The 470712-nt window shown below is 44.0% G+C and overlaps 3 protein-coding genes and 2 long non-coding RNA genes across 10 annotated transcripts; 3 read left to right on the forward strand and 2 right to left on the reverse strand.

Moving 5' to 3' along the window:
- Positions 1-13534: 13534 nt before the first annotated feature.
- Positions 13535-23322, reverse strand: SPIC (Spi-C transcription factor). The gene is made up of 5 exons (XM_044980321.1): positions 23248-23322; positions 21357-21450; positions 19165-19280; positions 17046-17154; positions 13535-13956 (listed from the first exon to the last, which is right to left on the reverse strand). The coding sequence occupies exons 1-5, from the start codon at positions 23320-23322 to the stop codon at positions 13535-13537; spliced, it is 816 nt and encodes a 271-aa protein (XP_044836256.1).
- A 2361-nt stretch (positions 23323-25683) lies between these two features.
- LOC123371384 lies at positions 25684-52913 on the forward strand. Its single transcript, XR_006579783.1, has 3 exons — positions 25684-25733; positions 51073-51126; positions 52295-52913. It is a non-coding gene; the product is annotated as an uncharacterized LOC123371384 (long non-coding RNA).
- Positions 52914-60330: 7417 nt separating this feature from the next.
- LOC123351888 (protein mono-ADP-ribosyltransferase PARP12-like) lies at positions 60331-103126 on the forward strand. Its single transcript, XM_044991572.1, has 12 exons — positions 60331-60707; positions 73300-73435; positions 74778-75042; positions 81377-81478; positions 86237-86360; positions 88005-88182; positions 88714-88834; positions 92550-92646; positions 95287-95362; positions 97619-97749; positions 99289-99440; positions 100525-103126. Exons 1-12 carry the CDS (start codon positions 60373-60375, stop codon positions 100827-100829), a joined length of 2022 nt encoding a protein of 673 aa, XP_044847507.1. The 5' UTR covers positions 60331-60372; the 3' UTR covers positions 100830-103126.
- A 4046-nt stretch (positions 103127-107172) lies between these two features.
- Positions 107173-436328, reverse strand: TBXAS1 (thromboxane A synthase 1). Of its 6 annotated transcripts, none has more exons than XM_044988623.1 (14): positions 436191-436328; positions 416855-417017; positions 358502-358595; positions 323908-323960; positions 276591-276687; positions 237701-237817; positions 226385-226473; positions 222186-222334; positions 219409-219539; positions 198330-198644; positions 120420-120508; positions 114078-114215; positions 110518-110680; positions 107173-109904 (listed from the first exon to the last, which is right to left on the reverse strand). In XM_044988623.1, exons 2-14 carry the CDS (start codon positions 416950-416952, stop codon positions 109830-109832), a joined length of 1608 nt encoding a protein of 535 aa, XP_044844558.1. In that variant the 5' UTR covers positions 416953-417017; positions 436191-436328; the 3' UTR covers positions 107173-109829. The 6 variants fall into 6 exon arrangements, with proteins under 6 accessions (XP_044844558.1, XP_044844574.1, XP_044844565.1 ...); XM_044988639.1 differs by lacking the exon at positions 436191-436328 and adding an exon at positions 433503-433608 and having other exon boundaries at positions 416855-416996; XM_044988630.1 differs by lacking the exon at positions 436191-436328 and adding an exon at positions 433503-433594.
- On the forward strand, positions 419277-421387 carry LOC123350210. The gene is made up of 4 exons (XR_006573728.1): positions 419277-419362; positions 419514-419718; positions 420393-420573; positions 421279-421387. It is a non-coding gene; the product is annotated as an uncharacterized LOC123350210 (long non-coding RNA).
- Positions 436329-470712: the final 34384 nt, after the last annotated feature.

Below are 470712 nucleotides of genomic sequence, written 5' to 3' on the forward strand. Positions count from 1 at the left end.
GACTTCAATGGAAACAGGATCAGGCCTTCAATGACCAAGATTAACAGTAGGGAGTCTGCCATTGATGTTTCTATGTTTTGCTCAACTTGTAATGGTTAAGTGCATGTTTGCTTCTGCAGAAGTGCACATCCTGAAGCACTTACACATACAAAACTCTCATATGCCTTAGAGCTTGTCTAGATGGGAAAGTTTTATAAGTTGTACAGGTTATAGTTATATTGGTATAACCCCATGTACGGCCATTCGTATTCCAGTAAGTTTAGCTTAAACCCCTTCCCAAGTGCCATAAGGTAAACTGAAAAAAGGTGTTTCTATTCTGGAATAAGTGTGTGTCCACATGGGGAGTTATACCGGTGTAACTATATTGGTTTAAATTCACACCTCGGGTTATATTGAAATAAACTTTCCCAGGTAGACAAAGCTTCAGTAAGGGCTACAATATTTGCCATGAACCACATTGGGAGTTATATGCCTATTAAATCCAAAGCAACAGTTGTAAGCTGAGACATGCCCAAGTTATTGTTGAACATGCCACCTTAACTCTTCTATCTCAGGTGTATGCATTATGATTCAGGGCTAGATTGTGACATTTATGCAAAGAGTGGTGTAGAGTTCATCATAGGAAGAACACAGGACAGATTGTTCCTCTGGCAGGAGGAACAGTCTCTAGCAGACTTAGTGTGCACAGGGGTGGGGAGCTATACTTTGGGATAATCTAGAAGTCTGTAGGGGGCCTGAACCCAAGTCTGCAGGGCCTTAGACAGCTGACATCCCACATTCCCACCAGGAGGGCAGGCTAAGATACATCCTAGGAGTATTGTGGACAGTGGTGGATTAGCTATTGGGCCAACGGGCCCATGCGTGGGGGCCCCAGAAAAATGGGCACCTCACGCCTGACCTACTCAGCCCTCCCGGCACTCCTGCCGAGGGTAGTGAGGTCAGGGCACTGGGGCTTGCCTACTCTGCCTACTGCTCCTGTGTGCAGACTCCGCTCTGTCCCCCAGCAGAAGTGCTGGGCGGGCAAGGGAAGCCCTGACCCCATGCCCTGGCAGGAGCGCCACAGGGGAGGGGACTGCAGGTGGAAGGGGTGGGGAGGGGCTCTATTTGCTGTGGCCCAAGGGCCCACAAAACTGTAATCCAGCTCTGATTGTGGAGAGTACAGGCCACAGGAAGTACTAGCCAAAATGTCCAGAGTGACAATAATCTGCAGCCCTCTGATCGGCCATGCACACTATTTAACCCTGGAAGGTTGCCCCAGGAAGTTGTCTGGGCAACCATATAGACTTCCAGCCTCCTGTGACGCTCGACTACACCTTGATTTCTGATCTCCAGTCTCCAATCCCAGCCTGGTAGCTCTCTCTGATCTCTGACCCTGGCCTAATTCGGACCCTGACTCTTGCTTATCAATTCTGGTTCTAGTGGTTACTCCAGTCCCTGCTCACTGAGTACTGCTTCCAGGCTCTCCTTGACTTATGGGTGCAAGCCCCAGCCATGACTGCTAGGGAAGCCTGCTGTGCCCTGGTCCCTTACACCACCATTTGGCTGGTGCAGGTTGCTCCCGCACAGTGTCCTACTTTGATCCTTCTACCATTGTGGTGGGGGAGTGGAGTTTGCACTGTGGTCCAACTTCTTCCCTATCCATGTTTGGGGACATTACTGTCTGAGGGGGGAGAGAGCAAGTGGTCTCTGCACTCTACTGTTAGTATTGTGGGAGGTCTTTTTGTTTCACCATTCAAGTTAGGGAGGCTTCTTGGATGGCCCCATCACCTTGGAGCCAGGCAAGGGCCATGCCAATTTTCCCCGCTGTCTCTGAATGCTTTTTCTCAAATAACATAATATAAGGTCAGACAACTTTTTTTTCTGCAACTTGCACTGCGTGATTGTTTCATTTATTCTTTAGAACTGCAAGTCATAAATTCTGCCTCTGAACTCTTTTTAAACAGCACATTTTCTGTTCCTAGCAAGTTCTTTACCTAAGATAGGACGGCATCAGGCAGCTGACTGGTCAGAACTCCAGTCTTTCTGCTGGGATGTGTTTCTATTTTTAAAACAGGTCTTATTATTTTTAAGACTCTTGAGCCTGATCCTCAGCTGTTGTAAATAACAAACTCCATTTAGTCCACTAGCTGAGGATCAGGACTTTTGTTTCTTTAGATCAGGGGTAGGCAACCTATGGCACACGTGCCGAAGGCGGCATGTGAGCTGATTTTCAGTGGCACTCACACTGCCCGGGTCCTGGCCACCAGTCCAGGGTGTGCTGCATTTTAATTTAATTTTACATTAAGTTTCTTAAACATTTTAAAAACCTTATTTACTTTACATACAACAATAGTTTAGTTATATATTATAGACTTATACAAAGAGACCTTCTAAAAACGTTAAAATATATTACCGGCACGCAAAACCTTAAATTAGAGTGAATAAATGTAGACTCGGCACACCACTTCTGAAAGGTTGCTGACCCCTGCTTTAGATGATGGCTTCACTGGTCAGGCTGAGGCTACCTAGCATCTTGCAGGTACCCCTTATAGTTTGTCTAACTTACAAAATATTACCATTTGAACATGACTGTGAAGAACCAGATATAGCTGACAAGATGCTGACCGCAACTCATTGTTGAGTATGGTTATTGTTGCCAATACGCCCGATTTTATTGCAAGTCACACCATGATGTCCGAATGCTTGGGGCTGGCAGTACTGCTAGGTCAAATTATGTGTCAGCTAATTGTGATTAAATCCTGATCCCGCAGGGGAGAATTTCTGGCCAAATCCTTATTGGGTGTAAACTGGTAAAGTGCAGATTGCTCGTATTCCAATAGGGTTTGTTGTGTTTTCATTTCCCATGCAGGAAAAATGTTGGCATGGTTAGATTTCTGACTGGAGATATTACAGTACAAGTATTTATTAGGTATATTCAGCTGTTAAGCTCTCATTAATATTACTGCAATGAAATTGGTTCCTGTAATACTGGAAAGAGGCATTATGACTAGCTGCCAGTTGTCTTTTCTCTTATTCCACCATTATTCTTGAGCCCTTGGCTCAGGTTATGTGATTCTGGAATGTCAAGTAAAGGATTTATTTTTCCATCCATCAGCTTATACTCTGTGTGCACTTGGATGGCATTCTGCTAATACCGCCTGGTTGCACAGTAATTCACCTTATAAGCCATTGTATCAACATGGACTGTCCAATGTCCAAGCTCGCAGTAAGATGGCTGATACTTTACGCAGTATACTGTCCTGAAAGCACACTCTTCTAAAGTGCTCCCCTAGCGGCCAAACTCTCTGGACTGAGAGCTCCTTACAATTTCCACAAGGTATTTTGCAATATCTTCTTTACCTTGAGAGAGGAAAAAAATATTCAGAAATGCCGCCTACTGCCCTCTAGCCTGCCCAAATGTTCCCTATATGCAGCATCGAGGCATGTTGCTGGGCAGAGAGAAAAAGTTTGTGCTGTCTGTGCTTGTACAGGAGGATTGCATTCTCCTGAGCACCTTCAACAAACGCACTAGAATTTGTATTTATTTTGTGAAGATGATGCACATGGAAGGGGGACACTAAAGCAGAAACAGAGACAAAGCATGTTTCTTATGCAAGGCAGTATGGCCTGGCAGATAGCGCACTGGACTGGAACTCAGGTAGCCTCTATACTATTCCCAGCGTGGCCACTGGCCTTCTGGGTAATGTTGGGCAAGTCACCTTACTTCCCTTTGCCCTAGTTTTCCCCTTGTATATAGTGGGGATAATGACATCTCCTTTATAAAGCACTCCAAACTCTACCAATTGAAAAGTGATAAGAATTAGATACTATTATATACCTCTGTCAAATCATTTCATTGGTGACCTCCTACACTCCATTATTACAGATATAGACCTGTCCTGAATAAACCTACCAATCCTGGGCTTGAATCATGTAGCATGAAATTCACCCCTGCACAGAGAGCCAGCAGAAGCCCTAAGCAGCTCTAAGGCTGTAGGTGCATAGGCCTTCTGCCCTGGGGAGTGACTGTATCTTCACCAGTCCTTAATCAGTTCCATGCCATGGGAATTTTTGCCTGAGGAGGGATTGTTAGGAGCTGCATGTAAAGAGTTTGACACAAGAAGCTATTTGTAGTGCACAAGTTTTATTGGTCCTACAAAACTCAGGAATAATGCTGTGTATTCTTGAGCACCATCTACTGGCAATGTATGCATTACCCAGCTATTTACATGTATAGAGACAATTCTGTTTTATAGAGAACTCCTCAATAAGGATTTCTTGATTTAAAATTTGTTGAACAGGCCTAAATCATATGGCTGTCTTTACTATATGGACAACTGTCCAACTGTGGATAAGACTGAGCTCCTGAACATCTAATTTAAGTAGGGTGACCATATTTCCCTATGTGGAATACGGGACACCTGATAAAATTACTCATATTCAAGTGAGTTCAACGGCAATCAATCAGAGCTATGCAGTACAAATGTTCAAATTAACATCAAGTTGACTGAGCCCCCTTTAAAAAGAAATACTGTGTAGTTGGATGCTTTTTATTTACCTTCTTATCTTTAAGGCTTCAGGGTTCACATAGGGAGGGGTGACACACACACTCCTACCCACCCCACACACGGGGAGAGGTGACACACACACATTCCCGTACACACCTCTCACACAGTGAGGGTAACCAGCTGACCCAACTCTCCCTGCCAAGCACTTGCTGCCCTCCACGCCTGGCTGGGCCCCCAGTACACTGGGTGGGGGACACTCAGGGTCACATTCCCCTCATCCCAGATTTCTGCCAGGGTTCACACCAGAATGCGGCCAGCAGCAGCCTTTCGGCACTCTGTGTGGGAGGGAAGGGACCAGAGCTGAATCCAGCCGCAGGGAAGGAGGAGAGGGGGAAGGGATGACCTGGCCTGTGTCTTTGCAGAGCAGCTCATCTCTTCTTCTTTGTTCCCCCAGTCCCCCCACCCCATGGGTGGAAGCAGCTTGTCCCTTCCTGCCCGCACAGTGTCAAAAGGCACTAATACCTAACTAACACCTCCAGGCTGCTGCTGGCCACCGACATAACCCAGCTGCCTCCTGTCCCACCTCCCGCCCCCCAGCTACAGCACAGGCAGGAAGGAGTTAAGCCCTAAGGATGCATTGTGCACCAGGGCCCAGGGAACCTGAATGCAGGGGCTTCAGCGAACCTGGCCAGAGAGGTGGCTCAGCAGGGGAGGGTGCCTAGGGGATGGAGAAGCCCTGCAGGATGGGGAAGGGTGGGGGAGTGAAGAGGGTTCTAAGCTCCTGCCCCAGGGGCTGCTGTGCAGCCTGCAGGTTCAGGGCATGAACAGGCTGGAAATCGCTTCCCTCCCCCTGCCGCCCCAAGAGCTTAGCTGAGGGGCGGAGAGGCTTCCCTGTGCCCATGGTACATGGGGCTTTGGCACATGCAGGCCTCAGCTCCTCCTGGCCAGGGCCCAGGGCAGGAGAGAGTCTTGGGCTTTCCGGGGGCTGCTGGCCCAGCCAGAGGCAGTGGGGGAAGGAAGGAGCCCCACAGCCAGGCTGTTGGTGAGCTGAGCGCTCTGACCAGGGGCTGGTTCTCCGCACAGCGCTGGGAGTGGGACACACCCCACAGTGGGGATATGGAGGAGCAGTGGAGCTGGGGGGCTGAAGGGGAAAAGCAGGGAGAGGACAGTGAGAGGGGGAGCACATAAAGGGCTGGTGATGGGCAGTAGAGGCGACATGTAACTGGCCACCACCTGGCACCTGCCTGCACTACCCAGCCACCACAGCGCACAGCCTGTGCTGCCCGGCAACGGGATGTGAGGGTGGAGCTCTGCTGGCCAAGAGCCAGGACACAGCGGGGGCTGCACTGATGGACCAGCAGGGAGAGCAGCCATTCCCGCAGGTTGCAGCTTTGCCTTGCCACCAGCCTGGCACACCCACTCCCATCGTTGGTCACTGGACCCCACCACTCACTGCTGGCGGGAGGCGGCTGGCGAACAGGGATCTGGCCAGCAGCAGGACTCACCAGTATTGATGGGGAGGAGAGAGAAAATACAGGACAATTTGCCCATTTTTAAGAAAAAGTTGGGACACCTGCAGGAGGACTTAAATACGGGACTGTCCCTTTCAAAATGGAATATCTAGTCACCCGAAATTTAAGGCAGATTTGAACTCCAGTCTCCAGTGATGAAAGGATAATATATTAACTCATTGTATCACTTACCCACTAAGTCCCCAGACCTGCAACTGGATCCATGCATGCAGACCACTGCACCCTGCAAAAGCCTTCAGTAGGGCTTTGTATGGATGAATGGGTCTTGCAGATCCTGCTGCAGGATTGGGGTCAAGGACTTTTTTGTCCCCTTCAAAAGCAAGTTTGTATACCAGGAAATTCCAAGCACTGACCAAACCTTGTCTTGAGACAAGCTGCCTTCAGTTCTGTGAAGATCCCAATAAATACAGGACTGAATGTACCACTGAGGCACAGTGCTAAACTGATACACGGCTCTATGCTCCTGTGACGGTTATTTAGCTGTGGTTGTTCAGATGTTGCCAAGACTGTGGATGAAGTGCTGATTAACCCAAAAAACAGTTGATGTCCAGGACATATGTATGAAATGATCCAAATTTTATGGGTGGCAAGGGAGAGTTTGTGTGAAACTTACACTATTCAACTTGTAGTTTTTTGTGTGTGTAATTATACTGTGGTGGAGACATTACTCAACTGCTCTAATTCACAGCAGTGATGTGTTAAGGCCAGGAGTTACAACATTTTTAGGATGTTCCATAGTTGAAGCTGCCCTGGTAGCAACTTCAAGAGAAGATGCTGTGGGTTCAGTAGCTGATGCAATCTTAAGAGTGAAGGAGAAGTTAAGTGAAAAATGAAGAGGTGCATAAAACAAGCCTCCAAAACAATTCAGATCCAGTCTCAATCAAACTGAAATACGAGGTTATATTGCCATCTCGTGGTTTCTGGAGATAGCACAACTCAAAAGAGTTACGGTTCTCAAAACCGCAGCATAACCTTGCAGGGATCTCTGCCAGTTTATTCTCTCTGTAATATATTACACTCTTAAATTCACAGACATAATATTTTTGGCTGAAACAGGGTCACATGACAATGTTTTTTCACTATTGTTATCCTACTCTTGCTATTGCTAAATGTATTAACTAGCGAGACACTGGCTAGGACACAGTGACATGACCTTGTAACATATGATAAGCAAGCCTCACTACACAAGAACAACACTGATGCAGCAGCATTTTTAATCAGAAGATTGTTTTTACCTTCTCTTTTCAGATGTTTAAGCTTATTCCACCCTCTGTACACTATTTGGGGTACATTTCCTTCCTCTTCTGCTGCGTTTAGGTCCTTCAACATACTACAGAGCACATAAATTGGGTGTGGGGTCAGGGGAGAGAAGGGAGCTGGGACAAAAGCAAATATTTAAAATACACCTAGGGACACCTAGACTTGTCCCCAATGTTCTGAAGAAAGAGAATGTGAGGTACCGACATTAACATTGAGACAATTCTCTGTTACACTTACCCAACAGGGTTGCTGTAGTTCCTACTAGATTGCTAATACTGGTTGTGAGGGGCGTATTATATAATCAGAGAGTAACTGAAGTTACACATAGCATTGTATTAGTTACATATGACTACTTAATTCTTTGCAAATATTTTGTCGCAGCCCTGCAGCTATTCTCATGTATTTCCATGATACAATCATATAATAAACGTTAAGACCAGAAGGGACTATTACAATAGTCTAATTTGTTCTTAGGTATAACACATGCTGTAGAATTACACACAGCAATTTCTGCATCAAGCCACAACTTTTGGTTGAGCTATGACATATATTATAGAGAGAGATTCACTTTTAATTTAAAGACTTCAGGTGTTCAAGAATCTACCCTATCTTTTGGTAAATTGATCCAAAAGTTAATCACCCTCATTCTTAAAAATTTGCACCTTATTTCCAGTTTGAATTTGCCTAGCTTCATCTTCCAGCCATTGGATCTTTTTATGCTTTTTTCTCCTAAAGTAAATGACATCTCAGTCAGAAATCTCTTCAGCATATTTGTACAACCTAGGGCCATCAGACATATTCAGCGACACTAAATATGTAGCTACATAAATATAGTAAAACTATTTGTTCCTAAAATCTATCCAGCTCCCTTTAGTTGTTTTGGAAGTGTTAACATCTTTTAAAGTGACCTTTTATTCCTCTTTAACAATGTTAACTTATCCATGTAAGTACATTTGTAGTTAGAATCCAGTCATCCTCTTTAATTCACAACAATATACCCTGGCTTCACTCCATTGCCTGCTCCTCATAAGCAGTGATGAGCTGCCAAAATCTTAACAACCGGTTCCGTATCGGGTCTTCAGCGGCACTTCGGCGGCGGGTCCTTCACTCGCTCCGGGTCTTCAGCTGCTGAAGACCCAGAGCGAGTGAAGGACCCGCCGCCGAAGTGCCGCTGAAGACTCGGAATGCTGCCCGGTGAATACAAGCCCCACATGTTTTATTACATGGTTTTTTTCAGTATCCCTGCCAGGGAAGCTGGGGAAGCCGTCAAAACTGTTCGAATCGGGCCCTGCACTTCCTAAAGCCGGCCCTGCACATCAGGGTTGCAAAATTGTGTTGGGGCCCAGGTAGGGAAGGCTGTGCCTCCCAGAACAGCCTGTCCCCCCCGATCCGACCCCCACCCACGTCCTGCCCCCAACTGCCCCCCTCAGAACCCACCACCCATCAACTCCCCCTGCTCCTTGTCCCCTGAACACCCCCCTCCTGAAACCCCCCCATCCTAACTGCCCCCCAGGACCCCACCCCCTACCCAACTCGCCCTGCTCCCTGTCCCCTGACTGCCCCAACCCCATCCACCACCACCCTGACAGACCCCCAGAACTCCCACGTTTACCCAACTCCCCCATTCCCCATCCCCTGACTGCCCCCCCAGAACCTCCTGCCCCTCCAACCTCTCCCTGTCCCTTATCCAACCCTTCCTCCCAGCCCTGGCCCAGCCCCCTTACCAATCTGCTCAGGGCAGCGTGTATGGATGCCGCGCGGCCAGCAGGAGCTGCAGAGCTGCCCAGGAGCGGTCCAGAGCACTGGCGCCAGGCTCTGCGAGAAGGGAGAAGGCGGGGGAGGGGCCGGGGGAGCCTCCTTTAGCGGGAGCTCAGGCGGGCCGGACAGGACGGTCCTGTGGGCCGGATGTGGCCCATGGGCCGGTGTAACGACAGAAGAACCTCCCTCTCCCAATTGCCCACCCTGTTAACAACTGGTTCTAAACCCGCTTCTAAATTTAACAACCAGTTCGCGCGAACCGGAGTGAACCGGCTCCAGTTCATCATTGCTCATAAGTATCCCCAGGCTCAAACCAATCATTTAGCACTCCTCCCCCCACCCATATTCTCCCACTGCAAAAATGAGATCTTAACTTTCTCACTGTTTGCCCTTTTTTCTAGTTCTCCTGACTTCTCTTCCCAGTCCCAACTAATTCTTCTTAAGAGTATGTGCTCTTCCCCCTTTGTCTCTACAAATTCTCTTTACATCCTCATTTCTTCTCGGTCTGAATAACCTCCAGTTCTTCTACCCCTCACAAAGTGCTTTTCTAGCAGTTCCCCACAATTCTCCTTCAGCCCCATTTCTCTACACCTACAGGTATATACTCTCACCTGTTAGACTAGGGCCAGTTAGACAGGCAGAATTGCAGGGTCGCAATGCATGGATGAGATGATGGTATTTGGAGGAACAGAATTATCAGACACATGGGTGAACATGATATGTTGGGGAAGAGTCAACATGGCTTTTGTAAAGGGAAATCACGCCTCACCAATCTACTAGAATTCTTTGAGGGTGTCAACAAGCATGTGGACAAGGGAAATCCAAAGGCTATAGTGTACTTGGACTTTCAGAAAGCCTATGACAAAGTCCATCACCAAAGGGTCTTAAGAAAAGTAAGCAGTCATGGGGTAAGAGGGAAGGTGCTCTCGTGGATCAGTAACTGGTTAAAAGATAGAAAACAAAGGGTATGAATAACTAATCAGTTTTCACAGTGGAGAAAGGGTCGCTTAAGGATCTGTACTGGGATCAGTGCTTTTCAACATATTTATAAATGTTCTGGAAAAAGGGGGTAAACAATGAGGTGGCAAAATTTTCAGATGATACAAAATGACTCAAGATAGTTAAGTCCAAAGCAGACTGCAAAGAGTTACAGAGGGATCTCACTAAACTGGGTGACTGGGCAACAAAATGGCAGATGAAATTCAGTGTTGATAAATGCAAAGTAATGCACATTAGAAAACATAATCCCAACTGTGCATACAAAATGATGGGGGTCTAAATTAGCTGTTACCACTCAAGAAAGAGATCTTGGAGTTATTGTGAATAATTCTCTGAAAACATCTGCTCTGTGTGCAGCGGCAGTCAAAATAGCTAACAGAATGTTAGGAACCATTAGTAAAGGGATAGAAAATACCATAGTACCACTCTGCAGATCTGTTGCACTCCCATACTTTGAATACTGGGTGAAGTTCTGGTTTCCTCTTCTCAAAAAAGATATATTACAATTGGAAAAGGTAGCAAGAAGGGCAACAAAAATGATTAGGGATATGGAACAGCTTCCATATGAAGCGAGATTAAAAAGACTGGGACTGTTCATTTTAGAAAAGAGATGACTAGGGAGGGAGGGGAAATATGACTGAGGTCTATAAAATCATGAATGGTGTGGAAAAAGTGAATAGGGAAGTGTTATTTACTCCCTTCACATAACACAAGAACCGGAGGTCACCCAATGAAATTAATAGGCAGCAGGTTTAAAAGAAACATAAGGAAGTAGTTCTGCACACAACACAGGATCAACTCATTGCCACAGGATGTTGTGATGTCAAAAGTATAAGTGGGTTCAAAAAAGAATTTCATAAGTTCATGGAGGATAGGACCACCAATGGCTATTAGCCCACAAGGTCAGGGACGTGATCCTATGCTCTGGGTGCCCCCAAATCTCTGATTGCCAAAAGCTGGGACTGAATGACAGGGGATTGGTCACCCATCAATTACCCTGTTCTATTCTTTCCCTCTGAAGCATGGGGCACTGGTCACTGTTGGAAGACAGGATACTGGGCTAGATGGCCCATGGGTCTGACCCAGTATGGCCATTCTTATGTTCACCACTGCTGTTAACTCTCCATGCTTTGTTCAGCAGATTATCAAACCAACATGCCAAAGCCTAATGCTTATATCAAAATTTTAAACAAAATAATTGTATCAATCTCAATAAGTATTTATTTTCTAGGCAAACAGCTGAGGTCAAAAGCAGCAAATCTGAACATACAATGTTAGACAAAGCAAACATTTAATTTGATACATGCTGTTGTAAGATTCAAGTGAATATCAAAATCAGTGTGGAAGGGGAGACACAGACATAATAACTAAGCTCACTCAGCTTTCTAAATAGTTTGCACACATTCAGAAAGTTCAAGTTAGTTATATTTTGTACTTGCATGTTTATTTACATAGAGAAGGAATCACAAATTAAAGAGCTTCATCTCACACTCTGACCTTGGGTAATATTCCTGGTATGGTAGGATTGGTCTTTAGTAGTATGGCAGGATTGGACCCAAATGTGTAGTACCAGAGACATTCTGGTGTCTTTTTTATTATATTAAAGTCTGTATGTTACAAGAAATGTCAACAAAAACAAAACACTGATAAATCCTGCACTCCTTAGTCAGCAAACTCCCACTGACTTCAGTAATTGGACCCATTATTGGTATAATGTTATGGCTTCACTCAAGTTTCTTGTAATACAACCTGTCTATCATATTAAAAATTAACTTCCGTTAGAGTTTTGCTTGCTAAGGAATGTAGTATTGGAGCCACCATCAAAAGTGATTGCCTTACCACCCCCAATATTAATAAACACTATGTAGGGCCTGATTTTGATCTTACTTACATTGGTGTAAATCAGGATTAACTATCAAAGTCAATAGAGTTACTCTGGGGTAAAAATCAGTGTGAGATCAGAATCAAGCCTGTTATTTTCATACCCATCTAGATTATTCTACACTGGAGCTACTTCCTCATGATTTCATGTTAATGTCAGACAGGTCAGGTCAACATTATTAATGCCCTTTACAAACCAGTTTTTTCTCCATACATATTTGTGTTTATAGTTACCATGGGCAAATCAAGGCCTGGTGGGACTGGATACAGATCCCATGGATCTATCTGGGACAAAACCTGAAGTGACATAAATGATGATGTAAGTTGGTCAGTGAACAGATGTAAATGGTAAAGTAATATAACTTGCACTAACTTTGCAACGAGTGCATGTATTCTGTATCTATCTAAATTTAATTTCCTCAACACTAATAAAGTGTGAGGCTGCTGAGTGGAGACGGAGAGTGGTATTTTAAACATGTAAGTTATAACTACTTAAGAGAACGTAAAAAATAGATTTGTTATTTACAACTGAATACAAAATTGCTGTCCCTTTAAAAATGCAGCTTCTAGAAATACGAGGAAAAGAACTGTAAATAAATTTTAAAAAGTTTAATCCCTGATGAACTCCTTCCTGGTATAGTAGCTCTCCCAGTGAGTGTCACTGTCAGTAATGAAATGAGTGCCTGGAAATCCTGACTCTGTATATCAAGGAGTTAACTTAAATGCTTAAGGATTAGTACCTTCACCAGCATTCGCAGGTCCCAGCTTCCATGTCATGTAGGCGCACAAATCCAGCATGGTATTTATTTAGAAAATGTCACTAATGAGAAGTATTGGTTAATAAAGCTAGCACTAGTGGCAAGTGGTTTAACACCCTCTAACTCGTATTTCATGTGCATCCATCTGAAAGCAAGTCTGAGTAGTGGAGTATAGGTACATATGAACTCTGTGATTTGAAAACTCAGGGCCATACCCTGCCATTTTTCCATGCACAGAAGTGCCAGTGAAGTCAGTGAGAGTCGCACGAGGATCAATGTCAGGATATGGCCAGTGATGTCAAACAGGCAACAGGTCAAATTCTGATCTTGGTTACAGAGGTGTGAACCTGGAGTAACTCCTCTAATTGTATAATGGAGATCAGAATCTGACCTATCAACTGCTGCTTGCACAGATAAATTCATGGAGGTTAAGTCCATTAATGGCTATTAGCCAGGATAGGTAAGGAATGGTGTCCCTAGGCTCTGTTTGTCAGAGGATGGAGATGGATGGCAGGAGAGAGATCACTTGATCATTGCCTGTTAGGTTCACTCCCTCTGGGGCACCTGGCATTGGCCACTGTTGGTGGACAGGATACTGGGCTGCATGGACCTTTGGTCTGACCCGGTATGGCCGTTCTTATGTTCTTATAGTCAATTAAAGTTTCTCATTCACTGCAATGGGTGCAAAATTAGGCCAGCACTGAAACATTCTTTTCTGATAAGCACACCCATGGTGTGTGTGTGTGTGTGTGTGTGTGTGTATTTGTTACATTTTAAAAGAAAAATATATATTGAGAGAAGAATTGTGAGCTTTAAGATATTTCTAACTATTAAAAAGATAAATTAATGTGACACGTGTCTAGCCGTTAGCATGCTGCAGCTCATTGTTATACATGTAATTGTTATAAGTGATCCAGTCGTCTGAACACTGGTATTCTTGATTGTACTGAAGATACTGACAATAAACTGTTTCTTTCCCCAGGAAGTAAGAAGGGGAGAGTCTTTGTAAAACAGCTGCACTGAACTGATATGTCAGCTTCCTTCGGATTTTAATGATTTCCCCTGTTCTTCCATAGTTCCTCAATGCTCTGGCCATTTTCTGATATGTCATGACCTTGCGGTTTCCCTTTCTTTCCCCCCACAGCTCTGCAAGTTTCTCCTTGTTTTTGGAAACAAACTGGAAGACACCATGGGGTTTATCCACCCACTGGATGCAGTTTGCCATATCTGGGTCACACAGAGACTCATGAAGATATTCAAACAGGCGAAGTTTTTTTCTCCCTATCAAAAAATAAAATGCAAATGGTCAGAGCAAAGTCTAGGTCAAGGTAGTACCCAGTCACAGATTAAAAGGCCAGTATAACAGGAGCAGTAGAAGACCAGCAATGGATTTAATGGGGCTATAGTTGTGAGATATAGCCAGACTGTGGCAATAGGGATTTGATCATTACAAGATTGATAGTGGGGTATATGGTGACCATAAATAACATTTTGCACTTTGGTAGCTGGCCTCAAAAGTGGCAAATTTAACAAGATATTTAGACAGACTTCTAATGAATGCTTGGGGGAGCCCATAGTCAAGATACATGTTGGAACCAATGCCATGGAGCAATGCAGGAAAGAGGTTCTGAATGGAACCAGTCAGAATATTAAGGTAAAAGGGGTGGGTTTTTTGTTGTTGTTGTGGTTGCTGAAATATGCTGTTTTGTCAAGGCCAAAACAATTTGGGTCCAACGAATCGATTCTGACCAACTGGGAAGGTTTCTGAGGTCCAGGGTGGACTTGCTGGTCAATTCAAGAGAGAGATCTGAATCGAAACCCTGACCTTTTTTATCACAAAATAGGCAATTGACACAATTCCATTTCACAAAAATGTTTGAAAGCTTTTGTTTTCATTCCAAGGTAGAACTAAAACAAATTTTAATACCTCAAAAGTTGTCGTGAAACAGAATTGTCATCCTCCAGCCACCTCTGGTTCTGGAGGCTTAAGGTAGATTACTAGGAAACAGGCTTAACTCCAGGGCTTTAAAGTTGCTTTTGTCTGAAGTGTTTCTAGTTCCATGCTCAGAGCCAGCCAGACAGGGGATGAGAAGCCAGTGTAAAGAGGTGGGACTTAGGGCAGGTCTACAATAAAAGTGCAACAGCAGCTGCACCACTGTGGTGCATCTGGTGAAGATGCTCTCTGCCAACGGGGGAGTGCTCTCCCATTGGCAGAATTACTCCATCTCCTTGAGAGGCGGGAGCTATGTTGTTGGGAGTGTGTCTCCAGCCAACATAGCACCGGTGTGGACAGCGCTTAGGTTGCTGTAACTGGAGTCGCTCGGGGTGGTGGTGTCTTTTTCACATCCCTGAGGGATGTAAGTTAGATCGACTTAAGCGGTAATATAGACCTGCCATTAATTTTATTGAACACGGGGAAAATTGGGAGAAGGGAGAGTCTATGCAGAAGTTCCACTTTAACCAAAGTGGAAGCAGACTGCTGGCACCTAAAACTAATATGATTTGGGGTGATTGTTTTAAACTAGGAGGAGGCAAGCTGACAGTTGCCCAGGAGCACTTAGTCCAGACCAAGACATCTGCTAGGGATGACAGGAACCCTGCATCTGGTAAAAAAGAATAGGACAGCTGTACTGGAGGAGGAACCACTTGAGCTCAGAGGTACTTTCCAGAAAAGTAAGAGGATGTCAGACTAAGGAGTTAATTAAAAATAGGCATACAGCTATGTAGCCTATAGGACCCATATTATCTAAACAACATTATTAACCTCCCTAAAATCAGGCAACAGCTAGAAACAAATACTCTGCTACCACAATGAAAAGTTTAAAAGCAAAAATAAGTGAACTAGAATGCCTGGCAATGGAAGATGGCCCCGAAGAAGTGGGTATTCACCCACGAAAGCTCATGCTCCAATACTTCTGTTAGTCCATAAGGTGCCACAGGACTCTTTGCTGCTTTTACAGGACATAATAGGCACTTCTGAAACTTGGTAGAATGACAAAAGTCAAGGCACCCTGGCTAGAAACTATACAGGAAGTTGCAGCAGTAGCATTAACAGATTCCATATAATAAAGTTAAAAGTTTGGAGTGGAAAATCAGTATGGATACAAATCCCAAGTCAGAATACAAATATACTAGTAGGGTGTATAGTTCTGGTCTCCTGACCAGCAGAAGGATATTGAGTACACAGGGTTTGAAAGAGAGCAAACAGGCAACTTAGTCTAATAAAAGAATAATAATCAAATGTATCTGCAACTAACAACATGTAAAATGGTCAAGTATTGCATTAGGATAAGTTTTAGAGAGGCAATATTTCCATATTTTTAGTGATTGCTTCTTGGAATAGTGAGCTCTAGTGCGCGCAGGAGAGGCTATTATTGACTTAGTCCCAAAGAGTTTATTCAAGAAGTAACTGTAGTTGAACCACTAGGTCATAGTGACCAAAGTATAATCAAGTTTAACATCAGTCAGCAAGGGAACATAACAAAAGTTGGCACTCTGAGACTAAACATTAGAAAGGGAATTTTCAAACACAACAACAGAAAAGGGAAGCTACTCAAGAAGACCCTCAAGTCAAAAAAGGAGCATTTCATCTCAGCATGAAGGCTACTTAAGTCTACCATAGCAGAGTCACAGAAGGCATGCTTACCCCTAAACAAAAACAAGCAGAAAGGCAAGAAAAACAGAGTGGTTAAATTGCAAGGTGCATGAGGTAATTTGAGCCAAACCAGATATCCTTCAGAAAATGGAAATCCAACTCTAGTGAAGTCAATAGAATGGAGCATAAACTATGATAAAATGCACAATGGAATTTAGGAAAGCTAAAAGGGAATTTGAAGAGCAAATGGACAAAGACATAAAATAAATTAAAATTTTATTTAGGTATATCAAAAGCTTACCAGGGAACTGATGAGTCTGCTGGACCACAGGGAATAAAAGTAGTAAATAAAGTGGATAAGTGGACATTTGCAGAGAGCTAAATTATTTCTTTGCACTGGTCTTCACCACAGATGATTTACCTTTTTTCAGGTAAGGAGGTGGTATTGTCCAAGACTGAGATATCAAAAGATGTAACTCTTCTTGGAAAATTACAATCTTCTAGTGGAGTAACATTTTGATGTAGGGGATTCTATAAATCAGATGGCTAGATTATTCCAGTCTTTTTGCTATCTGTCTGCAGACCTCAGATCAGAATTAAGCCTTTTGGGAGTTGTATTCCAGTAAATATTACATCAAAAGATTAATTAAATTTCTCCTAATAATAGTAAAGGAAAGAATTGAGGAAATAATGAAAGAAGCATGATTCACCACTTCTAAAAGAAGGATTTGGCGATAACACAATGTTCACAGATAGCAGAGTTCTTTCTACACACCTTTCCCTCCTTTTTGCTGGCTAGCAGTAGTATGCATCACTTGGTTTTCTGGAATATTCGACAGAGTGTGGTAAACAGTTCCTTCAGAATATAAATCTGTTGCACTATTCTTCAAGAAATTAAGACAACAAAGCATTACTACCAGAAAACACCATGGGAGAAAAAGAAAATTTGAAAAGAACTGGCTCACTGGATAGCCTCAGGAAACCTATCATTCATCACATAACACACAGGAGATTTTCCCCCCACCACTACTGTGTGTAGTACATAGTGTTAATAAAGAGTACTGTCAAACTAGGAGAAACAAGGTGAGTGAGGTAATATCTTTTATTGGACCAACTTCGGCTGGTGAGAGAGACAAGCTTTTGAACCACACAGAGCTCTTCTTCAAGTCCAGGAATGATATTCCTAGTGTCACGGCTAAATAACAGATTGTTATAGCAAAAGTAGTTAGCATATATTCTAAGGGACATTCAAGGTAGAGTGGTCTGTTAACACCCTCTGCAGTCATAGGACAAAAAGGGTGGTTAGTGGGTTACAGATTGTAATAAACCATAAATCTAGTGTCTCTGTTCAGTCCATGATTTTTAGGCTATATCTATACTACAGTAACTTATGTCACTCAAGGGGATGAATAAATCACACACACACACACAAACACATACACCTCATACATTACACTGACATAGGAACTGGTGTGGACAGCGCTATGTCACGGAGGCTGGAGTAGGTAAGCCAATGAGAGAGCTTAGAGCGGCTACATTAGAGAGCTTTAATCAGCACAGCTGCATTACCTCTTGCTGCATTGATGCAGCTGCGCTGCTGTACACTCTCTTGTGTAGCCATGCCCTTAGTGTCCAGCAAAGTTATGAATTTAAGCTCCCAGGCTCCTCTTTGGAAAGTGTTGGGCAGGTTCCCTTTGAGGATGAGGACTGATAGGTCAGACATAGAGTGATCGCTTTGATGGAACCAAGCTACCTGTGACTCTCACCAAGTCTTCCCGCTGTGGAGGGGACTTTGTGGGGAAGGCAATGCAGCCTAGGGCCTATCAGCATACTAAGAAGCAGACCATGGAGTAAGGGTGATGTTTTCTTTCAGTACTTGGAAGACCACTCTCATTAAAAAATGGAGAAGGTCTTGCAGGGTAGAGTTGTACCAAGGGGCCCGAACCCTAACCCTCCACCCTCCGCCACCTTCTCCTCTCTAAAATTAGGCTGCTGGTGAGGCAACCACATGCACAGTACTCGGCAATCTTGCTTTCCTTCTTATAATCCATGTCAGTCAAGAGAATCATTTAAAAACATCCTAAAATGGAGAGAGACCGGACACTGGAGTTTGTTCTTCTCAGCCTGCTGCCCAAATAATACCTTATTGGTAGTTTTGTCTGCTAGTTTGCACAGAGCTCCAGTGATCCACATTAATTGATGAACCACTATGCAAAAGACTAAGAATTACATCTCCATCAGTCCCCTTTGATCTCTTCTATCCAATGGTGTCAAATAGTTAATCTTGGTGCTAAAAAGAGACCATGAAACACACTGTGCAAAGATTTTCCCATGCAGTCTAAACTGAATTGCTCCTGACCAGGCAGGCACCAAGTTTATAATCTGCGAGGGAGTGCTCCCCCTGGCTCTGCCCAGACCCCACCCCCAGTCCAGCCCTTCCCCCAATGCCCCATCCCACCCTGCTTCTTCCCACCCACACTCCACCCCCGCCTTGCCTCTTCCCTGCCTATTCATGCCCCCGCCTCGCCTCTTCCCATCCCATTCCGCCCTGCCTCCCCCGAGTGTGCTGTGCCCTCACTCCTCCTCCCTCCCCCGCAGCGCCTCCTGGCACCGCGAAACAGCTGATCCGTGGCAGGTGGTAGGGGCTGGAAGGAAGGGGGAGGTGCTGATTGGCGGGGCCTGCCGGAGGCAGGAGGTGCTGGGGGGAGGGAGAGGTGTTGATAGGAGGGCTGCCGGTGGATGCTAAGCACCCACCATTTTTTTCCCATTGGTTGTCCAGCCCCGGAGCACCCATGGAGTCGGCGCCTATGAGGGTGGATTTTTGTCCGGATGTGAAATATGAAGAGACAGCTTTCATTCTTATGGTTGCTTGCTACACTGTATGATTTACTTACTATTACATTTCTCCAGCTGTATACTGGTTCCTCTGTAGGTGGTGCTGCAGAGTAGTTTGGACTTGCTCTGAGGTGAGGATGGTGGTCGATTAGGGTCGGGCAATTTTTATAATCTACTTGAGAATTTGGAAAAAAAGAGAATGAGTGAGAAAAGGGAAGAAAAGGAAATAATTTTTTTTAAAATCACCTAAATCTTCCTTCTTCCTTCCAGGTCTACCATTTTACCTTGTCCTTCTCTGTCTACCTTCTAGATTAGAAATTCTCCAGAGCAGGGACTCTCTTAATATTGGTGGCTTATCCAGCACCAAGCATATAGTAGTCATATACTAAGACTAATAATAATAATGTCACTAGGTTGTTGTTTTTTTTAGTTTGACGGAAAACGGAATTAATGAAAAGAGGCTCATTGAGCAATATAAAATAGTTTGGATAATAAAGAAAAGGTCCATGCTCACCAAATATAATGATGAAAGCAGGGAACATCATAGAGGACTAAAACAAATGTTAGAATTGTTAGAAAGGAAAAGAATACTTTGTACACTTTCTATGCAGATGTCCATCAGTACAGCCAAGTGGAATGAAATAATAAATAGAATTCTGTAAACATGATTTTAGGCAGTTCCATCCTATTGATCTAAAAATCTTCATAATGAGGGGCCTAGAGAATGCTACTAATCTAAATGAACTACAGGGAAAATATTCCTGTGGTGTGAGCATCTGCAATGCCAAAAAGAATTTACACTGAAATAACTAAAATCCTCAGGATGTTTAAAGATAGCATAAGGGAACACTGGGTTGATACATCTGGAAACAATTACACACTGTTTAAATGAACAGAAGACGATTTTGAAGGGATATGCTTATTCCATTTTGAAATGTGGGCCAATCCTGAGATGTGCTGAGCACTGTGAGTTGCAAATGCTTGGCATCTTTCTGGATTGTACCCCTATGGATTTAGTCAAGATCAATACTACATATGATACAAGTTATCAACACTTGTAAGAAATTATATATAATGGGTTCTTCAGCCAATGTAAATCAGCATAGAATGGAGTTACATTGATAAAAACCAGCTGAGGATCTGGCCCAATGTATATATTACTATCTATGTATTAGACCAGGGGTGACCAATCTGAGCCTGAGAAGGAGCCAGAATTTACTAATGTACATTGCCAAAGAGCCACAGTAATACATCAGCAGCCCCCCATCAGCTCCCCAATCCTGCTCCCAGCGCCTCCCACCCACCGGCAGCCCTGCCATCAGCACCTCCCGCTTCCTCCCTGCACCTCCTGATCAGCTGTTTCATGGCTGGGGGGGGGGGAGTGAGGACACTGCAGGCTCAGGGGTGGGGGCAGGAAGGGGTGGAGTTGGGGAAGGGCTGTGGCAGAGCCAGGGGTTGAGCAGTGAGCACCTCCCAGCACATTGGAAAGTTGGCGCCTGTAGCTCCAGCCACGGAGTCGGTGCCTATACAAGGAGCTACATATTAACTTCTGAAGAGCCGCATGTGGCTCTGGAACCACAGGTTGGCCACCCCTGTATTAGACTATAATAGGTTAACATGTCAAATAATAATATATACCTCTTGAGAGAAAACTGTCAATGGCAGTTTTGCCACTGATTCAATGGGACCAGGATTTAACACTGTGTCTTCCTGTGTCCCCATATCTATTCATTATGTAAAATGAACAAACAGAAAATAGAAAAGAGCTCAAGTTGTACTGTATTTTGATTCAAAAGACCTCTCTATATTGCAGATCTCAATTAACAGCCTGCCACTGTTTCAAGTTTTTAAAAGCCATCATGTTTACACTTAAAACCTATAAAATCACAATTTTCTAAAAGAGATTATCCAGAACTTAAGTTACTATATATGCACAAAAATGTTTATCTTAATTTGTATTTAATGGATCCATCTTAATGTAAATTCAGTGAATATAAAAATCAATTGTCCTTGAGAGTTTTTTGTTTTGTTTTGTTTTTTTGTTTTTGCATTGCAAATCATTGTTGCATCCACAGAGTAATTTGCGGGACATTTTGCAGTTAAATACATCAGGAAAACTGATAAATGACTGCTGCACAGTAATTATGAATATTTTGACAATAAGAAACAATTGTCCAAACAAAGCAGTCTAAGGTTTTTTGTGTATAAAAAATTAAAAATGATAAAGTATAATGAAAATAATTATTTTTACCTGGTGAATACTGAATCTCACCATCAGAATGTTGCTGTAACACCTCTAAGGCATCTTCAAAGGCTTGACCCAATATGTCTTGGTCAGAATAATTCTGTAAGAACAATAGGTCTTTTCTGCTTGAAATCAACAAAGAACAGCTTTGATACTTCAAATTCCAAATACTTGGAAAATCCCAAATAAATAGAACAATATAATAGATTATGCATAGAATAAACCATCCTGGAAGAATATACATTTTGCAGATACTGACAGCCTAATCCTATAACTCTTATATATGTGACTAGTTTCTGGTCTTTTGAGAAGTCTCTTTGAGATCAACAGGACTATTAATGTGAGTATAATTACCCAGGAGTGCAAATGTTTCCAGGATAATGTCTTTAATTTGCAGCAAAAGTTTACAAAAGATTGTTGGATTGTTTTATAGGCTTTAATAAGAAGTTTTATATCTGTAATATAATATGACTTATTAAAACTAAAGTTATGAAACAATAACATGGAAGTGGCTTAACATGTGACACACAAATTAGGAACTGAAGGCTACAATATTGTAAAGCAGCATATAGGAAGCCACATTGTGGAATTTTACAAAACCACTTTTTGCCATTTGTATGGCAGTTTGGTATTTTATTCAAAGTAGGGATAACAATAATTTTGCAAACTATGCAAACTCCTAAGAGTTTTCTAGGAGTAAATTGGAAGCTGTTCTTAATGAAAAATAAGAATAAACGGACTGCAGACTTACCATTATTTAGATACCAAAGTTGCAATCCTGTTTAAAAGGAAACAATATTATTTTCAGGTATTTCAACATGACTAAAATTACTTCAGTGGAATCAATGGAGTTACTCCAGATTATTAACAGTGCAACTCAGGACAGAATGTGAAAAATTTATGTAATTTACATCATTATTGATAAAAACGTACCTACGTTTAAGAAGTACCCTTTGATTGAAATTTTTAATATAATTAATATTAAATTAGTTACAACATTGATTTTAGAGATTTGTCTTGGATTTTGTATTAAAAATTCCACACAATTTCTCAATATTAAGATTTCATGGAAGCACCATGTTACTTTAACTAAAACTATTAATTCTGACATTATTACCTCACATATCTAACCTCTATATATGAACATTTTAGAGAAATTTTAAAGTGACTATATATTGCTATTGGCATTAAATCTTGATTACCTTAACCTCTTAATTTCCCAAAGATTATTGGCCTGACTCAACTGCAGGTATTTAAGTCTTTCTGTTTTTCAGACGTCACTGAAAACAATAATAGGTTTTTTTCCCCCCACTGTAATTTAGCATATAAATATGTATGCATATACATAGCCATCCAGAGTAATTGTCAGTCCCTCAAGCAAATTAGGTTGTTTTATAAACAATGATGATAGATTAATTTTTAACCAGCTGAACATAGAATATATGTGATGTGCAGCATTATGTATAGATGGTTCCTTAGCATTTCTTTTGGCACATATAGACATATATATTTATGCAGTTTTATATAATTAGTTTTTGCTACCTCTCTGAAATGGGACCTGTAATTTTTTTCAGTTTTAAGTGTAATATTCAAATTACCTTAAAAATTCAATCAATCTATATTTTACCTCATTAATGGTTTGATTCTGCTCCGTTGAAAACAGTGGAAGTTTTGGCACTGACTTCAATGGAAGTAGAATTAAGCTCCGTAAGAGAATCTGGATGAGGTATTTAAATATAAATGAGAAACAAATACTTTGTTCCTAACTGACTGTAAAGATATGACCTGTTAAATACACTCCTGTAAACAAGTAGCAGTGTATTTTAAAATGTATATCAAGGTACTGTCTAATTTTATAGATGTCTTTTAAACCCTTCCTGACTAAATTGTTTGTTACCATATACGTGGTTCTGAGGGTATACACAAAAAGAGTGAAATCCTGGCCCAACAACGTCAATGGTTGTTTTGCCATTGACTTCAATGAGATCAGGATTTCTCCTCAATATTCTGTCTCTATAACATACACAGGAAGGACCAAGTTGTTCTTTGGCATAAAACTATTGATTTTGATTTCAGAGGTAACTTAAGACAGATTTTGGCCCTGGTATTTGTTGCATACTGAGCTTTAGAATTTAATTTAAAGGTTTGATTCTGCATTGCTGAAACCCATGGGAGTTCTTATTTAAAACCACCATTCCTGGCATTTTAATTAACATACATTTCTTAAAATAGAGCTGTTTTATCCCACCAAAAGTCCATACTAGTAAGTGGTAAAGTTGATTACATTGCTACAATAATTGATGGCTTACATAGCCTAACAAGGTAAAATACTGGTAACTGCTGAATGACTGAGCTGAAAACAGAGAAAGAGAGAGAAAAATAATCTGAACACTTACCTAGGATAGAAACTTCACATACAACTCAAAGAACCAGTTATATAAATAATGAAGTACTGAATTATTACAGCAATAGGCTGGCAGAAAGGTTGCATTAAATAGCCGATTTTGGGGAAGTGCTTCAACTAGGGGTTTTTGTTTTGTTTTTGAGCAAAGGTGCAGCACAGTGCCATCATAGTTTTTAATTTTGCGTAGGGCAATAGATGGAATGACTATGTGCTGCAGAATGTTTTTTCCAAAATAGTAGCAATTTACTTTGGAATAAAGTAAAGTGTTTAAATTGTTGCTTAAAACAAGCAAAATTATAAGCAATTAAAACTGATTCTGTGTGACTGTGGAACAGCCTTGTAAAATTGTCATGAAAATGTTACAGCCCAGGTACAAAATTTGCTTGCCTTCTCTTTGCCATGATGATTGGGGTGAGGTGTTGGAGTGGAAAGAGAAGTGAATATTGTCCCAGCCATACCGGAAGAAAGACAGGAGGCAATGGATGCGGTTTAATTAGCCCACAACCTTATTCACTTAAAATACCTGATAATAAATTATACAGTGCAGGTTATAATTTCCTTAATTGTTTCCCCCAATTTGGGAAGGCTGCTTTCAGCCCTCCCCCTTCCCAACCTGGTCCCAGCCAACCTGTTGCTGGGACCCTGCTGCCATCCCCTTGTAGGAGGTTTAAGGGGTCTGGAAAAGGAGGGGGGTTGGCTCCCTGTTGTACCAGATGTTAGAAGTACTGAGCCCCCTTTCCCCAGCTTCCTTAAGGGAGACTTTTCTCTAAATTCTCATCCAATCTATTTTATCCAATAACCTTCCGTAACTAGTACTTGTATTCGACATCTGTCACAGCAATGTGCCAACAATTAGCTTGGATGTCTCCCCCACTGTCTGCCAGATTCACCAATATTTACCAATTCCTTCCCTACTATCGGACAAAAATACATCTGCTCCCCAGTCAGATGGGTGTGCTACCATCCATCCTGAATAATGGGTGACCAATAAGATCATAGAATATTAGGGTTGGAAGGGACCGCAGGAGATCATCTAGTCCACCCCCCTGCTCAAAGCAAGACCAATCCCCAAATAGCCCCCTCAAGGATTGAACTCCCCAGCCTAGGTTTAGCAGGCCAATGCTCAAACCACTGAGCTATCCCTCATGTACAGATGAGTATCTATCAATTCCTTTGGATCACACTTGAATTTATACATCTCCCAATTTATGTGCCCCCTGGCTTTATCATGAAGGCTTTGTGGCTCCATGCCATCTCCTCCACTGCCACATTTCAGACCAAATAATTGTCATAATAACCCAGGAAAAAATCCTGGATCTGCCCCAAATCCCTCTTAACTTTGATTATCAAGTCAACATGCTCCTACCCTTTGAGCATTGGCCTGCTAAATCCATAGCTGGGAGTTCAATCCTTGAGGGGGCCATTTAGGGATCTGGGTCAAAAATCTGTCTGGGGATTGGTCCTGCTTTGAGCAGGGGGTTAGACTACATGACCTTCTGAGGTCCCTTCCACCCCTGATATTCTATGAGGTGAAAAATAATCATGTCTGGGCCCAGATCCGCGAAGGTATTTAGGCTTCTAACTTCCACTGATTTCAATGGAAGTTAAGAGCCTAAATACCTTTGTGGATCTAGGCCCTAGTGTCTGCAGTCATGGTAACACATTTTACTCATCCATCAATCTTCCCTGAGAGGGTGACCTAGGATTTTGCTAGTAGAATTTTAGAATTTGCTAGTAGAGTCTAACAATTGTGCCCAAATATCTTTCCCCAACAATGGGCCAGATCCTCAGCTGGTATAAATCATCATAATTACATTGGTTTCAATGCAGTTTTGCCAATTTACACCAGCTGACGATCTAGCTCAGTGTATAAATTTAGAAGAAGCTCCTATGATAGAAAGAGCTACATCAAAATTCTTGCTCGGTACAGTCCAGAGCTCCTGATTTTTGGGAAAGTTCCTCTTCTCACCAGGATCTAGGTAGCTAACTTTTCAGAAGCAGACCAATCTATTTTGGCATGTTTTCCAAAATGACCTCAATTGCATGCCATGCAGTGCTGTAAAATAGTACTCACCCACATGAGCCAAGCACCATCTTTAACAAGTTCAATGTAAAGTTCACATAAATAGAATAACTATCAATTAGTAATACTACACCTGACTCTGAACTGTGAGTATAACTGATTTGCAGACAAAAATAGCTGTGGGTGCCAAATACAAGGGCAATTTTGCCCTAAACCTTCAAGATATCTGACATGTTTTCCTAGAAAAATACAGTACAGCAATAGTTCAGTGTTGGAGTTTTAAACCTAGAGTTTCATTTTACAAATTATTCTGATCTGACTTGTGTTTTGAAAGGAAAATGAACTGCAAGAAATGTTTGTAAAATTGTGAATCATAACTCAGTGTGTGAAGTGGGACTAAAGCTGATTAAGCAATTAGCTTCCTGTTCATCTGCTCAACTTTACCAAGTAGTTAAACTTACACTTTTGCTCTGTAATGTGAGACTAAAACGAGTTCTATAGTTTACCCCTTTCTTGCAACAGAAACATAGTGACAAATCTTTTCAATTGTAGCAGATTTTTAAAATAAGAATGAGCTCCAAAATATGTAGAAGAAATTTCCCATATTTGTACTTGTTTATATAGCATTAATCCAAAACTCTACAGGCAGATTCTGACCTCAGTTACACCAGAGCAAACTCTGAAAAAACAATGTTTAAATTAATGAAATTAGACCGGTGTAACTGACATTAGAATCTGACCCCATGGGTGCTGGAACAATGTGTATAGTAGGGGTGCTGAGAGCCATTTAAGCAAACTGTAAACCCTGTGTATGATGGAAACTACTTCAAGTCAGGGGGCTGTGGCAGCACCCCCAGCACCTCTAGTTTCAGCACCTGTGCCCAAATTCTTGCTGTGTTCTTACCAGCTAGAAGTGCTTGTTGACAGATAAGTGATGCATTACTGCAGAAAATATTGTGGCCTGCTCTTGTGTCTAAGTCTGCATTCAGGTTGTTATTATTCCATATCACAATTACCCCGGTGTTGTTCATCTTGGCCATGGACTTGTAGTGAAACTGAGAGAGGGTCAAAGATAGAGGTTTACAATGTTAGTCCATAAAAATTAATCTCTCTCTTAAATTAAGTTGCCTGATCAGTGTCATCTCATTAACGATACCAGGTCATATTGTAAAGAAGGTGAATAACACTCATTTTCTGTTTTCATATAGGATGGTAAAACACCATAGCATGATCATAAATGCAGCTCTTGTTTTGTATGGTGGACTTAAACTCCCTAATTTATTTGTATAATAGCACTTTTAATCTTCTACATGTTTTGAGCTGCCAGTAAGGACTTAATCTTACTCCTTTTGAAGTTTATTGGAGTTTTGGATTTGTAATGTATAGAGTGTCTCAAACTCTGTGCTTCAGCTAACATTGGGTGTCATTATTAAAAAGAATATACCACAAGAAAACTGGAGTACTAGCATTCACAATATTCAGAAAGCTTGTCTAGACCAACATGCCAGTCTCAGCCAGGTCAAACGTATCCATAGGCTGTATTGTAGTCTCATACGATTGTAAGAGTATATTGCCAAACATATTGGCTGGAGGCAAAAGAGACATGAGTTCTTTGGAAGATAGCAGGTATAAAGTGCAAAGATTTTAACATAGATGAAGAAGTTATAAGGAGAGTAGGATGGGAAGTCCGGGTATGGGATTGGCTGCAATCAAAAATATTATGATGGTGGGGACACTGTAGAAGACAAACAGATGACAGGATGCCAAAGAAAATAATGCAAATGCAGCCAAGGTCAGTCAGGCCTAGAGGCTGGTCACCAGCGAGGTGTCAGGACATTGTGCACAGGGTCATGACCAGGCTGGGCTTAATGGAGAAACAAGCTACAGACAGGAATGAAAGGTGATGCTGTAGTGCTCTCTATATCTGTAAAGATGCTTTGGGATGAACAGATTATTGACCAACAGTCAGCATTAAATGTGACAGTAACAAACATACATATTTATATGAACTGTGAATGTCCTTTTATCATAGATAAATATAGTATCTGAACATTCTCTAAGAAATATATTTCTGTGCATCTATAATGTGTCATTGTATTAGGTATAAATAGTCATGTGAATATGGTAATTGTTATTACCCTATAATATCATATCTATAGCTCCATTTTACATGTGCCTTCACATAGAACCTGCCTGGAATGCACATCAGTTAACTGAATGTGCTTTCAATCTTTGCAAGTCTAAAGACCTTTGAAAACAAAAACTTCTAAAATACTGGACTGGGAGGGAAATTGTAAATTCGAAGGATGACTTCTTTCTTTTGCATCACTGAGGAAATTATATTAGAACAGCCTTAGGTTTTCTAAAGTCTCTGTTTCTATAGAGGTAAATATTTAGGGCCATTATTTCAAATATAAGTGCTCCAGTTGCACTTGAAAAATATGCCTGTGTGAATACAGAGAGGTGACTAGGTGTGCAAAATATGTAGTTGCACGTGGAAAACAGGTACTTGCATGCATAAGATGGGAATTGCCTGCACAATGTCCTGAGTGGCAATTGAAACGGTATATTTTGCATGTGAAGTTATCTGTTTGCACCCAGCACGCAGGGGCGGCTCCAGGCCCCAGCACGCCAAGCGCGTGCTTGGGGCAGCATGCCACGGGGGGTGCTCTGCTGGTCGCCGGGAGGGCGGCAGGCGGCTCCGGTGGACCTCCCGCAGGCTTTGGTGGAGCATCTGCAGGCACGTCTGCAGGAGGTCCACCGGAGCTGCAGGAGCTGTGACCAGCAAAGCGCCCCCCCCCTCCCCCCGCGGCATGCCGCTGTGCTTGGGGCAGTGAAATGGCTAGAGCCGCCCCTGCCAGCACGTACCCATTGTATACACAACTTAGATGCTAATTTTTTGAACATTAGGCCCTTCAAGCTCTTCTCAGGCTTGCTAATAACAATTAATAATAATGCATAGCACTTGCCTAGTGCTTTTTTATTACTATATCTCAATGTGGTTTACAAAGGTGGGTAAATAACATTATCACCATTTTACAGATGAGATAAATGAGGTATATAGAAAGAAAATGATCTGCCCAAGGAAGAGCTGGGAATAGCACTCAGTTATCCTGACTTCCAGTTCTAGATCCTGTCTACTGGATCACAGTGCCTCACTTTGTGCCAAATTCTCTCTCCCCTTGGTTTCTGATGGTAAAATTATCACACTGGTTATACACTGCAAAAAAAATCCATATCAGCAAGACTCAGAGCCTGGACCAACTGACTCAGACTTGGGGGGTCCGTGCTATAGGGTTAACATAACATTGTAGACGTTTCCACTCTGGTTGGGCTCTGAGACCCACCCCCCTCGCAGGGTTTCAGAACCTGGGCTCCAGCCTGAGCGAGAACATCTACACTGCTATGTTTAACCCTGTAGCATGAGCCCTGCAAGCCTGAGCCAGTTGATCTGGGGTCTGAGACTCGATACCGCAGGGTTTTTTTGTAGACATACCCTATGTCTCCCAAGGTTGATGGAGATCTCCTCAGAGTGAATTGAGGGGATATGTGCAGAACCAGTTGTCTTTGTGGAGAAACAAGCATTGTTCTTTTTAGAGTTGGGATCTTATTGTCCTCACCTCTGGCTGAGGAGATCTGGCTACCATCAGGCTCCCTAACAAATCTCTGCTATGGCAGAGCCTGGCAGTACACGTCAACCACCTCATGTGTATTTTGTGTACAAAGGAACTGAATGTGTCAGTTATGGTTTTTGCATCAGATGGGAAGAGTGGATTCCAGTAATGAGTCTGAAAATGAGAACAAGCTATTCAAATCTTAGTGTCTCAAATGACTTATAAGCCTGATATATTGAATCGAAATTTGAAAGTCAATGAGAAATGGAGACACCGTAAACCTCTAGTCTTCTATTTCCTCTTTATTTTAAAAACATACTCCCAACAATAGATTCATTGTTTAGGTTTCTGAAGCCACTCTATCCTTTGCTTGGCTGTAAAACTGAATTCATACAGGTAGTGTATTAAAAGTGTTCTTCCCCGCAATCTTTCCAAATGCTGCCTCTAACATACATTAAATATATTTTTAATTTTTTTTGTATTACAATAGCTTTTCGAAGCCCCAGTCAGAATCAGGGCCTCACTGTGCTAGGCACTGTTCAAAATCAGAATAAAAGTCCATTCCTGCACTTCGGAGTTTACAATCTGAAATGGCAAATGTATTCTCATCAGATCTTTGTAGCATGCTCACGAATTCCAGAAGTCAGTTGAGTTGTAGTTGTCCAAACAAGAAAAAGGGATGACTTAAGATATGAAATTCAGATAATCATAGACAAACTGGTGGAAATGGAGCCTGATTGTGGAAATTGTTCTGTCATGGGGTGATGGTTTGCCCTCTGTGAAATGCCCACAAACCTAGTGATTCTTCAGGGATCTATGAGTAGCTGAGGCCACCCATACAGAGGCCCTGTGTCTCCACCCCTGCTCTGGCCCTCAGCAGGCTCCACTATGCCAGTTCCCTGGCCATATAGCTCCACTGAAGCTTTGCTACCAGAAATCCCATTGGTTGTAGCTGTCCTCAAGGCTCCAGAGGAAAGGCAATACAATGCCTGCCTCTAGGCAGGTGAGGGATGATATGCATTCCATCTTCCCGGCCTGTTCCCAGCTTGTCCAGCCTCCACCCGCTTCCCTTGTGTAGACTAGATCCTGGTGCACCTTTTTCCAGGTCCAGAAGGGACTGAGGACTTTGCAAAAAGGTGGCAAACCCCTTCTCTCTATGCATGGGGAGGGATATACATGTGCCCTCCTCTATATGAAGAATGGAGGAATGATCTGGGCATGATTACTTTATACCGAATCAGTTTGTTATTCGAACTTCAAATGAGCAGACCCAGGTTATGTTCTGAGCTCAGCTTCCCAAGAAGAAATAACAATGAAACTTATCCTTTAAAAAACAAATGATAAATTTTGGTAATCACCTGACTAGGCAATGACTATGAAATTGGTCGGATAGTCATAATGTGAATTAGAGAGAAAAGAAGGGATCACAGAAACACAAAGCACAATTATTGGCACTGTTGTAAAGCAGATAATACAACTGGGCAATAACTGTCCAGTTTTGCCTAAAAATTTTAATCCGTATACGCGTCCAGACAAGACAACTATTTCTCAGAGATGGGGAGGTGAGTATGTAATATTGTATAACTCTTCACCTAATTAATCAGTTTGCTCCACAGATCCCAATGAACCTCTGTTTGAAACTAAGGGTACGTCTACAGTACAAAATTAATTCAGTTATTTTATTCGAATTTCCAGAATTGAGTTCATACATTTGATGTTATGTGTCCCCACTAAAGCGCGTGAATTCGGCAGAGTGCGTCCACAGTACTGAGGCTAGCATCGAATGGCGGAGTGTTGCACTGTGGTAGCTATCCCACAGTTCCCGCAGTCTCTGCCACCCATTACAATTGTGGGTTAAGCTCCCCAGTGCATCATGGGGTAAAAACATTCTAGCTGGTTTTTCTGGGTGTGTGCCATCACTCGCTCCTCTCTCCATGAAAGCTACGGCAGATGCCATGCAGCCAGCAGACAGTGCAGCATGGTGCACTGCCTGTCTCTTGGTATGTTGAATCCACTTTGAATGTCCTTTCCACTTTCTATCTACTCTTTCATCTAACCATTCCCCGCTGTTTCTCGGCCATCGTGAACAGAACCGCACAGCTTCCGCTGCTTTTTCCATGTTGTCTGTCCTGGGCTCCCGTGGAAGCTACAGAAGGCAACAATTCCCCACTGTTTCTCGGCCATCGTCAACAGAGCCACACAGCTTCCACCGCAAACTCTGATCTCACCACTTTTTCCACATTGTCGGTCCTGGGCTCCTGTTGAAGCTACAGAAGGCAACAATTCCCTGCTGTTTCTCAGTCATTGTGAACAAAGCCGCACAGACAATCTGGAGAAAGTGGTGGAAGCTGTCCTGGGCTCCCATGGAAGCTACAGAAGACAACCATTTAACGCCTTTTATCAGCCATCTTGAACCGAACAGCTCATTTCACACCCTTTCTCAAGGATTACCCATGCAGGCGCCATTGTGCGGCAAACATGGAGCCCGCTCAGATCTCTGCTGCAGTTTTGACCATTGTAAATACCTCGCGTATTATCCATCAGTATGTTCAGTACCTGCAAAACCAGGCGAGGAAGCGACGACAGTGTGATTACTATATTGATGAGGACATGGACACAGACATTCCTAGAAGCATGGCATGTGGCGATTGGGAGATCATGGTGGCGTTGGAACAGGTTCATGACGTGGAACGCCGATTCTGGGCCTGGGAAACAAGCACAGACTGGTGGGACCGCATAGTGTTGCAGGTCTGGGATGATTCCCAGTGGCTGTGAAACTTTCGTATGAATAGGGCCACTTTCATGGAGCTTTGTGACTTGCTGTCCCCTGCCCTGAAATGCAAAGACACCAAAATGAGAGCAGCCTTCCCCATTGAGAAGCGAGTGGCCATAGCACTGTGGAAGCTTGCAACCCCCGACAACTACCGGTCAGTCGGGAATCAGTTTGGAGTAGGCAAATCTACTGTAGGGGTTGCTATGCTCCAAGTAGCCAGCACAATCATTGAGCAGCTGCTATCAAGGGTAGTGACTTTGGGAAATGTGCAGACCACTGTGGATGGCTTTAATGTGCTGGGGTTCCCTAACTGTGGCAGGGCGATAGATGGAATGCATATCCCCACCTTGGCCCCGGCACACCGTGGCAGCCAGTACATAAACTGCAAGGGGTACTTTTCCATGGTGCTGCAAGCACTGGTGGATCACAAGGGACGTTTCACCGACATCAACGTGGGATGGTCAGGAAAGGTGCATGACGCTCACATCTTCAGGAAATCTGGTCTGTTTGAACAGCTGCAGGAAAGGACTTACTTCCCAGACCAGAAAATTACTGTTGGGGATGTTTAAATGCCTATAGTTATCCTTGGGGACCCAGCCTACCCTTTAATGCCATGGCTCATGAAGCCGTACCCAGGCAGCCTGGACAGTAGTAAGGAGCAGTTCAACTATAGGCTGAGCAAGTGCAGAATGGTGGTAGAATGTGCTTTTGGACATTTGAAAGGGCGCTGGTCAGTTTACTGACTCGGTTAGATCTCAGCACAACCAATATTCCAATTCTAATTTCTGCTTGTTGTGTTCTCCACAATATCTGTGAGAGTAAGGGGGAGACTTTTATGGTGGGGTGGGAGGTTGAGGCAACTTGCCTGGCTGCCAATTTCGCACACCCAGACCACGGGGCGATTAGAAGAGCACAGCAGGCGCGCTGCGCATCAGAGAAGCTTTGAAAGCCAGTTTCATGACTGGCCAGGGTACGGTGTGACAGTTGTCAAGTATCAGAGGGATAGCCGTGTTAGTCTGGATCTGTAAAAGCAGCAAAGAATCCTGTGGCATCTTATAGACTAACAGACGTTTTGCAGCATGAGCTTTTGTGGGTGAATACCCACTTCTTCAGATGCAGTCACCCACGAAAGCTCATGCTGCAAAACGTCTGTTAGTCTATAAGGTGCCACAGGATTCTTTGCTGCTGTGACAGTTGTATTTGTTTCTCTTGAAGTTACCCACACCCTATATATATGAAAGGAAATAAAGTCAAAATTGTTTTAAAACTGTTCTTTATTATTTGATGCACAACACATTGAGAGAAATCAGAAGGCAGACTGGGGAAGAGGGGGGTTGGGTTAGGGGGGTGGAGGAGGCGGGAAGGACAAGTCCAGAAACCAAATCAGAAGTTCCCATATCCCAGCTTTCTGTTGCTTGGGCAGTCCTCTGGGGTTGAGTGTGTGGGTCCCTGTAGCCTCTCCCCTCGTGTTCTTGGGTGTCTGGGTGAGGAGGCTATGGAACTTGGGGAGGAGGGAGGGCGGTTATACAGGGGCTGCAGCGACAGTCTGTGGTCTTGCTGCCTTTCCTGCATTAGATCCACCATACAGCAGAGCATGTCCGTTTGCTCCCCCATGAGCTTGACCACAGCGTCATGCCTGCTCTCATCGCGCACCGCCCTCCTCTCTTCGTGTTCCTATAATGCTTTACGGGACTCTGCAGTTGTTTGCCTCCATGCATTCAGCTGGGCCCTATCAGTGCGGGAGGACTGCATGAGCTTGGCGAACATGTCCTCCCTAGTTCATTTTTTCCACCTTCTAATCTGGACCAGCCTCTGGGACAGAGTAGATAGGGTCTGAGTTGAAACATTTGCACCTGTGGGAGGAGAAAAAGGCAGGGTAGTATTTTAAAAAATACATTGCCGAGAACAAAGGGGTCACTTTGGTATGAGTAAACCATCACACACGGCCGGGCAACAGAATTCATCTTGCAGGCAGCCCCAAGGGGCATGCAGGGTTCTGCTTCTTCTACATTCATGTCAATGCTTTCAAACTGATGGGCCTCCTTTCCCACAGCAAGCAATGCCTGGTGGGTTTGCCACATAAAAGTACATTCCACTTTTACCATGAGCTCCATGCAATTATGGGGGGTGATGCCACCACTACCCCACCACTGTCTGTGGACACCTGCAAGGGGGGAGTTGCATGGAGCAAGGAGGAAGAGACATTGGAGGACGAAGAGGAGGAGGAGGCGGACAGTGCACAGGCGGCAAGTGGAGAATCTGTTTCCCCCCTAGCCAGGAATTAATCTTAACGCTGGATCCAATAGCCTCCCCTCACTCCCAAGGCGGGCTCCTGTTCCATGACCCTGGAGAAAGCACTTCTGGTGAGTGAGAGCCTGATCGGATCCACGCGTTGGGGGGCGGGAAGGGGGTTGTTGTGTGCAGTGATCATCCCTGAGAGCCCGCAGGCCCTCTTTGCCTCCCTGGCTTTTTGGTACGCTTGCCTGAGCTCCTTGATTTTTGTACGACACTGCTCTGTGTCCCTGGAGTAGCCTCTTTCCGTCATGGCTCTGGAGTTCCTTTTTTTAGAATGTAGTTCTGCCATAACAGACTCATCTCCCCAGCATGCGATGAGATCCAGTACCTCCCGTTCAGACCATGCTGGAGCTCGTCTGCAAATCCGGGATTGAGTGATCTCCTGCGATGGTGGACTCTACATGGTCGCCTGTGATGGTGGACTGTGCTAATGGTCACCTTTGCTGCTGGTGACCAAACAGGAAATGAAATTCAAAAGTTCCTCGGGCTTTTCCTGCCCACCAGGCTAGTGCATTGGAGTTGAGAGTGTTGACCAGAGAGGTCACATGGGAGCATCCTGGGATAGCTCCCGGAGGCCAATAACACTGAATTGCGTCCACACTACCTTTAACCCGGGATTGCTATCTTGATTTAAGCACTACTCCACTTGCCGAGATGGAGTACAGAAATCGAACTAAAGAGCCCTTTAAATTGAAGAAAACCATTTGGTCATGTGGACAGAATCTTTTTTTTTTTAAATAACTCCGCTAATTCTGAAATAACAGGCTAGTGTAGACCAGGCCTAAGGCTTTGGCTACACTAGCACTTTGGTTGGTAAAACTTTTGTTGGTCAGAGGTGTGAAAAAAAATTAACAAAAGTTTCACCAACAAAAGCGCCGGTGTGGACAGCACTATGTCTGTGACAGATGCTCTCCTGCGGACATAGCTACCGCTGAGCGTTAGGGTGATTTAATTATGCCAGTGGGAGAGTTCTCTTCTGTCGTCATAGTGCGGCTACATGGGAAACCTTACAGTGGCATAGCTGCAGCAGTAGAGCTGTGCCATCGTAAGGTCTCGAGAGTAGACGCTGCCTAAAAAATGTCCTGCCTCATTGTAATCAATAAAACAATATAGGACCAGATTCTTAGCTGGTGTAAATTGGCATCGCTCCATTGAAGCCAGTGAAGCTCTGCTGATTTACACCAGTTGAAGTTCTGGCCCATATAATCTATCATCTAATGTTACTTACAATGGGGAAAGGGAAAAAATTGCTGTACTGGCATACATTTTTGCACATTCTTTCTTGACTTCCTGACTTGTGTATCTTTGGCTATATTAGAAATTATTAAAATGTTGTGATCATGGTAAGAGGTATTTTTGGTTTTAATCCTTCTGAGCACTCTGTCCCAAATACTTATAGGTCAAATATTTGTTTTCAAAGATAGAGAAACCATTTTGTTTAGATAAAGGTAAGTGAAAAGTATTTTCCATTGTTAAAGAAGGTCCAAAGTTCACATCTAAATCTCTTCTAATAAGGTACATAGAGGATTAGCTGCATCAGACTCCTCGTTTAAACCTTCTATATGAAAGTTGGAGGCCCCAGATTTATTTTCTAGACCAGACCTTCCAATATTTAGCAACATTATTTTGGATTATAGTTCTGGAGCGGTCCTATAAATCTGCACATTCGTTTTCATTTTTATAGTGTTCTTTAAAGACAAGTTAGCAATCCTCTGTTTGCTTTACAAATTCTTGTCATTTCTAAATCTAAGGTAAAATGTCATTGAGTTTTTGATCCGTTGTTTTGATCGAGTTATACAGTTTATTTGTATCCTGCCAAGATGTACGTAACTTTAATTGACTCATGTGTTTGAAGTTATGCATATGTTTTAGTGGTTTGTGGTTTTAGAGCCCAATCCTGCAAAGATTTAACCACTTGCTTAACTTTACACATATGAATAGTCCTATTGAAATCAATGGAACTAATCACATGCATAAAGTTAAGGATGTGCCTAAATCCTTGCAAGATGTAGCCCTTAATCTGTAATTACTTCTCCTACAGAACTCATTAAGCTACATCTAGCAGGTGGGCTGGATTGGCATGAGGGAGAGGATAAGATCTTAGAGGGGGGAACCTACATTGACTTTCTCTCCAATTCCCCTCACTGAGACCTAACAAACTGGTCTAGTTGCCCCTACTAGTCGGCCTTCTTGGGCGGCTTCTCTCTTGGCCCCATATAACCCAAGCGAGTGTCTACTACTGGGAAGTCCCCACAAACCGGAAAAACAGAAACCACAGAAACAGCACAAGGAACAGCTCTAATCAAGACAAGTGTATAGAAAAGAAATGAGTTAAATATTTTCTTTTTCTTAAGAAATGCTGACTACATGGATTAGTAAATAGATTTAATAAGTGCCAGTTCTTCAAATCAATCTGGGTATGGTAAATCAATTAATTAATATATCAATTAAAAATACACCTCACTCCACAAATTTTCACAATTCCTAAAGGGATAATAATTGACTTCTACACTAGGTGAAATTCACCCTTGTGCAGAAGACTAGCATAAGGCCTATGCACAATTTATGTTTGACTTAAACTCTTAGAATAGGGTTGAAGTGGTGCAGAGAGTTGGGGCTGGCCCCCTGCACATGGGTGAATTTCACCCGTATGAAGAACAAAAGGGAAATAGAACAACAAAGTGAATTCGGTAATTATGGGCTAGTGCTGGTTGAAAATTTTCCATTGAAATTTTTTTTTATGGAAAATTGGGTTATACACTAACTTAAAATTTACATGAAAAGTGTGCTTGAAAATTTGGCATCACAAAACGAGAAAATCAAAAATGTTTAGCCAACACCACAAAATATTTAGGTTTTGGCCATTTTTTTTCCTAATTTTTGGTGGCTAAAAATCAAAATAATTTTAGTTTTTAAGCTTTCCCAAAAAAAGCTGAAATTTTCCACAGGGAGAAATTTTCCAACTGGCTCTGTTAAAGAGATTTAAGTCTTAAGTAAGTAAAAAAATAGCACCATAAATGCTATGGCTCTAATCTTGCAATTTACAGTATTCAGGCAGACTGCTGTTCCCAAATGAAGTCCAGTTGAAATGCATCCGACGAAGTGGGTATTCACCCATGAAAGCTCATGCTCCAGTACGTCTATTAGTCTATAAGGTGCCACAGGACTCTTTGCTGCTTTTCCAGTTGAAATGAAGACTTCTAGCCTTTCTGAATGAGTTTACAACACAGGGACAGATTCTGATACCCTTGCTCAAGTTGATTAGTACCTTAGTCCAATGGTTTTCAAACTGTGGGTTGCGACGCAGTACTGCGTCACGGAATGTAACACACTGGGTCATGGCAGCTCTGGTCAGCACCACCAACTGGGCCATTAAAAGTCCCATTGGCAGTGCTGCCTGGCTAAGGCAGGCTAGTCCCTACCTGTTCTGACACCACACTGCACCCCAGAAGCGGTCAGCAGCAGGTCCAGCTCCTAGGCGGGGGTGGGGGCCACCCTGAGCACTGGCTCTGCACTCCCATTGGCCAGCCAACAGAAGCTGGGGGTGGCAGTGCCTGCGGGCGAGAGCAATGCAAGCCGTTTGTACGCCTCCACCTAGGAGCCAGCTCTGCTGCTGGCCGCTTCCAGGTCGCAGCAAGGTCCATGGTGCCAGGACAGGCAGGAAGCCTGCCTTAGCACCCCCGCTGCACTACTGACCAGGAGACACCCGAGGTAAGCCTGTGCCCCAACCCTGTGCCCCATCCCCTGTTCCAGCCCTGAGCCCTCTGAAACCTGGAGCCCCTTCCTGCACCCCAAACCTCTCATCCCTGGCCCAACCCCAGAACCTGCACCCCCAGCCCAGAGCCCTGATCCCCTCCCGCACCCAGCCTCCTGCCCCAGCCCAGAGCCCCTTCCCACACACTGAACCCCTCATTCCCGGCCCCACCCTGCAGCCCTCACCCCTGCACCCCAACCCTCTTTCCAAGACCTGAGCCCCTCCCACACCCCAAACCCCTCATCCCCAGCTCTGTTGGGCTGCGGGCATCAACAATTTTCTTCAACTGGGTCACCAGAACAAAAGTTTGAAAACCATTGCCTTAGTCCATGAGTGGACTCACTGAAGTCAAGGAGACCATGCATAGAGTAAGTTGCTACTAAATGTGAGTAAGGGTGTCATAATATGGACCAGAGAGAGAGAGAGAGAGAGAGGCTATTTAGTATTGTAAAAACTGGAGTCTTCTAGGATAAAAAAGATTAGGAGTTTCCCAGGCCTAGTTCTTTTTAAAGAAAAGATGTATCTTCTTTTTGAGTTGGGAATCATTTTAGAGTTATAGTGTCTGCACATAAAAATGGAGCAGTGAGGGGAAAAAATAAATTGACAGTAAAAAATGACAATCAAATGCTCTGTGTTAAGATAATTAAAAGAACTGAAACTACCTAAATACAAAGATCATTAAATCATATTGGAGCGGTAGTTGCCTTCTTTACTTAAAAAAGAGAAGCCTGTCATTACTGGGAATAGGTTGGCCACAGCAATGAGAAGTGTATGACTGGAGGTTAGGAACAGAATTGTAGCCAAGAGTTATGAATTTTGAGGAGGCACTGAAAAGTGCAGGAGAAGCAAAGGTAATAAGAAAATATGGAGTAGGTCTATTTTACCTATCACAGGGAATACGGGCATTAAAAAAAATATGGCACAGATAATGGGTTTTTATGCTTTGATGATACAAACATTTGTGTGGTGTGATACAGCAGGGCCAGGGAGCAGTGGGAGAGTGGTCCCGTATTTTGCCAAAGCAGGTGCCAATCCCTGGTCAGTTTAACATAAGGCAAGTTGTATCGGATTCTGTAGGATTCCTTTCAAGGTCTCCAGAAACACTGAAGCCAGTTTGTCATCCACCATCCGACGGTCACTTGACAGTGTCACTATCATAAGCTGATGCTGCTGAAGTTTCTTGAGGGAAGGTATATAAGCCCTAGGTTGATCAAGGCCTGTTTCCCTGTAGACTAGGGAAAGGTTACTACAGGTCAATTGGAGCACCTGTAACCAATTAAGGCCCAGTCAGACAAGGGAAAAAGGAGAGATGTCTAGAGTTTGGAGGAGTATTGCTGTGAACTGAAAGACCAGAGGACTAGAGAAAAGGAGACCTTGCACAGGCAGAGCAGGGAGACTCCCGCTAGCATCAAGGACTGAGGGTAACCTTACCCAAGGGGGAAGAGGGTAAGAAGCTTGTGGAGCTGAAGAGGCTGGGACTGAGTAGGGAGCAGACCCTTCCCCGCTACCCTCCTCTCCCGCCTTCCTGGGGCACTAGTGGAGCTCCTGGCACCCAAGAACAGGGACACGGGGTGGTGCCCCAACCTACCCCACCAAGGAAAAGCACGGGACCCACCACAGTAGCATCAGCTGTTTGGACATAAACTGCTTATGTTTTGCAAATGTTTCCCCTATCATCAGGGAAGTGCTGAGGAAGCATTTAGGGTTGGGGGATTTTTATAAACTGGTGTTAAAGAATGTTCAATTCCATATCTCAGTAGCGAAGTAGGAGACGTGTCAGTAATCTCTATGCTGATTTCATGTTATTCAACTATATATTTATATTTATTTGATGGACAACTTTGATTTATGTTTTTTGGAATTTTATGTGAAATTATTTTCCTGGTTTGGCTTTTGCATGGCCTCACTCACCTCAATTTCATTTTAAGGTTCAAGAAACCCCATAATCAGAAGTTCCCTCATGTAATGGTTGACTGAGAAAAAAGGAATCAGGACAAAAAACTAAGAAGTTTGGGGTGGATGAATTGCCCCCATCTCTCCACTCACCAACCACACAAGATGAAATAGTCAAATATACTTTTAAAAAGTCTAATATTTCCTTAAAGAGAGGGACATAAAATTTGTGGTTTTGTCATTGAATTAAGCTGTAATGCAAGAAAACTGACAGTTATACCACACCTTAGGGTTTATACAATGCAAACATTATGGAATTCCCCAACCCCCATCTAAAAACTGATCTCATAATTTCTCCTTTCACTTTCCCAGTGTGGATTTGATAATGATAGAATTTAATGCTAGGAAATACATTTTTGACAGTAATGATTAATTAAAAAAAAAAGAAAGAAAGAACAACTCATTAGTGAATATTTTTATGTGACTTTTCTTTTAAAATGTACATTATTGAATATTTTAGTTTTTGTAAGAAAACAGGGAGAGAAGAAAAATTTGTTTAAAATAGGCATTTAGCCATTGTCCATGAATGCCCTCCAAGATCTTACCAACTGTGCTATTAATCATTAACCAATTCAACTATTTGACTTTATGAAATACAAAAATGTACAGTAAAATCACAAAGTCTAAAGCGACGTAAGTACGTAAGCCCCTTCCTATCCAGCAAAGCACTTAAGCATGTGTTTAACTTTAAATATGTGCTGAAAGTTAAGCTTATGCTTAAGTGCTTTTCTGAATCAGGACCTAATATTGCCATTCTGTAACAAATCATGTCCTTGTACAGCATTATGTATTTAACGTCACATACTGTGGTGGCTAATTAGAATTATTGTTTTCAATTTTCAAATACCCAAAAGGGTGCCAAGCATCTCACAGAAACAAATACAAATGAGGTCCTTGTGCCAGAGAGCTTGCAATCTAAATTTGACATGACACAACAAGGAGAGTAATAAATAACAGGCATGGCAGAGTCTCCAAACCAAACTGTATGTTTCCTTATTTTTCTCAGTTTAAACCAGACTCTTCACATTGTTTTGTGCAAAGTCTATTTTGGGGCTGGTCCTGAATTTCTTGTGTTGTGTGTGCAGTAGGAATGTAGGGCCCACTGAGGTCAGTGAAGCAGAACAGAACCACTGTTTTTTTTCCAGTGCCTGTGATATGGTATTAGTTATCACTCTCCTTTTACACCACCCCATGCTTCGTCAATGGGTTATAAATTGGCAGGTTGATAACCTGTATTTCTTGTTCAATCTCAGAAGTCAGTTTTAATAGCTGAATTATAAGGATGTTAAAAAAGCTTTCCAGTGGAAATGCCAAAAGACTCTGAAAAGACTTTGGGCAGAAATTTTCTGCGCAAGATGATTCAGCCAAAATGGTTCAACCATTTGTAAGAATGAGATTAGGGAAAAATATGGGGGTTTTGCCTAGGTTAAAAAAAATAACGGTAGGACCATTTCTTTGATTTGCCCCTTGTGTGTAGGCATTATGATACAATCTTTAATGATATCGACTACATACTATATTTTCTGCAGGACCCCTGCCTCATTTGATGTACCTGCTCTGAGGATGAATCAGAATGAAGCCTGTTGTCCATAGGACCTTTAACTCATTTGCTGCAGAAGTTGGAAGGTGCATTGTGAATGAGGCAGGTGACTGCAGAATGAGAAAGGATGGTCTCATGGGTAAGGCAGTTGAATGATGCCCTGGAGAAATGGATTCTATCCCTGCCTCTGCCATAGAGTTTTTACGTGATCCTGGGCAAGTCCCTTTAACCAAACTTTTCACAGGTGGCCACTGACTGTGTGTTCCTCATTTTCTGCTCAACTTGCAACCGTGGAATCTGATTTGCAGAAGTGCATAGCACTCACAGCTGCAACTGAAGTCAATGGAGCTGTGCTTTGAACATGTAAAGTGTATATAATGTTACATATGTGAAAAATCAGGTCAACTTAGGCACTCAAAATTAGTGGATACGCTTTACCTTAATTTCTCTGTACCTCAATTCTCCACCTGTAAAATGGGGATAATACCAGCCCTCAACTCATAAGGATGTTGCAAAGAAAAATTAATTGTGCAATTAATTAAATAAATTAAATATTTGTGTAATACTGAGATATAGGAGGGATAGCTCAGTGGTTTGAGCATTGGCCTGCTAAACCCAGGGTTGTGAGTTCAATCCTTGAGGAGGCCACTTAGGGATTTGGGGCAAAAATTGGTCTTGCTAGTGAAGGCAGGGGGCTGGACTCAATAACTTTTCAAGGTCCCTTCCACTTCTAGGAGATTGGTATATCTCCTATTATTATTATATATTGTAGCAAAGCCTATAGGAAAGCCCATGAAGAAATTAATAATTCTGTATTCAAAGCAGGGTTTGAGAAACATGCAGTAAATAAGATTGGGGCCACACATTAAACTGAGGATAAAACAAAACATTGAAGAGCTGCTCAGTAAAATGAGCACTGTCCATCCTGTGCACTGAATGAGGTGGGATCCTGTGGAACAAATAGTATGTGATCATTTAATTAAAGATGGTATCATAATACACAAAAGAGCCAAATAGGCAACCTTACTTTTGACATGTTCTATCTTTTGATTGATTCACTTTACAAACCGAATGTTCTTTTAGCATAGTTTTTCATGTTTAATTATGTGTAAAGAAGGCATGAAAGGTTGGTGTTTTGCGGGGGGAGAGTCGATAGAGGCAAGAAGAGATTGTTTTCTTTTAAAGGTTCCTTTCCATTTGTTTTTTACCTTAGAAATACATCGTAGATTAAGTCTTAACTTCCCTGTTTGTACTGGAGGACTCCTTAGGAAACTGTCTCACTCCTCAAAAGGAGAAGTGTAAGCATGGGTGGTGTGTAGGGGAGGCTGTGCCTCCCCAAACAGCCTGGTGTGGCCCCGCCCACACTCTGCCCCCAGGAACCCGCTTCAGCGGTGCTGCTGGACTTCAGGGTCTGAGGCCACGTTGCCCACCTTCCTGGGGCTGGGGACTGTGGCGGCACGGTGCACTCTCCCTCCTGGTGCTCTGGGGCTGAGGGCGGGGGCTGCAAGCACTAGCCAGCCTGGGGTGGGGGTCGGTGGCCTCGACTGGGGGGGGGCTCTGGGTTATGGGGCATGTGGAAGGGACGGGACCTCACGTGGAAGAAGCGGGGCTAGGGACTAGCCTCCCCCCAGCCAGTGGTTCACACGCCGCCTGTGAGTGTGAGCATTTGAATCTTTAACAAAAAGAACTTTTCTCTCAAGTGTTTGTTAAGAATAATATGTGTATTAAGCAAAACAAACATTAAAAAAAGTAAATAGTTTAATTAAAAATTCCTTCACCTTTCAATTTCTCAGTTTTCCAACTCTTGTCTCTCTTAATTCCATAATTTCACACATTCTCTAATTTCACACATAAAAGGAAAATAAATTAAAAAGGAAATTAAATAAATTAAAAGGGAAAATATAAATAAATTTCACTCATTCTCTAGTTTCACTTGTTCTCTAGTTTCACACATAAAAGCATAAAGAGAAAATAAATTAAAACAAATGTCATCAACTTTGAGCAAAAATCACCCTTATTGCAACATGCATTTCCCATGAGAATGCTAGAAAACCATTGTAAATATACTTTTGGACAACTTATTTGACTCAGCAAAATGTTTATTAATAAAGCTAGTTCTTCTTTTTCAATAGGACTTGAAACTTGCTAACATGTAGTACTACTATTTTCACATGCCAAAAGCACCATTGCCACATCCCACATTTTACAAGACTGGTGCTCTTTTCATTTTTATTTAAAGATTGTTTTAGAGCAAAAATAAATAAAACCAATTATACAAAAATATATAATGAATCCTGGACTAAGGATTAGCTCCTGCAAAGAATTCTGAACCTAGATTGTCCAGTGATTTGTTCCATATCCATATAAACAACAATAGATGGGATTAGCAAGCACACGTTTCTAGCTGTACTGGGACAAGGTCACTTCCCTCCCCCTGCCCGAGAACTCATCTTTAGCAGCAGGCTGTATGAAACAACATGCTGTTCCCTTTTGCACTGATAGTAGGGTTCATTATACAGTGTGCTCCCTCTGGCCCACATACAACATTCTGCCTTAGTACTCCCACTACATGACGACTGTGTCTAAGCATATCTCCACTTGGCTGCTATCACTCCAGTCATAGACAAATTAAACTGTACGAATTCAAATATTATTATTCCTATTTATTATAATATCTATACTGCTTGACCTTTAGTTAAGGCCTCCTTTTCTAGGCAACTATTTTTGCTTGGTCCCATAGGTAGCTGTTTGAGATACCATGTGTGCAGGGGCGGATTTAGGGGCAGGAGACCCATCTGACATCTTTGGTGTGCTGGGTTTGTGGGGCGCTGGGCTCAGGGTGCTGTTTTTGTTGTTAGTGACAAAAGGGAAAACAGAATGTTTGAAGTAAAATATTTCAGGTATTCCATATGTGGATTCATTTTTCACTAACCTCCTAGAATGTTCTGGACCTTTGCAGAATCTCATGGAACCTTCCAGACTTTCTGAGAATTAAATTTTCTTTGAACCTCCTAGAATGTTGTCAACCATGCCCTTATGGGCATATAAGAGGCGGGGCATTGCCAGGCAGTCGGTGAGATATAGGAATGAAGTGAGGTGAAGTGAGAGCCCAGCTGCAATATTGTGAATCTTGTTTTATTGTGAAATTGTGAAAGTGTACTTGTGTTTTAAGACTTGAAGAGTGCAAGTAGCAACTAATAAAGGACATTTTAAATGAGATGCCAGAGATATCTATCAAACCCCTATCTACACAACAATATAAAAGAAATACCGTTACTTCTTTTGCCGTGCTTAGCACGTAATGTTGATGACTTCCTAAGACTGCAGAACATAAGACTTTTGCTTTCCCTAATACTTTCTGTTTTCCTCCATAGAAAATAAAAGATGCCCCTGAAGAAGCCTTCAGAAGCTTAGTATAGGAAGTGAAAAGCTCATTTCCAATCTGGTTTGCAGCAAGGGGCAAATCTGATGAAAAAATATCTGAAACAGAACAACATAGACCCGGCCTTAGGCAGTAGCGATTGTCCTAGTGCAGAAGAAATTGAGGAACAAAGCATAAATGATGGAAGTCCTATTACTAAGGAATTAGCAGATTTACCTGAAGATAAGGAATGGAAATGTGAGGAAAGTGATGGAGAATCATCCAGTTTTCCTGGTGGTGTAAAGGAGAGTGAGGATAAAGAATGTAGCTCACATGAAAAGGAGAATAAAGACAAAGAAATCTGGTTTACATTAAAAGGAGAGAAATGATAAAGAAGAATCAACCTCTCATGATGACAGAAACAGCACTGAGAAAAAATGCACACCACAAATTGATACATCAGACCCTGCCTTATGGCTAGTGGTCCTAAACTCTGATGATATTGATCATACAATTTTGAACAGGCCAGGCAAAATTGAGGATATGACATTTCCAGTAAATGAGCAGAAATGACACTTCTCAAAGTCACACCAGGAATGAGTGCTCGAGAATAGTGAGAAACTGAATCAGCATTGGCTATTTTACTCAAAATCAACTAACGCAGTGTTCTGTTTTTGTTGCAAAATATTTGACAAGAATGTGAAATTGTTGATTGCGCTTTCCAGGTACAATTACTGGCATAATTTAGCTGATGCTCTGAAGCAACATGAAAAATCACCTGGCTATTTTACGGCCTACTTCAAATGGATGGTGGTCAACTCCAGGCTCAAGCTGAATAAATGCATAGATGCAGAAAACCAATGCATTATTAATGTAGAAACCAAGCATTGGAGGGACATGCTCGAGCTTTTGATCTCAATTACCCTCTTCCTTGCAAAGAATAATTTGGCTTTCCAGGGCTCGTTGGATAAGTTTTTCACTGAACATAATGGTAATTTCCTCAGTTTGGTAGAACTCCTTGGCAAATATGACAATGTCATGTGTGAGCACCTACGTTGAGTAGTCTGTAAAGAAGCTATGAACAGTTACTGCAGCAAAATAATTCAAAATGAATTGATTGACCTTATAGCACGGAAGGTGCTTGATAACATATTGATGCTGCTCGGCAAAGCAAGTACTACATGGTAATAACGGACTGCACTCTCAATGTTAGTCACAGTGAAAAGATGTCATTTACTGTAAGATTTGTTGACGACAAGGATAGCGGTATCCAAGTGGCACATTATCAGGGTGTTTTTTTTCTTTCTTTAACATTTTATTAGAAAGGCTATTTGAAAGCAAACCAAGGTCTTTTGTTTCTGAAGAGTTCATTTGTTCCTGCTGCTTATTTTCCTGAAGCCATAAGCTGGTGTTTATGATCTCAAAATCATTTCCACAGCAACCACTTGTGATACTCCAAATGGAGAATTATGACTTCAAGTGAGGAACAAACAGCAGGAATAAATTAATTATTGGAAACCAGTGACCGAAGTCCTGCACTGAAATACAGTTACTCCCACTGACATCAATGGGAATTTACCAACAGGTGTCCATCACTGACAATTTTTAAAACAAGATTGGATTTTTTTTTTAAATCTGCTCTAGGAATTATTTTGGGGAAGTTCTATGGCCTGAGTTATACAGGAGGTCAGACTAGATCAGCAGTTCTCAAACTTCATTGCATCGCGACCTCCTTCTGACAACAAAAATTAGTATATGACCCCAGGAGCGGGGACCGAAGCCTGAGCCTGTCCAAGCCCCATCGCCCCGTGCGGGCAGGGGCCGGGGGGGGCGGCAAAGCCAAAGCCTGAGCCCCATCACCCTGGGTGGAAGGGGGCAAAGCCCAAACTCAAGGGCTTCCGCCCCAGGCTAAGTCTAAGCCAGCCGTGGTGACACCATTAAAACGGGATCGCAACCTACTTTGGGGTCCCGACCCACAGTTTGAGAACCACTGGACAAGATGATCACAGTGGTCCCATCTGGCCTTGGAATCTATTAATCAATTCATCTGAAGGCAAGAGACCATAGGATGAAATAGATTTTCTTCCTGTATTTTGGCACTTACCATTTTGATTCTTTGCCAGAAGTACAATGAGAACAATTTTTCTCATGTTATTCACACTCTTTTGAATTCAGTCCTGACTGGAAACCAGAAATGAAATAAAAGGTACATGAAAATTACAAAACCTAAGTAAAGGTTTGGGTTGAATTTGGCACTAACAAGAGATGAAGCCTTGAGAATGGGTGGCAGTGGATTTTTTACAATATCTAAGCCAGTTCGTTGATCTCTGATTAGCATAGCTATTGTTCAAGATGTAGCGATTACATAACATACAAATAAAAAGGCATAGTTTTCTGGAACTGATGTGTCCAAACACAACTGGTTATTAATGAGGATAGCAGGATCTTTCTTCCCCTTCTCATAAATATACCTGTTCACTCTGTCAATGGAGAAGTTGGAAGCAAATACTATTTAGATGGAAATTCGTATTTTGTTTGACACAGGATAAAAACATCATGTGATCAGACCAACTTCTTGATTACTGTAGACAGTGGAACAAAATTAAAATGGACTTTTGGAATTCAGTTACTGTATTTATATATTTGACAAAACTCATCTTTTGGTCTTAAGTAGTTCTGCAATTGATAAACTTCGCAAAAATAACACAAAAGTTAAAGCTGCTGTATAAACTCCTTACTTCTTGAATTGTGTCAATTGACCATTTAAGGGTGTGTAAGGCAAATGGTGTTATATGAAAGATGGTTCTCTGGTAATTTGCGTGTTAAAGAAAACAGAATTGTCATTTACAAGCTATCAGCAGGGAGGCAGATGCCATCAGAAGATGGAGGCTTAGCTGATTCATGAAAAGGTATATTCTGGGTCAACAAGCAGTGGGAGCAGTTGAGTGATTAGGTGATAAATGAAAACAGGGTCTAATACCAGGGTTCTCAAACTGGGGGTCAGGACCCCTCAAGAGGTCACGAGGTTATTACATGGTTGGTTGTGAGCTGTCAGCCTCCACCCCACACCCTACTTTGCCTCCAGCATTTATAATGGTGTTAAATATATTAAAAAGTGTTTTTAATTTGGGGGGGTGGAGGGTGGGTTGCTGTGTGAAAGGGGTCACCAGTACAAAAGTTTGAGAACCACTGGTCTAATAGAACTGTCTTGAGCCAGCAGAGCTGTTCAAAAGTTTGGGATCTTGATTTGAAGTTGTTTCAACAAACTTTTTCCAATTTGCTTCCTATTGTTTTGCATCCCCTTCTCCCAAGTGTCACCTTGAATTTTGACTTCAAATGAAGAGATACTGAAGTGGTAGAGAAACTCAGCTGAGACTGCTATATTTTGTTTGGTTTTTCACCATAATCATGAATTCCTTCTATGGGGAAGGAGGACTTGCTCAGTCCAGATCTGCTCAAAAGGTTTGTGAACCTCAGTAAACTTGGACTGAGCTGTAATGAAATGATTTACTAGAAAAACATTTGTGTTGTTGTAGCAACACACGCTACCAGCCAGGTAAGCTTTTCATGGGTTGACTCAAAACCTTTTTGGGACCAATTCATGCTCCTCTGTGGACTGGTCCACAACAGTGGTGGATTTAGTGGGGCCCTGTGCTTAGCTTCATTTTTGGGGCCCCTCCTTGGGACCCAGCCAAGAAAAAGAACATTCTCTCTTATCCCCTCCTCTGCCCCCGTTTTTCATTCTTTTTTTCCTTCATCCTCCTCCTATAAGTAATAGGAAGTAAATGAAAATAAAGTGAGGTACCTTGATTGTTTTTGTAGTCTAATTTATTTTTCCACAGACCACTTGAAAATCGCTGAGGGCCTCGGCGGACCACTTAATGATCTTTCCAAATATTGTTTGTACCATTAGCTAACTACTGTAAAGCGCTTTGGATAAGCGCGTTGGATAAGAGCACTTTATAAAAAAATGTAAAAAAATGTTGGGGTCTGGCCAGGACTTAGGGTGCGGGAGGAGGCTCAGGGCTAGGAGTGCAGGGTCTGGGAGGAAGTTAGGGTGCCAGAGCAGGCTGTGGGTTGGGGTGAAGGGTCTGGCCAGGAGTTAGGGTGCGGGAGGGGGCTCAGGGCTGGGGCAGGGGTATGGAGCACTTACCTGAGGCAGCTCCTATTTGGTGCAAGAGGGGATGTGTGGGAGGGGGGGTGAAGGAGCCAGAGCTGGGAGTGTGTGAGGGGGGTGCAGGAGTCAGGGACGGCAGGTGGCTGGGGTGTTTGAGGCAGTGCAGGAGTCAGGGCTGGGGGTGCAGGGTCTGGGAGGGACTTAGGGTGCAGGAGCAGACTGGGGGTTGGAGTGCAGCATCTGGCCAGGAGTTAGGATTCAGGAGGGGGCTCAGGGTTGGGGCAGGAGGTTGGGGTGTAAAGCGCTTACCTGGGGCAGCTCCAATTTGGTGTGAGGAGTGCAGGTGGGAATGTGGGGTGTGTGTGTGCAGGAGCTCCTGTTTGCTGTTCAGGGTGGGGTGGGGATGTGGGGGGGGGGTGCAGGAGTCAGGGTATGGGAGGGCTGGGTATGTGTGGGGGGTGCAGGAGTCAGGGAACGGGGCATGGACTGGGGTCATGGGGGTGCTCCCAGCCCCCTGCCCTGAGCGGCTCATGGGAGGGGGCTGGGGGGGGTATGTGTAGGCGGAATGCAGGGGCCCTGCCTTTGCTCTGCCCTGCACCGATTCCACCCCCTTCCCCAAGGCCCCGCCCCTGCCTCTTCTCTGCCTCCTCCCCCTCCCTCCCAGAGTGCCAGCAAACTGCTGTTTGGCAGCGGGGGAAGCTCTGGGAGGGAGAGGGAGGGGCAGGAATGCATCCTGCTCAGGGGAGGAGGCGGGAAAGAGGCGGGGGAGATGGGGGCACCCTGTGTTTTACTGTAAATCCGCCTCTGGTCCAGGCTTAAAAATTAGATTGACCTAGCTATGTCACTCAGGGCTGTGAAAAAGTTCATGTCTTGTGTGATGTAGTTAGGTTGCCCTAGCCCCCTATGTAGATGCAGCTAGGTTGATGGGAGAATTCTTCTGTCGACCTAGCTACCGCATCTCATGTCTTCTTTTGTCAGCACAATAATAGAACTGGCGGAGATAGCTCTGGGTTGCTCATTTAGTGTGTAAGGTGTGACTCCTCAGGCATAGGCTTGAGGGAGCAGCCATGCAAGGTGCTCCTAGAAAACATTAAGAGTGAGAGCCTGATCCAAAGTCCATGGAAGTCAATGGAAAGACTCCCATTGATGCTAATGGATTTTGGATCATGCCATGGGAGAGGACTGAAGGGAGCTGCCCCTATAAAAGACATCCAAAGTAAGTGAAGCAAGTTGGGATGGAATGAGCTTCAGTGGGAGAAAGAGTCTATTCTTGAGGGGTTGTAGACCTGGAATGGTGCTTTGTTTTTGAGGATGGGAGAGTCCAGGGGACAAGTGTCATGGGTCTGTATAGGAAGGAGACCTCTATGTGGAGGGATGTGAGGATGAGTAGGGGGAAGACAGAAGGCCTGATTCTCTCCTCCCATGCACCTTGTATGGTTATTTACGTCTGTGCAAAATGACTGTAACGATTCTCTGAAATCAGAATGGAACTGTATTGATGACAGTTTAAATTACATTAGTAACTACATTATGAGCCACTTACTTCTGAAATTTTTTTTTAGTAGCAAACCCAGTTGTGATTTATGCCAGTGATCAGTGCAAACTGCAGGTATTGATTTTTTTGCATATATGTTGAGTTCATACAGAAGCATTATTGCAAAATAAATAATTTTTGAACGAACTTTCTGGCCTATGTTCTGACACAGTTTATGCTCTAAATTTCTGAAAATGCATTAAACAGGGATGCAGCCTTAGCTAATGTAGCAAACAATACCATTATCAAGGTTTCTATAAGAGGCTGCAAGACCACTGGAAAAGCCAACAGCTCCACAGTCTGGCTCCTCTCAAGTACTGCATCTAATCTCAGACTCTTAACTTCTCGTTTCAGACTGTGTGCTTTAAAAACGACAAAGGTGTACCACTGTGAAATTCTTTAAAAATGGTAGGTAGCCTTTTTATATGTGGAGGTGCATCTACTACACAGAGCTCTGTGTAGCTCAAAAGCTTGTCTCTTTTACCAATAGAAGTTGCTCCAGTAAAAGATATTACTTCACCCATCTTGTTTCTCTCATATCCTTTGCAAAACTCTTCAACACCAGTACTCATAAGAATCCATTCTATATCTGTTACTAATTATAGATATTCTGTTCTGGGGAACTTCAAACTTCCATCTAGAAGTAGGGCTAAAAATGGGGGTGTGTGGGGGGAATGTTGGCGCCTTTATTATACTACAATGATGGGTGCTTTAAAGATGCATATAAATACATCAGTTAAAAACCATTTAGTTGTCACGCTTTTAAGATGGATAAACTCAAGTGAAGATTAAATAGATTAAGTAATAAAGTTTCTGCCATTAAAATTAATGTCATTATTCATAAGCTTATTATTAGCAATGAATAAATATGAATATAGTGATTCAGACTCGAAAAATATCTTAAAGATCATTTTCATGGTGCCACATTTCGGCTCTGGAATAAGATCTTAGCAAAGAGTTGCTGATTGAAACTGCTGTAACTAAGGCTCTGGTCCTGTTATAAATTCCATGCGGATTGACCACTGCCATCTGTACAGAAATCCATGGGGGCTACTTGTATGGATCTCACTGCAGGGTTAGCTCACAAAGTGGTAATTTATCCTGGGTGTAATAAAGCAAATGAAATTATGTCACAATTAACTTTAATGAAACATGTATGTATCCTTACTTTTAACTGGGGGATTTCGTAGGTGGGGAGAAGGAGTAAGTTGCTTTTTTTCCTCCTTCAACTGGCATATATGCTGAAGAGATTTGCTTTTGTAAACAAAAAGAAACTTACTTTCTCTTTCCTATAAAATAGTCCTAAAGAAGAGAAAAATATAATTTTGCTTATAGATAATTCATAGCTGGGGATGTTGTATCAAATTTGTCTTCCCGAGGAACATGATGCTAAACAAACAAATAAAACTTCACATGACCAGTTTTATTATAACAGGAACTTAGTCTGATTTACTTTTCGTATGAGTATAAGGGGAGGAAAAAAAAGGCTGCTTCCATTTAAGTGCAACTCTGAAAGCTAGAAATCTTCTCTATGCAAAGCTGTATCAATGTTGGTTTATTTTGTATTTAATTTTAGTGCCTGTGAAGAGTGCCAGATTGACAGCTCTGCTCCTAGAGCAGAGTCAGCACCCACAGCTGCAGTACAAACTTCCCTCAGCCAACATGCTCCTGGGACCACCTGTTGTGATAAGATGACAATTCAGTTTCAGTGTCCATTCAAACCCTGATTTTTATGCTGAGTTTTCTGACAAGGGTGACGATTTTCATCAAAAATGGCAATGTTTTGGTGTTGTGGATATCTGTCCACCTTTCTCACAGCACAATGAGACAAGGTGCTTGTCTACATTAGGGGAATTTGCACTGAGTTAACTATATTGATTTAATTACACCTGTGAAATGCCCTAAACTAGACATATTACACTGGTCCAATTAATGTTGGCAATTTACTAAAGTAAGTCGCAATGGTACAAACCTCATCAGAGGCCTGTGCAGTACATCTGCACCTGACATTTGCACTGGTGTAGCTACATCTGGAAAACCTTGGGGTGAAAAAAGCATGTTTGTGCAAAATGTGTGTTTTGTGGGGGGAAGATGCATATTGAGTGCTTCCTTTGTAACCTTAATAGTGTTCTTTTAACATCGTTTTTGTGTGTGTAATTTTTATAGCAGAGCAAGAGCTCTGCTACAGTTAAGGTTAAGACCAGCTTTCTGTTTAAAGCTTGAATATTCTATGTGTTCTAAAATCTACATGGTTTCTTGGATTGCCTTGAAATTTGGTGTGTCTCACTGCGGCATGAGTTTCTGTTGGAGAGCCAATTTGGGGGCTATTAGACCAGGGGATTCCCAAGATACAGCCCTCAAAATAAATCCAGCTTTTCTAAAAGTTGAGAGATTTTGGCAACCTTTCTTTGCTCACAGAGAGAGGTCAACTCAGTGCTCAGACCATTGCACCAGAGTCTCCAATACTTGAGGGTTATCCTAACAGAGTGCATGTCACCCATCAGCCCTTTGGGGGAAATCAAATTAAAACATTTTTTTTAAATTGCTTCTCCAGTTAGTTTCCTTACGTGCTTCATGTGCTTATTTGTGCACCTAATGGATTATACTGAGAATATGTAAACAGAAGAGTTAACAGGATTGTTCGCCATCAAAGTTTTACACCAGCTATAGCTCCAGGGGATTAAATAATAGGCCTTTGAACCTGACCCAGCCAGCCATCCTCAGTCTGAGTCTTATCATGGGCAGAAATCTGGGGAAGGTTGGATGGCATGTTGCTTTAAAATCTGTCTTTGTCTGGGCTTTGCTTTGTTAAAAAAAATGGCGTGAATGTAATAAAAGTATTTTTGTTAAAAAAATAAAAAATATGAGAATGCTTGCTGGGAGGGGAGAGACATTTTTGGGAGTGGAGGACGGGGGGATAGGGATAAGAAGGATTTGGGGCTGTATTGAGGGGAAGGGGGATAAATAGGGATGGGTGGTAGAGGAGGTAAGAGGGGTTGTGGGGCTCAGGTGAGGGACACATGGAGGTGAGTGGCAGCAGAGGTGCTGGGGGAGAGTAGGGGCAGGAGTACCTGTCATTTCCACATTATCCCCTTCTGAGTGTGCCAGGAACTGGGGGGTCTGAGCCCCTCTCCTTACCTCCCCACTTTTGAGCTGGAATGTGGGGGTCCCTGTCCCTGGGGTGCCTGAGCCCTGCTCCTGGGCTTACTGTGTGTATGTGCCAGGATCTGGGGCCACTCGCCCCTTGAGGGGAGTGTGATCCCCCTCCATGTGCGTCCTTAGATGAGCCAGGATCCGGGGGCTTGGGGTGGAGGGAAGCTGGACAAAATAGCATGGTGAGGGTTGGCCGGCTGGCTGGAATGGACAATACTGGTTGGTGGGGCTGAGTGGAGGAAGGGAGAAAGCTATAGGGCGAGGATCACTAGTTCACTTGATTCACAGCTGCACCAATGACCACTAAGCCTTCTTTCTGTTAAAAATAACTAGAAAATTAAATGGCACCCCCCTCCCCGCCACAAAAAAGAAAAAGTTAACACAGAATTAAGGTTCCCTAGCGACTGCTCTTGTCCCTCCACAATGGTGAGTTCAGCAAACCTCAGACTTCAGAAAACCAGAACATACAGAATTAATGTAATCTTAGCTCTGCCCTCTTTGAAAGATGCTCCCAAACATACCCACACTCTGCCTTTTCACTGCTCCTGCCCTACACTAACACTGTGGGCTTGTCTTCATGGACAGCACTACAGCAGTGCAGCTGCACCGTTGTACATGAAGACACTACTATGCCAACAGGAGAGCTTCTCACGCCAGCATAGTAAATTCTCCTCCCTGAGGGGTCGTTGTTATGTTGGCAGGAGAAGCTCTCCCATTGACATCGCTCTGTCTAGAAGGAGGGGGGTGTTAGGTTGGTATAACTGTCACACCGGGTGTAGTTTTTCCACACTGACTCCTGACCAATGTAGATATATCAACATAGAGCTGTAGAGTAAACTGGACCTGAGCTTACTCACCTGACAGAATACCACACTTGTGAAATTTAACAACCACTTCACGCTAAATCACAGGATACCATCTAAACCTATACATTCTCTTATCCATCAGTAAACCCACAGACTGTTTTCATATCCCACCTTACTACTGCCAATTCCCATGGCAACACCTCCTCCTCCACTCAGTGCCTAGCTGCTGAGACAATCTACACAATTTAGCAATAAAATGATGTGGACTAGCTCCTCAAGATACATGTGCTCCCCTTTCCTTTACTCTCACACATGGAGTGGGCGCAAATCCTGATCTCCTCATATCACAATCACAGCTCCTTAAACTAATCCCCATTTTCTCAGCTCACAAACACACCTCTACCACCTACTGCCTCCACCATTCAAACATTCAATACAGCTACAACTCAGACACTGAGTGCAGCAGCATATGCATAATTTCCAGGGGGTATTGTCAACTCCAGGGGCCCAGGTTAAGATTACATGGGCATGTACCCTAACCAGGGTGGATACAAATCAATGATGTTTTTTAAAAAATCAAAAAAATCACATTTTTTAAATTTAAATCAGTTTTTTTGATAAAATGCTTTTTGAGGGAAAAAACCTATCTAAAGATAGTTTTAATTTAGATACTATAGCTCAAAGATATCATGGAATAGGGACTATAAATTCTAATTCTATAGTATGAGACAATATATTCATGTAATTTTTAGGAAAAGTTTTATAAATGAGTTCCAATAGTTCATGCATTAGGGACCCAATCTCTTGGGGCTCCAGAGGCTTCTGTATAGATTATTTAGGTTAATCTTTCTATCTACCCAATGGGTGCTCAGTCTAGAAGATACCATCAGAGATGCTTAGTTTTGCAGTTCTCAAACTGTGGATTTGTGTCTCCAGAGATAATATGCTTGTTAACAGCAGAAATGTTTTTAAATAAATAATATATAGAGGTGAGAAATTTCTTCTCATCTTGGATACATTTGCAGCAACCTCAACCCTATTATCCCTTTGCAAATTTGTGTACACAGAGTCAATCCCTTACCTCTCTCTAAAAGTGCAAAGTTTCAAAAAGTTCAATGAATGATTGTTGGGGGCGGAATAGATCCGGACAAAGAGAAGAAGTCTGGAGATAAATGTGAGAAGGGAGGGACAGGCAGTAGAAACAAAAGTGAAACTGTTTGAGCAGCATATTCCCGAAGTCTTGAGGTCTTTCTGAGTGTAGCCTTCATTGATTTGAGATCTATCATACCATTCTCTCACTAGAAGGGAAAACCTATAATGGCAGCAGGCCATAAAAGAGACCCAGTTTGGGAATATTTTAATGAAGTTCCTCTACCTGTGGGTAAAACAGGCATGCGTGCAAAATGCAAACAGTGCAACAAAGAAATGCAAGGCCTGAATGAAACAACATCATGAGAAGTGTTCCTTCTCAGGAGGAAGCTGCACTGAAGATGATGAAGGGAAAATGTCTGAACATGCAGGATCTTCAGGTTTGTAAACTTTTTTATTTCATACTTCTGTCTTAAGGACTGCCTGTCTTCCTTCTGGACTATTCTTGAATTCTCATGTTTGAGCAAAAAATATAGTTGTTACACGATAGTACTATCATTTTAGATGCAGTTGTGATAAAAAATAAATAGCTGAAATAGGCAGATCTTCCTGTTACAATTTCACCTTTAGAGTAGTAGTGTCAGTGAATGCAATGAGTAATACTAAATGGTAATAATAATTAAATAACTGCATTGACTTATTTTGTTTAGGAGAATCCATCCTCAACATACAGGATTCTGAAGACTATTCACCTTCAAGATCACCATCGTTTTCTATACTTTCAGAGTTATCTGCCAATGATAGTGTTTCAGTCACATCATGTATGTCACATAGCCACAATATTTCACCTGTGGCAAAAAGAAAAAAAAATCTCCATCATCCAGAAACAACCATAGATAAGTTTGTGATAAGAACCAGCAGATTACAAAAAGAGGTAATTGATGAAAAAATTGCCTTGTTTCTTTATGCAACAAACTCTCCTTTCCGTGTGATTGAGAACCCACACTTCATTAACGTGGTTCAGTCATTAAGACCAGGATACAGTCCACTCAGCAGAGTAGATGTCACAGGCAAATTGCTGGATAAAGTGTGTGAAAGAGAAATTGAGCAGTGTGCAAAAGGTCTAAATGGTAAAATTGTTAACATGAGTCTTGATGGGTGGAGCAATGTCCACAATGATCCTGTTGTATGTGCTTGTGTGACAACAAAAGAAGGGAATGTCTTCCTTACAGAAACAAATGATACATCAGGAAATGCATACACAGAAGAATATTTACAAGAAATAGCAGTAAAGGCTATAACAAACTGTGGGAAAAAAAATTCAAATGTCTAGTACACAGCTTTATCACAGACAATGCTGCAAATGTATCCAAGATGAGAAGAAATTATTTAGAAGAGAGTCCCAAGCTAATAACTTACTGTTGCAGTGCTCATTTGATGCACCTCCTAGCCAAAGACTTCAGTGTTCCAGAAATGAAGGCTAATATTGTTGAAATGGCAAAATACTTCCGTAACAACAACTCTGCCGCAGCTGCTCTGAAAAAAGTGGGAGGAACCAAGCTAACTCTCCCACAAGACGTGCGATGGAACTCAGTAGTGGACTGTTGTGAGCACTATAGCAAGACTGGCCTAATCTGATGACAATTTGTGAACAAAATTGTGAAAAAATAGATGGCAGTGTCATATCCAAAGTTCTCAACATTGGGCTTAAGAGAAATGTTGAACACATGCTGAGTACCCTGAAACTTTGAACAAAATGCAGGGAAATAGCTGTTTTATTGTTGATGCTGTTGAAATTTGGAAGGAACTGAGTGAGATCTTACAAAGAGAAATATGCAATGACAGAGTTAAATTACAAACATTTAAAAAATGAATGGGAAAAGCTCTGTCTCAGCTCATTTTCTTGCAAATATTCTCAATACTCGGTACCAGGGTCAAGCCTTAACTGCTGAAGAAGAGGAGTTGGCTATGACATGAACATCCAGCAATCATTCCTCCATAATGTCAACTATAATAAATTTCAGAGCTAAGGATGAACCATTCAAGAAATATATGTTTGCTGATGATGCTTTAAAGAAAGTCACATTAGTGAACTGGTGGAAGTCACTTAAGCACTTAGATTCAGAGACTGTTGAAGTGATAATCTCACTTTTAACAGCAGTAGCTTCTTCTGCCAATGTAGACAGAATATTTTCTTCCTTTGGACTAATTCATTCCAATCTGAGAAAAATCGTTTGGGACCTGAAAAAGCAGGAAAGCTTGTTTTTCTTTTCAAGATTATGAACAAACAGGAAAATGAAGGTGAAGACGACTGAGTTAGCTGCAGAAGCCAATATTTTAAGTTTCTCATGTTGACCTGCCTGACAGTCAGTTTAATTTGTTTTAAAATATTTCATTTAACTATTTTAGTTAAAAACAATTTTAACAAAAAGAAACCTGATTTAAAAAAAACTTGAATGTTTAACTAAATTCAAAAATTCATATCCTTGTGCTGTTAAAATATTATGTTTGCTGTTGAAAAAAATTCAGAATATATAACATTGTTGTTTTAGTTAAATAAAACAATTTAAATGCCTGGTCTGGTGATGTTCTCTTACTAATACAGCATGGCAAGAAAATCCTCCAAATATTAATGATTAACCTGTTGAATTGGAGATAGTTCACCTCCCAATAACTTCATAAATATCTGCTTCAATTACCTTTGGTAAATGAAATAACCAAACGATCATTAATTTTCTGATATAGCTGTAAAACTAATCTGAAAAGTTTTCAAAATAAATCACTTTAAAATGTATAGTATGTACCTTCTAAAAATGAAACCTATATCTATCTCTGAGTTGTGAAGAATATCTATCAAGGTTATAACAGCCAACAAGAATGCACTTTTATGTAGAAATCTATGATTAAATTGAGTCTGACTAGTGATTTCAATCATATCCACTCTGACCCTTACTCTGTATTTGCTGGTTTTCTGAAATTTTGAAGAACTCTACATTCTGGAAGGACATGAGTGGTTGCTGGGAAACCCTAACTTTGCATAAACAAAGATTTTTTTTTTGCATTTACTGTAATTATATTATTTGTATTGCAGTAGTGCTAGAACAGTGGTTCTTAAACTTTTGTACTGGTGACCCCTTTCACATAGCAAACCTCTTAGTGTGACCCCCCCCTTATAAATTAAACCACTTTTAAATATATTTAACACTATTATAAATGCTGGAGGCAAAGCAGGGTTTGGGATGAAGGATGAGAGCTTGCAACCCCCCCCCCCGCATGTAATAACCTTGTGACCCCCCTGAGGGGTCCTGATCCTCAGTTTGAGATTCCCTGGCCTAGAAACCCCCATCAAAGGCCAGGGACCCATTGTAGTAGGCACTGTGCACACACATAATAAAGAGGTGATCCCTGCCCCCAAAGAGTTTACACACTATGTGTGTCACAGTGTTGTGCGATGCTTACATTGCAGTGCAATGCAATGGCATTGACTAACAAGTAATAAAACGTAGCTCTTGTATAGCACTTTTCATCAGTACATCACAAGGAGCCTTACAAAGGAAGGCAGTGTCCCCTTTTACAGAGGGGGGAAACTGAGGGACAGAGCAGGGCTCTGATGTAAAAACTTGATGTGACACACAGAAGCCCATCCTGTGGGTGGAACAATCATATAATTTAGGTGACCTGGGTTTCAACCTCACCACCAGAAAATACCTGACAAACTATTTGTGCCCAAAGATATCTGGGTACATTCTAATGACACAACCTGTTACATTTAAAGGTGACTAATCTTTGAGAGCTGCTGTAAACTTCCTGAAGATTGAGGGCTGTGTACACTAAACGGCTCCTGTTCGCATCTCTGCTGGGTTCATGGGCACGCCCCGGCCGGGGAGGGGGCCGGGGGAAGGAAGCCAGGACACAAGGGCTGGGTGGCGGCCGGAGAAGCAGCATCAGGAGAGCTGCTTGATACCAGTGTAGAGGGCACAGTCAGTGGCAGCAGCAGACTTAGCCCTGGCCGCTGGGGGAGCCTGAGGCCAGCGCCTTAGGGTGCTGTTCACAGCGCTGTGTTCCCCGTCCCCGGCTGCAGTGCCCCGCTGCCCCCGCAAGGAAGCGGCCCGGGAGGGCAGGGCAGGGAAGCCAGCTCCGTGCACTGGCCACCTGGCTGCTCTGCAGCGGAACTTCCTGAAGGGGCGACTCCGCCTCCCCGGTGGCAGCTAATACGGGTGCTAGACGGGGACGCCCTCAGGCCGGCTCGGGCTCCGGGGGGGGTGGGGTAGCTGCGCGAAGCGCCGCTTTCAGTTTCGTTTCTTTGCGGGAGATTCACAACAATAAATAGACAAAGAGGCTGCAGGGAGCGCCGGGGCGGAGCCGTGCCAAGGCCTCCCGGCGGAGCCGCACCAGGGGGCCGCGGGGTTCGGCGGCGTCTCCCGGCGGAGCTGCACCAGGGGGCCGCGGGGTTCGGCGGGGTCTCCCGGCGGAGCCGCACCAGGGGGCCGCGGGGTTCGGCGGGGTCTCCCGGCGGAGCCGCACCAGGGGGCCGCGGGGTTCGGCGGGGTCTCCCGGCGGAGCCGCACCAGGGGGCCGCGGGGTGAGGGGCTCGGAGCTGCCCGGGATGGCCCGCCCCGCGCTGCCCAGCCAGGCGCTGCAGGCGCTGTGCTCCGCCGGCGGCTCCCTGGAGCAGGGCGAGCTGGCGCGGCGGCTGCCGGCCCTGGGTCCCAGCCTGGACAGCCTGTTGCTGACGGAGCCGGAGCGGTTCACGCTGGTGACCCGGCCGGGGCCCTGCTCGCCCGGCGGCCCGCCCCAGGAGCAGCGGGTGGTGGTGGCCACGAGCGCGGTGCGGCTGTGCCAGGAGCACGGCGCGCCGGGAGCCGGCTGCGGGGGCCAGTGCGGCCAGCTCCACATCTGCCGGTACTTCCTGTACGGGAACTGCCGCTACCAGCGCACCAGGTGAGCCGGGGTCACCCCCGGGGCTCGGGGGGGGGGGAGGGAAACCCCTTCTGGCCATTCCCCACCCCCCTCCTGGGGGGAGCCTGGATCCATCCCCTCTGGCCATTCCCCACCCCCCCCCTCCTGGCGGGAGCCTGGATCCATCCCCTCTGGCCATTCCCCACCCCCCCTCCTGGGGGGGAGCCTGGATCCATCCCCTCTGGCCATTCCCCACCCCCCCTCCTGGGGGGGAGCCTGGATCCATCCCCTCTGGCCATTCCCCACCCCCCCTCCTGGGGGGGAGCCTGGATCCATCCCCTCTGGCCATTCCCCACCTCCTCCTAGGGGGAAGCCTGGATCCGTCCCCTCTGGCCATTCCCCACCTCCTCCTGGGGGGGGATCCTGGATCCATCCCCTCTGGCCATTCCCCACCTCCCCTCCTGGGGGGGGAGCCTGGATCCATCCCCTCTGGCCATTCCCCACCTCCTCCTAGGGGGAAGCCTGGATCCATCCCCTCTGGCCATTCCCCATCCCCCCTCCTGGGGGGAGCCTGGATCCATCCCCTCTGGCCATTCCCCACCCCCCCTCCTGGGGGGGAGCCTGGATCCATCCCCTCTGGCCATTCCCCACCTCCCCTCCTGGGGGGAGCCTGGATCCATCCCCTCTGGCCATTCCCCACCCCCCTCCTGGGGGGAGCCTGGATCCATCCCCTCTGGCCATTCCCCACCCCCCTCCTGGGGGGGAGCCTGGATCCATCCCCTCTGGCCATTCCCCACCCCCCTCCTGGGGGGAGCCTGGATCCATCCCCTCTGGCCATTCCCCACCCCCCTCCTGGGGGGAGCCTGGATCCATCCCCTCTGGCCATTCCCCACCTCCTCCTGGGGGGGATCCTGGATCCATCCCCTCCGGCTATTCCCCACCTCCTCCTTGGGGGGGGTTCTGGATCTATTCCCACCCCCGGGCAGGCGGGGCCCACCACAGCCACTTACATTATCAGTTGTTCAAACTGTTCAAGGGGGCGGCCCCTCTGCTGAGGAAAACCCCTCAGGGCTGCTGGGTCAGGACAGCACACCCAGTGTCAGTTCAGGGGTTGGGGTTCATTTCTCCCTCCTCCCCCCCCTTCCCACTTTCTCATAAAATGTGGGGCGCTCCCCTCTGGACGGATTTAGGGGTTGTATACAAAAAGCTAGTTTTGTGCGTGTAAGATGTGGACAAGAAGATGGGGGGGGCTTTAAACCTCAAAGGGCAGAGTGGAAGGGGGAGTGAAACTGGTTTTGTTTTTCTGATTATGGGGCTCGACTTTCAAAAGTTGAGTAAACCAGGAATTGATCATTGTTACTGGGGGATAGGCTGTTCCATGGCATGAGGATATCTTTGCTATTTTTCTTGTGGGATATGTTTTTTTTTCTTCCATGTGTCTTTGTATTTTTTTAAATAAAAAATGAGATTCTTAACCGTGGTAGTTTATGGAATTTATCTTTTACTAACTTTGTTATCTTGGACAGTAAATGGAGTTAAAAATAAAAAGGGTGTTTGTTTTGATAAATCTTGTCACCTTGGTTGCGCTGTTCCTATCTGGCTTTCCACTGTGCTTTTTGTACCTCCCAGTTTCAGATTTTGCATTATTATGGTAAGGGGATTTGCAAGAGTACAGGTTCCATTTAGGGTCTAGCTATAGTAGTTCAGCTTGTGTGTGTGTGTGTGTGTGTGTTTAATAGTTTTAAGCTAAGGATCTTAAATATTTGAATTTTGAGTGGGGTTGTTTCATTTTAGAGATGAAGCCTGTTGATTTCCCCTAGCAGTTTCCTCTTGGGTAAGCAACTGTTTATCCTAAGTTGGAAAAGGTTGGGATGCTCTTTGTGGCATGTTTAAAGCCATACCCAGCATTTGATGTATTTATTATTTGTGACGTTATAAAACCAGAGAGAAGCATCACAAAAAGTCTCAAAGCTGCAGAGCAAGATGAAATAGCATAGTCGAGGTGCTTGGTATAGGATGGTGCAAATCCTGGAAAAAAGAGGATGTATATGAGACAGTGCTTTAATGGATTGGGAGAGTGAATAATGATTAGCTAAATAAATGTATCATGCCACTTCTGCAGGGCTCTTTATAGTAGGCAAAATATACAAAGTAAAAAACATAACCAAATTCTTACCAAAGGTACGTAGCACACTCTGGGTACTAGACAAATACTAGTTATCCCCCCAAAAGCTTCATTTTCTTTGAAATAGCTTGCTAGACTATATGACTTAGCGTTGTAAACTATAAAGATGTATGTAGTGTTGATGTAGCCGTGCTGGTCCCAGGATGTTAGAGAGACAAGGAGTGTGAGGTAATATCTTTTATTGGATCATCTTTGGTTGGTGAGAGAGACAGGCTTTCACGCTTATACAGAGCTCTTCTTCAGATCTGGGAAACTCATTCTCAGAGTGTCACAGCTAAATACAACCTGGAACAGATTGTTTTGCATAAGTTAATGCATATTTCAAGGTGCAGTGGCCCGTTAGAATCCATCCATTCATGGGGGGGAAAAAGAAGGGAGGGGGAAAACAGGCAGCTTGTGGGGGATTGTTAGTGGGTTCTAGACTGTAATAAGCCATAAATCCAGTGTTTGTATTCTGTCCAAGTATGACGGAGTGGGAATTTTCTGTAAATATTTTGTATGAATGCTGTGTGCCTTGGTTTCCCTTATATGCTGAATTGTTAACTAGGTGGTGGGAAAAGACTGTTTACTCTTGGGGCAAGCGATAACACAGGTGTGACTGATGCCTAGCTATCTGGGGCCTGCCCTTAGGTCAGTGGAGAGCCCATGAAGACAGCTGCCAGTCCAGTCACTGGGACATTTGATACCTATCAATTTACGACCATGGGTGGCCCACCCCATCTACAGGAAGCCAGCCGTGTTTGACAACAAAGGACTGAGGAGGGGCTAGGTGGGACTGGCCCAAGAATTTGAACAAAGAGGTCACAGCAGGAGCCAAAGGGCCACACTGGTCAGGGCTCTGGGTTAACCAGAATGGACCGTGCTGTAACTTTCTTCTCTCTGAGGTTATGTCTACACTGCCCATGTTACAGCATGGCCATGGCGGTGCTGTGATATGGGCAGTGTAGTGATGCTTTACTGCCGGGGAAGAGCTCTCCCCGTGATAAAAAATAACCACCCCCACTGAGCGGTGGTAGAAGTGCTGTCTATATTGGCGCTTTTCAGCACTAAAACTTTTGTCACTTGGGGGGGTTCACGCCCCTGAACGACTAAAGTTTTAGCACTGAAAGTGGCACTAGACACTAACCAAGGACTCTCTGTGCTATGTTCCAGTTGACTAATAAATCTTACTGTCTTTACAATACTGGCTGAGAGTTGCTGTGACTGCTTAAGGAACGAGGAGGTGCATAGCTCCCTAGGGGCATACAAGTGTCTTTCAGGTGTCCGTCCCAGTATGGCTCACTAAACAGAGATCACGGTGTGAAGCAGGGGTGCTGTAGACTCTGAGGTTCAGTCTGAGGCAGTGAAGCAGAATGAGTTACCCTGGAGGAACAGTGAGACACTTTGGGGGGGGGGGAAGGGGGGTCTGGCAAACTGAAGGAATTTTCCAAGAGAATGTTCCAAAGGTGGGGCTATAGCACCGATCCTGTGGATCCGTCACACCATGATTTTTAGTGTCTGGCAAAGTCATGAATTTAAGCACCCAGGCTCATCTTTTGAAGGAGTTGTCCAGATTTTCTTTGAGAATGGGGAGTGAGAGGTCATATAGAGTGGTAATTTTGTGGAAAGTGTTCACCCACAGGTGATGCAGTGTTTTTATCTTTTATCATTTTCCTGTAAGCTTATTTGAGAGTGTAGTGACTGTCTGATTTCATCCACTTAGGGCTTTTCTACACTGGCACTTTACAGCGCTGCAACTTTCTCACTCAGGGGTGTGAAAAAACACCCTCCTGAGTGCTGCAGGTTCCAGCGCTGTAAGGTGCCAGTGTAGACAGTGCACCAATGCTGGGAGCCATGCTGGGAGCTGCAGCAGCGCTTCTAACGTTGCCAGCGAAGATGTGCACTTAGTTCAGGGGTGGCCAACCTGAGCCTGAGTAGGAGCCAGAATTTACCAATGTGCATTGCCAAAGAGCCACAGTAATACATAAGCAGCTCCCGTCTCCCCTCCCCCCGCTCCCAGTGCCTCCCACCTACCAGCAGCCCCACCTATCAGCGCCTCCCCCTTTCTCCCCGCACCTCCTGATCGGCTGTTTCATGTCATGCAGGAGGCTATGGGGGCGGGGTGGTAGAGCGAGGGCATGGCAGGCTCAGGGGAGGGTGGGAAGGGGGCAGGACCTATGGCAGAGCCAGGGGTTGAGCAGTGAGCATCTCCCAGTACATTGGAAAGCTGGTGCCTGTAGCTCCAGCCCTGGAGTCAGTGCCTATACAAGGACCTGCATATTAACTTCTGAAGAGCCGCATGTGGCTCCGGAGCCACAAGTTGGCCACTCCTGCTTTAGTTGTTGTTAGAACATTTAGTGCACTGGATGAGGTACACCATATGTTGCGATAGGCATGTGTAGAACCATGCATCTTGAAATGTGTGTTGTGGTGGGCACTGATCATCATAGCAAAGTGTCTGTCTGAAGGTTTTGCATCTGTTGTTCTGAATAGAGAAAGTGGATTTATGGCTTATTACAACAATCTGTAAGCCACGAACTCCCTCACCTCCAGCTGCCATTTCCCCCCCATTCTGTCCTTTTCCCTCCTGTGACTGTAGGGGTGTTAATGGGCCACTTCACCTTGAATGGTCCCTTGAAATGTGTGTTAACTACGTATGCCAAAAACAATCTGTTCCACCTTGTATTTAGCTGTGATGCTCTGAGGAGATTCTCAGACTTAGGCCCTGTCTACACTGGCAAGTTTCTGTGCAGTAAAGCAGCTTTCTGTGCTGTAACTCCCGTGCTGTACACACTGCCAAGCTACTTAGTGCGCAGAAACTGCGCAGATGCAGCACTCTAAGAAAAACAACCCTGACGAGAGGTGTACAGCTTTCTGCGCCGGGGCTACAGCGCTGCGGTGCCAGTGTAGACACCATGGCTATTACAGCGCTGTGATTGGCCTCCGGGAGGTGTCCCACAATGCCTATTCTCACCTTTCTGGTCATCGGTTTGAACTCTACTGCCCTGCCCTCAGGTGACCAACAGTCATCCCCACCCTGTATATTCCTTTGCAAATTTGAAAGTCCCCTTCCTGTTTGCTTGGTGACACGTGCAGTGGTCTCAGCGCATCTTTCCAGGTGGTCATGCCTGCTCCATGCACCAGGTGATCCCCCGCTTGGAGCAATGTCGAGCTGCTGGACCTCATCGGCATTTGGGGAGAGGAGGCAGGCAGTCCCAGCTGCGCTCCAGCCACAGGAATTATGATACTATGGACAGATTTCACGATGCATGACTGAAAGGGGCCATGACCGGGACACACTGCCGTGCAGGGTCAAAGTGCAGGAGCTGCGGAACACCTACCACAAGGCGCGGGAGGTAAACCGTCGCTCCCGTGCTGCACCCACAAGCTGCTGGTTCTACAAAGAGCTGGACGCCCTATTTGGTGGCGACCCCACCTTCACTGCGAAGGCCCCTGTGGATACTTTGTTGGCTCGCGTGCCAGTTGAGAGTGGACCGATCCAGGAGGAGGAAATCTTGGACGAAGAGTGGGAGAGGGACCCAGAGGCAGAGGATGGCTCGGAGGCCAGAGATGCATGCAGTCAGGAGCTCTTTTCTACCCCAGAGGAGCCTAGCCAGTCACAGCAGTTGGAACTTGGCAAAGCGCAAACAGGAGAGGAGGCCCCTGGTAAGTGGATCTGATTTTGGGAATTGCTGAAGCGATTTGTTGGGGGCAGGAGGGTTGCAGCAAGCAGGCTTGTCTCCCACCACATGCCTATTCTGAGCGGCAGAACAGGCTGTTGATAGACTTCCTCATTTCATGAGAATCTCCCTCCGAGATCTCCAAGAAACTCTCTTGTGGGCAATCCGCTGCCGCAGGTTCTTCGGCAGAGCTGCTTTGTTTCTTGCCCCATTAACGGGAACTTTCCCGCGCCACTGTGTGCTGCACACAGGCGAGCCACTTAGGGGCCAGGGTGGAAGCCGCAGGCTTGGAGAAGAGTGACCCTTGATTCCCTGCTCACCCTCAGCAGTGAGATATCTTCCATAATGATCACCTCCTGTGGAAAGTGTAGGGATAGGAATGGTTGTCAGGATCCCCCACAGTGCTGGCTCTCCCCAAGAGCCATGTGCCCAGTGTACAGCAGAGTCCGGGAAGAGTGATTTACCCTACCCCTATGGCTACTAACCATTTTGGGGGTCTTGTGGCTCGTGTGCCTGTGTGGCATCAGCCAGTTAGTGACAGGTATGTGAGTACCGGCTGTGTTTTAAAGCACTGAATCACTGTTTTCAGTGTTGCAAACGGTACTACTTCTGTAAAATGTTGCATTTAAACTTCACAGAGATGACCTTGGGAGGCCGGCCAGCCTCCCTTATTGGCAGCAGAACAGCTGTGCAGAATTGGAAAGCTGCCAGGAAGAACTAAGGAGGACTTTCTCCGTGAGGTTATGATGCACTCTGCCGCCGAGAAACAGGAATTGAAGGAGTGGCGGGACAGCGAGAAGAGAGACTGAAAGGAGAATGCAGCACACCAGAAAGAAGCCATGGAGTGGCTCTTAAAGGTTATGGAGCGCCAAGTGGACATGCTCCAGGCGATACTAGCTCTTCAAACCAAGCAGCTCTGCGCCCACCCTCCCCTGTAGCCGCTCTCACAAAACTCTTTCCCATGCGTGCCCCTCCCTCCCCGTCTCCTCCAACACACTGTCATCAACCTTCTGGCTCCATTCTCTACCTGCAGCATTCCACTCCTCCCTCCTCACAGTCCAGCAGTGCGGACTCCCACTGCACTCAACACCCATCCCTCTGCAGTTTGGCCCTGCTGAAGTACAGCACCCGCTGCATTGTACTCCAAAAGAGAAGTTTGGGTATGATCCCTGGACATAAACAAATCTGTAGCCATCCCGGGACCCCTGCTCCTCTGGAGACTTCCCTTCCCCCATCCTCCTCCCTGCTGATGTTTTTTTGTCATTTGACTCTCTCCTCTGATTGTTGTTCTTTAATAAAAGAATTGTGTTGGTTTGAAAGCAATCTTTATTCTGTTAAGTGAAAGTAAAAAAGAGCACTGCAAAGCAACATACAATTATGTTAAACCCCCTTATTGCATCATGTGCATCAGTCAACCCCTAGCATTACAAGCACTGCAATCCCGAGCATAGCAGCAAATATTAGTGGCTTTCAGCTTCAAATTGCTACCTCAAGGCATCCCTGATCCTTATGGCCTGCACTGTGCCCCTCTAATAGCCCTGGTCTCTGGCTGTTCAAATTCAGCCTCCAGGTGCTGAGCCTCTGTGGTCCAGCCCTGAGTCACCCTTCCCTTCACAAATATTATGGAGCCTACAGTGCGCGGCTATAAGCATAGGAATATTGTCATCTGCCATGTCCAGCTTCCCATATAGGCATTGCCAGCATTCTTTTAAACGGCCAAATGCACACTCTACAGTCATTCTGCACTTGCTCAACCTGTTGTTGAACTGCTCCTTGCTGCTGTCAAGTTACCCCGTGTATGGCTTCATAAGCCACGGCATTAAGGGGTAGATGGGGTCTCCCAGGATCACAATAGGCATTTTGACTTCCCCTACTGCGATCTTCTGGTCCAGGAAGAAAGTCCCTTCTTGCAGCTTCTTGAACAGGCCAGTGTTCTGAAAGATGCGTGAGTCATGCACCTTTCTGGACCAGCCTACGTTAATGTCTGTGAAACACCCACGGTGATTCTCTAGGTGCTGTGGACCATTGAGAAATACCGTATATTCCGGCGTATAAGACGACTTTCTATATTAAAAAACAACCCCCCAAAATTGGAAGTCGTCTTATACGCCGGGTATAACAGCGGGCGGCTGGGCTTTAAAAGGCTCTGAGCTCCCCGCTGCAGCGGGCAGCCCGGAGCCTTCTGATTCCCGGCCGCGGCTGGGATTTAAAAGGCTCTGCGCTGCCCGCCGCGGCGGGCAGCCTGGAGCCTTCTGACTCCCCGCCGCGCCTGGGATTTAAAAGGCTCTGGGCTCCCCGCCGCAGCGGGCAGCCCGGAGCCTTCTGATTCCCGGCCGCGGCTGGGATTTAAAAGGCTCTGCGCTGCCCGCCGCGGCGGGCAGCCCGGAGCCTTCTGACTCCCGGCCGCGGCTGGGATTTAAAAGGCTCTGCGCTGCCCGCCGCGGCGGGCAGCCTGGAGCCTTCTGACTTCCCACCGCGGCTGGGATTTAAAAGGCTCTGGGCTCTCCGCCGCGGCGGGCAGCCCGGAGCCTTCTGACTCCCCGCCGCGGCTGGGATTTAAAAGGCTCTGGGCTCCCCGCCGCGGCGGGCAGCCCAGAGCCTTCTGATTCCCGGCCGTGGCTGGGATTTAAAAGGCTCTGGGCTCCCCGCCGCGGCGGGCAGCCCGGAGCCTTCTGACTCCCCGCCGCGGCTGGGATTTAAAAGGCTCTGGGATCCCCGCCGCAGCGGGCAGCCCAGAGCCCTCTGATTCCCGGCCGCGGCTGGGATTTAAAAGGCTCTGGGCTCCCCCCCTCGGAAGGGGGGGTCGTCTTATAGGGCGAGTATAGGCCAAAACCTATATTTTAACTGTAAAATTAGGGGGTCGTCTTATACGCCCCGTCGCCCTATACACCGGAAAATACGGTACCCCTTGTGATTAGTGTACTCCGTGGCTAGGTGGTCTGGTGCCAGAATTGGAATGTGCGTACCATCTATTGCCTCTCCGCAGTTAGGGAACCCCATTTGTGCAAAGCCATCCACAATGTCATGCACATTGCCCAGAGTCACGGCCTTTTGGAGTAGGATGCAATTAATGGCCCTGCACACTTCCATCAACACGACTCCAATGGTCGACTTTCCCACTCCGAACTGGTTATCGACCAATCGGCAGCAGTGTGGAGTAGCCAGCTTTCACAGTATATTTGCCACGCGCTTCTCCAGCGACAGGGCAGCTCTCATTCTCGTGTCCTTGCGCTGCAGAGCTGGGGCGAGCTCATGACACAGTCCCATGAATGTGGCTTTCCTCCTGTGAAAGTTCTGCAGCCACTGCTCATCATCCCAGACATGCATCACGATGTGATCCCACCACTCAGTGCTTGTTTCCTGAGCCCAAAAGCGGTGTTCTGCCATGGTCAGTACCTCCGTGAATGCCACAAGCAATCTCGTGTCGTAGCTACTTCGTGTGGCGAGATCAATGTTGCACTCCTCTTGCCTTTGTAGTTTAAGGAATAACTCCATTGCCACCTGTGGTGTGTTGGTCAGAGTGAGCAGCATACTGGTCAGCATTTCAGGATCCATTCCTGCAGCCTGAAAGAGGCAGGTTGTGCAGTACACAAACCATTGAAAGATGGCGCCAAATGCGGACGGAAGCACAGGGATTGCTGGGATGTGAAGCAATGCATCACAGGGCATTGGGACTGGACCCAGGATGCTCCGCAACCCCTTCTGCCTTCCCACAAGTCTTAGCAGCAAAAGAGAAAGAGGTGCTCTGTGGGATAGCTGCCCAGAGGGCACTGCTCCTAATAGCACTGCAAGTGCCGCAAGTGTGAACACACTATTGCGCAGGCAGCTGTCAGTGTGAACACACAACAGCAGTTTTCCTTCTGCGCTCTCTGAGCAGTGCTGCAGCTGCCGGTGCTGTAACTTTGCCAGTGTAGACGTGCCCAAAGATGTAAGCAGTTAAATTATTCACTCAACTCACTCGTTCCTTTTCAGTAACAGATACCTCCCTTCCACCATCCACAGCCTACTATGTATCCACCCTCCTCCTGAGCAACCTGGAGATGCCTTTGAATTCTGGCCATGTTTATTGGTCTAATTAGGGTAGGTGTGGCTTTTGTAGATCAACTTGTACCTGTTTTTGTAGGGGCATGTGCAAGTGAGGGTTAGTGTTCAACTGTGAATGATGGTTGCTCCATGGGTTTTTTGATAATATTTGAAAAAGTTATGTTAATGGCTGTATTTTTGTGCTTGTTCTAAATTTGGTATTAATTTCTATGTAGAAACTATACAAGTATGTGTATGTAATTATAGCTGGAGGTAAGGTTACTCCTATTAGTTAATTAGGATGAGAGCGAAAGAACTGAGGAAAGGTAGGAGAGAAGTTGAGTTGATTAAATAGCGAATAAAGTGTAGATGGAATGAATGACGTAAACATTTATTTCCTTGTTTGCTAGATGGAAAAACCATAGTAATCTTAACTTTAATTAAGTTATGTGTGAATGCTCCAGTTTTTAAAGTAAGCATGTTTCCTCCTCTACATGTGTGTTCTTGCAGAGACCTGATGTCTTGTACCCCTTTGAAGAGGTGTACCTCTCTCATCCCTTTCCGTCTATTCTTCCCAGTTGTGCTCAGCCTAAATTGTTTGCCATTTTCCTCCATGTTGAGGAGAGGGAAGAAGTGATGTAGGACTCTAGCAAGGGCCCTCGAGAGAGTAAGGTTATAAGGGGACAATATGTGTGGGAAAGGCATTAAAATTGATTAAGTATGCAGGGGAGAAGACCTCCTCTCAGTCATATGCACCCATCCTTAAATTTGTCTCTGAGTTAGACTGTGGTCAGAATGGCACCCGCACTTGCAAATGGCTTATGGCTAAGGAAGCTGTGGAGCTGAAAACTCTGCTCGTTATACTGTCCCTATGGCAATTGCAGCACTAGTTGCACTCACAGACGGGCCAGAAGTACATCTCCCTCAGGTGTCCGGTCTCATACCTTTACCTCTCGTGGGGTGGAATTTTGCAGTTCTCTCACTCCTAGTCCGGTCCCTGGCTACGGTATCCTGTGTATCAGTGGTGCTGGGTTTAGCTCCTGTGTTTCTTCCCGTTGGAAGTCTGTGACCACTCGAGTGGTGTGTGTGTATAGTGACCAACCACACTGCCGTCTTAAAACCGAAGTATTGTTTATATTACCAGTAGGAACAAATCATGAGAGAAAAAAAGATTTTTTTTAAACAGTCTACACCCATGTCTGTTTTATCTATAGGCGAATGGATGATGGTGGCTTAAATCTGCCTAGCTTCTTCAGACACTCCATCAGGTGTCTGTCTCAATTAGCTGTTCAGGAGTTGAACAGGAAAGCAGCCTCCCTTTCTCTCACCCCCTTCTTGAGAGGGAGTCTCCTTTTTAAATAGCCATAGTCCGTCCTCAGTTCCTGGGCTCTGACCTTGAATGTCAATGCCAATTCTGTAAGTTGACTGGAGCCAGGTGATAGAAATTTCATAGCTAATAGTTCAGTCACTGCCTCTTGTCATCCCTTGGTAAATATTTAAGGATTTTTTTGTATCATGAGCCATTGTGTCCTTCCTGCTTGCTTTTCCTTAGAGCTTCCCTTTTCAACTAAGCAATATATTCATACAATAAATATCCCAATAACCAGCTCAACATACAATATTACAGAGCAGCTCCATTTCTTCCACGCACCCCTCTAGTAGGAGTTCACTTTTAAAGGCTTGTGCTTACAGCTCCGTATATACTAGCTCACAAATAATTTACCCCGAAGTGATTCAGGCTCACTTTTTGTTTAGCCCTGAGAAGTCGAGATCTGTGTGCAACATTACCTAAGGACCTTGACGGTTGAAGCATGTGTGTGTATGCGGAGTGCATTTCAGTCTATTAAGGAGGAACAAATGTTACTAACACAGTAAAATTGTCTACTATAAACAAGACCTCGGTTCAGATTTGAAGACTTTCTTTGCAACCATGAGGACTAGAGGCTTGATTTAAATGGGGGGAAAGTGGGGGACACAGGCACAAACATGCAGGAATTTAAAAGTAATCTTCAATTATGTGATAACCTAGTTCACAAGACCCCCTTATAGGCTTACAGTCATGGAGATGCACAAAGACTAATGCAGGGGTAGGCTGATTTTCAGTAGCACTCTCACTGCCCGGGTCCTGGCCACCAGTCTGGGGGGCTCTGCATTTTAATGAAGCTTCTTAAACATTTTAAAAATCTTATTGACTTTACATACAATAGTTTATAATATATAACTAAACTTTTATAGAAAGAGACTTCTAAAAATGTTAAAATGTATTACTGGCACGCAAAACCTTAAATTAGAGTGAATAAATGAAGACTCAGCACACCACTTCTGAAAGGTTGCCGATCCCTGGACTAATGCATCATACAAATAATCATTTATGTACCGATTCTAAATATTTTATGCTGCTTAAGTTTATTAGTGTATTTGTGGTAGGAGAGCTAGAAATATAAACCATTATTCCTGCTTTTTCATCATGGAGTGTAACTGCCATGTAATCTGGGGGGCATAGGTACCAGTGTTGTTGTGCTGCTGTAATTACTGAATAACACGGAAGCAGTAAATTAGAAATGATATGATGATTGTGCCTACCAGATTACATAATAATTACTCTGGGGTTAATCATGTAATTACTCTGTAAAGAAACATGGATCTTTTTTCTGAGACTAGCTAACTTTGTGCAGTTGGTAAACTGTTAAATGTAATGTATATCCAGTAATGGAAAAACTGTGCTGGTGAAGTATCCTTCTTTATGTCTGGTTTTCTTAACTTGTAGGAAAGAATGCAAGTTTGTTCATAACTTTCAGTCAGAGCATAACCTCCGTGTCCTAAAAAGACATGGTCTTGAAAACTTAAATGATGATGAGTTGCGTCAGCTCCTGCTTCAGAATGATTCTTCGCTCTTACCTGAGGTGAGTACTACTGTAGCAATATATTATTCCCTTCACAATTAGTATCATGAAAAGAAGAAATAATGGCATTGGGTAGAACCAGGTATGGCATTGGCAAATTCTGTGGTGATGAGGTATATAGGCCCTGATCCTACAACACTGGTAATTATAGTTAACTTTATTACTGAGAGTAATTTGCTTTGTACACATTTCCTTCATAGCTCCAGCATTGCACCTCAACTGACCTGCAATGCCCCTGTTGTTCTGTTTTATTTTGTTTTGTTTTTTTTAATGGATATTGCAGATCATATTGAAGTGTATTGACAGAGCTTTATCTGAAACTGAGTCTGGAATATCAGGAGGTTTATGATTTAACACTGAAGTGTATTAGCAGAGCTAGATGGTAGAAACTAGCTTTTCATGAGACCCAGGTTCATTCAGAATAAAAAATAAAACCCAAACACACAGGACTAGTGGCTTTCAAGAAACTAGAGATGCTAATTTAATAGCTCTTGAATCTTTTAAAAATGTTCTAATGTATTTATACAATGATTTTTGTATTGACTTTCTATAAATCTTTCTGTTCTTTAGTATTTAATCATCCATAATATAAATCTGTAGTACTGGGTGTTACCTGTTCAGAAGGATTAACAAAAGAGAAACTCAAATGGTCTTGACTTGCATGACTAGAATCTACAAGGAAATTTAAATTCAAAACTCATCTTCTTAAAACACTAAAGATGAGAGATAAAGCACAGCAAAATTAGTAACCTAAAGAGTTGAGGTTCTTACAGCAACAGCAACTCAACCATGCCGAATTTATGTAAGTTAGAGTAAACTTCCATTTGCCATCATCAAAGTGGGCCCGAATGTGTTTGATGCGGATGTTTGGGTCTGCCCAAAAGCCCATTCTAAACCAGGGTTGCCCAACCAGAGCATTTCATAAGGCCCGTGGCCTGCTTCAACACAGTATACTAAAGGCTGATTCATTAGTATTTTGTCGTCATGTTTACATCATTTTACATCATTTTAGTTTACACAAGTGTGTAAATAGGTTGTTTGTATCGTATTGTTTATGTAAATACATACAAAACAAACTGAACGTAGTCATCTGTATTGATTTATATTTTAAATCTTATTAAAATATGTAGAATCTGTTTGGCCACACAAGGTTATACTTAGGTTTACATGGCCCTCCTGTGCAATAAGTTGGGCCCCACTGTTCTAAACAGTGTCCGTGGTGCAGAAAAACCCATATAAATTTCTTCATGGCTTTTGTTTTTGTTTTGAGTGTATATGAACAAGAAAGTGGCCAAAATATATTACTTGCACTAGAGTTGTTTGGTTTTTTTCTCTTTCCCAGGTATGCATGCATTATAACAAAGGCGATGGACTCTATGGGTCTTGTACCTTCAAGAAGATCTGCACCAAACTCCATATGTGCCAGTACTACTTGCAGGGAGAGTGTAGATTTGGCAGTAGTTGCAAGCGATCACATAACATTTTAAATCTGGAGTGTTCTGAAAAACTGGAGAGGCGGGGAATGTGCCCGAACCTGATTGCCAAACTGCCCTCTATCTTCAGGAACATGTATGACATCAAAAATGGCACCTCTTCACCATGCAAAGGTAAAACATTTTATCCTTTTTAAAACATTAGGGAAGGAGGGGACAGTGAGCCTAGCATTAGCACAGATCTCTGCTAGATAGGGGAAACTGAAATTGAGACTTAGCTCTAGTTCTTTTTAGGGGTTGCCAATTCTGGTTGGATGTATTCCTGGAGGTTTCATCACATGACATAATCTTTAATTCCTGGAGACTCCAGGACAATCTTGGGGGGTTGGCAACCCTGCCACCAGGTGAGGTACCTTCTCTCTCTTTATAAACATCCCCCTATTCAAATTTGAGGCACTGATAGGATTCCGAAGGATAAAACGATTGCCATGATGCAAGACCCTTGATCCTGGGGCAGAATGATCTTCTTCAGGGAGTAAGGACCATCACAAACCTCACCACTTTCCACTCCAAGTGCAAGGTGAATTTCTTTGACCTTTCCTTCTCTAACATAAACACAGAGTAACAGGTATATGTATATATTAAACAAAAATGAAAAAGACACACAGTGCCAAAACAAGACGCTCCACTGCATGTGCTTCTCTCCCTGGGGAGAAGATGAGAGAACAAACAACATGGGATAGAAGTGTAGTCACATTGCTTAATGCTTTATGGTAGGCGCTCAGATACTGTGGTGATGAGTGTGGTATTAAAAACCTCTATAGGATAGAAAAGTAGGACTGGAAATGGGAAGAAAGGGATTCTTTATTATAGTTCTAGTGGAAGTGGGTTAAGCAGAGAGAGAACACATTTAGGGAAGGGCAAGCTGTGTGTGTGTGTCAGAGAGAGAAATATTTTATATACTTCTCCACCTTTTTCTTATCTAGGGTGTCTAGCATGAGAAGCCATGGAAAGCAGTGTCCTAATTGCTTCTAATAGCTTTAATGTTTTCTGTTCCTTTTCCACTTAAAGTTTTAAACTATGCTAAATTAATTAAAGGACTGCAGAATAGAAAAACCATATATGCCTGCCTCCTGATCACTCAGCTCTCTTGTGTACCTTTGGAACCATAGCAGTTCTAAATTGTAGACTCTGTGTTAAAAGGTGGCAAGGTGAATAGGTGTCTGGGATACCCACATAACTTGTGTGTTTTGAAACAATGAGGCTGTTACGCCACTGGTTGGGGTGATGTAGATATCTTTCTTAGTAAGCCAAGCAAGTCTGACTCATGATATTCTGTAACTGATCTAAGAACTGATGAAGTCTGGTGGCTGGAGAAGGAGACTAGGAGGCAAGCTTCCTGGGTTCTGTTTCCAGATGTGCCATTGACTCTGTGCCCTGGTCTACACTGCGTGGTTAGGTTGAATTTAGCTGTGTTAGGTTGATTTTATAAGCAATGCGTCTACACAACCAACCCTGTTCCGTCGATCTAAAGGGCTCTTAAAACTGACTGCTGTACTTCTCCCCGGCGAGGGGAGTAGCGCTAAAATCGACCTTGCTGGGTCGAATTTGGGGTAGTGCATACGCAATCCGACGGTATTGGCCTCTGGGAGCTATCCCAGCGTGCTCCAGTGTGACAGCTCTGGACAGCACTTTCCACTCGGATGCACTAGCCAGGTATATAGGAAAAGCCTGAGGAAATTTTGAATTTCATTTCGTGTTTGGTCAGCGTGGCGAGCTCAGCAGCACAGGTGACCATGCAGTCCCAGAATTGCAAACGAGCTCCAGCATGGACCGAACGGGAGACACTGGATCTGATCGCTGTATGGGGAGAAGAATCTGTGCAGGCCAAACCCTGATCAAAAAGAAGAAATGTTAACATATATGCGAAAATTCCACAGGGCATGGTGGAGAGAGGCTACAAAAGGGACACACAGCAGTGCCGCATGAAAGTTAATGAGCTCAGGCAAGCCTACCAAAAGACAAAGGAGGCAAACAGTCACTCCGGGCCAGAGCCCCATACATGCCACTTCTTTCTATGATCAGCTGCATGGCATTCTAGGGGGGGACCCCTCCACTGTTCATGGACACCAGCAAGGGGGGAGTCTCACGCAACAGGGAGGAGGATTTTGTGGAGGAGGAGGAGAATGCACAGCAGGCAAGCGGAGAATCTGTTCTCCCTGGCAGCCAGGACCTTTTCATCACCCTGGAGCCAATGCCCTCCCAAGGCGGGTTCCCGGACCCTGAAGCCAGAGAAGGCACCTCTGGTGAGTGCACATTTGTAACTACAGTACAGGGTTTAAAAGCAATGGTGTTTAATGTTTCATTTGCGTTGAAGACTTGGGATGCATTCACGGCCAGTACAGCTACTGGAAAAATCTGTTATCGTGTCTGGGGATGGAGCGGGAATCCTCCAGGAACATCTCCATGAAGCTCTCCTGGAGGTACTCTGAAAGCCTTTGCAGAAGGTTTCTAGGGAGGGCTGCCTTATTTCATCCTCCACGGTAGGACACTTGACCACGCCAAGCCAGTAGCAAGTAGTCTGGAATCACTGCAGCACAAAGCACGGCAGCGAATGGTCCTGGGTTTTGGTCGCATTCAAGCAACATTCAGTCTGTATCTTTCTGTGTTAGAGTGATATCATTCATGGTCACCTGGTTGAAATAGGGGAATTTTTGTAAGGGTACAGTAAAAGGACCTCGTTCATGCTGGGCTGTTTGCGCGTGGCTAAAAGAGATCATCCCAGAGAATAGCCACATGGTGGAGTGGGAGGGAGGGGTGTGCTGCACATCCACCCGAAAACCGCAGCCCCTCCTTTTAAATGGCAAACCCAACCAGCATTGCTTGCTATGGGAAAGGAGGGCGCTGCAGTTTGAAACCATTTCCACATGTTACGAAGGCAGAAGAAACCAACTCCACGTACCCTTTGGTTTATCATGGCTGCCTGGAAACCGAATTCTGTTGCCCAGCCATGTGTGCTGGCAGGTGCTCAATATAAAAGGCAAAATGTGACCTTGTACCTAAAGCACATGTGCTGTCTGCTGTGAATGGCTTGATTCACTGTGAAAAGGTCTCACATTTCTGAGGAAAAAAAGGATCTTCTTAAATTCTATTCTCCCTTTTTATCCCTCTGGAGGTGCAAATGTTTCTATGCTCCCCCTATCATCTCCTGCGAGGTTATCGCAGATTAGAACGCAAAAAAAAATGCACTCATGATGACATGTTTTCTGAGCTTATGAGTCCTCCCGCACTGATAGGGCACAGCTGAATGCATGAAGGCATACAGTGACAGAGGCCAGGAAAGCATTAAGTTAGCACAATGAGCAGGGGCAGGAGGCGATGCTGAGGCTAATGGGGGAGCAAACAGACATGCTCAGGCATCTGGTGGAGCTGCAAGAAAGGCAACAAGAGCACAGACCATTGCTGCATCCACTGTATAGTTGCCTGTCCTCTTCCCCAAGTTCCATATCCTCCTCACCCAGACGCCCAAGAATGCGGGGGGAGGCTCCGGCACCCAGCCACTCCACTCCAGAGGATGGCCCAAGCAACAGAAGGCTGTCACTCAAACAGTTTTGATTTGTAGTGTGGCTACAATAAGGAATGTGGCCTTGTCCTTCCTTCCTTCCTACCCCACCCCACCCCACTCCACCCCACCCGGGCTACCTTGTCAGTTATCTCCTTTTTTTTTTTTTATTTAATAAAGAAAGAATGCATGGTTTCAAAACAATAGTGACTTCATTTCCTTTGCCAGCTGTGATCGAAGAGGGGAGAGTGGTTGGCTTACAGGGAATTAAAATCAACAAAGGGGGTGGGTTTGCATCAAGGACAGACACACACAACTGTCACACCATAGCCTGGCCAGTCATGAAACTGGTTTTCAAAGCCTCTTTGATGCACAGCGCGCCTAGCTGTGCTCTTCTAATCGCCCTGGTGTCTGGCTGCTCAAAATAGTCTGCCAGGTGATTTGCCTCAACCTCTCACCCTGCCATAAACATCTCCCCCTTACTCTCACAGATATTATGGAGCACACAGCAAGTAGCAATAGCAATGGGAATATTGGTTGTGCTGATGTCTAATATAGTCAGCAAACGGCACCAGCGAGCTTTTTAACGTCCAAAGGCACATTCTACCACCATTTTGCACTTGCTCAGTCTATAGTTGAACTGCTCCTTACTACTTTCCAGGCTGCCTGTGTATGGCTTCATGAGCCATGGGAGCGAGGGGTAGGCTGGGTCTCCAAGAATAATTATTGGGATTTCAACATCTCCAACAGTAATTTTCTGGTCTGGGAAGTAAGTCCCTTCTTGCAGCTGCTCAAACAGCCCAGAGTTCCTAAAGATGCGAGCATCATGCACCTTTCCCGGCCATCCCACGTTGATGTCGGTGAAACGTCCCTTGTGATCCACCAGTGCTTGCAGCACCATTGAGACATACCCCTTGTGGTTTACAAACTGGTTGGCAAGGTGGTCCGGTGCCAAGATAGGGATATGCATTCCGTCTATTGCCCCACCACAGTTAAGGAACCCCATTGCAGCAAAGCCATCCACTATGACCTGCACATTTCCCAGAGTCACTACCCTTGATAGCAGAAGGTTAGTGATTGCCTTGGCTCCTTGGATCACAGCAGTCCCCACAGTAGATTTGCCCACTCCAAATTGATTCCCGACTGACTGGTAGCAGTCGGGCGTTGCAAGCTTCCACAGGGCTATTGCCACTCGCTTCTCAACTGTCAGGGCAGCTCTCGTATTGGTATTCCTGCACTTCAGCGTGGGGGAAAGCAACTCACAAATTTCCAGGGAAGTAGCCTTATGCATGCAAAAGTTTTCACAGCCACTGAGAATCATCCCATACCTGCAACACTATGTGGTCCCACCAGTCTGTGTTTGTTTGCCAGGCTCAGAATCGGTGTTCCACTGTATTGACCTGCCCCACTGCTTTCAGGAACGTCTATGTCCATGTCCTTCTCACAGTCGTCCTCGTGCTGGTGGCTCCTAGCCAGTTTCTGCACATACTGCAGGATAATGCGCAAGGTGTTTACTCTGCTCACAACAGCAGCGGTGAGCTGGCGGGCTCTATGCTTGCCATGCTATGGCGTCTGCCCGGGTAGCCCGGGTAACCCAGGAAAAAAGGCGCAAAATGATTGTCTGCCGTTGCTTTCACGGAGGGAGGGGCGACTGACGACATGTACCCAAAACCACCCCCGACAGTGTTTTTGCCCCATCGGGCATTGGGAGCTTAACCCAGAATTCCAATGGGCAACAGAGACTGCGGGGACTGTGGGATAGCTACCCACAGTGCACTGCTCTGTGAGTTGATGCTAGCCATGGTATTGAGGATGCACTCCGCCAACTTAATGCGCTTAGTGGGGACACACACAATCGACTGTATAAAATCGATTTCTAAAGATCGACTTCTCTAAAATCGACCTAATTTCGTAGTGTAGACATACCCTCTGTGTAACATTAGTCAAGTCATTTAATATCTCTCTGCCTTCATTTCACTGTCTGTTTTGATTCTGTTCCTTTATTTTTACAATACACCTAAAAACTGAATTCAAGAAACTAAATAGAGACCCAGAAGTCAAATTCAGAGGTGACGGGTAAGGCTAAGACTTAGTCATGGGTATTTTTGGTAAAAATCATGGGCAATAAATAAAAATTCACGGTCTGTGATCTGTCCATGACTTTTACCAAAAATACTCCTGACTAAATCTCTACTTCTGGGGCCCTGCTGCTCTGGGCACGCCCCAGGACTGCTGCTTGGGTGGTCCGTGGGACCAGCCACACTGGCTGCTGCTCAGGCGGTCCCTGGAGCCAGCTGGCCCTGGAGACCACTGGAGCAGGTGACCCCGTGTCGCTCCAGCAGCAGCTGGTGTGGCCAGCCCTGGGGACCACCGGAACAGGTGGTCCCAGGGCCAGCTGCTTGGGCGACCCTGAAGTCAGCTGCACCAGCCGCTGCAGAAGTCATGGGGCACATGGAAAGTCATGGAATCAGTGACCTCCATGAAAGAATCGCAGCCTTAGTGATAGGTAAATGTATCTAAGTTACATCTGTAAGGGACTCTAAGTTAGGTGTCATTTACATGCTCAGGATCTAAAAATGTAAGTTGGACCAAATTAGGGACTGTCTATACTACAAAACAAAACACAGGCTTATGTAATTGGACTAATGGCTTGGCCAAAATGACAAAGGCTTTAGTTTTGTTATGTAACATAGTTAAACCCCATCTATGCTATAAAATATGAGTATGTTATGACTTTTGTTATATGTCGTAACTATATGCCTGAATCTATTTTTGTAGTGGGGAGACTTCAACTTCAGTCGTCTTGGAATTGGATCAGAGTCGTGTAGTTACAAAGTCTCTTCATGTGTGTCTTCTCTAAACATAAGTGTATCTTTTAGGAGAACTTGTTGAAACTGAGCATACAAAAGCTATTTATAAATGATAATTCTGTTTCTCCCTTTGTAGCGAGAAGAGACAGTCTTAGTCAGGGATCCCAGAATGCAAATAATAATGAAGAATTAGATGAGATCTGCTTGTACTACATAAGGAAAAGTTGTAGCTTTCAAGGTAAGTCATCATGATACTAGCAAGTCGCATTCATTTTTCCTTTATCTTAAAACGTATGGGTGTGGTTTTTGTTTTTAATTAGTCACCAAATATTCCTATGGTATATCCTGTATAATGATTTTACTCAGTAAATATGGCTGGAAGCTGGTCTTCACTTCCTAATAAGACCTTTTCCCTTTCTCCCAACCGTCCCTAGTCTGTACGCTTTGCCCACAAGGCCATTGTTGCTATTCTCTTCCTCCATCTACAAAAGGCTGAAATTGCACTGCTCCATGAATTCGTGACCCTTTTTCCTTTGTCATCTATGCAGCCTTCATTTGGTTTCTAGTATTGGTCTTTTTTTTTTTCTTTCTTCCCTTTACTTACACTAGGCACAGAAAGAATCTCTGAGAACATCAGTTTGAGCAATCCCACATTGATTCTCTTTCCAGATCCCTAAAGTTGCCCTTGATTCTGTTGACTCTCCCTTGATATATGTCACTGTTACAACTGGGAGTCTATGTGACAGTTCCTCTACCTTCTGCCATATACCCTTTCTGTTGTCGTATTGCTTCTTCTGGTAACCATAAAACACCATGCAGTACTTTCCGTCACAGATGGTGTTGGCAACAGTCTTACCTTAGTAGATTTTAGATTTAGTAGTAATCAGACCCATCTAGTAGGTACCCAAGAGTTCTGAAGACTCTTAAGTATGAAGTGTAGTCTCATTTTTAAAAAAGCTACTGTTCCAGAGGATTGAAAGATAGCAAATGTATCTATATTTCAGAAAAGATGCTAGGCGTGATATGTGGAATTACAGACCAATAAGTGTTATATCTGTACCTGGCAAACTGGTTGAAATGATCATTAAAAAATAGATGACTAAAACACCTGTTGGATCATTATATGCTAATACGTTTTCCGCAAAGGAAAATGGTATCTCACTAATCTAGTAGAATTCTTTGAATGTGTCAGATAACTCCTATATTCACTGGCGGGCAATTTTTTTTAGATGTTCAAAAAGGCCTTTGACAAAGTCCCTCACAAAACACTACTAAAGAAGCAAAATTGTCATGGGGTGAGAGGCAAAGTATTGCCATGGATCAAAAACTAGTTAGGTGTTAGAAAACGGAGTATGATTAAATAGTCGGCTTTCATCCTTGCCAGAGGTTAACACTGAGATACCTCAAGTTTATGTACTGGGTACAGAATTTAATATATTTATGAATGCTCTGGAAAAGGGAGTAAAGTAGCAGAATTTGCATGACACAAATTGTTTAGGCCCGGTCTACACTACATGGCTAGGTCAACGTAAGCTGCCTTGTGTCAACCTAGGGGTGGAAATGTCTACACTTAAATTTGGCTCCCTCTGATGTAAGTGCCTCTCTACACCAATTTAGGAACACCTCCCAAATGGCATAGAATCATGGTTAGTGTAATTAGCCTGACGCAGTGTCAGTTTAGACATTGTGTTGATTATGTTGACTGTTACTGGCTTTCACACAATGCCCTTACAGTACAATCAATACAAGTGCTCCTGGTGAGAATGCACACCACCAATACAAGGAGCCAAGTGCGCACGCACACACGCAATATAACTGTGGTGGTTGTATGCTGGCATAAGTTAGGTCGAAATAATTATGTAGTGTAGACATGGCCTTAGATTCGTCAAGATGAGGAGGGATTGAGGAACTTCAGAGAGACCTAACTGAGCTAGGTCAATGGATGATGAGGTGGCAATTAAAGTTCAGTGTCGATAAATGAAAGTTAATGCATGTTGGAGGGAAAACTTTTAAACTACTAGCATACCTTTCAAGGTTCTGAATTAACTGTATTAGCTCTGGGTAGGAACCCGGGTGTCACTGTAGACAGCTCAGTGTAGATCTCTTTGGTTGATGCACAGCTGCAATCAGAAAACAAACAACGTTAAGATGGAATGGAGAATAGCACAGGAACATTATAATGCCTCATATCAATTGTGTGGCCTCATCTGGAATACTGTGTATAGTATTGGTCATCCAATCTGAAAAAAAAAGATACAGGAGAGGCATGGGAAAACTTTCATGAAGAGTGACTGAAAAGATTGAATGTCCTTTTCTTAAAGAGGTGACATGATAAAAATATATAAAATTAGCAAACAGTACAGACTAGTGTTAGTATGGTCAAGAAAAGGTAGATAGGGAGTCTTGTGTTCTCCCTGTCACATAATACAAGAACAAAGAGATTTTTAATGAAATTAAAAAGTGGCAAAACTGATGAAAAGAAATATTTTTCCACAGTGTGTAATTACACTATGAAACTCGTTGCTACAGAAAGTTGTTGAGGCCAGGAGCATAGCAAGAGTCAAAAAGGGATTGGACATTTATATGGATAACAAGAGTATCCAGAGTTGTCATGATTAATGCTAATACATTTTGGAAGGGATATTAAACCTCATGTTTCAGGGATTATGCAGTCTCTGATTATATCTCACTCTAATATCTAATAATGTGGTGGTGGTGGTGGTGTGGGGAGGAAGCATATTATCCCATATCTGCCTACTGCAGGTTTCTTACCCCTTCCTTTGAACCACTGGTACTGGACACTGTCAGAGACTGGATACTAGATTAGATGGAATGTAGGAATTACTGTACTGTACAAATCTGTTACCCTAAGTCACTATAAGATAGTCTTGCTCCCTTTCAGTACTTGTCTCTTTAAGGCTGTTTGAGCTGTTGTCTGACCCCAGTCTTCTCTCACTTTGAGCATCCTCCAGCTTGTCAGGGTGAAGTAGCTGTTGCTGCTATCTATGTGTGGTTGCATGTCTCCTTCCCTTTTTCGATTCCTCATTGCCAGGTTCACCTTTCATCCTTTTCCCTGCTCATGGTCTCAGCCTGCTTCTTCTCTGCTGATTGTGGCTCTTTTCATAATTTTGTACAGTGTGCTTTCTTTGACTTCAGCTGCTGTTCAAGGTCCTCTGCCTCTTGCTCTAGAATGAAAAACAGCTTGAACTTTGTGCATACAGACCTTTTTTTTTTTTTTTTTTGTCTTTCCTCTTTCCTGGTGAGGGGTTTTATGTTAACTGAGCAGCTGTGCATATCTACACTTCTTAATATGAACTCTGTCTCAGTCACAAAATGCCTATATTGTCAAGAACAGGTGTTCTCAAACTGGGGGTGGGACCCTTCAGGGGGTCGCGAGCTGTCAGCCTCCACCCCAAACCCTGCTTTGCCTCCAGCATTAATAATATATAAATATATAAAAAAGTGTTTTTAATTTATGGGGGGGGTCACATTCAGAGGCTTGCTACATGAAAGGGGTCACCAGTACAAAAGTTTGAGAACCACTGGTCAAGAGGGACAGTGGTAGCTGGCCTGCAGTGGCTTGAATGTGAGTGCAGTCTGGGGCTGACTACGTAGAAGCAGGGAACAAACCACAAACTAGTTGTGAGTTTGATACTTAGATTTCACCAACCATGTATCAAGTGTGAACTCCTCAGGCACTAAAACAGCCTTAATATGGAGTCACAGACAGTCTTCCTAGGTACTCTAATCTGTCTTGTCAACCAGGTGAGCTTATCTTTGTGATAGATGGTCCCTTACATCAGAAATCACAATAATATTCAGGTTACTCCCAGTCCGAAAGGACTAGTCACTTACTCCAGGGTCAGTTTCACCAGAGAACTCAAACCAATGACGCTTGTAGCTAATCTGTAATAAATTATCTAAAGACTTATTAACTAGGAAAAGGAAATAAGAGAGTAATTTACAAGGTTAAAGCAGATAAAGATAATTACACAAATGAATTACAACCTTAGGTTCCAAAAGGTGATAGAAACTCCTTGTAATATTCATGCTTTGTATGTCATTTAGGGCTAACCCAGGCTAAGCAGCTGGAGAGCCCTTGCTTATGCTTACAAATCCAAACAGAATAGAGATACCGTTTCTTCTTGTTAGGGACTTTTCTTACTTTTCCACCCAGAGTTCAAGCTGATGGGATGAGTACATGCTTGCAACTCCTCCTCATGAGGTGGGGGGAGGAATGCAATTAACAGAGTCTTTGTTTCACAATGGCTCATTTGGTTTCAATGGGTTTTCTTGGTGGGCAGGTTCTAACACCTTCTGTAGAAAGCCAGCATTTTACATTCATTAATGTTTCTTTTCTGTTTGATGACTGACTGACTGACTTAGACAATTAAGTATTTGCATTGCAGTCCTCTGTAATGTCACCTTATAACATGGGGTACAGATGTTTGGCAAGAGCTGGCACCTGGTCTGCCAGCATTACAGTGGTAAAGAGGACTGGACTGTTTGAACAGCATCAGCGTTGGGAGTGACAGATATTAACTCTGGGAATCTAACTGGGTCTCCCACTCTCATTGCCATTGTTAATAAGACCACCAGTGTGATCTATTTGGCTGGAAAAAATATTTATTTAATCCATTGTGGGGATTTGAGTTCATAGTAACACATTATCTTATAGCTTTAAAGCAAACACATATCCATCATCATCATCACCACCACAATTACATCCTTAATAGTAGCTTTTAAACACAAGCAAAGAATGTAATGGGACTAGAGGAGGGGATCTGTCTTGGTCACAGCTGAATCACTTTGGATGGCCAGTGTATGGAAGCTTTCGTTGAGATGTCTGCTGTACCTATTCAGTAGGTGGACACTTTCTAGTGCTGTGTTCCTGGCACCTTCACAAGCATTAGATTCCAATAAACATGCCCAGAAAAATCATCTGGTGGTAGTCTATAGAACTAATACAGCTTCATTTCATTTTTACCTTTTTTAGATAAGTGTATCAGAGTTCATTTTCATTTGCCATATAGATGGCAGATCTTGGAAGGTGCCCTGTGGAAGGACTTGAAGGATATGGAGAAAATTGAAAAGGCATATTGTGACCCCAGTAATAACAGGTATAAATTGTTAGTAATTTACTAATATTTGTGGCTTTCCTTCTGAAAGTGAAATACTGATCTAGATCCTTAGCTCTCATAGTTGACGCAGCTCCATTAAAGCCAATACCTACACTGCTTCATTTTATTTAGTGAATCAATGGGATTTAGATGACTTACACCAGCTAAGGGATCTAGCCCCCTGGTTGTTCTTTGTAGCCTGGGATCCATCTTGGGCGTTTATGGGTTATGCTATAGAGCTGAGTGGCTAGCTCACTTGTTTGTTTTTTCTGCACTATTGCACAAATGGATTATTTACAATGGAGATGGTGGGAAAACTTTTGAAGAAAATAATTTAGACTAAAATATTCTTGAAAATTTGTCCTGTTTTGACTAGCTCTTGTCCTGATTCATCCCTGCCTTTATTACAGAGTGCATCTCCTTTACCATTGTAGTATCATATTGAGGTAGTGCATGGCTCTTCACTCATTCCAGCGAGGCGTCCTTGCAGTAGGAGACGTGGGTGGAGTAGGCTGAGAGAGAGAGAAGAGCTGAGGGGCATAGGTAGCAATTGCAAAGGTGGGAATAACTTCAGAAAGCTTTGGAATTGCTATGGTAGTGCAAAGAAGATATTGGAGGAGACTCATACTAGGGACGTAAATATTGTTTAAAAAGTTAACCGGTTAACCGAGGTCACTCTGGCCGGTGTGAGGCGGCTGGGGCTGGGGTCGCTCCGGCTGGCGCAGGGCTGAGGGTTAACGGTTAAGGTCCATTAACAGTAAGCCTAGTGCTAACCAGTTAACCTTTTACATCCCCAACTCATATCAATATATGATATAATGTACTGGAATATGTATATGGGCCACTTACTTCAAAAGTTCTCACATTCCACTTAGTGTGTTTGTAATGGTCTCAGCTTCTAATGGCTCATGGCCTGAAGAAAGGACAGCAGTACTGCTGCTGCTAACAGCCAAGAGATTCTCTTGCATCTGTAGCGATGATGAGCTTTTGGAAGAAACTGTTGAAGGTCTGTTTCCCAGGTTGCATGTCTGTGGCTAGTTGCCACTAAGCACTGGAAATTGTAAAGAGAGGATTGGAGCAGCTGATGAACAGATCTGTTGATTAGCCCATGCTTATGTTGGATCAAAGCCTATTCAAAGCCTGACTTAAGCTATAAGTGAAAATGAGTTTTGAGGGTCTGATCCATTAATTCATATTGCAAAAACATTGCAATATCAACAGTCTTCTGTTCCTGCTTTAGAGAGATCAAAAGGCAAGAGGTGATCCAGGTCAGAATATAAGGAATTAGCAGAAGTGTGTGTGACATTTACACATGCCCATTTTATATCTGACTCAAGACCACAGTGGTCATGACAAGCAAAGAAGTTATGATTTCATATAGATTTACAATATTATGTCTTAAACTTCGGCACCATATACAATACAAAATAATACACATGTATGGGCAGTGTGAGGGATGAATAGTGATTGTGGTAGGAATCATGACTTTGCACTTCACCCTTGGGGGCACTTACATTACTTTGACAGTGGGCATAATATTTTGCATTATTTTTATGGATCTCTGACTCAGAAGTTGTAAGTACGCTCAATTGACTGATGCTAACTTTTTTTTTTTTTTTTAAACCCTTTGGCCCTCTCACACAGGTTTTCATATAGTGGCTTGCAGTATATATCTTTTCAGAACATGACCTATGGCTCTGCCAAAGTTAGGCGCCTCTCCACAGCATCGTCTGTGACCAAACCCCCTCACTTCATTCTTACAACAGATTGGCTCTGGTACTGGAAGGACGAATATGGTGTGTGGCGTGAATATGGAACAGAAGTAAGTGTGTAGATGAAAGGCAGCTGCTCAACCCTATTGCATTAAATCTGTGGAAACTATTGGATGGTACATGGGCTGTCTTTTTTTATTTGAATAGTCTATTGATCAAATTTGGGCTCAGAGGATTTGTAATGGGATATGGAGACTTTAACTTTTAGGTTCAGTGGCTCAGATACAGGAGCAGTCAGTGGCGACCGAAAGTCATTACTGACTGACATCTGTTCAGTGCGTTATCTGAAATAGGTGACAGGTATTTCCACCTGTTTTCATTGCTTGAAATATAACCTTCTCTTTCCTTCAGTGTTTCTTGACATTCTGGATTCAGCAGCTCTCTCTCCCCCTCCCCATTCCCATCTCCATCTTGGGAGTTGGGGAAGTTTCTCTGTCTAGCTGGTGGTGGATGGCCTTTATTTTAAAGGGCAGTAGCACACAGGCCTGTAAGTCCACAGCTGCCACAGATCAGATACATTATACTTTCTCATTTGAAGAAGATTAAGAAAAATCTTTCTTCTTTTGGTTCTGACCTGACAGGATGATGATCATGATGCTTCCACTGTATGCAGCAGTGACCTGGAGCAGGCTTATCTAGCAAAAGTGTCTCCAACGTTGCAGTTCAAAGCTGGAAGACATGAATATGAACTCAACTTTAAAGGTATGCTGAGGGTGGGGTCTGGGGGGGTTCTTCCTTTCAGATATGTTGTGTAAACTATGTTAGTAGAGGAGAAGTTAAGATATTAATCTTACTTTGTGGTGTTCAAAGGAAAAGGGAATCCATTAAAGCTCTCAAGACAAGAGCTAGTCACCCTGAATTAAACTCATGTGCCTATTCAGACTGAATTTTTTGCATTGTTTTTTGATGTTAACAGTGTGCGAGAATCACGGAAGAATCTGTAAACCAGCTCCCAACTTCCTTTGAATAACAGGTTAACAGCTAGAAGAGGAATACTTAAGCAAAGCTTGCTTTTCTTTAGCCACTTTTAAAGAAGCCTGAAAACTAGCTTAGTCTTTTCTCATGGATTTCTCATTCTGGTTATGGCAAGTAATGAGTCCTAAGGAATAGACTGCAAACCAGTTTCCAGGTTCTGTCAATACTGGTTTAAGGAGAAGAAAGCCTTTGCTTTTTTTAATTTGTAAATCTTAAACACTATTTACATATTGCTCCCACCACTGTTAAATCATTATTAGGCAGGCTGGGCACTGCTTAATCTCTTCCATGTGGCTCGTTCTCTGTTAATGTCACAAATGTCCTTTTCCAGCCAGACAGCCACCCCCAGAATTGGGCTTAAACTAAGGTGTTGTGTTTTTTTGTTTTTGTTTTGTTTTTGTTTTTTATAAACCATGCATCCATTTCCTAGTTAAAGATGGGTTTGGCATAGTGTCCAGATAGTCGTTACTCAGTATTTTAGCAAGAGGTTATTGTGGAACCATTGCCACAAATAATAAACTTCCTCCTCTGCTGCTTTCTCCAGGAATCTAGTTTGAGGTGGGAAGAGAGTCTTACACAATCTGGCCTTGAGAATCTCTGTTGCAGGGCAAAGGACAGAAGCCATGGCTTCATGCCGATTCTGGCCTGTTCCAGAGGCTAGCATGACATCCAGAATAAATTAGAGCAACCTCAAGGCCTACCCTAACTTAAAGTAGCTTTCCCACAGCCTCCCACAGGCTGCTCTATAATCCAGAAGAGCTGGAGTGTAGGTTGCTAGCAAGCAGAGTGGCGACACCATGGCTCTGTCTGCCTGGGAAGAATGAAGTAGTGGGTTAACCATGTCAGGACTTAAAGCAGCATTTCCAAGGTGACTGGATACTCAAACTTGAAGCTAAGACTACTAATTAATTATCCCCTTTTATGAGAATTTACTCCCCTTCCCACCTCTTCCCCAGACCTGCTATCCATACACTTGGAGAAGCACAAACCTCCTGGACTGGTCATCTGGCTTCACTCAGACTCGCTAGTACTAGTATATGTCTTGATTCTCTGCTACCGTTGCCTTCTACCCAGAAAAAGAGGCAGAAGGGAAACATTAACTTCCTACTGGAAGTTATGCTGGACCTCAGTTTATACACCTGTAAGCAGCGTGGAGTTCCCATCCTGCTCTGAAGAGAGTATAAAAGTCCTACCTAAACCCCTTTCTGGTAACTTATACAGTGTAAACTTCACCCTGAGCTTACTCCCCACGCTTAGCAATTCTAGGGGTTTTCCCTGCAGAGCCTCTTTCTCTCTCTCTTTCCCTGAAAGAGAGACCACTGGTTGTGGGGATGATTGTATCCATTTGCTGGTATGACTTGACAACAGTTGCAGTACACGGTCAGGTAGGGTACAAGCTCCTGATAAGAGGATGACTCTGGAAAACCATGCATCCTTATGCAGATACCAGAGGGAAACTTTATCACTGTGCTGTTCCTGGCACCAGCAGGTGGACAAAGGGGAGGTGGCTTACAGCTCCCTGTATTAGGTTCAGCTGGGGCTTGGTCTAGGGTAGACCTCAGGCCTGTTCTAACTTGTGTCCCTCTGCTAATGTGGTGGGCAGAATTGCTGGATTATAAATTCCACAGCCTCATTACCTCTTCCCTGAAATGCCTCCTTTCTCTTCCTGGATTGCCTCCTGCACTGGGAAAGGGGTGTGTGTGGGGGGGTGAATTTGTTGTCTAGTCATAAAGCTTTGCTAGTTCTGGGTCTTGTATCATCAGACCATTCTTCATTCAGGAAGTGAAGGCAGAGAACTGTAAGCCAAAAATTAAAATTTTGATCAAGATTGGAAACGCAACTGAAACTTTCTACTGAAAATAAATAATTAGAATAAAAAATTGGGAGCTATGACAACCCTTTTAAAAAGTCACTTTATTGTTGGTAAGCACGATGCAGAATGGATGCAGTTTTCCTTTAAAACCGTTTATTAGAAAGTATTCTCATTCTTGCAAGTATCATGAGAAAATTACTTGGCTTGTAGAGGCCTTATGTGTGTATTCTTAGTGTGCTAACAGCGTTGGATGAAAGCCAGTTACCTCTGCAAGAAATTAAGCTATTGTAGGTCAGTTCCTTAGAAATACTAGAGCAGTGGTCCCCAACCTTTTTCGTCTGATGGGCGCCAGATGACGAGCCACGGAGGACCGTGATGGCAGACGAGCATCCGCCGAAATTCTGCCAACAAGCAGCAACGTCAATAGGTGTCGCCGCCAAAATGCCGCTGACAAGTAGCGTCATCCAGAGGCGTCACCGCCGAAATACTGCCTCTGGATGACGCAGCTTGTTGGCGGCTTTCTGGCGGATGCTCGTCCGCCGGCCAGTACGCAGGTGCATCGCGTTGGGAACCCCTGTACTAGAGTAACCAATGAGTGTTGTTCCTTCAATCCAGCTCTTTATTTTTGTAAACAAATACAGCCATCTTTGTCAGGACAGCCTGAATGGTATAACATTCTGGCTTATTGTCCAAAAGCCAGGTTTCAGTTTTTATTTTTATTTAAAAATCTAGGAGACTGGATTTTTTTTGGTTTTGTTCAGGGACAGTAAATGCGATACAAAGGCCTTGTATACACATACAATTTAGGTTAACACAGCTGCATTGCTCAGAGTCTGAAAAATCCACACACCTGGGAGCCATAACTATGCTGACTTAACCCCAAGTGTAGCTGCAGCTAGATTGACAGAAGAATGTTACCATCACTCAAGGAGGTCATGTTCCTGCAGCAATGGGGGAAAAGCCCCTTCCGTCTTTGCTGTAGGGAGCGTCTGTGCTATGGGGTTATGCTGGCATAACTGTGCTGTTAGAGTCCCTGTAGCGAAGTCTTTCGTTCCTGGATCATTGGTTCAAATCCAGGCTACCATGTCTTGTCAGTCAATGAAAGTTGGTGCCCTGTGATGGCTGTTTGGTAGCCTATTTGAAGAGTTAATGGTCCAAGTATAGCTGTAAGGGGAGAGAGGTCGCCTTTGTTGACAGCATTAAGGGAGAGGCTGAAACCTGAGTATGAAGAATGCAACTACCCATTCTGTAGCGGTGGTCCTTCCAGGTGAAAGTTGAAGCACATGAGCAGAACAGTGTGGGGATGCTTCCACAACTGCTATCTATGGTGCATCCATTCTCTCCATAGCCCGGGAAAGTGAAGTGAATTATCTGTCATTTCCTCTAGATTTCAGAGCAAAACTAAAAAAAAAAATAAAAAAAAATTGGAGTCAGAATTCTCCTATCTGATCTACATGGTAGAGCTTGGTTCCTGTAGTCTGTGATGCAAATGGAAGTTGGCTGCATATAGTAGGAGCTGGACATTGGTATCATTTGGTGGCAGAATTGGCAGAGAGTCTTAATGGAGAATTTTGCCTCAAATGTGAAGATTGTTGAAAGAAAAATTGGCTGTCTGTGCTCTGTTTTCAGCCATGAATCAGAGAAACCTTCGCTATAAGACACAGAGAGAGGTTTGCAGGAGACCCAAATTCCTCTCCCCGCAAGACGTGGAAAAACGGAGAATCAGGTAAACTACAGTTACTCTACTCTGAGGTGGTGTATACATATGTATTCATGCAGTACTATGCAGTGTCTTGCAGAGAGAGCGTGTGTACTAAGCAAAAGTAAAAAGACTGCTTTTAAGATCATTGTAAGAGGAATTGACACTCTTGGAGGGAAAGAGAGGAGTGTATGTGAAGTGGAAGGAGTTTTAGATATGGCTGTACCCAGGGGTCCTGATCACCCTACCTGACTGAGAAGAGGCTGGACCAAGATGAAAAATGTTGCATAAGCAGATGGAGGAGAGGTCAGTTCTTTGGGGGCAGGGTCTTTTGTTTAATATGTCTGTAAAGGACCTGGCACAATGAGGCCCTGAAATGTCTGAGACGTCTAGTCACTACTGCACTATAAATGCGAATTATAATAATAGTGAGGGAGGATGGAATGTCTGAAAACTGAGAGCAATTTCAGATAGAATTCAGAAAATATGAAGGTAAGAAAGGATTAATTTCTGTATGTAATAGCCCACATCTCGCTCTCTCTATAGTACTTGGTGCCTATAAAACACACACAATTAACCCTTGAGGTATTGGTAACAGGAACAGCCTTTCTCACAGTTACTTAAGTATCTGTGTCCAGTCCCAACTAAAACTAGTATGGCAGTGTTTTAAAACTGAACAGCTATGGGGGGTGGAATAATTACTCAGTTGAGTGGGTGGTTTTTTGTTCACACCTTCTAGTTAGACTCTAAAAATAGCTCACTCATTGCTGGAGTCAATTGATTATTGGGCAAGCATAGACCACAAGGAGTTGGTAGGAAGGGGCAGAGCCCGCCAGCAGGATTCAGGTCAGTGACTTGATGGGAAGCCCAGTATCCATTTTCACCAAGGCTGGTTGGTTGGTTAACACTGTTTCAGCCTTTGTTTTGCTAGGCTAAAGAATCCAAGCTCTTTTAGTGTCCTCTTTGTAAAATAGGCTCTCTATTCCCCTACCCCTCATTCTAGTAGCCCTGTTCTGTACCTGATCCTGTTTGAATTCATCTTTTGTGGACATGGGTGAAAAGAACTGTATACAGGATTCCAGTTTACCAGTGCCTTATACAATGGTATTAATACTTTTCTATCTCTACTGCAAATGCCTCATCTGATACATTCTAGGATCACATTCACTTTTTTTACAGCTGCATTACACTGCTGGTTTATAGTCATCTTGGGATCAACTAATACACCCGGATCTGTCTTATCTGTTGTTTCCAACTGATGAGCCCCCAGTTTAGAGCAGAAATTCTTATTAGTCCCTAAGTTCATGACCTTCCATGCTGTACTATTAAATTTCATCCATTTTCTATTACTTCAGTCCTCTAGGTAATCCAATTCTTCTTGTATAATATTTTGATCCTCCTCTGTATTGAAAATGCCTCCAGTTTTATGTTGTCAGCAGATTTCATTGGCATGCACCTGCTTTTTGTGTGTAGGTCATTAATGAAAATATAAGTAACAGCTGTGAGTTCTGCCTAACCATTTTGCAGTTGCTGACTTGTCTTCTGCCATAAATTTGTAACTGACAATTTATGTAGCAAATTGGAAATGGTCATTGCTTAAGTAATGAAGTATAGTATTTGGGAGGATTAGGAACACCTGGTGTAAAAATGATGATGGGCATTTGTACCTCCTAAGGTAAAATAGTGTAGTAACTTACCCAAAATAACATGTTTAGCTAAGTGAGTTTATGGTGGAGTTACATGGTTTAGTTTTTTTGTAACTGAGAACTAAAGCACAGTGCATTTGTGATGCTGAAATGTTTCCTAACCACTGTGATGCATACATAATAGGTGCCCCAATCATGCTTTTGTGCTATCAAATTCAAGCAGGATTTGAAGACAATAAATTTGATATTGTGGTTGTTACAGACTGGAAAATAATGTTCTGGTATTTTGAAGCAGTACAGGAGTTCGTGTGGTGGGGAAGAGCTTATTGGCTCAACATTTCAGTCTTTTCACATAAGAAACCCCTACATATAACCTGTTCTCTTTGGAAATATCATATATGGTTGAGTCCTGTGTAGGCAAGTGGAATTAGATATGTGTAATAGTAGATTATGGTTTCCTTCCTACTGATTATAAACAAACTCTCACCTTGTGGAGACTGGGACTCAAAACTACAGAAGGTCCAAGCAAAGTGAGCTTAATGGTAACAAAAGAGACTTAACCCCTTTAAATGTTGGGTTTGTGTGAGAACCGATGACCTACACCAGAACTATTGGTAGTTTGAGCTCAGTTTGGTGACACAACTCATACCAACAATTGATACTGAGCGCTCGTCTGCCATTTTATGTGCTCAGGCCCCAATTCAGCAAAGCACTTTGGCACATATCCAACTATAAGCATGGAAATGGTGCCCATTGAAATCAATAGGGCTTCTCTCATGCTTAAAGTTAGATATGTACCAAAGTGCTTTGATGACCTGGGCCTCAGGTCCTAATTAACTGACATGAGGTTTGGATATGGATATGTTACGCATGCTAAACTGAAGATAAGAGTTTTGAAATGCCTGGATATATTGGGTTACCTTTTATTTATTCTAAATTAGGCAAAACTCTCTTTCTAAGGTAATACTCTTAAATATTATGATTTTTTAAAAAACAACAATAACTCTCTTGTAATATACAGTGGTGTTGAGCATTCACAGGAAGACTCCATTCCAGCTCACTGGGACAAATCAGCTTTACCAGAATTGGGATACAAGGTATGGAGCTCTTAAGTTTTTCTGTCTGACCACATACAGCTTCCTTAAAATGTAGGCTCTTCTTCAAGAGACACTGCACGTTCCCACTTATGGGATAACGCATCACCTTGTGGTGATCTCTGATACAACTTCTTCTAGCAGTGTCAGCTAGAGTGCTCTCATGCCCCTCACCTCTCCTCTCAGCGTTGCCACATTCTGAGGGCGAGGCTTTTTAGGGGGCAGAGTGACCTCACAACCTCATTTCCTTCCAACTGTGTGGCTGGACAGATGTGAACCTCTTTGGAACCAAAGCTTCTGTTGTGTTAGTGGTCAGTTTAGTGAGTGATCTTTTTTGGTTCTGTGTTATGGTGGAATTAAGGAAACAGAAGAAGCTGGGATTTAAGAGGTGCGCTTCCTGCCTGGCTGTCTTCATGGTGTCCGATGACCATGTGTGGTGCCTGGAAGAAGAACATTCACCTTCTGGGTGGATCTGAACTCCCAGAGCATGTGAGGATAGGGAGATTCGCCTGCACCTCCTTTTCCTGAAAGAAGCCCTGAAGGCCAGACCCTGTGGATCTAAGCCCTCCAATCTGAGATCCATAAGGCCAGTCTTAGCCCCTGTGGTTCCCAGCAGCAAAAGACTGAAGGGTTACAAGAAGCCGCATCCTCTGTCGGGGCTGTATCTGGTCCCTGCAGCTCCTGTAAGGCTGTATAGGGCTGAACTGAGGGCCACATGGTCAGATACCACTGCCCCAGTTCTCATGGAAAGGATGAGCCACAGTTTGGTTACTCTTCCCAGTTCTGTACCTCGTGCCATACTGCTTTCCAGCTGTTGCAGAACTCTGCAACTGCAGGAATGGAGTCGGCTTCACTGTCCACTACCGGTTCCAGGAAGATGAATTTCATCAGTCTGTCATAACCGGAGTCGTCAGTGCCTTCGATTACAGCAGTTGTGACACCAAAAGAAATGAGGCACAAGGGCAAAGGAGCCACTGTTAGCCGTGCTGATTTCTATGCATCAGAGCTGTCTGAATCTGATGGATCAGACAAAGGTGCTATGTCAGTGATACTGAGGGGGGCAGGGAGGGTGCGAAAGCACTCTAGGAGACACTGCTAGAAGGAGGTTCTACTGCAAGGCACCACATGGTGGTGCATTATTTCATGTGTGTGACTATGCAGAGCCATCTTGAGCTCCTGTTGCAGGTAAGCAACCTTCATTTCAGTGTTGCATGTTCCCTTGTAGATGACCATCCCTTACACGATGTATTTACTGTATTAGTAATTGCAGTCATGTGCCTGCTATCACATGGAGATAGGGGAAGGTGGATCTTTGTACCTGCAAGAGCCTTGCTGAAGTCAGTGGGGCTCGGTAGGGGCGCAAGGGGTCACTTGTGAATCCCTTATTGCAGGATCAGGGCTTTGGCCTAATCAAGAAGCAGTGACTACATTAACCTAAGGCCTGGTTAACGTCCAGCCATCGAAGAGGGCAGACAGACCCACAAGGCTTTTCAATGCCTTTATTTTATTTATTTTGTTTTATTTTATTTTGGTTCTGTCTTCTTTTTGTGTTTGGTTGTGTCCAAGGGCTCATGCATTCTTGGGCGCTGACACTAAATTCGGCAACACAAGATAGCTGCGGGTGGTGAGGCAAACTTATTTTACTTCTGGTCTTGGGTGGAGCAGGTGGGAGTGCGGCATTTTGTTTTCATCGTAGGGTGTATTGGCAGGCGATGATAGGCATGTTGTTCCTAAGGCAGGACATTAAAGATGATCTAAAGAGGAGTGGGGGAAGGTTGGGCTTTTTGTTCCTGATTATAAAGCCAAGCAATGGAGAGGAGGAGGTAGTTTCTTAAATTGTGGGGGGGGTTTTGTCTTGCTTTTTAACATCTGTTTAGTAGAGCAGGTGGAAATTTTTCACATTTCAAAAATTTGAAATAAAAAAGGAAAAATGTTGACAAACATTTTGTGACCCCCCCCCCCCAGCTCTATTTGGCTACTGTGATTGACATATTAGAGAGAGGTTTTTTTTGTTGAATCTTCAACATCCCTGCCCCCATCTCTTAATTTAAAATATAAGAACTCACAATATTCCCCCATTAAAACCCTCAACAAATCTTCTAGTAAAAGTAGGAAGGCTCAAGTTGATTTTGTGGTGTTTCTAAGGTAAAACACAAGCAGGAACCCCGCTGCGTTCAGGACTTGAGCAGTAATAATGTGGTGGTTTGTGATGGCTCTGTAAAAGAGAGGAGACTGGTTTGCATATATTTTCTTTTACAGCTGATCAAACTTCTCAGCTCTTCTGACGAATACAAGAAGGTCCAGGCTGACTTTCAGCGCACAATGCCCAAAACAGTCATTCGAGAGATTCAGAGAATCCAGAACCCGACTCTTTGGAAAGTGTATCAGTGGTATGTGTAAAACATTGCTCTAGTATGTTTCCATGGTGTTAGTACTTGCTGCTATTAGTTATGTTCAGAGGCCTGTGTGAGAAGCCAGTATGCAGCCATGTAAACTGCTGCACCACTGCTTTTTAGAACTTGCTTGACCACTGCTTAGCTGAGATCTGCAGCTGGCTGAGGCAGAACTCAGGCAAGATGGAGGTTATTCTGATATTCAGAGCCCTCTGTGGGAGTAGCCCATCTCCCTGAGATACGGCTTGCAGAGTGGGGGAGGCATTATCTCCCATGAGTTGCATTTCACAAGAACTGAAGTTTGGCAGCCAGTGGAGGAGATCTGCAAGTGCAAATGACAGAATGTGACGGGAGGCACTGTTTGTCGAGCTGGGCCACCCCGTCACCCAGTTGTCTGTCAGGCGTCCCTGTTAGATCAGGTAATTGCAGTGTGGTGGGCTCTGGACCCTGGGCAGGGCCGAGCAAGCAAACAGTCAGTAGCCCCTGAGATTCCTGGCTGGGGCAGGCAGTTGCAGTTGGGGTTCTGGCCCTCTGGGCGGGGCAGAACAGCAATCAGCCTGTAGCCCCTGGGACAAAGAGTCTATGGTCCCTGAGCCTCTGGACCGGACCCAAACCGAGAGCAAACAGCAGCCATGCCTACTGGTCTGTGGGATGTGGTAGGAGAACCCGGCCCCTCCCGCTCCACCAGGTTCTGACCCAGGACCCTTTGAAGCTGGGGACTTCCACACTAAGGGTTTAGGCCTCAGCTTCTACTACATCCCCTTAGTCACTTCCTACCACAAACTGCATCCCAGGCATCTTCTCGGCTGGTGGCGGCTTGGTGCCTCCCTCATTCCCTGCAGTTGGCGAGCTGCCCGCAGTGTAGTCCAGGTCCACATGCTCTGCTGCTTGGAGTGTCACCAGCCCCTCTGGAGGAGCCTGCAGGACTCATCCCTCTTCCTTTGCAGCCAGCCCCAACTGAGCTGGGCTGCCTCCTTTTATCGAGCTCTTCCACCTGGAGCATGCACAGCAGGGGAAAGGGGGTGTGGCCTCCTGGGCCCACAGTGATTGGTTTGTCCCAGTTGGCCCAGTGCAGGATTGGTACACCCCGTCACACAGAACTTTCACAGTTCTAGTTTAGGGAATTTCTGCAAGAGTTCAGAATGACTTGAAACTCCCTTCTGACTAAGCTTTCCGCCAGTAAGGTGTACATGTGATCACACACACACCCATACATATCAAGGTATTTATCCAACAGCCTGGGAAGGATGACTAATATTTCTATTTTTAAATATTTTGGAGGCACTTGGCTACAGTCAGCCTTATAAGTTCTTACACAGGCATATTTGAGTACATGGTGCATCTCGCTTATGTTTCTGTTTAAACCAGACCTTTTTAAAAGCATACTTTTGTGCAGTTATTCAATTTAAAAAAGTATTAAAATATTTTGAAAAATCTGAACACTCTGCAACACTCATCACAGATAATCTGAGTGCCTGCCTCATCGGAACCTGCTTGGCTAAAATAATCTGGCTCTGACGATGCTTTTTCTTACAGGCAGAAAGAGCAAATGCAGAAGACTAGTGGAGGAAAGGATGTGTGTGAAAGACTCTTATTTCATGGGACCAGTAAAAAGCATATCGATGCCATCTGCCAGCAGAACTTTGACTGGAGAATCTGTGGTCTTCATGGGACAGCTTATGGCAAAGGTAATTCTCTACCTCGTGCTCTGCTAACCTTGATTTAGAGAGAACTTTCTCTAGCCAAACAGTAGTTGCAGCAGTAGTTTGAACTTGAGAATGGCAGAGGGAGGAGGCATTCACTTGAGCTAGGTGTTACCTGTATACCTAAATGGGTAGTGTTAATGTTAACCACTTAATGTGGCAATGTAACAAACACACTCAGCTGAAGCTCAGGCACTTCTACAGACCTTGGCCTATGTGCTCCACATTGTGCAGTGTAAACCCACGTATTTGTGTGGAAAGATGTGCTTAAGAGGGGAAGGGAGGGAGTGCCGCCCAGCACTATTCCTGGCTCCAGCTGCTGCTCCAGCTCCAGTCTTGGCCCCGCTCCTCTCCCCAGCTGTGGCCCCAGCCTTGGCCCCCTTACTCCTGTCTATGTTCCTCCCCCCCAGAGCCGCGGTTCTTCTTCTCTGAACCCCAGGAGGAAGTGGTATTTAGTTGGTCTCTGATGCCATGCAAGTAAACTACACTCCGCTTCAGTATTCTTTCCATCCCTGGCAAATGATACAGTCCTGCCACTGCCCGATTTACAGCAAAGGATCAACATATCAAGTGAAACAAAACGGGCTTTAATTTTTTAAACACTTAATCTATTGTTCCAGTGTTTATTCACCCAGTGGGTTGCTTATGACGATTAGAACATTTTGGAAGGCAAGATACTTCAATTTCAAGCTTCCAAAACGTTACTATAAGCTTTGTGCGTGTGTGTGTGTGTGTGTGTGTGTGTGTGTGTGTGTGTGTGTGTGTGTGTGTGTGTGCGTGTGTGTGGTAGGATGGGTGAGGGGGCAGACAGCATACTCTAAGAAAGAGAAATTAGAAAAAAACCACTGGTAATATCTAACATGTTTTGTGAAAAATCAAATAGTGGTAATACCTAATGATAAATTATGCTGGAAAGGATGCCCAACACACAAGAAATTATTTACAAATCTCTCACCAGCTTCTGATTGATTCCCTTAGTAAACATTAAGGTTTTTTTCTCCTTGCAATTCCAATAGTTGTATAACAGGAAGCCAGCAATCTTAACAACTTTTATCTTTGTCTACTGCAGGAAGCTACTTCGCAAGGGATGCTTCGTATTCTGATAACTATAGCAAGACCAACTCAAACATCAAGACCATGTTTCTGGCTCGGGTCTTGGCGGGGGACTTTACCCTTGGTAGCTCTTCCTATCTTCGTCCTCCCGCTAAGGACGGTGGAAACAATTTCTATGACAGCTGCGTGAATAGCCTGTCGAATCCATCTATCTTTGTCATCTTTGAGAAACATCAGATTTACCCTGAATATCTGATTGAATACATGGACCAGGCGGTGGCTCTGTCAATGGCTGCACATGCTGCTTATTTTCGGAATTGACTTAACTGAGGAGAGTTTTTTGTTTAATAAAAATGTGCCCAGTACATTGTAGACACATTTAGACTCTCCTCCCTCTCCTTGTAACAGTAAGCAGAGGTGACGATCTTAAGAAATTTTAGAAAAGACGTAGTATTTTTATGAGTTTTTAAAATCCAGGCTTTATTCCTAAATTTCTCTGGTGGGGCTAACTTGTTTTTTCCCACTGTTAGTCTGTTCTGGGGGATTTAATAAATCCAGTAGATGTTCATATGATTCTTGCAATGTGAGACGAAGTAATAGAAAAGCAGGTGGTTGTGATGTCATATGAAATTCTTCTTAAAAAAAAAAAAAAAGTAATTATGTTTTCATTAGTTCTCCCCTAGTGAAATTAGCTGTGAAACTAGTGAGCCAGGGCAGAATCTGCACAAGGCTTCTTGTGGGCAAGCAATTTGTTTAATAGTTTGTTTGGGACTGTTGCACACATGGAACTCCTATTGATCACTGCTACCACATCAGGGTGACCTCCTACAACCCTCTCCTTGCCAAGGGTTTCTCCTCCTAATACCTCAGCCCTGCTAAGCCCCAAATGTGGGTTACAAATAAAATAATGCAGGAAGCTTTAAATCTGTGGTTACATGAGTTTGATTCAGGCTTTGCGATGTTAACATAAATGAGAGAGTTGTGTGTTGTGGTTGGAACAGCAGCAAGCTTAGGTGTGTAAGAAGGGACACCAGAGCAGTTGGTGTGTGTTCTTTCTCCTCTCCAGCGGAATTACTTCAGGCAAAATATCTAAGTATTTCTCTTTCTTACTCTTTTCTCTTTTAGACTTTCCTGTAGAATTGACGTTTTTCAGACATGGTGAGAGAGATGTGGCTGCTACAGCTTTCTGCTATTATCTGTTCCGAGTTGTCAGAGGTGGTGTATAGATACATGTTTGCGTAATTTAAAAGCATGATTCTACTTTAAGAATCAGTGTGGGGGTCGTGTTTATTGTCTCGGTGGCTCCAGATTAAAAGAGTTTTTTACAAGGCTGTTTTTCCTAGCTGACAGGCCTGCAAACTCAACTCGGGGATCTAAGCATTGAGCGAGGTTCTTTCCTCCTCCTTCATCAATACCAGTAATACAGGTTCCGTAGGTCATGTCATATGCCTTCAGTGACATCTGTGCAAACCCACGATATTCTGTGGGGGCTAAAGTGATTGGTCCTGTAATTGGAATATAGAAAACAATTCTGTTGATGTATCAGAAAGGATAGGATCTAGTTCACTATTTATCTTGGCTCTATTCATTCCTGTATGTTAACTGGAGTCAAAAGCAATCAAAACTCTGACACTAAAGTCAGCTGTCTAGTTCTTATAGATGCAAGGAACATATAGACAGAGTAAATGTACCATTTCACATACAGTAGTTGCATTTCAGAATAGAACTGCACTTCTGAGCTTTCCTCGCTTCTGGGAGGCTTTCCCCTTCCACCTGTTAACTAACATGTGAATGAAAAGTTACGCCTGGAGTTTTAATACATTCCCTTCTGGGGTGTATTTATGTGCTGGGTAAGGCTCTGTCCAAAAGCCTGCTGCAATATGGGAGAGCAGAAGAAACTTCAGAATCCTAATACTGCCTCTGATTATCACTAGTTACTTACACTGCATGGATCTCTTCTGACTTCTCCAGCTATCTTCTGGTAAAGATTGGAAGCAAGTGCTGAAGATGGAAACACCGCAAGGACTTGTATGTCAATAAGACTGTCCGTATGTACACAAAATAAACTATAGTGCCTAATGCCCTGCTGTGAACAGCTGAGCTACTTAGTTTTGTGATGACACTGCTACAACTAACAAATGAATGCGTTACTATAGAGTTGTGAGAATTCTGGATGAACCACTAAAGCTTTCCATACCTTTCACTGTCCGTACATGTTTGTTCTGGTAGGGAAGGGTTTAATAAGGCTTTTATTGGTACTTGGAAATGTAAGCAGCTGTATACTTCTCGTTTGCAATTGTGGTATTGGTGACTGAAGCTTAACAGTTGCATTGCTTGGAGAGAGGAAACTACTACTCAGGATGCTTCCTCTCCTTTGTAATTGTTGGGAACGGTGGGGTTACAGCAAATGCATTGGCTAGTCATGTATTCTAAGTGCCTCAGGATTTCCATGAGGAAAAAATGTCTAACTGGAAGAGATCTGTAGCCCTTGTTCTCAATGTTTTTAATGTTTGAAAGTAAAATTGAATCTTCTTATTCTCAGCCGTATGTATGAGACCTGTGGCAATATGTATGGCTCCTCTTTTTTTAATGCAAATTAAAATATTTTGAACTGAAAACTGATTAAGGTTTTAGTCAAATATTGGCCTCTTTGTATCCTCTAATCCTCTTTAATGTTTCTATCTAGGTGGATCCTTGTTTATTACTGTGGTAAGTAGCAACAAAGTAGATTCACACTCAATGTCTTTCATGGAAAGCAGAGCAGTTTTTATTGTAAGTTTTCAAAGGTTGAGGAAGCTTCTCCCTCCATCCCAGGGAAAAACAGGCTTTATTGCTTTTTCCATGTTTTCTCATCTTGAGTGCTGAAAATAGCATTAGTTGGTTCTAGTGAACTTTCATGTTCAGGTTCTTACAAACTAAGGGAGTTTGTAGAGTCCTCTGTGTTTACAATGCAGTTCGAAATTATTGGCTTTTTAAAAAGGTACTTCATATGAAACCTAAATTATAGGCAAACTTTTGACTGTCTCAAGTGATAGCCAGAGCTTTTGATTGTTTGGAACACGAGTGAGTGGTGTTACAGAGTGGGATGCTAGAGAGGTTAATTGATACGGATTTCTGTGAGAGCCCTACCCAGGGAAGGCATATAGAGGGTGGGCTAAAATTCAAACTGGCTTGACTGTAATGCAGCCTGCAGCATAGTAGGGTACTTCAGCATTTTATAACCAACCTGTTGCATATATTATGGAAACTGTAAGCTAAGAACTACGTGGGGAGTGACAGGAGAGGTGTGAGCATTTCATCTTATGTTATTGCCAAGTCTGATACCTGCAGCCAGGGCCTGATCTGAGGGCTGAGTGAAGGCCAGCTCTGTTTATACACGAGAGGGAGAGGTGGGTAGGTGGGTGTGGAGAGAGAGTGAGTTTTGTTCATGTTTGGATTAGAAGTGGGGACTTTTAAGAAAAGGTTTCCAGAGGAGGCGGTCAGACTTTCACACAAGGCAGGACCTAGAAGCACGGACACAGGACAACCTTAAGGAGGGGACATTAGCAATCATGGAAGTGAAGGTAACAGGAGACCTCTGTGGCTCAAGTTAAAGTACTTTATTTTGGGGGGAAAGTCAGGGAAATGGGGAGGTTAGACAGCTGTTAGGGGGTAGTTCGTTAACCATTGGATCAGTGCATGTCATAGAAACTGAACAGTAAATAGGTCAGGCCTCTTGTTCAAAAGTGCCTTGAATGATTTCCAGATGCCTTCTCCATTTTTAAATGAGTATTGCTGCGGGAGTCAGGTTAGTTTTGAAGATACTAACAATTGAGGAAATCCTGCCAACAGCAGCCAGGCAAAGAGCAAGCATCTCAGATCTGACTTGATGTCTGTCTAAAAGAAATCAGCTTGTTTCCTGTTGCCTGCTGCATAACAAGGGATGAGAGATTCAGCTTTATGAGTTGACCTCTAACCCTTCCATTACAGGTGCTTTTATTAAGGCCCGGGGGACAATAAATTTACACTAAACAAATCCGCATCTCTGGTAAAGTTCAGGTGGAAAGTCCATTTTACTCATTGAATAGAAAGCAGAAAATGTATATAAAGTATTTATTTTGTGAAGTGACTGTCGACTATGCTGCAGAATTTTCCTTAAAGTAGATAAAATTTCATGTGTAATCCAGAGTAATAGTAATACCCACCCAGCCCCCTGAAAAGCGCTCTGTGAACTGCTACATTGCCAGAGTTCTCTATCCCAATACAGTTATATAAAAACACACTTTTAAAGTGACAGCTTTTAGCATTGATTGCAAAATGTGAATTCCCTGAAGATGATTCATTGTTAGGTCCTAGTCACTTCCAGACAAATGACAGAAAGCAAAGACTCTTCTGAAGTAGTCACATGTAATTTTCAAACAAACCTGCAGCCAGACCGTGCAAGGCATAAAGCATCTACACTTTCTCTACAAAAAGTTATACATTCACCTCCTTCCTTGCTGAAGTGGTGTCTCTCTTTAAACATGTGTGCTAAACCTGAAATATTAGGCAATGACTCTGAGCCACAGATGAAAGATAAATTGAAGTAAACTGACTTTTTAGCCTTGCATCTATAAACAAAGAGGTAATGTGTAACTTTACCTGTTACCTTGAGGAGTGCCAGCAGGCCCTGATCAGGATCATCTCATTGTGAAATGTGAGTACAGCACCTGGAGCACTAGCCCCTGCTCCAAGGAGTAACTATCAGTCTGATCCTTGTATAGACCCTCCAACTACAGTTCCATGGGAGCAATGAGCTGGCCCTCATGCTCAGGGCCACAGTTCCATTACAATAGGAAGTTCAGCCTGCTTGCAGCATTGAGGCAGAACTAGACCTATCAGCCTCTAGCACAGGGCTGGGCAAACTATGGCCTGTGGGGCTGAGTTCAGCCTATCAGACATTTTAATCTGGCCCTCCAGCTCCAACTGGGTACTGGAGTCAGGGGTTTGCCCCGTTCCACACATGACGTGGCTCCTGGAAGCAGCGGCATGTCCCAACTCTGGGTCCTACATGTAGGGGGCTCCACCCGCTGCCCCTGTCCCAAGTGCTGCCCCCACAGCTCCCATTGGCCAGGAACCATGGCCAAGGGAAGCTGCAGGGGCAGTGCCTGCGGACAGGGCAGCATGCAGAGCCGCCTGGCTGCGCCTCCATGTAGGAGCCAGACAGTGGGCCATGCTGCTGCTTCCTGAAGCTGCTTGAGGTAAGCGCTGTTGAGACTCTGCACCCTTGACCTCCTCCTGTGCACCAACCCCCTGCTCTGATCCCCCTCCTACTCTCCAAACCCCTCAATTCCAGCCTGGAGCACTTCCTGCACCCCAAGCCCCTCATCCCCAGCCAGAGCCCTCACCCACTCCCGCACCCCAACCCCAATTTCATCAGTATTCATGGCCCGCTAGCCAAACATTTTGCCCACTGCTGCTCTAGCAGAACTTCAGGAGGCGGGGGCTTCCCATGCTGTCTACCTCCACAGCAGCTGCCAGTGCAGCTGGGCTTCTCTGCTGGGGAGGAAAAGTTCCAAACTATTTCAGATTTCTAACAAATCAGCTCAACAACGTGTCCCAGCAACAGGTGCGCCTGCAGGCTTTGGCAGCCAAGCAGCTGTTTCCCTGCTTCACCTCCTCTTATCATGTGTCTTGATAGGAAGCTCAGCTTTAGAGGCAGGCTGCTGTTTTCCCCTCATCCCCTTTTCCAGAAAAGGGGCAGACGGGATTGGAAAAGCTGCCTTGAGGGAATGACAGCTTCCTGTACCTCATCTCTGTGAGGGGAGGGAGCAACATCAGAAGGGCAGCTTGCAGTGTCATTTATTATTCCTTTTCAGGCCCCCAGGGTATAATTCGATGGCAAAGATGAGCTCATCTCCCCACCATGCTTCATCAGTGGTGGAGCGAGGATCATTAAGTGCTGTTGTATAATGAAGTTAGTGGTTGCCAGGCCAGCAACTACCATTTAAAAGGAAGCAGTAGGGTGCAAGACTCTTAATTTGTCCGGAAGCATCTTCTTTCCCTCTTAACCTTCTAGTTGCCACACTAGTCCAAAGACACTGACTGTCTCCAAGTAGAATTAACAAAATGGTGGCTAACTTTCAGATTCAGAATTCTGGCTTAACCTGCACCTGTGGGGAAAAACTGGCTACCTCAAAGTGGACAAGTCACTACAGCTGGCACTTACTTCCTTTGCAACCAGCCCTGTATTCAGGAACAGGCAAGCTGGTATTAACATAGTAGCTGAAAAGTCCTGCAAGACAGTCACTGTATTGTTAGTTAAGTCATTAACCTGCTCTGAATGAAAATATACATATCAGTTATAAGTATCTGAGAACCCAAGGCCCTGCAGTGCTGCCTGTTTCCATGCCGTAGAACCCAGTACACCATATCAGTTATGCTGATCTGTTTGCTTACAATATTTTTAAAATTCCAGTGGACATGTTGTGGTACCTTCAGTCCCTTGGATCAATATGGCAATAAATAGGTGATTTGGTAAAGTGTATAACTAAGAGGGGTTAGGCTTTAAAGTGTGTGTTTAAAAATGAAGAAAGGGAGGACCTACTAGTCAATGGGTGGGGGGAGCAGAACACTTGGGAGCAAACCTGGAGGCTGACTTTCTGCTGTAGATAGCAAGAACACAGTAAAGGACAAACACTTTTTCTTTAAGTCAAATGGAGGGGGGAAATCTTTAATGAGATGACCCTACACTATTCCAGTTTACAGGTATAATTTAGAATCACAACCACAAATAATATGCTATTGAAAAAATGAGGCAAAGTTGTGCACAGAGGTACATGCTGCATCTTTTTAGATAAGACCATTAACTCAATATCTCATTTCATAGGCACATTGAGTCATTTAAACTCCAGCATGGCAAGGCTGGAGCATTAACTATCAGGCCTATAATCCACAGTTACTACTCTAGAACTCAAGCTAGAAGAAAATTCCACCACAGAAATAAACACAAGCCTTGGTAAGGAAGATGAGAACATGAATTTTAAGTGTGGTCACAATGATCAGCAAGAGATGAAAGCAGCATGTGCCAATCATCCCAGTCTCAATGTGCCATATACAAGCAAGAAACTGTAGATGGAAATCATGGAGCAGCAGCAGTGTTATAATAGAGCTCCTTACTCAATATCATTTGTACCTTATCTACAGAGAACTTTCACGCGGCAGCAGAAAAATATATTGCAGCTGTTTTTGTGTCTACCATGCGAGAGAGATGGTGTTTCCTCTAGCATAGCTTTAGGAAAGAAGGGTTCCTAGCTCAGCTGAAGCTGCTGCAGCAGAAGCCCAAATCCCAAAGAGAGCCAGTGTGGCTTTCCCTCCCTCCCCTACATGTCAACTAGCAACAAGTATTATTTTTTAAAGGGCAATCTGAGGTTAAGTTTAAAAAAGCCCAGTGAGCTTTTGATAAAAGTACTCATGAGCGCTCAGCTGGCTGGAACTTGAGGAAATTTAATTTCACAGTGGAGGAAATAACATTTTTGGCAAAATGAATAAACTTCACTAACCTCCTTCTTTCCTCTTGTTCATGATCTCAGCGCGCAGTGGAAACAAAAGTAGGACCCTATGTTTAAAGAAAATAATATACATCTCCCCCCCAAACTTGGAAGGCTGCCTCTTATCACCCCACTCTCCAACTGAGACCTGTCTTCTTCAGTGGGTAGAACTTCCTCTAGTGATCTGTAATGTCATCGGTGCTGCTAGTCTGTCTAGGAAGGGACAAGTGCCCACATCCTCAAAGGTGTTTAGGCTCTTTGACTTCCATTGAAATCAGTGGAATATCTTTGAGGATCTGGGCCACAGTTCCTTGAGGCCTAAGACAGCAGTAGAAGCTGGTGGGAATTCTAACCATGCTGCAGCTAGTGTGAAGGATGCTCCATGACACTCCACTAGCCCACCAAGGACCCAGAGTCCTGCAACAGGGACACACACAAAAACTTGGGCCTATGACAACTTTCTTCCTTTCTCAATTTCCTCCCCAGGGTTGGGCACGGAGTAAACTTTCTGCCGCTATCTGGGTATCATGCACCCCGCCCCAAAACTGCAGCAGAAGAGACTGTTTTCTCCATATGTGCAAATATGGAAAAATTCCAAACATGGACAAATTGCTTTTAGCTACTGCAGAGGCGGTGGGCAAATGGTCCTGAAGAATCAAGTAAGTGCTGCCTTTGCTTTGACTGTGAAGACATTCAGGCAGCCTCTGGGCCTAGCATTCACCCATGTTGGTTGAGTGAGGCACAAGTTTGTGAAGTGACTTGCTGCAGGGTCACCTAAGGAGATAGTGTAGCTATTGGAAATGATTTTCCTGGCTCCCAATCCTTGGCTTTAAGCACTAGCTCATGCAACCTCCTTCATTTCCTATGACCCAATGAGCTGACCAAGAGTAGTGCCAACTGAAATGCATAGAAAGGAAAAGTGTCATGCCATGCTGGGAAAACTCCTGCTGTGCCACTATCTTCAGGTCAACCCTAAAATTCCCCAAGTCCTCCTAAACACTTCAAACTTGTATATTCTAAATACTATTCAGTAACATACAAAACTTAATAGCAGTCTACAACATTCTTTGGTCTGGTCCTGCTTCTAGGAACTTAAGTGCTGTACAGACATTTACCATTATTTTTAAATCCATTGTAACAACAGTTAGATAATAATACTAGCACATTTCATCCAACTGTCTCAAAGCGCTTTACAAAAGGTGAGTAAGCATTATCTTCATTTGACAGATACAGTGAGGCTAGGCTCTCTGCTCAAGATCAGTCAATGGCAGAGTTCGGAGAAGGACCCAGGTGTCCTGATTCCTAAGTCCTTGCTGTTACCACTACACATGTTGCCTTTCAGAGTTTATTGAGACTGAGATTTAAGGGTCTGTTGTTAAAAGGTGTTAGCTAACAAGCTATCATTCAACATATTATAGAAATCTACTGAAGGTGAGGAAGTGCAGACTGCTAAGATTGTCACATTGGAGCCTGGACAAACTCCCATGTAGATAAGTAAAATGAAGTGGGCCCTGCTATGACCACTAAGGCTGATGAAAAGTGGGAGCCTTTTTCAGAGACAATTCACAGTAATGTGCTTGGGTAAAACTTTCCAAAGTACTTAAGTCCCATTTTCAAAAGTGACTTAGGAGCGCCTGAGTCTCACTGAAAGTCAGCAGGATTTTGGCCCACACATTTAAAGTCCCATTGACTTTCAATGAGATTTAGGCTCTCAAGTCACTTAAGTACTTTTGAAAATGTTACCCTCAATCTATCAGCGAGCTACTGAGCAATGGATCACCTCCTTGGAGACTTTCGGAATGGGGTTTTTGCTCTATCGAGGTACTATCTTAACATAGACTCCATTTTTTGGTGCTAATGACGATACAGATGTCAACTGCAAAGGAATCTGAAAAAGAGAAAATAAATGACATATTTTATACATTTACTCTTTCACACACTGTCTGCATGCCTACATGCTTGTAAAAGGTTCACAAGTACAAATTGATGTTTTCAGTTTCCTTTATGAGATTAACTCATACAGATGTTGTGGAAGGTGTAAAATGTCCTTTTTACAGCCAGTTGTTGGCAGTATAATGGTAAAATTAATGTATATCTAGACGGTTAGACAATGTGGATGCCCAGGTATCTTACAAATCTAAATAAAATAAACTGCTGTAAGCACTAGAGCTACTAAATGTACAGTAGATGCACAAACAGAAGTACCAACGTACTCTGATAACACACCATGTAAACTGACATAAGCTGTTTACACCAGTGGAGGATCTGGGCTGTAGGCTCTATGATTTATAGAAGTTTGTTTTATTTGCTAAATGACAACTCAGATTATATTTTGATTAAAGTAATGTTATTCAGGACTGCTGCCACTTTTATTATACACAAGTGCCTGTTAGTTTTTTCCCATGACTGCACTATGACACATCACTGTCCCTCTATAGAACAGTACGTCAGTTTACAAGAGAGTTTAGAGGTGTAGTGCATAAGTTTCCATATATACAAACCTGGGTCTCAGGACTGGTTTCAAATCTGAACTTCTGCAAGATCCGGAGCAGGGTCATCTTGATCTCCAGCAAAGCCATCCTCATGCCAATGCAGCTGCGAGGTCCTGCCCCAAATGGGAGGTATGCAAAGGGATGCTGCTGCAGTTTGGCCTCCGCTGTGAACCTGCAAGGTAGGTAAATTGGAAACCAGCTCAAGAAACAGTTCTCATACTGATGTGATTTTCTGCTCCCATCTTGAGAAAGCTGCATTTAAATTGGTCTCAGTAAACAATTCTCAAGGGGACCGTTAGCAAATTCTGCTCTAAACTAAAACGTCCTTTGTCAACGAGTAGTTCTCCCAGCAGGACAAACAGACTTTCTTTTTCATTTTTAAAAGTCTGTCTTTAATGAACTGCCCTCACTAAACACTCATTATCTGAGGAAACTACAGAACACTAATTCAGGGGTTATAGCAACCCAGACCTTATGCATAAACTAATGGTGAAATTACTGCCTGCGTATGCCAAGAGCAAACTAATGAACCCTGATCTAGAATGAGCAAGAATGCTGTCTCTGCATTGCAAAAGCAATGTAAATTAACAGAGCCTGCCTGGGATTCTCTTCAGGATGGACAATGAGAAAAACAGGAATATGAAAGCAGGGATCTGATTGGCTGAGGAAGAAGGCTCTTATTGCACAGATGTATCCCACTGTTTTATGTGTGCTCCATCCATAGAGGAAGTAGAGGATTTAGGTTTTTAGCTCAAACTGAAGGCACGCATGCTCTTAATTTTGGAGGTGCCCAGTTCAATCGCTAGTGAGGACTAAAGTGGCAGTCATCCAGAAGAGGACAGGTTATTAATTATTTTTAAAATACCTAATAAAAACATTAGAAATACATGTTAGAAAAAAGGCACAATTTTTTAACTGCGAGGAGAAGTAACCTTTGGAACAAACTACCAAGGGATGTGGTGGAAACTCTATCCTTTGCAGTCTTATCTTCCAGAAAAGCAGCTGGTCTGGATTTGGAGTTTTGGCCAGACAAGGGATTGGGCTCAGTGCACTCAACAATCCAGCTGAAATCTAGGGCCTTCTGCCCTTAAAATCTATGAACATTCTAGAAAAGAAACATTTCAAGAGGTGCTATTGTACTAGATATCTGCTCTGACTGGGCCAGGCTCTCCCTTACAGTTGGGAGCCATAGGCTGCTGTGCCAGCACAGAACTGCCCTAATGCCAGCTACATACCTGTAAGGGCACTTGCACTGGTGCAAGGGGTGTGGGGGGGGGGAACAAGCCTCCCTTCCACTTGCATACTCTGTGCAAGGACCAGCCACAGTTGCAGCCCCTGCACTTGGGTCTGGAAAGGTCCAGAGAAAGGCAATGAACACAGCAGGACTTAAATATGCTGAGAGCTTTGGAAGGCTATTTCAAGACTGAGATTACCTAGCCTGGAAAGGCAAATCATCATGTGCTGTTTGTATTAATGGTAGCACCTAAAGGCTTCAAAGAGAGAGTGGGACCCTATTGTCTTAAGTACCGTACAAACACATAGTAAGAGACACCTCCTGCCTCAGGACAGAAAGGACTTGATCGAGTTATTCAGAATTATGCCCTGTGTAGTGAAAACTGGCCAGTCTCCCCATTTTTCGTACGTCCCATAATACAAGACTAAGGGCAATACATTTAGAGCTAATAAATTCTTCTTCATGCAACATAATCAGTCTGAGGATGGTTCACAAGCAGAAGGTCAGAGAGAAAAATATCAGAGTTGAATTTTTTGAATTTTTTTTTGAGAGAGAGAGAGGCGCCTAATTTTATTACCACTAACAATACTGGCAACCTATGCAAACTAAGGTGAGTCTATGGGTAATTGTACCCCCTGCTTCAGGAAGAGGTGAAGAAAGAAGTTTGCCTCAGCTTGTACAGCACTGCACATCTGGTCGAGTGCATTATAGTTCCCATCCCCCAAACACTTTCCTTTAAAGCACCGTTTACTGAACACTTCCAGAAACGGGTAGATTATATGGTTCAATGGTCAATGGAAGACCCAGACATGACATCTGCCACTAGAAAGATCATTGCCAGACCTCTCATCTATCCCTGAGAATACAACACAAATGCTCCTTTCTCCTGAAAGGAGGTTTAATAGGCAGTAGCTTTAAAACAAACAAAAGGAAGCATTCTTTCACACAACGCACAGTGGAACTCTTTGCCAGAGGATGCTGTGAAGGCCAAGACTATAACAGGGTTCAAAAAAGAACTAGATAAATTCATGGAGGATAGGTCCATCAATGGCTATTAGCCTGGATGGACAGGGATCCTATCCCTAGTCTCTGTTGGTCAGAAGCTGGGAATGGGCGATAGGGGATGGATCACTTGATGATTAACTGTTCTGTTCAGTCCCTCTGGGGCACCTGGCATTGGCCACTGTCAGAAGACAGGATACTGGGCTAGATGGACCTTTGGTCTGACCCAGTGTGGCCGTTCTTATGTTCTGACCCTGGTGCTGCCCCTCTTTATGGGCTAAGACATAGAAAACAGACAACTAGTATACAGGATGGACTGTTCCAAGAGGATTCCTCTATACAAACTCACGTATATATATAGTTCAGAGTTAGTCTTAGAATGTCTGCATCACACCCAGTGTGTTTGAGAGGCTAGCACTTTGTATTAGAACTTTCACAAGATGGCAACTTCAGATCTAATTCTATGTAGAAGCACAGTTTTGCTTAGTGCCCCCAGCGGTACGACATAGGTCTTACAGCTGTGTCCACTAAGCAAAACTGTGCTTCTACATAGAATTAGATCTGCAATAATTCCAAGAGCACTTTTTGTCTGCTAACCTCTGTAGCTGCAGGATAGTCTCTTCTCCATGCAGTTGTTATACAAGCAGAATACAGTTAAGACCCCAGTTTGAAAGTGAGAAAAGCTTTACATGAAAGTCTGTCCTGCAAGCAGGATGAAGAACTTGGAATCCTAGCCTGCTCTCCTTAAGACAAAACTCCCATTGACTTCAGGTACAGGATTAAGTACCTAGCAGCACACCCAGACTGTTCCAAAATCTCAGATAGAAAGGCTGCTCTGAAACAGCCATGGGCTGGAGGAGAATTGTGGGTAATTACATGCAAATGAATACAATGGGTAGCCTCGTTTTCTTCAGAATTTCTATATCCAGGAGTGGCCAAAGTAGCAGCATTTGAACAGGAACAGGTTATACCCATGCCAGGTAGGCAACCACAGACATGGCATTGCTTCTTATTTAAGACTCATCTACCAGTAACCAACTACTTTGGTGGAGGTGATGCGGGATATGGTGTCTATCCACGCCACGTTAACAGCTGATTTCTGGGGCTGGGTTGGGTTCAGGAATTATGCAGCAAAGGGGGTTGCTTGGTGTGTTCATTTGAATATCCATACACTGAATGCACTTCCAGTGCATGGGATCAGCATCCTGGGAGCAAAGTGCTTACACACATTGTGCTCTTTTTTATTAGCCACACAGGAAACAGCATGTAAGGCAGGCCTTTGTTCTAAATGGTCTAAATAAGGACAATGGTGGATGAGCATTATCCCACATACCTCTCAGGGATGAATTTCTCAGGTTCTGGCCAGAACTCAGGGTTATAATGCAGAGGTCCAACTGCAATTTCTATTACAGCGCCAGCTGGAATATGCTGTCCCATCACTACGCAGTCCTTCGATGTCTCCCGTGTGAACCTGCAACAGTTAAATGTCACCGACCCCAGATGAGTGAGAATAAAAGTACAAAGGCAGGGTGTTGAAAGCAGCCATAGAATAAGCCATCTCTGCTGGTCTTACAATGATTAGGGAAGCAAGATGGTGGTTGTGATGTTGCACTCTATATGATTTTATGAAAATATGCTAATGAGTGTGAATATAATGTAACTGGAATATGCTTCATGCAAAAGATCTCTTGTAAGGTATCATTACAAAGCTTATAATCTATTGAGTATGTTCATCCTATTCGTATAAATGTATCGCTCTTGTATTTGAAACTAGGAATACGAAATGTAACTCTGAGGGCCTATTGTAATTATGCAAAGTGTGGGCCATTAATGGTGGTTTGGAATCTTGATGGCTCCCATTAACCAGGACAATTGTCTGCAGATGGGTGTGTTTTACCTGTAAGTCTTCCTGTATACGTGTGTGCTGGCAAGTGGGAAATGAAGTCTTTCAGTGACATGTGATCATGTCACCTGAACTGGAATCCATCTTTAACCTGGTGCTTTTCCATTTAGAAGGAGGGGTGGGAACCCAGAGAGGGACAAAGGATTCCCGCCTTATGCAAAAGATATATAAGTGGGTGGAGCAGATCAAAGGGGCAGCCATCATGAGGAATCCCCTAGCTACCTCCTGAGCTGGAACAAGGGCTGTACCAGGGGAAAGGATTGTGCCCAGACTAGAAAGGCATCCAGTCTGTGATAGAAGCTTATTGAAACATCTGAGGGTGAGGTTTTATCTGTATTCAATTTTCTTACTGTATTAGGCATACACTTGCAGGTTTTATTTTATTGTGCTTGGTAATTCACTTTGTTCTGTCTGTTACTACTTGGAACCACTTAAATCCTACTTTTTGTATTTAATAAAATCACTTTTTACTTATTAATTAACCCAGAGTATGTATTAATACCTAAGGTGGGCAAACAGCTGTGCATCTCTCTCTATCAGTGTTATAGAGGGCGAACAATTTATGAGTTTAATAAGATTTGGATAAGAACCTGAACTGGCTGGGTACGGAGAATGGAATTGGAATGAGGAGTCGGGACTGGGGAGGGAACAGGGCAGAAGGGGTCAAGATTGGGGGGAAATGGGCAGAAGAGTCTGTGCCCACGAGAACACACTGCCCTCCAGAGCCTGGGACGGAGCCAAACATTCCATTCTGAGCCTCACCATTCCTCTGTTGTCAGCAAATATCTACGAAGCCCACCGGCAAAATGTCTCACCCCCCTCTAGTGCTGGTCCACAGACAGAATGGCAACCTACTACTGCTATCAACCAGTTACTCAGTTCAGGAGGCAAAGGTCTGAGCAGTGGATAGGGTTGCCAACCCTCCTGGTTTTGCTGCGAGTCTTCCGGTTATCAGGCCTTATCTCCCAGAGGCTACTGAAGCCAAACTGGAAGATTTTAGGTGCTAAAAGTCCAGCGGCGCAGCGGGGCTAAGGCAGGCTCCCTGCCTGCCCTGGCCCCAGGCTGCTCCCAGTGGGGGCAGGGGTGTCTCTGTGCACCCTGAGTGCCGACTCCGCAGCTCCCCGGGGCTGAGGGGACATGCCGGCCGCTTCTGGGAGCAGCGCGGGGCCAGGGCAGGCATGGAGCCTGCCTTAGCCCTGTCGCGCCACCGACCGGGAGCCACCCCAGGTAAGCACCTCCCAGCTGAAGCCTGAACCCCACACCCTCTCCTGCACCCCAACCCCTCCCACACTCCGACCCCTCAGCCCCATCCCAGAGCCCGCAACCCCTACCACACCCCAACCCTCTGCCCCAGCCTGGTGAAAGTGAGTGAGGGTGGGGGAGGGAGAGGGGAGTGAGTGGGGTGGGGCCTCAGAGAAGGAGTGGGGCAGGGGGCATGGTAAAGGTGTTTGGATTTGTGTGATTACACAGCTGGCAACCCTAGCAGTGGATCTAAAGGTTCCAGCAATGATGATGGTCCATGTGGGTATCAGTATGATGCTACGTGATGGAATTTCTGGGGTGTTTTTTTTCTTCAGTTTGCTTTTTTATAAACATAGGAAATTACTCATATTAAAAATTAATGCTGCAAAATCAAAGTCAGGAAATCCAGTATTAAGGTGCCTGTGCAACATTAATTTTGCCTCCTTATGCATATGAATTATGATACAACCTATAGGGGCTGGGACTAGGGGTGTGGAGGGTGCTTCAGCACCCCCTGACTAGAAGAGGTTTCCATCATATCCAGTGTTTACAGTTTGGTTCAATAGCTCTCAGCACCCCCGCTATACAAATTGTTCCAGCGCCCCTGATACAGCCTTTCATTAATGATGCCATAGTACTTTTTTCACAGGACCCTTGCCCTCATTCTCTGGAAATGAATTGGGGTTGTGTGAAGGAGGCTGTTGTTTGTGGGATGCCTCCTTCATTTGTTGCGGCAGCTAGAAGATGTGTAGTGAATGAGACAGGATTGCAGGAAGAGAAAGGGTGGTCTTATGGATAGGGCAGTTGAACGATGCTCTGGAGAACTGGATTCTAACCCTGCCTCTGCCACAGAGTTCTGGACAAGTCCCTTCCCTTATACCAAACTTTTCAGAGTTGGTCACTAATTGTTATGTTCCTTATTTTCTGGGTACCCAACCTGATACCCTGGGGTCTGAGGTACAAAACTGGATCCAATCTGCTCCCAAAAAGGTTTGTCTCCCATTCTGAATCCTCCGCCAGAGCCAGTGACGTGCAGCTCCCCCAATGGCAGGGAGGGATAGCTCAGTGGTTTGAGCATTGGCCTGCTAAACCCAGGGTTGTGAGCTCAATCCTTGAGGGGGCCACTTAGGGATCAGGGCAAAAATCTGTCTGGGGATTGGTCTGGCTTTGAGCAGGGGGTTGGACTAGATGACCTCCTGAGGTCCCTTCCAACCCTCATATTCTATGATTTCCAGAACTGCTGAGCGCTCAGCTGCAACTGCAGTCAACAGGAGCTGGGCTTGAATACAAAGTGCTGTGTAATGCTAAGCACGCTGAAAAAAAAATCACTCAGGCACAACAAATTAATGGACGCTTTTGAGCTTAATCTCTTTGTGCTTCAGTTCCCCATCTGTAAAATGGGGACAATACCACTCCCTCACCTCACAGGGGTGTTGTGAAAATTAATTAATTAATGTCTGTGACTCTCTCGGCTATACAGTGATGAGCTCATAGAAAAACCCAGGAGGGAATTAATAATTCTGTTTTCAGAGCACAGTTTGAATAGTGTGCAGTAAATGAGACCTGGCGCCGCACACTGAACGATGAGGAATGAAAGAAAAGACTGAATAGCTGCTCACTAAGTGAGCACAGTCCATCCTGTGCACCAAATGAGGCAGGGGTCCTGTGGAAAAAATAGCATGTGGTCACATCAGTAGAGACCATCATAAGGGGGCCAGATTAAAGGTTAACTTAATTCTGGCATTTCCTAACTTTTGAGAGCTTGACCTTGCAACCCTTCACAATGTTCTTTGAAGGGAGGTTTTTATGAGTAATTTAATGTTTCTATTACCATAGCAGCTAGAGGCCCCAGCTCCTATTGTGCACTGTTATCACTTGATGGCTGTTCGGTATCCTACATGTTACATTAGCGTGATGGTCTCCTTTCATTAGCCACTGGAAATCACAGAAACTGCTACCAGAACTGGCTCCCTCGTTAGAGAGGAAGGATGGTCTTTTAGTTAACGCGCTAACCTAGCACTCGAGATGGGGGTTTAATTCCTGGCTTTGTTACAAACTTCTTGCATCACCTTGCACAAGCAACGTAGGTGCTTTTGCAAATTTTTATCCTAGGTGACTTAGATGCCTAAGTCCAATTGAATTTCAAGCAATAAAAGATGAAGGGTAAAAAATTCAAAAGCGCCTAACTCCCTAAATCATGTGTGAAAATGAGACTTATGTGCTTCTGAAAATTTTATATTTCATCATTCAGTGCCTCAATTTCCCAAGTGTAAAATGGGGGTAATACTTCTTTTCTTCATCCTTCATCTGTTTTGTCCATTTGGTGTGTAGGCTTTTCAAATTAAAGACTCTTTCTCACTATATGTGTGAACAGTGCCAAGCAAAATAGGGCCCTGATCTTGATTGGGGCCTGTAGGTGGTTCAGTAATACAAATAATAATATATGAACAGTCTCAGCAGAAACCAAAGACTGCATGGACCCTGGAGGCTGAACTGTTCTCAGCCCTAAAAAATATTTCCTCCAGATCAGTAGTGACCTATCTATGATCTATGATTACTGTATCTATGATTACTGGTGCCTACCCTGTACCTATTTAGTGAATAAACAGAAGATTCCAGTCTCTAGGACTGACACTTTGGCACTATTCACAGCATTATGTTCTCTCTCACACAAAATTAAATACAAATCGATAACTAAGAACCAAAGCCTTGAGAAAAATATTGTCAAGTACTCCCTTTTGCTGAAAAGTGAATAGGATATTGGTGAAAGGTATTGGACCACCAGCTCTGCAGAATGAAGTTCTCTATTTATTCAGATTGTTTTAAAATCTTTCTCACTCGTAGTAGTAAAATTATTTTGTTTGCTATTGAATTTTCACTATTTCTTTGTATTCTGGAATACAGCAGTATTCTTGTCTTATGTAACTGACATCTTTGCAATGCACTGGGCCTTAGATAGAAATCAGAAACAACCACAAATGACACCAATGGGAGCTCCAGAATAACTTCCTTCTCTTCTAATTCTGTTTCCCATCTGACAAACATTGATTGTTTCCCAGTGTTTCAGACAGAGTTGATATTCAAATGTCCCTGATGGTTAACAGGCACAGGAACTTCCATTTATATACCACAGATTTCAGAGTTAAATGTTGTCATTTATGAGCAAGCATAATTAACCCTTATAACCCTGTGCAACTCCACAGAAAATCTTGGAAGATCCTGCCCTTGGAGGGTAAGTAAAAGAGGGGTTAATTTTCAGATATTCTATTTTAAGGTACTTGTTACCGTAGAGTGGGATTTTCCAAAGTGCTCAGCGTTGGCCTAACTCTACTCCCACTGAAATCAAGTATCAGAGGGATAGCCGTGTTAGTCTGGATCTGTAAAAGCAGCAAAGAATCCTGTGGCACCTTATAGACTAACAGACGTTTTGCAGCATGAGCTTTCGTGGGTGAATACCCACTTCTTCAGATGCATCTGAAGAAGTGGGTATTCACCCACGAAAGCTCATGCTGCAAAACGTCTGTTAGTCTATAAGGTGCCACAGGATTCTTTGCTGCTTTTACTGAAATCAAGGGGAGCTTTACCATTGATTTCAATAGAAGCAGAGTTTGCTTAATGCTGCTTTGCTTTTGAAAATCCCACCCTGAGAGCTGAGACTTGTGTTCTGCCACAGTTTTGTGATCTTACACAGTTTGCTAATTTCTTTATTCCCCTCCACCTTTTTGAAATAAACACTTCTAAGCTCCCTGGGAAAATATTTGAGCATCTGGTAAGGAAAATTTCTAATACCCACTGGATGGAGGCACTAGAGTTAGCTATAACGGTATAGAACAGTATTAGGGCAGAATGTTATACTACAGAATGAGCTATACATAGCACATAGGACAATTCATGTTTTTGAATACAGCAAGGGACATGCACAATCTTCAGAAGATCAAGAGTTTAATGGGGTGACTGACATGGGGGGAGGATAGCTCAGTGGTTTGAGCACTGTTCTGCTAAACCTAGAGTTGTGAGTTCAATCCTTGAGGGGGCCACTTAGGGATCTGGGGCAAAAATCAGTACTTGGTCCTGCTAGTGAAGGAGGGGGTTGGACTTGATGACCTTTCAAGGTCCCTTCCAGTTCTAGGAGATAGGTATATCTCCAATCATTAATACATTTATTAATATTAATTAATGCCTACTCAGCCAGTAGGCTACATAAATTCTGTACTCAGGTCTCTGAAGCAGAGCAAAGAAGAACCATCTAACTTCCTAAGGCTAGTCTGCTTCAAAGATGCTGCTTCCCCTGGGCTAGGGGGACCCAAAGAACAGTGAAAAGAGACTCCTGACCAGCTGGCCTTGAAAAGGGTGCATTAAGTAGACCAAGCTTAGCCAGTCTTCATTCATTTGGCCCCATTGTATCTCTCAAGTGCACGAGCAGTACTGATAGCTTAGCTGCATGGCGGCCAAGAGCATGGGGCTTCCGAACAGATTTCCACGTATTTATCTAATGATGTACTCTCTAGGAGCAGGAGGGAACAGGTATACCTGAATGCAGGTGGGTACATGCGCAGTGTCTCTGCAATCACCATATCCAGGTAAGGGAGCTCTCGGATATTTTGGTAGTCAGGGACATCCTGCGAGAAAGGAAGAAAGAGATAATTAAGCGCTGGAAACTGCTGGAGCTGCAGGCTGTGGAGAAGCTACCTTGGAGACTACTGACCAGTGCCCCCTGGAATGGTGCTCTGTGGTGAGTTTCTCCGTGGCAAGGTCGTGGCATTTGAGGGTGGGCCCAAAGTGTGCCCAGTGGGACCTTTACTACAAAATTCCTCACAGTGGCAACAACTTGTGCTATTCCAATGGACCCTAGTAGTGGGGGGTGGAGGGGAAGAATTCTGTTTCCTCCCATGGTGATCTCTTGTGCAAACCCAGTTTATTTGCTCTTTGTGTAGCAGACCTTGATTTGGGCCTAATTTACATAACCCTGAAAGTATACATTCAGTGATAGAAAGCATCATATAAACAAACACGACTCTGGCCCCGATGAATTTACATTCTACAAAGGAGCCAACAGGGACAATAATAGAACAAACAAATAACAAAGCTCCAGCCCTACAACCAGGGGCGGCTCTAGGCCCCAGCATGCAAAGCGCGTGCTTGGGGCGGCATGCCGCGGGGGGCGCTCTGCCGGTCGCCGGGAGGGTGGCAGGCGGCTCCGGTGGACCTCCCACAGACGTGCCTGCGGAGGGTCTGCTGGTCCCACGGCTCGCCTGCGGCACGCCTGCAGGAGCTCCACCAGAGCCGCCTGCCGCCCTCCCGGCGACCGGCAGAGCACCCCCCGCGGCATGCTGCCCTGCTTGGGGCAGCGAAATGTCTAGAGCCACCCCTGCCTACAACAGAGAGAGAGGGAATATTTCTCTCACCATTTCTTGTCTTGGAAAACTCACGGAGATCATACATGTCATTATTCAGTTCTGTCAGCAGAGGGCAGAGAAAGTACATCTAAAAAGATCCCCAGTAAAGCTGAGTACAGTTTACATTAAAAGCTCTTCTTGTCTCTTCTAAAATCTGACATGGAGAACACTGGCAAGAGGAACTTACGCCAGGCTAGACTAAAACTGTGAAGATTTGGGGCCTCTGAGGTTCACAACAGGGCCTGGATTCTGTCCGTTCTTCATTTACTACATCAGCTTTCATATATAATGCATATTTTATTGACTTTTCATGTGAAAATGTATGTTACATACTAAAAATACTAAGCAGAGAACAATTCCAGATGGTATGCAGACAATATCTGCAATAAAATGAGAACGCCTGGCCAGGTTAGAACATCCCCTTTATTCAGAGCTAAGACAGCACTGTGCCACTTCAGATTTTCCAAGGGCTGTACAAACTCTGACGGATCCTTCTATGAGGGAGATAAGTTCTATTACACTCATTTTTCAGAAGAGAAATAGAGGCAGAGAGGCTATGTCAGTTATTCAAATAGGGCTACCACTCTTCTCTTATGTTAAAGGCTGTCTCATCTCTAGTCAATACAATGTGCATTTTGTCCCTTACTTCAGCAATAATCATGTATTATTATTTCTATTACTATAGTGCCTACAGCCGCAAAACAAGACTGGGGCCCCACTGTGCTAGATGCTGGGCAAACAGACAGTAAGTGCTTACAGTTTAAACAGACAAGACAAACAAAGAATGGGCAGGAAGGAATATTAGCAGCCCCATTTTGCAGACAAATAATTGAGGCACAGAGAGATTAAGTGACTTGCCCAAGGTCACACAGGAAGTCTGTGGCAGAGCCTGGAAATGAACTCAGATCTCCCGAGTCCAAATTCAGTGCCTTCACCACAAGATCATCCTGCCTCTCTGTGATTATGAAAAGAAGCCTACACTTTGATCACATATATTTAAGGCCCTTTGTTTTGTGTTTTTTACCAATTTTTAATGAAAAATTCCCAGGTTTTACAAAAGCTAATATTTGTTTTTTACTGATTATCTCCTGAATTTTGGATGCTATTTCAAATAGCCTCAGTTCCTTTAGGGAATTAGCAGTTTAGAAAACAAAATAAAGAAACACAAACAGATGATTTTCCATAGAAGAAAATTGGTTTTGTTTACATAAGAAAAAAGAGCCAGGGCAACAGCAGCAGAGTGTGAGCTCAACTTTCACTTGCACCTCAGTGAATTCATATGTCAGATGCTACATAATTGTTGGCATTTCCATGCTTCTAACTTCAAAGTAGCTGAATTTACTTCAGCAGCTGTGTGCACGGTCTGATCTTGGACTGGGTGTTGTCCCCAAAGCCAAACATCTCTGTTTAGGAGGGACATTCCTGATATATTTTTAACAAAATATTTTCCATTTGTTTTTCGACTCCCTCTCTCAAAAAACTCTTTTACTCACTACATTTTGAAGGCTTTTCTCTCCAAATAACCTTAATTGCCACTTTCAAATATTGGCAGGTATGTCTGAGAGGGTGGTGGGTTGTCATGCTAGAATTCCACTTGAAGCCCCTGTGTAGCACATCTGTATATTGACTGTTACTCAGTGCTGGGTATGTTTTAGTCCAGAAATAGATTCCTTTTTGGAGAATGCAGGAAAAAAGGAGGCACCACACTGCATGTAATAAAACACCAGACATTTTAATGTTGTGACCATTGCCTTACACAAAGATTTACGTCAATAGTTTTCACAGTGTGTTTATATCTTTTCCTTACTAACTTAGAAATGACGAAAGCTTATGCTCAAATAAATTTGTTAGTCTCTAAGGTGCCACAAGTCCTCCTGTTCTTTTTTTGGAAATGAATGTAATCCCGGGCTTCAGTTCCCCATCAGTAAAATGGAGATGGTTCTTCCCTGTCTTACAGGGCTGTTGTGAGGATAAAGTTCGTGAATGATTGCAAAGGGGTCAGACAATACAGTGCTGCGGGCCATGTAAATAGATAACACATTCTGGGCAATCTAAGCTCCGGATGCTGAAAGCTGTTCCACTCATGCAGACTTCTCCACTCTCTGCACCTTCGGTGGAGCTCCACATGTGCACAGGAGTCTGCATGTGCAGATCAGCTTGTGGACTGAGGGTCTTTAACAGACATGCACTTATCCCCATAAACTCAATCTGACTTTAGATTGTAAGATCCTCAGGGTAGGGCTTGAATCTTATTTCTTTTTGGAAAGCATATTGAGAGCTACTAGAAAAAAGTAAATTCCTAAATAAATCTCTTCCTAATGGCAATACAAACACGCAGTAAGCGTAGCGGTAGGACTCCTAAATACTAGTGAAAACAAATAGACTCCTTACACATAAATCAGCAGTTCTAGTCTGTGGAAAAGTGGACACAGTGCAACCAATAGGATTTGGAAAAAACAAAATGAAAGGGAATTTAGCACTGGTTTAAGAAACTGGATTAACAGCAGTGGAAACTCAAGTGTTCTCTTTGTCTACACAAGCACAGCAGATGCCGTACAAATTTCTCACGCTGCCCTACCAATGTGTCTCCATCATGACTTGGAAGGACCTCTCTAGCAGTGAGAGGGTAATTCAATCACCAGGATTCATTCAGTATTTGTCCTCTCTATTGAGAAGGCAAATAAGGGGCCAGTTAGTGCCTCCTGTGTTTTTATGAGATATATCCATTGAGAACTGTTGGCTAGATCCGAAGCTCGTGTAAATTACTGTAGCTCCATGACTTATTGCATGTGCATGTGCACACACACTAAGACATACATACATATAACATCAATTTATAGTATTTATTATTATTGTATGTGTTGTATATAGTATTGTATTGTATAATTACTTATGTACAGATATATCTGGGTTAATCAAACTTTGCAACACTGGCGGCCACAATGACAGTTTCTCAGGTGCTCACCTATAGATGGCACTTAGTCAGACTCTGCTGGCAATGCCATTTTGCCAAACTATAGATAATCAAATCTGGGTACGGTCTGTGAACAAAGCCCCTCAGCTGATCTTAACTGTCATGACAATACTTGGGGTAGAAAGCAAGAACTAAAATCAGATCGAATTTTATGCAACAAAATATACAGAGTGAACTACATCAGGAATTGAATTGGAAGCCAGTGAAGACTCCAGAGGCCAGAGATAATATATTCCTTATAACTAACACTGCTGAGTAACTTGACAGTCTCCTCTGCTGCAGCTTTGGAGGAGTCCAGAAGGGTAGTCCCAACAATCCAAATGTGAGGTCACAGGGGCATGCATGACTGTGGTGAGGTTCACATCAGAGAATCAGGTCACTTATCCAATAAAATGGTGGTTCTGTCCACCAGCACTGACCGTGAATCCAGCGGTAAATGGCTAGGGAAGCACTACCAAACAGCAAATCTACCTGACAAAGGGTGGACACACCTCACAGTAATGGCGGCAAATGCTGCCCTTGCATAGGCTGTGCATGTTTTTCCTGCCACACAGCAACTCCTCCATCTTGTCTGGAATGAATTTGAGCCATCTTATGTTCACTCAAATGCCTCTCTTGGTCAGGCCCTGGGACGGCCAGGAGACAGCACCATGTGGGTCAGACCAAATTGCTTTACCATCCTCCCAATAAATGCTGGACAGGAGGGTGACAGAAAGTCGGGTACGTAAGCAATAAGCCAGCGTCAACCTCGAGGACCTCTCAGAAAAGAGAGAGCAAAATTGCTGAAGAGCAATTCTATCCATTGCAGCCAAGGTCCACAAATACATGAACAACATTTCTTGATCATATGGCTCAAAAGCTGTTAACAGATCAAAGAATCAGCCTGGGCACTTGACCTTTGTTCACCGCTAGGAGCAGATTATCCCTCAACACCACCAGAATCATCTGTGTGCCATACCCAGACTGACAGGGGCCAAAGAAACCTGAGAACACCAGAAAATGTTAGAGCTGCCCCTCTACAACCTTTTAAATAACCTTATCAAGACAGGCATGGCTAGAGAAGAGATGGCACTTAGTGTGCATATCAATGAACGAAGATAGCTTCTTGAGCCTAAGCCTAACAACTGCTTGCTTGATGGAAGCAGCTTGCCCCTTGCTAGACTTTACTAGCCACACTGAAGTACTTGAATGTCTGTTAAGTTCTACACCAAAGCCCTCCTACAACATTCAGTGTCTCAGGCAGGGCCGCCCAGAGGGGGGGGCAAAGGGGGCAATTTGCCCCGGGCCCCAGGCTCCGCAGGGGCCCCCAAGAGAACAGCGGAGGCTCCCGCCTCCGCCCCTCTCCTGGAGCCTCAGCGCATCAAGCGCCGAGTCTCCGCCAGGGCCCCTGAGCCCCGCCCCGCTCCGAGCCGCGTGGTGAGGGGCGGGGCTGCGAGCTCCGGGCTGAGCTCAGCTCCCTCCACTCGGCGTGGAGCTCCCAGCCCCGCCCCCCCACCACGCGGCTCTGAGCGGGACGGAGCTCAGGCCCCGCCGGCCACACGCTGCGGCTGTTCCGGCGAGGCGCTGAGACTCCGGGTGAGGAGGGAGCCGGGGGTAAGAGGCTGGGGCCGGGGCGGGGGGGAAGCGAGACCCGCCGCCGAAGCGCAGCCCGGTCTTCGGCGGCGGGGGGCCCCTTCCGTTCCGGGACCCGCCGCCGAAGTGCCCCGAAGACCCGCGGTGGGGGCCCCCCACCGCCAAATTACCGCCGAAGACCGGGCTGCACTTCAGCGGCGGGTCCCGCTTCGGCGGTAATTCGGCGGCGGGGGAGCCCCCGCCGCGGGTCTTCGGGGCACTTCGGCGGCGGGTCCCGGAACGGAAGGGCCCCCCGCCGCCGAAGACCCCGGGCCCCCGGAATCCTCTGGGCGGCCCTGGTCTCAGGGAGTGAAACTGGGGGTGACTTGACCAGGGAAGACTGCAAACTTAGATCTGCCACCTTGGAGTTGCCCTGTACAGAAAGAATTCAATCAATAGTGTTTGCTACAGGCAACAGAAACTTCCTCATAGCAAGAGATGTTTGATTTTGTTTCCCAGTGGATATGGTCTGGATTCAACACAGGGCCGTCCGGGGGAGGGGGTAAGTGGGGCAATTTGCCCCAGGCCCCCATGAGAGTTTTTCGGGGCCCCTGGAGCGGGATCCTCCACTTCCTCCGGGGGCCCCAGAAAACTCTTGCGGGGCCAGAGCTTCTTCCGCTCCGGGTCATTGTTGGCAATTCAGCAGCAGGGGGGTCCTTCCGCCCCGCTGAATTACCGCTGAAGCGGGACCCGCCGTCAAAGTGCCAAGTCTTCGGCGGTAATTCGGCAGCGGGGCCCCTCCCCGCTTCGGCGGTAATTCGGCGGCAGGGGGTGCCCGCCGCAGGTCTTCGGGGCACTTTGGCGTTGGGTCCCGGAGCGGAAGGACCCCTCGCTGCCAAATTACCACCGAAGCGGGGTGGGGGGTCCGCCGCCGAAGACCCCAGGCCCCTGAATCCTCTGGGCGGCCCTGATTCAACATGCTGTCACCCATCTGGAAAAACTCAGCAGCTCTACATGGATACTATTGTGGGAGGAGAAAAAACAAATTATTTGCCTTCATTACTGCTACAGCATAGGGTTAAAAAACTCAGAGTGTAATGACTGCCACAAGTATTCTTGCCTCCATCCAATAAATTTAATCTGTCATAGGACATATGACAGGCTGGACTTCTGATTTATGCTATGATTTAGATACAGAGGTGTTAAAGTCAAAATCAGTCACAACAAAATGCAAAGCATTAAAAAAAGTGAATGAGGACATAAGAATGGCTACACTGGAGCAGAGTAATGGTCCACACAGACCAGTATCCTGTCTTCCAGCAGTGGCCGGTGCCAGATGCTTCAGAGGGAGTGAACAGGCAATTATCAAGTGATCCATCCCCTGTCATCCAGTCTCAGCTTCTAGCTTTTACCCTTATACATTCTTAGACCTTCTTATAGTCAACTACACCTCAGTAAGGGGTAAGTGTGAGCTGGTGTAATTTACACTCCAAGGAGCTAGAAGAAGGTTTAAAAAGGTGTAGATGAAAGTAAGCTGTAGCCTGCTGTAACTCACACCTTCTTACACTCTTGTTTTAGTTGCTTTCCTTGCTATGCCCCTCTCTTGTTCATTGTCACACGAGTAACACTGGCATAGGCCTACTCAGGTGCACATTCAGTGGACCAAATTCAGAGGTGATGTGTATGGTTGGCATATAAGTTACACACTGACAAGTGAGTGGGTGTCTAAGAGCCAAATTCTCTCAGCTACACAGGTGTAAATCCACTGAAGTCCTGCAGTTGTATTGGTATAAGTGTAACACTAAGTAAGTGTTTATATGACAGTCCAGTGGGAGTCTAAGTTGGTGTGACAATCCTGATGAAGCCAGAAGAAGGTCTAAATTTACAGGAGCTTTAACTCCATCTGGTGTCAATTAGGCCTTCCTTGGACTCAAAACCTCCAGTTCTTGATGGAGGATGGACAAGAGTTACCTACAGCATGCTGCCTTTGTACTGTAGGAAAAGGTCATCGCAGCCTGATAGTTCAAATGGAAATATTCAATGAGATACAAAGACTTTTCTGTAACAGAAAAACAAACACATATGCATGCATCCCTAACAAAAACAGGCAGAAATTCCTCAACGCCTAGTTTACCATCCACACCTATGGGTGAATGAATGCAGAATAAAGTACAATCTAAAGTAAGCAGAAGAGAGAAGATCTAAAGGCAGAAGATCTAAAGTAATCAGAAGAGATAAGAGAGAGTCTTTAGGTTGGTTTATTCTACTGCAGGTCAGAGGCAGGTTACAAACCAAAAGAGGAGAAAGAAATTCTATAAACCAATTCTGGCTTCAACCACACAGGAACGTCTGGAGGCACCAGCCTCCTGGTTTGAAGGACAGATTTTCTTGGGCACAAGTACTCCCCTATATACTAGGACAGAATAACCAAATGTTGAGAGGGAGAGATAAAGGAAGGTTCGCCTGTTTCTGGAGTCTTCCACAGCCATGGAGGAGGTAGCAGGATTTAGCCCTTGTTGTATAAGGACCTTATTATAACTGGAGAGTGCCCAATCAGGTGGGTTTTAGAATTTGTCCTCTGTCCACTGGCATTTTTTTTTAACTTGGGGGGGGGAGGAAGAATAGTTCTTTCCCATAAACTGTTTCCTTTACTCCTAGAAAAACTGTTGAATTCCAGATAGCTGAACACTGGAGACAATCATTGGCCATTTATGCTTGTAGTGGGTCAGAGTAACAGAGTATAGGGACAGCCTATTTCTGGCATCCTTTAAACATTCTCACACAACCTGGGAAGTCACTTCAGTTCTCTCCCTAGGCTTGCCCGAGTCTGCAGAGATTAAGAGTCTCTCGCTAAGCTTGTCTGACACTATCAAAATTTCTACTTGGGTGGCAGAAATTCTGAATGGTGAAGTATCCCAGCAGGAGGGAGGCAGGGAGGAACCAAAACAGGAGAAAGGACTGCCAGAGGTCCAAAAGTCTCAATGAGAGAATTATAAAACTGGGGTAGGTCTGTCCGAAGGGCACATCACTAGTCCAAAGCACATTAAGTACTGTACTTCATGCAGGACTTAATCTTTCCTGCCATGGAAGTGTTCCTCGGTAGTTACTAGAATAAAGAGGAGGGTTTTTCTCCCCTTCTCTCAGCAGACATTCACAGTGTCACATAAGAGCCAGATGATTAAATTAAATAATTCCTCCTCCAGCTACTATTTTCTGCATGGAGGTGACTGTGCTTTAAATTAGGGTCCTGGGTGAAAAAGACCTGTGTGTTTAGTTTAATCAAATGTTCATTTCCTCACATTTATGTTTATGTTAAAAGGGATCAGTGCGAATTTCCATGCTACAGAGACCATCAGGTGGGTTGGTCCTCCCCAATCTTTCCTCATATTTGTGGCTTTGCATGCTGTACAGCCCTATGGACTGAAAGATACCATTGCCCCATGCATGCAGCATGATCAAACGTGCCATAGAGTGAACAGTCCAAGTTTTAAGGAGAACTGAAATGCTTTTTTTAAAAAAATAAGAAAAGTTGGCAAGTCACCCTACTGTAGATTCCAAATTATGGGCCTGATCCAGTGACTTCCATGGGAGTCTTTCCATTGCTGCATCAGACTTTTGTGAATTAGTAGGTAGGCAAACACAGTAAAAAACTGTGGTAAGGTTCCCCATCACTCAGTGTAATTATGATTCACATTGACAAAGCTAGGGCAGTTTTCATGCTATGTCACAAGTATGTAGTGCCCGAGGCCTCCAAAGCCCCTTACAACCATTAAGTGAGGTACAATAACAAACGTTAAATAATAACACTTTGAAAACCTCAGGTGGAAGATATTACAGAAATACACAGCGTTTAACAAACATTAATTAGTTAATAATCCTCCCTCATTTATTTGAGGTTCTGCAGGTAAATATTCCCATGTACAGATGGGAAAAAAGTGGGATGCAGTAAGGTTGAGGCTATTTTCCAACTTGACTGTCTAAGTCCATATTTAGATACCTAAATAAGTGGCCTGATTTTCAAAGGCATTGAGCAGCCAGAGCTCCCATTGATTTCAAAGACCTACTCGTGTGACTAAAGCAGGCAGAACTCGGCCATTAATGTGTAGCCTTAAAATGATATAAAATAATAATAGTGCTTAGCACTTACATACATGCAAACAGAAAAGGTCTTTTGTTTGTTTTTTCTAGCTACAAAGACGCTAAGTCAGGGCTTTGTGTTTGTCTTTGCAGAGGTCATGATGCCACAAATATCTAAGGCAAAGCAGGGAGCTGCATGCTTTTCAGCATTTCAGGCATCTCTTGATACAGACCCTGAACCCACTGCCTAGCAGGAATGTAAGGGCTTGATCCTGCTCCTATTGAAGTCAATGGGAAAACTCCCAGTAACCTCTACAGTGTAGGTTCAGGGCCCCAAAGAGGAAATGATTTTCAAATATATTGTTTTAAAACACATAAATTAAATTACTACTGAGATGTGCACATACCAGAACTGAGTAGTGTAAGTGCCCTTATCCTTCCCTTTTCCCCTCGCACTGGCCCTAATGCAAGAAAGGGTTCCTATTCAAGTAAGCACTAGCTTGTGCTTTCCCAAATAAGGGTCATTTTTTATTACTCTCATTCGTTGCATCATTTCTTAAACGGGACTGTTTAGATTTTCAGGGAATGGAACATGTCAGATCTAGAGCTCATCAAAAACTTTTAGACAAAAACAAATTTTTGACAAAATGTGAGAAAATCTCCATTTCTGCTGAAATTTTTCAGGGTTTCATTGAAAATCTGAAAAATCCAGTAAAACGTTTTTTTTTTTAAGTTTGAATGTGGTAAATAAAATTCATTTCCTAATCAGCTCTAGTCAGGTCTTTTTATTTGCTCTAGAAAGCACCTGCTGTATATATCAATAATAAAACAATGGCACTTCTTGTGTCTGCGCTTTCCTCGGCCCTGCTACTGGTTTTCTCTTCCTGTAGAAACATGGAATGGCTGTCGCTCTGTTTGTGATTAGGGTGACTAGACAGCAAATGTGAAAAATCAGGACAAGGGGTGGGAGGTAATAGGAGCCTATATAAGAAAAAGACCCCAAAAATCAGGACTGTCCCTATAAAATCGGGACATCTGGTCACCCTAGTTTATGATTTAACCTGCCCAATGCCTGTCAGTCCCAACTGCACATCTTAACTACCCATAAGAGGGGAGAAAAGTTGAGAATTGTCTCTTTCTAGAGCATTCCTACATACATAAGAGTGTAGAAAAAGAGATTTAAAAAGATTAAACTCATGGAGCCAGATTCTCAGCTGATGTAATTTGACACAACGTCACTGAAGTCAATGAAGCAACATCCGATTTATGCCAGCTGAGGATCTGGGATATAAAGTGCAGTTCTAATTGAGAAAGTGAGTATGGAAATTGAACCCTTTTACTCAGCAGTTTGTTCATATTCAGTCACGGCTGCTGACTAGTTACTAAAAATGAGTTTTCTTTCTTTTTTTGTTTTTTAACCATATCAATCCTGCAGAGCTAACAAAATTGCAGGAGAGTGAGCTAGATTATATTCTGGCTCATGCATCATGCTAACTAGGTGCCAATGGGACTGCACAGGTGTAACAGAGGACAGAATTTGGCACAGGGAATCTTTTTTTACTGGTGATTGTGCAGAAGCAGAAAGAATCCATCATAATGCTCAGATCTTAAGGTGAGTTTACATGGCTAGCAGTTAGAAAATATGTAATTTACTTGTAAACTGAGCAAGGTCATTTCTAACAGCCTATGGAATTGGGGACACCGGATAGGAGGAGACCTCACAGGCAGGCAAAGAGAAAATTCTGAGCCTTTACCTCATGGACCCCAAATCATCCAGGTCTGGACAACGGTTTGTAGCTCCTTCTGCTTTACAAGGAGGCCTCTTTCACTAGTCCCTGGCCCTGTCTTGCCACTTAATGTTGCTTGCTGCTTCCTGTCCCTGACCCTTCCCTTCCCACAGTCTGTCCCTATATCTCTTCTACCTTTCCAGTGCTACCTGCTTCCACTACTCTCTGTACCCTATGTCTGCTACTGTCCTATCACCCTCCCCACCAGATTGTCCCTGCACCCATTTTGTTCTTTTTCCTCCTTTTTTAAAGCTTGATCCAGCATCTAGTTTTAACGGTAAGCTCTGGGGTAGAATGGGGGACACAATAATGGAGAGGCCTTGAGTGACTCTGTAGTGTTGCCCAGATGTGTTTGAACCAGCCCTGAAATGGAGCACATCTAATCTGCAAGCCACTGGGACACAAACATGGCACCACCCAATGCTATTTTTACCAAGTGATTCTTCAGAGTAAAACTTCACTTTTAGCTATAGAGAGGTGCCCAAACTATGCCCCCCTGGCAACTTGCTCCAACCCCCCTAATTTTCCAAATACATTGCACCCAGTGTCCGCTGTAGTAGCAGATGTGACGTGCAGAGCGTACTGGTCTAATAACAAATGCTCTATCATGATCTGAGGGGTTTTCGGTGAGGAACAAGATGGAGCACTGCATATTGAGATTGTGTAGTTTCTCTGTACAAAGTCTGTGCAGTAAAGACAAAGGCAGCTACCAATATTTACAGTTCTACCAACCCCAGTTGTTCAAACATCATGAGTCAGGCCCCAAATTTAATGAAAGTGGCTTTAAAATCACAAGATTTTAAAAACAATACATTCGGAGTTCCTTTTAGTTCCCGCCTGGCATTTGAGCCAGCGTTCATGTTTTCAAGTTTCTCTCTGCAATCATGAGGGCTAGAAACTTAACTTTTTTTTTAAATGAAAGGGGGGGATTCTGGTGTATTCACCAGAGCTTAGGGATTTAAGAAAAAACACCAACTATCACAAGACTTGTGATAAAACTGCAAGAGATGGCAACACTAGGGTCACATTTGGTCTTCTCTTTGGCCGTCTGGTTCTGAAGCAGTCAGATGGCATCACATGGGCCTTTTACAATGCGTTAGGGACCTGGAACTTAAAATGAATGATAACAACTACAAAAGTTGATCCCCCATCCTACACCATTCCTCAAAATAGAGACTATTTTGTACAACACATTTGGGTTGGGATTTTCAAAGGAGCCCATGGGAGTTAGGCACTCAATTTCCACCAAAAAATCCCAGCTGAGCACCTAGACAAAGTAATTGAGCTGGGGGGGCGGAGGGCGGGGAGGGGGGGTTCTGCTGAGTCTATATAAAGCATATTGCTTCTACTGGGTATGAAAAAAGAAAAGCAAATCCTGGCTGCTGCTATTATACAGAGCCACTTATCTATGGATGAAGCCCAGACAGCTGTGTGCCTGTAAGTGAGGAAATTAAATCAAAGAGTCAAAAATGTAAACCAAGAAAGGAAAAAAACCCACCCAATGATGTATAAATAGAGCTTATCTGACTGATGAAGGGTGCTTATTAGTTCCTTTACTTTCACGTGTCTGAAGAAAGCTAGGTTTCTCTCCCATGAGCAAGCAGGATCATTTGCCTAGTGTGGGACTACTGCAGAGAACTGCATAGTATTTTTCGGTTTGGGCTTATTTTTAAAATGAGGCCAGTGGCACAGTGACATCATGAGACAACTACTGCCCTTATTTAAATATAGAGGTAAATCACATGGTATTCTATAGCAATGCTCCAAAACATTGCAACTTACAGTAGGGTAGAGGTCGTCAAACTGTGGGGTCTGGGCCAGCACCCATTGGGGTGGGGAGGTAGCACCACCCAGCCCCCTCCTTACCCCGTGCTCTGCTCCAGTCCCACCCCCAGCTGCATTCTGGTCCCACACCAGCCCCCGGCCTCGGCCACTGGCTGTGGATCCGTTCCAAGACCAAGACCAAGGCTGGGGGCGGAGCCAGGAGCAGAGCCGCACCTGGCTATGTGGGTCTGGCTGCCGGCCCCCACCACAGCCTGGCTGCGGCTCCACTCCGGCCCTCAGCCCCAGCTTCGGCCACTGGCTGTGGCCCTGCTCCCGACCCCAGACCCACCCCCAGCTGTGGTCCCAGTCTTGGCCCCCTTATCCCTGTCCGCGCCCATCCCCAGGAGCTGCAGCCCGCTCCCGGCTCGGGGGGGGGGGAACAGGGGTTGGGGAGGGTGCGATCTTCAAAAGTTTGGGGACTGCTGCCATAGGGGGTTGATCCAGTCTATAGAATACTGTCATAATTTGCAACAAGTACCGTCTATTGAGTTTTGGGTGGATAAGTATCAAGGAAAAGAAGAAACTTGGGACCATATTCTTTATTTTTCCTGATCTCTACCTGATACAGGAAAGAAGTCAGGAGAATGCAAAAGTGGATTTAAGTAATTTTTTCACCTCCTGTATTCCTGGCCCTGCCTACTCCAGCATTAAAGGAGCCTCAGGTCTTCTCTGATTTAGGTCCACTAGGGGCTGTTCCACAACTTGGCCTAGCCAGAACACAGCATGCTCCAGTCACACCCTCTGCTCCCCTGACACATCCTGGCATACCCACTACGCTAAAGGGGCAGCAATGGAGGCTGGCAAAGAGCCATTCTGGCCTCTCTGCAGTCGCTGGCACCTCCTTATGCAGCAGAATTCTCCAGAGGCCATTTCCACCAGGCTTACATGGTGTAAAGGGATCAAAGAGGAATGGTGGCTGAGGATATTATTATTTAATATTTGTATTTACTGTAGCATCTACAAGCCCTAGTCTGAACCAGGCCCTACCACTGTGCCAGGTGCTGTACAAACACAGAACAAAAACATAGGCTGTGTTAGTTACTCTGGGTGCTAAAGAGCCAGGGAGGGCTACAGCTTCCTGTCTGTGTCCAGTGGCCTCAATAAAAAAAATTCCCTTTGTGCCCATTATAGCTAAGACCTGTCTTTTCTCTACCACAATAGACTCTACAGCAACTATACTACAAAAAACACACAGTCACAAAGCTTGCGTGTGCACAAGGTGCTTCTCAGTCTCTCTGCCCTATCACTGCTCTGTCTCCTTTAAGCTACAAGAAAAAGGAGTCTTAAAATCACTGGGCAAATTAACAGAGCAAACTGGCAGAAACTACAGTAAAGAACAGAATTGTCAGTCACACTGATGAATGTGATATGTTGTGGAAGAGTCAACCCAGCATTTGTAAAGGGAAGTCATCCTCACCAATCTATTAGAATTCTCAGAGGAAGTGAACAAGCATGTGGACACGGGTGATTCAGTCAATATAATGTACTTGGATTTTTGAAAAGCCAGGGTCCCACACCAAAGGCTCTTAAGGAAACTAAATAGCCATGGGATAAAGAGGAAAGGCCCTCTAATGGATCAGTGACTGGTTGAAAGATAGGAAACAAGGGGTAGGAATAATGGTCACTTTTTCACAATGAAGAGAGGTGAACAGAGGGGTCCTCCAAGGACCTGTTCTAGGACCTGTGCTTTTCAATGTATTCATTAATGATCCAGAAAATGTTGTGAACAGTGAAGTGGAAAAGTTTTCAGAAGTCCAGAGCAGCTGTGAGGAGTTACTGAGGGATCTCACAAAACCGGGTGATTGGGCAACAAAATGGCAGATGAAATTCAATGCTGTAAGTGCAAAGTAATGCACATTGGAAAAAAATAATACCAACTATATATATACAATGATGGATTCTAAAGTGGTTGTTACCAACCAAGAAAGAGATCTTGGAATCATCATGGATAGTTCTCTGAAAAACATCTCCTCAATGTGCAGTAGTGGTCAAAAAGGCTAACAGAATATTAGGAACTATTAGTAAAGGGACAGAAAATAAGACAGAAAATATAATGCCACTATATAAATCCCTGGTGCTCCCACACTTTGAATACTGTATCCAGCTCTAGGGCCGGTGCAAGGATGTTTGTGCCCTAGGCGAAACTTCCACCTTGCACCCTCCCACCCCGCCCTGCGGCCCCCCCATTGCGGCAGCTCCCCACCCTCCGCCCTGAGGCACCCCCCTGCCCCAGCTCACCCCTGCTCCGTCTCCACCCCGAGCACGCCGTCGCTGCTTCACTTCTCCTGCCTCCCAGGCTTGCGGCGCCAATCAGCTTAGGTGCCGCAAGCCTGGGAGGCGGGAGAAGTGAAGCAGCCACGGCATGCTCGGGGAGGAGGCGGGTCAGGGGTGAGATGGGGCGGGGAGTTCCCCTGCATGCCACCCCCCCACTTGCTGCAGGTGGCCCTCCCTGCGCTCCCCTGCCCCAGCTCCCTCCGCCTAAATGCCAGCGGCGACCGGGGCGGCCGAAGATCGGGCCGCCGCAGTCGCTGCTGAAGAAAATGGCACCACCCAAATCCTAGCGCCCTAGGTGACTGCCTAGGACGCCTAAATGGTTGCACCGCCCCTGTCCAGCTCTGATCACCCCAACTCAAAAAAGGTATAGTGCAACTGGAAAAGGTTCAGAGAAGGGCAACAAAGATGATCAAGGGTATGGAATGGTTTCCATACAAGGAAAAACTAAAAAGACTAGGGCTGTTCAGCTTAGAAAAGAGATGAAAAAGGGGGAAGATGACAGAGGTCTATAAAATCACGAGTGGTATGGAAAAAAAAAGTGTTATTTACCTTTCACAGAGTACAAAAACCAGGTGTCACCTGATGAAATTAATAAGCAGCAGGTTTAATGCAACAGGAGGAAGTACTCCTTTCACACAACAACTACTAATCTGTGGAACTCATTACCATGGGATGTTGTGATGGCCAAAAGAATAACTGGGTTCATGGAGAATAGGTCCATTAATGGCTATTAGCCAAGATGGTCAGAAATGCAGCCCCATGCTCGGAGCAACCCTATACCTTGACTGCCAGAAACCAGGAGTGGAAGACAAGAGTGAATCACTCAAAAATTGCCCTGTTCTGTACACTCCCCTTGAAGCTCTGGTACGGGCCACTGTCAGAGACAGGATCTGATCCAGTGTGGCAGCTCTTATATTCTTAAAGAACTTAATTTATCACCAGCAGTTACCAACGTGACATTGGAAATGTGAGGTCAGATTCCGTGCATGTGTATGTATGTATGATGGCCTTGCGGCTATGGTCATTTGATATGGGTTCAATTCCTGGCACAGCCTGAGTGACTTTAATCTCTTTGTGCTTCATTTTCCCCATCTGTAAAATGGGGATAATAATACTTTTTCCTTCTTAATTTTGAGACTTAGTTAATTTCTTAGTGATCTCAAAATGCTTCAAGGAACTCAGCTGGGAGGCACTATAAACATTCAGAGTATTACTATAAAAGATTACTGTTAATTCCACTGACTTCCTTTTTAAAGTCACCAGTAAAATATCTATTAACAGTCAGTATTAATATTGAACTGAAGGGAGATTGAGAGGAAAGCTAAATCTTGAAAGGGCTCCAAGATTGTCAACAGGCTGTTGATGAGGAAATGATACAGGTTTTCCACATTTATTTTTTACTTTTAGAGCTTTACTTTTTTACTTTTAATTTATTTTTTACTTTTAGAGCTTTACTTCATGAGGATCAGTTGCTGGAAAGAAAACAAGTAACAAGGAGACACAAACCCAAGCTATTTCCTGCATCTGCATGAAGAGAATAGTTGTAATTGGAAGTTTAAGGGATCTGCTTTGATCACTTATTTATTATTTATTTTTGCTCTCCGTAGATCCAAAATAGGATTAGGGGTTGGAAGGTGGATAGGGATTGACTCCACCCCTACACCTCTAAATTACAAAGATTGAGTATGTGAGGGAGACATTTTTGCTGCTGCTGTTGCTGTGCTATCTCTCAGAGTGGATTCAAACAGGGTCCTATAGATCTCTGATGGTGTTCCTTCCCTCCTAAAACTCCACAATCCCCTCTTCAGATTGTGCTAGGACTGTCATATTCTTCCTCCAGCTGACAAGGCAAACTCAGTTCTTTCTCCCAGTTCTTTTTAGCCAACACTGCTCTCAGGTCAGGTGACAGGAAACACTATTGGGGCAAGTATAGGTCTGCTGTCCTTTCCTCTTTGTAGTCCAGGCACATCACCCCATCACTCCCTATAAGCCTGAGCTAGGAGGCTGCTGCTTAGAATGGAGGTCTACTTCACTGCAACACACAGCATTATTAGCAAATATCTGTACCAGTCTGGACAATGCTTTTTTCCCTACCATGTGTTTCTTATTTCATTAAAGGGGGTTATTAATCAGCTGAAAGAAGCACTGAACAGGCTTGCAGTGAGCCCAGTGTTACCACAGTAACGGAGGGAAGCCCAGTGTTCTTTATCAGTGGTGACATACTTGCTACTTGCTCAAACTGAAAGATGGCTTGTATTCACAGACGACTATGTGAGACCAGGCTCCAGATAGTACACAGCATGCTCAGCTTAATGGGAAATGAAAGGGATAGAGACTTCATTGTCTGATCTACTTGGTCTTAATATTTATATATCAGAGGGTTACTAAATTAGAAAGCACAGGAATTTAGCACAAAGGCCTTTGTCTAAAATTATCTGGGTTTACTGAAGTGAGACAACAGAAGAAAATAAAAGAACTAGAGTAAAAACAACTACCACCACTAAGGTATTGTTCTTTTCACTAAATCTATAAGCTAAACTTACATAGAAGGCAGCATTTCCTGTCTGTCTCTTGCTGACAATTCAATATGAGGGTATGAATACAGGTCAGTGTCCTTGGTGATATGGTAAACAAAGATAAGAGCTTTAAGTAATGGAATATTTTTTAACCCTATATACGTCTCTCAGAATAAATACAACTGTGGAGTGCTGTACTGCTTACTAAAATCTACCCAAAACACTTCCTTCGGAATACAACCTTCTTCCTATTCCTGGTCACAGATCATGAAACATGCATTTTAGCCAAAAGCCCCATGTAGACATGGTCTGTGTGTTTGTTACTTGCTCACAGAACGGTGTGCATATACTCGAAGACATCCTGATAAAATATTGAATCTCTAACACTAGTCCAGCTCTGTTCTGGGTTAGGAACTTTAAACAGTTGTCTTCAATGGGCAACCATTACTATAAAAATATTTAGCCAAAACACCAACAGAAAACAATGTCTTCCTTTCTTCTCACAAGATGTCTATTACAGAATAAGACATAGTAGGTGAGGTAATATCTTTTATTGGACCAACTTTGAGCTTTACAGAGCTCTTTTTTGGGACCTTTCACCAACAGAAGTTGGTCCAATAAAAGATATTACCTCACCTACCTTGTCACTCTCATATTCTGGGACCAACGAGGTTACAACAACACTACATATGACAGAGTAACACAGAAGTGAAAAATATCTGCTTATCATCTGAGGTTTTTATTAAAAGAGGGGCCAGTCGAAGGCCACGGTAAGTTCCCCCCCACCCCGCCTCTAAAATATAAAAAACCACTGCCAGGAATGCATTGCTCACTTGTAGCTCTAACACAGAGGAACAAGGGTCTTGTGGCTTCAATAGCACTATTCAGTTAACCCCATGCTTAAGTGCTTTGCTGAATAAGGACTTAAGGCATTTGACTGTGACTCAGGACATCTGAGTTCTGCTACAGACTTGGGCAAACCATTCATATCCTCTGTGCCCCGGTTCCTCATCTGGAAAATAAGCATGATACTATTTCCTTTCTCCCAGATGCTGTGCGGGATCTCTTTGCAGTGCTGATTTACAAGCCATTATTTTGTGGACTCCAATTCACCTCAGATTTATCTGTAAGAACTACCAGTGTAGAAACGCCATATGAACACAATGTCAAGACAGGTGGCAGATCAAAGGCATTTCTCGATCTACTCTACTTTCCCGCCTCGTTTCAGCAGACAATCACCAGCAGCTTGTTTCACCATAGAGCAGGTCGGGGAGTCTTCTCTGTGGGAGGACTTTGTAGGCTACGACTAGGTTTAAAAAGTCAGAGTTTAAGGCCAGAAGGTAGTCTGACCCCTGTATATAACAGGCCACTAAACACCACCAGTCCACTCCAGACCAAACCCAACACCCAGAATTAGATCATAGTATTATAGTTACCTCTCGAGACTAAACTGTTGTGTGCCACATGCAGAGAACAGGAGGGACTGAGGTGCACCAATGCCAGAGGCCCCTGCAATGTTGCAACTTTTAAAGTACACTTGATGGTGGCAGCTCAGCTCAGAAGAGTTGCCAGGTCCAGATTTCCCATGACCTTGGGCTGTGTTGTGAAGCTGATCGTGCATTTGTTTTTTTAAAGAGAGCAGTAACTTGGGAGGTTACTATGGTTTCACACAGCATTCTTAACAGATTGTAAACAGGTCATTTGAAATCGTTTCTGTGACCTGATTTTGCCCCCGAAGCCTGGATTACAGTTCCAATTAGACGACTTTCTATTTATTTATCTGAGCAAATAAGAACCCCCACTGGCTTCCAGGGCCCTGAAATACTTGTAGGACATGTACATGCTTACTTCCATTACACATGGCTTTCACATCTCCTCCTCCCCTTCTCCCTGGTTGCCAGTTATTACATAGGTTGGACCAGGCGACTATTTGATGCCCGCTCTTTTAAGTGTTTTTACAGCCTTTCTTGGGCAGGTTTCTTGCCAGAGAATCTGGCAACACAGATTCTGCTGCCTGTCAAAAATAAATCAAGTTTTCCCAGGGGCACTCACTGACACCAAGAGCAGTGATGGAATCTTTTACGAAGGTCAATACATACTCTGCTGGGGTGCCAGCCATTCTTATTCATAGGTTGAGTTCAGTGTAGAGATTACTAATACAAATATTAGAATTGCACATTCCCACATTGTAGAGTGGTTATTCCAGAAGCAAGTTAGAACCTGATTTTTTGTGAGGGGCAAGAGGACCATGGTATTAAAGTGAACTCATATCACATCTGTGTTAGCAGAGGTGGGTCTGTACTATATGATCTGTAACAATATATGAGAGAGGTGTTTCTGTTAATGGCTCCCCCTTCCTTCCCTCCCTCCCCCCCAGGAATGCTTTGGAGGGATCACCCACCGTCTCCCACTTGTCACTTCATCTCTTAATATTAAACAAAGGCTTTTTGAGCACAAGTACCTATCTGATGCTTGATGGGTTTGGTGCTGGAATGATGCTAGGGCTGAACTCTCATTGTAAAATGGAACGAGAGACTGAGGCCTAATCCACAGGAGAAAAGGTTTGCCAATATAACTACACTAGTGGGTAACTCTACTGGCAAACCCTCCTATGGAGATGCAGCTTATACCAGCAAAAGAGTGCTGGTATAGCTTATACCAGTTACCAAACAAAATAAGCTATCCTGGCAAAAGCACATTTTTGTCAGTATAACTGTGTGTACATCAGGGCTTTTGCCTATGTAGAAATATCATTAAAAGAAAAAAATTCAACCTCTTGACTGCTACTGCTATATTGGCAAAAGTTCCTGGTGTGGACCTGGCCTAAGTGAAAGTGTGGCCCTTAGATATGGCAGCTGATTCCCAGCCCTGGGTGGATATAGCATAGACAAACACTTAGGGTCAGGTCGTTAGCTGTTGTCCACGGGTGTAGCTCCAAGGAAGTAAATGAAGCCAGGCTGACTGACATTAGCTGAGGGTTTGACCCATGATTTGTATGCAGCTCTTTAAAGATAACCTACAAAGGGATTTTTTTTTAAATGCACATGTGCTCGAGGTGCCTCAGAACCAGTGCAAGGCCCCAGGCCTTTGAAAGATTCCTGAAGGTTCAAAGGTACTGAAAGCAGAACCCAGCTTCTTCCGCTGCGTCTCTGGGCTTGTCTCCACTTACAGGTGGATCGAAGTTGCGGCTATCAATCCACCGGGGGTCGATTTAGTGGGTCTAGTGAAGACCTGCTAAATCAACCGCAGATCACTCTCCCGTCGACTCAGGTACTCCACCAGAACGAGAAGAGTAAGAGGAGTCAATGGGAGAGTGTCTCCCGTCGACATCGCATAGTGTGGACCCTGTGGTAAGTAGATAAAAGCTATGTCGACTTGATTTATGCTACTAACGTAACTCAAATTGCGTAGCTTAGTATAACTTAGTAACTTTCCCCTGTAGTGTAGACCTGCCCTCTGTGTGCGCCAAGCCCCAGCTCCCAGCGAAAGAACTCCTAAAAAATTTGGCAAGAGGACTTTGTGCAATTTCCTCTCCTCTAGGTGGGTTATTGACCCATCTTCCTATAAGGAAAAATAGAGCTCATACGCAAACCATTTTGGAACAGTCAGGGGTGGAGGATTTCACTACAATACCCTCCCCGTCTCCATGGTAGAGATGGCTGTATAGGCAGGCCCATATATCTAACACATTGGTTTTGTAGCTCTACAGCTAAACCAGTTTAGAAACGGATGCAGCTAAAGCAGTACAACCCCCTAGTGCGGATGCAGTTCTAGTGGTATAAAGGTGCTTGTAGAGGAATCAGCAGTACTTATGTAAGCATCTTTATACTGGTAGAACTGCATCCTCACTAGGGGGTTTCACACTTTAGCTGAATCAGTTTCTAAACTTCTTAGTTGTAGTTGTGCAATAACTGTGTGTAGCCAAGCCCTTAAAGCTTGACCCTGAGAGGTTGCTGAGCACCCTGCAACTCCTACTGATGTCAGTGGGAACTGTAGGTATGCAGCATCTACAGGAGTCAGGCCATAATGTACTGGTCTTTAAAAAACACATACTCACTTGAGCATCATTCTCTCGACAACAGTGCATTACCATCTATAGCCTCACATACTCTTCTATGTATGAGCAACCATTTGAAAAAACTATAGTTTGGATGTGCGTCTGGAATACATATACATAATTTTTCAGTTATGATCCAATTTCAAAATAAGCCTCCCCCAAAAGCCTTAAAACACACACATACACCATGCAGTAGTGACTAAAGATTTCAGTCATAATCCAATTTAAAACTAAGCACAAAAAAGCCACATTTAAAACACACCCACCCACACCGATGCAGTAGTGACTAAAGGTTTCAGTCATGATCCAATTTAAAAATAAGCAATAAAGTCCTAAATTAATACATGCATGTGCCCCCTCTCCCAGTAATGACTGGGAGACAGGAAACCTCCCTGTGCATTTGCTTTTTTCTCACTATGAAGAATAATTTTAATTACAAGCACTTGGCAGGAAGCCAATTTTAATTACTGTAAGTTTCCTCCCCCCAAAAAATGACATCTGTCTAAGCATTTTTAAACTGTTCAAAGTAGCATCTTTCATTTTACAGAGATGCACCTAGTTACAGCAGAAAAGAAAAAGGAGTAGTAGTGATTTATTAATTTTTCATACTTATGCTTATCAGGTATATCAAATGGATCATTATTCTGAGGGCTGATGGTACAGAAAGCAGATTTAAATGGGAAATTTAGACTCAAACAGTATGAGAAAGAAAAAATTCACCTTCAGAAAAATAATAGTTGTATTTAACCCTAAAATAACTCCAAAGCCCAGAGCTCTAACCCTCCGGACTCATTTTTCATGGGTTCGGCTGGGCTTTTAGCTACGCAGTTTTTCAGAAAAGTAAAGGGGGAGGTCATGGGGAAAAGGGCAAAAGTCAGAAATATGTTTAAGACAAATCATCATCAAGAGTCACAGGCAATGGGACAAATTTTTCCTTCAGTTGCCCTGGTTTAAATCTGGAGTTACTCCCCTGGAGTCAACTGTGTTACTCTGGACTTACATCAGTGTAAACGAGGGCAGAATTTGGTTCGTTGTCTTGCACTCCAGTATAGAATTATTTTTCTTTTTCAATGCGAACACCCGAACTGGGCTTGTGTTGTGATAACAGGGGGCCTATTTCAGCATCACAGTTCTCAGACCAGAACTGACCTAGAGAAAACCAGTGTAACTCTCCAATATTTACTATTAATATTTACTCTTTCTTCTTCTTCTTTTGTGATTACAATTTGCAAGGGGAGAACCTCATCATCTCTAAATAAGCTAAACATCTCAAGACCACATCCTATGGCCCAGCTGCTTCCATAGCGCAAAGCCAACAGGAGCCAGGTGATCGGCAGTCACAGAAAACAATTCACATCCTGGATGGACTCAGGGCCAAATTAAGGCACAGGCTCCATAGGCCTGTGCCTAGCGCTCTAGCTCCTAAAATCATGTAATGAGGTTATAATCTCAGCTTTTATTACAAAAGGTTCATAGTCCTCATAATTGTGAAGAACATTTTGAAAATTTGACCCAACTATAATTAATGCAGGTAGCATGAGCTGAGTCTGAAGAGAGCCTGAAACAGTGGCTCCAAGAAGAGTGAACCCCCATTCATCTCAGTAGGGTGTTAACTCCAAGACCTACTGCTCTGGGAGGTCCAAGACAAGACTATCCAGCATAGGACATTAGGTATAGCAATGGGCCTAGTCAGCCCGTCCAAGCTGCTGCATGGATACTTGGGGCCCTTCTACTGCAACCCTACCTGTCTGGAGAGAAAGGGGGACCCTATGTCACTGCCTCTCTGAGAGGAAAGAAGGGGTCTCCCTGCCACTGCAACTCCAGTCAGGGGGTGTGGCCTTGGTGTTGTGGTTGGGCAATAGGGATGGAGATCTAGGGGGCCATGTTGTGTGGTACCTAGGGTGAAGGTTTCATAGATCCAAGTCCAGAAGGGACCAGAGTGATCATACACTCTGACCTCCTATATAACACAGGCCATAGAACTTCCCAAAAATAATTCCTACAGCAGGTCTTTAAAAAAAAAATCCAATCTTGATTTTAAAATGGTCAGTGATGGAGAATCCACCACAACCCTAGGTAGATTGTTCCAAAGGTTAATTATCTTCACTGTCAAAAATGTATAAATTATTTCCAATCTGAGTTTGTCTGACTTCAACTTCCAGAGATTGGACCATGTTTTACCTTTCTCTGCTAGACTGAAGACACTGTTATTAAATATTTGTTCCCCAGGTATATTCTTATAGGCTGTAATCAAGTCACCCTTTAACCTTCTCTTCGTTAAGATATATAGATTGAGCTCCCTGAGTCTATCACTATAAGGCATGTTGTCCAATCCTTTAATAATTTGAATGTCTCTTTTCTGAACACTCCAATTTATCAACATCCTTCTTGAATTGTGGACACCAGAACTGTACACAGTATTCCAGCAGTGGTCACACCAATGCCAAATACAGGGTAAAATAACGTCTCTACTCCTCCTCAAGATTGCCTTAATCTGGCCTGGAATGGGACCCCCATCAGGTGGTCATTCCCCCATCCCCAGTCCGCCACAAGAGAGAAGAATGTGACTTTAAGACTAAAGATTCTCTCCACTGGGTGTGTAAAGTACAGGATCCTGGGAGGTTGGGAAGTGATGGCCTGATAGGAACTGGGGAGTCCCAGAGGAGGAGCCGGAGAGGGAGAGACTACAGGTGCCAACAGGGCGGGGCTGAGTGACATTAGGGAGGATAGGATCGATATGACAGAGAATAGCCTTAGAAGGATGAATGAAGTTGGGGATCCAGGGATGACAAAGAGAAGCAAGGACACCAGGGACAGAGAGATGGAAAACCCAGAGGAAGAGTGCAAAAGAAAGACTTGGGCAGAATAAAGCATGGGAAAGTGAGGAAAGGGGTGCGGGGAGAAGTGCATATGGTGGAACAGTGAAATAGAAAGAACCAATGAAGGAGACTATAGGGAGAAGAAATAAATTATCAAATTATCTCCTTCAGCAATAACCTCTCCCCATCCCAGCACTCTACCCCGATTCACCAGAATCACCTCATCTTTATGCTCCTGGTAGGACAGCCTACCAGCAGTTTCTGTACAAACACCCCACCAAGGACACCTAGAAGTGTGAGCCACTAGCATCACAGGCACCGACTTTTCAAAGTGCAGCTGGCATAGTTGTTGGGGACTGCGCAAAGCTAGCTGGAGCATAGAAGTCAGCCCCCTGACTACATGAAGTGGAAGGAGGTGTTCTTTTGGAGTGTGGCCTCAATCTCCTTCCTTGAAAGGGAGGCTTCTAAAATCTTATCACTACCTCTATCAGCACTCAAGATGACCAGTTAGACACACTCTCTCTCGCTCTCTCACACACACACATGTGAAAAAATTCCCAGAGCCATGGAATCTATAATTCCTGTGTCAGAAACACAGCCCTAATCAGCTGGGATCATAGCTGACTCTTGGCTGGCTTAGTAAATTGCATTATTTAGAAATGTTAAACATAATGAATTACTAACGTTGTGTAACTTCTTGTCTCTAAAGTTATATTTTCACTCTCTGGTCCAGACAATTTAGGTTTTATTCTTTTTGTTTACTGTTGCTTTTGGGGCAGATTAAGGAATTGATTTCCCATGCATCTTTGGGACACATTGCTGGGATAAATCAAACTGGCTTGGGAAAGATTAGAATCCCTCCAAAGCCACTACCAATTTCTTGTAAAACGAAACTAGAATCACCCCACATTTTGAAGTTCTGCAAATGTTTGCATACTTTTTTATTTCCAGATTCTGGCTGGAAATCTCATGAGAAAACCTGGTATTGTTAGATCTCCAACCTAATTTTTCCAGATTCTGGAGTTTCACAGAATATCTCAATCTGTTAAGTCTCTTGAGGTTTCCCCCATCACAGATCATTGGGTCTTATTGTGACCGTAGTCAATGTAGCTGGAAAACTGAATACAAATTCACTGAAAAACCCAGATGTTGCATTTGAGCTGAGCTAACATGGATTAATAAATTACAAAAACAACCCATAACCAGACAACTCTCCCCGCCCAAAAAACCCCAAATAGATTCCCCCAATTGTGTTTGATGCCAGAGAGAATATGGGCCGAGGGAGGGGGGAGAGAACTTTTTCAGTTGACTATATGGAAGAGTGGTTCTTACACTGGCTTTGGGAGCATTTCAGAGTAAAAAAGATCACGTGGACAGGCTGTGTTTCTTGTTCAGCAGGAAGTGATCAGGTCTGGTAATTATGGCATTGTTGCTGGACCTGTGCTACAATGGACATGAATGATGCTTGGGAATAAACCATTTGGTATGGCAACACTGAAAAAGAATCACTGACATTTGCTTGGGATTACATACCATACAGTTTAAGTGGGATCAGGCATTTACATCTCCCATAGGGATACACAGTGCTCCCAAATGACACTGGTACTGTACCTATCAGAAAAGAAATCTCAGCAGCACTGGAAAGGAGGCCTGGCTTTCAAGGCAAATTTGCTTAAAGCATAAATAAGTGTCTGTGGGGAAATGGCATCATAAACATTTTTCTCTGCTGCAGTGAAAGTTAATAACCATACATCCCTCATAATATGTAAATGCATTGTGTATTGTGATGAAGATGTGGCCCATAGGAAAGCAAGAAAGGGGAAAAAAGCTTTTTCTGCTTCACTTTATCCATCCAACATCACATTATGAGCTACAGGAAGTTCGCTTTCTGATGCCACCAAGACATCTACATTTGGAGGAATGGTTCAGCTGGATACCACTGGGGTAGTCCTGAAAGGAATGGAGGACATAACACTCACAGTATGCTTCGGCAACAGCCATGTAGATTTGCTAGCAGGCCATTTAAATTTGTCACAATCTAGAGACAGAGCAGGTCTTTGGAGAAAAAGCTGATATTTCTCTCTCACACACACCCTAGTCCAACAGATATATCTTCAGACATGATTTTTGAAGCCCTTAATTCTTAGCCCACGAAGCTGAAGTCCTCTGTCCACTGAATAGGTACAGAATGGGCTGCAGCCATGCAAGCTCCCCCACAACGTCCTGCCAATATACGTGCTTCATGACCTGACAGGATCTTCTGGTAATGAGGAGAAGATACATTAGATAGGAACTTCAGTGTTTGAGTGGATATGAAGACTGAACTATCTACTGAGATACTGAAAGAACTCCCCATACTAGTTTCTCTAGTCTGTCATGTTCCCAGTGCCAAATTATCCCTTAAAGTACATTTTCCAGTGTTTTGTGCACTTAGTTTGAAAGACCTCTCTGCTGATGTTGCCAACACTGGTGATGTGTTCAATGTGGACACTTGTCCATAAAGAACAGGACTGAGACTACTAATTCAGTTAATCTAGGTCACTGAATATCATGATCTAACTAGTTCTTATACTGCTCCATTACTGTGGTACCTCAGCATCTAATATGTTTGTTGAAGTGGACACAAGATCTCTGTCTCTCTCACACTCTTCTTACACCATTGTGTAGGGAGTCAGCTGTTTTTTACGTATGTGTAGAAGTGGTAATGGTAGGAAAGCTAGGTTGAAGAAACGGGTTATATATTTCATTCTGAAGGTTCATAATCACTCTGATATCTTCTGGAAGTGAGATCCACAATTGTAGGTCAGTTACTAAGAACATCTCAGCTCCTGCACACACAAGCCTCAACTCTGGATGTTAATAATCCCATGGTAGCTGCCACAGGGGATCATGGTCACATTATGAGGTGGTCTCTCAGGTAACTTGGACCAGTCTCAGGGATGGCTTTGAAAGGGAGGACCAAACCCTTGAATCTGGCCCAGTATTATATAAGAATCAGTGAGGAGCAATGAGCTAATGCAGGGGTAGGCAACCTATGGCATGCGTGCCAAAGGCGGCACACGAGCTGATTTTCAGTGGCACTCACACTGCCCGGGTCCTGGCCACCAGTCCGGGGGGGGGGGGCTCTGCATTTTAATTTAATTTTAAATGAAGCTTCTTAAACATTTTAAAAACCTTATTTACTTTACATACAACAATAGTTTAGTTATATATTATAGACTTATAGACAGAGACCTTCTAAAAACGTTAAAATGTTTGACTGGCACACAAAACCTTAAATTAGAGTGAATAAATGAAGACTCGGCACACCACTTCTGAAAGGTTGCCAACCCCTGAGCTAATGTGTTCTTGGATGTCTGTGTTGCTGAATAAGTGGCTGTTGTGTTTTGAACTGGATGGGCTCTAAGCCTCATGGTTTTATTCCTAGATATGGTGCAGTAAGCCAATCAAGCTTGGAGATCACTATTGTGTGGACTGCCATGGCAAAAATCTGTATAGCTCAGATTGAGCTTGGCTTGTTTAGCCTAACCAAAAGAAGGCTGAGGGGAGATAAGATTGCTCTTTATAAATATATCAGAGGGATTAATATTAGGGAGGGAGAGGAATTATTTAAGCTTAGTACCAATGTGGACATAAGAACAAATGGATATAAACTGGACACTAGGAAGTTTAGACTTGAAATTAGATGAAGGTTTCTAACCATTAGAGTGAAGTTCTGGAACAGCCTTCCAAGGGGAGTAGTGGGGGCAAAAGACATATCTGGCTTTAAGACTAAGCTTGATAAATTTATGGAGGGGATGGTATGATGGGATAGCCTAATTTTGGCAATTAATTTGGATCTTTGATTATCAGTAGGTAAGTATGCCCAGTGGTCTGTGATGGGATGGGATCTGAGTTACTACAGATAATTCTTTCCTGGGTGCTGGCAGGTGAGTCTTGCCCACATGCTCAGGGTTTAACTGATCGCCATATTTGGGGTCGGGAAGGAATTTTCCTCCAGGGCAGATTGGCAGAGGCCCTGGAGGTTTTTCGCCTTCCTCTGCAGCATGGGGCACGGGTCACTTGCTGGAGGATTCTCTGCAGCTTGAGGTCTTCACACCACAATTTGAGGACTTCAATAACTCAAACATAGGTTAGGGGTTTGTTATAGAAGTGGATGGGTGAGACTGTGTGGCCTGCATTGTGCAGGAGGTCAGACTAGATGATCATAATGGTCCCTTCTGACCTTAAAGTCTATGAGTCTATGAAGTGGTTGGTGTGTTGTAAGTTACTACAGGCTTCAAGCTTTTAAAGTCTGTGGATATACTTTGTTAAACCACTATGAACAGGGCCAAGTAAACAGAATAAATATTACAAGATATTTGCATTGCAAATAGTGTGTTGAATGCCTCTAACATTTCAGGATAAAAATAACAGGCTTAGATTGTAAGCACTTGGGTGAATGGACCATCTTTTTCTTCTGTGTTTGTAAAGTGCCTCACACAATGACTAGGGCTCCTGGGTGCCACAGTAATACAAATAATAAGTAATAATAGTAATTATACAGTGCCTTTCCTGTGAGGATATCAAAGCATTATTATCTCCATTTTACAGACTGAGAAACTGAGGCTCAGATAGGTTGAGTTTTTTGCCTGAGGTCACAGAGTGACTGAGTGGTGGAGTCTAGAAGATGACTAAGGGTTCCTATGCCAATTCCCCTGCTCTGTTGCTAGATAATTCTGCCCACTCTGTACATGGAAAATAAACTAGAATTCTTTTTTTAAAAAAAAGAACAAAAAACATAGGCATTCACAAGCTACAATTAGACATGTTCTATAATGAGATGAATTGCTTTTTTATAAAAAGTTGCAGCAACAATTGGTTCTCAGCAAGTCAGATGCAGTAGAAGAGAACATTATTCTACCTTAGAGATGGCTACATGGACAAGTAGTCATTCTAAGAGCAAAATACCCTCTCCACAGGGTTGCCAACTTTCTAGTTGCAGAAAACCGAACACCCTTGTCCCGCCCTGCCCTACCCCTTCTCAGAGGCCATGCCCCCGTTCACTCCACACCCCCTCTATTGCTCGCTTCCCCCACCCTCGCTCACTCACTCATTTTCACCCGGCTGGGGCAGGGATGTGAGAGGGGGTGAGGGCTCTGGGGTGGGGCTGGAGATGAAGGGCTTGGGGTGCAGGAAGGGGCTCCAGGTTGGGGTGTGGGAGGCGGTACAGGCTTTGGGCTAAGGGTGTGGGCTCTGGGATGGGGCCAGGGATGAGGGGTTCAGGGTGAAGGAGAGGGATCCGGTCTGGGACAGGGGGTTGGGATGCAGGGGGTGAGAACTCCAGCTGGGGCTGCAGGCTCTGGGGTGGGGCTGTGATTTGGGGTGTAGGAGGGGGTGTGGGCTCCGGGTGGTGCTTATGTAACCCACACATCTCCTGGATGTGGTGTTCTGTCCCCATGTAGTGGCATTGAGACCACTTAGAGATTAATGAGTCTGCTCTACAGCATTAGCTCAGAGCCATATGGCTTTTAGCTCATGCAGTAGAGGCTCATGCATTTAGTTTCAGAGTTCCCAGATTTGATCCTGCCCGCTGACGACCGGGATCTGTCGGCGTTACATTTACCTCAGGCGGCTCCCAGAAACAACGGCATCTCCCGACGGCTCCTAAGCAGAGGTGCAACCACATGGCTCTGCGCGCTACATGCACTGCCCCCTCAGCTCCCATTGGCTGCGGTTCCTGGCCAATGGGAGCTGCTGAGCTGGTGCTGGGGGCGGGAGCAATGCGCAGAACCCCCATGGCTGTCCCTCAGCCTAAGGCCCAGAAGGAGATGCCGGCAGCTTCCTGGGAGTCACCCAGAGCCTGATAGGGAGCCTGCCTGTTTTGCCAACCAGACTTTTAACAGCCCAGTCAGTGGTGCTGACCAGAGCCGCCAGGCTCCCTTTTTGACCGGGCGTTCCGGTCGAAAACCGGACACCTGGCAACACTACCTCTCCAGGTCTCGATATTACTGGTGGTGGAGCCAGGTTTTGCAATGGGGGTGAAGGGTGGGTTGATGTGTGGGAGCTGGGCTAGAAAACAAGCCCATCCTGCACTTACGCAGGAGTCGTGGCTCCTGTTCCATGGGGCTGGGCCCAGATCCTCATTCTGAGCATTGCAACCTGGCACAAGGGGTCGCAGCACCATGCAACCTTTGTGTCATGTGGTAACGCTCGGAGCAGAACGTTGACCCCAGCCCCACAAGACAGGAGCCACCACTGCTGGGTGAGTGCAGGGCAGACTCATTCTGCAGCCACATGAAAATTTGTGTCACATACCCGCCTTGTCAGTTGCATAATACATTTGAAAAGGCACCACACATACACCTAAGGGCTGCCAGGGGTGGGAGCAGTTGCTCCCCCTCCACTCCCTATCAGCTCTGCCACTGGATAGCAGGGCCGCCCAGAGGATTCCGGGGGCCCGGGGTCTTCGGCGGCGGGGGGCCCTTCCGTTCCGGGACCCGCCGCCAAAGTGCCCCAAGACCCGCGGCGGGAGTAATTCGGTGGCGGGGGGGGGGATCCCCGCCGCGGGCCTTCGGGGCACTTCGGCGGCGGGTCCCGGAACAGAAGGGGCCCCCCGCTGCCGAAGACCGGGCTGTGCTTCGACGGCGGCGGGTCCCGCTTCTCCCCCCCCGCCCGGTTCCCGCCTGGCCCCGGCCCCCGCTTCTCCCCGGCCCCGGCCTCGGCCTTTTACCGAGCGCGTCGCCGGCAGGGCCTGAGCTCCGTCCCGCTCAGAGCCCCGTGGTGAGGGGGCGGGGCTGTGAGCTCCACGCCGAGCGGAGGCAGCTGCCCCGCCCCCTCCCCACGGCGCTCTGAGCGGGGCGGGGCTCAGGCCCCGTTGGAGCTCCCAGCCCCGCCCCCTCACCACGCGGCTCGGATCGGGGCGGGGCTCAGGGGCTCGGCCGGAGTCTCGGCGCTTGATGCGCCGAGGCTCCAGGAGAGTGGCAGAGGCGGGAGCCTCCGCTCTTCTCTTGGGGGCCCCTGCGGAGCCCGGGGCCCGGGGCAAATTGCCCCCTTTGCCCCCCCCTCTGGGCGGCCCTGCTGGATAGTTCTGTGTATGCGCTCAGAATACAGTAAAGAAAATATTGTCTTGCCTATGCAGCTTGTTAGGTTAATTAATGTTAGATCCAGAAAACACTGGTTTGAATCTTCAGAGTTTGTTCTTGTGCAAGATCCCTTTTGCACGTAGACTATCAGGTGTTTTAGCCATAATTTCATGGAGGATATGGCATAAACACAGGCCTAAGTACCATCCGTTTTCTTGATATTCCCCAACAATGCATAATTTTCATTGGCAACTTTGGTTTGTTTTTTATGAAGGGAAAGATTGTTCTACAAAATCATGGCAGAAATAATTACATACATTTTCAGATTTTGATGCTTAAAGTCAGGTACCAAACCGAGGCACATAAATAAGTGGAGTAAATAAGATAAATAAGTGGCCTGATATTGAGCTCCTATTTGCTTCAATGGGAATTATGTGTGCTCATAACCATTGGAAATTAAGTCACTTTTTTGGTGCTTAAATATGGATGTAGGTGCCTAACTTAGGGTACCTGAATCTGAAAATGTCAAAAAAATCATTCTTGAATACTATTGCTGTATCCTGATGCTGGAGTATTGTTTTCAACTTTCCAAAATGCAATAAAAAGAAAATGAGACATTGAATAAAATTATAATCCAGCTATGTTCTACCCAGTGGCATTCAGCAGAGAATCTCCAATTTCTTTACAATCAATCAATTAAGCCTCAATGTGCCTCAGTGAACTAGGTGGAAATTAGACAGCATTCCTTCTGTAAATAATAAACACCAGCCTCTCTGTCTTTATTCAGAGGAGAATGCATAGTGAGGAGGGTGATACTACTTTGTCTGAAGCATGAATTCCCACTTGCCAATGCACGGTTATCCTTCTGAGAAGTCCAACAGGATGAAAGTTGGCATATATCAACTATTTTAAAATTATGTTGCATGCATACATACATAGTGGTCAAAGTTTAATAAAAAAAACAAACAAGATTTACAGACGAGAGCAGACTGTTGCTACTAAAAATGTAAATGGCATAATTTTGTCACTGATTTTCTTTTTTACTGATTTTGTCATTCTTGAATCAGCCAGAGCATCCTTATTGTGCCTAGAAGGATGGTCAGACACATACCTCTGCAGAGGATGTGGATGCCAACCCTAGTTTTGAGCCAGCTGGCAGCGGGTATGGAGGGGCAATGATGCATGAAGAGGTTGGCTCTCTTCTTTCCCTGAGTCTGAAGATGTCATTATCTCTGTCATCCACTCAAACTCCCCTGTCCTATGACTAAGGCTTGGGATCCTAGGTTCAGTCTTTGACTGCCCACTCCGCAATGCAGTCACATGCCACTCTACAGGATTAACTGTTCAGTATCTAACAGTGTGTGGTTACTGAGATTAACTTGTTCCAAATTTTCAAAAATAATTAAACTGTGCTGTATTACGTGAGCTGAATAAAGAAAACCCTGTTGTTCCTTGAGATACCAGCAGAACTGGAGAAATGTGGGTTCTCATGTGCTGTTAGGGAACAGAGCTAGTGAACACGTCAGGAATTAGTAACTTTACAGCTCCATTTACAAGATTTCCTCCTTGCTTCAGAAATTTGAAATCCAGGTCCTTACTCCTTTCAAGCCCTACCCTGGTTCCCAGTTTGTGCCTCTCCTTTCCTGGGGCTGCATGAGTCAGTTTGGCCCCCAGCACAAGCTAAGCAAACCTCGAGATTCAGCCCTGTGTCAGTGCCCCCTAGGAACCAATGCAGGAGTGCCAAAGTGCATGGCCACCCTGGCTACACCCTCTTCCTCCTCCAGCCCAGCACACTCCAGAACACTTCCTGTAGCTATTCCTGCTGAGCTGGCACCGAGCTGCCAGAGCTGGCTCTGCGCCTGGAGTAAGGGCCCCCTGCAATGTAGCTGTTTGAGACGGAGTTTATCGAACAGCCAAGACTGTAAGCAGGCTCTTATGCAAAGAGGTCATAGGCACATTCCAAAGAGGGCTACATGGGATGGGGGAATCCTTTCAGGGGTCATCCAGGCTGCTCACAGGTCACTGAAGAACTACATGAGGAGCCCTTCCCCCATCACAAAGCATTTGTACTGCCTCTACAGCAAGGTAGCCCCTGCTAATTCAGGGATTGACAGACTGGGCTCATGGATTAAATCCGGAGGTGCTAAGGGCTTTGTTTTTGGTTTTTATTTTGTTTAAAATTTCCTGGGACTGTATATTTATTACAAAAATGGGCAAAAAAATCAGTCCAAAAATTTAACTTCACAGTTTTGAGGTAAATATTGGGGTTAATATTGAAAGATGAGAGGACAAAAAAAAAAAAAAAACCCAGAGAAAAGAGCTCTGAATGGAAAAGCAGTGTAACACTGTGAATCACAGAATCATAGAACTGGAAGGGACCTTGACAGGTCATCTATTCCAGTCCCCTGTACTCAAGGCAGGACTAAGTATTATCTAGACCATCTCTTCACACTGCCTCCTCCACTTCTTCTGCTTCTTAGCCCTCTCCGGAAGGAGAGATGGTGGCTCGGTTACCTAGGCCACTCTGGTTCCCAAGAGACCATCTCTCCTTCTGGAGGAGGCAGACAGGGCTGGCGGGGGCGTGTGTCTCCTCCTAAGTTCCCTTGGAGTCTGCCCAGGTTACTGAGCAGCATACAAAAATCAGGCAAAAAATTGGCACAAATCAAATAGTTTTTGTAAAACTGGGAAATTTTTGGTGAAAGTTGGTAAAACTGAAAACAAAATCTTACCTATGTGGTAGCGTACAAGGCCACCTGGATTATTCAGCCGGGGGTGAATTTTTATGGCAAAAATTCAGTATTAGGCCAGGTGCATTCCATCCTAACCCTGTATAATGGAACTGGAGTCTGAATCAAATTCAAGTAGAGAGATACAAACTGTTAGCAGCCTGATGACTGACTGAAGCTGAAGGAAGGATCTCAAACAACACACACAGGATGCCAGAATCCTAAATAGGTACCTAAATAATGTGCCACCTCGCGCCTGGGATGAACACATGCCAGTAAAACAGTAAATACATGTCACAGAAATGGTTAACTCCATCCACAGCAGAACGAATACTGGCTGTTTAAAATACTGATGTTGTGAAAGAGACAAAAAAACACTCTGTCTTTCCTCCCAACTCTTCCTTAGTATTTACCCTGTCACAGAATGGCCCTGCTTCTCCTTTGTATAAAATGGAGGATTTTGAATTCTATAATCTCTTCAGGTACGCTGAGCAGGACAGAGAACATGCTGCCAAGAGGCACTGCATGGTTCTTCAGGAATACGGAGCTACTGCACATCAGCCTGCTGGATGCACTTAAAATGTGGCAGTTCTGGGTGACAAGGGATTGTGGCGACAAAAGGATTAGTCTAAACTGAAGTATCTCCCCCCTCCCATCCCCAAAACTGTGTATTAAAGTCTCACACACACTGCTCAGTGATGATATGCTGCAGCGAAAAGCCTGAATCAGACAGAGAACCTTTTGGAATTTGTTTTAATAAAACAAACAGCTTGCCTTGCTGAAGCAGCAAAGTGCAGTGTTCACTGGAATGTCTTCTTTCATTGCACAAAGGAATTAAAAGGTCATTGGCAACAGTCTTTGAACAGGCAACTGACTTCTTGTCTACACTGTTGAGACTGTACTTTGCGGTGGCAGCTGCTTTTCCTTTCCCCTCCTGCTCCCACCATTGTTTTTCTACCGATTCCTTTCTATGACCTCAATTTGGGACTATGATCACTTGATCCTAATGCCTGGGTCACTTGAACTCCTCCCCACAAACCATCAAATATTAGTAGTCTGGTGAGAATATGTGCTTTTACTCACTCATACATTAATAAGGGAAGTGTCATAAAGGGCTTGGTTCTCAATTGAACTTTTCAGGGGTTGAACTGTGAATAAAGGTATTACTCTCCAAGATAACATCTACAACCACACATCTTGTTTTTCAGGTATCTATAATTACCAATGTGCTGACTACATACCAGTTGCCCTTTCAAAGGACATGCTCCAAATCTCCACAAACAGACCTAACCCTGACACAGATCCCCCCTCTCCACCGATGTAATTTTAGCCATTTTAATTGGAAAGAAGGTAGACATTAAGAGAGTGACCTATTTGCTGTACTTCAGTATCTGTCAATATATTTTGATTTAATTTAGGGATGCATTTTTATTATGCCCTGACCATTTAATGACTCTTGCAATTACAGAAATGATATTGTTGATGATAGGAAAACAATAATTAGTTTAATGATTCATTGATATTTGTTAAAAACAAGCTTATCTTTAATATAATTTAACAATTGGTTATTGAGGACAAATTTGTGCTTATTTATCCTAGATCACCTGGCTAGGGGTGGGTTAATCAATTAACTATTAATTATTTTATTGATAGTGAAGAGATAAATAAGAAGAAATGTGTAATCATTTAATCATACAACTCCAGCTATAAGATTATTGATAACAGGTAACTAACTTAAAGAGTGATCAATACCATTAAAGCCAATGTGCTAATTTATACCAGCAAAGAAGTTGGCCCTTTGTCTGTTGTCTAGTTTTCTTCTTAGACTGTGAACGCTCTGGGGCATCTTAAGCTGGCATAAATCAGCATAACTCCTTTGAAGACAGCTGAGGTTCTGGCCCACTATGCAGGAATGGTGCCTAGCATAATGTGGGTGCTACCATGATACAAATAGTAAGGAATAGTGAAGGATCTCTGTAGATCACCCAGACATTTAATTTTGTAAGGGGCTTAGGTATCACAGTGATGGGGTTGGTATAAAAACTTAGAAAGATATTTAAAGATAAATGTGTAATTGATCAATTATGGGTTGCAGAGGCATGAGTCATTTTACATCACATGGGCAGGGCTTGTGTCATGACAATGTTAATAGCAATCACGAGGTATATAAGGAAGTGAATGTGTTTATTTGTTTACGCCCTAAAGGCAGCAGATGTTGCTAAAACACTGACCCGGCTTCAGTCCTGTTGATTTCATTAAAACTGCTCAAAAAAGGAGAGTGAAGAGAGACTGATACCTGCTAAAGAAGTTATTAAGAAATATTTTTCAGGCTTTCAGATGGTGGCTGCACTTTTCTTTCCTTTGTGGATTTGTTCCCTCAGCTCTGTGTGAAAATCAGTGTCCCTGTCTTAACCTTTGATAAGCTCAGAGATCAGGGTAAACATTCATCACCACACAATTTCTACCACTGACAGAAAAGCACTTCTGATTTGGGGAAAGGAGAGAGGTGGAACAAATAATTTTTCTATGAGCACCAATTGTTTGCTTGACACTATAAAAAACAATCAATGAAATAATCCTTCCCAAAAATGTAAGAAAGTGCAACTAGACAGAAAATACAGGGACAAATCCTGAGGTTTTCCAGGAACACTTAACTTGCCAGACAGAAATAATCCCAATACAGCTGATCCAAGGTACCTCATAAAAGTCTTTTGTTTTGCATCCTTTTGCTGAACATTTTCCCCTCCAAAGGTCTGCATTGCTTCCCTAAGCTAATTGGAAAGGCTTCTAGGGCATTCCTTTTGTATTTTTTTCCAGCAGTCCCAATTCAGAGACCTAGCCTGCTTTTTTTTTTTTTTTGGCCAGGGGAGCCTAATAAAAAAAATGTAATTTACAAGGTGGAAGTAATATAACAGAGGATGCCTTATGGGAAACCCCTTTGCTCTAATAAAGAGCCACTGGAGCCTTGGGACCATTTCTGGCTGGGGAGGGTTAATGGAAGCCCTGCTTTCTTGGATCACTGTATTAAACTTGACATTTTTAAAGCAGATAACACTCTCCATTAAAACATAAAAGGCTTTGCCTGCAGCACTGCCTGTATCACTTCTGTTACTCTGTAAAGCTGAGGCCTGGGAAGCTATAAACCACCCTGCAGTCACCCGCAAACACATAAAGGGCCTTCTTTAGAGAAAGCAGGCAATGGCAGCAAGAGTTAAAACCAGTTAAGACTATATAGCGCAATCCATTTTCCCTTTGGAAACCAAAACATCCCTTTCATTCTATTTCTCCTCCCTCCACCCCAAATCAATTTCAATCCACTCATCTGAAAGAGCCAGAATATAATAATAATTAATAAGGAAAGCATAGTCTAGCTGTGATGTGCTTTATCCGAAAACCTTGGAGGTCAAGGCTGCATTGAAAAACCAACAAAACTGCTAATATAACATGGGAGCCTTGAGAAGTTAAACAAGATTTCTTTGCAGCAGCCATCAACAGGAATCCAAAAACAAACCATGCAAAAATTGATTGCTTTGGGAAAATGCCTCATGCTTTTCTATAGGCAGGTTTCACATTTGCCTTGTGGGAGCACAATGAAAAATTCAATTTTCAAAGGAATTAGCACTGGAAAAGGCCATTCTCAGGACTCTAGATGGCGTGGTAAGCTATAGAAGCATCACCTTCCCTTATAGTCAAGAAAGATTGGGCTCACTGTTAATATGGACACCGTCAAAATAAAAATCATATTTTTAAAAAGGGTCTATGCAAACCCGTGTTACTAATGACTCCATGGATTGTCAAAGATTATCAAAACTCTAATTTATGCGGTTTCCTTATTTTTTGAATTTTATTCACCGTGGACAATGAATCTAAAGCCCAGTTCTGCAACCTTTACTCACACAAGGGGCTCCACTGAAACTACTGGGATAAACTGTATGAGAAAGGATGGTCATGTGGTCAAGGCACTGGATTGGGTCTGAGGACATCTGCATTCAGTTCATGGCTGGGCCACAGACTTCCTGGGTGATCTTGGGAAAACACTTAGGCGGGAACTGCAGCCAATGGGAACTGCGGGGGTGGTGCTGGGGGCATGGGCAGCACGCAGAGCCCCCTGCCCCCCCCCAGGGGCCACAGGGACATGCCAGCCACTTCTGGGAGCAGTGCGGGGCTGCACTGCGCCGCTGACCAGGAGCCACCCTAGGAAAGTATCACTCGGTTGGAGCCTGCACCAACCCCTGCACCCAAACTCCCTCCTGGAGCCGGCACCCCACATCCCCTCCTGCACCCCAACCCTCTTCCCCCCCTCCAGAGGCCCCTCCTGCACCCAAACTCCCTCCCAGAGCCTGCACCTCTCACCCCCTCCTACACCCGAACCCCAGCCCAGAGCCCCCTCCCAGAGCCAGCATCCCACATCCCCTCCTGCACCCCAACACTCTTTCCCCACCCAAAGCCCCCTCCTGCACCCAAACTCCCTCCTGGAGCCTGCACCTCTCACCCCCTACTGCACCCAACCCCCTGCCCCAGCCATGAGCCCCCTCCAGCACCCAAAATCCCTCCCAGAGCCTGCACCTCTCACCCCCTCCTACACCTGAACCCCAGCCCAGAGCCCCCTCCCAGAGCCAGCATCCCACATCCCCTCCTGCACCCCAACACTCTTTCCCCACCCAAAGCCCCCTCCTGCACCCAAACTCCCTCCTGGAGCCTGCACCTCTCACCCGCTACTGTACCCAACCCCCTGCCCCAGCCATGAGCCCCCTCCAGCACCCAAAATCCCTCCCAGAGCTTGCACCCCACAACCCCTCCTGCACCCCAACCCCGTTGCCCCAGGCCGGTGAAAGTGACAGAGGGTGGGGGAGACCCAGTGACGGAGGAAGGGGAAATGGAGTGAGTGGGTCAGGGCCTTGGAGAAGGAGTGGGGCAGGGGTGGAGCCTTAGGAAGGGGTAGGCAGAGGGCGGGGCAAGGGTGTTTGGGTTTGTGTGATGAGACAGTTGGCAACCCTATGTGACAGTAATAATTCCATCATCATCATGAGTAAGGACTTCAGTGCCATTCCCCCAGAAAAGCCTGGCTCACTTTCTGTTCCCATGCACAAGCACAATACTACTGTGTTCCAACAATACAAAGGAATGATTAAGACTCCCTCCATGTGAAAAAAAGAACACAGTGAAAATATATTTAACCATATTAGTTTGTTTTCTGTTTAATGAAAACTAACTTTTGGGGCTGACACTACCCAGAAGGGCCCCTTTAATCTACCCATGAAGCAACTAACAATGCAGGCAGAATTTGCACACAGCATAATTTACTCTGAAAGTCAGTTTTTATATTTTTAGGTGACATTCGAAACATCTGTGGTCTAGCCAGGTGACTGATGTTCACGTTGTACGACAGTGGTAAGCTATTGCGGTAATTTACAACCCCTTCAATCATTTACTAACTGAAAACTCTTGACTTGAGCAGTTCATTTTAGCTGAAAGAAAAAAACCAAAACTTTTCAGACATACATTTCTCTGGTCATACTGACACATCAGAGAAAAATAAGGAATTACATTCAAACATGCATCCACATTCAACAAGGTTCAGGACTGCGTGGGCCTGCATTACAAGGCTAATGCTGTGTGACATGCTGAGCGGGTCAAATAAAAGCAGATCAAGAAGTGGAAGTAAATGCTTCGGGAGAATTTATGTTTAATCTGAGGAGACAGAACAAAGCACGAAAGGCCACGCTGCAGCCCTGAAAATAATATAAGACAGAAGATAGGGTCCTGTGTGGAAGAAAAAATGGCTGCAACACTATGCACTTGAGTTGCTACATGGGGAAACCAGGGGCCAAATCCTTAGCTGGGATTAACTGTCATAGCTCTGAATGGGGCCAGAATTCAGCGAGCTTTAGCTCAAGCCCCTGGAGTGTGAGGTTTCCACCGTTTTAAAACACCCTCTTTCCACTTTGAAGCTTACGTCTTCAGTGAAGCCGGCCAACATTCGTCTAACAAACAAGAGGAGTGTTGTAATAGTTATTGACAAAAGGTAGTAAAAAGTCTCCCACCGCTCGCATTCTGATAAAACATCATCTGAATGAGGGTGAGATTCTCATCCCTGAATACACTAAAAGCCGGGGAGGATCCCCTGGTGCAAACGCTGTGGGAGATAGACACAGGTTGTCCTCCAGTGACACTTGCAAGCAGCTTGTTCGGGGTCTGACCACATTACTTCATGCTGTGGAGATTCTGGGCAGTGTTGCTGCCCATAGGGGAGGCTGAAGTAATTTAGAGAGGTCCCCAGGGCTGTACCATTTATGGCTACACAAGGGGTGTAATTTCCCTGCTTACGTACACATACTTGTGCTAGCTCTCATCCAGCTAGCGAGAGTATAAACAGCAGTGTAGCCACCGTAGCATAGGTAGTGGCAACGGAAGCATGGCTGAGCTGTGCCAAGCCAAGTACATACCCACAGATTTCAGGCGGAGTTGTACTTAGCACAGGCTCAGCCATGCCTCCACTGCTGCTCCCTGTGCTGCCGTGGCTACACTGCTACTTGTACTCATGCTAGCTGATGAGAGCTTGCGCGAGTGTGTGTACATGAGCAGGGGAATCACACACCTTGCTCGTAGTATACATGTAGCCCCAGTTACGAGGGCCACTCCAGGGCACAAAAGGTGGCTTACAGCCACCTTAACTTCTTCCTCCTCCTCCCTTGGGCCGAGAGGCACAGCAGAGAATCTCACCCTAGGGCACGTCTCTTTTGTGACTGGGATTTTCAAAAGAGCCTAAGGAAGTTAGATACTCAAATCTCACTGAAATTCAGTGGGAGTTTTCTGCCCAATGCCCTTAGGCTCTTTGGAAAAATCTCAGCCTATTTTGTTTGTCTGTTTAGACTGTAAGACCCAGATCTGCCAAGGTATTTAGGCTCCTTGGGGGCTGTGTGTTTGCATAGACCAGGGGTCGGCAACCTTTCAGAAGTGCTGTGCCAAGTCTTCATTTATTCACTCTAATTTAAGGTTTCACGTGCCAGTCATACATTTTAACATTTTTAGAAGGTCTCTGTCTATAAGTCTATAATATATAACTAAACTATTGTTGTATGTAAAGTAAATAAGGTTTTTAAAATGTTTAAGAAGCTTCATTTAAAATTAAATTAAAATGCAGAGCCCCCCGGACTGGTGGCCAGGACCTGGGCAGTGTGCGTGCCACTGAAAATCAGCTCGCGTGCTGCCTTCGGCACGAGTGCCATAGGTTGCCTACCCCTGGCATAGACCAAACAATTGCTGTCAGCACCCAACAAATAATATAACTGGCCAGGAAGTTGTAGTTCTGAGGCAGCACCCCTACTTCAAAGCAAAGAGTCACATGGCCACCCTCTAGAATAGAGATTAAGGGTACGTCAACATGGGATTAAAAACCTGCGTCTGTCTTAAGGGGTTTGGGCTCCAGGACTGAAAAACTGCTGGGTAGATATTTGGGCCCAGACTGGAGCTGGGCTCTGGGACTCTGTGTGGGTGGAGGGTCCCAGAGCTCAGGCTCCAGCCCGAGCCTAAATGTCTACATAGAAATTTTTAGCCCCTTAGCCCGAGCCCTGCAAGCCCAAGTCAGCTGACCTGGGCCAGCTATGGCCATGCCATGGGGCTGTGTAGGCATACCCTAAGGTGCCTAATTGCCATTTGTGATTTTGAAAATCTCCTCCTAAAGCTATTGGCCGAACACTCCACTGCCTGGCATCCTGTGTCGTCATTTACAGCTGTGCAAATTGCGTGTAAAATGCTACCATAGCAGAGTCCTCCACTCACTTCCCTCGTAGATTCACAGATTCCAAGGCCAGAAGGGACCACTGTGATCATCTAGTCTGATCTTCTGTATAACACGGGCCAGAGAAGTTCCCTAAAATAGTTCCTAGAGCAGATCTTTTAGAAAAACAGCCAATCTTGATTTAAAAACTGTCAGTGATGGAGAATCCACCGCAAACCTGGGTAAATTGTTCCGATGGTTAATTACTCTGAGTGGGAAAAATGTACACCTTATTTCCCGTTGAAACATGTCTAGCTGCAGCTTCCCGCCATTGGATCATGTTATACCTTTCTCTGCTGCACTGAAGAGCCCATTATCAAATATACCTCAGTGGTAGCAAAAGTGGAGATAACTACACAAAGGACAAGACCACGGAATCAGGGTCTCTCTCTCCTGAAAGGCTGAGGGATAACATGAGGTAGTAACTGGACCTTAAAAGGGGCCTCAGTCCTCTCAGGGCTACTCTAATAACCTATGCTGGCTGCAATGGCCTCTGAGGCACTGTACAGATTGCATGGATTGCTGGAGCGCAGCAGCTCTCCAGCCATGTCCCTTCCCTTCTCCTCCCCTCCACACCCTATCCCCTCCTCCCCACCATGTTTCAACATACATCTGACTATGGGGAACATGGGGGGCAGTGGCCCAGGTCCAGCTGCGCGGGGTTGGCACCACTCAGGGATTCCACATCCCCTACGGAAATTCTCAGCTGGCAACTTATCCCAACTTTCGGTCACCACAGCAGGCTTAGCATGGACCAGTATCAGGTCCATATTTCAATAACTGACATAAACAGCCAGGAAATCTGTGAAAAACTCCAGAAACATCACAGCCCATCGTCAGAGAGTATGAAGTGCTCTGCAGTTGTGGGAAGTCACCCCTTTAAATGTTTTTAAAGAGCCATGATAAAGATAATTCTGGCTGCCATCTCACAGCACTGTACTGAGCACTAAACTGCACAAACCTGCCATAAACACAGACAGGGATGTAATATTGCTGTAAATACCATTACAGCTCATAGAGTGCAAAATTACAGTGACAGCCACACTTGTCTGTTGCAATTTACAATTGTGTAAAATAGGAGTGTGGGTGGAATATGCTAACAAACAACAGGTATATATTTCAAAACAGCGCACAGAAGAAACCTATTATTTGTGAGAGAGATGCAGGCATGAGAACTGCTGGGAAGGTTTTTCAATGTAGTCTCAAATTTCTGAGTTTAGCTCATATCATGGTAAATCAAATACTTTTGTCCCATTTTCCACAATCATATTTGCTTATTAGCCATTAAAAAGAAAGGCAAATAAGACAATGATTGAAGCTAATTTTGCACACACAAACAGAGAGTCAAAGCATCCCAGGGGACCTTATCAGTCTAACACAATAACCAACAGGCTGTTTCCTGTATGTAGCAGCTTAAGGTCTGCGGAAGTTTATTAGAGGCAGACGGGAAAGGAAACACAATATCTTTGACTGACATAGTGTAGATATCTGAAAAGTGCTATCTATGCTTTCAACTTCGGTAGCAGCCAGAATGAATCACTGTTGTCTTACACTTAATATTTCAATTAGCGCTCCTGGAATGTAGAGCATCAATGCCAAAAAATGTGGCTTTTGTCTATTATTCTTTACAATAAACATGAAAAACTATTACAAATGTTCAATGGACTTCACTCCCGCATCATCCCCCACTAGTGGCTATTAAAGGTTGCCTGGATTCAGTCACGTTAAGTCACTCCCCACCTCTCAAGACTTTTAAAATATTACTATTTGTTAAGCATTTGTATCATGCCCAGTGGAATTCCAGACTGGGCTTCAGGCCATGCTGTATACAGCTGTTTGATATTCTAGAGACATGGCCATTTCTCTGTGTGCTAATTCTTCTCCTTTCTGATTTGGCCTCCCTGGAAGCTCAGCAATGACAAAACGAGGTGGGTGGATCATTTTGCTCTAATCACCCTAGTACATTACTAAATTAGGGGTTCTGGGAGAACTTGCGTGGGGGAGGGGGTAGCCTTTTGGTTTAACTGCAACCCTCCCTACCAGATGATTAAGGAACAGTACTTCCAGGCTCAACAAAGGAGTCTCTGTCCAATTTTTCTTAGCTGAGTGGTTAGTAGCTGCAATGCAGAGCCCTAAGGTGAGGATGAGGTACCAACATGGAGAAAATGGGAAACATCTGGGGCATCTGGCATTGGCCACTGTCAGAAGACAGGATACTGGGCTAGATGGACCTTTGGTCTGACCCAGTATGGCCATTCTTATGTTCTCAGCTATAGCAGCTTTCCCCAGGCTGCGCTGGAGGCAGCAGCATCGGCCAGAATCCCCTCTTCACTGCAATCTGTGGCCTTACTTCCAGCCCAGCCACCAAAAAGTCCCTCTTGCTCAGCCTCTTCAACAGGGCTTGTGAGAGAGTCATTGGAGGACAACTTGTGGCTGTGTTCCACGGCGCCTGCACCTCAGAAATTCTCTGGGAGTTAGGTGCCTAACTGCCAGTTTCACCACTGAAAATCTCCCCCTAAACTTTCTTGAAAATCTGGCACAAGTTATGGGTGCTCAGCTTTTGAATATCTGGCCCTGAGCTGAGTGCCCACTGCTGTTCCCATTGACCTCAGTGGGGTAGGATGAGGCCTTAAATTACTGAATGGTTAAACTTCAACTTCATGGCCACAACCTCCCAAGTGGGGGAGAGGAGATGTGTTGCTATAGTGATACATAAACCTCCGAGCTAGGAGTGGTAGAATATAAGCCAATACCTCTGCACTTCAATAACATCATTGCACATCCACCACTCCCTGTCCTAGAACAACCACAGTAGCTACTTTAAAAAAACGGGGATGAAATGAGCTGAAATAGTTAAGGCGGGGGGAACACAATGTGAATCACATGGCTAACAAAAGGTAGTATGACATATATATAACCCCCTTTAAGAGGTAGGTGAGGGAAGACAGGTGCCTTGTGAATTATGAGTCAAGTGGGACAATTTAGGGAAAGTTTTAACTTTCAGAAAAAGAGACCAAAACCCATTAGATACATAACCTTGCAGTCTAATATGGCCATAAATTAACAACTGCACTATATTATGTAAATTTATGTTAAATTATTCACTATCTGACACCATATCCCCATAAAAAATCTACATATGACATTTACGAACAGTGACATCTTCTGATAATAGTTTTGCTATGTATTTCAGTGGCTGCAACTGCCTTTTAACCATCTTGACGGCTGCTGAGGCAAACACTGTACTTAACCAGAGGCACTTCTGGAGGTTTAATTAATTCATTACTATCCATGGATTCCTTCTCCAGGTGCTCATAGTCCATCTAAGCTAATGTCCTCAGGGCAATGTCTTCTAATTTCAGTACCTGTTGGGGAGGAGCAAAAGATTGTACTACTGTAAGGCCTTGACAGGCTGCTCTTTCACTCTAAATAAGGGTTGAAATCCCATAAAAATGCAAAGGCCTTGCCGATAAACCGGAACAGCCCTGATCTGGCAATTGACGTAGCTTCATCAGTGCTGACGGCTAAATGCAGACAAGGACACACAAGGGTGGCTCAATCAGTGCAAACCCCAGCTCGCCCTTGTCTGCATTTAGGGGACAAGGGCAGCTACCCCAGTTGTTGGCAGTTGATTGCTGAATCAGGGCTCATCTTGAGTACAGACAAGGCCAAGCCATATGCACACACCACGTTTGGTGAGAAACCCAAGGCTCTAGGGCCTCATCTACAATGAGCGTTTCCTTAAAATTTCCAACCCTGTGCCTCCACTGATATACCCCTGTGAGTGGTGATGACAGTGGAAGGTCTAATTTAGGCAAGAAAGCAGCTCCATGGGATCTCCGGTGTAGGCAGGGCACCAGCAGCCACCACCTTTTTACCACCACACCATCTGCATTTGCTCTGAACAGGATTGCGTGACGTGGTGGATAAGATGCTGGTACTTCATCTAGGCGAGTCTCTCGTGGCTGCTATATCTGTAGTAGCGCAAAAGGAGGAATTAAGACACCCAGTGTAGACCCGGCCTAAGGTTTTCTAGCAACATGGAGACAAAATCTTGTCCCTGCTTTCATGGCCACAGAGGGAATGGAAATGGAGGGAATGGTTCTTCTGTGCAGAGGGGGCAAGGCTGTGAGGAGCTAAATAGGGAGGTACAAAAGCCTGCACCCTGTGGAGACTCCATCTGCACCGTGGCTATTGTGCTTGCAGGATGAGGAAGACATGGGGGCAGTGGTGGTGGATCCATCCTCTACCTGGATTCACCAGCTGCTGCTCCCTTGGAAGCCGGGAGCACAGCAACTTCAGGGGCTGTTGAAGCCTCAGGGTATATTAGGGTTTTCTGTAGCACAGGAGTACTTAAAGGTGAGAATTTCAGAAGTGCCTAAGAGAGTTAGGGACCCAGCTCACACTGGTAGTCAATAAGAGCTGGAGAACTGGCACCCTTAGGATGAGATTTTCAAAAAGCGCCCCCAAGTGTAGCAGCATTTGCAGAGTGGCTGCTCTGCCACTGTGCAGTGTGTCAAAGGGACAATGCTATCCTTCTCAGGCAGGATCCCTCTTGAGACGAGCCAGGCTACCTGGGTTTGACACAGCATGAGAGAGAGGGTGGCTTTGACCTCAAGGGTGCAGTCTCTAAAAATCAAGGATATCTGGGCGCTGACCTTAAGCCCACTGAAAAGTCAAGGGAAAGACTCTCGTTGAGTATAATGGGCTTTGGATTAAGCCTCTGGAGAAGCAAAACTGTATGGCGCACCAAGAAATGGGAAGGAAGCCCTATTTGTCTAGATCATTCCTGATAAATGATGACTATAAAGAGACGGGGGAGGGACGAAGGACAAACAGATAAAAAGATAATGCAGATGTGCTTGCATTAAACTAAAAATTGTACAATAAACTCATAATAATTATAATAGTAACAATAATACTCAGGGCTGAGTGTCACTAAATTTGACCTTGCAGTTATGCTTGGAATCATTAAGCCAACATTTCAGAGAGGGGGAGATTTTATATATATAAAAGAGCAGAGGAATAAACAAGCCTTTGCAACAGCAGGATGCTCCCTCTTAATTCTGAGATAATGAAATGCTTCTAACCAGACCTGACTGCTGAATATAACAAGAGCCATCATCTCGTGTGGCTTGCATGCAGCTTTATTTTCTGCTCCCCTGCATGCACTAAATATGATTCACAGCACAGTCACAGGAAACAGTCATTACTATTTATTTGGAGAGAGATGAGTGACTGTCCTAAATATCATCCAACTGCACCTGCAATAGCGCAGAGTATCTTCTTTTATTAGACACATCCCACCCCTCCCGCCGTTCAATATTCTCTCCCCCAACATTTGTTACTGTGCTGGTAGGATAGTTCAACAGGACAAAAAGAGAGATTTACAGAGGTCATTACAGTAGACCTAAAAACTGGGTAGTGAAATGAAGGCTTCTGCAACCCCTCCCCACACCACGTACAAAATTATTTGACAGAAATGTCAACTACCTGGCTTAGGGTGAGCATTTCCCTCCCCTCCCCGGTTCTTACTCTACCTCCGCTCTTTTTACTGTGGACTGGGACATACCGGTACACACTGAATCCACTCAGCTCCAGGCAACAAAAACCTGCTCCCCCACTTCTATCCCTGTCCCAAATGCTTTTGCAGATCAGAGTCTCCATTCTCTTTTCAAGAAGCTACTCAGAATATCACTGCAGCAATTAATCTCTGGCTAGATGAAGAGGCGAGCAGCTTGCTCCAAAGCTCACTGCAGCCCCTTCTCTGTCTGCCGTTCTGCAGCCAGCGCTGAAGTAGTGAAGCACCATGTCCTGTGAAACACTGCAACTACCACCAATGCCTTCTCTATGATATGTCCGGGCCTCAACTAATTCCCCTCCCTCCCCCCCTAAATCTTTGTTGCTGAAGTTCCATGTTTAGAACAACAGAATTTGTTTGAGATACATACATATTTACAATGATAGAACATTCAGAATAAATACTGCTATACTGTATACAGAAAATCTCTGTTAACTAAAATGCTGCACTTTTATGCCTGCGTATAACTCCCCTTCCACACTTGCAGAAATCATCTCACTAGGATGCCCTCTTGGGATAGAACAATACAAGCCTTGCTTTTCAAAACAGAATATCCTAAAGGAAAAGACATATGTAGGACTGGGGTGGTTTTTCTATAATGAACCTGGAGTCAGTGGGCTCATCCTTGTAATTATTTGGCATCTTGTAGGACACAACTGTTATGAGAACTCATCACTTTTTTTTTTTTTTTACCACAAATACGAGGCCAACTAACGCAAAGTAAGCTCCCCTAAAAAGCAGGGAATGGTCCAGAATGTATAATGAGGAGGATGAAGAAGAAAGAGAATAAGAGGAAGTAGGAGTGATGGGGTATGGGAGAGATGGGGGGAAACAAGCAAACAACACGGAGAGGCACTGAGTTATAGTCTCTTTGGACAATTTGTAGTGTTGCCTATCATTTGTATATTTGGCACTTAGATCCCACAGTGAGTGGCACAGTAAAAACACCATAGATAAACAGCGTCAACAGTGCAAACAAACTAACAAGGTTAATGCACATGATAGTAGCAAGTTCAGTTTCAATCCTGAAAATCACAATTAACAAAAAGGAGATACGAGTGATCAGAGCTTTGAATTCTACTTTGACTTTTTTTCCCTAATTGGATCCCCTACATTTGCCCTCGCACCACCACTCTTGAAAAGACCCACATCAAGGCGCCTTCCTTTCATGTGAAGTAGGGTTGGATACACTTTGGAGCTTAGCAACTCCAGTCAACAGCCCAGAGACGATGGGAGATACGTGAAAGCAACAACAGACAAGTCTTCCCCATGGGACTGAGCATGCTATTAATATTCTAGACCCTGGTGTCCCAGAGAACAAGGAAACTAACTATGGGGCAATTACATTTCATTTTGCTAAAATATGGGAAAGGGAAGTTTTCAGGAGTGCCTAAGGGATATAGGGGCCTTATCCAAAGTCTCCAGCAGCCATCGGTAACAATATCTTGGCCAGATTCCATTCTCAGCTACAGCAATGTGCCCCCAGAATTTACAAAGGTAGTCCATACTTACTCCATTGGAACTGAGAACAGGCCCACATAATTTTACTAATGGCTGCTGGTAGGCTATGTGGAATGTGGGAGTAGTCCTGGGTTAGCTCTAAGAGGGATAGTGTTTACAATATATCATGGAAAATGTGCACAACCTGCATCTCTATTGGCAGTCTCAGTCATGAGGACAGGAACTGACAGGGCATGGAGAACAAATTACAGTATCATATCCATATGGGTCGGCCTGCCAGGTCACACAGTTGAGGCACATGGCCACACAGCATGGCAGAAGCTTGAAATGCCATTGCCCTTTCTGTACCTGTTCTGTGTGTAAGACACGCCAGGCTATCCACCTATCACTGTCCCCCAGCACTAAATTCTCATTTGAAAAAACAAAAGTCAATTTTCATTTCAAATATACCTGACAGCTTATGTATGGTGAAGGTGCTTCCCAACATGTGAACTCCCAGAGACTCTGAGTGGAGCCAAAACTGGTGCAAATTGCTTTTCTCCTCCTCCCCCCAGTGTTTAAATGGCTAATTAACAGCTTCTGGAAACCAATTCTCCAAAGGAAGAGAGGGTACATTTTCAAAGCTACCAGCTTGTAAATGGAGCAGATCTGATTTTCTGGCAACTCTTCTAACAAGGTTTCTTTTTCACAGTATTTGTTTTATGCTTCCTAAAGAGCTGTCCCTAGCCTAAGTCCCAGCAGGGAGAGATGCCAGTGGAGTTTAATTACTTTCCACCTATTGGGAACATTCAAGCAACAGGGCTGCAAAAAAACCCAATATATATAATCTGATTAAAACAAATTATATGCATGTGCTACATTTTCCTAAGCATTAGTTTAAAATGTTCCTTTCTTACAGGTCTCTTCAAGACTCAGGGCTAAATCTCTGTTAGTGTAAACTGGCCCAGCTCCATTGGGACTTCGATGAAGCTGCACCAATGTACACCAAAACAGATTCTGGCCTACAATCAAAATAGGTAAATATGAGTGGTGGGTATTTTAAAATGTTGGTTTTTACAAATTGGATACACCACGGTGCATGCTGGAAATGCACGCAATTCAGGACTTATGCAGTTTCAGCTTGGGCATGGGCCCCATGTTAATGCTGCAAAAGCAAGGTTAAAATGGAGTTTGTGTTTCACTGGTGTTCCCAGGTATTTGTAAATACTACATGAACAGCAGCCTATGCCCCTGTAGATTATTTATGTCAGGCGCATGACTGAGTCCAGTGGAGGAGGGTGTGCAGGGAGTTAAGGTGGTCCATGTTAAATGCAAGAATGAGAAGGGAGATCCTCAGAACTACAGTTACAGCAGAGGAATACACTGCCAACATCATCAGCTAGGGGGAGGACTATCTGTGTAGAAAGAATCCCAGAAACATTCCTCTTTGGAAATAATTATTTAAATCTGAAAAAGATATCCATTTGATACAGTACACCTTTTTCCTAATGGTTCCCCCATAGGAATGAGAGGGCCCCAAATAATTTGACTGCCATGCATTAGAAACAGGCATCCTAAAGCTGGATGTGATGTTGGAGGGGGAAATCACTGATGTTTTGAAAGCTGAGATGAAAATGATGCCTTTTCTCCACCTCCCCTTCAGGTGCTTCATCTCCAGATCTCCACCTTTGCACGCCGAGATCCTGCATCAACATTCAGTAATAGCTACACGTTAACTAGCCAGAGAAGGGAAAAGAATTTGTGCACATGAGCACTCTGCCAATTGGGTCATCTTGATTGGTAGATGGCATTATATCCTGCATAATTACCTGCTGTATACCACAGAGATAGCCTTCCTACTAAATGAACACTGAAATATTTAATAACTTGAAATATTCAAGTGTGACAAAATTATCAACACAATTAATTAAATATCTTGGAATAAGAAGTTCTGATGACAAAATGTTCCACTCCAACACCTGCCATCAGACATTTAGGTTTTATAATACATAATAAATAATAATAACAGCCCCTTATGCAACTTTAATCCTGAAGGATCTCTAAGCACTTTAGAAACATAGGTGCTGACCCTGCAAATACTTATGCATGTGAGGAACTTTGCATAGCTGAATAACGAACTACTCATATGGGTAAAAGTGAGTTGCAGGATCAAACGCTTAAGGCCCAACCCAGCAAACTTTTACACACACGAGTAAATCTTACTTACATGATTAATCACATAGATTTCAAAGGGACTACTCACATGAGTAAGAGTGTGAAGCATCGGGCTCTTAAACTGATAGACAAAACATGCATGGAGATAATGTCATCCACATTTGAAATGCAGCCAATCCTCCAGCGCACAGACACAACAGTTTAGGGCATAAGATATTCTTCATTTCCTGCAACTGATACTACAGACGGAATTATAGGCAGCCAGCACGTAGCTGCAATTTGGCCAAGACACCACGGCTAATGTCCTATTTTTGTGAAAAGTGACATGTTTAGCTACCACAGGAGAAATGTTGCCTTTCTGCCTGCTAGAAACAAGTGTATAGTCCTTAAAAGTAGGTAATCCTTGGAGAATTCTGCATCATTGCACATGTGCATAATTCATGTGCTTTGCGTGTTTTTATTTTTCTCTGCCAGAAAGTTGCTGCAGTTCCGCCTTTTGCCCACCAGAGGGCGCTGTGGGGCTAGAACAGAGAAGCTGCTCCCAGCCAGCCCCAGCTACCATAGGGAAGAGAAGGATCCTGCCTTCTTCACACAGCCTGTCGGGCAAGGTCAGGAGACAAGGGGTGTGGGGAGCCAGACAGCGTGGGGCACATGGCACTGCTGGGGGGTCACAGACAGGGGTTAATAAGGGCTAGTGGGGGAGGACAGACTAGGGCAGGGGCTGAATGGGAGTGGAGGTGCAGTGCCACGGGGGGAGAGGGTGCAGGGCCACATGGGGGAAAGGGGTGGCTGAATGGGGGCACAGAGACATATGAGTATATGGGGAGGGGGTGCAGGGCCACATGGGGATGGGGGAGGGGAGCAGGGCCACATGGGGAAAGTGGGGTGGCTGAGTCGGGGCACAGAGACACATGGGAACAGGGGCAACAGGGGGAAGGGCACATGGGGATGGGCGAGGGGTGCAGGGCCACATGGGGATGGGGGGAGTGGGTGTCTGAGTGGGGGTGGAGAGACACATGGGGACAGTGGGTGCAAGGACAAATGGGGGTGCAGGGACACATGGGGACGGGGCAGACTGAACTGAATGGGACAGGCTAGGGGTCAGCCAGGGTCTGCATAGGGGAAGCTCCCTAAAAATCCTGCCCCACCCCCAAAAAACCCATTCCATACTTTTCTTACCCATACCCAACAACCTTCCAATTTCACACTCAGGTTCCTTCCCAGCAATTACTTCCCTCTCCCTCAGTTCCTCCATTTCCCTTGACTTCCCCCCATCTTTGCACTGCTTCTGAGGGGTGCGGGAAATATGGTTCTGTCTTGTAGTTTAAATGAATTATTACTCGGAGATCTGTATTAATATGCCTAGTAAGGAATTTATTTGTCAAAAAACATTTCCTGAATATTTTTTGTTGTCTGTATTGTTAGACATACTTCCTGACAGGTATTTTGAAATAAATTACCAAAACAATTAAAACTGGTGTGATTATATTGTCTTATTTTGACAAATAAAATATGAAGAATTTTGCAGAATTTTTAATTTTTTGGCACAGAAGATGGTAGGGTTTGCCCAACAACTGAAAGCTGTTCAAGGTGATTGAATATTTAGCTACTCAACTTCATCTGCAAGTTTCTATAGCAGGCAGACTAAGGTTCAAACTATTTGCACCTGTCTCAGATCACATCTCTGGGCTCACTGTTTAAGCACTGCGTAATTTTTATTTTATTTTATTCCTGAACTGAATTCTCCATGCCAGCTTCTAAGCAAGGAAAACTGCAGGCCTCTCTGAGTCACCAATGTGGCTCTTTATGAACTGCCCATGAGACAGGTACAGCTAATCTTAAATGACACCTGGTAACTGCAACATGTAATTTCAGACTCAAGGCACCAATTTCCCAGTCAGTTTGTAGCTACACTCTGTTACTGTAACAGGTTCTCAGCACAACTATCACAACATTTAGTAAGCTATTCATTTCAGAGGGAGCAGAGAGATGTTGTAAATGACTTTCATTTGGAGAGAATGAGGCATCTCTTCCTCTGGAAGAAATGAAAGATAGGGGAGCCTTTTTTGTTTACTTTCCACTGTTTTGCAAATAATCTGATTCCATTTTTTGTTTTAAAAATATTTTATTTTTTAAAATCGCTTAACAGGCAATGTTATAAATGTAGGTGTGTTTCTTTTTGCAGCAACAGCATATGCTAGGCACAGACAGTTTGAATATTTTATATTTCATTAGATTTTTGTAAATAATTAACTAGTTTTAACTAGCTATAGTCTAATTCCACCTATGCAGTACATTTAACTGTTGATTATTGGACCGACTATATCCTGTGCAGTTTTCTCTTCTCTGGTGACCCTAACCCTGGATTTGTTACTTCAACAAACCCCACTGGATTGTCTTTGGCTTCAGGCTACACAAAGCCTAAATCACAATGGAGAACAGTGCAAGCTCATTCCCACCCTGGTGCATTTGACATTCTGTATTAAACAGTCACCTCCATTTAACATCTGGAGTCTTCATCAGATGGACTGAGAGACAAGGGAAGTGGGGTAGTATCTTCTACTGGACCAACTTTTATTAGTGAGAGAGACAAGCTTTCAAGCTTACTCACAGCTCTTGATGGATTAGCTGTTTAGTTAGTTAGATTTCTCTACATTTAAGAGTAACCTACGAATTTCATTTGACCTTCTAACCACATTGGCTTGTCTATGATATCCCCCTAGAGGAGGTTAAAGTTTCACATCAGGACTTGGCTTATATGCATTACTGACACTAGTATAGAACTGGATAAGTAGGTGGGATGTACTGCACTTTTAGAGGTACCATCCTTTGGATGATGCATTAAAATTAGACCTTTCACTCAAACCACTAAGATGGAAATTAAAGTTCCCCAAGGCTCTTTCAGAAAAGTATCAATTACCCGAGTGTCTTGGCCAACACACATTCGCAGCTGGTTCCAATATTCAAAGATGTTTGATAACTGAAGGCCGGATTTTTAAAGGTATTTAGGTGCCCATGCAGATGCTATATATGCAGATAAGCAACTGGTAAGATTTTCAAAAGCACCTATCTACATCTTTAGGCTCCTAAATACTTTAAAAAATCTGGCCCTGAGTGCATAACAGCTACTGCACTAGCCTACATAGTCATTGTGTTACTCAAATTTAACTCATTACTTCTTCAATCTGAAACATCACAAACACAAAAGGCAATATACAAAACTGAATTCTAATTAGGTGGTTAGTTTCAGCTATTAAATTTTGGCTTGGTGAGATTGAAGAGATTCTGAAAATATCATGCTCCTGCCACTGGGGCAAATAAATGTGTTATTTTCAGCACTCCCTACCTCACTGCAGCTGTTCCACTTACAGAGCTGTGCTGGCAAAGACAAGAAAAGAATACTGTGGCAAAAATGGCTAACAACATTTGGCTGTATTAATGGGGAACTTTGAGCAGGAGTAGGGTGATGGTATTACCTCTGTATTTATCATTATCATTTATCATCATACTGGAATAGTGTGTCCAGTTCTAGTGTCCACACTCTAAAAAAGATGTTGAAAATTGGTGACTCTTCAGAGAAGAGGCATGCGAATGATTCAAGTTCAAGAAAAGATGCCTGATAGTGAGAGACTTACGGAGCTCAATCTATTTATTTTTTATCAAAGAGAAGGGTACGGAATAACTAGATTGCAGTCTATAATTACCTCCATAGGGAGAAGATACCTAATGCTAAAGGGCTCTTTAATCTAGCAATCACAGGAATTACAAGCTCTGCTAACTGGAAGTTGAAGCCAGCACAGTTCAAAGTGGAAACAAAATGCAATTATTATTATTATTATTTTTACAGTGAAGCTAATTAACCTTTGGACCAGATTATCAAAGAATGTGGAAAATTCTCTATCACTTGGGAGTTTTAAATCAAGACTGGATGTATTTCTAAAGATATGCCCTAATTCAACCACAAGTTGTTTGGCTTGATGCAGTAGATATCATTGGATGGAATTCTCTGCCCTTTATTATGCAGGTGGTCAGACTAGATGATCACAATGGACCCTTCCAGCTTTACAAATCTATGAAAGTTGGCAGCACCAGCTGATACAAGATGGTGAAGAAATTGTTCCTTCTCCCTAGAGATGGGGACCAAACCAGAACCCAGATTTGAACACTGCCAAACTTGAGACAATTTCACACCTGAACTTCATGGTTCAGACCCATCTATCGTTCTCTCATAAGGAGAAATTGGAAGAATTCAGGATGTTGATTCCATATCGATCTCTTTGCAGCCTTGACTTATTCTCCATTATAAACACAGTACTAGGACTGTTGGTGATGAACGCCAAAGGAACAATAAAAGGTTTATTTAAATAAGCATGCTGTAAGCCTGAACACCACCATATCTGGCCATATCACATCCCCATATCACTTACTTCTATACTGCAAGTTCACCACAGTGGGCAGTGCACTCTCCGTATCAGTACCTCCCTATTCTAGCCACTTAGTTTATGGCACAGGAGCTGTTCCCTCATGCCACAACATCAGTCTCAGTTGTGGCAGTCCCTTGGTTGTTGATGCTCAGCATTGATCTCACTTAGGCTCTGTTCCAAAACAATGGAAAGACCCCCATTGACCTTTAGTGGGCTTTGCAACTGATCACTAGAGACCCCCTCCCTGGCAGCACACATCTTCCTCACTGCTCTACAAGTGGCCCAATAAAAACTTGCATCCTGTGGGCTTCAAGTTTTTAAACAAGCAATTTGTTTATGCATGTCAGGGCTCTAGCTTCTGTCTGTGTAAGAATATAAAAGGAGGAAGTGGGATCAGGGAAGAATAAGGGACTGTTTAAATGCCATTTTAACCCCTATACAAAGTGTCTTGTTCTGTGTAGGCTGTACTCCTTACATCAGAAACGGTGCATGTTCTTACAAAAAATATCTGTGCATTCGTTCCACAGATAAAGCAGAAAGACCTATTGGAATGTGTAACACTTTGTCTTTAATGAGGCATCTCTTTTCCATACATGTTTTCTGAATTATTTGTTTGCCTGGAGTTGCATGCCAGATTTTTCTATGAATATTGCTCTCCTTAAAATAGTTGTATTGTAAAGCACTAGATATATAGCCTTTGGATCTGAATCTTATTTACACTAAGGTCCCTTTACACTATTATGGCTGTGTAAAGACCCTTGAAGTGTATGTAAATGTAAAGAATATCAAGCAAGAGTAGGGTGGTGATATTACCTCTGTATATGGCATTTTGGTATGGTATGGTAAATTCCATCCGACCTAAAGAATGCCAATATTGTGACCATTTTTAAGAAAGGGGAAAAGTCATGTGTGGGAATTACTAAGTCACTGCCCTCCTGTCCATTGCCTGGAAGATCCTTGCTCTCATCCTTTTGAGCCATCTCCTCTCTCTTGCTGAAGATGTCCTTCCAGAATCCCATCTGGTTTCAGACCATTTCAGGGCACCACCACCAAGATTTTTGTTGCACAACAGATCTAAGAGAAGTGTAGAGAACAACACCAGCCATTATTTATGGCATTTACTAACCTAATTAAGGCCTTTGATTCCATCAGTCATGAAGCATTATGGAAAGTGCTGTCTAGGTTTGGCTGTCCACTGAAGTTCATTCATGTTCTCAGGCTACTTCATGATGGGATGACCGCCACTGTTCTCTGTAATGGGTTGGAAGGGACCTGTTCACCATCCATACTGGTGTTAAGCAGGGCTGTGTTATTGCCCCAACCCTTTTTTCCATCTATCTTGCCATGATCTTGATTCTTTTTCATGACTGCCTTTCTTCTGGAATTGGGATTGAGCACTGCATGGATGGCCAGCTCTTCAACCTGCAGACTCTTCATTCTAAAACTAAGGTCATCTGGACTGTTATTATTGACCTTCAGTCTGCTGACGACTGTGCTATCCTTGCACACACACAGGCTGACTTGCAGCCCACCCTAGATCTTTTCTCAGGTGCCTATTGTAGCCTGGGACTTCCCCTCATACAAAACTGAGAGAGCACAACTGCTTTTAAATTCCTGGAAACCGTTGAACATTTCCTTTACCGGGGTAGCCACCTTTCCCAGACAGCCAATCTTGATGTGGAGATAGAACATAGGATCCGCTGTGCCAGCACATCCTTTGGAATGCTGCTTCATCATGTCATTATTGATAGAGATCTGTGGATGGAAACTAAGACCCTGGTCTACAATGCAGTAGTCATCCCTACTCTTCTTTGCGAGTAGGGTGCGAGTTGGGTGCGAGACGTGGGTGACATACTGAAACCATCTTAAGCATTTGGAGTGATACCAACAGCGCTGCCTTAGGAAGATTCTTCGTATTAGATGGGAAGACTGTCGCATCAGTGCCAGCGTTCTCTTTGCAGCTAACAGCACCAGTGTTGAGGCAAAGATTATGAAACATGAACTTCGCTGGGCTGGCCATTGTGTGAGGATGGCTGATACTTGTCTTCTGAAACAAGTCCTCTTTTCTCAACTTAGTCATGGTAAGAGGACCCGCAGGGGACAGAAGAAATGCTACAAGGATACCCTGAAAGTATATCTTAAGAAGGGAGGCATTGACCCCACAAATTGGGAAGAGCTGGCTGGCAATAGACTGCAATGGCATTGCATCATACGTCAAGCCTCAGCCCATTTTGAAGAGAATCGCCTTGCTCAAGAGGCTGAGAAACTGCAGAGGAGGAAGGAAAGCGTGCAGCATTCCAGCAAGCAGTTGTGCTCTCTCCAAGAAACCACCTGTCATGTATGTAGAAAAACCTGTAGAGCATGAATTGGACTCCTCAGCCATCTTAAGTCTCACCAATGACCTTTTCCCCACAGCAGACAGCATCCCTATATTTAGGGACAGCCGCTGCCACCGCTGAATATGGCATACATAAATTTGCACCCACTGTAGGCCCATTCCCTCTACCAGAGCAATGTAAAGAGGCATTAGTGAAAATGAGAATCAGGTACTTGAATTGCAGGTACCCTGTGCACGGTATATATAATTTACAAAATTGAATTTTAAAATAATGAACGCAAAAATCTACAGACAGTTCAACAATCTTATCAATTTAAAAAAAACAATATATTAAAGGCGGTATGGCCAATATTAAGATTTCTAGAGTAATAAAAAACTGGCAAAAACTTAATAAGTATTTAGAAAGTTAACAAAGCAGAATTTTTTGTTTTCCTTAGAATATTTTATCTTCCATCATTAATTAATTTTTCAAAATTCCACTCAGCATAACCCACAAGGTTGGGAAAGCCATCTTACGCCATTCAATTTTTCTTAGAACAGATTTTTGATTTTTTGAAACCTTTTTTGATGCAGCAAGGGACATAGGGAAGGGAGAATGCTATTGAGGGAGTAGGCCAGGAGACTGGAAAAGAGGGCTCCAGGGTACAGTCCCAACTCTGTCACAGATTTATACTGAATCCTTCAAACACTTATGCATGTGCTTGAATTCATGTATCTGAATAGTTCTACTGAACTCAACAGGTCAGATCTTTGGCAGGCGTAAGTCAGCGTAGCTCCATTAAAGTCTATGGCCCTATGCCAATTTACACCAACCAAAGATCTCACATGATTAAAGTTAAGTATGTGTGTAAATCTTTTCAGGATCAGGAATTCACTTTGTAACATTGACCAAAATACTTAATCTCTATGTGCCTAATTTTACTTACAAGCCTCAGAGGGATGTTGTGAAGCTTAATATTTATAAAGCACTTTGAGGTTACAGGATGAAGCACACTCATAGAATGAAAAAGTATTTTTAAACAGATATTAGCCTTTGCCATTCACAGCCTTTCACTTCCTCGGGCAGGCGTTAGGAGGGATGAAATGGCAGAGCACTTAACACAAAGGGAAGGAAATGCTTTGCATTACTCAATAGCCAGCCAATCATGGTGTGGCACTGACTAACTCAAATGGAGGCTATATCTAGTCTGCTTTGGTCAAAAGGTTCGGAATTGCATGATGAGGTAAGTGTCAAGGGTGAGGGAGTAAAGCAGGAAACATGATGAAATTTTGACAAGGATGCAGAGGGATATCTGCCTTGGAAAACAAAGAGAATATTCACCTTTGAAGGGTTGAACTTAGTGGCACTTGAAATGCATAGGGCCACGAGGATTACCAGTGTGAAGGGGCAGCCATGTCTGCCAATGAATAATGAACTTGTTTGTGTCTTATAAAACAATCACTGCTCACCTCTGTCCCCTTAATATCTAAACAATATCTATCTGCTGGTGGTGCCTTCATGCTTATGTTTTTTATTCTCAAGACGCTCTTACATAGGGTAATCATATTTCCCTATGCTGAATACGGGACACCTGGTAAAATTACTGGTATTCAAGCAAGTTCAATGGCAATCAGTCAGAACTATGCAGTATAAGCATTCAATTTAACATCAAGTTGACTGAGCCCCTGTTAAGAAATACTGCGTAGTTGGATTCTTTTTATTTACTTTCTCATCTTTAAAGCTTTAGGGTTCACATGGGGAGGGTGATACACACACCCCTTACCTCCCTCCCCCAAACACTTCCGTACACCTCTCTCACGGGGGGGAGGGGTGTGACCGACTGACCATACCCTCCCTGCCCAGCACTCTCTGCCCTCCACGCCTGGCTGGGCCTCCGGCACGGACCTGCCTCCGCTGGTACCTGGCACTGCATCTTCCCAAGGCAACATATGGGGCAGGGAGAAACGCAGGGGCACATGCTCCCCTCCCCAGATTTCTGCCAGGGTTCACACCAGAATGTAGCCAGCAGCAGCCTTTCGGCACTGTGCAAGAGGGAAGGGACCGGAGCTGCTTCCAGCCACAGGGAAGGAGGAGTGGAGGAAGAGATGACCTGGCCCATGTCTTTGCAGAGGTCATCTCTCTTCCCTCCACCCCTCCCCGCCCCTGTGTGGCTGGAAGCAGCTTGTTCTTTCCTAGTGTCGAAAGGCAGCTAACACCTCCAGGCTGCTGCTGGCCACCGACATAACCCAGCCGTCTCTGACTACAGCACGGGCGGGAAGGGGTTAAGCCCTAAGGATGCATTGTGCACCAGGGATCCTGATTGCAGGGGCTTCAGCAAACCCAGCCAGAGAGGTGGCTCAGCCGGGGAGGGTGCCTAGGGGACGGAGCAGCCCCACGCTCCCTGGGGGCAGGACCCAGGGCAGGTGAAGAGGGTGCTAAGTCCCTGCCCTGGGAGCTGCTGTGGAACCTTCAGGTTCGGGGTGTGAACAGGCTGGAAACTGCTTCCCCCCACCACTCCAGAGCTTAGCCGAGGGGCAGAAAGGCTGCCCCATGCCAGCGCTGTACGGGGCTTTGGCATATGCAGGGCTCAGCTCCTCCTGGCCAGCGCCCCTAGCTGGAGGGTCTTGGGCTTTCCTGGGGTACCGGCCCAGCCAGAGGCAGTGGGGGAAGCTGTTGGTGAGCTGAGCGCTCCAACCAGGGGCCGGTTCTCCGCACAGCGCTGGGAGTGAGATGCGGGCAAAGGAGGACCAGCAGGGCTGGGGGGAGGGGGCAATGGGGCAAAACAGGAAGAGGCAGCGAGTGGGGGAGCACATAAAGGGCCGATGAGTGGGCAGCAGAGACGACACAATCAGCCACCGCCTGGTGCCTGCCTGCACTCACCAGCCACCGCAGCTCACAGCCAGGGCTGGCAGGAAATGGGATGGGGCCCTGCTGGCCAAGAGCCGGCAAGCAGAAGGGGTGCGCTGACGCACCAGCCAGGGGAGACAGCCAGCCCCACGTGCTGCACCTTTGCCCCGCCACCAGCCTTGCACACTCACCCCCATCATCAGCCACTTGACATCTCCCCTCACTGCTGGTGGCCGGGCAGTTGGCGAGCAGCGAGCCAGCCAGCAGCAGAACCCAAATATGGGAGAACAGAAAATATGGGACAATTGCCCATTTTTAAGAAAAAGTTGGGACACCTGCAGGAGGGTTTAAATACAGGACCGTCCCTTTAAAAACAGGACATCTGGTCACCCTACATGTGCACTGCAATTAATAACCCACAGCTGGCCCGAGTCATCTGACTTGGGCTTGCAGGAGCTGTTTCACTGCAGGGTAGACGTACGGGCTCAGGCTGCAGTCCGAGCTCTGGGAATCTCCCACCTCGCAGGGTCCTAGAGCCCAGGCTACAGCCTAAGACCAGAAGTCTACACAGCAATGAAACAGCCCCGCAGCCTGAGCCCCACGAGCCCAAGTCAGCTGGCATTGGACAGCCAGGGGTTTTTAATTGCAGTGTAGACATACCCTCAGAGGCACAGTTTTGGACCTCCTGTTCCCTATGCCTACATGCCTGGGAAACTGACATAATGTCTCAGCTAGCTACCAGTGTGACTAAGATGGGCTTCCATTTGGCAATCTTTCCTTTGAAACAAAGTGAAAACTTTAATTTGTTAAGTGAAAATTACCTGGTGGAGGAAAAAAATAAAATCCAGCAACCCAACCCAACCCCCCATCTCTGACTCTATATTGGGTGCTTTAATCTTGGCTTGGGGTCTGAGAAGCTCAATGCTGACTCTGAAGATCAGTGAAGGGGAAAAAAACACTGGAAAAATGGTTGCTCTTTGAACTGAGAGACCATGGCATAATACATATTGGAAAAAGCACAGAAGTATTGCCCAATCAATGCAACTGTATTTTCACACCCAGTTAGAAGAAATGGAAACCTGTACTAAACAACGCTGCTTTGCACAAGTTCAATTACCCTAAATGATAAATTGCCTAATTATTTCAGCTCTGCAGTCTTTTCCACATACTTTATCCCTTTCTTCATAGTTGCTGTCTGCAGAGCAAGAGCATTTGACTTTTACTAATTAGTGAGAGGGAAAGATGCAGGACATTTAAAGGAAAGTGAATTTGCTTAATCTATCTTATAGTTATTCTTTCCCCATCAAGGAAAAAAAATCTTAATAATTTATTTAAAAGCTGCTCTGCTGGAAGAAAATTTTCTCCCTGAACACTCCATAACATCAAAATATTTACCTTTTGTTTTTCCATTCCCTGGGCAACTAACAGATTAAAACACAAGGTTAGATTAACACCTTGACATTAGCTATAAGGTTCTCTATTTATCAGGCTATTAAATCTTGGCTCCTGACTGCATAAAACCTTCATCATATTGTACCTTCAATGCACACAAAACTGATGCATAAAGAAAGTGGAGCTACGGAGAGGTTTCTTTTTATCTTTATGGTATACAGGCTTTTTGATATCCCTTCCACACCCCTCCCCCTGTGGTTTATTTAAATCAAGAGCAATGAGGGGCAAGAGATAATGGACCTACAGCTCTGAACCTTTTTGACGATACACAATTTGTCTTTTTTGGACTGCAAACATGTCTAACATGAAGAAAGGTGTTAAAGCTCGTTCAATTCCTGTTCCCAAAGTGATTTGTGTGTCAAAATCATTTTAACATCTTCCTTTTTTGACCGAACGGAATGTTACACATTATTGGAAAATATTACCTTTCTACCTTTTTTCTACTCATTAACAAAAGTACTCTTGAAATTCAATTTCTCTCTCATTTGCATGTAAACCCAGAAAGTTTGACCTAGAACACAATCTCATTGTTTTCTAGGATATTAAAATGTGAATTTGGTGCTGGTGAAAAGTGCTGGTTCGACAGCCCTGAAGAATTAATTATTCTGTTCACGGAACGCATTCCACATGTGCAGCGGCAGCATAAGCTTCCCTTCCCTGTCCTTGTCATATACCTCCATGGTAGCCAGGAGGGATAATCTGTAGGAGCGAAATAAAAACCTAATTCCAAGTGCATTCACTCTGTGGCCCCCCTAACAACATTGCCAACCCTGGTACCAGTTTTAAAATGGATTCAGACACTTGCCCATACGTGGAGAGAGACATATAGCATCGCATCAGAGACCTTGAATAGTAATTACCCTCAATCTCTATTGACCTAGGTCCTTAGGCCCTCTCTCAGCTGCTGATATAGATGTGATAGGCTCCATATCCTATTAACAATCATTCAAATCACACAGACACATTTTGGGAAAGTGGTCTAAATTTTCAAAAAATAACTCATCTCAGAATCTCAATTTTTGGTTGCCCAATATGAGACACCATAAAAGGGCCTAATTTTCTGCCCTCCAAAAATCAGACCTCTATTAGGTCTCTCAAATTTGGCCCCCCATAAATCTAGGCATCCAAAATCACTAGTCACTTTTTGGCAATTTATGCCATTCATTTTTTTTTGTTAGTAACCCTAGTGAAAATTCAACGTTCTTCAATTCTTTATTCTAATAAACTATTAATCAGTATGAAACAAAATAGTATTAAACAGCATGCACACTGAGGGTTTTTTTTTCATTTCCCTGATTTCCTCCCAACACCATTCCCTTTTGTCTCATTTTAATGGAGGTATGTTTAGCCGTATCACAGGAAGAACCCTACCCAAATACTCCACTTATAGACAGAAGAAAAGAAAATCCTAAATACTGAATCATAATTGTTTCTCTAATCCAACATTAAAAAGGCATCTTAGGCTGGAATACACAATACCAAAGCTTCCTGCTGCGTAGCATTATTGCATGAGTAAATTGTTAGAAACTGAAAATCCGCATTAGGTAGGGTGGGGGCAGGGAGGGCAACATGGGAAGGTCACAGGAAGTTCACCCCATTAAGATACTGCTTTACATAATCATGAAATGCAAACTAGTTTCCATTCCTTCTGGCAGCCGGTCAGTCAGCCTTCACTTTGCACACGTATTGACAAATAAATGGTCTGGTTGTTTTCTATTAATACTACCTAATTTATGTACATACCTGGAGGAAAAATTCCATTTTGACCTAACACTCAAACCAGCTAGGATCATTTTTTAAGTTGCTAACACATTAAACAGGAGTTTAATTCCATCATGGTATGCTTCTGGGGATTTAATATTTCTTAACAAATTACTCTCATGTGCTCTCATCAGCCCAGCTTTTAGACTCTGGAAGTATAATATAGGTAATTTAGGATTCTGTGACTTTTAGATTACAGAGTTCTCCTTTTCTTCCCTATAGCTCATTCACATACAGACACATATAGATTATTTACTGGTTATATGTGTTACTTGAATTCTCCCCTTCCACTAGGAGAGCCCTTACTGAGAGAAGAGGTACCCAGGGCCAGTGTAAGGATGTTTCGCGCCCTAGGCGCAACTTCCACCTTGCGTCCTCACCCCACCCCCGCGCCCCCGCCCTGAGGCGCCCCCTCCACCGCGGCAGCTTCCCCCCTCCGCCCTGAGGCGCCACCCTTGCGGCAGCTCCCTACCCCCCACCCTCTGCCCTGAGGCACCCCCCCCGCACCCCAGCTCACCCCTGCTCCACACACGAGCACGAGCACCCCTGCCCCACCTCCTCCCCGAGCACGCCGTCACTGCTTCACTTCTCCCGCCTCCCAGGCTTGCGGCGCCAATCAGCTTAGGCGCCGCAAGCCTGGGAGGCGGGAGAAGTGAAGCGGTCACGGCATGCTCGGGGAGGAGGCAGGGCAGGGGTGAGCTGGGGCGGGAAGTTCACCTGTGTGCCAACCACCCCCCTTACTTGCTGCAGGCAGCCCTCCCCGTGCCCCCGTGCCCCAGCTCCCTCTGCCTAAATGCCAGCGGCGACCAGGGCGGCCAAAGATCCGGCCGCCGTGGTCACTGCCAAAGAAAATGGCACCCCCCAAATCCTAGCACCCTAGGCGACTGCCTAGGTTGCCTAAATGGTTGCACCAGCCTTGGAGGTACCGGTTTCTCTGGAGTCTCAAAAACCCAAGGTCGTCTTGGTCAGGAAAGGAGCTACTTGTATCAAGATCTCCTCTTCATTTTTATTGCTGAGGCTTGAAGACATCTCAGGATAAGAGGCATTGATGGTAATGCATAAAGCAGACTACAATGCTACACCTGAAGCACCATTGATCCCCTGAGAAATCTTGTGGCTAATTTGGGGAAGAGGAAAGGATGTTGTTGTTCCAAGTGGAAGCAAATTAACATCTAAATTGAGAAGTTACATTTTTGCTGCTATTGTTTAGTTTGGTTAGTGCTCCCCAGGAGATATGAGCTTTCCTGCCGAATTCTATTTCCAGTTAATGTTGAGCTTTCGGGATACAGTCTGGGTTCCATACAAAGAGAGATATCATACAAAGCTCTTCCTCTCTTGTTGTTTTTGAATACCGCAAGACCAGACGTTCCAGATTTCTTTGACTTCCTATATTCTAGTTTCTGTAGGTAATAAGTATGACTGAGCCACTGTTCTTTTGGGTAAGTGTCCTCCCCTTTCACCCCAATTTACTTACTTTGCATCACAACCCACAGGACCTGCACTGCCGGGGTTAGACCTAGTTACTACACATAGGACTCATGCTTCTGGGCAGACTGCTGTTGGGAAACACTCTGCACCCACAAGATAATCCCATTCTATAGGCATCATACAATATGGACAAAACTACATCTCATCACATATAGCTTCCCTGGCAGGGCTAGTACCTTACAATCATTCCAAGGCCTATGAAAGATTGCAGGAGGCACAGCCAGGCAAGGAAATTTATTGTGGCTCCAGCTTGCCTCCTCATCTCCCTACGGCCCACCTGTCCAGTGAAACTCTGAGCATCCATCTGCCCTGCTCCTTTCCAAATCCTAGTTTATCTGCTCTCAATCTCGCCTGGTCATCAGTGTGGACAAGGGTTTCACTCCAGTCAGGCTCTCCCTAACTCCACCTGCTGTGATGCTCTGCTCTGCAAATAATCTGGTCTATCAGCAGATACAAAAGAGAAACAAAACACTGATATTGTTGTGTGTTTAGTTTACAAGGCCTATGATGGAAGTATATTGATCACCATATATTACCAAAATGGTGGACAGGAGAAATGGGGATAGAGAGTCCAACTCTCACTTGATGAAGCTAATTTTCTTTTAGCCTGAGAGAAAAATACGTCAATTTTCCCTCCTCCCAGAAAAGTCTGAAGTGGGGGAGAATCCTTTCCATTTCTTCCCTTTTCAGCTAATCTAGCTAATCAAATTTATGAATTCCTAGGGTGTCCATCATCCTAGAGGCTGCATGATTACAACTTAGCCCATTCTGTCTAAATTCCATGTCACTGGAATAATTAATTCTTTAACATCAACCTTGTAGTGATGCTGGTTAACTATTCTGATGTCAAAATGCCAGGAAAATCAAGGGGTCAAAAATTAATCTCTCAACAGCATCTATTATCCAAGGCCCCCTTTAGTATACCAAGCCACATGTGGAATTGCAAGCAACAGATAAGATTAGATTTCATAGGAAAGAGACAGATGAGTCTGTGTTAACTAGCTTGGAAAAGAATATACAAATTTATTAGAAAAAAATTCTCAAAGGCCTGTGGCCAATAATATAATCTTGAAAAATGAGGGCACCAGTCATGTCAACAGTTTCACTCCAGACCACTCTGCCTACTCATGGTGCTGCCCCAGTGGTCAAGTGAATTTCTCATCTGCAGGCTGTCTTTGCTGTCAGGTTCCTTGAACAGGCAAGAGACAGAAGAATGCATGGCTCCTGCTGGGGATTTAAGGTACTGACTATGTTTATATAAACTAATAATATACTCTTAAAAAACACTTCTAAAACTCCTCCTGATTTAGCAATCAACCAGTATATGTCTTTGCAAGTCTAGTCTGAAATACTGAATAGATTGGAGAGTCCCAGAAACAGCAAGGATTTATGGTCCAGGAGTACTTATCTGGAGAGCAGGTGTGGAGGTAGGTGGTAACTACTGACACCTGCCAGTCAAAAATCATTTCATATATGTAACTCCTAACAGAATACATCGTATCTATCTAGGGTACTTATCTGGCCCCCATTACTGTAGTATCTGAGTACCTCACAAGGTTTTTTAAAATGTATTTATCCTCACAATGGCCTTGTGACGTAGGAAATTATTATCATCATCATCCTCATTTTACACATGGGGAACTAAGGCACAGAAAGACTAAGTGACTTGCCCAAGGTCACACTGGTAACTGAACCAGGATTTCCCAAAAATCCTTCCTCTCTAGAAGCTGATTGTGACAGCAAGTCCACACTCTACCCACTGTTGCAACAACCTTTGTACACAGTATGCCTTGTGAGATTTCATGTGAAAACTCATAATTTACTGGTCAATATAATCCTGATAAAATGTGTGGCAACGCTGTATGTGAAGTTAGAAGATTTCCTTGTATGTTATTAACACATGTTCCAAACCACAGCAGAAGTTGGCAAACAGGTGTGTCTCAAACAAAGGAATGTGTACTCTGCTTAATTTGCATTTAAGCAGTAAACAGAGGCATCAAGCAGGAAGGATTGACAAAGAAATCTCAAACAGGTGAGGAAAAAGCACCAGGGTACATCCTTCTCCATAGACTTTTTGTCTCCAGTATCTCAGCTGGAAATTTTTTCCAAGAGGGGGGCTGGCACTATAAAAAGATGGACAAACACCCCAAGGCACCCCTCTTCCCTCCTTCTCTGTCCATCAATTCATTGCTCCAGAAGGGACAAAGGTAGCAGCCATTGAACTGGAGAAGGGGTCCTGGCCTAAGAAGTTTGATCAGTAAGATTGATAATAGAATACAGCGAGAGAAATTGCTGGAATTTGATATAGTTTGTTAAGTTAGGCACCAGTACCATTTTAACTTTATTTTCTTGTAACCATTTCTGACTTTTATGCCTCATAACTTGTACACACTTAAAATCTCTCTCACTGTTGTTAATAAACTTGTTTTTATCTAATCCAGTGTGTTTAAATTGAAGTGTCTGGAAAACTCCATTGCGGTAACAAGATGTGTGCATATTATTTCTGTTAATAAAACCAACTTTATATAAGCTTGCATTGTCCAGGAGAGGGCTGGCCAGTACAGGAAATACATTTTTGGGAAAAGTCTTGGACTGGGGGGGGTGTTGAGATCACCCTGTTGAGATCAAGCTGCTGAGAGCTAAGATATGACTGGCTGGCTGCAGGATGCACACAGACATAGGTGGGAGTGCTTGCATGCTGGAGGCCGTCTGTAAGCAGTCCAAACTGGAGGCTACAGCAGCAACACAGTGTAAAGGGAACCCCAGGTTTAGAGGGCAGAGGTGACACAGCTACCCATTACCCTGGATATATCACACTGACAGAGTGGAGAAACAGCCAGGAAAGATGTATTTTCTTCCCCTGCTCTGGCAATCATCATACAGCAAATATAAAAGTATCTAAAGACATAGATTAATATTTAAATATCCAGTCACCTTACCAGGAATGCAGAAATAGGCTCTTGTTTATTGTGGTCTAAGGATTTGGTACTGGGTTTTTATTTTAAGTAACAAAGCTGCTTACTGGCACCTGATGCTCACGTGAATGAGGTGTTGCTCTGAAACATCCTCTCCCTTGCACAAATAACGAAATCAAAGTGGGCCTTTTCTTTGACAAAGTTGACAGCAAAATGATTCTTGCTGGTTGTGCTTATTTTGTGTATAAAATAGTGTCCCTCATCTGTGGAATTCTTCTTCCAAAGCCTATTTACGATACAGGCTCTCTTGACAAACACGTCTTCACCGTCAGCATATTTGCTCAGCAAAGCTTAGTCTCTGTAGTTGCAAATTTCTGAGAGTAAAGTGCCTTGAGATACAGCATGAAAGGCACCAGATACATGCAAATTGTTGTGGGTAATTCCCTGACAGTGGCATTTCTGTGACTTTCACCTCTTGTTTTCACTAATACTTGGAGAAAGCAGCCTGTCTACTAAAGAGATTCACTTCAAAAACAGCTTAAAATATAAAGTATTTGGTTAGGCAAAATGACACCATAATAAATACTTTTTCCTCTCACTGCTCCCTGCAGGGGTGAAAGTACACCTCTACCTCGATATAACGTTGTCCTCGGGAGTCAAAAAATCTTACCGCGTTATAGGTGAAATGGTGTTATATTGAACTTGCTTTGATCCACCGGAGTGCACAGCCCTGCCCCCCCGGAGCACTGCTTTACCGCGTTATATCCGAATTTGTGTTATACCAGGTCGTGTTATATCGAAGTACAGGTGTAGAAATAGGGACTTACCGGTACGGGGCTGGGTTGGGGCTGGCTCTAGCCCCTGGAAGGGACAGGGACTCGGGCAGAAGGGGCAGGGATGGGGGGGTTAGAACCAGCCCTGGCCCGCCCTGTACCAGTAAGTGCCCTCCCCCTCCCCTGCCAAGGTGGCAGCGGCAGCTGGGCGCTCCGGCAGCAGTTTAAAGGGCCCAGGGCTTGGCCACTGCTATGGCCCCAGCCCTTTAAATAGCTGCCGGAGCCTGCTGGAGCCCTGGGGTAGCAGCAGCAGCCGGGGGCTCCAGCAGCAGTTTAAAGGGTCGGGGCCATAGAGGCAGCGGGAGCCCCGGGCCCTTTAAATAGTCCCCGGAGCCCCGCCACTACTCCAGGGCTCTGGGGGCCCAGGACTCCCCTGCTTCTACTGCCCTGGCCCTTTAAATAGCCCCCAGAGCCCTGGGTTAGTGGTGGTGGGGCTCCGGCGGCTATTTAAAGGGCCCAGGGCAGTAGAGGCAGCGGGAGCCCCGACCCTTTAAATAACCCACGGAGCCCCGCTGCCGTTACCCCAGGGCTCTGGCGGCAATTTAAAGGGCCCGGGGCTCCAGCCGCTGCTGGGACCCCCAGGCCCTTCAAATTGCCACCTGGGGAAGCCAGGCCACCCCGGTACAGCACACTGGCTCATACCAGCTTACTTTCACCTCTGGCTCCCTGGGAACTTTATGGAAGGGAAGAATTTTAAGTTGGTAAAGACTCCTTTGTAACAAGATGAAAATATATCAAGCAGTATTTAGTTAGATTGCTACAACAGCAGGAAGGGAGTTCAAGGCAAAGGACACAATCAGCTGGTGGCTATCAGCTTAGCTCCACTTATGTCAATGGAGCTATGCTGATTTACGTGAGATAAGGATCTGGTCCCAAAGTTTGCAAGTTAAGCAATAAAAAAAAGCCTAGCTTGTGTCCAAATTATTTCATGAATTACTAAAGCAAGTTCACGACCTGCAAAGGAGGGGCTATGTATCAATCCAGTCCAGCTCCTGGCTAATTTACAATTCATCATTCAAAGCAGATTTATAACAACAGTTAAGCAGTACCATTTTATAAATGAAATAATGATGTGTAACAATGTAGGATAGGCACAATTCAACGCCAATGAAAAGCAATAAATGCAATTTAAACATAGGACAGGCTAACATTTCTTTGTTTGACATGCCAGAGCAACAGAAGAGCAAATGTTTATGGGACAGAGTTTTTTCCTTTAAAAACATTTCTCTAAACTGCCTTTAAGCAGCAAGCTAAAATCCCAAGACCTCGAGTTTCTTTAAGATTTGTGGGTTACAACAGAAAGGAACAACTGTCTTGCAGTTAAGACACTGGACTGCGAATCAGGAGATGTAGATTCAGTTCCTGGCTCTTCTTGTGTGACTTTGGGCAAGTCACTGAGGGTAGGTCTACAGTGCCAGCTGCCTCGGGCTGACAGCAGGGCTTGGGCTAAGGGGCTATTTAATGGTGATGTAGACGTTTGGGCCCAAGCTGGAGCCCAGGTTTTAGGGCCCTGTGATGTGGGAAGGTCCCAGAGTTTGAGCTGCAGCCTGAGCCCAAACTCCTACACAGCAATAAAACAGCCTCGCAGCCCGAGACAGCTGGCATGGGCCAGCTGCAGGTGTGTAACTGCAGTTTAGACATACCAACAATCTCTCTATTTCTCATCCTTAAAATGAGCATATTTCCTTTCTTCCTCCCTTCGTCTGTCTTACCTATTACATTCAAACTATAAGCATTTTGGGGGCAGGGATTGTCTCTTATTATGTGTAAATACATGCTTAGTGCAATGAGGCCCTAGTTTTGGTTGGGGTTTCTAGGTATGTAAATAAATAATAGTAATATACTGCATATTATTTAAAAACTAGACTGGAAGACCCCCAAGGGTTCCATTTCCATATTTAATAGTTTCCATTAATATTTACTCTTCATTTTTAAAATACATTTACATTTGCTTCCTTATCCCTCCCAACCTCATGCTCTCCCTGATGTTTGTCTGGCCCTAACAATGTTCATGGGCAACGAGCGACAAGAATGAATGAGCTGTTATTCAGGTGAAGCTTCACCATAGCCTTCCTAGCTAGTATCAGCCCACTGAGGACTTAATCATTAATACAGTATTAGATTTTTTTCAAATTATTTCAGCATGGTTCTGGGATCAGCATCCCAACCAAAACTAGGGCCTCATTGCACTAAGCATGTATTTACACATAATGTACTTACACTCACCATTCACAGTGCTTTATATCAGCAAAAATGGATATCAACATTAGTCAACTGATCCCCACAACATCTCTGTAAGGCAGGTCGGTACATAATTCTTGTCCATATTTTAAATGTTAAACTGAGAATCAGAAAGGTGAAGTGTTTTGACTGAGGCCACACAGTGAATCATTTTTTCAATCAGGATCAGAACTCAGAAGGTTCCTTGCTCCTAGTTCCAGCCCCAATCCACTAGATTATGCTTTCTCCCTAAGATTAAGGTATAGGCACAAAAATACATTATCATCACCTCTTTTGGCTCTCTCCACCTTCTGAAGGGTGAACTGTCCAGATTCCGGCTCCTAGCCTCCCCCTCCCTCCCCCCAAGTTAGATTAATCACCTGATGATTTGGGTTGGATTTAAAGACTGAAGGGTGAACTGACATTGCTCATGTAAGAAAATAAGACGACCTTTTGTCTTTTGTACAGATGGGTTTAACTGGAGAGGGACAAAAATGAAGTAAAATGAAAGGCAGCAGCAAAACTGCAACTGTATCCCTCTCCCTCAACTTTCCCTCATGTCTTCCTAGGCTGTAAGGTCTTCAAGATGGAACCGGCAAAGGATTCTGAATGGCTGAGAGGACTGGTTGCAGAGCACACATACAAACCCAGGAAGGGCCCGAGTGTAGCAGAAGAGAAAGAACAGAGTAGGCAGCAGAGAGGAGTGAAGGTGGAGGAGGAATTGTGACGCCTGACCCAGTACATGCACTGTTTTCTGAGGGACACTGACGGAGCAGCCCCATCCTTAGGCTGTCTTCCCCGGAAAGCTGCTCCGCCAGGCTTACCGCAGCCCAGGTTAGTGGTAGCTTCTGCATTCACTGTGCAAGGGGGAGAGACAAAGGGCCTGCACAGGGGATAGGGAACTCATGGGACTCTTCAGGTCTGAACCCAGGAGCCACCAAGGAATTGCTCTGTTCCCCTCTTTGTGCCAGCCTCATTCTCATTAGGATAGGTCAGGCTGGCATAAAGCCCCTGAGTGTGGGGGTAAGGGATGTGGGTGCCTCTTACTTCCTGGTCAGAAGGGCCAGGATTGACAGGGCTATATATGACAGGCCCACTCAGCTGGATCCCACGATGCTCTATAAACACTAGAAAATGACTGTATTAACTACTCCTATCTATGCATAAATCATTGTTCACCACTGAAATGCAGCCATCTCTGGGATGTAATGCAGCAGCTGTTTTAAGATCATACTGCAACTCTACACCACAGTTTAGGGCAATAAAATATAACTGAACAATGCAACTGAAATTGCTGGAGGAATCTAGTAGATGTACTGCAATTATGTGAGTATAAATTTGGCTGGACAGGACACAGCGTAACCGTTTAACATGTGTGCATCTATGAATAAGTACAGTCTTCTATTTATCTACTGGTCAGATGCAACCTGTCCAGCTGCACCCATCTTGCCTGTTCTGTCCCACAAATGTTCTTCTACCATGATCTTTAAATTGAAAAGCACCTTGATTAAAGGTAAGAGCTAAGCTGAAATGTTGAGCATCATTCAACTGCTATAACCTCTTCAGGTTTCTTAGTGACTTTGAGATCAGCGAGCCTTTGGGTCACATATTCTCTCCTCACCCCCGCACGAACATGATACACCAATATATTCCCAGTTCTAAAACAGTTTCTTCCCCCGTAACTTTTCAAATCATTTGTGAGGATTTTATTTTTTAGGCTAAATGTGGTTAATTACAGTGCTAATGGGATTGAACTGCTATACCCTCTTCCTGACCCTGAAGTGAATTCCTGGATCAGGGATCCTCTAACACATAAAAAAGATTAATTGTGGTTAATGTTGGTAGTAATAGGAAACCTTAAGACAGGGGGCCATGCAGACTGGAAGCAGGAACTTCTTGTTATTGAAGAGGACAGCTGGAAGACTACAGTTCTCTTCCTCTTCTCCATTGTCATACAGCCATATATAGGTCATCGGTAGCTGAAACTGAACACCGGTGAGGTAACAGGGGAAATGCTCTGCAAGAGGCTACTGACAACTGTGCATGTATTGCCTTGGTATCCAGACTGATGTCCACTATGAAATAAAGATAAGGCCGTCCATCCCATTACGCATATGACTGCATATTGAACCAACCATTTATTAAGCTGTTAATCTGTGTGCCCACCATTCCCACCTCCTTCTTTATATTCTACTCTGCCATTAAAGCCCTAGTGACATAGCTTTCTCCAAATATCACAAAAGATAACACTACAATGAAAATAAATTTGCAATAGGAACAAAAGTCAAGCATTACTCCTTTGAACCTAACAATAACAGAAGCTCAGAAAACACAGAAAGATAGAAGTGAATCACACACTATGTCACAATGCCTACATCTACTTACAATTATGTGGAAAAATATAATGTATTTGTGTATGTAGATGTGTAGGTGTGAGGAGAGAGAGAGAGTATGTATACACCAGGGGTCGGCAACCTCTGGCACGCGGCTCGCCAGGGTAAGCACCCTGGCGGGCCAGGCCAGTTTGTTTACCTGCCGCATTGGCAGGTTCGGCCGACTGCGGCTCCCACTGGCCATGGTTCACCGTCCCAGGCCAATGGGGGTGGCGGGAAGCCACGGCCAGCACATCCCTCGGTCCGCCCCGCTTCCCGCAGCCCCCATTGGCCTGGGACAGCGAACCGCAGCCAGTGGGAGCCACAGTCGTCTGAACCTGCCGATGCGGCAGGTAAACAAACTGGCCCGGCCTGCCAGGGTGCTTACCCTGGCGAGCCACATGCCAGAGGTTGCCAACCCCTGGTATACACACACACGTACACACACACACACACGCACGCGCGCACACACACACATTCTTACTTGTATATATTTCATTGGATCCTTTTGGCTGTCACTTATTTTCTTAGACTGTTAGTTCCTTGGGAGGGCACAGACTATATTTTCTTATGTGTCAATATAATATCTAGCACAATAGATTGTAATCCTGAGGGGCTGTGACTGCAATATAAACCAATAAATCATACCCACTGTAGGCCAAAGTGTGTCCTCAGTCACAACTTTGCAACTCCCCAGTGTCATCAATGAAGTTAAATTGTTGTGAGGGCAGAATTTGCCCATTTTACCTGAGTGAAATGAGTAAAATGCTCCACTTGGAGTGCAACAGTACTAATAACAACCTAGGATTATAAACCAAGTCTTATCATTAGAATGTAAGATACCAGTGGCCTCTCAGTGGAATAACTCAGCTCATATGCACGAAATGTGTGATTTTGCTGAGGAGAAAGCCTAGTGGATCAGGCTCATGAATGCTTGTATTTCACTCCTGTCACTTATATATACAGCCTTATAGCAAAAGGAATCTTTCAAAAACTTGGGAATGTACTGCTTAGAGCAGGGGTCAGCAACCTTTCAGAAGTGCTGTGCCGAGTCTTCATTTATTTACTCTAATTTAAGGTTTCGCGTGCCAGTAATACATGTTAACGTTTTTAGAAGGTCTCTTTCTATAAGTCTATAATATATAACTAAACTATTGTTGTATGTAAAGTAAATAAGGTTTTTAAAATGTTTAAGAAACTTCATTTAAAATTAAATTAAATTGCAGCGCCCTCTGGACTGGTGGCCAGGACCCAGGCAGTGTGAGTGCCACTGAAAATCAGCTTGCGTGCCGCCTTCGGCACGTGTGCCATAGGTTGCCTACCCCTGGCTTAGAGGCAGAATTGCCACTCAAAGAATGTTTTGCATACAGGAAAGATGGAGGTAAATTTTCAAAGTATTCTGAGCCTGGCCTTTACTTTTGCACAACCAGAGCTGGATAAAATTGGGAAATTTTAATCATGTACATTTTTGCATATTCTAAAACTTGGAATTGCATGTAAATAAGCTGCTCAGACATCTAATTATTCGACTTGCATGCAGAAATGGTGCAAAGGTGAGTTTTGGGGTGCATAAGAAGTAAGCAACCCAAAATTGCATGACCAAAGATTTGAGCATGTAAATTCATCAGCTGAAATGAAAAAGGCTGTATCTAGTGTTATTTTTGTCCCACCAAAGCCCCCTGACTCATTAAAAAGCCCATGAAAAAAAATGACAAAGACTAATACAGACACTAGATGCTGCACTCTATCTTATTAACAACTAGAGAAGAGAATTCAAGAGTTCAAAATGTCTGGCGCACTGTGTTTTAGGTGTACACAACATTGACTATAGCCAAGGAAATGTGGACTTTGGACCTGGCTTTGCAGGTACTGGAAGTGAAGAAGGTATCGATTTAAAATGTTTGGTTTTAAAATAAACAGGTATTTGTAATTTTTAAGTCTACAAATAGATTCTCTTACCAATGTGGGATAAATTCAACTTATTCATATTTTTAAATAAAAGTTTTGAAGATCATTATGGAGGACAAAATTTTTGCTTATGAAAATTCAGAAAATAAAAATCTGTCATAACACTGACAAAACAAAATTGTACATGTGGGGAGGGAAGAAAACTTGAACTGTATAATTTTAGAGTCTGGCCACATATGGGGGCTGGGGGGCATTGTACAATATTCTGCAAATTTTAAGTGTTCATTATGAAAAAAGAGTTTGGATCCAGCTGGTGTAAATTGGAGCGGTTCCAATGGAACCACACTAATTTACATCAGCTTAGAATCTGCTTCTTTCTAGCTATCTTTTTTGGCTGCAAAAATTTATGCCGTAAACAGCTGCTGCTGCCCTGTAATCTAGTTTGTCAGACAAATGTCTCTGGACAAACAACAAAATCAGCAAAGGTGAGACATTACTCCCTTCAAAACCTTCCTGGGCCCATATCACTGCCAACATTATTTTTCTCTCTCATCTTCTTTAAAAAAAAAGAAAGAGAAAACCCAGGTAATGGCATGCAGACAACTATATTAAGGTTTCACAGTTAAAACCACCAAAAAAAAAAAATCAGGAACTTCTGATTCTGGCCCAGTAACCACTTTCACTCATCCACACTGGATATATTTAGTGTGATAGAATGGGATATGTCTGTGTCAAATTGTGAACATTTTATATTGTAATTTCATTTTGTGTCAGGACCTACATCCATCTTGTTATGTGCTGAACACATGTCTAATCTCACCCAAGGCAAAGTTATTGAAATGCATTCCAGGTAGCTGCCCTGTCCAGGAAAAGTGCTTGACACTTTGCTGAAAGATCATCACTGAGAAGCAGTCACAGAGCGATTGGGAGCCATCCACTTTGATTGTCTCTCAACTACTGGTCCAAACTCATGGAACAATGGATTTTCTACGTAGGGGCACCAGCACAGCCGGTAGGTCTGCAGTTTCTCAGCATGGGCACATGGCAAAAGGAAAGCAACTATATTTACGCTTTGAAGTAGAGGGGCGCACCACTGCTCCATGTAAGCCGGATGTGCAGGAGAGAGAGAAAGCAGGAGACCTATGCCCAGCATGAATGCTGACAAACTTTGATTCACAAATGGGGTAACATGACATTGGGTGGAGGGGGCGTCTGTTTCTTGTTTTCAAAGATCTATAATTCGCTAATGTTTTCTAGAGTAAAATGACCATGGTTAAGAAATTCCTACACTAAGCCTGTGCTCCTTGCTTGCCTGAGGTCTCAGCCTGGTAGTATACCGTAGAGATTCAGAGTTAGAAACAGTGAGTAGACACTACCTAGTCCCAGTGGGTTTAGAAGCATGTAGGACCCAGTGGTTGGATTCAGTCGCAACAGTCAAGCATCCATGCCAGGTGTTTCCATGCCAAGTGGTGACAGTTAGCATTTTATGTTTTTATTTTTCTTGTTAAATAAGTAACTGAATATAACTAAAACCCAGGAAATGCATACAAGACTGGGGCCAAGAAGATTACCGCCTGCACTAGAGGCTACAGTGGGAAGATACATTCACAGTGGATTAATAAAAAGAAAGACCATGGTTCATTTAAATATTACTCTTGGGATCTTAATTTTTGCACTCCCTGACTTTTTTATTTTAATGGTGCAATATTCATGTTGCATTAATGTAGCTTTGTGCATGTAATTTACATTTTTAATATCTGCCTCACATGTCCAGGTCCATATTTCAAGGAGGGCACTCTGCTCACACTACTTACGTTATGCAAAGAGCAAGGAACTGTATGAAGTCAATGAATCTACTCACATGTTTTCCAGAGAATTCATCTATCTCCTGAAGCAGTTTCTCCTGGCACTCTGGGTTGGTGGCTAATAAGTAGGTGGCGAAGGAGAGGGCATTGGTGGTGGTCTCATACCCACCAATCAGGAAGATGAAGGCTTGGCCTACTATCTCATCCTCAGACAATGTCTTCTGAACCTTTTTAGGCAGGGCCTTGTCAACAGGAGGCTTATGGTCCTGAATGGAAACATCAGCTTGGTTGACTATGTCAAAGTGCTCCACACCGATGTAGTTAGTAGAGTTGCGGGCATCGAGTATCAACTGGAGGAAGTCTCTGCGCCTCTGTGAAATGCAAGATAAAAACATACGCTAAGAATGAGTCAAATTAATAACTATGCATATGTGTTCAAAAATGCTTGTGTGCGCCCAACTTCAGACACATTACAGGGACCTTATTTCCAGAGGGTGGGTATTTAGCACCTTCTGGTAGTACTTATAATGGCATGTCCCAGGCGACCCACACCAGCACAGCTGTTCTGCCAGTGAGTGTGCATGTGTGGGGCAGGGAGGGAAGGGGGGGATGGAGGCATAGTCTCTGCCCATTCCCCACCTACCTACTCTGAGACGGGAGTAAGCAAGCATGTTGCTCCACTTATTCACATATGCCCAAACCTAAGGTCCAGATAGCCACGCTAGGTCTGTACAGGGGAGTTGGCTTATGCAGCCACTCAAGAGCATACTAAGCCACAATCTAGGTCTCTGGGCAGATCTACCCACAGTTTTTGTATCAATTTAACTGTACTGGTTGTACAATCCTCTAGGGTGGACTCCGTTTATTGATATAAAAGTGCTTATCTTAATATAACTAACTTTGCGCACCACTATAAGCATCTTTATACGACTTAGTTATATCAGTACAAAACATGTATGTATGTCTTGTTCATGCAAAATGCTTGTTGAACCATCCTTCTTTTACTAAAGCTACTTGCATATGTCAGTTTGTGCCAGAAAAATGCCACAAGAACAAAACTATGCACAAGAGCAAGTTGACTCCAAGCCAGTTTGGACGGCAAATTTGGTAGGACTTTTAAACGTAGCCCAAAAGGTTTGGATTGACTTTTGAGAGCAGGTTATAATACTTGCATCCGACTAAGTGGGTATTCACCCACGAAAGCTCATGCTCCAAAACGTCTGTTAGTCTATAAGGTGCCACAGGATTCTTTGCTGCGGTTATAATACTGTTATGCTGAATCTAAGCCATGAGGCCAGGAGATTTATTTTCAATTCCTCAAATACCAACATAATGTATCATAGCACAGAAATGACCCAGGGGTGACTGCAGTGCCAGGATCCGACATGCTGCAGCTTGAAAAGAAAAAGCAGGGATCAACTGTTTCTTCAAAAGGATTAAATTGGCATTTATTTATTCATTAAAGAATAAACAAAAATATTTTGAATTATTTTCTTGCATCAGATGATACAGATAAAGAAGAAGCAGAGAAAGGACAGGCAAGTGAGATAAGGCTAAGGAATGAGCAATTAATTATATAGGTCAACAGATTTAATCAGATAATATTTTTACATGACATGGGAACAAGGAGCAGTGAGAGACGAGAGGAGAAATATTTTATGTCCTGTGCTAGAGCTCTGCTGCCAGCAAACTGCAGAGAGAAACTGAAATTCAGAGTGTTTGGGTAAGGCAAGGGGGTAGCACAGAACTTCTCTAAGTTCTCCTGTGAATCTCAGTCCATCAAATGAAAGCTTGTAATTACACATGTGAATTTGGTGCCCCTGAAAGCAAGAGGCTGGATTATAGAGGCCAGTGCCAGTTATAGTATACACAAGAGCTGTGTGTACTGGCTGAGCTGATCTGCATTACACCCAGTGCCCTGCATACATGGATTTCCAAGGGTGATGAAGCATGCAAAGCCATATTACTGTATATTGCACTCAGAAATGTGTTCCATCACTTACAACACCATCCTATGCCTAAATTTAGATATGTGCTCTGCAGTGAAAATGAATCTACTGCTAGCAAAAAGCCTCTCACGTCTAATACATGAAGAAATAAAAGAGCTGTGACTGTATTTTAACTGTTACTGTGTGATATACCTTTTTTCCCAGCTGTCCCAGTGAACCAAAGAATCAATACTTCTGCATACTTTAACTCTTCTCTGTATGGCTAAAGACTGCATTTAACAGCCCTAGGAAGTCTTCATTCACGTGCTCATTCAACATTTGTTCTGGTAGTCAGTGTGTTGTGCAATAAAAGAGTCCAGCTCTTAGTCCTGGTCTACACTTGAAATTTTTTTCTGTATACCTATTTCAATTAGGTGTGTGATACTAGTAAATGCCCTACTGTGTATGCAGTTATACCTGTATAAAGGTGATTTACACCAGTATAGTTATTCCCTTTCCTGCACAGGAATAGTTAGTTATATGGTATAAATCACCTTTATACCAATATAACTATGTCAACACTAGAGGGGTTGTATTGCTGTGACTCTACCAGTAAATTTAAAGTGGTATATTTTTTCTAGTGTAGACAAGCTCTTAGTTTCAACCAGAGATAGGCAAATATGGTCAAAGATATTTGTGAATATTCTTGCAAAGCAACCCACTGGCTCCTGTTGCCTGGGAACTGTACCCACTTGTCAAGTCTCAACTTCAAATTTAGATTGCAAGTTCTTTGGGGCAGGAATTGTCCCTTACAATATGCTTGCCCACCATTTAGCAATATGAGGCCCTGATCTCATTTGAGGCCCCTAGGCTCTGCCAGAATAGTTGAAGTAATAATAATCATAATAAATAATAGAACAGGGTGAGCAAAGTTTAGTTCACAAGAACATTTGTGGAAAACAAAATGAATTCTAGCACAAGTTAAATATTCACTAGTGTATTGTACTAAAACACTGCTATCACAATTTTGACCATTTTGTATATAATATGGAAAAGGGACACCTCTTCCTGTTTATGAACTGTAGGTCATCCAACCAGAGAGGAGAAGCAAATAACTTCTAACTTATTTATACTGTGTGATTGGCCCCGTAACGAACAGGGATTATTAAAAGCCACAGTTAGTGAACAATCCATAAAAAACTTATGTTTATTTGCATACACTATTTGAATAAAGGTGAAGAATGAATAAAACTATGAAAAATCACATCTTGTTCATCGATAATTCACAAAAAGAACAAAGTGGTACATTTTAACAAATCCTCCACAGTACATAGTTCATCCAGCTCTACTTTACACATCAATACAGAATGCAACATTAACAATCATGAGCCCAGCAAGAGAAAAGAGATTTCCATTTGACAGGTTGGTTATTACCTATCACAGTGAGACATGCTTTTTTTTTTCTGGGATCACAACGGTCGTAAAATCATCCTTCCCCAAAAAGCACAGCATGGTGACTGGGACAAACATTGGCATAGAAACAAAAAAAGTTGGATTATTTGTCAGTTGCTGGAGGTGAGAAGAGGGAGTCTCTCAGGTACATTCACAGGGAAGAAAACACATTTTTCAGTTTGACAACAGATCTGATATCAGTAGCACCACCACATGAAGAACATTCTCTAGCTGCTGACTTACTCTTCCCAATGGGAAGTTTCTTTGATTTTCCTGGCAGGCAGCAGAAGCCAACAGAAGCCTCTATATTATATTAAATCTTGCTTAGCTAGGTTATTCCCGAGGAAGAGGGAGCTGCAATGCCAGCAGCAAAACAAAGTCACGTCAATGAGATGGACTTCCATTTTTTATTTTTTCCCACACAAGGAAGCATCTATCATTAAACCAATGAAAGCTTCAGGTTTAGTTACTGCTTAAAAGACCATAATCTGGATGTGGTTTGCAGGAGGGTAAATGTTCAACTTTGTGTATGACATAGTTATCCCCTTTGAAATATATACTAGGACAAGTCCTGCTTTCAGTCTCTCAGAGAAAGATACTTTATTATATGCTTCCTGACACCACTGATTTGGGCCATATCATCCCTCTCATTAGTCTCCTTAAACATCACCTGGCCATGTAGAAAAATCACTTTGCCTGGAACTAACCAGCTTTGTGCTACAGACGTGCCGCAGAAGAATAGATGTATCCTGTACTGGGGAAGGCACATCCAGCAGTATTTATCATTCTTTCTTCAATCCTCACTTTTAAGCTTCACAGCTATCAAAAGAACATAGAAATCTGTCCCTTGTGCATGCGATGCACCATAATTCTTCTCCTCATAAGAATCAAGGATCTTGGGCAGGGTCTCAGGCTCACTCAGCCTCGAACTGGGAAACTGCATTTTTACATAAAACTTTTAAGTTAGCCTATAGAGCGACCTTTTAATTACTGAATCCCCGCTTTTGGGACCCAACTGGACTTCTTGGGTTACAGTTTTGGAAGGTGAAAGGAAAGGCTCACAGACAGCACTACTGGAACCAGGGGCGGCTCTAGGTTTTTGGCCGCCTGAAGCAGTCATGCCCGGGAGGCGCCCCCGAGCCGCGGGAGCAGCGGACCTCCCGCGGGCATGACTGCAGAGGGTCCACTGGTCGCGCGGCTCGACTGGACCTCCCGCAGCTGCGGGCGGTTCGCAGGTCCGGCGGCTCCGGTTGAGCTGCCGCAGTCATGCCTGCGGGAGGTCCAGCCGAGCCGCGGGACCAGCGAACCGTCCGCAGTCATGCCTGCGGGAGGTCCACTGGAGCCGCCGGCCGAGCGTCCCCTCCGCAGTCATGCCTGCGGCAGGTCCGCTGCTCCCGGGGTTCCGGTGGACCTCCCGCAGGCATGACTGCGGCAGGTCCGCCGGCCCAGCCTGCCGCCCCCCCGGGAAAGGGCCGCCCCAGGCGGGTGCTTGCCCCGCTGGGCTCTGGAGCCGGCCCTGACTGGAACCATTTCTCATGGAATCTTCATACAGAAGGATGCTTTCAACTGCAAGGATTTCTACAAATTTTTCTCACACCTGTAATTCAATTTGGGTTTCAGGTTTGAATGAACTAAACAATACCAAAGCAAATTACAAATGAAACTAGCAGCCAGACTGGAAAATGTAATTGGTGAAACTCTCCCAAGCTCCTTTCACCAAAGCTCTTGCCAACCCAAGCTCCACACACTCATGATGCCAAAATGAAATGCCACTAACAATAGACTGCACCAGACCTTCACAGTTTGATCATACCTCCTCTTTCCTGCATGCTTTGATTGGCATAACAAAAGAGGTTGACAGTAACATCTCTTTAGGATTCAGAGTTAACCCACTGATATAAAATGAGGTAGTTCACACCTCTTTGAGGGATTGTTTCAGGGTCTCTGCAGACTCAGACACACACAACTATATTAGTCTGCCTCCAGTTCACATTTTGAAAGCTAAATTTGCAACCTTGAGGGCAGATCTTTGTCTGGAATAGCTTCATTGGCATAAGTAAAGCACCGGAGAATAAAACTCTTAATTTTTTTTTTAAATTAGAAGCTTTACTGTGGAGCATAAAATGAAGCCTTCAAGGAAGAATATCTGTCAAATTGAAACAAGATGGTCAAATCCAACTTCTGATTAAAACCACTAAGTTTCACATAAAAAACATGCAAACTCCAGCCCTCTGGAAAAAAATCCAGTCACCCCAATAAGTCAGAGATTCTCTTCTTTCTATATGTTTTAAACCAGAAATTGGAATTAATTGGGATGCTTGAGTTGACAGGTCCTAGATTTGCACATCTGGGGGTTGAGGGCAGGGCACTCTCAGTGGAGGCTCCCAACTCTGGAATTTAGTCCCCCTCTCAGTCCAAAAGAACCAGAGTTTGTTGAACTTCAAGGCAATTGCAAAGTTTATCTTTTAACACAGGCCATGCTTAAAGTCATTGTTTGAGGGTGGTTTGAATATTATTAGCTTGGCAGGGAAACTAGTTTGTTTGCATTCACTAACACTGGCTGGCTGGCTGATTGTGGTGTTTTTATTGTAAACAAGTTGAGAGATTGATGATAGGCACATCTTATAAAGGAATAAAGCTCCTACTTTTATGAGGTTTTTAATGCAAAAGGAAAATATCAGCCCAGGTTTATTTGAAAGATCCAAGAACATTTTGACAAACCTGGTCTGAGCATAGTGTTTGTCATGAAACCCAAGAGCAGGGAAGTTCTATGGTATTTTGTACTTGGTTCAGATAATTTCATACAGCTCAAAATAAAAAGAGTTTAGTCAATTTCCCTGGCTCCAGGAATGTCACACTGATTATGCTCATTGTACTTAGAGAGTGGTCAAACTAACTATGAATGTCCTTGTCTGTGGAGGGAGAATCCAGACTGATTCCCTTTTCTCTACAGAAAACAGATGCATCATTATGATAACTTGATCGAGATGTTACATTACCCTGAAGTCGCAGTCATGAGAAACACTGGAAGAACCTGGCAATGGAATCAACCAATAACAAAAAAATCAGGCTGCTGAAAAATATGAAGCAATTTCTCTCTGCTAGTTTCCACTTAAGGACAACAGAGTGGTTCAGAGGGCAGGTGACAGAGAAGAGTGCTCAGGTTTCCCCTCTTCACATTCTGAAGAACTTTGGATGGATGGGGATCTCTCTTTTCATACAGAGAAATTAAAATACCCCTTGTGGTCCACATTGTAAAAGTCCAATGTATGAAGTGGGGCAGGGGGAGGAGAGGGAAAGTGGCTACTATACTCCCAAGACTCACTCACCATGCCCAATCCCAGAAAATTCCTCACTGGGCTAACAATCCAGAGATTATTTAGCTGTTCGTTTATCGAGCACAGCAGTGAAACAAAATAAAATATAGAAATGTCAGTACAGTATACAGGCAAGTGCCAGCCTGTATTAGAGTTATTCAGAGCCTACAGAGAAAATCGTGTCATTCCCAAGATCTTCCACACAGTACGGAGATGAAAGTAAATTCGAATCTTAGATTCAGTTGCTAATGAATGAAGACGATCTATAGAGCTATGTCAAGCTGAGACAAGTTTAACATAGGTCCTTATAGTTCCTCCAGGATGAGTTGTTGTGTCTGAACCACAAAGCTCCTAGTTATAGGCTTGTCCGAGGCAACGCATAGAATAAAGAAACACGACAATTCTAGCTACGGAATTCTGCTCAATACCACACACTTTTATTTCTCGATGAAGCTACTCCACAGTTTTCTAAAATGTAGCCTTAGGTTCAAATTTCTTGGCTTTGAGACTTTTTTTTAAAAAAAAAACTGCAATATTCTTTATTTCTCCGCAACACCATCACCACTTAAGTTATTGATATCTATTTACAACCATAATGAACTTAAGCAAGGTTATTTTTTCTGGGAGTAATAAAATGCTCATACTTGCTGTCTGGGCAATTCCAAGATCAGCTCATGCTACAGTTTATGATCCATGGCATCAGGTGGATATCCCAAAGGAGCACTTTATAATTCCAGAAAGGGACAAGCAAGGGAATCCATATAAAAACAGTATAATGGGGAGTAACAAAATACCACAACAGAACTCCTTGTGAATGAATTAGCTACACCCAGGGCTCATCTACACACCACGGCAAAGCACGACAGAGGGGTGTGATTTGTAAAGCACTCTAACATGTTGGACTCTAACTGCATCCTGTAAATTCTGCTGGCACACTCTAAACAGTCCTTACCTGGTGTAAACGGTTTACTTGGGGCTTGTCTACACTGTGTCGGCTACATTAACGCTAACTAGATACCTTTTAGAGCCAGTGGTCTACAAATCACACCCCCCAATGCACTTTGTTGGCAAAACCGAAGTAGTTTACAGTTTGGCTAAAGCCACTGTGCTAATCCCTTCTGCAGTTTCACAAAGTATTTATTTACAAGAAGGATAGTTTTACTTTTTTTGGACACATTAACTGCCAGCTAAATACACAGGGAAGGGGCAGAAATAATTTTTAAAGAAGAGATGATGTCTTATCTTTTGTAACAGTGCCACTTTGAATATATGTTGATAAGTGCATGGATACTGTGGAATAGATAACACATGGCACGCACCTCTTTTTTGCATCATTAACTACATATGCGCAAATAGAGACGGCTCTAATGCGTATACAAAGCTGTAATTCACTCTTGAGGCTTTTTTGTTATCATAAAACGAAGAGAGTGACAGCAGTTTGAGCAGTTTATGAACAGTAGCAAATCCCCAAAAAGGAATTTCTTTTTGAATACTGAACTGAAGAGGAAGGATGTACTGCATGGCTAGGAGGACTGGTAACAGAATATGGAACCTCCCATCTCCAGGTCATCAGATGAAACTCAATCTGGTAACCAAAAGTCATCTACTTTCTGACAGCTGGTTGGTGGTTTATCAGTGCTGGTGGTCCCAGTCCAAAGCATAATGAAATTATGTAAACATGACCATTCCTTTCCCAACGCACACAATTAGAACCATTGTTGGCAGTGTCAGAAGAGAGGCCAACAATGTAATGGGGAAAGACTATGCTACTCTCCCACATCAACCATTATTCTCTCCAAGTCAGGAATGAGGCACATTGGCTGTGGGTGATGTGTCAGGGCAGGGACCACCTCTCTGTTCTTTGTTTGTGCAGTACTCTGAACCCTGACGAAAGCCCCTGGGCACTACCATAATACAAATAATAAATAATAGTAAGAATAATTTGGGGGAAAGCTTGAGCTGTTGTTGCCCATACCACGTCTGTGCATAAAGGGTCTTATCTGGCTTCCGTTGACTTCAATCAGCTTTCAGAAGCATCCCACCCAAATCAACATACAGTACCAAACAGACACAGTATTAGTAGTTATAAGATCTCTCTCTCTCACTCACACACACACACACACACACCATTCTGAAGTTTATTTTGACTCCCAAATCATTATCTGACATTCTTTCCCTCCTTTTCTCAGAGTGTGGTGTTTGTGTGAGAGAGGTAAGGACGTTGGTATGTAAAGCCATGGAAGCATAATCACCAACTGACACGCCAGTTACCGAACACAAGACTGATGATTTGGGTTGCTGTTGCAAGAACTCAATGCCCCATTTTTTCTCCTTTAGAGATTATAATGGTATTAGCTTAGACTGAATCCCTAATTAATTATCAGTTCTATTTACAGCGTTGGCCTGACGTTCAACACCAATGTGCTGTTAGTACTTACTGCCGTGAGGATTGTGAGGTCCACCCCAACATTGCTTTTATTCTTCATCCTTTTTAAAAATGGCTTAAAAGTACCTCAGTCTCCTTCTACTCTCCTCCACATGCTTAGCACACCCTCCCCAAACCTGTTTGCCAATCCATCTTGGAAAAGAGAAGACTAAGGGGGGACATGATAGAGGTATATAAAATCATGAGTGATGTTGAGAAAGTGGATAAGGAAAAGTTATTTACTTATTCCCATAATACAAGAACTAGGGGTCACCAAATGAAATTAATAGGCAGCAGGTTTAAAACAAATAAAAGGAAGTTCTTCTTCACGCAGTGCACAGTCAACTTGTGGAACTCCTTACCTGAGGAGGTTGTGAAGGCTAGGACTATAACAATGTTTAAAAGGGGACTGGATAAATTCATGGTGGCTAAGTCCATAAATGGCTATTAGCCAGGATGGGTAAGAATGGTGTCCCTAGCCTCTGTTTGTCAGAGGATGGAGATGGATGGCAGGAGAGAGATCACTTGATCATTGCCAGTTAGGTTCACTCCCTCTGGGGCACCTGGCATTGGCCACTGTCGGTAGACAGATACTGGGCTAGATGGACCTTTGGTCTGACCCGGTACGGCCTTTCTTATGTTCTTATGTTCTCCATCGCCTCGTGGAGCCATCTGCATACATGCCTTACTGGGTTACCATGTGATTGTATTACTGGCACTGCCTTGTCCTTCCTCACCCTTTCTCCTTGGTCTAAGACCCTTTTGTGTCACACTGAGGCCGTGCACACTTTGGGGCAGGGAACAAGGCATTACTTGGGTATGTGAGGTGCCTAGCACATTTTGGGGTGCTCAAAATTAATAATTGTCAAGTATTACACGATTGTGATTATTTATATTTATTAATAATAAATAGCATAATTATACCATTTATTATTATAATTATTGATATATGTTAACAAATAATAACAACTGCTATTACTATTTCTTCTTTGAGCAACCATGTCTCTTCAGCTGGGGCTCTGTCATGCTACTGGGCTATCTAGTCACCAAACAGGCCTTAGCTCTAAGTTAGGACTTAGTCCACATTTTTAGGTCACATTAAACTAACCTCTAACTAAAACACATTAGTAGCCTCGGGGGAAGGCATATGTGCATAGAGGAGGTTGCTGTTGCCAGGGTTAGGATGATGGGCAAAATTGGTATTGGGAGGGGAAGATACATTGAACGTGCACAGGGTAATCAATGACAAATTGTGTTGTTATCTGCAGTTTCATGAATGTTCAGTTCAGTTATGGGTTTGATCCAATAGATGGCTCCTTAGTAGCAATTATCCCTTTTCCATTCGAGAGTTTCAATCTGACTTACTAGTATTGACACATACATTATATTGCAAACACAGGCATTTTGCATACACTGATAAACACATACAAAAATTATGCGTGTGTGTGTGTGAGTGAGACAAAGAAAAATAAGAGGACTTTGTGTATCTTGCTATGCCCTTTACACAAAACACAAGAATACATGAAGAATGGTAGTCTGACATCTCTATTGTCTGGAATGCTCTCGAAATTCAAGTTTTCAACACAACAGCAGAATACATCAACACTTGAGTTGAAAGTATTCAGAATACAAACTGCCTGTCTCCTCAACAATACCTGAACATGTCCTACTTCTTGCAGAGACCCTGACTGATCAATACTCACGAGTTATAGCCAGCATTGTTTAACATAAAAATTATTTTTCTGAAAAATCATATCGTATGGTAATTATTGACTTGACAGCCCAGGAGGATTCTACGCATTCCATATACACATTTACACAATGTGCAAATTAAGCATTCTAATGACTAATACTATAATTCATGTGGTGAGCAGATCCGGGTATACTTTTGCTATTCAACAACTTTTATTTTCCAGAACAAAATGTAACAACAGAATAATAATTAACAAAGTTGAAATCATGTCAACTGTGTAAATGCAAATAATATATGTCTAATATATGTAATTCCTCCTAACTAGAGCAGTGGTTCTCAGCGTTTTTGTACTGGGATCCTCCCTCTCATCTAGCTGAAATCAAGCCAGGACCCCATCCCCATTCAGCAGTATTTAAAGGGCAGGGTGGCCATGACCCCTGGCATGTGTTTGTAATCCCCCTGGAGATTGCAACAACCATGGTGAAAATGGAAGAAAACAGTATATGCAGCAAATGTATTAAATGTTTCTCTAAGAAACTGGACCATAACTGCTTAAATTCCTGCTGTTTAAACTCTGATAGGACCCTATACAATCAAGCAGATCTGTCAACCTCATATACCCTTCTGTAACATCTAAAGTTCTCAAAGTTCCTACTGCAATAGCAGCAAAGAATCCTGTGGCACCTTATAGACTAACAGATGTTTTGCAGCATGAGCTTTCGCGGGTGAATACCCACTTCTTCGGATGCAAAGTGGGTATTCACCCACGAAAGCTCATGCTGCAAAATGTCTGTTAGTCTATAAGGTGCCATAGGATTCTTTGCTGCTTTTACAGATCCAGACTAACACGGCTACCCCTCTGATACTGCAATAGAAAACTTTTAGATATTGTTTGTTTTGAAAAGAAAAATGGCCTGAGTTTTACTACAGTTAAATCTTTCAGCCCCCTAATGTTAATAAATTTAGATCCATAGTAGTGACTGTGCTCATAATCAGATTAATTTTCCCTAATATTTCATCAAATTTCAAAGTTTAATACTGCAAATCAAAGCTTTTAAAAATTCATTTAAAAATAGCAAACAACCAACACTTTGTTTAATCCATACTAAAATCATGCTTAGGTCAGATCCTGGCCAGTTCTACAGCCCCTTTAGAGGTACCCTGGTGGCACAAAAGAGCCATGAAGCTGGCACGACTGGCTCACGGAGTATTCCTCCAGCATGCAGAATGTACTGAGGATGTGGCCAAGAGAAAAGGAACAGAGTGCTACTGTGCTCTGGTGAGCCCTCACCTGGCCCCTTTGGGGGACCATCAAAACCACCTGTCATATTGTAAAGCAGCCCTAAGATTTCTCTAAATTGTGCTGGGGACAGAATTGACCCCCTAACTGACCCTAAGATCAGAGGAGCACAAAGGCAGTATTAAAACCACAGCTTGGTCAGACCCAAGGATCAGCACCCTCGGATGCACAGTTTCACCCTAGGTTGTTTTTTTTTAAACAGCTGAGTTATAAACCAGCCCCCAACCCCCAGTCACGAAAGGGAGACTGTAACTGAAACACTGACAACAGCTTTTGCTATAGAACAGTTTTAATAAGCCATTGTGGTATTCATTAAGCTGTTAATAATGGATTGTGGCACAAAGCAATTTATCAAGGTTCCATTGTAATTAAAATCACTGAATATTTGGGCAATCACAAAACACCGACCTAGCCCTTTGTGCTTCTGAAATTTTACATTCTGATATGAATTCTGACTCTCTCTCCTTGGAGACCAGCAAAGAGTGGGTTGTAATTGATACATTTTTAATTGCAATTACATTATTAAAAGGTGTATATTTCAGTTAAAATAAAAAATGGGACACTCAGCAACCCTCCTTGTTCCTTTATTATTCAATGGAAGGTTTTGCTTTTTAATGCTTTTAAACATAGCTGCATTTTATTGCTAAAAGGATTGTTGAAGGAGTACTATGAAGAAAGTAGCTACACACAGAAATTTCACAGAATCTGGTGTCACCAGGTTTCATAGTCAGAGTCCAGATAGAAGTTGATAATTTTGCCACTGAGTTCAGTGGAGCCAGGATTTCACTCCCAGATTTTAAGGCCAGAAGGGACCATTATGATCATCCAGTCCAATGGGTCCCAATTGTTTTACCTAAAGCAACTGCATTTTCTCTTTCCTGGGGATTCCTCATTACCTCATCTCCCCCTCCCTTCCCCTGCTGAGCCATCCAGCCCCCTGCTCCCCACTCTCCTCTCCTCAGCTATCCAGATCTCTGCTCCCCATGCTCCTTGCTCAGCATCCCCCAGCCCTCTTAATCCTGCTCCTCCAATCCTGACCCCTCCTGCCAGGGCCGGCTCTAAATCTTTTGCCGCCCCAAGCAAAAAGAAAGAGCACCGCCCTGCCGTAACACCCCCCCACACGAGTGCCATGCCGCTGAACCCCCCCACAAGTGCCACGCCGCCCAAGCCCCCCGCTTCCCCCAGAGCACCGTGCCGCCCAAGCCCCCCACGCCTCCCAGCGCCGCGCCACGCCGCCCAAGCCCCCGCCCCCTCCGAGCGCCACACCACTGAAACAAAAACAAACAAAAAAACCCCTCCAGCGCCGCCTGGCCGAACCAAAAAAACCGAGCGCCTCCCCGCCCCAAGGTGCCACCCAAAGCTCATGCTTGGTCGGCTGGTGCCTGGAGCCGGCCCTGCCTCCTACAGCCTCAGCTGGCCCCCCTGTCCCTGTGACCAGGCCATGATCACTTCCAGGCTGCTGACTGTCTGCTCATGGACTCAGGCCACTTCTTCTGCACTTCTGCTGCTGCCTGGATCCTGGTCCTCCACATTGCTGTCTGCCCAGGGGAAGTGAGAGCGTGAGGATGGGCAGAAGGGAAAAGTGCCTCCAGGCACATGTGATTCACTGATGGATTTGGACTCACTGATTATCTGACCTCCTGCATAACAGTTAGGGTGACCAGATGAGAGGGAGAAAATACTGAGACACATGGGAGCAGCAAGAGGAAAAAAAAAAAAAGGCCAAGTGCTGCCGGCGGAGCAGCAAAATAAATAAATAAATAAAAAAGGTAAGTGCTGCCAGCGGAATGAAATATCGGGACAAATTGCGTCCTGACCAAAGATCAGTTGGGACCCGGGACAAACACCTAAATATTGGGACGGTCCCGATTTTATCGGGACGTCTGGTCACCCTAAACACAGTCCGTAGAATACCATCTAGTGATTCCTTCACCAAGCCTAATAACTTCTGTTTGATTTTTTTACAAGGAGATCCCATCTCAACGGAGAGACTTGAAGTTATGGAGAATCTACCACATCACTTGGTAAATTATTCCTAATGGGAATTACCCTCATGGTAAAATCAGACCAAACTTTTCTGCGCCCCACTCTCATGCACAGGGAGCCCTCTCCTGGTCTGGTATACTTGCACATCTAGCAGCCAGAATCCTGGTGCTTGTATGGAACTATTGAACTGCTAATGGCGCTAAACATTTCCAGGAGCATGTACGATGAGCTACTCAAAAAATGAAGACATACTTTCGCAAAAAATTTCAAAGCTGATTTTGCTTCAAAGTGTTCAAAATGGACAGATTTTTAATCTTTTCTACTTATTTTGCATTCCCCTTCCGCAAAATTTTTGGAGCATTTTTTTTATTGAAAACACTTATCAAAGGAGTTATCAAAAAATCTTTTTGCCTAGGTTTTTGGTAAACATAAAATTTTGATAACCATTTCTATAAGTTGATATAAAATTTATAAAAAAGCAGCTAAATTTGTTGACGATGTCAACAACTGTGGGTGAAAAAAAGGCAATTTTCTGACCATGGAACAAAAAAAAGTTTTTGTTTGCAAGATTTCCAGTGGCTCTGGGTCTAACATAACCCACATCCTTCTCTACTGATTGGGAGAGTGGAACCAGCACTGACATTGCAAAACGCGCAAAACCTACAAGTGGAGGTGTGTAAGCTCTTCTCCAGGGAGCTCCTCCCAGCATCACTGAAGGTATCTGATTTCCCCTTTAATACAGAGGCAGTCAGAAGCCTTCATGGACAAATTGCTAAGGCTGAGTACAAAAAAACAGCATAAGCAGGTAGAGACAAAATCAGGGAGGCTAAGGCACAAAATGAGTTACACCTAGCAAGGGACATAAAGGCAATAAGAAGAGGTTCTATAAATATATTAGGAGTAAGTGAAAGATGTAGGAAAATGTAGGTCTATTATTTAGTGGGAAATGAGAGCTAATAATGGATGATATCAAGGCGGCTGAGGTGTTCAACACGGGGGAAGGAACAGAAGCCAAAACAGGGGAAAATCAGATTAAAGAATATTTAGATAAATTAGATGTATTCAAATTGGTAGGGCCTGATGAAATTCATCTTGGGGTACTTAAGGAACTAACTGAAGCAACCTCAGAACCCTTGTTAATTATCTTCAAGAACTCATGGAGAATGGAGGAGATCCCATACGACTAGAGAAGGGCAAACATAATACCTATCTTTAAAAACAGGAACAAAGAGGACACAGGGAATTATAGTCCAGTCACCCTAACTTCAGTGCCTAGAAAGATATTGGAACAAGTAAGCACCTAGAAGATAACAAGGTAATAAGTAATAGCCAACATGAATTTGTCAAGAACAAATCACACCAAGCCAATCTAATTTCCTTCTTTGACAGAGTTACTGCTTAGTGGTTGGGGGGAAGCAGTATCCATGATATATCTTGATTTTAATAAGGCTTTTGTCACAATCACACATGACATTCTCATAAGCAAACTAGGGAAATGTGGTCTAGATGAAATTGCTATGAGGTGGGTGCACAACTGGTTGAATGATCACACTAAAAGAGTACTGATCATTGATTTGCTGTCAAACTGGGAGGGCATATCTAGTGGGGTCCAATAGGGGTCCATCCTGGGTCCAGTACTGTTCCATACTTGCATTAATAACTTGAATAATGGAGAGGAGAGTAAACTTATAACATTTACAAATGACACTAAGCTGGGAAGGGTTGCAAACACTTTGGAGGACAGGATTAGAATTCAAAACGACCTTGACAAATTGGAGAACCGATCTGAAATCAACAAGATGAAATTCAATAAAGACAAGTGCAAACTATGTCACTTAGGAAGGAAAAATCAAATGCACAACTACAAAATGGGGAATAAATGGTTAGGCAGTACTACTGCTGAAAAGGATCTAGGGGGTTATAATGGACCACAAATTGAATATGAGTCATCAATGTGATGCAGTTGTGAAAAGGGCTATTATTGTGGTGTGTATTAACAGGAGTGCCATATGTAGGACATGGGAGCTTAATCCATAGCAAAAGAGATTTAGGTTAGATATTGGGGAAAGCTTTCTAATTATAAGGGTAGTTAAGCTCTGGAATAGACTTCTAAGGGAGGTTGTGGAATCCCTGTTATTGGTTAGACAAATACCTGTCCAGGATGATCTGGGTTTACTTGGTCCTGTTTCAGCCTAGGGTGATGGACTAGATCAGTGGTTCTCAAACTAGGGCCGCTGCTTGTTCCAGGAAAGCCCCTGGTGGGCCGGGCCAGTTTGTTTACCTGTCGCGTCCACAGGTTCGGCCGATCGTGGCTCCTACTGGCCACAGTTTGCTGCTCCAGGCCAATGGGGGCTGCAGGAAGGCTAACATAACATAGGCCAACAATCAGCCCTCGGTTACAATTTTGATCACTACTGACCTAAGGGTGAATTCAAAGTGGTGACCTAATGGGATAAAATGGGATTTTGACTATATCGTATCTCTGGGATTTCAGGGGCTTGAGAGGTTTAGCTGTCTTCTCTGAAATCTCCAGCAATTATGGAAATTGATTGAAGTCTTCCAAAAACCATGAGGACTTCACTAAAAGTTAGAAAATAATGTTGCATATGCTAAAGTAAGCACTATTGGCTTGATTTTGAGAGATGCTGAGCACCCGTTAACTGCCATTAATATTGAATGTGATCTTTTGTGCCATCAGATGCATCCTATGTAGGGGCATTATATTTTGCTCATGCATGCAGATAAATCTGATGATCTAAAAGGTCTTTATCATCTTCAAGAGGAAAGATGGTCTTGTTGTTCAGGCAGTGGATGGAGATACAGATTCAATTTCCAGACCTGGCACACACTTCCTGTGTAACTTTAAGCAAGTCACTTAACTTTTCTATGTCCCAGCTCTCTAGCTGAAAAATAGGGATAATTATATTTCCCTATGCCATAGGCATGTTGCAAGGATAATTCATGAATGATGATGGCATGCTCAGATATTAGGGTATGGGGACCATATAAGAAGATAGAACTGTTATGATCATATATAAAAAAACAAGAGAGTCAGGCAATAATTCATCAATAAATGTGGATTATCTACTATTTCCTTGTAACATGTTTGCCTAACGTACACCATCCCCCCTTTAATATAAACAAGCTCATAGGTGTCTAATCCTTCCATCTGCTATCTCCTAAGAACAATATTTACTTTTTAACATCTGCACTGCATTTTCCACAGTTCAAACACAGATATAGCTCCTGGAATGTACACAGAATTTAGCAAATTTTTAACTAAGCTTTCTTAGTAACCATATAGTTTTCCCCTGACAAGGATGGGATCAGACTTCTTCAGTAGGATTTCGTCTGCTCAACTAATTTCAAGCAGCTCTTGAAGCAAATAGTTCATTAGGTCATAAAACAGAAAAGCTCACGGGAATTGATGCAGGAGGGCGAGAAGGGAACAGTGTGCACAGTAATTAGATTTTCAGATGATCCCTCTTTCCCGGTGCACATGCGCAACCCCCCCAACACCCACACCCACATACCTTACCAAACCATTCAGTGGAGCTCTGCATATAGTTCTCTGGGAATCAGTGTTCCAGAGATTAAAGATGTAATCAGGTCATGATTTCCACAGAAATATATTAAAAGATGCCTTACAGTGCATTATTATACCTTTAAGGCACTAAAAACTGACATAAAGAACAACATACTCCTCTGCAAGCTTTTAAACATTTAGTGTCAATTATCCTCAAAATTCAGCTTTCAATGCCACAGGTTTCACCTGGTCTCTTAGTGCTGTTCTGTGGTTGGGGGTGGAAAACTGATGGATCTCCACACTTGGGAATTCCCCCTGCTTGAAGGAATCCTTGGGTGGCATAGACACAGCATAGCCAACTGCTGGGCTTGTCCCCTACCCAGCACCTGGTGTAAGGTGTGTGTCGCATTTGGGGAAAGGGTGGGGTGGGGAATTATACCCTGGCAATTCCCGGATGATGAATAGCCCCTTGTGCGATAGAGCTAGCACAGTGCGCAGCCATAGGGCTGCTCCAAACTATAGTAGAGGCCACACCATTACTGGCAGCTGAAAATGGCTTCTCTGTGGTGCCTCACCTTGGAGACTGTCGTCCTCCTTTTATACTCAGAACATGTAAAGCATAAGTAGAGGTTGTACAAGCTTCCACTATACTTCGATACATCTCCACCCTGGCCTGCAGTTATGGATAATGCATTCAGCATACCTAGTAAGTCCTTGACCCTCAGCCAGATTGAGACTCAACCACCCAACAAGGGTGCTAATAAACATAAATTCCGGTGATGATTTTGTCACCTGTTCATTAGGAACTGGATTGAGACCCACAAGACCCATCAGACGGTAATGACATTTGGTCACTATCTACCAGGCATGGATTTGACAACTATGAATTATTAATTTTACATTACACTATGCTGCTAGAAAAGTAGGAGACACTTGGAGAAACGGAAAGAGTTGTGCATTTTAGAAATTCAATTCTTCGGGCAGGTTTACTTTTGGTTGCAGCTTCTATGAAACTCTCATTTTCAGTTTATGGCAGTCCTTGTTTCAAAGGCTGTTAATCTTTTAAATTTCTCTGTTGTGAAGATTATCTAGTTAATGTTCATAAATCCTTCAGAAGCCTAAAACTGTTACATATGAGCTAAGTGTTGTTATTACTAGGGACTAAGTGAAATCCTGGCCTCACTGAAGTCAATGGGAGCTTTGCCTTGAACTTGACTAAGACCTAGATTTCACCTAGATTGTATCTTAAAGGGGGGGTCTCAATTTTGAGGACAGCGAAAGGCATATTTTAGACCTCTAAGCTTGATATCCTTTTAAAATAACAGTTTCCCCGCCTCTCCCTGTGAATTTCTATCAGTTCATCTTCTAGACCTTTTCACTAATATCCATCTAGAGTTTTACAATTACACTGCAGAAGTAAGGACTGGGATACATTTCTTGGAAAGCAAATTGTTATGTGGATATGGATAAGCAATATCAAAATACTAAATGAAAAACCATAATGTATTGAGACAGCCCACCTACCAAGCCTCTAAAAACATACATATCTTGTTATATGGATGAAATTCACCTCTGTGCAAAGGGCCAGTGCAAGGCAGTTGTACCACTACAATCCCCCTTAAGTTCTCAGAACAGGTCATAAGGGTCCACAGGCCTTGTGCTGGTTCTTCTGCAGAAGGATGAATTTCTTCTGATGTAAATATAAGAAAGCAAGTTTCTTATAATAATTTGCATCCTTGCATGATTTTAATGTATTGTAATTAAAATTCCCAATACGTGACACTAAAATGTTTCTATACACAAGCCAATGAGTATGACCATCCAGGACTGAAATTATTTTACTGACCATAGAAAAATAGTATGTAATTAAAATGACATCTGCAGCACTATCTGATGGGATAAGAAAAAGTGACATCCCAGATCTCATATAAACGGCAAGCATATTATTAGATCTAAACCTGGCTGTAAAATTACTATCTACCCAGTGCGATTATCTTCAAGCATTGTTTCATTTACTGATATAGCAATGGTGATAACAGGCTGACTTTGCTCATCACGTTAGTTTTTAAGCCTTCCTTTTCTTTCCCATTTATTCTTCATGCATGATAGTTGCAGGTGGGAGAAAAACGTGCTCCAGCTGAATCACTTTTTGGGGGCACTTAGTTGTTTTTCAGTTTGTTCCAAATGATGTTTTTCAGCAAAAATTAAATAAACAACATTTTAAAATGGAGATGAAGAGGATAAAGATGTAAACAATGCAACATCTAAGAATGGGGCGATCTAAAGGTCACCCACTGGACAAATGCACCACCGTGAGTTCTATAACATGGCTCATTGCTATCATCCTTAATACAGAGATGCAAACCAGAGTCTACAGATAAAAACCTGGCCTCACTGAAGTCAGTGGCAAAACTCCCATTGACTTCAATGGGGTCAGGATCTCATGATAAGTCTTAACATTCAGTGTTCCAGCTGTAGTCTTTGCAGGTCATATTTCCATATTGACATGAAGGCCAGCAGGAGCGGTAGAGTCAAAAGGAGCAGAGCACAAAACAAAATAGAAAATATCAATATCGCTGAACACTGATCGGTGTTTTAAATGCATCTCTGATATACCGCTGAGTAGACTGAAATCCGTTTTTTTCTCAAAGGTGGCATTGTAGATGTGGGGTTAGGCTGTTTGAGAGGGATGGTTGGGAGGACCTGTTGTTCTTGCATATGTCATAACCCCAAGTGTGATTTGTTTTCCTCCCATTCAATTGATGTCAAACCTGGATAGGGCACCTCCTATATTTCAGAATTAGCAGCTGGCTGGCGTGCATGCTCTGTCAAACTTTACAGCCAAATTAAGTTATATGGGAAAAAGAAGTTTGGTTCCTCCAAAATAGAAATCTTGTTTACATTCCTCATTTCTGTCTATAAATCTAGAATTAAGGGGTCAAAAATGGAGAGCCCATGTTAAAGAACTGTCCAAAAGGAAGAAAGCCTGAAGGGCTTGTCTATGTTCCAAATGTTTTTCAGATTGAGAACTGAGCTGTTCTTTATTATAATGCCCAGTGTCTATACATACTCTACAATGCCACAGTATTAGATAATTAGAATAGTCCCATGTCTAGATGAAAAAGAAACAGTCTGCAAAGTGATGGGTGATACCTGATTTGGTTGAAATAATAAATACCTCTTGGGTCTAGAAGCTGGGCTGGAAATCTCCTGAGATCAGGCTCCTTATGAGTAATTTTGTACTTCATTGTTTTAAACAGGGCAGAAATACTAAGACAGATGCTTTTCTTGTAATATTTTAGTAGTTCTTTTTCCCCTCGCTCCCTCCGCCATACACACACACACAAAGAGAGGCAGAGGCATGTAAAAGTTAGACAAAAAACGTCACCAATATTATTTTGAACATTAAAATCAGGCTGGGTATGCATTTTAGACCAAGGGGTGTGTGAGTTCTGATTTAATCTAAATACACTTGCCCATCCTTACATTTATTACAGAGATGCCTTACCTCATTTGCATCTTGCTGGTCTCTCAAGGCAATCATATTCTTAATAGCTTTGATAAAAAATCCATTCATCTCATCACGACGCTTGTTTGGCAAAATCCGGGACAGTGGGATCATTAGGAATGGAAATGCAACTGTAAGAGATTATTAAAGAGAGAACATCGAAGTTAGGTGTAGGAACACTTATCTCCTCCATCCCAACTTTATTTGGGTCCCCATTTAGTAGGCTGTTTTAATTTTATACCACTTATTTCTCTGATTTCATCCCTCCATTACAGACTGATATCGCATATCTTCCAGCCTATTTTGGCTAGGAATCTCTTGTTAGTCACATGCCCTCTAAAGTTTGCCACCATTTGCAGTTTTGTCCCACAGTACAAAAATTCAATGCGACCTCATAATGCTGGAGCACCATGGTGAAAAAAGGAGATTTCCCCCCTCCCACCCCTCAGATAATTAAATCTGAGATTTTTAATCCTACAAGCTAGCCTGGCAGGGTATGGAGTGGACCCATGAAACTCTAGAGCAGTGTTTCCCAAACTTGGGATGCCACTTGTTTAAGGAAAGCCCCTGGCGGGCCGGGCCGGTTTGTTTACCTGCCGCGTCCGCAGGTCCAGCCAATCGTGGCTCTCACTGGCCACGGTTCGTTGCTCCAGGCCAATGGGAGCTGCTGGAAGTGGCGGCCAGCACATCCATCGGCCCGGGCCATTTCCAGCAGCTCCCATTGGCATGGAGCAACGAATCGTGGCCAGTCGGAGCTGCAATCGGCCAGACCTGCGGACGCAGCAGTAAACAAACCGGCCCGGCCCACCAGGGCTTTCCCTAAACAAGCGGCGTCCCAAGTTTGGGAAACACTGCTCTAGATAGATGGTAACCTATCTCCCATTTCCTGCTCCCTGTCCATGTATAGGAAACTGGTTGCCTACTTTACTCTTTCTACTACACACCCTTTTACAGAAGATACCAAGGTAGAGGGAACCTGGAAGCAGGATGTCACTAAAATGTAACCAGGGCCCAAGGGTGCACTCAATCAATGACTAGAAACCTGAAGTATTGCACTTCAGTATAACTAAGCTGGCACTAGGCTATCAAACAGCTCCCTGTTTGGCTATCACAACAGTGCACCATGAGCCTCTTCAAGCAGCTTTACCAACACTAACTAACTAATTGTCATAACACTCCTGTGAGATCAGCATGCTAGCCAACAAGCTGTTGTGAATCAAACTGTGTGATGCACTAGTGGCAAGGATAATGCTGAAGACCAGCCTTCTCCATGCACACCCGCCACACGATGCAGAAACGTACTTTCTTTAATGGAGGACTCGGCGTACTAAGGCCTTACTGATACCTGGCCCACTGAAGTCAATGTCAAAACTTCCATCAAGTTCAATGGGGCCAGGATTTCACACAAGGATTTTCAGATACACAATTCCCAATGGGGTCAGCTACATCGGTGACAGTACTGGTGCAATCTGCAATGCAGAAAATGTTCAGATGAGCTCAGGAACTTTGTACCATCATGTTTTCTAACCCTACTCTGAGCAGGTCTAAATAACAGGATGGTAAAAATGAATGAACCCTGTCAACACTACAGCTTCTGCAATTATGTTTCCTAATTACACCTCTACCCTGATATAACGTGACCTTATATAACATGAATTTGGATGTAACACAGTAAAGCAGCGCTCAGGGGGAAGAGGGGGCTGCGCACTCCGGCGGATCAAAGCAAGGTCGATATAACGCGGTTTCACCTATAACACAGTAAGATTTTTTGGCTCCCGAGGACAGCGTTATATCAGGGTAGAGGTGTATCTAAGTATAGACAAGGCCTTAGTCGCAATCAGCCTCAGCTGGACTAGAATTTATGACCTAAGGCTTCATATTCCATTACCAGTCCCATAATGCATTCCCTATCTTTTCACCTCAAAATAAATACATTCTTTTAATGGCCTCCTGTACCAGCATTTATCATCTTCATCCTTTACAGACACCAGACAGACAGCTGCTGTTTAAATTATAATTTTAAGAACTTATATCAGGACACACTTATCCCCTCACCTCATCCCCCTTCTGTATGATTTTGTTGGGGGTGGGCTTTTTATTCCTACCAAGTAAACAGAGGGCATTCAAACTGCTCAAGCCAGCTCCAGGCACCAGCGAAGGAAGCAGGTGACTGGGGTGGCCAATAGAAAGGGGCGGCATGTCTGTTCGTTACTGGGGCGGCACGTCCGGGTCTGAGGCGGCAATTCAGCGGTGGGTCCTTCATTCCCTCTCTTCCTCTTCAGTGGCACTTCGGTGGCAGCTCATTTGAGTTTTTCTTTTTTTTTCTTTTTTTTTCTTCGCTTGGGGCTGCCAAAAAGCTGGAGCCAGCCCTGGCTCAAGCATGGGCCTTATTAAGAATCTGTCAGTAGCCCACGGACCACACTTAATTCACACAACATGGATTACATTACAGTGACTCAGCTTCACTATGGAAGGTAGCCCACAAAGACTACAGGTCCCAGAAGACTTCCACTCAGATCAAGGTGAAGCATTCCTTTTGGGACACGCAGCTCATCAGGAAATATGTTCACAATGAAGATGAGGATGGATGCGGGCCACATTGTAGAAATCTCCTGGGTGTATTTGGTGTGTGGGCTGAACTGTGAATACCTCTCAATCAAAGCCTTCAGTGCATCTTCCTGCTCCCACTTCACAAGGTTTTGTGACTCAGGAATAATTTTTTTAAAATAAATAAATATAAATAAACAAACAGACAGACAAAGATGGGCTATACTTACTTATTAGAATTAGGATGGGCCTAAGCATTGAAAATTCAAAGAATTTTTTGCAGTTCTTAACAAAGGTATTATCAGGATTCTTCTGAGAATCCACGTGGGTACCGAAAGCCACGCTAGCGACGACATCCAAGGTGAAGCAGCCGTAACTCCTGTATTGAATTTAAGAACAGGACCTCATTAGCTGCTTGTTTGCATCTCCATAGAATCACAGAAATGTAAGACTGGAATGGACCTCAATAGGTCATCTAGTCAAGTCCCCTACACTGAGGCAGAACTAAGTACTATCTAGACCATCTCTTGAAGGTGTTTATCTAACCTGTTCTTAAAAACCTCTGATGACAGAGACTCCACAGCAATTTGATCCAGTGTTTAACTACCCTTAAAGTTAGGAAGTTTTCCTAATGTCTAACCTAAATCTTCCATGAAGCAATGGGCTTAAATTGCAGTTTGTCCTATCCTCAGTAGATAAGGAGAACAATTTATCATCCTTTTCTTTATAACAACCTTTTAGCTACTTGAACACTGCTATCATGTTCCACTCCTCAGTCTTCTCTTCTCCACACTAAACAAAATCAATTTTTTAAATCTTTCTTTGCAGGTCATAGTTTCTAGCCCCTTAATCATTTTTGTTGCTCTCCTCTGGACTTTCTCCAGTTTATCCACATCTTTCCCAGAGTGTGGTACACAGAATTAGATTCAGAGCTCCTGCTGAGGCCTTATCGGTGCTGAGTAGAGTGGAAGAATTCTTGCTTACAACCCTCCTGCTAATACAGCCCACAATGTTCAGTTTTTCTTTTCCAACAGTATTATATTGTTGACTCATATTTAGTTTGTGGTGCACTATGACCCACAGATTCTTTTTCTGCAGGACTCCTTTGTAGGCAGTCATTTCCCATGTTATATTTGTGCAGTTGATTACTCCTTTCTAAGTATTGTACTTTAAATTTGTCCTTATTGAATTTCATCCTCTTTATTTCAGACCATTTCTCCAGTTTGTCAAGATTATTTTGAATTATAATCCTGTCCTCCAAAGCACTTGCAACCCCTCCCAATTTGGTATTGTCCACAGACTTTATAAGTCTACTCTCTGTGCCATTATCCAAATTATTTATGAAGATATTGACTAGGATCTGACCCAGGGCAGTTCCCTGCAGGACCCCACTCAATATGACCTTCCAGCTAGATTGTAAACCATAACTACTCTCCGAGTATGGTTTTCCAACCATTTCTGCACCCAGTTTATAGCAAGTTTGTCTAGGCTACATTTCCCTAGTTTGTTTATGAGAAGGTCATGTAAGACAGCATTAAAAGCCTTACTAAAGTAAAGATATATCATATCTACTGTTTCCTCCCTACCCACAAGGCTTGTTATCCCCTGTCAAAGAAGGATATTACATTATTTTGACGTGATTTGTCCTTGACAAATCCATGCTAACTATTACTTATCACCTTATTATATTCTAGGGGCTTACAACATTTATTGTTTGAATATTAGCACCATTATCTTTCCGGGTACTGAAGTAAAGCCAGCTGGTCTATAATTCCGTGGGTTTGCCATATTCCCCTTTGTATCAATAGGAACTACATTTCCCCCTTTCCAGTCCTCTGGGATCTCTCCCGTCCTCCAGGAGTTCTCAAAGATAACCATTAATGGCTCAGAGATCTCTTCAGACAGTTCCTTAAGTATTCTAGGATTTACTTCATCAAGCCCTGCCAACCTGAAGACATCTAACTTGTCTAAATAATTCCTAACTTGTTCTCTCAATATCTGCTTCATAAATATCACATTATATCTTTTTCCCCTTTGTTTTTTAGATTTGGATCAATTTTTATTAGATTTGAGTTTCACCTACAGCAAATTTTTCTCCTTATTCTTCTAACAACAAAGGCTAAATGCTATTAATAATAGCAGCCTCCAGCCTTTTCTAAAGTTCATGTGAGAAATTTTACTATTGTTTATATAACCCTTTTGGTTAGGAACTGTATTTCTAAATTATAAAAAGAAAAAAAAGTTTCTTTATAAATGGCTATAAATCAAATGCAGTATGTCAGGGGTTCACAAACAACTATCAAATTATCCACGGTCACAGCCCCCATGTCATCTTATGAAAGACTAGTTTGATTCTAGGTATCAGATTCTCTGGTGCTTTGACCACGAAAAAGCTGCCTCTTTAACTCAAACGCAGATCCCTGTCTGTGAGAATGTTCCTTATAACCCTGCCAATAATTTCTATCCATATATTATACAGCAGCATTTCTCAAACTGTGGTCAATGGACCGCTGATGGTTTGCACATCACCAGGGACTGAAGGGAACCACAAAGGAACACAAGGACATTGCTGAGAAACTAAATTATTTCTTTGCATCAGTCTTCACTGCAGAGGATATTGGGGAGATACCTATCCTGGACCTGCTCTTTCCTGCTAATAAAGATGAGATACTATCAGAGATTAAGGTGTCAGAGAAGAGGTACTGGAACAAAATGATAATTTAAAAAGCAACAGATAGTATACCTCCAAGGATTCTGACGTTCATCTAAAAAATGACAGCACAGAATTAAAGGGGGTTCAGAGGAGAGCGACGAGAATGATTACGGGCATGGGAAAACTATCATATGAAGAGAGATTGCAGAGACTGGGATTGTTTACCTTAGAGAGAAGATGAATAAGAGAGGATATGATACAAGTATATAAAATAACTATATACTTGTAGACGAAATAGTCTAGAAAAAGCAGATCGGGAGCTTCTATTCTCCCTGATTCATAACATAAGAACAATGGGACATTCAATTTAATTAAAAGTTGGCAAATTCAAAACTGATAAAAGGAAATAACTTTTCACTTAATTAGACTGTGGAACTCATTGCTACAGGAAGTTAGTGAGGCCAAGAATTTTGCAAGATTCAAAAAGGAATTGGACATTAATATGGATAACAAGAATAACCCAGAGTTATAATAGTCAATGCCAACAAAAATTTTGAAGGGATATTTAACCTCATACTTCAGGGTTTATGCCAATCTCTGACTATTTAGAGATGAGGATGAGAACTAAAGTTGAGGCAAATTATCCTACAACTGCCTATCTTGGGGTTCCTTGCCAACTTTTGGTGCTGGCACTGCCAGAGACAGGATACTGGACTAGATGGGTCTGATCCAGTATGGCAGTTCCTGTGTTCATATGTTTCTAAGTGAATGTTTCTATTCATAAATGAATGAGGACAAGTTATTTACTTGTTCCCATAATATAAGAACTAGGGGGCACCAAATGAAATTAATGGGCAGCAGGTTTAAAACATATAAAAGGAAGTTCTTCTTCACACAGTGCACAGTTAACCTGTGGAACTCCTTGCCTGAGGTGGTTGTGAAGGCTAGGACTATAACAGGGTTTAAAAGGGAACTAGATAAATTCATGGAGGTTAGGTCCATTAATGGCTATTAGCCAGGATGGGTAAGGAATGGTGTCCCTAGCCTCTGTTTGTCAGATGGTGGAGATGGATGGCAGGAGAGAGATCACTTGATTGTTAGGTTCACTCCCTCTGGGGCACCTGACGTTGCCGCTTGTCGGCGGAATTTTGGTGGATGCTCGTCTGCTGCCACGGTCCTCCGTGGCTCATTGTCTGGCTGCCGCCAGATGAAAAAGGTTGGGGACCACTGCCTTAGATACTTTCCTAATATTACTTTTCCAAATAAGCAATTGCTGCCACAGGGATGTTAGGGTATGTTTACACTGCAAAGAAAAACCCACGGCTCTGCATTTCGGAGACCAGGTCAATTGACTTGAGCTTCTGAGGTTCCATTGTAGGGCTAAAAATAGAAGTGTATTCATACCTGCTTGGGTTGGAGACTGGGCTCCAAGACCATCAGCCCTCACCAGGTTTCAGAACCAGGGCTCCAGCCCAAGCAGGAACATCTATGCTGCTATTATTAGCCCCACAGCCCGAGACCTGCGAGCCCGAGCCTGATTGACCCGGGTTCTGAGACTCAGCACCGTGGTGTTTTATTTGCAGCACAGACATACCATTAGAGTGATAATGACTGCAAAGGAGAGGTGTCTCATCAGACACACCCAGCATTAAGCTGTGATCCACCCTCTGAAAAAAACTGAGAACTCCTTTTGTAAAGTAAGTGTGTATTTAAGGGAAGCGTGACTATTCAAGTATTTTGAAAAGGTGGTTCTCATTTGTAGTGTGGTGAATGTACCTTTGGATATCAAAAGCCTTGCCAGAATCTGCATACACCTTCAAGTTACTCAGCAGGACATCACATGCTTGGTTTATTAGTGGAGTCATCTGAAAAGGAACACACGTGGCATAATAAAAAACCCCAATAATTTCCTCTATATTAGTTACAAACAGTAGATGGTACAGTGTTCACAAGATCTTCTGAATCAGTGGATGAGTAATTTTTTCAGAAGAAGGAGGAATCTTGGAAGGGGGGACAGACACCCCTTGTTTCTCAGGGCTAGTCTACACACTAGAAGCACTACAGCTGAGCCAATGCAGCACATCTAGTAAAGATGCTCTATGTTGACAGGAAAGAGCTCTCCCGTGAGCATAATAAAACCACCTCCATGAGAGGCAGTACCTATGTCATTGGGGGAAGCTCTTCCGCCAACATGGCTGTCCACACCGGTGCTAAGATCGGTGTAACTGACGTCACTCTGGGGATGGCTTATTCACACCCTGGAGCAACATAAGTTATACCAATGTAAGTGGCAGTGTGTACAAGCTCTCAGTTCTGACCACGAAGAATATGCCAGCTCCACCAACTGGCTGCTGCACAGCCTAAACGCAAGCCAGGAAATCCTGACTGAATGTTCACAGAAGTTGGGTTCTTGTCTAGCTCTGGTTACACTTTAGATTGCTATCAAACAAAGACATGCCACCTCTTTTCTCCATTATGCCCCAACCCAACACAGATGGTGACTTACAATGACCAGTGTGTATGGTACATTCAAAATGAGATGGTACAGTCTCGAGGACAGGGAACATACCTTATTTATAACTGCAATCCTAAAAAAGGAGATCAGCATGTATAGACCCTTACTTCTGTGTAGAATCCTGTTGAAGGCAGTGAGTTTTGCAGATCTGAAGACTGTTAGCAAAGCATCGTATAAATGCCTTGTGTTATAGTCTACTACAGTGTGCAGAGAACAGTGTTATCACTACATGGGGAAAAGGTTCTTGGGAACAGCAATTGCCACTACATGGATATACACATGGTTAATGCCCATCAAAATACTCTGCTAACAGTCCTTCGCAGGTGATGACACATGATGGTCAAGAGTGGAGCTAACCATGGCCTGGCTATGGTTAACAGAGGATCTTTGTTGACTCCTACAAGTCAGGGCAAAAGCAGAGCAATGATCAAAACCCCATTTGGTATTGATCTATGTACTGCCATACATAAAAAGGGCATTAGTGTAAGAGACCTGGCTGTGGGCAGTCATGCCTATTGGTCAGAGCAGGAGTCAGGCCTAGTGGTCAAAGCAGGCACTGGGAAGTGGCTCCAATCCAAGGGTCAAGGCTGCAGTCAGGAATCAGTAGCCACCACAGGAGTCAGAGCTGGAGTCAAGAACCAGGGTCAGGGTAAGGAAGTCAGAACCAGGAGCAAATGGAGGTAACAAGGAGTGAGTAGGAGCACAGCTGGGAAACAAGGCAGGAACAGGACTAGGAGCAGTGCTGGAGCAGGACAGGGGGAAAAACGCAAGGAGCAGCAGGCACAGGGAGGATTGTGGATACAGGAGTGAATGCACTGAGCACCCAGAGAGCTGCCACTGCTGCTTGGCTAAAAGTCATCCAGCTGCCCTTCCTGACTAATCCGGCGGTGCAGTCAATCAGGTGGCCTGCTGCAGACCAGCTGTGCTTGTTGGGGTGCCCTGATCCCTGACAATTAGACACCAATCACAATTATGTTCCATGGGTGGCTTGACTACTTGGGTTAGTGCACAGCCTGTGATCTGAGCGTATCCCGTGGCAGCACTGTCTGCTATGTCCTTTTCTTCACAGGGTCTGTGAATTGTACTTCTCTATAATCCATGATTTGCTACCTCATTGTATCCCCAGTGACTATTATATGCACCCATTGGAATACAAGATGCCTAGATTGGCAACCACCCGCAAGCTCCATACCCTTCTTGCCTTCCTATCCAGGTATTCTGCATGGATGTGAACCAGCATGATAAGAGCAAACGGGCTTGTGCTACGCCTGTGGCACTCTTACCAAAAAATGACTTATTGCAGCCTCTTGCTACATCAACAGAGCAATGTGGGCTGCCCATCCAAGTCCATGGTTGTTTGGCACCTCTGCCTTCGTGAAACTGGCATAACACTTTGTACACAGGCACGGTGCCATCTGAACACATGGTCCGTATTACAAACAGCCAAGAGATCAGTGGATGAGCAATCAATATGTTTACTGAAGACAACATTCCGAGTTAGGAATATTGTTAGTCACTTGAGCTTCCATGCTTATACTTAAAGGAACAGGACATTACTATTTAAGCTCAAAACTGGATTGATTTGGGCCTCATACTATACTAGGAAACTCATATTGTGAATTCTGATGAAGCCAGATTGGTATTCTGCAAAAGTAGCTGAGAGGGTAGGGAAGTTATAGTACAATCTCCTTTCCCCTTTGGCTTCCCCAGGAAAGTCCCCTGCAAAGAGGTTCTTCTCAGATGGTTCAATGAAATTACCAGAAATCGGTTAAACAGGTTGAAATGGTGTGAAATGTTGTTTTGTAACCGCTGAATTAAACCCTTCCAGATAACAGAATCATTTAAGGAGAACAAAACAAAAAAAATCAGTATTTTAAACAGGTCTGATTATTAAACATGGTGATCATTATATATTTTCTTTTTATTCCCTTATTTTCTCCCTCATTCTTCATCACCAGACATGCAGCCTCCCAGCCAGTTGTTATAGCTTTCCAACAGCGGAAGGGGTGAGGGTGGGGGTGAGGAGTGGAAAGGGTTACTCTTGTGGTGGACAAGGCAGCTCACTCTATTGCTCGGAATTTCTATACTCTGCCAACCCTTGAAATCTCTGAATATTGTTGCACTTTATTTCTACCCACACAATTCTTTTGTTGGCAAATCTACCCAGGGAAGGATTTGATTTGTTGTGAATGTGTGCAGGCATTGTTAAAGGGTAGGGATACATTGACAAGATAATTATTTGCATAAGACGACTATGCAGGATATATATTTAACTATTTTTCTTGTGGGGGGGCATAAATAACAATGATAAATACATAAAAAGACCACAGGCAGACATGATTCATGAGCAATTTAAGCCCTTTGCTTAATCATCAAGAAAAATAAAATAGTGGTGGTGGGGGAAAAGAAATTACAGAAAACTTTAAAAAATATAGTACAGTAATAAACAAACTCAGCAGCTATCCCCTGGAGACCACTACCTTACTATACATTGTCATTTGCCAATCAGAATGCAAGAGCTCCACAACCTATGATTTTCTTTAAGTAAATAAACTCCAGCTGCTGTACATTCTGATTGGCTGGTAGTAACATAATGGAGTAAAACTGAAACAATATGTTCCTTGTAAATATTTGATCTGCCAGTTATCTAATGGCAAGAGTATCTCAGTGTCCAGATTTATTTCTATCCGCCAAAGAAGAGTGCTTGGGGTTGGGTTTTTCTTGTTGCCAGGGGCTTCCTTGCGTAATCTTGCCAATATATGGCTTGGCACAGAATAGTTAGTTTCTGGCACTATGTATACACAGTACACTGGGGTGTTTACTTTGCTCAATAGCATCATTGTCACACTCCTCTGAGTAACCACGTTTCTGAGTATTTAATTTTATCTGCCTTAATATTAGCCCCCACAATATGCCATAGAAAGACACGTTCGCTGCTACACAGAACTTACACTCAAAAGAGCAAAATGTTCAAGGTAAGATTGTTTCCGTATCAGATTATTTTTTTAAACAGTGTTTTATTTTCCCCAACCCCCCCTTTACCAACCATCTCTCCACTCTCTCTTTCCCAACCTGCTCCGCTGGTGCTGCCCGCCCCACTGTTCTCTCCTTCCAAACCGCTCATCCTACAGCACAGATTCAGGCGCAGGATGAGAATCTGGTGGGTGGAACAAAACCAATCACCCAGTCAGATGGTGCCCATTTTAATGGGAGTGTCTGGAGATCATCTGCTGGTGTCCTCTAGGGGCAGAGGGAAGGGCTTGCATGGTATATTTCCCCTTTGCAATCATTGGCAGCTCCTGCTGCTTACTCTTGCTCGCTACCACAGAGGTTGGTGGATGGAGGCTGGAGGTTCCTTCCTCAAGTGTTAAACAGGGTTAAGGAGTATAAACTCCCATCTTGATGCATGGGGATGGTCTACACTCTACAGGACTCACTGAACATCCTTTCCACCCTAAGCAATTATTATTTCCTAACTATATCATGTCATGTTAACAATTTTCCATAACTATCTCAGCCGTCAGCAAAACTGGTTAACCAATTGTCTGCTGCTATAGCATGAAAACCTCACCTTTATATATTAAAAATAATAATTAAAATATCAATAAGATTGTGCATGTTCATCAATAATAATCATTCAGATTTTCATACTGTATTGCACAAGAGCAGGCAGCACTATCATACGGCACTGTGACAGCATGATATAGGCTGGAGAACAGTAATTCATGGATTATAAATCCAGAAATGACTGTTGCGATTATCTAGTCCAATTTCCTGCATAACAGGTCATAGGACTTCCCTGAATTAATTCCTGTTTGGACTAGAGCATATCTAGAGCCTGGGTAACCTTAATTTAGCCCCCTTCTGCTTATGCATTATGATACAGTCTTTAATTATATGATCATATGCTGTTTTTTCACAGGAGATTTTAGGTGCAAAGCTCTAGCAAGTCTCTACTGAGCACGCGTGAACTGTGGCTTGTAACTTGGCCACATTTGAGTGGATTTTCCCAGGGACAGAAAAAGGCACATCTCTGAAATAAAGGCCTCCCCTTTTTAAATTTCAACCCCTGGTTCAAAGCATGGAAGCACCACAGAGTCTCAAAAAATGTTGCCAGACTTTTTAACATGGGGGAAAAACACCTATTTCCCCCTCACCTCAATCTTCAAGAATGCAGACATCTGTGCTGAAGTTTTCAAAATAAATGAATAAATAAATTCAAGCTGAAGCGAACACCCAGCATATGAAATTTCATCCTGAATGGTTAAAATTTGGGAAAGTTATAAGCAACTGAAATCAGGGCCTTTAAATGGGAAGTTTGAGGCATCCTTAATAATAAATGGTGCTACCAGCTCGCCTATAAGGTCTATAGCTAGATGGCACAATGTGCCCAATACATATACACACAAATACTATATCAAAAATACTATATTGAAAGAATGTTACTAAGATTGCAAAGCCAAGCATTCAAAAGTAGGAAATGCCAGAATTAAGGCCTGTGCAATCTTAATTCTACCTCATTGTGCATATGAATTATGACACAGTGTTTAATTAAATTATCACATGCCATTTGTTCTACAGACTTCCTGCCTCATTCAATGTACAGGATGAACCATGCACAGTCAATCAGACAGCTGTTAATATTTCTTTTTATCCTCATTATTCATGTGCCGATCTAGCAAAGCACATAAGCAGCTGTTTAAGTACTCTGCTGGACTGGGGCCTCAATGCATGACCCCATGCCTTAATCTCTCTCTCTGCTCCCCCCCCGCCCCGTTTATATATTCAATGGAGGGGGAAGCCCAGGACTAAACCCAGTGATTATGCCCTGTTGACACTTTTTTGTTGGCCTGACATACAGTTTGTCTAACTTGCTAGGCAGGGTCCCTGCCCTGGTACTGGTGGTCTCACGGAACATGAGAACATTTGGCACCACCTAGGGATTAAGGGCCTAATCCAAAATCCACTGAAGTAAACTGGGCACTTTCCATTAACTTTGAAGGGCATTGGATCAGACCCACAGTGAGAAGCCCTGTGTGAGGAGGGGGAGAAGACAACTACAAGCTCATGAAGAACTGGTATTGGAACATTAGCAGCAGGTAGATAAGGCAGAAATTGCACCATTAATGGAGAACCCACTCCGGGGACTCCATCTCCCAATCCTGGTGGCAAGTAGGCAGGCTATGAAGAGCCCCCGCCAGTCCAGATAACTGAAGAAACAGGAGTTTGTGAGAGGCAAGGGAAAAAAGAAGGAAGAGAAATTGTGGGTGACAGCATATAAGAGTCAAGAAAGATTATTTGTGGGGTGGGAGCTCATGCCAGTGTTCATGACCCTCATACTCAAGCACTAGGGAAGACAAAAAGAAACTGCATCTCTTCATTTGCAGTTAACTGATCAGACCCCAGTGAAGGGTCTAAGATTGGGGCATAAGGGACACTGAGGGTCCCACCCCACAAATAATCTTCTTTGACTCATATATGCAGTCACCCAACATTTCCCTCCCTTCTTTTAACTTACCTTTAATCACAATTCTCTGTGTCATTCGCTGTTGTTAACTCCGTGAATTAGCTTTTCCTAATGAAGGACCTGCATGTGGGGCGACTGCTCCAGCTCCCCAGACTGCATAACACATATTGGCACATTTCAGGAAGGAGCTCCAAAACAGTAGCATTTTGCTGAAAAGCCCAGCAACCACGGCACAGTAATGAGAGGCACTTTCAAAACATCTTTGACTCATGGAGAGCTCAGGGGAGTTACAGAGCTACCCCCAGAATTCTGAGCCACAGCTGCCACTGTCAGACCCTTCTTTTTATTTGGATTTGCTAGATCCAAATATCTGAAATGGGCATGAGAGGAGTTTTAAATCATTGTTTGTACAACATCGTCACAAGTTCTGCTTTGCAACCCTCTTTAGGTAGAAAAACAGCATTAACACAAGCTCCATTTCACAGATTGTTCAGAACAGCGCTACCTGCATTGCACACTTGAACTTTGTGTTTGGACGGGTGGCAATGGCCGAGAGGATTGCAGGTATGCTGATAGGATATGGCAAGAGCACTGCAGCACAATCACAATAAATAAAAATCAATAGAATTCTGCTGGTGTGGGCAGTAAAAGAGAGAAGAATTATTTATCAAGTCTGACAAGGGGTCCAGAACTGCAGGATCATCAGAAGTGCATTCTTTACTTTCCTCAAGAAATGCTAAACAGGGCACCAAGATCACTACAGCATGAACAAACAGCCTAACATCTTTTCTTGCTTTATTATTTCATACCTGGAGACAACTTTAAAAGAATCTTGGTGTAGCTATGATAGTTATAATGCATCTTTTATCCAAGGACCTCAAAGCATGTGACTGACATCACTAATGAAGTCTTACAACAACCTCGTGAAGCAGGTATTATCATCCCCATTTTACAGAAGAGAAGACTGAGGCACAGAGCGCTCAAGTGCCTTTCTCAAGATCATGCAGGAAGTCAATGGCAGAGCCAGGAAGAGAACCCAGATCTCCTGACTCCCAGTCTTGTGCTGTCTCTCCTAATCTGATTATTTATTACTCCTATTGTAGTAGCGCCCAGAGGTCTCAATTGTGAGGCACGTTGGCGATCCGCTGGACAATCATAAAGGAAGATATGTGCCTCACCCCAAAGCATTTATAATCTAAGGCCTATCCTGCAATCTGATTTGCTAGTGACTCCAGTGGGGCTCCACATGAGTGCAGAGGTCCACACAACAGATCTGATTGCAGGATCGAGGCCTGAGAATCAATGTTCTTATACTGCACTTGTCATTACGATACCTCAGTGCTTCACACTAACAAGCATTAAAACCTCCTCCAACGAGAGTGAGCTGTTTTACTAGCCTTTTTGTGGTCATTAGAAAAAGAAAAAGAAAGGGGAGAAAAGAGCATATGGAACTCCATAAAAACAATGTTTGAACAGCATTCAACTTTTAATGCAAACAAGTTAGGAGATTCAGGGTGAATGAGTTGTGGAAGCCGCATAGAAAATTTTGAAACACATTAGAAAAACAATTATCCTAATATAGGCAGCACCGGCATGGTCACCTAACAATTAACAATGCTCAGCTTTGTTGAAATTTTCCATATTTGGTATCTGCCTCTGGTTGACTTTTTTCAGAATACCAGGTGAAAATCCTCAGTGAATTTCTCAATCCTTAGTGAATTTCTCAATCACACCACTCCCCTGGCTTTGTGGAAAAACAAGGTGAGGTGAGGGCCTTGTAGGTCTGTCAACCCAGGTCTCCCATCCAGACACAGAAAAACTGCCCCTAATGTAAAGTACTAGCTTTCTGCATGTGATGTTGCCCCCTAATGACTAGCCCACAGTTTGAATAAGGAGGCTACCGTTACTACCAGCTCTGAAGATGTAGCTCAAGTAGTAGAGGCCAGTGTTTTTAAAACTGAAGGACTAGGGTTCCTAGACCCAGTTCTCCAGGTGTGTGTGTAATTTATCTGGCAGCTATGTTGGTTGTCTTCAGCACACAGGTTCATTAGAATATTGCCCTATTGCAGGCCTCAATCTCCCTGTTCTCCTACAGCAGTCAGGTAGACAATGGTTTGCTCAGAATAGAGCTGTAACCTACATTGCTTATGTGCAACTCCCAGCACTCGCTGAGGATTTTTGCAGCCACTGTAAATGCTGTGGAAGAGCCTGTTAGCGCCCCAGGGAATCGGGGCATAGTAGAACACCAGGGGACATGGTGATGCAAGTGCTCCAGAAAAAACTGTGAAAGGGGTGCATTTTCTTACTGCCAGGTAGGCCTGTGCTGAGGCCCCAATGATCTGAGAGCAGAGGTGGGCAGGTTCCTGGAAAGAAGAACTATTCGTCAAGCAGCTGGCCATTTCCTCCCACTCTTGGGATAGGACTGCAGATGACAGACCCTGCAGGTGAAGCATCGTAAAATGACAACGATATGGTGCAAACGCCATTAAAATGCGATGCCACACTGAAGTGTTAGAGGCAAACGAACTCCAACCTATGATGTCTGGATTGAGCATAGCAGAAATGAAAAAAGGTGTATGAGGAAAAAAAATACAAGCAATTCACCCAGACCCTTAGATGCCAAATTTTACACCAAAAGCAGCCAATTTGTAATTCCTTGAAAAATGGGTTTTATAATGGAAACACTAATAGGATTAATTATATAGAAAAGTTCTGAGCACCAGGCCTTGCTGTAATATGGCCAATACTAAAAACTAGTATTTCTGTCATTGCAGTACTTCAGAGGCTCTGTAGGAAGTACTAAAGATGGGAGGCTTAAGAAAAGGGGAGATGGATACCAATGAATGAGTATTGATTTCCTTTGAGAAATTCTAGTATGACTTCTAAATTAAGCAGCGGAGAGATGCGTGTGTGAGCGAGGAGTTAAATCATGTTAAACTGAAATCCCAGGACAGAATACCACTTCTGATTTAAAATGATATACAAGGATGAGGAGCATATACATTCAAAAGAGGTTATTTAATTTCACACAGAATCATCTAAAATAACCAAGAACACCCCTACCAGGAAAGCACTGTACCCAGATGGATCATTTTCTGCTGGAAAAAAACAAGCACAGTGGCAGGCAGAACCAGAATAGGTATAGAACAATGCTGCTGAAGCAAATGAGTGAACGGATTTAGGTTACTTGTGGGGATCCCCTAAACTGGAGATAGCATTTCTCAACAAAGGGGAGTGGGGCATTCCAGACACACACAACACGGGGGAACAGAGGTAGCACTGTTCGAAGGAAGCTCTTCCCTGATTGTTTAGACTTGAACACTCCCCTCGTCACCTTGTACAACATAGTAGGAAAAGTCTCCTTTTTCTAATAACTAACAGCATGTTAACAGTCTCAGCACACACAGTTTGGAACAGGGAGAAAAAGGTGGAAGAAGGCTGAAACATAAATGTTACAGTATGCACATATGAGCTTGCTGCTAGACATTAAGTCAGCACAGGGCTTGATCCTCTAGCTTTAATCTCCTTTGGTGTTGTTCCTTTGCTACCAAGCAGAATGAGATGTAAGTGTGGATTCTTCTCCCCCCACGTTAAAAAATTAACTCTGCAAACACTTATATGCATCATCACCACAAAGCACAATGTCCAAAGAATCTTTTTCCCCCCTAACGTAGACCTGACCGGTGCCAGCAGGGGTTGCTCTGTACAAACCAGGTGGTGGTGATTGGTTTTATCTTTTGTTAGTTTAAACAGCAAAAAGCTGAAGCACCGTACTGCTCTGTGCTGAAGACATTCAGTAAGAGAGATTAATTTTAGCTAAGGAAATGCAAAAAACCTCTTCTCTTCAGCCACACCATTACTGAATAATCATTTGAGTATTTAAAAATCCCGTCTATGAAATTTGCTATCAAGCCAGTCGCAGAGTCAGTGTCTAGATGCATAACCAATGATATTGTCAGTTCTGATTAATCAGCGGTCCTTGCCAGGCTTATGGCCAATTAGAATTTACCATAATAAGGAGGTGACAGCTGGTGTTGCTAAGCAACTGCTGTCTATAGAGCTAAAGAAGCCAGACGCATTTAGATGTTACTGTGGATTTCGACAGCAACATGTCAAAATAACACAAGCTTCTGCCTAGTGGAAAATTTTACAACCAAGAACTGGGCACCAGAGTGAGGAATGTGTTTCCTTTTCAGCATAAATGCAAAAAAGGAAGATTTGTTTTAAAGCAGAGTTTAACCAGTCAATCATTACTCTGGATTTAATTAAGAGGTATAGTGTCAATGGAACACAACTTTGTTATAAGATAATGGTCTCCTACTGTAAATAAATGCTGAGAAATTTACAAAAAATTAGCAGAAAAATATTTATTTCCAATCAGTGTTATTTATCTTGCAACTACATTCTATTCCAGTGACCTATTTCTATTATATCCCAGAATTAAAGAATAAAGGGGAGAGGGGGATGAAAAGAGACTGACAGAGGTTTGTGCATTAAAGTGAGAGCTGCTAATTCTGCAAATACTGAAAAGCTGTGTTCTGATTGGTTGAGAGCATTAACCTTTTCTGTACTTTAGTCCATCAGAGCAGCTTATTTTTAAAAGTTTATTTATTTCATCTGCTACACTTTTATGAGCATGCTGATTTCTTATTGGAGAAAGTTATAAGGCCAGATACTCAGCTGATACAGAACAGCACAGCTGTACTGAAGTCAATAGAGCTATGTTGATAAACACTAGCTGAGGCTCTGTCCCACATTGTGTCGATACACAAATAAATAAAATTAATGGAAATATCCTATCTCCTAGAATGGACCATTGAGTCCAGCCCCTGCCTTCACTAGCAGGACCAAGTACTGATTTTGCCCAGATCCCTAAGTGGCTCCCTCAAGGATTGAACTCACAACCCTGGGTTTAGCAGGCCAATGCTCAAACCACTAAGCTATCCCTTCCTCTCCCCCCTCCCCCCAACAATGGGGCTTGAACAGTTTGACAAATGACATGTTGACAGTCTTTTAAATATCCTTGAAGTGCAGCATACAAGGAAAGTGCTTGCAGAAGACAAAACATCAGCTTCTTTGGATTACAGAGGTGGCACTTACTGCATCTTACCTCTTTTATTTTTGCAGCGCTGAAGGCTGGGGTCAGTATGCTCCGGACTTCTTTCCACCTCTGATCCCGCAGACAAAGAATGCTGTCAATTACTGGCTTGGTAACCAAGCCTGGTGTCTGAATCAAAATAAATGCAAACGGGGGTTAAACACATGGCACTATAGAACTATTTTAGCATCCCAAAAAATTACAAGGGACAGATTCTGATACATATTGAATAGTATCTTACTCTACAAATCATCCCACTGAAGTCCATATCAAAACAAGGGAGGAGTATTAGAATGTACCGTATTGTCCCGAGTATAGGCCGCACTTTTCCCCCCTAATTTAAGTCTTTAAACTAGGGGTGCGGCCTATAAGCGGGATCTTGTCAAAAAAAAACCAATAAAAATACTTTAAATCCCAGCCGCGGCGGGGAATCAGAGCGCTCTGGGCTGCCCGCCGCGGCGGGAAGCCCAGAGCCCTCTGATTCCCCGCCGCGGCTGGGATTTAAAGAGCTCTGGACTCCCCGCCGCAGCGGGCAGCCTAGAGCCCTCTGAGTCCCGGCCGCGGCTGGGATTTAAAGGGCTCTGGGCTCCCCGCCGCGGCGGGCAGCCCAGAGCGCTCTGACCTCTGAGTCCCGGCCGCGGCTGAGATTTTCTTTAAGTTAAAAAAAGTTAAAAATTTAATTTTTTTAAAATAGCACCAAACTTTAAGGGTGCGGCTTATAATCAGGAGCGGCCTATACTCGGAACAATACGGTACTCCTAACATATTACATTGAAATACAGGACAAGGCCTAATCCCAGTCTGTACTCAACACAAAACTCTACTTGTTGGGGGTGTCTCACTGATAGTTCTGTCCAAGTAAGAAGCTGAAGATTAAATATCAGAGGGGTAGCCGTGTTAGTTTGGATCTGTAAAAGCAGCAAAGAGTTCTGTGGCACCTTATAGACTAACAGACGTATTGGAGCATGAGCTTTCGTGGGTGAATACCCACTTCATCGGATGCTGAAGATTGTGACCATTACTGGTCAAATGTAATATTAGTTTTAAATGGTCCTTTTCCCTTTGTTAGGTTCCACAGTGTCACACCCCACTCCAATTATGGGCTTTTGCACCATGAAGACATCCAGCATCCACTAAGCTTGTAATACCAACACCCGCTATGGAATCCCTCTAAAGAAAGTAGTGCCAGCCAAAGTGTTGTTTAGGTAATGAAGGGGGTGTTTGGAAGGAGGCTTGATACACTTAACGTATTTTACAAAACTATGCAAAGGATTTTTATCTTGCAAAATGTCTAAAGTTCTACTGTAAAAATATTTGGTAACACTACACAGCATAGTAAACTAATGGCACTAATCTGACACCGCACAGACAGCTCTGAGCAACAGTGGGTTGATCGCCAGAAAAAGAGTGCATAGTGGGACACTGCATCAAAAGGAGAGGCTGCAATCCACGTAGGAACGAAGGTCATAAGACAAAATAGAATGGACACATGAACCATTATTTTCATGGGGCAATAAGAGGGGGCATTCAGTACATAGTAAATGCTGAGGAAGATTTGACAGTCCCCTTCAAATCATCTTTAAAGTAATTCTTTCCTTTTATAGTTTTTACTCTCCATATGAGGCCAATTTAAAGCAGAACCTTCTTCAAAGTTCATAAAGGTCCTTGAAGTTCCACGAGCCTTGAAAATAAAATTTCTTTCCTCAAGGATTTATCAAATCATTGATTTCTCACCCCCTGCCCCACCTCGTGCTTCCGATCCGCATGAACCAACATGGCCCTGCTCTTTCATTTACTTCCTCATTTGTGCACCAGGCTTGTCCCATTCCTACTCAACAGCAGAAAACTCTGGGAGCCCCTTGCATTCCCCTACGCACAGGTGGTGGGACAGAGCGAGAGGGCTGAATGAATGCTGCCAGCTGTGCTTAGTACCCCATAAGGAGGCAGGTCTAAGGACTAGGTGAGGTGGGGATTTGGCCCAGTCCAAGAAGTTGGAAAGTTGTACAGGGGAGGGACCCTTGCTGAATCTTTTCCTAAACTGTAGTGAGGACTGTTGGCAAGTACACGCCCTACACAAAGTGCCTCTGAAAGCTCCAAGGTCTCTACAACCATAGGGCCTCCAGCCACTATCAAATGCCCAGTGCAACTGAGTAGGCAAGGAGAATGCAACTGAGACAAAGAGCCTGGGGAAGTGAAGAAACAGGACTGGGACAGAAGGAGTCAAGTGTGGGGGAAATGGGTAGAAGGGCCTGTGCCCACTAAAGAACACTCCCCTACAGAGCCTGTAATGGAACCCAAGATTCCTGTGTCTCAGCCTTCCTCTGCTGTCAGCAAATATCTGTGAAACCCACTGGCAATGCATGCATCTTCTATCTCACCCCTACTGCTGATCAACACTGAGGACAACCTACGATTGCTCTCAGTTACTCCATTAGCTCAAGTGGCAGAAGTCTGCGCAGTGGATCTAAAAATTCCAATCCTGCTGATGACCCACATGGGTGTCGACACGATGCCACATGATGAAATGTCTGGGGTTTTTTCAGTTTGATTTAAAAAAAAACAAAAAATAACCTAGGAAATCTCATACTCACACCCACCCACCCCCTACATTAAAAGAACATTATTAAGGTTGCAAAGTCAAGCACTCAGAAGTTAGGAATTGCCAACATTCAGCTTGGCTTACAACCTTAATTCAGCCCCCTTGTGTATATGCATTATGATACAGTCTTAATAACATGAACACATGCTTTTTTTCCACAAGACCCCTGCCTCATTCATTACACAGCATGGACCCACTCTGGGGATGAAACAAGGCTGTGTAGTGAAGTAAACTTGGCCGTAGAATGCCTGGTGTGTTTGTTGCAGACGTTGAATGATGTGTAGTGAATGAGGCAGGGGACTGCAGGAAGAGAAAGGCTGATCTCATGGTTAAGGCAGTTGACCGCTCCTGTGGAGAACTGGATTCTATCCCCCACCAGTGCCACAGAGTTACTTTGTAATGTTAGGTGAGTCCCTTAAATCAAACTTTTCACGCCTTGTCACTAATTGTGTGTTTCTCACTTCCTGGGTGCCTGACTTGAGACCCTTGTGCCTGATTTGCAGAAGTACTGAGCACTCACAGAGGCAACTGAAGTCAATGGGAACTGTGCGCTGAACATACAGAGCACTATATAATGCTAACTACTCTGAAAAAGTCAGGTCCTAGTTGTCTCAAACTGAGTATCTAAAATTAGTGGACATTTTTTAGCTTAATCTCTCTGTGCCTCAGCTCCCCATCTGTAAAATGGCATACCACCACCCCCTCACCTCACTGGGTTTTGTGAAGAAAAATGAATTAATATTTGTAAAACACTCAGATACAATAGTGACGAGCACCATAGAAAACCCATGAGGAAAGTAATAAATCTGTCTTCAGAGTATGGTTTGCATGGTGTGCAGTAAAGAAGGCCTGGGCCAACACATTGAACGATGAGGATAAGACAAAATATTGAATTGCTGCTTACTGAGTGAGCTCCATCCATTCTGTGCACTGAATGAGGTAGGTCTTGTGGTAAAAATATCATACGATCATGTAATTAAAGACTGTACCATAATGCACAAGGGGGCTGAATTTAGGTTGCACAGGCAAGTTTAATTCTGACATTTCCAACTTTTGAGCACTTGACTTTGCAACCTTAATAATGTTCCTTTAATATAGTTTTGTGTGTGTATATATAATCACACATACACTGAGGTGCTTTGAATAAGGAAGGTCAAATTTTGGGCTTAAATTATTTGACATTGTCTTTAAATTGGGTACTATAGCATGCTCTGTTTAGCGAAGCAGCAGCAGAACTGATACCCTAGAGTACTTCATTTGTCAAGTTTTCCTTATCATTCCTGCAAACACTTTTCTTGCTAATTGCATAACCTGTGTTACAGCTTCTCATAGCAGGAATTAAAATGAGTTTGGGATGACAATGAACCTGAAGCGTCTTGGTGAAGGATGAAGTGTCTTCTCTCTCAAAATGGAAATAGTAGATAGAAGCTGCAACTGAGAATTTTTGATCATATGAAAATCACTACAAATTATTAGACAAAGCTGCTGTAACATTCTCTGGCTTCTACTTTCAAGTCAAATGCAATCAGACTAATATTGCATCTGTTACAACCTAAAGATTCAACAACTGTTCTCTACTTCCTCTTCCTGAGTAGTCAGCCACTTCTGACTGTGATACAGTAATACTCTAGAGTGGAAGGAAGACTGTAACTGAAGGCTTGGCTACACTGGAGAGTTGCAGCGCTGGTGGAGGCTTTACAGCGCTGCAACTTAGTAACTGTCCACACCTGCAAGGCACATCCAGCGCTGCAACTCCCTGGCTGCAGCGCTGGCTGTACACCTGGTCTGCTTGGGGTATAACGAGTGCAGCGCTGGTGATGCAGCGCTGCTCATCAAGTGTGGCCACACACCAGCGCTGTTATTGGCCTCCAGGGTATTAGGAGATATCCCAGAATGCTTTTAACTAAATTACTCTCTTTGTTTTGTTATGATGCCTCTCTTTGTTTTGTTGTGAACTCGGGGCTCCAGGAGCTGCTTATCTAAAAAACAAACACAGCTCTTGTTTGCTGTGAATGAGGCAGGCAGGGGGATGAATGTCTACAGCTAGTGTTTGCTTGAAGAGAGAAACAGCGGGGGGAGGGGGAGAAAGGGAGTCCGTTGGAGCAGCTGCTTATCTGGTCTGCAGGCTATTTGCAGTTAAGAGTGAATGAGGGGTTGAGGAAATGGTCAAATTTTGCAAGGCAGGGAGCTGACACAGAATTTGCAAGGCAGGCTTTGCAAGGCAGGGAGCTGACACACAGTGTCGGCTCCAAAAATCCACTCTCTCTCTCTTCCCCGCTCCCTGTCACACTCCACCCCACCCCCCTCTTTTGAAAAGCACGTTGCTGCCACTTAAACGCTGGGATAGCTGCCCATAATGCACCACTCCCAACAGCACTGCAAATGCTGCAAATGTGGCCACACTGCAGCGCTGGTAGCTGTGAGTGTGGCCACACACCAGCACTTTCCCTACACAGCTGTACGAACACAGCTGTAACTCCCAGCGCTGCATATCTGCAAGTGTAGCCATGGCCTGAAATTCAGAAATGGGTTGTGTGTGGGATGGGGCAAAGGGGAAGCTACGGTAATCTGCTGTGGCAGCATATACACAAAATGCCACTATCTTCAATCACGTTGTGACATGGGGCATGGCCAGAGAGAACGTGAGTGATCTTTGCTTCCAAATAAAGAGGTCTCTGCTTTAGTCCCAGGGCTTAAAAAATGTGCTTTGGCATATGGGCATGCAATATCTTTTGGAATTTGTGCAGAAACTCCCTACCTAATAGTCTGCAACTCATGCTGTCCTTAAAGACAAAACCACTGGCTCCTTCATCTTTGTGTCAATGTTCATCAAGTCTTTTGCTCCTGCTTTCAATTAATTATTAGTGGGTCAGACTGTACCCCTACCAGGCCAGTAACATCAACACAGAACAGGGGGAGGAAAATTCTAGGAGGGTGTCCTCACAGAGCATCCTCTATGTTCCTCATTCAGGGAAGAGTTGGGGGGGGGGCGTTAGAGAGAGCAAGAAAAGGATTGGATTTTTACATCCAGCAGAAAAAAGAAAGAGTCTGGCCCACACCCTCTCACATCTGCAGGGTTCTTGTGGAACTAGAAAGGACTCGGGGCCACATACACACAAACGATCTCTGGTGTGAACCTCAGAGGGATCTCTGCTGGGTTACAGGAGATGCTACATGTCCCCCCAAACCCTACCCCCACTCCCTCTTTGAGCCTCCTACTGCCAATCCTTTCCCCACATGCACATCCCCAGGCCTGTGGTGAACCCTATGTGGAGCTGAGGAAATGTGTGTGCGAAGGGAGGGGGATGCTGCTACTGTGGAGATCGCTGACCTTTCCCTCCATACCAGAAGGGGGAGCTCTGTACACAGTTCAAAAAGGCATGATATTAGTTGTGTAGGGGCCATAATATTCTAGAGGGGTTATAGACATGTAAAAAAATATGAATCCAATGAGATTACAATCTAGACAGACAACATACAAGCATAGCGAAGAGAATGAGAGGCTACATAAAATAGGATGAGGAAGAGGTAGAGTCTGGCACACATCTCGTAGTGCCACAGTATTTATTTGGTGGTCTTATTTTTAAAAGGGGGTTGTGTTCCCCTCACTGTGATGGCAGGTGTATGACTAGGTTTTGTAGCATTGTTTGAAGAAGTGCATCTCAAGGAGGGATTAAAGGAGGATAGGTTGAACGCACATATGCTGACAGAGGGTAGTTCTCTACACTCCTCTCTGAAGCATGAGCTATGCTAAAAGGCCTGTTAGAAGTTACAGGTTAAGCCCTGCTTGTCCCAGTTAGAACCAAAGGGCAGCTCCATTAGCTCAGCCAACAGGGGGAACCAATATGTGCATAAACCAATTTGACAATATTTCACCCAGTAGAGGGCAGTGGTACGACATCCACAAATTAGTGCACCACTTCCATGTTTAGAAAAAAGCTGACAGATCACCATACATGTATTGTTCTTCCTCTCTGACTCTCAACTAAATGGGATATCAATGCAGTATTACAAGTGATATTTAAACGTATTCGTTAGAAACCTGTACCCTTAACTGTTAATAAAGCATATTATCCCCCTACTTCCCCAGCATCTTGTGATAAGTGAAGTGACATTCACAATTTTCCCCAACCTGAGTGCCTTATGTTCACAGAGAGTTTATGTCGTGGCTTCTGACTGAGCAGAGTACCACCTCGATGTTACAAACTGTTTTCAAAATATGCTGTCTTTTAGATACACTCTACAGTACAGTACTTCTGCCTTCTCACCAAAGTCACTAACAGGCTCTTGCTTAGACAGCAGGACGCTGTCGGTACATCTCTGCAAACTCGCTGTACCATTCCTTTCATGGCAAATCAGGATTTTTGAGATTTGAAACAAGACTTGGGAGCCAAGCTCCTTATTTGAGAATCACAGCCATAGTATTCGTGCAAAATCCTAACCCCCATCAGCCTTTCTAATCTTTCAACTCTGCTCCTATATTCTGCTGTGGTAGGGAGAAGCATCTTGTCCATAGAACAACCTAATTACAAGCTTCCTCATTTCCAGTTATTTCTTTCATGTTCACTCCCAAAATTTTGCCTATTTGCTTTCCAAAAACAACAACAACTCTCCAGCTGCCCAAGTTCTGCCAGGCCATTCAAGCAAGGTATTTCCTTCCCCTTGCTTGACATAGGAATGACTATGCCAATCCCTATTGCTAACTAAAACACAACATGGGTTGCTGATTTCTTCAAACATACCAAAAAAAAAATCTTTAGAATTGCTCATGAGCCTGAGTGGAAGCAACCAGGAATACTTTTTCCTAAGCATGTTGGTTTAAATGAAGTTGGAGAATTTCTCTGACAGAAGATGATCTCTGAATCAGAGGTTTTCTTATGGCTGTAGTTCAAATAGTTTCCACCCAGCTGCCAACTCCAACAAGCTTTTGTCACTTGACTGTTTCACACGTTGCTACTAAAGGTTTCTAGTTTACATTAAAACCACCAACATTCACAAATACAAGCCAGTTGTTCAATTAATGGCCATCTGTTCTATGAGCTTTCAGGTTTCCATCCCAGCCATAGAGGGTATGTCTACACTGCAATTAAACACCCACAGCCATGTCAGCTGACTTGGGCTCACAGGACTCAGTCTAGGAGGCTGTAACACTGTGGTGTAGATGATTGGGCTCGGACTGGAGCCCAAGCTCTGGGACCCAGTGAGGGGGAGGGTCCCAGAGCCTGGGCTCCAGGCCAAGCCCGAATGTCTGCACCACAATTTTACAGCCCTGCAGCCGAAGTCCAAGTCAGCTGACATGGGCCAGCCACAGGTGTTTAATTGCTGTGTAGATATACCTTAAGTGACTTGGAAAAATGTTACCAAGTAAGATTTGTTATGGTGATTACAGCAATTGTATTCCAGTCTACGATATAGATTGTACTACACAAAGAGGCAGTTATCAGCTTATTCCCTTCTTGTCACGTCATGATTTTAAACTACTCACTAATAGCTACTAGTCATCATTATTCACTGGCAAAATGGAACAGCCAACACCAGCTTACAAGTAAACACTAGATTATTTATTTAGTTGCTTTTTGTGTGTGGTGGGTTTTTTTCTTTTTTCTTCTGCTGTGGCAAGCTGCCTGGAAACATCTGTTCTTGTCATCACAAACATTTTCTTAAGTCATGGTTTTGTCAATAGAAACCAAATCAAGACACAACTATGAGATAAATATAACCATTCTTAAACACTAAAATAAACATATAGGGCCTCCTGTGGCTCTGACTTGGAATGGTGTACATCAGCAATGTCTCCACATAGTTAGACTGGTGTAAGTGAGATCAGGATCAAACCCATACCTTTTATAAACACACAGTTTAGAATCCACTTTCCATTTTACACACAAGGGGAAAAAAAACAATCAGGCAACAGAGATAATTATTTGCTGATAATTTTGTTTCAAAAACAACATTTTAGCACTGTCAGTTTGTGTTACAGAAGCTGGATCCCACCACACTCTATTTCTGCCAGCGTTTAAAACTGGTTTTCAGCTGACACAGTTGTACTGCCTACTGTTGGTTAAGGTCATAATGTTGTTAAAAGCATATCTATTTATGCACGCTTTTCCTATGGAATAGTTTAGGAGAGGATGATTCCCTTTGTGTACCGGGGAGAGGAGGAGAGGAAAATAGTTCTGAATCTTTTTTGACAATTTAGATTTATTCATGTGCTTTAAATTGTTTGTAAGTACATGTGGAAATGGTAATCTGTGCATAATATAAATTTGATGCATAAAACAAAACTGTTCTTCACATTTCATAACATGGCAAGCAATGTAGAGCAGAAGGGATATAATCTGCTTGTTCAAGAAAAGTTTAACAAATGTTTGCTACACATCAGAGATATTGTGATTATTTCCTGTTATTGAGATCCCTGGATTTAACTAGTTTAAAGGGAGACTGACAAGTTGTTTAGGTGAAAATATAGGTTTTTATATCAAGGAATTTTTTTTTATAACATCATAGATAATTTCAAGATTTTAATTTTTTTTTTAATTTCCAATTGAATTTTAGATTTAATCTCTTTTGCTCAGTTACTGTGCTATGGAAATAAGTGCTATAAAAGTAAAATTATAAACAGGCCAATCTAGCTTAAAATGTCTACACTTTGTTGAAATGCAAAAAGTAAACAAGCTGCATAAATGGTGAATTAGAAATGAGAACCAAGATTTTAAAAAATGAGTGCCTTAGCCTCCCACGTTCATATCTAAGCACTTAAAGTTATCTGCTTTTCAAAAGCGTTCAGCACCTAGTAGCACACAACAAATTCAGTGGGAGCCAGAGCACTCAGTACCTTACAGGACTGAGACTTTAGTGCCCTTGGAAGGGGGTGAACATTAAACTCTGGAGATGAAGTCCTCTGTTTATCCAAAGAAGAGGTATAGTACAGCAGTGGAAAGTTCATGCTTCCTCCCTCTACTGTCCTAGTAGGGGAGAAAGTCTCCATGCCCAGTCAATCCTTACTTTTCTGCTGAGATTGCCAAGATCATTGCCAATTGTAATGGACTTACAAATATAGGGAAGTTATTTCAACATTCAAATATATTTTCCCATTGTGGTCCATTGCTTTATGGCAGGTGTAATTTGGGATCCTGATATCCCCATTCTCCCCAATGGGTCAGGTTCCCTACCTGGAGTACAATTCCCATGATGCACCATGCTGTGCTTGGTCAGAAGGAAATCCTTATTGCATTGTGGGAGATACAGTCCTCTAAAGAGCTTAGTCAATAGGAGAGAATGGTGGCTCAAACTACAACTCTCAAAAGGCAAAGTCCTGATAAAGAAGCCTATTTTAATGTTTTATTGAATTGATTTGCAATTAAATGTTTTGAGTCAGTTCAACAAAGCTAAATACTCTCATTCAAGACAAAATGACCTGAAACAAAGTATTTCATTTTGCTTCTCATAACAGAAAAATTGATTTATTTTTATTTTGTTAAACAAAATCTAGATCTTCCCAGGGACAAATTGATTTTGAAGAAGCTGTATTTTCTGTCAGAAAATCATTCCAAGAGAAAAGTCCCAACCAGCGCTTATGGCAACATGACCCAATAGCAATGTTAAATTCACAGTATCAGACTAACTGAAGATTTCAAATTCTCAGACTGCTATTCCACAAAATATATACTCTGACACATTAAAGAAAACTCAAAGGCCTTGTTGTAAGCAAACAGTCTATTCTATCCATTGAAAACCTATAGCATTTGCCTGATAGTAGTAGTTTTTATTTCCCCATTTATTTGCACCTCATACAAAGTATCCAAATCACAATGGATAGCAAAATTGGGCTGTAAATCCTGTGAAAATAATTTGATTGTATATTCTTGTTTTCAGCTACCTTTTGCTTTCAATCAAGTTGAAAACATGGGCTCTGATTTATCAAAACATGTAAGCATATGCTTAAGAAAATAAGAATGGCCATACTGGGTCAGACCCATGGTCCATCTAGCCTAGTATCCTGTCTTCCAACAGTGGCCAGTCAAGATGCTTCAGAGGGAATGAACACAACAGGGCAATTTATCAAGTGATCCATCCCTTGTTGTCCAGCCCCACCTTCTAGCAGTCAGAGATTTAGGGACACCCAGAGCACGTTGTTGCATCTGTGACCATCTTGGCTAATAGCTATTGATGAACATATCCTCCATGAACTCATCTAATTCTTTTTTTAACCAAGTTACATTTTTTGGCATTCACAACATCTCCTGGCAATGAGTTCCACAGGTTGACTGTGTGTTGTGTGAAGTACTTCCGTTTGTTCGTTTTAAACCTGTTGCCTATTAATATCATTGGGTGACCTCTTCTTCATTTGTTATGAGAAGGGGTAAATAACACTTCCTTATTCACTTTCTACACAACATTCATGATTGTATAGACCTCTATCATATCCCTCCTCAGTTGTCTCTTCTCCAAGCTTAACAGTCCCATAGAACCGTCTCTCTTATCCCATGACTCCTTACTTTGCTTACAAGCCTTTGGTGCAGGCAGGGCCGGCTCCAGAGCCCAGCGGGGCAAGCACCCGCCTGGGGCGGCCCTTTCCCGGGGGGGCGGCAGGCTGGGCCGGCGGACCTGCCGCAGTCATGCCTGCGGGAGGTCCACCGGAGCCCCGGGAGCAGCGGACCTGCCGCAGGCATGACTGCGGAGGGGACGCTCAGCCGGCGGCTCCAGTGGACCTCCCGCAGGCATGACTGCGGCAGCTCAACCGGAGCCGCCGGACCAGCGAACCGCCCGCAGCTGCGGGAGGTCCAGCCGAGCCACGCGACCAGCGGACCCTCCGCAGTCATGCCCGCGGGAGGTCCGCTGCTCCCGCGGCTCGGGGGTGCCTCCCGGGCATGACTGCTTGGGGCGGCCAAATTTGTAGAGCCGCCCCTGGGTGCAGGACCTTCTGAAAGGCTTTCTGAAAGTTCAAGTACACTATATTTACTGGATCACCCTTGTCCACATGTTTGTTGACTCCCTCAAAGAATTCTAATAAATTGATTAGGCATGATTTCCCTTTACAACAGCTGTGTTGTCTCTTCCCCCAACATATCGTGTTTATCTAAATGTCTGATAATTCTGTTCTTTACTATGAATTCAACCAGTTTGCCTGGTACTGAAGTTAGTGTCACTAGCCCGTAACTGCTAAGATCACCTCTGGAGCCTTTTTAAAAAATCAGCATCACATTAGCTGTCCTCTAGACATCTGGTACAGAGGCTGATTTAAGCGATAGGTTACATACCACAGTTAGTAATTCTGGAATTTCACATTTGAGTTCTTTCAGAACTTTTGGGTGAATACCATCTGGCCCTGGTGACTTATTACTGTTTAATTTATCAATTTGTTCCAAAACCTCCTCTATTGGCACTTCAGTCTCTGACAGTTCGTCAGATGTGACACCTAAAAAGAATGGTTCAGGTGTGAGAATCTCCCTCACAATCTTTGCAATGAAGACTGAGGCAAAGAATTTATTTAAGTTCTATGCAAGGGACTTGTCTTCCTTGAGTGCTCTTTTAGCACCTCGATTGTCCACTGATTGTTTGGCAGGCTTCCTGCTTCTTATGTACTTAACATTTTCTGCTGTTAGTTTTTGTGTCCTTTGCTAATTGCTCTTCAAATTCTTTTTTTTGGCCTGCCTAATTATACTTTTACACTTGACTGTCCAGAGTTTATGCTACTTTCTATCTTCCTCATTAGGATTTGACTTCCAATGTTTAAAAGCTGTCTTTTTCTCTCTAATCACCTCTTTTACTCTGTTGTTTAACCAAGGTGGCTTTTGGGGGGTGGGGTGGGGGGTTTCTTGCTGTTTGTTTTTTTTAATTATTTGGGGCATACATATGGTTTGAACCTTGATTATAGTGGTTTTAAAAAATTTCCATGAAACTTGCTGGCATTTCACTTGTGACTTCCTTTTAATTTCCATTTAACTAGCCTCCTCATTTTTGTGTAGTTCCCCTTTTTGAAGTTAAATGCTACTGTGGTTGGTTTCTCTGGTATTTCTCTCTCTCCCCCAACCCCCCAGATGTTAAATTTAATTACATTATGATCACTATTACCAAGTGGTTCAGCTATATTCACCTCTTGGACCAGATCTTGTGCGCCACTTAGGACTAAATCAAAAACAGCCCCTCTCCTGGTGGGTTCCAGGACTAGGTTCTCCAAGAAGCAGACATTAATAGCGTTGAGAAATTTTATCTCTGCATCCCATCCTGACATGTTCCCAGTCAATATAGGGGTAGTTGAAATCCCCCATTATTATTGGATTTTCTCTTTTTGTAGACTCTCTAACCTACCTGGGCATTTCACAATCACCATCACAATCCTGGTCAAGTGGGTGGTAGTATATTCCTACATTCCTTCGTTCTAGCAAGTTCCAGTGTTCTTTGTAATAACAGATTAAAAAAATGTTCAAATGGATGTGATTTTCAAGTTGGCAGTGATCCTTTATGTATATGAGAAATAGCGAGTAAAAACAATATTTGGACATTAGTTTTTTTTGTGCTTAACTCAGGCCTGGCTTGTCTTTATCACTTCACACACGTCGTGAACTTAGTCCTAAAGGCAGTTGTCTTCACTGGAAATGTTGGAAATGGGCGTACCAGCCTATAGTTCATTCATTTAAATCTTACAAGCACTGATCTGAATGCTCGAACAGTCAAAGGATTTTTGTTTGTTTTAAGCAAGGAAATACATTGTTAAAAGTGATTATGGCTGAAGTCTGAAACAAACTAAAAAACCAATAAATTAAAAATTATGGTTTCCACAGTTGCATACAGAATGCATTGTGATGGGACCTCTTATATTACCGCCTGTTCCCTATGGCCCCTCTTTTACCTCAACAGCCTCAGTGCACAAACAACCAGTAACCAAGCTACTGCTGACATCAGTTTTACTGGACTCCTTCAGGATGCTCCTCAGAAGTACCCGGAAATACCTTGCTTAAATAAATTAACCATATCAGCTACTGGTGGTTTCTTGAACATATTCGCCCTTTAATAGCAAGTATTGTGGAATACAAGGGCCAAAACATATTGGTATATTTTATTATTTTAAGCATTCTCAGAAAGATATAAACAGAAATTAGATGGATCACAGATGGGACACTACACAACAACTCATTGATTCTGTTCTTACAGAACAGGATTCCTTTAGGTTATATAGCACTCTAAGGGCCTATTTTACACGGTTTTACCTCAGTTTTATGGCATTGATTTAAATGACGTGAAACAGGAGTAACATGGTGGTAAGTCAGGCCCTGAATCCACATTGTCTAATGCTAGCCTAATTGCTAATTCCTGCAAAAATAATACTACATCTAGTGTAGCCGGCTGTCATAATAATAAATATAAGGCATAAAAGTTATGGATGAACTGACACCAAGTTTTGAGTCCAACCAAAATACAGTAAGACAGAGATATTTGGAATTTTGGTTCTCATCTACTGAGGTCCCAGATAAGGAATGTTCGCCAGCCATTAAAGTGAAACACCTGCCGTCTTTCTTTGAGTATTAATCCCTGAATAGTCTGATGTATAAATAATACAATGGGTAACTTGAGAAGAGGTTGTCCTTGCTATTCTCACAACAAAGGGCTTTCCCAGGATAATGGATCACTTCCTACATGAATTGGAAAAAAGGAATGAATTTGTCTAGACCACGATTGTAAATCTTTGCGAGATTGCTGGGCCTTCCACATAATAAATATACACACTGCATTTACTGAATGTGTCTGTAACTCCTGCATTTTATCAGCATCTAGCATATATTGCATTACATCTGCTGTTAAATAAAAGAAAAGGATGGTAAAATTATAAACACAACTCTCAGCCTCTTGTGTAGAGGTCTGATGATGCCATTCTGTTACCTCGTGAACCCTGGAACATGGAGCTGTGCAGCCCAAGTGGACTCTGGCACAGCTGAAGCCCTGCAGGAGCCAACCTGAGTGGAAAGGAGCCATTCTGCCCTTCCCCACGCACCAATTAAGCACTGCCTGAGGAAACTGTAGGAACATCTACATTGTGATAGAAGACCTGCCATATGGTTGTGGCTGACCTGCATCAACAGGCTCCAGCTATGGGACTATAAAATTGCAGTGTAGACATTCAGGTTTGGGCTGCAGTCTGAGCTCTGAAACCCCATGGGGTGGAGAGGGGGGAAGTTCCAAAGCCTGGGCTCCTCCAACCCCAGCCCAAACATCTACACTACAATTTTTAGACCCACAGCCTGAGTCCCACGAGTCTGAGTCAACTGACCTGAGCTCTGGGAATTGGTGCCATGGTTTTTTTTTTTTTTAATCATAGCTTATACATACCATGTGAGTGAACAAGTTAGTGTAGAGAACAGGAGGGATGACTTGGGTGGAAAGAGAGAATTGAGGGGATAGGAGCCTGTGAGAGGAAAGGAAGGGAAAATATGGGGGTAGATATGGAACAGGAGACTGTAAGGGTGCACAGAAGGGAAAATAGGAGAGGAGCATCAGACAGTAAGGAGGACATGGATGGCAGCAAAAGGCAAGAGACTCATAGGGGAGGGGGCTGGAGAGGGAAAGAATGACGGCTGCCCCACCCCACTAGTGAAGAAAGGAAATCGGCGGCTGCATCACCTAGCAGCCAGCAGAAAGGCTTTCATTTGTGTGTGCATGCACACATACGTTTTGTGCGCATGGAAGGTTGAATTTTTAACCTGAAATGATTACATGCACATTGGGGAAGAGTGCTTTCGCCCAGAGCAGCTAGTCAGTGTTGGAGGCCCTGTGAGCTGAAATTGGTGGCAGTCAGGTATTTCACTGGTGCAATTTTTATTTACTTACAAAGAATGTACGAAGTCCTGTAAACAGCTTATTTTGCTCACACCACCAAAAGCACCCTTTTCAGCCTGCAAGTCTGACCCAAAAAACCTCTCCTCAGCGGCTCCTACAGGCTCGCTCTCTCACTCTGTCTATTCTTGTCTCTGTGCAATCACTCTTCTCCCCTCCCACAATGCAATACTCAGCTAAAAGCTCCCGGGCTGGTTCAAACACATGTTTAGTCTTTGGCAGGGTTATGCTTAGTTATGTTAACCGAAGGGTGAGTTCGCACCTACCAATCTCAGTGGGGTTTTAACCCATAACAAGGCTTCACCCAGCTCATAACTGAGACAACATAAAGGCCAGTTTTGATTTATTATTGTTACTGTTAATCTTATAATTTTAAAACCAATCTATGTTTGAAGGTCTTATTCATGATTTTTGAATCCTTGGTACTGGCAATACACCATGCCCTATATTCCCATTACAGCTAAATAAAATAAAATAAAAAAAGAACCAGGACCCCACAAAGGCTACGTTAAACGAATATTAAAGTGGCAAAATCAACGACTCAAAAGTCAGGAAATGCCAGTATTAAGGCAATGGCCCCTTGTGCATATACATGATCACATGCTCCTTTTCCCATACGACCTCTTCTTGACTTTGCAACTTTAACATTCCTTTCACGTCGTTTTTAAATGTAATTTCTTAGATTTTTTAAAGAACTTTTAAAAATAGTCACCATATGAAACCACATTGATCTCCTACATGGGTCATCAGCAGAGTCAGGACCTTTAGATCCAGAGGACAGTCCTCTATTACTGTGATTCCCAAACTTCTTACTAAGGTGAGGCATCACCTGCATTTTGTCTTCTTTTATGATCCATCATTTACAAATGTATACCCTCTGCGGCAGCACTACATCCTAATTCCAGCCCCAGGCAGAGTGGAGGCCTGGGGGGAGAGGGAGGGCGGTTTTGGAGAGCGAGCCCACATTCACCATGCAGTAGTGACTCCTGTCTCAGGAGGTGGGGCCCAGCTCCATGTGCTGCAATCTGGCACACTGCACCACTCAGGTCTGGCCCCGCCATGGAGAGCTGGTACGAGCGTATGTTTGCCAAGGCTAAGGCCCAGGGATGGGTTAATCTGGTCCTGGACATATAGAACCTTCCCACAACCCACTAGTGGGTCTGTGAAACACTGCTCTATCACTTGAACTAACCGAGTAAATGGTAGCGGTAAAAGGCTGTTTTCTTCTATGTGAACCTGTGACTAGAGGGAGACGGAGACCGAGACACAGATCATCAGTGGGTTTCACAGCTATTTGCTAGACAGCAGAAGAATGGTGAGAATCAGAAATAATGCATTCAATTCCACATTCCAGAGGGGAGTGTGCTCAAGTGAGCATAGATGCCTCTCTCTGTCCCCTTCTGCTCCTTCCCTCAACTGCTGCCTCTTTCCCCTCCTCTAACCTTAACCTCCCCAGCTCCTACTCCCCACTGCCTGGCTCCTGCCCTCTGCCCTGTCCCCAGCTCCTGCCTAGGTCATCTTCTCTTCTGTGGCTCCTATTCTCCCACATCCCAAGCTCCTGCTCCTCTTACCTCCATTTTCTGTTCCCAGTGCTGCCAATTCTTGAGTCCCATGATAATTATTATTTTCTTTAAAGCCCCAGCTCCTGGAGTCAAGTGGATATGTGATGATTTCAGCCTAAAGCTTCAAACGTGACCCCAGTGCACCCTAAAGGCTCAAAAAGCAGAAGGCAAATAGAAGGAACACAAAATCTATAATTTTTTACATAATCTCATGATTTTAAAGCCAGTCTCCTGATTTTTGGTGAGTCTGACTCATGATTTCTGAACATTTGGAGTTGCCAGTACTGTGTTCCCCAGTGCTCCAGCCTCCATCATCCCTAGCGGGGAGGGATAGCTCAGTGGTTTGAGCATTGGCCTGCTAAACCCAGCGTTGTGAGTTCAATCCTTGAGGGGGCCATTTAGGGATTGGGGCAAAAAATCTATCTGGGGATTGGTCCTGCTTTGAGCAGGGGGTTGGACTAGATGACCTCCTGAGGTCCCTTCCAACCCTGATATTCTATGATTCTCTCTCTATACATGTTCTTCCCTCATCTGCATTTGTGAACTAAGATTTTTTTCAAAGGTTTATAATTTGGGCAAATTTTCATTGAGATAGCAAAAGGCACATCCCTAACAGCAGAGTGACACCATCAAAGTTCAAACCCCTGCTCCAAAGCACAGGGGCACTAGAGCTGTTCAAAGAAAGGTCACTAGAATTTAACATGGGCAAAACAACATATTTTTACCAAGCCTTGTTCTTGGAAATGGCTGAACTGTTTTAGCTGAAACTTCCCACACAAATTCAGCCTGAGACAGACACTTGGCATGGAAAATTTCAGCCTGAACATTTAAAGTTTGGCAAAGCCATCAGCAACTTAAAACCGGGTCTTATAATAATGAAAAGTGTTAGCAATCTTAACTATAGGCATCGCTACCAGCTCTACTTTCAATAAAGGGGAGTTTTGATGAAACACAATTCTGGGGACAGGTCCAGAGTAACGTAAAGGAAGAGCATCTACTGGTTAAACTGGGATTTTTCTGAGCCACTGTCAAATTATTCAGAATTATCTTAGGAAAGCTGCACTAAAAGTGCCAGAGTGCAGTTTTAGCTTCATCTAAATGCGCATACTGAGAATGGAAAAAGGAAGTGGTGAAACTGGCCTTTGCAATTGCCTGGGAAAGAAAGAAAAATAGTCTCCTGTATCTTAAATCTACATTTAATCTACCAGACCAGAACAGTGGGAGACACTTCTTGTTTTGACTGCTTATGGCCCCAAGTCCTTTTTCAAATGGGGGTGTGGAGGGGAAGAGGGAAAGAAAGAGACCCTGGTTCTGTAGAAAGCATATTTATTTCAGAACGGATAGTGCTTGCTGCAGTCATTTCTGCTCCCATAGATTGACAGGAATAAATAATTAACATCGATCAACATCCTTTTTTTGGTCCAGGATCAGCTGTTTCCAATCTGTGTGTATCTGTTTCTGTGTATGCGTGTGCATGTTTGAAAAACAGAATGGTAGCTACGCATAGCTGTCAATGAGCTTTCAGAAACAGTTGCATCAAAGTGGAAATGAGCAGTGACCAGCACTGCTCAAAGACCAACAGAAACAGCAGTAAGGGGAACTCGTTTAACACTGCAGAGGAGGGAACAAATGATGGAATATAAAGAGGCAGGTTAAAGAGAGTAGAAGGAGTTCTGGACACAGCACAGGAAGTCTGAGGAGAGTATGGAATAAGTCTCTGACTTCTTTCTTTCAAGTGTCGTGAGTTAGGTGCTCATCAAAGGGCAGGACTGATACTTCGGGGTATTGCACAGCGTCGGCAAGTTCTCTGCAACCATCCTCCGTTCTGACGAGCAGCTCTACCTAACCCTATTCCAAGTCCTGGATCCTCATGCACAGCTCTGCCAATGCAGTCTAGTGTCCCTTGATCCAAAATGACTAGCATGTCAAATGGCGCCACACTGTGTATGGTTGCTTTGTAAAAAATTTCCACCAGGAACTAGAATAAGACCACTCAACTAGTTTCCACTCATGTCCCATGTAGGAATTAAAACTACTGTAATTCACCAGAGATAAGAGGCTAATGCTCTAAGCCTGCTGCTCGATTGATCCTACGCTAATATGTAACATTAATTTCATAGAAATGTATAAACACAGACAAATATATGGTAATGGCACAATTTTTCACCCACACCAGAAGCCATTCTCTGAGCCAATCATTCATCACACCAAGATTGTCTAATCACTCATTCTTAGGTGGAGACAAGAAGAAGCAGTGCCAGTTTCAGGATTTCATTTACACCATACTGTACAGCCATGCTGCTTAGTGAGGATGGGTAAACTGGTTCAGGTGAACAGGAAGTGACTAGAATCTTTGTCCAAAGTTGTACAGAACCACTTTTCAGATTCCAAAACTGTTCTTATTTAACTTATTTTTTTCTGACGTTCTTGCGCTATTAAACTTCCCAGTTCTGGCTGAATCATGAAGTAGAAGCAAAAGTAGTGAAATCTTCTGAAAGACAGACCACTATCCTTTTGTCACAGAGTTGCCAGCCAAGCTGTGCAAACCACAGAGGTAGGGGTAGTTTTAGAAAAGATTTTGATAGGTACCTAGATCTTTGGATGCTTATTGCCCCCCCCCCCCAAAAAAAGAGCCTGAGCTACACATTTTGGCTCAAAGTCCAAACTAGTTTAGAGATTCTGGATCCTTGGTTTTTTTTTCCTGGGCTATTCTCTAATCTGAACCCAAGCAAACCTAATGAGCTGGATTCTTCCCAGATGTATTACCTTCATGAGGTTATACTAAGGATGATGCAGTTTAGTCCATCACCAGTTTGATGGCAGCATGACGACATCACCACATGCAGGGCCCAATCCAGCTCCCATTGAAGTTAATATGAAGATTCTCAATAGGAGTTGGATGCTATGATGCTGGCACACCAGGTGCCAAGGCTTTAGGTCTCAGTTGAGCACAGACAAATTTATTGCTGGAACAAGTGTTATGGTTAAGATGGATATTGGACTTATCATACAGCATTTAGACTTTCTGAAATGTCTGTAAGTTGCTGCATGCATTAATCTCACTTATAATATCTTTATCACATCCTCCAAGGTAAATATTTAAGTTTTTGCTTTGTAACTATAAAAAATGTTTGCTCTGAAACAGTGAACCCAGTCAGGAGGGATAGTCTCCCACCCGTCAAGAAAGCCTATCAAAACTAAATGGGCCATTGTGGGACATCACAATACAAAGACTTTGTAAAGAGGTTACGTGAAAAAGGGCTTGTCCCATCAGCTTGAATTCTGGAAGAAGGAAATAAAAGTAGTTATCAAGAAATTTTTTCATCTGTTTTTCCATCTGTTTTGCTGTCTGGACTCTCACAGAGCCAGAGCTACAAAACAGAAGCAGAGATCCTCAGGGTCAACCACCCATTTGTCGTCATGTCACCCACTATGGTCTCATCCACCACGTCAGGATGTTAGGGCAGAAACACTCCGGCGAGAGGAATGGATATCTGTTATAATCCCCAACCAGTCCCTCGTCGCCGACCCCACAATTTGCCTGCCTGGTTTTGTCCTGTCCCGTCGCCAATGGTTCCTGTTGAACAGGTTCCGGACCGGGCAAGGTCTCTGTGCAGCCAACCAGTATCGCTGGGACTTTTGTGACAGTCCTTTGTGCAGCTGCAGCGCCACACAGATGATGATGCGCATTGTCAATGAATGCCTGCTGACTAGGTTCAGCCTTGGGCTAGAAGAACTGCATCACGCCACTGAAGATGCCATCGCATGGCTAGACGACTATGCACAAACTAAATAAAATAAACCTGGGTTAGCCCTAAAACACATGCAGAGCTGACAGATTACTACAAGTCTGTCACCTTTTAAAATCATAGATTGCAACTCATTTGTGTACATATGTTTGCCTGCTTTACCCTTGCAATAACTCTCTTATATCTTTTCTTAGTTAATAAATCCTTAGATAGTCTACAATGGGATTGGCTACAAGCATTGTCTTTGGTGTGAGATCTAAGGTACACATTGACCTGGGATAAATGACTGGTCTCTTGGGAATGGGAACAACCTGAATATTTTGTGATCTTTGGTGTATAGCAACCAACTATCAATAAGTCCAGTTTGTCTGGGTGGCAAGTGGGGCAATTTCCCCCGGGCCCCGCAGGGGCCCCCCACGAGAGTTTTTCGGAGCCCCTGGAGCGGGGTCCTTCACTCGCTCTGGGAGCCCCGGAAAACTCTCGCAGGGCCCGGGCCCCCGGAGCTTCTTCCGCTCCGAGTCTTCAACGGCAATTCGGTGGCGGGGGCCCCCTGCTGCCAAAGACCCCAGGCCCCCTGAATCCTCTGGGTGGCCCTGTGCAAGATAGACTGGAGTGCCCAAGGGGACTGCCTGTGACTCCATGGTAAGACTGTGATAGTGCTTTAGGAGTTCACATTTGTTACTGAGTTGGTGAAACCTAATTATAGAACACACCACCAGTTGGGGTCTCTGCCCTGCTTCTTGACAGTCTGCCTTGAATTTGGCACTCTCAGTTGTGAGCCACTCCAGACAGACGTGTCATGATACATAAAGATGTCACCCTGAGAACTGGGAGAATCTCCAAGTTTTTACATTCAGATATAAGTATAGAAGTGGGTGATTGCTTTTCCTCTTTATCTGAAGGAATGAGTAAAAATAAAAACAAACATTTTTGCTGTTTTTGAGATGAGACCATTACTTGAAAAGTTTTTTAAATTCAAACTTTGGAAGCCTTTGTTCTGAATGTAACGGTAAACGTTCACTGTAAAAGCATGAAATGTTCCTCTTCTGGGGGCTGATTAGTTTATATTTAATCAAACAGTTAAGGAAATACTTCCGAACAAAGCAGACAATATCCAAGTAGGCCTTTTAGGAAAACAGTTGCACATTCACAACCACCACCAAAATTACAATGAAATGGTCAGTATGGACAGAACATATAACACACTTTGAACAATCTACCCCAGTTAATTGTGCAGCAAATAAATCTAAAGAGAAGAAAATGTACCTATGGGCCCTAAGCAGAATCTAATATAGTGGTTCCAAATCTTTTCAGGCAACTGTACAAGTTTACAGACCCAGTCTGCTACCTCTCATTCAACTATGTGCGTTTGCCCTTTTCCACACTGCAGCACCAGCCTCCTGGGGTTAGAGCATAAACAATTAAATGAAAATTTAGCCAGCAGCAGTGCACTGAGGATCAGCACAGAGGCTTATCATTAACATGTGAAGAAGGTACCCAGAGTACCAGTCATGAAAGTCTGAAATCTACAGATACTGCTGAGTAGTACTGGTATCCATTGGTTGGGAAGCACTGATTGAATACACTACAACTAACTGCTCAAGAAGTTGCATCTTCAGAGCTGGCTGTTATCACATGTGCAAATTTAAAAAATAAGGCAACCAAGACTTCTTTACAGGCTATACTGTAGATCAAACCCACACTCAGAATGTGTGGTTGACCTTCATACAATTCTCAGTGGAGAAAGATGCACAGCAATGAACTTGACACACTGTCACACAAGCGCCAGTTTGAAAAGTTTCTTGTGGCTGCATCATACACACAGGTTTTGCATTAAAAACCATGTGCCCATCTGCACACCTGAAACCAGGGCCGGCTCCAGGCACCAGCGAAGGAAGTAGGTGCCTGGGGCAGCCAATAGAAAGGGGCAGCACTCGGTCCGTTATTGGGGTGGCACATCCGGGTTTTCGGCGGCAATTCAGCGCTGGGTCCTTCACTCCCTCTCTTCCTCTTCAAAGGCAGCTAAATCAGGTTTTTCTTATTTTTTTTCTTCTTCTTCACCGCTTGGGGCAGCAAAAAGCCTGGAGCCAGCACTGCCTGAAACCTAGGCTGCCTTCTATGCACACAGAGATCAGCTCTCTGTACTTTGAGATGTCACTGAAAGAAGTTCAGGGTTCTGTGTAGCTGTTCAATCATTAAGAAAGAACTTCAAATGTAGAAATGTGCCTGCACAAAACATTGGATCCAAACACCGCCTACCTTAGGATATTTACAGTGCAGCTGAGATTTTTGAATCCACCTTAATTAAAGTATCACCTGCCACATCAAGAACTATAGCAAGTTCAAGTTCAAGTCAAGAAGACCGCTCTTCTAAGAGGAATGCAATGAGTAGGGCAAGAGTAAAAGGACATGACACAGTATATGGCAGAGGTCGGCAACCTATGGCACACGTGCCAAAGACGGCACGCGAGCCCATTTTTAATGGCACGCTGCTGCCTGCCAGGATCCCGGTCGCCGGCCCTGCTCAGTCCGCTACCGAACGGGCTGGGTGGGGCCAGTGGCCAGACGTCGGCAGGCAGCAGCATGCCATTAAAAATCCTGCCTGGCCAAGCCTGCTCTTCTCTGCCCCGGCCCACTGCTCTCTCCTGTGGGGGCAGAAGCTTGCTCCTGCCAACTGCTGCTGCAGGGCAGCCGCCAATGGCAGCCAACCTCCCTCCTCTCCCGCCTCTTCCCCCAGAGTGCTGGGTTCCTGCCCCTCCTCCTCTCCCTCTCTGCGGCCAAACAGCTGATGGCCCTGGAGAGGGAGCAGGAGAAGCGGAGCCGGAACCACAGCCACAGCGTGCTCGCTGATCCGGAGAAGAGGCAGGGACGGGGCCTTGGGGAAGGAGGGTGGAATTAGGGCATATCCCCTCCAGCCCCCTGCCGTGAGCCATTCAGGGCAGGGGGCTGGGAGCATCCCCACAACTCCAGCCCACACCCCCAACCCCCTGCCCTGACTCCTGAACCTCTCACACACCCCCAGCCCTCTACCCTGAGTCCTTCATCCCCCACACCCTCCAGGCCCCTGCCCTGACCCCTGCACCCCCCATGACCCCAGCCCTGACTCTGGCACCCCACACACATACCCAAATCCCCCACACTCCATGCCCTGACTCCTGCACAGCCCTCAAGCACCCCCATCCCTCTGCCCTGACTTCTGCACCCTCCCCACACACCCCCATCCCTCTGCCCTGACTCCTGCACCCCCCACACATACCCAGCCCCCCCACATCCTATGCCCTGACTCTTGCACCTCCCACATCCCCACCCCCACCCTGACACCAAACGGAAGCTCCTGCACCACCACCCCATTCCCACCTGCACCCCTCACACCAAATGGGAGCTGCCCAGGTAAGTGCTCCACACCCAAACCTCCTGCCCCAACACTGAGCCTCCTCCCTCATTCTAGCTCCTGGCCAGATCCTACACCCCAACCCCCAGCCTGCTCCTTCACCCCCAGCCCTGTGCTCAGTGCACTCCCACCCTCAGCTCAGTGCAGAGAGAGAGAGGAAGAAAATGGGCTAAAACCAGGGAGAAGGTAGGTACCTACTCTATGTGGGCAGGGCCGGGACCCCAGACCAGCAGCGGGCTGAGTGGGGCCGGCAGCCGGGACTCTGGCTGGCAGAAGCCAGCGGATGGAACCCCAGACCAGCAGTGGGCTAAGCGGCAGCTCACTGCCGGTCTGGGGTCCTGGCCGCCGGTCCTGCTCAGGGGTTCTGGCTGCTGGCCCCTTGCCAGGCGGGGTCCTGGTCGCAGGCCCCGCTCAGCCTGCTGCCAGCCTAGGTGAACAGAACCCCAGACCAGCAGCGAGCTGAGCGGGCCGGCGGCATAAGATCAGCATTTTAATTTAATTTTAAATGAAGCTTCTTAAACATTTTGAAAACCTTGTTTACTTTACATACGACAATAGTTTCGTTACATAATATAGACAGAGAAAGACCCTCTAAAAAACATTAAAATGTATTACTGGCACGCGAAACCTTAAATTAGAGTGAATAAATGAAGACTCGGTACACCATTTCTAAAAGGTTGCTGACCCCTGGTATATGGTATGGCATGAGTGGAAAAGAGGGTGAAACGATCATAAACAAATTAACCAAACTGCTATTCACAAAGAATATTTTCAGAAGTCAGTAACTGTGTGGAGTCATGTGTGGAAACGAGGTTTTGCATTTTACTGCAAGTTATTTAGTCTAGTGGGAAGGAGGAGTTATAAATCTTCCTTGAGAAGGAATGAGACAGTGGAAGAATCTCCAAATGTATATGGTGCTATGTTGGAGTAAATCCTGCTCCCTCCTCTTGCATTTTAATTTTTTATCACTCAGTGAAAAAATAATAAGAACAATAAGCCCTAAAAGCATCATTGACAAAAGAGAAGCCTGCCTCCAAATAAGCAGGGCAAGGTGGATCTCTTTCCAAAAAGCAATAGAAATCAAAGGCTATTGACATCAAGCCATAGCTGCTACATATCCCACTACCACCACACAACCCTGCCACTTCTAACACAGACAGACAAAATAAGATTACATATCAGATAAGGAAGCAGTTCTGAATTTAAAACAGAAAAAATGATGATCTTATCGCGGCTTAAGATTTCACATGTTTACTCAGCAATAAAATGTTCTCTTTAAAAAAGGAACAGAGACCTGGGAATAGACAGCTTCTTCCTCTGTGTAACCCTTGTTTGTCTTTAGAGCTGAAAGAGATTTATAAACATAAGTATAAAAAAAATCAATTGCCACAAAAATAATAAATAAATAGCCCATGTGAATTTGATGAAAGATTGGCTCAGAAGACTGCTTTTGGCCTCAATAGAAAGATATGCTTTCATCCTGTTTTGACTATATTCATACATTTACCTAACATAATTGGATGTAGTTAATATTGCAGAAGCCTTCAAGCAGTGCACATTTCTATCATTAGCTAGTTTAAAGCCTTAATGATATCTCTTGTGTTGCAGAAAAGCTCAATATGGGCTTTAAAAGTGATTGGCAAGTTTTCAACAGGAGGCAAAACTGGAAAAAGGAGGAGGAGGCCTAATAAAAATCTGATCTTGCTTTTCTTACCCATTTAAAAATAAAATACTATAGCATCCAAAGAAAGGCCAGGAAAAAATCTGTAGATAAAGAACAGTCCAAAGGTTAATCCCAGATTGTAAAATAAATGAAGGGAAGAAAGAACCAGTGAGACAGTGAAGGGAGACAGTCTCTCCCTTCCGTTCCTATTCCCCTTCACATTTTGCGTGTGTGCGCATGCCCAAATTAGTGTCTTCCTACACCTGCAGTGCAGTAAAACCACCTTTCTGAACTTTACTGTGCTATGCTCTCTCTTTTTTTCCCCTCTCATCTAAGCAGCATTGTGTCACAATATGCTATAAATTAGGTAAATATGAAGGTGTGGGTTTGTTGTTGTCGTTGTTGTCATTTTTTTAAATTGACTAATTTAGACCATTTTCCAGGAACAGAAGTTTCACAGGTTAGTTTAGTTTCAAAAGTAGTGTAATTGCATGCAGCTGCATTCAGCATTCCTAAACTGCCCTGTACAACCACTGAGAGGGAGATTTACACTAATTGTCAGCCACTATCGTTAGTGCTGGACAGTATGTAATCCAGCTGGTGTTCCCATATCTACCTAGGATCAGGTATTGACCCAGTGACAGATGGGTTATAATAGCTGAAAAGAAAGAGTTTTACCTTTTAAAACAAAAAACAAACCCTAATGATTTCTTGGTACCTCATTGTATTTATATTCTTGTTTCCTTTAGTTTTTTCAAACTACTGGTTTTACACATACACACACACACACACACACACACACGAAGGGCAAAGAATTTATACTTCATCTAATTTATACTTCAGCTTTATAATCTTTACAGAGGAAGAGATGTCCAGATACCAAGCAAATGAGAGCAGTATAAGAATATGAATAAAGTAGAAAAAGATTTAGTGTCAGATTCGAATACCCTTACTCATGTTGAAAAGTAACCATGACTGGTCCTACTGAACTCAAAGAGACCACTCACATGATATGGTGCTACTCAGCGTGAGTCAAGGCATCAAAGTCTGGCCCATAGAGTTTACCCTACTGTCTTTGGTATGGGGACTCAAAAATAAAGGCCTACAAATCATCCAGTCTCCTTACAGTCAACCATAAAAAAGAAGAAAGGGTCCCATATTGCTGAGGCTACAACTCATGTAATCTAAAACTAGGCAGCTTCTGGATCTCTGAGCACTGCCTAGTTTCATTCTGTAGAAGGAGCACAACCTAGAAAAATGAAATGGGCTCCTTCTTGTGTCCCATCATATTCCACAGCCACCAATTTCCTCATGCTCTGGAAACTGATGCTACCCCATTAGTTCTGCTTCACAGAAGATGAATGAGTTGTTCTTGTTTAGCCTTTTGTAAATGGCACCCAATGCTGTGACAAATATTGGTCTCTACCTTCATAAGAAATTAAAAAGTCTTAAGCAAACATATCCATAGGACCTGCCTTGACAATCAAAGAGCACCCAATTAAAATCCTCTTCACAGAGGTGTGCCTTATACCATGCCACACCATACCTGTGCCTGTGGCAGACTGTTGGAAGTAGGGTGTGAGGTTGAGGCACAGAAAGTCTGAGGCTCCAATTTGGGAAAGCATCCCTATTCAGGGAGGGTGCTTAAGCACATGCTTAACTAGGCATGTGTTAAAGTTCCATTAAAGTCAATGGAATTTAAGGGCATGCTTAAATGCTTTGATGCGACTAAGTGCTTCCTAAATGACTTCCCCAAGGTTATACAGAAAGTTGGTGGCAGAGCCAAAAACCGAATCCCGATATCATAAGTCCCAATCTAGTGCCTTAATCACAAGTCAACCATTCATTTCATTGGTATACAGATGTCCAGTTGACTCCCATGACACCATCCAGTGTATTGTGATGCAGCTAATATGTCAAGAATTTCTATAAGGGCTATCCCAAGCCAAAGTCCGATCTATTTTACAGCCAACAGCAGCAATCATCTGACAACTTTAGTTAAATGCCCTGAACTGAAGTAGAGGGGAAAAGCAGGTAATTATTTACTGTGAGTGCATGAAGGGCCATCCAATCTGAGAGAAAATTTAATAGTTATTTTATTATTAAATTTAATACATTAAATTAATATTGCATTTAATATTTATTTTATTATTTTCTAAAGTGCCCATTGCAAACATTTGGCATGAAGTACAATTTCAAAGCACTTCAACCAAACTGAATTTAACAGCCCAAAAAACTTTGTCAAAAACTTATCAAAGAAAAATGGGCAAAGAAAAAAGGAATTAAAATATTAAGAGTTATTTGAAAAAGGAAGGCGGAAAAATAGTCAAGAATTAACTGACTCAACTAGAAAGGCCTTGTAATTAGCCTAGAAAATAGCCACAGAATGATTCAGGTTAAAGACACTAAGGGGAAGTAGTTTCAACAGCCCCACCTAGTTACAAGCTTGAGACACAAAGCTAGGACAAACCTAGTTCACCTGCCTTGAAGGGATTTAGGCAAAACTCCTCAAATACCAGATTGTTTGACTGGGGTTTGTGAGTGCTATTACACAATTGACCAAGTTCTCTGTTGGCATAACTCCACCTGATTTCAGTGGCATTATGTCAGCAAGAGATTTGAAACCCAACATTTTAGGATGACACATGATCTAGTAGGGTGTAGCAAGTAGTTGGGTACAAAGATAGGTTTTGATAAATTCAAAGCTAAGATGCTTTTTTCATTCAATCCTGCAAAGTGGTGAGCAATTTCTGGAGGCACTGAGCACCCTCAACTCACAACTCGGCACTTTGCAAGACTGATCACTACTTTACATGCAGTAGAGTTCCTACTTATTTGAATTTGCCCAACAAGGCAAAATAATCCTCCAGTTATTCTGCATCACAAAATGGCTGCAGTTTCAAGCCATCACTTGCTGTCAATAGTGATAAAGTTGTCTCAGGTTGAGATGCAGCATCACCACATACTGACATCATGATGAGAAGATGCATATTTTGTTAAATTAGCCTGGTCCTGTGAGGGAAAAATCTGGGGGAACAATCTGGAACTTCAGTTTTTCTACAAAATAGGCAGCACAGGACCGTTAAAAATCACTGCTGCCCAGCTAATTTTGGGACACAAAGCAACCCATAACTTCATGAGATTCACTCAAGCACCTTGTGTCTGAATTAACACAAAGGAAAATTGGATAAAGAAAAAGAAAAGCAAGAACCAAACTAACAAAAAACCATTATGATAAATAAGTCTAAAAATATCCTCTAAACCTGGGTGTAGGACTGCAAATTAATTATATGAATATGCTCAGGAATGTGGTTGTTACAGTTTATGTAAACATCCACCCTGCTGAAGGTCACAGAAATGGTGTTCTTACCAGCTGAACAAAAAGTGTTTTCTTCTGCAACGTTTTAATCCTTTGAATCATTTTCCAAATACTGTATTAGCCATCTTCAAAATATTTGTGACTAGTGTTTCCAAATCATAGTGCATGTGTGCGCATCAGTCTTTCACATAGTATACAAGTCATCCATTTATAAGCTAGGGTTATTGTATTTTGCGAAAATAACAACCTGGGAACAAACTCAGAGTTCCACATGAGAATGTGATGGACAATGAAGCTGATCCAACAGGAAGTGCAAGTCCTAATCATTATGTAAAATTACAATGAAGGAAAATTTTGTAAACAGAAAGGGAAGGGCTTAGAGATTAGATAGCGCGTGCTACGTGGGTTTTTTTCGGCAACTTGATTAACAGTCTAATTTAGTAAAGAATCTCTCTTCCTCGCTATGGTCCTGATCCTCCACATCCTCGAACATTGTGTATTAATATTATTTATTATTTGTACTGTGGTAGCACTTACGATCCCCAGTCACAGACCAGGACCCCATTGTGCTAGGTGCTGTACAAACACAGAACATGTGCAAACATTTACCTTTGTACAAAACGAGAGCAAAATGCTGCCACACTCTGATTTGGTAGATGTTTATACCGACTTGGCACAGGTGTAAATGGCTACATGCCCAAGACAGTGTTGAATCAGGGCCTATATGTTGTACCATGGAGCTCCCTGTTTGTTGATGAAACTGAATTGAATCCAACCAAGACTTTCAATATGCTGTATGTCCTGGAAATTTAGCACTGTCAGAAGCCAGTCAGGTTCATTTTCCAGTAAATATTACCGAGTGGTACAAAGCCATTTAATTATTCCCCTCATTGTGGAGGTGACACCCTTTCTTTTTTGTCTGGCACTTAATGATTCCCACCCCCCACTATAAACAACATTTAATTTCTTAATTTTTAAAATCACAAGCCTCCACAGGGATGTGTTAATTATTTTGTTTTTCAAAGCATGAATAAACGTGTTTGATAGAGATAGACTAGGGAAGCAGAACTTGAACCTGGATTAGGGTTATGGCGATAGGTATATTATACCCGGTATAAATTGCTGTAGCTCTAGGGAAATTAACAGAACTATATTGATTTACACCAGCCAAGGTTCTTACACAAAATTGGTATTAGAGGCTCAACCTGAGCTAGTTTGACGGTACTGAACTCTCACAAGCTGCTCCTGTGATGTCTTGTCCCCATACGTCAGAAAAGCCACTAGTTGAGCTGATCCTGTAAGACTTCTACAGTCTTGGCCCACAGCTGAACATGATGCAGAAAATTGGCCCCTTGTGGTTTATTGACAATATATTATTTACATAATGCCATGGGTGGGCTTGCAGCTTTACAGAATAAAGATGAGACCAATACAAAGATATTATGATCTAATTTATATAGACAAAATGAGTAAATCCCTCAACACATGGAGAAGTGGGGGGTATAAACAAATACAAAATGAAAGAATTGGGGAAACTATTTGGGGGTGGGGAATGAGGCTGTAGGTCGCTTGTATTGCCCTGTTCTATGAACTTCTTGGAGGGGAGGGGATCATTGTTCTTGCTTTTTCATTGTCAGCAACCATAATAGAAAGGGAAAGGCACCTGAATGGGAATATTATAGCTCAAACTCAGAACCAAAGCTGTAAGAGTAGATTTGGATTCATGGACTTCAATTGTAACCTTCCCCAAATTTGTAGGGATTCAGATTTGAGGTTCTGGACTGGACCGATCATTAGTTTTACCATTTGCTAACAGCATTAAACCTTTTAGAATGTTTGCTCCAGCCGTCAGATAAACATAGCTTATCCAGTATTTACCCTTGCTGTGGGGCATACCAATCTGCATTCTCTCTGCCTGATCTGGCCTGCAGTATCTTGAATACAACTTGTCATTCAAATTATAGACCCGGTAACCTCTAGATCTCTCTTTTAACAGCTAACTACGAACATCCGGATTGTCCTTTTAAAAACATACACTTTAATGATTTGCAAGTATTAATTCCTAAGAAAATTTTCAACATGGAAACTGAAAACAATTTCCAAACACATTATGCATCATTATCCTGCCTAAAATGATTCAACAGACATTATAACCCCATCTCCCAGAGAACACAGTAATGTTGTGCAGCTATAAAGGTTCAAGTACCATGTTAGTGCTCTTACAAGGAAAACTCAATTCAAGCGATTACTTGTAATGGTTGTGAGAAGAAGGTGTCATTTACTACAGCAGTGTCCCCAGCTACAATTCTTATTAAGGTTTCATGAAAAAACTAAATTCAAATCAATTTCTTACTTTTTTAGCACAAGTTCTATGCACTAATTCCCACTTTTTCCTCTCCTGCTGTAACTATAAATGTAGGGAAAAGACTATGTATTTCAAAGATGAAGACTGTATTCATTAACAGTACAAAATTAAAAAAAAAAAAGGCTGAAGCACTCATCTTAATCAAGTCTATGTGAAAAATATGAGGTCATTACTGCCTGCCTGGTGATTACATGGATAAGAATAAAAAATACCCCAGCCTTGCAGGAAAATAATGCTTAGTTTGTTATACTTGGTTGCTTGTTATAAAGTGGATGCTGACAGTGAGCCTCAAAGCCACAGTCACTCTAGGCTTCTTCAACAAATACAGCATAAAATTACCAATCAGCAATTCAAAAACACCATGAAGAGGGCAAGAGGAAAGGTGGGGAGGGAGGGGGGCCTAAAATGCTCCTTTCAACAACATTCAAAAGAGATTTCCTTGAAGATGCATATACCATCAAAGGGAAACTCAAAATAAATATTGCTCGGCTTCAGTTTATATAAGGCAAAACCCACTTTGCTAGCATACACACCAAGTAATCAGGCCTGATGCAAGAGAAGTGCGGGTGAACTGAGAAGATGAAATCCACCCACTGACCTGGACACAGGGCATGGGTCTGTAGTGCAGCCATGTCTAGAGCTATTAGTCCAGCCTTTAGCTCCCTCTGCATCACTCATGTGGAGTACCAGGGTGACAGGATTGGTGAAATGCAGCTCCAGGGCCTCTACCCTAGCCTTGGCTCACTAACTAAGCCTATGCCCAAAGTAATACTGGAGGTACCTCTTCCAAGTTATGCGAACCCCTTACAAAACTTAAAATTCACAATTTAAATAAATACAGCACTTAGCACAGTGGGGTCCTGACCCACGACTGGAGCACAAATTTACTTCTCTTGTGAGCTCAACTATCAAAAAAAGTAAAAGTTCACAGTATGTTATAATAATCTAGAACAACAAAAGTTGATGGACAAGGGTACAAAAAGGAGACAGGAAAACTGAATTAGTCTAAACAAGAAAAGCCTACTAATGTAACTCAAGGACAGTTAAAATCAGGATTGGTAAACAAGAAAATATGGGTCCAAAGATTAATAAACCAAAATTGGTTTGTCAAATATTAGGCTTAATTGGTGGACAAAATAATGAAGGAATTGGCTATTCCACCCATCACTCCCTATTTGGATCCTTAAAAAGAGAAAATTTGGTGGGGCAAAGAGAGGAAAAAACAGGCACAGGGAAAGAACAGATGGAAGCTACTTCACCATCGTGGCTGTCGGCCCAACCATCTCCTGGGACCCTGGGCCGTTGTCATCCTAATCCTGAGAGATGCTCTGACCAAATCAGGCCAGAGAGGGGCCAGAGATAACATCACCATCTCTATCTACCAGCTTCAACTGAATCCCATCGGCCACCTGAGATGAAATAGGATCTTACTTTAACAAAGCAGCTGTGACAACAACAGCTCCAGTCCATTTCAACTGATTTCTTCTCTTTTCCCCAAAGGACAGTTATTGCATCTTTGATACCATCTAAGAAACTGTCAAACAAAGGGGGTGGTTTCCTTCTAAAACTCTCTCCAGCTAAAGGGAAAGGGAACAAGGGATGTCGTGAAAAAGAACGCCTTACTTAATACTTCACATTTTAATTGTTTTTCCTTATTTTCAGTATCTTTAATAACAGGTTTGGTACTAAGCAGGCTAAGGCCTTGTATACCACATTCCAGACCTTGTTGAACACTGTTTAATGTTGGACAGTGACTGGGTTATGTTAACACCTTTAACCCATATAGTCCATCTAAATTAATATAACAGGGGCACCAACTGCTACAATAATGCAAATAATAATAATAAAATATATCACATTAAACTGCTTAAATCCATTGCCAGTGCCCCTAAAAAATGATGAGATCTGTCCTCAAAACACCCTTGTCATTCCAGTGAATGACTCCATCCCAGCCAACACCAAAGAAAAGAAAAAATGAGCTTTGCATTATATCAGGAAGGATAACAAAGCCAGACTGCGTCAAACCAAGGGGGAGAACCACACCAAGAGACCCTTTTGTACTTCCAGTTTACAGGAACCCCCTACTGACCACAACTGCAGCAGTGTGGCATGAGGAAAGAGACATGGGTGAAAACAAAAGCTGCTTCTTCACATACTTTGGATTCAAGGTCCAAGAAGACAGAGAGAAATACAGCCTGGAAAATACCAACTCCATGTGCACAATCTTATACAACACTTTGTCCTTTTTTATAGTGGCATCAGTGTTATCTGTGGCTACACACTACTATATGCTGCAGTGAAAGGCAGGCTGCAGCCACACTCACTGCAGCGTGTAGCTACACATGACAGTGAAAGGCGCTGGCAGGAGAAGGCAGCGGGGAATGGTTCCGGCAGCAGGGAGCTACTGGAACCTTCCCCCACTGCTGGAGTCTTTCACTGGTTCTGGCAGCTCCCTGCGTCAGGGAAAAGTTCTGAAAGCTACCTGCAGTGGGGAGCTCCCGCGTCTACAGGACTATTTTTAAACAGCATAGATGTCCTGCTCCCAGCGCCTTTCCCTCTGCAGTGAAACACTGGCGGTGGGGAAAGGCTCAGGTGGAGGAAGGCAGCAGGGGAAGGCTTTGTCAGCTCCCCACTGCCAGAGCCTTTGACCGCTGCTACTGGAGCTGTTCACTGGCATGCGTAAAGCTACATGCTGCAGTGAGTGTGGGCTTAGCCTACCTTTCACTGAAGCATGCTGCTATACTTATCCTACATGCCACTGCAATTGTAGACTAGGTCTTACAGAGAGGTTTTGTTAACATGTCATAGCCACCACTGCCTTTCTGGCATGCTGGGTTAATGTACTAAGATTTTGCCTGTGATGGACTTGCCTCCTGGTTTTGGTGATGTGTGAAAAATATCCTTGGTGATTTTGTCCTACTCCCCGTTCAAGTGCATCAGAAAACCACTACAAGACTGACAGCCTCAGCTGAAGAGGCCTGAGACTGGAACAGCAGGAATGTTCTATGTCAGGACTGAGCTGCATTAGCAAAGCTTTATGCATAGTGCTTACTAAAAAGCTAATGCCTTAGTCTCTCAATTTCATCAGCATAATATTTAGGGGGAAAATAACCCAGAGTAATATTTTTTGCATTTTAAATTGTACACTAGCAATTAGAAACTGCTAATAAAAATAGAGAAGGACCTTGCTTTCAGTAATTTTCTAAGTATAAACAGAAGCACTCCCTTAAAAGCTTTAAAATAACCTCTGTACAGGCAATGAGAAAAAGGCTTCTATTACCTGGAAAGTGCTTTTGTCCCTCTGCAACCATTATTCACACATACGAAGTCACATTTGAATAAACTCAAATGACCTGCCTTACATACAATTCAATACTATTTATTTTTATATAGAATCCTTTATACACAGCATCACAAACCACTTCACTGAGAGAATCAAGTGTGAGCTAAAGAGGAAAGGAAGCTTTTTGGGTGAAATTCCATGAGAAGAAATAGGGAAGACAGAAACAGCCAGTTTCAGAGAGATGTGGATGAGTACGAGGGTTTGTCTACATGGGGACATTCAAGAAAATTAATCCAAATTAACTAGAGGTCTGAATTTGAAATAGTTAATGCAGTTAATGCTAAACTGCATTAAATTCCTGTATGGATGCTTTGGAAGTGAATTAAGCCAAACAAAATTAAGACCATTTTTATTCTGAATGAGGGTATTCACACAGAGGTTTAATGTGGTTTAACTATCTGCTTCAAATTCACTCCTTTAGTTAATTTGGATTAATTTTCCTGGAAGGACATGTCTACACAGGGACAAAGTAGAAGGCTGACCACCCTAAATTGTGAGGAATGATAGATGAAAGAAGGTGGACAGCAGACAAAGTGAAGTGTGGGAGATAGAAGCCTCCAAGATTGGCAATGCATGAGCAAACAGGAGAACAGGTAGATAAAAAGCTTGGAAGTAAATGAAGCAAGTCCATGGAAGGGAATTTTCAATTCAATCATTCAACAAGCCAGTGATAATGACAAAGGGTAGAGGAAGCATGGTCTTGTGAATTTAGGAGACCTGAGTTCTTTCCCTCCTCTGCCATATGCTTCCTGTGCGAGCTTCAGTAAATCACTTCATCTGTGCCTCAAGTCCCCATCTGTAGAATGGAAATAGTGATACACTGGGGTGTTGGGAGGTTAAATCCATAAATACTTAGGAGATTGCTCAGACACTAATGAGAGCAATGTGTGTACCTAACCAGACAGGGAACAGTATGGTCCTAAAAGCATAGGCACCAACTCCGTGGGTGCTCCGGGGTCTGGAGCACCCACAGGGAAAAAATGGTGGGTGCTGAACATCCACCGGCAGCCCCCCATCCGCTCCCCTGCAGACCCTGCCACCTGTCAGTGGGTCCTGCCGATCAGCGCCTTCCCCTCCCTCCCCGTGGCTCCTGCCCGCCATAAACAGCTGTTTTGCAGCGTGCAGGAGGCTGGGGGTAAGGGGAGAGGAGCCAGGACGTGGTGTGCTTGGGGGAGAGGGTGGAGCGGGGGCAGGAAGAGGCGGGGCATGGGTGGGACCTTGGGGGGAAGGGGTGGAGTGGGAAGACCTGGGGGTTGAGAACCCCCTGGCTCTTTGGAAAGTTGGCACCTGTTCCTAAGAGAGTAAATTTACAGTGTTCTGAATCTCCATAAGTTTAGAGAGTACCACAGATGTTTACAAAGATCATGAAAAATGGAAATGAAAACTGGAGAGAACTAAAAAATGGATAAGAATTTCTACAGAGACAGGTTTAAGAGCCAATGTTGGAGAAGTGGTGATAGAAAGACAGACAGGTGAGCTGAGAGAGTGGGGGGAAGTTTAGGGTTCAAATATCAAATATGACTCTAATTAGAAACACAATTAATAACTGTATGAACCCCCTAAAAATGCTCCCTGATTTCCAGGTAATCATCAACTGGGAACTGGCTGCATTCTGAAAATGGGATAGAAACTAATTATTGTCAGGAACTAACATGGGGAAGGAAAGGTGTAGGCAGGAAGAGACAGGTCACTTCCTGAGGGAGAAATAACAGCGGGTTTCTGCAGATAGAGATTCAGCGTGGAGAGAACTTTTTATCCACATGGAGAACTTCAGCCTTCGAAACATTCAGCAGCAGAAGCTCCTAGGGTAGCCAAGAGTTACAGGCAGATACAGGGTAGCCAGGAAGATCAGAAAGTAAATTACAGGAGATCTAGAAGAGTAAGATATTAGGGTGTCCGCAAGTGAACCTAGCAGTATACCTGGAGAATTTTTAAAACATGCAGATTAGAGAAGCAGAGTGAGCAGTGGGGAGATGAGATGAATAGTAGATCAGAGATGGAATTTCACCCTTGAGAACATATAGTCCTCCTGAATATCTAACACAGGCATGTGGCTCTCTAACAGTTAAAGTGCGGCTTGTGGAGCCTTCCATGCCCCCAACCTCATTTTCCACCTACCAGACTGTGGGGGGAAGCTTGGGGCTTCTGCTCTGTGGGGCGGGGGTCTCGGGGCCTTAGCCCTGCAGGAGGGCGTTGGGGCACAAGACCGTGCCCCAGCAGGTGCTGCTCTGCAGGGCAGGTTGTGCTTGTGGCTCTCGAACTTCTGAAGATTATCTTACGTGGTTTGGAGGGTCAATAGGTATGACCACTCCTCATCTAACATATTATTTCAACAGGCTTGAGCAGACATGGTTCAGGCTTACAGTACTTGTGTATGTGTAGGAAGAAGAAGGGAACAGGTTAAGCCAAAAACAAGTGTGGCCATATTTTCCTGTAAAATGTCTGCTGGATACCAGAAATGTTTGCTATCCCTTTGTAGCTCCCTTTTTTTTATTTGTTCTAAACAATCCTTAAGAAGAGCATTTTAAAATATTTTTAAAAAATATTTAGAAATGGATCTGAAACAAATAATTAAACATTCCATACGAAGATGTCTTTGTTAAACATATCTTTATTCTTTGTTGTTTGATATTATGGTAGTGTCCAACTGAGATCAGAGTCCCACTGTGCTAAGTACTGAACAGACACATCTTAAGTGACAGTCCTCGTCCCAAAGAACTCAAATTTAAATAGACAAGGCAGACAAAGGGTGTCGGAAGGGAGCAGTTGTGACACCATGTACCCTACATGATACCCTGTACCCCACATTCACCACTTTTGTAAGGATATGATATATTTTGTATTAAGTATGCCTTGTGAGATATCATCTGAAAACTCATAATCTGCAGAATATGATTATCCGGTTGTAATGTGTCTGACAACACTGCATGTAAAATGATGAGATTTTGCTATATGATTGTTACTGAAACATGCATAAGAAGGAGGGAAAACGTCATGAGCAGAGAGATGGAAGGAGGAGAAAGGTGGCTAGGGACGACGACTCTCAAAGAACTGAACAAAGGGAGGAAGTGGTCCCAGCCTGGAAAGGGACACAGCTGAAATGTACTGCAGCTCATGGTGAGCCAAACCTTTTGCTTTTAAGCCTATTAGCCTTGGTAAAGTTTCAAAGTTAGCTTACATGTTTATCCTTTTATTTCTTTTGTAATCAATCCTGACTTATTTGCATCTATACTTGTAATCACTTAAAATCTCTCTCTAGTTAATAAACTTGTTTTATCTAAACCGATGTATTTTGGTTGAAGCGCTTGGGAATCCCTACTTAAGTCAACAAGCCTGGTGCAGATTCATTGCCCATTGTTGGAATGATGGACTATCTATGAGTTTATACTGCCCAGGAGGGTCCTGAACAGTACAAGACCCACATTTCTGGGAACGAAGGCTGGAGCTGAGGGATATGTGGGCGTCACCCTGTATGTAATTCATGGATGGCTGGGCACAACATGCATGTATTCAGCTGGGAGTGACTTTACATGCTGGTGGCTGTTAAGTGAGCAGAGCTTAGAGGGGTTTGCTGTTCATCAGTAAAGCAGTGTAAAAAGCATCCCAGGCTGGAGAGCTAAGGGACACAGCAGTTCAGGTTCCACCCTGGGGAATGTCACAGAGTATCATCCCCATTTGTAACTGGAGCACAGAGAGATTAAGTGACTTGGCATAAGAAGTCAGTGGCAGAGTGGGAAGTGAACCTGCTCTCCTGAGTTTCAGGCCAGTGCCTTTACCACAAAACAATTATTTCCCTCTTTAACAGCTTCTCTTCAAGCCCTCAAAGTGCCCTGGAAAATAATGGAGTCATTTAGCTGACATGTGTGGTCAGATTTGCATTCCATTAGTTTTATTCAACAGTTCATCCATTCTTCTCTCCAAAGCTGATTTTCCTGAAACACTCACTGCCAGATCTGAAGCTTCTTTTTTAGGAAACCCCATCAAAATCTATGTGAGCCTTGGCCTGCCTGAGGACTGCAGGATGTGGCCTCCCAAGTGTTGAATTTACAGTATGCGGTAGAGTCTTTCTACCAAACTTACCATTCTGTTGGTGAAGTTGCTGAAGTCCTTCACTAAGATATGTTTGATCATCTCTGGCTCAGACACCAACACGTACATTCGCCGACCGATGTAGTATCTACAAAGGAGGTGGAAAACCATTTTAGCACCCATAGCCAGCCAGAGAGCCACCTTCCCTACGATGCCTCTGTTGGCTGAAATAAGTTTTTTGTAAATAAATCATATCAGGTTTCCATTCTCTTTGGCAGTTCAGTATCTCTCCACCTCTCTGAAACACTTAAAAAGATTAAGCTGTCAAGTCTATTGGTATTTAAAGGAATCAATTAAAAACCTTTTATCCATTGTCATCACCAATTAAAACACTTGCTGAGAACTAATTAAAGAACCATTCCATCATCTACTTACTCACAGCTGCTTGTTACATACTGTACTCAATGCATCATAACATAACACAATACGTTATCACTAAAGACAGACTGTAAAAGAATGGGAAGAAAACACTGATTAAAAAAAGAAAAAAACACACCCAACCAAACAAGAAAGAATTACTAGAACCTTTGTCTAATCTAAATCTAATGCCTTTCCACCACTAGGCTGTATCTGCACTGAACATTTCTACCCTGAACATCTTCAGAAATTCTCCCACTGTTGACTGGGCAATGGTGCAGTTCCACTACTGCTAACAACAACGGCATTGCTGGTGTAGACCTCCTCAGAGGTATTTTTATCACAACAACAAACAAGTGACAGAGGAAGGGTGGGGGTGGGGTGGGGAGGGAAAAGGACAGTATTGCCTTCAAGTAAGAATAAGGCCACATTGTGTTCTCTTTACCCTAGATAGCTTTGGGGAGGGAGCTATCGTTTCCTGAATCTGATCCAATGGCTCCTGCTGGCTTCTCAGACAGTGAATTGAGATTCTTTATCTGCTTCAGATGTAGAAAAAATATAGGTCTGTTTCTACATCATCTGCACCAGTCTAACCAGATACCACAGAATAAATATGTTTGTTAACACTCATACTTTTCTCCTGAGCCCTGGCATTTGCATTCACAAAGAATGCTTGTGGCCTCACTTGGTACAGCGTTTCAGACCACGCTTCCGCCAGGAAGTACTGAAAAATCTCATGATGAAAGACTGATCTCCCTATGATAAAACCCTGAGAGGTACAAACAATTGTCTGAATTTTTATCCACGACAAAACGATGAACTTCTCCAATTCTGCCCACCACTAGTTTGAAGTCTCTGCAGAGACACCGAAGAACAAATGGCTATGAAAACTGAGCTCCCCTTTCATTCCTTCCTAGACATGATTTTCTCCTGATAAAAGGTTAGGCACATTGGCAAGGTAATAGGGGTAGCTGGCAATTCTGTTGCCTGTATTGTTTAGTACAGAGGGGACCTTGGTCCCCTGAGATGCAATTCTAGTATTTTGCACAAAGCTCAAATTTACTTTAACACATAACAAACCTGAATCATAATATGTTTATTTGAACCTAATGCATCTGCACTGGATACAGATGCTTGGAATAGAGTCCCTGTTTCTGGGGCAGTACTCTTTAACTGACTCATTATTTGAAATCACAGCAGTCATTAGCATCTGGCAATGAAGTTTCCAGCCATTCCCTCTTATTGTTTGTAATGATGAATCCAGTTACAAAGAAGGGAGGGGCATAGGAGGGAATGGATGGAGAAAATCCACTCATGTACCCAGGGATTAAAAATACTAAAAGGCTAAAATTGCTTTTATGCAAAGATCAGTGCTGCCTTTGTGCTCTCAACCTGCTTTCAAGAACAATGGTTGTAAGGGAGGATCAGTGTATCATTGCTTTCTTTCACCCCAATACATAACTGCTCCCCTGATGGCTCCTTTCTATTTCCCCAATCTGTATGTTTATTAATATGTTCTTCCTAACTTTTTCTGGGAACTGAAGAAGTGGGGATATGGGAAAGCACTTTGGGAAAACTCAGTTCCAAGAGTCACAGTAATAATCTGTCAAGTATCAGGGGGTAGCCATGTTAGTCTGTCTTTAAGGTGCCACTGGACTCCTAGTAATAATCTGCTAACACTCATCAGCTACGTTTACAAAGAAAAGAAAAGGGATAAGGGGACCTGAAGGTTAAAGAAGACCACATGAGCTTTCCTCCTTACTACACGTGGGTCCTGATCCGGCACATGCTTAACTTTAAGGATGAAAGTTAAAATCAAGCATGTGCATAAGTCTCTATAGGATCAGGGCTTTGTTCTCAAAACCAAGAGGATATTTCCCTACCTGTATTTGTTCTTCAATACCCTATTAAGTTAAAAACTTCTGAACAATAATCCATTATTTCCAAATAAATAACCGTTTTACCTCTGCCATATAGCTTTATAGTCATCTAGTATTATTATATAGTGATAGTTAGTTTAAGATTATTATTGGGAAAAAATGAATACTCGTCATATTTTACTAAACAACAGTTTGAGAGAAAAGAAACCTATGGATTCACAGCTAATTGAGGATAGTCCCTTTTATTAAATTCCTCTTGTGTGGTATTTCTATTTATTTGCTACATTCAGCTTTTCATACTCTCTTCTGTTTAAATGGGAGCCACCCAACATAAGTGAAACCCCCACATTTTTAGGCCAGCAATTTAAAGACAAAGATCTATTACTTGTCATGGTAGAGAGGCCAAGTATCCTAATTTACCATAGCTTGTGACAGGACTTTGCTTCCCCCATAGGAGAAATGGTACCGTTTCTATAGGAAGCGCAGGGATGTGAGTTATACAGCCCTCTGAGGAGTACTACTGTAAGAAGTTATCCAACAGCTGTTCAACAGAGAACATAGACTTACTTACAAGAGTTACAGAAAAGCCAGGCAACCTTTCGCTGTCTCCTCCAAACAGTGTGCAGTTCAAGGGAAGTGAAACAATGATATATTAAGAAAAAGAAGTTAATCTGTATCCGGAGCATTTTAATAACTAAAGAGGCTCCCACAGATACATGCAAACACAAAAACTCATTTATGACTCTTATTTCTTGCTGCAGTTTGGCCTGTAAGAATGAACAAACACACACATTTCATTTAATGCAGTATACAAATTATTTTGCCTGTTGTTCAAATTCAACTCAGGATGGTCGAGTCTAGCCAATTTACAACCAATAATTTATTCAGCAAACTGAGCTCTTCTTTTCTCCTCAGGCATTATCTGCAAACAAACAGGTTGGAATTCTTACAGTTTTGCTTGCAACTCCTCCCTGTATATTTCAGTGCTAAACAGGGGTGGCTCTAGGGATTTTGCCCCCCAAAGCACGCAGGCAGGCTGGGTTCGGCAGCTTGCCTGCGGACCTTCCGCAGGCACGCCTGCGGGAGGTCCACCAAAGCCGCGGGACCAGCGGACCCTCCACAAGCATGCCGCTGAAGGCAGCCTGCCTGCCGCCCTTGCGGCGACCGGCAGAGCGCCCCCCGCGGCTTGCCGCCCCAAGCACGTGCTTGGCGTGCTGGGGCCTGGAGCCGCCCCTGGTGCTAAAGCCTAAGCTGTCTCACAGACTGCCCCCTAGTCTCCCTAGTGTGATAATGAAGCAGGCTTCAGTGAGGGGGCCACAGACGTGGCAGCAAAGAGGCATCAGGCCCAGCATAGAAGCAGCTGGGTCCAGTTTTCAACCAAGGTAGGGATGGTGAGTTGAAGGGTGAGAGTAGAAGATGGAACGCCATATCCATAGGTGGAGGAGGGAATAGCTATCCCTGCCCTATCCCACCCTTGCACAAGATATACTTTTATGTAAATGCTAAGTATTATCATTAATATACAACATCTGTCCTAAGAGGTATGTTATTGGTTCAAAGTACTTTACAAAGAGCTATATGATTATTCCCAATTTTAAATGGGGAAACTGAGGCACGGGGATTAACGTACATACTTGAGGTCACCCAGTGAGTCAGTGTCAGAGTGGGCAATAGGGCTTGCCAGTCCCCCATTCTAGCTATTAGACCAATGCTACCTACTGGGGGAACAGTTTGGCCCTCCCTCTCACCTTTTAATCACACAATGACCAAAATCCTCCCAAGTACAGCACCCGGCCCAGGAGGAGCTCCTCCTCCACAAATTGCCAGAACCGTGGCTGTGCCTACCCTACACCTCCATCTCTCCTGCACTGTCAAAAAAGTTGCCAGTTACTGGCAATCCCTGGTCAGTAGCCTATATGTAACAAGTTGGTGACATCAGTCCAACTCCTAGCGAACAGATAAACACACCACTAAAACCACCATCTCATTTGCCTTCCCTTTGAGAGCAATCTCAGAATAGAGAGCAAGGACTGAATGAGCATGGAATGGAGACTCAGCGATCTTCTCACCAGAGGAGGGTCCTACAGATCACAGTTGATGAAGGGAATGGCGTGGGGGAAATTTTTAACTACTCTTCTCTGTGCTATACTTGTTCTATAAATAAAGGATTTCAAGTTCCCGGGCTGTCAATCCAGTACCTTTCCACAGCAAGGAAGGGCTGATCATGGATCCTTCTGGAGCACCATTGCAATCATCAACCAGATGGAGGTCCCTTCTGAATCACCTTGCCATGCCATCACCTCTTCTCTGCATGTGCTGACTTCACAGCAGGGCCGGCTCCAGGCACCAGCATTCCAAGGGCAATCTGCAAGGGGCAGCAGTCTGTGGTGTTTTTGCCTCCAAGCAGCGCGCCGAATTGCCACCTCGGACGGTGGGGGAAGTCCATGTGCCGTTAGGGCGGCACGCGCGTTTCTGCGGTGGCAGCAATTCGGCGGCAGCTTCTATGTTCAGCTATCCGCGGTGGCGCAGCTTCTGTCTTCATCTGGAAGACAGAAGCTGCCGCCGAATTGCCGCTGCCGCGGAAACACACATGCTGCCGTAACAGCACATGGACTGCCCCCGCCGTCCACGGCGGCAATTCGGCGCGCTGCTTGGGGCGGCGAAAACAGTAGAGCCGGCCCTGCTTCACAGTGATCCTGCATTTGCAGGTACTGATTTTAGAACCCAAATTTGGATTCTCACACTACATCATGGCACACCCAACTGACATTAAAAACCTCTCTTAGGGCACATTGGACGACAAATTCTCATCACACCTACTGTAATCAGTACTGCATCCAAAGTGACACAGACAGTGACCATTCTAGTTCTATTGGACTGTCTCCTATTGTCCCTTATAGCCTCATATTAACTAATAGCTCCTATGCCATTAGAAAACACACACGCTCTTAGCAAGATGGCCACCATACAAATGTTGCCTTACTTCACAGGACGAGTGGAATGTGTACATCATGGCTAAAGGGGCACTTTCTGCACATCATCTGTGTGGGAAACACCTGCACTCCAATCAACCTGATTATCGCTAGGCCATCAACTCTCAGAAGGCTTTGATCTCTCTATCTGTTATCAGTCCCATGCACTTCAGACGCATTACATTTCTCATTACGAAAAATAATGCTGCTGGGCAAAAAACAACAAGGCTCTGTTTTCTAGGCTGTAGTCTAGTAAAGCAGGCGAAGATCATCTGGAGAGCCGAACTAAACAAGAAAATATTATCTCTCCCCTTCCCTTGGGGAGAACAAAGAACATGCTGAGGAGAACAAATAGAAAGAAGAGGGGAAGTAGCAAGCATACAGAAGGAAAGTGTATTTTCTTAATAGCTATTTCTCAAAGAGAGAAAACAGCCTAGATCCTTCCTCCTCTATTATTTTTAGAGAGGCTCATTCACAGCAAGCTGAGAAATATGGGAAAGAAAAATATGTTTATTCATTTAAAAATAGGCTTAAGGTCGATACTGCTGGCTTAATGATGTCAGAGGTCAGCAAATTGATTTGCCATGAATCCTGCCCTCATCCAACTCCTGTGAGAAGGCCACAGTCTGTGGGACTAAATGGGATGTGCCTAACAGCCGCACAACCCAGATGCAATCTTCACAAAGATGGCTGCTGCTCTGGACTGAGAGGAAAAAGAAAGGAGGGGAAGAGTGAGAGGCCTTGCTGATTTGTCTCATCATTTGTAGCATACTAGCACCAAGAGGCCTCAAAAGAGAGTGAGGTCCCAGTGTGCTAGGTACCGGACATAGGTATAGTAAGAGACTATCCCTGTGCTGAAGAGGTTACAATCTAAATCAGAGGTGGGCAAACTATGGCCTGCAGGCCACATCCGGGCCACGGGACTGTCCTGCTTGGCCCTTGAGCTCCCTGCTGGGGAGGCTAGCCCCCGGCCCCTCCCCCGCAGCCTCAGCTTGCCGTGCCACTGGCGCTCTGGGCGGCGTAGCTGTGAGCTCCAGCTGGGCAGCGCAGCTGCCAATTCTGCTGCTCTGAGCGGCATGGTAAGAGGGAGGAGCGGGAAGGGGGTTGGATAAGGGGCGGGGGGTCCCAGGAGGCAGTCAGGGGACAGAGAGCAGGGGGTGGTTGGATGGGGCAGGCAAGGGACAGGGGAGTTGGATAGGGGGTGGGATCCCGGGGGAAATGTTTAGGGGCAGGGGGTATCGGGAGGGGGCGGTCAGGGGACAAGGAGCGGGGGGGGGCTTGATAGGGGGTGGGGTCCCGGGGGGAACAGTTAGGGGTGGGGGTGTCGCGGGGGGGTTAGGGGCAGAGGGTCCTGGGAGGGGTGGTCAGGGGACAAGGAGCAGAGGGGGAATGGTTAGGGGGCAGGGGGTCCTGGGAGGGGGACAATGAGCGGGGGGGGCTGGATAGGGGGTGGGGTCCTGGGGGGGGTGGTTAGGGGTGGAGGGTTCGGGGGCGCGGTTAGGGGCGGAGGGTTCGGGGGGGCAGTCAGGGGACAAGGAGCGGGGGGGATGGATGGGAAGTTCTGAGGGGGGCAGTCGGGGGCAGGAAGTGGGAGGGGGAGGGGGCAGGCTGTTTTGGGTGGCACAACCTTTCCTACCCAGCCCTCCATACAGTTTTGGAACCCCGATGTGGCCCTCAGGCCAAAATATTTGCCCACCCTGATCTAAATAGACAAGACAGGCAAAAGGATGGGGGAAAGGTTAGTATTATCTATTTTACACATAAAGAATCCATGCACAGACATAGGCCTTGTCTACACTACAGGACTATTTCGAATCTACTTAAGTCGAATTTGTGGATTCGACCTTATGAAGTCGAATTTGTGTATCCATACTAAATACACAAATTCGAACTTCTGAGTCCACATTCACGGGGCCAGCGTCGACTTTGGAAGCGGTGCACTGTGGGAAGCTATCCCACAGTTCCCGCACTCCCCGCTGCCCATTGGAATGCTGGGTAGAGCTCGCAATGCCTGCTGGGTGAAAAAATGTGTCGAGGGCGGTTTTGGGTAACTGTCATCATTCAACCGTCACTCACAACAGCCCTCCCTCACTGAAAGCGCCGGCGGGAAATCTGATCGCGCCCTTCTCTGGTCGGTTACAGCGCGGACGCCACAGCACTGCGAGCATGGAGCCCGCTGCGATCATCGCTGCACTTATGGCCGTTGTCAACTCCTCGCACCTTATCGTCCACCTCTTCCACAGCCAGCTGATGAGAAATCGGGCGAGGAGGCTCCGGCAGCGCGGTGAGGAGAGTGGCGCAGGCCTCTCACAAAGCAGGGTACGCCGCGCCGTGGAGATCATGGTGGCAATGGGTCAAGTTCATGGTGTGGAACGGCGATTCTGGGGCCGGGAAACAAGCACGGAGTGGTGGGACCGCATAGTGCTGCAGGTCTGGGACGAATCACAGTGGCTGCGAAACTTCAGGATGCGTAAGCGTACTTTCCTTGAACTCTGTGACTTGCTGTCCCCTGCCCTGAAGCGCCAGGACACCCGGATGCGAGCAGCCCTGACTGTGCAGAAGCGAGTGGCCATAGCCCTCTGGAAACTTGCCATGCCAGACAGCTACCGGTTAGTAGCGAACCACTTTGGCGTGGGCAAATCTACCGTGGGGGTTGCTGCGATTGAAGTAGCCCACGCAATCGTTGAGCAACTACTCTCAAAGGTAGTGAACCTGGGAAACGTTCAGGTCATCATAGATGGCTTCGCCGCGATGGGATTCCCAAACTGCGGTGGGGCTATAGATGGGACTCACATCCCTATCCTGGCACCAGCCCACCAGGCCAGCGAGTACATTAACCGAAAGGGCTACTTTTCCATGGTGCTGCAAGGACTGGTGGACCATAGGGGACGTTTTACCAACATCAACGTTGGGTGGGCGGGCAAGGTTCATGACGCGCGTGTGTTCAGGAGCTCTGGTCTCTTTAGACGCCTCCAGGCAGGAACTTTCTTCCCGGACCACAAAATAACGGTTGGGGATGTGCAGATGCCTACAGTGATCCTCGGGGACCCAGCCTACCCGCTAATGCCCTGGCTCATGAAGCCCTATACAGGCGCCCTGGACAGAGAGAAGGAACTCTTCAACTACCGGCTGAGCAAGTGCAGAATGGTGGTGGAGTGTGCTTTCGGACGTCTCAAGGGGAGATGGCGGAGCTTACTCACTCGCTTGGACATCAGCGAAAAGAATATCCCCGTAGTTATTGCTGCTTGCTGTGTGCTCCACAATCTCTGTGAGAGCAAGGGCGAGACCTTTTTGGCCGCTTGGGAGGTTGAGGCAAATCGCCTGGCTGCTGTTTACGATCAGCCAGACACCCGTGCTGAGAGAATATCCCAGCGGGAAGCGATATGCATCAGGGAGGCTTTGAAAGCGAGTTTCCTCGCAGAGCAGGGTAACCTGTGACTGTCCACTTGATTTTAAGAGAGCCTGATCATAAACCAAGTTTCCCCCACTTCCGAAGGACGTTTTAAAACTAAGGACATGTTTTAGTAATTAATAATAAATCTTTCGTTGACTTTGCATTTCTGTTTCCTGGTTGAAACATGGAAGCATTCTGTGCTGGGAAAGGTGTGCACTGATGGGTGGGTTTGCAGGAAGGGGCGAGGGGTGCCGTCTTTGGATAGGGGTTAACATGACGGCTGTGGGTTTGGGCGTTGGAAGGGGTGAGGGGTGTGGGGGAAGGGTGAGTATCTGCCCCTGGATGAGGTCTCTTTTTGGGGATCAGGGCACCGGGGAGGATCATGACTACAGTCCAAGTGCATGTGAAGGGAAGCCTGCCTTTACATTCGGGGACGGCAGGCACCAGGACCCTGCACAAGCATACACATCAAGGAAAGACCCGGGGCAGCATACACCACACAGACTGTCCCTGGTGCCTAGTGACTGCAGTCTGTGTGTGCCCTGCAGTTGACCCTGCACCCAAGTCTGTAGCATGGCACTGTGGGCTATGCACTGAAATTACAATTCCCCCCCCACACACACACACAACAACAGAAAGTCTTCTGACACCAGAAACGTGACAGAAACAGTCAGTAACACCAAACCGCTTTTAGTAATGTAGTACACAGTGGGGGGTTTGAACTTGGAGTTGGGACTGGTTGATGCTGTAAGGAAAGAGCTTGTACAAATTTACAGCGCGAGAGTTGTCTCGAACATTATCGGTGTGCTGCGGTGCAGGGACAGTTCGCACGGCCCCTACCGCCCCTCCTTCTTGTAACTTTGGGTGAGGGGGGGACAGGACTTCCTGGCGTTGGAGGGCGGTTGCAGATGCACTGCAGGGGGGCTCTCTCCTCCTGCCTGCGGTCTTGCAGAACATCTACAAGGCGCCGGAGCGTGTCCGTTTGCTCCCTCATTAGACCAAGCAGCGTTTGAGTCGCCTGCTGGTCTTCCTGCCGCCACCTATCCTCCCGTTGACACAGGCTCTCTCTCGACTGTCTCTGCTCTGCCGCCTCCGCTCTGGAGCTGGCCATCAGTTCCTGGAACATGTCGTCCCTAGTCTTTTTCTTTCGGCGTCTAATCTGAGCCAGCCTCTGCGAGGGGGATGCCGGGGCAGTCCGGGAAGGAGCCGAAGCTGTGTGATGCGAAAAAGTAGGTGATTTCCTTGAACAAATACATGTTTGCCAACAGTAAACACAGTCTAGTCAGTTTCAGTTAAGAAGACCAAAGAGGGAACCAAGTCTCATGAGATCTCAGAACTAGTCCGAGATTTCGGAATACGCTCTCATTGGCGGCGCCATTGCACTGGATAGCGCACAAGCGAGGAAAGACAGCTGCATCCCTCTTGCACAAAGTCCTGGTAAGCCTTACAGTACAGAGTGCTTATCAGTTAGTGCTTAGCTGTGCTCTCCTGCTGGAGGCAATGTGCAAAGCAGAAAAGATGACCGTTTTGCGGCCCCTCCCACCAGTGCACGGGAAAGATCACTGTATGCTTTTCCTCTGTGGCCTCCAACACGTGGCTGTTAAGCGAGGGTCATTCTTATGCAAAGTAAAAGTCTGTTAAGCGAGGGTCATTCTTATGCAAAGTAAAACTCTGTTAAGCGAGGGTCATTCTTATGCAAAGTAAAAGTCTACCATTCACAATAGTAACAGTACACTAATTCCACTAATTAGATGCAGCACTTCCACAACGACATCACCCTGAGGCGTGTCAGGCGGACTGAGAGAGAGCGGATGCTAACAGAAGCCCTGCACAGACCAGGACCATACGCTGCCATGCTCGTCGAGGCGATGGTCCCCCTTTACCTGAGGATGGCCTGGCGCGGAAGAGTGTGCTTCAACGGAGCACCCAACAAGGCACCTCTACCAAGGAACCTCCTGCTGAGGCTTTTCCAGCTGCTCTCTGAGAGCTTTTTTGAACTGTCCCCAGAGGACTATTGCTCCATTCCTGTATGTGTAGACCTGCTGTTTGTATAGCTCCTATATGTGTAGACCTGCTGTTTGTATAGTTTCATATTTAAAATTTTTTGTATAGTATAGTATAATTTTTGTATAGTATTTCTATTTTTTTCTATTTTTTATATAGTATTTCTATTTTTGATATATATCCCTGTTTCTTAAAAAAATAAATGTTTCCCTGTTTGTAGCACTTACCGCCTGATCCTTCCCCTGATTCCGAGTCCGGGTTAACGGGCGGGGACGGTTGGTAGGGGATCTCTGTGAGGGTGATGAAGAGATCCTGGCTGTCAGGGAAAGCGGGAGTGGGTTCGATGTCGCCTGCGCCGTCCTCAAAAGACCCTTCCTCATCTTCCCCATCGGCGAACAGGCAGGAGGAACTGTCCCGGTACACTATTCCGTCCTCGGAGTCCACCGTCACTGGTGGGGCAGTGGTGGCAGACCCACCTAGAATGTCATGCAGTGCCTCGTAGAAGCGGCATGTCTGGGGCTGGGCTCCGGAGCGTCCGTTTGCCGCTCTGACTTTTTGATATCCTTGTCTTAGGTCCTTCACTTTCACGTGGCACTGCATCGCATCCCGGCTGTATCCTTTCTCTTTCATGGCTTTAGAGACCTTCTCGAAGGTCTTCGCGTTCCGCTTGTTGGAGCGCAGCTCCGAGAGCACAGACTCCTCGCCCCACACAGCGATCAGATCCTGGACTTCCCGGTCACTCCATGCTGGGGACCTCTTTCTATTCTGGGATTGCCCGGACTCCTCTGCTGGAGAGCTCTGCATCGTTGCAGGTGCTGCGGAGCTCGCCCCGATGTGCAACCAGAACGTCAGATTCAAACCGCCCAGACAGGAAAATGAATTCAAATTTTCCCGGGTCATTTCCTGTGTGGCTGGCCAGAGAATCCAAGCTCGGACTGCTGTCCAGAGCGTCAACAGAGTGGTGCACTGTGGGATAGCTCCCGGAGCTGCTAAGTTCGATTAGCACCCACACCTAGCCTAATTCGAGCTAGCCATGTCGAATTTAGCGTTACTCCACCTGCCAGGGTGGAGTACCAAATTCAAACTAAAGAGCCCTCTAGTTCGAATTAAATGGCTTCCTGGTGTGGACAGTTGAGCGGTTAGTTCGAATTAACGCTGATAAATTCGAATTAAAGTCCTAGTGTAGACCAGGCCATAGGGGGAGACTTTCAGAGGTATAAATAGTGAAGCATCTAAATTCTATTGACTTTCAATGGGATTTAGGCACCTAATGACCGTTTTTGTCTTTGACAAGTCCACCTAAGTGACTTGCCCAAGGTCACACAGGAAGTCTGCAGTAGAGCTAAGAACTGAACGCAAGTCTCCTGAATCCCAGCCTAGGGCCTTAACCCTTGTTCTTTTCTGTTAACAAAGCTCTGAACTCAAGTCAAACAGCTTAAAAGCCAAGATTCCTTAGATTAGAGAGTTCAAAAATGCATATTACTTCTTAAGATACGTCTACACTGCACACTCCTTACGGTGGCATGTAGAGTACCTATACTGTTCTCCCCCCTAGCACAGGTATAATAGCTGTATAGATGGTGAGGCACTGCTCAGGTGAGTAAAGTCACACCTAAACCCTGTGAGTATGTACCCTACATGGGTCTCTACATGCCCAAGCAATGCCTCCCCTGTCTACACTGTTATTTTTAGGGAAAGGCTCCGGCAGGGAGACACAGCAGGGAAAGGCTCCAGCAGCTCCCCACTGCTGGAGCCTTCCCCTGCTGTCTCCCCCTCTGCCAGAGCCTTTCACTGCGATGTGGAGCTACAGTGTGGAAACAGCCTACTTTTCACTGTGGCATGTAGCTACACCTACCCTACATGCCATCGCCAGTGGTAAGCAGTGTAGACATAGCCTTAAAAAAAAGGCCTTACTAAAAACAGGTGAACTTACTGAATGAGGCATCAAGAGCACTGGTTGGCATCAGGCACAGGGAAAGTAAGCTTCCAATACAGCTCTGCCAATGCACCCACATCTTGGCCTACATACTAGCTTTGACTTTCTCTTTCCCCTTTCCCCCCGTATTCCCTCCCCAGTCATCCAGTTACACAAAGGTCTCCCGGCCCCAAGAAGAAATCCAAGCGACTATGTAAAGTTGTAAGAGGAGACACGGTCACCATGACTTATATATAAGACTAAATTGTTCATAAACTCCTTTTTCACAAGCTACATTTCTTTTCACAAAGGGGTTTAAGTCCCTCCCCCGCAACCTCCCCCCACCCAAACCCTATAAATTTCACTTCTCACTAATTAAATGTCACATAATGAGAGGTATGCACTGTTGTTGTAGACATGTTGGTTCCAGGATATTAGAGAGACAAGGTGAGGGAGGTAATATCTTTTATTGGACCAACTCCTGTTGGTGAAAGAGAGAAGCTTTTGAGCTATAAAGTCTTCTTCAGATCTGGGAAAGATACTAAGAGTGTCACAGCTAAATACCAAGATCAAACAGATAGAATATGTGTTAACTAAAACAACAAGGAGTCCGGTGGCACCTTAAAGACTACATCTGAAGAAGTGAGGTTTTTTACCCACGAAAGCTTATGCCCAAATAAATCTAAGTCTTTAAGGTGCCCCTGGAATCCTTGGTGTTTTTGTGGATACAGACTAACACGGCTACCCCCTGACATGTGTTAATTACTGATGCTAAACCAAGGGACCATTCAAGGTGAAGTGGCCCCTTAAAACCCCTGTAGTCATAGGGTATGTCTACACTACCAGATTAGTTCGATTTAACTTAATTCGAATTTGTGGAATCGACCTTACAAAGTCGAATTTGTATGTCCACACTAAGGACACTAATTCGACTTTGTGAGTCCACACTAACGGGGCAAGCGTCGACATTGGAAGCAGTGCACTGTGGGAAGCTATCCCACAGTTCCCGCAGTCCCCGCTGCCCCTTTGAATTCTGGGATTTCCCCACAATGCATGCTGGGGGGGAAAAATGTGTCGAGGGTGGTCTTGGGTAACTGTCATCATTCAACGTGCTTTCAGACGTCTCAAGGGGAGATGGAGGAGCTTACTGACTCGCTCGGATCTCAGTGAAACCAATATCTCCATTGTTATTGCAGCTTGCTGTGTGCTCCACAATCTCTGTGAGAGCAAGAGGGAGACCTTTATGGCGGGATGGGAGGTTGAGGCAAATCGCCTGGCTGCTGATTACGCTCAGCCAGACAGCCGTGCAATTAGAAGAGCCCAGCGGGAAGCGCTGTGCATCCGGGAGGCTTTGAAAGCTAGGTTCCTCAGGGAGCAGGGTAACCTGTGACTGTTCAGTTTCTTTACAGAGAAGCTGAACCTGCCCCTGCTTCAGTTACTGTTGACTTTCTTCTGCGGTTACATACTCCGTTCACCACGTTTCCCCCCTTCCAACACACGTTTAAAAATAAAGTTAATAGAACATTTTTAATTAACAACGTTTTCTTTATTAATGAATTCGCATTAAAGGGTTGAAACAGGGACGCAGACTGTGGTGGGTAGGGTGTGCAGTGATGTTAACACCGCTTCTACACTCAAGGAATGATAGGCTCCTGCTCCTAGAGCAGTCTGCAGTGTCGGACTGGTTGTTTCAACGGAGCCTGCCATCCCTCCTTTTCGGGACTCTGTGTGCGGGGGCTATGTGACCTTGTGGTGGGGGAGGACGGTTACAGATTCCCCTGCTGCGTGGCTCTGTGGTCCGGGACAAGGACCGCTGCATAAGTTCTGTAACCGCCCTCCCATGCCACAAAGTCACGTACCCCCCACCCACACAGAACATGGAAAACACCTCCCAGACTGACCAGGGTGCCTACTGACTGCACTGTGTGTGTGACCTGCTGTTGATCCTGCCCCTGTGTCTGTACCCTGGTAAAGGTGACTGTCCTATGCAATTAACAACCCCCTCCCCACCCCCCTTCACAGACAGTCTTCTGTAGAAAAACTTGACGGAAATAGTAATTAACAGCAAACTACTTTTAATAATCAACTACACAGTTAGGGGATGAAACTGGGATTGCGGCTTCGGTGAGCCAGGAAGGGAAGGACTTCTCAACATTTAGGGAATGAGAGCCTTCTTGTATTTGTGCACTCTGCAGGGGTGCAGTGACAGTTTTCACGGCCCCTGTCGCCCCTCCTTCTTGTTACTTTGGGTGAGGGGGGGTTGGGACTTTGTGGTGGGGGAGGGCGGTTGCAGATACAGTGCAGGGGGGCTCTGTCCTCCTGCCTGCGGTCCTGCAGAACATCCACAAGGCGCCGGAGCGTGTCAAATTTTCCCTGGGCATTTCCTGTGTGGCTGGTCAGAACATCCAAGCTCGGACTGCTGTCCAGAGCGTCAACAGAGTGGTGCACTGTGGGATAGCTCCCGGAGCTACTAAGGTCGATTTCCGTCCACACATAGCCTAATTCGACATAGCCATGTTGAATTTAGCGCTACTCCCCTTGTCGGGGAGGAGTACAGAATTCAAACTAAAGAGCCCTCTAGGTCAAACTAATTAGCTTCCTGGTGTGGACGGGTGCACGGTTAAGTCAAATTAACGCTGCTAAATTCGACATAAACTCCTAGTGTAGACCAGGCCATAGAGTGGGTTACAGATTGTTCTAATAAGCCATAAATCCAGTGTCTCTGTTTAGTCCATGTTAGTGTCTAGCAAAGTCTTTTGAAAGGTTCCCTTTGAGGATGAGGACTGGGAGGTCAGATATAGAGTGATCACTTTGTGAAAAAAATTGTGCAACCATAGGTGATAGGAAAAATGATAAGACAAAAACACCCTATGTGAGTTCATTCAAGAGCATAGTGATTGTTTGGTTTCACCCACATAATTGTTATTGGGGCATTTAATGCACTAGATGAAGTACACAGCATATATCGGACCCATGTATCTTGAAAAGTATGTGGTGAGAAGTGTTTATCATTGTAGCAGTGGAGATACGTCTGCAGGTTTTGCAACTGTTGCTCTGGCAGGGTCTGGCACCATTTTGAGTTGGTGTGGTTTGGTCTGTGGGGAGCTTGCTTCTGATGATGACCTTGGAGAGACTGTGGGGGCTGTTTGAAGCCAGAAGAGGGGGTTCAGGAAAGATTTCTTTCAGGATGGCATCCCCATTGAATATGGGGTGTAGTTGTTTGATGACACACCATATGGGTTCCAATGTGGTGTGGTAGGTGACAAATAGGGGTGTGTGGTTGGAGGAGGTTTTATTTCTGTATTTAAGCAGGTTCTCTTGGAGTATTTGAGTGGGCCATTCCATGATGCGATCTACTTCTCTGATGGAGTGTCCTTGTTTGGTGAAGGCAGTTTTAAGTGTATTAAAATGTGTATCCCGGACTTTCTCCTCGGAGCATATGCTGTGGTATCTGAGTGCCTGGCTGTAGATAACAGATTTCTTGGTGTGTCTGGGGTGGTTACTGGATCTATGAAGGTAGATGTGGTGATCCATGAGTTTCTTGTATATAATTGTCGGAAGGGTTCCATTGTTGAAGATGATTGTGGTGTCCAGGAAGTTGATGCTAGCCTGGGAGTGATCCAGAGAGAGTTTAATGGACTGTTGGAGGTTGTTGAAGTTCTGGTGGAAATCTATGAGTGAGTTTAAATTGTCTGTCCAGAAAATGAAAATATCATCAATTTATCTCAAGTATATCATTGGTTTTGTGATGCATTTGTCCAGAAATTCTTCTTCAAAGTGGATCATTAAGAGATTGGCATATTGGGAAGCAATCCTAGTACCCATGGCTTTTCACTTGGTTTAGACAAAATGTTTGTTGTTGAATGTAAAATTGTTATGGGTGAGGATGTTCGCTGTCACACTGAGTACTTTTCCCAGACCTGAAAAAGAGCTCTGTGTAGCTCAAAATCTTGTCTCTCTCACCAACAAAAGTTGGTCCAATAAAAGATATTACCTCACCCACCTTTTCTCATGTAATGAGATGCACACTCATACATGCTTTGTGCACCTGTACATATTTCTGGGCACTAATCTATTTGTCCACATACTCCAGATTGCAAATATTATCTTCTGTCACATAAAGAACATTTCTGCTATTTCAAACTTGCAACTTGCCAAATGAGCCTAATTTCCTGAGCTGCTTTAAAAAAATATTGAAAAAGAAGAAAGTTCTGGAGTTACTTCAATTCTGCCCACTGTTAAAGAATAAATAAAGGGAAGATGGAGAATCTGGGGAACTACAGGAAAAATCATGGAGCAGGTCCTCATGGAATCAATTTTGAAGAACTTGGAGGAGAGGAAGGTGATCAGGAAGAGTCAAAATGGATTCACCAAGGGCAAGTCATGCCTGACCAACCTGATTGCTTTCTATGATGAGATAATTGGCTCTGTGGATATGGGGAAAGCGGTGGATGTGATATATCTTGACTTTAGCAAAACCTTTGATACAGTCTCCCACAGTATTCTTGCCAGCAAGTTAAAAAAGTATGGATTGGATGAATGGACTATAAGGTGGACAGAAAGCTGGTTAGATCATCGGGCTAGATCGTTGGGTCCTGGGGCAGGTTTTGTTCAACATCTTCATTAATGATCTGGATGATGGGATGGGTTGCACCCTCAGCAAGTTCGCAGATGACACTAAGATTGGGGGAGAGGTAAATACGCTGGAGGGTAGGGATAGGGTCCACAGTGACCTAGACAAATCGGAGGATTGGACCAAAAAAAAAATCTGATGAGGTTCAACAAGGATAAGTGCAGAGTCCTGCACTTAAGATGGAAGAATCCCATGCACTGCTACATGCTGGGGACCGACTGGCTAAGCGGCAGTTCTGCAGAAAAGGACCTGGGGATTACAGTCGACAAGAAGGTGGATATGAGTCAACAGTGTGCCCTTGTTGCCAAGAAGGCTAATGGCATATTGGGCAGCATTAGTAGCAGCACTGCCAGCAGATTGAAGGAAGTGATTATTCCCCTCTATTTGGCACTGGTGAGGCCACATCTGAACTATTGGGTCCAGTTTTGGGCCCCCCCCCTACAGAAAGGATGTGGACAAATTGGAGAGAGTCCCATGGAGGGCAATGAAAATTATTAGGAGGCTGGGGCACATGACTTACGAGGAGAGGCTGAGGGAACTGGTCTTATTTAATCTGCAGAAGAGAAGAGTAAGAGGGGATTTGATAGCAGCCTTCAGCTACCTGAAGGGGGATTCCAAAGAGGATGGAGCTCGGCTGTTCTCAGTGGTGGCAGATGAGACCATTGCTCCTTGTTTTGTCAAGTTGCAGTGGGGGAGGTCTAGGTTGGATATTAGGAAAAACTATTTCACTAGGAGGGTGGTAAAGCACTGGACTGGGTTACCTAGGGAGGTGGTGGAATCTCCATCTTCAGAGGTTTTTAAGGCCCAGATTGACAAAGCCCTGGCTGGGATGATTTGGTCCTGCTTTGAGCAGGGGGTTGGGACTAGATGACCTCTTGAAGTCTCTTCCAGCACTAATCTTCTATCATTCTATGAACTCCTCTTAAAGTAGCACCAACCCTGTCAGATCCCGGTATAGGACTCTTGTGCTTTAACAGTAAGATTTCCATGGGTAATTGTAAGGAGAGAAAGAGGCTTGTTGGGAGCATTCAGTGGGGGAGGGCCTGGTGGTACCCTTCAAGGATCTTATGTCAGAGATGTAAGTTAGAGCTACTCCTATGCACCTCTAAAGTGGGCTGGGGCTTAGCAGCTCAGAACAGAGGCCACACCTGCTTCCTAGTGCCCCTCCTCTCATGTTCACTGTATTCAAGCACGTGCTCAGACAAACTGGAGAATTAGACCGTCCATGACTATGTTAACTCATCTGTAAAATGAGATTAACAACATTTACCTACATACAGGGGAGCTGTGAGGATTAATTTAGTTAATGGATGAAAAGTGCAATGGAGAAGAAAAGTACTGTAATGTATTATGACTGCATATAACTGCATTATATTATGAGTATTTGGTGGTCTATGCAAAATGAGTTGCAGTGTTAGTTCACGTGGAGAGAAGTTCTATACATCACATAAATACCACCAAAACTGACACCATAGTTGTCAGTCTCAAAAGAGAGGCTCAGAAGTGAATGGGCATGGAGACTGGACTATTCCTCTCCCAGCTGCAGAGGTGGGTCAACATAATGTAGGGAAAGAGGCAGTTCTGATACTGAACTTGTTCTGCAGTTGGAGGACTTCAGTTTCCCAAGACTGTTTGGGTTTATTTTTATACTGTCTAATGGGCTAAAATGATTATCACTACTACATCTGTGTGTGTGTGTGCACATGCACGCATGTGTGTGTATCACTACTGCTTATTAGCTATATCAGTATTCTATTCCATTAATGCAAAATGAAAGCTGTTCATAGGATTGTGCTTTACATTATATTACTGAAAACGAATAGCAATATAATTCTGAAAAGATACAAGCTCAACTCTCCTGCTTCGGAGTACACTGCTTCTGCTGGGTAAAACTGAAAATGCTTGTAGTACTTTAACTTGGCAAGACTGGCAGAAGAGAATTTCTAAAATATGTTTCCATCATGTTTCCCACCAAGCTCGGTTGTATTGGTCTGTGTCTTATTATCCATGCTTGGACTGCAACATGTTCACTGAGCTGGGATGAAGTTTGTTTTGTCTGCACTTGTTAAACAGTATGTTTGACTGACCTCCATGTGATGATGTGGCAGATGTTTCCCTGTGTGTTTCAGCATACACATAGGAACCAGCTTTTCTGTGAAACTGACATAGGCAGAGTGTGAACTGCCTCATTCAAGTCTGACCTCCTTGCACATAGTCTAAACCCAAAATATTCCATTTCCATGTGCTGGGAGAAAAACAAAATGTTAAGTAACTATTCTCAAGACCTAATGGAAGAAAGCGACAGCTGAGAGATTTCAAGGTTTCTTCAAATTTGTTTGACTGCCATTCAGACTGTGTTCATTTGTCTGGATTTGGAGGAGTGTTTTTGATATTTGAAAATGTTATCTATTTTTATCAGTGAAGTTAAGAAAGGTGCAAGATGGCTTGGGGAGATAACACAATAATGTTATCCAGGATAAACATAGGCAGCTTTTTCTTCCTTGTTGAAGGGGTGGGGGGGGAAGGATCTGCTTAGGGTGTATGATTATTACTAGTCTGAAGCTATGAACAGCTGGACTTGAAAGACAAGTAGGCAATTTCAGTGGAAAAATAAAAAGCAAGACAGATTATGGTGACAGGGCTATAGCCGTTTAATACGGGATAAATCGAGTCAAGCAATGAAACAACAACTAAAAGAAAATTGTTGTTAATGGGATGCCAAAGCGGAAAAAGGTGGATGCACACAAAGCAGAGATGTTCTGCATGTTTTCTATTCTAGAGCATTCTGTTAGAACAGGCCAGAACGAAAAGCAGTAGAATTAGGGATGTTACTCTGTGGTCCAGAATGCATGAGAGTGACAGTGTGTGGGCACGCATTCAGGCTAGAGGGGAAGGTCAGAGGGTAAAAGCAGATAGTCTAGTAGTGTGAAGTTATTCTGGGGCAAAAGTGAAGACTACAAATGCTAGAACAGTATTACTAGAACTGCCAAAAAGGAAAATCTAATGTTTGTAAATATGTGGGGAAAATGATATTGGGAAAAGTTCAGAAGATTAAAATAGCAGTAGGTAATGATCTGGCAGGGAAATATATACCAAACATAAGAACATAAGAACATAAGAAAGGCCGTACCGGGTCAGACCAAAGGTCCATCTAGCCCAGTATCTGTCTACCGACAGTGGCCAATGCCAGGTGCCCCTGAGGGAGTGAACCTAACAGGCAATGATCAAGTGATCTCTCTCCTGCCATCCATCTCCATCCTCTGACGAACAGAGGCTAGGGACACCATTCTTACCCATCCTGGCTAATAGCCATTTATGGACTTAGCCACCATGAATTTATCCAGTCCCCTTTTAAACATTGTTATAGTCCTAGCCTTCACAACCTCCTCAGTAAGGAGTTCCACAAGTTGACTGTGCGCTGCGTGAAGAAGAACTTCCTTTTATTTGTTTTAAACCTGCTGCCTATTAATTTCATTTGGTGACCCCTAGTTCTTGTATTATGGGAATAAGTAAATAACTTTTCCTTATCCACTTTCTCAACATCAATCATGATTTTATATACCTCTATCATGTCCCCCCTTAGTCTTCTCTTTTCCAAACTGAAGAGTCCTAGCCTCTTTAATCTTTCCTCATATGGGACCCTCTCTAAACCCCTAATCATTTTAGTTGCTCTTTTCTGAACCTTTTCTAGTGCTAGAATATCTTTTTTGAGGTGAGGAGACCACATCTGTACACAGTATTCGAGATGTGGGCGTACCATGGATTTATATAAGGGCAATAATATATTCTCAGTCTTATTCTCTATCCCCTTTTTAATGATTCCTAACATCCTGTTTGCTTTTTTGACCGCCTCTGCACACTGCGTGGACATCTTCAGAGAACTATCCACGATAACTCCAAGATCTTTTTCCTGACTCGTTGTAGCTAAATTAGCCCCCATCATGTTGTATGTATAGTTGGGGTTATTTTTTCCAATGTGCATTACTTTACATTTATCCACATTAAATTTCATTTGCCATTTTGTTGCCCAATCACTTAGTTTTGTGAGATCTTTTTGAAGTTCTTCACAATCTGCTTTGGTCTTAACTATCTTGAGTAGTTTAGTATCATCTGCAAACTTTGCCACCTCACTGTTTACCCCTTTCTCCAGATCATTTATGAATAAATTGAATAGGATTGGTCCTAGGACTGACCCTTGGGGAACACCACTAGTTACCCCTCTCCATAAACAGGTGGAATATAATAAAACCATGAGCGTAATAAATAGTTACATTCCCATTATTAAAATGAAACAACACGTTATGATGTCAGATTATATAGGAAATGCTCATGTAGCTTTTGCCGCCTCCCTCACAGTGCAGAACTGCACATCCGGTCATTTGTTATTGTTTTACCAAGATAAAATATCAAGGGATAATAAAAGCTATCAGTAACTCATGTGAGTTCTAGAACTATTATACACAATCACATGTGCCCCTGTATCTATCATGGCTAAGACTGCGTCTGTCTGTCATGGAGGTCATGGGCTTCCGTGACTTTCCGTGACCACCGTGACTTCTGCAGCAGCTGGTGCTGGCTCAGGGGCTGACTGAGCTGGGCAGCCCCTGGTCCAGCAGCAGCAGCAGTTTGGGTGTGTGGGAGGGGGCTCAGGGCTGGGGTGCGAGACGGCAGGGGGAGTGGCTCCCTGGCTCCCACCGGCATGTCCCTGCAGTTCCTAGGCGGAGGGGCCAGAAGGCTCCGTGTGCTGCCCACACCTGCAGGTACTGCCCCCTCAGCTCCCATTGGCTGTGGTTCCTGGCCAATGGAAGCTGCAGAGCGGGTGCTTGTGGCAGGAACAGTGCGCAGAGCCCCCTTGGCTGCCCCTCCCACTAGGAGCTTCAGGGACATGCCAGTTGGAGCTGGGTAGGGAACCTGCCAGCCCCACCAACCCTGCCCACCCAGCACCAGCAGCGGTCCTAAGCCACACACCTTGGCCCCGCCCCCCCCCCCAGCACCAGCAGGGGCCCAGGGCTGTGCACCACCATCCCCCTGTGCAGCACGGGTCCCGGTCATGCCCCGCCTCTCCCCGCCCCACCCCAGTATGGGTCCCAGGCCACATGCCATTGCCGCCCAGCACCAGCAGAGGTCCCAGGCCACACACCCCCTCAGCACCCCTGGCTCGCCCACCACAGAGCACCCCCGGTCCAAGTTTTAGTTAGAGGTATATAGTAAAACTCATGGACAGGTCATGGGCCATGAATTTTTGTTTACTGCCCATGACCTTCCCATGACTTTTACTAAAAATACCCACTACTAAAATGTAGCCTTAATCATGGCCAAGCCTTCCAAAAGTGACTAGTGATTTTGAGCGCCTCAATTTTTGGGTGCCTAACTTGAGATACCATAAAGTGGTGTGGTTTTCAGAAAATTCAGACCACTCACCCTCTGAAAATTGGGCAAAATCACTATTTTTTTAAAAATCTTGGCATAGATCTTCAATTGCTTTGGAGACAGCTCATCTGAAACATGTAAATTATCAGCAATGGTGGGCAGTGCAACATTTTATTTTTACCGTATCTGGGAGTAACACTTCCTTTCACTCTACTACCTTCTAGTTATGCATTGATATTAACTCAAAACAATGAGACCATTTACAGTACAGCTCAGACCATCAACAATTTTACACACAGACGTTTTGTGTGCCCTTTGCTTATGCTATGCTGAAGTAGCATTGTGCACTTCTGAACCACTTCTTTCTATTTTTCATCATTAGACTATTTTAATCACTAGAAACATAACAATGCATGGGATGTAACCATGTTATTTGTTATTTCAGTGGAGTAAGCATGTAGGGCTGAAGTCAATATCAAAGAAAACACACATATCCTGTTTTGTTAAATAAAAAATATGACTATCATTGCTACTATTTTGAAGATATTTAGATATAAGCAGCTGAACACAAGATTTTATAACAGACAACCTTAACTATAGGCCGCACTTCTAGCTCCACCTATAATATACAGATTTAGGGGCCTGAGTTTGTAAAGCGTCACTCAAGTGAGTTATCCTATTCACATGAGTTATTCCCCAGCGTATATCCATCTAGGTGGACTCTTGGTCACACTGAAGTGAATGGGAGTTTTGCCATTAACTTCAATTGAATCAGGATTTCACCCCCTATGTAGAGCTACCAAGATATAAAAGAGGAACAACAAAGATGCTTTTTTTTCTTTTTTGCCTTAGATTATCCATCCCCTTTAGATGTGTTCTTCTAATTAGATTCCTGCAATTCCCACCCCCTATGTCCTCAATGCCACAACACTCTCAGGACTCACTTTCTTTTTCTCAACTCCTATATATCTATATCTATATCTATATATATATATATCGATCGAGGTAGAAAAAGCATAGCAAGCACGTACCATGTTCCTGGGAACAATCTGGATCCCACAGGATACAAAACGAATCACAGGAAAAATACAGTTGCTAAAAATCCTTAATGGGTATAATAATGTATATTTTCCCTATATATTTATATTATATACACACACGCATAAACAATCATTTAGTTTTGTTAATGCATTATTAAACATGCACCGAGCCAAATAAGAGTCATAGCCTAATAGTTTAGATAATCATTCATCATGAAACCACTAGCCGAACTCTTTATAACGAAAATGTTAGATGCAAACATGATTAAATTATCTAGAGAAGTGGCTAATGTTCGACCATGTGGGTACATTAGGAAAGCAGGGCTACAACACAGACCCAGAAGAAAAACCATTAAGTACATTTCTATCTCAGAGAAATTGTAAAAGCTAAAAATAATATTTTTAATAATAAAAAGCTGCAGTATATGGTTCCAGGAAATTGTATTGAATCAATCCAATCTGTGTTGTGCTGCACTTTAAAGCCCTATATAAAAGAAAACAAACAAAAACACACAGTTATGAAAGAGTCTCTCCAGTGCATCAGACAGAAGACAAAGGAAACTGAAATTCAGCTGTGTGTCTGATAGAAGAGAATGAAAAGATTGCAAGATTAGGTATGACAGGTCACATCCTCACTAATAACAATGAGTAAAATCTTTGACAAAAAGCTTGACAGAAACAGAAACGATAGATGTAAGCTAACAATGGCACAATGAAACAATGACTGCCAGGAATATCTGGCTTTACCAATGCATAACACAAAATAGTGGAGTCACTAGTTTCTTAATAAGAGAGACTATGTGTTAACCTAGAAATGAGAACCGAATGGTGCTGAAAACCAAAACTCCCGAATCTGCAAGGATTTGGTTAGATATGGGAGTGACTGGCTACAGGAGGCCAGACCCTCAACCAACAGATCCCTGAAATCAGTGGACATACACCAGTTTAAATCACTTGAGGGGTTGCCCTAGTAATTGTATGTACTGTCACAAGAAAACAAAGTCAGGTTTGGAAAAGTAATGTTAGAAGGAGCACTGTTGAGAGTGACCTATTTTTTCATAGAACGTACTGCTTTGGTGTAATTCTTTGTGTGACGACGTGTTCTCTAGGGTCTCAGACAGACCCCAGGGAAGGTTGGAGTAGAGCGTAAGAAGTTAGGCCAGAGGTTCTCTGCAACAATCTTTGTAGGCCCCCCGCAGGTCCCCCCCAGGCAGCCCAACCTGGGCCAACAGTCCTTTTATAAACAAAAGCAAAGAAAAATGGTCCCAAAACAAACTTAGCAGTCCTGAGCCAGGTCTATCTTCCTCTGATGGGGCTCTGGTACTCTGCAGTCTCTGCAGAGATCCTGGGCTGGTCCTTTCCCTCAAGGAACAAAGGATAGAAGGTCTACTCTCCACCCTGGTCAGCCAGCAACTGTGCTGTCCTCACCTTCCCTTTTAACCATCTCTTCATTACCAGACAGCCAGTGAACGCACAGCACGGTGGGACTGAATGGGTCCACAGCGGCTCATTAACCCTTGCTAGCTCAATGTGGGGTTGGTACACCACATCACAGTGTATATCATTTGTAACAGAATGCTTCATTGCTCTATTTTCTTTACAATCTATATAATAAGATTCCAGGATTGTTACCAATCTGTGTGTCACTGGAAGCCTATTACGTCTGTTGAGTCAGTGTGAATCAATGGAAACAGCTACAAGCATGTTTGTAGCCTTTTTTTGTTTAAAATATCACCACATTCAATCCTCACTGGAATTTGCGGTCTGTTACTGTCTAATTTTTAAGTTCTCAGCCATTTTGACTTAAGAATTACACTCATACAGTAGTAGCAAGATATGTAGCTATGCCATGCCAAAAGTCCTAGATTGTGTGATCTCAGAGGTAACTCAACCAATCACCACCTTTACTCTACAGCTAATCTGCATGCAACAATTTCTTTGGTTGTAGGAGAGAGACACTACACACATGGGGGATTACTTGACCTAACTGCTCAAGTTCTTCAAAAGCATCCACAAAACAACCAGGACATGCAATAACCCCAAACATACAGAGCCCCCCACCTTAGCTCACCCCCGTCATTTACTACCCACACAAATCAATACAAACATCTCCCAGCACAACACACACATACTTGCCTGCCCTCCCTCATACTTACCATTGTGGCAGAGCTCTGACGTTGCTCCCGTGGGTCCTGCACTTCTAGGTGGTTTATGCTAGCCTCAGTGGCTCACTGTGACCCTCCACGTAGCCCTTCTCTCTCTAGGGCCAGGGTTACAGTCTACTGAGTCCTTTTCATCATAGGCTGCAAGGAGGTTGGTGAGAGAACTCCCACAGTCTCTATTCAGCCTCCTGTCCTGACAGAGACCTGACTTCCCCTTCCAGGAGCTGTTCCTGTAGTGGTGGGTTGGGGGGAACCCGGGCCCGCCCTCTACTCCGGGTTCCAGCCCAGGGACCCTAATGGTAGCAGTTGTTGGCAGCCAACCTTTCACTGCCAGAGTTGCTACATTTCCCTGGGCCACTTCCCCACAGCTCTCCTGCTTCTCCCTTCTTCACCCTTACCTTAGGGCTCCTTTAACGATGGTTTGAGGGTGTCTTCAGTAACCAGCCCTTCAGCCGCACTTCCTCTCCTCTGGCTCCCTGACTCCCCTGCCTGACTGGAGTGAGCCCTTTTTATAGTATCAGCAGGGCCTTAATTAGAGTCAGGTGGTCACATTAACTGAATGGCCTCACCTGACTCTTTACAGGTTAATTAGAGTCAGGTGTTCTCATTAGCCTGGAGCAGCCCCTGCTCTGGTCAGTCAGGGAACAGAAAACTGTTAATCCAGTGGCCAGTATATCTGCCTTCTGCTATACCCAACTGGCCTGGGTCTATCACACCATAAAACAATAAATTGAGCAGCAAAGCCATGAATCATCACTCATTTTATAATAAACGTTACATATATATCCTCATCCTGGGGTACCCCTGGTTCCCAGAGAGTGGTGAAGTCCACTCATTTGCCTTCACCAGTGGCTCTGTGACTCCCCCACCCCCCGCTCCAGGACCAATGGGCTCTGTATGGTGGTGGTGGTGATTTTAGCAGGCAAGTGCTATATGAGTTGTAGGGCACTTTATTATGTAGATTTGTGTTACTGACATCATATGTTTTAATTACTCTTATACTCTAGCACCTAGAGACATTGATGGAAATTTTATTATAAATCCAGGTAGGTACATACAGTGTGTAATGAGTTACATAAATATACAGAGTAAATATCATTGGTCTCGATCCTTACCAAATGTGTTTTTCATTGTTTGTATACCTTCTCTCCTTCCCTTGGAGAGCAACAGAGATGCTGCATCTCCTACAGCTGTTGGAAGCTGACTCCCTGCAGCCAACTCTTTTCCCTAGCATACTGCCTATCCAGGCTCAGTGTGTGTGTCTGGTCAGACCCAGCCATGTGCAGGCTATCCTGGGCCTTCATTTTTGTCGCTCAAGCATGTTTGAGAGTCTCTCGGCCCAGGAATTACTCCCCCCTCTTCCTTGGCTTAGCCCCAACCAGTGATCCATGTCTGAGGCACCTGAGTTAGTCAGAATTCTGGGGGCCAGTTTCCTTTCTGAAGCCTGACGACAGGCTCCCTACTCCACGTTGCCAGGCAAACATTGTACTTCGTTCATTTTCCCAGTTGCTGCTTATCTAGCTCCTATCTGAGCTATCTCACACATACACACACACACACGTTGGATGTCACAGGGAGAACATTTCTACCAGGCAACAGTTGCCTTTTTGAGCTTCCAAGGTGTTCCTCTAAACAGTGAGAAACAGACTGATTTTAAAAACCTATGAAAAATGTTCCAGATTCTTTTTAAATATATGAGAAAAAAAAATACTGGGACAAGCTCTTCTCTGATGGAACTCCACTGAAGTTAAAGGCATGACACCAGAATTTCATTTGGCCCGCTGTGTCTATACAAAAAACTAAACAACTGGAGGAGGAACAAACAGTCTCTGAAGTAAATATACTGACCTATCAAGAATGATCAAAGACAGAAAATAAAAGGGTTATAAATGCTTAGAAGAGGCAGAAAGCAAAAACAATACCAAGAAAACCCACTCCAAATTCACAGGGGAAAAAAAGCAATGGGATGATAAAACACAGCCACAGTGCCTGTCTCCCTTTGATAACTACTAGGCAATAGCCAGGAGAATGGAGCAATGCTCCCATAAACGGGGGAGATGCAAAAACTGAATGGGGGAGAAATTATATCTACACAATTATGTCTACACAAGGAGCTAGGAGCGATATTCCCCAGCTCCCTTAGACGTACGCTAGCGCTCATTGAGCTACCGTGCTAAAAACAGCAGTGTAACCAGGATAGCGACAAGCAGCAGCATAGGCTAGCTGTACCAAGTTTGTACCCACAGGGTTCAGGAGGGTTTGCACTTGGCATGGCTAGCCTGTGCCGCTGCTCCCTGTGCTACCTAATTTTCTGTGACAGGCATGGGATACAATGGCACAGGGAGACAAAGCAGGAGGAGGTGTCATTTTTCAGACATAGGCAATTATCTGTCATGCTGATCTCACTTGGGATCTCCTCAGCTGATAGGGACTTTGCAATTACACAAACAGCTTGAACCTGACAGTACAGTTTTTTAGAGCTAGACATCAGCACAATCAGCTGGGTTCCACTTCTCCTATAACTGGAAGTGGTTAGGAGCAGCATGAAGATATTGGGTCTGGGGACTGGAATGAATCATCTGAATAACCCTCCTTAAAAATCCACAGGCAGATCATGTGCACAGTGGTTCAATAAAGAGGAGAAGCTAAGAGATTGTGAAATACATTCAACAGCTCTGCACACATGACATGATGGTGGGGTGAGGGGTCACAAAGGCTCCCAAAAGGCTTACATAGATATACATATACCAATGTTTTTCCTGGGGAGCAAGGATTGAGAGACCATGAGGCTCACAGATTAGATTACCCAATCACAACATCTGGCCCAATATTTTGACTTCAACGGAGCTACGCCAGTTTGCACCAGCTGAAGATCTGGTCCATTATCTTCTGGGCTGGTTTAGATAGGGAACTTATACTGGTATTAAGCAGGATGTGAATTTAAACCTCTATAGTTAAATGCCTTGTGGCCAAAGACCAACCTGCTGCAGATATGTCAGCTCTCAGTTCATTCCTCACTCCTCAAACCAGCCAAGCTAGGAGAATTGCAATAGCAGTGTACAACCATCTGATCCAATGCCTAGAATGGTTTTGCCTTGTCCCAGGCCAAACTGCATCCAGCACATAGGGGGAGGTTTGACATAATGCAGAGACTTTGATTTGGAGGGGTGAGAAGAGAGGTAGTGAGCTGCAGAAATGAGGTAATCATGAAGATGGTCTCAAACCCACAAAGAAAAAGGAGAAGTTCTTTCCCCCTTCCTACTAAATAAAAGGTAGTAGAATAAAACAGATCCCAGAACCAATAAGGTAGAGGAAAAATTTAACCTATATATGACAAAACAATAAAAAAGCAATGAAGTGAAGTGTATAAAAGCCTTGGGATGGCATTAAAAAAATGGATAAAAACTGAGCGCAGGAATAAAAATTAAAGAGGACAAAACACAAAGTGAGAGCAGATGCTCGGGAAACAATTTTTTCCACTGCAATAAACAGAAACATGAAAAACAGCCCACACCATGGCAAGGTTGTCGATGCGAGAGCGTGTAACCTTTTGAGACCGATGGCACAAAAGGGAAAGTGTTACATGCACAAAAGGAAAGCTGCTCTCCTAAATACTATGCATTGCAGTGGCATCCAGCTTCTTCACCCTCAGAGTGCAACATGTCATTTCCCAAAGGTTAAGAGACCACAATCAATCCTCAGGGGTGGATTCTCAGCACTGTTCTGTTCCTTAGTGCCAGCTGGGTGCCATGAAGGGGATAGGGTGACCAGATGTCCCAATTTTATAGGGACAGTCCTGATATTTGGGGCTCTCTCTTATATAGGCTCCTATTACCCCCACCCCAATTTTTCACACTTGCTGTCTGGTCACCCTACTAAGGGAGCAGAACTACCCACAGGCAAGCACTCCCACCCCCTGCATGCTTGAAGTTGGCATAGCTAGTTCCTGTACTTTCCCTCACAAAGCCCTGGCACAAGGTATGTATCAGAGATGGGGAATGGCTACAGCATGTGCTAAACTGTACTGGGGCTGGGGCAGAGAATCAGAGGGAACAGTAACTGGGTGTGGGTTCACAAAGGACCATTGTGATCATCTGACCTATCAGATTCTCCTCTTCCCCCGCCCCCCTCTCCTGGTTGGCTGTTGTGGGGGGGGGGTTGTCCTTTGCTGGATGTTTCCCTAGGACAGGGGTGGGCAAACTTTTTTGCCTGAGAGCCACATCAAGGTTCCAAAACTGTATGGAGGGCCGGGTAGGGAAGGCTGTGCCTCCCCAAACAGCCTGGCCCCCGTCCCCTAACCCCCCACTCCCACTTCCCACCCCCTGACTGCCCCCCTTAGAACCCCCAACCCATCCAACCCCCCCATGCCTTGTCCCCTAACCGCCCCCTCCTGGGACCCCCCCCCGCCCTTAACCACCACCCCACCCCTTATCCAACGCCCCCTGCTCCCTGACCCCTGACTGCCCTGATCCCTATCCACACCCCTACCCCCGCCCAGCTCCCCGGGACTCCCATGCCCCCTGCTCCCTGTCCCCTGACTGCCCCTTACCATGCCGCTCACAGCACCAGGACTGGCAGCCGTGCCGCCTGGCCAGAGCCAGCCATGCCACTGCGCAGTCTAGAGCACCAGGGCAGGCTGGCAGCTCTCATAGCCATGCTGCCCGTCAGGAGCTCGCAGCCCTGCTGCCCATCAGGAGCTCGCAGCCCTGCTGCCCAGAGCGCTGGCGGCATGGCAAGCTGAGGCTACAGAGGAGGGGGGACAGCAGGGGAGGGGCCGGGGGCTAGTTTCCCCAGCCGGGAGCTCAAGGGCCAGGCAGGACGGTCCCACGGGCCGTAGTTTGCCCACCTCTGCCCTAGGCTCATAGTGCAACCTCCCTATCCTGTGATGCAGCAGGCAGCCAGTGGGGGAGCTGGTGAGCAGCTGGACCAGGGATGGGCCAACAGCAGCTCAAACCACAGCCAACTCCTATCAGAGCTGCTCTTGCAGCCGCAGAGGAAAAGGGGGGAAGCAGTAGGGGAGGCGGTGCCCCTGCCTCGTCCCTGTAGTGAAGGGGATGGTTCAAGCACTTCATTTGAAAACTGCTGCTGTGTACAGCTGAGGGAAACACATTTTCCATATATAATGAAAAACACATTTGGTAAGGATCGAGACCAATGATATTTACTCTGTACATTTATGTAACTCATTACACACTGTATGTACCTACCTGGATTTATAATAAAATTTCCATCAATGTCTCTAGGTGCTAGAGTATAAGAGTAATTAAAACATATGATGTCAGTAACACAAATCTACATAATGAAGTGCCCTACAACTCATATAGCACTTGCCTGCTAAAATCACCACCACCACCATACACTGTAACCACCTAAAAACCCTCAGCGCACTTCCTCCCCAAATGCTTGAAGAGAAAAGATGGGCTTACAGCTTGTTAAAAAGATTAACAAATTCAGTTTTTGGTGGATCAAATTGCAGATTTGAGGGCCCCTTTTAGAAAATGCCCTCCTGGGAATCTCCCTGTCATTTAAACTAGGAAGTCTCCAGCTTGAACAGACCTGCTGTGGTACGACCTAATGAGAAAAGGCAATTTTCTCAGGTAACCAGAACCCAAATCACTGAGGGTCTTATAAGTCAAAAGCATCATCTGAAATAATGCACAGGCAGCCAATGCAGACGATGGAACACTGACTAGTGTTACAGGTGCTCTAGGCGTGACACTCCACTGAACAAGCAGTCTCAGCAGTCTAGCCTTGAGGCAATAAAGACTGGAACCACATAGCCAAGCGAGTCTCTCACAAGGTGCAGATGGTAAGAAAAGCGTTCCTGGCCACAGCTACTACCTGAGCATCCAGGATCTAGCTAGGTTCTTAAACTGCTAACCTATGTTGCAAATGGAAGCCTCACTCCCTCAATCAAGGGCACTGGTACAATTCTCACCAACTCTCCTGGGTGCTTCCCCCAAACTACCAGCATTACACCTTAGTCATGATCCAGTCAGCCAGCCCCCCTATCTTCTGCAAATACTAAGTCATTGGTGCTGACCCTCGAGTCAGGCCACAGAAGACAGAAACATAGAGATGAGCAGACACCACAGCCCCCGGGCCCTATTCTCCACTGCTTGGACCTTGCATAGTCATTCACACCTGTGCAAAGTGAGTGCACAATGCTATCATTTGGATTTGGTAGCATTTTACACTCACTTTGCACAGGTACAAAAGACTGCATCAGATCCAAGGCCATGGAAAATTGGGCCTTGTGTCAGTTTACTAGCTCTCCCAGAGGTCTTAAATACATATTGAATAAGAGGGAAGACAGGACAAAAAACCCATTGTACTCCTCTGACACAGAGGCCCCTTGGCAAAGGGTCCCCTGTCCTTTGCAAACAACTCTCATGTCAGGCCTGACAAACTCGTTATACCAAACACATGTCTGGCAGGATATTTATCCAGAAGGGATAACATGTATTGTAAAGCAGAGGTTATCAAACTGTGGTCCGTGGACCACCAGTGGTCCACGAGCTCCATTCAGGTGGTCCGCAGATAGTTCCCTCTAAGGTGTGCATCTGGGAGGCCACACACAAGAGAATGAAGGGCCACCCACCTAATTAGTGGAGCTGCACAGGTGTGGCTCCTCTAATTAGGTGCTTGGACCCTGGAGAAGACGCACATGTAAGGTGAAGTGGTGGCCTTGGAGGGAATAGAAGGTAGATGGGAGGGGACAGTGGGGTGAGACGAGGGGGTGGGGGAATTTGGGAAGTGCAGGGCTGCGGCGATCAGAAAAAGAGGTGACTTTCCCCAGCTTCAGGGCTGCGGCTGCTGGGGAGAGACGGCCCTCCTTCCCAGCCTCAGCTCTGTGGCTGCTATGGCAGGGGGAGAGACCCCGCTCCTTCCCAGCGCCAGCTCGGGGTCTGCCGTGGCAGGGCAGAGAGGGCACATCCATCGCATTAGAAAGGTAAAACTACTACTATGACACTGTGACTTGTGTGCTTTTATTTGTAGAACAAAAAAAATTTTTTTTTTTTTATATAGTGCTTTTATCCAAAGCGCTTTACAAATTGTTAGCTAATGGTACAAACAACATTTGGAAAGATCTTAAATGGTCCGCTGAGACCCTCAGCAATTTTCAAGTGGTCCGCGGAAAAAAAAAGTTTGAGAACCACTGTTGTAAAGTATCTACAAAAAGCTCATATCTTATTAAGACTCAATCATTACAAGATGCATCTACAGGTAATAGATAAGGAAAAATGTAACTATACTGAAAGTATGCTTTAAGGTCTTAGAGCAGGGGTCTCAAACTCAAATGACCCCGAGGGCCGCATGAGGACTAGTGCATTGGCCCGAGGGCCGCATCACTGACACGCCCCCTTGCTGCCCCTGGCCCCACCCCCAATCCACCCCTTCCATGAGGCCCCGCCCCTGCCCTGTCTCTTCTCCACCTCCTCCCCTAAGCGCGCGGCTCCCCGCTCCTCCCCCCTCCCTCCTGGAAAGTGCTAAGTGCCACCAACAGCTGTTTGGTGGCTTGGCGGCGGGGCACTTAGGCGGCGGGTCCCGGAACAGAAGGGGCCCCCCACCGCCGAAGACCGGGCTGCGCTTCGGCGGCGGCGGGTCCCTCTTTTCCCCACCCCGGCCGGTCCCGCTTCCCACCCCGGCCCCGGCCGGTCCCGCTTCCCTCCCCCACACCCCCCGGCCCGGCCCGGCCCCGGCGGGTCTCGCTTCCCTTCCCCACCCCCGGCCCGGCCCGGCGGGTCTCGCTTCCCTTCCCCCCCCCCCGCGGCCCGGCGGGTCTCGCTTCCCTTCCCCCCCCCCCAGCCCGGCCCCGGCGGGTCTCGCTTCCCTCCCCCCCCCCCCCGGCCCGGCCCGGCCCCGGCGGGTCTCGCTTCCCGCCCCCCCGGCCCGGCCCGGCCCGGCGGGTCTCGCTTCCCTTTCCCCCCCCCCCCGGCCCGGCCCGGCGGGTCTCGCTTCCCTCCCCCACCCCCCGGCCCGGCCCGGCGGGTCTCGCTTCCCTTCCCCCCCCCCACGGCCCGGCCCCGGCGGGTCCCGCTTCCCACCCAGGCCCCGGCCCGGCCCCGGCGGCTCCCGCTTCCCCCCCCCTTACCCGAGCGCGTCTCCGGCGAGGCCTGAGCTTCATCCCGCTCAGAGCCGCGTGGTGAGGGGGCGGGGCTGTGAGCTCCACGCCGAGCGCAGCGCTCAGCCCAGAGCTCCCAGCCCCGCCCCCTCCCCATGCGGCTCGGATCGGGGCGGGGCTCAGGCGCTCGGACGGAGACTCGGCGCTCTATGCGCCGAGGCTCCAGGAGAGGGGCGGAGGCGGGAGCCTCCGCTTTTCTCTTGGGGGCCCCTGCGGAGCCCGGGGCCCGGGGCAAATTGCCCCCTTTGCCCCCCCCTCTGGGCGGCCCTGGGGAGCTCCGCGGGCCGCATGTTTGAGACCCCTGTCTTAGAGTAAAAGTTAGTCACCAAGGGTTAATGTCTCGGTGATGGCCCACTGAAGCAGGAGGGACTTGTCACCCTTGCTGGTGATGCGATGCAAGGCTCAGTTGTCTAGCTTTGCTCCATCCCTATACTATCAATGAAAAACCTTCAGAGACAACTGCTAACAATCAAAGCCGCTTGGAGGTAAAAAGGAACATTACAAGAGACCAGGGATCACCTTGTCTTTGGGCAGGTCTACACTACGGGGGAAAATCGATATAAGATACGCAACTTCAGCTACGTGAATAACGTAGCTGAAGTCGAAATATCTTATATCGATTTACCTACCGTCCTCACGGCGCGGGATCGATGTCCGCGGCTCCCCATGTCGACTCTGCTACCGCCGTTCAGGTTGGTGGAGTTGCGGAGTCGACAGGAGTGCGTTCAGGGATCGATCTATCGCGTCTAGATGAGACGCGATAGATCGATCCCCGAGAAATCGATTGCTACCCGCCGATACGGCAGGTAGTGAAGACGTACCCTTTGAACAAAAACAAGACTGTTTCAGTATAATACAGAGGAGGGACAGGCACACTGGATCATTTGCTGAGGAGATATCTTGTGGAGCGGAGGGAGGAGTGTTTTCTTCAATGTTTGGATCAAGGTTTCTGTAAACCAGCCAGATCGCAACAGACTGAACTTTGGGGGGAAAACCTACTTTATTAAATAGGAAATGTAACTATTAATATGTGTAGGCCCTAGTCTGCATTTTATGATTTTGTTTTGTACTGTAACCATTTGTTTACATCACTCTATCTTGTTTCTAATTGAATCTCTAGTCTTCCTTAAATAAACCTTCTTTTGTTTTATTACAAGTGCTGTTTGTTGTACGGGGGTGGTGGTTTAAGGTAGAACTAGTAAACTGGGGTACACTGCTTCTTTCGGGGTACAGGAGCTGGGATTTCCATGAGTAGCCAGTGTCAGGGGCTGGGTATCACAGAGCAACACTGCAAAGGGACTTGCAACTAGAGCGCACCTATTGCTAACCTGCAAGGCAAAGACAGGACTGACCTAGCCTGGAGGAGACAACTTGGCTAACTGGCGGGTGGCTGTAGGGGGCTAACATCCAGCTACCACGGGCAAGGCTTCCTCTCACTAGAGGCAGGAGGAAACAAGGTGACTCACATTGCTAGATAACACAAGAACCACCACTACCCCACCATGGACAGTGTTCATGGAACACGAGCAATTGCACAAAGTTGCCCTCTGAAAACCTCCCACAAAAAAGACAGTTGATAAATTTAAAGGCTCAGCATATCGTTTTATATACCACTCTAATCACTGCGGTATTTGAGCTCTTAACAAGAAAATTAGCCCGTTGTATGCCATGGAGGAGAAGGATATCTGGGTTTTTGCAGGGGGACAGCTTGCTGTGTGGAGATGAGTTTTGCATTTGCACCTGACAGCTATGAACAATTCATAAAAGTTGTTTCAGGAATAGTTTGATTAAGCCATTAAAAGTAACAATAACTGAATCTAATTACCAAGAAGTTTGATATCCTGGGTCTGTGTAGGGAATCATACCACAAGGTAGCATTGTTCTGTGACATCAAACTTTTTAGGCTGGAATATTGTTATTTAAAAATGGAAAGGCATAATGTTATGTTGATTTTTTTAACTGACTGATTTTAACAAATTCCAGTTTCTGATATACCTTCTTTATATAGTCATGTCCTGAAAGTTTATATTGTTTTCAACATAGAAAAGATAAATTATTGATGTTTTTCTGTTGCTTGGATGAGGTCCCTTCCAACTCTAATAATCTATGATTCTATGATATTTGTAAGGCTTTTTTTTTAACCATGCAAGAAATTAGCTAACAGATTACAAAGGGCAACAGTCAAGCTGTCTACACACAAAGTATTGTCAAATGGTGGGAAAAGAGAAATATATTTTTCATCCTATCAACTTCTTTCAGTTGCACTAGGTGTTTACTTATACCTGTAGTAGTTACACATTTCTCAGACAGAAAAGCAATTGTTAAGTTGTCCCTTTGATGGCCCTGATTCAGCTAGATACTTGAAGCATATGCCTAACTCAAAGCATTTGAGTTGCTCCACTGACTTTAGTGGGACTACTCATGTGTTTCAGGTTAGGCACGTCTTCAAGTACTTTGCTGAATAGGGCCCAAAGTTACAATTGTCTAAAGGGAAAAGTTAGATAACTGCAATCCACAGAAGTAGGTCTAGGCCTGATTAAGAACACCATAGGCTTGGTCTACACCTACAACTCAGGTCGATCTAGTTACATTGCTCAGGGTTGTGACAAATTTCACACCCTGTGCGATGTAGTTAAGTTGACCTAACCCACACTGTAGGTGCAGCTAGGTCAAAAGTAGAATTCTTCAATCAACCTGATTTACTGCCTCTTGAGTGGATGGATTTACTATGGAGATGAAAGAGCCCCTTCTGCCGCTGTAGTGTCTACACTGCAGTGCTGCAATAGAGCATGTAGTGTACATACCTGTAGCGTTAAAGGATCTAATCACAATGCGAGAAGGAAGCAACAAAACAAAGCAAAAAAGCCACAGAATGGTAAAAGATTTTATTCAGGCCAAAAAGCATATAATCCTTTTTAAAATGTGGAAATCCAGCCTAAGGGAGACTAGCAAAACAAACCTTAGCAGGGAAAATGTGAACCAGAGATGAAGAAGGCTGTATATCAAAAAGAGAAAGCCTGATTTTTTCCCCTCTCCATTCTTGTCCAGTCATGTCTTTCTCTAGATGAAATATGGTAAATGACTTGTTTAAAAAATAATAGGAGGCCCACAGGATAGCCAGGAAGTCCATTAAAACCACCAGCAGAAAAGGAGAAAAAAAATCACACAAGATAAGGTTATTTGAGAAAACTGATTTCTTTGCACTGATCATCAGAAATAATGATGAAACACCTACTTTGGGATTACTCTTTCCAGGTGAGGAAGAATAAGCCATTGCCAGAGAAACAGGTACAAAAACAATCTTGTAAAATTAAATGACAATAAATACACTATTTCTGTGGGTAAACTAAGTACATGATGATGCCTAAAACTGTTCACTAGCAGATCAAGGGACATGATCATTCCCCTCTATTCAACATTGGTGAGGCCTCATCTGGAGTACTGTGTCCAGTTTTGGGCCCCACACTACAAGGAGGATGTGAAAAAATTGGAAAGAGTCCATCGGAGGGCAACAAAAATGATAAGGGGGCTGGAGCACATGACTTATGAGGAGAGGCTGAGGGAACTGGTCTTGTTTAGTCTGCAGGAGAAGAATGAGGGGGGATTTGATAGCTGCTTTCAACTACCCTGAAAGGGGGTTCCAAAGAGGATGGATCTAGACTGTTCTCAGTGGTACCAGATGACAGAACAAGGAGTAATGGTCTCAAGTTGCAGTGAGGGAGGTTTAGGTTGGATATTAGGGAAAACTTTTTCACTGGGAGGGTGGTGAAGCACTGGAATGGGTTACCTAGGGAGGTGGTGGAATCTCCTTCCTTAGAGATTTTTATGGTCAGGCTTGACAAAGCCCTGGCTGGGCTGATTTAGTTGGGAATTGGTCCTGCTTTGAGCAGGGGGTTGGACTAGATGACCTCCTGAGGTCCCTTCCAACCCTGATATTCTGTGATTCTATGATTTGCTGCCTTCTCATGGCATGCCAGATTTCTAACCAGATTTTTCCAGTCCTTTGTTCCTGTATAACCCAATGTGGCTGGAATATTAGACTGGAAGAGTTTGCAACAAAAACAGTATGCAGCATTCTGGGTTTTTGAGTATATAAGCCATAGCTTCTCCACTTTGTCACCATTGGGGATTTCCCGCCAGTAATGTGTTAGATGGAAACTTCTATTTTCATTGTCTTTGGGGAACAAAGTTTTTCACTTCCTGTGGCCCATGCAGTACAAGGAAGTCCCTCAGGCTACTGCTCAAGTGGATCCACAGTCCTGGATCATCTAGACTTAAGGAACTAAACTCAGAAGCAGCTGTTTCTTGTGCCTCCACCACGTTCTTCTCTGATCTACACTTTTCTTCAGGAATGTGCATGGTTACATCCATTTGAGATGGAGATATGGATGCTGCAGTAGCTGCCAGGTCACCTGCGCTCTGACTGACTGGAACATCAGGCATCTCCTAACCACTCACATCCTCACTGGGGCTGGACGGCTCACCGTGAACATTTGAGTCTATGTATCTCAGGATTGCTCCTTTTTGCTTAGATAGAAAAGCTTCCTTTGCTTTCTTTCTTTTCCTGAATGCTGCCCCAGAGGGGCGTTTTCTTCTTTCACTCATGACTGCTGTTCTGTGCCAGCTATAGTGGCTTTCAACACTCAGTTGAAGGGGACAAATAAGCAGACTGGTGGCAGGGCCTGAGTGAGGGAAGATATCAGGGTCTTAAGGGCCTAACTGGCTCCTACTACTTCAGTTGACTGCTTGTTCTCTCAAGTGGGTTCAGGGAAGCAGCAGGAAACAGGAAGCTCCCTGAGAAGCTGGTGTTAATCAGTCCAGGCTCCTGGGGGTGCTAGAGAGGTACATAAGAGGCTCTTCCCCCACCCTCCCTGCAGCTCCTGCTGCTTTGTTATTCCCTCTCACCTTTTCTCCTGCCTGCCTGTTATGTCTCTTGAATCCACCATCTCTGTGAATCTAGAGCAGAGAGAATACATATGCACCTGCAGCAGACACAATTTTCTACACTCTGGGTCCTAGTGGCACCCCACCACAGTCTGACACCTGAGGCGGCCACCTCAGTTCACCTCATGGTAAGGCCAGCCCTGGGAGTTTCACAACACACATTCACCACTGGAGGTTATTTGCATCGTCTCTCTCTGTAAAGGAACAATGACATCACCTCTCCTTTGGTTCTGCACACAGGAGCAATATATATGGTATTGTGACCTATAAAACCTTGCTTGAAACAATTCCCTACGACTTGAGGCCGTGTGGAATGAAAGGGATATATTGTTTTGACTTGATTAAAGCTGAAAAGTTGATTTGACATCCTGTTGTCAAGGAAACCAATTCACACACGAAAGAAAACAGTTGTGATGGTATCATTCAGACTATTCAAGTGACCTTAGGATGGGGGGAGGGGGGCAGGGGAGAATAAAGGCTTCCGTTCCAAAGATCTGTATTCAACACGCTTCACCACTGTGAAAATACAGATCATTGCTCTTCATGCTGATTGGGAAGCTGTTTTCAATCTGAAAAGAGCAAAATGCCAGATCTTCTCCAAGGCCATCGGGTCAAATGCCTTGATTCTGGTCATATATGCACAGCTACCACATAACATTTGTTACCTGTATTCACAAGAACTGTAAGACTCAAATAGAAGAAGCTGTGGGGATGAGGAAGGAGTTTCATGCATTGGGTAGATCATAATAATACATGTGTGTGCATGTACACACACACACACACACAGAGCCACCAGGGGCCCAAACATTTTCCTAGAACCACTAATTGAGCTTACATCAAGCCTGGTAACAGCATCCCACAGATTCTTTTTCCTGGGAGATTTCAAGAGTAGCATTTATGCTCTGCCAAACTCCTGGATCCCTGACAAATCAGGTTTCTCTCTAGGACACAGCCCAGAAACTGTCCCGCTATTGAACAACCTTCTCCTGGCCTCGTACAGTGTGACCAACAACCCCTTAATGACAACTGGCAAGGGAGTCTCAGGAATGTCCTGATTCTGGAATGTGCATTCTGATTCACCAAAGAATCAGAGAATCACAGGTTTAGAAGGGACCCTGTGCCAAGACGTAGGATTTGTTGTGTCTAAACTATCCAAGACATATGGTTATCCAGCCTCCTTTTGAAAAGCTCCAGCGAAGGAGCTTCCACAACTTTCCTAGCAGGTCTGTTCCACTGTCCTCTTCCTGAGAGTTATCCCACATTCTATATGCATTTCGTTTTTCTTCCCTAAGTGTTGCACCTTAGATTTGTCTTTGTTGAATTTCATTGAATGTCATGTGAGATTTTAAGTGAAAGCCGAGCCACACTGGTCCTTAATATTGTTGTCAAATGTATGTACAGATACTATGTAAAGTTTATATATATATATATATATATATATATATATATATATATATATATATATATATATATACACACACACACACACACACACACACACTGAAAATATGTTCTTAGATGGAGAAACCGGTCTTCTGACACACAAGAGGTGTTTGTTCACCTGTCTCTCTGTTGGGATATTAAGTAAACATTGTAAGCTAACCTAATGGATACCATTTACATTTGAAGTTATCAAAGAGATGTGAAGTCAACAAGACAGCTCCACACAGGAAAAACAAACCATGGACGGTTATACTGACTCTGGCTACAGACAATGAATTTTGAGGCCATAAGCAGTAGGCAAAGAAAACACTGCCTTATTCTACACCCACAAAGTAAATGGTCAATGCATTTACATTCATGAAAACAGGATCTTAGCCAACCTTGGTTGAAATGCTGCAGAGGACTATGGAGGTAAGATAAATTTCTTTAGACAGGAGATTAACCTGTTAGTTAAATGTAGCATCTAGAAAGTGTTTTATGGTTTTGTTTGATATGTAACCATTTGTTTCCAATATGCTCACTCATTATCACCTGACTCTTGAATCTTTGTTAATAAACTTATTCTGGTTTGCACTATAATGTATCTCAGTGCTGTGATACTAAGCAAGGTGCTTATCCTGAGTTTAGTCATTGAAGCTGGTGTGTACATTCTTCCTTTGGGGACAGCAGACCTGGTATTTCTGTGAGTATTCAGTGGATAAGGGGCTGAACACTACAGGGGAATGCTTCAAAGGGACTCAGGGACTGGGGTGCACTTATTGTTAACCTGCAAGGCAAAGTAAGGGCTGGCAGAGAAGAGTGCTTAGGGTACGTCTACACTTACCTGCCGGTTCGACGCGGAGAGTTCGACTTTTCGGAGTTCGAACTATCGCGTCTGATCTAGACGCGATAGTTCGAACTCCAGAAGCGCCGCGGTCGACTCCGGTACTCCACCTCGGCAAAAGGAGTTGGCGGAGTCGACGGGGGAGCCGCGGAGTTCGACCCCGCCGCGTCTGGACGGGTGAGTTGTTCGAATTAGGGTACTTCGAATTCAGCTACGCTATTCCCGTAGCTGAATTTGCGTACCCTAATTCGAACCCCCTTCTTAGTGTAGACCAGGCCTTAGATGGCTAATAGGCTGGTGGTGTCAGGGAGCTGACACCCAGTTAAGCAGAAGTAAGACTCCTTCATGCTCGAGATGGGGTGGAGGTGATAACAAGGTGACTCACAGTCCTGGATATCCTGAGAACCATCACATATAGGAAAGAAACCTCTGTGCTGCTAGTACTAGATGTCTCTGCAGCCTTCAGCACCATTAGTCAGACAGAGCTGAAGACACATGCAAGACCTTGCAGGAGTAAACAGGGCAGTAGTGTGCTGGATCCACTCATTCCTATCAGTCAGGCCCCAGAGAGACAGGATATATATCTACGTATCATCTTATGTGCAGGATAACAAGGCTTAGTGCTTTCTCTCATCCTCCAACATCTACAAGAGACTACTCAGGGAGACTGTGACTCATGTGCCACCAGTTCATTTTTCTTCTGTCACTGTTCTGCCATCACCAATGCCTGAAGGAACAGGTAAGCCAATGAGTGAAAAGCAGAGAGCTCTAGATCAATGTATTAAAAACAGATGTGATACTAATAAGAATAGGGAAAACATACTAAGGAACTAATGCCAGTGCTCTACCATCACCATTGTTTAAAGGCACAAGACTACAGAACTTTGGAATAATATGAAGCCTCAGAGTCATGCTGAGTCCATTACTATGACAAACAAATGCAAATTGCCACAGTGGCGGTGAACATCTTTTTCTATTTCTGACTGGCCAGGACACTATATCATTTCCTCTCAGATGAGGATCTAGCCACTGACAGCCATGATATCATTCCTCTTGGTTTTATCTCTGCAAGACACTTTGCCTTGGAATGTGACTGCCACAAGAAGGATGCGATTGGTACAGCAAATACCTCAGACAACAAAGGCTGACAACAACATTACACCACTGCTCTGGGAATTGCATTCTCCTCCCATCCAATTTAGAACTTGAGTTTTAAGTCCTGGTCTAGTCTACAAAGCCCTATGGACTGTCTTATATTGGTAGGGGAAGTAGAAGTGGGTGGCAACCTGGGCAGCAGCGACCATGAGCTGGTTGAGTTCGGGATCCTCACAAAAGGAAGAAAGAAGACTAGCAAAATACAGACCCTGTACTTCAGAAAAGCAGACTGACTCCATTAGGGAACTGATGGGCAGGATCCCCTGGGAGGCTAATATGAGGCGTCAAGGAGTCCAGGAGAGCTGGCTGTATTCTAAAAAAGCCTTATTGAGGGTGCAGGAACAAACCATCCCAATGTGCAGAAAGAATAGCAAATATGGCAGGCAACCAGCTTGGCTTAACCGTGAAATCTTTGGTGAGCTTAAACACAAAAAAGAAGCTTACAAGAAGTGGAAACTTGAACAGATGACTAGGGAGGACTATAAAAATATTGCTCAAGCATTCAGGGGTATAATCAGGAAGGCCAAAACACAAGTGGAGTTGCAGCTAGTAAGGAATGTGAAGGGTAACAATAAGGGTTTCTACAGGTATGTTAGCAACAAGAAAAAGGTCAGGGAAAGTGTGGGACCCTCAACGAATGGGGGAGGCATCCTAGTCACAGATGATGTGGAAAAAGCTGAAGTACTCAATGCTTTTTTTACCTTGATCTTCACAGACAAGGTCAGCCCCCACACTGCTGTCCTGGGCAACATAGTATGGGGAGGAGGTGAGCAGCCCTCAGTGGTGAAAGAACAGGTTAAGGACTATTTAGAAAAGCTGAACATGCACAAGTCCATGGGTCCTGATCTAATGCATCCAAGGGTGCTGAGGGAGTTGGTGGATGTGATTGCAGAGCCATTGGCCATTATCTTTGAAAACTAGTAGCGATCAGTGGATGTCCCGAATAATTAAATAAAAGGCAAATATCGTACCCATCTTTAAAAAAGGGAAGAAGGAGAACCCAAGGAACTACAGATCATCAGCCTCACCTCAGTCCCTGGAAAAATCATGGAGCAGGTCCTCAAGGAATCAATTCTGAAGCACTTAGAGGAAAGGAAAGTGATCAGTAACAGTCAGCATGGATTCACCAAGGGCAAGTCATGCCTGACTAACCTAATTACCTTCTATGAGGAGATAACTGGGTCTGTGGATGAGGGGAAAGCACTGGATGTGTTATTCCTTGACTTTAGCAAACCTTTTGATATGGTCTCCCACAGTATTCTTGCCAGCAAGTTAAAAAGTATGGATTGGATGAATGGACTATAAGGTGGATAGAAAGCTGGCTAGACTGTTGGGCTCAACGGGTAGTGATCAACAGCTCGATGTCTAGTTGGCAGCCGGTATCAAGCAGAGTGCCCCAGCGGTTGGTCCTGGAGCCGGTTTTGTTCAACTTCTTTATTAATGATCTGGACGATAGGATGGTTTGCACCCTCAGCAAGTTCAGAGATGACACTAAGCTGGGGGGACAGGTAGATACGCTCTAGGGTCCAGAGTGACCTAGACAAATTGGAGGATTGGGCCAAAATAAATCTGATGAAGTTCAATAAGGATAAGTGCAGAGTCCTGCACTTAGGACGGAAGAATCCCATGCACCGATACAGGCTGGGGACTGGCTGACTAACCGGCAGATCTGCAGAAAAGGACCTGGGGATTACAGTGAATGAGAAACTTGATACGAGTCAACAGTGTGCCCTTGTCTGTCAAGGTTCCTTCCGCACTCTGAACTCTAGGGTACAGATGTGGAGACCTGCATGAGAACCTCTAAGCTTAACTACCATCTTAGATCTGGTTTTGCTGCCACCACCCAAATTATTTATGAGTCATTTGGGAAACTCTGTCTACCTCCCCCACAGAATATTTCCCTCCCAAGTACTATAACTCTTCCCTGGGTAGCCTTGAGAGACTCCTCCACCAATTCTCTGGTGAACACCGATCCAAACCCTTGGATCTTAAAACAAGGAGAAATTAACCATTCCCCCTCCTTTCCCCCCACCAATTCCTGGTGAGTCCAGATCCAACCCCCTTGAATCTTAAAACAAGGAAAAATCAAACAGGTTCTTAAAAAGAAGGCTTTTAATTAAAGAAAGAAAGGTAAAAATCATCTGTGTAAAATCAGGATGGAAAATAACTTTACAGGGTAATCAGATTCATAGAGCCCAGAGGAACCCCCTCTAGCCTTAGGTTCAAAAAGTTACAGCAAACAGAGGTAAACGCTCTTAGCAAAAGGAACATTTAAAAGGTGAGAAAACAAAGATAAAACTAACACGCCTTCCCTGGCTGTTACTTACAAGTTTGAAATATGAGAGACTGGTTCAGAAAGATTTGGAGAGCATGGATTGATGTCTGGTCCCTCTTAGTTCCAAGAGCGAACAACCCCCAAAACAAAGAGCACACAAACAAAAGCCTTCCCCCCACCAAGATTTGAAAGTATCTTGTCCCCTTATTGGTCATTTGGGTCAGGTGTCAGCCAGGTTACCTGAGTTTCTTAACCCTTTACAGGTAAAAGGATTTTGGTATGTCTGGCCAGGAGGGATTTTATAGTGTTGTACACAGGAGGGCTGTTATCCTTCCCTTTATAGTTATGACAAAGGCTAACGTCATATTGGGCTGCGTTACTAGGAGTGTTGCCAGCAGGTTGAGGGAAGTGATTATTCCCCTTTATTTGGCACTGCTGAGGCCACATCTGGAGTACTGTGTCCAGTTTTGGGCACCCAATACAGAAAGGATGTGGACAAATTGGAGAGAGTCCAGTGGAGGGCAATGAAAATGATCAGGGTGCTGGAACACATGACTTATGAGGAGAGGCTCAGGGAACTGGGCTTATTTAGTCTGCAGAAGAGAAGAGTAAGAGGGGATTTGACAGTAGCCCTCAACTACCTGAAGGGGGATTCCAAAGAGGATGGGGCTCGGCTGTTCTCAGTGGTGGCAGATGACAAAACAAGGAGCAATGGTTTCAAGTTGCAGTGGGGGAGGTCTAGGCTGGATATTAGGAAACACTTTCACTAGGAGGGTGGTGAAGCATTGGAATGCGTTAGCTAGGGAGGTGGTGGAATCTCCATCCTTAGAGGTGTTTAAGGTCAGGCTTGACAAAGCCCTGGCTGGGATGATTTAGTTGGGAATTGGTCCTGCTTTGAGCAGGGGGTTGGACTAGATGACTTCCTGCAGTCTCTTCCAATCCTAATATTCTATGATCTTGCAGATCACCTCATCCTCTGCCATCTGCAGACATAGTTGTGGGATGACACAGTTGCAAAGACCCTGGTTTAGACTGTCAGATATAGGAAGTGGAGTATTTTTTTTTTATTTTTTTTTAGCAGTGAGACCTCCATTAGGTCTGAACCTCAACTTGCCTGTCTTCAGATTAATTATAAAGCACTCCTCTTTGATAAAGCCTTTCTGCAGGAACAACAGCCAAATCATATTATATATATGATATAATACACACATGATATATGGTATATATACACACACACACTCACACACACCCCTCTGAACGTCTGGGGAACAGGAAGAAAAAAAACCTTTCAGGACTATTTATGCTTTCTTTGTTTGCAGTATTGTTATAGCCATATTGGTTCCAGGATATGAGGGAGACAAGGTGGGCAAGGTAATATCTTTTATTGGACCAATATCTGCTGGTGAGAGAGACAAGCTTTCAATCTCAACAGAGCTCTTCATCAGGTCTGGGAAAGGTAATCAGAGCATCACAGCTACATACAAGGTGGAAGAGATTGGTAAGCATAAGAAGATAAAACATGTTGCAAGAAACCATTCAAAATGAAGTGGGCAATTGAGACCTCGGCAGTCATAGGACAAAAGGGAATTAGTGGGTTACAGATTGTTGTAATGAGACATAAAACCAGTATCTCTATTGAGTCTATGTTTTCTTTGTAATTATTGGTCAGTATTTATATATCAAAGTAATAAGCACATTGGAAATACCAAGGATAGAGAGAACCTGGAAGTCATTATTTCCACTCAGGATAGAAACAAATGGAAGGCAAACTGCAGTTCCACCACTATTATAACAATACAAAACTTACACTACCAATGTGGGATTCAAAGAAATGTGAAATTATTGACTTTAGGGAAGTCCCTGTGTACTGTTCCTGAGGTGTAGTCCCTCCTCAGCACTAGTGAGGGGTTAACTACAGATGGAGGACAAGGGAAAGAGGTGTGCAATTTTTACTTTTTACTTCATGGTATTTTAAAAATGGATATTTTTGTACAGATATGGAGTAAGAGATTTTAACTCAAATTCACAGTATTTTGCAAATGTGATTTTTTCTTAAATTAAATTAAATTTTGGTAAACGTTTCCTTGTCTCTCAGTGAAAACTCAAAATCACATAGGTGACCGGCACGTAAACTGAAGCAACTTTAAAGGCACTTCCTCTCCTCATCAGTTCAATGTTCACATGAGAGAAGAGATATATTTTCCTTTGTGCTGCTGCTACCAACACCCTTATTTTACCAGGTTGGTAGCTTTGTAAAGGCCTGAGAAAGACTGAGTTCTAGGTGAAATTGTCTGTATGTTCAATGTTAGGACTTGTTTATATGGAGATACTCAAGAAAGGGAAGGTGAATCAACTAAAGGTGTGAAGTCGATGCACATCAGTGTGTTAACTTCCATCTGGATGCTTTTATTCAGGAGCAAAGTGGCATTAGTTCAATGTCACTGAGTCCTGATCTATACTGGGGGGGGGAGGAAATCGATCTAAGTTATGCAACTTCAGCTAGGTGAATAATGTAGCTGAAGTTGACGTACTTAGACCTACTCACCGTGGTGTCTTCACTGCCGTGAGTCGACTGCTGCCACTCCCCCGCTGACTCTGCCTGCACCTCTCATGGCGCTGGAGTACAGGAGTCAACAGGAGAGGGCTCGGGGGTCGATTTATCGCGTCTAGACTAGACGCGATAAATCGACCCCAGCTGGATCGATCGCTGCCCGCTGATCCGGCAGGTAGTGTAGACATACCTTAAGTTGCAAACCAACAAGGAAACTGTAGCAACAACAAACAGAATAAAGGAAGGGTATTTATTGCTGGCTTACCCACAAACAGGTCCATACTCCGTGATCAGTTTTGTATGGTTTTCCCAAAAGCCCTGAGTAAAGAGAAGGAGAGATACCACAGTATTATCATCAACTCTATATGATATTACCAGGACATTTGAGATCCTAGAATGCAGGGTTATCAACATTTGTGATATCTGGTGTTTTTCTTAAATCCTAGCTCCTGGAGTAATGTTACTATATGAGAACCTCAGCTTTCATTTAAGAAAAAACACCACCACAACAACTTTCTGGTTCTCCAGGTTGCAGAAAGACACTTGAAAATGTGAGCTCCAGCAGCTCAAAAACGCAAATACAAGACCAAAGAAAATTTAAAAAAAAATGTAAGCCAATCTTATGATTTTGGGGCCTGACTCATAATCTTTGTATGTTTGTGGTTGGAAATGCGGAAAATGGAGAAACTAATAGAGAGTAGGAATATGACTTATTCATTGCACACAAGAGAAATAAAGGAAGCATGAAAAAAAAAGTAAAAAAAAAACAAAAAACGCAACAACCCATCAATAAAACATTATCTCACAAATAAAAAATCCCTGCTTGGTTTGAGTTTAATGCTAAGTAGTCACTGGGGATAAACAGAAAAATTAAACAGCTTTATTTTAACAGACTTATTTTGAATTTTTACTTTTTGTGTTTCACTCTCATAATTGAAGAAAATTGGTATCCATTTAGATAAAGAAATTTGTCACTATATTAAATTGTTACCATGCTACATAAATACAATTTGAGTGGCAGGAGGGGAGGTATATAAAGTGCTTCCCCAAAAGTGAAGCAACAAACATCCCTCCTAGGGTGACCAGATGTTAAGGGGAAAATATTGGGACCACCACGGCGGGGTTTTTTGTTTTGTTTTGTTTTTTTAATATTACAACACTCACCTGTCCGGGAGTTCGGCGGAGAGCCCTTCAGTCGCGGATGGTCTTTGGTCTATTTCGGCAGGGGGTAATAAAACTTGCCACCAAAGACAGAAGCACCCGCCGCCGAAATACCGCCGAAGACCATGCACAACTGAAGGACCCTCCGCCGAATTGCCGCCGAAGTCCAGGAAACAAAATATTGGGACAAATGGTGTCCCAAACGTACTCTGGTCGGGATGCGGGACAAACTCCTCAAAATTGGGACAGTCCCAATTTTATTGGGACGTCTGGTCACTCTAATCCCTCCCATGATTAAGACAAAACTACAGTATTCAGAAAATCATACAGTATCACTTAGATAGGGAAAGTAACTGCATTATGACCTTGCTAATCTTCATTTCTATAATTCATGGGCTATGTCGATTCTCAGCCAAGATTCACTAGCAAAATGGTGCATTGAGGTCTCAGATGAAGACTTTGCTATTTTACAACATACTATGGAATATTGGCTAGAACAGTATGAAATATAAATAATTAAAATTAAACCATAGACAACATAAATGTATGAAACACAATGTAATGCAGTATCTGTGCTTTGTTGTTGCTTGTTTGCACTGAAATAATTAAAAAAATCTGGCAGTTGGCAAGGGATCTCCCATTTAATAGAGCAAATTAAATATTTTTTTCTACTAAAGATAAAATTAAATACAATTCTTTCTAATAGGGTTTTTCAAATTCTTAAAGTGAATCCACTGTTGAACTTTTTATTTTTTTAATCGCTGGGTTTTTAACGTGTGATTTGTTCCATGGAACTGAGTTACCACCAATTTGGCAATCGTGTTTATTTGTGTTCTAATTATATAACAGAAAGATAGAGTAAAAATATCAGCGAGCATAATGACTTTAGATTTTAAAAAACATAATGATGAGAGGAGATGAAATTTTAAAAGGGACAATTTAGGCTGGATGTCAGGAAAATCTTCCTGAGCCATGAGATGAGTGAGGTAATATCTTTTATTGGACCAACTTCTGCTGGTGAGAGAGACAAGCTTTCGAGCCACACACAGCTCTTCTACAGGTCTGGGGAAAGAATTTCCAGCCTTATAGCAAAATGCAAAATGAAACCGGTTGTTTAGCTTATGTACTTAGCACATATTGTAAGAGACCATTCAAGGTAGAGTGGCTCGAAAGCTTGTCTCATCACCAGCAGAAGTTGGTCCAATAAAAGATATTAGCTCACTCACCTTGTCTCTCTAACATACTGGGACCCACACGGCCCACAACTACACTCCGTAGAACAATGGAAGAGATAGGAAAGTCTTTCTGAAAGAAAGAGTTCTATTACCCTGTCAGCTAGCACTGATTCAGTCTTCACTGGCAGGGCTCCAATAAACACTAAAGCTTAGGTCCCCTGGCACAACTCCCAACCAAGGAGTGTGGTGGAAACACCACCTTGTCCTTCCCCTTAAGTGAATCCTGCCTGAAGCACAGTAAGCCTTGCAGGTGAAGGGAGGTGCATTTGCAACTTCTTTGCACCCGTTGAGGTGAATTTGGCCCTACGAGTTATTATTGTAGGGCTGCCCAGGATTGTAACTGCACTAATAGTCTGCACATATACCATGACTGAGCATCTACAAACCACTGAGCAGCTGTTTTACAAAGAAACTGAGGCAGGAAGCTTTAGCTGACTTGCCAAATGCCACACGCTGTATTAGTTGCAGAGCTAAGATTAGAATTTAGGAGCTCTACCTCCTAGTCATGTACTCAGTGCATTACCTACTGCTATAGCAGCAGCTGAAGAACAATGGGGGGTGATGGAGTGGGGGAAGTGAAAGACTATAGTTTTTCAGGAACCAGAAGTGAAATGTAGCATAGAGTATGCCATTTTTAATGATACCTAAGTGCATGAGTGTTGACCTTGAAGTTACCACTTTAAATAATGTGTCACAATACCTAATTGTAAAAAAGTGGGCAGCTATGCTGTTCCAAGTTAGAAAAATCACTTCTCCTTTCTCGTTTTCTGAAAGGCTGCAGAATGTGACTGATCACAAATACCACCTCAGGAAAAGGTTTTTAAATTGCACTTGGCCCTCCCAATTAGCTGCCTTCCTACTGATGGGCCATTATCAAAGAGATAACACATGCATGCAAGCTGAAGGATTCCTTTCCTGAGGAAGGCATATTTAGCAGCAACTGGTACACCATGGAAACAGCAGCTGAAGTGGTTTAACTGCCTGAAACCCAGAAAGCTTTTTCTTTACATGGTTTGTGCCAGTTTCCCCACAGGATGTTTACATTCTCTCCTTTCTTTGACTGATTGTAAGTTATCAAATGTATCTGTGTACAAAACAACTCATAGGGCCAAATTCTGCTCTGACACACACACAGGTAGAACTCCCGCTGAAGGAAATGAGAATTACAGCTGTGTCAGCAAAATGTGGCCACGAGGAACCACCTTACGAGATTTCATGTTAAGATTTCAGACTCTGCAGCACATAAATCAGGGAAATCAGAAAGGAAAAAGTGGACTCAAGTCTCCATTTTTAAAAGTGGATTCTCCCTGTCAAGGCTGAATCCCTATTCTGTCACTTTGAGTACAGAAGATGGGGGCCCGCAAGGATTCTAAAAATTAATACTTGCCACTCCAGGCTTGTATTAAACTCCCAAGGTTACAGCGGCAAGTATTAATTTTTAGAATCCTTGCGGGCCCCCACCTTCTGTACTCAAAGTGACAGAATGGGGATTCACCACTCCCACCATGTCAAGGCTGAATCCCCACTCTGTCACTTTGAGTACAGAAGGTGGGGGCCCGCATGAATTTTGACACAGAGCAGCAATGCTGTAAGTAGGAATGCTGTGTAAGGTTTGAACCAGGTATAAAAAAAAGTATCTTCCATACCTAGAAAAAATTATTTGGATTGGGACTGTTTATTTAGACACAATCAGATTTATTTCTTATTTTGGCTTGTGGATCTCCTCTGTGCTAACCCCTAATGCTTTTGTTTGCTTGTAACCTTTAAGGTGAACCCCCAAGAAAGCTAGTTTGGGTGCTTAATTTTTGGAATTGCTCTTTCAAAAAAATCTAGCAAAAGACTAAGTTCCAGATGTATTTTTTTCCTTTTTGTTTTTAACAAAAATTTACCTTTTTTAAGAACAGGATTTGATTTTTGGTGTCCTAAGAGGTTTTGGCATGTTGTTTGATTAGCTGGTAGCACAGTTAATTTCCTTTGTTTTCTTTCTCAGCTCTTCCCCCCGGGGGGGGGGGGTGAAAGGGCTTGAGGGTACCGCACAAGGAGGAATTCCCAAGTGTTCCTTCCTGGGTCCAAGGGTTTTTTTTTTACAGCGAACTGGCTGGCTGGGTGTCAGGGGCAGCTCCAGGCACCAGCACGCCAAGCGCGTGCTTGGGGCGGCAAGCCCCGGGGGGCGCTCTGCCAATCGCGCGAGGGCGGCAGGCAGATTGCCATCGGCGGCATGCCTGTGGAGGGTCCCCTGGTCCCGCGGCTTCAGCGGACCTCCCGCAGGCGTGTCACTGAATCCGCGGGACTGGGGACCTCCCGCAGGCAAGCCACCGAAGGCAGCCTGCCTGCCGTGCTTGGGGCGGCAAAATACCTAGAGCCGCCCCTGCTGGGTGTCCATCGAAGGGAGCTACCCCCCACTTCATTTATCACACTCCCAGAGAAGGGTATCCCAGGATTTCCCCACCAACACTGCATTCACTGGGTTACTTCTCCGGACTCTCAAAAGACCTGTGTTGCTGAGACCTTCCCCTCCAGTTGAGAATGGACAGAGGCATCTCTGTATGGAGTCCTGTATCCAATGTTTTCAGAAATGGCCACTAGGTTTTGTACCTCTCAATTTTTGAATGCTAAGCATAAGACATTGTGGGCCTGTTCTTCTGAGGTGCTGAGCACCTGCAGTTCTCATAGACCAGTGTTTCTCAAACTGGGGTTGCCGCTTGTGTAGGGAGAGCCCCTGGCGGGCCGGGCTGGTTTGTTTACCTGCCCTTTCCGCAGGTCCAGCCGATCGCGGCTCCCGCTGCGGATGGGGCAGGTAAACAAACCGGCCTGGCCCGCCAGGGGCTTTCCCTACACAAGCGGTGACCCCAGTTTGAGAAACATTGTCATAGACAACAAGTGGAGTCCTGAGGACTCAGCACTTCTAAAAGGTCAAGGTGATTCAAGCTGATCACCAGAAAAATGGAGGCATCAAAATTCTGTGGCCACTCTGGAAAATGTTGGTGCTCTGCAATTTGACAACAGATCATATGACTTGTGAAATTAACTAGGATCCTTGATCTCAGGGTAAAATGGTTTTATTGACAGCACATGCACTGGGATGCAGTACAGGTCTGTCATTGCCAACAGCTCAAGAATTTGTTAACAAAAGAATTTCTACAGGAAAAGCTTCTTCTAGAACATAGGGTAGCCCAGGGTACTTAAATGAGAACACAAGGGGTATTGGACCACATGTTAATGGCAATGCACCATTAAATGAGCAGCATTCTAATTTAAGAACAACAGAGAACAGATTTATTTTATTACATGTTTATGAAAAGTATCACATTGACAGAACTGGAGACAGCATTCCCCTCACAACACATGAAGCATAAGCAACAGCAGTACAAGCTTCCTTGCATTGCCCTGTAAAATTGCCTCAACTCTGGCCTGAAATGAACATCTCTGGGGTTTCATGCCCATTCAAATGTTGGCTTGAGAACATCAGTTGTAGTGTTATCTGATGCCAACACCTGTTCATGAGGGACTGGACAGACACCAAGTCTCCTCACCTAGGCCACTGAAAAGGTCACCACCAAGATAGTCTGGATTCAAACCTATGACCTAGAAGCCAAAGGCTCCATATCCCATTACTAACCCCATGTGCTTTTCGGTCCCCCAGTCATATGTTGTATTTTGTGTCATGATGATATTCTTAACTGGAGCATCACTATTTAAATATCCATATCAAATAAAGAGACAAAATCCATATATCTATCCACTTACATCAGGTAACAGAAACTAATAGCATGTAGGGCTAGGACTTTTAAAAGGAGCCCAAGGGAACTAGGTACCAATTCCCATTGAAATCCAAAGGGTTTTGTGTGCCTACCACCCAAATGATAAAATATATTTCAACACATGAGCTAGCAACACTTGAATTATACTAAGGCCAGAGCTCACTTTTAAGGAATGACTCCCTGGATGGTTCAATCTCCCCAGTAATAATCATAGAAGAAACACTAGGAGGCCAGCAGACAGCAAGGAAGAGAACCAGAGTGAATTTCTATCCAGCACTATTCTAAACCATGTACATAGTTTGTTTCCTTTGATCATCATTCCTAATAGCTGTCCTTTGTGTGTAATTTGGTTTAATTTATGTGTGTGCCATTTCAGATTTTAAAAAACATATATAAGCCTTCCAAATTTATTAAAAACAGCCTTCCTACCCTTTATAGTTATTGAGAGGTTAGTGTTATGCAATTATGTTAATGCTCATTTGTAAAGGCTAATTAACTGAATGCTAATTGAATCTGCATATGAAAATTAGGACAATGTGTTCTCATTATACAATTATAAAAAATTACCTGAACTAAATATCAAGAAAACTGTAAATTATTTTTTACCTTTTTAGATCTTTATAAAAAGTTAAAAGGGAAGGGGTTTTTCGCCATAATACTATCTATTAACAATGGCCTTTGCTTTGCAAAGAACTGGCTAGACACAACCCTGAGTTGCTTCTACAATCCTTTCATTTTGAAATGACTATTTTCCCCCTTTGATGCTCTTTTAACCAATGCTTTATAGTCACGATTCCTTTCCCAGGACAAAAGCTTTAATTGTATCTTTGTCTAGGGTCCAAACCAATGCCACCCAATATATTAGATGGCATGAGATGATTCAGTCAATAGCCAATACCTTGCCCCAAAAGCCCAAACCCATCACCTCTGCAACACAGCATACACAAGGCTAGATAACAGGCTATCACCGAACTAGCCTTTCACCCCAGGAGACATAGGGTCAAATTCTCTTTCAAGTCACAAGGAGAAATGAATCTAGTCTCTCTCTCTCTGTGTCTGTTACAAAACAAAGACACAGTTAGCAACAACCATCAGCCTTTGCTCAAGAGAGCCAGAGACTGTAATATCAAGGGCTGCAAGAGGGAATTACTAATTACATCACCCTTACTAATATTAGTTGAATCTCCCAATTAACCAGGTTAAGACATTCATTCAGCGCATTAGTAATTATAACCTCACTTTCTCCCTACCTCCACTTTCAGATGTGCATTTATCTTGTGTCTCAAGGTCTCATTGCACTTTAAATTAGGTTAGCCTCACAACACCCCAGAGATAGGTAAGTTTAAAGCCTATTTCACAGATGTGGAAAGTGAGGTTCAAGATTAAGTAATTTGCCAAATGTCACACAGAAAGTCAATGGCAGAGCTGGGAACAGGACCCAAGTTTCTGCTTCCCAGCCCTGTGACTTACAAAACCATTCTTTCTCCTCCAACTTTCATAGGAATACAGGACACTATACCAGATTGAAGCATCAACAGCCCTTCAGGTTTGATGTTCTCCTTTACCTATGGCTATGTCTGAAACTTAAACAAAGGGAAGTCAGAGTCAAAACCCATACATCCAACCAACTGTGCACTATTTTACATAGAGGGAGATTTCTTTCTGACCCCTGTGTTCAGCATGAGATTCAATTACCCTTATCTTAATATGCATGACCACAAATGTAATTAATCATAAAATTATCCAGACCTTTTACAAAAATCCAGCTCACTGATTTCCTGCAGTGGTGAATTCTCCAGGCAGACTACACTGTGTGGACTTTTATTTGTTTGGAAGTTAACTGCCATTAACTTAGATCTGATATGTGGTTGTAACTGCAATTTCACTGTTTATTACTTGTATCTGTGGTTCCCAAATTTATTAGTACTGCAGCTCCCTGACAAATATTTTAAAACATGGTGGCTCCCCACAACCAAATACTGGGTTTTTGGGGTGGGATTTTGGTTTGTTTTAACCAACTCAGCACCCTAGACTCAAGAGCACTGGAGTTGGGACAGTTTTACAATTTTATTCGTAGTTTATTTAATTATATAATCTGATCTAATCTGCGTGTTTAAAACTATAATTTGAAAATATGGATTTCTTGGCATGTTCAAACATAGTCGAAGTATGATTTTAGTGAGAAGAATGGGCCTACTTCAAATTGCACAGTGTTTGGTTAAATCTCTGACTGATTTATGTCTGGCACTTTCTCCAAGTTTAAATTTCTATGTTTAGTTTTCACAGAAATCCTTGTTCAAAACCCAGATTTACAGAGATCACTGGACACAAAAGGAAGCAGCACTTTCATAGCATTATCATGGAGTTCCTCATACTCTCCTTTAACAGAAACCCAGAACTCTTGGTTTGTGAGATTTGAAAATTTGGTCTTCAGTACGTGATCACTTGATAATTCTAAGGTATTTTCTTGAGCCAAGATACTTAAATTTGGAACGGAGACAAGTATTACAAAAAACATTTTTAATCCGATCGGTATCGCCTTCTTCAGCCGCACATTTGCTACCTGTAGGCTGTGCACTTGGTAAAAATTGTTCCATTATACAGAGGCACCTTTTTCTCCTTCAGCCCCCTTCCCCTAGGAAATCTCTCATCTGAAGGCCACTTGCTGGAGTGGAGGGCAAAGCCGGGCTCCCAGTGCCAGCAGCAGCAGTAGCATAAGACACAGACCCACAGATAAAATGCAGAGGATTTTTAAGCCTAGTTTAACAGTATCTTAATTAGAGAAAGAAACCAAAACCGGCAGTATTGGTTAATTTTTATCCCCCAGACACTCATGGCTCTCCCATGAACCCTTCATGGCTCAGTTTGGGAAGCACTGATCTAGATAACACTCAAAGAGCTCCTAGGTGCTTGTTTCTTTCTTTCTTTATTTAGATTTATAAAAATTTGCATACCCCAAAAAACACACCTATCCTCATCTCTAGGTTCTTTTGCCAAAAACAGAAGTCCTAGCATACAGTATGACTGCAAGTCTGAAGAGAAAATAACTATTTGTGGAGGACCACATCAGGGGCCTTACAGACTCACTGCAGATTGTATATTGTGATTTCCGATGCTCTTGTAAAAAGCCAAAGTGGAAACAATAGAAAAAGGAATGACTGATCAGTTTTCATTATACCCAACGTAATCCTAACAATCTCAGTTAAACCTCATGTAACTCTTCTCCTTTCTGATATAAATATAATCCTAGTCTCCACAGTCTCTCTGGTGAGTAAATGTTGTTAATTCTCTTTGTTGATCTTCTTTCAGGGAAGTGGAATCACATTTTTATAATACCACCTTGCTCTTATATATCACTTTACATCTATATATCCCAAAACAATTTAAAAAGGAGGTCAATATCAATATCCCCATTTTACAGATGAAACTGAGGCACAGACACAGGAAGCTAATTGCCCATTGTCACTCAGCAGGCCTGTGGCAAAGCCAGCACTAGAACCAAGGTATTCTGTGTCCCAGTCCAGTGTTCTACCCACTAGGACACACAGTCTCCTTTAACAGCCATTGGATATTCTGACTAAAATGCAAACTTCTTAATGGTATTATAGAGATAGACAGGCATAAATGATGGCTAAATCATCATTCCAAAAGCAATCTTAGCACAATATGATCCCATGCTGCAAACAGACTGCTGCTCAGGAAAGGAAAGCCGACTCCTTTCCTAACTATGGAGGATTCATAGGTGCTGTACAAATGCAGCAAATGTAGACCACAGTTTTGAGAGCAAACTGCTAAGAATAGGTTTGATGTTGGCTAGGAGGTTGGCTGGGTGCAGCCTTAAAAGTCCTGTGACTGAATTCCAAATCGTTGTTGAAAACGGACTTCTTAGCCTTCTAATCTTTCCTATTAGCACGGGGAAGACTGGAAAAGGGATTCCTGTCTTGCTGTTATTATTGCTAATAGCAATTAGGGATTCCACTTTAGCTCTGGTAGTAGATTTCTCTGCTTTTTGATCCCGGGGTCCTCCCCTCCCCAGTTTGGATCTTAGCAACAGTGGATTCCTTTCAGACTAAAAAAAAGATAAAATAATACTGTGCAATGGGATTGTTGGCATACTGCAAAGGGACCTCAATGCAATCACACGAGAGACTACAAGGCTCTGTACAATAACTGGGGCCATGTGTACATCTCTTACCTCTTCAATAACATAATTAGAACTAGGACTCTAGTGCTATTCACATTTTTTCTTACCATGCAAACCTTCGGGTAGGGTATGGGCTCATTTAACCCTATGCAAGGACCAGCACCAGACCTGGTCTTTACTTGGATGGGAGGCCTCAAAAGAAAACTCAAGCACTGCATGAAGCGATGTTACGTATTTAGTAGGGGGTAGTCTCTGGGACTCTTTTGAAGCAATTCACCAGCATTTTGCTAGAAAACGCTGTGTTGGTGAAACGAGAGACTTAAAATCAAAGCCACTCTATTACCTGTGGTCACTGAAAAGCCCACGTCCAAGACTGTGGAAAAAATTCTCGCAGAAACTTAAGATCATTACAAACCTCACCATCTTCCGCTCCAAGTGCAAGGGGCACTTCTTTGACCTCATCTTCTCTAGCACAGATATGTTGAAGTCCTCATTAGCCTGCAATCAGAGCAAATCCATGCCCTACTCCCCTTCCAGCCACTACAGAACTCCGATCCATGCCCTCCCCAAAATCCTCCACTGCGTTAATCACTTGTTCCTGGTCCCTCATAGTGCCCCGGGCACTCCACACCTGGGGACTGGTTTTCCAATGAAAACTGGAATTACACTCAGCTGTGAGAGCCCTTAACGCAAGACTGTTTCTTATTTTCATGTCCCGTATGTCCAAAATATTGTGTTTTATCCTGTTATTAAACATGAGTTTTTTAAATTAAATGAGTCTTTACTTGTGACATACATACATACATCGCTCAGAGCTAACATTGAAACACATTGGCTGTATGTAGGAATATTTGCTCCTTGCAGTTAATGCTCAAGAAGCAATCACTACAGGGATAATTCATGGTAGCAAGTAAACATTGTCTGGCCGAATGCATGACATACCGACACATTATTGGGAATCATTGTCAAAATACTCCTTCAAAGCCTCCCTGATCTGAATAGCCTCCTGCTGTGCCCTTCTAATAGCCCTTGTATCTGGCTGCTCAAAATCAGCAGCCAGCCAATCAGCCTCAGTGGCCTGCCCCTGGGGAAACTTTTCCCCCTTTGATTCATAAATATTATGCAGAGTACAGCAGGTTGCAATGACTATCGGAATATTTTCCTCATTGAAGGCTAACCAGCCAAAAAAACAGCACTGGCAACCTTTTAATTGGCCAAAGGCACGTTCAACGCTCAGTCGGCACCTGCTGACCTTGCTGTTGAAGCATTCCTTGCTGTGGTCTAGATTCCCGGTGTAAGGCTTCATGAGCCACAGGAGCAAGGGGTACGTGAGGTCTCCAAGGATCACTATGGGCATTTTCACATCCCCATTGGAATCTTCTGGTCTAGAAAGAAAGTCCCAATGTGCAGTTTTCTATCGAGTTCAGTGTTCTGAAAGATGCGTGCATCATGCACCTTCCCTGACCACCTGTATCGATGTCAGTGAAATGGTCAAGGTGATCCACCAGCACCTACAAAACCATGGAGAAGTAGCCCTTTCAATTGACGTACTCCAACACAAGATGGCTGGGGGCCAAAATTGGGATATGCGTTCCATCTACTACCCCACCGCAGTTAGGGAATCCCATCGCCTCAAAGCCATCAATTTTTTCCTGTACATTACCGAGAGTCACAGTCCTTGTAGCAGGAGGCGATTAATGGCCCTGCACACTTGCATCACCGCAGCCCCCACAGTGGATTTTCCAACTCCAAACTGATTCATCACTGACCAGTAGCAGTCCGGAGTTGAAAGCTTCCACACAGCGATCGCCAGTCACTTTTTCACAGTGAGGGCAGCTCTCATTCTGGTGTCCTTGCACCGCAGTGCAGGGGTGAACTCCACACACAGTTCCAGGAAGGTGGCTTTGCATACTGTAAGTTCTGCAGCCACTGCTCGTCATCCCATAGGTGCATCATGATGCAATTCCACCACTAAGTGCTTGTTTTCCAAGCCCAGTACTGACAGTCCACTGTGGCAAGGTGGCCCGTGAATGAAAACAGCAATCTTGAATTATTTGTTTCCATGGCAGACAGCAGGGAAGGCATCACTGATTTACTCTCTGTTTCGCAGCTCATGTAACACTGCAGGACCAGCTGCGTTGTGTTCACAATGCTTATCACCACTCTGGTCAGCAGTTCAGGATCCATGCTGTCAGGTAGAGATGGCAGGCTCACAGTTTATAAGGGCTGTTGAAAAACAGCGTGAAACAAAGTAGGAAGCCCATGGAATGATGGGACGGAAAGAACTGGGATGATGCATGATGCACCAAAATCCATTCCCAGACCTCTCAGCGGCAGAGGGTGGTAAGTTGTACAGTGGGATAGCTACCCACAAAGCAATACTCTCTCTGTTAATGTAAGAGCAATAACTGTGGATGCACTCAACTGAAACAAGGAGCATTGTGTGGAAGTGCTCCACCAGTGTTATTCAATCGACTTATGATTGTTGACAAAACTTAATCTGACTTAACTCTGTAGTGTAGACATGGCCTTAATAAATAACTCTCCGGCCCAAAAAAACAAAATACTACCCTGCACACCTAATTCTTCCACTGGCAATGGGCTGGGAGAAAACAAACCGCACATGACAGATGTTAGTCATATTGCTTAACCCGCTACTGGAAGCTGATCATATACTACAGTGATGTGAGTGTGGTATAAGAACCTGTGTAGAATAGAACAGATGTGTCACTTTTTGCAACAAAGAAGTGTTGGTCACCATCCTGGCCAAACTTCGAATGGTTAATTACACTTTTCCAGCTATGAAAAAAAATCCCCTGTAGTTTCAGTGGGATAAGTTACTTTTCATGTTCTGCCCTGAACTGCAAGGCAGTGTATAAAGGCTGCTATTTTCCACTCTGGAGGTGGCGGATATGATCCATATATATAAAAAACACATAGTCATGTATAAACTAAGACATTCGTGCCAAAATTTTAACTCACTAACTAGGGGTTGGAGAAAGAAAATGCTGAATTATACTCTGACAGGTCTAATGGAACAGTTACAGTATCCCAATTACCGCACTGACATTTGAGCAGGATCAAGAGAGAGTTGATAAGCACTGCCAGAAAGAGTTGGAAAAGCATAGGGAGACTAGGAAGAAGGCCACTGAGGTAGAAGACAACTGCTGCTCTGAAGAGATAGGGTACAGCAGGAGGGGAACACCCTGACATCAGCACCTCCCTGACCCTCTGCACAGCAAGCAGAAGGGTCCCAGGAGCAGCTGCAGGAGCAATGTGGCTGCAAAGCAGTGTGGTGAGGGGCACCTCAACACACGCTGCTGGATGTGCGTGGTCTGCTAATCAACTGCGCGGTACTTGAGTCTCTCCTGGGCAGCCGCCCGGCCGCACAGCTTAGAGGGAACACAGCCTGTGACTCCATCTTAAGGCTGTGCCTGAGGAGTTTATACTTGGTAATTGGTTGGTGAAATCTAAGTATAGAGCTGACAACCAATTTGGGGTTCGTGCCCTGTTTCCTAACATTCTGGACTGAGGTGGGGTCTCATGCTCTTGAGTCACTGCAGGCAGTGTTACACTCCTCTACATCTGAATGAGCCAAATTCCTCCTCCACACTGTCTTGGTGCCCATGAAGGGTGGGGGGCGGTGGGAGGTCATTGAGAGCACAGGAGACACAGACTTGCTGCTCTCAATTCTGGTGTCTGACCCTATCTCAACCCACAGCAGCCATTACAGGAAAAGGCTGGCTTTGATCCTGTAGGCATGGGATGGTGGGAGCATGCCCAGTCACTCTGTGGGAATAGTGCATGCACAGTCCAGTCATACCTATAAGGTCTAAGGGGATGCAACACACTCAGTCGCTCTGTGGGGATGGCGCTGTTTGGTCACCACTAGGAGCTGGGAGGGACTTACGTGAGCATGCTCGGTGTGGCACATAATCTTTAGAGATTTTAGCTGCTAAAACTGAAGAAGTTTCTACTGAGCATGTGCAAACCATGATGTTTATAATTTGAACAAAGTTGAACAGATTTTCCTGGGAACACAAAAGGCACATACCTAACACAACCCATCCCCCTTCTCCAAAGCATGAGAGAGGTCTAGAGTATTTCAAAGAAAAGATCGCCGAAAGTTTTTAACATGGGCAAAACAACACATTTTCTCTGTTCTCATTCTCAGAAACAGCTGACCATTTTGGCTCATAGTTTTCACACACAAAAAAAAAGTCAGTCTGAGGCAGACACCTAGTGTGGGCAATTTCTATCCAAACAGTTTAAGTTTGGCAAAATAATAAGCAACTGAAAACAGGATTTTCTTATGGGAAGTGCTGTGCAACCTCAGTAATAGGTGGTGGTATCTCCCTATAAGACACTAAATATGCAAACCTTATTTGAGACTCTAGACTGGTGCACAAATGAATAAAAATAGGAAATTTGATCTGAAAACAATCTGATTTATTCTTTTAAACCTTTAGCACACTCAGTGTCTAGACAGAGTGAGTGTGTAGGCTGCGTGGCAAAGGGCATGAGACTGGGCTCTGTTATTTTAGAGATGGGTTCTATTCTCAGCTCTGGCAGAAGAGACCTTTTGCAAGCTTTCAGTTATCTCATCTGTGAAACAGATGAATGATATAGCCATCCCTCACAGGCTGCAGTATGAGACCTTGGCATAAGGGCTGGGATCAGAAACGTTAACAGCAGTCAGTAGAAGAGCCGAGCCTGGAACTCATGCTCTCTGGCTTGTAGCTTAGCGAACCTTCCTCTAGACTACAGAGCACTGTATGAAGGGAGTCGCTCTGTCTGTCTCTCTGATTTTGCTTCCCCAAGATCATGTGACAAATTGAATATCAAAAGACTGCCTGCTGCAGGGGCCAAAAAGCATATTCCTCTCAATAAAATAGCACAAGTTGGCAGCACTGCACTTTCTTTGCGATTTTTTTAACATTAGCTGTATGAAACCCTCGAAGTATGCGTTTCTTACAAAGCAGTAGGCATGAGAAGTTCAAATTAGGAATTCTGTATCCAGGAGTAGGAGGAAATAATATGATCCCATGCCAAGAAATTCTGGATAACTAACAACAACAGGGTCTAAACCACTCTAATGGTGTAAATTTCCATTCCTAGCTTGAATTGTTGAGCAGAAAAAAGGGGGAACACCACAGTTGAGCCGAGAACGGGTCAGATCCTGGCAGAGCAAAGAAACCATAAAGCTGGCCCACCTGGGAAGTTGAAGATTCGGCCAACATAAGGGACTCTCCAGTTGGTGTAAACCTAGCTCTGCCCCACCCTCTCTCTCTAAGCCCCAACCCTGCATATGGGGTACGTCAGAGAGAGAGGAAGGGGACATGGCTGGAGGGCTGTTGCACTTGTGATCCATTACTAGCAGATATAATTTAGGTCAGTGCTTCTCTACTTTTCCAGACTACTGTACCCCTTGTGGGAGTCTGATTTGTCTTGCATTCCCTCACGTTTCACCTCACTTAAAAACTACTTGTTTGCAAAATCAGACATAAAAATACTAAAGCGTCACAGCACCAGCGGCAGCTCCAGGCACCAGCGTTCCAAGCGTGTGCCTGGGGTGGCAAGCTGCAGCGGTGCCCTGCCGGTCCCTGAGAGGGTGGCAGTCAGGCAGCCTTTGGCGGCATGCCTGCAGGAGGTCCGCCGGTCCCACGGATTCAGCGGTAATTTGGCGGGTATGCCGAAGCCATGGGACCAGCGGACCTCCCGCAGGCAAACCGCTGAAGGCACCCTGCCTGCCGTGCTTGGGGCGGCAAAAAAGCTAGAGCCGCCCCTGCACAGCATACTACTACTGAAAAATGTCTTACTTTCTCATTTTACTACACAATTATAAAAATAAATCAATTGGAATATTATTATTGTGCTTACATTTCAGTGTACAGTATATAGAGCAGTATAAATAAGTCATTGTCTGTATGAAATTTTAGTTTGTACTGACTTCACTAGTGCTTTTTATGTAGCCTGTTGTAAAACTAGGGAAATATCTAGATGAGTTGATGTACGCAGAGGTCTTCCAGAGGGTACCTCAAGGGGTACACATACCCCTGGTTGAGAACCGTGATTTAGGGCTTCTCCTTGCAGGGGGATGAATTAGTCCCTGGCAATCCTGGAAACCGAAGGACCCTGCTCCTCAGTACTGGTCACAGCTCAGAGGATTGGGCCAAAACGTCCTCTTTTAGTTCAAGATCAAAATAAGAAGACTGACTGATCCTGATGTTATTGCCTTAAGTAAAATCAGAAGCAAGTGCAAGATGACGAGGGGCAGACAATCTTCCACCCCTTGTAAAAATTAGAAAATATATATAATTTGTAAATTAATCACTTAACATCCCATAGTTGATCAGATCATCCAGAATGCAGCCAGATTTCTCAGGTCTCCTCTGAAATAAGAGAGGTTAGATCTACAGGAAAATAGATTGGATCCAGAAAAAGAAACTGCCTTGAAACATTTGTTTTGAAGCACTTTCGCCCCCCAACTTCCTATCTTTGTGGTTTTAACCTTCCATAACAGATCAATTTGACATTTATTTTGTGCTAGATGTTAAAATCTCTTCATGCCTTCGAAAGAAAGGAGCTGGAGAAATAATTTTTAGCTGCCTCTTTTTACAGTAGCACAGTCAAGGGGGAAAAACAAAAACAATTGCTAATCTGTGCTCTTGACCATTTAAAAATGATCCCAAAATAGTCTGCTAAATTGTTTCACCCGGAGCAAAATTACTCATAGATGCATATGCATGCACAAAAGCAGCATCTATTGATGCAGTGCTGCTGGTGACTGCAATCAAGGAATCAACGTTATTATATTACACACTGTGAAAAGACCACAAAGCTGTAATTATTCTTTGAGATTTCCACAAAGCACAATTATTAAGCTAACATTATCCCAATATTGTTGCAATGGAGATAATATAATCAATATATTTCCTGGATTGATTTTTTTTTTACAAAAAAATATTACTAGCACATTTTACAATGTAGCAAGATTTAGACAAATGCATTAACTGATTTTAGTTTATGATCAGCAAAGTCTTGAGGCACTAGATTGCAATACATCTCATGCCTATTATTGTATCAAGACACTAAATGTCAAAATCTTTGCTGCACAACCAAGCTTTCCTTGTTGAAAGTCAAGAGAAATTGTAATCATTCTTCTAAGGAGGATGGGGACAGGCTTTTGAGAAGGATTTGACTCTGTTATTCACATTTTTCTGATACTTTTAAGACAAACAGCAACATAATAACCAAACTGATTGAGGGAGATGTGGTGGGTTGTTAGGTTTGTATTTGAACTGTTCATTTTTTGTTTATTCATGTTTGCAATATACACACACTCCCTGCAACAACAGGAGAGAGTGAAAGGCAGGCAAGTCTTGTGATTAAAGCAGTGAACTGGAATATCTGATATATGGGTTCAGTTCTCAGTTGTGCCACAGATTTTCTGTGTCAGCTTGGGCATGTTATTTACTATCGGATCTTGTGTTCACTAAAGTCAATGGGAGCTTTGCCATTGATTTCAATAGACTCAGGATCAGACTCTTAAATCTATTGTGCCTCAATTTCCTCATCTGTAAAATGGACATAATGCTTCCTTGTATTTGAGACAGAATTTTCAAATGGGGATGCCTGAAGTTAGGCGACTAAATCAGCGGTTTGATTTTCAAGGGGGCCGAAAAAATCAAGAGCACCACCTCTGAAAAGAAGGCCACATGCTTAGGTGCCTAAATATGGATTTACTTGCATAGGGTTAGGCACCAATATTTTGGCCACAGTTTGTACAGCACTTTATATAAAAATTATTATTCATTCCACCCCTCTCCCCCATAGATGGGCCAGACTCACTCCTGCAGCACCTCCTGCTGGTTATCCTGGGAATTAGCTCAATCCAGCCCAGAGTGCCCTCTGCAGGCCAGTGATCCGCCTTCCAGCTACTGGCCCCCATGTCTCTCCCAGGACCCCTTTAACTGGGTCTCCCCCTCCCAGGGGAACCCCTACCCCACTATCCCCACTTTGCCTCAGTATTGGTTACTGTCCAGTCTCCATCTAGCCCCTGTTCACTGGGGCAGACTGCAGTATCAGCCACTCATCATCGGCAAAGGGGTTTGGACCTGCTGCCTTTGCCTACACCTGGGCTGCCCCCTGCAACCCCCACTACCTCTTGGCCTAATGCTCAGGGGCGGGTCTACAAATTTGGCCGCCCCAAGCAGTCATGCCCGGGAGGCGCCCCCGGGCGGTTCGCTGGTTCGGCGGCTCCGCTTGAGCTGCCGCAGGCATGCCTGCGGGAGGTCCAGCCGAGCCGCGGGACCAGCGAACCGTCCGCAGTCATGCCTGCGGCAGGTCCGGTCGTCCCGGGGCTCCGGTGGACCTCCCGCAGGCATGACTGCGGCAGGTCCGCCGGCCCAGCCTGCCGCCCCCCCGGGAAAGGGCCGCCCCAGGCGGGTGCTTGCCCCGCTGGGCTCTGGAGCCGGCCCTGCTAATGCTAGGCCACAGCCTGGGGCTTTCCAGGCAGGAGCTCCCCAGCTCCTCTGCCTTTCTCCAGCCCTGCTTCACCCAGGTACCCTGTGTCTAGCTCCCTGCAGCCAGGCCCTTCTCCCTCTACAGCCAGAAGGAGACTATTTGTTCCTGGCTTCCCTGGCCTTTTTATACAGGCCAGCTGTGGCGTGATTAGGGTTGTGGCCCAGCTGCGGCGACTTCCCCAATTAGCCCAGCCTTTAGCCCTGCAGCTTTCAAGCCCTCCCAGGCCACTTTTTAAACCCCTCAGGGCAGGAGCGGGTAACCACCCTGCTACACCCCCCTAAAGGTCTCCCATTGGGCAGTGCTGTCTCTTTGCATGATATAGGCTGGTGCCTTGGATTGGCTGGAGGGGATCCATCAAGAATGATCCATCGGGGATTAAACATGTTGCCTGCACAACAGATCCAGCCCTTTTGGCCCAAGGGGTAAGCGACGGAGTTAAGAAGTCAAACTCTCATGCCCAGCACACAGTAGTTGTGCTGACGCTACTGTGCGCCCCACAGGGTCCTAGAGCCCAGGCTCCAGCCTGAACTTGGAAGTCTACACAGCAATGAAACAGCCCAGCAGCCCAAGCCCTGCGAGCCTGAGGCGTCTTGCACAGGCCAGCCAGGGGTGTTTCTTTGCTGTGTAGACATCCCCTGAGAGATTAGGGGCTCATTTGTGCCACCGAGGGACAGCCCAGGGGCACACTGCCCCTGGAGGAACCCAGTCAAATTCTACCTGAGTGAAGCAGTACTCCACCCTGAACTCCCCCACCATGCAGGGGGAGCATACTGGCTGCTACACCTCTTTGGGCAGTGCAGCTTACACCTGCCACTACACCCAGACCACTCTGCAAGCTGCTGCGAAGGGGGAGAGGAACCACGGCCTTGCCTTCTCACCTCCCCCTTTGGGAGTAGCCCCTATAGTTCCCTAAGCACAAAGACTGCAATTGTTTGTAGTCCTTATGTGGGTCACATAAGAGTGGACAAAGGTTTTTGTGCATTCACTCCACTGCACACCCACACGGGCTGGGCACTTAGCAATTTGCCCATGGCCACAAAGAAATCTGGAGCAGAGACAGTAATAGAACCTAGGCTTGCACCACTGTGCTGTAACCACAACATAATCTTTGCAGTCACAGTTACGATGCTATGGAGACAGGGTAGTAGGGGCTGAAAGCACTTCAGAGAACAGAGCCAACATCCAGCGTAAAGGCTGACAAGGGACTTTAGTGCTACAGGAATTTAAATAAATAGGGGAAAGATAAAATTAAAGGGGAAATCTAAAAAGCATACTTTGTATAGGAACCTTGCACCAAACTAACTATATCCTAACTAGAGCTATGTATTCTGGCTGTGTAGGAAACCAAAGATCTCAGTGTTTTCTTCTTTTGCCTTAGGGAGCCATTATAATTCAAGGTTTGGTCTTCTCACGGTACGTCCTCCATTCCGGAAATGAAATAGCATTAGACAGTGAGATATCGTATTTTGAGGCCTCCTAGATAGCTCTGTGGGGCATTAAAAATAAGGAAGTAAAAATGTAAACCCAAATGTAAATGCAAGACACTGCATACCCCCTAATTCTATCTGACATGAACTCTACAAGGCTCTTTATTAAAATGGTGGTCTCCGATATAAGGTCACTTACTGGGAAATAGGCTACAGTTAACTCCATCATGAACAACTTTTCCCTCCTTTTAGTTATGGAGAGTCCTTTCCAATGTACTTGTGCATTTTTATATATATATATATATATATATATATATAAATGCACATCAAGTCTAAGGATGTCTGCAAATCTGGGAAACAGCTGAAAGATAGCCTGGTCACCCTTTGTTGCTTTGTCTTTAATTTGTTCAATAGTCTGGTATATTTTCTGACCTTATCAGGTGTGTTCTTTCTTTCAATGGAGTGTTTAATCTTCCTCAGTCTCACAAACCCTGCTAGACAGTTCATTGCTGCCATGAGGCTTCTCACGCCATCGAGCCCAGATCTCAGGTACACAAGGATCATGCCTTCATCTTACCTAAGAAATGATTTTTCTTTTGGCTATTGCACAAATTGACTAAGGACCACCAGATATAGTGTGTAAGAAGCAGAGCTGGTCAAAAAATGGGAAAGATGATTCTGAGGGGAAAAAATCTAATTATTTCCATTTTGCAGGATTCAATATGGAACAATTTTGTAACGTTTGGTGGAATTTTTTTTTCCAAATTTTCAAAGGTTCACTTACCTCCTTTTTCTGTTTCTCTTCTCCACCCACTTTTTGCAACTGAGTGCAATAGAACGAATAATGTCCAGTGGCGGGGTGGGCGGGGTGTGTGTTTTATTTTGTTTCCTTTCTCCTTTTTCCACTCTAACTTTTCAAAACTACTTCATCTTGGAAAGTTGCACAGTGACAAAGTTAAAGTGTTTCATTTTTTCTTTAGCAATCCTGTAACTTTTCCAAAGTTGAGGAAGTTTTGAAAAGTTACTCAGTGGAAAAAGGAAAAATGGAATAAAACCAAAAGCAAAACGTCTGAGGGAAAATCCCTAGATGATATTATTAATTCTATTGCATTCAATGATGAAAAAAGAGAAGAAACAAATCAGACGTTTTTGAAAAAGAAACGATTTTCAGAAACCAAACGAAAATGAAAATTCCAGTTGCAATAAAAAAATTTGTTTTGATTTTGTTTAGAAATTTTCCATTGAAAAAACTGAATTTTTGTTTAAAAAACGGCACTTTTCCCAAAGAACAATTGCTTTTGATTAAACCCTGTTTTTTGGTTGAAAAATTTCAAATCAGCTCCATTAAAATGAAGTCTTCACCTACAAAAGCCCACCAGCACTTGGAATTACTGTTTTTTGACTGAGGATTTAAAGTAGTATTTTTTATTATTATTTTCATACAAGTCAGATAAGTCAGTCCTTTCTTATTCTTCTGTTTGTCTAGTTAAGTTTCACTTTTGCTGCAAAAAGTATAAATAAAAATATTGGTGTCCCACACAGGTGCAATGGCAGCTTTACTCCTATGCAATTTATGCAGCCATATAGGACCCTACGTCACATCACACGCCCAGAATACTATCCTTAATACCTCATCATCCGTTGTCCCATCTGAATCAGCAAGCCATGGCAAAGATTCAGTTCCCGACCTGTATTCCCCAGATGCTTCCCTTGTGGAAAATTGCACTTTGTGTCCACATCCTGGTTCATATGGAGAGAGTCATGGAGGCCAAGCAGCCTCATAAACTGGTGTTCTTGTGATGGCTAACAAGATCTTAGGTGTGTAGTAGGCTGAAGGCAGATGAAAATGGAATGTCAAGGATATGAGGGTACATGATTGGAGAGGGAGCTGTATAGAGCCCTCCACTTATTATTTAGCATAAGGACCTGCAAAACCGGGACCAGCTAGCTGAGAGACATCCAACCTATACACAGCTGCACTTTACTGCTTTTCATTATCACTCACTCTCCAATCCTTCATGGCCAAGCTGATGACAGTAGCCCAGCCTTTTATTTTAAGAAACAGCTCATGCTGTAAACATTTTTGACGGAGCTAGGGTTACGCAGCACTTCTAACAAAACCGTAATGAAAATAAATTGTTATGTATTTACCATATGCTGAAGAGCATATGGCTAATGCATTTAGACACTGCTAATAAAGTTAAGACTCAGCTAAATATGCTGGCTCATGGATAATGCCTGTTGTCAGCAACCATTCTGGGTTGTCTATAATTCCAGCACTATAACTGATACCTGGCCATTATTATAAGTAGTTGTATTCATTTGGATGGGGAGTTCTATGCATTCTAGTAAAGGGGGTAAAATGGTGTCTGGACTCACTAAATTCTAACTTTAAAGGTGGAGGGAATGAATGTAACTTCATTTATATCAATGGATATGCACCTATTTAATATAACAATGATTCTTTTATGTTCTAAGTTCAGAATCCAAGAGACTTTTCTTGGCCAATAGTCATTCTCTCCAGGCCAATAACTCACCAACATGACAACAGCATATATTTAGCAGATTGCCATTGTTTTACTCAGATTATTTCTCCCTTCTTAAGTGTTTGTGTACAAAGTGTTAGATTCACAGCCATGGATTCTGAAGTCTTTTATTCATGACATTATTGTGTCATTCTTCAAATGAGACACAGCGCGAAGGTGCTGACTCCTTACGGTCACCAGAGCAGAGGTGTTGTTAACCCTGGAGTTCAGGCTAAAGTGTAATTTGGTTGGTTACATTTTGCCTACCTACAGCTCCCTAAAATTACACTTGGATATACTTCACTTGCTGACTTAAGCTGTTGTTTAGTGTTGCTGTAAATAACTGCTGCATTTCACCCAAAAGATAGCTGCATTTCAGTGGTATGTTAAGTAACTCCTATGTACAGGACAGCCTTTGTAAAAAGCGACCAAGAGTCCTGTGGCACCTTATAGACTAACAGACGTATTACAGCATAAGCTTCCACGAAAGCTCATGCTCCAATACGTCTGTTAGCCTATAAGGTGCCACAGAACTCTTGGTCGCTTTTTACAGATCCAGACTAACACGGCTACCCCTTTGATACAGGATAGCCTTTGTGATTCTTTGTGATGAAAGCGGCTATGTAAATGTAAGGTATTCTTAGAAAAGTTATAACTAAGGCTACGTTTATGTCATGGAAGTCACAGAATCTGTGACTTCCAGAGACCGCCCTGACATTCTCTGCTTCAGCCACAGGGGCTGCAGGACTCTGGAGCTGACAGCCAGTGGGGCCCTGGCAGGGTTCCAGCAACAGGCGCCAAGGGGCCCCCTGCAAAGGTTCCAGTGACAGGTGACAGACTCCTGAGGGGGCCCTTCTCAGGGTTCCAGCAATGGGCAACAGCCTCGGGGCGGGAGGGGGGGGCAGACGTCTTTGGGAAATATGGTCACCCTGCAGCTCCCAGCCACTGTGGGTGGAGGGGACTCCACTGGAACTTCCAGTTCTGCAGGCAGAGAGGGAACCCCACAGCTGTCAGCCCCCACGGAGAAACCATGGAGCCACAGCAGCAAAAGTCACAGACAGGTCTTGGCTTCTGTGAATTTTTCTTTATTGCCCATGACCTGTCCGTGACTTTTACTAAAAATAACTATGACAAAATCTTAGTCTTATTTATAGCACATGGCAACCTCCCCATACATCACTGCCCCAGTAATGTATCTCAAGTACAGCACCCATCAATACAGGGTAGATCAATCTCCACATCTATGAAATCTTTAGCCTCTTTGATGAAACTGCTAACAGAGCCAGTTGTGATGGAAACTTTGTGTGATGCATACCCCTTTCCACTGGTAACTGGATGGAGATAATCATTTAACATAAGCTACCAAACAGCTGTTGAATAGCAATGGTTTTTGGCCACTTCTGATCTAGACTGGATTGGAACTGATAAAATATTGTTTATTGCTATTATTATTATTACTAATGTAATACTCTTCACTTGTATGTCACCTTTTATCAGAGGATCAGAACTTGTTTTACAAACACAAGATGGGAGGCCTGGGTTCTATTCCTGCTCTGCCATTGGCCTAACAGGTGAGCTTGATCAAGTCACCTGACCTCTCTAAGCTTCAGTTTCCCCATCTGTAACATGGGGATAATGATACTGACCTCTCCTCAGAAACGTGTTTTGAGTTCTACAAAGAGCTAGGTCTTATTATTATTAAAGAATTCTCACCACACTCCCATAAGTAAGTGTTAATATATTATATCAGTTATACAGATGGGTAAACCAAGGCTCAGAACAGGTAAACCTATGACTCTCAAAGCCACCAAGGGGACTCTGATACCCAGTTCCCATTAGTTTTATTGGAAACTGAAATTCTCAGCCTAGGTGACTTGCCCTAAGTCACACAGGGAGTTAATGGCAAAGCTGGGAGTACAGAGTCCCTATTCTCATTCACCAGTGCTACCACTTAACGAGCATCTTACTTCCATTGTAGAGGTGAAGTCCTCCATATCCTATTAGCAATCCCCTGAGGCACCACTCCCCATAGCATTTAATAAGGTAAGCTTCTATAGTTACACAAAACCAGCTTGCAAATAAGAGCAGCTAAGGAAAGCATTACACAGCTCACCAGCAAAACTGTGACCACTTTTACATAACTGTTCTCTGGCGTCAAAGGGAGTCCCGAACCAGTCATTTTTGACTGGGGGTTATTTCTAGGCTGAAAAAACAAGTGTGTTTTTAGCTCAGGTTAGCTAACATGGATTAAAATAGCAGGGAAGATAAGACAACTCAGCTTTGAACTTGGGTTAGCAGCTCAAGTTAAAGCTTATAGGAGAGCCTGGGGTAGAATTCAAGCTGCTAACCTGAGGTAAAAGCCAAGTTGCCATGTCTTCACTGCTTTTTTAACCCAGAAGACATGGCAACTTGGCTTTTACCTCAGGTTAGCAGCTTGAATTCAACCCCAGGCTCTCCTATTGACTTTAACTTGAGCTGCTAATGCAAGTTCAAAGCGAGTTGTCTCATCTTCACTGCTATTTTCACCTGAATTAAGAACAGCCCCTTTTTTTGTTTTTGTTTTTTGCAGCATAGACATACACAGTGCATCTGATAGGGTGACAGGTGCCGGGCCAAGTAGTAAAATGGCAAACGAACAATAGGGATTTCTAAGATGCTGGAAGGGATGGCAGAGACCCACCTCCTCCTCTGGAGAGGAGGACCTGTTATTTGGAGAAGCAAGAAAGCGTGTAATAATAATACTGCCCAACCAGCTTCAAAACTTGAATCTCTAGCAGCTTCCACTCTCAAGATATAGTCACATGTGAGTTGGTCCCATTTGCTTATTGCTTTGTTTGTTTTATTTACAGTTTCTAGCTTCTTGCAAGAGTGTTATTTTAAAAAGAGAGTTATGGTTTTCATCTGGCAGGCGACCGAGTGCTGCTAACAGAAACGCAGGGCGCCTCAGCACTCAGCATTTCCACAGAAAGGCTTCCACAGAGCAGAGAAATACATGCATGCCTCATCAGTATGAGCATGTCTCTGAACTGAGTACAAGTTAATAAGCTCAAAGGGGATAGATGGATGGAGCTAAAGCATAGGTGCTTAAAAGCAATTAAGTGAACCCAAATGATATTCCTAGGGTGACCACCCGTCCTGAATGGGGCGGGACAGTCCCAAAATGCAGAATTCAAGTCCCAGTCCTGGGCTGAATGACTCCAGGACAGCATTGGTCCCGGATTCCCTGCGGCACTGCCAAGGCCGGCTCCAGGCACCAGCTAGGGAAGCAGGTGCTTGGGGCGGCCAATACAAAGGGGGCGGCACTCGTCCGCTATCAGAGAGGAATGTCTGGGTCTTCGGCGGGAATTTGGCGGCGGGTCCCTCGGTCCCTCTCTTCCTGCCGCCAAAGTGTCACCGAAGAGCAGGGGCGGCTCTAGACATTTTGCTGCCCCAAGCACGGTGGCATGCCGCGGGGGGCGCTATGCCGGCCGCCGGGAGGGTGGCAGGTGGCTCCGGTGGACCTCCCGCAGGCATGCCTGCGGAGGGTCCGCTGGTCCCGCGGTCTGCTGGACCCGTGGCTTTGGTGGACCTTCTGCAGGCACGCCTGTGGAAGGTCCACCGGAACCGCCTGCCGCCCTCCCTGCAGCCGGCATAGCGCCCCCCGCGGCATGCCGCCCCAAGCACGCGCTTGGCGTGCTGGGGCCTGGAGCCGCCCCTGCCGAAGAGGAAGAGAGCGAGTGAAGGACCCGCTGCTGACAAATGGAGCAGTCTGATTGAGCTGCCGACGATGTGCTGCCAATCGGATTTTTTTTTCCTCCCCAGCCGCTTGGGGCAGCAGAAACCCTGGAGCCAGCCCTGGGCACTGCTTCATGCCCGAGGCTCAAGGGCAGCACCAGCCTCTTCCTGGTGTGTTTGGGGTGAGGAAGGGCCCCCTTGCCATGAGGCCCTGCCCTCTTCTCCTCCCCAAGGTCCTGCCCTATGGCCAGTCCAGAAGCTGGAGGTGGGCAGTCGTAAGGGAACCTGGACCACTGTGGAGAGCCCCAGACCTTCCACCTGCCCTAGGTGACATGCCCTGGAGGACAGGGACCAAAGTTCCCTCTAATTTTTCCCATCCATGTGTGGAATGAAGTTTGTTATGTGCACCAATATGGAGGTGATGTGTGGTGGGGGTGGGACCGAGGGGTTCGGAGTGTGGATGGGGGCTCAGGGCTGGGGCAGAGGGTAGGGGTTTAGGGGTGTGAGGGCTCCAGCTGGGGGTGAGGGATCTGGGGTGGGGCCAAGGATGAGGGGTTCAGGGCTGGCGCAGAGGGTTAGATTGGGGGGGTGAGGGCTCCATCTGGGGGTGGGGCCAGGGATGAGGGGTTTGGGGTGCAGTCTGCCCTGGGGCTACGGCAGGGAGAGAGGACTCCCCCCAGCTCTCTCTCCCCACAGCAGCACCTGTGCGAGGGGAGGGGAGGGGAGGGGAGGGGAGGAAGAGGCACCTCTCCCTGCTGCACCAGCTCCAGGGCCCCTCCCCCAGCCGTGACAGGTCTGGGGCTGGGGCTGGGTTGGGGCCGGGGGTGGGGCACCCCAGCCATAGCAAGTCTGGGCCAGGGCTGGGTTGGGGCCAAGGGAGTGGCACCCCTTCCCCGGCCGTGGCAGGTGCCAGACAGATTCCATGAGCACCTACACGGCGCTTAATAGGCAGGGAAGTTAGATGGGGACACAGGCCAGGAGCTGCTCTCGAGCATCCCAGTCCAACACCCAGGGCAGGTGGAGGGTCTGGGTTTACCCAAGCAACCTGCTGGCTCTATCCACGGCCCAGCTCTTGGCTTCCGGCCTAGCCAGGGGGTGGGGCCTTGGGGGAGAAGAGAAGGAGCAGGTGTGGGGCCATGGAGGGGGTGGGGCTCCTGCATGTGTCTCACTTTTGCCTTTTGAAAAGGCGGTCACCCTAGATATGCCCTGTGGCTATTTTTATGGTCTCTGCTTACTCTTGGAGCTAGTTAGGGACAGTATCTTACTTGAGTGTGTTAAAGAGCTGCATTTAATAGAAAGGGAGAACAGGGACAAGCATGAGGCCTAGCCAGTGATACAGAAATACTTCCAAAGGTGCCCATGAAACATCACCTCTTGCTGACAGCTGTTGAATGCCTTTATGATGAATATTGGGGACACTGTTTTCTTCCTAGCCTAGCAGCTTTCAATGCTCACTTCCCTCAGATTTCTTCACCTCATTGGATTGTGAGTAACAAAATACTATGCTCAGCATCCTTACTTGGGCCTCACTGCTGCTCTCGCAATTCGATCACCACTCCTAAAGTCAGGGGACTCAAGGTTTTGTGCTACAAGAAAAAAAAATAAGACCACTGCAAATTCTGAGCCTAAAATCATCAACAAGTTCCCTTCAAGTTTTCCACATGTATTCTTCAAAAAGAAGCATCTCTAAATAAAATGGGGCAAGCCCCAAAGATTTCCCTTTCTATATACATTCTATTGTCATTGATGTACACACACTCATACTGAAGTGTTCTCATGTATGAGAAAGGTATATCAAAGTAAATACAAGTGTGAGAATTTGATGGTGGCTAGCCTGAGACCAATAAAGACCTCTATTTAGACACAAAAATGATATTTTATTTTTCTTTCATTTCTCTGCCACCTATCCTGAGCATGAAGCACCTCCCAAAACATAATACTCACAACTGAAAAATCTCACATTCAGAACAATTTCTTGGTTCATCAGTATATCACAGGCAGCAGCAATGCAAACTTCCCCACAATGCCCCATCAACATGCTTCAGTCCTGACCTGAATAGGCCACCTCTAGGATTTAGAGCAGGCCTGCACAACATGCGGCCCGCGTGGGCTCACTATGCAGCCTGTGGGGGGTGAGTAGGCAAGCGGTGGGTGAGGGAGGGGGGCTGAAGAGGTGGGCGGGCAGTGGCGGGGAGTGAGGAGGCAAGAGAGGAGTCAGTGGCTGACCTGTTCTAGTCTGGCTCCCATCCCATCTCCAAGGGTTGCAGCTGTCTGGAGGTGCCTGCCTTCCACACCTTCCTCATTCACACCTCATTCATTCAACAGGGCAATTGATTACAAAGTGGGGGGGAGATCTTATTCTACTTCTAGCAAAAAGACATTTTCCTTTTATCTTAATTATACTACCTTAGGGGACCGCTATAACATATTACCAAGGTTCAATACCGCTGTTTCAGCGCTGTGGAAGGGGGGGTTGTTTCCGCGGGGCGGGAGGTGCTGGGGGGGGGCGGCAGCGCTGGAGGGGGGTTGTTTTTCGAGGGGGCTTGGCAGCGGGTCAGCAGGGAGGTCAGCCCTCAGATGTTTTCTTTGGAGTAATATGGCCCTCGCCACTTTACGAGTTGTGCAGGCCTGATTTAGAGGGTGGTTCAGTCTCCACTGCCAACCAGGGTACCACTTTGTGCCAGCTGTGGGGGCATTTCTTTTTATTTCTGTCAAGTGTGTATCTATCCAGTAGGAACTAGACTGAGACCACCAAACTCATTTCACTTAGGCCACCAAGCAAGCTATGGTAACAACTTTCATTACCAGCTGGATGTAGATCTGAACCAGACCACAATCTAGAGTTGACAAGCAGTATTTTCCATTACCAAACCTGTGAGATAACTAAGTAACCAGAGATGGATGTACCTTTCACATCTATCTGCACCATATTAAGTCAAAAATAAAGAAACTTAACAAACCTTGAATTCTTTCTGATGTGCAAGGGCATTTGCTCATTCCCTTTCCCTTAAATGGTAATTTACTAATACCGTACTGATTCTTAGAAAGTCAAGCTAGACTAAAATCACTGTGAATTGTGAAATAACCTATTTTTGTAAAGGCTACTATCTCAAATAGATCTATCTTGCTAAGACTGCTGAAACATATAGGTTGCACAAAGGGTTAGCAACATACTAGCCACTCTCCTCTTGGGAGACCAGAGTTCAAATTGATAGTTAAAGTCACATGTGAAAATTAGTGGGTGTAAACCTAAACCATTTGTGCACAGTACAACATTAATACACATTTGAGCACAATTCTGTTCAAATGAAGCCCAGAACTGTACCAGCAGTTCAACAGATCAACACTGGGGCACTGAGTAAGGAAGACACAGAGCTCCTGCTTGGTTCTTACATTCCTGTTAGCCTATATTTGTACAGTATTAGAACTTACAGCCCCTTAGTTTCCCGAGTTCTAGGGTTGTATAAAACCAGATTTAAAAATTAAACCTATTAGACCATGTGCAGAACCAAATTGACTGGGTCCTGTACAAGGGAGTCAGTATCAAGTGCAAATCAAAATCAAGGAGATTGATGTAGCTAAGAGGAGAGAATGTATACACAGATATATGCACATCCATACCATGAACCAAGGCCCAGCACAATACAACCCTAGGCACTGCACAGAATGCTGTATCTGTAATACATGCATTTCATTCAGTAGAAATATATGAACAGGCCTCTAATGTGAGAGGAATTTTCCCAAAGCATTAGAGATGACTAAAACCACCCAGTAACATTTTTACAGGATACAGTGTCAGCCCGCAATACATGTCCATGACCAAATGGGGAAGATAATGAGAGATCTGTTCATTATACCAAGGCCTTGTTTTCCAGTTCCCACTTAAATATCAATCAACTGGCAAACAAACACTCCCTATTCCATTCCTCTCTTCTAGTTTATCTCTACAAAACAACACAAAACCATACACAAGCTTTTACTGTCAGTGAAAAGCTATATTACTCCTGCAATTAACACAGGCTGATAGGTTAGTTGTGAGCTCCCCCTTTTTTCCCTCCCATTCTCCTCACCATTTGTCTCTCTTAAACCTTGCTTTGGTTTACGTGCTGTGTCATTAAATTCCAGAACAGTCAATGCTGCAGCTTCTGTCTCCAAACACTGATCTGCTGCTTTCTAGTTCAAAAATTAGACAGGAGTTAATTTCATTATAGCAAGGCCCCTGCATTTTGTTTGTTTCTTTGACTTACATATCAAAGGATGCTTTGGGCAGATATGTAGTGGGAAAGAATCACATTTGATCTCGTTTCTCCCCACACCCTTCACTGCTCAGCCCAGCCCAGTCCAACACTGAAGGAGACAAAGCATCCATACAGTGCCCATTTTCCATTCAGCAGAAGAGGGCTGCTCAGGGGAAGCCCAGGAACGACAAGTAACCCAAGCAGGAATAAACAGAACAAACAAAGAGCATCTTGTCCATGCCGAGAGAGGGGCTAAAAGAGCGATGTCGTTCATTAAAATGCAAGGCAGGGAGGCAGCACACAACCAGTCACAAGCATGGTTGAAGCTTCAAATGAATAATGGGGGAAAACTAAAATATAACCATGCCAACATATGGACCCAAAGCAGCTCACCCAACAGTCTAGAAGGTGCAACTGGTTATAAAAGTCCCTCCCACCAAAAAAAACGACAAAAAACCCCCAAGAACATGACATTTTTCAGCTCAGCAAAGATCAACAGCAAGTTGAATAGTACACAGTGCCCACAGGTAAAGTACGCAATTACTAGAACCATTAAAATGTCAAGATAATGACATTTTAAAACAGCATAACTGGTAACTGCTTTCTTAGGAAAGGGCGAGGGACAGGGGGAGGGGATACAACACTGTAAGAGCAACAGGTCAAGTGTTCTCTCTGGCTCCTTGGGGGAAGGGTCGTGTTATATATGTTAGTTTTTAAACATATTTGTCACATAATAAAACCATTAGCTTGTGAATTAAGAGGTTCAATTTTTAAATAGCCTGTGGCTCTAATGCCCTGTTTTGTTTGTGTGCTCTGTGTATGCCTTGTGTATCCGGTTATGCTTCCAAGGTGGGAGACCCCATTGGTTTTCCCACAGATTTGTAAGAAAAAATGCAAGATTGTTGGGGGGAGGATGAGAAACACTCAAGTGTTCCTGGTAAAATTGCATTTCTGCCTGCTACAAATCTCCTGCTCAGTTACTGGGAAAATTAAACACAATGTTTTTACAGCATAATCACTTTTACTCCTGCAGCAGATGTTACCCACTGCAAATGGTTCTGATATAACTGAAGTATTTTTAATCTAATATCTTGGACTCTGAGGTAATTTCCCAGCTGTAGGACTGCAATAATTCCATATCTTCTTTTCTTTAGCAGATTAACTTGGGTATGTTTTAATTTCAGGGTGTGACTGTCGCTCTCTCTCCTGTTCTTAAAAGAGAAGTGGGACCTTATGAGTAATGGAACAATTTGCTGTTTCAAGTCAGCTCTTACCTTTTTATTCATTTCCCTGCACCTCCCCACAAATTTCTCCCCCTACCATCCACCTTTGCCACCCACCATCTTCCAGCTCTCAAACGACACTTCATATCAGCGACCCTCATTCCAGCCAACAGACAGATTTCACAAACACTACATTTATTTTTTTAAACTAAACAATACATGCTCTTCAATAAAGTGTTTTTGTTTAAACAGAAGAGATATAGACAAACATGTTTGAATTTTGTAACAGAAATTTGATTTGTAGGTTTATAATAAAAAAGAAGCAAAATCCTACTGGCATTAGTAATACTTCCCCCTCATTTCAAGGCAATCTGAGAAAGTGAGAGGAGTATCAGGCCCTATCTCCCTTATACGATGAAATAAAACTGGCATTAACCCCATTAACTTTACTAGAGCTACAGCTGGTTTACATGATTTACGTGAGAGGAGAATCAGGCCCATAGGTTTTATTCAGCTATACAAGTAAGTACAAGTGTTATCAATTCTTACAATTTTATTGTGTCTTGTGGTATTTGGTGTTTTTCTTAAAACTCCAAAGATTATGGGAGAATTTCAGTGTTCATTTAAAAAAGTTTCTGGCCTTCATGGCTACAAAGAAAAGCTTGAAAATGTGACCTGAGTGCAGCCAAAACCCAGAAAGCAAACAGAAAAACCTTAAAATAGATATATTTTAAAAATCTAATGGATTTTTAAACCATTTATGATTTTGGCGGGCCTGACATGATTTTTGAATGCTGGGGATTGGCAATGCTGAATACAGGGAGAAGGATTCGGCCTTTCAAAAAGGCTTGGAAGAAAGGCTGTTTATAAGATCACTTATATACAATCACATTATTGCATCTCATATGTAAGTGCAAAGAGTTTTTACTGTTCTATACATGATGATGGGATGTACAAGCATTTTACTTCTTGCATCTGAGCTGTCCTTAGAAACTAACCCAGCCATCAAACTGCTGTTGTGCCCTCACAACTAGGTCCATAAAATCCATCCTCGTTCCCAGTAAGATGACATATTGCCTCTGGTTATCTCCTACTGGGAGAGGAGGAGATGTCCTTTTTTGAGTTCAGTACAGTACATGTGTATGTGAAAATGTTACCATTAGAAAACAGCCTGCAGCACAAACATGGTCTTCCTGTTACCAGTGTGTTGCTATGGGCACTATTTCTGAGAAAACAATCAAAGAAACAGAACAGGAAAATACAGAAGAACGTTTCAGGGGAGAAAAACAAATTACAAAGAGCCTGGACTAAATACGACATGTGCCTAGCTCCTACTGACAGTGATAGAACTGATCATGCCCACTCACAATAGAACAGAGGCATTTTCAAAAGAACTTAAATGATTTAGGACTGCAAATCCATGGGACTTGTGCTGTTAAGACAAGCTTAAGCGCGGTTTAAAATCCCATACAGAATTCTTATTTCTAACTACTCATGCATGAACATAAAACTGTAACTGCACATCAGTTTTAAATTGTTTTATTTTTAAAAAACCCTGTAAAATAGCATGTGTTTTCTCTTCATTATATCGTTTATGTTAATTTAGTGCACATAAAAGAAACCAGTTTCACTAAAGTTGTCTAAGTACAAGCTGAGGTAACAGCAGTGAAAACCTCCCCACACTACTCTCATCAGTGCCTCAACCCTGTTCAAGAGCAACTCCCTCTAGGGGTAAGAGGGTGACTCAGTTCTCTGTCAGCCCGTTGCTGAAAAAGTGCCAGGAAAGGGATCAATTGTGCTTTGTCATCAAAGAGACAAGAGATTAGTTACTTTCAGTCTCCAGGCTGGTTTCAAACCAGCTCCATGTCTCATTACTGCCTTCCAGTCCTTGTTAAGGTCATTCAACCTTTTAAATTTTCTCCTGGTTGAAACTGGGTGCACATGTGAAAACAACTATTTAAATTAGTTTCACCATAGAATTGAATTTGGATTTACATTAATACTCCAGGTATCTCAAAATGCCTTACCAAATAATGAATCAGATACTGGTAGAGTAACCACTTTGACAGCAAAAAGAACTATACTCTCATTAACATCTCTCAGACAATCTTGGACATTAAGCCTTTTTGTTCGGGGGGGTGGGGGGGAATATGGCCTGAACACTGGAATTATTCCGGATTTCTTTCACAAAGTGCTTGGGAATCTTGAAAACCAACATGGAAAGCCACCAATGTGAATGGGAGAGACTAACACTCCATACCTGAAAAATGACAGTGCTCCACTGTAAACTCAGATTGAGAGATTGGGTCCTTGGGAGCTTTATTGAAATCAGACCATAAAACAAAAGTTTCTCTCGATGAAACAGTTCTTTTGTTGTATATGAGCAAACAAAAATAAAACTCCTCTCCCTCAGAAAAGACCTTAAAACTGGGGACAAGGGAGCAGTATTAGTTAATGGTATCTAACTTCATTTACTTGATTGGGAGTAAACAAAGTTACATGCTTTGAAATAAACACGTACAATCAGCAACAGAGGGCTGTATAAACTGAAACCGCTCAGAACAAACCAGTCAGAGCTAGTTAATATAATCTGTTCTATTCACGCTTACTCCATCCACCAAAGTCATGAACTTTCCTGGAAAAGCTCAAGTAATTAGCTTCAGAAGCTTACACCCTTTTCTTTCCATCTGGTTAATTTTGTCCTTAAATCAGTGCCTCTTACAGGTGGCTGCTTGCTATGTTCCTTCTGGTCACAACGGTGAGTTGTGCTTGTTATGTCCCCAGGAAGATGCTCAAAGAGCAGTGATCAGTAGCTACAAGATCACTTTCTCCCTTCCCCTCCTCCCCCATCTCCCCTGCTCTTTTAAAACATCTTTGGATAGATACCAACTCAAACCCTTCTTACCTGGCGAAAGAACAGCAGGTTTCCGATGAAAGGCAAAGGTGCAGGATGCCTGATACCCACCCTCTCCAGCCTGGAGAACGAAGAGGTGGAGTACCTGGGAAAAGGGTTAAATAGACAAGAAGTTAGTGTTGGACGGAGTCACCATATGGCTTTCCAGAGGAACTAGATCAAATAGAGTTTCTGGAGTAAGAGTGGGAGGATGCTTTCTGCCATCAGTCAAATGGCACAGTCAATGCAACAGTATTGCTCTGCTGCTCCATTTATTAAGCACACTTGCAAAAGCTAGTGGATTGATGCCCGATGAGCGGGCGGTAGAGAAAAGCGATTCTTCAACACAGCATATCTAGGCCTGGAAGCTTTTGGGGCACGTGATTCTGCTCTCAGATACACCAGGGTAAATCAGAAGAAACCCCTGTGAAGTCAATGACGGTACACTGCCATAACATATGTGAGGTTAGAACAGGCATTTCGTTTCTGACTGGTGGCACAGGGAGTGGTCAATTCCCTTCCCCACCACTGCCGATTTAGAGCACTGGTGCAAGAACTCAAGCTGGAATTAGCAGTGCCAGAGACAAGATATGGTCAGTATCTCAGGGGGCTGTAGCTTCTGTGCCAAATGTACTGATTAACTGATTTGCCAGCTACTAGTCAGCAACTTAAAACAAGATAAAATAGGAAGAACCAAAAACCAATGGAAAAACTCCCAGGTGCATCTACTGTCAAATGCTCTGGCTGCGCATCGTAAGACAACACTTAAAACCTTTACACCAAAATCAATTTTAAATAGGAGTGGTGTTTTTAGGTAGTGAAATCTGCCAAGGACGAACATGAACAACTGTAGTTAGCCAGATACCCGATAAAGCTTTAACTGAATAGTAACACTATAGAGACAAAGCACACTGAAGTCAATGGAACAACTCCCACTAATTCCAATGAGTTCTAACCCCCAGGCTCCAGTTCAGTTTAAGGATTGTCTGTGGAAGAGTCTGCTAGTCACACAACCTTCATACACTCCACTTGAAAAGCCCTAGGTGAAATACAGATGCTTTGCTCTGCTCTTAACTAAAGGACAGAAGGTGCGTGTTCCCCCTTGAGGAAAAAAAAAAAAAGGATAAAAGGGAGAATAGTTGGTTTCCTCCGACAAGTCTTTTCGGAGTCCATCTTTTGTGTCATATCTTGATTTTTTTTTTCCCAGTGTCAAAGAATTCTGGGTGCTGAAATATTCCATAACTAGAAATGGGAAGAGAGAGTCGGATCTCCTGGGACCAGCAAAACAAAGTGAGACTAAAGTATCTAGTTAGTGGTATTTTGTATTTTTTTTTAATCTCCAAATGATTTCTTATAATATATCAACTTCTGCTGATTTTCCTCTGTGACGATATTTAAAGAGAAATTATTATTACAGAGTACATCTGATCATTTTTAGATAGCAACATTTTTTAGATGACAAGACAAACCTGTGGGAGCACAAATTCTGAATAGAAACAAACTTATCTTTGGTTCATGCATGAGCCCAATTTCAATGTGACAGGGAATTGTGGAGAAAGAAAAGTGAGGGGGAGGCAAAAAAATCCACATTTACTATATGTTTGATGAATATTATTGACTGGGGAGGGCTATTTAACTGCATTAAAATTAAGAGATTTTTATGTCAATGGTGAAGACGCTTGAAGGAAAATTGTTTTAACTTGAAAATATAATATGTTAGCTATTTGCTTCCCACCCACCCCCAAAAAAGAGAAAAACTGATTATTTTTATTTTATTTTATTTTAAGATTTGTCTAAGCTGTGTTTTTCATTTGGGGGACTTTGATATGACATATCCTCAGTGTATAAAGTAAGGGGCAAAAACCTTTTTTTAGACTAGTGTACTTACTTGTATTTGATTGTTGATGTTTTTATTTGAAAATATAAATAGAATGATCATTAAAACACATTATACGTCACAATGTATCAGGTTTTGGTACTCATAGCTATCCAATCCACAATTACAATGCATTTTCTCTCAAATGCTACCAAGACCACAGATCTTCATGTATTGCAAAATGAAATAAAACTGAACACACTGCATGAAGCAGATGATGCGATCAACTAATACTTAATAAAAAAAAGAAGAGCTAATTAGCACAAACCGTGTTCAAAGTTTAGCACTGATTCTCATGAGAGCACAGGAAAGAAAATATACTGCAAGTGTGGAGACCATTCACTCCTTCATTAGCATCTCATCATTGTCAGCCTCAGAATGTTCTGGCAGCTCCACATAATGGCCTTTTTTTCGGGGATGCAGCCGTCTTCTGATGCTCTTTGTTCCAGTTACATTTGAAGCAGATTTTCAAAAGGTATAAAAACATGATTTACAAACGAGATGGTAAGCAGAGCACTAACACAGCCACGCTGAGCACTGGCACATAATGACTCAGAAGGCAGGGTGAATGGGGGGAAAAAATATTGCCATGCTTGCGCACACATATTCAGACCCCCTATAATTGTAGGGCATTTCTGCTACTTTAGTTGCTTTTCCTCAGTTTTTCAGGGAAAAAACTCTGTATGTGATTGTTGTTTTCAAACAACCTGGGAAATTACATAGCAAAAAAAGCTATATTAAAATAACATTAAGGTTGCAAAGCCAAGCACTGGGAAGCTAGGAAATCCCAGCATTAAGATTACCAGTGTAACCTTAGTTCTGCCTTCTTCCATGCATGCATAATGATACAATCTTTAATTAAACAAAGCAGGAACCATAGGGATCTTCTACACAATGGTCATCAGCCGTGTGTGAATGGGAGACCTTCAGCTCCATATCACAGACCTTTATCACTTGAGCTAAGAAGTAACAAGTGGTGCTAGTAGGCTATTATCTTCTATGTGGATCAGCTACTACAGCAGTTCTCAACCTCGGATATGGGGCACCCAAGGGAGCCGTGAGCAATTTCAGGGGGTCCGCCAAGCAGGGTCAGTGTTAGATTCTCTGGTGCCCAGGGCAGAAAGCCAAAGCCCCGTCATGCAGGGCTGAAGCCCGGGGCCTTGAACTCCACCACCCAGGCTCAAGTCGAAGCCTGGGCAATTTAACTTCATGGGGCCCCTGTGGCATGGGGCCACGGGCAGTTGCTCTGCTAGCTACCCCCTAATGCTGGCCCTGGTTTTTATATGCAGAAAAACAGTTGTGGCACAGGTGGGCTGTGGAGTTTTTACAGCATGTTGGGGGGCGGGGGCTGCTCAGAAAGAAAAAGGTTGAGAACCTCTAAGCTACTAGATGGGAATGTGATACATTTTGCCAGTGATTTACACAGCCCTTTGAGAGAGATATGAGAAATCAGGATCCCTGGGTTCTGTTGCTGGCTTTGGGAGGGAAGAGTGGGTTAGTGGTTAGAGCAGTGGTCACAGACAGGATAGCCAAGCACATAGCTCTGATACATTCATTCTGAGAGGCAGTTTGCCTAAGTGGATGAGTTTTAGATCTACCATATTAACAATGGGAATTCTATTCCCTTCTCTGCCTAAGGGCACCTTGTCACCTTCTGTTACCTTATCTATAAATAAGAGGATGGGGGAAGGAATGACAACAGTTGCCTACATCCCAGGGTAGGGACATGCTGGGTTATGAAGTGGATAGCAATATAAACAGCATACAGAAGGAGGAGGGAGTCTGGAAAGGCTAGTCTTTAACAGACCTGCTGTACAATGCTAAGAGACCGTTCTTTACATACAGGGTACATCTATACAGATAGCAGTAGCGAGTCTCAGCCCAGACTGACAGACTCTAGCTAGCAGGGCTCACCCTACAGTGCTAAAATAGCTGTGTAGATGTCGTAACTTGCGCAGGAGCTCAGACTCTGAAACTTAGAGAGTGAGTCCGTTGATAATGCTGCCTGAGTTTTGGGGCACATGGTAGTGCTACCCTGAATGCTCCACTATGGCTGCCAGGCTGTTCAATAAAGCCCTGCTGTAGATCAGCGGTTCTCAAACTGGGGGTCAGGACCCCTCCGGGGGTCACAAGGTTATTACATGGGGGGTCACGAGCTGTCAGCCTCCACCCCAAACCCCACTTTGCCTCCAGCATTTATAATGGTGTTAAAGTGTTTTTAATATATAAAGGGAGGAGTCGCACTCAGAGGCTTTCTATGTGAAAAGGGTCACCAGTACAAAAGTTTGAGAACCACTGCTGTAGATGATTTGTAGCCCCTGCTGGAATTCATACCTACTATGGAGGCCCTAAGTGAGAAAAAATATGGAAAAACTGCCAAAGTCTTTAAAAATAAGTTTTATCTAATCTGAGATTACAATCACTAAAATGCCTCTATCATAATAATTGTACAGTTATTAAATTATGTCACTACAGGGCAGAGTTAAGGTTGTTTGGGTGCCTTATCTGTATATTTCCATACTTTATCATGTTTGATTTTATTAAAGTGTAACCTTAACCCGGAATATCTTGAGGTTTGTAATGCTTGATTTTGGGATAATTACAACATCTCTGTAATGTCTTTTACCCTGAAATTACATTAACTCCATCTTAACATAGGTTTTAGTCTTGGAATAAGATATAGTGTCTAGGGCACCAGAGTAGCTGCTCCACATGCAACCATCATCAGGAAATGCTATTACATTAACAGCTTTGAATTGCACACAGAACAGGAATGAAGGAATAGTCAACGTACTCAAAATTTTATTTTATCATCTTTGGTTGGGGCAGTTCCCCATATGTTCAAATGGCAGAGAAAAACAAGGAGATTCTTAGATTTCTTTAAGAAACACAAGAGACTTTGGGGGGGCAGTAGGGGAAGAAAAAACTGTGATGGTAGAAATACAGACAAGGAGGTGCAAGGGGGAAAGCAAATTCAGTCAAGGGAGAACATACCAAATATACTTCAATACACCTCTACCCCGTTATAACGCGAACCGATACAACACGAATTCGGATATAATGTGGTAAAACAGCGCTCCGGGGGGCGGGGCTGCACGCTCCCACGGATCAAATCAAGTTTGATATAACACGGTTTCACCTATAACGCGGTAAGATTTTTTGGCTCCCAAGGACACCGTTATATCGAGGTAGAGGTGTATTTGCAAACATAACACTATATGTGCAAATATTGGAGTATCAGCCCTAATAAAAATTTAATACCATATTTTAAAATAGTTAACAAAGTGGCAAACATCAGAAGGAACCAGAGACACAAGAATAATTACAAGATCAATAAACAATTCAATAATTCCTAGAAGACATTCAAATGACTTTTGAGAGCAAGACGCCACCATTGGGTATTGAGCACAAATCTTAAAAGACAGTTAACATGCCAAGTGAATTCGTGTAGGTTGGTAATGCTGATTTAAGCGGTCTGAAATGTGAGTTTCCCTCCACAGATCAGAGTGCAAAAGAACAATAGGGAGAACAAAAGACACGTACACAGCAAAGACAGAGGGAGAAATTAATAATAATAATAAATAATAAGTATGATAATTCTTCTGGCCTTTAAGAGATAATAAATTAATAAATAGAGGTGGCAATGCCCCATCAACCCCCCACTATGTGAGTACTAACGATACATCTTCTATCGTTTAGTGTAAACTGTTTACATCAGAAGATACTGTTCAAGAGTCAGTGACAAGGGAGGAGTATGAAAATATTGCTCAGGCATGCAGGAGTGAAATGAGGAAGGCCAAATCACAATTGGAGTTGCAACTAGCAAGGGATGTTAAGAGTAACAAGAAGGGTTTCTACAGGCATGTTAGCAACAAGAAGGTGGCCAGGGAAAGTGTGAGCCCCTTACTGAATGGTGGAGACAACCTAGTGACAGAGGATGTGGAAAAAGGTAATGTACTCAATGCTTTTTTTTGCCTCTGTCGTCACGAACAAGGTCAGCTCCCACACTACTGCACTGGGCAGCACAGTATGGGGAGGAGGTGACTAGTGGTTCAGGACTATTTAGAAAAGCTGGACAAGCATAAGTCCATGAAGCCGGATGCACTGAATCCGAGGGTGCTAAAAGAGTTGGCTGATGTGATTGCAGAGCCATTGGTTATTATCTTTGAAAACTCATGGCGATCAGGGGAGGTCCTGGAATGAATGGAAAAAGGCTAATGTCATGTCCATCTTTAAAAAAGGGAAGGAGGAGGATCCATGGAACTACAGGCCAGTCAGCCTCACCTCAGTCCCTGGAAAATCATGGAACAGATCCTCAAGGAATCAATTTTGAAGCACTTCGAGGAGAGGAAAGTGATCAGGAACAGTCAGCATGGATTCACCAAGAACAAGTCACACCTGACTACCTTAATTGCCTTCTATGAGATAAATGGCTCTGTGGATGAAGGGAAAGCAGTGGACATATTATTCCTTGACTTTAGCAAAGCTTTTGATACAGTCTCCCACAGTATTCTTGCCAGCAAGTTAAAGAAGCATGGGCTGGATGAATGGACTATAGGGTGGACAGAAATCTGGCTAGATTGTCAGGCTCAACGGGTAGTGATCAATGGCTCCATGTCTAGTTGGCAACTGGTATCAAGAGAAGTGCTCCAAGGGTCGGTCCTGGGGCTGGTTTTGTTCAATATCTTCATTAATGATCTGGAGGACGGCATGGACTGCACCCTCAGCAAGTTTGCAGATGATACTAAACTGGGAGGAGTGGTCGATATGCTGGAGGGTAGGGATAGGATACAGAGGGACCTAGAAAAAATAGAGGATTGGGCCAAAAGAAACCTGATGAGGTTCAACAAGGACAAGTGCAGAATCCTGCACTTAGGATGGAAGAATCCCATGCACTGCTACAGACTAGGGACAGAATGGCTAGGCAGCGGTTCTGCAGAAAAGGACCTATGGGTTACAGTGGACGAGAAGCTAGATATGAGTCAACAATGTGCCCTTGGAATATTGGGTTGTATAAGTAGGAGCATTGCCAGCAGATCGAGGGACGTGATCATTCCTCTCTATTCGGCATTGGTGAGGCCTCATCTGGAGTACTTGATTTGGGGATAATTACAGCATCTCTTTAATGTATCTAAATTATGATATGTACTCAACTCCATTTTAACATAGTTTTGTGTCGGAATAGGACAGTCAGACAGACATATACACACATGTAATCTGCCAGTTTTAGGGACAAAGTATTTTCCAGCTACAAAGTTTACGTGACCAGTGTTCCTATTCCAGATGAATTATCTAGTGTTTTAATGATATTCTAGGCAGGCAAGCACAAATGTATATACATTTATACCTCAAATATCTGGCAGCAATCGTCTTTTAATCCACACTGTTCTGGTCTACTGAACAATTCTTGTAACGCATGTTGTCATGAGGGAGCTGGCTGGCTCAAGAGATAGGTAATAAGACCGCAGGTTTGTCATAGTATTTTTTTTTTAAATATCACTGATGAGTAGCATCCAATTAAAAAAAGAAAGCCAATAACACTTGCACAATCAACAGGCATTATTGCTCCAGAGAGAAGCCCCATGGGAGACAGTAGGCCTGTATGGCAGACCCATACAATATTTCATCACTACTCTTAGAGGGTGGGTACTCAGAGTGCAGCCTCTTCCAACAGGGCTATGACTTTCAAAACAAATGTTAACATTCATGTCTGTGATAAATCTATAGTTTTAATAAACAATATTACCTTGTCTGTCAACCATGCTGATTCATAGAATATCAGGGCTGGAAGGGACCTCAGAAGGTCATCTAGTCCAACCCCCTGCTCAAAGCAAGACCAATCCCCAGCCAGATTTTTGCCCCAGATCCCTAAATGGCCCCCTCAGGGATTGAACTCACAACCCTGGGTTTAGCAGGCCAATGCGCAAACCACTAAGCTATCCCTCCCCCCATCACCAATGTCATCTCAACAGGCAAATGTGATCCAGTTGTGAGGCAACCAAAAGCCATTACCGACTTGTACCTGTTTGGTATCTTTGCAAAATGAGTTGGTGGCCTCAGTCCAGTTCCTAGGAGACAGATGCCCTTAGAACCCCTGATGCCTTATCTGCTCAGATGGCTAATGGAAACACAGAGTTCCAGTGACTTGCTCAAGGCCATACAGCAAGTCTGTGTCAGAGCTACGAACTGCACCAGGCTTTCTGGAGTCTCAGTGTAGTGCCTTAACCACAAGACTACCCTACCTCTCACTCTGTAAGACTGTTAACATGGCACCTTTGACATGCATTAATCTCCTTTTCTTTCATTTTTTTTTTAGTATATTCATTTGTGCCTGCCTATTGCAGGGCCTACGGCAGAGCACGTTACTATTGGGGCTCTGAATGCCGCAGCATTAGTCAGGAATGTTGATATTTGCAAAAACTGAGGCTTCTTTTAAAAAAACATGATTTCCAGTGAGCAGGATAACATTTCATAAAGTTTTGTCGCCCCGTAATTACACGTCTTCATTTTGTAATTAGACATCTTAATGGCATAATTAAAAGGACATGAAGTTTCAGCTTAATTAGACATCCTAATCGTTATGCAAGTTCATATCCTAGTGATGCAACTCCATTTGCAAATGCACGACATGTGTTTCCACATACATCTCAACTATTTCTAAATGCCAATAAGAATAAACCTAGATAGGACTGGCTGCAGATGCAATGAGTTTAAATGGAGAAGGGGGCCCTGCCCAAGGGCCTGGTGATTATATCTATGCATTGCCCATTAAAGAAAGTGGGTTTGATTCCCAGGCCTGTGGTCTATTATTCCTTAGGGACAGCAAGGATTTCCAATGCTGCAGAGGAACAGGGTTAAAGTTCTTGTACTAAATTCCTCAACAACTGAACATGCATGCAGCCACTTAAGGACAGATTATGCCAATAAGGCCTGGTCTAATGCTGGGAGACAGTGTGGTCTCACATCATAACCGGGGGAGCTCCAGGAGAGCAAAATTGCCTCAAGTGCCTCACATACCTTCTCAGTGCAACAAGCATTCCCTCTCTGCCGTCTGCTAGTTTTGGTGGCTGGAGCACAGGCAGGGAATGGAGCCAATGGCCCCAGCTCCCACTTCCCAGATTTTTGGGAGTATGGGCAAGGAGCAGTCTCGGTACATAGGAGAGCACAAGAACTGCAATTGTGGCTGGCCCCTGCATAAGCGCCGTAAGTGGTAGTGCAGCAAGCCTCCTTGCATCACCCTTGCTTGTACACTTAGCACCAGTGCCGGCACTGACAGATTTGGGCAAGAGCCAAAGGTGACGCCAGCAGGCAGGATGGTCTCAGAGTTCTACAGGGCTCCAAACTGCTTCCCCTTCTGATCCTCCTGCCACAGGTACAGGTGCAGAAGGGAGCTTGTTTCCTCCTCCTCCTCCTCCTCTCATCCCACCGCCAGCAGGAGACCCAGGGCTGACCCATGAGTTGCAGATCTCGCACAGGGCATGGGGCTCCAAGTAGCTACTTGTTTAGCTTTTGGTGCTTATTGCTACAGTACCTGAGTGCTTCACAAACATTAATTAATATATCTTCACAACATGTCTGTGAGGTGAGGGGATGGGGTTTTTTTTTGTTTTTTTTACACACAAATGGGGACCTGAGGTATTATCTCTTTTTTACAAATTAAGATCAAAAGTACTTACTTTGCATCCGACGAAGTGGGTATTCACCCACGAAAGCTCATGCTCCAAAACGTCTGTTAGTCTATAAGGTGCCACAGGACTCTTTGCTGCTTTTACAGATCCAGACTAACACGGCTACCCCTCTGATACTGTTTTAAGGTGCCCAATTTGAGATGACTAGATTTTTCAGAGTACTTATCACTGTATATGTTCAAAGCACCACTCCCATTGACTGCAGTTGCAACTGTGAAATCATTTCTGCAATTCAGACCCCGGGGTCTCAAGTTGGGCACCCCAAAAATGAGGAGCACACAATTAGTGGCCACCTGTGAAAGTCTGCTTGAAGTGACTTGCCAAGAATCACACAGGAACTCTGTGGCAGAGGCAGGGATTGAATCCAATTCCCCAGCGCAGCACTCAACTTAACTGTGAGACCATGTTTTCTCTTCCTGCAATTCCCTGTCTCTTTCATTATGCATCTTCCAACTTCTGCAATCAAGGAAGGAGAGGTCCTACCGACTACAGTCTCCTTTACTACACAACCTTGATTCAGCCCCAGGGCAGGTCCATCCTGTGTACTCAATGAGGCAGGGGTCCAGTGAAAAAAATGGTATGTGATCACGGAACTAGAGACTGTATTATAATGCATATACTGTGACAAAGTTCCTCCTCTACCTTGTTGGGTCCTGCGCTTATTGGCAGATTTGCTCACCTCACTGATCTTCCCCTCTGGTGGAACCCACAGTCTGGGTCAACTCCTCCTGTGTCTGATCAGGAGTTGGGAGGTTTGGGGGGAACCCAAGCCCATCCTCTACTCCGGGTTCCAGCCCAGGGCTCTGTGGATTGCAGCTGTCTATAGTGCCTCCTGTAACAGCTGCATGACAGCTACAACTCCCTGGGCTACTTCCCCATGGCCTCCTCCAAACACCTTCTTTATCCTCACCACAAGACCTTCCTCCTGGTGTCTAATAATGCTTGTACTCCTCAATCCTCCAGCGGTACACTCTCTCACTCTCAGCTCCTTGCGCCTCTCACTCTCAGCTCCTCATACACACCAAACTCACTGACTAACTGGGAGGCTTTTAACTAGTTCCAGCCAGCCCTTGATTGGCTTCAGGTGGTCCAATCAATGTAGCTATCTCCACTGCCTTCTAGAAAGATCTTAATTGGCCCCAGGTGTCTTGATTAACCTGGAGCAACTGCCATTTGGTTACCATGGTACTAGGGATTTGGTTAGCCTGGGGCTAACATACCTGTTCCTTACTACTTTACTGTAGCCATCTGGCCTTGCCCCATCACAATACACAACAATGAATTAAGATTGCACAGGCAAGCTTAATTCTGGCATTGCCTAACTTTTGCATGCTTGGTTTTACAACTTTAATAATCAACAAAGAGTCCTGTGGCACCTTATAGACTAACAAATGTATTGGAGCATAAGCTTTCATGGGTGAATGCCCACTTCGTCAGATGCATGTAGTGGAAATTTCCAGAGGCAGGTATAAATATGCAGGCAAGAATCAGTCTAGAGATAACGAGGTTAGTTCAATCAGGGAGGATGAGGCCCTCTTCTAGCAGCTGAGGTGTGAACACCAAGGGAGGAGAAACTGCTTTTGTAGTTGGCAAGCCATTCACAGTCTTTGTTTAATCCTGATCTGATGGTGTCAAATTTGCAAATGAACTGAAGCTCTGCAGTTTCTCTTTGAAGTCTGGCCCTGAAGTTTTGGGGGGTTTTTTGCTGTAGGATGGCTACCTTTAAATCTGCTATTGTGTGTCCAGGGAGGTTGAAATATTCTCCTACAGGTTTTTGTATATTGCCATTCCTAATATCTGATTTGTGTCCATTTATCCTTTTACATAGGGACTGTCTAGTTTGGCCGATGTACATAGCAGAGGGGCATTGCTGGCATATATAACAATTGTGAACGTGCAGGTGAATGAACCAGTGATGTTGTAGCTGATCTGGTTAGGTCCTGTGATGGTGTCGCTGGTGTACATATGTGGGCAGAGTTGGCATCGAGGTTTGTTGCATGAATTGGTTCCTGAGTTAGAATTACTATGGTGCGGTGTGTGGTTGCTGGCGAGAATATGCTTAAGGTTGGCGGGTTGTCTGTGGGTGAGGACTGACCTGCCTCCCAAGGTCTGTGAAAGCAAGGGATCATTGTCCAGGATAGGTTGTAGCTCACTGATGATGCATTGGAGAGGTTTAAGCTGAGGACTGTAGGTGATGGCCAGTGGAGTTCTGTTGGTTTCTTTCCTGGGCTTGTCTTGCAGCAGGAGGCTTCTGGGTACACATCTGGCTTTGTTGATTTGTTTCCTTATTTCCTCGTGTGGGTATTGTAGTTTAGAGAATGTTTGGTGAAGATTTTGTAGGTGTTGGTCTCTGTCCGAGGGGTTGGAGCAAATGTGGTTGTACCTCAGCGCTTGGCTGTAGACGATGGATCGTGTGGTGTGTCCGGGACGGAAGGTGGAAGCATGAAGCTAGGCATAGCCGTCGGTGGGTTTTCCGTATAGGTTGGTGTTAACGTGACCGTCACTTATTTGTACTGTGGTGTCTAGTCTAACTCATTTCCAAGAAATGATCTCAAGAATTTGTTAATATAGGCAAAACATATTTTCCCCGAGCTTTGTTGTAAGTGAGAACTGAACTATTTTAATGGGGGTTTTTTTGTTTTGTTTTTTTAAACTTAGCCTGAGAGACATCTGGCATGGAAAATTTCAGGCCAACTGGTTAAAATCTGGCAAAGCTATATACAACTAAAAACAGGGTCTTATAATCGGAAGTGTTGTGCTACCTTAATCATAGGTGGTGCTACCAGCCCCACGTACAATAAAATACTTCTGGTTTAAAAAAAAAAATTGCCTCCTAGACTGAGAACTTGTATGTCTAATTTCAGCCCATAGCTAATTATTATATCTGAGTTATAATCTATTATAATAGGGGGTGACAATGGCAACACTGAGACCCTTAATTATAGGAATGCTACCATAATACCGTACATACCAGACAGCATATCACAACCTGAAATCAGTACTGAAGAGCTCTGCAGTTCCCAGAGCTTGAAAGCTGCCGTAAGGCTTCAGAGATTCCTCATCATTCCACTCTCACCCTTCATTTCCTCATTCCATGGCTTACTTTCCACTCCAAGTTTTCTCTTTTCAAATTATTAAAATACAGAGATTTATTTCCCATAAACAGTCACTCTCCTGGGTTGGCCTTATTTCACCGAGATTGCAATGGAGGCACTAATGCTCCTGGAAGAGTAATTCTGTACGCTGGTGGGCTGTTGAACCAACAGTAATGGCATGGGAAGAGGGAAAGAATGTAAGAGCTGCCACTAGTGTACAGCATGCAGAGTTGTAGCCGTGCTGGTCCCAGGATATTAGACAGACAAGCTGAGTGAAGGAATATCTTTTATTGCAGCAACTTCTGTTGGTGAAAGAGACAAGCTTTCAAGCTTACACAATGCTCTTCTCCAGGGTGCACCAACATTCTCTGAAGCAATCTGCAGTAGCAAAAAAAAAAATATAGCACCATCTGGTGGCCAGCTTGGGGGCCCACAGGGATAAACTGCCAAACATAAAAATGAAGTTTCAGTCTGGGATGCTGTGGTTTGCTGCGCAGGTTAACATACATTGGGAGCAGGCTGCAGCCAGGGGGTCCTAAGCTCCAATAGTGAATACATCAAGGCATGCTGGGTAATGAGGACAAACATTAGAAGAGACTGGGCGAGAGGGCAATTCAGCACCGCCACCCACAGTATTCCTGTCGTGATAGGTACCCATGGAGGGAGAGTGGGGGGCTGGACGGATGGAAACAAAGCTGGTGAGAAGATGCAGATTTACCCCCGCTCCCTTGTTTCCTATGCCCAGTATTCATGACTTGATCTGGTATCCTCTCTGGCTGAGAAGGGCTAAGTCTGTAGGGAGGAGCAGCAGTGTTGGACAGGGGTCCTCAAATTTTGTCATGCTATGGATAGAGAGATTGCTTCATGGGCCATCTCCTCTCCCATTTGCAGTCACATGGACTGCTTCCTCTCCCTATGCAATTCCTTAAATGGACAAGGAAGATCAAGAAAGTATTCTTATAATTGTTTAATGTGCTTTAGCAGCCAGAAACAAAGAGGAGTAGCCATCATCATGTGACCAGCCAGCTCTCTGTGGGCCACTAATAAAGGACTGCTAGTGACAACAAGTTTGAGAACCACTGCCAAAGAGAACATAGCTGAACAGCTGCTATGTGAGGAGGGGCAGGAACTAGAATTTGTGAAGGATTGGGCCAAAGAATAACAGTAAACAAGTTAAACTTTAAAGGAGATGGCATTAACCTGAAATATAGACAAAATGAGTTAAAAATACTTGCAAGTGTTGCCGAATCCCTGTGCCAGATTTCTTGCTATTTTACAATCCAATTTCCCTATTTCTAAAAAAACATTTTTTGCTTCCCTGCTGCTGTGTGAAAGACTCGCTCAAAACAACAGGGAAAATGACTGACTATACAAAAGTACAAATGGGAATCAATGAAACTGAATATATATAAAGTGTCAGACTTCGCAGGAAACTATTGAAAAATAGAGACTCCCTCCTCCCCCTTTAATCGCTATAAATTACAGTAACATTAGGCATCACTTGCAACAACAATAGGTTAAAAGTGTTCAAACAGAAGCATAATTTTGAAGTTGATGTGTCCCTTTAACAGCCCCTCTCTTGACTGACTGTTATAAAAAGGTGCCTGCAGCACAGGACCAATATATCTCATCGATCAGCTGCACTGAAGACCATTATGGTCATTCCTCCAGTGCACAGAAAAATTTGATCCTTTAATTTTTTTTTAAAAGGATTTAAAAAAAAAAAAACTCTTGTTCGACAGATAGTCACCATGTCCAGGCTGACATGGAAACAGCTTTCCTGTAACAGAGTCTGTTTTTCATTATTCTGTGTCATATCACATGACAGCTTCCTCTTCAGATCATTCATCTGGATGTTCCATACTGTACACAGCAACGGTCCCCTTTTTCTGTGAAATGGTTTTGCACATGACAGGAAAAGCTAATTTTAATGAAGCAGCTCCACTCCTGCCTCTGTCTTGTTCTTTCTTGCGCTGTTTGACAGGCTATCGGATGTGGCTTATAATGCATTGCTCTCTAATAATACAAGCAAGTCAATTATTGCTGTCTGTCCCTTTGGCACCAGTTTTTCTCTACATTAGATGTGCAGTTCTGCACTTAATGTACTGTACCTATGTGACGGGGACCCCGGGGTACAACTTGGAACTGTGGGACCACTGTGCCTCCTTTAACTCTCTAGCCTGGGCTGTCTCTCACAAAGCTGTGCCGTGACAGGCGGTAACACCCCTTTGGGCACTGTGATCACTCAGCCATCAACATGTGGGGCCCTGCACCCAGCTGTATGACATGAATGCCCCCTGAGCCACTCAGGAATCATACAGAGAAAGGCACCAGTCAGTCACCCCATCACTGCCCCCCAGAGGACTCAGGAGGAGCAGTGGCAGCTGCGCAGCCAGCGGCCGGAGAGAAGTGGCGGTTTCCCCTTCAAAGCTCCACTTCTCTCCAGCCACTGGCTGCACGGCTGCCCCTGCTCGCTGGGCCGCATTCTGAAAGGGGCTTTAGAGCTGCAGGCCAGGGACCCAGGGCCCCCTTAGCCCAGGGCCCTGCAGCCCCTAAAGCCCCTGTGTTCCGGGTGGCCCTGCCTGCCCTGGGGGGGCAGCTTCCCTGCTTGCTTGCTCGCTCCCTCCTCCGGCGGCCCCCCCTTCTTTTCCCCCTCTGGCGGCGCTCCTCCCGCCGTGCCCCCTAATGGATCATCTTGAGAACCCCCTGGGGTGCGTGCACCCCACTTTGGAGACCACCGCCGTAGAATCATGAACTCTACCATTTCATTATCACTTTCACCCAAGCTGCCCTCCACTTTTAAATTATCAACCAGTTCCTGCCTATTTGTCAAAATCAAATCTAGAACAGCCTCTCCCCTAGTAGCTATCACAGTGGTGAATATGGAGGTTCCAGGATGCTACTTTGTGGTGCAAGTGAAAGATCCCACTGGTGGTATTTATAAAAGGGACTTGTGATAGCGCCTTTGTCCTACATCAGTCTCCTCTTGCGGTGAAACAGTCTAACATTCTTTGCTGTGCGTGAACAAAAAGTTTCACCACTTAAATTGCAAGCTCTTTGGAACAGGGACCATCTTTCTGAATTGCATGTACAGCACCTAGCACAGTGGGGCCCAGATCCTTGAGTGGGGCCACCAGGTGCTACTGCAATTCAAATAATAAATAACTAATCCATCAGCATCAGATCTCACACGACCTAGCATAACTGCACTTAGAAAAGTTTGTATGCATTCATGGCTGCCATATTGGACTCACTCAAAGGAAGGGAGAGAGTCCCCTGCTGTCACCTTCCAAGCATTAAGAGCTCTGGTTTTAATTTTAACATGTCTCAAGTGTAAGCAAAACGGTGGCTGTGATGTGAAGTGTCTGGAAAGACTATGAATTCCCTCAACGGCTCTAGCACACTTTTCAAGTGATTTTTGAGTACCTAATGGCTGCTCCGTTTACCTACCCAGTCACTGCACTAACAATAGCTTGCTCCTTGTAAAGCACTTTCAGATTCTTCAAATACTTAAACTTAAAGGCGCCATGTTTTAAGAAAAACACCCCCAACCACCCACCCCAAAAAAAACCCAAACCCTGCTGTATTCCCCATGAAACAAAATGAATATTTGTTTTACAACTTTATTTATTTTGGTAGCAGCACGGTTATCACAAAGGTTTCTGTACACCACATTTTTATTCATCCTGTGAACTTATCTTTCACTCGTATCTATCCCTTCAGGGGTGCATTAGCAGCAGAGGTAAGTTAGTGCCAAACCGAGCAACTGAACATTCACACTGCCATCCTTCAAAAGGGCTATTTTCTTGCCCTCTCTGAAGCTATCCTGCTGAGCAATGCACAGAGTTAATGCTCGATGCAGCAGAACAGAAGATTTTCTATACTTTAATCCTACTGACTTCAGATAGTGTTGATCTTTCCCATTCTCTGACTTGCCTGCCATTAAGGTCCAGTTCCCTGCCCACACCCCAGACCCTTTTGCCCCTGATCAGTGCAAAGGAGCCAGAATCTGGCCATCAGCTGAGAATTCCCAGTGTAGGGATTTTTATTTGGTGCAAAGGCATGGGCAGCGTAGCTGGCCCCGTGCCAATTTCTCTACCTCAGTGTAGTGGGTGTCAGTCTGAGGAGATGGTAAAATGGTTCTCTGCCTTGAAATGGGACCTATAGGCACTTTGATAAATGGACTGGAAGGTTCTTTGATTCCACTTTAGTTTCTGTAGGTACCTGTTAACTTCCAAAATGCTGTTTGGGGACTTCCTATAAAAGTTATGCTTTCAAATGAAACATAATAGCATATAAAAAATAGAACAATGAGTGGGAGAGGAACTATTTTTCGCTGTTTCACCAGGAGTGGATGTGCACCACTGACACAAAACTGTAAAGAGTCAGGGAACTGACCCTTTCTACTCTAGTACCAACGGGTCATGCAAATAAAGGCAAATGGGGAGAAAAAAAAAGGTTTTTTTATTAGCGGTTGCCCATTGCACATCAGCGAAAAGAAATATATTCTCTCATCAAATGGAGACTGAGCTTAGGTACTGGGTTTGTAACAACAGCAAAGTGAGCCCCAACATATTTAGATTATTCAATACATCAAGGTGTGTGTGGATCCACTACTTGGATTTTATTGGAATACCTTACACTATTTCACAATTTCATAAACACTTTTCATAGCACTGAGTGACACAAAAGAACTTGCAATTAAAAAGCCTTATCCATAACTCAAAAGGTATCTGTGAGAGAAGCCATTCCTTGACTGAAGAAATCACCATTGCACTATTGGAGGTGAAGATGCAACTCTGAAAGCAAGCAATCCCATGCCAATACTACAGTCACCAGTCAACAGTTACAGTAGTACTTCTGACAGCACTGAGGGGGATCTCCCAATGCTTAGTCAGGGGAGTATTACTGTGTGGTAATTGCTGGTAAAGAATGTCTTAAAAGTTTACATCCACTGTCAAGATACACACACACACAAAAAAAAACTGCGTGGGATATACTACTTCACAGAAGGTACATCCAAATATATACCCAATTAAGTATAGTTATCCTGTAATGAGATGTCCCTCCAGAGGGACCTCTATTCTCTTGTCCACCCTTCAACATAAAAAGGTAACTCTATTAATCAATCAACTCGTTAGATGCATGACTTCATAGGGTCCATTCTAACCTCAAAACATGCAAATCACTTTTCATCAGTGACCATGTTCCGTTTTTCAGATCTGCAAAGTGAAAGATCGCCTGGAGTGATTCTATTGCTATGGTATGAACAGCCAAAGAGGCACTGGGCATGATAGTCTCAAGAATTAAAATGGATTATTACTCTCCTATCCTCCTCACTCTACACATCAGGACCAGAAGAACAGTCTGGCTTATGACTCTGCAACAGGCCTACATAAAGGCATATTTCGAAACAGAGCAGAAACCTTTTTCATGGGCAAGGTTTGGATCCTGTTCCTTGACTACTGGCCCAGCCTGAATGCGCACACTATCATAGCTTTCATCCCTGTGATCTTCAAACTGTAGAATTTGTGGGAGAGGGAAAATTTAAGAAGTGTATCTCTGAGGGGAGAAATAAGTCAGGGATCAGGCTATCTGAAAAGCTCGCTATTGAGCTTAGACAAAGAGGTTTTACAGTTACAGCTGCGGGCACACTGGCAAAAGTGAAGCTGAGCCATCTCTTGCTTACCCGCCTGTGGTACAGGCAGCAGCGCAACCAACATAATGAAGATGATTCCCAGGGGCCCTTATGAAACATCCAGGGATCCCTCATCTGAAGTTGCAGCTGTTTCTGTTGTTCCATTAACAAATTGCAGCTGGTGATAAAGATAGGTTGTATGCCTTTAAAACAGTAAACGTGGGTGATGTGTGTTTTATTCAGCAATTAAGCTATGAAAGCAGTTAAGAGTGTGACTGTGGGAGACCAAGGTGCTCTCTATACCCATTGACTAGGTACAGCACAGACATCAGCACTTCAAGCTTCCTCACCCTACAAAGACAACATGCCTCAGTCCTGTTCTCTACCTCCTCTAAGTACAAGAATAGCCATAGTGGGTCAGATCAAAGGTCCATCTAGCCCAGTACCCTATCTTCCGACAGTGGCCAATGCCAGAGGCTTCAGAGAGAATGAACAGAGCGGGGCAATTATCAAGTGATCCACCACCCTCCTGTCGTCCAGTCCCAGCTTCTGGCAGTCACATGTTTAGGAACATCCAGAGCATGGGCTTGTGTCCTTGACCATCTTGGCTGATAGCCATTGATGGATGTATCCTCCATGAACTTTCCTAATTCTTTTTTGAAGCCAGTTATACTTTAGGCCTTCACAATATGCCATGGAAATGAGTTCCACAGGGTCACTGTGCATTGTGTGAAGAAGTATTTCCTTTTGTTTGTTTTAAACCTGCTGCCTACTAATTTCATTGGATAATCCCCAGTTCTTGTGTTATGTGAAGGGGTATCTATCCCTTTCCTAATGGTTCCTAATATTCTGTTAGCTTTTTTTGAGTGCCACTGCACATTCAGTGGATGTTTTCAGAGCACTATCATATAAGGACTCCAAGATCTCTTTCTTGAGTAGAAAATCCCATCATTTCCTATGCATAGCTGGAATTATTTTTTTTTCAAATGTGCTAAATTTACTTTGCATTTATCAACACTGAATTTCATCTGCCATTTTGTTGGCCAGTCACCCAGTTTTGTGAAATCCCTTTGTAACTCTCTGCAGTCTGCTTTGGACCTAACTATCGTGAGTCAGTTAGTATTCTCTACAAACTTTGCCACCTTACCGTGTGTTCCCTTTTCCGGATCATTTATGAATATGTTGAACAGCAAAGGTCCCAGAACAGATTGTTGAGGGGACCCTGCTATTTACCTATCTCCACTGTAAAAGGAAGGTGAGAGGGTCATTCTACATTGAAACAGGTGCTTTATAACCAGGAGGCAGTAACTAACATTTTAAAAAGGGGTCCAGTTTTGCTTGAACCAACTCCACCTGGGCATGATTAAAACCAGAAACCAAGAGGTACAATATTCCTCATCAGAACAACAATTCACTGACTGGATTTTTAATAAAGGAAACTTATTTGCACCTAAAAGGAAAGGACAGCCGAGATTCACCTTGCTGACCACAGCCACAGTTTTCGAAACCAGATGACAAGAGCTAGGCTCCTAAATCCATATTTAGGCACCTCAATATAAATGGCTTCATCTTCAGACATGACTTTAAAGGGATTTGTGGGCAATTGGCAACAGGAGCTGCATGCGCTCAGCCCCTTTGAAAATCAGACTACTAATATTTGGGGGCTTAAATATGGATTGAGGAGCCTACCTGGGGTTGGGGAGAAAGAGAAATTGGCCACCTCATGGTAGGCATTTGTGGGAGGGGTGGGCAATAGGAGAGAGGTGTACAATGAGGTAAGATAAGGTGTACAATAAGAGTATACTGAAATTTAGGTTTGTTCTGTGCATATCTTAAAAGAGAGGACAAGGATTTGAAAGAAGAGGGAACAAACTGCCCCTTCTCCCCTGTGGGTGGACCCTTCCAGTCAGCACTGAGACACCCAGTAGTCTGTAAGGAGCAAACTGACTCTGCTGTCAGTTTTGCTGTTCCTTCCTGCTCAGTGGATAAAAAGCAGAGTTGAGTTTTCAGCAGCTGTAATTTGAACGGCAAGGACCCAGCTTCCATACAGACTAGGTACACAACTGTGTCTGCCCTTTTACCATGACTGTGCACACACAAACCTCTAACAGAATGCATTGCAGTGTATAACTGCTCAGTCTGAATATGAAATGGTAGTCAACAAGTGACCATAAAGCACACATTTCGTACATTCGTTTGCAACCCTATGGTATGACAATTATGCTCCAACACCCAGGTGACACACTCAGGAAGCTTTACAGAGCCTATCTTCATGTAGAGACAAAAAAAGGTTTTAATTTAAAAGTGATTTATCACAGAAACTTAAATGAAATCAGAAAATCCTTTTCCACACTGAATAATTAAGTGCTTTCTAAAAATCACTGGATGCAGCGCTCCTGTAACCTGTACTAATAACAAAGAGGTTTCCGTTTGTTAATGAGGACTGCAGTGATCAATTTAAAAAGAACCCGGCACTGACATTAGACAGCAGTTCCAGTACACACCTTTTAAGATAAGTGAAATGTACAGTGGGATTAGCGTGAAAATGGACAGTGTGTCAGGAGTATAAACGTGCAAATGGGAAAGAGGGGAGAAGTATCTCTACAAACAGAGACCCATTTAAACAGTTCTTCACTACACTTGAGCTGCATATCTGCAAAAATCTGGAACTGCTCAAATCCCAGATTTGGCACACAAAGCAGGGTTAGTTTAACCCGAGCATGAAAGAGGTAACTAAACACACAATAACCAGACCTCATTCATCCCCTACTATGGATCTGGGTTTTGGAAAGATTTAAGTGTTAATGGCTGTACTATTGACTTGTTAACCTTACGGGTTTTTCTTTTAAATCAGAATAAAAATAAATCTTACAAAATCTATTCTTCAGATTAACCACATCTGACTGTAACTGCTTCACCCAAAGAGGCATAATTTTATCAGAGCAGCACTGGTTTACATTAGAAAACATGGTTCCTTGTGTGCCTTTGTGCTTCAGTCAATACACGTGTAGCTGGGATTATACATTTCTCTTGCTGGAAAATGATTGCTGGTTTAACTCAATAAAATCCAGGGGGCGGGGGAGGGGGGGAGAGAGAAAGAGAAGCTGCAGAGCCTGATTCTGCCATCTTTATTCACATCAAGTAGTTCTTTACTCTGGCTCAGTCTAATCCAAAATCCATTGAAGCCAGTGGGAGTCTTACCACTGATGTCGCTGGGTGCTTGATCTGACCCTCTGCAAGTAGTTCCCCATGTACATTATGGATTTTAAGGGGAATGCTCAAGTAGTAAGGTATGACACAACATAAGTAAGAGTGGCAGGATCTGACCCATAGAAAGCAACAACATGACTAGTGACCCTGGAGCCAATTCCTCACTGCCTTGTGCAGTCATTGATACCTCCACGAAGGAGGTGTAAACGCTAGCATTCCAATATGTTAGCCATCCTGGGCCACATCTGGAATCAGTTCTAGCCCACTTTGTACAGATGAAAGTGACTATGCAAGGTGCAGGGCAGTGGAGAATAGGGCACACTGTTTTAACCAGATCTTATAAAGTGCACTGCCAATTTCATGCACATAACTGATTTCATTACCTTGTTTGCTTAATTTTGTTTTAATTTGCCATCTATAAGGACCCAGTGGAAGCTTGAAAATGATTTTTTTTTCTTTAGTGACATATGGAAAACTTGATTGCGCATACACACGCACACACCGGTTTGCTCTTGAATCAGCGGGCTGCTTGCAGGTGCTGGGCTTCACACATTGGTGGCAGGATGGAAGCTTGCTTGCAAGCAATCAAGTTCAGATTTCTTGTCTTTGCTTTCCAGGCCATAAATCAAGCAAACTCTGCCAACCTTTCTGATCTGGGCTTTTTTCATGTTCCTCCCCTCTGCTCTGCCAATGACAACAGTCTTGACATCTTTTACATCTCCAAGTCTTCTACCATACTTCCCTTCTGTGTGAAAGACCTCCACAAACCTGGTGACCAAGCCACCTCCTTTGCCTCACTCACATTTCTCCTAAAAATTCACTATCAGAGGCAGCAAGAGAAGGGCATGCTTTACTGAGTTGCCACATCATCCTATTAATGTTACCCTCTTCTTTCTCCTCTCCATCTTTTTCCTGCTTATCACTCTTTATTACTGGGTCATGTTGTATTTAGACTGTGAACAATCTGGGAAGGAAGCATGCTTTTGCTTGTTTTGCAAGGCAGCTAGAACATTTCTGGGTTCCACAGATAATAAATAAGGAAGGCTAAATTTGGATCATCATGCGGCTTACAGTTTCATTTCAAAGCTAAGCTCTCCATTTCTGCACTTGTTTTCACACTTATCTCTTCCTCCTAAGTCAGCCCCTTATGAAAGCCAATTTCAAATTAAGTTCAATGGATGAAATTCACTTCTCTACAGAGGGCCAGCACAAGTCCTACTTAAGCCCATCAAAACAAGGATTAATTGGACCATAAGTAGGATATGTGCTGGCCCTCTGCATGGGGTGAATTTCACCTTTTGTGAGTAGTTAGTCTCTGATTGAGTTGAACCTAGTACAAACTCTAACACTTTGAAAATGCATATCAGCACTTAAGACACTACACTAATGGGTGCGATAGGAAAAAAAATAGAGAGAGTAGATAGGATAATTGCCAACTGATTATGAAGCAACACTATTTTAATGAAGTGTCTACAATCCATTGGCAGAGGGGCATCGTATTAGAAAACAACCCGAGATCAGCTAAGAAGATCCAGGTTTGGGGACATAGGCGTTTAACCACTTGACCTCTTAAAATTTGTCCCCTGCTGACTAGTATCCAGTCAGTCAAGGAAATACTTGTCTCCATGTTAGGTCACTGGAAACTCACTGAGTTCTTTATCCCCTGACATCATTCTCAAGCACCGTCCACTATTTCCCTCCCTATACTGTTCATATGTGTTCCTAGTCTCCATATGCAGCACTACACAAGCACTCCAAATGAATAAGGCCTTTTATAAAATGCACAGGTGCCGCTATGTGTAATAAATACAGCAGTTGTCCAGGAGTTCCAATTTATCGTATATGTCTTCAATGTGGTTAGAAAGGGCGGGAATCCTGCAACAGCTAACAGTGTAATTAACAGTAACCCTACCATAAAATATTACTGAAAATAAAGTTCATTTTGTAAAAACACTTGTGCAGACACACATACACCCACACCCAGGGAGAGAACACACAGAAGGTTTCTGGATGCTTTCAGCACATAATGTGCTGGACGAGCTTTGACGCTATGTATGGAATGCTAGAAGCTACAATGCAAGAGAAATTGCACAAACCGAATATTGCAAAGCAGAACAGTCACGACAGGGATGAGGATAAAGACAGACCTAAGCCATTTCAAATACGTTTTAAAACCACTGAGGATGTTCATGCTGCGGAAATGGATAAAACCATTGAGGAAATTAATGCTGCAGGAATGGAGTCTTATATTTTGGGGAGGGGAAGTCCATTAAACAAAACTGCACGGCTCAAGAACCCATGGAGAAAAAAGGGGGGTGCTCAACACCCATGAACTGTGGCCCCACCGACACTCCACCCTGAAGTCCTGCCCCCACTCAGCCTTTCCCTTGTGTCCCCACTCATACTGTGCCTCTTCCACCGAGGCCCCTGCCACTCCCTCCTCTCTGTTCCCTCCCCCACATCACTTGCCCTTAAGGTAGGAGGGGGCAGAAAGGGGCGAACAGTGGGGGAGGTGCTTGGGGGCAGAGAGAAGCAAGCAGCGGATGCGGGGGAGGGAAGAGCCTCGGAACAGAGGCAAAGCAGGGTTGGAAAGAGGCGGAGTGGGGGCAGGGCCTGAAGAGAAGAGGCCAAGCGGGAGCAGGGCCTCAGGGAGGGGTGAATCACCCACCAGCAAAAGCAAAAGTCAGTGCCTGTGGCAGCCCCTAGGGACTATTGCAGAATCACAAAGATGCATGGCCACCCTGGCTATACCCCTGATCCACTTCTTCCTTCTGCAGCCCAACACTCTCCAGGACACCTCCTGTGGCTATTCCTGCAGAGCCAGCACCGAGCTGGCAGAGGCAGCTCTGCATCTGGAACAAGGGCCCCCTGCACCAGGAGAGTTTCCCGGTGGGACAGTAACCATAGGGCAACAATGAATAAGGCTCAGAGCTTGTTTGTGATCATAGACACCATGCACACGACTCTGTTTTTGTGACCCAGAGAGGTAGTGAAATGTAAAAGAACCCTGACATGTGAAGTACGGGGATGCTTTTGCCCAATGACAGTGCTTTAGCAACTGGCCTGATACCATCAGTTCACAACTTAAAAGACAGCCACAACGTGGATAATGACCCTCACTTGTGACCAACCTGTGCCTGACCCAAATCAGTGATCTAGAGAGGAAAGGCTCCTCACCCATCCTGCAATCATCGGTTGTTGAACAATTAAAAAGGCCCCCAAGTTTACTACAGATTATTTCATGCACCATCATGACGCAATAATTCTGCATCTATTTGTAGCGAGGAGGCAGCATCATAGTGTTTGACCAGAATAATACTAATTTGTTGCACATCAAGCCGCATCCTGATTTGAAGACACAAACATTGCAATGCTGCCGCAGCATTACAGCTTGAGCATTTTGTACCGTAGAACAAAAAACACACAATGGCTACAGTCCAAGGTCAGTTTCTGGAAAGCACGAAGTGCCAGTGCTCTTTAGAATCTCTCTCTAGTGAACTCAGCATCCTTAATGGGCTCTTGAAGGCAGCCACACCCATCCTGGTCAGGCATGTGAATGGCTAGATGCGAGTGGGACCTTTGTAGGTGGGACTAGTAAATGGTAAGTAATTAGGAAGGAAGAAAGAGATGCTGGAAGACTTAGGAGGATAACTACCTCTGCAGGTCTGAAAACAAGGAGGAGAGGAAGAATCAGGTATCATGGTTAGAGCACAGAAATGGGGAGACAAAATCTGGAGTCTACCACGGCCTCTGACACAGGCTTGTGTGATTTTGGCCAATCACTTTTTCCTCTCTGTGCTCAAGTTTCCCCATCTGTAAAACAGGAATAACCCCACCTTCCTCACATAGGTGTTGAGGATTTGTTGACTGAATGACAGAGAACCTCAAATGGAAAGTGCTATACAACCAAAGTACTATTATTGTTTACATACAAAGCCATTGTTAACGTTGCATTGGATTACTGCTCTATAGATCAGAGCTATTCTACGACAAGGCTTTAAATGATGACCATTGATAAGGCTTTAGTCCTAATCACGTTTTCCGAACCAAAAAGCCAGAAGCTACTCAATGTATGGAAATGGTTAGACCTCTTAAATGCATATCCTATGGGCACTTCTCTTAAATGCTTGTTGCATCACCAGATGTATCCATTAATCAAACATTCCTTACAGCAGAGGCATTACTGAATTTAGCCTTGTGATTAAACAGCACAGTTACTATCAAACTCAGGTAAAACCCATCCTAATTTTTTGCCCATATACAATACATTGGTTAGATTTGGGGCGGATGGAGGTTTGTTGTATTTTAAAATATACTCTGAAGCACAATGCATCCCCACCTTCACCAAGCAAGTCCATTCATTGAAAGTACATGCCACATGTCAACACAGCAAATAGTTCAGTTCTTTGAAAGCAGTAGGGCCAAATCTGGATTCATTATGAGGTCACGGGATAGAAGACTAGATTAAAACACCATGGGAATTTAATCTACTCTTTAGGGTAGGGAGAGGAAGAGAAGTGACTCCGAAACCCCTTTTTAGAACACCTCCTATTAATAAATAGGATTTTCATTCACTGAACTGATTCCCTCCTAAACTAGGTTTTTAACAAGGTATTACTCAAAAATGTCATGGGCGCAGACGTCTAGCTTCCATGTTTATTCTTTTAGTAGGAATATGTTTAAGTGAGCACCTCTATCATAACATAGCTTGATTTATGCATACCTTTAACCAGTGAGGAAGAGCATGCGCAATCTTTCCAGAGAATAGGATGAGCTCATGTGTAAAACACATTTTCAGTCTTGCCAGGCAAAGCACAAGGAACCACATTTTGCCCTCAGTTACGGGCTGCAACCCAGAATTTGTTTCACTCTGTTTATGTGACTCAGTGCACTAGAATCCTGTTACAAATTCTCATTCTGTGTCCCCTGAATTCAAGAACCATCACCATGATCAACACAATTTCTTGGGGTCAATCTCAAACACCCCCACCTCCCACTTGTGGGGGCACAGAAGGCCCTGACTACAGCAGAATCAATGGGATGACTCCATTGCGGTGTGAATGGGAAGAAAGAGGAAGCAGGGACCCCTTGTTTACTCCTGTGAGAGTGGTAAGCACAGCTCCATGGGCACTCCCCATGCCCCTTTGCAGAGGATGAATTTGAGAGCGGGGTAGAAAAGGGGGGATGAGGAGGGGCAGGGCTAGTAGAGATCACTTTGTGAAGGGCATCCAAAACTATTTTGGAGAGGGCATAACATGACTCTTCAAAGATACAGGTACTTGCAGCCACTAGTAGAGCAGAAGTGTATGGCTGCAGTGGTAATTCTAGAACAGCCTCACACTCTGGGAGAGCGAATTTTTCCCCATCTCTCTCAGCATACAACACAGTTAGGGCTACGTGCCAAGAGAAGAGTTTGCCCCTTGATGCTTAGCAGGAGTCCGAGTTTCTCAAGTCGAAACTGCAGTGTGTCATCTGTCTGTCTGGGCTACACTGTACAGCGTGGCGTCTGCTTGATCCTTCTCAGACTGAAGAAACACTAGAGATAAAAGTATGTGCAAATAAAAATAGTAGTTTGAAAAAGAATGCTGGAGATAACGCTTGGGTAATACCTTGTTGGTTCATGCTTCCAAACATTCTTAAAGAGCAGCTAAAGTTGGGAAAACATTCCATTTAGAAAAACAACAAACCCCCCACTTTTCTCTTCCCAAACGCTGTATTACAGACGAGATACTGGCATGTAAACAGGACGCATACTTTTAAAAGGCTCTTCAGTTCGTGCCAGATCCTGATCCCAAGGACTTCAGTGTCTCTTAGCGCTCTACTGACAGTCAGATCTAGGGTATGGGGGAGGATGAGTAAATGGAGGAAGGGGCTATCGCAATTGGCTGTAGTCAAGATGTTGTAAGGTCACAGAGGATTCTGAATTAAGGTAGGGGAAATGAACCGGGTGTGATTGACAAAAACCAATATGTTCTAATTCAGTACAAAATAAAGAGCACAAAACTAAACCCTAAAGGTGCAGTCAGACCCAAATTGTAGGAACAGGCAAACATTGCACTGCATCAGATGCAACACACGTCTTTTCTGTGCAGCCACCACTGGCAGAAGGGTGGAAGGAACAGGTGAAAAATCATCCTATTAATATGCCTAAGTAGACTCTTAATTTTTTTTTTTAAAGCCACCCCCATCCCTGCCCTCAAAAAAAAAAAGAGCAACCCTCAGGCTGCTCAAAAGCAATAAAAAAGTAATGTATATAAAGAAAGTGTGTCATGCAGCTCCCTGAGATCTTGTGCTTTTCTAAAGATAATCCTAGACACTTATTCTGCCACCTGGCTCAGCAAGCTGAATCAGATTGCATTACAGCAGTATAGTCACGTTACAGGAAAATAAGGATGACAAACCAGATTTTCAGATGGCGTAAGTCAGCTCAGCTCCCCTGAAGTCGAAGCAGCTACTCCAAATGACAGTAGGTGAGGATTGGGCCCCACAGTTCTGTGACGTACACTGCTCAGGAACAAGGCAACCAATATAGTTAAGGCTGAAACAGCAACATTCGTTATAACCCTGCTTTTTCCAGCTGCTCACAACTTTTTATAGCCCATTTGGGCTGGAATTTTCTATGTTTATTGTCAGGGGAGTGGTTAATTTATTTTGAAAAGTTTCAGCAAAATCTGTTCATGTTGTGTTGAGCTCTACACATTTAAACAAACAAACAAAAAACAGTATCAGGAGCCACTGAGGCAACTGGAGGAATGAAGAGACCCCCAACCAGCCCGGGGAGAACACAAAACATAGGACAGGAAAAGGGGAGATGTTATGTAAGCCACTCTCTCCCATATACCTTAAAATGAGCTCCCTTGAGAGGAGCTTAGGGGCAGACATGTCATTGAAAGCCATTGCTTTGTTACCTCAGTGGCTCCTAATGTGGCTGGCTGTGGGAGCAGCTCAGGAAGAAGCCCTCTAGCTGAAGTTTTCCTTCTCTATTACTGCAGCACTCAGCCCTGCCCCACAAAAAGCATACAAGGCCTGTTCCTGCTGGGCCATGGACTGATGAGCCCGTCCTGCTCCAGGCAGCACATAGCCCTCTTTTGAGGGGGCAAGGGATAGGGCAAAATAAACAAATAAATAAGAGGAAAACTCAGAAATCCACTGTAAAAGAACACACACATACACATACACACACACACACGACAGCAAAAGAGAGAGTGGTGAATGGAAGGAACTAAAAGGAGAGAGTGCTAACCCATAATTGGGAGGGAACGTGGGGGTGACACTCATCTGTCAGCCCACCAAAAGGAGTGCTCCAGTAAGGGGTGTTGGGAACTGCTCTACCAAGGCATTACGGATAGCAGGTATAACCCACACACTTCCTGGGTGTGGTGTTCTGCCCCACCCAGTGGCACTGAGACCACTTAGAGAGAGAGAGAGAGAGAGAGAGAGAGAGAAAATGAGTTTGCTCTACACCAGGGGTCGGCAACCTTTCAGAAGTGATGTGCTGAGTCTTCACTTATTCACTCTAATTTAAGGTTTCACGTGCCAGTAATACATTTTAATGTTTTTAGAAGGTCTCTTTCTATAAGTCTATAATATATAACTAAACTATTATTGTATGTAAAGTTAATAAGGTTTTTAAAATGTTTAAGAAGCTTCATTTAAAATTAAATTAAAATGCAGAGCCCCCTGGACTGGTGGCCAGGACACGGGCATTCAGTGCCACTGAAAATCAGCTCACGTGCCGCCTTTGGCACGCGCGCCATAGGTTACCTACCCCTGCTCTACAGCCTTAGCTAACAGGCATGTGGCTTTTAGCTCATGCAGTAGAGACTTGTTGGTGGCACCAGGCATGGCCCAGTGTTAACAGAGGGGTGGAAAATGACAGTGCCAATGAAGGCTCCCTGTATTAGGCCTCTGCTTGTCCTAACCGCTTCTATGTTTAGACTTTAATTAACTCCACAGGCTAGATGAAAAGAATGGAATGTGTGGCAACTAGTTATCAGTACCAGGAGGCAATTATACAGCCTGCTTGCACCTGGCTAAAGGAAGTGAAACAGAATGACCGGTCAAGAAAAGTTACTAACGAGATAATATATTTTTTGCCAAGTATGATCTAACCTGTTTAGAGTAATTGCTACGTTATAATGTATTTGCTGTATGGGAACTAAAAAGGAGGGAGAAGAGGGGGGGGAGGGGGGAGCTGGGCATTGGGGGTAATAGACATGCTTAGCTAAGATCATGTATAAAGACAGAGAGCTGCTTGTATAAGGTGTGCTTGATCTGAGACGTGGTCTCCGAGCACGCGCTTTAAAATCTCAAATAAACTTTTTTTGCTTCTCCACCCCGGTGTGTCTAATTGGAGCGAGGCACTCCGGGCAACGAATCACTGTTGCTGTCGCCTCAGGCCTTTTGTGCCGGCAACAGACTCATGCACTAAGTTCCAGAGATCCCCAGTTCAATCCCGCCTGCTGATGACCAGAGGCTGTTGGCATTACACAGGCTTCATAAATGGGTGAACTAAAACAGCATTATCTATTCGCTGCCCGCCCCTCCATACAAAGGGGTTGAAGCCCTGTCCCTTCACCGGTGGACAAACTACCCAAAGGGAGGGGGAGGATCTCAGTCTGATTTAAAGTTAATGGGGGAAAAGCCCATTGATTTAAGTGAGTGCAGGAATGAGTTCAAAACAGTCAAGTCCTTAATAACAAAGCATTGTTGGTGCACAGGCTGTCCCCGAAACTATCAGCTGAGAAAATTAGGGTTGGTTCCGTCTGTGGCCACTGGGAAGGGAACAAACAATGTTGGAATCAATGACTGAAGAAGTTCTGGCCAAGGCTCTGGTACCAAATCAAATGGAATTGGTCCAACATTTCATCAAATATATCTGAAGATGCATTTTCCATGGGAACAGAGGGGAGAGGAGAAGCCTACAGCTAGGGCTCAAGATGGCTCAACAATAGACTTTTCTTATTGCTGTACTTGGTTTTTATTTTAGGGAGAGGGGGCATATTGATAGATTCAGGAGGGCCTTGTACCTCAATCAATAGCTTGACAGTGCAGAGGAAAAGCAGAGGCAGTGCCTAAAATGGTAAAAATAATTCTAAATTCACTAGGACTCTTATCTGTTTACTGTGCAGTGCAAAGCAATCATGACTGTGTGTGGACTGGCCTGAAGCAGAGAACACAGATGACTTTGTTATTTTGCTATGCAACCCTATCAGTCCTGCCCCCAAGCATGAGTGACAATGTCATGGTACCCAGTATCATTGTAAAACACACACGTGATCAGTGTTGAAATTATGTCCAGCCTAAGCCTTGGTCATTCAGAATGATGACTAGTTCCCAAAGACCTGTCTATAACACTTTTATGCAGTGTTGCAAATGTCTGCAGAATTCTGCCTCTCTTCCCAGATGCTGCATGATCTCTCAAATTGTCTCAGAGGGGAGCTCTGCTCTGGCACAATTCAGCAATTCCACACATCAGCCTAAGCTGGTAAAGAGCAGAGCTCTCACCCTACAGAGCTACGAGTCTCACATGACAGTACCCTCCCCTTCCTGCACAGCTCCTCAACTGCACAGTTGTGTATTGTGCACTTTGCTTTGAAAGTAATGATGAAGACAGAGCCCTATCTCCTGCTCTCATAAGTTTTGCCCTTCCAGTTGACAGCATCATTGTTCCTCAGAAACACAGCTGTCATGGGAAGGGGTCATGTCGAAAGAGGTGGTCTCTGCGGTATCTTGGGCCAATTCCATAGGCATCACTGAACATTAGAACTGAGACACTGGATTTAACCTGGTGTTCCATGGGAAGCCAGTGTAGTAAACAGCACACTGGGGGGGGGGGGGGAGAGAAGAGAGGTACTCTCAGAGGCTGGCACTGCTAAGGGGGAGCACTGCGCCATTCTGTCTAAAAAGCTTCATTTAGTTCAGAGTGCTCACATCTATGCATGGGGTAATGAAGCAATCCAACCTAGAGGGCACAAAGGTAGGGATCACTGTGTAAGTGGATTCTAAGACCAGTTCTTCATGGCCTTGAGCAAGTCACCACCTCTCTGCTTCAATTTCCCCAGCTACGTAATGAGAATATGACTCACCTACCTCACAGGGACGTTGTAGTAATTAGTTAACTATTTTTAAAGCACTTTGAATTTAAAAACAGTATCTATTACTATTTTTAGTAACACACTGTGTTTAGTAAAGGTATTACTATTGTTCTCCACAGTTATTCATCGCCCAATGCCGCAGCAGACATTGCCATCTCTGCATGTGCCCCCATATGAATGCAGTGCCATACGCAGTGTATGCATGCCGTCTTTAGACCCATCACGAGATTCAAATAGAGTTTAAAAAAATCTCAAGGTAATAGTTAATGCCAGAAAGTTAACTGGCATCCTAAGAAAAAGTTATATACAATGTTACAGGAAAGATAAAAGCTAGCTATTTAAGGGCCTTTACATACTTTTTTTTTTTAAAATCTAGAACAGAAGCTACGTGCACTCCCTTAATGGCACTGCCCTTTGTCTTTATTTTGATAGTTTGAAATGTTTATTCAGGTTCTCTGTCCTAGATGAACATTGTGCACTGATAGTGCAACCCAGCAGAAAGCAACGCAAAATTAACAAGAACCTCCTCCCCCTCCTGCCCCAAAAAAACAAACCCATGCACATTAATTACATAAACCCTGACAAAGTCACATTCCACATTAGGAATCATGCAATCTTAATAAAAGCTTGTACAACTACTTTGTTAATGCTCAGCTGATTCCTTACAGATAGCAGCAGTACAACAGCTAGTTTGCAATTCTCGCCTTGAGACAAATTTTTATTGTGTTTGGCAATCTTGCTTCGGTATGTGATGGGAAGCCACCGCAAAACACAAATGAAAAAAAAGCAAAGATGAAAAAAATCCAAAGCATTTCAATTCTGTTGCAAAATATTTAAGTTGAAAAATGCTTATACTAAAAAACCCAGTTTGTGAGCAGAGGCAAAATGCTCTTGCAAGGGGCAATTTATTTTTCTGCAGTTAGGGAACATGTGCTGATGGTGGTGAAGGAATTCCTACCATCTACCCCCTTCTCTTTTGGGACCTCAGCTACATTCTGTAAAAAGTCAACAATACTCAAAGTGATGGTGTTTCTTCCTTACTTTGATCCATGCATAATGCAAATGCTAGACACAGAAACTGTAGGACATTTCATTAAACACAATGTGGCATAAAAAACGGCTGTTTGGAAAGTTTTTTATTTTTATTTTACAGAGTGTGGTAGTTTTTTAAATAGTCAGGACCGGTACTTTATCACTATGTTGTAGTCATGAACAACAACAACAAAAACACAACGGATCAAATTAGTCTGATACAATAGACCAGAGGTTAAGTCTTTCAAGGCATTGTGTTTGTACACAGCACTCCACTGAAGCTATGGACAGTCAACCAAGGATGAATTTGGCCCATTATCAAGGTGCTGAGCAACCCCTGAGAGTTGGCATCCCAGGGTTCTTAGGGTCTCTCTCTCTGGAGACACCGGGAGAGCCATGGCTGCAATTGTCTTTAACATCCCCTGGTGTGGAGTAGGAGAGATGCGGTCTCTGATGCGACATGGAATGATGACGAGGTGGAAATGGAGTTCTCCATGAACCGCAAAGGGAGGTGATCCCATAATTGTTGAACCTTATGTCCTGGTGCATCTCCCTCTCCTTCTGGGACTCCTGGGACTCTCTCCTGTCCACTCCTTCCTTCTCCAGGCTGTCTGCAATATTAATCCTCCAGGCCCTCTGCTCCCAGTGTGATGCAGCACTGGCTAGCAGGATCTCGTTGAACATGGTATCTCGAGTCCTCTTCTTTCACCTTGTTATCTGGCTCAGGCATTCCACAGATGTGGAGGGGGAACCCCTCAACATTGGAACGGCAGCAGCTGCCTATAAAACACAGTGGTAGAATTGTCAGTATAGTCACAATGGAAAGTGAAACTTAAGATTCAGAACTCCCTTCCTTTGCTCCACTCACAGAACCAGCCACGGTGAGCATGGTCTGCCAGGGGTGAGGAAAATTAGGAGGGAATTGCTTATTTGCATGGAACTATGAGAATAGGGCACTGGCACCATTTCCCCCAAGCTATGGGGACTTTAGCAGGTCTCTCAATCCTGAGGGTAACAAAGGCAAAGAGAGCACAACTGCTGCCGGTGTCTCAAAGCTGCTCAGGCCAGTATGTCACTAGTCCATTTACTACAATGGTGCCTCCTGAAGTTATCACAGACTTGTGTGGGAAAGTGTCCTACTGCAGAAGAAATAATAAGGCTGCCATCCCTAGAAACTTTCTGGAGAGGATTGCAGAGTACCCCCATGAAAGCTCCATCAAGATCTCGCAGGAGGATTCACTGGACATCTCTGTTTACACAAACAAACTATGCTGTATACCCACCCCCCACACAGCTACAAGGGAATGAAAAGCAGATAATTCTAGCTCTCATTGTTGTACTGCTGCGTAGCTGTGTCCTGCTAAGCTGGGGGGGGGCACCATCACTATAATGGGAATTACATTTACACACTTACCCAATGTTCTTTCTCTTGCATCGTGCTCTCCCGTGCTTGATTGTCAGGACTGCAATGGAGTCTCAAACAGGTCCTGGCTCATAGCACAGCTGAACTTGCCAGTCGCATGTCCCCCATCCCCCTCGTTCCTGGATGGCTCCTCAGTGGACAGTGGTATCCAAGGTGGTGGTGGGGGTCTCTGTCAAGCCTGCCATGCAGCTCTTTGAGTCTGGAGCATGTAGCTGGCATGGTCAGCTGGGCAGTTGCAAACACCAATCTTTAAAAAATTGGGGCTTTAAAGGGCAGAGGAGGTGCTTCTAGTCTTCATGACCTCCAGTCAGTGGAGTTCACAATTGTGAGCAGAGAGGTCAGTGCCAGGCATTGTGAGACAGCTGCTGGAGGACTGTTAGGACTGTATAGGTAACGCAGCGTCTATATTTGCACTGTGTAGACCTCAGTACATTGACCGTGGCTCAACGCCGCTCAGAGAGATGGCATTACTATGTCACCGTAATGGAGAGCTCACATTGCTGGGAGACAAATACAAGTGTAGACACATGCACAACTAGGTCAACTCAATGTGGCTTACGTCGACCTAACCTTGTAGTGTAGCCTGCATTTGTACAGTGGTTGGAAGGGACCTCAGGAGGTTATCTAGTCCAACCCCCTGCTCAGAGCAGGATCAATTCCCAACTAAATCATCCCAGCCAGGGCTTTGTCAAGCCTGACCTTAGAAAACCTCTAAAGAAGGAGATTCCACCACATCCCTAGGTAACCCATTCCAGTGCTTCACCACCCTCCTAGTGAAAAAGTTTTCCCTAATATCCAACCTAAACCTCCCTCACTGCAACTCAAGACCATTACTCCTTGTTCTGTCATCTGGTACCACTGAGAACAGTCTAGATCCATCCTCTTTGGAACCCCCTTCAGGTAGTTGAAAGCAGCTATCAAATCCCCCCCTCATTCTTCTCTTCTGCAGACTAAACAATCCCAGTTCCCTCAGCCTCTCCTCACAAGTCATGTGCTCCAGCCCCCTAATCACTTTTGTTGCCACAAAATTCAACCCAATGATTCAAGTTGGATACTCATGTACCATCGAGTAAGTAGTGGTGTGGTCAAATGTTTAGAGCACAGAGCTCTGAACCAGGAAGAGCATGGTTTTCAAAGCATCTGAATAACCGAGTCAGTGTGTGGCACTGGGCCAATCACTGGAGACCTCCTTGTAAGTGCAGGCTAACACTAAAATCCAGATGCTGCTTTGCAGCCAAACGTTCCCAAGTCAATATTTTAGAAATGATCCAAGTCCTGGAGTACACTGGGAACCTGCCAGAATTGTTTGGGTAACGACAGCAAGACTTCAGAAGGAAGGAAAGTGCAAGTGCCCTTTACCCCAGCAGCACTTCTCAATAGCCCTACAAAGGTTGCTGTAGGCCCCACAAGAGAGGCAAGAGCAAATGTAACTTTCAGTTGCATGGGAGTCTCTCTCCGAAAACATTTTGGAGACTCCAAATATACAGGGGATTATTTTTAAAGAGTTACAGAAATCCAATTGCTGCAGCCTTTATTACATTTCCCCAGCCAGGTGGCTGTGAGAAACTTACAGTTTCTCTTTCACAATCCTTTGAGAGATGGGTGGGAGTAAGTTCTGCTCCCCAACGTTTCTTTTACTTTTCCCCTCTGTAAGTGGGTCTATGATGGTACTATAGTGTACTGATGCACATTACAGCTGATTGACAGCTGCACTTTGTTTACAGGAAGTGACAGCATTACATGTTAGTTATCACTACATAACTTTATACATTAATTTAGGTCCATAAATTAAAGCTCTCTGCTAGGAGCATCAGCCATATCATTCTTAGTTATCACACGTACAGGGTTTCACACAAGCCATACCACTGGCATAATTCTTGGGTACTAAATGGAAGGATTATTAAACAAAAGAAGGACATAAATTAAACTATACACCTCAGGTAGCAGCAACCTAATCACCACCTCTTCCTTACATGTACAAACCGAGTGGTGGGTCACATAGGCACTATCTCAAACATATCGTGCTGGTGCTGTAGAATATTCTTGTGGTTAATGCATTGGATTGGGGCTTTGGAGATTATAGTTCTGTTTCTAGCTCTGCCGCTGACTTCATATGTGGACTTTGGGTAAGTCACTTAATCTCTCTCAGCCTGATCCAAAGTCTATTGAAGTCAATGGGAATGAGCTTTGGATCAGGTACCAAAAGAGAAGAGGTAGACATTCTAGAAGTCCTAACATTTCCCAGGCCTGCTCGTCTCCTGCTCTCTCCCCTCCACCTCAAGGTGTTTCTCTCTTTCTTTCTCTCCAAGATATTAAAACACCACCAATGGATTTCTTCAGGTACTCCTACTGTCTATAACGGTTAGGTCACATGATCAGAAAACAGACATGATACCATGCGATTTAAGTTACCCAGCCCCACATTCTAATAACAAGTTCTGAATAGCGGGTACTCAAAAGGAGAATTTCCTTCAGACAATCCACGAACAAGTCCTGGGCCCAAATCTGTTGGCAAAAGCTGTTTCTTCAACCACTATAAATAAGGACTATATTTATAAAGATCTTGATCTGTTTGTGGAGAACAGAGGCAAGGGATGTAAGCAATGAACATAATTGATATGCACAACTAATTCAACCAGTTCTACTCAGGAGATGTTCTTTGACCTGGTTTGGCTCAGAGGTTGCGTGTGAGTTGCTGAAATGGAGTACGCTCTGCATTAACAAAGGGTTATTTAGAAGCTGACAACCTTAACGAAATTTAGACATGCTCTCTGCAAACAAGTGAACAGATGTAATCTTCTTTCCTCTTGACAAGATGAATCTTACAGTTCTGTGTTTGCAGGGAGGCAATGGACGCAGAGGAAGCAAGGCTCTTTTGTAGCCTGTACACTGACACTGCGGTGGTTTGTTTTCCATGCACCTGACACCTGTTTGTCAGCTTCCGAGTCACTGACAACATAGCTGCAAACCCCACATTGACCTAAAACAAAATGCAACTGATTTGCATCTCTATGTTTAGATTATTTCTGTTAATTAAAACCAAACCTTTCATGTTTCATTGAAAAAGTGTCCTCTTCTTTAAAAGTTGATCAAGCTCCTTAAAGTTTTATTAATTCTACATCACAGGAGTATATGAGGAGTGTGTACTCTCAGCATTGCCAATTCTCACATTATCATCACAAGTCTCGTAATATTTGGTATTCTGTTAAAGTGCCAGTTCCTGGAGTCAGGTGATCACATGAGAATCTCGGGGGGGGGGGGTTCTTCCCATTTTAAATAAATGCATCTAGCATTCAGTGCTAAACAGTAGAGGGCAAGAGATTCTGAACTTAGACTGTTCTGGCACTTTGTCTGTTGTAGTAGTATTCCCTGGAAGAGCAGGGACATTTTGCAGCAAGATATTCCTTCCAGGGAGTTGAAATAAAACTAAGACCTGAAATGGTGGTGTGTCTTGGTATGTGCATTGCAAAGTTGGCCTGACACTATTCACCCCATTGGAGCTGCCACACAGATCTGCTCTCTCTAGAATATGCAAAGCAAATGTGCCTTGGTGTATATATAGGGGCTGATGTTGAAATTCAGACCTATTCCATGGACCTCAGTGGAGCTGCTCTGGATTTATAGCAATGTAAAAGAGAAATAATCCCACTTTTAATGTACCTGGATAGTTTTCAGTAAAGCCAATTTTAAAAAGGTGAATTCTTCCCCTCATCTCAAGGCACTGTATATATAATTTAACAATTAAACATGGTAGGGGACCATTCCTCCCGATGTGGTTGTACAGTGCCTGGCAGGATAGGCCCCACCTCTGGCTGAAGCCTTCGGGTGCTGCCACAGAATAGCCTCCATCTAGCAGGCTTACAAGTTAACTTTAAAGTTTCTATTTCTTCTTCACAGAGCAGTTGGCAAAGAGTTAAAAGGGATTTTTAAGAGAGATTGAGGATGCCTCACAGAAGTCTCTGGAATGTTTTGTTTAGAAACAATTCTGCTGACATAGCATAAATGGTATGGGTTTATTTTTTAATTCCTTTTTTGTTACTATCCCCACTAAGGGCATCTGAGCAGAAATAGGCGGTTTTAAGAGTTCATCCACCTCTGTTGCTTTTTTGCCACATCTTTGCAACAGCTGGAGGCAGAACTCTCACGCTCTCAAACATGGCTTCTCATCTGCTGCAATGCTAAGCTCTCTTTTCTAGAAGGGGTTCTTCACCCTACTCAAGAAAAAAAAAATCCAACAAAAAAATCATACTCTTCAGCTTGTGACCTCATAAATTGGTCTCTGAAAAGTGTGCGGTCAAAGGAAGTTGAACTACAAATGAGGAACAAACAACAGGGACACAGGAATGCACGAGCCAGCAAGGAACATCCTCTTTTCATTCAAGTGTCCTTGGTAATATTTTTAAACTACTGTACAAATATACCTGACCATAGACATGTGGGCAAACCGCTTCTATAAAGTACATCTACATGGGGATAAAAACCCACAGCTGGCCCACGTCAGCTGACTTGGGTTTGGGCTCTGGGGCTGGAAAAAAAAAATCACTGTGTACACATGCACCACATTGGGTTAGCCTGAGCTACAGCAGTCATATGATCATTTGCCAGTATGCTACTCCGTGAATATCTGGGTAAGGCCCTGTCTACATGGGACTTTTTCACTGATGCAAATACACCTTCACAAACCCCCAGAGTAGAAGAGCTGGACTGGTGTAGCATGTCTACATTAGAGGTTTGCATTGGTGGAACTACAGCAACACAGTTACCCTACTGCAAAATTCTTTAAGCAACATATAAGCAAGAATATACTTGCCAAACTAAAACATGCCACAGAAGAGTGGCTGGCTCCTTTCTCATTCCTTCCCCACCAGACTCTTAGCCTCTGAAGACATCAGAAAGGGAGTGAGTGTGGGTAGTTTGTTAGAAAGCTGCTGCTTCATGTTTCTTCAGCCTAGCGTGAGGGAGTGCCTAAGTAGTAAAATGAAATTTAATTACAAAACAAGTGTTTTCATTATGAAATGAAAGTTTCATATAGGAAACTGTTGCATTGCAGAGGAGCAGGGACAGAGTCTGACAACCCATGTGATTATAAGCAGAGAGTACTTTATTCATTTCCAGCATGCTCTTTATACTCTTAAAGCAGGCAAGCAAGCAGTTGCTAATTGGTTAACAAACGAAGCTGTAACTTCATAGAACTAGCCAAGGCCAACTTCTCAAAACAAAGCTCAAAGCCTAATTAACCCATCCTAAAAACCTAAACATCTTAGCTTCCCACACTACCAACTGCCAAGCTAGCAAAATATTCTCAACAGGAAACAAATTGCATTTCTACAAAGAGCAAAAAGAATGAAGTACAAGATGCCTAAATGATATATGGCTGATGGATTGAGGAAATTGTCAACAGTATTTGTTTAATCACCTAGTTCTACCTGTCAGCCAGAGGTAAAGTTAGTACCAAGTTGGGAGCTTGTTTCTAGATACATGTTCAGATCAGTTCAATGGCCCAACCCTAAAGCTTTGGATTGGGGCCAGTTTGTGGGCCTTGACTGGGGATTAGAGTTGGACCCTACCTGGAAGTCCCATCTAAATTTTGGACTAGTTCATGAGCCTCAGTTAAGGTTAGAGGTGTCTTCAATTCAGGGAATGAGGTAGTCAGGATGACATGGGAGCTGGGACTTCGGTTCAGGATTATCCTAATTTATTTTCCCTTCTTTGTATAGTCACAGACTGGCTTGTTACTGAAAGGCTCCTCCTCCCCACTGGGCCTCTGACATACTATGGAGTGGAGAGAAGAACTCTGAAGCTTGTTTAGACAAAGGATTATAAGAAGTCTGCACACAGGAAATACGACCAAAATCCTGATGCTAACAGGAAGCCTCCTGACTTCCTTCTAATTATCTTTGTCATGCCATTTCAAATCAAGCAAGTCTGGGATTCACAACAAAAACAAACAGATATGGGTACTGTGCAATACGTGGCTACCATTCCAAAAGAGCAAGCAACTTCCTGAATGCAGCCCTTTCAACCTCGATCGCGTTCCTCAGAGTCAGAGAGGCTAAACACGTACAGGGAAATGACTCCCAATGTAAGTGGAGTAACGATGATGGATATGATCTTTGGTCTTCACATTCCATTAATGGTAGCTAGTACTTCAGTGTAATAAACACAAAACAGACTTATGTGTCATGCCTTTCAATTGGCTTATAGCACTCAGGACATTTACTACAGTCCAGATCACCAACTGGTGTAAATTGACATAGGGCCCCTGAGATCTGTTCCTGTGACTTTAATTGTACTTATGTGACCCGAAGTTAGACATTAAGTGAAGTGCTTTGGTTAGGTAAAAAAAGAATGCAGCATAATTCTTACCTCGTCCTGGTATTCTGCCTGAAATGACAACAGGGATGTTGGCTCCATTTATCAAGGATCAAAGTATCATCACCCAGCTGAAGGGTGCCTTTCCCAGGTTGTAAGTTTACTTGCATTTACAGTGATGAGCCAATACTGAGCTGTGCACTTGTAATGTTTAAATTTAAAGGACATCTTGTCTGGGTGATTAGTTCCACTTCAGCCTGAGTCAGTGGTGACCTCAAGTTGTTACTATTTTACAACTGTTTTGATTATCTGTTTGAAATGAGTGGATGATCTCAAGTATCAGAGGGGAAGCCGTGTTAGTCTGGATCTGTAAAAGCAGCAAAGAATCCTGTGGCAATGGCCAGTCGTGGTTTAGTTTGGCTTACTTGGCAGAAATGCCAAAAATTGAAGGATGATGGAGATGGAATTACCCATTCACCTCCAGGCGTGATCTCTCCAGAGCTGATTTGAGGCACACTCAGTGATAGAGTGGGGAAATAATATTGATCAGGACTTCCAAATATCTATTAATATCTAACCTACAGGAATTCTGTAACATTTTAAGGCTCCTGTTTGGATTTGGTCCAACAGGTCTCAGCACTGTGCTTTTAGCAAAAAGTACACACACACACTTCATGCTTACTTGCTTTATTTAAAGTACAAATCAGAAATAGTTGTGTTAGAAAATTCCAAAGTTTTGTACCTTCACAGCTGCCAAACAGCACATTGCAAAATAGAACAAGGAGAGCTATAATTTCCCTGCTTCATTTTATTATTTGACCTTCACTTCTTGGTTGTCCTTGAGCTAAATACAGTCTTTTCAGTGTTATTTATATGTTTAACCCAAAGTTACCCTGGTGTGTCAAGGGACTACTGTATCATAATGTTGTTCCAAGTTGTTTTTAAAAGCTTTTTTTTTTTTAATTGAAAAAATGTGTCTTTAAAAAAAAATTCATTGTCAGTTCATTAGGATTCCACAAACTTCTACCAAATCCCTTGTGTTTTATAACACAATTTGCTCATAGGCCACAAAGATAAAGATTCTAACTTTCTCAAAGACAACACTGAACCACCCAACCCCTGCAAAAAGCTGTAATGTTTGTGCAGTGATAATGACTTTGCATTCATATATAGCTGGAGGCCAATGTAATTTACAAATATCAGATATATATGAATCAATTCACTCATCACTGAAGTGGAACATGGCAACTGTCAAACAGCATGCAGTAATGTCACAGAACAGCTTGGAATGGGAAATGAAGATAACTGCATTCCACTGAAACAATATAGTTTAACACAAAGTCATTCCTCCCAAACTGGCCAGCATACTTGCAGTCAATCAAAAGCCCTTGTATTTCCAGACAAAGCCAAATGCAGATGCGCCGCTTCTTAGCGCATGCGCAACGTGGCTCAGGTGACACGTGACCAGGATTCATCACCGAATTTGTTCTGCTGGTTGGATCATTAGCTTCCTTGGCTTGGGCCAGGTACCGACAGGGAGTGAGACATGAACGCTGATCCATGCATTAAATGAACACTATCATGATCCTAAAGCATTTGGGAGCAGATCTTCGGCTGGTGTAAACTGTCATAGGCCCACTGAAGTCAACGGATCAAAATTACACCAAATTACAGCAGTGTGGACAGCTAGATGGCCACACACAGTCAGCACTCCTGACACAAGAGTGATTTTTGCAGCAGCACATCAATTCTGCAAACAGCCAAAATACCAGGGGCCTCTTATTTACATAAACTGGTGAAAAGCACCTCAGAGAAAAAGAGATTTATGGTGCATCTTCTCTATGGATTTACCTCTTATCACACCAATATTATGTTTAAGCACATTTTTTTGCAGGAAAAGGTCTGTGTCAAACTGGAGGAGCGAGTGGGGGTGGGGATTTCAAAAGCACTCAGACATAAAACAGCTCTTGTGTTGTTTATCACGGATCTAAACATACTGGGCCAAATTCATCCCCAGGATTTTAAATGGAGTTACAACAGAGATGAATTTGTTCCCCCAATGTTATTAGCCTTTTGATAAACCTGACTAGAGCAGGTTGAAACTGAAATTTTTCGATTAAAAAATAGGGATAACATTTTCCAGAAAACTTTCTTGAAAGTTTCTCATCCTCCCAAGCAGCTATACCACGGACACAAAAAGTCTCAAAGAAAACCAACAATTCTAAATGACATTTAACCAAAGTGTCATGCTGAGCTCTTTTGAAAAATCTTGACCTTAATGCAGTGGTCCCCAACCTTTTCTGGGTGGCGGGCGCCGGTCAAGGAACCACTGAGGACCATAGCCAGCGGACAAGCATCCGTCGAAATGCCTCGAGAAGTGGCAACATCAAGAGGCGTTGCCGCCGAAATGCCACCGAAAATCAGCGGCATTTTGGCGCCGACGCCTCTTGATGACGCCACTTTTCGGCGGCAATTTGGCGGATGCTTGTCTGCCGGCCAGTATGTGGGCACATATAGATGCCCTGGTGGGAGCCATGGCACCCGCAGGCACCGCATTGGGGACCCCTGCCTTAATGTTTGAAGTGTTGACACACTAATCTCTCTCCTCTCATCTACATAGACTGGAATTCAAGTTCCAAGAGTGGCACAGGCCTAGTCTACACTAAGAGCTTGACACACTTAACATGGGTGTTAGCAAACACAGTAAGAGATGTTTTCAGCCACAATTTGGGAGGGACCCTTTGTTGGCAATGGCTGTTGGCAACAGGTCAATTACATAACATGGACCAAACTTTAAAGGTTTGCTGAGTCTGGTGAGTTTCATACTAATCCTTATTGGAATTTTGTTGATATCACAAAGCTGAGGTACTATGCTGCAGCTTTTACACACAGTACCACACAATAAGACTCAGAATGAAGCTAGACAAGGCAAAACCAAGATGGTGACTAACAGGTATAATTTGAGAACACAGTTGGGGTTCCTAGTAAAGCAGTTCTAGATGTTTCACCCACCAAACACTAGTTACCAGGAATTATATGGCCAGCCCTTTGTGCAGTGGGTTTGCCTTAAGAATCCAGTGAGTCTAGATTAAAGCAGAAAGCTCTGACCATCTCTGTTCTTCCTCCTGGCCATTCATAGCAATGTACTGCAGAAATAAATACAAATGTAAAAGGAGCTTTTTAGAGTCACTGACTGCTGTAGCAAGATTCCCCCCCCCCCCCATTGATAAAGTCAGTTCTATTAAAAAGCCAGAGCCAAGTTTGAGAGGCCTTCAGATTCACTGTTTGAGACCCACTAAGTCTCAGAGACTCCTTACTAATGCAGAGGGCCAAGGGATATTAATAGAGGGGAAGTATCTAGTGAGAAGGAGTGACATTTAGAGAACTCAGCAGATTTGAACCCTGTCTCACAACTATCAGTTTATGCTTGCTGCAGTCACCATCTTGGTTTTGTCTTATCGAGCCTCATTCTGAGGCAAACACAGCAGTGCAGTGAATGAAGAGAATTCTAGATTGCTGGAGTCCCAGGTCTGAGTGGAATCATCAAGTCCCTACTAAAGAAACTGGCAGACCTGCAAGTGTGGGTAGGGGAAATATATCCAGCAACCACCCACAAGGTAGCTAGCTGTCAGCAAGAGAGCTTGGTCCCTCTTCAGTGAAAATGCACCCCAATATTTGCCACCCTCTCCCATCCCCATGTATAACCCAAACTATTCACAGTGAAGACAAAGTGCCCATGACTGCAGTGCTCTTGCTGTCTCTCATTGCTAAATAACCAAACATCTCAGCTCTATTAGTAATCTTCTTATTACAGCACTGTAAAAATCAGTGTTTATGATGGAACAGCAGTGACTGCTGTCTGGAGGAAACCTGCGTTCCACGCACACAGGCAGGCACATGCGTATTTCATATGGTGCATTGCAAACTGCATGGAATAGAAAGCAGCTGGAGGAAAATGGCTACAGAGAAATGGTTCTCTGGGGCACCATCTCTTGATTTGTTTTGTTTATAGAAGGAATGAGATTTTTATCTCTGCTCAAAATATAAAATGCTGCCATGGCACAGAGCTCACTGCTTGGTGATACTCTGGCTTAGGAACGTAAACAAGAGGGAGGGGGAGCGGAAGAGGTGGCTGCGTAGAATCCCTAAAAATGTCAAAATTAAATAGAAAAGGGTCCTTCAGAGGAAACAGTTTATTAACAAGCCCCTTAAGGAGGAGTTCTCCATTTCCTTAATAGTCAGGGACTCTGTTCTGATTACAAACCCATCACTAAACACTGAGAAGATGGTTTAGTGGACAAAGCATAGGGTTTGAAATACCACAAACCCCTAGCCCTGCAGGTTTGAATCCCAACAACAGGATCAACGTAGACCTTAATGTTTCCATGGTAAATATGCTAATTACCATATGTTTTTTTGGTTGTAGGTGCTATAGTGCCCTGGATTATTTGACCATCTTGTGCACACAATATATCCCCGAAATCCCTCTATGGCACTGCTCCAGGGGAAGAACACAGCCTTCTCCCTCCTTTGTGACTCATATACAGGATCTCACCTTCTCCCTCTCTGCAGGGGGAAGAGTTCTGTTTTATTTGAGATCATCAGCCAATCATTTCCCCAGATACAAGTCAACACCAGTTCTATTTAGATTAAGCAAAAGCATTATGTATTAGAAACAAATAGGAAAGAAAGCAGACCTAAGGGTAATATCTACATCAAATACCCTGGAAAAGGAGACATCTGAACAACACTAGCTGCCTCCTCATTTAGTTTCAGAATAGCTGTAGGTTTTTTCCTGAATTACTAAGTTTTTACTCTCCCACAGCTGTGCCTGTCTCTCTCAGCCAGAGCTCTGGGTCCAACATGCCTCTTGAGAAAATGTTTGGTTCAGTTACAGTTCCCCCAAGACTTTCACAGAAAGGTGTAACAATCTAGAACAAACTGTATCCCACTGGTCTTTTCAAAATCCACCAGTACACAAAAAAACAGTTTCCATTTTTCCTACTATAAAACTTATACTGTGATCCGATTAGCAAAGATTCTGTTACCTAAACAAGTTCCTGACAATTTGTCACTTTCCTTTTCTTTGAATGCCTCTGGCCAGCTGAACAAACAAAACAAATAGTGTCTTTACGGTGCTCTGACTTTAGATAGATATAAGGTTGCAAGTTAACATTGGTGTATGCATTTGGATCGAGATTTGTCAAAGGAACCTAAGAAAGTTGGCACACAAATCCTTTTGAAATTCAGTGGGAGTTGGGTATCTAACTCAGACGCCTTAGAGTTAAAAATTGTGATTTTCATTCTGCTTTGCATTGCTAATTATTCTAGTTCACTGGCACTTCCATTAACGTGAAAGTATAGAGGTCACAAGCACAGCTCTGGGGCAAGACCCTTCAGGGATACACAATTAAAAACCATAGATGCAGATATATTGTGTAAAACTCAACGTGGACTCATTTGTTACAGCTTGACACAAACCTTTCAGGCCAAACTGAAGTCCCATTTGCTCTCTGTAAACTTTAAAGATCACATGAAGTCCCCCAGCTCCCAGAACAGGAGTAAGGCACCACCATCCTTGGCCACAGTTCCTCCTCTCAACCACTGTCATGCAGCATGCTATCGGCTTGCTGCTCCTCCATCCCTGAGGTGGCTGCATTGCAATGTCTCTCTCACATCCCATACGGTAAACCTCTAGGTAAAGATCTATATCTTGTTACATCTCTATCAAGAGAGTATTTACAAAAAAGCTCTTTTGGGATAAAAAAGCATCATACGTGTGGACTATATTGGATTGCAGCCACTCCCAGCTGTCCAGTGCTTCCTTCACAACTAGCCATGTGATTCACTCCTCCATCCTCAATCAGCATCTTCCCTCCCTCCTCTCCACACGGCCTTTTGACTTTTCCCCATATGATCATGTCTACGCTGCTCTTCCTCCTCAGCCATCTACCTCCTCACCCCATTCAAGAACAATCACCCTGTCATTACCCAGCCAACTTGTTTAGCCCCAATAACCCTCTTTGTACCCTTCCTGCCTACTGATCATTTCCAAATCTATCCCTTACATTACTGAATTTTCCAGGGAACTGAGAGGAAGGGCGGGGGGACATCAGGGATGGGGAGGATGTGGGGGGTTACCATAGTTATAACCAATGGGTACACTCCACCACGCAAATACCAATGCCTTGGTTTGCCATTGTCCTGCACTCTATATAGTCATTTACATCCACAGAAAGTGGGTGTAAAATGCTACCAGATCAGAACAGAAACTGCACCGATGTAAATAATGACACAAAGTGCATGGCCCTGGAGAACTGGGCCCGAAATATCTATTCTTTAAGTCTTCTCTGTTCCTAGGAAAGTTAAAAACAAAAATAAAGTGAAATTCTTTTTAATAGGACCTATAAAATAAAATTACTTTGCGTTCCTTCTGCTGCCTATTCATCCATGGTTATCATACACTAGAGACCCTCAAAACATGTATTTTGTTTTCTGTCAAAAACTTAGAGGAAAGCAAAACATTTCCATTTTCAAAGTTTTTCAGGTTTTCTTGAAAAAGAGAAAACATTTGTTTTTTGTTAAAAAAATCATTTTTCAACAAATGTACCCCAAGATTTTTGACAAAAATGAAAATTCTCACTAACATTTGTCCAAATAGCCATTTTTTTGCACCCTCAAGGAAGTTTTCACCAGTAATTTTCAAGCAGGTCTATCAAATACTGCACAAGTACCTACTTCCACTTCTCTCTGAGAGGGGTACCCAGGCCTGTGGAAAGCACTAGCTAACTGCAGCTGAGCCAGCAGAGAGAGAAAAAAAAGAGAATGAAACATTATTTATGAGGGTCCATAGCTGGATTTTTAAAAAGTTTGAGAGGGTGGAGGGAAAAATAAAAGTTGCCATTGATAGAACACTCTGGAATACATATGAGGCGAGGAATGGCACAGGGAGAATTTTTATGTTTACTGTTCAACTTCTCAGAAAGTCTGATCAGTCAAGGCCAAATTGCCTGCTGGATTAAATCCGTTTAAAATCAGTGGAGTTAGGCCAGAGGAGAGTTTGGCCCAGAGTATTTCAAATAATTTAAATTGCAGATCTATACCCCTTGAATGAGGGCAACTGAACCAGGGGAAGGGAGGTATTTATTCCAGGGGAGGGAGGGAGGCAGGCAGTGGTGCTGCCAATATCCTCTCTTTGGCAGGGGCAGCAGAACAATTTTTAGAGCGGGGGTGCAGAAAGCCCTTGAACAAAACTATAAAGCATTTGGTTGCTATTATTACTTCAAGCTAGGGAGTGTTCTGCACTCCCTCCTAGCACCAGAGCCCCTTCCCCCCTGGGGTTCTGCCAGGGGAAAGCAACATCTTTAAAACAGCTTATTAGTTGCATTGCAATAGTGTGTAGAGGCCCCAACCCAGACTCTCTTTATGTTAGGCACTATACAGACACAGACAGACAGTCCCTGCCCCCAAGAGCCCAAATACACAACACAGACAGAGGGCAAACAGGCAAAGAGAGGCAAGTCATTTGCCCAAAGCCACACATCAGGCTAGTGGCAGAGACAGAAACAGAATCCAGGTCTCCCTACTCCCAGTGCAATCTGGTAGGGGCTCCACAGAAGCCCCAGGAGCAGAAGCTTCCTGAAAAAGGAATTGAGTCAACTTGTCTCTTGTGAAACTTGGCCCTGCCAAAGCTAGACCAGCCCAGATCCAAGCCCACAGTGGAGCAATGGCTGTGGGCAGTTTCTGCAGTCACATCCCTGCTCACCAGAAATGAAGGCCAGCAGCCAAGCCGCTGTCAGCTTGTGCCGGGGTGATCCAGCAATCGTGACCTTTTTGTTTGATTTAACTCACTTTACAGCATTGGAGGGCTGTTTCCCACCTGAGCTCTAAAAGTTTTCCAGCGGAGTCCCAAGATCTAATGTCTTCTACAGGACAACCCTCAGTGCACAATTAGAACCAATCTCCCTACTCTAAATCAAACTTTATGCCTGAATAATTTAAGTGTCCTTTTTATTTATTTATTTACATAAGACTAAACAACCCAGGTATGGATTTTTTGACCTGACACTAATATGGTGCAATTCATTCCTATGCAGAAAGTCAACTCAAGGCCTAGGCGCTACTTAAGCCCTATTTTGAGGGCTTAAAATGGTGCCTAGATCTTGTGCTGGTCCTCTGAATGTCACCTTTAAGGAGAGAAATGAGGGTGAGAGGAAGTGGGACTGTTTTTAATGTTTCCTCTGAATGCTGTGGGGGGGCCTCAGCTTTGGCCGACACTCTGTCGCCTGGCAACTAATGGCCTGAGCCCTTCCCCCCTGCAAGGGGATGCTAAAGGTGTTGGAGACAAAGAGATCAGGTGACCTCCTGGCCCAGGAAAGAGACAGAGCCCAGAGAGGAGGGGCTGGAGGGGGTTTGGTAGTTTTTGGAAGCTGGCTGGAAAATGGAGGAGAGCCCCGACGGGGCTCGGGCCTCCCAACGGGGCTCAGGCCTCCCTAGGGCCCCAGACAGACCTAACTAAAGGGAGTCCTGTTGTCTGTACCAGCAAGACCTGTTGTGGACTGTGTTCCTGTCATCTAAATAAACCTCTGTTTTACTGGCTGGCTAAGAGTCACGTCTGACTGCGAAGTGGGGATGCAGGACCCTCTGGCTTCCCCAGGACCCCGCCTGGGCGGACTCGCTGTGGGAAGCAAACGGAGGGGCACATGCTGAATGCTCCTAGAAGAGACCCAGGAGGTGAAGCTGTGTGAGCTTCTTGCCCTGAAGGCAGTCTGCTCCGAGGGAGAGGAGGCTCCCCCAAAGTCCTGACTGGCTTTGTGGGGAGCAGTTCCAGAGCATCGCCCGGGGACTCCGTGACAGAGGGTATCAACGTTACACAGCACTCAGGAAGCACACGGGTTTATCAGAAATAAAAGGGTCTTTATAGTTTATCCTTTGACGATACTAAAAGTATTTTGCTCTGAAGCCACAAAAATGATTTCAAGGAACTCCTTTTCCACCTCACCCCAAATAAAGAGATCTTTGTTTTCAGAAAAAACAGCACAAATTAATATTGTGACAGAACTTCATACCAGTTCTTAATCAGATCTTCCTTGTTTTCAGAACTAAAGATATTTAGTCATTAGGGGCCAGGCACTCTTCCAAATCAGAATTCATTTGCTTACTCTGCTCCCTTTCAGGCAAAGCTTGGTCTGGCCCATCCAGAGCCAACTGGTTTTCTCAGAGGGGGAGTCACACATTGCACAGTTCCAATAGCATATTATATTTGACATTTTAGTGGAAAACCCAAATTTGCTTGATGTAAGACTGTATGACAGAAGCAATGAGGAGTTGCAAGATTTTCTGTCATCAGTGGTAATTTGCCCACATTTCGTGTTCAGTCAGATCCTTGCAATCTCATGTGGTGGAACCTTTGAACAAGACAAAGCATTTCTTCCAATTTAAGGGCCATTCTCTGAAAAGCAGCCAACAGGGCCAGATGAGGATAAAAGGAAGGGTTTCCCACCCAGCCACCACCTGTCAACCTGATTACTAGTATAGGGTTAACCACACTCTGTGAGGTTACCAGATTATAAAACGTGGGTCACTCAGCCCATTAGTACTAGTAATGGGAGAACCAGAGAAAGGATCTGTTTTGGGGCCCCAATCCCACCAGGTGTTCAGCATCTTCTGCAGTGGGCTAGAAGCTGAGGTCATTCATTGTGTAGCTGGTCATTCATGAATGGAACGGGAGAAAGAGGGTCAGATTTCAAGAGAGACCTAATTTAGGGAGGGACCAGAATGCAAATTGGGTTCAGGCTGCTACTACACAAACAGGAGGGCCTCAGCATGTTACATTAGCCTCTTAGCATGTTAAATAGACTTCTGTTTCCTGCTGGATCACCTATTACTAGTGAAAACCACTTCCCAGCAGCCCAAAGTTTGGATGCTTAATTGAATGCCTTGAATCTGTGAAGCTGGGCTGGAAGTCTTGTAAAAGCATGCTCTCATAAGGCTTGAAGTTAGCCTGCACTTGGGGGATTTCAACACATGTGGTTCAAACAGGAACAAAGTAGTGCAGCGTTATGTGGGGGAAAAAAGGAAATTACTTGGAAAAAATGGGGGGGGGAGGGGAGGTCAAAAGTCTTTCAATCTTTGAATTAAAAGCCTGATTTGCACAAGTTCTTGTTTTATCCAAACTAGTTTTCCCACCCCTACTGATGCATAAAAACTGGTAGGAACGGCCAGTAGAACTCCTACTGCTTTGAAGGTTTCAGAGCCAACCCCTTGCCCCAACATCTGATTTGATAAATTTCAGAAAATAATTTTAGTACTTTTTATTGAAATGGACATAAATTCACATTTGGCTCATATTTTCAAGAACGTTATCTTGAAACAAACATGCATTAAGACAGGGGTGGCCAATCTGTGGCTTCGGAGCCACAGGCGGCTCTTCAGAAATTAATATGCAGCTCCTTGTATAGGCACCAATTCTGGGGCTGGAGCTACAGGCACCAACTTTCCTATGTGCCTGGGAGTGCTCACTGCTCAACCCCTGGCTCTGCCACAGGCCCTGCCCCCACTCCACCCCTTTCCGCCCCCTCCCCTGAGCCTGCCATGCCCTCATTCCTCACCCCCAGAGCCTCCTGCACACCACAAACAGCTGATCGGGAGGTGCGGCAAGGCGCTGGGAGCGGGGGGGGGGGGGAGCTGATGGGGAGGCTGCTGATGTATTACTGTGGCTCTTTGGCAATGTACATGGGTAAATTCTAGCTCCTTCTCAGGCTCAGGTTGGCCACCTTTGCATTAAGAAAACAAAACTTTAGCAAGACCTGAAAGAGAAGCAGTACAACACCATTGCCTCCAAAGAAGATTAACTAAAGCAGTGTAATTATTTTCCCCTTTTATACCATGATGGAAGATGAATTTATTTAGAAGTGAAATTGCTTTTTATCTGGGTTTTTAGTCCTTTAGTAAATCATAGGGTTTGTTGTACTCAAAGAAACAGACCGCAGGCGTCACTAGATCCTAATTTCATATCATCTGCAAACCAAAATTAAAAAAAAAAAAAAAAAAAAAAAAAAAAACCACACACAAAGACATCCTTTTAAAGAGTCTGACAAGAAACAGTTTCCTTCCATTAGCACTTTTTTCCTCTTTCCCAAGAACGAAGATTTTTATTTTTAGGTGGAAAATTAAAGTGTTGAGATTTTAATTTCTCTTTTCTCTCTTCCTTTCCCCTTTGGTTGATCATATTTTCTTGTCTTTGTCCAATTGCTACAGAAACTCTCTCAGGGAAGTGTATCAATCCTCAAAGTTTTCACTCCCTCTCCCAGTCAGCTATCCATGAGGCAGCTCCCTTATTGAGGACAGTAATTTCACTAGGTCATCAACAGGGGCAACTCATACTTTGCCTTTTAAACTGAACGTAATACACCCAGATATGGTATGAATACTTTAGCTCACAAAGAGACAGCACACACACCAGCAATATCCCTGAGGATATACTAGGGGACTTTTTTCACCCTTTTGGGATACAGCACTGTTGTAACAAAAAAAATGAAACAGGGAGTCTCAATACAGTTTCTGTGGAAACAGGTGCATGTCTCAAAACCATCACATTCAAATTCCTGGCAGTCTTAGCAGTGTAGTTAATCTCCATGCCCATTCAGATCTTAAGGGCTAGAGGGCAGTTCAGAGATAGGCCTTTCAGCTAATGAGGACTGATGTTGTGAGAAGAAGCCGGCACTGCCCACACGACATCAGCATCCAGTGGGTAAGTATAATGTAGTAAGTATCAGAGGGGTAGCCGTGTTTGCTGCTTTTACAGATCCAGACTAAGAGTCCTGTGGCACCTTATAGACCAGGGGTAGGCAACCTATGGCATGTGTGCCGAAGGCGGCACACGAGCTCATTTTCAGTAGCACTCACACTGCCCGGGTCCTGGCCACTGGTCTTGGGGGCTCTGCATTTTAATTTAATTTTAAATGAAGCTTCTTAAACATTTTTAAAACCTTATTTACTTTACATACAACAGTAGTTTAGTTATATATTATAGACTTATAGAAAGAGACCTTCTAAAAACGTTAAAATGTATTACTGGCACACAAAACCTTAAATTAGAGTGAATAAATGAAGACTCAGCACAGCACTTCTGAAAGGTTGCCGATCCCTGTTATAGACTAACAGATGTATTGGAGCATGAGCTTTCGTGGGTGAATACCCACTTCGTCGGATGTATTCACCCACGAAAGCTCATGCTCCAATACGTCTGATAGTCTATAAGGTGCCACAGAACTCTTTGCTGCTTTTATAATGTAGTACTGTACCCCAGTTTCCAGTCCTATTGATCTGGTACCTTTCACAAGGCACTACAGTTTTATCATCATAAAGTTACGATACAATTCATTTTTACCCAGCTTTTAGATTACACATTATTGGAGATGGGTGAGAAGAGAGAGACAGTTTTGGTTTAAGTTTTGCAAAGTCTTATAATCTGGGTTTTGGTTTTACAAAACTAGGGCTTGGATTTGATTTTTTTTTTAAACCTGTATTCTCTGGGACCTCACCAGAACCCCAGATCTAAACATTCCCAATGTTAAGTGGTTGAAATATCTGAAACCAAGCTGTCCCAAAGGCTGAGTGTTCTAAATTGGTCAGTTAGAGATGGGTTTCAGCTGTGAACTCTCATCCAAATCCAGACCAAGGTTTAATTGCTGATCCAACTCTCAACTTTTCCAAACTCCTAAAATTCAGGGGCAGAGAGGGTTTAAGAGAATTGTTCTAGTTCCAATTCTTCTCTAGTTTATACAAACTGTAAGCTCTTTGGGGAAGGGATTGTCTTTTTATTATGTGTGGACATTATCTAGACCAGATCTCTGATCTGCGCCTCTAGGTATCATACAAGCAATAAACAATTTTACATGTAAAACTGATACCTTTTGAATTATTTGGCTTTACAGCACCAGGCAAGGACATCGTAAGTCCCTGTTTCACAATGGGTAAAATCTAAGCATGGAATGACAAATGTGTGTCTCTCTCACATGCAGAAACACACCTCCCCTTCAACTTCCAATTTTCTAAAAATCAGGTTTGTTTAGACAAGCAGTTGAAAATCTAGTTTGAACACATGCATCAGAAAGCTGTGACAGTGTCTTCATAATGTAAAGCTTATGGTACATTAAACTTTAAAAGAAAAGATATGTTCCTGTTTTCATTTTATCAACAGTTTCACAGACAGCAAAAGGAAAGCCACAAAATGATGTTTGCACCCACAGCCAAGCATGAGAGACCCAACTCAGCATCTAGTTAAAATGAAAATGAATACTACTACTTTACACAGCTACACTAGAGCATCTTTCACTGTAGCATATCAAAGGGCTCTGCAGATACTAATTAAGCCTTTGAGATATTATTATCCCCATTTTGAAGATGAGGAGAAACAGCCACAGAAAGGTTAAGTGAATAGACTGCTAGTCTTCACATTGGGAGCTAGAAGAGGAAAGTCCGCTTAGGAGGAACTTTTCTGATAAATTACTATGATTAATTATTTGAGCCTTTGTCATAGATCAGGACCCTATTGTGCTAGGTGTTGTGCAAACACAGAACAAAAAAAGACTGTAATTCATCAGAGTATCCATTTTGGTTATCAGAGAAATGGAGGGAGAAGAAGTGGACAGATTTTCAAGTGTGCTCAACACACAGCAGCATTCTATGACATTTGGCCAGGTTTTCAACAGAATTCAGCACCCAACGTGCTAAATGAACACTGAAAATGTGGCCAAATTTGTATTTTGTAAAACTGTAAAGATTGAATTGGTTTAATAACACAGGTTGCTAAATGAAGGACAAAAATAGTAACAGATGATAGCCACTATAAATGTTACCCACTTAATTAAAAAAAAACAACAAACAAACAAACAGAGAGTACTTTCATAATGAGATAAAGGTTTTACATCGGACCTGTGCATTTTGGGAACTTTATGTAACAAAAAAAAAGGGGGGGGGAATGTGTGTGTAGAGTGTGATTTTCAAAGGGTCATGACTCGGTGAAACCTAAAACAGTTTTCTTCAGAAGACTCAAGGAAGCAAGGATCACCAGACACTGGCGAGGTCATCAATCATTTTATTCTAGACAGTCACCCTCCATGTGCTGATTGGCTGCTTGCACCAATCCCTCCTGGCCTTACCTCCTTCACAGTCACTCCACTTCTGCCGGACTCCACCTGCCCTCCATCCTTTCCTAATTTTTCCCCAGTCCCTCCACAGCTGCCTGTTTACTTAGTCCCCTAACAAACCTCCAAAAATGATTTTTAAAAAGTTGTAGAACTAACATAACATTTGCCAGCATCACATTATTCACTCTGCTCTTATATCCCTTTGCCTCACCGGTGCTGACTTTTGTTCTTGCCGGTGGGTGCTCCTTTCTGCCCCATCCCCTCCATGCGAGTAGTGTGCAGGGGCTTTGGGGAGCAGGGACATGGTCCGGGTCCCACAAAAGATTAATTCAGCCCTGAGGGTACGGAGCACCCCCTATTTTTTTCAGTGGATGCTTGAGCACCACAGAGTTGGCACCTATGCTTTGCCTGCCTCTCCTCCCCACCTTCTCTTTATCTTGTCTTGTTTATTTAGATTTAAGCTCTCAGAGCCCGGGGCTGTCTCTTAGGCCTGGTCTACATTTGAAAGTTAGGTCAACAGGGGTGGTGACCTAACCACCCTCTAGACTGACATAGTTATGTTGACCTAACCCCCAGGGTAGACACAGCTATACTGATGGGAGAGTGTTTCCATCAACGTAGCTACTGTCGCTCAGGGAGGTGGTGTTCTTACAGAGATGGCAATTCCCCTTCTGTTGGTGTAGGCTGTGTCTACATTATGGGGCTACAGTGACGTAGCTATGCCAGTACAGACATACTCTTACCCTCTGTTTGTATAGTGCCTAGAACAATGGGCCCTGATCTTGGCTGGTCTCTAGGCATTACTATAACATAAATCATACATTTCTGCTGAAGAGGTGTTTGAGATACATTGCAATCATTTCCCACTCCTTACATGCAAAATGGCTGAACCATTTTCACTCAAAATTAAACAAGCAAATAAAAAGGAACCTTCAGGCAGACGTCAGGCCTGAAAAATGAAAATTTCAGAAAGTTATAAGCAAATGAAAATAGGGGCTTAGGATGGAAACATTCATGGAATCTTAACTACGTAATTGTTCCTGCCATCATAGCCATGTGCAGTGACACTACAAAGGAGCTGCACAATGGCATATGCCGCATGAATGTAGCGAGTAAATGCTCTCTAGAATTATGGACACATTTCTATTAGCAACCATATGCGTATTATTTTCAATAATTCCCTGCTTGCAAGGTTTCAGCCCTGAAGGAGTTTTTATAACACACAGCAGAGCTAACAGCTCCTTATAAATAGCAGCTAGGTTGGAAAAGGTTGATAGGCTTCTAACAAACAGCAGAAACCACTTCTCTTCTTACGGTTGCAGATGGATTTCAAGCCACTAACCCTACAGCTTGAATCATTACATTTTAATGAAATAAACAACAAATGGATGGTGAAAAGATTATGTTCGCTAGGTGAACTTTCACCAGACAGCTCGGATAGGTTGCCCAACACATTCTACTAGAAGTTTGAGAAACACAGTGTCTTTTCATTGAAATAATGGCCTCCAGGCATCTGTATCCTTTAATTATCTACGTTTGTATTAATACATCTCCACAGATCAGCAGCAAGAGTTATAATTGCAATTGCACTGATAGTAAGCACCATATTGTTAGAACTGCACACTCAGTCCAACTTCTTTCCCACAGGCTTATAACGTCACAAAACATGCATTTTTTCAGGGGAAAACATTGGATGCTTGATCTCTAACCTAATGACGATTCCCCCCTCTTTTCCTGCTTCAAACAATTCTAACTACACTCTTTTAAATAAATCTATGCCCAAAAGAAACGAAGCTTGAAAGCTGAAGTTCAGCACAGGCTGTGGGTCAAATCCATGACTGACGAAACAGGACTTCATTAAGTCAATAGAGTTACATGGTTACTGATGCCAACAATGAATTTTGCCCAGGACTTAGACCTCGTCTACACTACAGAGGAAATTTGATCTAAACTACGCAATTTGAGTTACGTGAATAGTGTAATTGTAGCGTAGACCTACTTACCGCGGGGTCCACACTACACGACGTCGATGGGAGACGCTCTCCCGTCAACTCCCCCTACTCTTCTCAATCCGGTGGAGTACAGGAGTCGACGGGATAGCGATCTGGGGTTGATTTAGCAGGTCTTCACTAGAACCACTAAATCAAATCGCCAACGCATCAATTGTCACTTGTCGATCCCCCAGGAAGTGTAGACAAGCCCTTAGTCTGAACAAATGATTGCTTTTGATTTAACAGAGAGTTAGGGATTCCTGAAAAGCACACACACTGGACAGGGTCAGCATGTAGATTTATTATATTAATAAATGCACACCTGATGGCAGATACATGCACTTCTCAGAACTGTGCACTTTTGGAAGCTTGTTAACAAGCAGTAATTGTGGCTTTGCCTGCAACCTCCCACCCCAGTGGGGGCTCTCCAGACCCTTTTCTATCTCCCTAAATTGTTAGGAGTTGGGGTTCCCCTCCTTGCAGCTGAAAGTCTCCTATGGTCTAAACATCATGAACTAATGTGCGGGCCTGATCTTGCACTCCTGACTCAGGCAAAATCCCCATTGACGTCAATGGGAGTTTTGCTTTAGTAATGATTATGGGCCAGATCGTGGCTTTTAAACCACAATCCACACTGGACATTGGGTGTGCTGCAGCAAGAATCTTCAGGGCGATTGATCTGGATCTCAAAAAACAGACCACAAAACAGATGGGTTGGACTGTAACTTTTCAAAGGAGGTTTCGGTCAATTATTATTTTAAACCAAACTGGATCACCAACATATCTATTTAATACATTCTGCCAAATCACCTAGGGCCCAACCTCACTCTCTTTGAAGTCAGCAGGAGTTCCCCCTCTCCTCCCCCCCGCCCACTGACTTAAATAGAAATGGATGAGGCCCTAAGAGATTCAAGAATCAAGGCACATGCAGACGAGCATCTCTCATTAACACACCTACAGAAACGTCTGTAGTACACTACGGTGTTATTACTGTGTTTTATCTTTATCTTTGCTGGTGGTCTAAAGACTGTATTGATCTTAGATTTCCTAATATTTTCCTGTAATCTCTTCCTTGGACACACAGAAACAAAGAACAATGGTTGATGATGGGGCGAGTGGGGAGGATTTGAGGTACAGCTCTACTGCCATCTCTGTTTTTACTAAACTATTGCTAATTTGCCTAACAGATAATCAGCACACGTAGGCAAGGTTCTTTGTCCACTGTAATCCAGTTCTTTCCTACTTTATAAGCCTCCCTCCACATCCCCTACTATGTTTATGATTAGGTTGACAAACAGTCTACTATGTACTCAATGTGAAGAAAAAAAAATAAGCAAGGGAACTCAAGTAGTGTTTACAGTGCTGGTAGGTTTGAGTTGAAAAGCCAAGCAAAGGGCGTGGGTAAGATCAAGAGAGAAAAAGGTCCATTGAGACTCTGCAAGTGACATTATACTTTTTTCCTTTTCAAATCTGACCACCTTCAACATCTCTCACATGGAAACTTAGTGGGGATGAAACCAGGAGGTATTAACAGAAATTTGATATGTTTCTATAGAAATTACTCTAAAAACCTAGACTTTAATAGGGAAATTAAAAAATAAATTAAAAAAACGTATAGAAAAGACAAAATTATCTCGCAAATTTGACAAGACTTTCTAACAAGTGTCTATTTTCTTCCTTTAATCTCTGCATCTGCCTCCACTCCAGACTCTTAAAATAAAACACTAAGATATTTTGATTGGGGGGATACACTTGTGCTGAATTCCTGCTAGGAGAATCTACTCCTGGAGCTAATTTTTTGGCTGGCTTTCAGTATTACATAGGTCTCATATTAGTATGAATACACTTACCAATAGAGTAACACTAGGAGGATCACCAGCAGAGCCACTGTTACAGTTGTTCCATTGATTTCCATGAAGACAAATTTCAAGAGATCTGCAAGCTCCATTTTCCTTCACTACACAGTGCTGGGCTTGAGATTGATGGGGAAGTCTCCTCAATAACAGATAAAACCTGCCAGTTACATGAATGACAGTCTGTAGTGAAACAGGAACCAAGAGAGCAAAGTCTGTCAAACCAACTCTAATTATGAACTTTTCCTGTTCTCACTGACTGCACCCTCAGAGAGAGGCAGAAGTTAAGGGTTTCCTGCGTAATGGGATGAAGCAACTTTTTTTTCGCCTTGATGACGGTCGCATTAATAAATATTTACACAGCCGCTGCTTGAGACATCAGAGCTGGCCCATAGGTTTGCAGCAGGAGGGGGGAAAATAAAAGAGGGAATATATCACGCGTATGTGGAATAGATTTGGAAAAAAAAACACACACCTCAGTGAAGCCAGTGTACTCTGTAAATAGAAATAAAAATAGAAAAGTTCCTTTAAAATGTGAACAATCTGGCAACATACTACTGATGCATGGGAAAATTGCTCAATAGGCAGCCCTGGAAATGGGCTGTCCATAGGAGAGGCGCAACAACAGCGCAAGCATCCCTCGATGACTCAACTCTGACTTGAACGACCATCTCAAGAAGCAAAAGGGTAATTCTGCTTTCCTGCCAGTTCAGTCCTTGGTATCTCAGATTAGACAGTAAGCAGAGTTGAAACTAGGGGGCATCTCTATGATGGGCACACAACTACTTATACATAAGCTATCAGATGCTAGTGAATTTCAAATCACTAATGGTTTGAGCCATAGTTAAAAGTGACTTTCAAGTGAGAGAGATCCTCCACCATCCATGAGATTCCTGGTCCCTAGGGCCATCCAACATATTTTGTTATTACTTAAAGAAAAAATAGATATCGCACACAACCTATTTGAAAGTTATGCAAATTAAAATATTCCCAAAGAGAACTAGATTTGTAAATTATCTAGTAACCTTAAGAACTAGACATTCTGCTCATCGGATTCCCATAACATACAAGACGAAAAGTAGCTTCTTCTTATACAGCCCCCTGAGATAACAGCTTAGATATAATGTGTGAGGCTTATCCAATATCACCGTATTACATTTCCTTCTCTTATCAGAGAGGTTAAGAATATAGGTATCAGAAAAGTAAAAATCTCTAACGCAATAGAGTTTAATTTTAAGATGATTTGGCTCTACTATAACTGAATCACTGCTATTTTAGTTCTCAGTGCTTCACAACTACATTAATTCCTTTCCAGCTCTGGATCCTTACAAAATAAGTAAAAGGTGTTAACCAGCTCATCAGCTCCACAGAGTAGCACAGTAATTCACAGAAAACTTTGCTTATTGTATTAATAATGCCATTGCTTCCAGATGCTACTCTGGGTCAATAAGAGCTCTGCCCATTTGCTGTTGGCAAGTTGTCCGAAAACAATTGCATCACAATTCAAGACTGGAGACGTGAAGGATCAATCACTGGGCACGCACTGATCCCAAATAGCACTGATCTTGCTGAACCTTAGTTTATATGGAATATTTCTTAAAAGCTTCTTTAAAAAGGAGGATGATTAGTCACAAATCTTGAGAGTGAGACATTAGATATTTTGACTTTACTGCACTTCTTTGTTAAAGAGCGCATATAGTTGCCCACAGTAGACCTGATGCTTCTCCCAATGAAGGCAATGGCAAAAACTCCTGTTGAGTTCAGTCAATACTGAGTTGGACCCAGATCTTGCTTGATTATTTTTAGAAGCTCAATGGAACTTTCCAGGATCATGCTTGGAGGAGGATGGGATGTATTTGTTCTTAAACACACACATAATGAAATAAAATGGATTTTTAAAATCCGCATCCCATTTGGAAAAGAATGAATAAACAAGTAGTTTGATTGTTGTTGGGCACTGCATTTTTACACCTCTGCACCTGTTTCTTGCTAAAGTTTTTAACTTGGCATCTTCACTCAGATAGAGGGAAAGTCGTACAACACTAATCCCAACGCTCACCTGGAACATGCCTCACATGCCCATTCGCTACAAGGTATTTACAGTGATACCATAGTCAAGTTGCTAATTTCCCAAAAGACACTTTGTCTCAAAGATCCAGCTGATGCCTTGTGGAAAACTTTGAGAAACATTCTATTTATAGGGCCTGTTTTCAGTATTCCTCTTCCCTCACCTCTTCGTTACAAGAGTCATTTGCATGAGAAACATGTTTATTGAAGAGTTAATAGGAGACTTATTTTTCCATCTCTACTCACAGTCCTCTGCTGAATGACAACATCTGGTTGGTATGAAAAGTACTATGATGTCAGTCAGGAGTATGTGACTTCATAGAGGGGCAAGTTCTGTTTCTCTCAGTCAAATGCCCGAGAAGGTTGAGGGGAGGTAAAAGGGGGAAGGAATCCTCTGCACTCAGGGAGCAGAGCTTCTTGGTGACTGCTTACTGCAAGGTAAGGGCACAGCAGGGCTCCACTCAGGTTGCAGCTCACGTATTCAGGGACAGGCAGGGGGAGTAGATCCACAAGGATCACAATCCATTGACATTTATACGTGCTCATCACTATGACATCTTCTTCCATCCCAAATTCTCCTCCACCGCAGGGAGAACCCACAGAGTTCAGATCTGTTCCACACAAACCTATTCTTGGGTGCTTCATATCCGGACCCTTCCCACCTTCAACGTGCAGCAGAATCACATAATTAGAGGAATGCAGCGGCAGCAGAACTAAAGTAGAAGAAAGGCCAGGATTTGGCCTGCACTGCAGAAGTAGCTGAAGCCTTACAGAGCAAGAGAGCCAGTTTACATGTATGTGTTTACAGCAGTAAAAAAGAAAAGAAAAAGGGAAAAAAATGAAGTACAGAAATTGTGTGACAAATACTAGAAAGTGAACTGTTCCTCAGCTGAAAAATAGTCTAAGTTTTCCAGGAAGACTTAATGATTTTAAAGCCTTGTCCACATGACCAGGAATAGTTTTTAAACACAGTTGCAACAGAACTAGTTTCTAAGGGGGAGGGATAGCTCAGTGGTTTGAGCATTGGCCTGCTAAACCCAGGGTTGTGAGTTCAATCCTTGAGGAGGCCACTTAGGGATCTGGGGCAAAAATTGGTCCTGCTAGTGAAGGCAGGGGGCTGGACTCAATGACCTTTCGAGGTCCCTTCCAGTTCTAGGAGATTGGTATATCTCCAATTATTACCTATTACCTTACCTATAAACTGGAATGCAGCATAAATATTCTACCACAATGAAAACCTTCAAAATGCTTGCCATAGACTGGTCTAGTGATGACACAGAAAATATGGAATAAATAATTAACAACAACATTATAGATCTCAAGACACAGGCCAGAATCCCTGGCCTAATTTAGGCCTAAGCTTTTAAAACATATCAAACAGCACGTACCGTTTCTGTGTTTCATAGACAAGATATATAGGTTGTGTAAAAGCTAAACTAACTTGGTTTAACCATAAACTCTTGCTAAGGGCTTGTCTACATTACCTGCTGGATCGACGGGCAGCAATTGATCCATCACGTCTAGAATAGATGTGATAAATTGACCACCGAGCACTCTCCCCTCGACTTCGGTACTCCACCAGGACGAGAGGCGCAGACGAAGTTGCCAGGAGAGTGTCAGCCATCGATTTACCGCAGTGAAGACACCCAGTAAGTAGATCTAAGTACGTCGACTTCAGCTAACATTATTCATGTAGCTGAAGTTGCTTAACTTAGATCGATCCCCCCATACCACAGTGTAGACCAGGCCTAAGTAAATTCCTTCTATTTTATATGCTTTATGTCTATACATTTGTAATGAACACACTGTAGATCTATGTTATTTGATATAAATTCAGAAGGTATAATTTTATTACTAGAGATAGGAAATCTAAAAAGGTGTCAATTAACATTTAAAAAGCTTAATTATCTGATAGAACTGTCTAAAGCATTCTTTAATAGACCCCTTCAGTTCAAGGAAGTTTTGTAGTGTAAGCAACCTGACCACAAACCAATGCAAATAGTTCGGCCCATGCTGTTTATTTTAAATAGAAATGTGATCAATAAGATATATACAAGCAACTACTCTAACAAAAAGGTGTTTATATATTAGGTATTTGTTTTGCATTATACACAAAGAAGCTGATGTAGTCAAGTGGAATATTGAGAAGCTAATGTGAAAGCAAATCTTTAAGATGAACCAACCAAAATTTTCTAAGATCATAAAGCTTGATCAACAGTGTGCTTGGCAGTTGAACAGATAGTTTCACACTTAAAGCCATCCTACTAACTTTATCACTGAGGTGTAGGGAATATTCAAGTATGGTAGAGAAGTGTGTGTTTCATATTATTGCATTAATTGTTATCTCCCATTAGTGGAAAGGTCATGGAGTTGTGCAAAGTCAACCAGGCAACCACACTGTAGAGGGGCCCACAGAAAGTAACTTGCAGAGGTAGGTCGCTGGCTGGAACTGAGCCATCACGTCTTCAACATATGGCCCAACATGGCTAAAACAAACTCGGATGGCACAAGAAATCTTGCACAAAGAACCTGGAATTTTTCAGACAATTTACAAGAAGTCATAAAGGGGACTCCTTGTTTTCTCATTGGACGATGGGAAGGAACACAACTTGTGTTCTGGTTGAACATGTAAAGTCTTCGCCAGAAACATACGTTACTTTCTGACTGCCATGCCTTCCCCACACCGCAACAACCCCCCCCACCACCACCACACACCCAGTGAGCTTTTCCAAGAAAGGAACTAGGCCATACAACCGAGCAGAACATTTTTAAAATGCCCTTTGTTGTTCAACATGTTGCTCCCTGAAGCTGAAATATATGGAAGAGAGCGCGCGAGAGAGAGAGCGCGCAAGACTGCCATTGCCTGCACAGCAAGAGCTCTCCCTGCTCCGTAACAACTGAAGTTTTGTAGCTAACAAGCACCCTATTAACTCTGGGCTTCTCTACATAAACACTTGGTTTCTGGCAAGCTGGGGTGTAAATCTACCCTCCATTAGCCTGCCACATACTACACCGAAGGGAAGAAAAGAACAAAACAAAAACAAAACCATAGCAGTGATTCTCAGAGCCCGGGGCTATGGACTCAGACTTGCACGACAGTGCTAAAAATAGCAGTGTAGCCATTATGACTTGGGAACTGAAATCTGGTAAGGGGTTTGGACCTCATAGTCTGAGCAGGAATGTCTACACAGCTACTTTTAGCAATGCAGCATGTTCTTAGACATGGGCTCTAAGACGCTCTACCACTTTTTTTTTTTTGCAGTGGAGATGTATCCTTTGGGTCTGTGTGGATCCTGCTGCCATACAGTAAAAGTTCTTTAGTGCACTTTGAAATAAGAGTAGATCAAAGCACACTAGGGAACTTTCAGTGCCCAGCAGCAGAGTCTGCATGGACATTTAGTGCACCCCAGGCTAGTGCAGGGTAGATTTAAACTCTAGCTTGGCAGGAACTAAGTGTCCAACAAGCCCTTTATCTAGAGAGACTGCAGCAAAATCCAGAACAAGAATAGGAATACATCTGTCATAATACTTAAGCCAGGACTACGCTACCACTTATTTCAATATAACTTACATCACTCTCGGGTGCAAATAAGCCACCTCCCTGAGCAACACAAGTTACACCAACCTAAGTGCTGGTGTGGACAGCACTATGTCGGTGAGAGAGCTTCTCCCACTGACATAGCTACCACCTCTCACATAGGTGGATTTATTATGCCAGTGCGAGAGCTCTCTCCCATCAGTATAGAGTGTCTTCACCAGACATGCAGCTGCACCTATGTAGTTCTCCTAGTGTATACTAGCCCTTAAAGTTCATTCAGGTGATTCACTCAATCTCTAGAAACCAGTCACTGCAATTGTGAAGCTGAGCTGAAGAAGCCACCTTCATGCCACTTTCAAAAGTGACTTTTATACATGAATTGTTTACCCAAGTGGTGACCGGCTCATGTTAAACCAAATGCTCCTCAGACAGTACATAACAGAGTTAAAGCTTTTGAATGACTAAAGTGTATAATGTGTGCTTATACTTCACTTACAAATTTAGTCGTAGTTGTCTAGAACTTACACTGAATCACCAAGAGAGACAAGGCGGGTGAGGTAATTATTGGACAAAAGTTCTGCTGGTGGAAGGGACAGGCTTTTGAGGTTTATAGAGCTCTTCTTCAGACCTGGAGAAGGTAATCAGGGTGTCATATCTAAGGTGGGACAGATAATTAAGCATAAGAGGTTCCCACAAGTTGAAGGACACTACTTAAAATGAAGTGGGCCATAACACCTCTGCAGTAGTGGGACAAAGGAGGGTTAGTAGTCAGCATGGTGTGTTACAGTGTGTCTGTAAAGTCCATGGCTTTTCCAATTACCCAGTGGAGTTATGAATTTAAGTTCCCAGGCTTGTCTTTTGAAGATGCTGTGCAGGTTTCCTTTGAGGATGAGGACAGAGGTTAGATATGGAGTGATCACTTTGTGAAAAGTGTTCACCCATGGGTGATAGTGTGGTTTTGTCCTTTATCATTATTTTGTGTGAGCAACCCATATAGTTTTATTGGGGCATCTGATACACTGGATGAGATAACCACATGTTGTGATAGGCATGTGCAAGCCGCATGGATTGTGATAGGTGTGTTGTGGGGGGCAATTGATCATCACAGCAGTGGAGATGTGTCTACCAGTTTTTGCTTTGGCAGAGTCTGGTGCTGCTTTGACTTGATATGTCCTGGTCTGTGGGGAGCTTGCTTCTGACCATAAGCTTAACAAGGTTGGGGCTTGGCTATAGGTAACAGATTTCTTGGTGTGTCTGGGGTGGTTACTAGATCTGTGGAGGTAGGTATAGTGATCCGTTGGTTTCTTGTATATAGTTGTCTGTAGGGTTCCATTACTGAAGCTGATCATGGTGTTCAGGAACTACTGAATCACTAACTCTAATGAAGGGATAGAGTCTGGAGAAACTCTTTATATTAACTAAGCCTAGTACTATTTGAAAGAGGAAACTGCTTCCCTACAAACAAGTTAGTTGTGAGAAATCCTGATTATTTCAGAGAGTTCATACTAGAAACCACAAAGATTTTATGGCCAAGAGAACGAATGGTGTCTTACACAGAAAGAGGAAGAAACTTTGAATTTGTTTGCAAGCTAAAGGTTTTACCACGATTTGAACCTTTGGTTAAAGTAACATAAGAGCTTACAGTATTTGTGAAACTCCAGAGAAATTAGAATAGCTTCAGAATAATTACCTGTATATTATATTTGGTTTAATGTGTGGTAATCTTGAGCATGTATTAATAAGGTAGATTTGAACTCAATTGACATTCTTCAATAATTAGTAAGTTGCCTAAATTTCTGAAGTCCTACTTTAGAATTGTTGGTTGAACCAACAAGAGAAGTGTCCCATAAACTTGACTATAGATACATATGGATCTATAGTTTCATGTTGATTCCAAAAATCACCTGCCCAGACTAATATAGAATTAGGATAAAAGTTTGCCTTTGCAACAAGACTGTGATAAGACTTTGAATTAATTGAACTGATGTATTAATTTGTGTTGTAACATCCCTTCCCCATGAAAAAGAACACCATCATATATAAACCATTCATCCCCAAAGACATTGCATGTGATTGGATATCTGTCACAGAGGTCATCCAGTCCAGGCCCCTATGGTGAGGCAGGACCAAGTAAACGTAGACCATCCCTGACAGGTATTTGTGTAACCTGTTCTTAAAAACCCCCAACAGGGACTCCACAATCTCTCTTGGGAGCCTATTCCAGATCTTAGCTACCCTTTTGTTGAAAAGTTTTCCTAAATTTCCCTTGCTGCAAATTAAGCCCATTAATTCTTGTCCTATCTTCACTGGACTTGGAGACAATTGATCGCTGTCTTCTTTATAACAACAGTTTTCAAATATATAGAGGGCTATCAGGTCCCCCTCAGTCTTCTTTTCTCATGACTAAACATGCCCATTTTTAACCTTTCATCGCAGGTCAGTTTTCTAATAATTTTTGTTACTCTCCTCTGAACTCTCTCCAATTTGTCCATCTCTTTCCTGAAGTGTGGAGCTCAGAACTGGATACAGAACTCCAGCTGAAGTCTCACCAGTGCCAAGTAGAACAGGACAGTTACCTCCTGTGTATTACATACAGCACTCCAGTTACTATACTCCAGAATTTTATTAGCCTTTTTTGCAACTATATCACATTGATGACGTATTCAATTTGTGATCCACTATAACCCCCAGATCCTTTTCAGCAGTACTACCACATAGCCAGTTATTTCCCCATTTTACTGTTGTGCATTGGATTTTTCCTTACTAAGTGTTGTACTTTGGTTTGAAATCAACAACATGAAATTCAACAAAGACAAGTGCAATCTCCCATTTGTCAGTCATTTTGAATGATAATCCATTCCTCCAAAGGGCTTGCAACCCTCCCTGCTTGGTGTCATCCACAAATTTTATAATCACACTCTCTACTCTATTATCCAAATCAATAATAAAAATATTGGCTAGTACTGTACCCAAGACAAATCTCTGCAGGACCCCACTAGTTATGTCCTCCCAGTTCAACTTCAAACCATATCTACTATTTGATTATGGTTTTTCAATCAGTTGAATACCCACCTTACAGTAATTTCATGAAGACCACACTTCCCTAGTTTGTTTATGAGAATATCATGTGGGACTGTGTCAAAAGCCTTACTAAAATAAGATACATCACATCACATCTACTGCTCCTTCTCTATCCCCTAGGCTAATAACCCTGTCAAAGAAGGAAATTAAGCTGGTTTGGCATGATTTGTTCCTGACAAATCCATGTTGGCTTTTACTTTTAACCCTATTGTCCTCCAAATGTTTACAGATTGATTGTTTAATAATTTGTTCCAGTACTGAATCAGGTTAACTGGTCTATAATGATCTGGGTCCTCTTTGTTCCCCTTTTTAAATGTAGGTGCTATATTTGCCCTTCTCCAGTCCTCTGGGACCTCACCCGTCCTCCATGAGTTCTCAAAGATGATCGCTAACAGTTCTGAGATTGCTTCAGCTAGTTCCTCAAGTACCCTAGGATTAATTTCATCAGGCCCTGCCAACTGGAATACATCTAACCTATCTAAATATTTTTTACCCTGTTCTTTCCCTGTTCTGGCTTGCATTTCTTCCCTCCTTGATGTTAATATGGTGTTCAGTATCTGTTCACAATTAACCTTTTTAGTAAAGACTGAAACAAAATAAGCATTCAACGCCTCACTTCTTGATGTCATGTGTTAGCAGGGCCAGAGAGCTAATAGGTAGTGGACGTACACTTTTCCTTTGTCTTTCTCTTGCTCCTAGTGTATTTACAGAATCTCTTCTTATGGCTTTTTAAGTCCCTTGCTAGGTTTAACTCATTTTTGTGCCCTAGGTTTTCTGATTTTGTCCCTACATGCTTGCACTATTCTTTTGTACTCAACCACTCTTTCCTATTGAAGCTGTTCCCCTTTGGATAATTACTTAAAGACTCACCAGGCCAGAGAAAAAGAGAATGACTGACTCTATAGCCTGGAAGATGACCCAGGATCCATATCCCTTTCTGCAGTGACTCTTAATTTATACACCATGGAACAGCTTCAACGGGTGAGACTGGATGAGTACAAACTATTCCCCAGCTCAGTGATTACAGCACTCTTCTGAGAGGTGTGGTAGACTCCATTCAAATCCTCTCCCTCTTAGGCAAAGGGGGGGGATTGAATCTGGGTCTCCCAAATCCCAGGTGAGTGGACTAACCACTGAGCTAAAAGTTATAAGGTGGGCAGTACCATCACTACCTCCTCCTGAGGCCAGATTCTGAATAGGATCTCAGCCGGTTGGTGACCCCCAAGCATGTCTACTGGATCAGGCTTGACAGGCACGCTCCCATTTATTTTCCCCCACTTCACCGATCACTCTATGACTTAGGCTTCCAGGCAGCTAGAGGGAGGCTGCAGCGTGTGTGCCCAGAGCCAGAAACATAGACACTTAGGAAACTTTCATCCTGAAAACTTAGGCACCAAGTGAGTTTAGGCACCTACAGTGTTCAACAGCAGCTAAATGGGGGTTTTGTGGATCGCAGTGGAGACCAGGAATGGGACTTAGGTGCTTAAACCCCAGTTTTAGGTGCCTAAGTACATTTGTGGATCCAGGCTTAAGGTACATGAGTAAGGCTGGCCCTAAGTCCAAGACATCTCAGACTGGTTGTCCAACAATTCTGCAGCCAATGACCAGGTAGTTATAATGCCCTAGATGCTGTTTTTTCCAAATGATTAGCAATACTTAGAGACCCATCTTGTATTTATAGTTACAGAATCCCTCCCTTAACTCTCTAGACTATGATTAAAAAACTGACAGTCTTCCCCTGTATCAAACAGAAGGGACTCTATTAGAGAGCAACTGCAGGCAGCCTACTTAAATGTAGGACAGTGGGTTCTGAGAGAATTAACCAATGATCGCTATTCCACAGACAAAGTACTTGTGTTTTTCGAGTTTGCCAGCAATAGAAATCCAAACTCTTAAGCAGTTCACAGTGCCCCAACAAAAACAATTCCATGTGCCTCAACTAAAGGAGTCACAGGAGCAAATAAAAGGGGCAGGGCAAGGCAAGAGGAACAGATGAGGAAAATCGGATTAGAACAGCTTGTCACAGGTCACGGATAGAAGGAAGTTTATGTTAGCATCACAGTGTGCAGTCATCTGTAACCAGTTTCTGCTTGTGGGAAAAAAAACTGATCAGACCTTGAATTGCAGAACACAATTGCTTATTAGCCCATTGAAAAGAGCAAGAGATTGCAGGTACTGGCCACATGCAGCCTGACACCGACATCCTGGAAATGGGCTGAATCACCCAGGCCTAGGGAAATCAGAAAGTTATTAATACTTGGGAAATAAAAGTGCAATTACAAAGTACCTGGAAACAGCAAAACACACCTGCAAAAAACCCCAGTAGCCTATAAAACTCTACAAAACACAGAATGAAAAGAGAACAGGGAGTCTGGAGCCTTTGATGAGTAGAAGGACCCATACTTTGGCCCAGTTCTGTCACCCTTCCTTACTTCATGTAGTACATACTCACACAAGAAGTTCCATTGATATAAATGGGACTGCTCACATGAATAATATTATTCAGTGTAAATAAGGGGTTACAGAACTGGGCCCAAGAAAGAGCACAGGCCAGATTGTCCAACCCCAGTGATTCTAACAGCCACAACTGTAGGTAAAGCATGAGTGAAGGTAGGGTGACCAGACAGCAAGTGTGAAAAATCGGGACAGGGGGTAATAGGCGCCTATGGAAGAAAAAGCCCCAAATATTGGGACTGTCCCTATAAAATAGGGACATCTGGTCACCCTAAGTGAAGGGGAGAAAGAATGTATGATTAGCAGCAGGTTTGCATTATGTAGCCATTCACAAGCCAAAGAGGGGGAATGACAACTCTAGAACTTCCATCCAACCAGCACATGCTAAAATGGGTGAGTGGATTGGCAGAGAAAAGACCAACAGGGAAAGCATCTAAAAAAGTCATTGGTCTAATACTATTGTTGCAGGAACTTTTTAAAGATCAAGAAGCATATAAACCACAGTGGTATGCTGTTATGCTATTATCCCACATGTATATGTTTAAAGGAAATGCTACTGCAAAAAGATTACATTCAACTGTAAGGTGTAATCAGGAAGCTGTCAATTACTGTTCTTTTTTAAGCCTTTTTAACAATAGTCTGTTAGAGTCTATATGAGGCCGCAAAAGTAACTCCTTATTGCATTTAAAAGTTCTACTGGTGAATAAAAGATATGGGGAAATTTTCAAAGGCACAAAGTAGCAGATAGGGGCCTAACTCCCCACAGAAATCAAGGGAAATTAGGCACTTAACTGCTATTTGTGCCTTTTGAAAATCTCCCACACAGTATATACTTCAAAAGCAATGAGTGCAATGTGTAGACATCACAAGCTTTTAGACATGCATATACAATGCAGAATAGTCACCACATTCTGTATTAGAATGGATACAGTTGCCATAAGAAGGGGATGGGGAATAAATTCTTTCATACATTGGGACAAAGTCAGAGGCGACGCATAAAAGTACACCGCTACCTCGCTATAACGCCACCCGATATAACACGAATTTGGATATAGTGCGGTAAAGCAGTGCTCCGGGGGGTAAGGGGGGGCGCACTCCGGTGGATCAAAGCATGTTCAATATAACACGGTTTCACCTATAACACGGTAAGATTTTTTGGCTCCCAAGGACACCGTTATATCAAGGTAGAGGTGTACCATAAATTGGGATGCCCTTACGTTCACTTAGGCCCCAGTCCTGCCACACTTATACCTGTGCTTAACTTGATGCACCTCATATATGTCATGAGCATAAAGTTAAGCATTAAGGGTTGGCTGGGTGGGATTTAAGACTCCCTGAGGCCTATGGAAACCCGCTTACCAGTATGTAATGGAGTCTCAGTTGTGATAGCTTAAACAGGGAAGAGCAGAAGATGTCAAATAAAGTAGGGGTGGTCTACTTTAGCTTATTCGACATACTTTTCTTGCTCTAGTCCATTTTTTTTGGCTCCTTGGCATGCCAGCTACACCAAAATAGAACTCCCTTCAGCTCCCTTGCACTCATTCTAAGTAGACCAATTCAGAGGCAATGTGCATGAGTAAGAGATTTGGGGTGAGGGAGCATGCCAAAGAGAGGGAAAAAATGTAAATTACACAGTAGTTAATGCAGCATTTCCAACTCTCAGGTTTTTATGGTGAGTCTTGTGATATCTGCTGGGTTTTTTCTAAAGCCCTAGCTCCTGGAGTCATGTAATTATGTGAGAATCTCACTTCCATTAAAAAGGAGGGAGGGGTAAATTTCTAGCCCTCACAGCATCAGAGAAAAGCTTGTAAGCTGTGAGCACTACAGGCTCCAAAACCAAATTAGATCTTTTGAAATTAACGATTTTTGCAAAATCTCATGATTTTTATGCAAAATGGCATGAATTTGTGGGCCTTATTCACAATGTCAGAACATAAGCAGGGATGGTGTCCCTAGCCTCTGTTTGCCAGAAACTGGGAATGGGCGACAGATTACCTGTTCTCTTTATTCCCTCTGAAGCACCTAGTATTGGCACTGTTTGCCAACAGGATACTGGGGTAGATGGACCTTTGGTCTGACCCAGTATGGCCATTCTTAATAGTGGCTGTCAGAGAACGAGACCATTTTTGCCCACCTCAGATCACATTTCCAAGAAAAGAGAAACAGTTTTCCCACTAAACCAAGACTTCAATCTGCAGGTTTTATTATACCCTTTAAAAGCATCTTTTTACTGTGCCCCTTCCTCTAAGCCTTTCCTGTTTGATACTCACAGGATCAAATGACTGACTCCAGCAATAAGATAGCTCCAGTATCCAGATGGCAGCAGCTCCGGCAGCCATCTTGGAGAAATAGTTGCCAATGTGCCTCAGCTTTTAATTGCTTTTCCTTCCTCACTTTACACTTTAAAGTTTTCATTTTTACTCAAAACATTGTCACTTCCTTGTGCTCCCCACCCCCAAACGCTGCTAAGGTAGTAACTGGATTCACATGAAAGAACCTCCATGCCTGCACAAAACCCCCCCATCTGTTGAAATCAGTGGGGCTGTAGGCGGGGGTCATCTGAACAGACCCTGCTGAGGGATCAAGACCCAAGTGTGGAATAAGTTTGAATAGGTCTTTAACGTTAAAGCTCTTTTTGATCTATTTTTGCTGCAGCATTAGATAATTTGTTCTGGAGCTTCTCCATCTGGGGATGCAGGGCACAGGACGGGGTCAGGGGAGAGAAGAATCCTGGCAACTGGGAGAAGCAGGGGCCAGTGAAGATGCAGTCTGTGAGTACGTCTACACTGGAGCTGGAGGAGTAATTTCCAGCTTGAGGAGACATACCCACACTAGCTCTGATCGAAGTAGTGCACTAAATGTAGCAGCTTAGCAACCACAGTATGAGCCGCAGGAGGGGCTAGCCACTGAGTACCTACCTAACGTGTCAGACAGAATCATACTTGGAAGGGCTAGCCACTCCCACCACCAGGGCTCCACTTCTATTTTTAGTTCATTAGCGCCATCAGAACTAGCACAGGTACATCTACTTGAGCTGGAAATCACACCTTCCGGCTCCATTGTGGACATGCCCAGAGAGTCCTAACTAATCCTGCCTCCCAGCAAATAGAAGTCACCCCTCCTCCTGGTGCAGTAGCCCTTAGGGATGGGATCCATGAAAGCACTTAGGCACTCAGACCCCAAGACTTAAGTACTTATTATCAGTTTTGGCTCCGCTGCAATCCACAAAACTCCCGCCAAACCTTGCAGGTGCCTACACTCAGAACCTAAGTATTCAGAATAAAAGTTCAATAGGCCCTTTATTTCTGCCTCTGGGCATGCACGCCGCTACCTCCCTCCAGGCAAACCGCATGCCTATCTCCCACTTACGCCCCAGAGTAAATCACAAATCAGGAAAGACAAACGTTCGGCCACCTAAGTCACATGCAGGACCCAATGTGGTAGACATGCTTAGAAGCTTCCTACCAGATCGGGTCCTAGTCAGAATGCAAGAGGAGGACATGGTGATGGTCATAGTGTTGCTACCCATCTTATAACTTTTATCCCAGAGGTTAGAGCACTCACTGGGATGTGGGAGACACAGATTCAACCCCCCCCTCCCAATTTAACCAAGGTCTCCTACATCCCCCGTGAGTTCTCTAACCTCTGGGATAAAAAATTAAAAAGGAAGGCACCACCACCTGCTCCTCCTGATGTTCTGTGTGGAGCTAGGCAGGTACTTAACTCACTCCTTAGGTGCATAAGCCACCTGACTCCAGGCAGTGGGTTCCCATTCATGGATTGCTAGCAGAAATAGGCACCTTCCAGGAGCCCAGACTTAGGCACCAGACAGAGGGGAAGGGTTTCCGGCACACCCCTCTGGTCAGCATCTCCCATTGGCTAGCTGAGACTGTGAGCCACTTAACATGCTGGCTTTTGTGGATCACATTTGTAGACTGCTCTCTCTTCCCATTCATTGTACAGGGACCCGAGGTGTTTCACTCAGCTTTTTGGAAAGCAGCCTTACCCCTGTGATTTTCTAGATGCTTGAAAGTTAGGCACCGTGATGCTCAGCACTGCAACACCTAAATCCTTTGGTGGACTCCACCCTACCAGCTTCCCTAGTTGCTTAGAAGAGTACTGTTTATTGGTGGTGACTCTTTGCACAGATTTCACTATTGAGAACCCTGCTGGAGACCCTCTTCTGGCCAGCCCGAGTCAGGGATTTAACTATGTTTTTTTTATTTACATATGAATATAATCAAAGGTAAAGAAAAGTGGAAAAGAAACATTAGTGACAAAGGAGCTTCCAGCTGTAATAAGAGGAGTGGAACCAGAGAAAGACAGGTTTCAGAAGGGGCATATATTAGTGAGAGACCTGAGGCTCAGGAGTGTAACCAGAGGGGCTGCATCCACATAGAGAGAGAGAGCAGAACTAGAGAATAGAACACCAGTCTCGTGGTATGTTTAATAAAGCCGGTCTCTTTCAGCTCTGCCGCATCAATTATTGCTAACAAAACACTAGGCTCTTCTGCCCCAGTTAAGATTTAGCTGAATTAATGGTGAATAGTTCTTGGGGTGCCAATGTGTCTAATGGCTACAGCAAACGACTGCAAGTGTAGTTTGCGCCGAGCTCTATTCCTAACTGCCACCACTTTCCTGGTCAATCCAAGGCTAATTATTTAATATCTCTGGCCCAGATTTTTAAAGATATTTTGTCACCTATTTGTGCCTTAGCTCGGTCATCTGTAAAATGGGGGAAAAATACCACCACCCACCTTTGTAATGTTCTTTCAGATCTCTGACAGAGGAGCATCATTTCAAGTGTAAAATACTATTGTCCCCTTAATATGTAAAACTCTAGTTAATTTTCCTAGAGCATGTGTGTACACTGAAATTACTCCCCTTCATAGGCAGTTACAGCTGTTTTCTAAATGCAACACTGTATGTTCTCTGTCATGGTACAAGATTAATGAACTCTTTGTTTTAAAGACAGTTATACACCTCCAAAAACATGGGTTTATAATGGAAATACTGAGACAGTTAACTATAGCAGCACTAGCGGAAAGGGAAAAGAACTATAAATTCAGCTTGGTTTCCAGTATATACATTGACAAGGTATGAATAATACATCTCTCTACACTTCCAACATACAGATGTATACATTACTCTTTCCTGGGAGGGTTACACTGAGCAAAGTCTCTAAACGGACCATTTGAAAGAAGGGAAGGAAAGGGTTCAGAGAGAAACGTCTCTTACATTACATTACAATCAGGACATAAACCGTGGTTGAAATTTACCTAGTGTATGCATTTGTGCTTAATTTTAAACACATGCTTTTTTGCGGGGAGGGTTGAGTAAGAGGGCTTGTATTTCCATGATCAATAGAAGGCAAGAAGTTATCCTTTATCCTCTCCTTTTATAATAAGAATTAGCTATTTGGATATAGTTCAAGCTTAAAAAAAGTAACTCAAGTTGCATTAAAAAAATTAATTTAAGCAGATACACACAATGAAATCAACTCACCAGCCACAGCAAACATATTGATCCTCTTGCATATCAGGCCTGGTCTCTAGCTACTAACCACCCCCACCCAGGCTTCTGAACACAGCTTTGTTAACCAATTACTGTAGTTGCTAAAGCATGTTAATGACAAGCAGGCTCCAATCCATTTGGCAAATGAAAGACAAGCAAGCTAATATATTATCAATTGAACTGTGACAGTGGGACATTTCTCTAGGTAGTAAGAGCAACCCAATATGGGCTTACATAATAAGGTTATACACTTTTTATGATTTTTACATGCACTGACAAAAACATACAGCTGCCTTTGCAGACAAGTATTTTGAGACACAGGGTAATAGAAAACCTGTGTCATTTCAAAAGTTCAGGAATTGCTTAATAATGAGGTGATGGGGAGAGGACCTAGAGAAGACTGGATTGCCACTAATTTTAAGCCTTCTCTGCTGCAGTAGGAGACCTAGCCATTGTAGATAATAGGAGTCAACCACAGGTACAGCTGAACATGGTTTGTCCTGATCTACACACCCAATTAAGCCATGTTTTGCCCCAGTTCAGCAACAGGTGTTTTGGGTTTTTTTAAGTGTAGACAAAGCTTAAGAGTTAGAGCCTGCTCTCCTTACTCAAGTAAGGTTCTCACTGGTTCCAGTTTTACCTGAGTGAGAACCATAGGATCAGGCTCCAAGTTTGTCTGAAGGGCATGTAGTGAAATGTAATACTCCCAGGTGAAAACTTGTTCACATCCAAGCTATCCATTTTTTTCCAGGAAAAGAGCTTGTTTTAAATCAATGTGACACACACAAAAGCCTTACAAGCGTGAATAGCTTTTTCCTGGCACCTTAAAAAGGGTACAATAATGAGGGTAAAGGGACTCAGCAAAGTAAGCATCAAACTGATGCTCTGGCTGCCTGGCTATCTTATTTTGGTGTGTAACCTACTGAGCATAGCAGAGCTTCAGGAATTGAAAGGCTTTAGCCTTAAAACTACCTTTGATTGGGTAGATTGAATTGGCATACAGGGTGTTTGACAATGCACAAGCAGTGAAACACCCAAAACACTGTGACTTTGTAGACAAACATTACCCACATATTTTATTATTAGTGTTGCTTACCTTGGCAATATTTCTTAAATGTATATGAGGTACTTAAGACTCAATCGTACCTACTTCCCACGCCAACCTTATGCTACTATGCTGTTTAATACAGAAAATAATTTAAGACACCAGAAATGTCAAGTCTATGATGTGTATAAAGGACTCTGAACATGAGAAGTACCTCACAAATTCTAAGCATTGGCTTGGCTTCTTTTCAGATCATGGATTACTTTACACACAGGGAATTAATTGAATCTCATCATTTTCTATTGACACCTCAGCCATTTGTCCCCCTTTTTTGGTCTGTCAGAGTTTTGCTGGGGCAGAGGCTGGTGTTGGTTCTTTTATTCATGTTGCATTAATTCAAAGTTCATGAGTGGTGATGGTCCTGAAGCTTTGTGCCTTCTGCTTTCTCAGAAGACATCTTTGGTAACTGTGTCAAGTATACAAGTCCCACCCACATGTGCCTCAATGATCTAGAGGCACCAATTCTTGGAGCAGGAAAGAAATTCATTGCCAAGGCCCCTCCAGTATTTGGCACCTCTCTGGAGATTAAGCATGAAGCTGCTTTATCACAGAGTTTTAAAGGGGGATATTTTGATCTTGGTAGAACTAAGGACTATCTATCTGCGTATTCTTTACTAATAATCAGGGCCTGTCTTCTCTGCAGCAACATTAATGATCCCATGCTATTTTTTCCACAGGAGTAGGGATTTGCCCCAGTAACCCTAGCCAAATTTTCCCTTTTAACCCCACTGTTCTGCATAGTTCTGTGTGCCCACTGGTTGCTGTCCTTCACCCCAGAGGTGGCTGCACTACAGCGGTACTGCACATATGCCTTGTGTAAAGCAATTTGTGATCCTTCAGCATGAATTGATAAATATGATCAAAACATGAAAAACATCCTAGACACCAATTAGTCAAAGGACTAAGGCCAACACTTTCAGGAACATTCATTAACTGTTCATGCCTCAGTCACTGAGCACCCAACACCATCCCTTGTCCTCTCTCCATTGACTGCCTCTGCTGCTACTGCTCAGCCTTCCCAAGCAGCATCAGCATAAAACTGACATTTCTCGGGAGTTTCGCTGCTGCCCACAGGATTCTGAACTGCAGCAGTATCGAACAACCCCGACAATTTATCATGGCTACTCCTCAAACTTATCAGAGACCGTAACAGCACTGGAACCATCAATAGACACAGGCAGATGCTACTGCATCACTTTACTCCAAGTTCACATTTGGATGTTTCTAGTTTGTATGGTTGTGGCAATAAAGGGTTAAAAAAAAACCACAAAAGCTTAAATCCAGCAAGAGTTCATGGGGTCGATCCCTGACACATCACAGCAAGCTTTGCCATCACAATAGGGAGTGGACTTTTCCCCTCAAACTCTTATTTTATTACTGTTCACCACCACAAGGCAGGGGACACCCCCAGTCCACTGGTGTCCGACCTGCTACATTTGCAAGCATTTTCCCACCCCAACAAAATAAGATGATTGCCCAAACTGAATGAAATGCCACAGGCTCTTGGCCAGAAACCACAATACGAAATCCACCAAAATGAGCTCCAACCCCAGCAAAGCCTAGCACATCCTTACCTTTAAATCTCTCCCATGTGGCCCTCATCACTTCCTGTTTGGCTTGTTATCAGGCAACTGCATCGCGACATTCCCGAAGAGAGTGGTGGAGAATGTAGTTCGGCCTCCCTTCAAAGGGGCAGGTGCTTGGAAATCTGCCCTCAGCTGAAGGAAAAAGGGGAAGCAGCAATAGAACTACCATTCCCAGAACCCATGCGGCAGACCACATTCCTCCCCTTTTCTCTAGTCCCTGCACAATGGATTGTGGGGATTGTAGTTTCTGCTCTACAGGCAGCGCTCGTCCTCGACAGTAAAAGTGACAGGAGCCGTGACATCTCAGGATTGATTCCAATGCACTTGCTGGAGAGCGGGGTTTCATGTTTTGCTTTGTGGAAGAAATCAAAACATGTTACAACGTGTTGAATTGGAATTGAACCCCCCCCCCACCTCAATGTATAAAAACTACAAGACTGCAAAATAATGTCACCCTTAAATTCATTGCAGGAAAATGTTAATATCTTTGCGTTAAAAAAACAAACAAACCACAAACAGGTATTGCAAAAAATTTAAAAAAGAGGACTGGATTTTAATGTTCCCATGCGTTAATGTGTAGAAGGGTGTCTTCTTAATTATGCTATCAGGTCCTCGTCCTGGAAACACACACAGGTCTAACTTTATCCCACCTAAAACTCAATGGGTCTACTGCTCAGCTGTTTAAAATTAGCATGTGCAATAGCACCAGCCCCCTGCATACAAAAGTCATGAGTGAGGTCCCCAAAAATCACAAGATTGGCTTTAATATTGTGATAAAAAATGCTGGATTGTTATTATTTGCCTTCTGGCTTTTGTGCCTTTAAGGATCACATGTTGAAGCTATTTGTTTGCAACCAGGGGGTCTAAAAACTTCCTTTCTTTGAAAAATAAAAGCTGAGAGTCTTATGTGATCACATGACTCAGAAGCTCAGATATCTACAAAAATACCAAATATCATGAGACTCATGATAAAATTGCAAGAGCTAGTAATGCTTCATGGAAGAGGCTGCACTGTTGGGGACTACATTCTTTCTTTTTTAAACACACGGGGATAGATTATGCAGAGCAGATCATTCTGTTCTCTTCAGACGTCAAGCATTGCTTCCTAGCATTATGCACAACTTAGGGCTAAACTCTTCACACAATAATCAGTAATTACAGGCAGGTAATTTTAATGATACAACTTGGTGATTAATCTAAAATTTACCTTCTGTTCACAGTATACTGAAAGTTTTGCCCAGGTTTGGCTGCTTGCATACCCACCAAAATGTGAACAATGAAATGAATGTATAACCCAGGGATAGGCAACCTATGGCACACGTGCCAAAGGTGGCACACGAGCTGATTTTCATTGGCACTCACACTGCCTGGGTCCTGGCCACCAGTCCGGGGGAATCTGCGTTTTAATTAATTTTAAATGAAGCTTCTTAAACATTTTAAAAACCTTATTTACTTTACATACAACAATAGTTTAGTTATATATTGTAGACTTATAGAAAGAGACCTTCTAAAAATGTTAAAATGTAATACTGGCACATGAAACCATAAATTAGAGTGAATAAATGAAGACTCTGTACAGCATTTCTGAAAGGTTTCCGATCCCCGGTATAACCAGTCAGACAAATTCCTTCCAGACCAGTAGGCATTGAAGATTATGATATATGTCACTTGGAAGGTAAATTTCCCTACATTTTCTAGAAAGTCTCAGTTTTGACTTAGGGCTTTTCTGCTAAAACATATTAACAATCTGTGTACAGATAATAAAACTCAAGAGTATGTTCTTTTGGAAAATTACTTAGCATTTTAATAATTTACAAAGATTGCTTCAATCAGCACAAGACACATTTATCTCTAAAATATAATTTACACTGAAAATACCTTTTTTTCCCCCTTGCATCTGGAGCTCTATGATCGTTGGACTGGAGAGTCCAGTAAGATCTTGCTGAAAGCACAAGAGAAGTTGTTTTTAAATAATATAAATGTTTTAATTTTGTTTTTTGTTGCTACAGTTCGGTAGCATTTGATGACTGACAGAGCAATGTCTTATATAAAAAACGTAAGAAGGGTTTTTTGTGAACATGATGGATTATCTACGCTCAGATCCACAAAGGGTCCTTACTTCCACTTACTTCAAGTTAGAAGCCTAAATAAATTTGTGGATCTGGGCCTGACTCTTTTATGTATTACATTACACCCTCATCCTACAAAGACTTACACACATGCTTAACTTTTATGCCCTTTAAGCAGTCCTATTAAAGTCAGTGGGGCTACTCACAGTGCAACATGGGGACCTTATTCTCATGATCTCTTCTTCTTGCTGTTTCCCCAAATAAAATAGTCTCCGTTATCCTCCCACATGCCAGGGACAAACCTGCAGAAACAGGCTCTGGGGGAAGAAATCTGTGTGTGGCTCCCCTAGCAGAATTCTTCCCCTATCGTTCCATTGCCATAGGGGGTCTACAGGAGGTGAAAGCCATCCACACAGAGTCAGACCCTGTCACTACACACTGGTTCTCACCCAGAGTGCTCTCCTCCCAGCCCCCTGACAACGTAGCTGACTCCAGGGCACCTTGGACCATGTTGTTTACATCATTTCCTCTTGCGCAGACACTGTAACACCCAAATGCCCTCTATGAGGACTAGAGGGGGGAGAAAATGGCAGTGAGAAGGCAGTTAACCCCTACCTTGCACACAGAAAGGAGAAGGGAGAGCCATAGTAGAGGCTTTGGAGGGGAAACAACTTAGTGCTAAGTATGCCAGAGCTAAAACCACATCATGCCTTTCACATGGGTGCCTTCCCATCTCTCACACACAATACAGTATGGGTCCCTACAGCAAGGAGTCGGGCTGATTGAATGTGATATTCAACTGTGTACACCGCTTCCCATTTCTGAAGGGGGAAGGCTCACTCAGATGGCTCCTTTAAAATCCTGGCAAGCAGAAAAAAAATCATGGATGATAAAGGCAAAACAATGACCTTACAGAGTGCTCCACTCCCTGCTGGAGAGTATTTGTGTGAGCGCTCAGACTTTCTTAAACATGCTGTAGTCCCAACAGACACCACTGACTAATTCTGCCCGCCTTCCTCCCTTTAGTAGTACCCTACTCTCCCAACCAGCCCTATGGATTTCAAGGAGATCACTGATCCAAGGTTCTACTCACCAGGAATGAGGGGAGCCTAAACAGACCTATAATTAGTAGAGCACCTTGGAATGTAGATATACAAACATTTGATCCTTTTTCACCCTGCCACCTTATCAGGGGCTAAAGTACAGAGGGGCTTGTGGGAGGACAGCTCTTCCTCCTCTGCCTAAAGGGATAATTCCCTCTCTTGAGCTTGGGGAAGCTCAGCTCCTTTTCCTTCTTACTGAGCGGTAGAATGAAGACTCAGTCAGTAGGCAGGAGAGTCAGAAGTGGAAATAACAGGAGGAGGCGTCAAACCTTTCCTAGCAGTAGGTGGAGCAGTACTGGCACTTGATGGGGAGTCTCCTATCTGCATCTACTTCTGCTCTTCCATAGGAAGATGATTCCCTTCCCTTCCAGGAAGGCAGAGGGGCAAAGAGGTGCACTGGAGTCCATTTCATCTCTCTCTCTCTCTCTTTTCAGGATAAAAGGAAAAACCTACTACAGGCTTTGTTTCCTTTAGCAGAATCCAGGGGAAACAGCATGTTCCCTCCCCACAATGGTGGGTGTGGATGGGAACAGGGTGGGGAGGATGCATGGGAGCTCAAGGGTTGACCCTCTCTACACAGCCCTATATTCTGTCCCTGCAGAGACACAAACACACCCTCCCTTTATTTGGCTGAGTATGGGTCTGTTTGCAGACATTTCCCTTGACCCCATTTCCACCATGACATGTCCCTTCACACAAGATGAGGCCACCCAGGATGACATACTGCCACCAGAATTGGTGAGCTTACCCTCACCTTATTTAGATCTGCTTTAACCACTGGTGCTGAGCCAACATCCTCACAGACACGTGTGCTTTCATATCAGCTGGGCAAGTTAGTGCTGCTGAGCCTTGGGTGACCAGATTTCCAAAAAGAAAAACCAGGGCAACCACATGGCAGTGAGGAGGGAGCGAAGTAGGATGAAGCAATCTTTCTCTAAGTGTCTTGGACATAGCAAAAGTTGATGGAGAAAAAAACAAACAAATGAATAACCCCCAAGCCCTCAACCCTCCCCACAGCTACTACTCTGGCTCCCTCACTCTAGTACTGATTCCAACTATCCCAAGCCTTGCTGCAATGGCTCCTCTGCTAGTCTGTGCCACATAGGTTCTTAAACCACCTCATCACCGTAGCACGTGAGAGCCTTCCAATAGCCATTAAGTGACTAATATCTGTCACCTGTGGTTTGTTCCCTCTCTAAGCCTCTCCCTGCGGGAGAATCACATGTGCAAGCACAGGTGACCACTGTACCTCCCCAAACAGCCTGGTGCGGTCCATGATCTGCCCCCCCCAGACCCTCTTCTGCAGTTCCTGGTGCTCTGCCCTGACCCAGGCTGGCTGGGGCTGGCCAGCCTGCCTGCCACGGGGACTCGGGGTGACTGGCACTGGAGCTGTGCTGCCTGGTACACTGGAGCTGGGGGCACTGCTGCTGTGATGGGGGCCGTGGTGGGGGTGCTCTGGGCTCCTGCAGAGGAAGGGGGGGTGGAGCTTTGGGCACAAGGGGAAGGGCCGGGGGCTAACTTCTCCCAACAGCCAGGTCACCTACCGCCCATATGTGCAAGCTAGTGTTTTGTTTTGTTTTTGTTTTAGGTTTTTCTTAATGTGTTTGTGTTAGAGTAGGCCAGGCTGAACTTGCTCTTGGAGCAGATGGTGGTGTGGTTTTTGATGGCCTTTAATTTCAGGCAGTGTTTGTTCCACGGTCTTCATCTGCCCTCCCTCCAAAGGAAGTTCTGTCTCCTGCACAGAGGAGCTTTGCCCTGGGGGCGGGTAGAGAGTTGCATTGTGCCTGCTGAGCAGAGTTGTTAGCCACCACCCCCATCCTAGAGCTTTAGGCAACCTTTCAAATGTGCTGTGCCCAGACCATAGAGTGCCTTAAAGAATTGGACTGTGTCCATGAACTTGACTCAGTATTCTACAGAAGGCCAGTGTAGACAGCTCTGATGTGCTCATGGTAACCCACTACCCTCCTTATGCCTAGACCCTCCCTACTTAGGTCTGAGCTTGAAACTCAACCTTATCTATAGAAGACTTTAACTATCACAGCCCTTAGTCTGGTATAATATTACCCAGCAGACTTCAGCAGTCCTTGAGTGTATAGCTAGGAGGGAGGGTTCTTTAACCTTACAGGTAGGATTTTCAGAAATGTTTAAGTGGCATAGGAACCTAACTCCCATTGACTTTCAATAGGGATTATTTTCCTAAATCATATGGATGCCTTTTGCAAATCTCAGCCCCATGAATAATGTATGCTTCACAAGTTAAGGGTCTATCCTCTCCTGGATAGCATGTCCCAAACCCATTGTGCAATTCCCACAATGGGAGTGCCAAGGGCACATCTAGATGGATGAGGAATGAGGGTGGGGAGAGAACAGATCCCGTGGTCTGTTTGAGGTTGGATATATCTGATCCACCCACAACGTGACCTTTCTCCGGGTGAGATTCTGCTTCCCTTATTCCCATGGAGTAGCTTGGCTGTTTTCAGTCAGCAGACTAAGGCACTACCTAGCATAAGTAAGAGTCTGGGCCCCTATATAGGCATTGTTCCCTGCATGCAATAGCGTTTTTGGCAGAGGAAACCAGTGCTGGGGTTTACAGTCAACCAGAATGTGGTGCAAATACAGTACTAATTTGTGCCTGGCTTGGAGCAATTTGACAGAATCAAATACTGTTGCAGCCTCCTTTGCTGTGGGAGGTTTGCAGGTCACTTCAGTATGTATGCCATCTTCTTTCCCAATTGTTTTCGAGTTGGCTTGTATTATTCTGCCCTTTGGAAAAAGTGCATTAGTTTTTCCCAAAGGAGTGGGAATATTTTCAGTTTTTTTCTTAAAAAAAAAAACAAAACCCAAACCCAAACAGTTCCTTTGTTTGTCAGAAATGTGACTGTCACTATCATTATTTAAGACATCACCCTGTGTTATGGCCACAGGGGTGAATGCAAGCTTTTTAAATGGAAAAGTGCACTGCTGTCTCATTTGCTTAATAATGGTCAACACATTTACTAAGCAGCTCTTTTATGGTCTCTGACTGCTGCACTGATGTCACTTACTTTATTTTGTTGTTGAAAAATCAGAGATATAGAAAATCTTAAATGTCATGTCTGAAAAACAGCAGCAAGAAATTGACACACGAGTTACATAGCATTAGTTTTCCTCTCCTGGAAGAGAAAGAGGCCCTGCAACAAAAAATGCCATTTGACTGACTTGTTTGACCCATCTGCTAGGTAGACAATAAGGAATAGCATTTTATTGGCTTTTTATGGGGTATTAAAAATCTAAAGAAGCCATGTTTTCTCATGGATAAAGTAAAATATTAAAGGGCTTGAACAGAGACACTGTCTGCATTGAAGTGACCTCACACTAATTGACAGTGTGTGTGTGGGAGAGAGAGACATTCTTTATTTCAGTTCCATTACAATTCTTTTAAATATTTATTTCTGAAATGTAAATTCTGCTGAAAACTGAGGACTTTGCTCTGGAAAAAGCATACAGTTACCTACCACTGGTGTCGTTGCTCAGTGAATATCCAAGTCCCTTTTGGAAAAACAAAAGGATTCAGTTCTATAAACAAGTCCCTGCATTGAATTATATTTTTAAAAAAAAAAAAAACCTGGTGACTCCTGGTTGAACTACTTCTCTGCTATGTGTGAGCTGAAGTTCTGCAGAGCTAGTGAGAAGCAGAAGCACTGGTAAAATAAATTGGTTACAAACAGTGGAAATAGTCTAGCAGTCACATACAGAAATATGTGGCATTAGGTATGACTTTGTTTTCAGATCAGTTTCTTCTCATTTATCTTTATTTTGAATGTAAAACGTTAATAAGCTCCTTAACAAGATTGGAGGGGGGGGGGGAACATTGGTTGATCGCCTTAATCCCAAGAAAATAGAAAAAGTTCTCAAATTGCTGGATGAAATAACAAACCAGAATCAGTTTATATTTTTTACATGGCTATGAGAGCTTTTCTTCTTGATTATTTCCAGACAGCAGAAGGTTATTAAATTCCACCAAGGAAAAAAATTCCACATTTATGAGTTTTATTGAAATAAAATGTATTTTTGGTCCTCAGTACTTTACCAGTGTTATGAAAAGTATTGTTTGTCAAGGAGGATGTACCAGAGCCACACATCCTATCCCTCTGGCATATTGAAAGGGAGTTATCATGCAATCAGTCTGAGGAAACTGCATTTGTGGAGGGTTAAAATGTATGTAGAACTGTGTGTATATTTCTAGAGCCCAAATGCAGATACTTGTGTCACTTTAAAGTCTATTGTCATTTCAAGGCTATAAATAGGCTTGGCAGGATTAGATTATTGGAAGGATTAGATTAGGATCAGTGTCAGTAGTCATCTGTTCCATCCCCTTACACACCAATGTCCAGAGAGAAAGTTTTTTAAATGTTGTAAAATGTCGCGCAAGATGTTAACAAGAATATAATGCAAATAAAGCTCAGGGCTTGGGGAGAATAAATACTACAGACCCAGATTCACAAAGGTACTTAGGAACCTAACTCCCACTATAGTCAGGGCCGGTGCAACCATTTAGGTGACGTAGGTGGTCGGCTAGGGCGCTGGTATTTGGGGGGCGCCATTTTCTTCAGCAGCGACTACAGCGGCCGGATCTTTGGCCGCCCCGGTCACCGCCTGCCCTTAGGCAGAGGGAGCTGGGGCAGGGGAGCGCAAGGAGGGCCGCCTGCAGCAAGTAAGGCGGAGGGGGGGGGCGACACAGAGGGGAACTCCCCACCCAGCTCACCCCTGCCCCGCCTCCTCCCCAAGCACGCTGTGGCAGCTTCACTTCTCCTGCCTCTCAGGCTGGAGGCGCCTAAGCTGATTGGCACCGCAAGCCTGGGAGGCAGGAGAAGTGAAGCAGCCACAGCGTGCTCAGGGAGAAGGCGGGGCAGGGGTGAGCTGCTTCACTTTTCCTGCCTCCCAGGCTTGTGGCGCCAATTGGCTTAGGCGCCGCAAGCCTGGGAGGCGGGAGAAGTGAAGCAGCAACGGTGTGCTCGGGCTGCTCGTGCGCAGAGCAGGGGTGAGCTGGGGTAGGGGGGGTGGCTCAGGGTGGAGGGGAGGGGTGGGGAGCTGCCGCAAGGGGGGTGCCTCAGGGCAGAGGGGGGGAGCTGCCGCGGGGGGGGGGCGCAAGGTGGAAGTTGCGAAACATCCTTGCACCAGCCCTGACTATAGTCAAGGGGAGTTAGGCACCTGAATACCTTTGTGAATCTGTGCCTTTGTGCCAGCAGGTTTAGGGGCACTGTCACAAGGCTGTTTCAGTACCCTGGGCCTCACGGGCTAAATCTCCCCCTTTCTCTTCCAGGGGCATTTAGGTAAGAAGGAACAGGAGTCAGGAAAGGATTAATAAAATTGAAAAGGTCTAAATTTGAACTGCCTTGCAACACCAGGGAAAGGGATGTGCCTGCAAGGGCAGGTCTGAAAAGAAGGAAGCCCTCCAAGTACACAGAGGAGCTAGATGTGGTGAAGTATGGCTTGGGTGGTAAGAGATTGGGTCACCTGGCATCGTAGGAAACCAGAGAGCCCAGGGCAATGACCGAAGGCTGAACCCAAAAGAGAGCTAGCAAGAAACTGAGAGACTCTTTGTGTAGGGAGCCTGAAACAGGGCTCTGCAAGGGCCCAGCTCCTTAAAGGAATTTTGGTGCCTAAATCTAGGGTTTAGGCACTTCTGCGATCCACAAAACTCCCACTCAGCTGTCACCTAGCCCTGTAGGCACCTAAACTCACTCGGTGTCTAAATTGCCACTGTAGGAGTTCCCTCAGTGCCGAAGTGTCTGCCTCTGGGTACCATCAGCACAGTGCTGCCTCACACTCAGGGGTTCTCAGGACCAAGTATTTGGTGGCCTCAGAGCACGGCCACCATCTCGTGCTGCTGGCCGCACTCACGCTTTTCCTAAAATACTTAAATAGCTTTAGGAAAAACAAATAAATATGCACATATACATGTCCAAATCATTGTAATTTATTTAGTGCTTGCTAGTCAGTCTGTTGTGAAAAGTGATATTAACAAACACACACGTATCACTTTTCACAGCAGGCTTACTCAGCCTGCACAAGTGCAGGGACAAATTGAGCCCTGGCTGGGAGTTAGGGGGAGTCAGTGAAGACCGGGGGTGATGAGGGTGGGTGGGTGGCTGGAGGAGGCAGCGAGGGGCCAGAGCCTGAAGCCCCACTGCTGGGGGAAGAAGCCCAAAACTGCACGGCTGGAGCCTGGGCCCCGCTGCTGTGCAGCCTGAGCTCGGGGCTGGAGCCCAAAGCCCTGCAGCCAGAGCCAGCTGCCTGCCACCCCAGGGCTGAAGCCCAGTTCCTGAGCCCTATTGCTTCTTAGAAGGTGGGGAACTCACTGGCTGCCTGCTCCTCCAGCATTGTGCCCCAGGGGTCTCCGGAGGGGGGCAGGGCCAAACCCTTGCTGGCGGCCCCAGCAACAAACACCAAGGCAGTGCATCCAGGAGCAACAGGGATGGGGAGTGGCCGCTGCTTCCTCCCACCCCCCATCACAGCCCAGGGTTCTGTGGCCGCAAGAAAAGCCCCATGTGGCCACATGCTGCCATGGTGGCTGTATTTGAGAAACGCCGCAGCACCTGGACACTTACCCCCTGCCTAATGACCAGTGCAATCCAAGAATGGGGAGAAGATAGGGGTTTGCACACCTGTAGGAATACCTTAGACCTGAGTGAATTCTGGGTTTAAATTGAGTTTAGACATCATCATGAGCAATGGGCCCAAAGCATGTGACCAAAAAGAACGAAATCACGAGAAAGGAGGATTGTTTGTGTTTAACATACAGTGACCCTTGATGTGCCAGTTTTCTCTTATTAAGGTTTGATTTGAGAAAACATGGATAATTGGATGCCAGGCACAGTATATGATCAGATCTGGAACCTTTTTGTTGCCATCTCTCACAGATCTGAATAAATGAGTTTTCTTCTACTTTCCTCTATTGCATTTTACTTCATCAGGAAGCATCTGAAATGGCCCTGGTTTATAGCACAGAACAGGGCCGCCCAGACGATTCTGGGGGCCTAGGGTCTTCGGCGGCGGGGGGGCCCTTCCATTCCAGGACCCGCTGCCGAAGTGCCCCAAAGACCCGCGGCGGGGTCCCCCCCCGCCGCCAAATTACCGCCGAAGCGGGACCCGCTGCCAAAGTGCAGCCCGGTCTTCGGCGGTAATTCGGCGGCGGGGGGCCCCCACCGCAGGTCTTCGGGGCACTTCGGCGGCGGGTCCCGGAACGGAAGGGCCCCCCGCCGCCGAATTACCGCCGAAGACCGAGCTGAACTTCGGCGGTGGGTCCCACTTCAGCGGTAATTCGCCAGTGGGGGATCCTTCCGCCCCAGAGCGGAAGGACCCCCCTGCCGGCGAAGAACGGGAGCGGAAGAAGCTCCTAGGCCCGGCCCCGCAAGAGTTTTCTGGGCCCCCTGGAGCGAGTGAAGGACCCCGCTCCAGGGGCCCCGAAAAACTCTCGTGGGGGCCCCTGTGGGGCCCAGGGCCTGGGGCAAATTGCCCCTCTTGCCCCCCCCCCTCTGGGCGGCCCTGGCACAGAATGCAACGGCCTGCTTTTACTGAGTGGCACTTCTGACATATTACACCTGTGTCTGGTGATCTATGTTGCCTTCTGGAAGAAGTTTAAGTAGGGTGACCGTATTTCCCAAAGAGAAAACTGGACACCCCCAGCCGCTCAACCGAGGGGCTCCCCCCCATGCTGTTGCCTGGTGACTGGATCCCTGTGGGGGCCCCCCAACATGAGGCTGTTGCCTCCTTGTTGGAACCCTGCGGGGGAGGGGATCTCTGAGGAAGCTGTTGCCTGTCTCCTTCTGCATTGGACCCCACTTTTTGGACAAAAGTTGGCATTTGTCCTGTTTTCTCTTGCCAACTGAGCAAGTCAGCAAGAGCAAAAGGGACAAATGCCTCCTTTTGGGGAAAAAAAAAAGTCGGGCTGGCCAGGAGGACAGGGCTTAAAAAAGGGACTGTCCCAGCCCAGAACAGGATGTATGGTCACCCTAAGTTTAAGGGTTTTGGTTTTGACTTAAAAAGCCCTGAATGATTTTGATCTTGGCTATGTGAAAAGCCACTTCTCTACTCACCTAATACAATGACACCTGCTATAGCTGCAGTACTCATGCCTCCAGCCTCCTGGTTAAAATGGGGAGGAAATAGTTACAGGGGTTTTTCAGTGAGGGACTCTGAAACCTCCACTGTACTTTGGTCTGAGACAGCCTGCATTTGTTGGCTTTCAGGCCTATCCATTTCCCCAGGCTTTCCTGAATGGGGTGGATCTGGGGTGAAGGGGAATCTTAATTGCAGTGGGTGGGGAGGATTTTCCTCCTTGTGGCTATCAGATCCAGCTAAGTTTAGAATGTGTTTACAGTCATGGATGCTGCCTGGAGTTCAGCTAGGAGCTTTTATCACATTTAACTAAGTACTCTTGGCCATAGGCTACCCTTGAAAGAGAAGAGAGGAATGCCCTATATACTGAATCCAGTAAGCTTGTTTGTAGTAACTTCTTCACCAATGCTACCCAATGACTGGAGTAAAAAATAGCAAGGACAAACAATTCCCATCACTTTCCTTGGGTCTTTTCCAAAGTTTACTTTCACTCTGCAGCTGAAGAGAGCTTTCCTTCATATATAAGAAATCAATGTTTATATTTTTGTCCTCACGTCTCCATTCCCCCGTTCCATTTCCTTTGGAAAATCAGGGACATTTTTTGTACTTCTCCCTCACAGACTTTTAATTTCTTATTTTTTAAAATGTCTCTAGGTTGCCCTGTTTTTCAGATGCAAGATTCAGCTCCTCTTGTCCGTAGCTTTCACTCAGACACTTTTCCTTTCCTCCAGTTCTGCTCAATCCTTCCCTCTTGCTGCTCCTTACTTAATTAGTTATTTGTAATTATTTCTCTCTTTATGTGGACGAGTATTTTTCCTTGGAAGCTGCTGCCTGATCCTTTGGAGTCAGTGTAATCTGATTCCAGCCCCTGTGCAAATCTATTGGCGTCATGCAGCTTGACTACTGCAGCCCTGAGCAATCAACTGGTAGAATCATCGGGCCAGCTCAGCCCTGAGCGCTGACTAACTCCGCTTGCTGTGCACGGTGTAGTTGGATTTTAACAGAAGTTGGTCCAATAAACGATATTACCTCACCCACCTTGTCTCTCTAACTCCACTTGCTGTCTGCCCTGCGTAGCAACAGTCAAAAGCAACCTGGGGATCCACCTGCCACAGACAATTATACAGAAGTTCTTTTATTTGACAACAGGCAATTCTTATCTTCTTTGTTCTTACACAAATGATTGGCCCTTCCAAAATAGTCAGCAAATAGAGACTGAGAGTAGAAATCCAAAAGCACAAAGAGCACAGCCTACTAATTAGTGCAAAGGTATGGGGACCAGGACTCCTGCATTCTATTCCCAGCTTTGTCATTCATTTGATGTACAGCTCTAGGCAAGTCATTTAACTCCTCTGAGCCTTTGTTTCCCTATCTGTAAAATGGAGCAAAACCTGTCATCAGCATGGATGCATGTCCCCTGAAATGGTGGTTGAAGCATGGAGGGACATATGAATCTTTAGCACATCTGGCACGTAAATATCTTGCAATGCTGGTTACAACAGTGCCATGGGAACACCTTTCAGATGATTTTGTAAACAAGAAGAGGGCAGCATTATCTTCTGCAAAAGTAAGCAAACTTGTTTGTCTGAGCGATTGGCTGAACAAAAAGTAGGACAGAGTGGACTTGCAGGCTCTAAAGATTTACACTTTTTATTTTTGAATGCAGGTTTTTTTGTACATAATTCTACATTTGTAAGTTCAACTTTCATGATAAAGAGACTGGACTACTGTACTTGTATTAGGTGAATTGAAAAATACTATTTCTTTTGTTTTTTACAGTGCAAATACTTGTAATAAAAATAAATATAAATTGAGCACTGTACCCTTTGTATTCTGTGTTATGATTGAAATAAATATATTTGAAAATGTAGAAAACATCCAAAATATTTAAATAAATGGTATTCTATTATTGTTTAACACTGTGATTAATCACAATTAATTTTTTAATCACATGATTAATTGCGAATAATTTTTTTAATCGCTTGACAGCCCTAGTTTGCAGCAAACCAACCCCTAAAGGTCTCAGGGCCTTCTCCAGGTTCTATTCCCAGTGTTTAACCAAAATATTAACCATGGCAAAATGAGAACACAAGCCCCTGGCCTTTGAGTCACCCAACCAGGTGAGTATTTTTCCCACGTCTCTCTTCAACCCCTTCTACTCCCCAGTAGAGACACTTTTATTAGGGAAATAAGATCAAACTGCTATTAGTGGGTCCTGCATTAGTGACAACTCCCCTCCTTCCTCCCACAATGAGTGCAGATGGAGGAAAGTAGCTGTGCCAGGTAATCCCTGTGGACTACTTCCTATTTTCTCCTCTCACTGGGACTGTGGTCCTTAAAAGACCACTTCTCTGTGAGTAACTGAATTAGGCAACTGTGGTTATTGAGGATCAGAGCCCAACTCTGCCCGTGGTGAAGCTTTTGGGCCCAGAAGCTGTTGCACCGGGGCCTAGACTGTCATGCCCTGCTGAGAGAGATCACAAGTCTAACTGTTTTCAGAGCACAGTGCAAACCGCACCTTTCCCCCAAAGCCTAGCAAGTCTGACAAAGGGTGGCGAATGAAGGTGAAGGGGAGAGAGGAGGAGAAGGCAAAAACTATCCAAGTATAAGGGGCCAAACCCTAGAATGGGAAGAGCAGAGTCCATGTTCAATAACTTTTATGCTTATCTTAATACTGTACCTGGCACCTGGATACTCTAGTAATTGGCACCCCATAAATACTGTAGACAGATAGTGATTGGCTTCCCATAAATACTATAAACAGGTAGGTTTGCCTGTAGGAACCATTACGTTTCTCATACTGAACTGTCCAAGCAAGTTTGAAGGTGAAAATAACAAGCAGATAGAAAACATTCCATTTGGAAAACAGAGTCTTTCCTCTTGACACAAACTCATACTGGAAATAAGGCCTAATATAGCAGTCCTGTATTAGCTTTAGGACCCCTAAATACCCACCCCTGCCAGTCCGTATTGGACTGATAAAAGGCGAGCTTATTGACTAATTGTAGGTAAAGGCCGGCCTTCTAGGAATACAATGGTGTTTCGTTCTCTCCTGGGACTCTTTGACCCCTGGGTTTAGGCTGAAAAAAGGGGGCCAATTATGAGGTTTCCTTGGAATCAAACTGAGACCCTTTCACATAGGCCACCAGGCAACCATTATCAAATCCTCAAGCGTGTCCTGGACTCCAAATAGAGGTATAGAACAAAAAAAATCATAATTTGACATTTTTACCAAAAAAAAAAAAAAAAAAAGGAGGTGGGATTTTATGAACATTATTGTTGAGATTTTTGCCCCATTTTTGAGCAGCTCTGCTGAGCTATCGCCTTCCAAATGAGAGACTGCATAATGGAATGTATACATTTATCCAAGACTCAGAGTAGAATTACTTTGGACATGAGTGACCCGTCCTTCCACCATATAACAAAAGGCACTGCCTGAACACTGAGAGGCAAATTATCCCTCCCACAAACCTCCCAAAGGAGGGGTAGTAGTGCTGCTGAAAGCATGGATCAGCTTGTGGGGTTACCCCTGTATTCTCCTCTGAAGGTAGCACAGAACTAAAGGATCCAAGGGCAATGTGACCCCAACCCATTGGATCACAGTGAAGCTGCACGGAGAGCTTGCACATCCATGTTCCCAGGGGTGGCTCCAGACCCCAGCATGCCAAGCGCGTGCTTGGGGTGGCAAGCCACGGGGGGCGCTCTGCCGGTCACCGCGAGGGCGACAGGCAGGCTGCCTTCGGCGGCTTGACTACGGAGGGTCAGCTGGTCCCGCGGCTTCGGCGGTCCTCCCACAGGCAAGCCACCGAAGGCAACCTGCTTGCCGTGCTTGGGGCGGCAAAATACCTAGAGCTGCCTCTGCATGCTCCTCAGTTGTTTCCCTTCCCTTGGTAGCCTGGCTCACTCAGGAGTCATATGGCCACTTGTCCCTCTGCTGTGTCTGTATAGCCAATCCTACTGGGACCAACAGCAAAGTTTAAACCCAGGACCTTCAGCACTAAAAGCACGAGCCTCTACCAACTGAACTCCCTAGTTGGAAGCAGTAGCAGACTCATAAATCTCTGTAGATCAACCCACTAGTGGGGGCCATGCTACCTACATCTTCCTCCAAAGGGGATATAAGACGAGAGTTGAACAAATAACAGCATTTTTTGGTCAAGGGGACAAAGTGAAAAATCTAGAAAAAAAATTCAGTATGATACAAACCAAAGCAATTTTTTAAATTGGAAAACTCAAGAAAAGAAAAATTGTTCTGAAGTGACCAACATGTTTCAAGTCAAATGCCAAAATATTTCTTTCAGTTTTTTTTTAATTCATTTTATGTTGGATGAACTATTTCAGTCAATGCAAAACACATTTTTTGAGTTGTTCTGTGTGTGTGTGTGTTTAAAAAATAACTGGCCAGATTTAAAATCAAAATGCTGATTCAAATTAGAAAGTCAAAACAAAATGTTTCTAAATGGGTGAAAACAAAACATTTTAAATCTTTTGACATTTTTTGCCAACCAAAACTATTTTCCAAATTTGGATTAAATTTGGCAAATACTTTTGGACCTTCAAAAATGCACTTTTGACAAAAAAAAATCATCAAAAAATTTGCCCAGCTCATCATAAGACACATAGCGGAAATGATTGCTGCTATTTGCAGTGTTAATTCCATTGGCTTTCACAGCAGTATTTTGTCCAGGTTGATAGGGAGTAGAACATGCAGCACCTGCTTCCTAGCTCCACTCCCTTCATCCATACACTCAAATGAGAGTTATGTACAATTACAGTGTGTTTACAAGGAGGGTCTTTTAGGGATTGGGAGCTGTCTGCCAGGCATGCTGTCCTTCCCTTCCACAAGCTTCAGGTCCTTTTTGCCTAGAATTCTGCTCCTTTGCTCCCATCCATGCCACACACTAAATGAGAGCATCTGGTCCTAAATTATTAGCATTTGGTGCTTCATGAAGCCAGACTTGTTACCAAGAATTTGCTGGAGGGTGAGGTGATTATACATAAAGGGTCCTGGTCAACAGAGACTTAATGTGGGAACTGGGAATGCAATCCAGACAGCTGGCAAGCTCTTTGGCAAATCAAGTCATGTAAACTTACTAAACAGGAAAGTTGCTTCAGTGCAACACTAATCATCTCCTCTGTAATAATGGAGAAAGGTAGAAGAATGTGCATTCTTCAGCTATATTTACCTGGCTGTTGCGAAAAATAAAAATAAAAATGCTTAGCGAAGTAGGAGATTTCAGCATTAATGCATGCTTTTTGTGTCTAAAATCATCAAGGTTACTTCAGTACATGCAGTCCTAGCTCTGCTGAAAGCTTTATGGATCTCCGCTGACTTAATTAGGGCGGAATGCATGAGCTGGAGTCATTATAACCTGCTTTGCAGTGATGTGAACATATGTAAGCCCTATTCAGATGACAGGAGTGTCCAGATTTTGCATCCACACCTTTGAAAACAAAGCTGTGTTTGAAGTAGAAAAAAACCCAACAAGTTGCCCAGCTGATACAGCTAAAACAAATGGAAACAGCCACTAAACCTTTCACTGCCTCCAACCCTCCCAATAGTCTTGTTACTGTGAACAATGCCGCACTTATTTGAAGTCAGTTTCACAATGCAGGATGGATTCTGATAGAAGGTAATACAAGTGGTGCTAAAGGACTCCACTCCCAAATTCTGAACTGAGTAGCTTGTGCCAATGCAACCCTTGTCAGTGTTTGGAGAGTCTTTCAAATAATAGATATAATAATTAACAATAGAAAACTGTAGCATAACATAAAAGATATTCTGATAAGTACATCCAAGTATGAAGAAAAGAAACCCAATTTAAGAAAGTTTAGTACCTTAAATATATATTTTTAAAAAAAACATCCTCAACCAGGAACTGCCAACAAAATGGTCTGTGTTAGAGCAGGAATCGGTCTCAACATTTGAATGTATGAGAAAACAGAGACCTTCAAAGACATTGTAATGAAGATGTTAGTGTTTAAAATAAGGCCTGGATCTTGCCATCATTTGTGCATGTGAGTAACTTTACAAATGTGAGTAATCCCTTTAAGATCAATGGTACTAATCGCTTGTGTAAAGTTGTATACGGGCATAAGTGCTGGTAGGGTTGGTTTGGCTAATTTAAAAGTTAAATTACATAGAAAATTCTAATTTTACTTATTTTTAGAGCTGGCCAAAATTTGGAATTTTCCTTACAAAGGAAATTCCAAAAGTTTGAAAAATAATTAATTTTGTTTCAGAATTAAAAGAAGACATTTTGAAATTTCCTGTGGAAGGGAAAAGTCTCAAAACAATAAAAAAGCTTTGTTTTGAAAAATTTGAAATGAATTTCACCTGGAAGCACTAGCGCTGAGGCTCCCAACTCAGTCACAGCTTCCAGGCTCTTTGCTCCGTGGCTCAAAGGTCTGGTAGCACCCCAGTCTGCCAGACTGCTGGCTCTGTGGCAGGGAAGTCCTGGGGTCCCTGACTCTGAAACAGTCTGCCAGGCAGGATGCTGAAGAGCTAGGCAGGAGAACTGACAGGATACCAGATACATTGCTTAGCAGGTGATGGCAGTAACACTGTTTGCCCAGCCTAAGTAGGAAAGAGCACGCATGTCCTAGCTAACCCAGATAGGTGTCATTTATATGTCCCAGCAACACTGGCTTCTACTCTGCATGATCAATCTCAGCCCCTCACTGGGAAATATCATTAAAATGTCAGCCAGCAATGAAAGACAACACAGCATCACTCACAGGTGGATTGCTCCTGACAGCTTTGCTTTGACAATCAGTTTACATATATTCTTATTTCAATTAGATGAATTAGTAAACAGTGGTAAAGCCTTTTGCAGAGGGAAATGCTTAAATGTTATTATCAGAAGCAATAAATATTTATGTAGCTCTTTAGAGAGGGGTGGTGTTGATGGGGCTCAAGACAAGCCCCCCCAGAACAATTGTCAAAGTTGTGATTACAGACTATGGCTAAGTTGGGAAGCCAAGCTGTGCAGGACATTGAACGTTATTGGAGAATGCCAGCACTGCTTCCTGTGGCAGGTTAGCTATTATTATTTGTATGACATTAGCACCTAGAAGCCATAACTGAGATCAAGGCCCCATTGTACTTGGCCCTGCATGATCACAGTAAGAAACGGTCTCTGCCCCAAAATGAGAGGGAAAAGATGAGAGAAGAAACAGAGGCGAAATAACTTGCACAAAGTCACAAGATAGGTCAGTGGTCAAGTTTGAAATAGAACTCATGTCTCCTAGTCCTGTGCCCAATCAATTAAGGCTTATGTATTTCAACCGGTGGGTTGTGACCTGGGGGGATCATGAAAGGCAATGGGGCGGAGGGAAGGTTGCGAGGCAGTAAAGAATTATTACACTCTAAAGCACAAAAAATCTTCCTTTCCTATGCTTGCCAGTGCCACACTATCTCCAGTGGGTACAGTGCTAGCCTGGGCTGTGGAAAACCTGGGTTCAATTCCTGCTCCTCAATAGACTTCTTGTGTAACCTTGGGCAAGTCATTTGGTGTCTGTGCCTATGTTCCCTTTCTGTAACCATGGAATAATAGCACTTTCTCTCTTCACAGGGATAATATGTTGATGGAGGCCATCCAAGTATGATAGATAGACCCTTTAAAATCAAGTATTCTCCGTCAACCTCTTGAAAAGTAAATTATATGTTTTTATAATTGATATATCAATGATATGTTTTTACTCTTGCTTTTACAGTAAAAAGTCATGACAATTTTTGACTCTGAAGAAGGGGGCTGTCATCCCGATAAGCTTGACAAACGCTGCTGTAGGTGATACCGTCTAGGAGTCACAAGGTTCATGTTACCTCATCATTTGGGTGCAGAAGTGGGACCTGTTCCTGGAAAGAACTGGGTGGCTCAGGTCCAGTACCTAAAGTATGATAACTAGTCATTGCAGTTTTCCTTTAGCCAACATTTTGCCTCAACCTGTATCAGGCTCGTTGTCTTCATTATGGCTTCCACTATAACAAAAATAATGAATGTTACTTTTAAAATCACTTTCTTTGACCAGGTTGTTTCACAGGCTGCCATGTTGAGAGAGATCCCTTCAGCTATTACAGAAGAAAAGCCATGTCTGGAATGAAACACGGTAGCCATTCTGTACTAATGAAACCACACAGTGGGGGTCTTAAGACGGAAAGTGAAGACTCGAACAGAATTATGTGTGGGGCAGGCTAGTGGCTCAGATGGTAGTTGCCCAGCTGGAATTTGGCTAACACTCCTTGTGAAAAGCCCTATGGAATCATTAATGATTACAAGTGGTCTGGACCTCCTGTAACACGGCATCAGAAAGAGGGTGCATCCAGCCGCACAATTGCCCCCCTACTCACACCAGTACCATACAATACATTACTTTTTGCCTTATTGTGCTTTTAATTACAGACTGTTTTGTATGTCACATTTTTAATTATGTAGTCCTTTTGATCTGAATGGCACTATATTAATCTGTCTCCTTTCTTCACTTAGATTGACTTGCAGGGATAGAATTTAGGAATGGAAGTTAAATCCAGAAATTCAGTTCCAAAGAAGCAGGGTAGAGAGCACCTTCCCCTTCTTCCTTATATGCTGCACGAATTGCTGGAGAAGATATTGATTAAAAATGCTGGGTTAAACTGTACCTTTGGGTGGATATATTTATGAAAGAGCCCAGGCCTTGTCTGTAGCTGGGGCTAGATCCTCTCTGCTATGTGTCCATGGATCCGGATCTAAAGCATTTGAGGGTGCTGAGGGAGTTGGTGGATGTGATTGCAGAGCCATTGACCATTATCTTTGAAAACTCGTGGCGATTGGCGGAGGTCCCAGACGACTGGAAAAAGGCAAATATAGTGCCCATCTTTAAAAAAGGGAAGAAGGAAAATCTGGGGAACTACTGGGGACCGACTGGCTAAGTGGCAGTTCTGCAGAAAAGGACCTGGGGATTACAGTGGACAAGAAGCTGGATATGAGTCAACAGTGTGTCCTTGTTGCCAAGAAGGCTAATGGCATATTGGGCTGCATTAGTCGGAGCATTGCCAGCAGATCAAGGGAAGTGATTATTCCTCTCTATTCAGCATTGGTGAGGCCTCATCTGGAGTACTGTGTCCATTTTTGGTCCCCAACTAAGAGAAGGATGTGGAAAAAATTGGAAAGAGTACAGTGGAGGGCAATGATCAGGAGGCTGGCGCACCTGACTGATGAGGAAAGGCTGAGGGAACTGGGCTTGTTTAGTTTGCAGAAGAGAAGAGTGAGGGAGGATTTGATTTCAACTACCTGAAGAGGGGTTCCAAAGAGGATGGAGTTAGGCTGTTCTTAGTGGTTGCAGATGACAGAACAAGAAGCAATGGTCTCAAGTCGCAGTGGGGGAGGTCTAGGTTGGATATTAGGAAACACTATTTCACTCAGAGGGTTGTGAAGCACTAGAATGGGTTACCTAGGGAGGTGGTGGAATCTCCATCCTTCGAGGTTTTTAAGGCCCGGCTCGACAAAGCTCTGGCTGGGATGATTAAGTTGGGGATTGGTCCTGCTTTGAGCAAGGGTTGGACTAGATGACCTCCTGAGGTCTCTTCCAACCCTGATATTCTATGATTCTGTGTAAAATGTCAGGGAATTTTACAATAGCTGGTGTCATAGAGCTATTGCCTTCAATGGAGCTATGACAATTTTTACCAGCTGAAGTTCTGGCCCCTGGGATTCTGCAGTCAGAATCCAACAACCACTGTAGCTGTACCATTGCAAACCTCATGTATAGTCAAGGATGGCTGCAATTTGTACTGGTTGGGCTTATCCCTATTACCAGAATGTGTGTAGTGTGGAGTTTATGAATGTGTGTAGTGTGGCAGTTCAGCTAGAGGAACCCAAAGAATTGTGAAGGAAAAACAGGCTGAAATTTCAAAAGGAAGCATTTAAAAATGTTTCCTCTGCAAAAGTTAGTAAAATATTTTTCTCTGAAAAATTGCATAGGACATTCAATTGTCCTCCAGAGAGTTTTTCTGAGTATGGAGACTGAATTCAATCCTAACATGTGGAACACAGGGATTATTTATTTATTTATTTTGTCCTGCTTTAAGTGTAAATCTTAATGTAACCTTAATCATGGAGTTACATTCGACATCATAATAAACCCATCATTCTCAGGAGCTAAGAACTGCCTTACCTTTCCCCGTGTTATATAGATGGGAGGTTTTCATTAAGCTTTGAGAAATAGAAATCCCTCAGGAATCTCTCTTTTTGGATACAAAACCCACACTACTAGGTGCTATTAGCCATCTTCACCCAGAGAATTTTCTTCAGTGAATTCCCCCTCCCCCAACCAAGGACAAACCTCTGACACTAGCTCACATTATTGTTTGAAGACAGATTAAAATCTTGTGATTCTGACATCATTTTGTTTTTAATTTCCACACTGTAAATGTCAGGGAAAAAATACCCTATAATTATACTTCAGAAAAGACTATAATTACTTCCAATTAAATCAGGGCCCTGGATGTTTGAAAGATTTGACCACAGCTAGAATTTCATTAACTGATAACCAATTTTCTTATTTCAAAGTTTCATTGTGAAAGAAAGAAAGAAAGAAAGAAAGAAAGAAAGAAAGAAAGAAAGAAAGAAAGAAAGTCAAGAGCCAGACAATAATACTTGAACTGATTGCAGAAACTAGAAGAGAGGAAATTGTGTTTAAGCCTCAAATAGAGGGGTCACATCATTTTTAGGCTGTTTATTTCAGTGATACTCCTAGTAGGGTAGTGAGGTTGAAAAATCTGGAGAGAAATGCATAATGAAATCCCTTGGTTAGAAACTCAAGCTAGACATGTTTATTCAGACTAGAAATGGGTGCATTTTTAACAGTGAGTGTAAAGAACTATTGGAATAACTTACCTAAAGTGGTGTATTGTCCATTACTTTAAGTCTTTAAATCAAGACTGGATGTCTTTCTAAAAGATATGCTCAAGTTCAGCCAGAATTGATAGTTTTGATGCAGGAATTACTAGGTGAAATTCTATGTCCTGTATTATGCAGAAGATCAGACCAGCTGATTATAATAGTCCCTTCTGGCTCATAAAACTATGCATGACAAACATACAAACATTTAACTAAAAATAAAAATAGAATTCTTTAAACACATTATCCATAGTTGAGTTCAAAACCTTTGTTTCAGGGAGATAACTATTCTAAAAGAGTAATTAGGTAGTCCTTTAATCAGACACATATATGGTCACTTCACACCTGTCGGAGAAAAACACAGTTCTCACTCTCTGGTTGGGTGCAGCCATATATGGCTGTGCACATGTATGAATTGACCTGATCCCCGGCTTCCCTTGGGTGATAATACTTCGCACTTGCATGGATTTCAAAGCATTTTACAAACAATGGGCTTGATTCTTCACTGCCTTACTCCAGATTTATGCTGGGGTAGTGAGTGTAATGTGATGGAGAATCAGTCCTATTAATGCCTCTTAAGCCTAATCAATCCTGTATTGCTAGACCTGTGTGTGCAATATGTGCTGCCACCCAACTTGAAAACATTAGAAATCCATTTCTTCTCTGTAAACGGAGCAGTTTGCATCAAATTTTCTTCAATGCAGAGATGTTAGTGAAGTTCAGCGTGATGATGATTATGACAATTATAATAATAATTATTATTTACACTATCTGATTCCTGGGATAATTGTGCTGAGGGTTATAAGGGTTTCTAAACTTTTCATCATTTTTGTTGCTCTCCTGTGGACTTTCTCCAATTTTATACACATCTTTCCTAGAGTGTGGCACCCAGAATTGGACATGATGCTCCAACTGAGGCCTCACCAGTGTCAAGTAGAGCAGGACAATTACATCCTGTGTCTTACCTATGACACTCCAGTTAACACACTCCCAGAATGATATCCGCCTTTTTTGCAACTGCATCATATTGTTGACTCATATTCAATTTATGATCCACTATGACCCCACATCTTTCTTGGCAGTACTACCACCTAGCCAGTTATTCCCCATTTTGTATTCATGCATTTGATTTTTTCTTCACAAATGAAGTACTTTAGACTTATATTTATTGAATTTAATCTTATTGATTTCAGACCAATTCTCCAATTTGTTAAGGTCATTTTGAATTCTAATCCTGTCCTTCAAAGTGCTTACAACACCTCCCAGCAGATTCTGTCATCTGCAGATTTTATAATCAGTGAAATGCCTGCAAACTGCATGGAAACTTTTAAAAAATACCATAATAGAGGCTCAAATTAAATGTATACCCCAAATTAAAAAACATAGTAAGAGAATCTAAAAAGTGGTTAACAACAAAGTAAAAGAAACAGTTAGAGGCAAAAAGGCATCCTTTAAAAGTTGGAAGTCAAATCCTACTGAGGAAAATATAAAGGAGCATAAACTCTTGCAAGTCAAGTGTAAAAGTATAATTAGCCAGGCCAAAAAAAATTTGAAGAGCAACTAGCCAAAGACTCAAAAACTAACAGCAATTTTTTTAAAGTACATCAGAAGCAGGAAGCCTGCTAAACAATCAGTGAGGCCACTGGATGATAGAGGTGCTCAAGGAAGATAAGGCCATTGAGGAGAAGCTAAATGAATTCTTTGCATCAGTCTTCATTGCAGGATGTGACAGAGATTTCCACACCTGAACCATTCTTTTTAGGTGACAAATCTGAGGAACTGTCCAAGATTGAGGTATCAGTAGAGGAGGTTTTGGAACAAATTGATAAATTAAACAGTAATAAGTCACTCCAAGAGTTCTGAAGGAACTCCAATATTAAATTGCAGAACTACTAACTGATATGTAACCTATTATTTAAATCAGCTTCTGTAGCAGATGACTGGATGATAGCTAATGTGATGACAATTTTTTTTAAAAGGTTCCAGAAGCAATAATACCAATTACAGGCCAGTAAGCCTAACTTCAATACCAGGCAAAGTGGTTGAAACTATAATAAAGAACAGAACTATCAGACACATAGATGAACACAATTTATTGGGGAGGAGTCAACATATGGCTTTTGTAAAGGGAAATCATGTCTCACCAATCTATTAAAATACTTTGAGGGGGGTCAACAAACATGTGGATAAGGGTGATGGAGTGGATATAGTGTACTTAGACTTTCAGAAAGCCTTTGACAAGGTCCCTTACCAAAGGCTCTTAAGCAAAGTAAGCAATCTTGGGATAAAAGGGAAGGTCCTCCCATGGATTGGTAACTGGTTAAAAGATAGGAAACAAAGGGTAGGAATAAATGGTCATTTTTCAGAATGAAGAGAGATTAATAGTGGTGTCCCCCAGGGGTCTATAGTGGGATCAGTACTGTTCAACATATTCATCAATGATCTGGAAAAAGGGGTAAACAGTGAGGTGGCAAAATTTGCAGATGATACAAAATTACTTGACTGTTAAGTCCAAAGCAGACTATGAAGAGCTACAAAGGGATCTCACAAAACTGACTGGGCAACAAAATGGCAGATGAAATTCAATGTTGATAAATGCAAAGTAATGCACATTGGAAAACATAATTCCAACTATACATACAAAATAATGGAATCTAAATTAGCTGTTACCACTCAAGAAAGAGATTTTGGAATCACTGTGGATAGTTCTCTGAAAAAATCCACTCAATGTCCAGCGGCAGACAAAAAAAGCTAACAGAATGTTGGGAATTATTAGAAGAGTGATAGATAATAGGACAGAAGATATCATAATGCCTCTGTATAAATCCATGGTACACCCACATCTTGAATACTGCATGCAGATCTGGTCACCCCACTTCAAAAAAGATATATTAGAATTGGGAAAGGTACAGAGAAGGGCAACAAAAATGAGTAGGGGGATGGAACAGCTTGCATATGAGGAGAGATTAAAAAGACTGGGACTTTTCAGCTTGGAAAAAAGATGACTAAGAGGGGATATGATAGAGGTTTATAAAATTTTGACTGGTGTGTAGACAGTGAATAAGGAAATTATGTATTCCTTCATGTAACACAGGAACTACGGGTCACCAAATTAAATTAATAAGCAGCATGTTTAAAACAAACAAAAAGAAGTACTTCTTCACACAATGCACAGTCAACCTGTGGAATTCACTGCCAGGGGATGTTGTGAAGGCTAAAACTATAACAGGGTTAAAAAAGGATTACTTCCTGGAGGACAGGTCCATCAATGGCTATTAGCCAGGATGGTCAGGTATGCAACCACATGCTCTGAACATCCCTAGCCTGTTTACCAGAAACTGGGAGTGGATGACAGGGGATGAATCATTCAATGATGGCCTGTTCTGTTCATTCCCTTTGGAGCATTGGCTTTGGTCATTGTTGGAAGACAGGATACTGGGCTAGATGGACCATTGGTCTGACTCAGTATGGCCGTTCTTATGTTATGTAAGCATAATCTCCAGTCCATTATCCAAGTCATTAATGAAAATATTGAACAGTACTGGAGCCAGGACTGACTCCTCTGTGATCTCACGAGATATGCCCTCCCACTGATAACTATTGTGAGTATGACCTTTCAATCAGCTGTGCACATACCTTATAGTATTTCATCTAGACCCCATTTCCCTAGTTTGCTTATGAGAATGTCATGTGGGACTGTGCCAAAAGCCTCACTAAAATCAAGGTATATCATGTCTACAGCTTCCCTCCATCCACTAAGCCAGTAACCCTCTGAAAGAAGGAAATTAGGTTGGTTTGGCATGAGTTGTTCTTGACAAACCCATGCTGGCTATTCCTTATAACCCTGTTATCCACTAGGTGCTTACAAATTGATTGTTTAACCATTTGTTCCAGTATCTTTAAAGGTATTGAAGTTAGGAGGACTAGTCTATAATTCCCCAGGTCCTCTTTGTTCCCCTTTTAAAGATGGGCTCCCAATCCTGCAAAGACTTAAGCCTGTGCTCTACTTTTCCTGCAAGCCAGTTGTTTGCTAATGCTCGCCTTTTTTCACCGTATGTCTACTGGATGCTGCTGGTAGATGCGGTGCGGCAGCACTACACAGCAGCATCCCCTTCCCTTCCCTTGCCTTGCGGACGGCAGATGGTACAGTATAACTGATATCTGTCATTGTCATCCTGTGAGTGCTCCTGACTGGCCTTGGTGAGGTCAGCCGGGGGTGCCTAGGCAAAAATGGGAATGACTCCCAGGTCATTCTTTTCTTTAAGCTTTGTCTAATGGAGATTCACTCCTGCCTGGAATATCATGGCAGCTGGAGGCTGCCCTCCCCTCCCCACTTTGATCTCTGCTTGCAGAGGCAATAAAGTCAGTGTTGTTTCAAATTCATGCATTCTTTATTACTTCATCACACAAATGGGGGGATAACTGCCATGGTAGCCCAGGAGGGGTGGGGGAGGAGGGAAGCAACGGGTGGCATTGTTGCAGGGGCACCCCCTAGAATGGCATGCAGCTCATCATTTCTGCGGGATGTCTGGGGCTCTGACCCGGAGTGGCCGTTTGCCTCTCTGGTTCTTTAGTAGGCTTGCCTGATAGTCTAGGCAGGACTGACTCTCTCTTTAGACAAAACTTAAAGAAGGGAATGACCTGGGGAGTCATTCCCATTTTTGTCCATGCTCCCCCGGACGACCTCACCGAGGCCGGCCAGGAGCACCCATGACAGCAGCAGATGGTACAGTATAACTGGTAACCATCATTGTCAACTTGCAAAGCAGAAGACTGTACGGTAGGGCTGGTAACTGTCTTTGTTAACTTGCAAAAGGCAAGGGGATGCTGCTATGTAGCCCTGCAGTACCGCGTCTGTCAGCAGCATCCAGTAGACATACGGTGACAGTGAAAAAAGGCTGAACAGGCTCCAGGGTTGCCGTGCTATGGAGTCTGCCCGGGCAATCCAGGGAAAAGGGAGCAAAATGATTGTCTGCCATTGCTTTCACGGAGGGAGGATTGAGTGACGACATTTACCCAGAATCACCCACAACACTGTTTTTGTCCCACCATGCATTGGGATCTCAATCCAGAATTCCAATGGGCGGGGGAGACTGCGGGAACTATGGGATAGCTATGGGATAGCTACCCACAATGCAATGCTCCGAAAATCGATGCTAGCCTCGGGACATGGACGCACACCGCCGAATTAATGTGCTTAGTGTGGCCGCGTGCACTCGACTTCTTTGAGAAAGTAACAGATTTTTTAGACAAGGGAAATGCGGTGGATCTAATATATCTGGATTTCAGTAAGGCGTTTGATACGGTACCGCATGAGGAATTACTGGTTACTTCCAGTAACCAGTTGGAAAAAATGGGGATCGAAATGAAAATCCAGAGGTGGATAAGGAGCTGGTTAAAGGGGAGACTGCAGAGGGTAGTATTGAAGGGGGAACTGTCGGGTTGGAGGGGGGTTACCAGTGGAGTTCCTCAAGGTTCGGTTTTGGGTCCGATTTTATTCAATCTATTTATTGCTGATCTGGGAACCAAGAGTAGGAGTGGGCTGATAAAGTTTGCGGATGACACCAAGTTGGGAGGTATTGCCAACTCGGAAAAGGATAGGGATATCCTCCAGGGAGATTTGGATGACCTTGTAAACTGGAGTATTAGTAACAGGATGAAATTCAATAGTGAGAAGTGTAAGGTTATGCATTTAGGGATGACTAACAAGAATTTTAGTTATAAGCTAGGGACGCACCAGTTGGAAGTAACGGAGGAGGAGAAGGACCTAGGAGTCCTGGTTGATAGTAGGATGACTATAAGTAGGCAATGTGATGTGGCCGTTAAAAAAGCTAATGCGGTCTTGGGATGCATTAGGCGAGGTATTTCTAGTAGGGATAAGGAGGTGCTAGTCCTGTTATATAAGGCGTTGGTGAGACCTCATTTGGAGTATTGTGTGCAGTTTTGGTCTCCCATGTTTAAGAAGGATGAATTCAAACTGGAACGGGTACAAAGAAGGGCCACTAGAATGATCCGAGGAATGGAAGGCCTGTCGTATGAAAGGAGACTTGAGGAGCTCGGTTTGTTTTCCTTAACCAAAAGAAGGATAAGAGGAGATATGATTGCACTCTTTAAATATATCAGAGGGATAAATACCAGGGAAGGAGAGGAATTATTTCAGCTCAGTGCTAATGTGGACACGAGGACAAACGGATATAAATTGTCAGTCAGGAAATTTAGGCTTGAAATTAGACGAAGGTTTCTAACCATCAGGGGAGTGCAATACTGGAACAGCCTACCGAGGGAAACAGTGGGGGCGAAGGACCTCCATGACTTTAAGATTAAGCTAGATAAGTTTATGGAGGAGATGGTATGATAGGATAACGGGCTTGGTCAATAGGTCAATTAAGTGCCACACTGGTAAATAGTACAATGGGTCAATGATATGATATTCTTAACCTTTTTCCAGAGGGTATGGCTGGAGAGTCTTGCCCGCATGCTCGGGGTTCAGCTGACCGCCATATTTGGGGTCGGGAAGGAATTTTCCTCCAGGGTAGATTGGCTGTGGCCCTGGAGGTTTTTCGCCTTCCTCCGAAGCATGGGGCAGGGGTCGCTTGCTAAAGGAGTGGGTGGATCGGCTTATGTGGCCTGCATCTTGCAGGAGGTCAGACTAGATGATCATAATGGTCCCTTCTGATCTTGAATTCTATGATTCTATGACTTTATACAAACTGTTTTAAAAAACTGGTTTCTGTAAAATCGGAATAATCCCGTAGTGTAGACATACCCTAAGTGGTCTCAGTGCCTCTAGATGGGACAGAACACCACACCCAGGAGGTGTGTGGGTTATACTAATCTGAGTTGCCACTTCACTGCTATTTGAATTTGAGTTAGGGAATGTGAGTTAAGAACTCACCTTTTTTTCAATGTAGACATATCCTAAATGAGAATCATACCCTTTTGCTTAAAGCACCTGTCTCATATTATGATTTTACATCGTTTCCATTCCAACCTTTCACTAAGACTTTTTAAAAACTGCAACTTTCCAAAGAAAATTTAAAAAATGCCCTGAATGGACTTTGCCCTGGTGGTGAGCAGAGAAAGTCAGAACCCATTAATGAACATAAGAATGGCCATACTGGGTCAGACCAAAGGTCCACTTAGCTCAGTATCCTGTCTTCCGAAATGGCCAATGCCAGGTGCCCCAGAGGGAATGAACAAAACAGGTAATCATCAAGTGATCCATCCCCTGTTGCCCATTCCCAGCTCCTAGCAAACAGAGGCCAGGGACACCATCCCTGCCCATCCTGGCTAATAGCCATTGATGGACCTATCCTCCATGAATTTATCTAGTTCTTTTTTGAACCCTGTTATAGTCCTGGCCTTCACAACATCCTCTGGCAAGGAGTTCCACAGGTCGACTGTGTGTTGTATGAAAAAATATTTCCTTTTGTTTGTTTTAAACCTGCTGCCTATTAATTTCATTTGGTGACTCCTAGTTCTTGTGTTATGAGAAGGAGTAAATAGCACTTTTTTATTTACTTTCTTCACAACAGTCGTGATTTTATAGACATCTATCATATCCCCCCTTAGTCGTCTCTTTTCCAAGCTGAAAAGTCCCAGTCTTATTAATTGCTCCTCATATGGAAGCTGTTCCATACCCCTAATCATTTTTGTTGCCCTTTTCTGAACCTTTTCCAATTCCAATATATCTTTTTTGAGATGCGGCGGCCATATCTCCATGCAATATTCAAGATTTATATAAAGGCAATATGATATTTTCTGTCTTATTATCTATTCCTTTCTTAACGATTCCCAACATTCTGTTCACTTTTTTGACTGCTGCTGCACATTGAGTGGATGTTTTCAGAGGACTAGCCACAATGACGCCAAGATCTCTTTCTTGAGTGGTAACAGCTAATTTAGACCCCATCATTTTATATCTATAGTTGGGATTATGTTTTCCAATGTGCATTCCTTTGCATTTATCAACACTGAATTTCATCTGCCATTGTGTGAAAAAATACTTCCTCTTGATTGTTTTAAACCTGCTGCCTATTCATTTCATTTGATGGTCCCTAGTTTTTGTGTTATGAGAAGGAGTAAATAGCACGTCCTTATTTACTTCCTCTACACCAGTCATGATTTTATAGACCTCTATCATATCCCCCTTTAGTCGTCTCTTTTCCAAGCTGAAAAGACCCAGTCTTATTAATCTCTTCTTATACAGCAGCCGTTCCTTACCCCTAATCATTTTTGTTGCTCTGTTCTGACCCTTTTCCAATTCCAATATATCTTTTTTGAGATGGGGCGCCCACATCTGCACACAGTATTCAAGGTGTGGGCCTACCATGGGTTTATATAGAGGCAATATGATCTTATCTATCCCTTTCTTAATGATTCCCAACATTCTGTTCGCTTTGACAGCTGCTGCGCATTGAGTGGATGAGTTTGGAGAACTAGCCACAATGACTCCAAGATCTCTTTCTTGACCGGTAACAGCTAATTTAGACCCCATCATTACAGTGCCACAGCCTGAATGAGGGGCAAAGGAAGAGCAGCCCACACCACAGCAGCATTAATGTTTGAAAGGGGTAGAAGAGGGCCCCATGTCCACTCGAGCACCACTCCCCTGAGATGCTGCTTAGAGGCCCGCTAGTTATCCATGTCTGCAGACAATGCTCAGTTACTGACCTAGGTAAATTACACACACACACCTGTTGAGCCAGGACTAGCACCTTGTTCCTCCAGCTCCAAAACCAGGGGCTTCTCCCATAACTCCTCTAGCTAGCAGGTCCCATATCCTCACAGTGGGCAGCCCTAGCCCTTAGAGGGCATAAACACTCTCCTAGTCTGCCATGGCCCTTCTGCACTTTGTGACAAGCCTCTCCCACTTGACTATGGTCCTCTCTTCACGGCCAGGGAGCCAGTGATGGGAACAGCCAGATATCTGTTGTACCTAGGACAGCACCGTACCCCACCCAGCAGTGAGCTTACACTGTTGCTAGCCCTGCTTCCCCTTCGTCACAGGTTGGCACTCACAGCTGTCCTCCTGCCAGGGAGCGTCACACAACCTGGTGCACACTCTGAGGCGAGCTTTGGCGGTGTGTCTCAGATGGGTCCAGACAGCTGAGATCGTATCCCAGTAGGAACAGATCATTGCTGACCACTGCTCCACACACCTTACCAGGGGCCTATTTGTGATCACCACCTGGCCCCACCAGGAAGTGAGCCCAGAACTCGAAGTGGTGTTGTCTGCCACTCAGCCACAACACAAATGGCTGCATCCTGCTCCTATTCTACTGCTATGTTTGTGCGATCAGCCTCATCCAAGGGCCATTAAAGTCAGTGAGAATCTTTCCATTGACTTGACCAGGCTTTGCCTCACGCCATGTACCGTGTTCTGACCCCATGTATGTGAATGAAACCCTACAACCATGTTTAAAAATGATCATCCCCCCAAAACAACAGATGTGTTACAATTTTTTTTTGGCTTTCTTGCCATTTCTGGGCAGAAAAACATGTTGTATCCATACGTTAGACTAGGAACCTGTTACTATTTGTATAATTGTAGTACTAAGAGGCTCCAAGCGGTACAACAGCAGAGAAAGAGACAGTTCCTGTTGCAAAGGGCTTACAGTTGAAATAGACAAGTCACATAAAAATGATTATCCCCACAATGGGGGAACAGAGGCACAGAGAGAGATGGAGTGATTTGCGCAAGGTCACCCAGAATTTGCGTGGTAGAGCCAGAAACAGAACCAGATCTTCTGAGTCACAGTCCAGTGCCCTAACAAGACCATCTCCCAGACTAAGTATCTCCTGCTATTGCCTATGAGTCATGCTGGACAAAACTGATGATGCTATTGTCTGGGCAGTTCATGAGGTTCTATGTATATACTATATTTTATTAGTATTATCCATTTGTAAAAGTATCCAGAGCACAAGGGCACTTAGGATAAATTCAAAGCAATCAACAAATGATAATACATAATACAACAAATTCTGATGTGCTTTCCCAACACACACTAGATCTCTGCCTCCTGTGGAAGACCTGTGGGAAGGGGCTAAAGAGGAGAAATAGGTCCTAAAGAGGGTCCTCTCCAGTGGGCAGGGTTCAGGGCCTGTAAATTTGAGTGGCAGGGAGCCTTCCCAAGCCTGTGAATCTCAGGCATCCATGGGGAAGGGCAAACTTTTTCATGCAGAGCCTGGAGCCATCCCGCAGGGGCCGCTGAAGCCACAGTGGCTAGGTCCCTCCGTGGTGTACCCAGAGGGAGGTAAAACAGGTCTGAGCTCTGCTGTCTCCTAAGGGAAGAACAGGGGAACAATGCAGCAAAGAATGGTGCCTCTTGTGCTTTAGCCCATCCTGCCCCTAGAAACCACAGAGACGCTTCCAGAGGGGGTTCTGTGTGAGGTGGGGAAGGAGATCAGTGTTACTGCAGGGGTGGCCTACATGTGGTGGGGGCCTTTTCCTGGTGCTAGATCCAGGAGATGACCGGGGCCATGGGCAGAACTATTTTTTTCTGCTGACACAGGCAAGAATATGATCAGGTTATAAGCTTATTTTCAGCAGTGTTTAAATGGGGGGGGGGAGGCGGGGCATCCTAAACTGGTGTAAAGGGACACAGCTCCACTGATTTCACTAAAGCTGTGCCCATTTACACCAGCAGAGGATCTGGTCTGGTTATTTTTGTAGTGTTAACAAAACCTAACTGACCATAGCAATTGCCATTCTGAATCAGAGCAATGGTCTATCTAGTCCAGTATACTGTCTCCTACAGATGTGGGATAGTCTGTCTCCCAGGACGGTCTTGTCCTAAACCTCAATAGTTAGAAATTGACTTAAGCCTTGAAGTAAGAGGTTTTAAATGCATGTATATGCATTTAATACCCACGTCTGTGTAGCTGAAACTCTCCATACTTAGCTAGTGACCCACAAAGGGAAAGCCCTGAAGATGGCTGCTCTGCTACATCCAGTCAAAATGCAATCTACTTCATAATTTTTTGGGGGGAAAAAAAAACTTGCAAAAGTCTCCTGAGTTTTCAAGTTCATATGTCATTTTGGCTTTGGCAAAAGTAAAATTCATGTGGAAATCAAGGGCTACAATATAGCTCAAATTGAAAACAGGGAAAAGGAGCATTTCCACATTCACAAAGCACTGACTATTATCCCCTTTTTACAGCTGAGAAAACCAAGGCACAGACTGAGGTGACTTACCCGAGGTCACACAGCAAGGCAGATGCAGAGACAGAAAAAGAACCCATCCCCCCTAACTTCTACTCCTTTCCCTTCCCTCTGTCCTCTGCTACCCTCCAGAATTATTCCACGTTTGCTTCAGCAGCCCTGAAATGCACCCCGCTAGCTGGTGTTCTCGTCAGGAAGCAGGATGCAGAAACAGGTCTACGTAATAAATATTAGTGACCTAGACAGACAAGTGACCTCCGATTATAACAAGAGAGTTATGGGATTAAGAAGATGGGAACCATGATTTAGGAAATGAGAGGTGACAATCTGTAATTAAGGGGCAGTGGTGTCCAGGGCCTAGAGTAGGAGACTGCTAGTCAGAAGACTAAGGACCAGATTGTCAAAAGAGTTCAACTCCCAGTTAGGCACCTAAGTGAAGTTGTTGGGTGTTTAGCCCTTATAAAATTCCGGCCACTTCATTTAGATGCCTAAATGGGAGCTGTTGAGCGCTTGTGAAGATCTGGTCCCAGGCTCTGATCTTGCAAAGAGCTCTGTGTGGGCGGACCCATGCAGAGGTTATTGGACGATCAGGGTCCTAGTTTTTGGTTCCGCCTTTGTCATATAATTTGCTGTCACTTAACCTTTCTGTACCTCAGTTTCCTCATTGGTATAATGGGCATATGGTTATTTGCCTTTCTTTGTGAAGTAATGAGGAACCACTGGATGAAAGATGCTTAGAAAATAAAGGCTTTCCCTACAACATATGTCAACGTGCTGATAACAAATGATTTTGAGAGGACTGGCATTTCCCCAGCAATAACTGAGGGAAAGAGATGGATCTGTTAAAATGAAAACAGGAGGAGGGTCATTAGCTGTCAGTCTCCATAAGCAAACACTTATTTGATGTGGTTCTTTAAAGTGAATAATTTGGAAAGCAACAATGTAGGTTTGTTTTAAATGCACCCTCTAAATATTTACACTACAAAACTGGACTTAAATGGGAAGAATGGACTTAAAAATCCCCGGAACTTTTGTCAGAGAAACAGATTGTGAAATGCCTAGAGGGAATAGAAGATTTATTTGGGGAAGGGGGGCGAGAGGTAGGAATTTTCCATGCTATTGTAAAACATCAGCTCAAATTATATGATCCCCACAGCCAGTGAATTGCAAAGCTTCAATCAGCTGCCTTTTTTTTCT

This window comes from Mauremys mutica, chromosome 1, assembly GCF_020497125.1.
Source record: "Mauremys mutica isolate MM-2020 ecotype Southern chromosome 1, ASM2049712v1, whole genome shotgun sequence".
Lineage (NCBI taxonomy): Eukaryota > Metazoa > Chordata > Testudines > Geoemydidae > Mauremys > Mauremys mutica.

Excerpts from the sequence above, each read along its gene's own strand:
- SPIC (XM_044980321.1), bottom strand. The coding sequence starts at position 23,322 with ATGGCAAAACAACCATTGACGTTGTTGGGCCAGGATTTCACTCTTTTT. Across the intron at positions 21,451-23,247 it reads CCCTCAGAACCACGTATATG|AATTATTCTGACCAAGACAT; the intron begins GTAACAAACAAT and ends TTGTTCTTACAG. Across the intron at positions 17,155-19,164 it reads ACAGCTGGAGAAATGTAATA|AATAGTGCAACAGATTTATA; the intron begins GTAAGTAAATCA and ends AATTTCTTGAAG.
- LOC123351888 (XM_044991572.1), top strand. The coding sequence starts at position 60,373 with ATGGCCCGCCCCGCGCTGCCCAGCCAGGCGCTGCAGGCGCTGTGCTCC. Across the intron at positions 81,479-86,236 it reads GAAAAGTTGTAGCTTTCAAG|ATAAGTGTATCAGAGTTCAT; the intron begins GTAAGTCATCAT and ends TACCTTTTTTAG. Across the intron at positions 95,363-97,618 it reads TACCAGAATTGGGATACAAG|CTGATCAAACTTCTCAGCTC; the intron begins GTATGGAGCTCT and ends TTTCTTTTACAG.
- TBXAS1 (XM_044988623.1), bottom strand. The coding sequence starts at position 416,952 with ATGGAGCTTGCAGATCTCTTGAAATTTGTCTTCATGGAAATCAATGGA. Across the intron at positions 222,335-226,384 it reads AAGGCTTTTGATATCCAAAG|GAGTTACGGCTGCTTCACCT; the intron begins GTACATTCACCA and ends AATTCAATACAG. Across the intron at positions 110,681-114,077 it reads GAGAAATTCATCCCTGAGAG|GTTCACAGCGGAGGCCAAAC; the intron begins GTATGTGGGATA and ends CCTACCTTGCAG.